Source organism: Aedes aegypti, chromosome 2 (assembly GCF_002204515.2).
Source record: "Aedes aegypti strain LVP_AGWG chromosome 2, AaegL5.0 Primary Assembly, whole genome shotgun sequence".
In the NCBI taxonomy this organism is placed as follows: domain Eukaryota; kingdom Metazoa; phylum Arthropoda; class Insecta; order Diptera; family Culicidae; genus Aedes; species Aedes aegypti.
The window spans coordinates 463,983,479-464,480,695 of record NC_035108.1 but is presented as its reverse complement, the minus strand read 5'-3'; the positions used below and the strand labels follow the sequence as shown (position 1 = coordinate 464,480,695).

Here is a 497,217-nt window from a genome sequence, read left to right as displayed (position 1 = left end):
ATTTACGTGGACAACCACCGAACGAGACCACTAAACAAAGCCACAGCCCTTTGGACCCGCGGCATCAGCAGTTCTTCCACAGCAACAGCATAAGCATTGCAGTAGGTAGTGAGGTTTGATCGTAATCAATAATTGAATAAAGGTTCAGTTCGTTTTAGGCAGTAGATCGAATAAGTTCTTTTTTTAAAACTTAGTCTGGGTGACACCCTTCTTCACTGGCGCAGTCGGCAGTTCTAGCGTGGAGTAGTTAAAGTGTAGTGAAAAGTGTTCTTATCCGAAATCATCGGCGGCTTACCGAAGAGCAAAGGAGGAAACACTTAAACTACAGATTCTAGTGCACCGGCGGTTCACCGAGACACCAAAATCATCTTTAACGAAGCTTCACACCTGCTAGAAGACATCGAACCATCCGAGGGAATATCGGACATCGAACCATCCGAGGGAATATCGGACAATCGAACCATCCGAGGGAATATCGGACAATTTAACCATCCGAGGGAACATCGGATAAAACCGTAAGTAGAATTAAGCTTTTTTATATAAGTGATTATCAGAGTGATTTAAGTGAATGATCAAAATAACAAAATATAAGAAAAAATATCTATTACAGTGACAGAAAAATAATTAATTTAGCTTTTTTTTATTTAAAACAAAAATCCTAGAAAACATAAATTCTCTTCACCTGTATTTTTTTTTTTACCATTTTCTGAAAGGATTTTTTTTATCAATTTTGACTTCAAGTGTGAAAAATGGCAAAGTTTGACGAGAACCGCGACTTGATCACTATCCAAGTCGAGGAGTTAGAAACCCAGATCAGAGAATTAATAGGCATAATGCAACAACGCGACTCTAGAATAGCAGAGTTGGAAGCGTTCGCTACGCACCAACAATCAATTGCAAAAGAAGCCGCTGTTGTTCAGCAACAAAATTCAGTAGAAGGCGCCTTGCGAGCCCTTCAGACCCCCCAAATTATCAGGATGTTGCCACCATTTGATGGTAACCCCATTAAGTTACACTCATTCATAAGATCTATTGATGATCTTATGCCTGAAATTTCAAAGGTCAAGAACACTCCAGCTTACACTGTATGGCTTCTTGCCATCAGATCCAAAATTATAGGAGACGCTGACAATGTTCTAGAATTTTATGGCACTAGCACAGACTGGGACGAAATTAAAAACAGTCTGATTACACACTACAGCGACAAAAGAGATGAAGTATCTCTCACAAAGGACCTGTTTAAAATTACACAAGCGGATAAGGAGATTGAAGATTTCTATAAGGAAATAACTTTTATGTTGTCCCTTATGGTAAATCAATTAAATTTAAACGAACACAACAGTGACGTAAGAGCCGCGAAAAATCTATTTTACCAGGAAATAGGCCTGAAAGTGTTTCTTGCAGGGCTCAATGAACCGGTAGGCACTGTCATCCGTGCTCAATGTCCCACATCGTTGAAAGACGCTTTAAGACGATGTATTGAAGAAAGAAACTTTTATTATCACAAACAAAAATCTTATACCCCACCTGTCCCTACTAGGAACAAATTTCAAAACAAATTTTCAAACCCATTTTCAAGATTTCAGCAAACTCCGGTAACACAAAATTCGTTTCCAAGTTACCCAATCCAAACTAATCCATTCCAACGCGTTGCACCAATCCAACGTCCACAACAACTACAGCACACCCCTCAACAGTTCTCTCCATTCCAACCTCAAGTACCATTTCAACGTACATTTTCTCCCAGTCAACCAAATCATTCTCAAAGACCACAACAACCTGGCCCATCCAATCCATTCAACCGAAATCCTAACCAATTTAGTAAACCTCCTTCCGGAACCTATCGTCCTCCAAAACCCACTCCAATGGAAATCGACCAGTCATTGAGAAGTTTAAAAGTAAATTATATGAATAGACCAAATTTTCATGAAGTAAATTGGACAGAACCAATCGATTACTACGGTCAATATAGTGAGCCATCTAACTGTTACCAATATGATGCAACTAATTAAATTTAAATTTTCAGATGGAATTGCCCGAAACACCAGAAACATGAACAGTAATAATTTTCTACCCTATATAAAAATGAAAACTAAATTTGGCGAACTAAAGTTTTTAGTTGACACTGGTGCCAACAAGAACTACGTGGATCCTGACAAAATTAGCACATGTTTTCTGAAAAACTGTACACCTACAGGAGTCAAAAATATCAATGGGAAACACAACATTAACAAATGTGTTGAAATCGAAATGTTTAACCAACCACTAATCTTTTACGCTTTGAAATTCCATCCATACTTCGACGGACTGATTGGATACGAATCACTCAGAAATCTAAAAGCAGAAATTTTAACCTCATCTAATACTCTCAAACTCCCTACTACATCAGTTAACATGCTTCGAAAATACCCCGATTCATTTAGTCGCAATCTAAATGCATATGAAGAAATTCCATTACCTCTAAAAACGAATGTACCGAATGGCGACTTTTTCGTCGAACATCCACTTCCTCTAACAGACGAAGTAATGATTCTACCAGGACTCTACACAGCAAAAGACAACAAAGCTACAGTTCTTTTGAAAAATTGCTGTGAAGTTCCAGTGAAAATCAGCCCTAATCGACTCATTTTCTCCGAATTGAATAATTTTGAAGTAGTGCAAAAAGTTGAAAATTATGAACCTGGATACGTATTTGATAACACATCAATAGATCCTAGATTGAAAAATCAGCTTCGAATCGACCATTTAAACATAGAAAATCTCCAAGTGTTTTCTATTTGGAAGGTGACAATCTAAGCTTTACGAACGTCATTAAACATAGAATAGAAACCAAAGACGATCTACCCGTTCATGCAAAAAGCTACAGGTACCCCTATTGTCATAAAGAGGAGGTACAAAAACAAGTTTCTAAGATGCTGTCTCAAGGCATCATACGTCCCAGCACGTCTCCTTGGTGCTCTCCAATTTGGATCGTACCAAAGAAATTAGATGCATCTGGACAACAGAAGTGGAGATTAGTAGTCGACTATAGAAAACTTAATGAAAAGACTATAGATGACAAATACCCACTACCCAACATAACCGAAATATTAGACAAACTAGGAAAATGCCAATATTTCACAACATTGGACCTAGCATCTGGCTTTCACCAGATCGAAGTTCACCCAGATGATATCCAGAAAACAGCCTTTTCCGTAGAACATGGATTATACGAATACTTAAGAATGCCATTTGGACTGAAAAATGCTCCAGCAACTTTTCAGCGTGTCATGGATCACGTACTCCGTGACCTAATTGGAAAATGTTGTCTTGTTTATATGGATGACATTATTATTTTTTCTGTTTCTCTTCAAGAACATATTGAAAATTTGACAAAAATATTTATGGCATTGGAAAAAGTAAACCTCAAAATACAGCTAGATAAAAGTGAATTCCTTAAAAAAGAAGTGGCATTTCTAGGCCATATTGTGACAGATAATGGCGTTAAACCAAATCCAAGCAAAATCGAAGCAATTCAAAATTGGCCTATCCCCAAAAACCAGAAAGAACTAAGAGGCTTTCTAGGAATTTTAGGATATTATCGCAGATTCGTTCGCGATTTCGCCAGAATAACAAAACCTCTCACTGCTCAACTGAGGAAAGGCGAACACGTAGAGCACACAGATATTTTTTTAAAAACATTCGTTGCATGCAAAAAACTTTTAACTCAAAGCGATATCCTTCAATATCCAGATTTCGAAAAACCATTCGTGCTAACCACAGATGCTAGTAATTTTGCTCTAGGTGCCGTTCTATCTCAAGGTGCTATTGGACAAGACAGACCCGTAGCATATGCGTCTAGAACATTGACGAAAACTGAAGAAAGATATTCAGCAATAGAAAAAGAATTATTAGCGATCGTATGGGCAACTCAATATTTTAGACCCTACCTTTTTGGTAGAAAATTTACATTATACACGGATCACCAACCTTTAACATACGCACTAAACCTCAAAACACCCAATACAAAACTAGTTAAATGGCGTCTACAGTTATTAGAATATGATTTTGAAATAAAACACCGACCCGGTAAGCAAAACGTTGTCGCTGATGCTCTATCGAGGATAACACATGATATCAACGTGAACGAAGATGATTCCGACTCAGACGACTGTTCAGTGCATTCTGCTGATACAGATGACTCTGAATTCATCAAATGTACAGAAAAACCAATAAATTTTTTTCACAATCAAATTATTTTAAAAATTGACCCTAACGAATCTGAGACATACGAAGAAATTTTCCCTCGTGTGTACCGAAGAACTATTACGAAAACAACATTTGGTGTACCACTTTTAATTCGAATTTTGAAAGAATACATGGATCCCAGACGATCAAACTGCATTATGTGTCCTGAAAACGTGATACAATCCTTACAAATTGTATACAAAAACTATTTTAGTAGATGCAAAACTTTCAAACTCTGCATATCACAAAAAATTCTCATTGATCTACCAAACTTAGAAGATCAAAACTCAATTATCGAGGATACCCACGAAACAGCTCACAGAGGTATTCGTGAAAATCTGGAGGAGATAAAAAGGAGATTCTTTTTTCCTAATATGAAAAGGAAAGTTAGGAAGTACATCATCCTATGTGATACTTGTAATAAAGCAAAATACGAGAGAAAACCTTACAAAATTAAATTTGGTGAAACCCCTATACCGAAACAACCCATTGAAATTATTCACATAGATATCTACATCGCTCAACCAAATTTGTTTTTATCTGTAGTAGACAAGTTCACAAGGTATGGAACATTAATCCCAATAAAATCAAGATCAATTGCGGATATACGAAAGGCGATAATAAAATACATAACACTGTACGGCACTCCAAGCTTGATTGTCTCGGATAACGAACCAGCAATTAAGTCCATCGAAATTCGAGGACTACTCTCAGATCTCAATATACAACAATATTTTACTCCTTCGAACCACAGTCAAACAAACGGAATAGTCGAAAGATTTCATTCGACAATAACCGAAATTTTTAACGCTAATAAACACAAATACGGTGAAGTGTCAAACAAAGAAAAATTTTTAATCGCATGTTCTTTATACAATAACAGCATCCATACAGCTACCAACATGAAACCACGTGAAATTTTATATGCAGCCAAAAATGGACAGGAGAGACCGATAGAAATGGAACGCCTTGTTGAACTTCGTGACAAGTTGTACGACGAAGTTCAAGTACAACTAACCAAGACACAAAACTCACAGAATCTGTACCACAACAGGAAGCGAGAGGATCCGCCAAAACTAAAACAAAACGAATTGGCATACAACCGCATCCAAGGAGTGAAGTCGAAAATTAAGGACCGCTACCAACAAGTGCGAGTACGATCTAACCGGAAACACACGTACAAAGATTTCCTAAGTCGAAAATTGCATAAAGAAAAACTGCGACGAATCCGAAAGTAACACCACAGAATCTCTAATGTGTTTTTTCATTTGTTTTCTCTTTTTAGATGACGTTTATTTGGAATATCCTGATAACAACCACATTCCTTACTCAGCTATCCCAACCACAATCCATCCACGTCATTAATCTCAAACAAAACCCCGGTCTTTTAACCATAGAAACTGCCAACAGTTTTATAAAAATAGGCAATCACAGATTGTTTCATATCCTAGAACTGGATAATTACGAACCTATTTTTAGAAAATTGCTTGCTAATATCCAAGGAATACGGACATTCTCAAATTTTACTGATATGTTTGAAATCTTAGAATCGAAATATGGAACCGTTCACAGTTTATTCAATAATCTTCGGCCAAAGCAAAGAAATAAAAGAGGATTATTTAATTTTCTCGGAACTGGAATAAAAAGAATTACAGGAAATATGGACCATAACGACTATGAACAAATTTCGAAAAATATTTTTGAACTGCAGATCAAGAACAAAAGACTTATTAACGAAAACAACGAACAGCTTAAAATTAATCTACAACTCCAAAATAGAATCAATTCCATTATCAACCGTTTAAATCAACAACAGAGTGAAATAACTAAAAACATTATATCAGCTAGATTTGAAAACGAAACCAACAAAAACTTTAAATTATTTAGAGAAATTTTGAAAATCAATTACAACTTAGACAACCTTAAATCACATTTAGAAGACATTTTTGAATCAATTCAGTTAGCAAGAACTAACATTATTCCCAAACAAATACTTTCAATTGAAGAGTTAGGATTTGTTTCAGATATATTAGAAGAACAAAACATTAGGACGAACAGTTTAGATCAAATTTATGAATATTTAGAATTGTCAGCATTTTATAACCATTCAAAACTAATATTTGTTGTGTCAATTCCAAAAATAGAAAAAGCTATGTACACACATTTTTTCCTAGAACCTCTTCCAGTAGTAGATAAAATTTTAAAACTTCCTGCTAATGCTGCTTTGCAAAGCGACAACAGAACATATTTCATCAAGAAGGATTGCCTGCGAATCGAAAGGACAAGGCTGTGCAATCTAAGCAGCCTAGAGGACATAACCGGCGACCTATGCTACTCAAACCTACTAAGAGGACTATCAGGAAACTGTACTTTCGTAAAATGCTATCAATCAACGGAGATCAAAGCGATCATGGACAATTACCTTGTCGCTAAAAACATCAATAACACAGAAATCGAATCGAATTGTGGTCTTTCAAAACGAAACTTATCTGGAACGTATTTGATAGAGTTCCACAATTGCTCTGTCATAATAAATGGCACCAAGTTCTCAAATGTCGAAGCAAACAAATCAGAACCGACATTTGTTATGCCATTAGATGGTTTACATATCAATGAACAGACCCTGGAAATCCAGAATAATATAGAAGAAATTCACATCCATAATAGACATCGGATTGAAGCATTAACTAAGGAACACAAAATTCAGACATACACATCTCTAAGTATGTCGACCGTATGTTTTCTTCTAAGTATCGTTGCAGGTCTTTCATGGATTTCGAGAAAACGCAGACAGATATCTCTTCATATTGGAGCATCCATGGAGTCTAAAAGCAAACCAGAAATTAAACCTGAGACCAGTACAATTCGGGACGAATCGTCTCCAAAAGGGGGAGTAGTTAAGATCGAACCCTTACCGATCCTCAACAATCATCCATACACCAATCGCTTTATTGGTGTATCATCATTTTCATCATTCCCGGCAACAACACCAACAACGACGACGTCCACCACACCGACGACGATAGCCCAGCTAGTAGAACGGAAACAGTAGTCTAGCATCAGCATTTCATCACCTGACAACATAGGTAGCATTTACGTGGACAACCACCGAACGAGACCACTAAACGAAGCCACAGCCCTTTGGACCCGCGGCATCAGCAGTTCTTCCACAGCAACAGCATAAGCATTGCAGTAGGTAGTGAGGTTTGATCGTAATCAATAATTGAATAAAGGTTCAGTTCGTTTTAGGCAGTAGATCGAATAAGTTCTTTTTTTAAAACTTAGTCTGGGTGACACCCTTCTTCACTAATATATTATAATTTATAAATTGGTTGACGGTTTTTTCCTTCTGAATAAAAAATCATTAATTTCAATTCGTCAAATGATATAATTCAATCAAAGTTGGGTTTATTTTACGAATGGCGTGAGATGAGAATTGTAGGTGTCGTAAAGCAAGAGGACAATTCTCGACTCGAGTGAAGTGACTCTGCATTTGATTTACACGGCGAGTCACTTCATTCGAGTTAAGAATTGTCATCTCGCTATACGAGATCGACAATTTTCACCTCACGCCACTCGTAGATCAAGATCAATTATCCTGATCTAGCAGCATTTTAACCGTTTCGGAGTACCCGGATATAACCATTTTTCATGTTTGATTCATGGCACGGCGCATTTGCAACTGAATGAAAAATCATTAATTTTGAGTTGTCGATTGATGATCTGAAAACGTTCACACCAAGCAATACCGGAACCGGGTTTGAAACACAATCATATCTCGTATATACATATATGGTCGATGTACCAATAGCCGCATAGCTAAGAACAAAAATTCGTATAAAATCGAAAAATAACGCTATTGTCATTATTTTTTCATCATCTGAATGCTTTTTATCTTGGTTTTGTGGGAAAAATATGAAAACTACGAAAACTCAAATGTTTGCATTTATTATCGCGTGTGTCACTATAGGAATACATGTGCCTATAGTAGCACTATTTCTAATTTCTGTTCCTATAGTAGCACTAGCATCACGGCTTTGGCAAAATACTAATCAAAACCATATTTTTACAAATCTTTTATATTTTTCCTTCAAAGTATGGTTCAAAAGCTTTCGTTTGATGTAAAAAAGTTTGTAATTTATTAATTATTTCGTATAAAAAAAATGTTTCTCTCAGTAGTGCTACTATAGGAACAATAGGTTTACTAATAGGCGCAAGGGAGCTCAAATTTTCAAGCTAAGTATCTGTTGAGATGGCAACCACTGCCCGGTTTGCCCCCACTGTGTGCTACGGCACTGCTATGGACAACTGTCATTTTTCCTTTCTCATTCTGTAAACAACATCAACGATAATAAAACGTGTTTTTCGTTTTCCTTAAAGTAAAAGTTTTCCATTTTCATTCGGTTTTCCTCTGTGTCCATCCGAAACCTCATTAGGTTATGGGCCCAGTACGTTTCGGTATCGCGGAAAAGTTAATTCGACGCGAGGATGGAGGAATCGCAGAGTGACCGTTTTCACGTTGCTTTGTTCGACGGAACAAATTACGCCGCCTGGAAATTTCGAGTGCAGGTGCTTTTGGAAGAGCATGAACTGTGGGATTGTGTCCAGTCGGAGCTTGGTGATTTTCCGGAGCTAGCGGAGCAGGAAGACGACACAGCGGCGCAGAGAGCGGAGAAGAAAAAGTTGCGCGAGCAGCGGCTGAAAAGAGAGCGGAAGTGCAAGTCGATTCTGATTTCGAGAATCCACGATTCGCAACTCGAGTACGTCCAGGAGAAGACCACGCCGAAGCAAGTTTGGGATGCGCTAAAGCGCGTTTTTGAAAGGAAGAGCATCGCCAGTCGAATGCATTTGAAGCGTCAAATGTTGAGCATGAGATTCGATGGCGGGCGACTGCAGGACCACTTCCTTCGCTTCGACAAACTGCTGCGGGAGTATCGTGGAACAGGTGCGGACATGGAGGAGTTGGACGCAGTATGTCATTTACTGCTGACTCTTGGTCCGTCGTACTCCACTGTGGTCACTGCTCTTGAAACGATGCCGGAAGAGAACCTCTCGATGGAATTCGTGAAATGTCGCTTGCTTGATGAGGAAACGAAGCAAAGAAGTGTTGATTCGGAGAAGTTTCCCTCCAACAGTGATACAGCTGCATTTTCCGGTGCAAAGCAGCAGAAGAAAATAAGGTGTTTCCGGTGCAAGAGAGAAGGGCACAAGTTGGCAGATTGTCCGGAGAAAAAGAAGTCGTCGAATCAGAAGGGCCAACGTAATTCCAAAGCGAATGTTGCTGATTCGTCCGACCGGGATGGTGTATGTTTCGTAAGTGTCAGTGGCTGTGCGGCGCAGCAAACGAATCGTACGAAATGGTTCATCGATTCCGGAGCGTCGGACCATCTGGTTCGAGACAGGGAGCTTTTTACGGACCTCCACCGACTGAAGAAGCCGGTCGAAATTGCTGTTGCGAAGGACGGTGAGTCGATCGTCGCAGAACATAGTGGCACAGTGAAAGTGTTATCGATCGTGGGCGGAAAAGGTATTGAGTGCACGGTGAAAAATGTCCTCTTTATACCGCAATTGCGATACAACTTGTTTTCGGTGCTACGAGTCGAAAAAGCTGGTATGCGTGTGGTTTTTGAACATGGAAAAGCGCTAATCTATCGGGGTTCCGAAATTGTGGCCAGTGGAACGCGACGCGAGTCGTTATATGAGTTGGACTTTCGACCGATCGGACAAAGTGTGAATGAAAAATCGCTGTTGTCGTGCGGTCGGGTGCAGAAAGACTTGGAACTATGGCATCGCCGGTTCGGCCATCTCTCGGAGAAGAATCTCGAAGTGCTTGTTCGAAACGATATGGTATCGGGACTCAAAGTGGACGTTGATAAGAAAGAGCGTGATGTGATCGTTTGTGAGTCGTGTATTGCCGGGAAGCAGACGCGAAAACCGTTCGCGCAGCGTGGCAAGCGGCGTTCATCGCGGGTGCTTGAGCTCGTACACACGGATGTGTGCGGCCCCGTGACGCCAGTCGGACTGTTCAATTCAAGGTTTTTCGTAACCATCATCGACGATTGGACGCACTTCACTATGGTGTTCTTGATGGAGTCGAAGAGTGAGGTGCTGCGCTGTTTCGAGCAGTATGAAGCGTTGGCAACGGCGAAGTTTGGCAAGCGTATTTCCCGATTAAGGTGTGACAACGGAGGTGAGTACACCAGTAAGCCTTTTAAGAAGTTTTGTGCGGATAAGGGAATTCAGTTGGAGCTAACGGTCCCTTACACCCCTGAACAAAATGGGGTCAGTGAGCGGATGAACCGCACACTTGTCGAAAAGGCCAGGGCAATGCTGATAGATTCGGGTGTTAGCAAGGAGTTTTGGGGTCAGGCCGTGCAAACAGCAGCCTACTTGCTGAACAGGAGTCCCACTAGTGCAGTAAAATCGAAGAAAACGCCGTTCGAGTTATGGGAATCCAAGAAACCAGACGTTTCGAATTTGAAAGTGTTTGGATGTTCTGTGTTCGTGCATGTGCCGTCGCAGCTTAGAAAGAAGCTGGACTCCAAATCTTGGCGTGGAATTTTTCTTGGTTATGCTCCCAATGGTTACAGAGTTTGGGATTCGGTGAACCATCGGATTGTCACTGCTCGAGATATTGATTTTGTGGAGACGGAGATCAAGGAAACGCCAAAGCCTGTAACTGTTGACCGATACATCAGAGTTCCGCCGATTCATGTTCCGGAGGACGATGAAGGTTCAGCTAGCGATGGTGATGATGCAGTGTCGTCTGTGGACGAATACAATAGCTTCGTGAACGATGAAGAAGAGGAATACGATGAAGCCGTCGGAGAAGAAGCGAGTGGTGGTGTGGATGAGGCAAGGCCGCCACGAAATCGTGCTCCGCCCGCATGGCATAGAACGGCGCTTTGAACGCTATGAGCTACGTTGAAAACATTCCTAGCACGATCGCGGAACTGAAGAAGCTTGGCGATTGGGATAAGTGGAGCGCAGCTATCGATGAAGAGATGGACTCAATGCGGCGGAATAACACGTGGACCTTAACAGAACTACCGCCAGGCAGGAAGGCTGTTACCTGTAAGTGGGTGTTCCGCATCAAACGAGGAGATGGCATCGTTCCGGATCGATATAAGGCGCGGCTGGTTGCTCGGGGCTTTAGTCAAAAGCAAGGCTTCGACTATACCGAGACCTACTCACCGGTGGTAAAGCTCGACACTTTGCGCATGGTATTGGCGTTAGCGAATCGGGATCGATTGCATGTTCATCAAATGGACGTGCGTACAGCGTTTTTGAACGGTGAGCTTCGTGAGGAGATTTATATGACGCAGCCGGATGGATTTCAGCAGGGGAATCTCGTCTGCCGTTTGAATCGCTCCATTTACGGTCTGAAACAAGCATCGCATTCGTGGAATCAAAGATTTCATCAGTTCGTGAAAAAGCTGGGCTTTCAACAGAGTGCCAATGACCATTGTCTGTACACCAAAGGAGAAGGATGTGGAAGAATAATCGTCGTAGTGTACGTGGACGATATATTAATCGTCGGAGCGTCGCTGGAAATGGTGAAGACAATCAAACGGAAATTCAGTGACGAATTCGAGATGACGGATGCAGGAGAAGTCAAGCAATTCCTCGGGATGACTATAGACAGGAACGTCGAAGCTGGAGTCATGAAGATCAGCCAGAGGGGATATCTCGAGAACTTGTTAAGGCGATTTGAAATGATGGAGTGCAAATCAATATCTACTCCGATGGAGAATCGTCTACGGTTGGAAAAGGGAGTTGAGGAGCGAAGAACCGATAAGCCTTATCGAGAACTCGTCGGCTGTTTAACGTATGCATCGCTTATTGCCCGACCGGATTTATCTGCAGCCGTGAACTTCTTTAGTCAGTTCCAGGCTTGCCCGAACGAGGAACACTGGGTTCACCTCAAACGGGTACTTCGATACGTGAAAGGCACACTGGACTACGGACTGACATACAAGGCGAATATGAAGGCAAAGCTTTTAGAAGTGTACTCAGATGCTGACTGGGCGAACGACCTTATCGATCGGCGATCTGTGACCGGATGTGTTTTCAAGCAGTTGAACTACACGAAAGCAGAATACAGTTTCGTTGTCGTCTACCGAGGCGGAAGTTGCAGCATTGGTGACAGCTGCGTGCCACACTCTTTGGACGAAACGATGCCTGCAGGATCTAGGATTACAACCTGATGGTCCGATAACGATTTTGGAAGACAATCAATCAACTATACGGATTGTAGAGGATGCTCGAGACCATGGGCGCCTGAAGCATGTGGATACGAAGTATCAGTTCATGAGAGAGCTGATTCAACGATCGGTGATTGCAGTCGAGTTCGTTTGTTCATCAGAGCAGCAAGCGGACATTATGACGAAGGCCCTGCCTACGGTTTCCTTCAGAAAGCTACGATCTGCGTTGGGAATTGAACCTTGCCATGGTTGAGCAGGGGTGTTGAGATGGCAACCACTGCCCGGTTTGCCCCCACTGTGTGCTACGGCACTGCTATGGACAACTGTCATTTTTCCTTTCTCATTCTGTAAACAACATCAACGATAATAAAACGTGTTTTTCGTTTTCCTTAAAGTAAAAGTTAGTTTTCCATTTTCATTCGGTTTTCCTCTGTGTCCATCCGAAACCTCATTAGTATCAATGGTACTTAGATAAATAGCTCCTGACCTTCATGTCAAAAAATGTTTTGAAAAGGTTCATAGCAAAACGGCCGTAAAAAGCCACTAGTGCGACTATAGGGAACTGTCCACTAAGGGAACACCGACCCTATACATAATTCAATATTTAACGTAATATCAAGGGTTTTCTTCAGTTTCTTTGTATGAAATAAAAATCAATTAGGTTTTCAATCTTGTTTTATTGAGTAACTAATCTCTCATAATTGTGGCTGGAATAAAGGCATTACTAAACATATGATATACGATTTTCAATCAAATAATATACCGTAGAACGAAATTCAAATGCTTCTTAACTAATTCACCATTTGCAAACCAATGTTGTACAATCAAAAACATCCCATTTACCCTACGGCTTCAGCCCTCCCAAGGGCGCCCTACGCGTCCTAGAGGTACATCCCGTTCACCAGAAAGTCGGCATCGTGCGCGTACGATCCCTTGCCCTGCCGTCGGATTCTCCTCCGGGCAACCTTCATCCGGCATCCGATCAGAATGGCCAACGCCGCCGTTAGTATGGCTCCTATTGGTTGGAAGAGAAGAAATCATTTGGATAGGGTCAGAGCAAAGACGAAATAAAGACGCTTGTAGTTGCCTGCAATTTTATGGCGCGTATAGTGATGGAGCAAAATCTAGAATGCTGAGAGTAGTGTACCTACTACGTCATTTCATGTTTTTTAGTGTTTTATGTTCTATTTCGTCAGAGGCCTACTGCGATCTGAAGCCGTTATGCTTACCCAAAGTCAACGAGAGTACCGCTCCGCCAGGCCGTTCCGCTTGGCCGTCATGATCGGCAAACTCGATCTCCAGATCACTGCGCAGCATCTTCAGGTGTTCGTGCACCGGTGGCATATGTCCCTCCGATCCGTGTACGGCCTTGTCCTTCTTGGCCGTTTTCGATTTGCGCTTCTTGTGCTCTTCGTCGTGTTGGTGTTGATGGTGGTGTTTCCGGGACTTCTTCTTCTGCTGAGGTGGTTCCGGTTTCTCCTCCTCCTGGTCTTCGGCGGAGGGCTTTTCCGGGTACTGCTGTTCATCATAAGATTCGTATTCTTCGGAAGATTTTCCGGATTTGTGATTTTCGGAGTTCTTTGTCGTTTCGGCGTTGGGAGCAGGAGGTTTGGAATCAGTGGCCACAGGAACTGAGGCTACTTGGGGTTGTGGTGGGTTTCGAGACATTTGAGAAGGAGGATTTGAAGGAATTGTCTGAATTGGTTGAAGTTGGTTGACGTCCGGTTGGTGTTGAGGAGGTGGTTGAACGTATTGTTCTTGGGGAAGTTGTTGGGTTTGTGGCCACATTGGACGTTGAGGCGGTGATATGCGTGGATCGTTCCACTGAGATCCAGGCTGAAAGCTATCGGGAATAGGCATGTAAGGGTTGTTTCGTGGTATGTTGGGAACATAGCTGGTTTCTGGGAATTGATACTGCGAAGCAGCGATGTTATTGGACGATAGCTGAAGTCCTCCCTTATGATTGAAGATTCGGCTGTCTGGTGTATCTGGAATAGAACATGAGCTCTTTCATGATTAATTCTCGCTGAAACCAGGCCGACATCAGCAAACATTATTCGAATTCAGAAGCGTTTTGGTTAACTTAAATTGGTGCATAAATGTTTGGTATTTCTTCACGGGATAGAGGAATTAAGGGCACAATGGACACATTATGCGAATGCTTATTTTAAGACCATAAAGTTTGAATAGTATTGTATAGTACTTTTCAGTTACCCGCTATTAGTTTTCAATTTGTTCATTCTATGAAGTAGATACCTTGTGCATTTAGGTGCGGCTTATTTTTGAAAGATCTTAAAACAAAACAAATCTTGTGCTCTTCTAAATTCAAATTACATACAAAAAGAAACCTCAAAGTTCGAGCAAAACATATTGAGATTTAGAGATGGTTTCACTGTACGACAATTATTGTGGTAAGAAAGGATTGCGATGTCGTGGACATTCGTGGTCATCTGCTGGTTGTACCCCGTGAAGAAGACCTGGCAACCCTAAACGTTCAGGGCAACTGGAGAAGTATCGCCTAAGACCGACGAAGATGGAGCTCTTCAATACGCTCGACAATTGCGTGACGCTACGCAGTAGCCAATAAGGTACAAGAGGATGGACCTGGTGTAGTGGTTAGAACACATGCCTCTCACGCCGAGGACCTGGGATCGAATCCCATCCCCGAGATAGTCACTTACCACTTTAAAAATTAGAGTGACGTCTTCCTTTGGAAGGGAAGTGATGCCGTTGGATGCAAGAGTTTTCTTTAGAGATTTGTACTTGCATATTTTCAGGGGCTCCTTCAGAGATCTCTCCAGAAATTCTTCTTCTGATTCTTTTACCAATTCTCCAAGGAAATCTTCCAGTGGTGTTTGAAGGGATGCTTAGAGGAATTATTCCAGAATTTGATTGCATTTTTCATGGATTGCATAAGTTTGGAGATTTACCGAAGATTACAACAGGAGTTATTCTAAGGAAATACATGGAAAAGGTTCACTCCAGAGTTTCCAAGGAATTTTATTCATGGATTTTTCCTGGAAGATCTACAAGAATTCCTACGCTAGTTACTCCAGTTATCCTTTCTAACATTTTCGTATGAATTTCTACAATAATTCATCCTCATTAATCCAGGAAATACTGTACTTCATTCAAGGTTTAATCCTGCAGTTCTTCTTCTTCTTCTTTCTGGCGTTACGTCCCAACTGGGACAAAGCCTGCTTCTCAGATTAGTGTTCTTATGAGCACTTCCACAGTTATTAACTGAGAGCTCTCTTTGCCGATTGACCATTTTTGCATATGTATATCGTGTGGCAGGTACGAAGATACTCTATGCCCTGGGAATCGAGAAAATTTCCCTTACGAAAAGATCCTCGACCAGCGGGATTCGAACCCACGACCCTCAGCATGGTCATACTGAATAGCTGCGCGTTTACCGCTACGGCTATCTGGGCCCCCTTAATCCTGCAGTTCTTCCAAACAATTTCTCGAGGAGTAATTTCTCAAGTAGAATCTTACTGGATATTTTGAAAATGAATTTAAGATTTCACACGTCCAATAATTGCTCCGATTTCTCATACAAAAATTTCTTCTGGGAATCCGTCCGATAGTTTTAAAGGAATTACTGTAAAATAGCCATTAGCGTAACTTGAACTCAAATCTAGAGGGGGCTTGACACTTTTGACGAAAAAATCCCTTAAGTAAGGTGTATACTTAGCATGAGAGTCAAAATTTTCTAGGGGGGGCTTGAACTTTTCTAGGGGGGTCTAAGCCCCCCCTAGCCACCCCGTATTTAAGCCAATGAAAATAGCAATTAGCAATTTGTTTAGAAAAACCTCGAAGTTTTGCTCAAGAGTCTAGATGTTCTTACACATAACCTCGTGAAAGTTAATTAAGGGTTACTCAAGAACTCAATCATGAAACCTAAGATGTTACTAAAGGATTTATTTCAATCCAAATTAAGAAGTTCCTTAAGGAAATTCATCACAAGTTATATAAAACATCTATTTATGCCATTTTTTCTGGAGATATTGAGCATGAGCATGGGCATGAGTATTGATGACCGTACAATTCGTAGTTGCTACTCCATGATTGACAGGAATAATCAAAATTGTACAGAAAACCAACAGATGTAGCTTGGGAGTAGTATACCACCTTCAATGTACAATTTCGTGGACTCCAAACTCAGTAATGTCAATAACGGCGCCGGCCACGTCCTTACGGTCATCGGGGAAGGGAAGGAATGGTAATGTGAACTCCATTGCTACTAGAGGCCGAGATCACCTCTGCATCTCCACGGTTTTCACAGGAAGGAGTTTTATGGGAGGGATCAAAAGCTACATGATCAGGATTCACCTTGGTAAGTGACGAGATTCATGTAGCCTCAAGTTAAAATAAAATATCTATCAGTGAGTCGACAATTCTAATGTCGAACTTATCAAAGGTTATTTTTTGGTAATTTCAACAAATAAATAAAATAATATATATGTGCAGCTCATCTTTTTATAAAACATTAATAAGCGCCAGGGTTCTGAATTTTCATATCAATGATGCGAAATCTACGATTTTTCGCACGTAAGGAGAATGCGTTTTTCGCTTCCTCGCGTGAACATCTTTTATCGCTCACACTAATTTTCCCTGGAGCTACGATGGTGGATAACCGAAAATCACTCCACTCTGTGGATAATTTGTTTTTCACTCCATCATATTTTCGCTCACCAACTGCTCCGGAGAATTATCACTATGTGGATAAACAAAAACTAGTGCCGGCGACGGGATTCGAACCTAGAACATTGCTAAAAACAACAGCGATGCGTGCACGCTAACCATGCTACCACACCAACTTGACGAAAGGAGCGGTTGATTTGGTGCATAAAAGCAACTGCTGCTCGTGGCGATGGATACAGGAAAAATTCTCCATGGATCGGAGAAAGAGAAAACAAACTTCTCACAGTTGCGGAAATGTACAATTATCTATTTTCGCTTTGTTTTGTGGACGGATAAAATCGCAAGGCAGCTGATCGCTGAAAATTGCTGTGAGGGATAAATCCATTATCGTGAGAGTGAGTGAGAATTCGGAAGCCTGATAAGCGCTTATGCCGACACTTACAGTGACGAACCATCCATAGTTTGTTCAACAAATTAATGAATCATTGCTACGATACAAATTAGTGTCAAAAGCATGAAACAAACTCAGCAGTTGGTAATCCATCCTCAACAGAAGGCACAATTCCGGCATCAACTCGCAAAAACTGGGAACCACAACATAAAATCGATGCTAATCGCTGCTGACAGCAAATCCGCCAAATTGTGTGGAACTCAAATCGTCTCAGAAACGTCGTTTTCAGGAATCTTCAACAAATCATATTGAACGATCTAAATTCTACGATTCTTGAAATCCTCGAAAATTTTCTCTCTTGAAACGAGAAAAAAACTGAAAAATAGCTTGCCTTGTGAAGGCCTACTACAGCTCCCTCTATGCCATTTTTCCTGGAGTTATCCCTTTTAAAATATCCGGAAAAATAATTTGAACATTTAGGAAATTTCTCGAAAGTTTACTGGAAAAAATTCTTAAAGAATTTTAAAGAAATCTTGAATGACTATTCTGTGAAAATATTAGAAAACGCATGGAGAAAACATTGGTTGAATTCTTGCAAATGTTGTAAACTGAAAGGTCATTGGAAGATATGTTGAGAACTGATATCAACTCAATTTGGCATCATTCAAATATTTCACTAAGTGTGAGCAGAGTGTGCTTCGGGAGTTCTGTAGGAATTGCTCAACAGCTTCTTCCATGAATGCCCATCCATCAAGAGCATCATCAGTCATCGCCAGCAGCACTACGCTAGTGCTGTGTATAACAAGCGTTGTTCAAGATGCGTATACTCAGTACATGATGCTACCGGTGTTGAATTGTTCCAACGGTTCTTAAGGAATTTCTTGATAGTTCTCTACGCAAACCAGTAATTTGTCAAGAAATACTTCCAAAAATGCTGATGAATATTTATCCAAGAACATCTAAAGCAGGCTGTAGAAATTCTGTAGGAATGACGTTAGAGTAAGGTGGGGCAAAAGTTCGACCTTAGTGGTATAATCAAAGTTTCCAGGAAAACAATAGCAGCTGAAACAAAACAAATACCATACAGTGAACCTTCAACATATTGGCTATAATGTTGCTGAACAAACTTGTGTCAAAATATTCACCCATTTTTAGTTATAACAGATTTAAAATTGATTGTCTTAAACGAACTTTTGCCCCACCGGTGGGGCAAGAGTTCGAATCTAGTGTGGGGCAAAAGTTCGCTGGCTAAAACACAAAATACTGATACTTTTATTACAGGCATACTTTATAACAGCTGTAAACTTAAGTTTTCCGAAAAATACACACTAAATTTTCATCAAAAAATTGCCCAAAACAGGGTTAATTGTATTATACTCAAAAATAGCAGTTTTGCGCAAAACCAAGTAGAAATGTTACATTTTGGTGACATTTTTCCACAATCAGACAAATTTAGCAAAATTTGAAGGTAATATGTGGATTTTAGGCAATTTGCAAATTTTTCTGTGAGTTTATACATGGGTCGAACTAGAGTGTCCATTTCCCGGCCATTTTGCTCGTCCCGGGATTCGGGACAAAAATCTATGCTTGTCCCGGGAAATCCCGGGATCCCGGGATTTATGAAATTTTCAATAAAATTAGCATTTCGGTTGAAATAGAAGTACAACTTTAATAATACTTATTTTTAATTAAATACTGATAATGTAACTTTTCAAAATAATATGTTAATTATAGCAAATCACATTTCAGTTAAGACTTTCTTATTCTGATGAAGTAACCTAACAAAAATCAAAACTTAGCTTGACTAATTGCGAGTTTGATATTATTATTTTTTTTTCAAAATCTCAATAATACTTATGAATGGAACTATGGTAAAAACTTAAGTCATAATTTTAAAGCAATTTGCTTCAAACATTTGAAAACCATGAAAACTTTAGAACAAAAGAAACGATTAAAGATCATTGAAGGTATTGTAGATCATGCTTAAAGCTAATTACTGAAAATTATTGACTGATGTTTTTTTGCCGTGAATCGTAAGTCAGTTTCATCTGCATTGTGGTCAAAATTGAGTTGATATCAAGTTTTCATTATATCTTTTAATGATGTTTCAGCTGCACTAACGAGAAATCACTTTTTGTTCAGTAAAATTAGAAAAAAAAACACCAATTTGAAATGTCCCATAATAAAAGGTAAACGCATGTCAGTCCCACTGCAGATTTTCGCATAATGTAACTCAAAATGAATCGTTATTTGGTCATCTTTATATTTTTCTGGGAAAAGTAAAGGAGTGAAAAGCAAAGTATGAAAGTTTCATGATCGAAACATGTTCTAATATCCGGGGTTTTTTTTTGAATATTTGTATGGAAAACGAGATTGAAAACTTCTCAGTCAATTTTCTCAATGCCTATTTTTTACGGATGGTACTGACTTGCGGTTTGCGGCAGTTTAGGTGTACTTTCAAATTTGTTATCTCAGCATAGGCTTATAGAAACGGCTTATGATGGAAAGACAAGTATTAAAACTTTGCAACTAGACAAGTAATTCTTTCTTGGTAGATTGATCTTTTCATGACAATAATTACTGGTTTATTCATTTTTTCATTATGCTTTTCTACTTTATCAAATAAGGTTGATTGTGAGGAAAAATGTCAATGTTTTTTTATTGAAATTTAGTGGTTTTCATCAAATTCTACGTACATTTAGGGAATCCCGGGATTCCCGGGATGTCAGAAATAAAATCCCGGGAAACGGGAAATCCAGAAATTTATCAAATCCCGGGATGGACACTCTAGGTCGAACTTTTGCCCCGCTGATTCGAACTTTTGCCCCACTATGGGCCAAAAATTGATTCCAAGCATTTATGCAAAAACTAATACACCTCAAAGCATCCTTATGATAGGCCTAGAAACGCCCGTACATAAAATATTGAAAAAGTTTTATCTTTAATTGGCTCTATGATACGAAAGTTTGACCAAAAATTACAATATTCACGTCGAAAAACAACAAATAGCCATAACTTTTCCAAATCTCAATCGATTTTTATGATATTTGGAGTGAATGTTTCTTACTTGAATAGCATTCGAACCACCATGACATTTTTAAGTTTTGTTTTGAATAGAGCTAGAAATCTTAAAAAGAAACTCTTACCCCACTCGAACTTTTGCCCCACTTTACTCTACTGCATGTTGAATCATGGGTAAAACCTGGGAGGGAGAAACCAATACAAAATTTCTGTACGTTATAGTGAGCCGAGATTCCGCTGTCACGAACTGTCACTGTAAGCCCAGATCTCAAACATTGGACTAACATGAAAAAAGCGCGTAACTGATTAAAACACATTTTCGTGTTTCTTCAAAAGTGATAAAAATCGAATGAAAATCAATTCATGCACATAACGCAAGTAATGTCACTTGAGCACCATTTCATCTGATTGAACATAAAGCATTGAAAAACGCATCGTTCTACAGTGCTGTTCTGAATAATAGCAGCGCATGTCGATTTTCATACAAAATGCTCAACTTTGACATGCTGTTGTTTTGTTCCCTTTCAAGCAATCGAGCTGAGATTTTCTCCACAGAACTACAAATATGATCAATGTTGTAACTACAAAATTTCAGTTTTTTCTGAGTCCCTGCCGAAAAGTGAGACACTAGGTGAAATTTTTCGAAAAAATAGCAGTTTATCATTTTAAAATTTTTCTTCTTCAAATATTTTAAACATTTTCGGTTTAGGTGTAGGTTTGATAAGTAGGAGGAGATTGTTCCAATGGTAAGTGATATACAATTTAAAACTATAATGTCAAGCCGAAATTCAAATGCTATTTTTTCGAAAAATTTCACCTAGTATCTCACTTTCCGGCAGGGGCTTAGAAAATTTTGAAATTTTGTGTTTACGAAATTGGGCATATTTGTAGTTCTGTGGAGAAAATTTCAACTCGATTGCTTGAAAGGGAACAAAACTGCAGCATGTCAAAGTTGAGCATTTTGTATGAAAATCGACATGCGCTGCTATTATTCAGAACAGCACTGTACTTTTTCCAATGAAAATGAATATTTAGTGCATAGAAAACTGTGGCCCTTTTTTCATGTTTGTCAGGAAAGATCGAAGGTGCACAACAAAAGGAAACTACCGATTTTCTCGAAGCCTGCCTTGATTGTTGTTGGCAAGCTGGAATTATCTTGCTGTTCAAAATAACGTTGCCTTATATTTCGTGTGTAGTATCGGTGCCTCCCTCCCAGGGTAAAACAATCCTTTGACTGTCCTCCTACGATTGATAGTCCTATGGTGTCTCAAAATTCAAATGAGCGGTTCGCTAATTATAAAAAAATGTTTTTTTTTTCTGATAAAATCCCAGAATGGCCGCCTTATAAGCTACTTGCTTAATCTATATAATGCCTTTGAGTTTCATAGGTATTTTACTGGAAATATGAGATATACCACGTTAAAAAATACCTCAAGTTTATCATAAAGTGGGCTCTTTTGCAAACTTGCAAGCTTGCGAGGGGTCCACCAAATTGAATAAACCACAACGCCTTTCTGCTAGTTTTAGCATATTCTAGATAACAGTAACTAAAAATCGCAATGTTCTAGCATCATACCAATATAGGCGCTCTGCTGATCAACTACTGGTCGCGGCCACGCTTTCGGAGCAGTCATCGGATCTTCCCGATTGTGTGGTATTTGATTGCGCAGCTTCTGCTGTTCTTGCAGCCCCCTCAACTGTTGCTGTTGCACATCCGGTTGGAAAACTTGTGATATTATGGATTTCACTGCAGGCATGTCATTGACTTGATTCGTGGAAATCTGTGAAGACTGTTGTTGAGGTTGCTGCTGAACTGGAGATGGTTGGAAAGGTTTGATTGGTGGAGGTCTACGGCATTCGGGCCCTTCATCACTGCCATCAGAGCACTGCGGAATTCCATCGCAAGCATTGTAGATCGCGATACATTCTCCCGAGTGGCAAGGGAACTCATAGTGACCACATTGGGTCGGTGTAGTAGGCTTTGGGGTCGTTGTCGTGGGCAACTGACCTAGTTGGACGCCCAGCGGTGGCAACGGAGCAAGCGTCGTTTGTTCACTACAATGGAAGATAAAAAATGATAGTTTTATCCATCACGGCGCAGTAGGCCATTTCGACTTAAATTTATGCGATTCTGACCTTCTCGGGGGAATCTTCGGTGCTTTGAGGTTGACCAGTTCCCGTTCATGCTGCGATAGCTGGGGCACGATAACGGCCATTTGTGGTGGCGACGGTGGCTGCACTAGGGAATGGATTTGAGAAACGAGGGGAGGGGGCGGTTGTTCCAGCGATGGAATTTTCAGAACCGCACTGGTGTAGTTGGCATGGTGTGTGAATTTGCAGTGAAAATCGTTCGATGGGCCGCACTGAAACAGGAAGCAGGTGCCCTGGTTCTGAAATGGTTGGAAGGAAGAAATAAATGCAGTTTTAATTCATATTACGGACACTGAAGGGTTTAATAAAGTTAGTTGGAAAAAGCATCAAAATTGTCTTACGTAATTGATGGATATCCCCTTAGAAACTATTTATAAACCACGTGGTCATTTGTTTTTATATTTTTATATAAAGTATATCATTATTTTAGACAAAAATCGTTACAATATTCTATTACTACGATAAGTGATACATAAGTTATTTTGTTTTAACCCATTATCATTCGTGACAATACACAGTGGTCTAGCATGCAGATTTAAGAAAAAAATCATTTGAAGCTTAAAAATGAAACTTTTAACAAAACAGTGTTTAACCAAGTTGCCTATTAGGCCCTTTAGTTCATGTGGCTTGATATAAGAAATGTTCAAATTTCCATAGAAATTAAGGTAGATATTCTTCAGCAAAGTTGTAAAATATGCTTTTTGAAACAACTTTACCAAAACAGATTTTCTGTAGCTCTGAAATTAATTTAGAGCTTTTTCCGTATGTTAACATTGGGTGGTCCATAAAACACTTTAGTTTCATGGCTTCAATGTTTTTAATTCTTATATCTCATCAAATTAGTCGATAAACCACTTTTAGAGATTTGAAGAAGATATATTTTGTTGAGGATACTCGGGATGTCGTTGTATTATCTTATCCATTTGAAGAAGCAAATCTCAGGTACCACTCCCAAGCAACCAATAGTTCGGATTGTACTTAAGCAGTGAACTCAGTAGTTCACTTTTGGTATAAATCTAGTTTCAGTGAAACTTTCTCGCTGATTAAGAGTTCACTGCGGACATTAAATGAACTTGATTCTCAGGAAAGTAACTCTTGAACTCATCAACAACTTGAAAGTTCAGAACAAGGTCGAATTGAACTTATTTGGTACTTGAAGGTAAAAATCAAACTTGAACGAACTTTATATGAACTGTAAAGTCCGGTTAATTACTTAAAAAGTAAGCTGATTAAGCCAAAACATGCCCTTTTATCCGAACTTTTGATTGCTTGGGCTCCGTATATCGATGTGAAAATTTATGACTATAATTCTATATATGTAGTACACAACCCATTAAATTTTCGGCTTTATCGGTTTACTAAAACTCAAGATTGACTTCTGTAAATTGGTGATGATAATTGTTAGAACAAGACAAAATGTAGGGAAATAACACGGTCTTTCTGTTTCCTTAAATTTTTCTAAAGCTCCAATTGCATCTTTCTTCTTAAATCTGTATATAGACTGTAGTGCAATGGTACCTCAAAATGAAATAACTATATTTCTGATCAATACCTTTTCCTCGAAAACGAACACGTCGCATTTCTCCGTTTCGCAGCATAGCCGCAAGCACTGTTCTCGCGAGCTCACATCGGCATCGTCCAGGAAGTTGGCCCCCATCGAGCGCGATTCCTCCGTGCGGATGATCGTGTTCAAGTGGACGTCGAAGCGCACTGTAAAACACCAAAGCAACATCAATTAGGTAGGAAATCATCAATCAGTCAAGTCGATGAAGACGAGCTGCGAATGGATGATTGTCATCGCCTTGAAAGGTGTGTGATGGATTAGGGCGATTCGAATTGCACAAAAAAATGTTTGAAAGTTCTATCTCCTTTACATTCTTTTCAATCTTTATGATGAAAATATAGTTCTGTAAAATTTTCAGCCATTTTGATGAAGATTTAAAGGTGGTCCAACGTCGTTGTAGGTTTATATGGAAATGTACACTCCCGTGCATAAGTTTGGGTTCACCCCCTAAAAAACATATAAAAGTGTTCAGTCAATATCTCTGTGATTGCGCGTCCAATTGAAACTCTCTAAGCCGCATTCGAAAGGCAAAAAGTTACTTCTACTTCGTATGTAGTTTTCCAAAATTATTTTTTGAATTTTGTATACTAAATTTCTACTTAAAGTTGTGACATTTTCCAAAAAAACACACTGAAAAAACATAGCCAATTTCCTCAGCATTGCACAATGGTCCGAGGCCGGCCAAAACCTCAAAAATCAAAGTTGTTTTATCCGAACAGTATTATTTTTCCCGACTTCCTCAACACTTATATTGCTTAAATCCAAAGTTTGAAGCAGATTCATTGGAGTTTGAATTTTATACAGCTCTTTGAGTGGACCGTGGACATGATTTTTCAAGAAAATTAATATTTGCTATCCATTTTTCACAAGCTATATATGAATTTAAATATAGCTCAAGCCGCAATGGTATCTTGGAGAAGTTGTTTGTATATACATAAAGCACACCTGAGTTGAATAAAAATTTTCATTATATTCATACAAAGTGAATTAAAGTTAAAATTGCTCAAAAAACATATATTTTTTTATAAAAATACCCTAAGACATTAGTAGCCCGCGAATGTCCGCGATGAGAATAAGCTCATTCGAAAGCTAAAAACAAAAGCTTTCAAGTAGGGTACAAATTATTTTGCGAAAACTTGCGATAGATCACTTTCAACGCGTTTGAAGGTGTACGGAGTGCAATTCTAATTAAATAATAATAATCCTGTGATACTCTAGTACGTGCATTGCAATCGCAGTAGCCATGAATTGCATCCCGAGAAAGAACGAAAAACTCGCTCCAATCTTCTTCTTTTTCTTCTTCCTCTTCTTTCAGGCGTTACGTCCCAACTGGGACAAAGCCTGCTTCTAAGCAGGCAGGTGTTCTTATGAGCACTTCCGCAGTTATTAACTGAGGATTTTCTTTGTTGATTGACCATTTTTGCATCTGTATATCGTTTGGCAGGTACGATGATATTTTATGGTCTGGCAAGTCGAGAAAATTTACTTTACCAGAAGACTGGTGGGGTTCGAATCCACGATTCTCAGGTTAGTCTAGCTGAATAGCTGCGCGTTTATCGCTAGGTCTCTCTGGGCCGCTATGTGTACAATATTTTGGTGTTATATCTTAACACTTCAGTCGTCGCGCTGTTGTATTTTGTACAACACTGTTGAAAAAACCTCGCTTTTCGTTCACAACGGCAGCGTGGTGATTCTGACGATAACAAACCGCGCGACGACTGAAAGGTTAATTAAATATTGTACACACCCTTATTTGATATTATTAGGATATTAAACTACCTTGAATTCAAATTTGAGCTGTCACTAAATAAAATAACACAATCTATCTCGGCTTATTAAGATGGTTGAACGAAACTATTTCCTTCGACATGCAGCCTCCAGATAAAATGAAACAAATTGAAAAAAAAACATTCCCTATGCTGTTAAAACAAGTATGATACCAGACTGAAGCTATAGACATGACAATCATGCTGAAACTGATTAAATGGATTATACTTGCATAAAGGCAGGGTTAGATCTGAGATATTTATGGACAAATGTGCACGAAATTTTCACATTTTATTTTCAGACATCACATGAATTTCTGTAAGTGTTTGGTTTGTCAGTTGATAGTGTTAAGGTGATTTTGTATTTTGTTTGTCCGTTGAAATATATGACAGGAAATATTCGTAGAAGTTGTGTAGGTTTTTTTTTCCCAGTAGCACTAGGCATACAGCTAGGGCAAGCATATGTCACCTGACCGTAACCATTCAGGCTACCACCCACCGAGCTACCAAAACCCACCACCAGATGTCTGGTAGCATAGCGTTCGGCGGCCATGAGGGGTGGCGAAATGGGGGCCATCATAGAAAACCCGAATGAAAAAGGGGAATGACCGACGACCTAGGTCAAGAACCTCTTGGGCAGAAAGTAGATGACTGGTCGTTCACTTGCCCGGATACAGCTGAAGCAGCTAGTCGCTAAATTAAAGTTAAATTCAGGAAGTTAAGTTGAAAGAATTGTGAGGAAGTAGTGAACGAAAACTGGACACCAGGTAACCGCCCAACCACAATTTCCATTACCGTGGTTTGAAACCATTTTTCATTCCACCAGGACCCCGCCGATTTTGGTATAGAAACCACCACATTTCTATTACCGCCCTACGACGTCCTAGAGCCCAATTCCGGGTACTTTCCGGCATCGTTATTAGTCGAAGACCGATCCGTCACCAAATCGGTAGCCAAGGACGCGTAGGAGGGTCCCAGAAAGCTGCAGCCGAAGTCCCCAAGCCAACCCGAGAAGAGCGTGGCCAGATGTGGCCGAAGCAGGAGAGCGCCGAAGGCCGATACTAGGACGTGAAGAAAGAGTTTGGTGGTAGCTGCAAGAAGAAGGGGCCCCTAACAGGTCAGATTAGTCAGTAAGAAAGTGGTAGGACAGTGTAGAAAAGAAGTGGATAGAGAGAAGGTTGTAGCCCAAATAAAACTGCGTTTGTGAAGGAATAAAAGCAGGAGTTTTGACCAGTGAAGTGCTGTGGGTTTTCCTAATTCTAGTGCGAAGATTCCCTGTCCGCGGTAAATTACGGTAAGCGTGCCGACCCTGAGGCAGTTGAGTCGGGGAGTCTCTAAGACGCTCCCGATTGGCTGACCGAAACTTACATTTCAATATATATTTTTGTGTTCCAATCACGAGTTCATTGTAGTGTTCAAATAAGGTGGACATTATGACCAGATGAACATAATTACTTATGATGGTTTTGTGCAGAGCTTCCATATCTTTGGATGAACAGTTTATATTTTTTTTTCAATAAATAACTGCGAACCAGCATGCCCAAGTTGATCATTTTGTATGGAAGATTGAAAAAAGTTGAAGATGTATTGTCCAAACCTGAATATTCTTATTATCAGTCCAATACAAGAAAAAATCAAAAATAAAAGTCCACAATAGTTCAATATGGCATAAAATATGTCAAATATATGATTTCAGCTATTTTAAAGAGAGTTTGAGGTTTTGGCCGACATTTGTTCTAGATCGAACCACTGTGCATTGGATCGACCAACAATTTAATACAAGGTGTCATTAGATTCGTAATCTTATATTCTTTGAAGGGCGCTCACGGAATTTTTGCGGAAAAATCTGAAAACTATTCAAAATCAATAAAACAGTCATTCAAGTCATCGTGCAAAAGTTTGGGTTCACCTGAGCCGCTCACAAATCATTTTTGTCAATATCTCTGCCATTTTTCATCCGATTTTAATAATTCATAGCATTTTCAAACGCAAATTATGGCACCTTTGCACGAGTTCACTAATTTGACGTTTGAGCGGTACCGAATTCACTTGTTTCCATGGTCACATAAATAACACGGCACCGCTAAAACGTCAAATAGTGAACCCGTTCATAGGTCCATGGACCGATTGTGAATAAAAGTGCAGGATTACGTTGGGTCTATTTAGTGTCTTCACTGCACTTATTCAACATGAGTTGACGAGTAAGTGCGGAGAAGAAACCAGATCGATCCGATATAATCACGCACTTCTGTTTGCGATTTCGCACTTATAGAGGGTCCAGCTAGCAATGCAATTAATATTACAAAAATTATTAAGAACTTAACAATACTTATTCGAGGCTTACATTTTGTACAGCTCATATCGCAGGTTGGATGAATAGGTAGGAAATAAACGTGATTGAAATTTCATTGTTCATTGAAGTCTTTACGATTACAATTAGAAATGCATGTAGTAAAACAACTCGGTATTTTTTCAAATATTCTAAAACAATCTGACAGATTTCATTAAGTGAATGGAAAATGCGAATGCGATAAGTATGCAGTTATAGGCAAAAGGGCTGTTCAAAATGTTTTGTTGTTTTGAAAATTTTGCATGCAAGTTTACTTGCTTGTTTGGATATTTATTTGCTTCATTTACCACAAATTTAAATGTGTATTTGTTAAACAATACTTATCAATAAAGTTCATCATATTTTCGATGCCAAAAACTTACTTCAATTCAATCGGAAATTAATCGTGTAATTTAAACCAAACTGTATTGTACATAAGTTTAAAGTTTGTTACAGATTTTACGATACTGCGGCAGTCAGTCGAGTCTAGTACACGACACTGAAGACGGCCTTACAGTTGAGGTCGAAATACGCGTACCTATCAGAAGAAGTCTAGCGTAATTAAATGTTATACAGGTATGTTCCGTTTTTATCAACACGATCGGCTGTGTTCAGTTGACAAAAACGTAACCGTGACAAAAACGGAATAATTTTCTTAGTCAGAATATTTAACAAATATAAAAAAAATGGCAGTTTCAACAGGAAAATACACATTTCCATCAGATACATGCGTAATATTGATGTTTATGGCTGGTACGCTGATCATAAGTACTGTGCAAAAGGATAGGGGCTGTCCATTAATTACGAATGGACATTTATGGCGGTTTTTAGAACCTCTACCACTATTATTGATAAATTGTATAACGCGTGAGAAATCTCAAACCCCTCACCCCCCATAAACCCTTACGTAATTAATGGACGACCCCTTAGGATAAGAAACGGTCAAGAAGTGATTCCGCAATCGAAATTTCTTGGGCTGCACGCTGCAGAGAAGTAGAGCTGATTTTCATAACGTCGGTAACGCCTGCCGTATAAATTAAATGGAGCTGTCACTTTTCCGTATGGAAAAATGTGCCGCTCAATTATTTCGCAAGTAAAAGTAATACTTCGCTCATACTGGATCAGCTGTCAAAATTACTTTGGTAAACAACATGAGAACAATTAAAAAATCATTGTTTAAATTCCATTGTAACAATCATAAATCCAGGATGTCCCACAACTTTGACGACCTCTAGCAAAGGCTTGTGACGTGCTAGTCAATTTCTAAGAACGCCGTCAGATTCAGTATTCTAAAATATATTGTAGATACTCAATTTTATCAGAGACATGCGAAAAGGTTATATTTGTTCCATAATGTAACATGTATTTTTGGACTAAAAACTTAACTAATGTTCTTGTTGTTTAGTTGTTGAGTAAAACTTATGTTGAATAGGTTCATTGAAACATAGAAGTGTACATATTCCACAACAAGCATTCATAAATTAAAGCATTTTGGTTGGAAAATCTTTTGGTAATAGCTTCATTAAACTAGCTTCATGAATAAGCCTATGGCAATTTGTAGGCGACTCTTCATAAATCTCTTGATTTCCAAGTGGAGGAGAGGTGCGTAAATACTCGAAGATCAAAATCACAACAAATTTGGAATGGGAATGTGCGTAAGGTATTAACGGTTTCCTAAATTTTCAATCGTTTCGGTCCTATTCACTCATCTTCAATGTGAACTTATTGTATGGAGATTCCGACATTTTAATAAGTTTGCTAAGTTTGGGTGATCCTCGTCCTCCCCCTTGAAACAAGACTTTCCAGCTGTCGCTAGGACGTGGCCAGGACGGTTGAAGGATGTGCCAATCTTGTCAAGCTTTAAAACTCTGTTTGGATAGCGGTCGAGAAGAAGGCAACCCTTATTGAATGGTATAGGACTTGACATCTACGATACATATGCTCAATACTTACACAATGTCGAAAATTCAACCCTGAAGCATACGAAAAACATTTGACTTCCTCAAAATAAGTTTTTAGTTTATATTCTTTACAATACAACTTTTCAATATTTTTGTGTTAATAAAAACGGAATAATTTTTCGGAACGTGACAAAAACGGAACATACCTGTAGTATTAAATTCAGTTTTTTATTTATTTATAACAAATAAGCTTTCAATACTTTTCATTCTAGGAACATTGTGAATATTAAAGTATTTCGAATTTAATATGATTGTGTATAATATTGAAATTTTATGTTTAACATCGAGACCATGTGCGATTTTGTTTTAAAATTGTAGCTTCTTGTATTTAAAATAGAGTAATGAGGGGCAAAGGTTCGCACCTAATTTGTCTCAGAAGATGCCTATTGAAATAAAAGCATTTCAGATCCGGTTTTGAAATTTCAAATTATACCTCAACATATTATCTTCAAAACGCAATACTAGATTTTCTTGAATTTCATTTTTATTTCAAGAAATATAACATCTAGTATTGCATGTTAAATTCGAAGTTTTTTTTATCTCTTAGTTTTTGTACTTTCATGTATTGAGCATTTCGCACCTTATTAGACTACTGTGCAAATAATTTTTGCACAGTGAACATTTTCACACCTCACATATACACTTGCATAACTTCGTGACAGTTGCTTCGATACCAACGTTTTTGTCTCTGTTTTGATTTTTCTTTGCGCGAACGAATTTCTGACTCACGAAACGCATATTATTCTAGTCAACATCTTAAATTTTCGAAATACAATCCGATCATTGCCAGAAATGCCGCTGGAAAAATGCTGCAGCTGCAGTGAACGGTTAAGACGGCTTAAAGTTCTTCCGCTAGAATGCCGAAATTCCGATCTACTCATCAACTACGAATTGAACCTGACAACAGGAAACGGAATAGATTCCTAGCACTCGGACCATGATCAGCCGTTCCTGACATGGACTACAGACAAGGCAGAAGCAAACTCTCCCTTTTCCCTAGCAGTATACGACCTAAGCTCCCATCGAGTTGGTTGTCCAATCTTCACTAAAGTTTCTCGTACCCGGCCAGTACCTCGAGGAGATAGAGATAGGAGTGGCTCGACTGGAGACTAACGATCACACATAGGGGTCTGTTTTATATTTCTGCAGGTACGTGAAGTACCAAGGGTCATGATCAACATTTGCAACCCTCAATATGACGCCTATGGCCACCAAAATGACCACAAACCAATGCGGAAGGGAAAAGTAAAAGTTCAAAAGCTATGCTCCCTATATTAAAATATTAATTCTTATTCACACTACAACGTGAACATCTATCTTACTGCTTTGAATAATTCTTAAACGTCATAGCTTTTATAACATACGCCTACTGGTTTTAGTGAGTGTGCAAGTTGTATCTAGCAAACAAACAATTGCATTGAAATCTAAAAAATCGTGCAATGGTCAATAGTCAGTAGTATTTTAATATTATTGTGTCAAATTAAAGTAGTTGAAGATGTTTTGATTATTTTGCTTTGAAAATCTAATGCTAATATTTCTGTCACGGCGTCTGCGAACTTTTGTCCCAAAGCCGAGGTAACAACTAAAACGTCTTCTACTAAAAGTACTTAATTTTCAAGTCAAATCAAATGCATCCTACCACCAATTATAATATAACACTCAAAGAGTTACTTTGATTTTTTAGATTTGTTTAAACAATACAATAAAAAAATCTTATTACATACTTTTTTAATATTAGATTAGAACGACTCAAAATACAGCCTTATTTACAGTTTCGTAGTACCTCGATGAAATTGTTTGTGTTTATATCTGTGATTAGCTGACTCAATAAGGTGTCAAACCCTCACAATGTTGTCAGTGTTTCTGTCTTGTGTGCTGAAATAGACCCAATGCGAACTTTTGCCCCGAATTACTCTAATCTCTGTTAATTTGAACATGATTGCTAATGTTCCATTTATAAGAGCAAACTGCAAAATCGCCAGAGGTACAAAATTAACCTCTGTGGTACAACAGTTTATAGCTTTCGAGAGTTCTATAATGCAATTCAATAAAAGAAAGGACCCATAGAAATAAAATGATTGATTAATTTATGATCTTTATCGTTTAGAATTAAATATTGATTGGTAAAACTAAAAGCTTTCAATTTTAGGCTAAATGTTTGATGATTTGAACTAAAAATATTTTTTTTGAAAGGCACTGCCTGTTTGAAATTTTTTCCTTTTAATACATTTGGATTAGTTTGTTACACTATAATGAAATGTGGAATTTGCAATATGCGATATGTGAGTGCAATATGCGATTCGCGCTTTCAATGTAATCCGTATAATAAAGGAAACTCCTTTTTATACTACATGTAAATCATTTAAAAAATTAAACTAAACCTCTACTCTAGCGATTTTCTGGGTACGTCTATGTTTTCTCCTATCGGTTATATTGAATAGCTCTCTTCAGCATCTTCCTTCCTTATGGTTTGATGAATGAGTTTTCATTTTGAGATGATAAGCTTTTACCAACATTACAGTACTAACATGTCTAGATTTTTTTTTTAGTTTTATCCATATAAACACACATCGTCTTTGGGATACCTTTAAATCACCACCGAAAAAGCTGAATATTTTACAGAACTTTATATTTATCGTAAGGATGATATGGAACACGCTATGTCTAAACCAGCAGATTATGCAAATCGAATGTACCTCGGATTTTTATCCACCACACGCAAAAAAATTGTACTGTAAAAACTACCATTTTAGGGGGTTAACTTAAGCGCTCGCACCGGCAATTCTCAGCAGACCAGAAATGCGCTTGATTTTACCATGTCTGTAGTTGGAATCAGATTGTTGTAAATTATTTCTGTCAAATGTACCAGTAATGTGGTGTGGTGTACCGTAAACATACTTAGTAAATTGGTCTGAGTTTCCATGGTAGTTTTAAGAATGGGCGTAGTCAGCTAAAATAGTTATTTTTACCACAGATTTTTTTCCCGTGTAGAGTTCAGTAATTGGGTTATCCAGCTTTTTACGCCGCTATAAAATTTTGATTCACCCCCGCTTGACATTTCTTGCCTTTAGATCTCAGTAATCCTTGAATGATAAAAAAAAATGTTTACGTTAAGGCTTAGTAGCCCGTCATTCGTTTTGGCCACAATGATGACTTTACAGCTTGCATTTCAAAGTGATAAAACTCAGTCTTGATAGAATATATTGACTTGAAAATGTATCACTGTACGTGCTAACATGCATAAAGTATGCTAATACTTTTTCAGCTGTGTCATTGGAAAACCAACTGATTTTTTTTTGATTCGAAATCGTGAGATGAATTAGCAACAATCATCAACGACACGTACAAATTTCAATGACGGCCTACTTTGCCTTAAGCTGTCATATTCTAGAGAATCTACTATGGGCTTCATATTTTGCATTTATTTAAATAAAAACTTATCTTAATAATTTACAATATTTTCAGATCAGGTGGCTACATCCAAAGAGGTTCATGTGCATTGCCGAGTTATCTGATGAATGCACCAGTCGGAGACCACAGGACTTAAATTAATTTGAATACACTCGACTTGTGCGTACTGCAGCTAGCTTCTCTCTCAGTGAACCTATCCAGATAGCTACTAAATATTATTGCAGTGCTTCATTCCCTAGTTCCACTCAGGATACCTAAGAGGACTTTTTACGCCGAGGACCCGGGATCAAATATTATCCTTGAGATAGTCACTTATGACCTTAAGAGTATATTGACGCTTTCCTTCAGAAGGAAAGTAAAGCTGTTGATCCTGAGATGCAGCCTAGGGTTGACAAATTCGTATAAAAAATAACCTAAGAGGACTACTGATACTGACATAGACTAAACTCAAATTGATTGTTGCCCAACTTTCTCTGATTCCACCACCCATCTCCGTCTTGTAAATTTTTTAAGTAATTAAACAAGTATTTTATAGAGCTCTGTGGTACAAGGTCATTGTCTTTTTTTTTTATGAACTCTTGAAGAGTTAGAAGTCGCACTAATGCGAAGAAAATGAATAATGACTATGGAAGGTCACGATAATCAAAAGCTTTGTGGGTTTGAAACGGTGGTATATTGATGATTTCACAACAATCTGGTACATGTTCCATTTGATTCACAAATCCATCCAAAGTACCGAAGCATATTTCGACATGTGACGCCTATAAACTTCTGGTAGAAAAATTATTAGCAATGATTTATAAGATTAGAAATGAGAATATAAGATTTGAGATTTGAAAAGATCCGAAACAAATATTGATGAATAAATATGACAACTCTATCAATAAACTAGAATAACAGCCTACTAAGATCCAGCCATAAAACCTGTACACAAGAAACTTCAAAGTCGAATCATCCCTGGTTGTTTTATGGCTAGCGTAAAAAGCTGGATATTTTCATAATCGGAAGATTTTAAAATATTCCATCGGTGAAATTTTGATTTTTTCCACTTTTTAGGTATTTTTTCATATACAGACTATGAAAATCATGTTCTCCTACACATTTCAGCCCATACAAAATGTATGGGAAAAATTTCACCGATAGGGAAACAATCCTAAGTACATTCGAGCTTTATAATCTGTGGGTTTAGACATAGCGTGTGGAAGATATGGAAAATAAATTATTCAAACTTTTTTGTAATTTGACCCGCCCTAGTGATGGATGTTGATTGTCATCATCTCCTTGCTACGCATCAAGCATTTCTGACTGTAGCATGTGCTCTTCAGGTAGCTATACCGACCTAGACATGTTTCCAAATCCATCCGCTTGACGATCGAGTGCTGTGGAGTGGAAAATCCTTCCGGCCAGCTCGCAGCGACTGCCGTTACTAGCAGTGCAATTAGGCAGATTATGTCAACCATGGTGTCGGGTTGAGGGGCAGAGTTTCACTTGCTATGTATCCGTATAGTAACACTTTTTACTATGAGCTATTAGGACGTGAGGACAATTTGTTCAGTTTTTTTTCGAGTGGACTACTATTCTTGAATTTACACTGAGTTTTGTTTCTATTGCACACTAGACACAATTGTATAAGTAATTACACTTTCTACTGAGGACAGAATCGTAAAAGTTAGGAAAATTTCTATAGCTGTAAAACACCTAATCTCACAAAAGCTTCAACATAACAGTTTGATCGATTTTCTTTTATAGTCTAAAAACAGCTGGTTCTTTCCACTGTAATTATTTCATACCAAAACTTTCTTTTACTAAAGCACAATACTTATCGCAAAAATTGAAAATGTACAATTTTCCACAACAAATGGCGCACTATCGTTAGTTGAAATAGGATTTTTCCCCTTTGGAAATAAGCGGAACACATCGATTCTATACTATACGGGCGACAATCCGAAATGGCTACTCTAGTATGAATACGCGTCAATTGACAGCGGGAGGAAAAATCGATAGAATGAACGCAAATGTTTTGCTACATACATAAGGGAAAACTGATAACATAAGGGGAAGGAAAAGTTGGGGCTGAGCCTAGTCTAGGTAGGCCGTGAGGAAGCTTTTTGACGAATGTTTTCCTATTTTTCGGTGAATAGGGTAAGATAATTCATTGAACGAGGGAACTTAAAAAATACGGAACTCGTTTGTAATTAGGCTCCCTCGTTTTACGAACTGAATAAAACTACAAATGAGATCGAGGATTCGTAAATTTGTCCAGTTCGTAAAGCGAGTTTTTACAATTTTAAGTCCATTTGTCGGACTTTCATCTTTAATATTTCAAACTATTTTTTGTTTTTCTGAATCATGAATCTGTGGGCCAATTTAGGTATTCCAATTATTTCTTGGAGCTTAGGCTTATGATTCTACATGCACAAATGGAGACCTATTAACAATTTCCAACTATATGAATATCTCAGAACACTGATCACTTAGACGATTTTTATCGTACAAAATCATTTGTTTCGTCGATATTTCCGTTTTAAGGACTCTATGAGTACAACTGGTGTTCTAGTTCATTCAACAACCTCCTGGAATATATACTTTCCATCCAGAAGAAACCGGGTAAGACCATCCGTCTAACCAATTCAATAGATATTTGAAAATCAATAATTAATTTATCTCTTTCGATGCAGCATTTCGTTTAAAGGTGAAGATGAATCGAGGCCAAAGTTCAAATTTTTAAGAGCACGGATCTGGAAAACCAAACATCCGTTTGAGCCAAAAACCTAATCGATTGGTCACCAGCAGCTAGTGACCAAACGATTAAGTTTTCAGCTTAAACGGATATTTGCTTATCCAGATCCGTGCTCTTGAAAATTAGAACTCTGGCTTCCATTCATCTTCACTTAAAAGACTTATGCATGATCTATATGTTTTGAGACTTTGAAAAGTGATTGAAAATCATGTTTTTTTTCTTAGCGATGGGATAAATCACCATTTTGATTTCTTGTTTAACGTAAAAGAATCCTTCATCGTAATCGTCGTCATCATCAAAACATAAGATGCAGGTTTTCTGTTCAAAACTGAAATTTATTCGATGAAAATATGTTAGTGTTAGTGTTTCGATTGAAGAATGGAATACAGTAAATATATTTTACGTATTTTTTTTCGTAAAACTGCTTTTGGAAATTCTAAAATGAATGATGGATTCTACCCCTTTAATTTAGCTAAAAATACATGAAATCACAGTGGTTCTAACGAATATGCTGTTATAAACATTGGTTCAATGGTTCAATGCTGAGACAGAAGAGACAGCTCACTAACAGTTGGCATGCTTTCTTGCCTTCCCTGGCTTCTTTCTTTAATTCTTGGGTTGTGTCAGTTGAACAATTGAGAATACCGTTTTGACTCATATTCCGAACACTTAAGGCTAACAGTGACCTTCAGGTGCATTGATAGGCATAATTTAGATGATATCTGTGAAAATTATAATTTCTTCACAAAGTCTAACCGTTAGCTGTTGGGTGTACCGATAAAAAGCTTTACTTAAATTTGTTTAGTATTGTTTTAATGTGAAAGTATGAAATAACATTTTGATTCAAATGCCGAACACTGTGTTCATTCTGTCTCATATTCCGAACACCTTGACTCATATTCCGAACAGCACGAATAAATCGTATTTAAATGAAGAATATCGGAACACAAATTATCTGAGCTAGTTTTACTGGTCTCGAATTAAAGACTCATAACTACTCCCGAAGTGTAAAACAGATTTAAAGACGTTAAAAATGAATTTCAATTGAGTGCCATTTCCTCGTTATTTGATGACATATTTCAGCGAAACATTTCAACCAAGTCGTCATACAAAAACCGAGTGTTCGGAATATGAGTCTGTTCGGAATTTGAGACAAAACGGTATAAAAAAAATCAACAGCAGTTTGGCAACACACAACTATTATAATATAATATTTAGGTACCGTTTTGTCTCAAATTCCGAACAGACTCATATTCCGAACACTCGGTTTTTGTATGGCGATTGGGATGAAATGTTTCGCTGAAATATGTCACCAAATGACATGGAAATGATTGTCAATTGCAATTCAATTTTAACCTCTCCAATATAATTTTATACCGCGAGAGTAGTGATGAGTCTCTAGTTTGAGACCAGTAGAATAAGCTGAGATATATTTATTTGCGAAATTATTCCTTTGAATGCGATTAATTCGTGCTGTTCAGAATTTGAATCAAGGTGTTCGGAATATGAGACAGAATGAAAACAGTGTTCGGCATTTGAATCAAAATGTTGTTCCATACTTTCACGTTATTTAATCAGCAATAAAATTAGGAGGGTATGGTTTATTACGGGTATTTTCTTTAATGCAAGTTTTAGGTATAAAATTTAATTATATTTGAATCAGTATTAGTTTAATTGGAGGAGTTTTAGTTAGTTTAATTTGTTTATGACAAATAGATTTAAAGGCTTTAATTGCTTATTCTTCGGTTGCTCATATAGGGATTGTATTAAGAGGATTAATAACAATAACTTATTGAGGATTAAATGGGTCATATACTTTAATAATTGCTCATGGGTTATGCTCTTCTGGGTTATTTTGTTTGGCTAATATTTCTTATGAACGAATAGGAAGACGAAGTTTATTAATTAATAAAGGGATATTAAATTTTATGCCTAGTTTATCTTTATGATGATTTTTATTATGTTCTGGGAATATAGCAGCTCCACCTACTTTAAATTTATTAGGAGAAATTTCTTTATTAAATAGAATTGTTAGTTGATCTTGATTAACTATAATTAGTTTAGCTTTTTTGTCTTTTTTTAGAGCAGCTTATACTTTATATTTATTTGCTTATAGACAACATGGAAAAATTTATTCAGGGGTTTATTTTTTTTCTTCAGGGACTACTCGAGAATTTTTAGTATTAATATTGCATTGATTGCCATTAAATTTATTAATTATAAAAAGAAATTTTTGTATATTATGAATTTAATTTTAATTTAAATAGTTTAAAATAAAATATTGATTTGTGGTGTCAATGATATGAGAATTTCATTTTAGATCGTGAATTATTTAGTTAATTATTGTAAAAATAGTTTTTATATTTTAATTTTTATTAGATTTACTTTATTTATTTTGAGATTAAAGTTTTTATTAATAGATTTAGTATATTTTATTGAATGAGAAATTGTTTCTTTACATTCAATATCTATTGTAATAACTTTTTTATTTGATTGAATAAGTTTAATATTTATATCTTTTGTTTTATTAATTTCTTCTTTAGTAATTTTTTATAGAGACCAATACATAGGAGAAGATTATAATGTAAATCGGTTTATTTTATTAGTATTAATATTTGTTATGTCAATAATAATATTAATTATTAGTCCTAATTTAATTAGAATTTTATTAGGATGAGATGGGTTAGGATTAGTTTCTTACTGTTTAGTAATTTATTTTCAAAATGTAAAATCTTATAATGCTGGTATATTAACAGCTTTATCTAATCGAATCGGAGATGTTGCCTTATTATTAGCTATTGCTTGAATATTAAATTATGGAAGTTGAAATTATATTTTTTATTTAGATATAATAAAAAATAATTTTGAAATAATAGTTATTGGGGGATTAGTGATATTGGCTGCAATGACTAAAAGTGCTCAAATTCCTTTTTCTTCTTGATTACCTGCAGCTATGGCAGCTCCGACTCCTGTTTCTGCTTTAGTACATTCTTCTACATTAGTAACTGCTGGGGTTTATTTATTAATTCGGTTTAATATTTTATTAGATAATTCTAAGTTAGGACAATTTTTATTATTAGTTTCTGGGTTAACAATATTTATAGCTGGATTAGGGGCTAATTTTGAGTTTGATTTAAAAAAAATTATTGCTTTATCTACTTTAAGTCAATTAGGTTTAATAATAAGTATTTTATCTATTGGTTATTATAAGTTAGCTTTTTTTCATTTATTAACACATGCACTCTTTAAGGCTTTATTATTTATATGTGCTGGGGTAATTATTCATAATACAAAAAATGCTCAAGATATTCGATTTATAGGAGGTTTAAGTATAAGAATACCTTTAACATGTAGTTGTTTTAATATTGCTAATTTAGCCTTATGTGGGATGCCTTTTTTGGCGGGGTTTTATTCGAAGGATTTAATTTTAGAAACAGTAATGTTGTCTTATATGAATTTTTTTTCTTATTATTATTTTAAAAATAATAATTAATTGATATAAAATTATTTATTAATAAATAAATATAAAAATATTTAAGGGGTATTTTTATATAAAATTTAGTTTAGTGAGGATTGAACTAATAAAATTTTATATTAATTAATTTTACATAATTAATAATTTTGTAAATTTTTAAGTTTTATTAATTTTATATTATTTTAAAAATAATAATTAAATCAATAAGCATAATCAGTAGTCTTTTAATTGAAGGCTTGTATGAATGGTTGAATGAGATATATACTGTCTTTTTTAAATTTTTATAGAATTTTATTTTTTAATTAAAAAGTTAAAATGTAATTAAAAGACGAGAAGACCCTATAGATCTTTATTTTTGTTAATTATAAATTAAAAAGAATAATTAAATTTATATTTTAATAAAAAATTTTACTGGGGTGGTATTAAAATTTAAAAAACTTTTATTTTCAATTTACATTAATTTATGAATATTTGATCCAGTTATATTGATTAAAAAATTAAGTTACCTTAGGGATAACAGCGTAATTTTTTTTTTGAGTTCTTATCGACAAAAAAGATTGCGACCTCGATGTTGGATTAAGAGTTATTTTTAGGTGTAGAAGTTTAAAGTTTAGGTCTGTTCGACCTTTGAATTCTTACATGATCTGAGTTCAAACCGGCGTAAGCCAGGTTGGTTTCTATCTTTAATTAATTATTATATTATAGTACGAAAGGACCTAATATAAAAAATATAAATTTTAAATTTATGAATTATATTAATATTTAATAAACTATTTTGGCAGATTAGTGCAATAAATTTAGAATTTATTTATATAATTTAATTAATTATAAATAGTATTGTTTTATATAGATTATTTATTATCATTGATTGGAAGTTTATTATTGGTAATTTGTGTAATAGTAGGGGTAGCTTTTTTAACTTTATTAGAGCGGAAAGTTTTAGGATATATTCAAATTCGTAAAGGACCTAATAAAGTAGGATTTATAGGGTTATTACAACCTTTTAGTGATGCTGTAAAGTTATTTACTAAGGAACAAACTTATCCTTTATTATCTAATTATATTTTTTATTATTTTTCTCCTATTTTTTCTTTATTTTTGTCTTTATTAATTTGAATAAGTATGCCTTATTTAATTAAATTGTATTCTTTTAATTTAGGGGTTTTATTTTTTTTATGTATTACTAGATTAGGAGTTTATACTGTAATAGTGGCGGGGTGATCTTCTAATTCTAATTATGCTTTATTAGGAGGATTACGGGCTGTTGCACAAACTATTTCTTATGAAGTTAGATTGGCTTTAATTTTATTGAGATTTATTTTTTTAATTGGAAATTATAATTTTTTGAATTTTTTTATATATCAGAAATATATATGATTTATTGTATTTTGTTTTCCTTTAGGTCTCGTTTGATTTGCATCTTGTTTAGCTGAAACTAATCGTACTCCTTTTGATTTTGCTGAAGGGGAGTCTGAGTTAGTTTCAGGATTTAATGTAGAATATAGAAGAGGGGGATTTGCTTTAATTTTTTTAGCTGAATATTCTAGTATTTTATTTATAAGTATGTTATTTAGAGTAATTTTTTTAGGTAGAGATATCTATAGAATTTTATTTTTTTTTAAATTAACTATTATTTCTTTTTTTTTATTTGGGTTCGAGGGACTTTACCTCGGTTTCGGTATGATAAATTAATGTATTTAGCTTGAAAGAGTTTTTTACCTATGTCTTTAAATTACTTATTTTTTTTTATTGGGGTAAAAATTTTTATTTTATCTATATTATTTTAATGAATAATTTTTAGTATAAAATTAAATTAATAGAAGGTTTGACTTCTTTCTTATGTTTTCAAGACATATGCTATAAAAGCTTATTAATTAATTTAATAATTTATCTCAATATTTTGATATTAAAGGATTAATAATAAAATAAGAAAAATATAATACTGTTAGAATTTGTCCTGTTAAAACATAAGGATCTTCAACAGGGCGAGCTCCAATTCAAGTTAAAAGGGAAGCCACAATTACTATATTTCAAAATAAAATTTGATTTAAAGGATAGAATTGTAATCCTCGGAATTTACTAGTATGAGTAAATGGGAGAATTATTAAAATTGCAATAGATAAAACTAATGCAATTACCCCTCCTAATTTATTTGGAATAGAACGTAAAATTGCATAAGCAAATAAAAAATATCATTCTGGTTGAATATGGACAGGAGTAACTAATGGGTTAGCTGGAATAAAATTTTCTGGGTCTATTAGTAAGTAATTGAATTTTCAAATAAATCCAATTAAAATTCATATAAAAATGATAAATCCAACAATATCCTTGTAAACAAAATAAGGGTGAAAAGGAATTTTATCTACATTTGAATTTAATCCTAATGGGTTATTTGAACCTGTTTGGTGTAAAAATAATAGATGAATTATAGTTAAAGCTAATACAATGAAAGGTAAAATAAAATGAAATGTAAAGAATCGAGTTAAAGTAGCATTATCAACAGCGAATCCTCCTCAAATTCATTGAACTAAATCTGTACCTAAATAAGGTACAGCAGATAAAAGATTAGTAATTACTGTAGCTCCTCAGAATGATATTTGTCCTCAAGGTAGAACATATCCTAAAAATCCTGTTGCTATTACTATAAATAAAATAATTACTCCAATTATTCATGTTGGGATGTATAAGTATGAATTATAATAAACTCCTCGTCCTACGTGAATGAATAAACAAGCGAAAAAAAAAGAAGCTCCATTAGCATGACAAATTCGTAGGAATCAACCATTATTAACATCACGATAAATGTGATTTACTCTATTAAAAGCTGTTTCAATATCAGCAGTATAGTGTATTGCTAAGAATAATCCTGTTAAAATTTGGATGATTAAACATAATCCTAATAAAGAACCAAAATTTCATCAAGCAGAAATATTGGAAGGAGCCGGGAGATCGACAAGAGCATTATTTGCTATTTTTAATAAAGGGTGGGTTTTTCGTAATGATTTAGACATAAATTAATTTATTGGGCGTAAGGGTCCATAATTTTTTTTTGTAATTTTTACTGTTACTAATAAAGTTAAAAATAAATAATTAATTAATAATAAAGTAATTAAATTAGTTGGAAAGTTATATATTTTATTTAATGAAATTAAGTCTTCTATTATTAAAGAATTTGTAGAAAATAAATTATTTATTTCATTATTATTAATAAATATTCTAATAATTGATTTATCAAAAAAAAAAGAAAATACAATAAATATTAAAATTATACTTAAAGATAAAAAAAATAGTTTTATAGATAATGAAAATATTTCATTAGATGAAAGAGAAGTAACATAAATGAATAAAACTAATATTCCTCATATAAAAATTAAAAATAAAACATAAGAAAATCAAAATGTTTTTACGAATATACCAGTTAATAGAGAAGTTAGAAATGTTTGAATTAAAAGTATTAATCCTATAGCTAAGGGATGTTTTATTTGTATAAAGATAAAACTAGTAATTAAAGAAATTAGTATAATTAATGTTATAATATCAAGAAATAGTTTATAATAAAATATTAACTTTGGGAGTTAATGAAAAGGAAGTATCTTTTTTCTTGAAGTTTTAAAAAAAATAATTTTTATTTTTAGTTTACAAGACTAATGTTTTTTTTAAACTATTAAAACTAATGATAAATTTATATATATATTATTTAATAATTATTATATTTATTTTTGGAAGTATTGTTTTTATTTCTAGTCGTAAGCATTTACTTTGTACTTTATTGAGATTAGAGTTTATAGTATTAATATTATTTATATTACTATTTTTGTATTTAAATTTTATAAATTATGAAAGTTACTTTAGTATATTTTTTTTAACTTTTTGTGTTTGTGAAGGGGTTCTAGGGCTATCTATTTTAGTTTCTATGATTCGAACTCATGGTAATGATTATTTTCAGAGTTTTTCTATTTTACAATGTTAAAATTTATTTTTATAATTATATTTATTTTTTTTTTATTTTTTAAAAAAAATATTTATTGAATGGTTCAAAATTTAATTTTTTTAGCCACTTGTTTATTTATAATTAAAATTAGTTCTAATTATTATTTTTGTGATATTTCTTATTATTTTGGTATAGATATAATTTCTTATGGATTAATTTTATTAAGTTTTTGAATTTGTGGTTTAATATTAATAGCTAGAGAAGGGGTAGTTCGTTATAATAATTATGTTAATTTATTTTTATTTATAATTGTCTTTTTACTTTTAATATTAATTTTTACTTTTAGTTCCATAAGTATATTTATATTTTATTTATTTTTTGAAAGAAGTTTAATTCCAACTTTATTTTTAATTTTAGGTTGAGGGTATCAACCTGAACGTTTACAGGCGGGGATTTATTTATTATTTTATACTTTACTGGCTTCGTTGCCGTTATTAATTGGTATTTTTTATATTAAAAATGATAATTATACAATAAATTTTGTTATATTAAGTTATAAAAATTTATATAATTTAGATTTTTTATATTTATGTATAATTTTTGCTTTTTTAGTAAAAATACCAATATTTTTAGTTCATTTATGACTACCAAAGGCTCATGTAGAAGCTCCTGTTTCAGGGTCTATAATTTTGGCAGGTGTTTTATTAAAATTAGGAGGGTATGGTTTATTACGGGTATTTTCTTTAATGCAAGTTTTAGGTATAAAATTTAATTATATTTGAATCAGTATTAGTTTAATTGGAGGAGTTTTAGTTAGTTTAATTTGTTTATGACAAATAGATTTAAAGGCTTTAATTGCTTATTCTTCGGTTGCTCATATAGGGATTGTATTAAGAGGATTAATAACAATAACTTATTGAGGATTAAATGGGTCATATACTTTAATAATTGCTCATGGGTTATGCTCTTCTGGGTTATTTTGTTTGGCTAATATTTCTTATGAACGAATAGGAAGACGAAGTTTATTAATTAATAAAGGGATATTAAATTTTATGCCTAGTTTATCTTTATGATGATTTTTATTATGTTCTGGGAATATAGCAGCTCCACCTACTTTAAATTTATTAGGAGAAATTTCTTTATTAAATAGAATTGTTAGTTGATCTTGATTAACTATAATTAGTTTAGCTTTTTTGTCTTTTTTTAGAGCAGCTTATACTTTATATTTATTTGCTTATAGACAACATGGAAAAATTTATTCAGGGGTTTATTTTTTTTCTTCAGGGACTACTCGAGAATTTTTAGTATTAATATTGCATTGATTGCCATTAAATTTATTAATTATAAAAAGAAATTTTTGTATATTATGAATTTAATTTTAATTTAAATAGTTTAAAATAAAATATTGATTTGTGGTGTCAATGATATGAGAATTTCATTTTAGATCGTGAATTATTTAGTTAATTATTGTAAAAATAGTTTTTATATTTTAATTTTTATTAGATTTACTTTATTTATTTTGAGATTAAAGTTTTTATTAATAGATTTAGTATATTTTATTGAATGAGAAATTGTTTCTTTACATTCAATATCTATTGTAATAACTTTTTTATTTGATTGAATAAGTTTAATATTTATATCTTTTGTTTTATTAATTTCTTCTTTAGTAATTTTTTATAGAGACCAATACATAGGAGAAGATTATAATGTAAATCGGTTTATTTTATTAGTATTAATATTTGTTATGTCAATAATAATATTAATTATTAGTCCTAATTTAATTAGAATTTTATTAGGATGAGATGGGTTAGGATTAGTTTCTTACTGTTTAGTAATTTATTTTCAAAATGTAAAATCTTATAATGCTGGTATATTAACAGCTTTATCTAATCGAATCGGAGATGTTGCCTTATTATTAGCTATTGCTTGAATATTAAATTATGGAAGTTGAAATTATATTTTTTATTTAGATATAATAAAAAATAATTTTGAAATAATAGTTATTGGGGGATTAGTGATATTGGCTGCAATGACTAAAAGTGCTCAAATTCCTTTTTCTTCTTGATTACCTGCAGCTATGGCAGCTCCGACTCCTGTTTCTGCTTTAGTACATTCTTCTACATTAGTAACTGCTGGGGTTTATTTATTAATTCGGTTTAATATTTTATTAGATAATTCTAAGTTAGGACAATTTTTATTATTAGTTTCTGGGTTAACAATATTTATAGCTGGATTAGGGGCTAATTTTGAGTTTGATTTAAAAAAAATTATTGCTTTATCTACTTTAAGTCAATTAGGTTTAATAATAAGTATTTTATCTATTGGTTATTATAAGTTAGCTTTTTTTCATTTATTAACACATGCACTCTTTAAGGCTTTATTATTTATATGTGCTGGGGTAATTATTCATAATACAAAAAATGCTCAAGATATTCGATTTATAGGAGGTTTAAGTATAAGAATACCTTTAACATGTAGTTGTTTTAATATTGCTAATTTAGCCTTATGTGGGATGCCTTTTTTGGCGGGGTTTTATTCGAAGGATTTAATTTTAGAAACAGTAATGTTGTCTTATATGAATTTTTTTTCTTTTTTTCTTTTTTTTTTTCTACAGGGCTAACTGTATGTTATTCTTTTCGATTAGTTTATTATTCAATAACAGGGGATTTTAATAGAACTACATTGAATATACTAAATGATAAGGGGTGAACTATATCTTTTAGAATTTTTTTTAATAGTTATAGCTATTATTGGAGGGAGAATGTTAAGTTGATTAATATTTTTTAATCCTGAAATAATTTGTTTACCTTATTATTTAAAAAATTTAACATTAATAGTTTGTTTATTAGGAGGATTTACTGGGTATTTAATTAGAAATGTTAATTTTTTTTTATTAATAAGTCTTTAGTTTATTATAATTTTAGTTTTTTTTCTGGAAGTATGTGATTTATACCTTTAATTTCAACTGTGGGTGTTGTAAAATGACCATTAATTTTAGGAATATATTCTTATAAAATGTTTGATCAAGGATGAAGTGAATATTTTGGAGGTCAGATATTATATAATCAATTAAAAATTTATTCATTATATGTTCAAGAATTTCAAAATAATAATTTAAAAATTTATTTATTAAGTTATATATTATGAGTAATTATTTTAGTAAGAATAATATTATTTTTAAATTAATTTTTAAATTTAAATAGCTTATATTTAGAGCATGACACTGAAGATGTTAGGGAAATTATTGTAATTTTTAAATATTTATAAAAAATAAATTTTTATTTTTACAGTGAAAATGTAATGTTTTTTTTAAACTATATAAATGGAGTTAAAAATGAAATATGTTGATCAAGAAAAAGCTGCTAACTTTTATCTTTAATGGTTTAATTCCATTTATATTTCTACTTAATTGGAATATATAAATTATTCAATGATATCATTAACAGTGATATACCTCTTTTTGGTTTCAATTAATTAAGATAAATTGAATATAAATTCAATACTTTTTAAATGCAAATTAAATGTTATAGTTAACTATTATCCCAAAATATGGGTGAATTTCACCTAAGATTAGGCCGAAACTAATTGCAATAAATCGCTTCATATTTTAATTATTTCATTCTAAAGCTCCTTGGTTTCATTCATGGTATAAGCCAATTAATAAAATGAAAATAAAAAATAAACTAGTCATTGATCAATTTATTAAATTTGATGTTTTAATAATTAAAATTATTGGTAGGATTAAAGCAATTTCTACATCAAAAATTAAAAAAATAATAGCAATTAAAAAAAATCGTAATGAAAAAGGTAAACGAGAGTAATTTATTGGGTCGAATCCACATTCAAATGGAGATGATTTTTCTCGATCTGTGATAGTTTTTTTTGATAAAATTGTTGCTAATATTATTACAATAATTGTAATAGTAAAAATAATAATTCTTATAATGAATAATATAATAATTATTTATACTAAAATTATTTAGTCCTTGTGATTGGAAGTCACATATACAATTATATACTTTATAAATTATGTAACGTTCTACTCTGCTCCTCAAGCAACGGCTTTAGCGCCACCTTCGACTTCCGAAGGACCGTTACTCTGTCTAAGCCCGGTATGAGACGACCCTTCTCAGGGCAGGTCGCAAATAGTTCAATACAGAGGCAAAAACTCCAAAATGGCACACACGAAAGGACAAATGAACGAAAATTTAACTACAAACCAACTGAAAACCGGAAACTAAATCAAAAAAGAAAAGAAAAAGTCAACCAGAACTGAGCGGCAGAAAAGGTCTTAACTTAAGGAACCAACAAATCTAAATAATTACTAAAAATAAACGTAAAAGAATAGTAGAGTCGTTTTCAATCCGAACTCGAAATAAATATTATGAAACAAAGTAAATTTAAACGAATTTATTTTAGAAAAATGAATTTAGAGAGTTATTTGCATAGGACCTATTGAAACGATATGCAAGCTCTCAATTTATTGTGAAAATTCATTAAAACCTAGTATCTAGTCTGGTGACGTCACGCATTTAGCTTTCTTATTCTATATATACAATTTTCGGATACTATTAATCAGTTCAAGAGCTAGTGTGGATCTGACCTTAGCTGCATCGGTGTGGTGCTCCAACGGCGATGGCTTGATCGTCCCTCGACGGCAGAAAAGCTTCGTCGGAATCTAATTGGAACGTGTGCTAGTAGTTTGACTCGCGCGTGGGCAATATCATCAGGGTAGATGCGTCCCTGGAGGTTGGTGGAGTGAGAGCAGGTTGCTGTTGCTCTACGCCTCACGCTTTGGCGAAACGAGTCCAATCGTCGATAATTCTACTCGATTACAGACCGACGACTCGAGCACACACTTGGGCACAAGCTCACGTCTGAGCTTATCGATTCGGAGGAAAGCTTGATTGTGGGACGAGATTTTCCACCCACAATGGCCCACTAGCCGGCACAATCTTTGGCTAGACACAGGAAGGGACTCCGTAGTCCGAACTCTACTGGAACACGTGGACGATTCCCGATCACGTGGATTCGAAGTGAATCAGGACAATCCAGGAACAATTTGCACCAGCCTGGACAAGCTGCCCACGTTGGATGGGCTTGACGCTGCCTATTCAACGTGATAAATTCTCACTAACATGAATCTCATAATAATTCTTCACTAAAGGCTTACCTGACTAATCACAATAAATTATTCACTTTATTCAATTTACCGGTCAAACTACTTAAACTCTGAAAATTCAAAATACTGAACCACTCGATTAAACAATTTATTCGAATAATTATGGAAAACTCGCGAACTTACTTCGAGTTCGAATTCAAAGCTCACAAATTAACGATAAGTTCACTTTCGAACAAAGACTTTCACTTTTGAAGAAAAGCTTACTACTTCGGAAAATGATCCGTTCACTTTAACTGACTCCACCAGAATAAAATGGAAAGCGCACAATAAACTTGTTCGAGCCTTAAAGCTACGACGTAATTTCCACCTAATCGTGTACAGTCTTTTTTGTACGATCTTTTTTATTGGTCAGCTCTGGAGGACTCAAAATAATCTAAAAATTTTCCACTGGTTCGCTTTCCCGATTGGTGATTTTAGCAAATTCAAAAGGCCAGGTACAAATTAATTAGTGGAAAATTCCGTAACTTATCGAATGTTCATAAGCGTCCATTTCATTCGCCTTTGGTTATGCACCGTGCGCAACACTTACTTAAGCTTTACTCTTTTGGGCACAAAAGCTACTCTTAAAGCTTGCTTATCTTTTGGTTATGAACAAAAAGGGAATATTCTTAGACTGGCACAAAACATATGAGTGTTACATATTCGCCTACACTAATAATAAAAAAAATTTTGAAATTAATTTCAAAATTTTTATTAATTTCACAGATTAAACATCTAACTCAAATTTAATTCAAACTACATCGAAGAACATACAAGAATTCTGAACTAGTAAACTAAACAAATACAAACAAATGATTGGTCCTGCTATGCCATATTGAACTCTCACATGCTTTACAAACAACCGTACTCATTCAACCAACTTATCTTAACCGAAATGACCTCAGAGACGTCTGAGAAAACTAATACCTAAAACCGAATTTACCTCAGAAATGTCTGAGCATCTTCAACTAACGAATTACTGACTAAAACCGAATTACCCTCAGAAATGTCTGAGCATATTTTCTTCCGAATAACCAACGTACTTCAGAACAATGGTCTGAAAATATACATGATTACTTAATAACTTATCATACGCAAAATCACTCATTAATTAATTAACCGCAATCATTCATTTCAAAATGTCATAGCAAAAACACGAATCACGAACGCATAAACATCTCGACAAACGCTTCACACATATCCCGAACTTTCAGTACCGGGTTCTAACACGAAAGCTTTTTGACGATCTGTCAAAAACGAAACACGAAATCGATCATCACAAAAAACGAACGCGAGCTGTGCTGATGGGATAGAGGTAAACTAATTCTACCTAATTTCTTCAAAATTAATGATTTTAACTGCGATTCGACGACGGAAACTACTGTGAAACGATTTTATGCTAACTATAAAGTGAACTGTGGATGAAATCTATGGTTAAAGATTGGAAATATTGAACAGATTTTGTGATTCCGGGCTATTGCAATTTGTAAACAAAGTGAAATTATTCGATTTGGGTCAAGGTCAACGAAGTGCATCATTGACCTATATAAGCTGCAAGCAATGCAACACAGCTCAACACGAATATAAACGGAACGAGATAAACAAAATTCTAATTGGATTTCTATTCTAGGTTTGTTTGACTTAGTCTACTGCCTAAAAGTGGTCTACGATGTGAGGAAACCTTTAGGATGACTTCTCGAACATCGGCAATATGTATTTTTCACCTCAAAGAGTGTTTCATTGCAAACTTTTGGTTTATGTGCCTATTAGGATGCACCGTCATAGCTTGTTGTTTTAAAGTTGCTTATCAGTTCGTCAACGATCGAGGGAACACTAGGACGTCTCAGATCGGACTGCATCGTTGCACCACAGATGTGTATTTTAGATTTGAAGTAGTATATGCATTACGCGGCCGTAATGCAGTCATAGCTTGTGTTTTTGGACAATATTTTTAGTCGACAATGTGAGGAAACAGAACTAGCTGACATCTCGAACATTGGACGTAGTTTAGGAACCTCATTGAGTATTTTCAGTAATAGTTTCGTTGTTTATGTACCTTCTCGCGAAGGACCGACATAGCTTTACGTATTACGCTCGTTTCAAGAATGAACCATGATAGCTCCCTGCTATTCGTTGGCCATCCAGACGTTCTAAAACGTAGGTGTTCGTACCAACGACTTCTTTCACGCGAACTTTCTCGAATTTGTTAGCAAACTTGCCTACAAAATTTCGTGACTTGTCTGAGAGATACATGGTCTTCTTGTACACCACGTCTCCTTTCTCGAACTGGTGTTTCCGATTAGCTCTCAAATTATATGGATGGCTGTACTTCTGATACGCCTTAAGCAAGTTTTCCTTAACTTTGCTGTAAAGAAGTTCCATGTCTTTGCTGACTTCTTGGGGACTTTTAGGTGATTCGCTTTCTCGCAGGGCTTCGTACTCACTACCAGAACTTATCATATTTCGCCCAAAATTAAGGAAGTAGGGGCTGAAACCCGTACTTTCGTGAACATTAGTCCGTATAGCTTTCGCGATTTGGTGTACATCCTTATCCCAATCGCGGTGGTCTTTTTCTCTGTTCAACGAGCATCTTATGGCTGTCACGAGGACTCTATTGACACGCTCAGCCGGATTAGGGCTGGGGTGGTAGACGGACAGAGGCCAATGGGTCACGGAGAATCTTTGCAACATTTTCTGGAACAGCTCAGATTTGAAAACTGTTGCATTATCTGTAATGCAAATTGATGGTGCGCCGAATACATTGAAGATCGTATTCTCAACGAAATTGCAAGTTGACGCAGCTGTCGCAGAACGCAAGCATTGTACCATGACGAATTTTGAGAAAAAGTCGCTAACCACAAGCAACCAAACGTAACCTCTCTTGGACCTTGGATACGGGCCTAAGAAGTCCATTGATATTAGTTCCCAAGGGCGAGAACAATGCTTGGGCTTTCCGCAAATTGGTTGAACGTTAATGTTAGGTGTTTTTGATTCACGGCATATCTCGCATTGGCTGCAAAACCGCTTAACGTCTGAAGCTAAGCGTGGCCAATAATGCCTTTCGCGAATTTTGGAAAGTGTCTTGACGAACCCTAGGTGGGCTTCGCTGTGAATTCTTCTGATGATGTCTCTCCTTTCAACAACTGGAACAACGTATTTCCAGCGGAAGGATGGATCTTCAGATACAGTAGAACCAATTATATATTTATAGACCTTTCCGTCTGATATACGAAAATCGGGATAACGTTCGGGTACGGTTTGAATCATCTTCATTAGTTGGGTGATGTACGGGTCCGAACTAGAAGTCACATCAATAGTGTTAACTGCACGAGAGAGTGCATCGGCAGGTACGTTGTCGCTCCCTTTCTTATACTGCAAGAGCATGTCGTATTTTGAGAGTTTTAACGCCCATCGAGCAATTCTTGGAGACTTACTCTCGATGGACATAGTCTTTAGGAACGTTAGACTCATCGCGTCAGTTTGGATGATGAATTGCGACCCTTCAATGAAATGTTTAAAGTTTTCAATGCTCAAGAGAACTGCAAGGCATTCACGCTCTGTGGCACTATAGCGTCGCTGAGTACTCGAAAGTTTTTTGGAGTAGTACGCAATAGGTTTGCGTACTCCGTCATGAACTTGAGCTAGCACTGCGCCTACAGCCAAGTCAGAGCTGTCAGTCTCAATTATGAATGGCAATGAAAAATCTGCATTTGCCAATATGGGAGCAGATACTAAGGCCGTTTTAAGTTTTTGGAGAGCAGCGTCTGCCTCTTCAGTCCACTGAAACTTTTTCATTCCCTTTCTCAGCAGATTCGTAATAGGGGTTGTAATCTCCGAATAGTTTGGCAAGAATTTCTGATAAAATCCGGCAAGTCCTAATAACCGGCGAATATCTTTAACCGTTTTCGGAGCTGGGTAATCGAGAACCGGTTGAATTTTGCTTACGTCCATGGACAGACCTTCTTCCGATAATACGTAGCCTAGATATTTGATCTTCTTTTGGCAGAACTTGCTTTTTTGGAGGTTTATCGTTAATCCTGCTCTACGTAGTCTCTCTGCCACGATCTGAATAAGCCTTATATGCTCGTCGATACTGTTGGACACGATAATAATATCGTCCAAATAAACGTATACATATGGCTCTAAATCATGACCTAATACACGCGTCATCAATCGGGCCATGGTTGCTGGGGCGTTTGTCAACCCGAATGGCATGACAGTATATCGGTATAAACCTTTGTTCGTACGGAACGCAGTCTTGTCCTTCGCTGAAGCCTCGAGCGGCACTTGGTAGTATGACTCCGACAAGTCAATCACCGAAAAGTATTTTGATTTGGGAATTCTCTGGAGAATTCCCATCATGTTCGGGAATGGAAAGTCATCTTTCTTGGTACATTGATTCAGCCTGCGGGAGTCCAGGCATATACGCCATTTACCGTTTGCCTTTTTTATGGGTAAAAGCGGATTGAGGAAATCAACTGGACCATGGCACTCCTCAATAACTCCTAACTTTTCCATTCGTTCCACTTCGGCATCGATGACACTTTCGACATTAGGTGACCAGCGATAATATGCAATACGTTTGGATTTGGCATCTGGTAACAGATCAATACGGTGCTGTATCAACTGCGTCCTACCCAAGCTGCCTTCATGAGTTTCTGGTAACTGCTTGATCGCTTCAAACAAGGCTTTTCTTTCCATGTCCGAAAGGAGATGTTCTGTACTTAGGTCATCTAAGGTTTCAAAGGTCTTCTGTGGTAATTCTACGGTTGGCATCTCCAAACTCTCATCGATGTTTTCCGTAGGATCTGACAAATTATTATCCGAACTAGGCACGATCTGGAAGCAAACTTCTTTACTGCGATCTCCAAAGTAGTCATCTGCAAATGGCATGGTGTTTGAACTACTTGTTTCATCTTGACCTCCTGCTACTGTTGCTGGAGATGGAGGAAGAAGTCGAAATCCAAATTTATTCAAGAAGTCCACGCCCAATATCAAGCATTTTGAAACTTCTGGAACAATAACTGTCTGAATCACATGAGTTTTGTCCTGATATGTGAAAGGTGCATTGACGAAGCCTAGACATCGGTATGCTGTACCGTCAGCTGTCGAGATTTTAACAGCTATCGGATGAATTTTCAAACCTAATTTGTTAACTAAGTCAACCGAACTAATTATCGTTAGGCTTGCGCCAGTATCTGCAAGGCCTTCGATTTCTTCTGAGAGTATCTTGACTTTCAAGTGTGGACAACGATGAAACTTTGTGTTGATTTGATGAACATTATTGAAGATGTTATAGAAGGGTTTGGGAACCTCTGGATCGCTGCGTTGAGGGCATGGATTCCCAGAATTGCCCACGCCTACTCGTTTTTTGGCAATTCTTCTTTCTGGCCAAACTCGTGTTTGTTTGGACACCTATAGGCCGTAGTATCGGCTAATCCACAGATGTGACAGAAGATAGTCTTTCTTCTATCGCATTCTCGCCACATGTGACCAACGCCTTGACAATTCCAACACATCGTTTGCTTAGTTTTATCCTTGTTATCTCCGGGGGTTTGCTTGGTCACTGGAAACCGTTTATTGAGTCTCGCCTTAAGAGCGTTCAATTCTTCCGTCTCCTCAAGTTCACGTTGTTCATCTTCGTAATTCTCGTCACAATCTAGTTGATTGATTGCTGGCCTCGAATGTGCTGCAGTTGAGTACAAATTCGACTCGAGAGCGTCAAATTTGAAGCATAATTGCGCCAGATGCTCAATCGAGTGAATTGGTTCTAACGCAAGTCGACGTTTGTACGATTGCTTCATATTTTCCACAATGACTTCAAACTTCTCAGCTTCAGTCATCTTTTTCATCATTCTTTGGGCTAGCATTTTCATCTCCGTAAGATAGGCGCTGAATAACTCCGTAGGTCTTTGTTTTCTTGCACGCATTTCTTCGCGAATTATGCGATCCCGGTTGGGATTGTCATACCGCATCTTAAGATAAGATTCTAAAATTTCCCACGACGTAAACTTTTCCTCATACGTTGTGTACCACACATACGCGCCATCTTTGAAAAGTAGGTGGGCGTGCATTCGTAACTCTGGTTTTGTAATATCATACGATCTACACAAAATGTCTATTTGTCGCAGGAAATCCGTGACAGGGACCGAATTGGTATCGCCAGTGAACTTCGGCCACTTCTCGATTATGCTGCACTGCTGATGCGGCAAACGTCTGGGGTAACCGCTAGCAGACGATCTGCCAGAATTCATCTGATTCATCGGAGCAAACGTGACGTTTCCTACACCTGAGTTAGCTGCAGATCGGAAATCACTTCTTGGTCGGTTAGTGGAATTCATCGTATTCCAGCCACTTGGATTTGGAACAGGGGTACTACGATGTTCCAAAGTAGGACCAGATAACTGCAACGGAGGCGAAGGATCAGGGAATCTGAATGTCTGATTTACGCTGGTATTCCGATTGTCACGTAGAGCTTGAGTCCTAGGATGTAAATTCATTTCGGCCAGGTTATTCGAAAGTGCATCAACGGCTGGGTCCAACCGAACCGTTGAGAACCTCTGACGAACCAACTGATCGAAGCATCTCTGGACGTACGTTGAAATCTCGGATACATGGACATACTCATTATTCTGCAAATTTATATTTTCAGGTACGGCATTCGATACCGGACTAGACCGGATAGGGTTCGGAACTGGCGTTGACAAACCAGACCTTGAACGATCGATGGTCGCCGACATTCCCCGCAATGGAATTGTAGGACGGAACACGTTTGGTTCAGTTACGGCTCCAGTCTCCACTCCGTGGACATTCGGCACATGGTCAAATGTAGGATCATCTCCATGTGCTATTGAGGAAGGATTACCACACTGCTCTGGGGAGGCATCCGGTGGATTAGCTTGACGCGGAACCACTCCGGTGGCCTGTGTTCGATCCTGGTTCCGAAAATTCAAAAGATTTTCAACGAGTGCTGGTATCACACCCGTCGTATCATCCGATCGTTCCTTGTTTCCTCCAACCGCTTCTTCTGCCTCATTCCAGGTCATCAACCAGGGAGACTCTGGATTACGCTGCGTAATCTCATGTTCAACAGCGGTATTTTCGGAAATGGATTGAGGTTCAATGATCACATTGAACGGTGCACCTACGGTATTTTCGTCTGACCGAGGTACCTGAACTGTGGATTCAGCAATTGGTACTGAACGCACGGTATCGTCGAAGTTAAGGCCATAGTAATGCATGGTTATCCTGGCAATCAGATCGAGCAAGTACTGCACATCTTCTTGCTGACGACGAGTACGGGGCTGGTAGCGTCGAATCCTTTGATGGTAGTGCACCAAGCGAGAAAGGCATGAAGGATCAGATCCACGAAACAGGATGTCCGCAATCTCCTTCAACTTCCTTGGTACTGTGCAGAGGTCATCAACCATCATGTGCTCCGTTACTCGCACTAATCGTTCCGATTGTGGATCACGAAGTAACGCACGGAGATCTCGTCTACGTTCTTCGAGCGATCCTCGCGTAGAATAGTCACGTAACAAAAGTTCATAATTAAGTTCACTTTCGTCCAAGTAACAAGCGTTTATTTTATACCACTCCATTGTCAAACAAACCAAAATTCAATTCTAAAGAAGAAAAACTTAATTTAAAGATTTTTTTACAAATTCAAACACAATTCACTTAAAATTTTACACTAAACCGGACATACTTATCACCGAAACTAATAACCGAAAACCAAAACTAAAAACCGACCGAACTTAATCACTAATTACCGAAATTATCAATCAAACTTTAACCTAGCCGCGCATATACTGAAAAAACAAAATGAAATTGACAGAATATGTTGAAAAAGTAACTGAAAATACTATGTAAGAGTTCAATTCAGCAATGAATTCAATTTAATATGTACAAAGCCAGTCAAAGAAAAATAATTAATTAAATTTGAAATTTGAAACTATTGCTTTCCGAAGGCCCCACGTTGGGCGCCAAAATGTAACGTTCTACTCTGCTCCTCAAGCAACGGCTTTAGCGCCACCTTCGACTTCCGAAGGACCGTTACTCTGTCTAAGCCCGGTATGAGACGACCCTTCTCAGGGCAGGTCGCAAATAGTTCAATACAGAGGCAAAAACTCCAAAATGGCACACACGAAAGGACAAATGAACGAAAATTTAACTACAAACCAACTGAAAACCGGAAACTAAATCAAAAAAGAAAAGAAAAAGTCAACCAGAACTGAGCGGCAGAAAAGGTCTTAACTTAAGGAACCAACAAATCTAAATAATTACTAAAAATAAACGTAAAAGAATAGTAGAGTCGTTTTCAATCCGAACTCGAAATAAATATTATGAAACAAAGTAAATTTAAACGAATTTATTTTAGAAAAATGAATTTAGAGAGTTATTTGCATAGGACCTATTGAAACGATATGCAAGCTCTCAATTTATTGTGAAAATTCATTAAAACCTAGTATCTAGTCTGGTGACGTCACGCATTTAGCTTTCTTATTCTATATATACAATTTTCGGATACTATTAATCAGTTCAAGAGCTAGTGTGGATCTGACCTTAGCTGCATCGGTGTGGTGCTCCAACGGCGATGGCTTGATCGTCCCTCGACGGCAGAAAAGCTTCGTCGGAATCTAATTGGAACGTGTGCTAGTAGTTTGACTCGCGCGTGGGCAATATCATCAGGGTAGATGCGTCCCTGGAGGTTGGTGGAGTGAGAGCAGGTTGCTGTTGCTCTACGCCTCACGCTTTGGCGAAACGAGTCCAATCGTCGATAATTCTACTCGATTACAGACCGACGACTCGAGCACACACTTGGGCACAAGCTCACGTCTGAGCTTATCGATTCGGAGGAAAGCTTGATTGTGGGACGAGATTTTCCACCCACAATGGCCCACTAGCCGGCACAATCTTTGGCTAGACACAGGAAGGGACTCCGTAGTCCGAACTCTACTGGAACACGTGGACGATTCCCGATCACGTGGATTCGAAGTGAATCAGGACAATCCAGGAACAATTTGCACCAGCCTGGACAAGCTGCCCACGTTGGATGGGCTTGACGCTGCCTATTCAACGTGATAAATTCTCACTAACATGAATCTCATAATAATTCTTCACTAAAGGCTTACCTGACTAATCACAATAAATTATTCACTTTATTCAATTTACCGGTCAAACTACTTAAACTCTGAAAATTCAAAATACTGAACCACTCGATTAAACAATTTATTCGAATAATTATGGAAAACTCGCGAACTTACTTCGAGTTCGAATTCAAAGCTCACAAATTAACGATAAGTTCACTTTCGAACAAAGACTTTCACTTTTGAAGAAAAGCTTACTACTTCGGAAAATGATCCGTTCACTTTAACTGACTCCACCAGAATAAAATGGAAAGCGCACAATAAACTTGTTCGAGCCTTAAAGCTACGACGTAATTTCCACCTAATCGTGTACAGTCTTTTTTGTACGATCTTTTTTATTGGTCAGCTCTGGAGGACTCAAAATAATCTAAAAATTTTCCACTGGTTCGCTTTCCCGATTGGTGATTTTAGCAAATTCAAAAGGCCAGGTACAAATTAATTAGTGGAAAATTCCGTAACTTATCGAATGTTCATAAGCGTCCATTTCATTCGCCTTTGGTTATGCACCGTGCGCAACACTTACTTAAGCTTTACTCTTTTGGGCACAAAAGCTACTCTTAAAGCTTGCTTATCTTTTGGTTATGAACAAAAAGGGAATATTCTTAGACTGGCACAAAACATATGAGTGTTACAATTAATTACCTCATCAATAAATTGAAATATATAAGAATAGTCAAACTACATCAACAAAATGTCAATATCAAGCAGCTGCTTCAAATCCAAAATGATGACTTCTAGAAAAATGACAATTTATATGTCGAAATAAACAAATTAATAGAAAAGAAGTTCCAATTAATACGTGTAGTCCGTGGAATCCTGTTGCTACAAAAAATGTAGACCCATAAACATTATCAGCAATTGTAAAAGGAGCTTCAATATATTCATAAGCTTGAAGAATTGAAAAATAAATTCCTAAAAGAACAGTAAAAAATAATCTTTGAATTGTTTGAGTGTGATTATTTTCTATTAAACTATGATGGGCTCAGGTTACTGTAACTCCGGAAGCTAATAAAATAGCTGTATTTAAAAGAGGAATTTGAAAAGGATTAAAAGGTTCAATTCCAATTGGGGGTCAAACTATTCCTAATTCGATTGTTGGGGATAAGCTACTATGAAAAAAAGCTCAAAAGAAGGAAATAAAGAAAAAAACTTCAGAAATAATAAATAAAATTATTCCTCATCGTAATCCTAATGTTACGGGAATAGTGTGAAGTCCTTGAAAAGTTCCTTCTCGAGAAATATCTCGTCATCATTGGTATATAGTTAATATAGTAATGATATTACCCAGTAAAAATAAAGTATTATCATATTGATGAAATCATTGAACAAGGCCTGTAACTGTTGTTATAGCTCCGATAGCTCCTGTTAAAGGTCAAGGGCTATAATCTACTAAGTGAAATGGGTGATTTGCATGTGTTGACATAAATTAATTTACTTCACTAGAATAAAGAGTTCTTAATACTGCAAAAACATAAGATTGAATAATAGCAACAGCAGATTCAAGAACTAAAAGAGCAATTTGAGTAATTAAAATTAATGAAAGAATGATATAAGATGTTGATATAGGGCCGGTATTTCCTAATAAAGTTATTAGTAAATGTCCTGCAATTATATTAGCAGTTAATCGTACTGCTAAAGTTCCTGGTCGGATTACATTACTAATAGTTTCAATGCATACTATAAAAGGTATTAAAACAGGGGGAGTTCCTTGAGGAACTAAATGAGCAAATATATGTTGTGTGTGACAAATTCATCCATAAAGCATAAATCTTAATCATAATGGAAAGGCTAAAGTTAAAGTTAAGGTTAAATGACTAGTACTCGTAAAAATATATGGGAATAATCCTAAAAAATTATTAAATATAATTAATCTAAATAAAGAAACAAATATTAATGTTCTTCCATTATGTCCATTAGGACCTAAAAGAGTTTTAAATTCCTTGTGAAGAGTTAATAAAATGTTATTTCAAATAATTTGGAATCGATTAGGTATTAATCAGTAAGTTGAAGGAATAATTAATAGACCTAAAAAAGTTCTAAGTCAATTTAAGGACAAATTTAAGATAGTTGTTGAAGGGTCAAATACGGAAAATAAGTTTGTTATCATTTTCAATTTAATTTGTGTTGTTTAATATTTAAGTTTTGGGATGTTTCAGTTGAATTATAAGAAAAACAAAAATAATTTTTAATATTAAAAATTACTAATGTGATAGAAAAAACAAAAAATAAAGTTAATCAACTAATAGGGGCTATTTGAGGAATTAAAAAATATTAGATTAAACTAATTTTTTTAGTTTGACATACTAAGGTTTTGGGTTAAACTAATTTTTTAGTTTAAATATATTTTTCATTAGAAGTAAGTGCTAATTTACTATAATATGATTTAAGAGATCATTACTTGCTTTCAGTCATCTAATGAATTTATTTGAGAAGAAATTCATTTGATAAAATAGTTTATAGGAATTCTTTCAACAACAATTGGTATAAAACTATGATTTGCCCCGCAGATTTCTGAGCATTGACCAAAGAATAATCCAGGTTGATTAATTAAAAAATTAGTTTGGTTTAATCGTCCTGGAGTAGCATCAATTTTAACTCCTAAAGAGGGGACTGTTCAGGAATGAAGGACATCTGTAGCTGTAACTAAAATACGAATTTGATTATTTATTAAATTAATTTAATTAAATCAACATTATTATTGATACACCCAACAGCTAACAGTTAGACTTTGCAAAGAAATTACAATTTACACAAATATCAGCCAATTTATGCCAATGAGATGCATTTGAAGTCACTGTTGGCCTTAAGTGTTCGGAATATGAGTCAAAACGGTATTCAATTTTAAAAAAATGTGAAATCATCGAAAAACACCTAGAAATTTTAATTACTTTTACTTGAATTTTGACGGTTTTGCACGCTCTGCCCTTCGAATGTGCGGGTTTTCCAGTGACAGTTGGTGACAGGTTTCCTTGACTTTTGGGAGCTCGCCATCTAAGCTAGCTGTCTCCTTTCTCTCAGGTTCAATGATGAGTGCATTCAGATTTCGTTTCTCAGTCAATTGATTCTTAGACTCTTTTTAATGTATTCGAATTCTTTGAGCAGAATCTCAATAGAGAAACTAAAAAGTAGATTGAGATACCTTGTACCTTTTAATTCCGCCCTAAATGCTTATCTTTGACAGATACACGTTTTTCGTCTACCACTTGCAATCTTCTTCAGTGTCAGTTAGTCGTATCCACTACAGACGTATCCACTAACTGATACGAGTAACTGACACTGAAGAAGACTGCTAGTGGTAGTCGAAATACGCGTATCTGTCAAAGATAAGCATTTGGGCGGAATCAAAAGGTACAATGTACTCCAATCTATTTTTTTAGTTTCTCTGATTCTAAGAGCTTAGATTAAAGATCATAACAAGACTTATAAAATTGTATACTCCATCAAAAGTTCCTCCCGAAATATATCCAATGTTTCCACCAGACATTTCTTCAGATACTGTGCCAGAGATTGTACCAGAAATTCTTCCAAGATAATCGTTATCGTAATACCTACAGTGATTTTTTCTGGAACTCCACTGGGATTTCGTCAGAGATTCCTCCGAAAATTCCAAGGAGAACTTTTGATCGTTATTAGGTTTTTAAACGAGTTCCGACAAAGCTCTAGAAATACCATCAACTCCTCCAGGAATTCTGTCAGATGTTCCTCTAGGGATTCCTCCTAATATTATTCCAGGGTTTTCTGCAGGAAAATCTGTAAGGATTCTTCTAGAGATTTTGCGAGTGATTCCTTCATAGGTTCCTCCTGTATAACCTTTACTGAGATTTTCCTCCAGGAATTTCTCCGGGAACTTTTAAAGCAATTATTCCGGAGATATTTTCAGGGATTCCTCCAGAGATTCTACAAGAATTACTTAAAGATTTTCGTTAAAGAATTCTCCCAAGGATGTCTTTAAGAAAATCGTTACATGAATTCCTCCAAAAATTTTCTCCCTCCAGGAATTCTCCAATATTTTTTTTCCATATTCGTTCAATAATTCCTGTACAAATTCCTGTAGAGATTTCCTCATAAATTCCTCCAAGGATATAATCAAAAATTACCCTAAGACTGCCTCCAGAGATCCTCCAAGAATTTTTCCAGAAATTGCTCAAAGAACTCCTTTACGGAAGAGGTTTTTGAAAAGTCCCTGGAAAAATTCCTTGAGGAATCGTTGAAGAAATTCTTTAAGCCATCTCAGGAGGTACCTTCAAAAAAAAAATTCACGGAGAACTTCTTAGATAAATCCCACAATGTTCCCATCTAGAAAAAAAATGTGGAGAAATCTCTGTAGTATTACATGAAAGAATCCTTAGAGTAATGCATAGAAGAATATCTGGGTGAATCCCATGAAGAATCCTTGCCTAATCCCTGGCAGATTTTTTGGAAATCCTTTGAAAAAAAACCCTGCAGGAGTCTCTGGATTAATACTGGAGGAATTCCTGAAAGAACTCTTGGAACAAATTTAAGAGAAACTCATGTTGAGATTTTTCTAGAGTTAATTCCTGAAGAAATTGCTAGGTAAATCTCTGGAGGAATCCCTGGAGAGATTCCTGTAGAAATCTCTGAAAGGTTATCTGAGTAAATTGCTGAATCAATTAATGAAAGATTACCAGGGTTAATTGATGAAGGAATCCCTGGAGGCATCTCAGGAGGAATCCCTGGAGAAATTCCTGGAGCAGGGTTGTTAAGTATCATGACCGGCTTGCGACACTGACGAAACGAGTCTTCTCGCCGTCGCTAGCCGAAGCTATATTTCATGTGCTCACTTCGTCAATTCGCAATGCCGGAGCTCTCACGAGAGCAATTTTAATTTTTTGGATAATTTTGGAAAGTAAATATGTTTGAAACGTTAAACGACTGGGACATCCTTCCATGTTTCCAGCACTATAAATAACCATTATTTTAGATAATGAACTAAACATAATCAAGTTTGCTATTCCGTCACAGACCGCAGCGACGGAAAAACGTAATAGAATTTAGACAAAATCTCTGTCATTGTATTGCCGTCCGATGATAGTGAGGGAAGCATCTATGTAAAAGTCGCGCGACACCTTCTATTTACAATGACGATTCCCAGCCATTTACCTGGAGCAATCTTTAGAGGATCATTGGAAAAATCACTGTGAAGGTTATGAGAGAGAAATCCCTAAAGAAATCACTGCAAATATATTTCTGGAGAAATTCCTGGATAATCTTTGAAGGAATCCATGGAGAAACTGCTATCTGGAGGAATCCATGAAAATATTTTCCCAGAAGAATCTATGTAGAGATTTTCCTTATGTAATTCCTGGAGAAATTCTTAGAGTATTTTCTGATAAAAGCTGATCTAAAAAATCACAATGATCTAAAGTTCTTCCCGGAGATATTTTCGGATGAATCACTGGTGACATCCTAAATGCAATTCTCGGAGAAATCGCTGTGAAGAGATTACTGTAAATTATCTTGGAGGAATTTAATGTCTGGAGAAATCTCTCGAACAGTTTCTGGAAAATTTTCTGAAGATATATCGGGAGGAATTGAAGTAATCATTGAACATTTTTCTGAAGGAACTTCTGGGGATTTCCCTTGGGCCTAGAGTGTCAATCCTGGGACATACCGGGACAAAATCCCGGGATTTCACGAATTTCGGATTTCCCGTTTCCCAGAATTTTATTTCTGACATTCCGGAAATCCCGGGATTCCCGAAATGTACGTAGAATTTGATGAAAACCACTAAATTTCAATGAAAAACAATTACATTTTTCCTCTCTACCAACCTTATTTGATAAAGTAGAAAAGCACAATGAAAAAGAGAATAATCGAGTAATTGTTTTAATGAGAAGACCAATTTACCAAGTAAAAAACACAAAATTTTTATTTGTCTAGTTACAAAGCCTATGTTGAGATAACAAATTTGAAAATACACCCAAACTGCCGCAAATCGCAGGTCAGTACCATCTGTAAAAAGTAGGTTTTGAGAAAATTGACTTAGAAGTTTTCAATCTCGTTTTCTATACAAATATTGGAAAAATCCCAGGAGTTTGGAACATGTTTCGATCTCAAAGAAACTTTCATAATTTGCTTTTCACTCCGTTACTTTTCCAAGAAAAATATAAAGATGACCAAATAACGATCCATTTTTGTGCTACACGATGCAAAAATCTGTAGTGGGACCGTCTATGGTCGTCTTTGGTGGGACTGACACGCGTTTACTTTTCATTATGGAACATTTTTTTTCTAATTTTACTGAACAAAAAGTGATTTCTCGTTAGTGCAGCAGAAAAATCATTCGAAGGTATAATGAAAACTGATAGAAATTCATTTGTTTTTAAATGCAGATGGGACTGACTTGCGATTCACGGCAGTAAACTTCAATCAATAATTTTCAGTAATTAACTTTTGGCATGATCTGCAATGCCTTCAACGATCTTTAATTGTTTCTTTTGTTCTAAAGTTTTTATGAGTTTTCAAATGATTGAAGCAAATTGCTTTGAAATTATGACTTAAGTTTTTTTTTATACTTTCATTCATAAGTGTTATATTGTATTGGTAAATTTGTACTTCCATTCCATTTCAACAGAAATACTAGTTTTCTTGAAAATTTGATAAATCTCGGGATCCCGGGATTTACCGGGACAAGCATAGATTTTTGTCCCGAATCCCGGGACGAGCAAAATGGCCGGTAAATGGACACTCTACATGGGCCATGTTTGAACTGGTCCCAAAGTTGCGTTTGCGGTCAAAAGTTCTTATTTGTCAGCGATAAATCGTCTTTTTATTCATAGGTACAAAACATGAATAATGGCTTGTCGAATGATGCCAATTCACTATATTATAAACTTTCCTAATTTGACCTAACGGAAATGGCTGCGGGTATTCGGATTATTTTAATGTTATGTTTGTGGGGCCGTAGATTTCCGTAGCGGTAAACCCGCAGCTTTTCAGCAAGACCAAACTCTTATTAACGTATTCGAATCCTCTGAGCAGAATCTCAATAGAGAGACTTAAAAGTAGATGGAGTACCTTGTACCTTTTAATTCCGCCCCTAAATGCTTATCTTTGATAGATACGCGTATTTCGACTATTACTTGCAGTCTTCTTCAGTGTCAGTTACTCGTATCCACTTACCTTAGTAGTATTTCACGAACTCATTCCGTCGAATGCACTAAAAATGTAAAAACTTGTTATGTTTTATTCTACGAAACTGCTCCGTTGCGAAATCAAACGAATGATTTCTTTATATGAAACGATATAAATTTTCAGTGCATACTTGAAAATCTCTCAAAAATAAAAAATGAAAACTAATAATCATACACTCGGGGAAAATGTTGAATCAAATAAAAATAATTGAACATTTTAAACTTTGATGTTTGAGTTTTTGCAATGGCCATTGCGCGTCCAGGATTCGAACCCAGACACATACAGCATAGTTTTGCAAAACAGCCTAAATTTATGAAATCCCAGATGCTTGTAAACCGTGCATCTATTATCCGTTATATATTCCGAAATCTGACAGCTACTTGACGACGTCATTGCTATCCACCTCGAACGAATTTGTTGAAAAAAAATATCTAGTGATCCAGATCGTAGGTATTCGTGATCAAACGTCAACATCCCACCGCAAAATCGCTAGTGTTTGGAGGTGATTTTAACCTCCAAATTTCCAAATAACCTCCAAAACATCACCTCCAACTTAGTTCTAATAACCTCCGTTATATGAAATATGGTGGCGCGTTGATCGTCGCAAGTTTATCGTTAAACAGTCAATATGCCACGATAGGAATGACATCACATGTTTACAACCAAATTTGATGTTTACCCAAGTCTTATTTTGTTTACGCCGTCTCCTAGATGTGACCATCCACCCAATGAATCACCGAGTTATTTAACAAAAGTTCTTTGTAAAGGCTGATTTGCTACTGACAAGAAAAGGAATCGCCTATCTCGATGCGTGGAAAATTTCTTCCAAGAAATGGTCCAGAAAATAACGTTTTACTGATCGCAGTACGCAGTACGGAGGCTCTCTGTAGAAAATTTCTTGACCCATTCAGTCAAGGAATTTCTTTACTTTTCTTGAGCGAAACAGCATACTAAGCTTAAACCTGGAAATATCAAATATCCATGGAATTTTGATTTCAATAGGGGTCCATGAGTCGACTGTTATGTAACTTCAACTCTTGAAGGTTTTACTGTATCACTAAGAGCTTTTTAACGAAACCACATGCGTTGAAATCCCCCACTTCACCTGTCTCCAGTTAACTGCTTCCGTTGGAAACGCATGCGCCCCTCCCTCGTTGAAATACAGCGTGATTTGGGTTCTAAACATTGCATATCCCGGTAGTCGCCTGCTGCGACGACAAATGGAAATTCTCATTCTGACAAGAGTAAGAGAGTTCGCGGTTCTTAACAAGAGAGGGAGCAAAAAACCGTCGCCACCTTAGATCCGGGTGAAGTGACGAAGAACTTTGCTCTTCGTCGCTTTCTGAGCATTCGACAACTCCCCCCAACTTATACCCGCAGATTACTGGCGGCAGATTACGGTAACTTTCCTTGTCTAGTGTGCCAGTGGATTTTCCCGGAGAAGTAACTCCGATTCCGTCGTGGTGTTGAACGGTTGTGTTGTCGTCGCGGTAGGAATTGCGATTCGGGCTAGTTGGAAGAGGGGCGAGAAAATAGCGTGGACAAGCGGAAATCTTTAGTGGGAATTTCCAAACCTGGTTGCAACCGATTGAGGATATAATCTGGGATTTGCACTGCAAAAAAGGTAAGTGAATGTCTTCGAGAAAAGAGTTTGAAAACACTGTGCAACAGCGTTTGCAGCGCGTAAGACAAGGGAAAGTTCGACATTTTGAGACAGAAGGGAGTGGTAATAAGATTATAAGCCTACTATGGTGTAACAGGGTACACAAAACTAACACGACTAGTAGGCGCATCGCCTACTTTGATAGTTTTACTAGAGCGACAGAACTCAACGCGTTGATGAACCATCACTCCATTGTCGGATTCTGTGCTACAAGAAGTTGTTAGAGGAAACCCATGGTGTTGTTTGATTGGGTTTCATCAGGAAGGAAAACTTTTTCCTTCTGATAACATGAATGGTTGGAAAAACCAACATAATAATTATATCTAGAACTTATTCTGCACACGAGTGATTCGCTCCAACGCATTTATCTCAAGAGGGGTGAGAAAATCGATGCTAATATCTATCTTGTTGAGAGGGATGCTGCATATGCCAGCTCATGGGAACAAAAGTGATCCAACCATGATAACCATTTGTTTCGCAGTTCGGTAGGTCACAGAGGTAATCTCCTTGTAGTTTGAGATGGGGGTGTGTGCAAGCTCTGTCATCGTCTCGTCTGGTCGAGTGGGGGTTTTGAAAGGGGGATTGAAGTTAACCGATGTGTTATTTCAAGGTAGTGAACTCTCTTACATCCATGTCTCCGTCTGAAATGGGTAGCAGGGAACGTGTTTGGAAATAATTATAGTTGATTAACGGAGTTGAGACTCAACAAGCTGGGATAGAGAGAGGGTTTTGATATTGCAGATTTGGACTTGGTGTAAAGTCATCAGTGAAATCTTACGTAACGGTCGTACTGCTTATTTGTAAAATTTCAGATTCTTACAAACTTAAAACATTTTTGGCTCTTGTTCGGGGGGAATTTTCACGTGGTTCGGACTTGCGATACTTGATGGTCGGGAAAAAACTAAAGTCGGACGCGTCTGCTCGGTACAAGATTTATTTTACTAATGATTCATCTGACAAGGTTTCTTGATATGAAAGGTAACGCAAATCCTCTTAATGTATTTCTCTACACTGAAACCAAATGGACTGTATTTTTATTTCTACGCAATCATACACCCCCCGTTGGGTCGATAGATTCAACATCTGGAAACAGACAGATTCTAGTCACTGCCCGTTTATACTCGTTGCTCGCTGTTCTGACGGTGACCACTCTCACCACCTTATCCTCGCCTGGATGTGTAGCAGTGATGCGGCCCAACTTCCACTGCTAGGGTGGAACGTTTTCTTCTCGCAGTAACACTAATGCTCCTACTTTGATGTCCAATACACCGTCTTTCCATTTTTCGCGTGTTTGCAGCGTGTGAAGATAGTCCGCGGACCACCTCTTCCAAAAATGATCTCTCATGTACTGCACATGCTGCCATCTTGACAACCTACCAATGTTCTCCTGGTCATACGAAGGCTCCGGAATCGCTTGACCACTACGCCCGATTAGGAAATGAGATGGAGTTAAAGCCTGGAAATCATTGGGGTCGTCTGATAAGGGGCACATTGGACGCGAATTCATGATTGCTTCCGCTTCGGACAGAAACGTCGTCATCTCTTCATACGTCAATCTAGTCTCTCCAACAACTCGCTTCAGCATGTGCTTCATTGCCCTGATCCGGCCTCCCAAATACCGCCGAAGTGGGGACTTCGTGGGGGAATGAAATGCCAAGTGATGCCCTTTGTGGTACAGAACTCGGCTAACTTGTCTTTGTGCAGTTGACTCTGGAAAAGCTCACGTAGTTCAGCTAGCTCATTAGCAGCCCCGGTAAACGTAGTAGCATTATCCGAGAAAAGGTCAGATGGGATGCCACGCCGACTGGTAAACCTTTGTAACGCTGCCAAAAACGTCTCTGACCGCAAATCTGTGCATAGCTCTAAATGTACTGCCTTTACAGCCATACACACGAACACAGCTGCGTACGCTTTTACGAATTTCGGTTTCTTTCCGCTCTCCCTGAGAATAAATGGTCCAGCAAAATCTACACCGGTCGAAGCGAAGACTGGCGCAGGTGTAACGCGGTAACTTGGCAGCTGACCCATGAATTGGTTCAACTGCTGGGGCTTGTGCTTGTAACATCTAAAACATCGGCTGGTGATTCGCTTGACAGTTGTCTTCACCTTGATCGGCCAGTATTGCTGCCGAATGATCGAAATCAATGCGTTCTGTTAAACGTGAAGGTTCTTCTCATGAAAATAGCGGACCAGTAGCTCGACTACCGGATGTCTTTCCGGAAGCAGCAACTGGTGTTTGCCCTCGTATGGAATATTTGAATACTTCAGTCGTCCACCAACTCGAAGGAGGCCTTTGTCGTCAACGAAAGGTGCCAGGCTTGAAAGGTCGTTCCGCTTTTTGTCTGTGGACTGCAAGTACTTAAATTCCTCCGTGAATGCTTCCTGTTGAACGATCTTGAAGATAGTTTGAGCAGCCCTGGACAATTCGCTAGCTGTGATGGGATTGCTGACAGGGTTTCTCTTCTTCGTACGGGTTATTTCAACAAATCTCCAAACATATGCCCAGGCACGTTGCAATCGGTTGAAGTTGCTGACTCGATTCCAGTTGGTACACGATTTTGTCACGGTTGTAGCAAGCACACATTTCGAACTTCGCAGCTCCGGTAGCTCATCATCTGCCAGTACAGGAACGGCTTCATCTTCTATTTCTCCATGCTGCCATTGCTCTGGCGCGGCTCTCCACCAAAGTTCTTCTTCGATCAACTGCTCTGGATACAATCCCCGAGACAGCACATCCGCAGGATTGTTCTCGGATTTAACGTAGTCCCATTTGTAGTTCTGAGTTAGTTCGACGATGGTAGCCACTCGATTGCACACAAACTCATTCAACAGCGCTGGTGACTTTTTTAGCCAACTCAAACAAATCATTGAATCGGAATATAGCGTTACACTGTCGAACTTCACCTTCAAGGATTCAATCGCCTTCTGCACCAACTGTGCCAACACTAGTGCGCCACACAATTCAAGTCTAGGTATAGTTGTCGGCTTTAGAGGTGCAACTCGAGATTTGCTACACACTAGTTGTATGTTGATAGTGCCATCGTTGAGTTCGCTTCGAACGTACAGAACCGCACCATATGCACGTTTTGAGGCATCGCAATATCCAAGTAACTCGATCTTCACAGCATTTCCGGGAATGACACACCTTTTCTTCCTTATTTGTCGTACTGCAACCAACTGTTCACGGAAAGCTAGCCACAGCTGCATCTGTTCATCTGGCAACTCATCGTTCCAATCTAGCTTCAAACGCCACAACTCTTGCATTATCAGCTTCGCAGTTGTCACCACCGGTCCCAGGAATCCCAACGGATCAAAAAGCTTGCTGATTTCCGAAAGCACAATCCTTTTCGTTGGTCTAGCTTCATTGTACGCCGGGAGTGGCACGTTGAACACGAAGTAGTCATAGCTTGGATTCCAAATCAGTCCTAATGTCTTGATGGTGTCATTGATCTCGGACATCTCGAAGTCTACCTGCTTTTCCTGCAACTCTGGTGGGATTAACTGTAGAACTTCTGCGCTGTTTGAGCAAAATTTATGCACGCCAAATCCGCCGCGGCTCAACATGTTGGTCAACTGCGAGTAGGTCTCCTTAACATCTGCAGCTGATTTGCCACCAGTGATGAAATCGTCTACGTAACTATCCTCCTTGACAACACGATCTGCCAATGGAAAGGCGTCAGCTTCGTCCGTAGCCAGTTGTGTCAGTGCCTTAGTTGCCAGGTAGGGAGCGCTTGAACAGCCGTATGTGACTGTTTTTAATTCGAAGGTAGTCATTTCGTTCGCGTCGTTTAACCACACAATTCGCTGGTACACTCTATCATCAGGGTGTATTTGTACCTGCCTGTACATCTTAGGTACATCCGCTGTCAAAACAACCTGGTGCGTACAGAATCGTAGCATGATAGTGACTAAATCACTCTGAACTGTGGGCCCTATTAGCTGAGTGTCGTTGAGGGATACTCTTGTAGAAGACGCCGCAGAAGCATCGAACACTACTCGCACTTTCGTAGTCGAGCTCGAGTCCTTATAGACCGCGTGATGCGGTATGAAGTATCCATGTTCCGGGTTGTCGCTTACCTCCTGCATATGGCCGAGGGTCTCATATTCCTTCATGAATTGCTTATAGGCCTCTTGTTTGCTTGGATTTTTGGCAAGACTGACCATCAGCCTTCCAAATCGACGTTTTGCGTTCTCGTATGAGTCGCCCAGTTGACTCTTCAGATCGTTGAACGGCAGTCTGACCACGTACCTACCATTGATGTTGCGCGTGTGTGTCTCTGCAAAGTGCTGCTCTACAGCACGCTCTGTTGCAGTCATCTTACTGGCGAAGTATCCCGTCTCCAATTCCCAGAACTTGGAGAGGGTGCGATTGACATCTTCGTGGGTGGTGTTCAGCTGACATATTTGTTTCTGGCTAGCCTGTTGCTGAGATTTTGCAGGACCACTTACGACCCACCCGAATACTGTTTCAGCCAGAATCGGGAAGTCGGCTCCAATCTTGAGACGCCCTTTCTTCAGAACATCGTAGTACATCTCAGCACCGATAATCACATCTACATCGTCCGGCACGTTGAATGCCGGGTCTGCCAGCTCTATGCCAGCAGGGAGTGGCCAGTTGTGAGTTTCTACCTTACCTGTTGGCAACTCGGTGATGTACGGCGTAACTATGAAGTCCAGAATTGCAGAAAATTCACCATCTCGAGATGACACCTTCGTTTGAACGACCTTGTCGGCTGTTGTCTCCATTCCATTTAGACCGCAGATAGAAATCGGCGGGTTGATCACCAAAAGCTGCATGTTCAACTTCTTGACCAATCTTTCCGTGATGATGTTGGACTCGGAGCAGCAATCCAGTAACGCTCTACAGGTTGTTGTTGTATTACCGGAACCAAACACTACGATCTTTGCTGTAGACAGAAAAATCTGCTTCGGAGCTGCTCGCGTTTGTGTGCGCTGCTCTGCTGCAGGCGATAACTCTTCCTTCTTCTCTGCTTCCACTTGATTCTTCGGCTGAGTAGCCTCAACTTTCTTCTTGGGATCTTCTGAGCGCTCGTTGTGGAGGAGGCTGTGATGATGCTTAGTGCAGGCCTTGCAATGCTGATCCGATGAACAGTCCACTGTGCGGTGCCCTGGACGCAGGCAGTTGAAGCACAGGCCCATACGCTTGACCTTATCGAAACGCTCTGCTACAGAAATCTGCGCACTTGTAGATGATGTGGGGGTTGGAGCAACAAGGACATGCTTCTTTATTCGTTTGAACAAACATCTTCGTTTGCTTGGCTTTCGTCGTTGAAGCTAGATGCCCAGATTTTGCCGTTGTCTGCGGTTGATTAATATGGGCGTAACTCGTCAACTTCTGGAGGACACGGCTACGCTCTTTGAGAAAGTCAATCAAATCGTCAAATGAAGGCAAATCACCGCGATTCAATGATGACTCCCACAGCTTCCTGCTCTCTCTGTCCAGTCGCTTACTGATAACGTTGATAAGAATCATTTCTGACAGGCCCTCTACCGGAAGATCTTGATTCTTTAGCGCATCAACATGTTTGGTACACGTTTCAACCAGCTTACGCATCTCGTCGCCGTTTTCCCTGGTCAACTTCGGCAGATCAAGCAACGCATCGATATGAGTATCGATAATCAATCGTTCATCTTCATAAGCATCCTCCAGTAAACGCCATGCTGACTCGTAGTCATTATTGTTTATCACCTCTTGATCAATCTTGCCTGCAGCGTTGCCGATTAGGGAATTTTTAAGGTGGTACAATTTGATCGCTGGCGACTCATTTGGATACCGACCCATTACGGTTTGAAACATACATTTGAAGGAGTGCCAGTTCTCCAATTTTCCGTCAAATGTCGGTAGCGGCACTTGGAGGTGAGGGACACTGTGTACCACCTGAGGTCGTGGAGAAAACTCTGACGCATTAGCGTTTAGCGTCAAAGATCGATTTGATTCACCCCGTTGCAGGTCTGCAATCCTTGTCTGCGCCGTTACGTACAGCTCGGCGTGAAGGGTTTCAAAATTGAGGTAATCATTTTTCCACTCACCTTTTTTATCCTTGGCGACGAGACTTACCGCTTCGTTGTACACTGAGTCGTACTCTTCATACGACTTCTGAATTGTTTGCAGTTGCAGATTCAAGAAGTGTACATTATTCGCAGCGTCTTGGTTCAATGCCTCTTTGATGCGAAGCATTTTCTCCATGATGAGCTCCAAACGATCGCACAAATTCTCCAATTTGCGCTCCATTTCCCGTTGCTCTTTTTTCACTCGATCTAGCTCTTTTTGATATGCAACACTGAGCTCTAGTGGCCTTTGCAAGGGATTCAAGCCCTGTGTACGAACACTTGAGCCCACCAAATTACACTGATTTTCTTCTTCCACAGTATTAGCAGCGTCCTCACGAGCGCTCGATCCCGTTAAAGCTGCCAATAGGTTTCTTCTTGTCACAACACTTCTTGTTACTCTTGGAGTTACGCGATAATCTTCATTTGAATTCTTTTTTGTTCACTCATTTATCATTCGTTTTTTTTTTCTTTTTTCGTGTACACTGGCTGTCGTTTGTTCTTTTTTAATCTTCGCACTATTACTTTAGAAATTCAAGTTTGCACATAACCACACTTTTCCTGAAGCTTCGCGCTTTCTTTGCTGTTGCTGGCAACACCCTATGTGTGCAGCAATTCAACACAACTACGCTTCTGTACGGCCACAACACGCAGACAGCTCCGGCGCAAGGCACATACACAACTACACTTTCACCAGAAGCTTTGCGCTTCGAACATTACTGTCAGCACGCCCTATGCGTGAAACCATCGTTCTTTACCATACCACTGGGGTACAGTGCCCACATACACAACTAAAAACTTTTCTTCTGAAGCCTTGCGCTTCGTTTTCTTTTGCTAGCATGCCACTTGTTCTTGTCCTAAGTATATTGACAGCTATAGAAGGTATGCTATTCACGACTGTGCATTAGTATTAGTAGACAGTTATGAACTTTTTCCGGATTTGTATGACATTTGTTATATTTTAATGCAAATTAGGTGAATTTAGGTACTTAGGATAACAAAATATCGATAGCTTAGCAGAATAATTTGTTACGTATCCGATTGGGAGGTCATTTAATGCATTTGTTAGATTTATATGGAGTATTTTTCATGTTTCTCATCACAACCCATTACCTCCCTCAGAAATAACTAGCCCTGCAAGTTGTTTTTTTTTTATGTACAATAATATCTTTTATATATGTACATAGAAAGGCCATATTGTACGGAAAGCCGAAATTGAATCTGATATAATTTGGGAAATTTGACCGAATGCCTAGGTCACATGAGGTGGCCCAAATACAAAGCAATGAGAGTGACATTTAGGTTGGTTTTGAGTTAAGTATACTGAAAAGTTTCAAGCTTTACATCAGTGTTTTTGGAAGACTTTCGATCGACCCTTTCGATTTTATAGATAGGTATAATAAAATAAAGAACACAAGGCGCATTCGCTTGCTGTTCATTGTTCGGTATAATTTAACTTTCGATAGTTGTTCAAAACATACATCAGGATTTTATTTATTTTCTTCCGCTAAGGTACTGCTATTTGATTCTCGGAAGTGCTTAGAACAGACGAAAAATTCATGGTATTTATTTTCAAGTTTTAGCTTAAAAATGTTAGCCATCGGTAAATTTGTAGACTCAATGACATTTCAATTTAAATAATGAAAGCTCGTCCCGTAGTAACATTTGACGAGCAATGTTTCAAAAGCGATTTCCATACTGACTTCAAATGTGTTTTGCAAATAGTTTCAGGGCACGGAAAATTATGAAACTTTGGATTCTGGCTCAATGTTCAACGTAGAATCATGATATGTAAAAAACTGGATACACGTAAACAAGCCAATTGAGTAAACTGAATTTATATTCCGATTTCAGTACAAATCTGACTGATTTTCATAACTATTTTATCTGTGTGAGTATTTTCGTGTAAGATACAAAAAAATGCAGCGTACCTTTAGTAGCTGTCAAAATACGTTGGTTCTTGTCAGCTTAGTGCTGCTGTTGTTGTACGTGGCCTCACCACTCTGGTGGGAAACCACACTCACACCAATGCTTCTTTCAGAAGCTTTTCACTAGCACACCCTATGTGTGCAACACTTTCATAACTTCACTTCGGCAAACGTGCCGAAACGTAAGTTTCAACCGGGGCGGAACGCCAAACCGGGAACCATACACTCAATGACCGCCTGGCGATCATCCGCAAATCATGCGGATCATTTCACTTTTTCACTGTTTATCGTGTTTCTAGAAGCATCGCGCTCCTTCGAACACGTTTCTGCTTGCACACCGCCGCATCGATTTTACAACAATGGCGGCGCAACTTTTTGCACTTGGTGCAAATTTACCACTTTCTTGCACTCGCGATCGCGATCACAAACGAAACCGATCGAACCATCCGGGAACCGCAAAAACTGTCCATATCCGGGTCACGATAGGACCAAAAATGTTCGGGGGAATTTTCATGTGGTTCGGACTTGCGATACTTGATGGTCGGGAAAAAACTAAAGTCGGACGCGTCTGCTCGGTACAAGATTTATTTTGCTAATGATTCATCTGACAAGGTTTCTTGATATGAAAGGTAACGCAAATCCTCTTAATGTATTTCTCTACACTGAAACCAAATGGACTGTATTTTTATTTCTACGCAATCAGCTCTCTCTGGGGGAAAAAGAACATTCCTAAGATATCAAATTCACATAACTCTATTACCTATTACTCTATTGTCTTTTTAACAGCAGCAAAGCAGTGTTGCCAAATATTTAAGTTTAAAACCATAATATGTATTTCATGATAAAAAATTACAAAATTTGCACTACTTTACTGCCCATACTCGCAATACAGTCCCATTAAGAAATTCAGCATGTCGAGAAAAACGCTCCTAAACATATTTTCAAATGTTCTCGTTTCGCCGCTTCTGAAAGTAGTAAATCGTGGTGGCTCAACACAATATCTTTGAAGAATTATAATACCTTTAACAAACCAGTGGGACTTTATCCGAGTATTTCACTTGCCAAACACAAATATACCCGCATACCAGTCCCATTACTTGGGATCCGCTTGCTTTGTTATCGCGCACCTTGACACATTTACGTTTAGGTTTACAATATTTCTCAAGGCATTTTTCTTTTTGTAAATGTTAGTACTGGCATCTTTTAAATTAAAATAGCCTTTTAAATGATCAAACTATATAATGGTCAAAGTGATAGTTTAGAAAATGTCCCAGGATTTGATTTTACAGTTCCTGCAGCACGAAAATGTTGAATTTGAACCATACTATAGGTAACATTGAAGCAAGTGTTGATTAGCCTGATGACGCCAAAGCTGTTGGCGATTCTCTATATGTGTATGATCCTGCTATGCCCAGAATCATCTGATTTCTTTGCATTAGATGTCGCAATTTGCGATTCGCAAATACTCAGGTTAACTTTGACAATGGAAACCCTATCGACCCTATCGGCGATGAGCACTGGTTTCAAAACCCTCAATCGTCATGCTGTTGAAATATGAGCCTGTCGGAGAATTCGTTGGCTATTGACCAGAGAACGATATTAGTGATAGCCGTAACATTGATTCAGGGTAAGTTATTTTGCTAATTTTTGTTTAGAGGCGTACAAGAAAAAACTTCAATATGTGGTTCTACGTTTACCACTTATTGCAACAGATGGGAAAACTTTCATGTCGAGCAAGAATAAACATTTTACGTGAATAAACATGGTTTTAAACATTATAATTTGTATTATTATCTTTTTTAATTAATTAAAAATCACGGTGACAGGCAATATAAATTGTAATAGGTTCCCATCAATTTTCCTGTAATTAACGAATGGGACTGTTATGCGGGTACTTTCAATATGAGACGCACATGGTTTGGTATTTTTTTCGCATTTTGTCCATACAAAGACACAAATTTGATCATGATTTAATAAAGTACACTGAAAATTAACATCATTCATGAAACTAACTCAAAAGTCGTGAAAATTCGTAAGGGACTCTTATGCGAGTATGGGCAGTTTAGTTATAATATGCAGGGAAACGTGTAGGAAAATATGTTTGGACTGAAATGCATTCTGAAAATAAAAAAACAAACCAAAGTGTTGTTCTTGCGTTTCTTAATACTCGCATAATCTGAAAATGAATGAATAAGCATCTAAACCATTACTACCGGCAGGTAGAGAGAGAATTCTTCACCATAGATTTGTTGAATAACGTGTAAATCTATTCAAATGCTCAGAGACAACGAGCTACACACATGGTTACCAATGGCTTTTAGGGCGAGATCATAAGTTATGCGAGAATTTAATGTTTGCAGAGGTTTATCCTTTCATTTATACATAAATTTCTTCAAAAACATCTCCGGGAATTCTTGCAAGGATTTTTCCAGAAAAAAGGGTTCTTTGCTCACACTGACATGGGCCACCTAGTCACGATTATTAGTCACTCTGTTTCACATGCAATTCAACTGAAAATTAATAATAGTGGGTGACCCATAATAGTGTGACCACTGTTCATAAGATTTTTTGTGGTGACTCCATTATCGTAGTGAGTGAAATATTAGGGAAATTAATGAAAATGTGACCTACACAGCTCAAAATAAATAAAAATGAGAAGCTGCCCATTTTAGATATCATAACCACTTACAAATCGCAATTACCAACTCCCAGAAGGTACAGATCTACGACTGCTAAGCTGCTCTGACCCGAGCCAGAGAATGCCCGCTGGGACCGGAGGAATTGTGCACATTTATTGCGGCCTAACCGGGTCGGGAACCCAAGTGGAACGAGTTTATTACCGCGAATACAATTCACGCAAATTGACCCAGTTCTCGTCGGTTAGACGCTTCGAGCACAACGAAGGGAATTGTTTTATTAATGTTGCTTTCTTCTTGGATGTGATTGAGTTATGGCGGCTTTCGGAAGAATTTCTCTACTGACCTTAAGGTAGGGGAATTCGGGGCATAATGGACACATCAAGCAAATGCTTGTTTTAAGACCACACCATGACATTTTTTTCAAACCACTCCCGGCTAGTTTTCAAGTTTTATGTCAGTACGACGTGCTACATTCATTCATGGTAATAAAAATCATATCATATGCCAGAAAAGTGAGATTAAAAATTAGGTTTAAAACAAGGCTGGTAAAAAGGTATCGGGGCAAAATGAACACTTGCATGAAATTTAATGATTCCTAAATATTTAATGTCTGTCAGACGTTCCGATGTGTAAAAGGACTCTCCCTCTATCATAAGAGCTGAGAAGAACCTTTTTGGATTCAATATTTTGCTCAAAAATTAGATTCTCCCACCGCCTTGCTTATATGGCAATTTAAAGCGGAGAAAAACTTAAAATCAAATTTCAAAGGACAGTTGAAGCACAACATAAACTTTTTTACCGTCAAACATTTCAAATGCAATACAGATTTCATGCAGTGTATGAACTTTTGATAAAGTATGCATATTCTCAGAGATTGAGGGGGTGTCTATTTCGCCCCGGGTGTTCATTATGCCCCTAATCCCCCTATATAGTTCGCGGCATGAATTTTCGCATGAAATTTTTGTATTTTGATTAACAACTTTTCTGCTTATCATACAAGCTATCAGATTGTCAATATGATAAATTACTTTGCCCAATTTTAATAACTGAATGTAAGCGCCGTTATCTGAGCGCAAAACTGTGCAGTCGTATTCGCCATGGACGTATCTACAATAAATGAAAATTTGCATAATAAATGGAAAACGTTCGGCAATTTGCCCAACTGAATCGTGTATGTCGCATTCTTCCTAGTCATAGAAAGCAGCAGCACAATAAAGGCATTCGTTCGTGTATGGACCATGACAGACGTCGCCGGATGCTATTGCACTCTTGGCATGCCTTTTGTGCAATACTCGATAATCACACATGCGATTTGATTGTCGCAACCATCCAGCGAAGTTAGCATCTAATTGGGCGGTTTATCCTGCAGGTCGATGATCGACGTCTGGAACAGGTCGTGCCAAGTGGGTCAGTTCAGACGTAGTAGACTAATTATGTGGGACATGACGATTTGATTATTGGCATATTCGTAGGAGAGGTGTAGAAGAAAGAAGAAATTCCTAGACGAGTCACTAGAGAAATTTTAAAAGAATGTGTTAAGGAATTATGGAAGGAAACATTAGAATGATGCTGGTGGAATTTAAAGAGGTATATCTGGAAAAAAAATATGTGCAAATGTCTTGAAATCTTTTGAATATAAAAATCAATTCGATTTCAAGGAGAGGAAATTGTTTGTGTATTCCATGTTATGTAACAAAACAAAACTTTTTTTGCATATTTAGATAAGTATGATTAAGTTTGCAGAAAACAGTTCGAAAAATTTTTCTTACGTGCCATTCATTCTGATCCCAGCATTGACTTCTGCATGGAATAGAATAGAAAGTTTTTCTCAGCATCCGGATAATGTTATTTGTTTTCGTTCGTCCTTTTTATCTTCCTCTCTTGACCAGCAGACAGCGCGGTCACCGCTGTCAGTCACTCGGAATAAGATTGCAAAAACAGCGATAGTTTTTCACGGTAAAAACAGTATTGCGTAACATGTGATCCATTTTTTTTTTCTTAAGAAGGTCCTTTACACCACCAAATCATTAGTTCGCTACTGATCTAATCTTCATGTTTGAACGCTAAATATCGCGAACTACCAACTCAATTATTACCTTGAAATTAATCACCTAAGCAGCATTTACTGCCATCCATAGCGAAAAACGTTCAATAGAATGAATTGGCACCTTGACCACTGCGCACAATGATCGGTTATTAAATGCTACTTCGCCGCGGTGGCATTAGAAATGGTTCATCAAAGCAACCATGGATGATGCTGTAGCTTGGCGCTGTAAATGCCTTCCTATGCAGTTCGGAGATCCAACCAGCTAAAAAATCACATTCAGTGGAAATTAACGGCAAAACATAGGTTTTGCGGTTATTCCAACCCCATTGATGGTCAAATCGATTTGCCCGAGTATAAAGACGTAACTTAGGAGAATTTTTTATTGGTTTTTTACATTTTGCAACAGCTTGTAAACTTATGACGATTCATTTGCTTGATTTACCAGAAAATTCAAACTTTATTAGTTAAATATTACTTATCATCAAAGTTCACAATACTTTCGATACTCCAAAGTAAATTGTTGATGCTTCAGTAAAGTATCGTATTGTGCATTATTGATTGGCGTAGCGAGAATTTTATTCTGGAGGGTGCCTACTAGACCTATTCATATTTTCAAAAATGTCTGGAAACTCCCCAGTCAACCTATACTTTGATTTTTTATTGCGAAATGAACTTCTAGCCAAAATTTCACTCAATTTAGAGTCAATTTAGTTGTGCTTCAAATCAATTATGTGTTTTTGGGCTATTTTCAAGCTTTAAAAAATCATAACTACCGAACGAAACATCAAAATTTATCGGAAATACATAGTAGTTTATCCAATTCTACGAACTTTTGCTGAACACTATTTTATGATTGGAGCAAGTTTTAACATCGTTTGGTTGAGGTTTGTATCTCGAGGTTCTTGAAAATCTCTTTTTTCGGGAAGTGTTTTCACTGCATGAAAAATTCGGATTTTTAATTTCCAGACATGATGACTATGCATATCTAAAAGTCAATCCCGTTCAAAGTTACCATTTATCTTACGAAAATAAATTGTAAAAAATAGGTTATTATAACGCACATTTGTAAATTCACTGTGGCTGAGCCAAGAGAACCACCGTGAGCTTCAAATAATACAAAAAATGAACACGTTAGCACTGCCTTTTCTCAGTCGATGATGATGATTGTTTTCAAATCGTTCTAAATGATCAGTGAAATGCGATCAAAACAATCATCACTCAGAAAGAAAAAGCAATGCTAACTTGTTCAATTCTTTCGTTTCCGGTACATGTGTCATGCATGATTTAACTATCATCAGGTTGCGATGCGGTGCTCGATCTTTGGGCATTTATTGTAATTTATTGCCTTAAGGCTAAGTAGCCCGTCATTCGTTTTGGCAACAATGATGACTTTTCAGCTTGCTTTTCAAAGTGATAAAACTCAGTCTTGATAGTTTATATTGGCTTGAAAAAGTATCACTGGTACGCGCTAACATGCATAAAGTATGTAACCAGTGGTGTGTCTGTCTGTCCGAGATTTTTGAGATTTTCGCGATGTAGAGTGTTCCGTGTAATAGTTGGTACGAAAAAACCAAGAAGGTGTTTGAGTATTCGTGTGCATCACCACCCATCGCCCACTGGACAGCATGCAGCCACATCGAAACAAGTTCCGCTACTCACCACCAGGCATCGCTGGACGAGCAGAATGGGCGGCCATTGGGGGTGGTGTAGAAGGAGCCATGATGGGGCGAATTTAGGAAACTGCGGGAAACTCTAGGTCGAGGGCTCTGAAAAGGATATCCACCATTGCTCTGGATCATTATCGAGCCAAATATTAAGCAAGATAGACGTGTGTCGGAAGTTCAGAAAATTTGTAAAGAGTAGAAAGAGTTGTGAAAAGAGTAGAAGATAGTGGATAGTGTGAATTATTGGAAGCATCCAGGTAACAGACCCTCGACAAGAGCCCCCATTCGTCCCCATAATTAAAACACACCCCCCATTTGTCCTCCAAATACCCGCAGGACCCTTGGTTTTACCCTTGGTTTTATCCTTAGAGTACCCTTAGTGACCTTGGAGTAACCTTGGTCGTTGCCTTGCCGTAGGCTGGAGTGCGCGTAGTAGACCCGAAGACCTTGATTGGTCCTACCGCCTCTAAGTGCGCTGCAGTGCTCGTCCGTTACACCCGAGACTGCCAAACGAGCGAGGAAGTGCCTTCTGTCGCAGCTGTGCACGCCATTTTGTTAGCAGCGACGCTACACCTTCAAGCCAAGGCCCAGTAAGGTGAAGACAGGAGGAAGGAAGTAAGGAGAGGAGCCGCGGTCGCAGCCCAACCGAGGAGAGGAGCAAACCGGCGGCGACGAAGCAAGGTGTGGTAGCGGAACGAAGAAGGGGCCCCGCCATCAGAAGAAGAGAAGAAGAGGAAGTGGAAGGTAGGAGATAGGCTGTAAGGAAGTGGGAGGAATAAAGGTACCTGTGTGCAAGAAAAACTAATAAAGTGGGTTTAAGTGACGCTCAATAGTATTCAAGTGTTTTCTTGGTCGCGGTTTATCACGCGCATATGCCGACCCTGAGGCAGTGTAGAAGGGGGTCTCATTGATGCCGGATAGGGGGCTGCCCCATTAGTTACACTTGGCGACCAACTGAAATTTTTGCGCAGATTCTCAGTGCCCGGGTACACTTGAATGCCAATTGCGTGTCTGCAGAAGTCTCTGGGAAAACACCCAGACTTCATTGACCAATCTTTACCAAAAGCACACAAAACAGGTAACCAACTGGTGATTGAACTTCAATATATCTTATTTCATTAAGAAGGGTCTTGGATGTATGTGAACGGTCTGATTAGCCGCCAACAGTTGAGTAAAACTAACTAAAAGAATACGAGTTGTTAAGTTGGAGAATTTTCGCGGTGAATTCCGGAAAGGCTCAGTGTAGTGTGATTTTCAGACTGAACAGTAAAACACCAAACAATCACGAAACGTTTATTAACCGTAAACGGACTAAAACTAGGATTTTTCAAATTGATTTGCTTCGTTAGGGAGCGTGAACAAATTTTAGGATTTTTTAATTACAATTTTCAGCTTTCAAGCAACGAAAGTGTTTACAAAATTAGGATTTTCAAATTGGTTTCTGAGGAGGTTCCTCTGGAAAAACATAACTAGGTTCTTTTTAAATTTTATTTTCGATTTTTTTTCTGGTTGAATGTCAGCGACAACGATGGAAATGTCCTTGTTGTTGGCAAAGTACCATGCGATGAATCCCAGTCATCTAACAATTGATGAGCTGGAGCATGAATTGAAGATCCGCGGTGCGCCGATGGATGCTTTACGTAGCGCGTCTGAGAGAACCCTGAGATGTTTGCTGAAAGAAGAGAAAGATAAATCAGACACGGTATTTCCATTTGTCAGCGAATCAGTAGTAGAAGAGCTGGAAGTATGCGACGATAAATTGAATGGTATCAAAAACCATTTGATGAAACGAGGTTCGAAAAGAGCACCAGAACAGTCGAATAAAACTAGACTGATTCACATTTTATTTCGAATGCAACGGCTGAAAGCCTACGCAAAAGAGGAAGAGGAATTGAACAGTTTAGCGGTAATAGCTGGAGAATGCGTCAAGCTTCTAGATGTGTATTTCTCAGCTACCTCCCACCTCCCTGAAGTGAGAGAGGCTGAGATAGCAATCATGAATGAAAGCTTGCACCGAATGCGAAATGAAGTGGAAAACGACAATGCTGTTCAGGAGCAGAATGGAAATGAAAACGAAAAGGGATCTGCAGAAGAGAATCGGACCGATACGAATGAGAAAAATGGAGAGGAGTACGAAGAAGGTGTCGTGGGTGGCAATAGGGTTACGGTAGAGAACGACAGTGATAGACTGGCAGCTGAGGTTGCAAAGCTGACAGCGGTTGTAGGAGTGCTTCTGCAGCGTATCACTATGCTGGAAGCTAACCAAGCCATTAGCCAACCAGTTGAATCACACGCTAAGACCACCAACAGCACTAGAATTGAGGAACACGTAAATGAAGGTAGGGAATCTGGTCAGGTTCAAGCGAAACCAGTAGATTTCCTAGATTGGTTGAAGGAAAGGAATGATTCGCTAGAAACACCGGGAATGTCAGAAGATTTGAAGAGAGTAGGGCGTAAGGTGGACGAAAAGAGTCAGAATATGATAGGAAAAATCAGATCAGAGAGCAGGTTTCCGATTCATAAATGGGCAGTACGATACGATGGAATGGACAATGGACGTAAGTTGAACGAGTTTCTGAAGGAGGTGGAATTTAACGCTAGGTCTGAAGGTTTTTCGGAAGATGAGTTGTTCCAGGGTGCTCACCATCTGTTCACACAGAAGGCGAGATCCTGGTATATGGAAGTCTGTTGTGAGATAGGATCGTGGAGAGAATTGATTAGAGAGTTGAAGAGAGAGTTTTTACCTGTCGACATCGACTATGTCTACGAACGGCAAGCTGGAAACCGTAAGCAAGGTGCCAGGGAGAAGTTCCAGGACTTTTACTTGGACATGGTCCGGATTTTCCGTAGCATGTCAACCCCGTGGGATGAAAAACGGAAATTTGATGTTCTCTTTCGTAACACCCGGGAAGACTGTCGCATAGCAATGCTGGCGGCAAACGTTGACTCGATTCCTAAAATGAGAGATTTTGGGAAACGTTTTGACTCTATTAATTGGCACATGTACCAGAGAAGAGAGGGGAAGTTTACACGGAAAGATACGATAGAGATAGATGAGGTTAGTCAGCAGTCGTCGTACAGGGAGAATCGCGACAGATATCAGAAAGGAGGCCAACAAAAAGGTACTCCGAACGCGTATCAATCTTTCAGATCAAATTATCAGCAGCCACAGAAACGTGAATGGAAACAGCAAAAATCAATGGAACAAAAGCAAAACCCCGATAAAAACTTTCAGAAACTTAGGCCGAACAATTCACCTCACAGAAACTCAGTTCCTAGCACTAGTGGAACGAATGCTCTGGAAAGGATAGTGAAAGCATACATTCCATTAAATAAAAACGTTTGCTATAACTGTCATGAAGGAGGGCATAATTTCCATGAGTGTAACCAGGAACGGAAAGTTTTCTGTGAGCGTTGTGGGTTCCCTGGTTTCCATACGAAGGACTGTCCGTATTGCGAATCAAAAAACGGCCAAAAGACTGTCTAGAGAAGCAAGGCAGTCTTTCTCATAACTCCACAAGACCTCACACAGAGCCAGTAGTTGCAGAGACTCTCGAGCAACTCGGCTATTCGCGAGTGAGTGGAGAACCGAATGACGATGTAGAAGTAGCTACTATGTTGGTCACTCTCAGCGATGATCCCAGACCGTTTGTGAGAGTAGAATTGTTAGGCATTTCTCTCTTAGGGCTGTTAGATAGTGGTGCAGCTAGAACTGTGTTAGGGACAGGGAGTAAACAGCTGATGATTGCGTTAAATTTGAAATTGAGACCCACCACGTTGAGTCTGAAAACAGCCGGAGGCGAAAGGTTAGATGTGTTAGGTACAACCGATATTCCCATTACATTCAACGGAGAGACCAAAATCATACCGGTAATGGTTGCTCCGAAATTGAATCGTCGTTGTATTTTGGGATACGACTTTTGGCAAGCTTTTGGGATCCGTCCAACATTTTCTCAGTCCGTTGATTTGATCGATGGGGCTGAAACAGAAACAGTAGATAGTGTCAATGAGCTGGATGAAAATCAAAAACAACAGCTGGAGGATGTGAAAAGATTGTTCTTAGTAGCTGCTCCAGGACAACTTGGAAAAACCAGTCTCATTGAGCACAAAATAGAATTGAAGGACGAATTCCAAAACGCGGATCCGGTTCGTAAGAATCCGTACCCTTGGAGTCCTGAAATTCAAAAGAAGATTCACCGAGCGCTTGATGCGATGATTAGGGACGGAGTCGTAGAACCATCCGAATCGGATTGGGCTTTACCAGTGGTTCCCGTAAAGAAACGAGACACTGAAGAGGTTCGACTTTGTCTCGACGCCAGAAAGCTCAATGAGCGCACAAAGAGAGACGCGTATCCTCTCCCCCATCAAAATAGGATCTTGAGCCAATTAGGTCAATTTAAATATCTGACTACGATCGATCTGTCACAAGCCTTTTTGCAAGTGCCCTTGAATCGTCAGTCAAGGAGGTTCACAGCATTTTCGGTACCAGGAAAGGGACTTTTTCAGTTCACTCGGCTACCTTTTGGGCTGGTGAATAGTCCAGCGACACTGAGTAAGCTGATGGACAGAGTTTTAGGTCACGGTGAACTTGAACCAGCTATTTTCGTTTACCTTGACGATATAGTGGTAGCGAGTCACACGTTCGAAGAGCACATACAGAAGCTGAGGGATTTAGCGAGACGATTGAAAGAGGCGAATTTATACATAAATTTAGAAAAGTCGAAATTTTGCTGCCATGAACTACCCTACCTCGGATATATCCTTTCTGAACAAGGATTGCGCCCTAACCCAGATCGAGTCCAAGCGATCCTGGGATTTGAGGCGCCAAAATCCGTAAGGTCACTGAGAAGATTCCTCGGTATGGTAAACTACTACCGACGGTTTATCAATAATTTCAGCGAACTCACCGTACCTCTAACGGATTTGTTGAAAAACAAACCAAAAAGAGTGCGGTGGAACGAGGCAGCAGAAAATGCATTTAGAGCCATCAAAGAGAGGCTCATCGTAGCCCCAGTGATGGCAAATCCCGATTTCAGCTTACCGTTTTCTGTGCAAACCGACGCGAGTGATAATGCTCTGGCTGGTGTACTCACCCAAGTGCAGAATGGGGTCGAGAGAGTTATTGCATATCACTCTGAGAAGTTGAAAGGTGCTGAGCTCAACTATCATGCAGCGGAGAAAGAGGGCTTGGCTGCCCTTCGCTGCATTGAGAAGTTTCGATGCTACATAGAAGGCACTCATTTCACGCTTGTGACTGATTCTTCGGCTCTTTCCTTCATAATGCGTGCCAAATGGAGATCGTCGTCACGGTTGAGTCGTTGGAGCATCACCCTCCAACACTATGACATGGACATCAGGCACCGAAAAGGGAAAGAGAACATTGTCCCTGACGCTCTGTCTCGATCTGTAGAAGCGTTGGATGTGGAAGAGTCCGACAGATGGTATCGAGATCTTTTCGATGCAGTCAATGAGGACCCCGAGAAATATATAGATTTTCGAATCCAAGATGGGAAACTCTTCAAGTTCGTTGCCTCTCAGTCCGATGTGCTGGACTATAGGTTCGAATGGAAGGAGTGTGTTCCTGAATCCGAACGCTCCAGGATCATTCGGGAAGAATATGACGGAATGATGCACATTGGATTTGAGAAGTGCATCGAAAAAGTTAAACGAAGGTTTTACTGGCCAAGAATGAGCGCTGATGTGAAGAAATACATAGCCAAATGTGAAAACTGCAAAATAAGCAAACATTCCACAGCCTCAACCGCTCCAGAAATGGGAAATCAACGAATTGCAACTCGTCCCTTCCAGATCGTGTGCATGGATTACATACAATCTCTGCCCCGAAGCAAGCAGGGCAATGCCCACTTGTTAGTTGTCTTAGACATCTTTTCTAAGTACTGCCTGCTTGCTCCGGTGAAGAAAATTGCATCTGGTAATCTTTGCACTATTCTGGAGGAACGGTGGTTTCGTCGACTGTCAGTCCCTCAGTACGTCATTACGGACAACGCCACGACTTTCATGTCCAAGGAATTCCAGGAGTTGTTGAAGAAATACGACATTCAACACTGGGCAAATGCGCGACATCGAAGTCAGGCCAATCCAGCGGAACGGTTGAATAGAACTATCAACTCGATGATTCGCACGTACGTCCGTAACGATCAAAGGCTATGGGACACTAAAATCTCGGAAATTGAGTTCGTGTTAAACAACACTGTTCACGGATCAACAAAACTGACCCCTCACCGAGTGATCTTTGGGAGTGAGATGGTAACTCGAGGATCACACCATCGTTTAGAGGAGGAGAGCGAGCTCTCTGAAGCAGATCGAGCAGAGAGAATGCAGATCATCAACAGGAAAAACATGGAGTTGGTGAGGCAAAACCTAAAAAAAGCGTATGATAATACAAAACGGCAATATGATCTACGTCACAAACGGTACTCACCCACGTTTACTGTCGGACAACGGGTATTCAAACGTAGCTTCACCCAATCAGTCGCAGGGAAGGATTTCAACGCAAAGTTGGGTCCACAGTATATTCCTTGTGTCATCGTCGCAAAGAAAGGAAGCAGTTCCTACGAGGTCTCGGACCTGAATGGTCGGTCGCTGGGAGTGTTCTCGGCAGCGGACCTGAAGGCCTAGAAAAACAACTAAAAATCCATGGTACTAATTAGATGTGGCTCTGATTCTTGAGTGATAGAAGGTCAGTGCTGAAGAAGATATCCAATCCGTTAATGGTTCATTAGGATGGATTTTCTGAATCACACTGCGTAATTCTGAATCGAGGATGGAATCAGTAGCGAAATCAAAGCGTGTCAGATACACTCAGCATGAATGCATTCAACCAAAAAATTATTGATTTTTTTTTTAATGTGTATGTAATTTCTATTACTTTTTTTAATTTGAAAATTAGTTTGCGAATTCCAATTTTGAAAATTTTGAATCAGCTCAATTATGCACCACTGCAATCATCTGACTTGAATACAATCTTGTTAACAAGTTTCTAAGACTGCATTACAATCAGTTGATAGACGCGGTGCATAATTGTAGTGTGTGAGCGTGCATATCAATGGTGAATGGCAAACAAAATATGATCTTCAATCACAAAACACATTAATTTCAGCACTTTTCTGAATCATCCATTATCAATAATCTTCAAAGTATCACATCAACAAGCAATAGCACTGTAACACTATACTTACCCTATTGTGTGAAAACATGCAATTATCATACGATGAATTTTTACCTAAATTCATTTAATAAAGGGGATCTTATGGAAGAAATACCAATCAAATGATCACTGGGCCCAATAAATAGACACAATGTCACAAAATTGATAATTTTCTTCCTAAGCACGCACTTTATCCTAGATTTTAGGAAAATTCACCGACCACAAGTCTGCCACGTTTCACCATAGTCACGATATAATAGGCATTTGACAGTTTGGTTGTTCACAGTATACCGCACGTACACACTGATAAGCCGATAACGTTATCAAAAATAACCACAGTTGATTAATATCGATATTGGTTAACTCCGACAAAACAGAATATTTGAAAAGGGAGAAAATGATATTTTCACCGTACTCATGAGTAACTTTGTACATTTTGTAAATATTGTTCATTCCGGAATTCTTTTACTAGTAATATTCTTTGTGTTTTTTTTAAATTGTTGCATGTTAATTGAAATTTGCATGTTTTAGAATAGAGTATGATATTTTTTTAATTTGTTCAATGTAGTTCGACTTGTATATATTTTATTTAGTTTTGCTGCAATATTGGTAAAAGTTCAAAATAGTTTAATATGTTCGCTGGAGACCGGAATCGTAAGATGTTGATGGTCAGTAGAAAGCAAAGACTTTGAAATAGCGTGGAGTTGAAATAAACAACGATGACACCTTATGACCCCGAACAATATTATTACTATTTTTAAAAGGCTACTTTTTCCATAGCTTGCAATCGTGATTCGTTATTTTTGAAGGAGTTTGAGATGTTTTTGATTCGGTTTGTGTTAAAAAAATAGTGTGTTAGTAAGTTTAGTTGTGTTGGTGAAAATTCTGGTTCAGAGGTACGCGTCACAAAGTTGTTGTTGGAGTGTATTAAAATAAAAAAAAAATCAGCTTCTCTGATTTTTTTTAACCCGAGCGGGGGGAGAGTGTAACCAGTGGTGTGTCTGTCTGTCCGAGATTTTTGAGATTTTCGCGATGTAGAGTGTTCCGTGTAATAGTTGGTACGAAAAAACCAAGAAGGTGTTTGAGTATTCGTGTGCATCACCACCCATCGCCCACTGGACAGCATGCAGCCACATCGAAACAAGTTCCGCTACTCACCACCAGGCATCGCTGGACGAGCAGAATGGGCGGCCATTGGGGGTGGTGTAGAAGGAGCCATGATGGGGCGAATTTAGGAAACTGCGGGAAACTCTAGGTCGAGGGCTCTGAAAAGGATATCCACCATTGCTCTGGATCATTATCGAGCCAAATATTAAGCAAGATAGACGTCTGTCGGAAGTTCAGAAAATTTGTAAAGAGTAGAAAGAGTTGTGAAAAGAGTAGAAGATAGTGGATAGTGTGAATTATTGGAAGCATCCAGGTAACAGACCCTCGACAAGAGCCCCCATTCGTCCCCATAATTAAAACACACCCCCCATTTGTCCTCCAAATACCCGCAGGACCCTTGGTTTTACCCTTGGTTTTATCCTTAGAGTACCCTTAGTGACCTTGGAGTAACCTTGGCCGTTGCCTTGCCGTAGGCTGGAGTGCGCGTAGTAGACCCGAAGACCTTGATTGGTCCTACCGCCTCTAAGTGCGCTGCAGTGCTCGTCCGTTACACCCGAGACTGCCAAACGAGCGAGGAAGTGCCTTCTGTCGCAGCTGTGCACGCCATTTTGTTAGCAGCGACGCTACACCTTCAAGCCAAGGCCCAGTAAGGTGAAGACAGGAGGAAGGAAGTAAGGAGAGGAGCCGCGGTCGCAGCCCAACCGAGGAGAGGAGCAAACCGGCGGCGACGAAGCAAGGTGTGGTAGCGGAACGAAGAAGGGGCCCCGCCATCAGAAGAAGAGAAGAAGAGGAAGTGGAAGGTAGGAGATAGGCTGTAAGGAAGTGGGAGGAATAAAGGTACCTGTGTGCAAGAAAAACTAATAAAGTGGGTTTAAGTGACGCTCAATAGTATTCAAGTGTTTTCTTGGTCGCGGTTTATCACGCGCATATGCCGACCCTGAGGCAGTGTAGAAGGGGGTCTCATTGATGCCGGATAGGGGGCTGCCCCATTAGTTACAAGTATGCTGATACTTTTTTAGCTGTGTCAGTGCAAAACCAACTGATTTTCTTTGATTCGAAATCGTTAGATGAATTAGCAACAATCATCAACGACGGGTACAAATATCAATGACGGCCTACTTCGCCTTAAGCAACATGGAATCTGTTGATGGTCAATGAATTCATAAATGTATTATGTTTGATTCCCGTTGAAAAAATAATGCCAATGGGTGTTTTATATACCATGTATATTGAGAAAACTGTAATTTCTGGATACTGCGGAGTACAAATTTGGATCAAACAATGTTAAAACTCAATATAATCTTATTAGCGTGTTCGACAAACTTTAACAGAAAATAATTAGCTTTCAAATAGTGGTAATAGCAAGTGGTTTTGATTTTCCATATGCTGGTTATGATTTTTTAAACCTTGAAATAAGTCCAAAAACACATTTTCAACTTGAAGCATACTGAAATCTTTATCAAATAGGCTGAAAATTTGACCAGACATTGTTCTTGGCATGAGAATTCCGAATACTGCTTGACCGGTAGATTTCCAGACATTTTTTAGAATATGAACAGGTCTAGTGCCTAGTGGGGGCCTAGAAAGTTATTGGTTTACCGAAGTGATGTCGGTTGCAATAATCACGATGCTCACAAATTTCGTAATTATTTTGTTATTTTGTTTCATACTTTTAAATATATTTTCAGTGATACTTGTAAATTTCAAGTTTCACTACAGAGAATATATATTTTCTGTCTAATTCAGTAAAAAAACACCTTCAAGAATTCTTCCAAAGAACTCACGAGGAATATCCCTTTGCAATTATTCCACCAGCGTTTCAGGTATCCGGGATTATTTCATGAATTATTTCCATACATTTCCAGCACATTCTCTAAGAACTCTTTTACCAGTTTTCACTGAGTTCCTCCTGGGATTCGCACGGAAAATAATTCCCAGGATAAGTAGATTTATAGTTGTTTTCTGAAGTTTCTTTAGGCTTTCTTATCTTACCAGAAAATTTCTCGAAGAATTGCTAAAAAATCTCTTGAAGAATTCCGCAACATAATGCTCTATTTTTTACACTTCGTACTTATTACACATAAATTCCTTTTTAAAATAACAGCCAGTTGTTCATTGATAATATGCTCAGGATTTTCTGGAGTAAGTTAAGATATTTCTCAGAAATAGTACTAGAAATTCCAGGAGTCTCAACAAAATTGTCTACAAGATCGCCAAGCAAAGATTCTTTTCACAAATTCTTCAGGGAGTGCAGAGAGTTTTTTCAAATTTGCCTTTGAAATTCTTCCTTAAGTTTCTTGTCAGATTCCGACAACAAATCTTTCAGAAAATCTCTCAGAAATTCTCAAGAATTGCTTGAAAAATTCACAGCAAAAACTATCCAGGACTTCCTGCGAAAAAAAAACTTTTTGATTCTTCTAGGTTACTCTAAGGATTCCTCCAAATATTCCACAAGATTTAAAAAATCAATTAAATAAGACGGGTAACTGTTCTTAGCAATTTCTCAGAAGATTTCTCTAGATACGTTTTTCATAGAAAACTACCTTGTGTCTTTTTAGATTTTTATAAATATCAAATTGATATTGTTCCCCGTATTTCTTCAAAATGCTTTTACTAAAATAATATTACAACATTTCTTAAATTACAGTCCTTTAAAGATTTTTTTTTCAAAATTTAAGCATTCCTTTAAAGTTTCTAGCAGCATTTCATAAACTCTTCCACAAAATAATTCAAAAATTTCCCGAGCAATTTGTTCAGGAATTTCTTTGCAGAATTAAATAATTCTTTGCCCTAGGATATTTTCCTAGGATTCTTCCGGAAATTTCACCAGAGACCATTTTTTCCAAACATTTTTTCCAACTTGCACAAATTTCATACAAACATTTATTGAGGGACTATTTTTTAATTGTTGTGGTAGAACTGTAGAAGTTAAGTTAAAAGAAGTTAAAGTTGTACAAAGTTGCTCAAGAAAGCGTCATGCGAAGGAAGAGAAACAACGAAATGTTAAAGCAGATAGAAGCAATGGATGGGCAACAGAACATCTAAAGATAAGCGATTATTTATAATCGTTTATCTAGAGGTGAATGATTTTCAAATGAATTTAAAAAAACGCATATTTCTCAAGAAGCTCCATCAGAATATTCTTAAGAAATTATTCTTACAATCTATCAGAATTCCTTCTTTGACATCTGGCTACCAGAAAGCCAGAATTCAATTGTAGAATTTTGAATCTGCGAATAATTAATAAAACTATTCCTTAAGCAATGTTTTTATGAAGATCCCTTGAAATGTCTTTAAGAATTTAGGAATTTAGCCTTCCTAGTTATTTTGCTTAATGATTCTCCACAGATTCCTTTGCCACTATGCTAATTTCGGAAGAGAACGTATACCTGGGGGTTTTCAACCAATTTACAGCCAAAAATACTTTTCGTATACAATTCCTGTATAGACGGGGTTGGTGGTCAAATGGCTACCGCTTCTGCTTCATAAGCAGAAGGTCATGGGTTCAATCCCAGGCCCGTCCCTTTTCTCGTACTTTGTAGTTGTATCTTTCACTTGCTTCTATTTACCACTCTAAATATATCACAGTTGATGTATCTATCATAGTTCATAGCATTTGCTAGAACCCGAGACGGACAGAAATAAACCGTTTCCCTACGCTTCCATTCGTTCAACATTATAACATGCCTTCCTTTACGCCTGATACATAGGCAGTCTGCTAACCAAACCAGCAAGCCTCTCTACCATAAAAATTACCCCACCCTTCCCGCATGAACTGGCGTTGACGCAGTGGTATATACGGTCAACCGTGGGAGCCATTTGAACGCATCATCAACTCCTTCCCCTTCCCCTCATTGGTCTGCATTCTGACGTGGCAGGCACCATTGTTGCCTAAAAATAGAAGATCACCAGCATTATACACTGAAGGTGGCTGTTAATCCCAAGCAGTCATCTGGTTGGTTCCTTGTGTAAGTGCAGCTGATCTGGCGATACTGGAGTAGCAGCCACGAGCGTCCAATCAAGCTCAAGCTCAAGCTTAATTTACAGCCAAAAATACTTTTCGTAGACAATTCCTGTATAATCCGGGGATATGAAATATAATTTACAGAAAAAAAGGAGATTTTTTTATGTATTTTGAAAATATTTCTGAAGGACTTTTGAGCTTCGCGAATGAATTCGACAGAATAAAAGAATTTTTGGAAGAATCGCGGAGCAAAATTTTTAAATTTTGAAACGTGAACTATTTTTTTTAATTAAATTCGAGAACATATCCCGAAATCAATTTGTGGATAAAAAATAGACATAGGAGGAATTGTTGTCCTCCAGGAGAAATTCACGTTGAAAGTATAAACAAATCTCACAATATTATTTGACTGATTTCCAAAAGGCATTCTTCGATATTCCTTGAGGAATTTGACTATTCTAAAATTCTTTAAGGAATATCGAAGGGTCGATTCGAATATTTAGCTTCAAATCAATTGGAAATAAGTCAATTTTTTTTTTCTATTTCCTAAAAATATAAGTGATTTTTTGAAGAGAAAAACGTTGTTTACACACCTAAAAAAAATTACGGATTACGGTGAAATTTCACCAATTTTTTCAACAGCTGAAGGTTCGGTGAAAAATTACCGATTAATCTGTAAAATGATTGAACAAAATCAAAAAGAAAAACAAGAAAATGGTCCGACTGGGAATCTATTTCCTGACCTATCGATCATGAAGCAGGCTTGCTACCACTAAGCCAGCTTTCACTGCTTGATAATGGTGTGCAACTGAACTGAAACAAAAGGAAGCTCATGTCATGCGGCTGTCACACGATTTCACAGAAGTTCGGTGAAAATAATGCTGTTACCGAACTGTTCGTTAGTATTTCACAGGGTTACAGTAAAATTGTTTGTTTCACGGATTTTTTTCGGTGAAATAGTAGATTTCACGGATTTTCTTCGGTAAAATAATAGATTTCACAAGAAAATCTTTATTTTTGTTGTTTACAGTTCGAATTCGGTGATTTATTTCACAGGATACTGCGATTTATTTTATGTGTAGAGTTTAAGCAAATAAGGTTATACATGAAAAATTATTTACAGAAGAATTGGAACGAAATAAAAAAAAACATTGTTGGAATTGAAAGCCTTATCCAAGTTGAAATTAATTGAAAAGATTTGTTATTAATTATTCCGTATTTTTCGCCAATAATTCCAGATCTTTTTTCTAAGAAGTTCCTTTAGTAATTTCGCCTTTGCTTTCAATTAATTTTGTCGGACATTATACGAGTTGTAGTTAATGTATGGATTTCTTCAGAGAATTTTCATAAGGGTAATCATAATTACCAGACACCTCGAGCAGGACATCCCCCAAAAACGCAAAAAATCATACTGCAGTGAATATGCTGCTTCATGCTAAAATATTTGAAACAGTATTGTATTTATTTTTTAGACATCTAATTTCAAGGATACTGACGCTTTTTAGTATCACTGTATGTTTTTGAAAAGGAGTTGTCGAAAATTTGCACCTATCGTATAAACAACAAGCTGGTTCTAGCGATAACCAATTAAGCGACAGACAGACGGCTAATATTTTGGTTGTTGCGCGATTCACCTAAGTCAGAACCGCCACACTGATGCTGTGTTTGATAAGCGAGGTTTTCCCAATATTGTTTATCAATTTATTCTGAAAATTTTCACGTTAGAATCATGTAAATTATTTTTTTTATTTTTATATATATTATCATCCAAAATTCCTGGGGGGGCCTGGATGGTTCTGGAGGGGACCTCCCCCCTGCACAATGGTCCGAGGGCGGTCAAAACCTCAAAAATCAAAGTTGTTTTATCCGAACAGTAATATTTTTCCCGACTTCCTCAACACTTTTGTTGTTCAAATCCAAAGTATGAAGCAATTTCATTGGAGTTTGAATGTTATACAGCTCCTTGAGTGGACCGTGGACATGATTTTTCAAGAAAATTAATGTTTACGATCCATTTTCCACAAGCTATTTATGAATTTAAAAAGAGCTCTAGCCGCAATGGTATCTTCAGAGAAGTTGTTTGTATAAACATAAAGCACACCTGAGTTGAATAAAAATTTTCATTATTTTCATACAAAGTGAATTAAAGTTAAAATTGTTCAAAAAACATATTATTTTTTATAAAAGTACCCTAAGACATTGGTAGCCTGCGAATGCCCGCGATGGGAATAAGTTCATTCGAAAGCTTAAAACAAGAGCTTTCAAGTAGGGTACAAATTATTTTGCGAAAACTTGCGATAGACCACTTTCAACGCGTTTGAAGGTGTACGGAGTGCAATTCTAATTAAATAATAATAATCCTGTAATACGCTAGTACTTGCATTGCAATCGCAGTAGCCATGAATTGCATCCCGTCCCGACGAGAAGAAACGAAAAACGCTCCAATCTTCTTCTTCTTCTTCTTCTTTTTATTTCTGGCGTTACGTCCAAACTGGGACAAAGCCTGTTTCTAAGCAGGCAGGTGTTCTTATGACCACTTCCGCAGTTATTGACTAAGGTCTTTCTTTGCCGATTGACCATTTTTGCATGTGTATATTGTCTGGCAGGTACGATGATACTTTATGCTCTGGTAAGTCGAGAAAATTTACTTTACTGAAAGACCCTCGACTGGTGGGATTTGAACTCACGATTCTCAGGCTAGTCTAGCTGAATAGCTGCGCGTTTACCGCTAGGACTCTCCGGGCCCCTATGTATGCAATACTTTGGTGTTTTACCTTAATTAAATATTGTCTATACCTTTATTTGATATTATTAGGATAATGAACTACCTTGAATTTAAATTTGAGCTGTCACTAAATAAAATAACACAAATTATCTCGACTTATTAAGAAGGTTGAACGAAACTATTTCCTTCGACATGCAGCCTCAAGATAAAATGAAACAATTTGGAAAAATCATTCCCTACGAGACTTTCTTTAGCTGTTAAAACAAGTATGATAACAGACTGAAGCTAAAGACATAACATGCTGAAACAGATTAAATGGATGATACTTGCATAAAGGCAGGGTTAGATCTGAGGTATTTATGGACAAATGTGCATGAAATTTTAATTTTTTTTTTCAGACATCACATGAATTTCAACATATATTTTTGAGTGGTTTTTCCCATCACGAGTTCATCGTAGTGGTTTTTTTACAAATTTGAAAAATTGCCGTATTTAATAAATAAGGTGGTCATTAAGATGAGATGAACATATGTACTTATGATGGTTTTTGTGTAGAGCTTCCATATCTTTGGATGAAAAGTTAATATATTTGTCAAAAATTGCGCTTTAGTCTAGTTGTTTTACTATTGGAGTTGTGCATGGAAAAGTTACTCAAAAATATATGTTGAAATTCAAGTAATGCCTGGCATGCTGTGAAAATTTCATTTCAATCCGTCAATAAATAACTGCGAACCATCCTGCCTAAGTTGACCATTTTGTATGGAAGATTGGAAAAGTTGAAAATGTATCGTCCAAACCTGAATATTCTAATTATCAGTCCAAAACAAGGTAAAATCGAAAATAAAAGTCCATAAGAGTTCAATATGGCATACAATATATCAAATAAATGATTTCAGCTATTTTAAAGAGAGTTTGAGGTTTTGTCCGACATTTGTTCTAGATCGAACCACTGTGCCCTGTTTCTACGCCAATGGCCTTATGGAAGAACCGAAGAATTTTGTAAGGAGACAGCAGGCATGCTGACAAAATTAATTTAATCGAAATTTTATCTTGCAATTGAAACCTAATTATCCTACACGAACGCACACTGGGGCAGAATCGAAAAAACGCGGAAACAACCTGTAATTCTTCGGAATGAAGAGATAGACGTTTGGTGTCTTCAGCGAAAATGGTCCTTTCAATGAGACCGATTTTTTGAGATAAAGTCATATATTTTTGTATTATTCACATAAATGGCTCATATGCCATTTCGGCCATATGACATTTTAGGTGTATGGTTTCTTCGGCAAAGATGTTCATTGTTTTATGCTGAAAATTTTTGCTGAAGACGTCAAATTTCCAAGGCCTACTGTTTTTAAAATATAGACATTTTTTCTGAAAATGGTGCTAAAAACCGTAATATTTGAGTTTTGTTTGTATTTTTTCACATAAAATGCCATATATCGCCTATGACTATGAAATGTATTGGCATAAAGCAGGTCTGGTACAAATTTGATTGTAAAAATAAAATTTTGTTTGATTTTTCGAAGAATATGTCCAAAAAACAGAGATATTGCGAATAGGCCATTCTTGCGATCGGGTAATTCCGGGCAGGTGTTTTCGTCGCCATCCACTTACGAAAGGCCAGAGCATTATTGTCTATTATTTTCTAGGATATGATATTCGATATATTTTTTCTAAGCGATCTGGAAGTATGCTAAGCTTATAAAAAGTTTCAAAATTATTATAGCAGTTTGCCAATGAAAACAAAAGCTCATAATAATAATTAACATCTTTGCGGTTTACTGGTGGTTACATTTACTTAAATATTTATTACATACATTGATTATGTATTTTTTATTCGCAAAAATGCCATAAGCGCCAGATTCATTATGTCAAACAATATCGTTCGATTAAATATATAGGTAGCTATATTTTTTTCTGAAAAATTTATCGTTATTTTATCCTGAAAATAGTTGCTAAAGATGTCAAATTTCCGAAGCCTACTATTTTTGACAAACAGACAAAATTTTAAGAAATTTCGTACAAAATATTTATTGTTGTGCTTGTTATTTTTCAGTTTTAATACCATATATCATCTAGGCCTATGTCATTTCTTGGCATGAAATAGAGCTGTTTGTTTGTTTGATTATTTTACGGAAGTTTCAATAAAAAAACAGGGTCATTATGTATAGGCTATTCTTGCGATCAGTCAAGTTCGGGCCGGTGTTTTTATCGCTATCCACTTATCCATTTTTGCCAAGGGCATAATGTTTAATATATTTTTTCAATGCTATCTGGAAGTTGACTAAGCTATAAACATGCTTGAAGTAGAAGTTTTCCAATTGAAAAAGCTCCAAATAATGATGAATATTCTTGCGGTTAACTATATCAAACCTTGCACAGCTTTTCTATGTTGGACAGTTAGTCATACAGCGTGCATGAAGTACTCGTAGCATATTGGATTTCAGCCAATGATTCCAAAACGAAAACTTATCGCAATGCACAGATGCATTAACTCTAATCAAATACGAAATAAAGACGATCATTTCGCTTTCATTTGCCTAAAATTGGATGGCAGGTTAGGTAATATACAAACATATAAAATACTGAGAGTGTAACAAACAAACGAGTGCAAGTGTAACACAAGTTTGCCAAACTTCGATACTGAGCGTAGTACGGAGAAACCGAATATATTACTCAAAATAATTTTATCAGTTTTTCAAAAATAGTGGGCTTTGGAAATTTTACATCTTTAGCAATTAATGTCATAAAATAACGATCAAATTTGCCGAAGAAATCATATACATACCTTAATTGTCATTCGATCGAAATTGTTTGATATGAGTCTGACGCTTAGGTCATTTTTGCGAATAGAGCAATGTAAAGGCAATGTATATAACACATATTTGAGTGAATTTAGCTACCAGTGAACCGCAAGAATGTTAATTATTATTTTAAAATTTTGTTTTCATTGGAAAACTGCATCATTGCACAGTGATTTTTGTTGCCGATTTTGTGATCGAAATAGAATAGCGTCTAACCGTTGGTTTTAGTGAAAAAGTTTGTTCAGAGAAGTTTCTTGATTTGTAAAAGCGCTTCTTTTGATACTAGCGGCCAGGTGATTAAATCACCTAAAAGTGAGATAAAAAAATATTTTTTTTACATGTTCGAGATAGACGGTCGGTGTCTTCAGCAAAGTTGTAGCACATGTTAATTCAAGACACTTTGTCTAAGACACCAAATTTCTATCTCTTATACATTACAAGATATGTAATTTTATCTTAAAATGACCCTTAAAAATCAAAATTTTAGTATAACTTTTTTCTACAATTTTTGACATTTTTTGTATCTTCTACAAAATTGTTCAACTACCAAATCTACATGTTTTTGCTGAACATTGCAACTTGCTATCTGTTATGGTAAAATAGTTATTTTCAAAGAATCGATTTTTATGGGGCTTTTTTGGACTAATTGCATTAGTTTGGACGCAAATTGACGCACATAGCGATTTGCGATTCTGAAAGGACTATTTTTTCACTTTCAAATGACACTAAGAACTTTTGGCCAGAAGCGGTCTATTGATTTTTATGTTTAAACTAGTTAAACCATAAAAATCCTTTTTTTTTTTGCGGTTTTACGACTTTTCTCTCGTTTTCATAACGTTGTTTCATATATAACATGTTGGATTTGATACGTTATGACCATTTATATAATTTTTGATGTACTACCTCACCCACAAATATCATTTAGCATGGAAATGCTTTTTTTATTTTTGTTTAAGTCGTAACGTTTGACCCAACTTTTGACTCTCCATAGAGCGTTACGTAATTTGTAAACGGTGCCATTTGTTTGTTACACAACTTTCATTTGTGGCGCTACCATGTAATGTCTTTGTTCTTTTCAAAATCTCGCGATACGCGACATAGCTAATAAAAATCCTCTTCGTGTTATACAAATTCTTCTATGATGTAAGAACAAAATTTAAAAAAAATTTATCGAGAATAATATGTGTGCTGACACTTCTATAGTGAATGTAAATTTCACTTATACTAATACAGACAAGGTATTTGCTGAACTGTAACAGTGAACGCCGATTGGACATGAATCAGAACTTTAAGGACATATAGGAAGGAATCCCTGTCATGGCAGGGAAAACGGCTTCCTCACACATACAAACACATTTGCCGGCGGTTCACATTTTTCTCAAAATATTTCACTTACCTAATATTATTCACTCGCTAACTGTACATCAGAACACTGTTATGTTTCCATTGTTGTAGTTAAAGTAACTCATAACTAGCCAAATTTCACAAATCGTGCTAATTTTCAACACAAGCCACGAACATTCTCTCGTTTGTTTATACTTACTCACCCGCTAACGAAAAATACTTTTTGCTCAATTTTATCATTTCCGCTACACGTAGAACTCCGTAGTTTACTTTCATTAATTATTTATTGAAAGACACCTTCTCATTGATTTCTGATGGATACACCATAAAACTTTACAGAACCGTGCTCAAAACAATCACCCGTTCTCAACTTTCCGCTTTTTTTTATTTTTCTAATATTTATCATGTCGGCTGCACGCTTGCAGTGCGCTTGCAGGTTACGCATGATATCAAGCAGTATTATTCAGTTGAAATTAAAAAGACTGGAACTGATGCTGGGATTACTGGCAACGGAGTCTTATTAATTGTAACTACACTATTTATTACCAACGAGTAAGAGAATATATTTTGTGTACCACTACTTTGAAACGGAAGTTTACGGATTCAAAGGAGTTTCACCTTAAATTCAGTGCATGTTATTGAATTCTGTTATAACTGTTAGAAACTCTGTGAATTCAGTGAGAACTGTTGAAAAATGTCAGGTTCAACAAATACAGGTAAAGATTTGATTATAAATTAGTTGTACCTTTCCTTAATATCATGATTTATCATTTTCATTTGTTTGTTTAATTTGTTTACCGGCAAAACAGACCGATGCTCCGAGTAGGAGCTATAAAATGCATTTTTTATGGTTTAACTAGTTTAAACATAAAAATCAATAGACCGCTTCTGGCCAAAAGTTCTTAGTGTCATTTGAAAGTGAAAAAATAGTCCGTTCAGAATCGCAAATCGATATGTGCGTCAATCTGCGTCCAAACTAATACAATTAGTCCAAAAAAGCCCCATAAAAATCGATTATTTGAAAATAACTATTTTACCATAAGGGATAGCAAGTTGCAATGTTCAGCAAAAACATGTAGATTTGGTAGTTGAACAATTTTGTAGAAGATACAAAAAATGTCAAAAATTGTAGAAAAAAGTTATACCAAAATTTTGATTTTTAAGGGTAATTTAGAGAAAAAATTACATATCTTGTAATGTATGAGAGATAGAAATTTGGTGTCTTAGACAAAGTGTCTTGAATTAACATGTGCTACAACTTTGCTGAAGACACCGACCGTCTATCTCGAACAGGTAAAAAAAATATTTTTTTATCTCACTTTTAGGTGATTTAATCACCTGGCCGCTAGTATCAAAAGAAGCGCTTTTACAAATCAAGAATCTTCTCTGAACAAACTTTTTCACTAAAACCAACGGTTTAGACGCTATTCTATTTCGATCACAAAATCGGCAAAAAAAATCACTGTGCATTGTGATGTAGAATAATTTTTAACCTTTTTATGAGCTTAGCATACTTCAGATCGCATAGAAAAAATATATTAAATAACATATCCTAGAAATCAAAAGACAATAATGCTCTGACCTTTTGTAAGTGGATGACGATGAAAATAACTGCCCGAACTTGCCCGATCGCAAGAATGGCCTATACGCAATATCCCTGTTTTTTGGAAATATTCTTTGAAAAATCAAACAAAATTTTATTTTTTACATCCAATTTTTACCAGACCTGCTTTATGCCAATAAATGACATAGTCATAGGCGACTTATGGCATTTTAATTGAAAAAATACATGCAAAACTCAAATATTACGTTTTTGAGCACCATTTTCTGAAAAATTGTCTATATTTTAAAAATTGGAAAATTGACGTCTTCAGCAATAATTTTCAGCATAAAACAATGAACAACTTTGTCGAAGAAACCATACACCTAAAATGTCATTTGGCCGAAATGGCATATGAGCCATTTATGCGAATAATACAAAAATATATGACTCTATGTCAAAAAATCGGTCTCATTGAAAGGACCATTTTCGCCGAAGACACCAAACCTCTATCTCTTCATTCCGAAGAACTACAGGTTGTTTCCGCGTTTTTTCGATTTTGCCCCAGTGTGGAACGTTTAAATCATATTCTGTATGCTTGGTGAATAAGAGCAATTTAAAATTTGTTAATTCATAGTCCTTTGAATCTTATTATGTACTTAAAAATTGCGGTTTTGCAATGCAATCATGGCTACCAAAACTAATGACGGGCTACTTAGCCACAAGTCGATATCAAATATAGAATATCGGGTTCCGTAGTGTTTACTGTAAGTTAAATAATTTCCAAAAATCGTGAAAATATCTATTTTGAGAAGATCTTAGGACCGGAAATCAAATCTTTTTGACTATGGTTGAAATAACTTGATAAGGCATGTTATCTTCGCCTGTTCGGCTAATAGTAACAACTTCCAATCTGCTCTTGTTCAGCACGAGCCGTTAAGGTTCCAATGATTAATTTTTTTTGGCTTGGTTTTAAATTTGGAGGTACCTACCAGTCCGAATAGCTAAGCTAAGCCGTGTGCCTAACTTTATTGGACGTTAATGAATTATGTGTGGCAGAAACTCGTGCGGCGGTCCTGGTGCCGCGTTATGACCATGCCACATGACAGACAGACGGGCGCGATGGCCAGCATACGGTTCTCCATTCCGAAGCCGCTGCGCTGCTTGAAGGTGAAATATTGGACCACACATGTACAGTACTGAACGGAATAAAGTACGAATTGGCCATTTTGATACAAAATGTTCAACAAGCTTTGATGTCGATTTCTAACGGGTTGAATCACCTGAAATTTTCACCACAACAGAAATTACAGAAATCCACAAATTTTTTAAATATCTCCCATTTTTAAAGAAATTATATTTTTTAGATATTTTAAAAATAATCATGTTTATAAGTCGACTTTCCACATCCCGATATCTCTCCTTATGCCGATGATTTTTCGGTCCCTTCATTCTGCATAAATTTTTACTCTCCATATCTCGATATCCTCCTCATCTCGATATCTCCCTATCTCGATGATATTTTCATTCCAGATTTTCTCTCCGTATGTCGATATGCGCATTATCAAAGGTAACTAGACTAGATTTTAGGCATTCAAAACAATTTGCGAAGACGTATGTTTGTTTTTAACGCTCAACGCTCCGTCATCGTAATCATCGTCATCATCGAAACTTCAAAAGCAGTTTTTCTTTTCAAAACTGAAAATTATTCGATGAAAATGTGTTCACTGTGTTTCAACTGGAGAATACAATACAGTGAACACATTTTCCTGAAAATTTTCTTGATTTTGAACGAAAAAACTGCTTTTGAAATTTCTCAAATCAGTGACGGATCCTGCCCCCTTAACTTCTTAGAAACGGAGTGATTTTCAATCTAGTATTCATTAAAAATTTGTTCTATGGCTTGATCTGGAGAGTCGATTGTAGAACAAAATTGAAACTTTCTCGTCTTATTCAGCCGATATCTAAGCCTAACTTGATCATTTTGTTTAAAACAAACGGCCTATGTGCACTTTTTCAGTCTAGTACTGTATGTACCAAAATATGAGTCTCGGATGGCAGCTGCTTCGTTGCCCAATTGCTTCATTTGTCCCTGCTGTATTCGGTGGATAATCTACAGATCTTTAGTTGATCTACGAATCGAAACACCGAACCACGGCACAAGCCGTTCTCTGTGGCACGGGGCGCGAAAACCTTGCTAGTCCGTGATGATGCACGCCTTTCACTCCGTCACGCAGCGCAATGGCAGGGTCATAACATTTACTTGAAGGCAGCAGCGGGTAGTGGCTGGCTGGCTGGCGGTACAAGTTGAGCAATACGACGTTTGGAGTGAGAAAACAGTCAATGGAATTAGTAAGGCATCAGTGCAAAAGCTACGCATGGATGAATGGAATAGAAACAAGAAGATAGTAAACCAATATTTTCTATCAGAGATGTATAAATCTTAATGTGTTCCAGTTAAATCTCTTACATCTTAATTTTGATTTTGAATCTAATAATGTGTTTTTGCGAAATCGATCAAACCACGTTTTGGACCGTGATTTGGTTTTATTTAGAATTCTAAAATAGCTTAATTTTCACATATTTTCATCGCTATCAAAAAGCGATGCAAATGTTTATTTTTCCTGCACTATGTGGGTAAAATGAATAGCGGTTGGTGGTAAAACGAACACCATGCAAAAAACGTGAGCAAAACAAACATTTCTAAAAAAATTTATTGCTCCACCGAAAATACATCCATTAATGATTGTAACCCATTCAAAATAAATTCTAAGGGTATCAGATTTGACATCATATCATAACGATATTCACCTCACTGAAAAACCTCAAGTCTTTCGAGCTAAAAGTTACGTCAGTTCTAATATTCAAGTGTGGTTTTCTAAAATCTTAGTTTTTGTTGATATTTTCACTTCAATTGCACTCCGTATCAACTCGAACACTCAGATTTAGGCTCTAAATCTTCCGTGCGTGATAAAACTTCATCGAAATTCGTTTTTTCTCGGTAAAAGGCACGGTGTTTATTTTACCACCCTGTTCATTTTTCCACCACTTCCCCTACTGGTATCCTAACTATCGATTGTGTTGTTAGACTGCCAGAAGATTTATTCTGAATGAATATATAATTTTTCATATAATCGACAATCGATTTTCTGTTTTGGGGTAACTTTGATAATGGAGTATAAATCGAACAAAATTGAATGAATTACGGAACATTTATAGGGCGTTGCATTAGAGTGATGCAAATTTTGAAATTACAGCTCCCCTATGTTTAAACAGTTTTAATTATGATAAATAGCATCCTCCCAAAGTTTGAAGTGATTAGAAAGAAATTTGACTGTGCACACGCCATTTGAAGTTTATATGGAGATTACTATGGAAAACGCCAATATTTTGTGTTCAGCCCTCTATCTCTTCGTCATAATATTTTATGGAAAAGCTACAACTTTGCCGAAGACCACTTTTTGATTGGACGTCATGATAAATTGTTATTCATCAACATAAAGTGGGTTTGCATTTTACATGCTTAACCAACTGCTCGGCAGGCAACAGTGGTGCTCCTGGCGGGAAGAATAGATCAAAGTAATCCAGGCTACTATGTTCTACAGCAAAAAAGCAGTGTTGCTCTAAAAGTAATTGAATGATCATCTCAGCGTGGTTTGAACTTTGAAATCAAGAATAACAAATTATCCAGACATTTAATCAAAATGTGGTCATCGGTAAAGTTGTAGCTGGGAAGTTTTCACATGATATGATTGTGTTCACTTTTCCATAGATTATTATGACGAGCAGTTAGGGAACTGAACACAAAAGGTTTTCCTTTTCCAAAGTTATTTTCATATAAATTTCAAATGGCGTGTGCACAACCAAGTTTCTTCCGAATCACTTCAAATTTTGGGAGGATCATTTTCATCATAATTGACTTCGTTTAAGCATAGGGGAGCAAAAACTTCAAAATTTGCATCAGTCTAGCGTTGCATACCTCTAGGCGTTTAACGGTATGTGAAAATTTCTGACTTAGATTACAAAAATGATCCCAGTTTGTAAAAATGGTTTTCGCTAAGAGATTTGAGAGTGAATTCATGTTTTACTACAACTAGGCTATCAAGGATAAGTTACGAACTCATTATGACTTCATCAAATAGTAATCGTAGAACAAATTGTTAGTTAGCGCTTCAAAAATGCTAAAATCTTATAAATTTTTCATAATTGCATATAAATCTTCAAATATACTTGATTTCAACGAAAATAGCTTTGATATAAAGTGTAATACTAATACTCTTTACTCTTGCTTTCGTTTTGCTCAACTGATTAACAGAAACTTTGATATTTCGTTCAGTATGTTATGGGTCTCGCACTATCAAAGTTACCCGCATTATCCAAGTTACTCCGTTTTACGGTACTGGTTTAGAAGCATTAATATAGTAGAAGCATTAACCTTAGAACGCTAATGTCGCTGCTGTTCGTGTTACCAACTTATAGTTCGCTACGAGCCACAGTGCGTTGAATGTATGGGGAAGCGGGACAAAAATCAAAACTGGAAGATCAAGCCATTTGAGCACCTTGGTATGGAAGGGAAAGTTGTTTCTGGTGATAAGAGCTACAATTTGCATAGCATAGCATAGCATAGCATAGCATAGCATAGCATAGCATAAACTGACTGTACATGTCAATGGTTGCTACTCCGTGATTGATCGGAACTGGTAAGAATTGCACTACGATCCAAATGAATAAGGGATGGGAGTTTCCGCTTACTCTCGAAGTGCAATTTTAGCAGATCTAATATTACTGATCAATAACGGCGCCGGCCAAGTCCTTACAGTCAGTTGGGATGGGGAAGGAATGTTAGGGTGTAATGATTGTTGCTTCTAGAGACCGAGAATACCTCTGCATCTCCACAATCACCACGGGAAGGGTGTTTATTAGTGAGGGAGGAAAAGATCTGGGAGTCACCTCTGGTCGGTGATGCGATCCATGGACAAGGGGGAAATATACGACTTATATTTAAAGCTAATTTTGTATTTTTGTCTCGAGAAGTTTTTGGTAGAAGCTTTAAAAAATACGTCAACATCTATAATGTCGAACAATTCAAAAGATGTTTTTATTAATGACGAAAACTGAAAATTACATGTATATATTTTAAATTATATGAAACAGGAATAATGCCGACACTTGTAGTGACGAACCATACATAGTTTGTTTGAAAATGACATATGAGTATTACTGTGCATTTTGTCTCGATATGGTAGAAGTTTAAAAAAATACGTCAACATCCACAATGTCGAACAATTCAAAAGATAATTTTTAATAATGTCAAAAAAAAAGAAAAATATATGTATATTGAAATTGTATAAGAAAATAGCATAATGCCGACACTTATAGTGACGAACCATACAAAGTTTGTTTTAATATTACATAAAAGTTACGCTTTTAAGAAAAAATGTGTTATCCTTAGCATGAAACGAACTCACCAGTTGGTAATCCATTCTCGACTGAACACAAAACTGACACTGACAGCAAAACTTCTTGGCGTTCCGAAAACAAACCGTCTTGCTTTGGCCTTCCCAAATACCTACCCAGCAAGACGCTCCAAAACAGGGAAAAAAAATGTCCGGCGACGAAAACGCGCGAAATCGTGAGCAAAATCTATCGGACGACGCAAAACCGAACCGTCCTGCTTGGACCTCACGAAGCACTACCCAGCAAGACGCTTCAAAACAAGGGAAAAAAATAATTCTCCGTCGACGAAAACGCGCGAAATCGTGAGCAAAATATATCGGACGACGCAAAACCGAACCGTCCTGCTTGGGCCTCACGAAGCACTCGGTGATAAGAGCTACAATTTGCATAAATGACATATTAGACTTTAGGTTTTAGTACACCGTGATATGAGTATTATTTATAGGTATTGCACTGAACAGCTCGAAGATTTATTTTTAAAACTCATTTAGTTCCTTACAAATAAGTTATCAAAATTCTCTTGTATTGTTTCGATTGTAAATAAATGAATAGCAACACTTGACAAGTGCCACTAATGAAAAATATCAAAATTACAGGTATTTCAGTACCAATTATTGCGGAAACTCTTTCTGAAATTCTTTACCACTAGAATTTCCCTTCTATTCCACCAAACACTTTAAAAACTTTTTTAAACCCAATGCATTAAAGAAGTCGTGAGATTCCGTCAGGAATATCTCCAAAGATTTCTTCATAAATTAATCCAGAGATTCCAGTATTTTCTAATGCGGTTCCGATAGAACAAACATTCCTTTCCTTCAGGAATTTCTCTACAGACACCAACAGGGATTCCTTCTACGATTTTTCCATAGATTCTTCCAGAGGCTCCTCCGAAGATTCCTCCAGAATAATTTCTACAGGTCTTCTTTCAAAGATTTTTGCAGGTGTTTTTCGTGAAAGTTGTCAAATTTTCCAACGAATATTTCAGAGATTTCTCTAGGGATGCATCCAGCATAGTCTGTAGGGATTCAAATCAAAATTTTTCTTCATGGATTCTTTTTGAGAATTTTATTAAACACGTTTTTCAGGATTTTATTCAGGGATTATTCAACAAAACTCTCTTCATTGGTTCCATCAAAAGTACTTCCAGATGTTTTTCAGGAATTCCTAAAGAGATTTCCTCGGGTATACTTTTAAAGACTCCAGTTATTTTTTCAGTGCTTCTTTCAGATATTAAACCAGAGATTCTCACAGAAGTTCCTCTGAGGATTTGTGTTGGAGATTCCTCCATGAAATCCAACAGGGATTTTCGCATATTTTTTCTAGAGGTTCCTCTAGAAAAGAATTGCCTCAAGAGTCCATCCAGGTATTTTTTTAAGGAAATTATCCAGATTTGTCTACAAAAAATCTTTAAAAAAGATCAAAAATCTGGGAAAAATCTCTAGATAAATTCTTGATGTTATTTCTGATGCAATAAATGGAGGAATTCATGGGGAAACCTCCGGAGGAATTTCTAGAGGAATTCTTGGAGGAATCCTCGGAAAAAATGGATATTCAGAACAATTCTCTCGAAAGATTTCTGGGTGAATCCCTAAAGGATTAGGTACCTCGAAAATCCTTGGAGTAATTCTTCTGTGACAATTCATGAAGAAAAATATTGAGAAATTCGTTAAGTAATTACTTGTATAATCGTTGGAGAAATCCCAGCATAAATTTTTGGAACAATGTTTGGAACAATCCCTGCAGGAATTCATGAAGAAATCTCCGGAATTATTCATGGATTAATTTCGAGAGTACTACCTAGGAAACCCCCTGCAAGTAGTCCTGGAGGAATTTCTAGAGAAATATCTTTAATAATTCCTGTAGGAATTGCTGGAGAAATTTGTGGTGGCAACTTTGCAAGAATCTCTACAGAGATTTTTCAAGAGGAATCTTTCGAGTAGTCTCTCTTTGTAGGTTTAGATGTCGTAGATCGAATTGAAACAACATGTTAACTGTTCAATGGTCAAACAACGAATGAATAACTTTATTGAGCTCTCCTCTATTTATACTCATACATGACATTGTCTGTGTTAACTTGATCAACAAGACTTGGTTGCTATGAACAAGTTTTTCGTCGCCTACTTAATTAATTCTACACTCCTCCTCGACGAAATTACTCTTGCTTGGTCCCGAAATTTTGAGAGCTTAATTCCATATAATGGTTTTGTCATCATGTCGGCTATCATGTCTTCGGTTGGCAAGTATTGAGGATTGATGATTCCGTCTTGTTTGAGTTGTCGGATGAAATGATATTTTGTCTCAATGTGCTTGGATCTTCGGTTGATGTTCGGTGCGCTTAATTGCTTGATATTGTGCATTCAGATTAACTTTAGACCGAAGTTCAAAAGAGAAATGAAATTTTACCAACAAAAGTTCGCCGAAGTTCGGCGTCGGCATTCTACCGAAGTGCTACGCCGACAAAGGCATTCCTCATGCGTCGGCGAAGCACTAAATTAGAATGCCGACGCCGAACTTCGCCGAAGTTTTGACTGCCGAACTTCTAATTGTCACTCGAATTGTCAATACAGCTTTGATTATCCTCATTGATTTTCACCGGCAATGTTGTTACGATCTTCAAATCATTGAACAAACGAAGTATCCAGGTGAGTTCTTTACAGCAATCTGCCATGGCTACGTATTCGGCTTCCGTACTACTGAGTGTCACATTATCTTGCTTTCTTGCATTCCATCCAATCATTCCTCCAGCATAACGAAATAGGAAACCAGATGTTGACTTGCGATACTTGGAATATAACCTCTTGGTAGGTTTAGATGTCGTAGATCAAATTGAAACAACTTGTTAACTGTTCAATGTTCAAACAACGAATGAATAACTTTATTGAGCTCTCCTCTATTTATACTCATACTTGATCAACAAGACATGGTTGCTATGAACAAGTTTTTCGTCGCCTACTCAACTAATTCTACAGTCTCCAGAAAAAAAACTAGAGATATCTGAAAAATCCTTGGAATAATATATGGGAGAATCTCTGTACCAGCTGCTGAAGAAATTCTTGGATGAATCTCATTAAAAATATTGTCGGAGCAATCTATAGCGGAATCACTGGATTCATTCCTGCAGTTCCTCCTCTCTAGAGAACCTTTGGAATAATTCTTGGTGAAATCCTGGAGGAACTCCTAATAGAATTCCTGGAGGAATTGTTCAACGTACTCCTGGAGCCACATCTGAGCTGGTCTGAATAAATCGGGCTGCAAATGAAAGTTCTTCTTGGAAGAATCTCTGCAAAATTCCCTACAAAAACCGCTGTATGTCTGTCGAGATTATCTTGGAGGAATTTCTGGTAGAATCTCTGGAGAAACCTTCGAAACAAATCCTGGAGAAATCTACATTAAGGTTCACCAATGATCGAGATTTAAACACTGTAAGTATAAGACCCGTAAAAATTGGGTTTCATCATCCACCATAACGTCGAAAACATCATTCTAAATTCTATTGATTAGTCGGAACCAACGAATTACTAATCAAGCAAATTTTCATCGTGATCAGTTGTTTCGTTCTTTAAATTCATACTCTTTAAAATTCTGGATATGGCTTGGTTTAATATAACTAAAAACGTATTTTAAAGCAAAAAGTTGAGATATTTCAAGTCATTGGTCGAATATTTTCAAAACTGTCATAAATATTCCAAACTGACGCGGAGCACTTGCCAAGGCTTCGCGGAGCACCAAGTGCTCCGCGGAGCACGATATGAAAACCGCTGCCCTAGATCATAGAAAATGGATGAAAATGCTTTTCCTAATATGTTTTTATGTGTTTTTCTCAATCAAATCGATAAAATCGAATAAAAACGTTTTTCGCTGTTTTCGTTGCAATTTTGTGCGATTTTCAATGTCATTTTTTAGGTCGAAAAATCACCAAATTACTGAAACTATTGCCAATAGTCAACTTGTGCACTGTCATAGTTTGTATTAGGGGAACTGGGGGTAATATGCCCATAGGGGGCGAGACGCGCCACCCTCGATTTGGACGAGCGATGTGTTTTAGAATGCTTTTTTTCAGCCTAGATCATAGAAAATGGATAAAAATGCTTCTCTTAATACATTTTTATGTGTTTTTCTCAAGAAAATCGCTAAAAACGTATAAAAACGTTTTTCGCTGTTTTCGTTGCAATTTTGTGCGATTTTCAAGTTCATTTTTTAGGTTGATTAATAATCAAATTTTTGAAACTATCGTCGAAAGCCAACTTGTGCACTGTTATAGTTTGTATTACATGCAAAAAATATGTTAAATTTGTCCTAAAAAAGCTTATCTAAGGACCTAAACTTTAATCAACTCTGGGGGCAAAACGCCCACCCCTATTTCATAACATCAAAACAGCCGTTTGAATTCAAATTCTACCTAACGTAATGCCATATTGAAGTTACTCACAATTTGGAACCTTACAAATGTACATTTTTCGCATCAGCATGTATACTATTATTGAGCAATAACATCTGAACAAACGCCCGGATGTATGCAACCTATAAACAAGCATGATTGTGTGAGTACGTTTACAGTACGGCTAACGCCGGACTGTAGCGGGGCATTTTACCCCGCAAAACAATACATATGCAGTTAGGCAAGCATTTTTTAAAAATTAATTTATAAGCCCCAGAAAAGCTAAAATGGATAGCTGTTTCTACTGTTTGAAAGAAAACATGTTTGTTTATCCGACCATAATTAAAAAAGAGCATAAAATAATGTTTTTCACATCAAAAATCGCTGTTTTCCTTAACGTGGGCATACTACCCCCAGTCCCCCTACGTGCAAAATATATGTTAAATTTGCCCTCAAAAAGCTTATTGAAGGACCTAAACTTTAATCAACTCTGGGGGCAAAACGCCCACCCCTATTTCATAACACCAAAACAGCCGTTTGAATTCAAATTCCACCAAACGTAATGCCACGATGAAGTTACACAAAAATTGGAACATTACAAATGTACATTTTTCGCATCAGCATGTATACTATTATCGAACAATAACATCTGAACAAACGTCCAGATGTATGCAACCTATAAACAAGCATGATTGTGTGCGTACGTTTACAGCATGGCTAACGCCGAACTGAAGCGGGGCGTTTTACCCCGCAAAACAATACATATGCAGTTAAGCAAGCATTTTTTGAAAAATGATTTATAAAACCCAGAAAAGCTAAAATAGATAGCTGTTTCTATTATTTGATAGAAATAATGTTTGTTTATCCGACCATCATTAAAAAAAGAGCATAATATAATGTTTTTACATATAAAATCGCTGTTTTCCTTAACATGGGCAAACTACCCCCAGTCCCCCTAGTTCGTGCACATATTATACAGTTCGCGCGAACAATCGTGTAATTTGCACAAATCTCGCATAACTACTGATCTCGCCCTAAAAGCCATTGGTAACCATGTGTGTAGCTCATTGTTTCTGAGCATTTGAATGGATTTTCATGTTATTTCACAACGCTATGGGGAAGAAAGGATCATTATCTACCTGCTCGTGATGTTGGTTTGGATGATTATTCTTTTATTTGTCAAAAATAACGAGCTACACACGTGGCTACCAATGGCTTTTAGGGCGTTATCTCAGAGTATGCGAGAAATGTTCGCGTACTGCGCGCACTGTGTAATCACAGCTTAAGACACATGTCTAGATGGTGCCCCGTTGAGTTTCACAACTTTTTTGTTTGAGGGCCAGTCTAGGAAATCCTAGCCATTTGTACTATGATTGCTCATAATTATGTAAGAAGTTATTTGCAAATATGTCACTTCTCACTCGTAGCTTCAAAAGTGACTTATACGCCTCCAACAGTCGATTTTAATTTCCAATTTTTCAGTTATTTTTAAACTTGAATAAAATCTTGGAAATCACATTTAAGATATATTATTTTAAGCATAAACTTGCTCTGGTGTAATGACTGGTTGGGCCGAAACCACAAAGCGTCGCAAAATTTTCGGATTTTTTTTATCACAAACAACTCATTTTCATACTTGTGCTGGTTAAGGAGTATACCTAAAATAGTCAAAAATCTCGAAGAGTTGCAGGGAGTTGCAGCTGTATCTTTCCGACTTTTTAGAGGACACTCTAAGAAACATGTATGTGCATGATTTGGGGTGGAACTCGGTGGAACTTTTTTTGAATCGATAATCAAAGTTACATGTTAGTATTTCATAAGTTTGATTGCATAGCCAACTCAACGTGCCGATTCCTCACATTCAAAGTAAAAACTGGTGTTCTTATCACATCAAACATACTTTACCAATCTTCAGTCATGTTCTCTTTTAGATTTGGATTTTTCGGCTACTCCGACAACTGTCGCTTTCGACGCCTGTTGTGGTAGTTTTAGTGCTTTGTATGGCTTATAAATACATGTTTCAATAACGGATGCTATCAATAAACTTTTGTACTTACTTTTGATGCTTATTATCGCCAGATAAAATAATTTGAAATTTGATTTTTGTCTATGGAGCAACGCACTGTGCGAGATGACGTGAGTACCAAGCCTAAAAGTGTCAAATTATTTTGAAAATCGAAACAAATCATCCTCTACGATTGCAGCATTGAACAAACAATCAAAAACCATCGTGCTAGAGAGAGAGAGATATCGAGTTATAGAACACAAACCCAGTACATATGCGATTCAACGGACCATCGAGGTAGCTATTAAAACCAACTTTTAATATGGTTCGCAAACTTGATATCGAGATACGAAATATCGAATAAGGGAGAGTTGACTTCATTTATATTACTGATATGCACCAAATTCAAGCAGGCATAGATTTTATTTAATTCCAGAAAAATCAATCCAACCAAATCTCACATTAGAAACGAACGCTCCAGAAAGTTCTTAAATAATTCCTTGCAATAATGGGACACGTAATAAAGAACTCAAACCTATCACTCAATAAGTCGCCACAGAAGAACCGATTTGTTGAACAACCTCAAATCTTCAAAGTGATTTTTCGGCAGAGGATCACTTAGTCACCATCACGACCAAAATCCGATCAAGCCCCCAATCGCTTTGCACCAGGGATTGCGCCGTTTTTTTTTCAGCGGTTCCTTTGTTATGCACCGATGACTCCCAAACAATCCGATCTAGTTGATCCGCTGAAATACAACGTGGTCGTCGTCGTCGTCGTCGCCATGGAAATGCTTATTGAGCTGCTTAGCTGCTGCCTCTTACATTTTCCTCAAAGCACACGCCGCTTGCTGTGCTGATGCGCGCGGTGACCTAATCCGTTATTTATGATGATAATGGCGCAAATCTGATGATGCCTGCCCGCGGCGGTTGATGAACTGTCTGCAAGGCGGGAAGATCTGGTTCGGGTAATTGGTATGGAACATCAACCAACACGACAGCTAGCGGTTTTGTTACTCGGAAAAGGGCGCACGCCTAGCACATAAAATAGCGACAACGACGACGACGGAGACCTATAGGTATCTACAGTCAACTCTCTTTGACTCGATATTGAAGAGTTAGGGAGGTGTCGAGTTATAGAACAAAAAAATCAGTGATTGTGGTTCAGCGAACCATCGATGTAGCCATTCATATATTTTATGTTGTTGTTGTTGTTGTTGTTTTTTATTTATCTTTACCGCCTAAGGCGGCATTCGATTTGAATAAGCTTAATACTAAAAATGATAAAATTTTGTACTTATCTTAGGTATTTTGTTTTTGTCCATCTGAGTTTTCCTTCTCGTCGTTTTCGATATCTATGTTTCTAATGTTTTCACTTCACATTTGTTCATTTGTCATCTTCATATATTTTATGGTTCTATAACTTGATATCGAAATAAGGTATATCGAATGACAGAGAGTTGACTGTAGCTCATTCTTGCTTGGTGGGCTTTGAAAGCCTGCCTCCCAGAAAGCGGTGGGAACGTAGTAGCCCAAGCACAATGGATCTGAACTTCGTCGCGTATCGTTTGAAGTGTGCAGCCTGCTTGGATGAAGTTCAAAGTTTGTAACCGTGAAATACGGTTTGATTGTTGTGCACTTCATCACTTGAGAGGAGGAGCGCGCTTGTTTTGATTTCAGTTTGTGGAAACTACTTTAGCCCTCTTCAGCCCACACCACCACCCCAACCAACCGAAAAGGAACATTGGAGCGCGTGTTGAACAAGCTGTCGAGTGAAGAGTACAAGACGGACGACCATGCAAATCCAGCGGTGCTTTTTGTTTCGGTGTGACCCTTTGTTTTCACGAGTGCTCGACTAAGTGGGACAGTTTTGGTGGGCTTAACTTAAAGAGCAAAACTTAATAAAAATAAAATAAATTAACATACACATCTACATATCTTTACCACAAGTGACACAGCCAGGCATTGGAATTTTCTGCCACTGCTAGTTCATGCTCGAGCATACAAAAACACATGCTTCCTATCGGTTTCCATGTTTCTGCTTTATAAGTGCGGTATGAGCTCTTCAAGTGGAATGGATATTGCGAAACTAGAAGCAGAAAAAATGATAAAACTAAAAGCAAAATCCACTACCACCGGCCACAGAGACACAATAATTGACGACGAAATCATATCTTATTCAATAGGTCGACAGGATGGGGATCCGAATTCTCCATAAACTATGTACCAAAACCAATTTTTCAAGTTTCTCACACTCTACGATTTGTGTCTGCATAAAGATTTGAATTTTTTATGAATCCCCTATTAATCCGTTAAAAAATCACTACGTGGTTTATGAATGACCACAAAAGAGCATGACCTAGGATGGCATAACAAACTAGATGCTCTGTGGCGCAACGTTGAACCTTATAGGAGCCGAAGAAGCAGTAGCGACATTAGCAATCCCTGCCTACTACGTTTGGAACCAACTTCCGTAAATCCAATCGAACCCGTGATTCAGTCAGCGCCTAATACATTCCTTAGTAGGCCATGCTTTTTTTGCTGACCTCGACAATGCAGTGGAATCCGTCCGTGGACAACGCAGGCTGTAGGGCTCTACACAGAGAGGGGAAGAAGCGTCACGGTTGGCAAACATTGCCAGAAGCGGACAACAAAACCAAACAAAGATAAGACATGAATAAATAAAGGAAGACGCTCGCCGAGCGGAGAAAGAACATGGATTCCTTCGGGGCTTAGTGCACTGTGACTTTCACGCTTAAACGAAGCTGCACCAAATTGAGTGCGATTCGCGGAAAATCGGGATCTTCTGGACCGACATATCAGGTGTGTAATTTTAATACATGTAGGAATATTATCTTGAGCATCCCTGCAAACTCTCCCAAGTCCCCAGCTTGGGCAGATAGTTTTTGATAGTGAGCGCAATTGATCGGACGTATTAAGACTTTAGTGGAATATAATTATTGAATTTATTCGTCGTGGTTTAAATAACGATATTCGATATCCGAAGTTGTCATCTAGACGCGTATCCCTTTATTTTTAGTTAAAAGTGCAAATAGATCGTTTAATTTGCTACATACATGCTGAAAAACCTGCTCCTGAGATGATTTCTACTTCTTTTTTTGTAAAGTCTATGACACATAAAGAAGCTCTGGATTTATGTGTGTCGTACATTAAACAGAAATCAGCACAAAATCTTTTTTCCAGGGTGTGTTGGTCCAAAAGAGCCTGATTTTGAGTAACTTTATTTCAGAGGGAATTGGCTTTGTTTGGTATACAGGATGGGGGATCGTTGGGTGGATCGGAGCAGAGCAATTTATCTGAAAGCCGATGGACGATGGACGGTTCAGTTTCGGTGGAACTTTTCTATAGGATGTAATGCACGGCGAGTGAGGTCATGACTCATGATTGATGATTCAGAGTCAACTTTCCTGTGGGTTCGAATGTTACGAGGGAAAGGGGGGTTTATTCCTTGAATTAAGAGAGCCTCGTACATCAGCCATATATTCTATAGCCATATATGACAGTTTATAATTATAGTGATATAACTGGGATTCTCATTGACTGAGACAGTTAGAAATTCTTAAAGTACGGGAACTGACTATAGCAGATTGACCGTATATGAAATAGGATAACCCGGTATAATATGCGAAATTGGATATATCTCTGTCAAAAGCACTATCTCTAATGAAAAAATAACACATCAATAAGACCATTATCTAAGTAGTTGTTTAAGAAATGCAAGCTTTATCGTGAAATCTACTTAATTAACTGAAAATAACATCTTTTTTTAAAAACATCTTAATCTCGCACTTCAAAAAGAGCCTGGAAAATATGCCCCAGCATCAGCTAGTATAATATGCCACACAACCAGTGGCGCGGGAAGTGGGTAGGACAGGTAGGACATGTACTACGCACGAAAACACCTGGGTAGGACAGTCAAAGGATTGTCCTACCCACTATTCTACAGCAGAAAGATTGAAAAATAAATTAAACAATTTATCATTTGTTCAATATGCATCCAAACACGATCAACGTCGTAAGACACGATAAGGGATTTGATGGAGTTTCTGCGTGATGAAACATTTGTCAAGCATCTTCAGTTTCTCCTGAAAACTTTTGCGATTAGGGTCACTTGTTTGTAAAGAAAAACAAACTACACAAATTGGCACAATAGGATCCTAAAGCACTGTCCCAATTTTAGTGCCAAACGCTTGAGTTGAGGCCAAAAACACATGTTTACTCAATTTTTAAATATTTTTCGTTTATTTCAGTCCAAAAAAACATGTTTTTAGATTTATTTAATATTTTGTCACACCCCTTGGCTTAAACCTAAAATTTGGGTGTATTTTGTTTTCCGTGTTCCTTCTGAAATGTCAGATAGGAACAACCCCAGTGATAAAACTAAAACCCCTGTGGTGTTTTTGCCGACTCAGCGAACGTCAAACACGATCGAAAGTGTCAAGGTTCATTTATAGACGCAATTTTTAAATTAAAGTTTAAATATGATATAGACGTTATTTGAGCGGGAAAATTGCTAAAGTCGTTGTAGTAACATACTCTTTCGTGTTATTGAATAAAAACAAGATTTCATAACACATTTTAGGACCCCATTTTTGGTGTTTATCCATTTGTTATCTACAAATAGATGAGGAAATAAGAACAACCTCTTTGGTTATAAAGGCAAGTAGTTTGGCCTATTTTTGTCAAATTTGTTTAATAAAGATATAAAAATAAAGGATATTCATTTATTTTTCATTCATTTACAAAAGTTGATCCAATGAGTAGTCCCAAAGGCAGGACTGATATTAAGTTTCTTTTAAGAGATTTGGTCTCTATTTTAATGCAAATCTCTAAGAAATCTCTATTTTCAATAGAAGGTCTCTAAACTATCTATTTTAACCAAAATGGTGTCTAAAGTCTCTTTTTCCTTATTCTGCTTGCAATGAATCCTGATGCGAAATTGTACAAGCTCCAAGTAACCTTCGGAGACTATAACGTGTTCAACAGGCTCTTCAAGAATTTCGTCTCAGATTCCTTGAAGAAAAGCTTTAGGAATTATCATACCCAGCCAACCAGAAATCGCATGAAAGTTCACGTTACAACGCAAAACACCGTGGATTAGCTCGTCAGATTGATGAGTTTCCTCGCATAAAACACTTCTTTTCTGAGTTCATCTGTACATTTTGTTTCGTCCCGTACACTCGTACAGAGTAAGTCGAATCAATCCGTAGCAGCTGTCAAATCAACATTTGTTATCATAAGTTAAGTCGCATTAGATCACAAGTTAGTTCGGTAGAATATTTATACACTCGCATTGTATGTTATTATTCATCACATAATATATGCACGCATATCGCCTCCACTTTTGTACGTAGAAGGTCTTTTCGCGACATCTTATAAGTGAAGTTTTGCATATACAAAGCCTCCAGGTGATTTCGTTATACGTACATTTTGGTTGTCTGGGTATTGATTCAGTATACTTTCAGGGTCTCCTACAGGCATCTCTCCAGAAATACTTCTAGCATTATCTCAACCGATTCTCCCAAAATTTTTTCCAATGATTTTCCAAAGAAAGCTTAGAAAAAATCCTTTAGGTGTTGATCCAGGAAGTCCATGAGAACTCCAAAACTACTACCTCCAGTAATTTCCTCAAGTATTACTTTGATTACCAAAACTATCCTAGAAATTCTTAAGGATTTTTTTCACTAATCCTTTATCCGAATCCTCCAGTTGCTACTCTAGGAGATCTTCCAAAGATTCGTACAGAATTTCTTTTTAGGAAATTCATAATGGTTTAGTGCAGAGTGTTTAAAAACAATAGCTCAAAAAAAAATTTTTTTTTTAAGAAACCCCGCAAGAGTTTCTTCGCCTGTTCATGTGGATTTCTTCAAGAATTCCTTCACGTTTTCTCTCAGAAATCAAAAATTCCTTGAGGGGTTCTTCAAACAATCAGTTTTACCAAGCATTTATTGAATAGTTTGTCAAAAAAAATCCATGCAATCTTCAAATTTAATTTAATTTCTTTTTCTAAATTTCCAATATAACAGCAATATTTGAATTGCTTAAGAAAGTTCTATAGAGCTGTTTTTCAAGAAATTTCTTAAGAAAATCCTAAGTAATACTACTCCAAGATTCGAGCGATTTTTAATCAGAGAGTTATTTCAGAGAACCTTGTTCATTATGGGTGACTTAAACAAGTTTGTAAGAGGTTTATCTAGGATTTCTTTAAAAATTCCTCACGTATTTATTTTTCAGACAGTTTTCTAGTTATTTCCAGGAGACATTCCTGGAGGAAAAAAAAACTTTCAAGATTTATGATTAGTTTCCTGTTTCTTTCAAGAAAAGCAATGAAATCTCTCAACTGAATGGGTCAAGTAATTTCCTACAGGGAGGTCCATTCGATATTACATTTCTTCTAAACTGCGTTCTGCGATAAAAAAATGAGATCTTCTTAAACATTTCTGGAAGCAATTTTTTCATGCATCTAGATAATCGGATACTTTCCTTTTCAACAGCAAACCAGCATATAGGTACTTGAGAAAATCTCAAAGAATTCATTTTTTGTAGAAATCTTTGGTGTAATCTCTGGAGCAATTGCCGAAAGTAAATTTGAAGAAATCTCAAGTTGAAATCTTGCATAAATCCTGAAAATCAAATTTTACAGGAAATCCTTTGGAATCTCTGGTGAAGTTATTAATTGAATTAAAGAAAACGTTTGGCCGGAAATATTGGAGGATGTGCCAAAAAAAATCGATGGATGAATCACTGTTTAAAATCGTAGGTGTATGAACTTCTTGAAAAATTCCTCAAAGATTATTACTGAAATAATCTTTGGAGATCTTCCATTTCTGTAGTTCTCCTTAGGAAAATTCATGTTGAATTCTTGAGGTATCCTGAATAAAATTATTAGAGAAATTTCCTATGAAAATTCGCAGAGAAATTCCATGGAAAACAATAAAAAAAATAAAAAAAAATCGATGAAATTCCTAAAGAAAATCATTATAAAACAAATTCAGTAATACTTGTCGTAATGTCAAGAGGAATTGTTGAAAAAAAATCTTGGATCTTAGAAAAATGCCTGCTCTGATTCTAAGAATCAACGTCTTAAATCTTAGCTCTTTCTAGGTTTTGTTTTCCTGGTTCCTTCAATTTCCTATTTTTAAGGCACTCAGTCGCTACCAGTTTTGTTAAGACGAAAAGCATTCTAAGTCTTGTGGTAACGACTCGCACGAAAATGAGGGGGTTAGAAGCAATCAGGGGGGGTCAGGGACAAATACCTTGTATAAAGAAAATCTATTTAAAAGTTTTTTCCGCAATTTTTCATTCTATACAAGTAGTATGGGAATCAGAAAAAAACAGTCTTCTAAGAATCATGATGTTTCTTTTTCTGCTGAGCGAAAAAACCACCTGAAAATATCGTTAGAACGTTCAGAATCAAAATGGCACTTACACGCTTTGCGTTTGAGCGTCATATGCCCAAGAACTGTCAGCTGCTTATGCACGCTAAAAACTGCTAACGAGCTTGCTCGGGAATAGATGGCATCAAGAGTAGGGCATATCGCCCGGTCCGTGGTTGGGCATATTTCCAAGAAATGGAATGTTGTTGAAAAATGAATATTTCAGTGATGTTCCACTTATTTTTGGACATTCTACCTTTTTTTCGACCATTAGTTCCAGCGTCGACGTTTCACCATTGGTTGCTTTGATATTGTCGCTATTTACTCAAGAAAATGCTTTAACAAATTGCGTAAAAAATTACATCGAAATTCGCCTTTTGATACTTTTTGCTTTATCTCTGTATTGCAGTGCGTTACAACTGTCAAATTTTCATAGTGAGACAGTCTCATGAATAGTAAGGATTCCCAGTCGTTTTGAATTTTATATAACATCTTGTTCTTAAATATCGAGGAGGGGCGTATCGCTCAGGAGGGGCGTATAACACCGAGTTATCCTAAAGACTTAGAAGTCGGTATTACGTATCTCGATATCGAGTTAGAAAACCATACTAAATGTTGATTTTCATGGCTACATCCAGAGTCCCTTGTATCGCATTTACTATGGTTTTGTGTTCTGCAACTCGATATCTCGATAGCTGGATGATTCCTTAATCATGTCTACCTATCTCATGTGATATTCCTTATGACTCTGGTACCCTTTACTTGTTCGCACCTACGGGACTTCTTAGCTATTAATACTGGCTGCCGTAAGCGCAGAAGAGGAGACTTCCCAGACTGTGTACTGATTAACATATTATTTTATTCTCTATTTGCAGGATATAAAATCCTTCAATACCGAGTTATAGAGAGTGGATCGTACAACATTCGGTCCATTGGTATTACACTCGACAATAAATTTCGAACTATAATAGATATTATCAATATTTTTGCATGCAAATTTGCGTTTTGCATAAATAAGTTCTAAAAGAAGTTTATAGACTACTTAAGACATGACAATTTCCATCGCCGGATGACATTTACTTAACGTTCAACGTTCCGTCATCGTAATCATCGTCATCATCGAAACTTCCAAAGCAGTTTTTCTGTTCAAAACTGATAATAATTCGATGAAAATGTGTTCACTGTGTTTTGGTAGAAGAATCGAATACAGTGAACACATTTTCTTGATATTGAACGAAAAAACTGCTTTTGAAAATTCTGAAACCAATGACGGATCCTGCCCCCTGCCAAGGAGTTTGATGTTGGGGAAGGGATTGTTTTAGGACTCAATATAAGCGAGTGATATGACCAGATTTAAATTATTCTGAGTAACGTTGCTAAGTTATTTAATGTCACTCCATACGCGTGTCTTTCAAGAATTGGACACAAGTATGTCCACCTTGTGTCCAAGCTAAACAGCTTTGATTGAGCGCCATTGCTCGCTCTCTGAAAAGAGAAAACAAATAGCCCTAGTTTAATTGAAAATAAGTACTTTAATCGGAACAAGCTCACCAAATCCGATCTAAGCAAATGCTTGCTTTTGTCACGCGATTGGTCTTCCCACAAAAATAGTGCGCTGATGCTGTGTATGAAAAACGATGTTTTCCTAGAGGTTTTCCACATGCGTTGTACGAATTACAACAGCGCGACCATTCAAGTGATATCGTTGAATAAAGTTACGGTTTCCACAATAATTTTCATTCACTAGGAAATAGTAAAGCTGGACAATTGATTCCGGATTAAAATAAGTATTTCAACACCAACGATTATTAACGAAACGGTACGCCTTCCAAATTCATAGGAAATCTGAGATATTTGAGCGGATTTTCATTGACCGTGATTATCAGAATCAATACACCACTAAATTTGGTTCAAATTTAGTTTATTTAGTTATTTGTAAATTCTGGGCGAAGTTTTGAATGAAAGAATCTACAAAAATTTATGTTTATGATTTTTCATAGGCTCAAGCGCTATACAACATTGCAGAGCTAATTTCATATTGTAACCGAATAAGATTTTGTGGAACAATATTCTGGATTAGACTGGCCCAGCTCAGTATGGGAGAAAAATAAAGCTGTATAATTCCACGGTACACCCCCAGAATTATTCCTTAGGGTTAGAGGAAGGCTTCCTGAAAATTTCAGCTGATTTGGTCGTTCCATGAGCAGGCGCATTTGAAACGAAATTAATATGGGATTTCCAGCTCAAACATATGAAAAACAGTACATCCACTACTGTTTGATACAGGATAATAGTTGATCGCGTTCATTTGAAACCAGAATGTCAAAAACTCTACTTGATATCATATCAAACAATATTGTAGAAGGTTGTATCATGATTAAAATAATTAAAGTTCGTGTTTTAACTATTTGAAGTAGATCTGCAATACAGCTCTGTATTTTTTCAACACAGCATGATGGTTACCACTAGGCGCATCATAGCCACCTATGACGCTGGGCGAGCTGTGTACTGTACGGGAGTTCTTATCTAAGCCTAACTTTCAACAACTGAAAAGGTAATGAAAATGAGCTTACATCCAAACACAACCTTCTGCAATTATGTTCATTAGGGTATCAACAAGTGTATTTGTCATTCTGGGCCCAATTGAACACGATCAATTAGTATACAGAACAAAACCGTGACAAAGGGTCAATTTTCAATGTATTTATTTTTTTATTTATTTATTTATTTATTTTATTTGAACATCAACAGGCTCCTAGCCCCAATGATGTATTAACTGTTGTCATTAACATTAAAACAATAGAAAAAAAAACACAATCTTACTGTCTACCTTAAAGAGTTAGAAAACCTATAGCGAAGAAAATCACGGGACACATTAAAATCAAAATCAGTTGCCACCCTATTGAATACTCTTTGCAAGCCTGTAATTGGGCGGCATCCACAAATTACGTAACGCTCTAGGGGGAGGGGGGGAGTAGGCTCAAGCGTTACGGTTCATACAAAAATTTGAAAATTTTCATACAAAAAGCGTTACGGAGGGGGGGGAGGGGGTCAAAAATTTCCAATTTTAGCGTTACGTAATAAATGGATGCTGCCTTGCACTGTTCATTCCGTAATTAGTCCTGGAAGTACGAAGACGCAGCAACGCGTTGTTCCGCAACCGTCTTTGAATTGACTCGATTCTCAAGACTCAATTTTGGTAGTAAGGACTCCATACGGTTGAACAGTACTCCAAAGTGGACCGAACTATTGCACAGTATAGCGTCTTTAAGCAGTAAATGTCCGTAAATGGTTTAGTGATACGAAACATTAAACCAAGTGATTTGGAAGCTTTGTCCACTATATATGATACATGTTGTTTAAATGTCAATTTAGAATCGAGAATCACACCTAGATCTTTGATTTGATCTACTCTACTCAAAAGCACGCCATTGAGGTCATAACTATAGGCCATAGGGTTCTTCGGCATTCGGCCCGCGACCTTATTTTGTGCGGCCCGCGGAAGGTTCGAAGATTCTTCCCGTTGGCCCGTTGAATATTCTACCAACCCGAAATTAGAACATACTAAACCTAATTAATTTTCAATTTAGTATCAACCCAATATTTTGGTATAGTAATTATTTATATTGTTTTGTTTATATACAATTATACATAATTTATTCAAATTCTAAATCTAAAATTATGAGTGTTAAACAATGTTTCTTTCGACATTCATTCATTTGTCCTTGAACATTTGATCCTTGACGGGACTACAAGAAAGGCAAGATTTTTTTCAAAATCTTGAACAGGATTTCACGGATAACATTGACAAGATTCTCACAGAATGTTTACCAGGATTCCATAACCAGAATTTTCAACGAATTTAATACATATGTTTGTAAAATCCTGGGCAAGATTGCAACATAACGTTATGTAACGTTATGTAAACGAATTTATAATAAAATTATGAGCAGGTTAATTTTGAAATAATGTTAGGCGTTTTCAAATATTTATAGATAGCATTTCAAAATGATTATTGAGTAAGATTCTGAAGAAAACCAAGGCACGAAAGTTGTAAAATCTTGGACATTTTGTTCAAAAATTTTGTAAAAGCTTGATCGGAATTTTAGCACACCTCTGCTTATGCTAATAATATTAGGTCGGATTCTGACAGAATTTTAAAAAGACACTACACGTTAATGCTTCCAGTGGGCTATTTGCCCTTTGAAGTAAGCACCACACTAGACAACGGACTAGCATGCAACGCCCAGTGGCACAGTCGGAAAACATTCCTCTCGAAAAGTTTTAAGGCCTGAGACGGGGAATCGAACCCACACTCCTTAGCACGATGCGGCTAAATGCCTCGGTGACACTAACCGCACGGCTACGAAGCCCACATATTGGAGTGAGATTCAAAAAAACAATACTAGATATTATTCTCACAGGATCCAAAATTTCTTGGGTAGATTCTTCAAAATATTCTGGACTAGATTATTATATAATTTTGAAAGGGACTCTCACAATGTCCAGCAGCAATGATCTTTTTATCGATTTCTTCAAATGAAATTCACTCCATTCACTGAATTTCGCCGGGTTTTATGAACTTCATTTACTAACTTTCGTCAGATCGCATAGGAATATTTGTGCGTTTTAAAATGTGGCCCGCGACACAAACTTATTCTTGCGATTTGGCCCGCGGTTTGAAAAAGTTTGGGCAGGCATGTTATAGAACATGTTTCAGGATTCACAGTCATGCGATTCACATTGCACCAATTGGCAAAGGCAGTCAGCTGTTGTTGCAGAAACTGAGCATCAGCGTCAGAGCGGATTTTACAATAAAGCTTAGAATCATCCGCAAAAGAAAGTCTTGGTCCTTCGAGCACATTGTTGACATCATTGAAATACAGAAGAAACATCAATGGCCCTAGATAACTACCCTGCGGGATTCCAGATGTCATTGCAAAATCAGCGGAGACTGAATCATCTATCATAACTTTTGAACGGCGATCATATAAATAGGATTGAAACCAACACAATAAACTGCCGTGTATGCCCAACATTGCCAGCTTTGCTAAGAGAATTTGGTGGTTGACCTTATCGAAAGCAGCAGAAAGATCCAGGTAAATCACATCAGTTTGTGCATGTTCGAGCATACTGTCAGTCACGTAGGAAGTTAAACATAACAAGTTTGACGCAGTTGAACCAAAGACAAATTAAAGACCTCCAAGTCCCTTGCAGTTGCCCAAAATTTTATGGCTCATAAGGTAATCTAGAATGCCGTGAAAAGTGTACTGCGGTCTGTCAAACTTAGGTACCTTTTGTACTACCGAGGGACCAAATGCAGTACTAGAAGTGGTACCCAATCTGAGCCCAAGTGGGACGGACCTGGTTGAACGTCCTGGAATAAAGCCATGCTGGTCTGGACTCAAGACATGCTTGCAATGGAAATAGAGCCGATCCGTAACGACAAGCTCAAAGTGTTTAGAGACTGCACATAACGCAGAAATTCCACGGTAGTTATCAATGTCCTTCCTATCACCTTTTTTGTGTGCTGGAAACATCTAAGCGCTCTTCCAGCAGGATGAAAATACTCCGGTCGAAAGTGACAGATTAAAAATCCTTTGCAAGGGTGCAAGCAAGCTATCTATGCAGTTTTTCAAAAATACCGACGGAATTCCATCAGGTCCTGAGCAAATTTATGCTTTCAGTTTACGTACTGCTGTTAAAATGGATTCATCATCGGTGGCCACATCCGGCATGAGAAGTCATGTGGTCTGTGTGTTGGCAGATGCTAACGATATCTGCCTATCTGTGAGCACCTCCTCAGAGAAAATGTTAGAAAACTTCGTTGCAAACAGGTCGCATATAACTTGTGGCTCGGAAGCAATCGTTTCGTTCCACTTTATCGAAGATGGTAGACCATTCACATGACGCTGCTGTTTGGCATAGTTCCAAAACGATTTTTGGTGAGATTTGAGTTTCCGTTGAACTCCGATTTGGTATCGATGAAAGCATCGCCTGCTTAGGCTCTTATAGATGTTGTTAACTCGCACGTAATTTTAAAGACACGGACACCGTCTTCAGCCATTCAGCTGCACAGACTGTAACTTAACACTAGACAACGGACAAGCATGCTCCAGTGGCACAGCCGCGAAACATTTTTGACGAAAAGTTTCAATGGCTGAAGCGGGAATCGAACCCACACCCCATGGCACGATGCGCTCACTGCCTGACGACACTAACCGCTCGGCCACGAAGCCCAAGTTCCTCAATGATGCGGTCTTCTTCTTGGAGTACGTTTTTAGCGCTGCTCTCTTTTGTCTCTTCAATCTACGGAGTTTCGGAGTCTGCCACTGATTACGACCTTCAGAGACTGTCTTTTTTGGGACATGTCGGTTTATCGCGTACCACAAAACATGTGAAAATGTTTGTGCTGCAGTATTAACATCATTTACATCGAGAAGCTCGTCCCAATCTAGCGTTGAAAAAATACGTTGAATACTGTCATAGTCGGCATTCCTAAAGTCGTTAAAGATAGTAGCTGAATCAACCTTACTTTCAACTTTGTTACTTATATCAAAGCTGATGTGTAATGCTGGATGATGGATGACGGGCTTCACAAATGGTGCTGGAGCTAATGCTATATTAGAAGCCACGTCTTGGGAACTAACAAAACATAGATCGAGGCTGCGGCCGTTCTCATTCACTACATGATTAATTTGCCGAAGTGTAGCGGTGCTGTAACGGTCGAGAATCTTGGTTGTACTCACGTTCAACGTTGAATGACAAGCATCTGGGTAAAGGAAACCATTGTCCGAAGATCGCCAGCGAATACCAGGCAAATTGAAGTCGCCAATTACCACAATTTCGTCAGAATTCGAGGCTCTGTCAACAATAGTTGAAACGGAATTAGTATGTGCTTCAATTAGGGTCGTCACGCGTTCAATCGGGAGGGATGTAAACAACGCACAGATAGAGGGTGTGATCCGATAGTTCAATTGCCAACCACAACTGCTCAACTGAAGACCAAGTATCATCTTGAATTAAGTGAGCTTTTATGCCTTGTCAAATAGCAAGGAGGACTCCACCACCTTTAGTTTTCCTGCTGTTATGTGGCCCACGATCGCAACGGTAAACTTCATACTGATGATCTAGGACTTGGCTCGAGAGAGTGTTTTGAGTCAACCAGGTTTCGGTAAACGCAATGATGTCGTAACAACAATCCGAGCTAGCCAGCAAATAGTCGTTCAAGCAAGAATTCAATCCATCGACAATCTGATAATAAATGTTAAGAATATCATCTTTAGTTGAACTCGTGGTTATGACATTGACATGCAAAGCTGACTGAACATTTGCATCCTCAGAGTCCGCGCGTAAACATGAAGTAGTCGTTGATAGCGAATTCACACTGGCGTTGTCACTCCTAGTCGGCTGTAGTGAAGCAGTTGTAGCAGCGATCGCACTAGAAATCAAAATACTTTCAGGCAGTGATGATATTCCGAGTTGGTTAAACTTGCCTGAGCAAGCATGCTGGAAGACCCCCTCGCCGGTTCCGAATACAGGAACGGAACGACTTGGACGGCCGAAACACATGAACTAACGAAGAACGGCTGAGCTCGACTCTGTCGGGTGGCTGGGGGGCTTCCATCATGCTTTGTGATGTGCGTTCCGTTTGTTGAAGATTTGTGAGTATTCGGATGATGATCGCTAGTGTCATGTCTGCGGGGCTCGCGGAAATTCGTTACGCAGACCGTCGTGCGTTCAGTTGAACTTATTGGTCTTATTGGCTTCGTGGTATGCGTGTCATTAACATTGCTTCTGCGAATTGAACAGGATTCAGCGTACGAAGAAACTCTATTATTTGCATACTTGCCTGAGCTAGCAAGCTGGAAGGATATCCCATACAAACTTCAAATTGAATGCGCCAGCTGGTGGCGCAACCAAATGAGTTGACATTTTGAGATACCTTTTTTCTTACCCTAAGGCACATATCTAGGGGGTGCTCCGTTGAGTTTTACAACTTTTTTGTTTTAGGGCCAGTCTATTCTGGATATTTTGGTGACTCACGATTCAAATTATTTTACATGCAACTCATTGGTACATGTTGTATATCGAAGCTCAAGCATACTTTCGGGCTTGAGTTTTCGGTTATGGGTAGCGATTCGTCACACTTTGTGAAGTTTTCAGCAATATGAAAGAAAATAATGCAAAGTGTAGAACATCTGTTATTATTTTGTTCAATTGAATTTAAAAACGTAGCTCTTACAAAGTCCCATTTTAAATTATTGTCTTTGTCAGCTTGGAAGTACATTTTTTTTTCGTTTGCCTTATTTGTTATAGCAACAAGTGAGTCTTCACAGGCACATAGAATTCAGTTTGTACATGATTCAAACCAAGTTATGGTAGGTACAACATCAGGTTACCAACAAAGTACGATATTTTATATATCTTTTTAAAATTATACCCTTCAACCCCAAACTCGATTACTACCTTGAATGCCATTAACTCGAAGACCATTACCTCGAGTTCCAGTTCCTAGCATGGCATTACCCCGAATTCCATTATCACGGGGCAATGTTATTCAAGGTCATTATGTATCGATCATTATATAGCTTCAGGCGTAATGGTCAGAGTAATGGCATTCGTGAAAATGAAATTCGGGGTTATGGGGTAGAATCTTCTTTTTAGAGATTTGATGTGTGTATTGATTTTAGATGGAGACAAGTAAAATTAAGCTCTGCAAGTGTTCTTACTTTTCTTAGGAGGAAAATAACCATCATCGTTTTACAAATTTTCAAACCCACTTTTTCTAATAGATTTTATGAGGATTCCTTCATTATTGAACGAAAAAACTGGTTTTTCATTTTTGTTGATTGCTGATGATTGAATGATGGATTCTTAAGCCTTAAGCGTATTTCAAGTATTGAGGGTTCCTCTTCATGAGTTGGTTTGAAAACGGGTTGATGGATTTATTCAATTTTTTCACTATTGTATTCATCCAGGGCTTTTACGGTTTTGTGTGATCGAAAAGTATTAGTAATAGTGTAGATTTGTAAAAAAAACCCAAATGTAGTAATGTGTGCTACTAATTATCTCAAAAGCATTAATAGTGGTCTAGAGTTCCATAGTTTGGCAAACTCAAACTCCAGTTCTGGGGCAGAACAAAGTTTGGCGGAACAGTCGAGGATACAGCTAGATAAAAGGCACCGACATGTTAGTGCTTCAAGTGGACGATTTTGTCCTTTGAAGGAAGCACCACACTAGACAACGGACTAGCATGCAACGACCAGTAGTGGCACAGTTCGAAAGCATTCCTCGCGAAAAGTTTTCCGGTCTGAAACGGGAATCGAACACGATGCGGTTAAATGCCTGACGACACTTATCGCACGGCCACGAAGTTGGGCAATAACAATATGTTATGAATAATAATAAAACAACAAATTTGGTTCCGTAACGGCTTATAGCGCTTGAGCCTATATTGTTATCAGTAATGTAGCACAGATAACTTTGTGTTTTAAAGGTTATTTCAAACATAAATTTCACCAGCATTGACTAGCAAAATAATTATACTGAGTCAAAACTTCATCAGTGCCTATATGGCACCCATTCTTTCTGTTTATGCTCTGCTTCCATTCTTTCATTATTTTGCGAAGCAAACTTCGAGTTCAGTTGACTATGTGAACCCAGGGGCAACCAAGCGAGTAGCAATTATGCTGATTAATATTTAATAATCATCGCCAACAGCCTGCTTAGTTTGCGAGGAATTGTTGAAATGGTTTTCCGCTGTAGATACCCGCACCAACAGTAGGCGGAGAGGGAAAATTCTAAATCGTAATGAAGATGGTAACTGCTGGCGGGTGTTGTAGATGGCATCGGCGACTTGACGGTTATTGCTCGCATTTTCACCTTTGGTTTTCTCAACAACAAACGTGCAGACGGTGAAATCATGCTGCTGCTGCAGGCTTTCATTGTTTGACTGGCGCTTGAACAACTGATAATTACTGCTGTCTGTTGATATTTTGTTCTTGTAAAAGAGAAGTAAAAAGTGTTGTCTTTTGTTTGTCTTCGTCGGTGTGGAAAAATGACGGCGGTGAACAGGTGAGAGCAACGTGCGAGAAGTTTTGTAAATGTAAAGAATGATGGGAACTACAAGGCACGATGCATATTTTATTTGTGGTGATGGTAAAGGTCTTGTAACACATGCGGTTGGCGTCATGAATTTCCAAGCAATGAAACTGGTTGGAATTCTGATTGATGCAAAAAAGTTGTCCAAGATTGAAAGTGTTCCTGCGCCTGCCTATGCTTCTTAAATTTTAGCTTCATCACATTTACTTAGCTTTAAAGTTGAAGTTCAAGTCTCATCATTGTCGATTCCTGCAAAACGGGGGAAATAGACTTAGCAGGCGATGATTTTCATGTTTGTATTACTTGTGTTCCCGAGCCTACTATGTTGGTTTCCCCTTTTCCAAGTTTTTATTTTGACTATCAATGTTAAACTTTTAATGAATCAAGTTGGAACATTCGGTAGAGAACGACATTGTGTTTTCGGTAAATATGGGAAAACTCATACGACGGATCCATCAATACTAAATGATAACTTTACAGAATAGATGGAACAGCAAAATTATGTAGCAAAAAAAAAACAGTTCAAGCAACAATATTGTTGAAAAAGATCTGCTTTCTACCGCAGACTATCTCACGTCGTTACATCTGAATTACAAATTAGCTTCTGATTTCTTCAGCGAAACCTAATCTCATTTATTAAAACGGTCAACTTAGTGCTATTGACCGTATTAATTTCAGTTCCCTTCGCTCGAACACAATAGATGCTTTTGCACTCTCCACCGTCGGACTCAATTTCTGCCCGAATTTATGACTATCAAGCAAGAGAGCCAAAGCCCCACACCATCAAGTAAGTTCTTGGTACTCTTGATGTCGGTACTTACTACGCGCTTCCCTCCGTTGCTTGTAAGACGTAATGCTCTGTGGCAAGTGAATGGAAAAGCGTGGCATCCATGCGGAAAAGTCTTCATTTTTTGCTTGGACTCTGACTGAACGCGGGACGCCTAGTAGCTAGCAGTCGGAAAGAACGTTGGAGTACAGTAAATAGCTACTTCTGTAACGGGCGAGTTGGCGAACACTCTTTGGGTTGATCGCAGTAGGCGTTAGCGTAAATGAACAGTCCACCTGTCCACCAGTGTTGTTCTGTCTGATGTTTTTCGAATATGAAGAAGACAAATTCGCAGCTGGTGAAATTAGATTCAACATGACTTGATTTATCACCATAGCAATCGGTTTAAAGTTGGATTACAAATCTTAAGCTTCCTCTCTTCGTAGAATCACACTCAGTAGATTTTCTCGTCAAACATGGTCACCTTTATTTCCCATTTCCCATAGGAAGTCAATATATTTTAGACGTCAATGAATAATCTTATGCATTTCAGAGTTCATCTATATAAATAAAAATGGAATGGTGTTTGTATGTCACGAAATGGGTAGAGAACGGTCCAACGGATTGTCACAACTCTTTCACTGTTGCATTAGCCAAGGGTTCCGACGTGTTCGTGCGTAGAAAAAGTTTAGGTAAGTCTTCGGAATAGTCTTAGAAACGGGAGGAAACTAATGTGCCATTTTGTTTGGCAATCTCCCAAACATTTTTGACATTTTTCAACAGCCTACTTGATGGCAAGACGAAGTTTGCCGGGACCACTAGTTTTCAAATAACAATAAGAGATAATTCTCTATTGTTCACATTGTACATAAAGATCCCACCAATTATTTGCAAGTTTTATCGTATAAAAGGAACACATCTTTGTTTGATTAAAACTAGTTGAGTTTTTCATGTTTCTGGCACGACTTTAACCTTCAATGTCAGTATAAAATATTTAAACTGCATGCAATCGAGAAAAACGCGTTTAAAGATTTAACACATTTAGGCCTCGTATTGACAAGGTGTGAGGTAAATTAAATTTAAATCTTCACAATAGTATGAAGAATAGCGTGTTTATTAGAGTCAAGAGTTTGTATTATGGGAATAAAGTAAATTTAGCTACGAAATTCAAAGTGGGACTGTTATGCCTAGAAATACGGGGTTTTTGTTGAATTTCTACGCATAACAGTCCCACTGATAGTAGTGACCAATTATGTGCTAAGCATACTGCTGTAGATGACCGTTCTTACGTATAGATTGTACCGAATGTAGAGGACGTATATCCTCAAGACTATGTTAAGGCACCTAATGAAGGCTCAAGTGACATGTGCCAAACGGAGCCACGTGTGGGGAAGTGAAAAAATACGATTTCATAGTTTGAGATGGAACGCAAAATTTTCTGTATGTGTGATAATGAGAAAATGTATGAGTTAGTGAAAGAAATAGTGGATGAGTAAGTTAGAGAGTTTATAAGATGTAATAAATTCCTAAATCGACTCTTCCAGCTGCAGGCTTGACAGAAACTCATCTGCGAATTCAAGGTTATTCTGCGGAGTAAATATTTAAATCAAAATTCACGACACAAATCTTCGCACGGTTTGACATTTCTTTGGACTTTGTTCGCAATATCATCGCAATACAACGCAAATTTAGTTTTAGAACCACCAACATATTTGAAAGACACGGACACTTTAATATGCTTCCAGTGGACTGTTATGTCCTTTGAAGGAAGCACCACACTAGACAACAGACTAGCATGCAACGCCCAGTGGCGGGTCTACCCCGTTTGGCATAATGCCATTTGGCATAATGCCGTTTGGCATACAGTCGTTTGGCATAAAGTCGTTTGGCATAATAGTCGTTTGGCATAACAGTCGTTTGGCATTATTTGAAAAAGGAAGATACTGCAGTGGTACAGTAATATGCCGTACCTTAGGATGCGTCATGAAATTCCATGTTCCTTTTTTTCAAATGACATGGACAAACTTAGGCGTTGGATATATTTTTGTTAAAAATGCGCCATAATATCCCGGACATAATGACCCCGGAAGCCATGTATGATGGAATTCCAAAAGAGCTTTATTGGATTTTGGTTTCCTTGAAACATGATGATTAGAAGTATCTCCTATCACTAACTGTCAACGGAATGTATGATCGTGAGCAGTTTATACACACCCCTTTGCATGATGGAAGGAATTTGATCAAATTCAATGTTTTTCACAATTATGCCAAACGGCTATTATGCCAAATGGCGATTATGCTAAACAACAGTTATGCCAAATGGCATTATGCCAAACAGCTATTATGCCAAACCACTGTATGCCAAACGGCATTATACCATACGGCATTATGCCAAACGGAGTAGACCCCCCAGTGGCACAGTCGAAATACGTTTCTAACGCAAAGTCTTCCGGACTGAAGCGGGAATCGAACCCACACTCCTTGACTCTATGCGGCTAAATGCTTGATAACAGTAACAGCATGGCCACGAAGCCCACATTTGCTCCGAAGAGCCAACTATGCGGAATAACCCAGTATGTGGCCAGGTCATCCTATTCTTCTTTTGACTTGACTTTGACTTCATCAAGTTTGATATGTCACAAGATAGGTCTAAAGATCGCCAATATAATGGCCACTTCCTCAGGGAAACAGAATATCCAAAACAACCTGGCATGTTATCAGGTCATCCAGGAACCTTTGAATTACCCTTCTTTAGCCTTGATTTGTGAATTTATGAAGTTTGATGTTGCCAGCTAGGTTTCAGAACCGACTGTTGAGAGGCCATTTTCCCCAGGGAACCGGGAATTCAGAACAATCCGACATGTGGTCAAGTCATTCAAATACATTTGAATCACCTGTAGACTTAATTTTCAAATTCATGAGGTTTCAGATTCGCCAATATAATGGCCACTTCCACCAGTGAACCGGTATTCGGAGTAACCAAGCATGTCATCCAAAAACGGTCGAACTATTTTTATTTAGACTTGGTTTGCTAAATCATGAAGTTGATTTGTCGCAACCCATCGACTCGAAATTAAAGTGGTTACTGAATCTTCAAGTGGGATTATTTCAGTATTCCTCGTGATGAATCCAAAATTACGGTAAATTTCTAATCAATGACGGTGGTTCAAAAAAATTGAAAAATGTTGTGATTGACCCTGAAAATTCAACTGAAATTTATTGAAAAACGGATGGGAAATAATATGTTGATATTGAAAATTTCAATAAAATTTGACGTCAGACTCGCATGAATGATAAATGCATCCCGATAATACAAACACATAAAACAGGTTGTGTTCCACATAGGATGTAAAGCCAACGTAAGAAGATGTTCAAAACGATTTTCCCAAACACCAGCTAATTCAAAACTGACAACTGGATAGTTTGTTCGAGATTAGCGCAGCGAATTGTATAGTGTGACAGTTATGCGTAGAAATACAGTAGTGGGGCAGTTATGCGTGGAAATTCAACACTGGGACAAATTGATTTGGCTTGCTTTTCATTGAGTTTCCGAACAAAGGTTATTTTTGGTAAGTGTTTTCTGAAACTATACGTAAAAATAAACTGTTTGATGACAAAAAGTCTAAATGGACAAAAAGTAACATGGGACAATTATGCGTATAACGGCAGAGAATCCGTGACGAAAAAAAAACAAAACCGTCTCTCTACGTTTCCATTCTTTCATCATTATAGCACGCCTTTCCTTACGCCTGATACATAGGCAGTCTGCTAACCAAACAGCAAGCCTCTCTCTGCCATTACAATTATACCGGCCCTACACCTTCCCGCATGAACTGGCGTGGGCGCAGTGGTATATGCAGTCTACTGTGGGCGCCAGTTGAATGTCTGCAATCTGAAGTTGTTTGGGAGTGAACTGCCCACCCAGCTACGTTACAGTAAAGCGATCGTCATGAGTGGGTGAATGAAAACCCCACTCTCCAATTTAGCAGAGAATGAATTGCAGATTCCAATAAAATCAATCTTCGTTGTCAGTGTAGAGTAATAAATAAAATGATGTAATAACTGAGTTTAGCGATATCTAGTCAGTCGCAGTTGAACAACAGGTCGTACTAGCCGTAGTTCTTAGTTAAGGTCAAAAAAGTAAATTAAGTGTTGTATATAAATTGTGTTAATTGTAATTAAAAGTAGTTCGGTATAAGAAAGAATAGATAAACAGACAGAATTATTTTCTATGTTTAGAAGCGCAGGGCCATTAGAATAGTCTTCGGGTTTGTTGGAACGAATGATATTCCCCAGACAACCAGAAATCGCATGAAAGTTCATGTTACAACTCGTTTATTCATACTAATTACATCAAACTCACAAAACACCGTTGATAAACTCGTCATATTGATGAGCTTGCTCGCATAAAACACTTCTTTTATGAGTTCATTTGTACATTTTGTTTCGTCCCGTACACTCGTACAAAGTAAGTCGACTCAATCCGTAGCAGCTGTCAAATCGACATTTGTTATCATAAGTTAAGTCGCATAAGATCACAGGTTAGTTCGGTAGAATATTTATACACTCGCATTGTATGTCATTATTCGTCACATAATATATGCACGCATATCGCCTCCACTTTTGTACGTAGAATGCCTTTTTGCGACATCTTATAAGTGAAATGTTGCACATACAAAGCCTCCAGGTTATTTCGTTATACGTACATTTTGGTTGTCTGGGTCGTTACACGTAAAAGTTGATGAGTGGTCGAATATCCATGTTGGAATTTGAACTGTTCACTAGAAAACATGTAATTTCCGTTGATTTAAACCATCAATTTTGAATTATGACTCGGAATGTTTTCCTGATCAAGCATAAGCGAAAATCTTGGTCATAATTTAGTGATTAATTTTGTCTAGGATTTTTTTTTTAATTGTGAGTTGTTTAAACGCAAAATCGTTGTTGAGCCCAATAACCCAAATTTGGCTAAATTTTAAAGGCCTCCATTTGGTACTTTGCCTTTAAGGCCATGAGAAAAATTTACTTAAATTTGGTTTGATTCAACGCAAAATTGAGTTCATCCAACCCAAGCTTGAGTACAATGCATTTACCCAAATTTGGTTTATTGGGCCAAACTACCCCCATTGGGTTGGTGCAACTCTCTCTATTTTTGACAACATTGGTGGAGAAGAGAGAATACCGAGAGATTTTGGGTTGAGAGAATAATCGATCTACTTAATTTTGGGTAAAGTCCACTCAAAAATAGGTAAAATGTTTTTTCCGTGTACTGAACTGTGAAAAGAGAAAGATCAACCTAAAAAACATAACACATTACTGCTTCCAGTGGCCTATTTTCCCTTTGAAGGTAGCATCACACTAGACAACGGACTAGCATGCCACATCTTACAGATTCCTTACGAAAAGTGTTTCGGTCTAAGGCGGGTATCGCACCCAGGAGTGTGGGTGCACGATGCTAGAGATGTGGGACCCAACCCGGCGGGTGTTTTAAAAAAAATAATCGTTTTACCTGAATTTATAGAAAACTTCTGAAGTTACAAAAACTGAAAAAAAAACTGCACACAATTCTGTAGTGCAGGTGCAGAATTCCCTCGAGGACCAGGTATATCTCTCTACTTTTTATTTAATCCATATTGTAATGCTAATGAGAACAAAACTGTAAGGGGCCGTCCACAAATGACGTAGCATTTTTTCACTGATTTTTCACACCCCCTCCCCCTTGGAGTATTTCGTCACAAATGCTGATACCCCCCCCTTGGAAAATACGTAGCATATCAAGCACCCCCTCCCCTTATTTTTTTTTTTAATTTGTTTTCCTCAGCGATTGGGCTAAAACGAAATATTAAAATCCAGAAATTCAAATTTTGATATTAATTACTGACTGAAACGTCAGGATAATCTGATGAATGATAGTTTGATATACCGTTGCGCTCAAAAATCATTTGGAAAACAGTTTAAACTAACTTATTTCCTGTTTAAGTTACATAATTTTGGTTCGCAGTTTAAATTTAATTTGATAAAATTTAGGTTAAATTTGATTTGTAGTACTTTTGCTATTGTTAAAACCTAAAACAAGTTCGGATTGATAAATCTTACAGCAATGAGTAAGGGTTCAAAATATTTTAAAATATATTTAACGGAAATTTTTATTAAATAAGAGGTTTTTTTTACTTTTCGTGGTTAAGAAACAGATTTCAGTGAATATGATCACCAAAGTAACATTTTTAGTTTTTTCATTTACTACAAGCTGTTGTTACCACCATATCGTTAAAGCTCATTTCAAAACTTTTTAGTCTTAATAACCTTAATAAACCTTTGATAAAACGCCGTTAAGACCGAAAAGGCCCACACTACAGGAGGTTGTTAAGACTATACCTTAAAACCATTTCTAAACTTCTTCGTTTTGTACCGTATGAATACATCTACCCTTGTAGTATGCTAGAAAACATTCATAAGAGCTATTGTATTGCCTTATTCAGCTCAACTAGCGGTATTAGATCTTTTACGATATCCTAATACACGGAATAAAACCAATATTGAGAGCTTATGATTGAACAATCATCAACCAATAAGTTTTTTATAAACCATAACCTTTTTTTATAATGAAACCATCATGATGTCTGCCGACTCATAATAATCAATTAAAATAATCATTTTTGGCGTGGCAGAAAATTTCCTTACGATCGCGTGAAATTCTTGCCAATGAATATTTGCTGGTGAAATAACATAAAATTTTTCGATTTACAGCAACACGCCACAATTACGACATCATAATTGGCTATCTAACATTTTACTCTATTCCACTTTCAAAATGATTTCATGCTCACCTCAATCATAAATTGAAATTTCCCACGCATATTGTAATTATCAATCCGAAACGGCGACAATAAAAATGGATTCCATCCAATTAAATCTTTCAGGTCTTGTCGGGGATGGTTTAAGATCAATTGGTGATTATTCCGAATAATTAATCATTCATAAGCGCTTTTGATCTTAATAACCCGTGCGCAAAATCCTTCACTGGCTAAAATATTCTTAAATCAGAATATTTGTTCTGCACTAAGACAAATAGGTTTTTTGGGAGCCTTGATTTAAACTAAATGCACTTAGGAAAGCTAGCGCTGTCAAAAACGTAAACAAATCGGAAGATTGAATTTTATGATGCAATTCATTCTATTAAATTCGTGCTGTTATGTACCTAACTGTTTTAATTGGAATAAATTTTTACAATAAAGCCCGTCGGACTTGATCGATTATACTGATGTAGAAAACTGTAAGTGATAAGTGCCTGTAAAATTAAGAGAGCTTTTTTCGTGTAGCTCAGCTGTTGTGTACAGCATAGTTGTCCCACTAGAACGGGAAGTTCAAGCAAGCATGGGAAAAATATGCTTTATACGCTAGTATGATAATTCTACGAGAGGAATATTTGCCATTTCTATGTTCTATGTGTTCAGATCAACTCATAACTCACTACATGATTATCATTATCAACATAATGATATGGATAACCACACGAAGACTGCATTCCAATAACATGCATTAGACAGTTGAGATTTAAGAAGGCTTTAACATGACTTAGTGCAGTGTTAGAAGTTTTACCTATGCCTTGATAAGACAAGCAAGATGAGGTTTCAAGTATAGGTTTTAATAGACACTACACAGTTCCTTCAAAATACAATTTATTATCAACAAATATGGCCAGCAAATAAGTTTTAACGGGAGCTCTTATAAATATCTACAAAGCATTTTAAAGTGGGTTTCACCGAAAAGAACGTTTAGCACTTTGCAATGCTTTATTAAATCTGTTAGGAATTAATACATCTCTAATAAAACCTCCATAAATAACATCTAAGATCATAAAGAACTGAAAATGTTACTTGGGCAACAAAATACCTCAATTCTTCGTAATTATTCGCTTAATTCAAAACCATTCAGCAAACAGTGGCTAGATATAAAAAAAATAAAAATTGTAATGTATGAAATTAGAGATTTTCATACAATTATCTTTATTAGTATTTCAACTAAACTTCATCATCTGAAATATTCTTACACAAATTGAAGACAAATAAGTTCAAGTACACCATCTCTATTGCGAGAATTTATAAAGAAATACTGAAATAAATTTGTAATGACCAACCTAAAAGAAAATAAAATGCACGTAAATCTTGAAAATAATCTATATAAATAAAAATGGAATGGTGTTTGTATGTCACGAAATGGCTTACGAACGGGTCAGCGGATTTGGATAATTCTTTCTCCATTTTGTTCGTCAAGGGTTCCGACGTGTTTGTGTGTATAAAAGTTGCAGGATATTCACCGGGAAAGTCGGAATAACGAGAGTGAACGGAATTGTCATTTTGTATGGGACGATTTGTACTGGTTTTCAACAGCCTACTTGATGGCAAGACGAAGTTTGCCGGGACCACTAGTGGTAAATAAGGATTCCGGTAGTACTGGTAAGATTATCCAGATTATTATTATCCAGGCTGTTCCATCAAAATCATTTATATATCAAAACGATTTGTTTAGTTGACTGAATGGAGATGTCCTGTAACATTGAACGCATTTAAATATCTTGTTTTACTATAATAACGTTAGTGAATATTAAATGAGCATATTATATTCTTTTGAGGAAATAAAGCTCCGAAAAAAAAATGTGAATTAAAGTAAAATAGTTGATTCTTTGTCTTGTTAATAAATTGAAAAACATTTTTTTTATTTACTTATTAATCGTTTAATTTTCTAATTTATAAATGAAACAGTTAAGACACAAATACAATATAAAACTCACATAACTATTTAAAGCTTCATAAAATCTGTTTGATTGTCATTAAAATTATAAATTTCTTAGTTTTTTTTGAATTTTATATTGATGTTTTGAAGCTGAATCATCATTTTTAACTTAAGTTTAAAAAATCAGACAAAGAAGTTTGATAAAAGACTTGTAACTTGTTTGTAAAATTTTTCTACTCTTTTCAACGAAATTATTCAAAATGCTACGTCCACAAGTTGGGACCCCTCCCTCCCCCTCGTCATACATCGTCACAAATTTGAGAAGCCTCCTCCCTAAAATGCTACGTCATTTATGGACGACCCCTAATGCGAATGTGTATTATCTTATTGAAGGACACCAGTATCCTTCAAGTGAAGGTGTCGGTGTAGGGTGCAGGAAATAGCGACACGCCGTCGTTGTTTCTAGGGACGAATCCGAAGCCTGGCGGCTTGTAGGCCTGCCCTCGTCGTCGAGACAGCATTCGACCCTCGCGCATCCCAGGGCCCAAGGGTATCCACGCCCTTAGGAGACGATCGGTCGCCAAATTCGCATCGTGCTCCGCGGTCTCGAAGGGAATATCAAGAGGAGTCCTCGTTCATCGGTGCAAAGCGTGAAACCATCAGCATTTGAACTGACAGCATCGGGTTCGCTAAAACGCAATCGAAGACGATATTTCAGAAAGGAGGACATTTTGCATTTCTGAGTTTGAAAAAGGAGGACATTTCAAATTTTATCCTACCAGAAAAAAATTCTATTGAATTGAAAGTAATTAAAGTTAAGTTTAATAAAGAACAGTTCTAACGGATAAAACAAAAATTCATAGATGCAAAATAAAATAAAACAAAACGGAATATAATTGAACTTAATATACTCTTTCTTCAAGTTAATATAATTTTCAACGGGGCAGATATGGAACGCATCTTTAAACTCTTAGCGGACCGCACAAAATGAAATCCGTACGTTGAACAGCCCTGCTTTAAGGGTAAACTCGCCTAGAGTAGAAAGCAGCTGTTAAAAGATAATAATAATAATAATAATTTTCTACTTTCTTCATCACAAAACTTAAAATAACATTAGGAAAAAAAAGGTGCTCTTAGGAGCCCAAAAAGTTTTAATTTGTGGTTTCTTGAACGAACGGAATATTCGTTTAATTAGGTCTTTTCAGACTTTCTGAAAAGGGGAAATTCGTATAAAGATTTTGTTATGCTTGAGTAACTAGACTCGTACTATTTCTGAGAAAATAATATTGGGAAGAAATGATTATTATTTGAACAATTTCTACCGTAAATTTTGTTGAGGTTAAATGAAGGGTGTTAGCTTGTTTAATGAATTTGTCGATATCTAGGTAAACATGCAGCATGCAAAAGGTCGCTGTTGACTGAAAATACTGAGCAAGATGACTAAACCGAGGCAACAAAAGTATCCATTTTTCTGCAATCAACTGTAATCTACAAAGGAAACTAAAAATACTGATTCATGCATGATTCCAACTTTTTTTATTAATATTGCGAACATGTGGAAAATTAACTAAACTATACATTTTGATTGAGATAAAATTTAGTTCATCCTCATCCAAGATATTTTAACGAAAAAGTGGATATGAAATTCTATATTACATTACTTGGGAAAAGGAGGACATTTTCAGCCCAAAAGAGGACGGGAGGACATATGATCAAAAAGGAGGACATGTCCTCCCAAAGGATACCATCTGGTAAGCCTACGTGAAACCGCCGCCACTGAGTGAATTTTAGTGTTGCGCGACATACCGTATGTATCCCCCCTGCTGTGACATCGTTGAAATCAACCGGAATGCTGCTTAAACAGGTCAGATCTAGCTGATTAAGTTAAATACCCATTCGCAAATGAAACCATATACACCAATAGTAGTTTTAAGATTATAGCGCTATACGTTTTAATATCTATGGATAAGAAGCTTTTAAATTCACTTAAAGCCTGCAATATATAACGTAAGGAATGAAAAAATTTGATCGTTGTCGGTACTTGAAGTTATAATTTTGTTCTTTCGGTTGATCCTTGTTTTTTGGGTGAAATTGAACGGCAATGTCGGAGAAGTGCCGTCTATCGATCAAAACGTGGTTGATTTGCGATTCTGTTTGCTGAAGTGATCTCCAGGTGTACTGATACGGAAGGCTGTGCTGGAAATAGGTGCTACGAATGGCCATGTTCTTGGAAACGACAAAATCTATCAGTCATTGGCTGGAGAGATGGTTGGGTCCCGGGTTTTCAAACCCGAAACCCGACCCGAACCCGAACCCGACGGGTTCGGGTCGAGTTCGGGTCGGGTTCGGGTTTAAAAATTTAAATTTTTTCGGGTTCGGGTTCGGGTCGGGTTTAAAGGCTACAAAATTATCGGGTACGGGTCGGGTTCGGGCTTGAAAAAAGTCGGGTTTAGCCGGGTTTGGGTCGGGTTTGGTGAGAATGGTGAACAGAGTAACAACCTGAAAGCTTCCCTATGCTCAGAAACGATGAATGTATCATCACAGACAAACAGACGTAACAGCTATAACAATTATCAATTCAAAACATAGTCACGTGAACGTTAACGCCCAATGCTAAAAATACTTCATTTTGCCAACCACGAACTAGGTGGCGGTAGTGAGCAAACGTCAATCTCGAACAAAAGTGATGCGAGCGCCACGAGGTGCTCGTCGGCCAACTACCAAATATTAGAATTGGGCGATATTCTGCTGTGCGATGAGAATAATTAGAGTGTTACGTCTGTTTGTCTATGGTATCATCTTTTCAAACTCGGGATCTATTCGAATTTTTCTTAGAAAACTTTCTCGGGTTTCGGGTCGGGTGCGGGTTTGAACAGCGAAAATTTGTCGGGTTCGGGTCGGGTCCGGATTGGGCCCGAGTTTAAAGAAATAAAATAAGTCGGGTACGGGTCGGGTTCGGGTTTGAAAAATGTGAAACCCGACCATCTCGCCGTTCTCGTTCGTCTGCCGGTAGGCGCTGTTAGTAGTGTTAGTTGTGAATAAGTTATCAAAAAGCAGTTAGTAACATTAGTAGAAAAAGTGTGGTTAAATGTCTAAAATTCTTTTGTGTTAATCTAGGGTAGAGTGACCTAGCTTGGTCCAACGCGTATAAAACACTACAGAAAAGTTGAAGTTAAAAGCAAGAAAAAGATAACGATATGCACATTTACAGATTATTTAGTCTAAAATGATCTAAATTTAATTCCTAAATCTATCTATATAAATAAAAATGGAGTGGTGTTTGTATGTCACGAAATGGCTTCCGAACGGGTCAATCGATTTGAATGGTTATTTTTCCGTTTTGTTCGTCAAGTGTTCCGACGTGTTTGTGTGTATAAAAATCCCAGAATATTCACCGGGAAAGTTGGAAAAACTAGCGTGAACGGAACTGTCATTTTGTATGGGACGATCCATAGCGTTTTTCAACCGCCTACTTGATGGAAAGACGAAGTTTGCCGGGCCCACTAGTACTAATTAAAAATGCGGTTCTGAATAAAATACGGTAATGCGTGAAGTGCGACTAATTAGTGTGGAAGGTCCACAAAGGGGCCTTTTTCTTTGTATTTAGCAGCCTTGTTCGGAGGAAGAACGCCATCTTTATTCCCTCAGAACAAAGGCAAGTCCTGGGTCCTTGGATGCCTGACCAGAGAAGCCATCTTGGGATACTGTGAAAGATATTGAAGTCGCGGAGCAAAACCACCGTCGAATAGGAAGCCGATTCCAACCAAAGCTTCACCCGAAGTTCCAAAAAGCCAGGTCCTCGATCGCCAACCACGAGTGACATAGGGATACCCGATCCCCTGCTCGTCCGGTGCCCTATCAATGGGAATACCGACCAAGGACGCCCCGATACGCCATTAGCCGTTGCAGAATCCACCCCGACCACCGCAATTGCGCGCAAGGTGCCGTTAGTCCGCAGAAAGTCCACCACGCATGAGTAAAAACCGCAAGTAGAACTATGTGACGTCACGTTATAGCTAGATCATAAGAAATGGTCATTATACACGAATATTTATGTAAAAACACTCAATACACAGTGTTAGTACACGTAAATTCAAAGTGTTTTAAAGGATTTTCTGAAAGTTAAATAATTCACAGCTATTTAAATTTGCTTCGTTTCCGGACTCGAAAGGAGTCTTCAAACCTCCCTCACTTTGCGTTAATTGAATTGGCTGTGCGGCCTTTGCGCATATTTCCCTTAAGACGTTGTTTGTGAATGTCACCCATCCTGAGCACACTTCTGAGGATGCTCTAAGAGCGAGTTCCTGCTGGAAGTAGACCTGTGAACCAGTGGCGTAGCTAGAGTTTTGGGGGCCCGGTGCGGAGGTAGATTTGGGGGCCCCTCGAAAAGAGGTTTGCAAGATATGTCTTTTATTAGCGAGTTCACATGTACCTTCAGTATTTGTAAAAAAAAAATCGTGATTGCTTCATTTTTTCACAACATACTAGCATTAATGTATCATTCCGTGGAATGAATATCCAAATACTATAAAAATTCTGTATCCTGAGATATGGATTATCGTTGGTCCCCAAGGATTTTTAATCTTAATTTAAAAGAATTTTTTGAGATCTTGTGAAAAAATGGTGCAAAAATTTTGAGAACCAAAGAGTTAGCATGATTTGAATATTTTCAGCGGTAAAAAAATAAAGCTCCCGGTTGAGGGGTTAAAGGTTCAAAAAACAATCTGCCGGTAAAAATTACAATTTCCAAGAAATCGTTTTTGTTTCAACTTCTTGTGGAACCCTAAAAAAATATATACACACTTCCAACAGCTGATATGTTGTAATTTTTTTACCGAGATCTCGACAAACGTATACCGAATGTCGATAGCGATTGCCGAAATCTCGATATAAAAAACTTGGATAGCGGAAATGTCGGTAAACTAATAATCGATATTCGGCATTGAAAAGTACCGAATTCTCAGCTGTTGGATTCTCGGCTATTCGCTTTGCTGAGGTCGACGAAATAATATAAGTGTATATAAAGCATCTATCTATTTTTATTTGAAAAGATTTTTAAAGATACTCTTGGATACATTAATGTATGTTGTACAGTATTTAGTAGTATGCTTACGGTTATTTATATTTGATTTTTTTGAAAACTCGTGAAAAACATTTGGTACAGTTCATCGGTAAATATCTGGTGCAATCACTAAACAAATTCGTTGTTGTGTTTTTTTGTGCAGATCTAGGAGGCAATCAAGATAATATCCTTATTTTTTTATGTTTTTATTTATGAGGAACTCCCAGCAAAATTCGTAGAGGTACCCTAAGAAAATAATTTAGAATATACCTTGAAGAAAAAAAAAACATGAACAGATTCTTCTGAAGTAAAATTTTGAAACTACTAGAACTCTATCAAAATTCTCTAAATTCTTGGATAAAAAAAAACTCCTTGTAATAGAAGTCTTGGAAGACATTTTGCAGGAATATCTGAAAGAATTCTTGATAAAAAAAAAGCTGGCAGGAGTTCCTGGGGAAATTTCTGCTTTTATCGCCTGAAGAACTTCTCGTACAGGGTATCCGCATATTATCCGTACTAAATTCGAAGACATGCCTCTATGCAACCAAAATAGAAACATTGAGCATTCCTACATGTTTTAATATTATATTCTCAAGCAACAAATTTGACCCATTTCTGATGTCAAGTATTTGTAAAATTCTACCCAATCGTGTTGGGCTGTTTTAACGAACGCCGTTTTTGGGGCTTTATGATGGAAGAGAAAAGCCCTTCAATCTCAATGGATTTAAACTGAAAAATTTTCTGTTTCCAGTCTATCCTACAGCCAAGATTCTGTAGAAAATTTCAATCATAAAAAGAATATTTGAACTCATCTTATAGAAATTATATCTAATATGGCTAGCACCCCTCAAAAAATGTCTCCAATAAATTCTAATTTGATTATCTCAGTAAAAGCAATAATTTTGAAATTACCCATCATTGTATTTTTCGCTATTTCATAGATGTATCACCCTCTGAAACCCAAATTTTTATTTTCGATCTAAATATCATTTTTAGTTATCTAAAATCGGTTTGGGCAATGATTTATTTGTTTTCGCAAATCAATGAATTTTGGTTTTTGATTTTAATTTTTTTTTATTTTTGAACATCCCTATCCGTTTTTATCTTTTCTTGAAAACTCTTCTAGTTACTGATTTTTGGCATGCATACACAAAAAACACTTTTTCAAACCCCCCTCTTCTTAAATACGTTCCAAACTGTAAAACGATTCATATTGTATATTGCAATATCAAATTATCACAGATTTCTGCATAAAAAATGAAAAACATCCAAAAAACAAATTCCGGATAATCGAGTCCAAAATTCCGGATAATCGAGTCCAAAATTCCGGATAATCGAATCCCGGATAATCGAGTCCCCGGATAATCGAGTCTCCGGATAATCGGGTCCGACCTGTACTTTTAAAAATAATAAATTTTAAATATTTTTCAGATTTTTTTTTATTTTCCTTATAATTAATGGAAAAACAGGTTGGAAATTATTTTAATACTACCAAGCTCTTCTTCTCTTATAGGTTAATAGTATAAAAATATAAAAGATAATATTTTTTTATATTTCACGTTAAATAAACCCCAGAAATTTGTAGGTAATATTAGAATACAATTTTTCAAACAATTTTCAAATATTCAAAAAAGTTTCAAAAGTCATAAAAAACTTTCCTCATATGCGTGTTATGAGTCAATGTTTAAGCCAAAAGTAAAATCATTTTGATTTCCGAGCTACGAAAAAATACACAAAATTCCAAAGTGTACCCCGTCTAAAGGCGGGGTTGGGTATTAGAGGGTTAAAATACATACATCGACATAGGTTTTTTATTGTTTTAAATGAGAGATAATCTTTCACATATTTTGTTTTGTAATTTACGGACACCCTATAGTAATGAAGAAGGGCTCCCAGGGAACAATGAAGGACAAATCCAAAAAGATTTCCAATCATCTGAGGAATTCTTGCAAACTTCTATTATGAATACCAAAAAAAAGTCCTCAGTTAAATCTTTATGGGCATATTTAAAAAAGGTATAATTCGTGGAAGATTCCTTGGAGTCATTGCATTGGTAAAGAAGTACTCGGGAAAATCAAGGGTACGCCAAGAAAACCCTTCAGTTGTTTTTTTAGGGGAAAATGCTTAGAAGTCCCCTCAATGAAATTCTTGGTTGAAACCTTGATAAATTCCTTGAACGATTCCTATATGCAATCTTCCAGGATCCTTGAAAAAAATCAGGGTAATCATTTTCGGAATCTCTGAGGCAATTTTTAAAACCCCTTAAATAATTGACGCACATATCGGAAAGCCAAAACGATTATTACTAGCTATTTTATAGTGGTTTTACGCCCGAAGCAATTCTTTCAGATATTAATTGAAAAATTCCAGGTTGCATTGCTCAGAATGTTCTTTACATGATAGCACTGGAAAAATATCCCTGAATTTGTTGCAATTGTTTATTCTGAAGAAACCTAGTTAAAATTTCTGTAAAAAATCCTGAAAGAATTTCTAAACAAATTCTTGGAAGAAATATTACTTTTTTCAACGAAACCTTGAGTGTTCTCAAAATAAGTTTTACAGAAAAATTGGTAAAATTCATTGAATAATTTCATATCAATAACCAGGAGAATTTTGAAAAGAAATATCTTGAAAAATTATTTAAAGCTACCCGAGAATAAATTCAGATTATTTTTGGTAAGTATTTTTGGATGATCAAAAAAAAAAAGGAATTTTGATTGCCTCAAGCTCAAAGCTCACCAATGCTCCAGATTTTTGAAGGCCAACAAACTAAGGTGCATTTAATTAAAAATCAAAATTCATGAAGTAAATATTTATAAATCCAAAGTCGTAATTAAACTCGACATTTAAAAAAAGGTATCCTAGCCTAGTTAAGTATCCACATGAGGATTAGCTAAACGCGGCCCTTTTCGAAGGCTCAGTTCTTTCATGCGCTCAATCGATTTAACAACAACAAATATTTGTGGAGGCCCCTAGAATGGGGGGCCCGAAGCGACGATCCCTCTGGGCCCCTCTGCTGGTTCTTAATCTAGCCATTAAGTATTTAAAATAAGGGATAATGAAGGGGCCCCTGTATATAGCTGATCCAAATCTCCTTCAAAACCTATGCTTATTATACTAATTTTTAGTTTGAGAACATACAAATTGTCAAGCTAGGTCGAACTTTCAATGCTATGAGAAATCCGCACTGCAATTTTGGGGCCCCTATGATCTCGGGGCCCGGTGTGGACCGCACCCACCGCACCCCCCTAGCTACGCTACTGCTGTGAACATAAGTGAGTGCCTTGTACCGATTTCCCTGATTCCGACCCTGGAGATCCCCTTTTCCACGGAGCATAGCCAAGGGGGTTATAGTTTAGCTTAGAGTCCTTCTCTGGCACTTGCCAGACGATATACACATGCAAAAAATGTCAATGGCAAAGAAAGCCCTCAGTTAATAACTGTGGAAGTGTTCATAAAAACACTAAGCTGAGAAGCAGGCTCTGACTCAGTACAGACGCAATGAAAGGAAGAAGAATCAATATGGCGCTGCACTGTTTTGTCTTGTATGGGATTTGGGAGTTTTCTGGGCTTGTTGTTTTTCAAATTTATTTAAAAAGTGAAAGAGTTAGGTAGATTTTTATGTAAAGCCTCATGATACAGTCAAATTTTAATGATGGCTTTCTTCGTTTCAAAATCACATGTAAATATTAATTTCATTTCAATCAATATCATCGTCAAAATATTTTGTCAGTTGAGGCAAAAAAATGGATTCAAAATGTTACAACCTATGATTCATTGAGTACAATAGTTATTTGACAATTACAATTGGATTCAAAACCGTTCCACCTTAACAAAAGTTCACCGAAGTTAAATCGTCTCAAACGACGTCGACTCATGAATGAATCTGACAAGAAATGAATGAAATAAGTTCAGTCAAACGAGCATAAATGAATCATAAGCTCCCCCTAGCATAGATTTGTGGTGAGATGGAGCAAAACAAAATCCAAAACTCTCCGCATTCTCTCCGGCTCACATCTCGATATGCAAGGGAAAGCTCTCTCTTGCACTGACTCACCGAGACGACAGCTTTTCCCATTTCAAGCTGCCCACCGCAGGCCACCCAACCCAACGGAGAACGCTCAGTCATGGTGGTCATGGTCCGTGAACATTCATTTCACACAGTTGCTCTCCGAGTCGAGTCCACCCAAGCTCATCTCATTTGGTAACCATAACAGCGTCGGGTCTCACTGCTTTTCCAAGACGACGACGGACGACGGAACGCCACACGGCACACTTGGATTGGGGTTCGCTCGGTCGGCTCAGTAACGTTTTGGTGCTCGCGAGAATCGTTTCATCTGCTGGCTACGAGTCGCGTTTTTGGCGTGTCGCACGATTTTTTTTGTTGGGTCTCCGAGCCCTCTCTCAGTTGTGTGTACCCCGAAATCCGGTGAACCAAAATTTGTAACAAAGGGCACGACGAATTGTTTTTTGCTCAAAATTGAGGTTGGTTCAGTGCAGTGAAAGATTATTACTGATTGTTCACAGTCAGTGAAGACAAGTGGTTGTGGATTTTTGTGGTGTGGAAAGATAGCGGTGTCTCATTCGACAGATTAGAAGTGAGGATTCCGAATTGTGGTGAAAATCCGGCAAGAATAAGGAAAAAAAGGTGAATGGGAATTTAATGTGCCACTTTTTTGCCATAGTTTTAAGTGGAGTGCAGTGACCCTATTTCTCCGTCGACTTCTTCATCTTTTTAAAACCGTAGCTCTTCCCACTGATACTGCTTCACAAATTCAAGTTTTGCAGTTCAGTCATTCAGTGGTGGTGTTGTTGCTGCTGTTGTTGGAATTGTTGATGCTGTTGATATTGCTGATATCGTGTGTGCAAAGTTGAAAGAATCTCTCTCACGCAGGAGAAAGAGCGGAGAAAGAGGACTAACGAGATGATCAAACGGATGGGTGGAAGTTGGTCACCGACAAGAGGCCATAAAAGGGGAGACAAGAGGCATTTTCTGATTCCGGTTCCTGAGGAGCACAGACCTTGCGTCTGGTTTTGGTCCGGTTTGGTCGGTTGGTGATTTAGACTGGGTTTGTTAGAGGTCACAGATGGAATGAGTGAAAAACAGTGAATGAGAATAGTCTACCCAGGTACCAATAAGCACACGGAGTCCTAGATTTCACACAAATCAGGCGTATAGTGCCAATGTAGAACTATTGAACGACTTCTAAGCCTTGCACTAGCATCGAAGTGCCTGGTGGTTGCTTGGATAAGAAAGGCATGAAGAAGTCAAGGAAGACACGCATTTGCACGGTTCGTGATGACGACAGCTGACGTCGCCTACTTACTGATGATGTTAGGGTTGCTGCAGAAAAGACCCAACTGATCAGATAAAAAGCACGAGAAGAAAGTGCTTCATGATACAGAGGGGATGAAGAAAGAACTCAGCGCAGTGAACGAGAAAGCACGAGGGACTATTGAAGAAAGACACAGTTGGAGAAACTGGTTGATACTGAATGTAGTGGTAGAAGGGAAGAAGTGTTGGGAATACCGCTTGAAAATGCCGCTAAGTTGGGCCGATTATAAGTCAAGCTCAAGTGGTACCTAAAGGCAGGGTGAAAAAAAATACACAATCTCAAACCGAACGAAAGTAATGCGGTAAGAAACGGATCGGACGGAAAAAAGTAACTATACTGCTAAGCAGACTGCCTCACGGCAAGCATCGCATCGCGATGAAGCGAGAAAAGGTTTTGCGCTCGATGGCGGAGAAATTGTTGCTGTTGGAAAAGCTCGCCAGTAAATGACTTTGTCTTGAATTACATATGTAGATTGAATGCTTCCTTTGATCTCCTTAAAGAATATTAGGATGCGACCTGGATAAATTTTTGAAGGCGCAATCGGAAAACTTCTAGAGAATATATTGCTGTTTGCATTTGAGATGCAAATCTTGACTAGATGTCCTCCAAATGCGGTAACACAAAACAATCGAAGGACACCTAGCAACGATTATAGAAATCACCGCCGCCCTAGCAAGAAAAATCTTTCTTTGACATCGCATTTCTTGTGAAAAATCTTACCGCATTTGGTGTTCCCGCATTTGATATTTGCATTTCAAACGCACACAGCAATATTACAAGGATTTTGGTAAAAATAAAATTTGAGCCACAATAATAAAAATATTCTTGGGATAAGGGCTACACTTTTTCTTCTTCTTGGCATTACACCCTCACTGGGACAAAACCTGCTTCCCAGCTTGGTGTTCTTATATGCATTTCCACAGTTATTAACTGAAATCATTCTTTACCAAAATTGCCATTTTCACTCCTGGACCAACCAAGAATCCCAGACACCTTCAGCATGGCTTTGCTTTGTAGCCGCAGACTCTAACCACTTGGCAACCGTTTCAAATAAAGTGTGGTAAATTGTGAATGCTTAGTAAGATATATTGAAACAAAAGTTTAGTGATGAAAAAATGTGTTTCTTTGAATATTATTATCAAACAATTGTGCTTTAATAGCCAGTGCAGACCATTATAAATGTATATTACTTTAAGAACCGTAAAGAAAGCAACCTGGCGAGATTCGAAGTTCAAAACAAACATCTAAACATTTTTCATCCTAAAAAAATAGTGGTATATATTATATTATTTATATTATTTGCGGAAAAATTCGTTAATACCCCTCGGGAATAATTTCGTTAAAGCCTGATTTGCTTCTGAACAGAAACAGCTAAAGAAATTTCTCGCCGGTTCCGTGCATATTTTTTTTTAAAGCGACTCCCGTTTGAACTGACATTTATTTTCAACTGCGTACTGCGATCAGAAAAAGCGCTTTTTTATCGATTCCTTGCAGAAATTTTTCATGCATCAAGATAGGCCAAGAATTTACTTTTCAGCAGCAAATTAGGTTTGATACTTAATGGTTAATACGGTCATCACTCCATAAGTCGATGTTCCGTTACTCGATATCGACTCATGGAACCATACTAAAAACACAAAATTATGGTCACTATGATGGTCCCTTCAAACAGCTTTCCAAAGAATATCTGTTCCATGACTCGATATTTCCATGAGTCGATGGTCCCTTCAATATCGACTCATAGAGGCTTGACTGTATGAAGAGCTTTCAGCCGTATTTCCGAAGTCATATTTCAGGGTACTCTTAACACAAATCTGGTCGTTTTGTATACCCAACACAAGTGATGCATAAGAAGTATGGTTTGGCTTGAACATGTTCTAAGCTTCCACCATAATCAATATTCATAGAAAATAAAGCTTTTGATTAATAATGGAAATTTGATTATTTACCACAATAATAGGGATTACCGCAATAATAAGCAAAATGTGTTAAAATGTGTTCAAAAATTGCTATATGAATTTCTTCAAATGATTATTCAGGCATTGATCGCAACCAGTTTTTTAGGCTGGATCAGATAGGACTACAGGAGTACCTTCAACAATTTCTCAGATATTCTGCCAGGAATTCCTACAGAGATTCTTCCAGAAAATTTCTCCAAAGATTATTCCAGGGATTCTTCTAGGAAAATCTGTTTAGGGATTCCACAACGAGTTTCTTTAAGAAGCTTAAAGAAACATCGGGAAAGTCTCCAGTGAATTCGGTTATATTTTAAATAAGATTTTTCCAGGAATTTCTCCAAGAATTCCTCCATGAACTTTTTTAGGGATTGGTCCTCCAGAGATTCACATGATACTCCTTCAGAAACTTCTCCAGGAATTCTTCTAGAGACTCATCTAGTAAAATTTTCTTGCAGAGATATCTCCAAAGATTTTTTCAGGGGTTACATTAGGACAACTTCTTATAGGAATACTCCAGATATTTCTTCAGGAATTTCTTCGAGGAAAACTTTCAGGATATTCCCCAGGTAGTCCTCTCAGAATTCCTTCAGGATTTATTCCGAAGATTTTTTCAATGATTATCCACGGGTTGCTCCGGGGATCTATCAGGAATTCCTGCAGGATTTTTTTCTGGGATTCTACAAGTAATTACTTTACGAATTCCTAGAGGGATTCCTCGAGAGTTTTCACGAGCAATTCTCCTAGAGATAGCTTTAGCAAAATCGCTACAGGAATTATCAAAGTATTTGTCTAGGTTCCCAAGAAGTTTATCTAGAGAATCGTTCTGAGCCTCAAAAATATCTCCGGGGATCTATTCAGGAATTTCTCTAGAAATTTCTCAAGAGATTCCACCATGAATTCCTCCAGAATTTTATCAAAAATTATCCCAAGTATTCTTCATTCAAGATTTTTTTCAAAAACTTCTTCCCGATAGGACTTTTGTGAAGAAATTCGTAAATGAATTCCTAGAGAAACACGTGGTGGGATTCCAGGAGCAATCCCTAGAAGAAAATCTAAATAAAAAAAAAAGAAATCCCTGTAGGATTTTATGGATATATGGAAAATTCTTGGAGTAATCCCTGGTTGAATCTATGGAAAAACCCCTAGAGAAATTCTTGTCGGAGTGTATTGAGGAATACCTGGGAAAATCTCTGGAAGAAATTCTGAAAAAATCCTAGAACAACTGTTCAAGAAATTATAAGAAGAGTTTTCTAATGTAATCTCTGAGGAAATTCCTGAAGAAATCCTGGAGAAATCTCAGAAAGAAAGGGTTGATTGCTGAAGGAATCATCCTTGGAGCCATTTTTGGAGAAATCCTTGGAGCATGCTCGGAATTTCTGGAAGATTCACTGTAGAAATGTTGATGGAGAAATCTCGGTACATAATTTTCTGGAATAATCCTTGCTTGCCAAATTTATGGATAAATACTTAGTTTGTATGTTTTTGTGAAAGTGTTTGTAAATTAAAAAATAGAACATTTGAAGGGATCTTAGAGAGTTTCTGAAAAAAATCCCTGCAGGAATTATTAGGCGACAATTTGAAAGAATAACAAAGCAATGCAAAATTGAATGAGCATCTGGAGTATCCATAGAACAGAACCCATTCAGTTCCTAGAAAAAATGATAGATATGAAATAAATAAAAATTTGGAGAAATTCGTAGAGAAATCTCTAAAGACATTCCTTGAATAAAATCTCAATGAATGTTTGGAAAAGTTTTTGAATGTATCTTTGTGAATATATTGTAAAAGTTCATTGATTTGTAAAGGAGTTTTCAGAAGAATCTATTAAGTTAGGTAAAGAACGTTTCGAAATAAAACCCATGAAGCATTCCAAAAGAAAGCCATAGATTGTGAGGAATCTTTATCAAAAAAATTTAATTGAAAAGATTTTCTTCAAATTCTAATTTAAAATTATTTTGTTATGTTTGGTGGAATATAATAAACTGTACAAAAAGTTGACTTTATTATTGTTTTCCACGTAATAATAAAAACTTCAATTCTTCCAGGAACTTCTTTCAGGATACTTTCAAAAATACCTTCCATCTTATATAAGCCCAAGATTTTAAAGGATTTTCCCCAAATTTCTTTCAAGAATTCCTCCAGCATTTTTTCAGGTATTCCTTCAGGAAACCGTTTAGAAATTCTCTCTTGGATTGTACCAGTAATTAAACCAAAATAAAAAAAAATAAAACTTGAAAAATCTCATACTTTAGGAATCTTACAATGGATCACACCAGGGTTGTTTTCTTCAATTGTTTTATTGTTGTTCATCCAAGTATTGTTTCAGGAGTTCTATCAGAATTACTGCCCGGGTTTCCTCAACAAATGGATACTAGAATAACTCTAGAAATTTAGTATGGGTCCTTTCCAGAATTTTTCCAGAGAATACCCCCTCCACCCCCGATTACGTTTGGAAATTATGTTCTTGCAGAGACAAATCCTTGGCTTCATAGCTTAAATTCGTTAAATATATCAGCAAACATTTCTTCTAGAACTAATCCAGGTGTAAGAACACCTGAGCAGTAATATTCTCTGAAATCATGTGTTAACATTAAAACAAAACAATTAAAATTTCCTAGAGCAATTAATTACAAATGCACTAAAGCAAATGCCTGGGATATAAATTACAACAATTCATAGAGATGGAATCTCTGGAAAATTCTTCTCATATGTGTCAATGAAAATATTTAGGGAATCTCGAGAAGTTATTAAAAAAATTTTAAGGAATGTAAATAAAAATTGTTTAAGGAATTGCTGGAAATACAGTCAACTCTCCCTTACTCGATATTGAAGGGACCATCGAGTTAGGGAGGTATCCAGTTACAGAACACAAAACCAGTGCAACTGGGGGATCATCGAGTTAGCCATGAAAACCAACTTGATATCGAGATACGGAATATCGGGTAAAGGAGAGTTAGCTGTATTTATGAAATGAAGAATTCCTATTGGCTTCCAGGGAACAATTGTAGTTTTTTCCGTGGATAAAATTGTTGAGAAAATCAGGAAGTTTTTTTTCGAACCAGAAGTTTTTTTTTAAGAATTTGCAAAAAACTGCGTCAGGAAAGTTTTTTTTAATCAACTTCGTAATATTTTAATGTTTAAGTATCCGTCATCGTAATGATCGAAACTTCAGAATGTTTAGAAACAGTTTTTCTGCTCTTAACTGAAATTTGTTCACTGCGTTTCTATTGAAAAGAATAAAATATAGTGAAAACTTTTCCATGTAAACGTCGTCAATTTCAAATAAAGAAAAAAAGAATTGGGATCTGCAATGCTCGATCATAATTTCAAATACATTCAATACAGAAAATATTTCAAGACATTTTGAATTGAATTTTGAAAATGAGTAATACGAAAACGAATTCTAAGAAAAGACACATTCTAAAAAATCCCTATAGATATTTTTGGTTAAAAGCCATGGTAGAAAACAAATCTGAAATAGTCTAGTCTGTTACAACGGCTAGGATAATTATGAGAAATGCTAACCCAGCAAACCAGAGATTATATAAGGATGTTCATTTCAAATTGTATAAATGTACAATTTTTGTTGGAATTGGATATGATGCCAAACTCAATTGATTGAAATCATTAATGAAGTCATCAATTTCATCTGACTTGAATTTGCATCTTATAGAATTCCAATATAGTCTGACCAAATATGTAACTTCAAACTGTCATTCCGTTACGATTTCTTATTCACTTGGTATGACTCTATTATAATCATTAATGTAAGATTACATATGAGTTCATCTGATGTAGATATGAAATCATACAGGGCACATTGCCGAACGCAACATAAACATTAAAAGAGGAATTCATGAACAAATTGACTTACCGTAAAATGGGGTGAAATTGATCACTTTAGAGTGATTTTGATAAGATATTTCTTGCGGGTTCCTGAGAATGTTATTGCGAATCCTGCGCAAAATCTGGCGCTTCTCAGTGGTTCTGGCGAAATATTGACGATTCTAAATAAGTTTCCCGAGGAATTTGAAAAAAACTATCATGCTTTGGAGAATTTCATTTGGAGGCTAGAGAATTTTCAACAACATCGCAGCAGAAGTTAAGAATGCCCCCAAAATTCCTAGCGAGCTCATCGACTGATGTCAATTCCTATATGAATCCTAAGCAAGATACTGAGATAGCGAGATCTAGCAAGTTCACATTGATTTCAAAAATATGGTTTATTAATAACATACAAGTTCAACTTCGGAAACACAGTTAAACTCATTTCAAATTGAAGTAATATGAAGCTTATTTGTGTATTGTACGAAATTTAAGGCCACAGTTATAAATCATGAGGGCTTCATGCGGCTTGAGAACTGCATTGTGAGCATTACTGTTCCATACCATCTTGTAATCATTTATCTTTGAATTCAACATAACATCCATATTACTATCCCAAGTAACAATTCCACAGCAATTTGGCATTCGTGTGGATTTATTAATGTTTTATGGGAGTTACGTGAATGCTATGATAGCTAGAGGCGACATTTAACGTTGCTAGAAGTTGATATTTTGTAAATCAGCTCTTAGTTGTTTTCAAAACCTTTTAGAAACAACGTATAAAGTAAAACCAGTTTTATTGTAGCATATAATACCTCATTTAAACTGCTAGTGGTGGCTGAATGACACTTATTTGTGACGGCTATGATAAAAGATTAATATAATACACCTTTTTGTCATATAAGCTGCTTTTAAACTGATTGACTTGCACTTGAATCTTGATAACTTACCTTATTTATACCTCTGAAATCAGCATTTGGGCCCTTCAGATGCATTGCGAATGCATTGCGATGCATTGCAGACACTTATTCCTGATGGAAAAACGACAAAGTAATGTCTGTTTTCATTGTTTTTGCGAATATTCTTCATAACAACATACCCAAACTGCAAGTTTTGTTGAATGCTGCTTAGTTACCATAAAAAGCGAAAAAAAGCTGAATCATCTTCAATCAGCATTTATTAAAGCAATTTACATCCACAAATGCCGAAGCATAACCGTGTGCCCTTATTTGTGTATTTATGATGACAAAACAGCATTTGTCGATGGTAATCTATCAATTATGGTTCCGCCATATTAATTTCACTCCGGTTGCCACAATTTCATTTTTTCAAATCATATTATCTCCATGAATTTGCTCATAAGATGCTATGGTGTGATGATTAAACTGACTGAATATAATTTAAAGCACAATTACTGCCCAATCAAACAAAGAAATGTTGAATTCTTCACCTGGTGATTTTTTTTTAGCAATTGCTAAATAACTAGATATATGCCACTTTCAGAGGGGGCACAGGCAAATTCACTCCTTTCTCATCACATTTCACAATAAATCTCACTTAAGATTTGAGCACTATATCAAAAAAAAAAATCACTTCAAATAAAAAGCACCACGAAATTAATTATCACAGACTTGATTACAATCTTATTTTGTTTTGTTTACGTGGGAATTAATCCGGCAAGATCGACGTTATGATAAAATCATTTTCAAGATGAAGCGACATTCATCTAGAACAGGCGACCTCAAAATAGCTACCATTAATGCTATTTTGCTTTATTTGGGTGACATAAATAAGCACTTCATAGCCTCTTTTAGAATGGGTCAACTAGTCACGTTCTAGCCTCCAAGAGGTTTTGGGGGATGCAATGAAGGCAAAAGTTCCTTGACCGTGGTTTTATTTGCGTTTATTTATAGCACCCTGGAAGTAATTCGTAAAACTAAAATTGTTACTTGGGATGGAAAGTCTTATTGAAGGTTTGTGCATTTTTGTGTTGATCAACTGATTTTAGCAGTTTCTGCGTGCCCTTTTGACTGCAGTCAATCATTCGATATGAGTTGCCTTACTGTGCAAGAAACATTAAGTTGAAGAGCCATGACCGCTAGGGATTCAAAGATAAATTGTTTTTTTTAGATTCATTAAATTGACAAAAAATCATTCAGTTTGGTACCGTTTCAAAGTCTGGCCATCATTTTGGTTCCATAAAGATGATGTAGCAACATCCTAATGATATTTTTTGGATTTAAATATGGATTCCAATTTTGGCACGGTTCCGTTTTTGGCAACTGAAATTTTCGACTTTGTTGCCAAAAACGGAATCCCACTGTATAGGTCAATTTTAAATCTGAATGTTGTAAATTACAGAATACACCACATTAAACGCCTAAAAGGATGCAATTTTCTTTGAAATAGGCAACTCATACACAAAAAAGTACACTTTTTACTCACAATGCAAATTTAAAACTAGATTCACAAAACAAATCTGGAATGTATGAAACAGTTTATTTAAATGGTGTCTTTATATAGCCTTGTCAATAGTCGATTGTTTGGAGAAGAACCCTTCAACAGTTCATCAAACATTTCCTAAAAAGTATGTTTTTCCATGGTATAATTATCTCGAATGTCAAACAGAATTTAGGATCATCAAGAGCAGCCATCAGGTAATACGACGCCACTTAAATTGTACTATTTGAAATCGAATCGTAGCTCTCTTGACAGTTTATACATGTGGGTACGTGAATGATCAACTTCTCCCCACTGATCAACTACACCCCGAATTACGGTACCGGTAAAAAGAACATCACTGTTCAACAGAAACACAATGCACAGTTGTCCAGGAATCAGTTTTACGCGGAAAGATGCATTTTGAGCTTTAGAATGAAACATTAGACAAAAACGGTCTTCTACAAAGTTGTTTGTATTAGTTAAGCCCTTTGTTTGGTGTTATTGAAAATGAGGGTGGACCACATTTTCATAGAAATTGTGTAACTAACTTTCTTATTTGTAGAAATTATATTCTACATGCTTCAGCAAAGTTATAGACCATTCAAGCAACTTTGCCAAAAAAAGTTTTTTTGTATTGACCATGATAAACTCTTTAAAATGTACGTATATTGCCTCCAGATTTGTGCGAATAGAGGGAATGTGTGCATTTTATACAATCTGGTTTTACCGAATAAGTGTTCACTTTCTTCACTTGCAGTCTCAGTTATGTAAACATATTTGTTGGCTGGGAGAGCATTGGAGGAAACTCTTGAATTTTGAGATCTCAAGATAATTCTGAAGGAATGCGATGTTGCAGTACAAAGAATATTTACTTGTGTAACTTTTTTTTCAGATTATAACATTTTCTGTACCTGAGAAATGCACATGATATTCCCAAAATTTACATAAATATCTCTTGATAGAAATGAAGTTCTTCGTAGTTTTTTAGACGATTGTCTTAAAAATATAAGGACGTATCCGCGAGGTAACTTCTAGCAGTAACTGGCAAAGAATGTAGAAACACCGGAAAATGTTCGAATCAATGAAACAAACTTCTTCCTCAAGAATCTTTTATAGACTTCTTTATAGATTTTTCATCAACTTCAACAAAAAATGAAAACTCATCAAACCCATACTGCCCATAAAAGCATAACTGTCCCATATGGATTTCCTCCAAAAAAATTTTTTTGGCGGGCTACGCATATTTGTATGTATATTTTCATATGTACACATAAAATTGATCAGTTTGTTCGAAAACATTGCGAAAAATTTCAAACTAGTCCTGTCCCATATTGAAAAATAAAGGCATAACAGTCTCTATATAAATCAGCCTACAAAAAGTATAATTATTCTTTAGTAAAAATTATCTGCGATACAAATTTATCGTGAGCACATTTTGATTGAAATTTAGCATCATTTATACATTCAATTCATTCCATTTTATAATGTAGAATATCCTATATATTTAACACTAGTGGTCCCGGCAAACTTCGTCCTGCCATCAAGTAGGCTGTTGAAAAACGCTTTTGATCGTCCCATATAAAATGACAGTTTCGTTGGCGTTCGTTTTTTCGACTTTCCCGGTGAATATCCTGGGATTTTTATACACACAAACACGTCGGAACCCTTGACGAACGAAACTGAGAAAGAATCATTCAAATCCGTTGACCCGTTCGTAAGCCATTTCGTGACATACAAACACGATTCCATTTTTATTTATATAGATAAGAACAGTAGTGTCTTACTGAATATTGTAACACGACCCAAAACCGCGCCCTTTACTGTACACAAAGCAGAACCGCTTCCGGCGGCAATGTCGATGTGGTCAGCTAGTCTTGGGTTGAATACGTTAAATCTTTACGAAAACTAATTTACCGTATTTCATTTGAAATATTGATGATTAATTCGTTTTCAATCAAATAATTGAAGTTGCATAAACAATGGAGCTGAAATAGCTGTTGCGAGAGAAGCACATCTCTTCATCCAGACCATGATGAAGGTGGTAAGAATGCATATAAGTCCGGACGAGGATCTACTCGGGTTGAACATTTTCTTGCTTTCACAGGACATAGTATATCTTCGTACCACTCGTTATAAAAATGGGAAAACAGTTGATTGGCAAAGAAAACTCTCAGATTGAAAAACTATCACAACAAGAAACTCACAGCACTAAAAAACCTGGACGCATTTAAATGAGCAGGACCGGATGGCATTGCACCCGTGTTCTTCAAGAATCGTTCAGAAGAGCTTACCGTTCCCCTAAAACGCCTTTTTGACATGTTTCTAAATAATGGAAAATTCCCAAAAGCTTTAAAATACTCATATTTGGTGCCTGTTTTTTAATCAGGCACAAAATCTGACACACGGAACTATCGCGGAATTGCCAAAATCTCTTGAAAACATGTAACAGCTCCAATTGAAGTATTTTTAGGCTATCATGTAGTGCAGATATGTAAAGTTGTAAGGGATCATAGATAATAGACTCAATACTCACTTTTGTAGAACATTGGAATTTCATAATTAAACAAACAAACAGTAAGCTTGGCTCCGTTAAGAGGTTCAGCAACAATTTGCATAACCCTTATACTATTAAAATATTGCATATTACATTTGTAAGACCTATTCTGAGATACTGCCACCTAGTATGGAACCCGAACCATATCATACACGAAGAACCCATAGAATAAGTACAGAAGCAATTCCTTTTATTTCCGGAGATTGAATTGTACTGAAGAATATGAAGAAGAATTAACAAATGAGTTAGGTTTTTTTTAAGCTATAAAAAAGTCTATGTATTCCAAATCATGCGTTGTTTTAGTAATTATTTAATCAAAATTCAATTGTGAACAGCAGTTTGTAGATTGAAACTTGCTCATCCTAGTCTTTCCTCATTATTCAGGATATTTTGGTTTATTGTAAAGATTTTGAGCATGGGTATCCGTATACCCATGGGCATCGGCTGCCAGATCACTGTATAGCAGGCTTCCAGTTCCCTGGGGGATGTGATCATGTTCCGAATTGGTCACTTATCTAGGAGCCCCTGGAATCTACTATAGAGTGATTACTACATTTGTGATTTTGAAAATGCTCCACATCTTCCAAGGCCTACTATACAGTAGTCATGACAGCCGGAAGTTTATGAAGTACTTTCTGAAGCATCATCTTTTAAAATCTTGATATTTGATACCCATTTTGATGTGATTCCGGACATGTTTTTATGCAATGATAGACTTTCATGAAAAATTTTTAAAATTGAACGAAAAAACTGGGTTTTTATTTTGGATGATTGCTGATGATTGAATGATGTATTCTTGAGCATTAAAGGTCACTAGGATATAGCTCCGGATAGTATATACAATACATGATAGGAAATAGAAACATGATTGATCATATTTTCCGGAACCAGTTCTACGTAAATGGTTATATTTCTGAAGATTTTCAACAAATTTAAATGCGTTTGCCGGCATAGTTCTAGTCTCTAGGAAAATTGTAAACACTCATACAACTTCACCCCGCACAAATTACAAGCGACAGAAAAATGCCATTTGAACATGACCTCGGAGAATCCGGAACATCTCCGGTGTCAGGTGGCCAATATGCAGGGCCAAGAAAGTTCCTGAAACAAGACCAAATTTGCCGCCGACTACTTCCAGATGCATTGAATTTCATCAATTCTTCATAAAGTTTTGAGCAATTGGAATTAGCCAAAATTTTGCTCATCGTTCTGAGCAGGCGGTGAGCCTGATATGGCTTTATTTCTGTTGCCTTGCAATAAAATAAAGGCAAAAGAGAACTTTCTTCATTTTTATGGTCTTATAATTATATTTCCGTGAGAAACTACTCAAAATACATCTGAGCGCTAAGTATTGAACACGATGATGTTCTGCTGGGCATTTATTTTGGCATTGTCGACGCTAAATTGGTGTTTTTTTGACGACAAGATATTTAACTTCATCTATAGATTTCTCGTTCGATAGCAATTCCATATGGGACAGTTATGCTTTTATGATAGGTAAGATGCAAATGCTCCCGAAACCATTACCCTTGCAAAATATTCAACTGGAACCAAGAAAAACTTCCATCCTCTGATTCCAAACAAACTAAAATTTCCAACAATTCGATGAATCTTGTGTATACTAAATTTGCGTTCAAACAATTTTAGCAGTTTTTATGGGTCATACTGTAAGTATTACAACTGTCATGAAATACAGAAAATTCAGAAAACAACAAGGGATTTTGATAAACAACGATAAATTTTTAACGTTTCAATATTCTGGTCATGTTCGTATGGTCGACGTAACCACCAGCATTATTAAAGTGCAATTATTTTGTATGGAAATGAATATTAGAAAACATTGAAAAACTGTTTTCGGTGTAGAAGTTCGGCAAAATTTTGTGGTTTTTTGAAAGAACTTTTGATGACTTACTCTGAAAACTCTGAATCTGAAAACCGCTGGCCCTAATCGATCCCGTAATTTATGAGTGACCCATAAGATTGAAGATTATTGTAATGCATAGTGCAATAGTAACTCGCCCTTTAAAACTTCTGAGTTATTTTCGAGATGGATTTCCCCAGATTTGGGTCAGCCATGACCAGCACACACGCGCCCGATAGTATCTCCGTACCCATACGCATAATGGCTTCCATGGGGCTTAATAGGCTGAACTCACACGAAAACCCGATCCCATAGTTTCCACGAATTACTAAGCGAGCGGGTACCTTTTGTGTGGGATACAGTTTGAGCGCACTTTTAAGCCATTAATTGGATGTAGCCCGTGTTTCGCTGGCTGTTTCACGAGAAGTACCACGGCCATACGGGGAAGCATTTAAATAATTTAATTTGCAGGCCGACGACTGCCACAAGCTTTTGACTTTTGCCATTTGTTGTTTCCAAGTGGAAGTTAATTCTGAAAACTAAATTCTCAAAAATAATGAAAATTATTTAGCACAATTCGCACTACGACTGAATTTGCTCATGTGTTTGGTATGATGTTCATTTTACCACCAACAACCGTCCAATTTACCCGCATAGTGCAGATAAAACCAAGATTTCAATCTTTTTTTACACCGTTACATAAAAATCGAAAAAGGCCTAATTTTTATTTTGTTCCATGTTCAACCAAGAATTACAATTCTTACATTTAAAATCAAAAAACAGTTATAAATCTTAAAAATCTCAATCAATTTCTGAAGTATTTGGAGTGAAAATCCTGAACAGCATTCGAATCACCATGACATTTAAAATATATTCTTTGAGCTACAAATCTTAAAAAGAAACTTTGGGCCCGCACTTTCGCTCTTATTTACCCTAAATGCTTCAAATAAGGAGATTTCTGCCGAAAATACAAAAAATCACCCTATAACAAATTATTTCCATTAGAATTGAAGAATTTGTATTCTCAAATATTCGGGCCGACGTTTATCATGGTTCAGATTTCTACGACTCGTTAGTAAATTTATTTAAAAAACGTTATATAGTGATGATTAAATGTTAAAAGAACCACTGACCATCTTGCACCACACTTGTTTCGTTGTTGCATTTCCACCACCGAGCGTTGCCAACTCGCGCAGCGCGCTCTCTCACACAGACGTTCCGTTTCAATAATTCGAAAACAGTTTCCGTCCGGCGTTGTGACCTTCCACGTACCTACATTTCCACCGATTCACCACCGTCGTCGGTTGAAAACTTCTTGGGAAAGACCGTCATCATCCATTGGAGGGTAGCGCGCAAAATTTCTACTTTGCATGACTTCCATCGGCTCCATTGCTCGCACAATCATGGACGAGGGGCACTATGGTACCGCCTATAGGACAAAAATCAAAAAATAAGTTTCCTTGGTTTTCACTCCTACTTGTTATGAAATGAGAAACCTAAATTTTATACATGTTTCTGTTGGACATTTATAGTAAGGTCGTGGAGAAACTCCATCGATTTTCCTGTTATGGAAATATTTAAAAGATCAAGTGATTTCTGCGTCCTGTAAAATATCTTCATATGGCAAAATCGAATGAAGTTTCAAATATGTTCATGCACAGAGCCTAGAAACAGATGCATATCTGTCATCTCTGGAACATATTGTGACACCATTGATGTAAGAAGTACGATATTTTTCATCAGATGTGGAATAAAATGATTTATGGCCACTTCATAGAACAAATGGACCCTCTGTGGGACGCGCCGTGGTCCGAACGGGACGGTTGGCTTCCGCTCCGACCATGGAATGGAACGAGAAGGCCAAGCTAGTACGGCGCTCTACGCATGTAGAAATCGATTTCGTCCAAGAGATTTTTCCAACTTGGGCCGCCGCCCAGCAAAGCAGCAGACAACATGCACAGAGGCACACACGATTACATACAATAACTAAGCCTCCGACCGAACGAGCTCGGCCATACAAAAAACAATGTCGGTAGATGAGAGGTATGCACGCACTAAGCAATAGGGAGGAAAGAAGGGGTGGTTTTTTGTTTTATTTTCCTTTGAGCTGCAACTGAAATGCTGTTGCAGCTGTGAAGGCCGTTCCTGAAGATTAACTCCGTGAAACGGTGCCAATGCCGCAGAATGTGCCTACACTACACCGATCACCGGACGAGGGGGTTTGAACACTCAGGGTGGGGTAATTTTGAAACCTGTTCAAATGTTGGAGCAGTGAGTCAGTGCTTATGCAACCAAATTTGTGCAGAAGATCAAATTTCATGAAGGGCATGCAAGGATGTTTTAATTAAGTATTTTGTACGGGTAATACTCATTGACGTATTCAGCTAGGATTTTGTTATCAAAATTCATCGGAAAATCCACCAGGAATGTCTTCAACATAACTTTTATAAATGTCGATTCGTTAATCATAAACATTATCGAATTTTGTATTCAAATATTCTTTGTGGAGTTTCTGAAATTTATCTAGGGCTACCATTAAATATTTCTCCAATAAATAGTACAGAGATTCCCGAAAGATTAATCAGTTAAATCCCTATAATTTTCTTCTAGGATTATAGAATTCAAGATTACAGACATTTCTCTAGCGACTGACGAGCTTCAAGAATTTACCAGCAGTTGCTTCAAGATTCTGACTATTTACTTTTGCAGGATCTTCTTCTTCTAGGCATTAACGTCCTCACTGGGACAGAGCCTGCTTCTCGGCTTAGTGGTCTTATTAACTGAGAGCTTTCTTTGCCAAAGTTGCCATTTTTGCATTCGTTTATCACCACAAGTTCTAGCAGCGATTTTTTCAACATTCCCTATAGATTTCGTTAGAAAAATTCTTTTTAGATTTCCCCTGTTTTTTATTTAACAAACCTTTCATTCGTTTTGGCAGTCATCATAGTTGATATTGGTACGGAAAAGTATCACTCTATGCACTCACAAATAGAAAGCATACTGTTTTAGCTACGTCACTGCAATACCAACTGATTTTCGGAATCATGAATCATAGGTATGCTGCTTCGCTCAAGAAAAGTAAAGAAATTCCTTGACTGAATGAGTCAAGTAATTTCCTACAGAGCGCCCCATTTGTAATGACATTTCTTCTCAACTGCGTACTGCGATCAGAAAAATGTGATTTTTTGGACCATTTTTGGGAAGAAAATTTTCCACGCATCGAGATAGGCGATTCCTTTTCTTGTCAGTACCAAACCAGCCTTGAGGCAGTGTCTATTTATTACGTAACGCTAAAATTGGAAATTTTTGACCAGCCTCCCTCTTCCCCTCAGTTACGCTTTTTGTAAGAAAAATTTAAATTTTCTGTATGAGCCGTTACGCTTGAGCCTACTCCCCCTCCCCCTAGAGCGTTACGTAATTTGTGGATGCCGCCTGAGAAGAAAACAAACATCAATCATATGTGGCAGTTGCTGCAATCATTAGAGCAGTCGGAAACTTTCAATATAATTTTCTAAAGGGACGTCTAATAACTAAAAAGTTTCAGTATTTTTCAAATATTAATGTCTAATGGTCGTATTTCTCCCGGGAGTCACGAATGATAACGTGCAGAAATCCGTGTGCCGAATGCACGAAATAGTTGAAAACAGCGTTCAAATTGCTTTGTATCTGATGAAATATCACTAAAATTTCTGAAACTTTCCTTACTTGGGGTAAGTGGATACAGAAAAATTAATAGTCAACTTCATTGTTATGTACAGCTAACGTGAATAATGTAATTCAAACTTTTTACTGTGGATGACAAATGATGGACTAATATACTTCAAATCGTCATTTATTTTGATTTTTTTATTGTTATGTATTGAGTATGAGGGACTTGAAAATTTGCACCAAATGATCCACTTGCCCCACCATGGTGGCGATGCCCCGACAGACCGTTATTATGAAAGAAAATTGTCCATCAATTCTGAATACAGGACTCGATTCCTGAGATTATTCTACACCTCTGGGCCAATTTTTAAAAAAATCCCTAGGAGGAATTTTGAGAAATCTTGATTTGAAGTTTTTGACTTAAAAATTCAATACAATTCATATTAAAATTACGTCAAAGCGCTGAAAAAAACCTACAAAAATGCACAAAAAGTTGGCCAAACTGTTCTAAACTCATATACAATTGTTACCATTGTTATGAAGCCTGTCCACGTTAAATTTCGGACACCCAAATAATGGCAGCAAAAAAAAAGTTACTCATAATTCAACAAAAACAATTGTTTATTTCAGAATAAAAGAGTTATATCTACAAAATAAACAGTTGACAAGGATGTTAATCCTTCTTTCTGTAAAATTCTCGAACTTTCTGTGGTACACCCGCCATCCGTGTCCGAAATTTATCGTGAACAGGCTTTAATTAGATTTTTTACAACTGACTTACCTTACTGGAGTGGTTTAAGTATGTTTTTTCCATAACTTACTGGTTTAAGTTTAACTTATTGTGGTTCTCCATGTTGAACCGATTGAAAGGTCAAACAAATGAATTAACAATTCACAATGTTGTTATATCTAGAAAAAGGACCTTAGTATAAATGTACCACAATAATAGTTAGAAGATAAACCATGTGGTTACGGTTATAGTAGATTAGAGCATGGATCAATCGCTCGTTTCAAATCTGGAATGATTTAATTGCTCTGGTACGCTCCGGCATTCACACTAAATGACCAGCCCACTGAAGTTTGCCGTATTTTATTTGCTCAATAGTCTTCGCTCCTGTTCTTAAATAAATGTGTTTAGAGAGCCAAACATCAGCGTTTTATTCAGTGCAAATTGACAATGATGTTTCATTTGGGCACACTTGCATTCATCGTTGCTATCTTTGCATTATTATTGAAAACTGATTTACTTTTCGAAAAACATATTCAATGTTGTACGATAAAGAATCGCGAGGTGTTTTGGCGAAGTTATTAATAAAAGAATGGATCTATGAACACATATGAGCCTTTATCAAGTAATACTGTAGACATTTCGTTGCCTTTTGTAAGTTGCGGGACCTTAAGCTGGTTACGTGATCCGTAAAAGGAGATATTCGCAGCAAGAACACGTGTTTTTACTATACGGGAAACATTTTTTTCACACTTCACAAGTGTTCTATGGCTCTTCAACTACATTCCCATCAAGCACTGCCTCAGCACCAACACAACTGAACCTGCTTCTTCTTCGTCTACATGCAATCATATACGTTTGGGCAGAGTAAATGGCATTACAAGCTTATCCCAGTTGTCCCTCTTTAAAATAGTGAAACCTTGCCCTATAACACTGCGATCAATTCAAATAAAGTCATCGTCTGCAAAATCAAGGAGTATATGCGACAAAACGCAATATTGAACAGTAAATTCGGAAACTCATCTCCTTTTCATTCCATGTAATTTTCCAAAAACAGAAGTAGGCACCACGTCTACAATTCTCACACTTGATTGTATGTATCAGTTTAATCACCTTTTCCAGTTCATGTACTATTTAAGTCTATGAACATGCCACAGCTATATTTTTGTTACTGACTTGAACAAGACCTATGGTAGATTGATGATGAATTCTATTATTAACGAAGTGAATGGTTGCAGGTATGGAGAATGGAAGTCCTAGTGATGTTCGAACACGTGTGACACATGACAATCATGTTTTCCGTCTAGTTAAAATCCTGTTGTGGCTGAGAACATTATAAGTTTTACGTAAAATGCTGAGGGCAATACTCGGTGGAAAACTTGAAGTAACATCAAGAGTAAAAGTAAAATAAATACGGCAGACTTTAGTGGGCTGGTCACGTTGTGTGAAAGTAAAAAAATAAGCTTTAAATATCGAACATAACATTAATATTAGGGTAAGTGTACCAGTTATGGACATAGTGGTTCAAATAGTGGCTAAATAGCCATACGTGATTACTCTAAAGTATTAAAATTTTGAAAATTTGTGTGTTGTAGTAGTTAGATTTAATACATGTCGTGATGTTAAAGCATTCAAAAAGATTGAAAATGTGAATGTTATCAAAATGACACATATGGCCAAATAGGGAACCACTATGACCATAACTGGTACACTTTCCCTGTATTGAAATTTATTTTTTAGAATTCGTTCTATTAAACTAAGCTTACTGGTTTAAGCCATGTAAAAACATATTGAAGCCACTCTGGTAATTAAGGTTAGTTGTAACTATTTTTGTAAATATAATTATAACAACGGTAACAGTTATACCACTTGAGAACAGTTTGGCCAACTTTTTGAGCGTTTTTGTAGGTTTTTTTAGTGCTATTGCAAAATTTACACATGGATTATATTGAATTTTCAAGTAAAAAACTTCAAATCAATATTTCTCGAGATTCCCCCTATGGATTTTTTTTAAAAATTGGACCGGAGGTGCAGAATGACTTTAGGAATCGATCCCTGTGCTCAGATTTGATGGACATTTTTTTTTAATAACGGTCTGTTGGGGCACCGTGGTAAGTGGATCATCAATGAAAAAATTCTATTCTCAAAGCAAATGTGGTGTTAATATGTATAGTATGAATGATATTACTTTTGTTCTTGTTATTAGTGCTATTTATGCAACATTTTGATGCTTTTAAAATTCAAAAGTATCTTTATTTAATCAAAATATTAAGAAAAATATTAAAACATTAGTTCACACTAATTCGAACAAAAAAAAATGTATTTAAAAAAACTTGGAAAAAATTCATCCATTTTATACTTATAACTTGTACAGAAGTATGGCAGGATTATTCCTAACAATGTTTTCGAAAAACATTAGTAGTTTAAAAAAAATACATTTACTTTTGTTTAACAAACTGAAATATTTTTATTTTATTCATGAATTTAAATGTACCGTTTTGATTCATATTACGGACAGCTTCAAATTCCGGACACTCTACTTTGTATGGGAAACATTTCACGAGAAATGTTTCAATTTTTGCTGTTCAAAAGTTCTCAATTTCAAGGCTCGTTTTAGTAAACTTTTTCCATAAATATCTTTGAAAATTTATAATGCCCAACTACCTTAGATGTCTCTTTGGTGGTTTAACGATTTCGATTGATGATTTGACTGTTCCATTAATGATTATCATGAGCTGTCCGGAATTCGATTCAAAGTGTCCGGAATATGAGGCGAAAGTGAGGAAGCGTCCGGAATAAGAATCATGAAAAGGCCACACATTTTGATTTGTTTAAAATTATTGAAGTTGCGGAAGCGTATTCTTCACCCCCCGTTTGCAAGTAAAGGGCTTCCGACGCTCGATAGCGCTAAGGAATCATACAGAATGATTTATTTTGTATGCTCTATGCTGGGTTATATTTCCCTGAGTCCTTAAGTGTCCGTAATATGAATCAAAACGGTATATTTTGCCGTTTTCGCAATTCAGCTTAGATAAACAACGAAAAGTTTTGTTTAAATTTGGCAATATTAATTATTTTATATTTTTTATACCAGAAAGATTTATAAAACTTTTAGGTGGAATAATTCAAATTGTCTACAGTCACTTTGACAAATTTAAGCTAGGAATGAAAAAAGTCAAGTGATAGTGTATGTGTAGTACCAGTTTTGCAATAGTATCAGTGTGGACGTAAGAATATAACCTAAACCGAACCAATGGTGCGAAAACATTCAACATTTCTAGGTATTTATGCTTAATATGGACAAATGATCCACTTATTCCACTGATACACTTCCCCCACTGTACCTTACCAACAATGCACAAATACACGAGTTCACTATTTGACGTTTGAACGGTGCCGAGTTATTTATGCGACCATGGTAACCAGTGAATTCGGCACCACTCAAACGTCAAATTAGTGAACTCGTGCATTGGTCCACTGCGGTAAAGTGTTCCTATAGTGGAGGGTCCCATAAGAAAACAACGGATATCGCAACTATAGGAACACACATTAAAAATATATCGCAAAAAAAAGGAACAGTGTACCAACAGTGGAGGTATTATTTTTCACTGACATGTCATTGGTTACTGCGATGAAATCATCTTTCTCATTAAGTCAATGGTCGTTACTTTCCGTTATAACATTAGCCTTCTAATACCCAACCCCGCCTTTGAACGGGGTACACTTTGGAATTTTGTGTATTTTTTCGTAACTCGGATATCAAAACGATTTTATTTTTGGCTTAAACCTTGACTCATAACACGCATATAGGAAAAGTTTTTTATGACTGTATTTTTGAAAAATGTTTGAAAATTTTGATTTCTATATAACCTACAAATGCCTGGCGTTCATTTAACGTGTAATATAAAAAATCGTACCTTTTTTTGTAGAAAACTACAATCAACCTGTCACAAAAGAAGAGCTTGTTTGTGTTGAAATAATGCCTAACCCGTTTTTTTCTGTTAATTATACAAAAAATAAAGAAAATCATGAAACATGTTAAAAATTCAATATTTTTATAAGTACTTTAAAAACTTGAATTTTTATTATTGCCAGAAGAGGCTTTATAAAAAACAAAACAAAATTCATAGATTTGCGAATACAAATAAATTATTGCCCAAAACGTGTTTAGAACGATTTCAGATAACGAAACATGATATTTAGATCGAAAATTTAAATTTGGTATTAGAGGGTTCATATGTACATTAATTGCGCTTCTTGGATTTAAGCGTTTAAATGAAGTTCAATCGTGCTTAGTATCTCCACACATCTACCTACAATTACTGTATCAAATGTAGCGCTTTACATCAAATAAGCATATATAACACATAATGAATTATAATAAATGGAGCTAATTATAATCAGTTTAACAAAAATGGGTTCACTTTCGAGTTCGTCTTTCATATCTATGTTTATTAGAGTGGTTCATTCATCGTTTTTGCTCCACACCGCTCATTCGATTCTAGATCAAATTCTGAGTGTCCTCCCAAAATTTGAGCTCATTTGGATGAAAACTGAGACTGCACAAGCTCTTTAAAGTTTGTATGGGAATTACTATGGGAAAAGCAAGCAGTTCATTCAATTGGTCATAGTGTTTGCTCATGTGGTCTTGAGAATTAGAGCTACGTTGGTACTACACTGTATCAAAAATTGTCCGTACAGCGTTCTCTAGTGTAAAAAAATGTTTAAAACCATATAGAATCTTATCATATTTGTTCAACCTTTGCTCCACTTGATGGTGAACTAGTCCTCGCAATATCAAAAAAATCATCTAGTGTTTGTACACAAATTGTTTGTCTAAATAAGTCATAAAATCGACGTCAAAAATTGTCCGTACAATTAGGATATTTTCAAAAGTTATCTATTCGCATCAACGGTGTGCATCACTTTGCAGCGAAGCTTTCTGAAGAGTTGGAACAACACTAGAAGTGAGGTATTATTTTCCTGACATTTTATGCTCAATTTAAGAAGAAAAATGGCTGCTCTGCACTCCAAAATTCCGGTTGCAGTCCGAAAACTGATTATTGACGAGAATCCTAAGGTGAGTGCTCCCAAACTTGCTGATAGCCTGTCACGATACGCAAACGTCAAGGTCAGCCCACAAACAGTACGTAATGTTATCCATGCAAAAGGATATCGAGGCTGCGTTGCACGGAAGAAGCCGTTCATCTCGGCCAAAAATATCAAGAAGCGACTGGAGTATGCCCAAAAATACGTGGTTGAACCAGAAGAGTTCTGGCAGAACGTAATATTCACAGACGAGAGTAAATTCAACATTTTTGGGTCAGACGGATTGGTACGAGTGTGGCGCAAACCAAATACCGAATTGAATCCGAAAAATCTACGACCGATTGTGAAACATGGTGGTGGCCACGTTATGGTTTGGGGTGCCTTCAGTGCAAATGGGACTGGAAACCTGGCTTTCATTCAGTCTACCATGGTTCGATTCGTGTATTTGGACATTTTGAAGAATAACTTGAAAGCAAGTGCCGTGAAATTGGGCCATGGATCCAATTTCCATTTCGTCCAAGGCAATGATCCGAAGCATTCTTCTAAGTTGGTTAAGGAGTGGCTGTTGTACAACGTTAAATCAACGCTCCCGCATCCTCCCCAATCTCCAGACCTCAATCCCATTGAAAATTTGTGGGATCACCTTGAGAGAAAAATTCGAGAACACCCGATCCGCAACAAAAACCAGCTAAAAGAGGATCTCATGGAAGAATGGCAGAAGATCACCCCTGCGACAACCCAAAAATTGGCTTGTTCGATGAAAAAGCGTTTGCAGAGCGTAATGGGCCCAGATAGCCGTAGCGGTAAACGCGCAGCTATTCACCATGACCATGCTGATAATCGTGGGTTCGAATCCCACTGGTCGAGGATCTTTTCGTAAAAGAAATTTTCTCGATTCGCAGGGCATAGAGTATCTTCGTACTTGCCACACGATATACACATGCAAAAATGGTCAATCGGCATAGAAAGCTCTCAGTTAATAACTGTGGAAGTGCTCATACGAACACTAATCTGAGAAGCAGGCTTTGTCCTAGCTGGGACATAACGCCAGAAAGAAGAAGAGCGTAATTGCAGCAAAAAGTGGACATACGAAGTATTGACTTGGCGGTTCGAGTCCGTTAACCAGTGTTTCATGCATTGTACGGACATTTTTTGACATTCATTTTGCTACTTGTTTTGGTTTTTTAATTTTATCAAAATGTTGAACCATTTATTTTGTTTATCTAACGCTGGCTTAACATAAGAATACATTGTACTTTTTCATGAAATAAATATGGTATTTGTTTGAGCTGATTTTATATGTTTGATTAAATACTTTTCATCCGAGCCATAGCTGTACGGACAATTTTTTGACACAGTGTATGAGATACATTCATCAGCTACAACTTTGTCAACTTTGTTGACACTCATACAACATGTCCAACAAGGTAAAGACTGCAAAGCAATAAAAAAAAATGCATTTTGGTCTTATTGACGCATAAAAAATGGGCAGAATAGGCGACGAATTCTTGAAAACATGTTATAGGAGGGGCCCAAACGCAAAGGGATGTAAGTACGTTTGGATTAAAGTAGACTGGAACAAATCTACTGTTTCCAAGCTTTCCAACGGTATTTTTGGTTACACAATTGGTCCCAAAATGCTGCCTTGAGGAATACCAGCTCTTACAGAAAGTCTTATTTTCTTTCAACAATCATTGTTAAGCACTGCACCCCACGTTCCCCCTACCGTGAAACTGATTTATTTTACGACCGCGTATCATCATCGTTAGTCCGCCTTAGGACCGTCAACGGCAGTATCATCAGAGCTCAAGCAGTGTAATTCTCTTACAATTCGCATTGTATCATCAAGAAAGTTTGCTGAAGGTTGACGGCATGTCCAAATACAGAAAACACACATAAGTCCTATTTGCCTGAGAAAGGTCACTGTCAGGTCATTGCTGTTTGGAGAAGCCCCCGAAAGCGAGACGGGTAACGACGACGGGGCAGTACAGAGTCAAACCGTGAACATCTTGGCCTGTCCTATGGGAAAGTATACCGAGAAAAGCAAAACACCATTAGCGAGAATCGTACATCTTCTGAATTGCCTTGCGGTGCCAAGTGGTGCTGCTGCTGCTGCTGAGGTGGTAATCAATACGATTCCCATTAACTTAGAAGTCAATGGCTAACTGGCCGTTTTGGGGATGGTGGATAGCGTTTGCAGTGTTTATTGAATATTGCTGATAGATAGAAGACCATATGAGAGGTTTGAGCAGTATTCTTCACCAGAAGTTAAGCTGCGGGAAAAGTGATGTTGATTTCGGATATAAATGAGTGTCTTTTGTCTTGTCCTATTATAACACTTATCTTATATTTAGGTGTTCTGTACTGTTACTAGTACTAAATTCGCGTTTCTTTCACTGACACATGAAAATTTGACAAAAGAGTCCCACCATTAGCATTTATGCGATTTTTGTTGAAATTCGTACGTTTTTGACTTATGTCAAATATACAAATTTCGACAAAAGTCGTTGAGTGTATTTTCGGTAAATTCTTCTTTAGCAGGCTTGGCAATGAAAAACTGGCTGTAGGTACTCCTAATAAAACATCCACATCCAAGATGACTAATTGGCTTTCAATGCAGATCGTTGATAGCTTATCACGTTTCCCGCAACGATATAAAGCGAACAGCGCTCGCCTCTAAGTGGGCTAATTGTGGAAAGATTGAATGACGATTTTGAAACTGGAAACCGAGAAGCGAGCGTTATCGATCGATAGCACGGGCGGCAAGTTTCCATCACTTGAAAGAATTCCTCACATTCTCCACACAAATCTAACACGGAGGTTGGTTCGTTCGAATCAAGATCTCCCCAGTTGAACACGAACAACAACCTACGGTGAGCGCTCCAGTCCCCTCTTCAAGGCCATTCGCCTTGGTAGTTTGCTGGAAGATAAGCCAAAGAACTGCCTCGAAGTGGCGCTGGATGCACTGTGCGGGTCTCTTTTTAGATACTTGTTCCTAGTTTTTAAGACACTCAGTCGCTACCAGCCCTGACCGTGGCGATGTTCCCGACTCCATGGGAGCAACATCAAAGAAGCCATAGATCCGGCAGCAAAAATATCGTGCATGCAAATAAATTTAGCACGCCAACAAGTCGTTGCCATCGGCCGCGAGTTTTCAACTGCTTCTTCGTTGATAGGCTTTATTTCACGGCATAACCGGATAACATTCTTGCACCGCCGTTTTTTTCCCTACTTTTTCCAACCGGGTTGGAAAAGAAAGGCTCTCGTGGCGGGTTCCTCCTCCCCGACTGAGCGTAGTTTCCCGCCTGCTTCGTTCCGTTGGTTGGTCTTTGTGAGGTTTATTTCCATAGTTTCGGTGGAGAAGCCTGCCGGTGGCATGCGCTTACTTGGATTCAACCGGGGTTTAATTCTTCCCTGTTGTTACTGCTGGATCCAGATAGGCAGGGCACTGTTAACAGCCTACTGCCACTTCGGTCATGCTTGAGTTGCTTTGAAAACGCTGTTCTACCCTTCTAGTAATGGAGTGCTGGAAGAACTTTATACTCACTGAGCTGTGGTAAATGTAATAGGCACAGAAAGGAGTAATAAACTTTCATAAATGTTAACCAGCAAAGTTTTGATGTGAAATGACAATTCCTAAAAGCTTAGATTTCCCATATGACATGACTTTTAGAGATTACTCTGAAACTACTCAAGCTTGTTCACGCTATGACGAGTTGCTTTTCAACGATCGGAACGAGTTCGTAAGAGGTGACGGAAACAACTATTTCGGCTCTACGGTGCGAAACGACATCAGATTAGAATAAGCTGATAAATGTCATTCACCGCTGCCATTTAAAAATTTCGCTCGCTACAAACGTTGTTTGCATTGATTTCACCCTATTCCGAATGTTAGTCTTGCTACAATGTTATTCAAATATATTGAATCCAAATCAAAATCCAATCGAATCCAAATCCAATTCAAATCCAATCGAAATCCATTTCAAATCCAATCCAAATCCAATTCAAATCCAATCCAAATCCAATCCAAATCCAATCCAAATCCAATCCAAATCCAATCCAAATCCAATCCAAATCCAATCCAAATCCAATCCAAATCCAATCCAAATCCAATCCAAATCCAATCCAAATCCAATCCAAATCCAATCCAAATCCAATCCAAATCCAATCCAAATCCAATCCAAATCCAATCCAAATCCAATCCAAATCCAATCCAAATCCAATCCAAATCCAATCCAAATCCAATCCAAATCCAATCCAAATCCAATCCAAATCCAATCCAAATCCAATCCAAATCCAATCCAAATCCAATCCAAATCCAATCCAAATCCAATCCAAACCAAATCCAATCCAAATCCAATCCAAATCCAATCCAAATCCAATCCAAATCCAATCCAAATCCAATCCAAATCCAATCCAAATCCAATCCAAATCCAATCCAAATCCAATCCAAATCCAATCCAAATCCAATCCAAATCCAATCCAAATCCAATCCAAATCCAATCCAAATCCAATCCAAATCCAATCCAAATCCAATCCAAATCCAATCCAAATCCAATCCAAATCCAATCCAAATCCAATCCAAATCCAATCCAAATCCAATCCAAATCCAATCCAAATCCAATCCAAATCCAATCCAAATCCAATCCAAATCCAATCCAAATCCAATCCAAATCCAATCCAAATCCAATCCAAATCCAATCCAAATCCAATCCAAATCCAATCCAAATCCAATCCAAATCCAATCCAAATCCAATCCAAATCCAATCCAAATCCAATCCAAATCCAATCCAAATCCAATCCAAATCCAATCCAAATCCAATCCAAATCCAATCCAAATCCAATCCAAATCCAATCCAAATCCAATCCAAATCCAATCCAAATCCAATCCAAATCCAATCCAAATCCAATCCAAATCCAATCCAAATCCAATCCAAATCCAATCCAAATCCAATCCAAATCCAATCCAAATCCAATCCAAATCCAATCCAAATCCAATCCAAATCCAATCCAAATCCAATCCAAATCCAATCCAAATCCAATCCAAATCCAATCCAAATCCAATCCAAATCCAATCCAAATCCAATCCAAATCCAATCCAAATCCAATCCAATCCAATCCAATCCAATCCAAATCCAATCCAAATCCAATCCAAATCCAATCCAAATCCAATCCAAATCCAATCCAAATCCAATCCAAATCCAATCCAAATCCAATCCAAATCCAATCCAAATCCAATCCAAATCCAATCCAAATCCAATCCAAATCCAATCCAAATCCAATCCAAATCCAATCCAAATCCAATCCAAATCCAATCCAAATCCAATCCAAATCCAATCCAAATCCAATCCAAATCCAATCCAAATCCAATCCAAATCCAATCCAAATCCAATCCAAATCCAATCCAAATCCAATCCAAATCCAATCCAAATCCAATCCAAATCCAATCCAAATCCAATCCAAATCCAATCCAAATCCAATCCAAATCCAATCCAAATCCAATCCAAATCCAATCCAAATCCAATCCAAATCCAATCCAAATCCAATCCAAATCCAATCCAAATCCAATCCAAATCCAATCCAAATCCAATCCAAATCCAATCCAAATCCAATCCAAATCCAATCCAAATCCAATCCAAATCCAATCCAAATCCAATCCAAATCCAATCCAAATCCAATCCAAATCCAATCAATCCAATCCAAATCCAATCCAAATCCAATCCAAATCCAATCCAAATCCAATCCAAATCCAATCCAAATCCAATCCAAATCCAATCCAAATCCAATCCAAATCCAATCCAAATCCAATCCAAATCCAATCCAAATCCAATCCAAATCCAATCCAAATCCAATCCAAATCCAATCCAAATCCAAATCCAATCGCAAATCCAATCCAAATCCAATCCAAATCCAATCAATCCATCAATCCAATTCAAATCCAATTCAAATCCAATCCAAATCCAATCCAATCAATCCAAATCCAATCCAAATCCATCCAAATCCAAATCCCAAATCCAATCAAATCCAATCCAAATCCAATCCAAATCCAATCCAAATCCAATCCAAATCCAATCCAAAATCCATCCAAATCCAATCCAAATCCAAATCCAAATCCAATCCAAATCCAATCCAAATCCAATCCAAATCCAATCCAAATCCAATCCAAATCCAATCCAACATCCAATCCAAATCCAATCCAATCCAATCCAATCAATCCAATCCAATCCAAATCCAATCCAAATCCAATCCAAATCCAATCCAAATCCAATCCAAATCCAATCCAAATCCAATCCAAATCCAATCCAAATCCAATCCAAATCCAATCCAAATCCAATCCAAATCCAATCCAAATCCAATCCAAATCCAATCCAAATCCAATCCTAATCCAAATCCAATCCAAATCCAATAAAAAAAAGATTTCCTCTAGTTTTTCTTGGTCTTAATTTGGTGTTTCCTTAACCTTTATTTGGTTTTCTTTCGATCTTCTTTTCGTCTTCCGCTGGTCTTCGTTTAATCTTCATCTGGTGTTTCTTTGGTTTTATTATGGCCTTCGTTTGGTCATCGTTATGTCTACTTCTGGCCGTCCTGTGATCCAACTAAATTAGCCTTAATTACACTAACTCCCCTTATGTTTCTTCAAAACTAATGGATCTCCTATTTAAATTTCCTTTCAGAACACTTAAACTTCGTGCTGACAGCCGTTGGAAAGTAGCGAAAAGTTTGCTCATCGGCGAATACGAATTGCACCTGTCCAAAGTGTATACTTATTTGTGTGAACGTGTGCAACCGGGGAAGGCGGAAAGTATCCCAAAAGTATCAGATTCAGCCGCCTAGGAAAATCGTCAGCTCCCCCGTAAGTGATTCCCTCCGAGGAGTGTGGTGTGTCGGATAAAGTAAAAAATAAATAGTTTCCCGTGTGAGTGGAATGGTAGAGGTGCTCACGTGAAAGTTGTACGACGAAGGCGACCACGACGACGTGAGCTAAATTTTTCAGCCTCAGTGAAAAGTGTGAACACAGAAAATTGGAAAAGTTTTTAATTAAAACCCACGATCTACGGTTTGGGGCCCATCCAGTTTCGGAAAAGGTTTTCTCTGTTTTGGAGGTATTGCTTAAAACGTAGTTTTTTGTGTTTTTTGGAGTTTCGGTGTTTTCGAGGAGTAAGTGAAATACAGGCATCGTCAGCTGGCAACGAAGTCCATTTTGTCAGTTTTACGACTTGATCAGGTAAGTTACTAGGCTATACACATTAATTCCGTAAGGTATCTTTATGTGTAAAAGTTTTCACGACAGCGTTTTGTCATTTTTATCAGTAAATCTCTGCCTCAGTGACGCTGCCATTACCGATTCGGACAATGAACCCATTGAGAGCCTTCCCGATTCGATCGCCAAAAACCAATTATAAAACATTTTCTATAGTCATTGCATTAAATCACAGCAAGCGCAGCGAATGATGCAACCCGCTAAAAATGTGATCAATGGCGCAACGAGGCATCCAAGTAAGCCATGTCTGTGCCCAACCGAGGCTGCTTACATTACTCATATACGGCCGTTCCAAATAAGGCATGTAAATGAGATAAATCTTTATTTTTTTTTTTCGTGTGTTGTGTGATTTCTTCACCGTCACGTCAGAAGATTTCGCCCAACCGTGAAAGTGGATACGAATAACCGCGAGTTCACACACTTCGCTAAAGGTTGTAAGCAGTTTCCAGCCAACTTAGGGGGTGACGGGCAACAATGGGGGACATATTAGTTTGACAATGGGGCCAGCTGTGCCGGTTGAAGGCTTTGGGAGAATGACACGTCATTTTTTTCGGTCATAGTGAGTCGCTATGGAGCGCAAAATGGAAGTGACGCACTTTGGACTGTTAGGCTTCGGTGCCGGAATTCTATATTGCCGATAGCTTCTACTCATGAACACTTCAATTCAGCTGTTTTTAGCAAAGAATAGGTGAGCTCATTTTCTCAATAAACAGAAGGAACAGTTTTAATTTCGCTTGAAGCTACAGTCAACTTTCCATAACTTGGTATTGAAAGGACCATCGAGTTAAGAAGATATCAAATTATGTTACACAAAACAAGTGCAAATGCAATCCAAGTGACCATCGAGTTAGACATAAAACCAATTTTTACTATATTTCTCTTCCTATATATCGAGATACCTATCGAGTAAGGGAGAGTTGACTGTCATTATATTTGCAAGAAAATAAAAGTCAAAGTTCTTTGACATTACTAAGCGATTCAGGAAGCCTAGTCATGAAAAATGAAGAGCTGTGCTAGTACATTCTACTGCCTACTGCGATGTTTGTCATTCCTTTGCAATTAATTAAAAGGTGTTTACTTACGAAAAACTCTATCACAGACTTAATCCGATTCCAAAATTTAATGAGATATACAAGTTGAATAAAACGTCTTCAAATCTGGCTACGTATTGGAACCGCTGTTTCTGCACTGACATGGAGATTTGTAGGTTGAGTTTGTTGGTGAATTGCAATAGGAGATCACCAGCTAGCTTTTAGATGTAAACAATAATGATCGAGGAGGAGCCATAGAACAATAATTTATCGATCGATTGAATTGGTCAGATGTTTCAGATCATCTTAGGGTTCCCTAAAGTGAAGATATCGTCATTTGTAGAGTAAGGTGGAAAAAAGTTCCTTTTTAGATTTCTAACTCAATTCCAATTAAATATTATGAATGTCATGGTGTATCATTGGTCATCTGGTTTTGAAGATATTCCGAAATTCCTTGGGGGACCGACCCGTAACTAAAACCCTCCGTTAATTTCTCAGGCTGCAGAATTTTAATCGTATTCGGATATTCACTCTTCGGAACAATACATTAATGAGAGTATGTTGTGAAAAATGAAGCAATTTGGTGCAGCCGTCTTTAAGTAATGGCCATTTAGGTTTCTTGAACCACGCTGGCCAAATAAAGATCTTAAAAACTTCAAAAAACAACATATCGTAATTTTCAGATATCTCCAAGAATACTGAACTGATTTGTATGATTTTTTCAGAGAAGCTCCTTATTACCTGGCATTGTATAGCCCACATTTTATTTTTTTGATAAATTGATCAAAAACAAAATGCCGCCAATGACATTTTGTATGGAAAATGTCGGTCCCCCAAGGAACATCGGAATATCTTTAAAACCAGATGACCAATAATTAATATCAACATGGATTTTTAAACTAGAAGAGTTTTTTGAGAACTTGTGAAAAAATGGTGCAAAAATATTGAAAAACAAAAAAGTTATAACGATTTGAATTTTGCGGTAAAAAATGAAGCTATCAGTAGGGCTCCTTTTGCTCGTGATGTTCTTACTGAAGTGTTTCAATAAATTATTTGGTATTGTGGTGAATAACATTAAATTGGCTATGTTTGTAGTCGCGAACTCCTACCACTCGGCTAAATAGGCCCCTTAATGTTGTATTATTTCAATAATAGATAGAACAGGCTACCAGATACAACTTTATTGTCCATCTCACGTCTTAACAACCGTTTAAAATAAACGTGGCGTTGACTGGATTAGCATTTGCAAATAGATAGTAATAAGCATATATATATATATAGTCAATCTGACGGCGGACGTGGTCAAATCGAAAATACTCCAAGATGTGACCCGTGATCAAGATGCAGGATGCGGTGATTCGAGCGGAGCGTTGCTGTTACGTAACAAGAAGGAAAACATCGTCAAAAAGGTCAAGTCCAGCGTGTGGTCAAAATGAACGCGGATGGCTCCATTGGACAGTACAAGGCGCGACTTGTGATCAAGGGTTGGTCGCAAGTGAAAGGCGTGGACTATCAGAACACTTACTTGCCTGTCGTTCGCAAGGCAATGGTGCATTACCTTCTTGCGTCGGCAGCAAAGTTGGATCTGGAGGTGTATCAGTGACCGCTTCCTGCAGCGTTTTGGACGATGAAGAAATCTTCATGAAACAGCCAGGAGAATTCCGGGACGATGAAGCACCGAGGAAGGTTTGCAGGGTTCAGAAGGCGTTGTACGGCCTGATGAAAGCCCACAGAGTATGGAACCGGAAGCTGGACACGAAGCTCAAAGAAATGGGTTCCAAGCGGCCCAAGTATGGCACGTGCGTCTACTATTGCGTGGTGGCAGGAAAGTTCGTCATCATCGTTAGCGGTTGGTAAATCAGCTTTGTGCGGAGTTCAAGATGAAGGATCTGGTACCGGTCAAGCAGGTGTTGGGTCTGCGAGTGACCAGATCGGACAGCGTTGTGGCAATCGACCAAAAACAGCACAAATACAAGCTGTTGGCGAAGTTCAATATGGTCGACTGCAATGCTGCTCCAACTCCTCACGGTATGAATCAACGGCTCACCAAGGAAATGTGCCCTGCAAATGAAGAAGAGAAGGAGAGCATAGAGAACACTCCGTTCAGAGAATTTGTTGGCAGATTACAGTTCGTTGCGCAGTGTACCAGGCCGAACATCAGTTATGCAGTAAGTCTGGTCAGCAGCGTTTGCAGCAACCCTGGACCGGCGCATTGGACAGCGGCCAAGAGGATACTTCGGTACTTGAGAGGTACGAAGCACGAAAATTTGACGTACACACGGACCGAAGAGACGAGTTTCCACGGCTACAGCGACGCTGATTATGGTGAAGATACCGATACACGATGATCTGTGAGCGGGTTCGCGTTCTTGGAGAGTGGTAGCGTTGTTAGCTGGAACTCGAAGAGGCAATCTACCGTTGCACTTTCAACGACCGAAGCGGAGTACATGGTTCTGTCTACGGCGACACAAGATGCCATGTGGTGGAGGGAATTTCTGCGCGAACTTCACGGGACAAACGTTGCTCTGTAATCCATTGCGATAACAAGAGTGCTATAAATTTGGCGGCACGTGAAGTTGGCTACTCGGCACGTAGCAAACATCGGGAGCAAATCGAAGGCAAAACCATCAAGTTGGTCTACCTACGTGGCATCCGACCTTCAAGCGACGGACATCTTAAAAATTGATATTGATAATACTTTCGAAACTTTAACTTATTCCATTGTTTAAGCTAGGTGCATTGCAATACCAAAATGTGAAGTAAAATTCGAATCCGTGATTATAGACGATGATCTTAAACCCTAGATCCGTCCTAAAAATGTGAGGAGAAGGCAATTTCCACGCACTCGCGATCCAGCTAAGAAAATTATGTGGAAGAATTTGCAGAAAGAAATCAAAAAACGTTTTTCACGATTAAGAAACAAAAAATTTGAAAATAAAATTTCTTAATTGGACCCTGGTTTTAAACCCTTTTGAAAATTATCAAAAATTTTGAAAAAAAAAAAAAAAGCCAGAAGCCAATACCGGCATTGAAGGAGGAAAACAAATTATTACTAACTAATTGCGAAAAATCTCAAAATAGCTCAAAAAGGTTATGCAGTTTGAAAGCGCGCACAATTTAAATTTTGGACTTACTAGTAAAATAGAAAATCAAGTTTCTCAGGACTTCGAAAATATTCTCAATCAGGAGAACGTTTTCGAAAATTCATGGGAGACTGATTTGGAAGAAGTGAGAACTATTATTAAAAAAATCAAAAATATGAAAGCTCCTGGCGATGATGGAATTTTCTACATCCCCATCGAGAAACTTCCAGAAAGTAGCTTATCATTCTTAGTTTATATATATATATATATATATATATATATATATATATATATATATATATATATATATATATATTCAACAAATGTCAAATTTGGAAAATTCTTTTTAAAAACCCCAAAAAATAAGTTTCGGCCAGCCTGCAACTCAAAATTTCCAGTTATGCGTGAAATCGTTACTCTTCATCTTGGACAATGTGGCAACAAAATCGCCCAGACATTCTGGGAAACTATCTGCGAGGAGCACTGCCTAAACGAGCGCGGCCAGTTTATAGGGAAACACTTTCTGCCACTTCAACGGATCAACGTGTACTTTGAGGAAGCTCCCTGCTGCAATTTAGTACCAAGGGCAATCTTCGCCGATCTGGAGCCGGGTGCGATGGTCGGTTTGAAATGCAGCCGCTTCGGGCAGCTCTTTTCCCCGGAAAGTATGGTCAACGGGATGCTAGGAGCTGGGAACAATTGGGCCCGAAGCTACCACACGGAAGGCGCCGAAATGTTGGACAGGATCATGAATGTGGCCCGAAAAATGGTGGAAGGTTGTGATTGTTCCCAGGGGTTCCAAATGGTGCATTCGATTGGCGGTGGAACCGGATCCGGATTGGGAACATTGATGATGGAGAATCTGAAGGATGAATATGGATGAGTATAATTTTTAATTTCTTTATTTCTATAATTTTACGGTAAGATACTTTAATATCACTATATATGATATATTACTATATATTGGGTATTGGGGAGGGGTAGCCTAAGGGAGTTAATTGAACTGTTGACTGGATGAAAGTGCGTGGGGTCGCCAGCCTTTTATCATGAGAAAACAGCCTTAGTGTTGTCTTCCAAAGGTCTTCAAAGATGTTAACTAGCCCTGCTACAACAAACCATCAGGTAGATCATACCATCCCGGTATGATTCTGCAGCCATAGGTAATCCTTGCGCTGATGGTGGCTAAATAATCATCATCATCATCATCATCATCATCATATATATATATATATATATATATATATATATATATATATATATATATATATATATATATATATATATATATATATATATATATATATATATATATATATATATATATATATATATATATATATATATATATATATATATATATATATATATATATATATATATATATATATATATATATATATATATATATATATATAGAATTCCAGACATATAATATATAAATTATGATTTCAATAGTACACTTTTTTTTCCATTTCCATTTCAATAAATAATGGTAATCAATTGAAAAAGTGTGGTGTTTCTTTATTCTGTAATACAGGTCGTCGGACTCGATTATCCGAAGACTCGATTATCCGCAATTTTAGACTCGATTATCCGGAATTTGTGTTTTGATGTTCTTGTTTTTCGATTTTTTTGCATTAATCTGAGATAATTTGGTATTGCAATATACAACATGAATGGTTTTGCAGTTTTGAACGTATTTAAGAAAAGGGGGGTTTGAAAAAGTGGTTTTTTGTGTATGATGGTCAAAGAATTTTTTGTCTTGTAGAGACCCCTACTGTTCCTAGGAATAATTTCTGGCTGCGCCACCGCATCATATAAATAAAACAACGAAAAAAGATAATATTTAAGTTCTTTTATCGAAGATTTCAATTTTTTTCTTAGTGATTCAATTATCCGGAGTGAAAAAAAATCGATACTCCGGATTTCGAGTCCGATCTGTATTTGAAATCTTAAAGATGTTGTAAACGGGATGGTAAAATCATTTAATACATTCCTGGAGTACTGATGGTTTTCTTGAAAAATTTCGAAAGGAATCTTTTGAAGTAATTTATGCTGAAATCACTGAGTTAATTATCCTCAGAAAAAAAAAATCGTTGAATTTTTGAAGGTATCTGAAACGTAATCCTTAGAAAGTTTCTGAAAATTACAAAATGAACTTCGTTGGAGTTCATTTTGTATTTTATTTCAAACAAACTTTGGACAAAATGATTTTTATGGCATTTCTTTCATCAAAAAATATTCGTCACTCAAAAACAAAAAGAGTTGGGAAATGTACAAATTTCCCTACAATACTCAATTAAAGCTGTATATGAATCATTGCTTTCCAGAGTTATTTTGCCAACTAATATTTCCACTTCAATGGAAATTCACTCTTGATCATTTTTAGTAAACAAATGTATTTTTGAACAAGAAAAAAAACATGAACAGTAGGCGCATTAATTGACATTTTGGCCATTAAACGAGTTTAACAACATATCAATATAAGTTCCATTACTTAAGTCATAGTTCTACAAAAGCTTGGGCATCGTTTATTTCAATAGTCGATTTCACATTAGCGCCTTAACTTTTGACGGCGTTCACCTTAGTTTTAAGGTGCATCGGACCCCAAAAACCCTAGCTACGCAGTGGGGCCGCACATATGGGAGAGTGTCTTCAAAATTTCCTCTTATGAGTTTTAAAAAAAATGGCTTCACGTCACAACAGAATAAGAGAGTTTGAAATAGTTAGTTATGCAACAAGTTGCAAAATGATGATTTTTTCAGCGACGAGGCTATCATTTGAACTATTCGGGGTAGTGACCCATTCGTGGTGGGTAGACAATGTTACATTTATTTAATCGTTAAACAAACTATGGATGGTTCGTCACTATAAGCGTTGGTTATACCCTTCTCTCTGTTTTACAAAAATATAGATAAATGTATCTATTCTTTTATTTATTTTTCGCAATTGCAAAATACGTCTAATACCTATAACCTTTGATTAGTTTGATATACAAATGTCGACGCACTGACACCGATTAAATTGAGGCTACAGGAATCGCATCACTTGAAGGTAAATCCTGATGATGTATTCTTTAAACCCTCCCACTAACGTAACTCCTCTCTTTGAAAACCATGGAGATGCAGAGGTGATCTCGATCTCTAGTAGCAATGGACGTAAAATTAACATTCTTTCTCTTCCTCGATAACCGTAAGAACATTGCACTATGGGCCAGGGACGCAATCTGGCGGGACAAAATTAATAACTCGGAGCATTTCCGGCATTAACGGATAGTTCGTAAATCGTCCGCATAGGTGGCGCCACAACCTAACTTTTTACTGTGGCGTTTTAGAGAGTTGCCATGTTCGGCAAAGTTGTTCATTTTGATAAAATAAACAGCTCTCTCGAAGACGTCAAAATCCCACAGCCTACTGTTTTCAAGTTATTGGCGAAATAAGACCAAATTAGTGAAAAAACGATTTTTGTCATCGAACTTGATAATTTTCTTCAGAACCATGTCATATAATATTTTTTGCTGGTAAAAATATGACAATCATACACTCTGGTGGAAAATTTTTAATATTACGACGCTTCAAAATTAAGAAATCATGAAAAAACTTGAAAAATAGAGCAATTTTTAAACCTTAATATCTCTAAAAGCGCAAAAAATCGCAAGGTCAAATTTTCAGGCAACAAAGAACAATACTATATGAAACGGATGTCAAAGTTTCAGCATGGTATATTTTAGTGTTTTTGAGATTTTTCCATACAATAATACAAATACAAAGCTGCATATGTTTATTCACTGTACAATTTTGATTATTTCGGTCAATTACGGAGTAGCAACTGCGAACTGTACGATTATCCATTTTTATACCAATTTAGAATCCATTTTTAACTTACCCACTTTAAGCCAATTAATTGGAATCGAGACTCAAACGATAGGTTGATAAATAATAACATTCAATTTTGTTAATCACAGAATATACCACAAAAGATAAATATTTGAAAACCGAGTTTAGTACTATGGACCGATGCACGAGTCCACTAATTTGACGCCTGAGCGATGCCGAATTCACTGGTTGCTATGGTCACATAAATAATACGGCACCGCTAAAACGTCAAACAGTGAACCCGTGCATTGGTCCATATCGTTTAATTCCACTAGAGCTGGTATCATTTGACTCGACTCGAAAATTCTAGTACACAACACTGAAGACGGCCTTACAGTTGAGGTCAAAATATGCGTCATGCCAAGGATAAAAACTCCAGTGGAATAACACGGTATACTACTAAATACGGTTTTTAAAATTCAACTGTTCATCGAAAAGCATCTAAAAAGTATTTTTTCATGGAATAACTTTTTTTATGTAGATTGATAAATAGGAAAACAAAACAATATAAAGTCACAGTTATTTTATTGATAAATTTTAATTTGTGGTTTGCATTATCGTTGCGATAACATGTAGGGGAAGGGGTACAATACGTCCGTGCGTGATGAAAATTCATCGAAATTTGTTTTTTCTCGGTAAAAGGCACGGTGTTCATTTTACCACCAGTTCCCCTACTTCCAATATAATAAACAATGTGTGTAGCCAAACAGTATGCATTGAAAAATCTTAAGAATGACATTGCAACCTTGTGAACAAACAATCACAAGCCTCAAATTTTCAGTAGGACGCATATTCGAATGCGTGTTTCAAACACCCCTGAAAAAAAGGAGAAGCGACATTCCTAAACTCAGCTGACAGCTCCCCCACCCCAGCCGGCGACAGTGCGTGGAAACCATACCAGCATACATGTAGGTAATGAATTATGCAATTTTGTCGTTGTCCATGACAACGACGACATCGCTGTCACGGTGTCATCTTTCTGTTCGGGACCGAATCTAACCAACCAACCAGCAACGGTTGCCGTCATACCCGAGCAACCAAGTACCAAACCATGCATACCGAGGATTGCGCTTCAATGTGACAAGACAAGTGATTATTGCCATGACTACCAAACACGTGCGAGCGGCGAAGGCAGAATTTGTTAGATACGTTGCTGCTAACGATTTTGAACATTTTGCAATGTTATGGATCACTGCTAAAAAATGCTTCTTGCATAATGGAGAAACGTGTGACACATAATATTTGAGAAGCACAAACTTAAAAAAGAAATAAGTGAAATACGTTTCACGCATAATCAAGCTATTTTGAACCAACTCATGTAGTCTCGATTTATATGATTAATGCTTCATAGAATAAATTTAATCTCGAAATTTGTTTCTTTTAATAGGTAATAGCCATCATATAATTTATTCTATCTATAAAATAGAATTTTACGATTATCATTTCATACCTACCTCAATCGCAAAATCCGAAAATAGCAAACAACGCCGGATTTGGCGAATAGCCCATAGCAGCGAAAACGGCGCAACGTTCCAATAAAATCATAATCTTGTCCGGCGATAAGCAAACGAAAAACGATCCGACGAAATTATAATCAAACTTCATTGACGGCCGCCTACTCTGCTCGTCGTTTGCCAAACGAGCGCGCGGTCGTTGGGTTCCGTTTCGCGGATATTTCGAGCCTCTCTCTGCCACTTTGTCCATCAGGTATTATTATTTTTTTCGATTTCGATAACGATGCTGTTGTCGTGGTGGTGTCATCGACGATGGCGTGGAGCTATTCTTCCGTGCCATTCTATCGCAAACTGCACTTGCATGGATTCCCGATGACGCGTTTGATGTTTCGTCGGCATTGGGATGCGGAGAAAATCAATTATATTTCTGGTTTGATTACTCAAACAATCGCACCCGATATCGTGGCTCTTGAAATATTTTGAATTATTTTTTGTAATTATACATCTGTATATTATTAAACTACTACATAAAAAAAAATGTTTGTTTGTTTGGAATTTTTGTATAATTTACAACTCAAGGTTTATTTATATTTTTTTCATAATAACAAAAATTGTAGACCACATGTGTGAAACAAGTGTAAAATTTAATCCCAATCGAAGGTGGAACAATGCATCTAATCAAAGTGTGCCACGAAACAACTCCAATTTTTTTCGGAGATTTGGATAAACTGTATGGCCTGCTAGGATTGGAACAATTTAAATCTCTTTGAAATTATCTTCTAAATCTCGATAACGGTTCAATGACACTGTGGTAAATGACGACTTTATCCGGATTTGGATCCATCCAATCGAGGAAATTTCCAGCTTTCGGTTATATTACTCACGTTCCGTCCTTGAAATTCATCCGCTCCTGCCAACCTCTCAATCGCATCGGTACGGCCCATTAAGGTCCATATATAGAGCTTGTTACCACACCAAAAGCCCCGGGAAAATCCTATTACTCGAGTCCCAGTCGCACCGGCAAAACATCGTTGCATTGTGAAGCGCCGGGTGGAATTCGAATGTGTGAGGATTTCTTCTCATATGCCTCCCACGCCACCGCCTCCATCACGATCCAAGCGGCAAGCTCATCTTAGTATATCTACCAAGGAAAATGTGAAACAATTTCGAAGAATTTTCAAACGGCGCCTCTGTTTGCCATAAAGTAGGGGGAGGCAGTCGGAGGCGTCGGATGTCAGGAAAATTCATCTTCATTCTTCGTTCGCTTGCTGATACAGAGCCTACTAGGATCTACAATCGAGATGTGGGCTAGGCATATAACAAGGGGAACGTCTTCCATTTCCGGCACTTTCACTTCACAGTAGGCGTTTTCTTCAAACTATTGGACTCAAATTGCCAATTGAATTTATCGTTATCTTCAAAATACAGCCTTTGGTAGAGTATCCAACAATCCCATTACAAAGTGAGATGGCGAAGTGATGCTCCACCCTATCCATATAGGATTTGTTTCAACTAGACGTTTCTGGTTACTACTTGCGTATAAACTTTTGGGGTATCGCTTTCTGGTGGGCGGGAAGCGACATTTAATGAAGATGTCAACAACGGTTTCTCAGTTTTCCATTTCCAAGTGTCTGGATTAGTCGGATACTGAGAAAAATGTGTGATTGAATTGTTTCTGTGGAAAAGGAGGATTTGGTCATAACAAAACCTCTACAGTCGTAGTTAGTAGAAAATAATTAAATACTTTAAATACTATCATTGCTTACATCACCTTACTATCATTACCAGGTAATGTAAGCACCTTACACCTTCCTCGTACCTCATTACCGTGCACCCCCGCTAATTTGAACAGTACCTCATGCAAACCATCGGGGTTCATTTTTAATTTGAACATCTAGTCACCCTAGAAACGTGTTTCTGGTTACCTTTTTCACTGTTTTGTTTTGATTCTGCGCTCCGTTCCACAGCGTTCGTTCTCACTAAACTCCGTTCCACGAGCTAAATGACGTTTGAACCATTTTTAATCTGAACGATGTGCGGGGTACAGATTAAAAAGTGTTCAGATTAAATGTGGTCAAACCAACGGGGGTACCCGGTATCCCTATTACCTTATTCTAGAATGAGCTGAATACTTTTTGGTTCAACAATGTCTTCGGAAAGCAATGGTTTTATGAGCGTTTGGAATAGGAAGAAAATACCAAAGTGTATATAATAGAGTGGTTCAAAAAATCGTTTTTGCTCCACACCGCTCATTCGATTCTAGATCAAATTCTGAGTGTCCTCCCAAAATTTGAGCTCATTTGGATGAAAACTGAGACTGCACAAGTCCTTTAAAGTTCATATGGGAATTACTATGGGAAAAGCAATCAATTCATTCAATCGGTCATAGTGTTTGCCCATGTGCTCTTGGGGATTAGAACTACGTTGATACTGTGAGATACAATAATCAGCTACAACTTTGCCGAAGACCGTTTTAACATTGGACGCCCCAGTAATTAGTTATTGATTTTTGAATGAGTTGTAAAACTTTGGCTATAATTATTGGGCTGCTCTGCAGGCATCACTGGATATATGCAGTAAAACATAGTAGCCATGATTTGTTCGTGCTATCTTTCGCGCCAGGTGCAGCAATGTTGCCTGTTCAGAAGTAAAATGAGCACTGCTGAAGAATTTGTGACTGGATATAAATCAATAACTAATTACTGAGGCGTCCGATTTGAAAACGGTCTTCGGCAAAGTTGTAGCTGATGAATGTATCTCACAGTATCAACGTAGCTCTAATCCCCAAGAGCACATGGGCAAACACTATGACCGTTTGAACGAATTGGCTGCTTTTCTCATAGTAATTCCCATATAAATTTCAAAGGGCTTGTGCAGTCTCAGTTTTAATCGAAATGAGCTCAAATTTTGGGTGGACACTCAGAATTTGATCTAGAATCGAATGAGCGGTGTGGAGCAAAAACGATTTTTTGAACCACTCTAGTATATAACTTTTACGTATTCGAACCTTCTGAGCAGAAACTCAAAAAAGAGAAACAAACAATAGATTTCAGAGGTGTACCTTTTAATACCACCCTAATTGCTTATCTTTTGACAGATACGCGTATTTCGTCTACCACTTCTAGACTGTCCTAAGATAAGCAATCAGGGCGGACATAAAAGGTTCAATACAGTGGGGATTCGCTCGTTGGGGGTCCGCAACATGAGAAGAGTCAAGATGTCAAACTGATTTTGACGTTTAAATATCTTTGCATTGAAGTCTCCATATATAGAACAAATACGTATGTACACACCAAGATGTTTCCGATAAAAACTAAGAAGCATTGATATTTCCAATAAAATAATCTTGGATGAGATTTATAAAGAACCTTTTGAGGAATTTTAGAAGCAATTATAAGGGTATACTGGAGGAATGCCAAGAAAAAATCAGTACATGGGAACTCTAAAAAAAACGAGTGGAATTCCTGAAAAAAATCGTGAGAGTTTTTACAGAAACCGAAAACATAAAAATGTTGTGATATTACTGGAGAATCTTTGGGAGTAATTGCATAAGGAACTACTCTATGAAGTTCTTAAGAACCTCTTGAAGGAATTCAAAAAGAAATTATTACAGGAATTATTCCAAAAGAAAGCGTAGAAATTTTGAAAGGACCTGGTTCGGAATTTTTTGAAATAATCAATTCAAGGGTATTCCAAATTGAGGTTCCGGGTCATTTAACCGAATGATGTTTGGCCGAAAGTCATTTGGCTGAAAAGGCAATTTGGCCTTATGCCGTTTGGCCGAAATCGAAAACAATAGTGAACTACAGTTAGCATGCATTTGTAATGAAGCTGAAAATTGAAAGAACAGTTTATTCTCAAAGAAGGATAAATCTGCATTGATATAAAGCTCTTAAGTATTAGTTCAAGAAACAGTCAACGCTGAAAGAAGAACATCCTTCCGGTTATGATCGATCACGTAGTTTGGCAGTGCCCGGATATAGACGCCTCCAGAGCGCAACTTTTGGATACCCTTGCGGCCCGAGGGGGACAACCTTATGTTCCAGTTAGAGATGTGTTGGGCACCCGCGATTTCATTTATATGGTCGCAATTTACGATTTCCTTCGCTTGTCTTGTATAAAAGTTTAATTCTCTTGTGTTCTCTTCTCCAGTTGTTTATTTTTTCTGTGTTGTCCCTTTTGTGCTGGATTAAGGATCCTGGCCATCCGGCAGACGAATACCGGCAAGAACTTGGTACCAACGCCAACAGCGAAACAAAGAGCGTGTTGAGAGGACCGCTCAGATCAACAAATAGGGTAAGTGCGCGTTTTGAGGACCGCTACCTTCGAAGAACAAGCAACGAGTTTTGAGGACCGCTTGTAAATAGATTAATAGCGAGTTTAAATGACCGCTAAAATCAGCAAATAGGGTGAGTGCGCGTTTTGAGGACCATCACTTTGGAAGGATAAAAAGCGAATTGTGAGGACCGTTTGTATACAGATTAATAGCGAGTTGAAAGGACCGCTAAAAGCAGCAAATAGGGTAAGTGCGCGTTTTGAGGACCGCTACCTTCAAAGAATAAGCAACGAGTTTTGAGGACCGCTTGCTAATAGATTAATAGCGAGTTGAGAGGACCAAATATTGTCAGCAAATATTGTCGAGAGTTACATATTTCTCAGGGGCACATAAATGTACTGACGAGTCTCCAACAGATACTCCCTGGGAGATTCGTCTGTATGCGTGTATGCGCGACGCATACAACAAGCTGTAAAAACGGTCACTCCCCTTACCGAAGTGCATTCATGTTACGTGCCATAATGTTAGCATTGAAACGTACCCTATATACGAATGTAGAGCCAATATAGCGCTTATTTAATGACTGTATGCATCAGGCTTAGAAGCTTTAATGATGCAGTAATAGGGTTTCTATGCAGTGGAAGTGTTGTTTTTAGGCGTTACTTCTAGGTAGCGCAAGACGTGGGATGCCAGGACGAAGACCTCGGCAAGCTTGTCTCAGCAACGGCTTACCGAGTGAGGCTGGGTTCTTCAACGACCTCTTTTACGGCTAGCTCGACCTGGAGCACTTCTACAGTCTCAAGATGATTGGCTGGAGTGGGTCTACTTGGCTAATCAGACCTCGTATATGTGAGGGTGTAATTCAGTAAGCTAATGTGGTTGTGGTGTTTTGTACCTAGCGTCATTATTTCGGACCTGTAGCAGGGTATAGAAACCAACAGTTTATTTCGCAGTACTAATTAACAATGATTTATTATTCACCAATCCTCCTGTCACACCTCTCGGGCATGGCCTACTCCTGGGAGGGAGGCACCGATCCTACACACGAAATATAAGACAACGTTATTTTGAACTGCAAGATAACTCCAGCTTGCCAACAACAATCAATGCAGGCTTCGAGAAAATCGGTAGTTTCCTTTTGTTGTGCACCTTCGACCTTTCCTGACAAACATGAAAAAAGGGCCACAGTTTTCTAAGCACTAAATATTCATTTTCATTGGAAAAAGTAGAACGATGCGTTTTTCAATGCTTTATGTTCAATCAGATTAAATGGTGCTCACGTGACATTACTTGCGTTATGTGCATGAATTGATTTTCATTCGATTTTTATCACTTTTGAAGAAATACGAAAATGTGTTTTAATCAGTTACGCGCTTTTTTCATGTTAGTCCAATGTTTGAGATCTGGGCTCACAGTGACAGTTCGTGACAGCGGAATCTCGGCTCACTATGACGTACAGAAATTTTGTATTGGTTTCTCCCTCCCAGGCCTACTCTATCTCATGACACAACACTATACTACATCTCTCCTTTTCTCTATAATTTGAAAACAATAGCAAAACGTAACAGATAAAAATGGGAACAAGCTAGCTTCAAAAGTCCTCAGTGATATTTTCTTCATAATGTACAAAAATCCGCAATGAAATGTGTTTGAAGATTTGTTGTTCGAATGACTGTTGATCTCCGCCAGAAACATCTTATCCTACCATCCTCATTTGTTTTCTTATATTTTCATCGTCTTTGATTTCTAAGGTGTATCTCAACACAGTTCATACCTAAATAAAAATATATTAAAATTTGTTTTTAAATAATATTTATGTTATCAATAGCATACTTAGCTGCATTCTGACATCTCTTTTTTTCTTATAATATCCAATAGTGAAACTTACTTTTTGTATTCACCATCAATATTACCAACCAAACGTTTCCTGCAATCTGTCTATGATTCTTTCTTGAGCGTTCGTCCATTATTCTTTCTTGAATGTTCCTTTCAATTTAAGTTAAACATTTCAGGCTCCAATCCACTTCAGGAACTAAAGAAAAATAATTTAAAGATATAAATATGATGTTGAAAGACATATTAGATGTGGCTGTAGTTCTACTACCATAGGATCACAAGGTTTTTTTTTTCCTAAAAATTGAAAATGTAAATGTAAGTCGAGTCTAGTACACGACACTGAAGACGGCCTTACAGTTGAGGTCGAAATACGCGTATCTGTTAAAGGATACAAACTCTAGTGGAATTAAATGGTATAGTACTAAATTCGGTTTTTTCATCTACTTGAAAATGTAAGAGTTTCCTTCATTTCGTGGTATACTGGACTTTCAAATGAACCAAGCCAAGGCACCTACAATTGGACTTTTCTATTGCATAATGAAACTTTTTGTTTTCATTGTACATCCCTTTACCATAGATGGACTGAAGACTTTCTTCCTACATCTCATAGAAGACTGGATTGACAAATGGACTGAGATGGATCTCCTACATCTGGTTTTTCATAGAACAGACTGAAACATTTCGTTTCCTTTGCATATCCGTCAGGATTTGAACCAATAATCTTTTGAGTGAGTGCCACGTTCTCTACCACACAATCGTATTTTTCTAGAAACAAACGGACCGGATGATTCGTTTTATTCCTTCTGTCATCTTTTGAACAGGTCCGAATTTCCTCGACATCCCTACGTTCTTTTTACAGAAATGGACCAGGATTATTTTATCCTCTTCATTTCTTATGGAGAAGTAGACCAGAATCATTATTAATGTTCTCTTTACTCTCTACTTTTTTTTTCTAAGAGCAGACCGGACAATTTGTGTTACTCCTTCATTTCAATTCAGAAATGGGCCGAATTTCCACAATCTCCCTTCGTTCTTGTTACAGAAACGGACCAGGTTTTCTATCCTCTTCGTTTCTTACGGAGAAGTAGACCAGTATTACTTGATGTATTCCCTTTACTCTCTACTCATCAACAACGCTTATCTATCCAAAACATATGGTGTAAGGTAAGGTGTATACTTTTCATTATATTCCTTCATTTCATTCTAGAAATGGACTGAATGTTCCTTTTTTTACTCTGTCTTCATTGTTCCTTTAATCAATTTGAGATTTTTCATTTAAATCCGACTTATCTGCCGTGAATCGCTGTATTTTCTATTCAGATTTAATTTGTAATTTTGTTTAACATATGTGTTTGCATAAATTCATTAGAATACAGTGTTTGTTCCGTTTGTACATCATTGAGTTTTTCTGCAACTATAGTTTAGTCTTTTGACAAACTTATAATTCAATTTGCTTTGAGCTATCAATACTCCTAATTGAAAACCTTTTTGTATTAAGGTGAAGATGAATCGAAGCCAAACCTCAAATTATCAAGAGCACAAATCTGAAGAACCGAAAACCCGTTTGAGCTGAAAACTTAATCGATTGGTCACTCGCTGGTGGCTCAAACGGATGCTTGGTTCTCCAGATCCGTGCTCTTGAAAATTTAAGGTTTGGCTTCGAGTTATCTTCACCTTAACATTATTAAATTCAGTTTAAACCTTACACATTTTCTCCACTTTCCAGAAAATTTATATTTTATAAGTCCAAAAACTACAAATACTTGAGGAAAACTAAACCTAAAAACTGAAATGTTAGATTTAAGACAAATGATCTGTCCGTTAGACTACAAACTTTTAAATCCATGACATTTACAAATTATTATTATCATTATATAAAAACCAGTCAATTTACTGTGTACTTTTATTTGTGATTCTGCATTCCCAATTAATTTTGATCTGTCTCTTCAACTTAATGACATTCTGTGCAGTATTTTTTTTTTGTCTGCTATTGCATAAACATTTATAATGTATGACACGCACGATAATTATTGGGCATTATTCCAAAAATATAGACTTTTCATACACAGCTTGTAATGAATATACAATTTAGCATCCATTCAATCAATTTAGGATGTGGACCACTGGTTAAAAAAATACTAATTATATATCGTCAATGAAAATCTTGCTGGATAATAGACCATTTTATCAAACCTCACGTCCAATTTTTTTTCAGAAGACGGTTATTTTAAATTACTTTTGAAGCATTAAGATTTTATTCACAGTAATTCAACCCTATAGGTAAAATCAAATCAAATGAATACTTTTTACCAAATAAAGAACATATTTCTCCATGAGGATAATAATGTTTACATTTATTCAAAATGAAAACAATATAAAGTTTATATAAATATACAATTGTTATTAAGTTCATCTGGAAGTTCGATCATTAAAGTAATCAGATCAGTATCTATAGATTTTTTTTCATGTGGTTGTAATAAAAGGGCAGTCGGACTAAAAAATAGCTCCTTGCCAAAGGTAGTAAAATCAAGAATTTGAAGCACAGGAACACTATAAACACACTATGCTCCATCACTCCTCTATACTTAAGAAATAAAATCATTACTATTCTGATAAGTTATCCTATTTTTTTTAACAAATTTGTGACAATTTGTGTCAATTGTAGAACTGAGCGTAGAACGCTCAATCATTGGAATGCAAATTTTGATATCGCCGTTGGGCTGTTAGTAGTACAAGCTAAATATTAGAGAAGTTATTTTCTGTACTATTTTGTTGTTGTACTGTTGGTATTCCAGAATGATTTAAACAGTCAATACCGTATGAAAAATTCATTATGACAAATATTGTTCCAGGAACAATTTTATAAATTACTTTTTTTTATAAAATTAGATCAAAGTAGCTCTGACTAATCCAGTACGTAGCCACTATAAACACTGTATTTTCTTTACACATGCTGTCAAATAAAAAGTATCTAGCAAGTTTTGATAACATACAAATAACAAGTTTTAACGACACACAAACCACACAATTAACTCATTTTCAGTTGGCTCCTCATACAACCTCACGATGTTTCTTTTTAGTTAAATTTGAATCGTGTTTCTGTGTTGCGTACTGTCACGATTTTCTCTTCATATTGTATTGACATTATCTTACCAGAATCCTTACGCATCTGTCCAACCACTCAAAACTGTAGATTCACTGGGTTCGATCTGTTGAACCATTCAAACTGGGATATAAATCTTAAGCTCGATCATAGCTTAATCCTTATTCTCCATAAAACCGTTCTCTTGATTGTTCTTTATATTAGGATACATCTTCTCGTAGTACTGTATACACTTTTACCATCGTTTTCTGCACTTTTCATCAACAATTATCGCATAAAAGTAAACCGAGGAACACTTTTTTTTTAATCTTCGTCGCCAATGTAGCAGAGTATGGACCAATGCACGAGTTCACTATCTGACGTTTGAGCGGTGTCGTGTTATTTACGTGACCATGGCAACGAGTGAATTCGGCACCGCTCAAACGTCAAATTAGTAAACTCGTGCATTGATCCATAGAAACCAACAGTTCATTTCGCAGTACTAATTAACAATGATTTATTAGTCACCAATCCTCCTGTCACATCTCTCGGGCATGGCCTACTCTATCTCATGACACAACACTATACTACAGGACCGGCCGGTCTCTGCTGGCAACCCGGAGGATACGCAATAGCTCTGGAGTCCATGTAATACGCGTAAACTCTTCAGGTAGGGTACCCTGTCGCTGTACTTGTTCTGGGGGATGGGTAGGATCCCAGGCACGTCTTAGTAAGCTTCTGGATTCAAACGCCTTTGTGGTTCGTCTCTGGCTTCTACGCCTAAAAGGTGCCCATACAACAACAGACTGTAATAAATACAGGAAACATTCGTCTCTGTGGACCAAACCTACTATTTGCGGGATCACGGGCTTTAGCACACCTGATTCGTATTTCTTCTTATATAAAAAACTTCTCCACTGTCCTTAAACTTTTTCATAAAGCGCTTACTGATCCCTCTATTGTTCGATAGCTCTTAATAGCTCTCTCTTTTTTCCCTAATTTTCTCGATATGTGTAAGGCATTATGTTTAATTTAAATTAAAATTTGAAAACGGACGACATGTAAATAATAATATTAAAAAAAACAAAAACTTATTGTTATAGGTTTCAATATTGATTAAAATACATATTTCGTCCTAAGCTAAAGTTTTGATACAACAATTAATTAGGGATACGGATTTAGGACTGTCCTAGAAAAACATTTATTGAAATACTGTTTCCTGTTGAACTCGACTTCGAACTGGTATGCTACTTCTATTTTTTCAGTGTTCATCAATAAATAACTAGTTTTACTACGAAGTGCAGCCATATTACAAGTTTTTGTTCCTACTGCCTTAATATACTTATCGCCAAACCGGTTGTCCGATGCACCGCTCTTCTTAACCTTATTCTCATGGATGCAATGTGGCCCTAGTTCACCACGTTCCAGCTGTTTAGCTCATCCATCACGGAGGAAATACATCCACAGCATTAACAACTGCTTTTACACATGTTTGACTGGAACAAGTAGAATTAAAAACCATGATGAGTAGGGTAACTTCTCCTGTTGTGGTTCGATATCAGTAATGCTGGTAATTACCCGTTTTATAACAAACATTTATGGGAGGTCGACGTAAGTTGTTATCAACTCTTTTTGCATAAAATTGTCATCGTTAAAGGCAGCAACCCTTCTTCACTGACCAGTTGCAGAGACCACATAAAGCTAACGGGAACGATGACGCAATGATTAACGAGTTATTGGTGTTCAGCTTATCTTACCCGGGACGGGTCCAAGCTCATCACGATTCTTTTTATGAATTGAGGCCCTCATCATGGTTCTTTTCTCGTCGTGTCCGAGCTATCTGCTGAGTGAGTGGCTATCAGCTGCTTGTGTCGTCGTCACCGTCGTCGTCGTAGAACAAGTGTGACTTCCTGAACCATTCACCATCGTTGCCGGTCCATCAGTTGTCCAGTCCACTAAAGAAAAAAAACACAGTGAATAATTAATTTCCACTCGACTTTTGTCTTATAGTGCCTTTCTACTTAAGTTTCCTAGCGTTTACGGTCTTTTCAAGGGGCATCCAAGCAGAAGGAGATAACAAATTGAAAACTTTTTTCTTTATTTAGATTAGAACATTTGAGTAATTGTGATCATACAATAGATTACCATGAGAATCTATTCCCATAATTTTTTGCTCAATGATTGTTTGATATACAGGAAGAGCATTAATTCAAGTCAGTTAATTATAACTTAGAATACTTCAAACAGTCGTTTCTACTCCTTATCAATTATATTCTGGGAATAACTCTGGGAAAATAAATAAATTGGCTTATAGTGTTAGCACATTTAGGCATGTAATTGGACGTCTCAGTAATCAGTTATAGATTTTTAATCAAACATTTCTAACAGGGCAAATGTTTCAAAAACTTTATGGAAGATTTAAAGTAAAAGAAGATATTTATTTAGAACCCTATTGCTGCATAAGGCATAAAAGATAACATCCATAAATCATGGCTTCTGCGTTCCATTGCAATTTTCTTTTTAAAAACTATCAAAATTTTCCTGTTTTACGGTACTTTTTCCGGTTCACACCAAGTGACGCAATAAACGAAAGCCAAACAAGGGGCTTGATGATAAAACTCTTTCTTAGAAATATTCATTTAACGAGATGAAAGGCTCCCTTCCCCGATCATTAATGTTTAATGGAAAATCTCGCCAATAAAGGTGACCGATGAATTTCAATCAACAGTGCCAGTGATGACCTCTGAAGGTGACGGAGAAGCCGTTTCATTACGGGTATAGGGTGATGTGCTAGTACCCATCGTATTAAGCATTGATCAGTGAGAACTGCAATTTTCCCAGTATTGCAGTGAATGATGCTGATACAAACCGATGCCAAATAATTCTTTCTCAAAACGGCTTTAGCATTGTACAATAACATTTTGATAAATCTTGATCTATTTTTGTAAATAGTGCAAATAAAATGCATCGTATTCTCAATCCGTCGTATCGTTTTCAACTCCGTCGCAATCAGTTTCCAGATTCGTATCACAACTTACGGCTCACTGTGTGTATTGAGTGGTTAAAACACAACATATCAACGCTTTAATAAAATGTTTTACTAGAATATATAGATCTACGGGCATCTCCCCATTCCTTCAGCATGATAGTACTAATACTAATTTCCTTTAAAATTAATTGTTCGTCATCAAAATTCAGCCCAAATATATGAACAGAATTCCTTTTGACCGTACAATTATGGCATTTGCTCACAGTACAGCGAAAACAACACAATCAAAGGAACCGTATTTTTACGTCGAGCGTCGCGCACACATTGATGCGCACAAGCTTTTTTTTTCTCAGTACGACGGATTGAACTTTGTTTACATTCTCAATTATACGCGGCGCTGAGGAAATTTCGTAAAATTTGGAGATTTATAGAACTTTTACGGCGTGTGATTGGAATGAAATCCTTCAGTGATGAAGTACGAAGGTATTCCATAGTGAAAATAAGTGCCCGGCGAAGTAAGTAACCCACGGGGGGCGGAAAGAAACTTGTGTTGGATAATTGAACTGAAGTTATTTACCGAAATACAGTAGTTTTATTGCATTTTTGGTGTACAAGTGTACAAACCATAAAAGTTTTCACAAAATTACACTTGGATAGTGGATCTATGTTGCAGGTAAGTTTCAATATCCGCCGTGGTGGAACATTTAAAGTTTGATACGACGAATTGTAGCGCTTACGACGAAGTAGAACAAAACTCTAATCTAAAGATGATTCTTTTTATTCTTTTGACGCAATCACAAAGACAGCCATCCATTACTAAATTCAATATTAAGCCTTACACCAACATTTGGCGTCACTTGGTCTAGTAAGCGCTGTTCAAACAGTCTGACGTTATCTCGACGTTTCCGCGACTGACTGATTTACTGAGCGCTGTCACAATCGCACAGATTGTCGTTCCTGAATCCATAATGGATGAATAATTTGCTTTGCTCTCGAGCCCTGCCAATTATATGGAACGCCATTAATCAAAATCGTAAGACGCCCAAGAGACCGTTAATGGCCGTTAGAATGCCATTATTCACACTCGGCACTGATAATGCTGCTTACGACGTGAAGTTTACTTGACGAGATAACAACCTAAAACAAGGCGTGGATTGCTTGTTGATTGTAAATATTATCCGAGTAGGCTTTCTAAGTTGGTCAGTAATAGCTTTGACGCGTTTGACGGTTCCCGAACCGACCACCATAGGTTTGTGTGCTTTCTTCAGTACAGCTTCTACACTCTTAAAAAAAATACACCAGCTTGTTGAGGAAGTAAAATTCTTTGTTCTCTAGAGTGTAGTTACTGCAAGTCAATGAGTAGATCCACTTTATAGAACAAAGGATTATGATTTCTCTGAGTGAAAATAACGAGCTCGTGGTGTAAACTTCTCTAGACGGGTGAATCATTCCAGAACTTGCGTCAGCTCCACCATAAGATCATTACTCAACCAATACCACATTTATGCATAGTGGGCCATAAAAAAAGGTAAGGCTAAAACTATTGACCGTAGCTAATAGACTAATGTTGAAAGTAATTCCAATCAACGCAGTAGGCCAAATGGTGGTTTAAGACAAAGCGGATTTAATGATTTTCTCACAGTCAGTAGGCCGGCATATGTGGTATGGAAACTATGGTGCTAGTGGTTCCCATAACGACAACAAATCACTGAACGGGTGATCGTCGTATTATTCATACTAAGCCGTCCTCCCTGCAAGCCTTCGCCGATTACAACTGATGAGGAAAACGCGTTACGTGGAGTATCAATCAACAAATCGAAGTTGCCTTGGACAGAACATTGGGATCCGTACAACCGTGTCAGCGTGAGATCGGATTACAAAGCATTTCGCTCAACATGTTTTCAGCGCATGTAGATCTTTTGAAGTATGCAACCATTAATTTAGATGTGGAAAATTGACACATTTGAAAATGCTTCCGACACGATATACTTCAGTGATTGACAATTGAAATTTGCACTCCAATCATCTACAGATCTTTCTGTATTATAGTAATGTCATTGCAAAAGGGAAAGTAATTCCTAAAACTTTCGTTTCTCCCTCGAATCTCGTTTTTGACAACCGTCGTTGCCTGTAATTAATAACCCGCTAATCGTCTGTTACCGGCTTTCATTTCGATCCGTTTTAGAGCTCCCCTATCTTTCCCTATTTTACGGACAGATTAAAGCCCATCATTACTAAATACGTCAAACTGTATCGGCCCCAGATTGGCGGCGTGAGAAATCCATTCCCCGGTTCCCACAATAAAAAAGAAGCGGGTCAATCCCCGGGCGACAACCGGTTTGATTGTCGGAGTGGACTCTCCTACATTCTATTTTGCCGCTGCGGAGCCACCAGACTAGTTGTCGGCAAATCCGAGGTTACAAATCGCTTGCTGTTTTCATCACGCAACATCTACTGCAGCAGTAGTAGGCTAGGCTAGTGCTGGATGATGGTCGTACAGAGCCATGGCCATCTGTGATTTGTGGCTTACGAATGCTGTTGTCCCTCCGCACGTTTATCCTTTCTATCATCCGTGGATGCATTACAGCGACCACGCAATCTGCTTGTCCCGAGTAATTATCATATGACTGAGTGGATTTTATGCACGAGATTGTCAGTGACAGACATTGTTATATGGTTGTTGTTTTTCGACGTTTTTTTATGGCTCTCTGGGTTGATACGGCTTGGACATCTCTTGAAATTCAAACAAAGGAAACTAAACATTTGTTTTTTCTCTTCTTTTTTTTAGGTACGTGAGTCAAAACATCACGGATTGAAGTATGAGACTGATGTGACGTAACATGACAAGGTATGGTCTATAGATCTGAAACATGTAAATGTTCTAGATCCAACTAGATACACTATTCAAAAATGGGAAGTATGCACTTCAACAGAAAAGTAATCGCCTATCTCGATGCGTGGGAATTTTCTTGCAAGAAATGCTCAAAAAAGGCATTTTTCTTTGATCGCAGTACGCAGTTAAATTCCTTTCCGCAGAAATATTTACTTTTCTTGAGCTGAACAGCATACCTAGCTTAAAGGGGAACTCCAGAACTCCTGTTTCTCCAAAATTTATCTAGTTATCAAAACATGTTTCAAGTAAAATTGGAAACTAAATATCTCCACTGTTTGTACATTATTGTGAAGTAAGTAGATATTCAGATATATAGGCAGATGTATTCAGAACATATAAACACATTTATGGGCCTTCAAAATGTCGATAGGTGTATGGAATTCTTAAATAGGCATGGTATACGATTACTAGTCATTGATTCTAAATTTAAATTGAACTATACTGGACAAAGTCTTCATTTGTTGCTTAAAAACTAAATAAAATAATAAATATAAATAATAAAATTTCATGTCAGGACAAATGTAATGAAATTAAATAGCTCTGTTTTCGCTAAATCATAATTTCATAAATCTAAAGTGCTTGAATATGCAGAATTGCTTTCTAAGCATTACATGATTTCAAACGATAAAACCTTACTTGAAACTTAGCTTCTCCTCCACTTCTAGGCCTCACCTCAGCATGGATGTTGAGCTTTCGAGATGAAAAGCCAAAAAAACAAAGATTATCCGACAATTCAGTCGATCTCGTTTCGTCTTGGAAAACCTTTACCTTCCACGAAATGGGACGCATGGCCTTCGAAAATCCACTTTGGATAACGAAACGGAAAACGACTCCATATTTACAGTTTTATCGACTAAACGAATTCCCTTGCTTCTGAGACGTATCATTTTTGTAAGAGCATGATCCAGTGCTAATATGTTATATGACACTCACTGAAATTAAGTTAGGGGAAGTGGTGGAAAAAATATTGGTAAAATGAACACCATACCTTTTACAGAGAAAAATAAATTTGATACCTTTAGATTTCTCTTTGAATAGGTTACAATCATTTATGGATATATATTATAGGAAAAGGCGTGTTGTCCAGAGCTAGAGATATTTTATTATGTCACAATAATGTGAACGGCAACTCTAACGACACTCTCATAATGCTCCAACATACACTGAACAAAAGCTCCTATCACGAATTAAATGATTTGTAATTCACATGGCTATAAATCATACATGATTTTCAAACAATATGATGCACCTACCGAATGCTGAACAAAAATCATCCAATTTCATGATTACTTTCAGTAAACATCCGTATGACAATGTGTTCATAAACACATTTCATAAACCTAGTTTCAAAATCATCATCAATACCACACACACCTCCTTCAATTTTCTTAGCTATTTCGTAATAAAAAAATATTATAAGGTTTCGCCTTAAACGCACTCAAGAATGTCAGTATCGCCCAATGTTATGAGCCTGTAATCGATATTATTTTCAGTGTCGCCTATTACTTGTGCGCCGTGTTTTCATTCTGCTTTCAATTAAGCCCGCCATGTACGCCTTGTTTATTTTTTGTTTGCAGTGTCGCCGTTTACTCTCGCCGTGTTTTGATTTCGATTTCAGATGCGCCCATCACTTTGATAAACAAAAACACAGGCGTAATCAATACAGTGTATGGTTTTGCATGAGGTGAAGTTTCGTCTCCTACAAATTTGCGTTTTTTGAATAGTAAAATTATCGTAAGGGGAAAAGTTCAAGTGCAGTGAATAGACAATTAAGCTACAATTTCATCGCTATAGTTTCTTAAATTGTGTACACACTCTTCGAAAATTTCGTGTAAATTTCAATCCACTTAGATGCACATAAAAGAAGCGAATCATTTGACATACATTTACATCCGATCTTAAAATTACATGATCACACCAAGCCAAAAAAAAATTCACGACATGACGTAAAAGTAAGATGCGATGATCTCATTTCACGTCATGCCGTGTATTCGTTTTTGTGTGAAGCGGTTCTCAGAACAGATGCAATAAAAATTGAAAAAGGTGATCGTAGCGATGGATTCGTTCACACAATAAAAAATGGAAATATTTACCTTGTAGCGATTATCGGCGGAAGTGCTTGAATGAGGAAATCACGGTTAAGTTCCATACACATATTCAATTCAAAAAACTTCTGTTCTGTTGAATCTGTTGACTTTCCAGGAAAAGGATCATTTTGTGTCATTCATTATGGGATGCTGTTTCACAATATTAATCAACAATATTTGCACTGGCTACACTTACTGCTGATCAAATAAAGGCTCAAGATCTATGGTGCATTGCATTCATGTTGATATCCCGGTAGTTCCGCATGCAATTGATCAAATTGGAAAAAAAAAATCCATACTGTCTCCCCCGTTCAGGTTCATATTTTGATGGTTGCTGTTGGTGACGGTACTGGGAGACAAACTATACACATATTCTAACTTACTTCATCACACAACACTTCCTGGTTTTCTTGCACAAACACTTGTTATAAAACCACTTTATACGATTCACAGTTAGTTTTACTTTCCGAAAGAACAAAATCAATAAAATTTTAGATAATTTGAAAACGTGAAGAGCGGCACCGCCAACACTTGACGTTTGACTCGGTCAATTGCCTGACGCTATCAACATAGTCAAATAACATGTAAATTTACGTCTTGTAACATTCATAACTAAGATCTGTGTCAATTTTTGTGGTTTGACTCATGTAAAACTAAAAACTGTACTTATTTTCTTGAAAGTGGCATGAAAATGAATGTTGGGTTCTGAGTGCATCGAATAAAACGTAAATATAAGTGATATTTATGTTTACGTCCTCAATTATTTGTGTGCAATTAGGATTAAGTCTCATGTAAAATTAGATATTTTTAAGAGTGCATTTTGCAAGTTTCGCCTAATTCGCGAATCTTTCAAGAAATGATCCTTGACTTGAAATCATCCTTGTCAATCTAAACAAAAACATGGCGGCAGCAGCGGAACTTGGCGTTTCTTCGCGGGTTACGCAGGTAATTGCTCATTTTGATGAAAGTATTCGGAAGTATATTTACTTGTAATTTGTTAATTATTTTCCAGGAACCGATAGTCCTGGACATTGGAGTGGATAATGCGGCCACTTCCAGATTACTTCAAACAGCTAGGCGTTAATTGATTTTTATATTGCCTATTATCATCAAAATGAATGATGACTTGTGGAAACCACCAATGGCTGATTAGACAGCGTTACAAAAATGACATTTTTGCGTGTCTCAAGGATCAAATTATGTTTCTCTAATAGATTTGAGGTTGTTGAATCTGATGCCATTCCCAGAAATGTTCCACCACATCACAATTTTGAGCTACAGGTCGCCAAAGTTGTATAAAATATTGATTTTATTGATGTTTACAAGAAATTTAAAGTACATTTCATCAATCTTTTTTGTAATCTAATCCACCAAGCATGCAAAATAGACTTTGAACTTTCATTTCAGATATAATTTGATTGAAATTACACGATAAAATTTCGATTAGGCCGTTTTTTCAACATGCTTGCAGTCTCCATACAAAATTCATCGTTTCTATATAGCAAAATACAATAATTGTATGAACAATTAAAAAATAACTTTTCCGCATCGAAAGTATTATAAACTTTGATGATAAGTATTGTTATACATATAAAGTATGAATTCTGTGGCAAATTAAGCAAATAAATTGCCTTACAAGCTGACAAACTTGCATGCAAGTTGGCTGAAATAGTCAATTTTTGCATTTTCAACAGCCAATATCTCTAAAACTAGACGTGCTATGATATTTCTGAAACGGCAATGGATTCAGCAACCCCTAATTAAGTTAATAGCGGTATTTTGGTGCTGGAGACAAAAACGTGTTCCGCAGTGTTACTTATTTTCAATTAGATTTCTTTTAAATCGCGAAAAAGAATGCAATGTGGTTTGTTTACATGTGTGTGTGAAAATCATTCAATTTTAAAGATATTTTACTTCAACATAAATCATTTTTCGACTGGATGATTTTCATACGATGCTATTTGTTAACAAATGATTTTGACAGCAATGAAAATCATCTTGTTTGTGTCTGAAAATAGGTATGGGGCTTGGATGAGACAAAAATCATTCAATTGAAGGCGGGAGATTTCGTTCAGTGTATCTTTTGACAGATCTTGCGTAACTTTTCAATAGGACCTATCTAACATTAAGGGTCGATTTCTTCACCTTCGCTTAAGCTGTAAACCACGTTTACCCATACGATTAAACCAGGTTAAAGGCCTAAGCGGTGAAGAAACAGCTTATAAGAGGATCTCTTTGTTTACATTCTCTTTAATCAATAAATGAGCCGCATGTGGTAGTCGAAATACGCGTATCTATCAAAAGATAATCAATTAGGGCGAAATTGGAAAGTACAATACTCGGGCCTTCCTTGACCGAGTGGTTAGAGTCCGCGGCAATAAAGCAAAGCCATGTCATGGGGGTCAAAACCCCCCAGAGCCGAAAAATTATAAGGCTTTCCAAGTATATTCTTGAAATGCAACACTACACATCATACAACTACAGAGCAGTAACTTAGTTTGATTCGTATTAACACTGAGAATATCAGTGGTTTTCACACTTATATACATCTAAGTTGTGTTTATTTTCATTCTTAAGCTCTTCAAGAAGTTTGATCAAAACTGAATTATCTGCGAATTATTACTACAATAAGCTGATACATAACAAAATTTTCAACCCTTCCTTAAAAACAAACTGAAGGTATTGTGTCTATAATTTGTCAATCCTTCAGATACATTGGAACTTTTTCATTGATGCGGTATCCGAAATATCAAAATTATTATAGTTGCCTCAGCATGTTGACAAATTTAGCGAACGAGAATTTCGACAATTTGTAGGTTTTGTAAGTGTGGGTAATGGATATTGTTTATATTTAAAAAAAGTGAAAAAAGGGTGTCATTTAAAAACTTTTGGAAAAATGTGACTCTGATTTGTCCATAAGAAATATGGATGCATTATCGTCCTACTACACTATTAAATCAATTAAACTAAATTAAATTAAATTACAAAGTCATCCAAAAACAGAGTTTTATTGTTGTTTTGAAAATTTTAAGGTGTTATCCCATTTATTGTCCAACCTTCACAATGAAAACAAAACTAAAGATCAGAAAAAACGATCAGAATTTATGTAGTCTTCATCTCATTTTTACAAAGTCAAAATATCCCCTAGTCTAGTCTATCTGAACACCGGTCATATATGTTTTTAAATAAAAAAAAATGGCCATATTTTCATCGCATGTAAAGTACTCCATCAGAAAATAGAACAGTTTGAATATTTTTTTTACACTTATGATAAGATTCGGATCAGAATCTTAACACAGTATAGCGATTATTTAATACCAAAATATAAATTTTATATAAGGGAGCGATTCTATAATTGTCCTCAAGGGGGTGAAAATCAAAAAAGTTTGGGAAACAGTGGCTTAGACCAATACAATGTTCTACAATATTTTAGAATAATCGACTTGGAGCAACTTTGCCGGTAATCCCAAATTTCCATCTCTTATGTTCACAAGATTTTTTTATTATTCTTCTTGGCATTACGTCCTGACTGAGACAGAGCTTGGCTTCTCAGCTAAAAGTTCACAAAATATGACTTTTTTGACAATAAAGTTAGCTTGGTCCTGCAAACTCAGTTTATTCTCAATAGGGGAAGTGGTGGTAAAATGAACAGGGGTGGTAAAATGAACACCGTGCTTTTTACCGAGAAAAATCAAATTTCAATTAATTTTTATCAAGCACGGATGATTTACAGCATAAATCGGTGTGTTCGGGTTGATACAGAGGTCAATTGAAGTGAAAATATCAACGAAAACTAAGAATTTAGAAAATCCCGTTTGAAAATTAGAACCGACTTAAATTTTCGTTCGGAGGTCTTGAGATTTTTCAGTGAGGTGAATTATGATATGATGTTAATTATGTCAATTATAATATTTTAAAATTTCTTTTTAAATGGGTTACAATCCTTAATAGATATATTTTCGGATTATGCAATGAAAATTTTCAAAAATATTTGTTTTCATTTTACCCATATAGTGCAGGTAAAATGAACATTTGCATAGTTTTTTGCTAGTGATAAAAATATGTGAAAATTTAACTAGTTTAGTCTGAATTCATGTTGCTGCTTTAGATAACATCCCTACCTTTGATGTTGTGCGATAGAACTATAGAAACTCCTCGTTTTTCTATTAGAAACAAGATGATATCCTTAAGGTGTTCATTTTACCACCCCTTCCCCTAATTAGTAAAGGCGAGAATTTCTCGCAAAAACTTTTTAAACATTCAATTGCACTACTTTTCGTCACTACTGTTCTATCTCTTATGGTTGCAGAGTTATCAGAGATGATCATCGAAAAAAAAATGTTGTTTTCAAATGTCGATATCTCTGAAAGGCGCCAACAGATCTTAAATCTTTTGACGACATTGAAAGGATAATCTTTTATTCTGTTCTGTTATTTGAAGAGATAAATTGAATTTTGAAAATAATATGTGTTAGAACGAAAAACGTCCATAACTTGAAAAAAACATTTGAGATGCTTTTTGACAGTTCCAGCAAAAAAGTGCACTTTTGAAAGTTCTCTAAAAGAAAATTTTCATAAATCATCGTTTTGAAATGTACATAACAAAATAAAACTAGCGATTTTCATCAAGTCTGCCTCGATTGTCTTTGGCAAGTTGGAGTTATCTTGTAGTTTGAAAAAAAAAAGTTTCATATTTCGTGTAAGCCTCCCTCCCAGGTGTAGTCGTTTGAATGAATTATTTTTCACAGTAAAATTAACTCTTTTTCTATGGCAATAAATGAAGTGATATGTTCATCGGATCGTATAGAAGTAAATGATTATATAATGCCAAATTATTTTCCTAATAATTGAATTGCCAAGAATTCGAACAAGAGAAAAGAAAATATTGAGAGAGAACAACTAACATTTTCTCCTGGAATAACATCCTAAGTAATATTCGCTATCGAATAACAATTTCTCCAGCCGGAATATGCATCAGAGTGATTTATTCTGCTCTAATCGTATAAAAATGTTTGTTGGATTTAAACTGGCAAATTTAGGTATTTGAATAGATCTGAGTTTTCGGTTTGTAATTCAAATAATTTTATTTTATGAGTTGTGTTTGATCCTTCGATCTTGACGCTTGCTCCTGCGGGGACGGGTGATGAGGGCAGGATCAAACATGTCGCGCGTCGCTCGCGTAATGAAAGGTAAAAGCGCCGCGGATCGTTAGTAGTGTTTGATCTATTGATCGCGTCGCTTGCTCCTGCGTGGGCGAGTAATGAACACTTGTTCGGCGTACACTGCGATTATCAAAACATATCGCGAATCCGATTAGGCGTGATGATATCATGAATCGCATCACCAACCATTGGTGAGTCCCAGATCTTTACCTGGGATAACCCAATATCCTTTCCATGACAACTGTGGAGATGCAGAGGTATACTCGGTCTCAAGTAACAACGGTTGCCTAACTAACATTCCTTCCCTTCCCCGATGACCGTAAGGACGTGGCCGGCGCCGTTATTGACTTTATAAATTTGAGCTCTCGATTTGTGCACATTGAAGAATGGTAAGCTAATACCAAGCCCCATTCATTAAATCTCTGTGCAACTTCGATTGTTCTGGTCAATCACGGAGTAGCAACTACGAATTGTACGGTCATCAATGCTCATGCTCATCTATGTATTTCAAATAACTTAATTTTATATTGTCATGAAATTCAATCCGCAAAATTATGTTATTATTGTTAGTAATTTCATTTTTTATTTCAAACAAAGTATAAGAGACCACAAACCTCTTTTAAGTAATTTGTTTTATCATATAAACTGTTGAAGTATAAGTTAATTGAAGATTCTTAGGATAAATTCGTAGGAATATAATTGAAAGTTTAATTATTTCAAAGAAGCTCTCAAAAATAATAATTCGTATATAAATAAAACTAGGTAGGGAAATTTACGACTTCGGTACCATTCAAATATTCTCAGCAACCAATACTGAAGTCAATTAATAGTATTTTTCAATCAATACATTCAGATGATGCTTTGTTCTATCAACTTCATCCTGATAAAACTATCAAGACAGAACGAAAAAATTTGCGATAGTTCTCATTAATTGAAACAAAAATGGTTCAAAATGCGATTGAATTCAAGTTGCCGATTTTAGAACAACAGATCAACTCGCAGTTCTTATGGTAAAGGCTGCCGACAATAGTCGCAGTAACAAAAGAATTTTGAAGCATTGTAAAAACGTTTCCAATAAGTTCTGGACAGCTCTGTTGGTGAGAATCTATAGAGGATTAGGAAATGCATAAAAGTGAATGGACAGTTTTAGAGCAATGACCGTTGCACGAATTTTTAGATTCTAATGAAATTGTTCATTTGCTAGATACAATTTGCACACTCACTAAAATCAGCAGGCGTATGCTTTGAAAACTATTTATGACGTTTCAAAATGGACCAATGCACGAGTTCACTGCTTGACTTTTGTGCGGTGCCGTATTATTTAGGTAGCCATGGTAACGAGTGAATTTGACACCGCTCAAACGTCAAATTAGTGAACTCGTGCATCGATCCATAGTTCAAAGCTGTTCAAAGCAGTCAAATAGATTGAATCAAGCTTGTCCATTGTTAAGTTTATTTGAAAGCAACCAGCATTGATGTAAAAATTATGCACCGTCCAGCTATACCCCACTAACAGACTTCTTTTCCCGTCAAATCTTTGAAACCGTGAACGGCAACCAATAGCCATCAGCCGTAAAGCTAATCGGGGAGGATTACCTTTGAAAAACTATAAAAATCTTTTTGGGTAATCTTCCATTTAGTATATTGAATAGTCATCACTAGATCTCAAACAGCTCTATTAGAGATGGAGTTGTTTTAATTCGTGTTAGAACTATATAAAGTACAAGATACAAATTAACAAGATAACATTAGCTACCAAGGGGGGCCGCGGTTATACAGGTATATTTATTTGAAGAAAAGAATAACGTATTTAACTATGAAACCAAAACCGTGATTTTTTCAGGCAAGGTAAATCAAAATACTTGATCTGATTAGACATGATTTTGTATATTTTTTGCAAAATTTAAATGGACTTTGAAATATACATACACTAGTTGACCAAGGGGCTCCTAAAAATTTTCGATTTACACATCTTCCAAATTGGATTTTACCTTCACGATTTAGATGTTATTTTTTACTGGTATGATGAATTTTGGGACCCCTAGAAATCTAGGTACGCCACTGGTCCGGCCTACTTTGTACTGTCCAAAAGGCTGCAGGCCGTGGAAAATCCCTACACAAAATGTCAAATTCAAGTTACCGTTTTTTTTTCAACTTTTTCGATGAGTTTTTCGCAAATATTATTCCACACTAACACGTCACAACCCTTGGGGAATGCAACTGCAAACGAATAACGTAAATCGATTGACTCGGTATCATGCTATTTCGTGACATACAAACATTTCATTTATATAGAAAGATAAATTAAGTAAAGAGCTGGTTTTTGGGGTTAAAGGACAACATGTCGAAAGACAAAACGTCGAATTCTAAAGCGTCAAATCTCAAAACGTCGAAAGCGGTGAAATTGTACCATTGATTGCTAGACTCATTCTTCACGAAATTTCGTTTCCATCATTTTTTTTTTTTTTTGACGTTTTGTCCTTTTGTCGTTTTGTCCCTTCGACGTTTTATCCTTTCAACGTTTTAACATTCGGCGTTTTGTGTTTAAGATAAAATAATTTTGCGCAGTTTTATTTGTCTTTGGGCCTTCTGGTTCTAAAACCATTAGAGGTAGTACTCGGAACACTGAGCAGATAAGCATTGTAGGGATAGTGAAAGGCAAGGAAGATATAATTCAAATTTAATAAGAATTTTCTCGATGTTGAAGGAATGATACTAATTCAGATCGTAGTAGGCAGTCGTTCCTGAGTAAGAAAAACAGAAGTCAGTTTGTTGGTGTGTTTTGGAGGAAATAAACTTGTTTCTGTAAAACAAGTGAAAATTAGTATTTTTGAAATAACAATCATTATCAAAACTATGTGAAGAATGGACTCGAGAAAAAGACAATTCACTACAAGCATGTCCCAGTGAGTATGTATTGAGAATAAGGCAATTGAAAAACTCATTTTTGCCCATAAATTTTGCATTAGACCGCAAGTTATTGTACAATCATCCCACAATCCATCTCATTGGTAGACGCGCCATTCCTGTTACTACAGACATGTATTATCATACCACGCGAAATGACAAGTCGTCGCTAATCACCATATCAAAAGCCAACTAGGATGGAAAGATTGGAGCACGCTCTCGAGACTGATTTTATTTTAATTAACGCTGCTGTCGCTCGCGTTGCACTTGCGAGTACAGCCGGCCAGAAATAGCGAATGCCGCATTTCCATCGCCGATGCCGTTTGTTTGCGTCATCCTCTCTATTAGTTACTGCCAGAGAGTGTAAGCACGACCATATGTATCGACATGTCGAGTAAATCGTTGCCAATATACAAACGCGAAATGAGGAAAACAAACAATTTGTATTATTAGAAATGGCTTTTGCTACACGACGAAGACATCGTTTTGCGATCGATTTGTTGAGCATGTTAATCTACTGACGCAGCTTCCACATGATGGATTAGAATCATTTCCATGACTTCTTTAGAAACTTGTCAGGATGTCTCCTGGACCATCCTGGACCATTCATTTACTTAAAATATTAACTCATTTAGGTACCCGAGCCCTCTGAGGAAAATCTCAACAGAGAGAATCAAAAAATTAGATTTGAGTATCGTACCTTTCAGTTCCGCCCAATCTGCTTATCTTTTGAAATATACGCGATCTTTGACTACCACTTGAAGTCTTTTTCAGTCTCAGTTAGTGGATACGAGTAACTAACACTGAAGAAGACTACAAATGATAAGTCATCAAAATACACGTATCTGTCAAAAGGTAAGCAATTAGGACGAACAATACTAAAACCTACTTGTTTGATTCTCTTTAAAATTCATTAGTTATTCTAAAATGCTTTAGAAATTATCATGGGAATTAAGGATATTTAATTGAAAAGCTCTGAAAATTGTCTTACGTAATCAATGCACAGCCCCTAATGTCTTTCTCCTCACAGCTAGATATCCAAAGCAACCAGCCTTCTTTGATTTATATGATGACAACAACGAGAGCATCCCATCCTACATCTCCGACAAATTTAGTGTCATTATCCGTGGTTATCTTTGACTCGGGAATTGCCATTGTTCCATATGTTCCCGTTTGGGTGAAATGGATGAGTTGGCAGCGACAGTAGGTTTACTGGTGCCCCGCAAATGCGCCTACTGAAGATGTTTCAGTTCTTATCGTCCAGGGAGCAATAAATTATCGGAAATGACTGCTGTAAAGTAATTAGGAGCGTGATTAGATTTGTTTAGTTATGTTGTAATTTCTGAAGATAACCCCCTTGAAAATTTAATAATCAGAACTGAGTTACTCGAAACCATCAGGTAGATCATTCCATCCCGGTATGATTCTGCAGCCATAGGTAATCCTTGCGCTGATGGTGGCTAAATAATCATCATCATCATCATCATCATCATCATCATCAAAACTGAGTTACTCGAAACACGAATTAAGGGATCTTTTATATTTTCGGCAGTTTTGTTCTCTTGGTCAGTGAGGGGTTGGCAATTTTTTTAAAACTCGTCAGTAAGATGCCACTTATGACGAAGAGAACAAAGCTGCCGAAAAAATCAACAAAAGCTAAGTCACCCTATCATCCAAGCAACCCACGAAATTCTTTTCGCATGCTTTATGATTTTCGCTGAATTTATCACAAAATAACTTTCACGATAAAACCCAGAGGGCAATTCCTTTCACCGACGACAAACGAAAGCAATTTCGTGAAAATTGATTAGGTTTAAATAGAAAAATCATCGCCAATTATCGCTGATTAAAACCGTCCGGTCGAATCAAAGCTGCTCCACATTGCTCTGATGATCGATCTGCGTGAGCACGAACGCGAATGTAAGATCAAAACCGACACCAACGTAAACGTAAACAACTCGGGAAAAAATGGAAATACCAACAACGGGGAGAAGAAAGCAACGCAGGAAAATTGGAAACAACAAAACATACGAAAAAAAGATGGATCGAAAAACTGTACTCTTCCCCTCCATGGCAATTGGAACTGATGATTTGTGATCGGTCCACACCACTGTTTGGGTTGTACCACCTCGCGATGTCTGATCGTCTATAGACGTAACGATCGTTCGAAAGATCTGGATAGTTCCGTAAACAATGTTTCCAGCAGATGATTCCGCCCTACGGATTCGAATACACTTTCTCTCTTGACTTACCCTTCGAAGACGATTTTGTTTTGATCCAAATACGATATTAAGACATAGTAGTCGGGCTCAGAATAGGTACCACTTCTACTACTACGTTTGGTCCCTTGCTATTGCAAGAGGTACCAAAGCTTGAAAGATCGCAGTACAGGGTGTCCGCAAATTATCCGAACAGCAAAATATTGGAAAGATGATCTCGCGTTGAAAACAATGAAAAATCAATGTCCATGTACCTTTTATAATACATCTATATGTTAACACAAAATACAACTTAAACAAAATTCGAAATGATTGCTTGTTACTGAGATTGGCAAAATTAAATTTTTCAGAGACGTTTTTCCTGAGGGCCGCTAGTCATACTGGAGATGTGTTATCCCTAAAACCTAAAAGAGATGAATCCAAATGTCCTATTATTATTTGAAGTAATCTACAGGTTAGTGGCTTCAAGTTAGACTGGAAATAGAAAATTGTACGGTTCAAATCCAGTGAGTTCTATGGACATTTCTCTTCCGTCATAAAGCTCAGAAAACAGCTCCCTTTAAGACACCTCAATACATTTGGGTTTGTTTTGCAATTATTTGAAATCTGAATTGTGTCAAACTTACTTCATAAGAATATAATAAGCCAATGTTTAAAACCATACAAGAATATTGAATTTATTATGCTTGATTGTATAGAACCATGTCTTCAAAGTTTGTACGGATAATTTGCGGACACCCTGTACACCTTTCACGGCATTCTAGATTTTGCTCTGTTACCTTATGAGGCACACAATTTTGGATAACTGCAAAGAACATGGAGGTTTATTTCGTCATTGTTTACATAGCATTCAAAGTGGTCTTTATTTCCTCTTTGTTTTATCGACAATTCGGTAATATTAAAGACGAAATTAATACTTTCAGGTCCCTTGCAGTTGCCTAAAATTTTATGGCACATGAGGTAAAAGATCAAAATGTGCAAAGTGTACTGCGATCTGTCCAACTTCCGTCTTTGGTAGAATCAAAGATGAAATAAAGACCTCCATGTTCCTCGCAGTGGCCCAAAATTGTATGGCACCTTTTGCAGTACCAAGGGATCAAATGCAGTACTAGAAGTGGTACCCATTCTGAACCTGACTACTATGTCTCTATTCGTCTCTGGTTCAATAGTGTTGAGCTTATGAACAAAGTGATCTGCGCCTGCTGCGATTTCCATTGGTCGATTTACCTTGTGATAGCATTCTGATCGTTGAACCTTTCTAGTGTTTAAAATATGAATCTAGAATGTTATGTTTATTTCATGATCAAGGCCTGCTATGATGTTATATACATAATAAACATAAACATACGTTTATGGATTGCGTCTTATGTGTGTATCTTCAGGGGTTTTAATGCATAAATAGACCATCTTCCTTCTTTTCCTCAAGACGCGGTTTTCTGATCAACATTACAGTAAAGTTAGTTTTGGACGATGCATTGTAAAGTCGTTAGATGTTTACTCCTCTGAGCAGTAAACAAATGTATTTCAAGAACATCGTAGATTTACATTCAAATCGAATCAATCTGCTCCGTTGTGTGTAAACAATTCCATGAAAATGTCGGTGATGTGGTCAACAAAAAACATCGAATGTATACCGCTGAAGGGGTACTGTTCGACGATTTGAGGCATCAACAAATACGACACGTGGACGTGGTGTGTTTGAATCACGAACGGGTATTCCTATCTGGCACTTGCATGTACCAATTAAAAGCACGCAAACGTTCCTTACCAGTGCTCCCCTCTGATTGGTCTGAATTTCCTATCGTCCCACACTAAAGTCACGATTTCCAGAAACTTCTGATGCTAGAGCTAAACCGGGAAAACGTGCATGACCAAGCTTTGGATGGGGAAATCAAGCTGAACATTCGAATAGGTCCAATCTTCAAACATGATTTCTTTTCATTCAGTATTCATGTTTTTTTTTCATAGATTCATTTATTAGACTGAGATACTTGTAACTTGTAAATCACAAGAGCCTTTTGATTATGAAACATACTTTGCACATAGGATACATTGTATGATACTACTTAGAATACCCTCCAAGCGAAATTTGGTTGAATTGCAAACAACACCGTTGGTTAGGAACAAAATCACCAAAAAACCAGAAGTGACCGTCCTCCAGGACAGTCTCATGTGATAGATATAATGTAAACGCGATTTCGCTGGAATCACGGTCAGCAGAAGGACCCATATCCGATTTCACACCGAAATGAACCGTGTAAATAAATAATACTGAATGGGCAGTGAACGGTGAAAACGCTAGACGTCATCCTATACGAATGGCGATGTCGTCGTGATTGGCGTTCGTGAGCAGGGCATCTCAGTAGGCACGGACTTAAGTGGGTGGTCCAACAGAAATAGCATGTTATCCAAGCAATCTATGACGAGCATCTGAATCAAACAAGAATTTTCGAATGTAAGACTTTACGATTGCATGAAAAATGATAATTAAACTTTAAGTTTAGGTGAACAATTATTAAGCATGGTGATGAAGCTAACCATAGCATGCATGTTTTACATAATCGATTTAGGGTGATTATAAAACGAAGCCAAACTTTGAATGTTCAAGTGCACAAGACTGGAGAATCTGACAACAATTCGCTTTGAAAATCAATCAAATTACTTGGTGGAGCGTTGTTTGGTTCACAAGTCTCGTGATCTTGAAAATTTGAGGTTTGGCTTTGTCCTATAATCACATAAAAAGTTTGTAGAGCAAAGACCCTTCCCCTGTTCATGTGAATTGCAAATCGAAAACAAAATACATACAGTATCATCGGAAGAATTTCTCGAAAGGTATCTCCACGACGTGCAGGTCTATACTGGAGTCTATATACGCATACATACAACAACAAGTAGGCTAGGAAAACGCATCTAAATCAAACAAATATGAGACAGTCTACTATTATTCCGATTATTTTACACTTATTGCCTAGTAACTGCCAATTCCTGTTTTTCAAGCGTTGCGTATTTGGTTTTATCCTTTTGCCAGAAATGGCATACCTTTTCCACGTTTGCTCATTTTACCGGAGCAAAACGTGACACCAGATATTGTCATTTTATTTACCTCTTCAATACGTCGATTGCTTACCAGAATGAACCTGGAATTTATGTAGGTAGGTATAGCAAGCATACCTAGCAAACAGATCAGATTGCGGAAGCGAATGATGAACTATGAAAAACCCATATTCCACTCCGTTAGCTGCTCGATCGGGTGTACCGTAATGTGGACCACATTAACCCCGGGACGAGACAGGCCAGGCCAGGACGGGACGACGCGATACGACACTCTCTAATGGGTAATTTTCTCCTCAACCAACCTAGACCCTCCCATTCTGCAGGTAGCACGGTTCGGTTACCAAGGGAAACCCATCGTGGTAGGCAGTGTGTTTGCTCGCATTCCCGGAACATGGCTTTTTTATTGTTATTATCATACATGTCTGGTGCATCTCATTTCCTTTCGTAATCATACAGCCTACTGCGGTTGACGGTAGGGTATCCGTCCTATTATGGAGGATTTAAGCACGGTGTTGAAATTTAAATCGTATTTCAGTATCCAAATCATGAATATTGTAGTATTTTGCAATGTGAAGTGTTAAAACTATCCTTTTTCTGGAGTGTAGTGAAGTAAAAAAGTAAATTTTGGAATCAAACATACATTTTATCAACATAAATCTGAAGCACTTCCTATGTCCTATTATTGCGGTATTTCGTCCTATTATTGCGGTAGTGCCGTCCTATTATTGCGGTATACCAAAAATCATAGATTTTATTACATTCAGTATACATTCAATGTCACACAATGTTCTAGCATTGAAATCATGCTCTCTCCATGTTAATGACACTGCACGGTACTGTCAGTTTGTGTGACTTTGAGCATATCTATAAAGAAAACTAATTCATTACTTTATGTCACGATTCGAAAACAAATCAACAGAATCAAATGATTTTCTGCCGGTTTCGTCTCCTCTTCCGTCGAATCTAGATAATGTTAATGTAAATAAACAATGTTCTTCCATCTGAGACCACTATTCGCTATATAAGAAATGAATTTTTTGACTGTTGGTGCTATTAAAAATAGTTTTCACTAGTTTTCACCAAACCAATGCAATTTTAAAAGATTTCATCCTTGCGATCATCTTGTACCTTAGTTTTTCAACGCTTTTTTTTTTGCAAAATCACGTAAACTGATTGAAAGTCGGAACATTTTAAATCAGTTTACGTAATTTTTCGGTAAAACATTGTGTTTAATTGCAATATATTTGTAAATAAGAGCAACTACAGGGTAAACATAAAGATAAATCTTTTGTTTGACTAAATAAATGTATGTATGACATAAAATTATGTCACAAAATAGTATCCCAATAATATAATTGATGTTTCCAGCAATTATGTTCAAAATGACTATTGAAATATTGAATTTTTGAATGTGATTTACAGATACCGCAAAAATAGGCAACAAGCTATTTTCATTGTCCTAGTATTGCGGTATATGTTTTTTCTCAAAAATATAGAACATTCATTTAAAATTCAATATCTATCATGTAACTACATCCATACTTAACTGATATACCAGCTGCATATAATTGAATTGGTTCTATACTTAACAATTCACGCTTATGAAAACCCGTCCGTAGATAGAGGGACAGGATAAAATATAGGCTTTTCTTGATGCATCATTTAAAACTGTTTTTCCAACGATTAAGATCGTTTAATTTTCAAAGCATTTACCTGGTACAGCTTGGAAATACTATAAGCTTTCATTATCATCAATAATATCCATAGAACATAGAGTTTTCGATTAATAATGAGGGTTTAATTCTAATACCGCAATAATAGGGAATACCGCAATAATGGGCAAATTACCCTAGTATGAATATTGTTGTTTCTCCACTTTTTTCCCAATACATCATCGTCAGCAATGGGATAGTTGTTGCATATGGAGCATATGCAGAACACAGTCATTATATGCAAAGTAATCTTGTTAGACGCCTATCTGGGTCACTTACCGGATGACCTGGCCCATTTGACCCGGCTGTTTGCAAGTTAATCACTGAACCTAATGCACCGTTATGCTTGTGTATACATATAAGATTTTCTAGTGCAGTATGTTTTATCAGCATAGCCGACGGGATGTGACAGATCTAGTTCCTATTAACAAAGCTTGCGGAGGAACTTTCTCGTCATTTGTCAGTTACCTGACAACTTATGATTTTCTGTTGCATTTCAATATTTATGCATACACTCTTAAAAATAATGAAAATTACTCTGGACGTAATTCTGGTTATGACTGAATGACACATGATGTAAGTGATGGAACGACACAAAAACGTGTCCTTGAAGATGTATTGAACAAAAAATGTAATTTTACATGTTAAAGGACACGAAAATGATGGAACTGTGATCGACGTTTCCCGAATCAGACACTAATGTATTTGAAATTGGACACAAACTCACGTCATTCGGCTCGCTTCTTTTATGTGCATCCCAAAAGACGTAAATCACATTATTTTTTGGTACTGTGTACTTACTAACCATAAATTTGTTTCTTATCTCTTTTCAGGTGAATATTTCTAATTACTTCAATCATTGAACGTACATTGAGAAGTTCGTTCTTGGTAAGTTAGATTTGTAGCATAATATTTTGTCTAATCCTTCAACAGTAATAGACTAAAATATACAAATATCAACTCAATTCTCGTGATATTCGTCATTACTGCATCGTTTTGCATGTCGTCACATTAATTTCGCGAAGTGCGGAGGAGGCGTTGATCGCAGCTGGCCATGTGTCACGGAATGCTTCTCGCATTAAGACACTGTGCAAAAATATCTTCATTAACTAAATGGCTCAACGCCTTCTCTTTCTCTTTTTGCGCTCGTCCATCCATCTGTCCTGAACGTTTCACGGATTATTATAAATAGCCATTTGTGGAATGAAGACATCAACTCAACCCACTCACTAAGTCCCTGAGGAGATATGCATCTTGTTCCACTCACTTGCTGAATTTTGCGGAAAAAGATCATCACCTCCAGTCCCAACAGTATCGGGTTGTATGTATTGCAAACGAAAAGGTTGCTTAAAGTTTGATTTTCTGCTCTAGAATTGTTCAAATTAGGTAGACTAGTTACTTGCTCGTGTTAAACTAGCATAATGTTAAAAGACACGTTAATAAAGATGAAAAAAAGTTACTTACACACAACATAATGTAGGTGTAAGTATATTGCGCTATTCCTCTGGGAAAACTTTACGACCAAACGATGCCATCCAAGCACGCTATCTCACCGAAACGAAAAACCGAAGTAGGCTTTTCGTTGTTGCCCCCCTGTATGCTCATCACTCACCGACCAAACCTTCGTCTTCGTCAGTGGGAGGTCCATAAACGTAGCCAGGTTGTTCATAATGCCCCCTGGCTACCTGGGAGCAGGCGAAGACCATTATTGTAATTTTAAATATTACGCACAAAAAAACTTCCGTTTTATTTGGATAAAACCTGAGACTGTCAAATTAAATTTGTATTTTCAAATCATGAAACACCCAGTAGCCCAGTAAATTCTTCACTTCGTTTGAAAATCATCACCAGTGTTCATATATCTTCTAAAGCCTGATTCGCTGCTGACATGTAATTTTTGGTCTATCTTGATGCAAGAAAGTCAAGAAAGCGCTTTTTCCGATTGCAAAAAATGTTTTCTTGGTCGATTCCTTGCCAGAATTTCCCATGCATTGAGATAGGCCAGATGTCAGCAGCAATCCAGGCTTAAGCGTGCAACATTGCTGTATCTAGCTCGGACCTTGGTAATTACGAAGGCTTCCGTTTGAATACGGTCATCGAAAAAACAGTTGCTGATAAACTTTTTTAACAGTATTAGCACAATACTAGTTCTCAACGGCACTTGTCGGAAAACTATGATCGATTGAATGAATTATTTGGTTGTCCTACAGTAATTTAAATACTAACTTTGAAGACAAGCTTGTACAGTCTCATTTTTTATCCAAATGAGCTTAAATTTCAAGAATAGAATTCCAGATTTTAATTTAGAACCGAATAAACATTGTGGAGCAAAAACGGTTGATTTTCTAAATTCGTATACGAAACGGAACACTATGGAGAACATTTACTCTCCTCTTCATCATAAAAATGCGACCAGAGTTGAATTTCTCGACTGGATAATGGAGCCGGTTAACATGTTGAAACATTTTCTATTGGCAGAAGTGTTGATTGAATTCATGGCCAGTAATTGTAAAGAAATTTCTTCCTGCCCATGTTCAGGAAAAAGCAAGACCTAAGATTTCTCACGATGAGTTTTTTGGAAGATCCTCCAAAGAGAACCAAAAAGAATTCAACCAGCACTTCCTGTTGCTGTGTGTTTTCATGAATTCTTCTAGTCATTCCTTCAGAATAAATACCTCTAGGACGCACTGGATATTCTTTTAGAAAATTCTCAATGTGGTTTTTGGCTAACCAATACGTTATGAGTCATCCATATCATCATTTAATTTCTAAAGTTTTCTTTATAAACTTCTTCGAAGAATTCTTCTGGAGTTGTACGTTGATTGTATAAGTAGACTCCATAAATTGTTGTTTAGGATACTTGATTTTTCGAGTTTTTTTCTATAATAGCTCATTGGTTTAGGATACTTGGTTTTCTACTCAACTAGGGTAAGACGGGGTAAGAGCGCCCACCGGGGTAAGACGGACCACCTTCAGTTTGGCATGAAAATGGCGGTTTTCTTGAAAGTATATCAAGTTTATCAACACAAGATTGTTGTCATTCCGAAGCATGTAGGGTGATATTTTCATAAAATTTTCAATAATAAATATCAAAAACAAAGTTTGTGCTTGTGACTATTAAATTTGATCTAAATTTAACTCACTTAAGGATTTCGGAAAGGTTTTTTTTTGTCAAAACATTACAAATTACCCGTCCATGCTTGAACAGCATTGTGAAATATACATTAGTGAAGTGAAAAATGAATTGTAAATATTTAGCGTTGAAATAAAGCCATATTTCTGAAAATTGCGCAATTGGGGTAAAATCGACCACTGTTTATGGGGTAAGACCGCCAACCCTAATTTATACCAAATTAAATGTCTAAACCATTTTTAAAGTTGTGACTACGTTGTACATTACTATTCCAGTAAAATTAAATCAATTTTGTTAAAAATTCAAGCCAAATCCGCATATGTTTTCCAAAACATGGGTGTCTTAAGGAAATGATAAGTATATATCTATGTTTTTAGAATTATTTAACCCTAAGAATGATTCAATGCCCACGTTAATCAATGTAGAATTCATAAAACATTATACTTTTTAGAATCACAGCGAACTGATATAATTTTTTCGCAAAATTGTGTGCGAAAATCGTGGAGGTCGCTTTTACCCCGTGGGTGGGCGGTTTTACTCCGTCGCTAAAAATAATCGAGATAAGACATCACTTTTTCAAGAAATAAATATTTTTTTACAAATACAACACCTGTGATATTTTTTGATCATACCTAAGGCTTCAAAAAACGACATGCTGCGCAGACAAATAATTTATTGATTCTTGATTTTGACATATGAACTAAATTGCTTAGGTGGGCGGTCTTCCCCTACTTCAATCTTGAGGATTCTTCACAAAGAAAAGTCCCTTGATACCACAGAGCACCTCCAAGAAATCTTTCAGAGGAGATCCTGAAGAAATTGGTACAACAAATTCTGCTTAAAACCTTAGAAAAACTCGAAATTTTTTGCATAAACCACTGATTTTTTCAGTTTATATGCTGGAGGCATAACTGAAAAATTTCGACACTAGGGGGGCCCTGGGTAAAATGCATCATTTAAGGCAGATGTGCCAAAATGAACACTACACAACATATATGTAGTGTTTTAATATATGAATCTAGTTGGTTTGTGTTCACCGTACATTGTGTTGAGCGAGTTTTCATCATAAGTAATTATTTACACTAGATTGTAGAAATTAACTTTTTTCAAACACTACTTTTACGTGAAAGATATATGTAGTGTCGAATGATTGATGCGGGGTCTTTTGGAGCAGAACGCATCACAATAATGAGGCAAGATGCACCATCGCGTTTCACACGTAATTTTATTTATCGATAAAACACGAGTTTTGGATGATTTTTGTTTACAATATGATACAATTGTGCATAGATACGTTATCGAAGGCTTCAAATGACCTAATTTTTATGATTGTAGTTTATTTTGCAATGGATCGTTCCGTCCTGACCAATGATTTGCATGTTCCCCAACCGGGCGCTAAACAGAAAATGTAAAATTAAATGTAAAAATGTAAAATAGAAATCATTGTGTTATTTTGTCAAATCATCTTATCAGCAACTTACACACTTAGATTTTTTCTCGTTGTTCGGTATTTTTTTTACCGGATGTTGATACTGGCAGCACTTCCTGTCACGCTCCAATGACAGCCTGAGCGAGCTGTCAAGGAATCCGTCAGAAAGACTGTATGGGTAAAACGAATAGGGCACTGTGACGACCTGTATCGTCATTCTTATTGTTTGTACCACCGAACTAAGGAACCAACGCGTAGTGAAGTGAAGATCGAATTAAAACTGAATTGTTTCTTATACTAAATTAAAATTTGTACTTACAGCTAGTTAAAACTTAAATCTAAACGTTGAATTATCATTCCCGATATAATCTATAAACGTACACGAACTGTAAGTTGACATTAAAACGTATTGAATGTACCTTAACCTAAAAATTGTATAAGTACATGCAGATCCCGTGTGTCAGCGTTTATAATACGGTTAGAAAGTGCGTTATACATATGCAAACCGATTTTTGTAAGTATATTACACTCAATTAATTATCCTAAAATTAACATCAAAATAAAATTACAGCTAAAGCTACACTTGAAACAAAACCCTCGGGTGTTGTTATTTGCTAAAAGAAATCGAACAGGGGTTCGCAACTCTATACCGACAAATCACTTCGGGAACACCGGACACATACTGTAAAAAATATTTAGCTGAAGTTTCGGTATTACAAACGAGATTTACCGAACACCCTTAAATATAAAAAAAAATCAAAACAATATTTGTCCACTTTTACCGGAATCGTCGTTTTATTAACCGAAAAAAAACTGTAAAGCGTTTAGATTCGCCGTAGGCTGTAATTTATTACCGTACTTCAGTTCAGAGTGCTACGATGCTTTACCGAACAAATTGTATTTTGATATTTTTGAGGCCGCCATATTTGTTTCAATGTGCTAGTCGATATTATACTTTCGTATCCAATATAATCTAACATTCTGTGATTGCGGCCATGATCACTGTTTTTAGAAAAAAAAAAAAACTACGACAGCAGGATGAGCATCCGTAAGTACGACCTGAGGGATTCTATTGAAAAGCCATTTTTTCGGAAGATCAAACAAAATATTTTCATTGTAGTATCCAACAAATACGTTTCCGGATAGCATCGTCACATTAACACCCATGACGGAATCGGTGGCGGCTTTGTGCAAAAGGAGTGAACGCTGCAAATGAGCCAGGATTGTGGGCTATTCCTGTAGCGCAAGATTTGAAGCGCGTATTCGAGTTGTTGGTGATACCGCTGGTGGTGTCCCATCTTCATAAACAGACAAGCAACTCATCTTAAAACTGTTCAAACGAATATATATCAAATGAACATCTGCCAAAATAAATCGGTGAACATTTGCTATGAAGATGATTTTTTTTGCTATGAATATGAAATTTTTTTTCTTCATTTTCCACGTTCTTTCTGATTGTGCCGTGTGCCTTTCAGTCGCAAGAGCGTGAGAGAGGTGAAAAAGAGCATCCACTCACTTGCGGCGGACTAATGCTGATGTTTTAATGATATAATTTTTTTCTCAGTTTTCAGTAAATGGAACAAATTACCACCTTTTGATATATGACGCTTTCAAGATCCAACGCTTGTCAGCACGGGCAGGCTTGACAGAAATTCCTCTGCGATGCAAAAATGAGGCAATGTTAACGTTTTTCTGAGGAGTAAAAATTACACTCAAAATTTTCAACAAAGATCCTTAAAAAAATCAAATGAGAGTGCAAAGAAAATGCGAGGTTTTTTTCTGATACTCTTTCTGTTTTATTGTTATGCTCATCTTTACTCACACTTTAAAAGAACTCTTGAGTGTCCCGCCCGAATAAAACATCCCTCGCGGAGTTGTGACGGCACTATTTTTTGAAGGAATTTTGCTCTTTTGTTTTGTGCTGCATCTTCCTGCTCATTTTTCATTTCCTCTCTCCTTAATATTCGCTCCCTCGCAAAGAGGCAAAGGCAACACGCTGCTCTAGAGTATGTTACCGAACTCTGATGATGTTGAGGAGTATTATCAAGCCTGAGCACGGTCAGTGCGTGGTTGAATTGGAATGTCGCTTGGTGTGGTCGCTCACGAATACGGCAATCATGAGTCTGCATGAGATTGCAATCTCTGTCAGTACTCAAACCGTGGAACTGAATGTGAATGCCGCAGTCGTTCAATTTCGCTTGAAATGGATCCTTAAAATAATTAATAGGACCGCTATGAAAATCATAGACAGCACCACCGTAGCCTTGTGTGTTTGATAACAGCAATTTTATCACAATGGTCAATCCCATATACTGTGGCATCGCTGTTTTAATGCGGTGAGTGCCTCTGAACAAAAAAAAGTAAATGCCCCTGTCCCGTTCTATAGAAGTAACATATTAATAAAACCGAATACAGGGACCATACAAAGATCTCAAGGTGTATTTAAAAAAAATAGAAATTTAGAAATTTCGTCATGAATTATTTAAAAAAAAAATATTTTTCCTAGATAAAGGCCAAACATAATGCAAGAGTATCGCAGCAAGCCGTGCGCGCGGTAAGTTGCGTTTTGAGTTTTCTGTCACGTTTACTTCGTTTCGCGTTTTTTTTTCGGATCGGCTGATGGTGCTATGCCACTTGTCGATGTTCTATGGAAAAATGTAATTTGAAGCAATAAAAGTGTTTTTCTTCGCAGAGATTCATTTTAAAGAAAGTTTGGGTTGTTCCGCGTTTTAGATTGTTACATGATTTCGCTGGTGGTCCGGCCGGCCCTACGCCACCCGTTTAAAATTTATCATTCGTTTGTGATAAATGTGATTCTACGTTCCGCATTGGGAGTTTTCCGCAATTTAGCTTGTGCTTTAAATAATTCCTGCCGAAACAAGGCATTGTCTTGTAAAATAAGATAAAATAAAAATAGTAGTTCAAAAGCCACACAATGCAAAAACAATGTGTTTTGGTAAAAGTGTAAAAATGTGCACCTGACGTATACTCGATTGTGACCATTTTCTCGCGGGAATGGGGATGGAAGTATATGGAAGCTTACATGCTCATGACAGCTACACCGGCCATCGATGAACTTGGTGAGATTGTTCTATTTTTTAAGTTGTTTGCACTTCAAAACGAATAGGAAAGAGTGGTCCAAAATGCCACTCTGATGCTTTGTACATACATTTTTTTTTTATTTTCAACACAATTCATGAAAGGGTTTCATTTATTCAGGATACATACATTATAGATTTCGGTCGGGAGGGAGGTCAGAGTTACTTTTCTTTTCGTTTCAGAGAGCGAGTAAGGGCGCTTAAGCCTAGGCTTCATAGCCAGGACATACGGAAGAAATACCTGTGTCCCATCCTTGGAAAAGAACCACAAACAACAATGGAGTGCGCATTAACTTTCTTAGCAACGCCACTCCCAACGATTTTAACCCGATCTCCCTGATTGGAACGGTTCTTACGGTTGTCCCCGTTTCTTCCATCACAATATTTAAAAAATATTCCGTCTATCATGTTATTCATTCGTGAATAATCTGATCGCCGGATTTTTTTAAATTACCTTCAAACCCCAAGTCTGCACAGTGGGCCTGGCCATTTTAATATTTGTATCAAATCATTGATATGCTACATATATTAATGCTGACAAGAAAATACTGGATTAAATTTCGGTGTTTCCAGGATGCTTTTCAATATTGGCTGTGCAAGCACTTAGAATAGAATAGAATAGAATAAAGGCCAAACATAATGCAACGACATTACGAAAAGATCGGCAACACCGATTTGAATGCCATGTCAATGTTTTGATCAATGTCGACTAAATCAGATTCAACATAAAGTTGACTAGTAGAGTGTGGATCAATATGGGCTTACCGTTTTGCTGTTGTACCATGCTGCCGTTCACATTGTGTTTGAGGCTTAAGTGACACCCAAAGATTTTCTAGTAATCATTATGTTTTATTTGGATATCTAATTCTTCGAGTTTTTTTTTCAAATAACTCATTGATTCTTCATTGAATTCATTTCAAAATGTCACCACATAGGTTCTTCAATTTTGAGGAATTCTCTAGGGACCCTCGGTAGGATTCAGAGAATCCTACAAAAAATCGCCCGTTCTTCCAAGATTTTTTTTTTTTTGAAGATTTCAAAGAATTTCTAAAGCAACTTTTGATGAAATCCGTAAAGAATATCTGAAGAAATATATATCTTCATGAATTTCTGAAGGATTTCTGGTTATGTATCATTAGTGGTATTTTTGGTTGCATTTATGTAACAATACTTAAAAATATCACCAAATGAATTCAAGCATTACGTACGAAACTCATTATCACGGTAACTTTTAAGTGGCAAAATCTCTCTATATTGTGTCATTTTTTAGGCTCTCGTAAAACATTTCAATTTTAAAGATATTCTTCCAATGACCATGGTACACACAAATTTTAAATTTTTTGTATGGACAAATGCCAACGAGGAGGGAGGTAGCATGTTTGGGCAAACTCATATAAAATCTTCGTAGTAATTTTTGGTGTGATTTCAAAGGATAATCGATATAAAATACGTAGAGAATTGTCTTAGGGAACTCCTTGTAAAGTTTTTACAAGAAATCCTATAAGGTTTTTAGAGCTTTTTCTGTTATGGATGCTGATGGAATTGCACTTCACGGAAATCCTAAGGGATCTGCTTGAAGATTATCTCAGTGGAATTTCTGGTCGAATCGTTAATTTTAACGACGAATTGCTCGCAGCAATTTCTTGAAAAAATAACCCAACAAATCGAAGAGTTTTTCATAGAAGATTGCCTGGAAGATTATTACTAGTTCTATTGAAGTGGATGTTCGCTCGCGAATAACATATTTGTAAGTCACCAAAGTAAAACATTAGGACGACATTTGGTAGGAATTCAATAATAATTTATCATTTTAATTCCGGATTAATCCTCAGTAGGTATTCGTGAAATAAACCCAGAAGGAATTCAGAGTATTATTCTTGGGAGAATTGAAGAGGTAAAACCAGTAGGAACTTCTTGATTAATCTCAGCGAGAATCGTCGAGATGTCATCACAATTCATTCTATGAGAATGTGTAAGATGAAATATCAGCAGGAAACATTAGTGGAATTATTAGAGGATTTATCTTGGGATAATCACGGATTTTTGAACATGACTCGCGATGGATTTCATGAAACAATGTTTGGCGAGATATGAAGTTTTGATGGTTTGGAAGTATTATTCAAAAAGGGTCCAATTAAGAAACCATTCAATAAGGAGTTAAAATTTCCAGAGAAAATATATGAGAAGTTTAAACACAAAATAAGTCCTCTTAGTTTGAGAGATGATTTCATGTTTTTCCATCGGCAAGACGTGGCTGCCCTTTCCTCCTTTACTACGCCCATGGGCCCACACACAAGACAAGGTCAACTTAAGCGCAGTAGGCGACGAAGAAGACGTCTCCACACGTGGGAAGCCCTAAATGTAATTTCCAAAAGAAATTAGATGGGAAATTTCGCGGAATGGGGTGACGATGACGCGAGTAAAAGATGCTGCTAGCTTTTGCGTTTCTTGGTTGGCCCCATTAAATGGGGTCGACCCATCATGCGTGGTTATTCGGATGACTGGCAATTGATCAGCTGATGTCTTTCTCCTGTTTCGATAATGCGCATCAGTCTTTTAAGAATCGTCTGTAAAGTTGATGTTGTAAACGTTCAAATCTGGAAATCATTGATCGTCAATTAGATTGAGCTCAAGTGCCAATAAACTCAGGAACATAGGTATAGGATTTGTGTACTTTAGGCACATCAAAGCAAGCCAAGTTCACGGACTGGTTCTCTCACCTGACTTATTGAAAATACCTATCATAGTAGACGAGAATGCACGCTACTCACGGAGAAGTGCCTACTGTGACTACTGTAATCTTAACACGATTCATGTATTACGATGCACAGCAACATATGGTGCCAGGCAACACTTTTAACGACAGCAACCGCAATTTCGCACATGCATTCAAATTTCCGTTCTGCATTTTGTCAACCCCATTAGGGAAGTCAGTGAATGTTTGCACATGTGCCGTCAAATTTAACAGTACGCAAAATTAAATATTACATGCATCCGCTAAATGCGCCGACTTGGAAATGGCGTGCCTGTGTCGCCGTGGAAGTATAAATCCAGAGAATGTATAATAGTCGCGTTTGTTTAAAAAGTGTATTTGAGACTAGTGAAGTAATTCTCGAGTCTGGTCTGACCTTCTGGATCGTATGTAGGCATACCACATCACAGCCATGCAGTTGCAATTAGTTTAAATTTTTAATTAGGCGCCTTGTGTGACGAAAGGTAAGAGTGCGGCGAAGGATGCCATGAATATTCACACACTTCGAACTGGCTTACTTTGTTTGTGGTATGGATTGAACCAGATGTTTTCATTTTGATTTTTATTGTGCATGTGCGAGCACGGAAAAGTATTCAAGCAATTAGTATTTAATTAAACTGATTTGGAGATAATCTGCCGTATGCATGCTCATCGTTAAAAAAACATATGGCCAATGATCAATATTGATACAGATTCTGATAAAAAAATAGTTTTAGTCAATATCAAGAATCTAAAAAGTTATCATTATTTCAATATTTTTTGTGGTAAAAAAAGAAGATGGTGGTAGAAATCAGACAACCGTATGGAAAACACAACCGATTCATTCAGTCCAGATGAGATGCACGTGTAACCGTGCGACATGGGTTCCAAATTTATCTTCTTCGCAAATAGAAATTTTGTTCACTCTAATGGCGTCAACTGACCGGCATTTGGTGACTTTTATTCTTTCCAACGATTCTCATTTCTGGTTGTTTACATCTTTTGCAATGCCAACCGAGGACATTATCTCCAAACACAACGACGATCTAAAGAAGATGGATCGAGCAAATATGCTCGATGTAACTGTCTTTCTTTCCGCGCTTGTTGTTTGCCGCCGCCGTAATTCGTTTTGGAAAAGTCAAATTGATTATCCGGTCCGATGAAGAAGGTACCGACACATTTCCATACGACCAGATCAAAGTAGGTCGTTGGGAAATCGAAACCGTTAGACGTCTTCTCGGGTTTGCCGACATAAATCATGGTGCCATGGTGTGCTATGATTGATATGTTTGGCTAATGTCGCTTTGAATGGTCTGAATTGGAGTGAAAAACAATTTTCCTAATGGAAAGATAAATGCCATGTTGAGTTTTATGTAAATTTATTGAACAATTGTTTGCTCTGTATGCCTTTTAAAGCTAATGAAAAAAAGTATTGTTTCTTAGTGGAAACAATCATTCGCTAATCATTTTCCCAAACGAAACGTGTAGACATTTGCCAGCTCTAAGCTCTTAATTTGTCGAGGCCTTGCATTCGTACGGCATCAAAACTGAAAAGCATTTGGTAAATACTGATTGAGAAAACGTGACCAAGTAATCAGGGATCCCAAACTCCATAAGTAGAACTTGAATGGCGTACTCAAAACCGAATCAAATCAGAGAAAAAGGTTGCCCTTCGTTACCTTAGTCACGACTTTGACACTCTCGTTCTACTAACTGAATTAACTGGCAGAGCGTGTTCGAGCAGTGTTGCCAGCAGCTTAGAGATAACTCTTGCATCGCTTAAATATAAACTTTTTTTTTTGCAAAATGTTTTGTAAGAAATGCTTCTTGAAGAACAAAATTCAGATTAGCGGATACAAAAGCCACCTGGTCTCCCTGTTCATAAAACTCGACCAGTTCCAAAAGGTGGCCAGTCGTGCACGTTTCTCTTCGTTTGATTACTGACGTTCCGGTGCCAGCAGCAGCAAAACTGCGATTGCTGCGACAGATGGATGAGCTTTTCGTGAAATGAAGCCGCTGTAAAATTATTGTCTTAATAAAAGCGAAAACGCCAAATGTCGACGACAAAGTAGGCTGTGCCTTGTTAGGTTGGGCGCCATCGACGAATTACGAAACGTTGTCTCCTACAAAATTGATAAAATCTTATTCCTACCGTGATTTTCAATATGGCCGCGGACCGCTAAAATTTCGAATTATCAACTTCCAAATCCGTTACACAACTTATCGGTATTACGTAATCGGAAGAAATACTCCCTCCAGCTAAAGAATCATCGGATAGTTTAACAACTGCAACGAAAACGTCGTCCGTACTGAAGTGAAATTAAATTAAATACGTTTGTTTGCTTTGGCTTTTCGTTCTTGGGGCAATGATAGCGATGCCCGAACAAAAAAGCACATCGCAGAAGCCCACGATTTGCCAATTGCATGCGCTAGGTACAACGCTTGGTTTGCTTGGATGGTTGGTGCAGGTCCAAGTCTTTTTATCTGAAAGAATGGCAATGCAAATACCTACAACGAACGGGCAGCAAAAGACACGAACCAAAATCTCATAAAAACGAACGTTCATAAATTTGCAAGACAAACAGCTGCTTCTCTTGGTGGGGACATTTTGTGTATTTTCTCTGGGTGAAATTTCTACAATAGTATTGTTGACTTATTTTCTGTGATCTTGGAAGGACAATTTTGGCAATTAAAATCGTTCTGTGCCATTTTTCTGATTAATCTCTGTACCTGTTTCCTCTAATCATGATCTGACTAGATTAATTATTTCTATGAGAACGCAGCTTGCGGCAGCTCAAATTTTGCTCAATCAAGTTTTGTATCCAAGATGCCATCATTGGGATACGGGACGGAAAGCAGCAACGTGCACATTCAGTTAATTTCTCGAGAGAATTCCTACGCGAAGAATTATCGTTATCCATCCAAGAAATCAGCTTACAAAAAAGTAAAACTTCAACAGCTGTCGGCAGCTCAGGATGATGTTACACGGCAGATGGCGCAAGTTGAGAATATTTATTTCGATAAACAAGATAATTCTCGCATAATTTATGATCTCGCCCTAAAAGCCATTGGTAACCATGTGTGTAGCTCGTTGTTTTTTGAGCATTTCAATAGATTTACACGTTTTTTAACAACTCTATCGTGAAGAAAGGATCATTCTCTACCTGCCAGTGGTGTTGGTTTGGATGCTTATTCATTAATTTGCTTAGAAACAACGAGCTACACACATGGTTACCAATGGCTTTTAGGGCGTTATCTCAGATTATGCGAGAATTTTGTTTCTTCCTTCGCCGGAACTTCGTGTCCGAGAACCTGGCTAAAGACACGGACACGAAAAAAATTTCATAAATTGTGTATGACGAAAAGGGTGAAGTTCTAAATTTCCTAAAAAATAGACACGTGGTTTATGGAATACGTGAGACACAAAAACTTATCAGAGTCTACTTGATTAAGATCTTGGACGATTTAAACAATTGTTTCAAGTTGTTTAAAGAGAGTGAAAAAAGTATATTTGAGTATTGTACCTTTTAATTCCGCCCTAATTGCTTATCTTTTGACAGATATGCGTATTTCGACTACCACTTGTAGTCTTCTTCAGTGTTACGTTAAAGAGTCAAGCTCTCTGCTCATACTGCTTTCATTTTGCTTTATTAAAAAACTCAGGTAATAATAACGAAAATTATTACATAGAACACTAAAGTAGTGCAATTACTCTCGGCCACAGAACGGATGACAAGCTGTTATGTCGTCTACTCCATTATTTTCGTCCCTTGTTACCAGACTCAAATTAGCAAAAACTAAATACGGCCAACGCGGCGCGATGAAAGCAATGAAAAAACCCGCCTCCCAAATTTTATTCCAGTCACAATCTGCTTGATGAGCAACGGCGTGCGCCAGCCGGAAACTTTGACCGTTTTTTCTTCTCTTCGTCCGAGAAAAATGCAAATTTGTCACCGCTTCGTTTTTTGCGCACTTCGTCATTCGTCTCATGAAATTTTAGTTCGTGCTCGGTTTTCGATCTGCAAGGCATCTGTTTTTTTTTGCGCTGAGCGTTTCTATAGATTTATGCTAATAATAAGATAAATTTGCTATATATAATTTACTTGAACCGAATCAGATGGAATAGAAGTAGGCGTCGGTATCGATGTCTCCCGTAATTCTAAACTCACAGCTACCTTCGATTCGAATTTTCAATGACCTTCGACAACCTGCGTTTGACAGGCTTGACATCGAACTTATCAAACGGTAGCGAAAATTTCCTTGAAAGTTCAATGTCGACTCGGCAGTCTCACAACGAAAATCAAACTACAAGGGACAAGCGGAAAATTTGGCCCCTTGTTGGAGCAAAATTCGCCGGAATGTTATAGGTCGGGATCGTAGAAGGCGACGAAGCGTTATATTAAAATGTTATTACCATCGTTTCCGGTGCGCTCGTTCTTGACACGACCTGGGCGGATGGAACTGGGACTTTATGGAAAAAGGTTTGTAAGTACGAAAGCGATGATTTCTTATAAATTTAAAGTGATGCTGGAAATGAATATGATTTGGGAATATGTATTACGACATGAACGAACACTCTTAAGCTAGTAGTGAATAGAATCAAATACACAAATTTCGTTTAATGTCATTCTTCATGTCAGCCAACGCTGCAAACGTGTCAACCATTCACAATAGGGTCAGTGTACCAATCAGGGATGCCAGTTTGGAATACATGTCTTCCATTGGAAGACATTTGAGTAGTGTGGAAGACATTTGGAAGACGGAAGACTTTTGGAAGACTTTTCAGAATTTGTGAAGACATTTGGAAGACAATTTTAAATTATTAGCATTTTTAAAATTCCTAGATATGAAAAAACAAACATATGAGTTGGAAATTACAAGAAGCTCTTCTGAAAGATTATTGCACGTCTAAATCAAACAGCGGATTCCATTGAAAATTCTCCAAAGATTCCTTCATATATTGATCTGAGAATTCTGACAAAGATTCTTCAAGAGTTTCTTCTAGGAACTCTTGTAGAGATTTATCAAGACATTTGAGTAATGTATTTAAGTATTATTTCATAGAATCATCCAAGTTATACAAGGATTCTTACAAGGACTTTTTGAAATCTGTTTCTCGTGTTTTTTAAGAATTCATAAAATAGCAAACAGATTCCTATATGATTTTTTCTTGAGATTGCTACAATTGTTGAAATCATCCCAGGCAACAAGATATCTGTCAAGATTTTCTGGTTTATTTTTTGGAACAGGCTAACTGGGCATTTGGGCCAAGATTTGAACTGTTCCTAAACTGGTTCTATAATTGTTTGTTTATCAGTTCGGATTTTTTCTCGCTGATACTGCCACCGTCTCTAGTTCCTACTCATTTAAGATAAGAAAAAAACAGGAACAATATTCCATCGCAGCTATTTTTAAACAATATTAATTCCTCTTCCAGCGATTCTTCGTCCAAGGATTCCACCACGAATTTCAACGAGAATATATTTAAATATTCCACAATGAAGTCCGCCTACAGATATCTCCAGGAGCTCTTTCAGGAATTCTTTTGAAGTTCCTCCTATTTGTCCAACAGAATTTCCAACAGGAACTCCTCTGGGGTTTTCTTTCAGGCATTCATCCGGGAGTTTGCTTCAGGAATACTTCCGGGGATTTGCTGCAGGAATTTCTCTGAAGATTTGCTCCAGGAATCTCTTCGGGTATGTATGTCCAGAAGTTCCTCTAGGGATTTCGTCTAAAAAATTAATTCAGATGTTCCTGCGAAAGAATTTATCAAAATATTTTTTCCAGGAATATCTCTGGGGCCCAGATAGCCGTAGCGGTAAACGCGCAGCTATTCAGTAAGACCAAGCTGAGGGTCGTGGGTTCGAATCCCACCGGTCGAGAATCTTTTCGTGTTGGAAATTTTCTCGACTTCCCAGGGCATAGAGTATCTTCGTACCTGCCACACGATATACAAATGCAAAAATGGTCAATTGGCATAGAAAGCTTTCAGTTAATAACTGTGGAAGTGCTCATAAGAACACTAAGCTGAGAAGAAGGATTTGTCCCAGTTAGGACGTAACGCCAGAAAGAAGAAGAAGATCTCTGAGGATTTACACCAGGAATTTCTCCAGAGATGTCATCCAGGAATTTCTCCGGACATTTCTCCCAGGATTTCCTCTGAGTATTTCATTCAGTTATCAATCAACAAACTCCTCCGAAGATTTTCTCCAGAAATTGTTTCGTCAATTTTTCCAGAGAATTTTTCAAAAGATTTTCTCCAAGAAGTTCTTTGGAGATTCACTCCAGGAATTCCTCCAAGGATTTCAAGGATCACTCCGGGGATATATCCCAACATTTATTCCGGGGGTTTGCTCCAGGAATTCCTCCAGGGATTTACTTCAGAAATTCCTCCAGAAAATTTTCCGGAGATTTCCATCAGATTTTTTTTCCGGGGTTTTGTTACAGGAATTTCCACCAGGAATTTCTCCGGAGATTTTTGCCTTTGGGAATTCTTTTGGAGCTCCAACGGGAATTCATTCAGGTTTCCTCCATAGCTCGTTCTGGATTTTTTATATCTCCATGAATTTTCCAGAGTTCCTCAAGTACAGTCAAGCGTCCCTGAAAACAGAAATGCTTTGGAAAGTTGTATTTGAGGACCATCATATAAATCATGAAATGATTGTTTTTGTATGGTTTCATGTGTCGATATCGAATAATGGAACGTCGACTCATGCGGGTTTCACTGTGATTCCTCCAGAAAAAAAAATGCTCCAGAGCTCCTCTATGAGTTCTTCTGAAGTTGTTCGAAAAAATCACAACATTCTTTCCGGGAGTTTGTCTAGAGTTCCTCAGGAAATTTCTAAAAAATTTCTCCGGGAATTTCTCTAGATTTCCTCCAGTAATTCATTCAGAGCTCATCCAAGTTTTTTTTAAGTCCTTCAAAAAATTATTTCGGATGTTCTCTGCCAATTCTTCTGGATTTCGTCCAACTATTCCTTGGAGCGTCCTCCGGATTTCCACAGGCAATTCTTCTAGATTTCTTCCAGAAACGCATTTGGAGTTCCTCCAGCGATTCCTCGAAAGTTCCTCCGTAATTCCTGGAAGCTTCCTCCTCAACAGTGAGAATTGCTTGGAATTTTCCCCTTAGTTTCTTCAGGTATTTTTCCGAAGTTCGTCAAGCAATTTCCCCGGAGTGGCTCTAGAAACGCCTCCGAAATTCCTCCAGAAACACATCCAGAGTTTATCCATGAACGCCTCCTGACTTCACCCAGGAATTGCTGCGTAGTTCCTCCAGGATTTCCTTCGGAGATTCTATAGGATTCCTTCCAGAGTTTCTGCAGGAATTCCTTTAGAGTTCCTTCGGGAATTCCTTCGGAGCTTCACCGGTAATTCCTCCGGATCTCTTTCAGCAATTCTTTTGGATTTTATCCAGCTTATCCTCCAAAGTTCCTCCAAAGCTCCAGGAGGAACTCCGGAGGAATTGCTGCAGGAAGTGCTTCTTGAGGAAATCCCCAGAGAAATTCTTGAAGAAAATCACCGGACGAATTTCTTTCTCATATTGAAAATCCCCTGAGAAATTCCTGGATAAAATTTCCGGAGAAGTTCCTAGGGATATCGCTGGAGGATTCCTTGAAATCCCCGAAGGAAACCCCGGAGGAATTTATGGAGAAAATAATCGGAGAAATTCCTGGTTTAAATCCATAGAGAAATTCCTGGATCTCCTGAAAAATTCTCTGGAAAAATCTACGAAAGAATTTCTAGAGAAAATCCTCATATGAATTCCTTAATGAATTTCTGGACGGAATCCCCAGAGAAAATCCTGGACCAAAACCCCGCAGAAATTGCCATCCGATATCCTCTTAGGAATTCCTTGTCCAAATTCTGGACGAAATCCACGTAGGAATTGCTATTGGAAATCACATGAGAAATTCCTGGAGAAAATCCCGGATGAAAGAATCTCCCGAGGAATTTCTAGACGGCTTAATCGGGAACTCCTTTGGAAGCTTCTTCGGAAATGTCTTTAGAGCTGGAGCTGGTTTCTCCATGAATTTAATCGGAGTTTCTCAAGGAATCCACCAGTAATTCCTCGGAAATCCTCAGGAGTTCCACTATGAATCCTTCTGGAATTATTCCGAGTATTCCCCAAGATTTCCTCGGGAAATCCTCCAGAGTTTCTCCAACAAATTCTCCAAAATTCGCCCAGGAATTTCTTACGAGTTTCTCCTAGAATTCCCTTGGCGTTCCAACTGGAATCCCTACGGATTCCATACTTTCGAAAATTCCTTCAGTAATTTCTCCAGAAATTCTTCCAGGGTTCGTTCAGGAATTCCTCTGGAGTGTCTCTGAATATTCTTCAGTCCCGGAGGAATCCGGGACCTACTCCAGAGTTCCTCCAGAAATGCTCCAAAGTTTCTCAGACAATTCCTCCACATTGATCTGGGAATTTCTCCAGAAATTCCTACAGAGTTTTTCCAGCAATTCTTCCAAAGTTCATGTGGAGCTCCATCGGAAATTTATTGGCAGTTCTTCCGGAAAAAAGTGAGCTTTTTTCAACAGTGTTGTACAAAATACAACAGCGTGAGTGACGATTGAAGTGTAAAAAAAACTAAAAGAATTTTCAGAGATATTTCATGTATTATCTGTGGAAAATTTCTTCAATGCTTTTCATCAGGAACCTTCGGAGAAATCTCTAGCTAATACAATCCATGGTGGAATCCATCGCAGGAAATTCAGGGAGGAATCTCTGAAAGTAATAGTGCAGATAGTTTCTTAAGAATGCTAAAAGGAACTCTAGGTTAACTTGTTTTAAAACTGTTTACGAAATTTTTAAGATCGCGAGAAGAATTCATAGAGTAGAACATGGACTACCTATTGCAAAAGCGATTAAGAAATTTGTTAAAGAGACTGAAGAAAACCATGAAAAATTATTATATTTTTACTAGAAATTGTGGAGATTGCTGGAGGAAAAAATGGGCGTGTTTATATAAAAATTTTGTATAAAAATTTCTGGGGGAATTCCTGGAGAATTTTTTTGTGAAATTCCGGGATGAATTGTTGCCCTGATTAAACATTTGAAGCAATTCTTGGACGAATAACACAAAGTTTCTCGATTATCGGCTTGGAATATCATATAAAATTTCTGAAGGTACTCGTAAACAAGGGCTTCTAGTATTCTGCTATAAATTTTATTAATTTAATTGTTCATTCAATTTATCCTTTTTGCAATGCTTAGAGGAATACATTCATATTATCTTGGAAGAATCCTTCGATATTCTTTTAGATACATTTCATGAAACATCACTAGACAATTCCGTGAATAAATGAATGTAGATTTATTTTTAGCGGTTTATGTAGCAATCTGTGAAGGTATTCTTAGACATGTTTCTGGTTGAACTCCTGATGAATTCTCAAGAATAATTATGCATAACCAAGGGGATTTCCGATTAAATTGAAATCTGATTGAAAATAAAACCATGCACAGGTCAGCTATTGTCTGACAAGCATGGTTTTAAAACAATATCCTAGAATACTGTGAAGGATTTCTTTGAAGAAAATCCTCAACAATAATGTCAAACATGATAAAGGGGAGCTCAATTTTATGACTTACCAGGCTTAACTAAAAATGGAGCAAATGTCTCAACTGAAAAAGCAGTGTTCTGTTGTTTATTTTTTTCAGAATTGGGGATTTTGAAGCAGAAAACAGATTTTTTTCAGTTTTGACATTTGCTCCATTTTCACTTGGGCCGAAAATTTATAAAGTTTATAATGTTACCATGATAATTGAAAAATTTAAAGTGGAAGACATTGGAAGACATTTTTCCATGCAATTGGAAGACATTCGAAAAAATCACCTGGCATCCCTGGTACCAATGTTGAAGGTCCCAGATAGCCATAGAGCTAAACGCGCAGCATTTCAGCAAGATCAAGCTGAGGGTCGTGGGTTCGATTCCCCATTCCAATCATACCGGGTTGGAAATTTTCTCGACTACCCAGGGCTTAAGAGTATCTTCGTATTTCTTCTTACTGATTTTCGCTTCATGGAAACTAGGTGGCGGTGGTGCGCAAATGTTAAACTCGAACAAAACTCGTGTAACATTTCTAAAGGGCCAATGAACAAAATCTAAACAAATCGGGATTTGATACCATTTGACAGCATCTCCCAACACCTACAAACTATTCAAACATTCTAAGCGTTATCTTAAAACTTTAACACGATTTTCAAAACGGCCAATAACCTTTTTTTTTCAAAGCCCCCTGCTCGAAATTACCAATGATCAGATCTCTCTCCTTCAAGAGGGCCTACAATCGGAAAAATACGTTAAACTGTCATTAACCTTAGCATGATGAGAAGCCATTGACTCTCTTTCTCATTTATTGAAAACCAAAAAGGCCTAGCCTTGGGCCAAGGCACGCTAATAAAATTCAAGTTGAACTATTAAAAAGGCCAATGCCTGCTTGAAAATCCAGAATGGGACAAACATTTAAACTAATCACTTGTTTCCACTTTTTAGCAGTTTTCAGTATAAAATCGATTATTAACATGTAGTAGTAGTAAATCAAAATTGCTTGATTTGAATACTGAGAAATATGAATTGGAAATGTGGTGAACAATATTCATATCGAATTTTCTCAGAATGAACGATCCGAGGGTTGGCCCTTTTTGAATTGGCACGCGATAAGTATGTGGCATGTTACCAAATATTAGAAATAAGCACTATTTTGCTGTACGATGGAACGAATCCGAGTGTTACGTCTGCTTGTCTGTGGAAGAAGCTAAGGATAATCATTTGAATGAAGTCGAATTTTGAATCCAGCGACAGATTTTATTACTTCATCTGATAGCTTTTTATTACGGCTTTGTACGAAAAATATGAAAACTACGAAAAATCTTATGTCTCTTTGGACATTTTAAACAATAGTTCCCATTTTATGAGTTGAATCGATAAAATGACTCGACTGGAAGAACTGTCACACGTGTTGTTCGACAATTGTCGAAAGGCTTAAAATGATTTGGCTTGTGGAAAAATTTTCCTACATTGAAAAACAGATTTTCGACCTTTTCTCCTTCCTTTTATGGTCTTTTGTCCTTTCGGCTTCTTGTCTTACGACATTTTGTCAAAGATTCAGATAGAAGTTGAAATAACGTAATTAAGAAACCATATTTCTCGAAAACTTATTCAAACAGACTCAAGTCAGTAAGGTAAACAAACTTTACTCGACAGAAACTCGAGTCTAGTACACGACACTGAAAGGCCGTATTCATAGTCGAAGTCGAAATACGCGTATCTGTCAAAGGATACAAACTCTAGTGGAATTAAATGGTATAGTACTAAATTCGGTGTTTCATCCGCTTAAACTTACTTTATCAATCCTACGTGTATCGCTGACGAAATTCTACACGTTCCGCTCTAAGCCAACTCGATTGTTAACTTTTAGAACGTCTCTTTTCAGGATTTACAAAACGGCGTAAGTAAGATTTTTAACTTTTACAACCTAACCGCTACTTTCACCGCTCCGTTGTATAGAGAGACAAAGGGACCTAACCACGAATCAAAACAAAACACTACTTAAGTCGATATTACACTGGTACAAAAACGTCGTAAGTAGCTGAATGAAGTGACTTATAATTTTGTCATACAATTTGTGTGCAAAACGATAGAAACTGCCTAGCAACGCGAACTGATTACATGCTAAATTTTAGCGGACGGCGAAAAAAAATTAAAAAGGGGATTCATTTTAAATCTGTCTTACAAGACAAACTGTGATTCTTCCTAATGAATTTTCAGAAAACCGTATGAAAGTTACTTACGTCGAATTGAAAAAAGGATAGTTTTGGCCAGCCTAAGTATATTTCTAAAACATACATGGAAAGCCCTATGTGCACTGCAATTATATCAAATGATTGCTTTCAATCTATATTCTGTATTCTGTATTCTCAGTTTAGAAAATATCTGAACTTAGCTGGAAAGTTTCTTCGCATTGAAAAACACGTTGGTCAGTATAGGACACCAAAACCAGTTTCAACCATATTTTTAACTTTGGTTCTTGAATTGGCCAATCATATTGATTTCTTATGAGAGTAGCCAAATTAGGAATACGCTGGCCAAATCAGGTGTATAGAAGCTAAAATTATAACGAAAATAAATGATTTCATCTACATTTAGAACATATTTGGATAATTGTAAGAATGTAACAAAGGAATATGGGCAGCAGAGAAACACAGAGACACGTCCGTTTCGTAGAGCGTTTATTAACTAGTGAAGGGTTACACGTTCAATTCAATTTACCCATATTTAACTGTCAGTAATCGTGTGTTACACACTGATAGAAGGATACATATTTTATTCTTGGCAATTACCCACTGTGATTAGGTTAATCTTAATACCCCTCCTTAAGCTCATCACTGTTGCAAGCCTAGCTTCAAACAATGTTTGTTGAACACCGCTGGTACAAGACCTATAGTCAACATGTCCGCTGGTTGATTACCGGTGGGTATGTACTTCACAGCTACCTTACTATTTTCGACACATTCCTTGATGAACTGGATTTTCACTTCTGTGTGCTTGAGCCGTTTCGATGGTGCGTCAGATCGCAATTGTAGACTGGTTGTCTTCGAAGATGTTGATGGGTTTCTCCTCCAGTAGACCGATTTCAGCAAACATCTTTCGAAACCAGAGTGCTTCGCAGACGCAGTCTGCCAGTGCCGAACATTCGGCTTCCGTCGATGATAACGCAACCGTCCTCTGCTTCCTTGTGCTCCATGCCGTTGTTGCTCCGTAGACTTGGAAAAGATGACCGGACACAGAATGTCTATCGTTTGTATCCGTCGCCCAGTTCGCGTCAGCGAAACCTACAATCTGCCCAACTGCTGATTCGCTCTTCCTGTTCACCAGGCCATAACTTGTTGTGCCACGCAGGTAGCGAAGCATCCGTTTTGCATGAGCCCAGTGATCTTCCGTTGGATTACATTGGAATTGGCTGAAATATGACACCGCAGCACTCAAGTCCGGACGCGAGGTGACTACCAGGTAGGTCAAACACCCGATTAACTCCCGGTATGGCTTGTCCAAGTTCACCGGCACCTCGACTTTTTTCAGCTGCAAGTTTGCCTCAATTGGAGTACTCGCCGGCTTGCATTTCTCCATTCCAAATCGTTTGAGTACTGCTTCCGTATAGCCTGGTTGACTCAGCTTGATCACACCATTCTTGACGTCCCGTTCGATTTTTAGTCCAAGGAACATCTCGGCTTCACCCAGGTCAACCATTTTGAACTCTTGCCGCAGCAACTGCTTGACGATCTGAACCTCACGCAAGGACTTCGATAGGATCAATATATCGTCGACGTACAACAGCAAATAGACAGGGCCGGACTTTCCGTGTCGCACATACAAACAAGCATCTTCCTCACACCGCTGAAAACCGATCTTCGCCGCAAACTGGTTGAACCGATCGTTCCAGGCCTTGGACGCTTGTTTTAGCCCATAGGTGGATTTGCGCAACTTACAAACTTTGCTCCCCTCCTCAAATCCTCTGGGCTGGCGCATGTATATGTCCTCCGTTAGTCGACCGTGCAAGAATGCCGACTTTACGTCCATTTGATGGACCACGAGATTGTGCTGATTTGCTAGAGCGAGCATCATCCGAACTGTTGACATCTTGGCAACCGGCGCGTATGTTTCAGAAAAATCAAAACCATACCGCTGGCTGAACCCCTTCGCCACCAGCCTTGCCTTGCGTTTCTGGATGCTTCCGTCCGAGTTCAACTTCAACCGGAATACCCACTTGTTATCAATGGCCTTGCGCCCAGGAGGAAGATCAACTAGTTGCCACGTATCGTTTTCAGCCAACGAGTTTAACTCCTCCTCGATCGCACATTTCCAGTCAGGCCAATCTTCCATCCTTTTCAGATCATCGATGCCAACTATGTCCTCAACGTAACTCTCAGCATTCAACGCGAAAGCAATATTACAGATGTAATCGTTTAGCTTGGATGGTGGGTTCCGCACACGTTCACTCCTACGTAAAGCGCCGGATCCGTCCGCCTGCTGATCAGCATCCTCCTCAGCGCCTGCTTCATCGTTCTCAGCATCAAAACCTTCCGCACCGCATTCTTCACCGCCCCTGGCTTCAGCAGCTCCAGGGCGAAGTTCCTCGTTCTCTTCCACAGCAGGATCCAACGAGACGGGTCCAGCAAGCTGACGGCGATCACTCAAATCCTCCTCATGCACTGCCTCGACCCCTCGAACCTGTTCTGCTAACGGTGACTCTTCGATGACCACGTCGCGAGCAAGGAATACTTTCCGACCATCCCACACTCGGTATCCGTTCACGCCATATCCAACTAAACGGCATACTTGACTGCGAGAATCTAACTTCCTCCTCTTCTCTTTCGGTATGAGGCAAAAGGCCTTGCTGCCAAAGATTCTCAACTTCGACATGTCAGGCTTCTGGCCGTACCATTTCTCGTACGGTGTTTGATTCTCTAAAATAGCTGCAGTGGGACTACGATTGATCAAATATACGGCCGTCAGGACGGCCTCGCACCACATAATCTTACTCATGCCGGAATCCTCAATCATTGATCTGGCCTTATCCATGATCGTCCGATTATGCCTTTCGCTTACACCGTTCTGTTCTGGTGTGTAGGGAACGGTGTATTCAACTTGGATGCCTTTGGTGCGACAAAACTTCTGGAAATCTGCGCCGATATACTCGCCGCCGTTGTCGCATCTCAGGCAGCTAATGCGGCTATCAAACTGTGCCTCAGCCATAGACACGTACGTTTGAAAAGCATCCAGTGTCTCATCTTTTGTGCGCAAGAAATAGACCGCACTGAAGTGCGTGAAATCGTCGATAAAAGTAATGAAAAATCGCTTACCGTTCCAGGCTGTTGGGGTCATGGCGCCACAAACATCACTGTGGACCAGTTCGAGGGGTCGAGAGCTTCGTGGTAACGGCATCTGCTTGAACGGCTTCCTTGTCTGCTTACCTTTCATGCAGGGGGCGCACACGGCGCCACCGGCTTCAACATTTTTCTTCAGCTCAAGGCCATTCACCATTTGTACACTTATCAGCTTCGACAGTCCACTCTTACCGATATGCCCATATCTCCTGTGCCACAGTTCAACTTCGTTCATGGGCGTAAAGGCCGGAGCACAATGGATACGTTGCGTTTTGCGTTTGAGTTTGCGTTTATCAATCCGTTTGATCCGGTTTGTACTAAAATGGAAAACGTACGCAAAACGGATAATCAACGCACAATCAATACGTTTGGTTGCAGTTAACCAGTTGAGATCAATTTCTTTTTTTTTTTTCATTTTTTAAAGATTTGCATCAAGTAGATGCTGAACCGAGTCGAATTAAATACCATCATCAAGGTTCCAGAAAAATCACAGTACAGTTTTGATTGATGCCTTGGAAGGTGTTAGGTGGGATTATTTGATAACTCCTCAATACTTCCAAGATCCCTGAAACAATGCGCAAAGAAACATAGACGAAATTCTGGAGGACGAAAGATTTCTAGAACCGATCCGTAAACAGGTTCTTGGCCAACAGGTTAGATACCATCTTTCGGGGTGATATTGACCCACTCGGGGTGACTTTGGGCCACTATTTGCCAAATTGAAGTTTCGACGTTCCATGAAGTAGCGATGCAGATGAATGGAAATTCAAAATGCGTGAATTTACGCAGCGTCGACGCCATGGTGATCTAGCAAATGTGAGCTCTTGTTTCTATATTTTTCACTAGCGTTTTCCCACAATCTTTAACTTATTTCTTTACCAAATCCACCAGCAGTTCTATCTGTGATTCCATCATAAGTTCAATAAGGAATTCCTCCATGGATTGTAACATGAATTCCTACAAGGTATTTTACCAGGAATTCCCCCAGGTAACGCTGCAAGAATTTCTTTAGGAATTCTACCAAAATTTCTTCTTGAATTTCATTGATAATTCCAAGTGTTCAATCATGATTTTTACTAGTGATTTAATTAGGAATTCCTGTAAGGATTCCTTTTAGAAATTTCTTCCGAAAGTTCACATGGAATTCTTCACGGGATTCCATCAGGAACTACATCAAAATTTCCTCCTTCATCAGGAGTACCTACTGAGATTCCATCAGTAGTTCTTCTAGGGGTCAGGAGATTTTGTGGGTATTTAAACACGAGTTCGTCCAGGAATTCCATCAGGAGTACTTCTCATCATTCTATCATGAATTCCACGAAGGATTTCATCTATTGGGGTTTCATTGGATGTTCCTCTAGGGATTAAACCGGAAGTTCCTCTAAGAATTCCATCGTAAATTTCGCTAGGGATTCCTTCAAGAGTTTTTCTGGGGATGTCATAAGCAGTCCTTCGAGGGATTCCAACAGGAGTTCCTTCAGGGATTCCATCTGGAATTCCTCCAGATATTCCATCAGAAGTTCCTTAAGGAGTTTCTCCAGGGATTCCATCAGGAGTACCTTCCAGGACATCTTAAGGAATTTCTCCAAGGATTCCAACAAAAGTTCGTATAGGGATTCTATCAAGAGTATCTCTAGGATCTCCATTAGAGTTCTTATTGGGATTTTATCAGGAGTTCCTCCAGAGATTCCGTCAAGAGTTTCATCGGCGATTCAACTTGGAATTCGTCCTGACATTCTTTCAGAAGTTCCTTCATAGATTATATCAGGAGTTCTTCGAAGAACTCAATCAGGATTACTTCTAGGGGTTGATACTAAAGCTCTTCAATGGGTTTCGTCAGGAGTTCCCAACAAACATTTTAGTCGAACGACAGTTGAACAACTCACTCTGAAGCAAATTTCCGCTGAATTAACTGTTGTTCAGCTACTAATGTTACTTGGGTTCCATCAGGAATCCCTCCAGGAGTTCTACTAGGGATTTCATCAGGAGTTCCTCCAGAGAATCCATCAGGAGTTTTTCAAGAATATCTTTAGGAATTTTTCCAAGGATTTTCACTTGGAGTTTCTCCAGGGATTCCATCAGGAGTACCTATAAAGATTCTATCAGCAATGCCCTTAGGGTTTCCATCAGAGTTCTTATGGGGATTTTATCAGGAGTTCTTCCAGGGGTTCCATCAAGAGTTCCTTCAGAGATTCCACCTAAAATTCCTCCAGAGATTCAATCAGGAGTTCCTCAGAAACTATATCAGGAGTTCGTCGAGGAATTTCATCAGGATGTCTTCTAGGGATATCATGAGTAGTTCCTATAGGAATTCTTTTAGGATTTCCATCGGGTATCTTATCAGGAATTCCTCCTGGGATTGCATCACGAGTTCCTTTAGAGATTCCATCAGAAGTTCCTTCGAAGATTCCACCTGGAATTCTTCCAGAGATTATATTAGGATCCTCCATCAAAAATTCCTTCTGGAACCTTATCAGTAATTCCTTCAGAAAGTTCAACAGAAGTTCCTACAGAGTATCCATCAGGAGTTCCTCCAGAGATTACATTGAACGTTAGTTCAGAGATTTCAGCAGGCACTCCTCCAGAGATTCATCAGGAGTTCTTTTGAAGATTTCATCAGGAGTTCCTCCAGGGATTTCATTAGGAATTCTCCTGGGATTCCATTAGGAATTCTTGAATGGATAACATCAGAAGTTCTTCTAGGGATTATATTAATAGATCCTCCAGGGATTCCAACAGGAGTTTTTTTCTGAGATTCCACCTGGAATTCCTACAGGAGTTCTTTCAGAAGTTTCTGTAGGAATTCCATCAGGAGTTCCTTTGCAGATTGCACCTGGAATTCCTCTACAGATTATATCAGGGGTTCTTCAAGAAATTCTTATAAAATCCTCCTTGGATTCCATTATGGACACTTTTTGGGATTCTATCAGAAATTCTGTCTATCAGGATTCTATCAGGATTTTTTCTAAACGTTCGTTCAAGAATTCCTCTAAGGTTATTCTGGGCCCATCAGGTCATTTACCACGGATTCCTCCCGGAATTTATTGAGGAATTCTATCAGAATTGTCTTCCGTTGGTTTCTCTAGGGCATTTCTCAAGAGATTACTCCAGGAATTCTTCAAAGGATTCCTCCTGAAAGGCCTCAAGGGATTTCTCCCAGAATTAATCAAGGGATGTCTCCTGAAATTCCCCAAGGAATTAATCTCGGGAGGCCTTAAGAAATTCCCCCCAGAATATTTCCAAGGATTCTCGAAGGTTATCTGGAATTCCTCCAGAGATTTTACCAGAAATTTCTTATAAGGATTTCATTTAGAGAATCCTCCCGGAATCCCTTATAGAATTAATCCCGGAAATCCTTAAGAGGTTCCTCCCAGATTTTTTTAAGGAATTTTCCGTGGAATATCTCCAGACATTCTTGCGGGTATTCAGGAGTTCCTCCAGCGATTTTACTGGGTAATATAAGGATTTAACTAGTGATTTGGGAATCCACCAGTATATCCTCCAGTAACAGTCATATCGGGGATTTGACACCGTTTTCTTTAAAGATTCCACTAGTAATTCCTTCAGAGATTTCACCAGTATTTCCTATAATTATTTCATTATTAGAATTTCCGCCAGAAAAATATACCAGTGTTTCACCAGTAGTTCTACCAGAAAATACTTGAAAGGTTTTAAAAGGATTTCTTTTCTTTATTCGGGGGGGTTATCCTCCAAGGAATTCATTAAAAAATGTCCAAAGAGTCCACAAGAATTTTTTTTCTGGAAAACCATAAATATTTCCACGAAAGAATCTATCAGGAACTCCACGAAGGATTGAACTATAAATTCTTCCTTTCTTTACCCTAGGTATTCCGGGAATCTTCTGCAAAGTTCCAACAGATAATTCCTCCAGGGATTCCACTTATATTTATTCAGATTATTAATCAATGGAGCAATATCTTGAAAAATCCTTGGAGGAATCACCAAAGAAATCACTGGAGAAATTCCCTGGAAAAATTCCCAGGGAATTCCCTGGAGAAATTCCCAGGGAATTCCCTGGAGAAACTCCTTAATATAACTTTGGAAGAACTTTAAAGCAATCCCTGAAGGAGCTCCTAAAGGGTTATCTAAGTCGATTCCTGGTGAATTCCTTGGACAAATCGTGAAAAAAATACTGAAAGAAATTGATGGATAAATTCCTTTGGGAATCCTCGGAAAATTTTTGGTAGATCCTTGAAGTAATTTCTGAAGGATTCCCAGGCGAATGCCTCGTAGGGTTTCTTCAGGGGTACAATGAGGAACTTATAAAATAATTCCTGGTGGAATTTCTGAAGCAACTCCTAGCGGAATTTAAGAGGAATCCTAGGAGGAATGCGTGATAGAATCCTTGGAACTAACTTCTAGAGGAATTCTTGAAGAAATTGTTATAGCAATCTCTTCAGAAACTCTTGGAGGCAGCCTTGAAGTAAACCCTGAAGAATTATTGAAGAAATCACTTGAGGTTTTTTTTAGATTGATCTTTAAAAGAATCATTGGAGGAAATACTGAATAGTTTGTAGAGCAACCTTTGAAGGAATCTCTGGAAGAATGCCACCTGAAGGCATGCCTAAAGTTTTTTCCCCGGAGGAATTTCTGGTGGAAACTTCCAGTGGAAACTTTTTAAGGAATTCCAAAAGAATCTTCTTTAGGAATTGCAACAGAAACTTTTGAAGGAATTTCAGAAGCATCTCCTCGAGGAATGCCAGCATCAACTATAAAGTAAATTGAAAAGCAACTTTGCGAGAAATTTCAGAAGAAACTCTCGGAGGAATTCCGAATGAAACTCTTAAAAGAATTCGATAAGCCACTCCTTGGGAAATTCCAGAAACCATTCTCTGAGGATTTCGAGAAGGAGCTCTTGAAGGAATTCCAATACAACAACAACTTCATGAGTAGTTCCAGCAGCATGGTAGAATTCGAAGAGCGTTAACGTGAGGAACTCCAATTTGAGAAATTTCAGAAGCAACTCCTGGAGGAATACCAGGAGGATTTTCTAAAAGGATCCTATAAGTAATACCATAGGGAATTGAAAAAATCCAGGGGATCTCCAGAAGAAACTTTTGAAGGAATTCCCGAAACGACTCTTTGAGAAATTCCTGAAGCAACTCCCACAGGTATCCCAAGACGAACTGCAGACAGAGTTTCAGAAGCAATTTTTGAAGGAAATTTAGGAACAGTTTTATTCAAGCAGGACGGCCAAATGCAACTTCCTGTGAAATTCCAGGAATATCCACTAAATTAATTCCAGAATCTACAACTTTAAGATTTCAGAAGCGGTTTATATAGTAAGTGTAGAAGGAACTTCCGGGAAAATTCCAGATAAACTCAATTAGAGATATTTAATTTTTTAAAAGAACTCTTCAAGGGTTTCAGATAGCCCTCTAGAAAGAATTTCAGAAGCAACTTCTGAAACAATTACAAAAGAGTTTGTTTAAAGATTCCAAGAGGCAATTTTTACAGAATTTTAAAAGCAGCTCTTGGAGGAATTTGAGGACGAATTTCTTGAACAATTGCAGAAAAAACTCTTGAAGAAATTTCTCGTGTATTTCCCAAGGACGCCTTAAAGGAATTCCAGGAGACACTATTAAAGGGACTCCAAGAACAACTTTGTAAAATATACTCAATGCAACTTTGTGGGAAGACCTTCTGAAGGACATCCAGGAGCAATTATCTAAGGATCTCTAGGAGAATCAATTTAAGGAATCAAAGAGGCAGCACTTGAAGGATTTTCTGGATCAAATTCGCAAAACATATACTTCAGAAGAAATTTCTGGAGGAACTAATTTTTGAAGGAAATGCAAGAGCACTACCGGTAAAAATTTCAGTAGCAACACTTGAAAAAACTCCAGAAGCAACTAGTTGCGATTTTTCAAAAGCCTTTTCTACAGGAATTCTAGATGTAACTCTCGGAGAAATTCCAGTTGGAACTCATGTAGGACTTCCAAAACAAATCTCGGAAAAACTCCAGAAGGAACTCTTGAAATCTTTTACAAGCAACTTTTTACAAATTTTCAGGAATTGAGGAGCAACTCTTTGTGAAATCCCAGAAGCAACTCCCGGAGGATTTCCAATGAGAACTCTTAAAAGAGTTCCAGAAGCATTTCCTTAAGGAAATCCAGTAGCATCTATTGATAAAATTCTAAGAACATCTCCATGAGAATTCATAGAAGCAATCCTTGGCGGAATTCCAGGGGAAAATTTGGGAGGAATCCCAGAAGCAACACTTTGAGTAGTTATAGACAATACCTTCTGGGGAATTCCAATATAAATTCTGGAAGGAAGTGACTGTCTTGAACGATACCCAAAAGCTACTATCGGAGGAAATCCATAATCAAAGAAATTCTTAGAGCAACTTTCGGCAAAAATCAAGTAGGAATCAACTCTATGAGAAATTACAGAAGCAACTCTAGGATAAATTCCAGGATGGTTTCTTAAAGTGATTCTAGAAGTAATTCCTTGAGGAGTTTCAACGCAACATTCGGGGGAGTCCAGGTTGAACCCTGGAAGGAATTTCAAAATCATCTCCCGAAGCAACTTCTGAAGGAATTTCGATAGCGTTTATGTGAGAATTCCCAGACGCAACTCCTTTAGAAATCCCAGAAACAATTCTATGATGAATTCCAGAAGTAACTCTTGGATAAACTCTACTAGGATCTTCTGAAGGATTTCAGAATCAACCCTTGAATTTATTTCCGAAGGAATTAATGAAGGAATTTCAGAAGCAACTCTTTCAGCAAGCAATTTCCGGAAAATACTAGGAGAGATTCTAGAAGCAAGAATTCCAGTAGCAGATTTTTGAAATAATCTAAAAGCGACTCGTGGAAAAATTCCAGAGGTTCTCATGAAAAACACCCAGGATTACCTCTTTGGAGAATTTCTGTAGCAACTCTTGTAAGAATTTCAGAGCATTTCTTGATGAAATTTTCGGATATAATTCTTTGAGGAATTCAAGAAGCATCAATCCAAGAAATTGCCTCTGAAATTTGGACTGCCAGAGAAATTCTAGGAATTACAGAAGAAAATTCTGGCGAAAATTGAAAGAAAAAATCAATGTTTAATTCCAGAAAAAAAACTCCTTAGAAGCATTTTAGAAGAAATACTTGAAGCATTTTCTGAAGCAGCCACAGAAGGAATTCTAGTAGAAACTTCTGAAAGATTTCCATTACAAATAGGAGAAATTCTAAAAGGAGACTCTGGAGGATCTTCTAAAATAAAATCAGAAGTCATTTTTTGATGAATTTTTAAAGCAACTTCTAGGAAAACTCTTTCACAAATTTTTGAAAAATATCCAAAAGAAATCACAGAAAGACCTCCTGGAGAAATTTACTAGCAATTTCAGAGTCAACTTCTCTAGATTAGGTCAGAAGTAACTTCAAGAGGAACTTCTAGAGAAATGAGAGAAGCACCTTCTTGGTGAAATCCAGGAGCAGCTTTCGAATAAAGAGGCATTTCAGAAGGAAACTCTAAAAAAAAATACAAAAGGAATTCTTAAAAGAAATCAAAAAGATTTTATTGAAAGGAATTAAAAAGAACTCCAGAAAAAAACTCCTAGGGGAACTCTAGAAGAAAATCTAGAAGCAATTTCTGGATTTATTGTAAAAGGAACTCCTAGAGGAATTCCAGAAACAAGCCCTTTTAGAGTTATAGAACACACTTCAGAAAAAATAACATTAGCAACCCCTGGAGGAAATCCAAAAGTTATGCCTATAGGAATTTCAGAAGAATCTACTGGAAAATTTCCAGAGAAAACTCAAACAGGGATTCCACACACAACTCTTGGAGGAACTTATAAAAATCCTGTAGCACCTCCTGTAAAAATCCCAGAAGAAACTCATGAAATAATTTTAGGAGGAAATCATAGAAAAATTCCTGAAGTATCTCCTGGAGGATTTACGGAACCAATAGTATCGTTAATTACGAAGTATGACCCTCGTTGCACTTCGCTACATGGTCGTTTCCTTTATCGACCAACGATGAATAGAACAGAAATAGATTAGAAGACCATAGCTATCCGCAACATCACCAACAGCAGCATCGACTCCATGCAGGAAATGTTCTTCAAACTTCACGGTTAAATTTCACTGTGATGTTCATCACCGCTTCTGTTGCAGCCGAGATTATGCATTGCCCACCAACGAAAATGCTTATCTCACCAGCTCCACAGATCCGGTTGTATTTTATTTAGTGAAAATTGAACTAATTACGTACAAAAATCACTAAACTTAACAACCGTACACTGTAGAAACCGATAAAAACAAACAAGCTTTCCGTAAACTCAAGCGCAAGATTTGAAAATTTTCTATTCTTCCGGATGACTATGCGGTTGAGTTTGCGTTTAGTACAGTTTAGTACCAAACCGCAAAGTCAATCCGGATGCATTGTGCGTTGGCGCATATGATCCCGTCCATTCAAAATAGCTGTCAAAAAAAACGGATCGTCAACCGGATCCATTGTGCTCCGGCCTTAACACTCAACAATACTTCCGATCAGTGTTGCGATGGATCTTCTTCGTGAACAATGATCGACGCATCTTCGCGATCCAACATTCGCCAAAATTCATTTTTCATTTTTGAGTCACGAAGAGCATCGCAAAAAGCGAACGGATGCAACGCCGAAGAAGCAAAACGAACACACCGATAAGTGGTTCGCGAAGCCTTTCCACTCGTAGGATTCATTTATCCACGCGCTGTTCATTCTGGTGATTCATTCCCGAGCAGAAGAAAATAACTACTGAATACCAAATTGAGGTATTCCATACCAGATAATTTCCAATACTTACAACCTGAATAAGGTATGAATGAGCCCTGCATAAGAGGTAAAATACCTCAAATAATACCTCAAGCATATTCTACGAACACCAAACTGATAACTAGATCAGGTATTATAATACCTCAATAATACTTGATGGATTTTTATATAAAAATGAAATTTTTCAATTGTAGTTCAATACCTCCAGCAGACCTCAATAGCCTTTTAATACCTCAATGAAGTATTTTTAATTGTTTTAAAGATTTTTTTCAATGCCATTATAATACCAAATTGAGGTATTGACAACTGAACAATACCTAATTTTGGTATGATACCAAAAAATGGTATGCATAAGTTATTGGGGAGTTATTTGTTCCTCCTCGGGTTGCAAGGTTGCTTCTTCTCGTAAAGTCAAGCAAACACTTCACGCTAAGCCAGCTCCACGCAGCGCATGTATTAAAAGTACACAGAATGAGGCAACCAATGCAGAACTGACTGACTGAGTGAAAATTCTGTGTAGGTCGCACTCATTCTGTGAGTTGCCGACGTGTTGGCCTTCGGTTATGCGGGGATCGATGGAAACGGAACTGTCAATGATCTCCCGCGCGGCAGCAAACAGTTGACCGTTGGTAAGATGGGGAGTTTTCTGATATGTTTTCTAGCGAAAAGCCGGAAGATGGTCGCAAATGCGAAAGTTTTTTCCCCATTTGCTTCCACTTCGGCTATTCAAAACTAAAAAACTTTAAAATTGGAACTGAATTCCGCATTCCAAGCGTTCCTCCTCTGTGCTCATTTCACTCATTCAGTATTGTTTACCACCGTTTGCACAAAACTGTGTACAGCCCCTTTGTACAGAATCTGTGCTGCACGAAAAGAGGCCAATTTTGTGCGCTCGGCACTCATTTTTGAGCGGAGCAAGTTTAGCGTGATTGTTGCGAGCCCGTTTGAAGATGATCGAAATGAATATTTTCATGCTCTTCGCGAAGAACAGGCACCGTGGATCATACCGTTCACATTACCGAGCGATGGAAAATCACCCGATGATACCGTCGGGAGAAACAGCGATCCGAAAATGAAACACGAACGAATGAAACGCCCGAACGAACAGGTTGTATTTCATACCGGGTACCAGTAGCACATCTTCAACAACACACTTCACTTGTCGCTTTTTAACCATGGCTACCATGTCCACCTTTCCAGTGTAACGGCTCAACAATGTTTCACCCGACGCCACCTGGATTTTCACCGGAACTTCCAGTTTCTTGACCTCACGTAACCAGTCAGCACAACAGACCATATGGTCGGAGGCCCCAGAATCCAAAATCCACTTCGATTGAGTGCATTCCGCGCTAGCACTTAACGAATCACTGACGAAAATCACTTCTGACTCGCCGCAATGAGCCTTTTCTTTCTTCTTTTGCTTGTTCTTCTTCGCTGAATCCAATTGCTTGTGAGACGGACACTCAGAGCGCTTGTGGCCGACTTTTCCGCACGCGTAACACTTGTACTTCGGAGGGTTGCCACTTTTCCCGGAGAACGCCGTCGAATCATCTCCTGTCGCCCCCACATCACAGTTCTCACGTTTCACGCTCTCACTTAGCAACCGCGATTTCACGAACTCGAGGGTACACTGTTCGGCAGGAAGGGTTTCAAGAACCGTCACGAGCTGCCCATACGACCGGGGCATCGTTTGCAACAAATAAAACACCACTAAACACTCTTGCAGTTCAATCCCCGCCGAATCAAGATCGCGCACCATACGTTCGAACTGCAACAAATGCGTTTGCAGGGATGTGGACTCGTCATACTTCATGGCCGAAAGCTTTTTCAACAAATAGAATTGTCCGGAGATTCCCTTGCGCGCAAACGTGTTTTGCAAAGTCGACCAGATTTGTGCCGGAGTTCGCTTCCCCTTGATATGCTCAAGTTGCGAATCCGCAATATTCCGGATGAGCACCGACTTGCATTTGACGTTTTGCTTCAGCCGATCCGCCATTTTCTTCTCCTTGTCGCGTTTCACTTCAGCCGAATCCGTTGGCTGCACTTGCAGCTCCGCCACCGCTTCCACCTCAGAACTGATGCAATCGAGCAAACCCAGTTCCTCGAGGTGCACTTCCATGCGAAAACTCCAATTCGCGTGATTAGAGCCATCGAACAGATAAATCTTCTTCTCTTCCTCCATAATACGCGATCGGAGGTCAAAGCACTCGAAAATCAACGCGAAAACTTCCCGACGAAAATTTTCACTGCCACGCGGTTTTTCGTTTTCGCACACTCCGAAACCGGACCGATTTTTGCTGAGCACATAACCTAACAAAGGAATATGGGCAGCAGAGAAACACAGAGACACGTCCGTTTCGTAGAGCGTTTATTAACTAGTGAAGGGTTACACGTTCAATTCAATTTACCCATATTTAACTGTCAGTAATCGTGTGTTACACACTGATAGAAGGATACATATTTTATTCTTGGCAATTACCCACTGTGATTAGGTTAATCTTAATAGAATGTAGCTTTATCATATCAATATGGTCTACTTAACACAACATGTGTCATGCTTCATTGTATTGTAAAACTGTATATAATCTATTCTGTCTACAACTGACGATATGGCCAAAACCAGTGCTTCTACCCTATATGAGCGAATGTGCCGTAGAACTTATACGCGCAATTTAAACGCAACGTCGAAGTTCAAGTAGGCTTGGATGGATTCGTTCTTCAAACACGCGAATGTTCCAAATTTGCGAAATTTTAATACTTTATATTCATACTTGCTTATACTGTATGCGATTAATACTTAAAAAAACTATTTTTACATTATTTACAGACAACCATCCATGAGTCAATGTTCTATTACTGGATACGGTGTCATAAAACCTCACTAAATTTTAAAAAAAAGTTGCTATGATGGTCCCATCAAACAGCTATCTAAAGAATATCGGTTCCATAACTCATGACTGTAATTCAATAAAAAATGTTTTTCCAAGTTGTGCTATCTATAGGAACAATAACGCTAATATTGCTAGTAATAATTTGAGTATGGTGTCTAATGCTTATTCAAATCTACATTGTTCGAAGTTATACTTTGCACTTTCGACCAGACTTGTGGAAAATACTCACAGAATTCTTATAAAATTAACTAAATCAATAGCTCCAGAAACACTCCAACCATTTTTTCAACAATACTATCGAGTATTTTTACTAGAGATTTATTTGAAAAATAGCTGTAAACTCACTCCGACGATTCTACCACATTACCCGAATGCCATGACCCCGAATTTCCCCGAATTTACAATTATTTTGACATGATGATATTGATGACATTTCCCCATCATATTGAAATTCGGGATAATGTCATTCGGGGTAATGGGATTCGGGTTAATGGGGTAGACTTCAACCAAAATATCAGGATATTTAATTCATCATTGATGGACCTTATCGGTTTGCAGAGCATGAATTTATAACAGTATGGCTGAAAGTATGAATAAAGAAGTTTGTACCGTGCACCCCTGCTAATTTGAACGGTACCTCCTAGGACAGGACGTGACAGCTCAACTAAGACTGCCCAGTTGTTTTTCAGTCGATAACATTGACGATACAAAAGCCAGTGCAACCAGTATTCTTTAGGGGCCCAGATAGCCGTAGCGGTAAACGCGCAGCTATTCAGCAAGACCAAGCTGAGGGTCGTGGGTTCGAATCCCACCGGTCGAGGATCTTTTCGGGTTGGAAATTTTCTCGACTTCCCAGAGCATAGAGTATCTTCGTACCTGCCACACGATATACGCATGCAAAAAAAATGGTCATTGGCATAGTAAGCTCTCAGTTAATAACTGTGGAAGTGCTCATAAGAACACTAAGCTGAGAAGCAGGCTCTGTCCCAGTGGGGACGTAACGCCAGAAAGAAGAAGAACCAGTATTCTTCTTAAGTAAATCTTGTGAAAAAAATCAAATATCAAGGCTCACAATTTAATTGTTTCTTGTACGCTTCATTAATTTACTGCGTTAGAGAATGCTTTATTTTTTTAAACTCACAATTATATTCAAAACCGACGATATTTTCAGATAAAATTAACACAATTTCCATTATAATGCTTTCAATTATGTTTTTTTATGTATTTTAATATTGTAGGAGCACATGCGGTAAACTTAACTTCGAATATAAATAGATTTGAAACAAAAGGATTTCATGAAAGAAATTCAAACTTTTGATGAACACTCTAATTTAAGATCTAGCAACACGGCTGGGCTAGCAACAAAGTGCCCTGTTGCAACCCAACTCAATGATGTGAATGTAGGCCTTTGCCAAAACGACCAATAAGAAATGGTCTTTTTTGACAGGCAATTGGTTTCATTTTTGTACTTTGACCTGTCACGTCTTGTCTTAGGGTACCTCATGCAAACCATCGGGGTTCATTTTTAATTTGAACATCTAGTCACCCTAGAAACGGTAAACTTTCACTGGTTTGTTTTGATTCTGCGTTCCGTTCCACAGCGTTCCATTTCACTTTCCTCCGTTCCATGAGCCATTTTTTATCTTGACGATGTGCAAATTAGCGGGGCACAGATAAAAAGTGTTCAGATTAAATGTAGTCAAACCAAAGGGGGTACCCGGTATACGCATAAATGCGCTGGGCTGTTAACACGAACGATTAGGCCTCAATTCGACAGTCGTGTCTAGCAGTACAGCAAAGACTTCTGATTGACGGTTTACCAAACAATGAGTGCGTGCGTGTTCCTATTGTTCGACATAGTAACCCGAATCGGCAGCACCAGCACTCAGACGCGCGTAGACATTTTTCTCGTCTGCTCGCAGAAGGCGTTGAACTAACATGGTGTGCTGCGTGCAAAACGTGTGCTATGATTGTTGTTTGTGTTTGCTTGCACTTGAATTAATTGATGTCGCGCCATGTCGTGCCGTCTGGCGTTGAATGATGCACTTTTTACCGCCGTTGTGCTGTTTTTCCAATTTATTAACGAAAGCACACTCAACGGTATTGGGTGCGATTATTGCACGGTTGTTGGTTCAGCTTGCAGGTTTCACTGGAACAAGAGGGCAAATATTCAGGCAATGCTCATTAGCGCCTGCCATCCAAACAAAAAGCTCCAACTCAGTAGACGTGCCCTAGTTGAATAGGGCGGGTAAAGCGCGCGCAAAAGCTCTAGTCGTAAATCGTCACATTCTATCCTCGTTTCGTGCATATTTTTTGCGCCATCAATGACGGGCGAAACGACATCAAATTTGAAACAAAAAAATACGGTGGGACAGATGAATGTGGAACTTTGCTGTAATGACGTATATTCACATTTTAATTTACTTGAATTTTTACCTTCTAGTAATATATAAATTTTTAAACATAATTTCGATTCATATAATCGTTAGTTCGAGTTAGAGAAAGCGTCTTCATTCGATTCAGTTGATGCCGTTAATGCCCGCTGGTTGAATGGCACAAGGACAATAATAAATCGAGGACGGCGTTGCATAAAAAAGTAGGCTATACTCAGAAGGGTGGAAACTGGAACAAATTTGCTAATGGAAACCGTCAACCGGGGGCTCCTTTGATTCAATAGATGGCGCACTTTTAAGGAAATATGTAGATATAGCTCACTCACCAATTGCAATAGTGGTTATCACGCCCAATGGTATGGGTGCCCTAGTGTAGATGTAGGGGAAGGTGGTCCAATTCGGACCCTGTTCTAATTCGGACTATCAAACATTTCTCAATACTGGCGCTATTGTAAAGATCGTGTGTACCGTTTTTCTACCCACCGTCACATTTGACGCCTTTCAATTAATTCGTTTGATTTTCATATTAGTTTGTTGTTTTCAAGTGCTCTAGTGTGCTATCGGTTAGCATTATTTCCAAGCTTCTGGAATTGACAATAATTCTCCAATCTTTCTGTGTTATTTCATAATCTAATCCCTACAAGCCTAAGCTTTCATCTGACCATATGGTTTTTAAATGTCTATGCACTGTTTGTGCTCAACTAGTTTGAACATCTCAAAATGTGCATTGGTCCAATCCGGACCTTTTGATATGGTTTAATAAGGACCTCTTGATTTTCAACAAACGAAGTTTATTTCAAAGGCTGCAATCCGTGAAAGTCTTCTCGACTTGCCAGAAAATGGATGGTGCCTTCGTTCCTGTTGCGGTAAAGTAAAAGTCTTCGAAAAATCTATTAAATACGGTAGTCCACTAAAAAACAAATCAATAAATTAGCTACTTGAAAAGAGTCTCTATTAATTGCCTATTTTGAAAACAGCGTTCCAAATTTGTATGACAATACTATTCAATTCTATTCTATTCTAAGTGCTTGCACAGCCAATATTGAAAAGCATCCTGGAAATACCGAAATTTCATCCAGTATTTTCTTGTCAGCATTAATATTTGTAGCATATCAATGATTTGATACAAATATTAAAATGGCCAGGCCCACTGTGCAGACTTGGGGTTTGAAGGTAATTTAAAGAAATCCGGCGATCAGATTATTCACGAATGAATAATATGATAGACGGAATATTTTTTAAATATTGTGATGGAAGAAACGGGGACAACCGTACCAACCGTTCCATTCAGGGAGATCGGGTAAAATCGTTGGGAGTGGCGTTGCTAAGAAAGTTAATGCGCACTCCATTGTTGTTTGTGGTTCTTTTCCAAGGATGGGACACAGGTATTTCTTCCGTATGTCCTGGCTATGAAGCCTAGGCTTAAGCGCCCTTACTCGCTCTTCCAAATTTGTATGACAATACGAAACAAAAAAAAAAGTTTTACGAGTGCTCAGAACAATACAATCAACTTTCCCTTACCCGATATAATGTTTTTTTCAGCATGAAAATAATCACTTTAATATAGCCTACTTTGACCCTAAAATGAAAGTATGTCGATACTTCTCCAACTAGATGCCCCAAGATTCGATGCTGTCTCCTTCAGTTTCCCGAACAAGTTAACCTATTCAATACAATATTTCCATGCCATGGCTCTCACTCTTGCTCTATCTTTATAAACGAGATTTTAAGCCCTGAGCTAGTTCATCTCTGTACCAACGGCTTTACTTCTCTTCCGAAGGAAGTCGTCACAATAACTTTTTACATCATACGTGACTACCCTTGGAAATGGGATTCAATCCCAGGTCCTCGGCGTAAAAGGCGTGTTTTCTAACCACTACATCAAGTCCGTCACTGATTTGATTCTATATTCGTTGAAGTTTTACTATATTTTAAGCAAAAATGGCTTTTTATAATGTTTTTTGTAAAAATAACAAAAAGCTCCCTAATTAAAAGATATATTTTCTTTATCTCGATATGTCCAATACACAATGTTCAGTTTAAAATCGAGTTAGGGAAAGTTCACTGTACTTAATTTTGAATTAGTTTCAGATTTCACCCATGTTTTTTTTAATGAATTCATATTTTACTTGAGCTGGTTCTGACTCGAACTAAGTTGGAATTTTTCACGCATTGAAGTGATTTTTTATGCTTGCGCTTATAGAAGAAGTTCAAGCTTTGATACCGTAATTTCGGGTGAAATTGATCATTTTTCACGTTTTTTCTGGCCTGATTTCTAAAATGTAATCAGTACCATACAACTGAATGCAGAAAAACAAGTACGACAGTGTGTTTCATGGACTCAGGTACCGAAATTTTGTAACAAATGTGATGTTGATGCTAAAAATAATCTCCAAAATAAAAAATCGTGTGATCTCATTTTGGGGTGAAATTGATCACTTGTGAATGAGATTATTGTAAGTTTTGAAATCAACTCTACATACTTAATTTAGGCCTCCTGAATCCGAATATGCTTGCCAAAATCCTAACAAGACAATATTTATGGAAATAATTTCAAGAATATCACGGAAAACGCCTAAATGTAGGCAATTTCCAAAGGATTTTCCTAAGATGCAGTAGAAATTCAATTATTTCAACAAAACGAGCAAATTTGTAAGAGTTTTGATGGTGAAATCTGTTTTGGGGATATTTTCAAAGCATCCTCACAAACTTTTAGGCTTACACCATGTCCGAATCCTTCTGTAGAACTAGAAGTTTATGGGTGTCTATCAATATCACACCAAACAAGATTTTGAAATTTTACATTATTCTCATGGAAATAAACATTCTTTGACACAAAAAACTTCACTACACACAATTCCACAATATTTAAGACAAACCACGTAAACGATTGCATTGATTTTGGTGCACTATTAGGAAGAAATAAAATCGCATGACACGGTGATCAATTTCACCCTACTGATCAATTTACCCCGAATTTACGGTACCAAACAAAACGGAGTTTTATTTTATAACTACCATAGCAAAAAAACGATAAAATTAGAATTAGAACATGGGGGGGTCCGAATTAGAACAGGGTTGGTCCAATTCGGACCTTTTGCAGAACTTCGTTCAAACATGTCTAGATATTTCCTGGTGGGTTGTATCAAAAAACTCTCTGAGAGAAAAGTCTGCGCGCTGAATCAGGCTTTCAAGAAAACATAAAATTTTTCCTGCCGTACATCATGCTGAAAAGATATGACCAAAAAACTGTTACTAGGTCTGAATTGGACCATGTTACCCTAGTTATGAACCTTAGAGGAAAACAATATGCACTCAGTCACGAAAAAGCATGAGCATGAGTATTGAGGACCGGAGTTGGTACTCCCTGATCGACCAGAATAATCGAAGTTGCATATCGATTCAATGAATGGGGCTTGGGATGTGCTTACCATTATCAATGTGAGCACACCGTAAGCTTAAAATTCAAAAGTCAATAACGGCGCCGGTCATGTCCTTACGGTCATCGGGGAAGGAGAGGAATGTTAGGGTATCCGTCCTATTATGGAGGACTTAAGCACGATGTTGGAATTAAAATCAGTGTTGCAGTGTTCAAAATCTAAATATTATAGTATTTTGCAATGTCAAGTGTTAAAACTATCCTTTATCTGGAGTATAGTGAAGTAAAAAAGCAATTTTTGGAATCATACATACATTTTTTTTACATAAATCTGAAGCTCTTTCTCTGTCCTATTATTGCGGTATTTTGTCCTATTATTGCGGTAGTGCCGTCCTATTATTGCGGTATACCAAAAATCATAGATTTTATTACAATCCATATACATTCAATACCACACAATGTTCGAGCATTGAAATTATGCTCCCTCCATGTTAATGACACTGCACGGAACTGTCAGTTTGTGTGACTTTGGACATATCTATGAGGAAAACTAATTCATTACTTTATGTCACGATTCGAAAATAAATCAACAGAATCGAATGATTTTCTGCCGGTTTCATCTCCTCTTTTGTCGTAGGTGGACAATGTTAAAGTGAATAGATAAGGTTCTTCCATCTGAGACCACTAGTCGCTATATAATAAATGAATTTGTTGACTTAAGTATAACCTACAATTTTGATGCTTTTAACAATATTTTCCACTAGCAACACAATTTTAAAGGATTGCTTCCTTGCGATCATCTTATATCTTAGTTTTTCAACATATTTTTGGCATATGTTCCGATTTTCAGTCAGTTTACGTGATTTTTGGTAAACATTGTGTTTATTTGCAAAATATTTGTAAATAAGAGGAATTACATGGTTAAAATAAACATAAACCTTTTATTTGACCAAATAAATGTATGAATAACTCTAAATTATGTCCCTAATTAGTATCTTAATAATATAATTAATGTTTCCAGCAATTACATTTAAAATGACTATTGAAATATCGAATTTTTGAATGAGATTTACAGATACCGCAATAATAGGCAAAAAGCTATTTTAATTGTCCTATTATTGCGGTTTATGTTTTTTCTCAAAAATATAGAACTTTTATTCAAAATTAAATATTTATCATGTAACTACATCCATACTGAACTGATATACCCGCTACATATAATTGTTTTGATTCTAAACTTAAAAATTTAAGCTTATGAAAACCCGCCCGTAGATAGAGAGACTGGTTAAAAATATAGGCTTTTCTTGATGCATCATTTAAAACTGTTCTTCCAACGATCAAAATCGTTTAATTTTTAAAGCATTCATTTGGTACAGCTTGGGAATATTATAAACTTTCATCATCATCAATAATATCCATAGAAAATAGAGTTTTCGATTAATAATGAGGGTTTAATTCTTATGCCGCAATAATAGGAAATACCGCAATAATAGGAAAATTACCCTAGTTAAAAAACCATTGTTACTACAGACCGAAGAATCTTCTGCATTCTGCATGTGTCTTCGCAAGATCCATCCACTGTTGATGAAACCTTCCAAAGATTTCTTGTGAGATCTTTGAAGAAGAAGAAGAAGAAAGTAGAAATCTTCGGAAGAAGTTTGACTTCAAGTTGGATACAAGAATTTATCAAAAAGTTTGTCATAATGCAATATCATATATGAATGAATACTGAAGACAATAAAAAAATATAAAAAAATAGGCATCAACCTCTACAGCAAACCATTTGATTCTCTTTGTTTCCCGTTGGCCGCTTCTGTGAGATCAAATGTCAACCGAAGCGCACATTCCGAGAGTCAACAGCAGAATTAAAGCCTCACTTCCCAGTACCATAAATTGTCCAAATTAGTCCTAATCACATTACCTCGTGATTAGTTAAGTGTCCGCGAGAGCTGGCGACCGCGCCCGCAGCATTGTTGGAGGGGATTTATTTTAAACTTCCTCGCATTTTCTCCGAACTCCTCGAAGACCGAACGCATCACGTTTGCTCAATTTAAAGCAGGGCTGCCCAACGTGCGGCTCGCAGTTCTATTTTGTGTGGCCCGCGAAGAGTTTGAAGATTCTTCTAATTTATCTGGCCCGCTGAATTGTCTATTAAGCGGTATAAGTAGACTCAAAGCTATTATTATATATTTATTCAATTTCATGCATATAATATCGTCGAGTCTAGTACACGACTCTGAAGACGACCGTTACAGGTCGAAATACGCATATCTGTCAATCTGTCTTGCGGAATCAAATGATATAGTACTAAATTCGGTTTTTCAATTATTTATAATTTCGTTTTTTTTTTTCATTGTTTAAATTAACTTTATTTATAGATTATTCAAATTTAAAATATTTTGAATTTTGAAAATACGTATAATTTCGAGAAAAATAATCTGTTGTCTTTCTACAATTTCCCCAAAAAAATGTTGAATGTTGGGATTGTTGCTGGTTTTGACAAATTCGGCCCGTTGCACATTTTTTTCTAGAATGTGGCCCGCGATTAAAAAATGTTGGGCATGCCTGATTTAAAGCCTCTTCATCGACGCCGCCCCATCATGTTTATTAATTTAATTTTCCACAAATAAAGATCGTTTCCCTTATCTTCTTTTCCTTTCAGATTACGGCTTTGATTGGAAGATACCCACACAGGAAAGAGGGGGGACTCACCACGGCCCTCCGCGAATAGCTGTAAAAACCGGACCCTCGATTGACGGCGGCAAATCGGACACGGACATAGGGGCGGCGGAATGCAGTGCGGCGTTGAAACCATGAATGACTGCGAACGATCGCCGGGTCGCACCGGCCTAAGGGTCAACTTCACCGAGAAGGGCGAAGTGAAGGAGCGTCGGGAGAAATTCCTGACCGCCAAGTACGGATCACACCAGATGAGCCTGATCCGGAAGCGGCTGGCCGTGGAAATGTGGCTGTACGACGAGCTGCAGAAGCTGTTCGATCCACCGGTGAGAATTGGGAGATGCCTTGCTACGCTCCTTAATATGGGATCCTCTTATGAAAATCTAGGCTCAAAAATATTGAACATACAGCCAACTCTCCCTTACTCGATATTCCTTATTTCTATATCGATTTTGAGAACCATAAAGTTAATTCTCATGGCTAACTCGATGGACCCGTGGATCACATTTGCACTGGTTTTGTCTTGTTTTGAGTCCGATGGACCAAATTGTTTTTCCAACTGACCACGATATTTGTCTGGGATTAAACTTTTTAATCTAAATTTTGAAAAATGCTCTTGGAATCCCTTTAGAAAATATTATATACATCCTTCAAAACTGTTAAAAAAATGCTTCAGCAGATTTGGAAACACTACACATAATTTTTACCCCTATGGAACTTCGAAAATCTAGTCATACACTTTAATTCGGAAATCTAGTTCGGTAAACGTATTCACCGAGAACCCAACAGCTAATATATCGGTAATTATGTGCCCAATCTCGTTAGAAATTTCTTAATAATCTCGGTAAACTTTTACCGAAGAAAAGTAGCGTTCCCTGGAATTTCGATTGAAATTAAAATTATGTAAGCTATGAAGCAGACTTTATCCCTATAGGGACGTAATGTCAAAAAGGAGAAGAATTTCTGAATAACGTCCTACATATTTCTCCTTAGAGAATATTCTGACAAATTCACAGAGGATGTTCTGACAAATGGAGAACAAACTGAATATCTGGAGAACTACCTCAAGAAATCTTTGAGGAAATCATGGCACTGTGATTTATTTCGTCGATTTCATGCGCTTTTTGAATAGCGCACAAACCGTTGATTTTAGCGATATAGTTTGTTAGGAGAAGTTTCTTGATATATTGAAGCGCATCTTCTGATGAAAAAAGTTTTGTGATCAATCCACCTAGCAGTGAGATAGAAAAACTATTTTTTCAATACATTTAGATAGACATATGGTGTTTCGACAAAGTTGTAGAATTGGCAATTTGAAACAACTATGTCGAAGACATGATTTTTCTATCTCTTATACTCTTTGAGATATATGCCGTTGTATGTGAATGGCCCCTTAAAATCATCATAACTTTTTTCCAAGAATTTTGACATTTTTTTGTAATTTATACAAAGTTTTTTGTCATGAAAAAACCCGTGTTTTTGCATCACGCTATCGTTTGAAGTAACAAAGTTATTTATGAAATACTCTTTTTTCAAGGGGTAGTTTAGGCCCCTTAACTGCCTTCGGCGTAAAATGGCGCAGACAACTCTTACAAATCATAAAACTACTATATCTTCCGTTTCGGCAGATGATGGAAACATTTGTCTATAAGCGTTTTTTGATGGGTTCTTACTATTGAACAAATAAGCCTTATTAAAACGATTACTACCGATAATTCCTTTACTTTAAGAGATAGAGAGGTGCGATGTACAGCAAAAACACGCGTTTGATATATCTAACAACTTTGTAGAAAACATAAAAAATGTTAAAAAACTAAATTGTTATTTGGGTTGCTGGTTGAATCTCTAAAGAGATTTCTTGAAATATTGCTTTAAGATAGATAGAAATATATCTTTATTTAACAAATTTGGAGCCTGACCTAGAGCCTGGAGCCGAGATCATAAAAATATCTCTTTATGAAAATTATAAAAAAATAAAGATTAAAGAAAATTTCTGAATAGTATTCTTGAGATGTTCTTGTAGAAATTCATAGAGTGGTCATTGAAGAAATTTCTTGTTTTTTTCAACAAATCCGAGCTGAAATTCCTGATATTTATATTTGTAATTCCCGTTACAGTAAATGTTCTAAAGATATTCTTAAAAGATTTTCTGAGTAATGTCTTGAATATACCCTGAAAAATTCTTAGAGGACTTCAAAATCCCAGGAGGAATTTTTGAACAAAACTAATGAAAAAAATCTTCGTAAAAATTCCTTAAAGAATTTCTGAAGCAATCCTAGAGGAATTTATGGATGTATTTTTGAAGGAATTGCGAAAAAATACTTCTCTCAATAATACTTCAAATATTCCTGTGGAGTTATAAGAAAAATATTTTTAGGAAATCTTGAGCAAGTCTCTGCAATGCCTCCTGGGAGACCCTTGGTATAATTTTAAATTGCAAGTGTACATGGTCATGTAGAACTTTTCCTGCTGTAAACCATTCAAGAATCCCTGCAAAAAGGTTTAGAAATTTATAGAATTTCAGCGACTTTCTGAATAATGGCTGAGAAATTTATAGAATACAGTCAGTGACATAAGTTAGTAATGGGGTGCTGTATCTCAGCTTCCGGTAGTCCGAATTGGCTGAAATTTGGATGACGACCTACAAATAACTTGAAATTTTGTCTGAAAGGGTATTACTACATTGCAGTAATTTTACGTAGAGTTTCAGAGGGTTGTTCAAAGACAAAAGTAAGTAATCGAGAGACTTTGTAATTTAATTCTAAAACGGTAAGTTGTGGGTTGTTGGTCTGTTCCACAAGGTTGTTCAATTTAACAGAAGTCATACAAATTTGCAGAACACACCAACTTTCCAAGACTTACCGTTTTCGAATTACATTAAAAAGTCTCTCGGTTACTTACTTTTGTCTTTGAACAACCCTCTGAATTTTTGGGAAACTTTTATGAGAAATTTTTGGAAAAAAAATCGTAAAAGTTCACTAGAATCTAGAAGAATCCTATAGTCTTAATACCTAGAACAATTCATATAGATTTTTAAATAGTGGATAAGGGAGAGTTTTTTTTAAATTCTATCAATACAAAATCTTCAGATTTATTTAGAAACTCCCAATACATTTGAGTCATTTTTTTATTTTTTTACCTCACCTTTTTCAAACATATCCTTCTTACATATTTTTTATTGAATTCTTATCAAAACCATCCCATTTTTTGGTCAGACTATTATATCTCTTTGTTCGCGCACGGGCGAGACCCATTATTCGGTGTGTGATACGAGGAATTAAATACACATAGTACGGAGTGACTTGCCATGGGTATACATACATATACATATAGGGGTAGAGACACATACATATTCGGTTTGCACAAACACTCTCAGTAATTTGCATGTCTATAATTATCTCTAGCTACTTTTCAAAATATATAAATTCCTCGCGAAATACTCACCTTTATACCACAGACTCTGTGTTTATACCTTTCTAACGACGGCTACTGAGGTTTCTATGTAAAGCTTTAGATCTTCCTTTGGAATTTACAGCTCCCTTTCAAAAAATTTCAGCTCCATCCTAGAATCACTTGCTTCGTTCGAAATTTCAACTTCTTTTTTGTGTAATACCACCTAATTTCATATAATTTCGAATTTCTTTACTTTTTTCGTAAATTCTTGAATATTTATCAAAATTAACTCTTAGAATAAGGGACCTGTTAAAAATCAATGCTGTTTTCCAAAATTTTCATTTCGTTCAGTGTATCTGAACCTTCAGCTCCAATTACTTCCAGAATTTATTGCTTCTATTTGAAAGTTTGCCGAGATTTTCTACTTTGTTAGATTTTGTTCTATGTTTACCTGAGTATTCATAAAAGAAGCACGAAGAAATTAAAAAAAATATATGTTTTCTTCTTCAATTTTTCTAGTTTAGATAAAAATTCAAGGCGGTTTAATTTATTTTTAATGCAACAATGAGTTACGACTATGTAATTTCCCCTTAGTTTTTCAAGTGTAATGAATGCTTATAAACGATTTTGATGATGGATCATTTAGATTCAGAGATTTTTTTTTAAATATTTCAAGCTACAGATTTTTCGCATGTTCGGTTATTCACTATTCGAAACAATACTTCGATGAGAATCTGCTGTGTTAAAATGTAGTGATTTGGTGCAACCGTTTTTGTGAAATGAGCATTTATGTTTGTGGTATCACTCTGCTCGTGATAGGATCTTGAAAACATAAAAAATGTACTTTAATTTTGAGATTTCTTGGAGACGACTCAACCGATTCGAATGTTTTTTTTGCAGGGAAGCTCCTTATTATCTGACATCGATTGTTCTTTTACTTCGTAAATAGTTCGTAAATTCTAATTCTATTTAATGCTTATTTTTCTTTTCCCGCACACATAGACGGAAGCGATAGATGTCGATATTGACGAAATTCTCGACATGGATACCGATGACATCAGAAGATCTCACCTGTTTGTAAGTATTTCCGGTTCCATCCCTAGAATACAATAAGCCGACTTATTGTTGTTATTATTGTTTTAAGTTATTTTTACTTAATTAAAGTTGAATCAGTTGGTAAATTAAGTTATTTCCAATTTGATGTATGGCATTATTATTCTTAGCGTTTTACCAAACACAAATCCAAGCATGCCAAGAAAATAACGTCAATGACCGGCGCTCCGTTTTGGTCATCGTCATCACAAACCAAGTCTACTTCGGTGCTATTATGAAGGCAGGCCGTTGTTTTTTTCCGCATGACCAAAACAATCGTCACGGCCACGGTCGATTGGACCAAGCAATTTTTACGTGGGTGGTCGGTCACCACTGTGAAGTTGTTCGGCGTCTCAAAATTCGATCCAGTTCGCCTGAACTTGACCAACGTGGTCTCCGTTGGTGAAGGCCAGCCAGGTCAAATTTACCACAGTAGGCGCGCGGTTTTAGCCTCAGATGTTTGCCGAGGTTGTACATATGCAAATAAAACCGATAGAGCGACCGTCAACAATGGAGCGGATCCGCCAATGGCCAAGAATACGCAACTGACTAAGCCGTTATAAATAAAGATAAATTTCACCGCGCTCGGATCCATCCATCGCGTCGGTCGGCGTATTTGGTTTCATCGAGGGCAATTAGAGAAAGAAGTTGGTATGATGCGAGGCGTCGGTGTGAATTATAAGTACTTACAGACTACAAAGATTCATAATGCAAATTGACGGCAATGACCACGATGCAATCCATGGCAAATATTCTGCAAAATAAAATAAACATTGACAAATAAAATTATCTAAAATGTAGACGCCTAATGGTCTGCCCTAAATATAATCAAAAAACTTAATGTAAACCGTAAAATAAGGTGAATTTGATCTTTTTTCAGTGATTCGAAAATGAATTGTGATCCTAAATGTAAATTTATAACTAGGATCAGACAACGTATGGGCTTGGCAATAATGGATTGTGTGGAGATCATCAAACATTCCCAATAAAAAGTCTGTTTTCTATTGTATGATTATCTCAAATGTGAAACCAAATGTAGGAACAAGCGAAGGCGATATAAAAACATAGTAGTCGGACACAGAATGAGTACTGCTTCTAGTACTACATTATGATCCTTGGTTCGGCTAGGCCGAAGTTATTTTTTTTAAAGCGATTTTCAAGAATAGAAGAACTAGCAGAGACTGGTTCCTTCTCAGTGTGAAAGGCCTGGTCAATGGTTTGTAGCAACTATTGATTTGAAAAAACCGTTTGGAGTTCGGATCATTCGAACGAGTGTCGAATTAGTTGTGAGCTATTTTCCTTTATTGTCAAATGCTATATATAGTGTCCTTAAATCTAGTAGGTACAAAAAATGAAAAGAGAGTATCTGCTATTGACCGAATGGAAAGTAAACGGAAAGAACGAAAGGAAGGCGGGCGACAGAAAGTCCCGACTGAATTTGGCTAACAATACAAAAATGGTTATTAATCGCTACCTCCTATCATCGTGTCATTTAAACTGCCTGCATCCTTTGTCTATATTTTGTCTTCGATACGCATTACCTAAGTATGATGTATCGGTGCCATTGGGCGTAAACGAACATAATTATTATTGGATTCTATTACATCCCTAGAATGATGCGAAGCAAAACAAAAACAAAACATTTTCATTTGTCTTATCTGTGGCAGGCAAATTCTAGACTGTATACAAAGCAGGATCTCTAATTGCTCTTATGGATTTTTCCTATCCGATCGTAAAATAAGTTTGGCGTCGCAACATTCCGGCCTCCGTAATTCGATAGAGTTACATGAATTAAATGCCAAACATATTCACACTGCTTCTTCTACTACTGGATCATTCCTGTATCTTACCATGGGTAATGGCAACAAATTAATACTTCTTCTTTGATTCACATCCTGATTAGATTGACTTTCTGTAATATTTGATGCATGAACCTTGTTATTAAAATACTTGCAGTAAACATATATGCCAATAATTAATCCTAATATTATGATAACTAGCAGCGGTATTACTGTATTTGAGTTTCTGTATATTACTTCGGGAGTTCCAACTACAGTTATTACATCGTTTAAATATGGATTTTCCGGTTCTGTCTCGGATGTAACATTTGCATTTGCATCATGCGGTTTTTCGATGTGGTAGTAAAGTTGCGCCCGTGGTTTAAAAAACGTGATCGGTTTGTGGGATTCTCCTGAAATGCTTCCGTAAATTGTGCTGTACGCACTTTCGATCCTACAGTCCGGTCCAATTGTTATGATTCCAGCTTCGTAAGGAACTGAACTAACAACTGAATTACAATGCACTACCACCTTTTCGTTGTCGCTTTTGTAGAAAAGCACCTTATTTGATTCTGATAGCTGAATCAAATGTGAATATGGACTGCTGCGTATTTGTGTCATACATTTGATATTGGTAATATCGTGCATAATTGAAGCGGATATACAATCATGCTTACGTTTGATTGTTGCTCGTGTAATCAATAAATGGGTTGCGTTCAATTTTACCATATCGTTTTCTTTGGGATAGAAGTATTCTTTATGGTGATTAATTGCGATACTGCGTTCATCGATAATTATTTGCGAAAAATTAACTGAGTTAGGAACAGCATAAACGTTGAAAAGTTCGTACAGATCTTTGTTAACAACAATGGTTTCAACAATAATGATAAGTGATCCATTAATCATAGCGAATTTTATATCATTTGATAGCTCGTGATCCAATGTAGTGTATCCGCTTGGTAGTGATGCGGATATATTTTGCTTCAATTGCTGTTGCACCTCACGTGGTAATGGATTCTGACGTAATTTCCTGTACTTGGAACCAATTTCGTCAATCATCTCACGAGCTAATATAGTTGTTTCCAATGTTTTAGTTTCGATCATTTCAAATCTAGCATCATTATGCAAACGGTTTATATCCTGGTGCAATCGGAATATCCTGTCATTGAACTGTTCACCCATGTGTGCCGTTTTTCCGTTGATTTTTGCCATCGTATCAGAAATGTCATGGAACAATCGATCATCGTGAATCCGCATAGCTGCAATGTCTTCTTCCACGTCGTCTCCACCGAAAATAAAATCCTTGATATATCCAAATATTCCTTTGCTTCTTTTTGGCCTAGAGAACTGCGTTATATCCATGATTGTTTCGTCACAGTGTCTTCCAATTGTTTGTATGGTTTGATTCAAGGTATAATCTTTCACCATACCTTCCATGGATTCCAGGGCTTTACTAATATTTCGGTGTATTTCGTTGAGAAGCGATATGTCTTCTTCAGGGTATAAATTCGTTGTTAATTTTGTTTTCCATATTCCTCGTTTCAAAACACATGTTCCATGATGGTCAAACACTAATCCATCACTTTCAATTGGCTTGACTATCAGCGCATCCGTAAGTGAAAGCAATGCTGCAGCTGTTACAAAAACTCCTGTAACGGTCCCAGGTGTTGTATACCTTATTTTTCGCTGATCGGTTTGACGATGCGAACCGTTAAGTGATCTTGCTCTTGATTTGATTTCATCTTCGTCGTGTTTTATTCTTTTTCCCCAATTTGGGAACGTAGTATCAACAAGTTTTCGTTTTGGTTGATTGTCTTCAATCTCATTATGGGTAATCAAATTCTTTGAAGCTGTCGTTAATGATGGCTCTTTATTGCTGACATCTAAAACAGCTATTTTACCGGCTCGTCTCGTTAGGATTCCCCTCTGAGTTTGTATATCTGCAGAACGAACTTGGCCATCCTTGCCGGGAAATACTTTCACAATACGACCTTTCAACCAAGATCCTGGAAGACCATCCTGATCGGCTAACACTACTATATCGTCCACTTTGATTGGTTTAACCTTTTGTTGCCATTTTGTGCGTTTCAATAACCGTGGAATATATTCAGCCTTCCATCGGTCCCAGAAATATTTTTGATAGAATTGTACTAATTTCCATTGCTCTTTTTCATCCTTTGTTGTTGTAGGCATCCATGGTGGAACATATTTTCCACCTTTTCCAGTTAGAATATGGAATGGTGTTATTGCTTCATCCTCAGCGCAGTTAATTGGTACATCTGTTAATGGACGAGAATTCAAAATGAATTCTGCTTGGATGAATGCAGCTTGAAGACTTTCTGGTTTTGGTAGTACGTTTTCCTTCCATTTGTCCATCATCTCTCTTATAGCTTGTTTTGCCAATTTCACCAAACTCTCCCAAGCACCACCAAAATGAGGTGCTCCTGGTGGATTAAAATGCCAAGATATTTCCATTTCAGCTGCGGTTCCACTTTCCATCTTTGCGTTGATCTCCTTTACCAAAGATTTTAGTACTGCATCGGCTCCAACGAAATTCGTTCCATTGTCACTGTACAATTTCGCAACCTTTCCTCGTCGGTTTTGCAAATTTCGTAGACATAGTAGAAAAGAATCGGTATCTAATTTAGGAGCCATCTCGATGTGTACTGCTCTTGATGCCATGCATGTGAATAATACACCCCATCGCTTATCGGTGATGTTCCGAGTTATGTTTACTTTATACGGTCCAAAATAATCCACACCGCAGTTCGTAAATGGTCTCACATATCCTTGAACTCTTGGCGGAGGTAATGGTGCCATAAGTGGTTCAATTGGTTTTGATCTGGTTAAAATACATTTTTGGCAACAATTTTTAACATTTTTCAATACTGATTTTAAGTTGATAATCCAGAATTTGTGATGAAGTGCTGTCATTACTGCCCCATCTTCCTGATGTAAGTACTCTTCATGATATGAACGTACCAATAACTTTGACAACCGATGATGTTGCGGCATGATAATTGGGATTCGGGTGGCCAATGGTAGTATATTTGCTCTTTCTAGTCTGCCTTTACAGCGCATAACCCCAAATTCATCCAGAAATGGTCGAAAACCAAGTATTGAACTTGTTTTTGGAAATGGTTTACCACTGATTAAGGCTTCCATCTCGTTAGGAAAAGCATCATTTTGAGCTTTTCTGTAAAGTGCATTTTCAATGCACTTCCACTCACTATATTTCATGCCTTTCACAAGGGCTTCTTTACACTGTAGCCAGGTCACAAATTTCTTTAGTGGAATTAAGCCTTTGACTAATCGCCTCCAGCTTGAGTAATCATTCTCCCTGATGAATGAATATGTTTCTGGTTCGTTATGAAAGGCAACTATTTCCGCAGTAGTTGGTTCGTGTGATGACTTTGCAGGCCAAATGTCCTCTGGTTGTCTTAAGAAATCTGGTCCATCCAACCAAATAGATTTTCCTTTGACTAGTTTCGTCCCTTCATCTGCAGGATTTAGACCAGATGGGACCCAACGCCATTGATCTTTCGTGGTCGAATCTAATATTTCTCCTATCCTGTGTCCTACGAATTGATGATATTTCCTTTTCTCTGTTTTGATCCAGGCGAGAACAGTTTGCGAATCTGACCACATTGTTATATCTGTTATTTTAACACGCAGTTTTTCTTTAACTTGGTTCATTAACCGTGTGCCTAATAACGCTCCTTGTAATTCCATTCTGGGAATCGATATAGGTTTGATTGGACTTACTCTCGATTTAGCTGCAAGAAGTCTAATACAGAAGCCGTAATGAGTTTTACTTCTGGAGTATATACATGCGGCGAATGCGTCTTCTGAAGCATCTACAAATACATGTAGTTCCAGCTCAGTAATCGCTTCCGTGGTGATACAGCGTGGTATCGACAAATTTTCCACTGATTTTATCAGGTCCATCCAATCTCTCCATGGCACCAGCAGTTGGTCTGGTATACAATCATCCCATTTCAGTGATGCCACGTGCAGTTCTTGATATAGAATTTTGCCTTGAATAGTAATGTTGCTAATTAATCCCAAAGGATCATATATTGACATTATGAATGCCAGTACTTCTCTCATGGTGGGGGCTCTGATGTTTTTCAACACTTCTTCTCCAAGCTTATTGATGTTCAATTTATACCCGATTGAGTCTTGGAGAGTGTTCCAGTAGATGCCTAGAACCTTTTCCACATTTGATTCCTTTTCATCGAGTGATTTAACATTTGCCACCATACGTCTGTTTTCAGGAATTAAATCCATTAATTCAGGACTATTGGAAGCAAAATTTCTTATATGAAATCCTGCATGATCATGTATTTCTGTGATTTGTCTAACAACTTTAATGCCAGTCACCGCGTTGTTGAAGCTGTCCAATAAATCGTCAACATAATGACCGTCTATAATGGAATCTACAGCATCCGGGTAGATTTCTCGGTATAATTCAGCATTGGTGTTTTTTACCGCTTGCGCTGAAGCTGGTGAACATGTAGACCCGAAAGTCATGACTTGCATCACGTACGTATCTGGATTTTTACTTGGGTCGCAATCCCTCCATAGTAGTCTTTGAGCCTGTTGATCCTCAGGTCTGATTTTGACTTGATGAAACATTTCCTTTATATCTCCAGTGACTGCTACCATGCCTTCTCTCCATCGTAATAGTACTCCAAACAAAGATGATGTTGCATCTGGTCCAGAAAGAAGCTCTGAATTAAAGGAAACTCCTTTAATCTTTGCGGCTGCGTCGAAAACTAGTCTGGGCTTCGGTGGAATTTTATTTGTATTTGTCACTATGAAATGTGGCAGATAAAAAACTCTGTCTGTTCCGGGGTTTTCAATTTCAGTTTCCGTAAGCTTCCGAATATAACCTTTGTCTTCATATTCTTTAAAGGTTTTCTTAGCCCAATGTAGGAGCTCAACGTTATTTTGCTTATTAAGAGTTTTCTCCAAAGATAGCAGACGATTGTATGCGTTTCCGTAACTGTCTGGAAAATTCGATTTGTCGTATTTCCACAATAATCCGACTTCATAGCGATCGCCTGATCTTTTCAACGTGTTCTTCAATATTTCTTTGGACCGCTCGGTCTCTACAGACTCTACGGTTTCATTGACTATCTTGACGCCGAAGTCTTCAACCGAGAAATGTTGCTTCATCATTTCACGCATCTCGTCGTCTTGATGTATCATCATGGCATATTCGTTATCTATTTGCGAGACAGCATTACCGAACATTATCCACCCGAGCTTCGTTCTAAGCGCTATTGGCTCATGTTCCCCGCCTATTACCGTTTGTAATGGGACCAATAAATGGCTGTGTTTTATTCCGATCAGAATTGTTGGCTTCGCTGCAGAATAGTTTTTGATTGGCAAATCCTTTAGGTAAGGATATTTTTTTTCCATTGAGCCAAAATCCAAACTTTGCATGGGTAGTTGTAAATTTTTCACCGTTCTTACACCCTTTAATGCAAATCGTTTTTGATTTATACCATTAATTTCAAGCTGAACGATTTTGGTATTTGTCGCCTTGGATATATCTTGAGTCCATAACAACTTCAATGTTTCCGGCCTTCCTTCGAGGCCTAAACCATTTGCGGTGTCTTCATCAAGAAGTGTAAGCGATGATCCTGCATCCAAGAACGCATAGGTTTTTATAATGTTATCTCCATTTCTTAACGTCACCGGAAGAATTTGAAAATATTTGATTGTTTTCGAATCTTGGTGGTGGTTAATGGATTGTACATTCTCTGACCCTGTTTCGACTATTGGAGTTGGCTTTGCACTTGATTCGATAGATGGAGTGTTCTTTGTATGGAGCAAACGATTATGTGTTGCTTTGCAGGTTCCGATTCCACAGCTTCTTGCTGATGGACAATTTTTGGATTGGTGATTTGGACGAAGGCATGACCAACACAAGGTTTTTTCCTTTACCACTTGTCGCCTCTCAGCTGCATTCATTGCATTGAAACTTTCGCAATTAAAGATGGTATGATTACTTTTACAATACCCGCAGGTAAGGGGCAACCTTTTTCCTTGTGTTGGATTTTCCGATCGTTTATTATACGTCGTCTTTTCAAATGGCTGTTTTCTCTCCTTATCTGGCTGCTGATGATGGACGTTGTTTCTTACTTTTTTGTCCTTTGTCTGCGATGTATTTACCTGCACAGCTCGATAGAGTTTTGCGATTCTCATTAGCCATTCAGAGAGATGCTTCAATGTTGGTGATTCTGCATTTCGTTGAAGAACTTCTATCCACTGTACTTGTAAATTGAATGGAAGTTTTTTGACGATTTCGTCTATGAGCCGGAAATCTTTTAGATATTCCGGTTTTTCCATGATTCCGATGTGTGCTACAAAAGCATCCAGAGCATCGGATATTTCAACGACAGAATTATTGGAGTTGCCTTGAGTTTTCATTAAGTTGTTGAGATACTCTTCATATATTTGGTTTGAACGACCAAAATTCTCCTCCAAACGTTCCATAATTTTTGGAACATTTTCGGGTTCAAACATAAAGTGGCTAACTGCTTTCAGTGCATTTCCTTCTAGGGCTTGTTGAAGGCGATTCAGATTTTCAACGTTACTGAATTCTCCTTCATCGGTCGTGGATTCAAATGCACTTTTAAATCTTGGCCATTCTTTGGCCGTACCGGAAAAACGAGGCAGACTCATCATGGCTTGTCTTTTCACAAGGATACTTAGATGATTTTGTTCTGGTTCGTTTTTAATGTTCAATCTAGCGATCAATTGCTCAAACTGTCCCATTGTAACGGGATTTTTCAGCATATTTAGTTCCTGCGTTAATTTTTGTTTCTCCACCTCTTGCTCCGTGCATTTTGGGCAAATCCAACGTTCCTTTTTGCTAGGAAGTTGTTCCAGATTAACGCAATGTTGGTGAAACCAACGATCGCAATCGTCGCATTGAACCATATTTCCGGCTTTATCATCTTCGGTACATAAACGGCAGTGTCCGTTTTTGTTGGTTATTAGTTTGATGTGAGACATTTCGCTTCCTTATTTCTTCAACTGAGAAATTTCCTTTGCACCTTGGGCTGATGATCGTGCTGATAACGCGCTGGTGTTCCTGATTTGCAACAAGCAACAGGCAACTTGATGACTTGATGATGCACGATTTTCCTCTCTGGAGCCACCAATTGGTTCGGCTAGGCCGAAGTTATTTTTTTTAAAGCGATTTTCAAGAATAGAAGAACTAGCAGAGACTGGTTCCTTCTCAGTGTGAAAGGCCTGGTCAATGGTTTGTAGCAACTATTGATTTGAAAAAAAACGTTTGGAGTTCGGATCATTCGAACGAGTGTCGAATTAGTTGTGAGCTATTTTCCTTTATTGTCAAATGCTATATATAGTGTCCTTAAATCTAGTAGGTACAAAAAATGAAAAGAGAGTATCTGCTATTGACCGAATGGAAAGTAAACGGAAAGAACGAAAGGAAGGCGGGCGACAGAAAGTCCCGACTGAATTTGGCTAACAATACAAAAATGGTTATTAATCGCTACCTCCTATCATCGTGTCATTTAAACTGCCTGCATCCTTTGTCTATATTTTGTCTTCGATACGCATTACCTAAGTATGATGTATCGGTGCCATTGGGCGTAAACGAACATAATTATTATTGGATTCTATTACATCCCTAGAATGATGCGAAGCAAAACAAAAACAAAACATTTTCATTTGTCTTATCTGTGGCAGGCAAATTCTAGACTGTATACAAAGCAGGATCTCTAATTGCTCTTATGGATTTTTCCTATCCGATCGTAAAATAAGTTTGGCGTCGCAACAATCCTAGTGCATACATTTTCCACGGTTTTTTTTTATTTTGCTCAAATATCTCAAGCGCTATGCAATTTTGAGCAACTGCAAGGAACATTGTGTATAAAAATAAGCATGAACATATATTTTTGAATTAATGTTAATTGATTCTTACATTTTCACATTGATTTAAACATAAATCAATCGTTTTTGAGTATAAATAAGTTTTGGACAAAATCGAATGCATTAGGACCATTAAGTGCAGTTCATAGAGCGTTGCATATCTCTAAGCGTTCAACTTTATATGGAATTTTCTTACTTTGATTACCAAAATGACCGCAGTATGTAAAAATGCTTTTCGCTAAGAGATTCAAGACTGAATTCTTATGCAACTATACCCGACCAGAACCACATAGGGGTCATGCACAAATTACGTCACGCTCGGAGGGGGGGGAGGGGGTCAAGCCAAGCGTGACAAGCCTTACAAAAAATTCGGAGGACTCATACAAAAAACGTGACAAAGGGGGGGGAGGGTCAAAAAAGTTGAAATTTAGCGTGACATAATTTGTGTACCTTCCCATAACAAGATTATAACACATTCCTGTCAGCAGCAGTTACAAATACAGTCGAAGCGCGTTATAACGACATCCCAAGGGGCCGTCGCAATAGAGAAAAGTCGTTATAGAGAATAGTTATAACATTGAAATGTTTTTCATGGGACCGAAAAATGTCGCTATAAAGAGCTTTTGTCGCTATACAAGTTGTCGTTATAACGAGCTTCGACTGTAACAGAAGTTGATTAAATTTTGCTATCAAGATGGCTTTGTACTCAACTTGTTATATTTTTAGTAACACATTTATAACAACATCTATATAAATAAAAATGGAATGGTGTTTGTATGTCACGAAATGGCTGGAGAACGGATTATCGGATTTCAAAAATTCTTCCGTAGTTATGTTCCTGAAGTGCTCCGACGTGTTTGTGTGTATAAAGTGCTCAGGATATTCACCATGATAGTCGAAACAGTGAGAGTGGACGGGATTGTCATTTTGTATGAGACGTGCCATGACGTTTTTTAACAGCCTACTTGATGGCAAGACGAAGTTTGCCGGGACCACTAGTTTGTTATATTTTTGACATCGCATTTATAAGTTTGTTGTAAATAACATCCGATGTCATAAACAGGTAACATAGTTTGTAATAATTTTGTTATTTTGTAACATTCTTGCAACACAGTCTGTAATAATTTTGATATAATTGTAACAGTGTTTGTTATATTTAAGTTTAATTTGGTGCAAATTTTGTTAGAATTTTTGTTATTTTAACTACTAACGGTACATGTTTTATAACAGCTGGTGAAAAAAAATCATATCAGGGGAACACATTCTGTTATAATCTTGTTTCTTCCGTCTGGTCGGGTAACCATTATCTCAAGGGTAAGTGTCGGTAAGTGGGGCCCAGATAGCCGTAGCGGTAAACGCGCAGCTATTCAGCATGACCATGCTGAGGGTCGTGGGTTCGAATCCCGCTGGTCGAGGATCTTTTCGTAAAGGAAATTTTCTCGATTCCCAGGGCATAGAGTATCTTCGTACCTGCCACACGATATACACATGCAAAATTGGTCAATCGGCAAAGAAAGCTCTCAGTTAATAACTGTGGAAGTGCTCATAAGAACACTAATCTGAGAAGCAGGCTTTGTCCCAGTTGGGACGTAACGCCAGAAAGAAGAAGAAGAAGTGTCGAATATTCTAAACTTCATCAAATATTGATCGTGGAACAGGTTGTTTGCAAGCATTTCTAAAATGTCAATATTTAAATAGGTGTCCGGCCGTTTGGCCGAACGCCATTACCCGAGCAAAGTCGAATAACAACCGCATAACATAGTGATAACAAGATTTTTAACATGATTTCATTTTGTTATTTTTTGTTATCAATATGAAGACTCTTGTTATCAACGAATTTTGAGCTGTCAGATCGAGGATGCCATCGACGGGTGAATGACGTCAAATGTTTGTTATCATAATTCGATCTTTATAACTAATTGATAACATAATGAGTTATCAATAAGGGAAATTGGCTGGATAACAAAACTTGTAATCAATGTGTTTCAAATGATAACACAATGAGATATTTATATGATATCTTCAGTATAAACATTTGTTATCATGTTTGTTATGTTGCCTGCTTATTCAACCAAAATGATAACAAGCTATGTTATCAAATGTTTGTTATCGGATAACACAACGTGTTATCATTTTGTTACCCAACTTTACTCGGGTAGGCCGAATGCTATCTGGCCGAAACGGTCATTTGGCCGAATGCCGTTTGGCCGAATCACGAACAAAAAATAATCCAATTGCTTCGACACTGATGTGTAGGATTCTGAAGAGTGGACCAATAACTGTGATAGGATGGGACGTCATGTTTGTTGAGAATGAAAAAAATCGACTTGTTAATTCAGGACGACGCTGTGAACTTCACATCGTTTCAAGACTCTAAGTTGATGATTGATTCGGTTCTGGGTTATTAACGGTGTGCTGAAGTTAAACAGGATTTTCAATTATTTCAACCGAAATTGTTCCTTCTTTTAAACATAGGTTATTTTTTCGATTTGTACTGGTTTCATTACTATTGGCAATAACTTCGCTTACATTTTGATTGGGAATTATACCTTCTTTAAACCATCGGCAGTTCTTTGTGGTTATACTGATCTAACGATTATTTGCAATACATTTGCTTATGTTTTCATAGATTTTTTTATATTTTTGACAAAAGGCTGTTCTTTCAAAAGAAACGTATTGCTTATTATTATCTATATAAATAAAAATGGAATGGTGTTTGTATGTCACGAAATGGCTTACGAACGGGTCAACGAATTTGAATGATTCCTTCTCCGTTTTGTTCGTCAAGGGTTCCGACGTGTTTGTGTGTATAAAAATGCCAGGATATTCACCGGGAAAGTTGAAAAAACGAGAGTGCACGGAACTGTCATTTTGTATGGGACGATTCATAGCGTTTTTCAACAGCCTACTTGATGGCAAGACGAAGTTTGCCGGGACCACTAGTTGGCAATAATTTAGGTATTTTGCCTTCTTTAAATCATCGGCAGTTCTTCGTAGTTGAACTAATATAATAATTATTTGCATTACCCTTGCTTATATTTTCATATGAGATTTTTCCTTCTTTTTACCAAGAGCTGTTCTTTCATAATTATTGGAATTAATGCGTTAAGAACGTATTATAAATGTTCATAGCGTCTTATTCAAAACAGCGTAAGGATCATTAGAAACGTTATTCTTTTCCAAAATTAAGATTGCAACGTTAACTGAACTCTGCACCGTTGCTTGCGTGAAGCCGTAAATCAAATGACTCGGTGTACACTCACGTCAAAGAAGCAAACTGTTTCTACGTTGTCAAAAGAATGAGCCAATATTTCGTGTTTGCAAAAGCTGCATGTTAATTTGATCGCTAGAACTATGAAATAATTTACTAAGTACGATTCTTGGGGAATCTAAGCAAACCGATCCTGCAAAAGGACGAGTAAGTCGTAAACCGTTTTAGTCACTGTCAAAAGTTGATTACACACTCATTATGACCTGAGAGAGAGCAGACAGCTGGCTTAGATTGCGAGCTCACAAAAGTCAAGGGAACCTGTCATCAACTGTCACTGGAAAACCGCACATTCGAAGGGCGGATCGTGAAAACCGACAAAATTTGGCCAAACAAAAACTGGCTGTGATTGAAAATTCAGGTTGTTTTCCTGTGCTCTCGCATCAGTGAATCAAATTGTCATTAAAACAGACAAAAAAAAAAACAAACAACAAAGCAAGCTCGCTCACAACCGTTTGTCCCAACTGTTGCGGATAAGAATACAATTAAAAGCAAAATTGTCATGATAATCACAGAGCGCAACATTGTTGCAACCTTTTCAACTCGCGAATAATCAGTTATTTTAAACACAAACTCAAATTTGTTTTATGGATGCTGTTCGATCATTTGTCAATGTTTACCAACACGGAGAAAGTTCTCGAAAATTGTAATGCGAAGCCCAGAAAATCACTGCACACGTGGTGATCGATCATTGTCATATTCTGGTCAAGTGATGGTAAACTGATGTTGCGGAACGAAATTGTTGCAACAAGAATAGGAGATGACAATGTCTTTGTTGCTGCGTGTTGGGTGACAATTGATTCACTGTCTCGCATATAAAATTGTTCAATATTTAAATATTGTCGATTGGACTCAAATTGATGTTGATTTTTTTTAATTTTATGATCATTTTGATAACAAATCGGATGTGAAAATGGTTTTGACCCAGTTTGTGACATGAGAAGAAGAAATCCAAGAAGGCAAGAAAACAAGCCAGTTGTCAGTGAGCTGTCTCCTCTCTCTCAGATTATGATGATTAATTCTTCTTCAAAAATATACTGTCCTTCGAAATTCAACTATGAAATTCATTTAAGGTGATTATAAAACGAAGCCAAACTTTGAATTTTCAAGTGCATAAGACTGAAGAATCTGACAACAGTTTGCATTGAAAACCAATCAAATTGCTTGCTTGCTGGTGGTGACCAACGGGAAAAAATTTTCAACGCGAAGCGCTGTTTGGTTCTCAAGTCTTGTGTTCTTGAAAATTTGAGATGTGGCTTCCTTCTATAATCACCTTAAATTACATGCTAACTGTTAAAGTTCCCTATAGTTTTAATTTTCGGCCAAATGGCATTCGGCCAAATGACCCTTTCGGCCAAATGGCGTTCGACCAAACGGCATTCGGCGAAATGGCGTTCGGCCAAATGACCCGGAACCAAATAGGTGTCCGGCCGTTTGGCCGAACCTTCAAATATAAGATCTCAAATGTTCTCGATTCCAGTAAAAATATGTACAACTGACATGAAGTGTCATACTAATACTCTTTACTATTGCATTTATTTTGCTTAGCTGAATAACAGAAACTACGTTATTTCATTAAGTGTAGGTCGCACACTATCAAAGTTACCTGTATTATGAAAGATATCCCGTTTTACGGTACACATTTCTGCACGTATCATATCTTAACGACATTTTGATTGAAACTGATATCGCTAAAAGAAAAGAAGACATTGAACAGAGTTATTACAATTTGGCTTGTTTACAACATTAAAAAAAAAAAACAAAACAATTATAAATAATAGTTTCTAACACAAATATTTTTCAATTCCTTCCAGAGCTTACTGTCGACGTGCAAACGACCACCACAGGATATATCGGTAAGTTTTATTTTCAAATCACAAATTCAAAAATCGAATAAAAATCTTCTTCTTCTTTCTGGCGTTACGTCCCCACTGGGACAAAGCCTGCTTCTCAGCTTAGTGTTCTTATGAGCACTTCCACAGTTATTAACTGAGAGCTTACTATGCCAATGACCATTTTTGCATGTGTATATCGTGTGGCAGGTACGAAGATACTCTATGCCCTGGGAAGTCGAGAAAATTTCCAACCTGAAAAGATCCTCGACCGGTGGGATTCGAACCCACGACCCTCAGCTTGGTCTTGCTGAATAGCTGCGCGTTTACCGCTACGGCTATCTGGGCCCCATCGAATAAAAATGTTTATGTCAATTACCGCACTTAATCGGTTTTTGGATACCATAAGGCAGACTCTAGAGCAGTCGTCACCAAAATGCGGCCTATTTGCATGATTTTGTGTGGCCTGCGAGACTTTTTTTGGATATATTTCTTATGTCCTCACAACCAAATACTTACGAATTTTACGTCTTGACAATACATTCTGCGTTCCATCGTGCTGGGCAGACGAAATGTGACCTTGTTTATTTTTCAATTCATGAGCAGCTCTGAATTTTGCCTGACAATCCTAAGATCTATCGAACCTTGCATTTCCTATACATCTTGAAAAAAAAACATTCAGCCAATTAGCTTAAAAGCTTTTTGATCCTTTTGAGAGATTTGGGAGCGCATTTTATGTTTTAAGGAAATCTTGGAAATGGGTCTTGAAAGGATGGATTGAAAATCTTGAAGAATATATGTTATTTCTTTGATTACATTTATGTTGTGGTAGCATTTCTCTTTTTATTCTTCCCAGTATTGCTCAATATCTGTCATATCAACTGATACCTGATGTACTAAAACTAGCAATATCACTTGCGAGCTATCCATATCACTTTGATTTGACTACCAACCGCAGTGATGCGACATCGCTGCAGAATGAGTGATCATGTGGTAATTATCGAAGCTTTTAATGTTTTTAAGTTACCAACACATAGTTTCAATCCATCTGCAGCACTGTCAAAAAATATCGTACGGAATAATTGCCATTTTATTTGCTTAATTTAAGGCTGAACTTAGCCCATCAGTCATATCCATAATCTATCGCTATCAATGCACTGTTGATGGCGTTGATGTAGAACTATCTGAATTGTATTGTCTGTTTCATTCACAACAAAACGCGCCGCCAACTTTCGAACAGACTGAAAAAAAATCATCGCCAGCAAACCAATCAAAGGAGGTGCTTTGCTTTTGTGTTGGCAAGACTGGGGAAACGTCAAATGCCAGAAAATAAATCAGGTGAGGTGATTTGCCATTGTGTTGGTAAGACTGGTGTAACGTCAAATTCACAGCGGTTGCTTGGCTGGCGACGATTTTGGCGACGGTTTCACCGGCGACGATTACAAATCGTCGCGTCCGATAGGGTGCAAAATATACAATATCGCAGTTGGCCTGTAAAATCAGCAAATTTCAAGCGTTGACAACGAGCAACTCTGGTGGTCCTGGATAGTGAATGGAATAATGACGACCAAAAATGTATATTCCACAAAGCGACAAGTCTGTTAGGCTTTTGAAAAGCTCCATATATTGCAATGCTATGTGGTTTACACCTGGGAGGGAGGCACCGATACTACACACGAAATATAAAACGTTTGTTTGAACTGCAAGATAACTCCAGCTTGCCAACAACAATCAAGGCAGGCTTGGGGAAAATCGCTAGTTTTCTTTTGTTGTGTACTTTCGATCTTTCCTGACAAACATGGAAAAAGGGCCACAGTTTTCTATGCACTAAATATCCATTTTCATTGGAAAAAGTAAAACGATGCGTTTTTCAATGCTTTATATTCAATCAGATTGAAAGGTGCTCACGTGACATTACTTGCATTGTGTGCATGAATAATAGAAATATTAGTAGTAGAACGCTAATAGCGCTGTTCTCGCAAAACTAAATTAGTTTATTATCACTTTTAACTGTATATTTTCATTGTTTGTTCGATGCCATGTTGTAGTGGATGATTTAAACATTTATTTGACACTTTGAGGACCGGTACTCAAGCTGTCAGCGCGTGGCAAACTAGATGTTGGTAACACGAACAGTAGCGACATTAGCATTCTTAGGTTAATGCTTCTACTGCATGAATTGATTTTAATTCGATTTGTGTCACTTTTGATGAAATGCGAAAAATGTGTTTCAATCAGTTACGTGCTTTTTCCATGTTAGTCCAATGTTTGAGATCTGGGCTCACAGTGACAGTTCGTGACAGCGGAATCCCGGCTCACTATGACGTACAGAAATTTTGTATTGGTTTCTCCCTCCCAGGTTTACACATCCATTTCAAACTTGTCCCACAGCTTGCACGCACACTTCTTCCATGTTTAAAGTTAATATATATTTTGTAGGTGGGGGAATAATCAAAATGCGTTGCGGGAAGATGGTGTGGAAAATTTAGAATTGATTCCTATTAAAAGCATTAATTCAACGTATTCAGTTTGAAAAAAAACACAAGCTCAAAGCCAAAATAAGATTGTAAGGAATAATTATGGCCACGTCAAGCAATGTCTTGTTCTGGATTAGAAGGTCCTCCAAAATGATTACATTATAAAGTTCCGTGGTTCTCATGGAAATATCTTCAAGTGAATGATCACATTTTGGCATATGAACATGCTCGTTGTCCTTGATTGTTCTTCATTAATCTGAAAGAGAAAACAGTTGAAATAAAATAGAAAACTTAAAAACATTTTTGATTTCCATATCCTAGTAACAATAATGAAAATTGTTGACGTTCCATGTCAATAAAACAAATTTCAAATGCCCAAAGCATACTTTGATCTAGCTATAAAAATAATAGTGCATGCAAGAAATGTCGAAAAGGGGTGATTCAAAAATTATGGCATGCTAGCGTAAAAAGCTGGATAAGGTGCCGGTGCCATTAGTGGACTACCTAAACTATAAAAATCATAACAAAATAACGAAAAGCCTTAAGGCCACACGGGACGTCATCATAATCACCCTATCCATTTCAAGAAGCAAATCTCAAGAACCACTCCATATATCGATGCAAAAAATGTATCACTATGATTCCATATATGTAGTGCACAACCCGATACATTTTCAGCCTCATCGGTTCACTAAAACTCGAGATTTGCTTCCACAAACTTTTGATGATAATTGTTAGAGTGAGACGAAAGATAGGGAAAATAACACGGTCTCCCGTGTCCCCTTAATAGAGATATTTTGGCGTCAACAGAATGATTGCAATCTCTACTATATTGGAAAAATATAGAAAGAGTGATAAAAACTATTTTTTGACAATAAAATCGCTTGAGCCACCATTGGTACTCGTGTTCCAGTAGTTACGCTAGTGCTCCAGTAGTAGACATTCTGGAATGATACAAGGAATTTTAAACAAAATGGTAAATGTTTACATAGTAGCAATCAGATAATGTGACATCACAGAAATGTTGACAATTGAAAACGAATTATAGCTCTTTTGACAATTTAGGGTTCTTCTTCTTCTTTCTGGCGTTACGTCCCCACTGGGACAGAGCCTGCTTCTCAGCTTAGTGTTCTTATGAGCACTTCCACAGTTTTTAACTGAGAGCTTACTATGCCAATGACCATTTTTGCATGCGTATATCGTGTGGCAGGTACGAAGATACTTTATGCCCTGGGAAGTCGAGAAAATTTCCAACCCGAAAAGATCCTCGACCGGTGGGATTCGAACCCACGACCCTCAGCATGGTCTTGCTGAATAGCTGCGCGTTTACCGCTACGGCTATCTGGGCCCCTTCAAACAATTTAGGGTAACGGTCGTATTTTGGACCCCCTAAGGAAGTGATTTTACATTTTTGTCCCAATTAATTAATTGCACAGCGTAACCAAGTCAAATATCATACCAAAATGTAGAGGAAAACTTCCTCTACGATATAAAAATGCCCATACGGGCATGTAGGATCCAAAAGGCGTCGAAAATAATTGAATTGTGATGCACTGTTTTTCATTATTTTGGACACACCAATACATTTTGGACCCTCAAAGTATATATTTTGGACCCCCGGCAATTTTTTATCGTTTGGCGACAAAGTCCACGCCACTGGTTGTATAATATGCTTGCCCATAGTCTAATCAATCGATTGACAATGGAAAAGCGAGGAAATTCTACGCTTTTAGTTCAGAAATTAGAAAAAAGTTTTTGTTTATATTTGAAAAATTTCTGACGTCTTCAATTTCTGTGTGTAACGTGTTGTAACGGTTGCATGGATGAACCGATTAAATTAAATTAATTTCAGATAAAATAAACACATTTTTCATGCACAAACGCTTGATGCAAGTGCGGAATGGTCCTATCTTTCCAAATGGCATGCGGTTTATATTGGTCTTTCGATTTAAACTGGAAAATTTGCAGGAAAATGGCCCAGGGGGTCCAAAATATATAGAGGTCCAAAATGTATTGGTTACCCTATATAGGGGAAATCAGGGTAAAACCGACACTGTGGGTAAGCTCGACACCCTTTAATTTTTCATGTTTTGAGCAGATTTTCATGCAGTTTCCACCACGCTCTATCTTAACTTGTGAAATGTTGTGTTTCGAATGACATTACAACTGACGCTACCAATAAACTGCCAAAATAAACAACAAAATCATATTGAATAACATAGAATCAACAGCAGTTGCAATATTTCGTTGTTATTCTTTAACTATTTTACATGTGAATTTTTAAAATGTCATTATTTGTTCTGCGTCTACATCATCATTTACTATTATTACGTTAATACAACATGAAGAAGAAATTAATTTTTGGTTTTTAGACAGCTGAAAACGCTATTGAAAAATAAATGTCCACTCGGGGTAAGATCGACACTTTAATTTGGTGTAAAACCGACACCTTTCTTTGCTTCATAATCTAACTTCAGATAATCTTTCTAATCGGAAGACTATCTCTGTAGTTTACGTGAGTCTTTATTTTCGAATTCCAGTGAAGTTCACGGATGGCGAACTTGTTAACATGTAAAATATGACACTATATGACTTGCCACAGGCTATCATTAAGTTAAAAAAATGTATTTCTATGTTATCACGTTTTAACTTATTTGATGAAGAATTCTCATTTAAAATTGAAGAATTAATAGAATTTTGTGCAAGCAAAGAAAAATATTTTCATATAAATCAATCTTATTGTTTATTTGCAAACCATGAGGTTCGACAGTTTTTATTATTTTAAAATAATTACACTTCATTGTTTTGTTAAAATAAAACAGTATTTATTTGCACAACCAAACATTCGCTACAACTGCATCTTCGTAAGCATTCCATGAACACGAATTAATAATGTCCATGTGTATTCATCCCAACTTTACAATCTTAGCATGGGACATTTGAAATTTTCACATATATTTAGTGGATATTTGGCCTCTCCTCAATAATTTACGTAATATGTGAATAATCCTTTGGAGGAAGGGGTCATAAATGTCGAAAGTCATGTTAAAAGCATTCTTTTGAATATGCATTGTGATGGCGATGTTCACAACGTATGAATTCTACTCAAAGTGGATGTGTCGGTTTTACCCCAACATTTAAATCAATATATAATCTTTATATATCATCCAGCGATCGCAAGGATTGATAGATTTAAAACCAATATGTGATTCTACAACAATTTTAGGTTCGTTTAACAAGCGAAAGTACACAAATTTTATCAATAAGCTTAGGGTGTCGGTTTTACCCCGAATTCCCCTACGTTGGTACGGGAATGATCAACTTTTTCCCACTGCAGTTCATGATTAACTACACACGAATTACGGTATATGAATTACAAATTTAGGATAAACCTCACACAAACATTTGTTTGATCAATCACAAATATTTGTAATAATCATCTTTTTTGTCTTTTCACAGAAATTCATCAGCGACCTGCTGGACCGGGCGAAGACCCTTTGAGCTGGACTGGTCATTTCAGTTTAAATTTAATTTTAATTAACAAAAAATCTTCACAAGTAAGGACACATTACACATATAAAAGTAAGAATAATAAAGATTAATATTAATGGAAAGTTTGCTAAGCAGCATGGCGCGCATTGATTATAAAAAAAAGAAAGGAAGCATAGCAAAGTGTGTACGCGTGCTTTACACTGAAAATAAAGACAAAACGCAAACGATTGTGGTAGAATTAAGCGACATCTCTCTTATTGAAAACAAAAATGGACTTGTAGTATCAATTACAGTGGAAGCCGAAGAACAGAATACAGACATAAATAATTGGACATTTCATCAGAGTCATCACAGTTGGGCAAAATTTATTACACATCTATAAAACTTAAGTGAATGTTTTAGGTTTAGCAGTAGTTAAGCATTTGATTGACTTCCAACAGGCGATTGAGGTGAAAATGGTTTGAAGAACCGCTTCTTTCTAAATCTCGCCACCGGATGGCAAAAAAAAAAAAAGAGAAAGCACACAAACGCGAAACAAAAACCAGACAAAGGACGAGAAAGATTTGATTTTCTCCAAAGAATAATTTTACTTGTAAGCACTTTTAAGATGTAGAAAAGTGAGCGCGGAAATTGTGAGCAGTAAATGTGGGTAGCGATACAAATTAAGTTGTAAGTAATTTAATCTACTTTGTTTTGTTAACTATGTACCTTTAAGTCGATTTGGAAATACCCCTGCGATACGCATTACAACGATGGTTGGCAAGATCCCTTATCCCTCCTCACGATTAGCAAGACTATGTGTGTTTATAGGATCCTTTCCGTCTGATCGAACCCCTCTGGATGCGTTGGTCCATAAAAGTACACTGCCAGGAAATTCGAAGTCGCTGCCATCCACGTGGGTGAGATCCAGGCATTTGCTCAAGAATGAAGAAACTCACGAACAATAACGAAGTAAACCATGCTCCTTGCAACCGCCTGCCTAGATTTACCAATTCTCATATATGAACCACCACAATTCAAGGCCTGCTACAATAGTGATCTAATAAATGCGCCAATTTATGTAAAATTATGTTGTAACTTTTAAAATGAAATATTTCGTGAAGTAATTAATACTTTTCAGCGATACTTTTAAATGTGCATTTTCTCGCGGGTTTTCTGATAAAATGATTGCTCACTAATATTAAGTGACATTTTTTTATTAATTCAGTAGATTTTTGAGAATTCACTTTATTTCTGTACCTTTTCAAATAACAGTCACTATAAGCCTTCCAAAATACATTTTACTCTATTTTTTGTGTTTTATATTTGAACTTATTTTCTGCATTTGTAACGTCACGAGAATTTTTTTCTATCTCTCATCCCCCACTTTTTGTTGTAGCTTTACTCCCACATTCAACCAAATGTTCATCAAAAAAACTAATTTCTTTACTCGTTTTTTTTTCGCTTCTGCGATCAAATACTGCGCTTCTATTTCACAGCCTACTGCGTAATGATATTTGCACATGAATTGTAATTTTACATCAAATCATTATCACCGTGTCATCATATCATCAAATTATATGCAAAACAAAACAAAAAAAATAAGAAAGGGTTATCTTAAACGCAAGCACACATGAACACATTTACCTTTCTCTTAGAACAACAATATCAGTTTAATATAGAAGCGATGTTGCGTAGTGTTTTCACTGTTCAAGCTATTCAAATTGCTGTAAAACTTCTAGAAAGAGTGCGATTTTGAATTGACAAAAAAAATCCTATATATCTTACTCAACTTAATCTCAATGAGAATTACACACACAAACACACACTTACATCCACAAACCTGTACATCCAATTAGTGCACACACCTCCACAACGATTCCCATCCTCATGGAAGTCCTCCCAAAAAAAAAACAAAACCCGAAATATTAATGAAAAGTAAATTTAACAAATCCAACAAAAACACGAGAGTGGATCAACAATTACAAAAAGAAAAAAAACGGACAGACAACAGAGAAGCGATAGCTTTAGCTTTTATCGAAAAGAAAAACAACAACAAAAAAAGAACATGTAACAATAGGAAACGAAGATACATATTAGGTGCCCTTTCGTGTAATGAAAGCCAAATAAAAATCTGAAAAACAACTATTGTTGGGTTTACTCATCCGAAATTCAGTCGTGAATTTTTTCAGTGTGATTTACTGTCAAGGGTCAAATTATGGTATATAACTGGTTGCTTGGGCCAAAAATAAATGGTGTATGGATGTCGATTCTAGTACACGACACTGACGACGGCCTTACAGTTGAGGTCGAAATACGCGTACCTGTCAAATGATACAAATTCTAGTGGAATTAAATGGTATAGTACTAAATTCGTTTTTTTCATCTAAGGTACCGCGGGGCAAGTGGGTAAATGGGGTAAGTGAAAACAATTGATATATTTTACTGAATATGTGAATTAACGTTTTAAACTCATGCGTAAACCTTTGAGGTCATTGAGAACATTACGATAGGTAAGAGATTTCTGAGATTTTTCAGCCATTATTGCATAATAGAGTGAAAAATTGTTAACCTGTCAACTGTTACTCCGTAACAAGTTGGGGGCGTACAATCTTATTTTAATATTTTCAGTGGAAAAAAGTTGCGGAAAATAATAGTCTGTAATACTTCTTAGTTGTCCTCTGTGACAGTTTCAAACTGCAATAAAAAAAAGTTTTAGAATTAATTCGACGTAGACCTAAAAATAACTAAATTTAAACACCGTCAACTTTCTTATCAGGTGGGGCAAGTGAAAAGTTTATCATTAGAGATTGAATTTGTGTTTTCTCTTTAAGTAGCCATAAGTAAACATGGTTCGCAATTATCATATAAAAATAACGTGCTGATAATTCAAGAAACACTATACTCAAGCGTTAAAAGCTATTAGAAATCATGGAAAGATGTTGCCAAACATTACAATATCAATATGTCTACTTCGGACAACCAATTAAAAGGAAGACGTTGTCTGAAAAGCTGCAATATTAGAGAGCACACGGAAATCTCGTGGAATGTCTATGTAAAGCTAGTTCAAAACATAAAAATGGGGTATAGGTCTATCCACATAAAAAAAGACCCTAAATATGTTATTGAAGGATTCCTTTTAATTTCTCCCGAAGAGTTATCCGACGTCATATCCGACTTTCTCAAAAACAAATAACGAGCGGTGGAAATTCTAAAGAGCACAAATGCCATTGCTGCCCTATAATGTAAGAACTAACATTGGAAATGTTGCAGTTATGATGTTGTCGAATCATTTCAACTAACATAAATGAACAGAACAAAATTGAAGTGAAAAGAATAACATTTTCTTTTTTTACACGTTACTTGTGTTATTGTTCATTGGGAAGCTTTAACAAGTGTTAAAGCTAATAGAAATCGTGAATATAACTGTTTGGTTTTGAATGTATTGTTCAAAACGGTAAACTTTTCACTTGCCCCACTTTTGGGGCAAGTGAAAAGTAAGGAGACATTTTTCAAAAACTTTTTCTGTAATTTTTCATAAAAATCAATTTCAGCATGCTGCTTATAAATGGTGGGAGTCAAGCTAAAAAATATACACAACTTAATTTGTTTCAATTTAAAGTCTCTAGAATTGGGTCCTAAATTCCTTTCCCAATTTTAGTGCCAAACGCTTAAGTTTAGGCCAAAAACACATTTTTACTCAATTTTCTAATGTTTTCCGTTGGTTTGAGCCCAAAAAATTTTTTATTAGATTTTGTCACATCCTTTGGCTTAAACTCAAATTTTGGGTGTATTTTGTTTTCCGTGTACCTTACGAAATGTCAGATAGGAACAATCCCAGTGGTCGAGCTAAAACCCCTGTGGTGCTTTTGTCGACTAAGCGAACGTCAAACATGATGAAAAGTGTCAAGGTTTATTTATGGACCAAATTTTTAAATTAAAGTTTAAACATGATATAGCCATTATTTGAGCGGGAAAAATTGCTAAAGTAATTACAGTAACATGCTTTATCGTGTTTTTAAATAAAAACAAGATTTAATTACAAATTTTAGGACCCAATTGGAAGAATCTCAACTATGCGAATTCCATTACCCACTTGCCCCACGGTACCTTACTTAAATGGTGTATCTTTGGAAATATTAAAATTAGATAATCCGATGCTCGTTCCTAGATGGTGGACTATACAATACAAGATGAAATCTTGAAGTAATAATAATTGATTATTGTACGGACATTGCATTAGTTATGGCGACGAATACAAATAATTTTAATTTGGGTGCACGACGTTAGGCATAAGTACGATAGGCATAAATACGATAGGCACAATGGACGATAGGCATAATTTTCAAAATGAAAATAGAAATCGTTTACTGGAAAAGTGTATTGACTTTTTTGATATTTTTTTTCCTATCTTCATTAACGAGATTTGTAGCCCTGGGCTAGTTCATCTCGGGACCAACGGCTTTACTTCCCTTCCGAAGGAAGTCGTCAACTATGACTTTCACGTCATAAGTGACTATCTCGGGGTTGGGATTTGATCCCAGGTCCTCAGCGTGAGTGGCGTGAGTTCTAACCATAGAGCAAAGCCTTGCTGAAGGTATCTTAGTTCGGTTCCTAGTCGATCCAGCATCTTTTCGTTTTCTTCACTTTCTTGGCCATGAAGTGTATTCGTGCACAAATGAAAATGTCAAGAATAAGAACGACGCTGTACATGATCTGTTGCTCATCTCTTGGGTTTGGTTTTACACATATAACTGGCAAATTTTTCATCAGAGATGTATCCCTTCTTTAAATTGAAGGCTGTTCTTTATAGTTTTTGATGTCAACAAAATTATTGGAGTTAGTGTGCTAATTGTCTTAATCAGAAAAATTTCCCTTCTTCTATAAATAAGCTGTTCTTTCGAGACATTAATTGTCATTATTTGCTTTTAATATTCCATCATACATTTTCCCTTCTTTGTATCATAGGCTTTATAAAGTACTTATACGGTTAATTAAATGGTTGGAGGAAAAGACTGTTTGAGAATTACCTTCTTCCAATATATGTTGTTATTTGTATTTTTATTTTTTCTAATAGTTTTTGGAATTGTAGATGTAAATATTTCCATCCGAAATTTTCGTTTCGACTTGCTGTTGATTGATTATGAGTAACACTGGGTAATCAAATAAGTTGTTGGAGCTCTATGGGAACATTGGGAATATCATTTTTCTCCCAAATGCACGTCATGTTTAATGCTGGATACTGTTGAATTTGAACTTGACTTTTGTAATTAAAATAAATATCTAAATTCTCCAACTCAACGAATATCGAGGAAATTGATTGAAAATCATCGAAAATTGTTTGCACCAAGTAGCAAAGGAACCGTTCTCACTACATTTTAATTGACGAGCAGACTCGAAGTAGCAATGTAACGCCAAGAAGATAGTTGTCATACTACCAGAAAATTATTGCTAAAGATAATGTCACCTATCATAACATAAATTCTTGACTTGCCTCTCGATTATTGTCTTCAAGGTACTCATTTGCACTATAAGTATTTATATTTATATGGAAGATTTCCCTTCTTTAGAATTAACTCAATTATGTAAGAGAAATATAACAAAAAAATGTCATATACTCATTAAAATAAACATCTTTAGAAACAAATAAACACTTTGATTGCCACATCGCAAATTTAAATCGATACTTACAAAAATGAATTGAGCTGGATGTTAGAATGATAACAACAAAAATGACAACCAATTTTCCTCCATATCTGTCATTCGGTTCAATGGTCACATTTCATAGCACCGAAAAAAGTCATTTAATACCAGTCAATCAATCCACCCTTTCGTAACGCTTTTTTTTATGAACATCGCACTTTTTATGAACTGTCACACCACAGATACCTACCCCCATCAGCATAATTGAATTTGTAAATGGGCCCGAAAAATTGTTCGATATAAGACGAGTTTCAAATGACACACCCGCAAAGTTATTTTATGCCCAAAACGTCCATTATGCCTAACGTATATTATGCCTAACATCCATTATGCCTAATGTCTTTATGCCTAACGTCCATTATGCCTAACATCCTTATGCCTAACGTCCTTATGCCTAACGTCTTTATGCCTAATGGGGTATACTCTTTTAATTTAACAACTACTATCCATAAAAGCATAACTGTCCCATGTGGAAAAAGCAGGCATTGAGAAAATAACGTTTTTTTTTTTTTTTATTTTATTTTTTTTTTTTTTATTTTTTTTTATTTTTTTTTTTTAATTTCTTTATTAGTATCATTCCAAACATTACATTCATTTCTTATATCTAGGTGTTCTGTGTTATTTGACAACACTATCATCCTAATTTGGTAAAACAAATTTAAGATTTAATTAACATTTTGTTAACAACATATTACATTTCATTTGCCGTAGCAGTTCAGTTTTTTTACAGGTGAGTTGATTTCACCTGCTTATAAGAGAAAAAAAACGTTTTTAATATTACTTAAACCTAACTTAACCTAAAACATATAACGCATTAATCGTGGCAATAGAAGATTGTTAACGATTTTTGCCTGAAATTATTAATGATTGTATTTGACATTTTGTTCCAATGTTCAACATTGGATATTCTATGTAACTCATTGGTACTATACCAGGGAGGAAGCTTCAGAATCATTTTCAAAATTTTATTTTGAATTCTCTGCAGAGCTTTCTTCCTGGTATTACAACAGCTAGTCCATATTGGTACAGCATTACAACATGGCTGGCCTGAAAATTTGTTTGAATATCAAACAGCTTGTTCTTAAGACAAAGTTTTGATTTTCTATTAATAAGGGATAGAGACATTTTACATATTTATAACATTTGGCTTGAATGCCCTCAATGTGATTTTTGAAAGTTTAAATTCTTATCTAGCATGAGCCCTAGATACTTAACTTCATCTGACCAATTTTATTGGAACCCATCTCATCGTGACAACATGTCTACTTGAAGGTTTCAAATAAAGAGCTTTTGGTTTATGTGGGAATATTATTAGTTGAGTTTTGGAAGCATTAGGAGAAATCTTCCATTTTTGCAAGTATGCAAGAAAAAAATATCCAAACTTTTTTTGCAATCGACTACAAGATGACACGCAGGCTTCGTCCTTTGGCGGAGAGGCCTGTGTCATCCGCAAATAAAGATTTTTGACATCCCTGAGGTAACTCAGGTAAGTCAGATGTTGAAAATATGTTATAATATTGGTCCCAAAATGCTGCCTTGAGGAACACCAGCTCTTACAGGAAGTCTTTCAGATCTGGAGTTTTGATAATTAACCTGAAGTGTACGATTTGACAGATAACTTTGAATTATTTCTAACAATGTATGTTGGAAAATTAAAGTTTTTTTAATTTTACAATCAAACCTTCATGCCAAACACTGTCGAATGCTTTTTCTATGTCTAGAAGAGGCAAGACCAGTAGAATAGCCTTCAGATTTGTTGGAACGGATCAAATTTGTTACACGTAAAAGTTGATGAGTGGTCGAATGTCCATGGCGGAATCCGAACTGTTCATTGGCAAAAATTGAATTTTCGTTGATGTGGGCCATCATTCTGTTCAAAATAACCTTTTCAAAAAAGTTTACTGATGGAGGAAAGCAAACTGATTGGACGATAGCTAGAAGCTTCTGCAGGATTTTTGTCTGGTTTTAAAATTGGAAACAACCTTAGCATTTTTCCATTTGTCAGGAAAATATGCTAATTGAAAACATTTGTTAAATATATCAACTAAAAATGATAAGCTACTTTCTGGAAGTTTCTTGATGAGGATGTAGAAAATTCCATCATCGCCAGGAGCTTTCATGTTTTTGAATTTTTTAATAATAGTTCTCACTTCTTCCAAATCAGTCTCCCAGGCATTTTCGAAAACGTTCTCTTGATTGAGAATATTTTCGAACTCCTGAGTAACTTCATTTTCAATTGGACTAGTAATCCTAAATTAAAATTGTGCGCACTTTTCAACTGCATAGCAAGTTTTTGAGCTTTTTCGCAATTAGTTAGTAATAATTTGTTTTCCTCTTTCAATGCCGGTATTGGCTTCTGAGGTTTCTTCAAGATTTTAGATAATTTCAAAAGGGCTTAGAGCCAGGGTCCAATTGGGAAATTTTATTTCAAAATTTTGTTTCTTAATTGAGCAAAACGTTTCTTGATTTCTTTCTGCAAAATCCTGCCATATAATTTTCATAACAGGATCGCGAGTGCGTTGAAATTGCCTTCTCCTCACGTTTTTAAGACGGATCAAGAGTTTAAGATCATCGTCTATAATCACGGATTCAAATTTTACTTCACATTTTGGAATTGCAATGCTCCGGGCTTCAACAATGGAATTTGTTAAAGTTTCAAGAGCATTGTCAATATCAAGTTTAGTTTCTAAAGAAATGTTAACATCAAGATTGGAGTCAACATACGTTTTATATATATTCCAGTCGGCTCGTAAATAATTGAAAGTGGAGCTGATAGGATTGAGAATCGCTTCTTGGGATATTTGAAATGTAACAGGGACATGATCAGAATCAAAAATCAGCATGAGTAATCAGTTGGCTACAAAGATGACTAGAGTCGGTTAAGACCAAATCAATCGTAGATGGATTTCTAGAAGAGGAAAAACATGTGGGGCTATCAGGGTATTGAATTGAGAAATATCCTGAAGAGCACTCATCAAATAAAATTCTGCCGTTGGAATTACTTTGAGAATTATTCCATGACCGATGTTTGGCATTAAAGTCACCAATGACAAAAATGTTGACTTATTGCGAGTCAATTTACGCAAGTCAGTTTGGAGCAAATTAACTTGCTGCCCAGAGCATTGAAAAGGCAAATAGGCAGCTATGAAAGTATATTTACCAAACTGTGTTTCAACAGAAACACTTAAAGTTTCAAAAAACTTTAGTTTCAAATGATGAAAACAGTTGATGTTTATACGCCTATGAATGATGATTGCAACTTCCCCCACATGCCCCATCAAGTCGATCATTACGATAAACAAAAAAGTTAGGATCTCTTTTGAGTTTAGATCCAGGTTTAAATACGTTTCGGTAATAACTGCTATATACACGTTATTAACCGTAAGAAAATTAAACAGCTCGTCCTCTTTACCATTCAGAGAACGAGCATTCCAATTTAAAATATTTAAATTATTATTTGGATCCATTAGAAAAACGTAATCCAATAACAATTTTATTTGTAAATTTTACACCTACTTGGACTGCTTCAGTCATAGTGGTGGCTTTGAACATTGCATCAATCATTAGATTCAATTGTTCAGTTAGAAAATTAAAATCAGAGGCAGACATGTCATGTGATTTCCCATTGGAATTTCCGGTAGACGAAGAAGCGGAGTTACCTGTGGCGGTAGGGTTTTTTCCATTTGATTTGAAACAAGTAGAATGGGTACCCATGGATCGAACAGGGGAGGAGTTCGAGTTTCCTGCTACGATATCGGCAAAGGATTTACCGTGGGTAGATACATTCGAAATAGAAAGATTCGAACGGCTACCCGACGGAATAAAATTAGTTTGTGAATGAGCATGATTATGATCTTCCTGATGGGTATGATTCATGATCAAGCGATCGTTAACTGAAAAATGAGCATTGTTCGATACTCTACCAGGCAAATTCCGGAAACGACCGTTATCGTAACGGATATTATCTTTCATCTGCCTGGCACGAGCCTCAATGACCTTTTTGCGTGAAGGACAATTCCAAAAATTGGACTTATGGTTAGCCCCGCAATTACAACATATGAATTTGGTGGTATCTTCCTTCACTGGACAGACGTCTTTGGCGTGAGAAGAACCTCCGCAAATCATGCATTTAGCATCCATGCGACAATTTTTTGTACCATGACCCCACTTTTGGCACCGACGGCACTGAGTGGGGTTCTGGTAATTTCCTCCAGGTTTCTGGAAATGTTCCCATGTCACACGGACATCAAACAAAAGTTTTGCTTTTCTAAAGCTTCAATATTATTTAGTTCTTTTTTGTTAAAGTGAACTAAATAAAATTCTTGAGAAAGCCCTTTCCGAACAATTCCAGATTGGGTTCTCTTTTTCATAATGATTACTTGGACTGGGGAAAATCCAAGTAAATCATTTATTCCATTTTTGATCTCTTCAGGTGATTTATAGTCACTTGAGAGACCTTTCAAGACAACTTTGAACAAACGTTCAGTTTTGTCGTCATAAGTGAAAAATTTGTGCTTCTTCTCTTCAAGATGTTTGAGAAGAAGCTCACGATCTTTAAGAGTTTCCGGCAAAACGCGACAGTCTCCTTTCTTTGCGATTTGGAAGGAAACCTTGATTCCCCTAATGGAGTTCAAGATCTCCTGCCTAAATCCCCCAAACTCGGAACAACTGACCACGATAGGCGGCACACTTTGCTTCCTCACTTGAATCAAAGAGCCTGGGCTAGAGGCTGCTTCGATTTGGTGTTCGGAAAATTTGTCTAGAGCATCGAACTGATTGCTCATTTCGATACAATTATTCATTTCACCCTTGGAAGAAAGTTCGCATTCCGGGGAAACGTCCTTTCTTCCATTCTTGCCACGTATAGTGACAGTTTTAAAACCCACTTTTTTGGAAGGAAGTAGTGAATTCAGAGATTCACCCTTCCTTTTGTTAGTTGTTGATACCATGTTTAATTAATAAACGAAAGAAGACGTGACCTTCGAAAGGTTTTTTCCCAAGACGGTGTCCAAGAAGGATTACCACCGCTAGCTTTCGCCAACGGGTCCAACGAAAAATCGAAGGCACGGGTCCAAACAAGGATCGTAAAGGGATCAATAGTAGAAAAAATAGTACTGAAAAGTACTGTTTTTGTAGCACTGAAAAGTACTGTTTTATTGCTTTAGGTAGTTTTTAAGAAAACTTCCAAGAGCAGAGAGAATTCGTGTACGCACAGCACGAAGGTACGATGCGCACTGAGAAAATAACGTTTAAAGTTTGTCTTCTCATACAAATATTCATAATTGAGCTTCCAATAAATTACTTATTTTTACCAAAGAAATTTGTGTGTATGTTTCCACAAACCGAAAGTCGCCATCTTTTACTTTGTCTTGGATAGAGAAATGGCGTCATACATCGTTTTCAAACATCTACTCATCCAGTCCGTTCCGAAAATACCCATTTTGCATTGGTTTCCACCAATGGCGAAGCTATGATTTTTTTTTTATGGAGGGAGCCTAACGAATTCTTGGTTTACCGAAGTAATGTCAGTCGCAATAATCAGGATTTTCACAAACTTCGTAGTATAGTATTGATTTTATCTGTTTGTGATTTTGTCTCATGTCGCTGCACATCATTGATATTAGTACCGTAAAACAAGGTTACTTTGTGATATGTCTGATTCGACCAGAATGGGAAAACGCCATTTCGATATGTAACCCGATGATATGAGATACCGAGATCCTCACTGAGTGGCCACACACATGTATAAAAAGCGAAGGAATAAACGATGATGAGTGAGTCTATAAAAGTCTATCTTTGAGTTCGTTACTTTAAAGTTAGAAAGCTTATCCTTATAGTGAAATACTACAGTTACCCTTTTAGTGAAATATTACAGTGTCGGCGAGGAACAATTCTAACCAGTAATTTAGTGACGGAAAATGATTACAAGGTTTAAGAGAGTGCGAACTTAACACGTGCTTATTAGGCACATGAGTATAACATTAGTGTACGAATAATTCGTTAGTCGTTATAGTAAAATCGTTGCAATTCAAGATATAGTTAATCAAGGTGATACAAAGGGCACATTTTTACTTCAAAAGAACCATATAAGTGATCTGTAATGTGAATAGCTGTTTGTTCTTGAACAAAGCCCTTTGTGAGAAGATTTCGCCAGTTTTTTTTTTCAGGAAAAAATTTGATTATTTCTGCACTTTGTTTCAAAGATTTGTGTTTTGGATTTTTAAAACAAGTACTGGTATCTTAGTTATTGGTTGCAGTTGAAAGATTGCATAACTATTAATTTTGAATGCACTTATATGATGTTTCATATGATTGAAAGTCTATTTTTGGTTTTGGGGTAACTTCGATAATGGGTATGTATCACATATCACATGATAATCCACAACCAAACCATTGTATGACATCATTGCTATTGGAACTGGATTGTAGATTGTTAATAGAGAGTGTGGATAAGATTCAATGAAATCACCTACGAAACTGTTTTAAGTTGAAACAAATATATCAAACACCGTTAGAGGTCTACAAGAGTTTGTATATTGTGCATCCGAGTATTCGCTGCAATGTCGCTCAACTATCGCGTCGCTGGACTGACGAGCGGGAGTTGAAGAACTGTAAAGGCCCAAACGCAATAATAGCGACAAATCCTTAATAAGGTCCGGGAATACAACTTGTAGACTCACCATCTGTTCATCGATTTCAAGGTGGTGTGCGATTCGGTAAAGAGAAATGAGTTATTGCAGATAATAATAGAACATGGTTTTCCGACGAAACTGATTAGACTGATTCGTGCAACGTTAGGTGGATCGAAATCAAGTGTGCGGGATGCGGATTATATTTCGAGCTCCTTCGTAACCTTTGATGGAATGAAGCAAGGAGATGCGATTTTGAACCTTTCGTTTAACATTGCTCTCGAAGGATCTATTAAGAAAGAAGCGATACCATCGTCACCCGGTCGCATATACTCCTGGGTTTTGGGACGATATCGATTTCCTTAGACGAGTGGTTAGAGCCGGCGGCTACTAAGCAAAGCCATGCTGAAGGTGTTTGATTGAAGGGGTCCGATTCCCGCTCGGTCCAGGATCTTTTCGTAATGGAAATTTTCTTGACTTCCATTGGCATAGAGTATCATCGTATCCTTAGCTCCATTCAAAGTAGTTTGGTTTATACGACATATTATTTCCCTATTTTGAAAATTCCGAAATCATGAGTTGAGGATAACTATTCATATTAATCTATCACCTTGAATACGGTTATACATTAAAATGGGTGGTGTATCACAATAGGTCAAACAAATGGTCGCAGTGATTATACACCCAACCAGGCTTGAGAACTGTGATCACAATTTGCCACAGTTCATCGATTCTGCCAGTCAACCAAAACACAAAGCAGAAGCAGCATCAATACCATCAGGTGTTGCGCTGCCAACGGTTCACACACTGCTTGACTGTTTTTGTCTCTCCACTATGACCGTTTTCGGGCAGCCATCTCGAGGTGAATGATTGGAAAAAATGTAAAATAATTCAATCGCTAATATTTCGCTTGTGTTTTCAACTAATTGATATCTATTAGCGTTAACAGAAAGAGCACAATCATTCCGTTGCGATACATATAAACAAGTTCAATTTCATGCTGCCTTTATCGAGCAAAAATGCAAAACCCCGAAAACCGGAAAAATCGTGTCACCACTGTGCTCGAGTCATTTCGCATTCGGATTTGAAAAAAACGTTGCGAAGAAGAAGATTACAGTTTTGAAGAGCCGTGACATTTTTTTGTTTTGAACGGTCATAGTTTGCTTCGGATTTTGATGGTCGTGTAGAAAAATGTGAATGTCGAGGTGGTAAATGTTTGCTACAGTACATTTCTCATCCCTGCACCCAACACAGAAAAAAAAAACTGAGAAACATGCTCTGTCCCAATGGGGACGTAATGCCAAGAAAAAGAAGAAATATATATAGTTGCCCGAAAAACTCTCTCTCTCCGGCAATTTCAACTAGTGGTCATTTTTTTCACTAGAATCGCACTGAAAAATCTCTTTCCGACAATTTTGCTTTCAATTACCCACGGAGAAATCTGTCTCCGCTTATGTATACCTTTTCAATGGTACATTTTACCATTTAACTCCTATAGATATAACTTACCGTTTACCGCACTGCGCCATGTAGTAACCGAACTTCGATTAACACTACGCGTTCGAAGCTTTGAATGAACAACCCCTGCTGGAAGAGACATTCTTGTTTTAATGGAAGGTTATATTCCCAGGTCTAATCCTTCTCCCGACAGCAAGCCAATAGTTCATTTTACGAAACGGCAACACTGATGATATTGCTGTTACTTTCACACGTTACGACACCGCCTCCTGTCAAAATTTCATTCATAAAATAAGCGATCAGCTGTTCAAAAACGTCTCGTATATAAAACTCGTATAAAAACGTCTCGTATATATAATACGTCTCGTATTATAAAATGGACTATAGGGCGCTTGCAGCAAACAAAAGTGTGCCCAACGGCCCCCTTTGATTTTGCTCGGTAATGGTTTGAAACGGAAAACACGCTACAAAACGTTTCCCAGCAAAATCAAATAGATCCACACTAAACTAAGGGCCCATTCAAAAATTTCATAACGCTGGAGGGGGTGGGTGGTTGTCTTAGCGATGTTACAGTTCGTACAAAAATAGAAAAATATCAATACGAAAAGCGTCACAATGGGGTGGGTGGGTGTCCAAAATGGCCAATTTTAGCGTTATGAAATATATGAACAAGCCCTAAGGCTGCAAGCGATAATCTCCTTTCTCTTTCTCGCACCTATCATTTGGATTCTCTTTCATTCATCTACCATTCACTCATGCCGTTCACGGCCATCAATAGGCTAGGAGAAGTGGATGAACAAGGATGAATCTGTCATTCAAATACTTGTCAAATTTCATACAAAATCTACTTTTTCTCAGCGATAAGTTCATCCCTCATTCATGCTAGGTGAACCACTTCCCCTAGCCTATGGATCAGTGCACGAGTTCACTAATTTGACGGTTGAGTGGTGCCGAATTCACTAGTTTCCATGGTCACATAAATAACACGGCACCGCTAAAACGTCAAATAGTGAACCCGTGCATAGGTCCATCGTATGCAGAACGATTTGTTAACACACACAACCACAGTCCTTCATCATCATCATTCATTTTAGGCGGCATCCGTTTATTACGTAACGCTTAAATTGGAAATTTTAAAATTTTTGTATGAGTCGTAACGCTGGAGCCTACCAACTCCCTAAGGCAAGACGTGACAGGTCACAGTACAAAAATGAAACCAATTGCCTGTCAAAAAAGACCACTTCTCATTGGTCGTTTTGGCAAAGGCCTACTTTTACATCGTTTAGTTGGATTTCAACAGGGCACTTTGTTGCTAGCCCGGCCGTGTTGCTAGATCATAAATTAAAGTTTCATAAAAAGTTTGAAATTTTTTCATGAAGTCTTTTTGTTTCGAATCCATTTATGTTCCATGTTAACTTTTCCGCATGAACTCCTACAATACTAAAATCAATTAAATATACTTAATTGAGAGCAATATAATGGAAATTGTGTCAATTTTCTCTACAAGTATTGCCGGTTTCTAATAAAAACCTGAATTTTTAAAAATAAAGCATCCTCTATTGCACTATGTGAATGAAGCGTGCAAGAAACAACCAAATTATGGGGAGTATACCCCATTAGGCATAAAGACGTTTGGCATAAGGACGTTAGGCATAAGTATGTTAGGCATAATGGACGTTAGGCATAAAGACATTAGGCATAATGGATGTTAGGCATAAAAGACGTTAGGCATAATGGACGTTTGGCATAAAATTACTTGCGTGTGTGCCATTCAAAACTCTTGTCATTTCGAAAATTGTTTGGGTCCATTTCCAAATTCCATTACGTTGATGGGGGTGGGTGGGTGTTCTTAAGATGTAACAGCTCATAAGTGAACATTCCATAATTAATTGGTTAGTTATAAATTACTATTTTCGGTGTTTTGAAATTTGACAACTATTCCATTAAGTATGCATTCATGTTTGCGATGTGCAAGTGTTATTAATTTCTAGAAATGTTCGTTTTGGTGAGTATATGCCATATTTTGTTATATTTCTCTTACATAATTGCGTTAATTCTAAAGAAGATTTCCATATAATTTTTGGTACTTGATTAACTTGAAGACAACAATCTAGAGTTAAGTCAAAAAATCATATTATGAACTTCAACAATAATATTCTGGTAGTGTGACACCAAGAAGAGCGCTACATTCCAACTCCGAGTCTGCTCATCAATTTAATGTAGTGAAAACAGTTCCTTTGCCTCTTTTGCCAACAATTTTCGATATTTTCAAACAATTTTGAACAACCACATATTTAAGCACCTTGAACATGTGTGAAATTCGTCGAGTTTGAAAAGTAAAATTTGATTTCAAAGTCAATTTATCAGTCAAGTTCAAATATAACATAGCATAGTATTCAGAACTTAGCATGACGTGCATTTTTTTATGGAAATATTTACATCTACAATTCCAAAAACAATTAGAACAGCAAGAATCCACAAAACAGCATATTATTGGAAGAAGGTGATTTTTAAACAGCCTTCTCTTCCAGATATTAAATTAAACGTATAATTATAAAGAAGAGTCTATGATTCAAAGAAGGGATAATTTATGATGGAAGTATTAAGAGTAATAATGACATTAATTACTGAATGAGTATGTCTCGAAAGAACAATTTAATTATAAAAGAAAAAAAAAATGCTGATTAAAACATTAGCAGCGCTAACTCCAGTAATTTTGGCGACAGTATAACTATGAAGAACAGCCTTCAATTTAAAGAAGGGACGGACCTGGTGTAGTGGTTAGAACACACGCCTCTCACGCCGAGGACCTGGGATCGAATCCCATTCCCGAGATAGTCACTAAAAATTTCAGTGACGACTTCCTTCGGAAGGGAAGTATAGCCGTTGGTCCCAAGATGAACTAGCCCAAGGGGTAAAAATCTCGTTAATAAAGATAGAAAAAAAAGAAGGGATAATCTCTGATGAAAAAATTGCCAATAATATGTGTACAACCAAACTCAAAAGATGAGCAGCAGTTACAGTGTCGTTCTTATTCTTGGCATTACGCCCCAACCCAAGTTCTTAGTTAAGTGTTCTAGGAGCACTTCCACAGTTAGGGGTCATGTACAAATTATGTAATGCTCCAAGGGGAAGAGGGGGTCAAGCCAAGAGTGACAAGCCTTACAAAATTTTCGAAGAATTCATACAAATAACGTGACAAACGGGGTGAGGGGATCGAAAAAGTCGAAATTTAAAGTGACATAATTTGTGTACCATCTCTTATTAAGCAAAAGTTTGCTTTGGCAAAGTAATAATTTTTCATTCTTATTTGTGCACGATACATGAGCACGATTATTCATGGCCAAGGACCATGGATCTATTTGGAATCGAACTAAAATACCTTCAGCATGGCTTGACTCTATGGTAACAGAAGTTACCACATGCTAATGATTTAATCAAGTGTTGTCCTAGAAATTGACCTCAAAGGATTCACAACTATGGGACGACTGCAAGACAATCGCATTTCAAAGGACACACTGTTATCATTGGAGCCCTCTACAATTACCAAAAAAGTCAGCTCACATTTTTTACCAATTTCAGTTTTCATTTTGGAAATTATGCCTATCGTCCATTATGCCTAATGACCATTATGCCAAACGTCCATTATGCCTATCGTATTTATGCCTATCGTACTTATGCCTAACGTCCTTATGCCTAACGTATTTATGCCTAACGTCGTGCACCCAATTATGGGCATTGATATTTGAATTTGTTCACAAAATTTTCTTAAAATGAATACTGGTAGCACTGGCTGTTGTATCGTCAACAATCAAAAAAATCCAAACGTCATTGTTACGTGAAAAATCACGTAGATCATTCCAAATTCATTTTACCTTCACTTCACCTGACTAAGATAAAGATCACTAAACCATTCATAACCACCAAATAGTGACTCGGTAATGTTTACTGAGGTTACCTATCGCACTTACGTGGAATTCACGTAGGTGCCTGAGTTCATTTTGACATCTGCATAGTGTACGTACATTCGGTGTTGAGCTCAAATCCTAAGATGGCGCCCGCTTGATTTTTGAAGAACTTCAGAAGCACTGCTGCTTTAAACACTGTGTAAGATTGATTTCAAGGTAAATATGCTTTGAATACCGAAGAATCCCTGCATTACTTCATATTTTATATCAGATTTATGACCTCTATCAATTATAGCACGCGAAGGCTACAACAAGACAGACCAAACTCACAAAATTGGGGAACCAGGATTCAAAATGCTCAGATTGACAATAAAAATATCACAATCTTTTAAGTTTGCTTGAATTTTCCAATTGGGAATTAGTTTTCTTTCAAAGCCTTTTAGAAATAAGATTGGTCTTTATTACAATTAAATTTAATGCAAAACCATCTAGGTCCTATTGAAACACTTCGTAAAGGCTACCGGAAAATCCACGTAGCTCTTACGTTTAGCGACGGTGGAATGGACGAACTTCCAAAGTTCATGCGTTCATTCTGGGCTACTTATGATTTACGTAAGAGCTACGTGAAAAGTGCGATGGAAAAAAATCACGTATGTTTTCACGTAACAATGACGTTTGGATTATTTTGAGTGAAGGATATCGGCCGAAAAACAACTGGGCAGTCTTAGTTGAGCTGTCACGTCCTGTCCTAGCCAACTCCCTCCCCTCTAAGCGTTACGTAATTAGTGGATGCCGCCTTATTCATATCGAAGAGCTTTTCTAACACTCCTATAAACTTTCGACTACTGTGCTCTCAATGAATTTCAACCACTTACACAGCTCATTCACTACACCCATAAGTTACGGATCTCCAACTACGCAGTTCGTGGAAATTTTCAAAACCGTCCAACATGGAAACCGCGTATTTTAATTACACCATAGATAAGGGGATATCTGTATAATGTTTACCGAACTCTTCAAATTGAGCACATTAGGCAAAATTGTTATGACTCGATTTCGTCCATGATGAAGCTCCAGAGTAGAAATTTCTGTGCGCGTACTGTACTGCTGTGAAGTCAATTTGCGAATGTATGCACAACTGCATACCGACAGGCGCTTTTTATAAGATGTACATAAGTGCATAGATTGAGGAGATTGTTTTCATCTTCTCCTTTGAACTCTAATAAAATTAATGTGCCTCTATTTTCTTAACCGTCCCAGGTAGGTAAGGGTTCATTCAAATATTACGTAACGCAAAATATGTCAATTTTAGACCCCCTCCCTCCCCTACGTAACAGCTTTTGTATGGACAATTTTAAATTTTTGTATGGACCGTAACACTATGTAAGACCCCCTCCCTCCCCCTGTTGCGTTACGTAATATTTGAACGATCCCTAATATGGAAATCCCATAGAATGGAACAATTCTCGCATAACTTATGATCTCGCCCTAAAAGCCATTGGTAACCATGTGTGTAGCTCGTTGTTTCTGAGCATTTGAATAGATTTACACGTTATTTAACAACTCTATGGCGAAGAAAGGATCATTCTCTACCTGCTGGTGGTGTTGGTTTGGATGCTTAATCATTCATTTGCTCAGAAACAATGAACTACACACGTGGTTACCAATGGCTTTTAGGGCGTTATCTCAGATTATGCGAGAATTATGCGAAAAGAGACAGTAGTCTTATATAGCAACGAATGAGATTCATAAATTCAATACACTTGGTTGTTCAAAAGCTTTTCGAGAAAATATCACTTTTCATGGAACAATATCGTAGACGAATATGTAGTCAGTATGTTAGCGTTGAGAACAGCCTATTACTTCAATTCTCGCATAATCTGAGATAACGCCCTAAAAGCCATTGGTAACCACGTGTGTAGTTCATTGTTTCTGAGCAAATGAATGATTAAGCATCCAAACCAACACCACCAGCAGGTAGAGAATGATCCTTTCTTCGCCATAGAGTTGTTAAATAACGTGTAAATCTATTCAAATGCTCAGAAACAACGAGCTACACACATGGTTACCAATGGCTTTTAGGGCGAGATCATAAGTTATGCGAGAATTGTGATATTTCGAAAACAAGATGGTGTGTGTATTGTTTTAAGAGGAACTTCAACCCGAAGGGCATTCATCCTTAACACTTCAGTCGTCGCGCTGTTGTATTTTGTACAACACCGCTGAAAAATCCTCGCTTTTTGTTCACAACAGCAGCGCGGTGGTTCTGACGGTGGCAATCCGTGCGACGACTGGAAGGTTAACTGAATATTGGCGTATACCTAAAAATCTGCATTAGTCTGCTCTACGCAAAACACCTATAACTTGTATGAATCTGCTTTTTTCTGTGGGTCGAAACGATTTGCTTTTACATCTCGTAACACGAGAGAACCCAAGCCACAAGTCGAGTCTAGTACACGACACTCACTGAAGACGGCCTTACAGTTGAGGCCGAAATATGCGTATCTGTCAAAGGATACACACTCTAGTGGAATTAAATGGTATAGTATTGAATTCGTTTTTTCATCTACTTAGATAATTGTAATTGGTTGACAAAATCTTTCATCGAAAATGAAGTGCATCAAAAAGTCAACACGTTTGCTATGGAGTTGCCTCATGAAAATTATTTATTTCGCCCATGCAATGAACTATCGCATACAATATTATAGTCTTTCGGACTTTTTTCCATTAGACTAACTAAATATTCTCGTTCACAAAATGCCGTTTTCTTTGAAGGAAAAAGGCTATTCTGACACACAAACGCAATGTTTAAAATAAATATCTGCGATACTTATTACACTATTTAATTTTATGCACATTGAATGATACCAAATGTAAAACTTTCGCTAGTAGATAAAATAACAATTTTCTTTTGTGGATTCTCGCGAGACAATGTTGATGATGTCCATTTTAGTTTTTCAGGGCACTATCTTCGCGACCGTGATAAACGGCATCCGATGGGCCGCTGGCAGCCATAAGCATGTCCGTTTCTATGTTCGCCAGAGCATTCTGGTACTCGGTGATCTCCAGCGCTTCCCATTCGGCCTTGAAGGCGGCCTTGGGATCCTGAGGCATGGCCACGGCTGCTCCCGACATCTGATCTTGCATGGTTTGCGTCTGGTCCGCAGCTAGAGTGGGGCAAACGGGAATTTGAACATAAGAAATAACCATACACATTTAAATCTCGTTTGTGATCTGAGTGTAACAGGGTCACTCTGAACTTACCATTATTCTCTCCCAGCACCAGCGTGTAGATACTCCTCAGGCCGAACACGTTCAAGAAGTACCACGAAGCGGACGACACCCATGCGGCATCCAGCGAGGCCAGCTCGATACCCCGCTGCAACATGGGCTTGAAGCGCAGCGTCAACGGGAACGGTACCTTCGTCGTCACGAATCCGGAGAACATCCAGTTGATCCACCCTCCGATGACGATCATGGGCAGCACGTTGATGAAGTTACCCTTGACCATGTCGGACAACATCGCCGTCGAGTTGGGACTGGGCGGTGCCCGTTTCTGCGTTTTGAAGTAACCTGTCTCCTCGTTGTTGAAGTAGTGCCGTCTCATGGCGAATGACTGCGGAGTTAGGTATTTGCCATTCTCGCGGAGGAGCCGTGCTCGAATCATGGCCTGACTGTTGGGTTGAAAAACACAAGTCAAAATATGTTATTTTACGTTACATTCATTTCTAATAAAATATAATAATGATATTGTGTATTTCTTTCACTACTGGACTGCGAAGTGCGGCCTCATAAGTGCGAAAGTGTGAATAAAAGTGCGGGATTGCATTGAATCCTGTTGATGTCTTCGGAGCACTTATTCTTTGATTTACGTAGAATAAGTCCCCCGAAGACACCTATGCGATTTGATGCAATTGCGCACGCACTTTTATTAGCGTTTCCGCATTTGTAAAAACTTCTGCGATAGTCCAGTGGTGAAAGAAATGCGCAATAATAATAATTACTTTTCAGTTTTATTGAGTTTGGGAGAATATCCAGAATATTGCTGCTCTATCAACGAATCGCGGAAATAGTGACTTTACTATTTTTTTCTGGAAAAGAGGCTTTCTGTAGCAAATTGTAACTTTTTAGTGACCTGGTCGAAAATAGTGACCGCCATTAAAAAGTGACTCGCTACCAGCCCTGTACTTGGCAGTGCAATTTTTGGAGAATTGAGAAGCACTGTTTCGTTTAGGTATTTCGAAACATCCGTCAGCAGGAAGAATTAAGCAATGATATTCTGGATATAGGTGATTACCGATAAACTTACCTGTCCTGAATCTGCGTGAGTTCGACCTTCTTCTGGGAGGAAATCAATATCGAGAAGTAGTGACGAATGATACCGACCAGAAAGGTGATCACCACTATGGGCAGAAACACCCAGCCGCGGATGTTGGGATCGATGAGCAGCTCTGCCATGTCGTTCCTACACAATTATTCACACAATTCAGCAGCAAATGATCGCAATTTTTGGTAGAAAACTAGAAATAATTATCGGAATCGAACGAGATTCACGTCGAGGTGGTCTGATGAAAAAATACTTTTTGACAGCTACTCATCAGCCGATTCGATTGGTCGGTCTAGTAAGGGCTCGCAGGTCATTGATTGGGGCTTCGCGAAGCGTGCATCGATGAACGAAATGTCAAAGTTCGGTTTTTTGATCGATTGTCAAGCCGAGCGTTTTGTATATACAAAGTACGCAGCCGGTTGTTAAACATCGTCAGAAAAATATTGCTTCTCGTAAGTTCTTCAGTTAAAATAGTTTTAAACTGTTAGTTTTGTATAATTTGCTGTCAGATAATAGTGTTTTAGCTATAAGTTTATGTAGTGATTGAAGGTTGAGTAAAAAATGATTATATTATTCATTTTGATGGTTTCATAAAAAGTTTGTCAATGTTCGGTGCCCCATCAGCAATTTTGTTTAATGGTCAATGGCAGTGATGCCAATGTTCTGTTTGTGCCGGTACTTAAGGTGAAAGTGCGCAATTTCTACTGGATGGATTGATTTCTACCTCTTTTTCGAAGACAAATTAGGAAATCTGTTGATAGTTTTTGGATGAAATGGCTGCTTAGTATTTTAAACATTCTCGGTTGGTCCAGGGAAGTTGTACTTCCCTGAACTTAAATTTTTACACAGCGAAACAAAAATAACACCTCAAAATAAGTAAAAAGTGCATTTTTCCTTTGACCTAGGGCTGCCCATCAACCATCCTTCTAAACTCGCTTCAAACCAGCATCCACAACCCCGCGTCAAATGATGGAAAAGGAGAACAAATCCACCAACGACAATGGGCGGAAACCATCCGGGCGAGATCTGCAGTCGCTCCCGACGCGACAATACCTGGACCAAACGGTGAATCCCATCCTGCTGCAAGGCCTGAAGGCACTGGCCAAGGATCGACCCCAGGATCCAGTGCAGTATTTGGCGAACTTTCTGATGAAAAACAAAAGTCGCGTCGACGAGACCAACGGCGGCACGGAGGAGGGTTGAAAACAGTAGGTGAGTGACAAAAGGGGAAAACTTGGAAAATATGTTTTTTTATGTGTCCACTGTTTGGGGCAAAATATTGTGAAAATAGAATGTACAATCTGAAATCATGTGTATCTCAAATTGAAGCAAATTTTAATTTATTTTGATGACATTGCATTCAGGGTTTCAATGTTTCTGTGAACCCTTTGGAAGCCTATACATCACAAAAACTCATATCGGGTGACTTGTATTTTCGGTAGTTTTTTGAGTGGTTTTATATAAGCTATTGTGCTCAAATTTTGTATCAACGCTCTTAGCATTTGAGTGTCTCTTACTGCCGAATGTCAGAAGATTTGGTCTTAAAAAACCTCCAATAACGAACAGAACAGAATGGCTAAAAATACGTAAGTTCCCCTATATTAAATTCCAAAGTTAACACAGTTAAATCTCGCATAAACTGTTATCTCGCCCTAAAAGCCATTGGTAACCGAGTGTGTAGCTTGTTGTTACCAAGCAAACAAATGGATTTACACGTTATTCAACAATGCTACAATAAAAAGAAGATCATTTCCTATCTCCCAGTGGCTATACTTTTCATCCTGGGCCATTCATTTGCTTAGAAACAAGGAGCTACACACTCGGTTACCAATGGCTTTTAGGGCGAGATCACAAGTTATGCGAGAAATGTTTCATCGACTCATGAAATACATTTTAGAACACTATAGCTCAAGCGTGGCTAGGCAGCGATGCAATCTTGCGTCTTGAGGTGAAAAAATGATGACAAACCCGCATCTTATCACCTTTATTCATAGAAGAGAGGATCGACGAAGATAAATCGTTCATGCGACTTACGCCCTTATTCTAGCACACGCTTGAACTGTTTGTTTAAATGTTAGAATATTACAACTGTGCCTTCCTAAGCCGAGTGGTTTGAGTCCACGGCTCCAAAGCAAAGCCATGCTGAAGGTGTCTGGGTTCGATTCCCGGTCGCTCCAGGATCATGTCGTAATGGAAATTTCCTAGGCAACATCCATCATCGTATCTGCCACACGATGTACGAATGGATCATTAAAATAGCCAAAACGGCCACTATGGAAAGCATAGCTAGCGCCACCGTAGCCTTGTGTGTTTGACAGAACAGCAATGCTGTCACAATGTTAAATCCCATATACAGTGGCGCCTTTGTTTTGATGCGGTGTGCACTGACAAAAACTACCTTCAATGATCCATTCAAAAATGGCAACTTTGGCAAGAATGCTCTCAATTCATAACTGTGCATAGGCTCTGTCCCAGTGAGGACGTAATGTCAAGAAGAAGAAGAAAAAAAACTGCCGTTTGGGGAGACACAATTTACTGAAATAACTCAGTTTTGTCAATAGAATCCAGAGTGAATGCGTGGAGTGGCGAAGAGTATGAAGTCGAAAAAACTCGAACCGTCAACCTGGATCCTATTGAACAAAACAAACACGGCGTTACCCGTTCTGTGGCGTAGTCGGTTAACGCGCCCAATCTAGCGTATAAGGAGTCGTGTAATCGAAGCCCACCAGAACGATTCCATTATTTTTTCACAATTTTACATCTCAATTTGTTCAAATCGACTACGAACTACAGATTTTTTTTTCCAAAATACAATGTGTTCGAGATGTGATAAATATTTCAGTCATTGCTAATAGATGTTCAAACATCAGTAAAAAACTGCGCCGCCCACAAATTACGTAATGCTTGAAGGGGGGAGGCTCTAGTGTTACGACACAAACATTTCATAAAAAAAGAGTTACGGAAGGGGTCAAAAATTCCCAATTTTACGTTAGGTTATTTAAAAATAAAATGTGCGAAATATTTGTTTATTTAATTTCATCTGACCTTTTGCCTTAAATAAATATGTGATGATGAAAAGCCTACTTGAGTTTATTAACATATAAACCTTACTCAAAAAGGCATAAAAACCCCTATATCTTTTCTTCACAAAACATTAACAAGCATTTTTATAAGGTACATCTAACAATAACAATTGAATACATATTAAAATCAATTAAACGAGATATTGCGGCGCTCATTTTAGATCAACATCCAGCGGCGGTGGTAACGCGTAGATAATATGCGCGCAATTCAAACGTAACGTCAAAATTCAAGTAGGCTTGGATTTTTCGGTCTTGAATGACGCGAATGTTCCAAATTGGCTAAATCTGAATCATTTGATGATTCACGACGGTCTATTGACATTTTAAAATAATCGTAGACTTTTCTTGCAGAGTACAATAAAAGAACCTTAAAACATAATGCCAATCGCCAAACAACTGTAGCAAGAAATCAAACATTATGAACCGTACCACGCTGTCAGTGTTGCATTTGAACTAGAGATGGGCGACTCAGTCACGAATCATTCAAAAGAGTCGACTCTCAAAATTGAGTGAATGAATCACGGTTCTTTTCAAGAGAGTCACGATTCACTAGCTTCTCAAAGATGAGCCAAGAAAACTACCAAGGATCATATTTTTGAGTTAGACTTATCATAGTCAAGTACCCTAGACATGCATAAATAGTTGCTGAAGCTTTATGAAAAATAATCTTATCCAAAAATGGTTACATAAGGTCTTTTTTATACGGTTCCCCGTGCCGTGCAAAAAAAATCCGCGCAATAAAAAAAACCGTGCTGATTCCGGAATCCGTGTAAAAATAAATCGTGTTAATTCTGGAATCCGTGGGAAAAGTACCGTGTTAATTCTGAAATCCGTGTAAATAAGAAAAAAAGCCGTGTTAATTTCGAAATCCGTGTAAATAAGTAAAAAAAAAACCGCGTTAGTTCCGAATTCCGTGCAAAAAAAGTACCGTGTAAATTCCGAAAGGCGTGTAAAAAAAAGCTTGCAAAAAAAGTGTAAAAAAAACTTTAGTGTATATTATTTCTTAGGCGAAATACTGATTTTTTTCTGGTGTTTTAAATGAGTCACTGAATCGATCAAAAGAGTCGATTCACTTTTGTGAGTGAGTCATTTACGATTCGCTCCCGAAATTGGACCATTTTGCCCATCTCTAATTTGAACGCGTTCAGTTTGCGTTCCAGTTCAAACTTTTGAACGAGGGATCAAGTAGGCTTGAACATTGAGCAGTTCGAAAATTTGAACCCGTGCGAGCTGAAAATTGAACGAGAAATGAAAACTGTCGTCATGGCAGACACATGACATATTCCAATGCGGAAGCCTGGCAAAGATGTTAAGAAACATTTTAGGTTACATGTATTTGTAATGATATGAATTCAATATGTTCTGATGTAGTGTTTTTCGGGTTTTTAACCTCAATGTGCATTTGGAAGTGAACGGGCCGTTCATGAGCAGGTGCAGAATTTCGCGCAAGAGTTCAATGTCTACTAGGTTCTCATGCAAAATTAGAACGCGTTCAGTTCACTTTTGGCTCGCGTTCAGTTCAAAATGCATCCCTGCACGCTGTAACCTATGTCGAAAGGCGAGTGCTGATCGGTTGAAGTCAAAATGCTCGTAGTACGTTCTCGTTGAATCTGGCGGACATAAACCGTATTGGATCGTTGCAAGCTATAGTTGGCGGATCGGTGTCCATAATGCGTGGTATGCACCTGAAACGTAAAGCGCTCAAGTAAAATTTATCTTTTTTACCAAAGTAATTTTGACAGCTGATCCAGTATGAGCGAAGTATCACTTGCGGAATAATTGAGCGGCACATTTTTCCGTACGGAAAAGTGACAGCTCCATTTGATTTGCATGGCATGCGTCACCGACGTTATGAAATCAGCTCTACTTCTCAGCAGCGTACAGCTCAAGTAATTTCGATAGCGGAATCTTTCTTCGATCATTTATTGTCCTATCCTTTTGCACAGAACTTATGATCAGCGTACCAGCTATTCAGAAAGGCCCGGAGATTCCGGGTTGGAGCATATATCTCGAATTCGTCCAATAACGCGGGATCATCTATTTCTCCTAACGAGGATATAGCTGCAAATACTGCATGGTTGATAGCTCTTCTCCTCTGTAGCGTATAGAGGCCCAAAAGCTGACATCGGGCTTCAAAAGATAACAAATTGATAGCCCGCATAGAAAAATACAATTCGACTTACATTTGAAACAGTAAATCACCTGTATCCATAAAGGTTAATGTATCACGAATAATTGTATTTCTGTTAAACAGTATGAAGTCAAAAGCTTCAGAATATTAAAAATGGTTTGAGTAATCCATTACAAACAGTGACTGTACAACATAATGTGCTAAAACCGTGAAACAATACGGAAATGCAAATTCTTTAGAAATGGTGGAAACATGACTTGACTTTTCGTCAAATTGTTTTTGAATATATTTTTGCAGCTCACTTACACATATATCTATTCTACAATATACTACCAAAGTCCAACAGTTTGGCAAACAGTTCCTAGCATTAGTGTAAGTGACGTGTGCTTCATCGTTTGAACGGCCCACTCTCAAAAAATGTTATACTTAATTTAACATTACCATCACAAATCCATCAAAATTATTTCTCATTTTCATATATCTCAACACAAATAGTATTATAAAATGTAAAATGTTACAATTTTTTAATTTTTACTTCTTCTTGGATGTGTGAAAGTTTTATAAAAATAAAAATATATTCGTCAAAACAACTTATACAATCACTGTGTTATTTTGAGAGTGCGATTCGTTTTGTTTATCTTCGCAAAGTAAAAATCAGTAAATACGGAAGAAGTTCGGAAGACGCTACGTTTGCTAAAAATATTTATCACTGCTTCCTGCTGTTCTGCCTGGAATGTCAATAATTCGCAATAGCTGAAGTGAGAGCCCATTCCCACATAGTCCGTTCCACAGTTTTTCAATAGGACAGCTTGCAAATCTTCCCAGAATCCCAGAAATTTGGGGCTGTTTGGGCACGTCAGGAGTTAATAATCAATGTTAACTTCCTTTTCCCGATCAGCCTAGATAGCCGCGTAGTGTCGGTAGCGGTTGTTTTAACTGGCTAAGAATTAACACTACGGACTGCCTGTTCCGGTGGTAAAAGTCCACCTCACAGGTAACCCCTAATTCATACGGCTTTAAGCTTACCGTGCCTAAGAATGAATGGTTAGGGGGGTCTAAATAAAACCTAGCCGCAAACGGAGCCTGTGGAGTTCCAGGGCGCCCTCTACAGTATTATGCCCTTCCTGTGCTACCCGGAGCAATGGTGTAGGTGACCTTGTGTTTCTCCGAGATAATCGGCTGCCCTTCTTCAGTCTCAAGGCTGAGACTAAATAAGGGAGGGATTATTAATACATTTAATGTAATTTAGTTTAAATTTTCTCCTCAATGGTTTCGCATTATGCGTTTTACACAGTGTATTCTGTGCTTTTCGCCGCCTTTGGCGACTTTTAAGAGATACCGATTTGGTTTTTGTTCGCTGCTGATCTTTTTCGTTCTGAGATTGCGAAAAGCTTAATCTTGCCTAGTTTGGGTAGTGGCTACGGCTAGGATAGCTTAGTTAGATCAATCTCCAGCATAAAATGTCAGCAATGATCAATCTTTGTAGACTCATGCAAATGGTACAGCTCAAGTGGCGCTAGTTCAAAAACCTTACTTTTGTAAACTTTTATCTAGGAAACCTAGTGGACCCAGTTTTTGCTTCTTTCAGAAACATGAAATGGCAAATTTGCGTGCCATGCCTCGTGCATGCGTGCTCGTAAATAGCGCTGACGTCGCCATACTCATTTCTGAGTTAACAACCAGAGATGTATATGCTGTCACAATTGATATTTCTGTATGTGACCTCAATAGGAAATACGTCTTTCGTTTTGTGGTGTATTTACCACATGATGAACCATCCCCAATGGATGATTTCAAACGAGTTTTCGTTCACTGCCTATGAAAAGGCCTTCTGCTGTTTGTGGGCAATGATACCAATTTGAGAAGCTCCAGTTCAAATGCTCCAGAGAATGCTTAAGTAGTTCAAATCTTGGATTACTTATTGTAGGAAATCCTCCTACCTTCATGGTATCTGCCAGAGAAGAAGTGTTAGACATAATGCTCTGCTCGAATAGAATCAGTCACGAGTTGACGAATTGGCATGTATCAGATGATGAATCATTATCTGATCATCGCTACATCTCTATATGAACATTAGAATGTAAATTCGCAGACTTTGCATTTGTTATACTCCACAAACTGGGAATTGGTTGTGACCAAATTCCATGGATTTTCTCCGTCCATTGGAAATTCTAGTGATTTGGATGTTTCCACTTCCGGTGAATTGGGACACAATTGCCCTTGCTTCGAGTGATCTCTCAATTGCTTGTTACTTTGCTTGTAGGAAATGTTCCTCACAACTCCCTTCGCGGGACGAGTGGACGTCTGTATATTACTAAGCCATCCAAAAGGGTGGCTAAGTATTAAACAAATCTGTCAAAGCAGAATTGCAGTCGCTTGGTTACAACCTTGACTGGCCACTGCTGACTTAACTACCACATGGCAAATATTCAGTGTGTTGATACATTTGTGTGTGGTAGTTGTGATTCCGATAATGGAACTTTTTATCACCTGATCTGTAAATGTCAATTTTTCGCGTGATTGCGATTCCAATTACTTGGTAAACACTTATTAAGTGAAACTGATTTCAGAAAACTGAATCTTCAGGACCTTCTGGTATTCTTAACCCGCAGTGGTAATGAGCTATAGGCTCTCTTTACGCTCATGCGTTTTGCAGTGCCCTTTTTAGGGCGCTGTTCGAACCCATTGCGGTATGGAGCTACATGCTCTTAATTCGCTTATGCGATTTTCCCTCTTCAAGGGACCCCACTCCTTTTTCCTCCCATCTTTCCCTTCTTTTTCCTTTCCCATCGGGTAGATGATGAAATAGGCTCAAATATGGCGATGGCACAAATCTCCCAAATGGCGGGGAACGTGCCTCTGGAGCCGCCCTTCTGATACCTGATACCTGATAAGTTCGGAAGACGCTACGTTTGCTAAAAATATTTATCACTGCTTCCTGCTGTTCTGCCTGGAATGTCAATAATTCGCAATAGCTGAAGTGAGAGCCCATTCCCACATAGTCCGTTCCACAGTTTTTCAATAGGACAGCTTGCAAATCTTCCCAGAATCCAACGTTGAAAATGATCCGTGTTCCATCGGTGAGTATTTTTTTCCATTTGGATGCAAGTAAGAAGCCAGAACTAATCGGTCAACGATTTTCTCTTTACAGGGGAAATTGGACCCAAAACCTAGCCGGATCTTTTTCACCGCTGTTACCAATTACCACCACGCATTGATTGTCGATTTTCCCGCAGCATCAAAAGCAATTTTTCAATAGGACAGCTTGCAAACCTTCCCAGAATCCAATGTTGAAAATGATCCGTGTTCCATCGGTGAGTACTTTTTTTTCATTTGGATGCAAGTAAGAAGCCAGAACTAATCGGTCAACGATTTTCTCTTTACAGGAGGAGATTGGACACAAAACCTAGCCGGATCTTTTTCACCGCTGTTACCAAATTACCACCACGCATTGATAGCCGATTTTCCCGCAGCATCGAACAGGCATAGTTCCGCTTTCTATAAGGGATGGTACACAAATTATGTCACGCTAAATTTCAACTTTTTCGACCCCCCCCCCTTTGTCACACTTTTTGTATGAGTCCACCGAAAATTTTGCCCCCCCCCCCCTTGGAGCGTGACGTAATTTGTGCATGACCCCTAAGCTGTATCTGAATATGCTGTCGATTGTGGATCCATGTTTGGGTCATATGACTTTGAAAGACATCAGCCTCATTGCCCGTGATGGAATCTGTAGCAAATGCTTTCAACAGAGTGCTGTAATTTTGTCCAAAATCATCATGGGACGTGCTTATTTGTGATAATAGCTATTTAATTTACTTTTTAGGCAACACAGAATAGTAATAATAAAATTATGCATATAAAACATTCTTTAATCTTTTATTGTTTCACAACAACATGACAGTACATTTTACGGGTAAAATACCACAACAAACAGTAAGGCAATAATTTCGGATACAATATTTGTTTTATTTAAATTTGTATAGTTCAACCATTCCCTTCCAGTTTGATTCACAGTACATTAGGCAAAAAATGGATGGTATGTCGACAATTCAGGAAATTGTATGATCAAAATTTTGTTCGACAAAATCGGCCTTTTTTTATGGTTACATAACTTAACCGCATATTCCCCATATTGTGATTTGTCCAAATACCATTTACCAGACTGTCAAAACAATTTCGGGTAGGGTAAGTTTATTGTTGCTTTTGATGTTCTACAAAATTATTCCGATATTGTTGCAAATGGTTGTGGGTTATTAAGGAAACTGTTGAAGCAGGTCCGTCACACTCGGGCTCAAATTGGGTACCACTTCTAGTACTGCATTTCGTCCCTCGGTAGTGCAAAAGGTACCCAAGTTTGACAGATCGCAGTACACTTTTCACAGCATTCTAGATTACCCTATGAGCTATAAAATTTTGGGCAACTGCAAGGGACATGGAGGTCTTTAATTTGTCTTTGGTTGAAGTATGGTTCTTGATTATGCGGGAAGTAATGGATCGGGCCCGGGACATCCTGTCTACTGCAAATCGCTACTGTTGATATAGGGCATGTCCATAGGCTGAACAAACGATTAACAGTGATTATCTTGATACACTGGTACTTAGGAGGTTTTAAAAAATTACGCGAGACATCGCCAAAAATATCAAATTTTGAAAACTGGGAGCACTTTTTTTCCTCGACCAACAAGAGCGCAGCCAGCCAAGAAAGTTTGTAAATATAAACAAAACAATCAACATCCAAACTAGAAATTTTATTTCCTCATAAGTTTTAAGTTTTATTATGTAGTAACAGTTTAAAATAGAGCTTTTGATTAACAAAAATGTCCATAAACGATGCAGCAAACATAGAAGTAAGTATTACAATCAAATCTGACCAAGAGTCATCAAAAACTTTTAACCATAATGAGCAACAATCGATCTCGACAGAAAGAAGACATCGCTAAAAGACCGGTTGGGCCGAGGAACAGCCTATCGGAATCGCCTCTATCTTTGCAAGAATGTGTTCCAGATCTTACACAACGGTTCAAAAACTCCGGTAAAGATGAACAGTACGATCCTACAAATTATGGTGATGCGGAAGGGGAGAAAAAGAAAGTTACATGTCCCAGTCGGAAAAGAGATAATCCACGGATCAAATCGGAGAAACCTACCAAAAAAAAGGTAAGTAAATGAAGTTTCATACGGTGCCCCGTTGTTAAGTTTTTATGAAAAAAAAATGTCCTTCAAAACTAAGTACAGGGCTCGATGCTAGAAATCATTCTACATCTCAGGACCAATCCCCCAACCATAAACTGGCGAAATGATCAGAAATTCCAAAGTATGCCCGATCTCTTTCTTACTAAGTCAGTCAAAAATACCCAGGAAATTTCTCAGACTATTGTAATTGTAATTGTAATTTTATTGTTAACATCACGTAAACTTATTGGTAACAACCATTATTCAAGTCAAGGAAGTGGAGATACAAATAAGAAAAAATAACAGCGGACAGCTAATCAATTTGTAATTTGAACTTTATTATAAACGATAACCTGTTAGTTGAACTTTACATCGGGTCAGGGAAACGTACAGCTATTACATATAGAAACATTGGAAGGTAATAAAAATTTCAAGTTACAATTAATCAATGAATCACATCTTAATTTCTAACAAGTAACTTGGTCACTGTCGACTATTAAAGTCAGGAAACATTGAGGATGACGAGATGATGGTGTCCTTCGACGTAGCGGATCTTCCAGTAAAGGATTCCTTAAATCTTCTCAAGAACCCAAAAGGACGGAGCATGAAGCCATCATCGACAGAAAGGAAAGACAGCATACTCGGAGTACTTTGACGACACTCGCCCCCTATCGCCGAACCTATGAAGAGAGTCTCCATCCCGTACGACAGACACATCACCAATCAGCTTCGCCCAAAGCTAAGCAATGTTAGAATCGATTTGGCGTTTTCCACCATAGACAATCAACTCAAGACTTCGTTAGGCTCTACCAAGGATCCGGTTAACACAATGAACGTGTGATCATGATCTGATCATGAAGTGATCTATCTTCTGGCCAACATACGGATACCAAGGTCAACTCCACAAACCATTCGTGTGAGAAATTTGCAAGCAATTGACTCCCTACGTCTACAAGTCGATTACCAAGCCAAGGATCTGCAGCATTTCTATGCCGCCGAAAACCCATCGATGAAGGCAGAACTTCTGACCAACGAACTCAAGTATCTTCTTCAGCAGCATGCTCCGGAACGCACTCTTGTTATACGCGACAAGCAAACACCATGGATAACGGAAGAAATCATAGGAGCGGTGGAACTAAGGGACTTGGCTTACACCCTGTTTTCACGCAACCCTAACAGAGTGCGTGGTGACAACCAGTGGCTGGATTATACCAGGAAGAGGGACAGGGCTAACTCCCTTATTTTTGCAGCTAAAAAGCGCTATGCCGAATTACATTTTGATCACAACCTACCTGCGAAAAAGCTGTGGTGTAACCTGCGGAGAGAAGGGATCCACAGCAACACAAAGAAGGGCTCATCTATAGACGCCATTAACGCTGATGAACTCAATTTCTTCTTCAGCGAAGGTCATAGACAGTTGCAAAGTATGGATCAATCTGGTTCATCCACCGAGCCAATCCACCGTACAGCGATAGATCATGGCGGACCGAATTTCAATTTCCAACATACAAACGTTGATGAGGTCTGTCGCAAGATTTTTGAAATTCATACCAACGCCACTGGATCTGATGACATTCCGATATCTTTCATCAAGCTTCTTTGTCCCTTCATATTACCAGCACTTTCCCATCTGTATAACGCAATTATCGATTCGAAGATCTTCCCCTCTAGCTGGAAAAATGCCATCATTACTCCAATTCCTAAGATTCCGAATCCCATCCAAGCCAAAGACTATCGTCCAATCAGTGTTTTGCCAGCAATATCTAAGGTGCTTGAAAAGATTCTATTGGCCCAAATCACCGACCATCTCGACAACCCGAATGCAACACTGCTTGCGAAACACCAATCTGGATATCGCAAAGGATACAGCACTACTACCGCCCTAACTAAAATCGTTCATGATATTTACGACGGTTTCGGCAGGGACCTCTGCACAGTCATGGTCCTAGTAGATTTTTCGCTGGCTTTCAACTGCGTCAACCACCGAATCTTGGAAGCGAAATTGCGCAACGAGTTTCGTTTTTCTCAAACTGCGTGCGACCTTATCTCATCATTCCTTGCACAACGAAAACAGTCGGTACGCCTTTCTAATTCTGTGTCCGGCGAGCGTGGTGTCCTTGACGGTACTCCACAAGGTTCTTGCTTAAGCGCGTTGTTATTCAGCTTATACATCAACAGCCTGCCATTATCTCTGAAGTGCAACTACCATCTGTACGCCGATGATCTCCAGGTGTACATTACCGGGCCTGTAGCGGAAATCGACATGCTCATCCAAACCCTAAACGAGGACCTCGAAGTGATAAAACACTGGGCCAAGGCTAATAAACTGTCACCTAATTCAAAGAAAACTCAGGCAATAGTTTTCAATAGAACTGGAACTGTTAATCCCCAAATACCGATTTCATTCTGCGGCGAGGTAGTACCTTTGTCTACCAAGGTAACGAATCTTGGACTGCAGCTTGACAATAACCTGTCATGGACTAATCAGGTGAACGATGTAGAGTGATTCCAAGCAACAGCACCAAAATTTGGTAAATTTTTTAATTCATTTTTTTCCATTGAGCTGAAACTTTGCACAGTTTTCCAGTTCCATCTAAATCGTCATTTTCCGATATCAAATCTTCAAGTTGAGTCACGACTAACTTTTCAAAAGGGTGTATGTGAAAATGGTTCAAAAATATTCGAAAAGCTGCACAGCAAAAACGGTTCGTTCGATTGTTAGACAACTAAAGAAACAAAGTTGAACAACTAAAAAAAGATTCCAAAAAAAATACACACAGTAAAAAAAAATTTTTGTTTGCATTAAAAAACATAATTTTTGACACAAAAACTCAAATATCTCAAAACCCTATCGGAATACCAACGTAATTTTTTGAGGGAAAACGGTCCATTATATTAGCTATCTACCATAAAAATTTGGTGATGGTAAACCAATAAACAAAAAAGTTATGACATTTCAAACATGTCACAATTTTCACATTTAGTAGAAAAAAAAAATTTTTTCGGTGTAAATTATTACGGGAACCGCAGTTTGTTGCTGATTTTATTGTTAAGGGCCTTGCGTGAATTAAACAAGTCGTTTTCATGTATTCATTAGTATTATGTATATTATATGTATAAATATTATGTATATGTATAAATATTATATGTATATGTATATATGTATAAATTAAAATGAATTAACAGATTACACGAAAATAATTTTTTTTTACCAGGATATTTTTTTTAGAGTATGATCGATGAGTTTCTAAATGTTATATATAAAATTTAAAAGTTTTGGATTTGGGTATGCGTTATGAGATCATGAAAACATTTTATTAATACTTATTTATTTATTTATTGTTATTCAATTTTTTTACAATATCGAACACTTTTGCATCATTATCAGTACAGTTCGAGTATAGTTTTGCTTTAATTTTATTTTCTGACAATGGAATGAAACAGTGAAATTTTTGGGTTCCTTGGATCGTTTTCGCGTTATTATATTGCTCGCTGAGCTCTGATGCCGTTAATTCGTACTCTTCAGTAGTAGTAAAAACAAAATGATAATTTTGTTAAATCTTTTTCTTTTCTGAGACGGTTTCTGTACTGCGATGCTGCTCCATCAGACATGAAATATATCTTTCTGATTTCTTTATCCTTATCAACGCGTAAAAAGTTAATTATTTTGGCAATGAACAAATTTACAGATACTGAGTCGTGTCTTAAATCTTCGGAAATTACAATAAAACTAAAATGTTCAATTTGCGTACTTCCATTGAAATAAATAACGAATGAATGAATTGTAGCTTGTTGTACGTTCCAGTGATGGGACTGCACTTCATCTTGCAATACAAAGCTATAGTTTTCAGAAAAATCACAAATGACTAAAAATTCACCATCTTGTAATGTATTTTTCGTATTTTTTAAAAAGCGGGATTGCTCTGTTTTAATAAAGTCGTGAGGAATTAAACTTTCTAATTTCAAGCAAAAAAATGACACAAACTCATCTACAGGTTTTACAATAGTTTCTAGGTCACACCTATCCGTGGTCACCCATTGCTCAAATGATAACTGATCAATATAATTTTCTTCAAACTCAGCGAATAAAGTATTTTCCAATGATGAAGAATCTGGACAATCCGAACAAGATCGTAGATAGCAATTTGATGTTGTATTTTCACACAAAAGACTACCAGTTAACATTTTAATATCCTTTGATAAATTGATTCTTTTCAAACTATGTAAGATTAGGTTAATATTTTCGTGTGTTGTGCACACACAAACATTATGTGTTCCTGAATTGGATAGAAGCTTGCATTGCCTTGGACGAAGGCTTGCAAATGAGGAAAAACCTACCTTAATATTTTCGTTAATATCCTTGAAGCGTGTACACGCTTCTTTCAAAGTAGTCATCATTAATCGTTTTTGGATTGCTTGACGCTTTCCATCTTTTTTTACAGATACATAATCTTTTTGGCCAGGCATAGCTCTACTTACTTCATCGTCTTCAAAATATTGAATTATTTTTTCTTTTGTCTCATCTGTTAATGAAGTACTCGACCTAGCATTTTTGGTTGCAAGACAGTTATTTTTGAATTGTTTTACCTCTTTTGCTGTATTTCTATTGGTTTTGAACTCATCAATGGCGTCTTGAATAGACCACGAGCTTGGCAGCATCGACAAAATCAATAATTTTTATTTCCTTGTCGTGGCTAGATTCGAGAACCTTTCCTTCATATTCATAATTACCTCATCGTAGTCTGAATTTTCCACATCCTCAGGTCCTAATTTGAAGAGGTTTCTTCGTACAGCTTCGTTGATTTCACGGTATTTTTTCTCGGGATAATTGACGTAACCCATCTTCGTCCATTTAATCGGAGTCACTTTTATTCCAGCTATCCTTCGTTGAAGCGTTCGATGTTGACCTTCTGGATGCACTCATCTTCTGATTGATTTGTTGAAACAGATGTCGCTGATGGTACCGTGGCAAGACTATCTGCACTTGGTACTTCTGGTAACTCCTCAGTTGTTGTCGGTGCATCTAGTAATTCCTCAGTTGTTGTTGTTTTCGAACTTCCTGCAACCTGATCCACCGATGATGTACAGATTGCCCGTTTGTCAACGTTTAAACGGCAGGACGTACAAATGCGTAAATTTGTATTCAATGTAGACATTGGAGCATAACCAGCCGCTTTCAGTTTATCTATGGTGCTTTCGGTGAGATTTCGTAGCTCTTTCGAACACTTTTTTTTCTGCAAACGGCCTGCAACAGTTGAGAAAGCGACTACTCATGTTGCTCGTTAGATTTTAATAAACAAAATCACTTTTAAGTTTTTACTGACTAGTTTGGTGTCGTTTGCTTGACTGAAGAAAAATTTTACAATTAAATCTTCTATAACCATAGTGGTAGTATATTTTTAGCTTTTTCGTGAGTATGTTCATGGTATGTACCTATCATGTTTTTGATGTTGTTGAAGTTACTCGCTTTCTCCCAAATATGATTAACAAAGTCTATTCTCTACCAAGGCGGGTCTATACCCAGGTGTAATCAGATTTTAACTTTGTGGAGAAAACCAGCGCCGAGAAAACCGACCTGCTTTACGTATACTAGATCACCTGGGTATAGACCCACCTTGTTCTCTACGAGGTAAACTTTTTGCAGGTAAACTAGTCGTATACCTGTATAGAAAACTTTTTTTGTAGCTTTTGTCTTCAATATTAGATTTCTTATAGGTTTCTTTTATCAAAAGGTTTCAACACTATTGAGAGAATTTTTCTTCAGTTACGTACAATAAAAAATATGACACTATCAAGACTTTAGATCACAACACTGGATCGATTCTAACTTTCTAATAGATGCTATAATAGTTATGAATAATTAAATAAAATATCATGAAAACAACTTGTTAACCTCATGTGGTACCCTTAACAAAAAATTCAGCAACAAACTGCGGTCCTAAAAAAAAAACAATGAAAAAAAAAAAATTTTCACTAAGTGTCAAATTTGTGAAATATTTGAAATGTCATAACTTTTTTGTTTATTGGCTTACCATCACCATCATTTTTATGGTAGATAGCTAATATAATGGACCGTTTTCCCTCAACAAATTACGTTGGTATTCCGATAGGGTTTTGAGATATTTGAGTTTTTGTGACAAAAATGATGTTTTTTAATGCAAAAAAAAAATGTTTTTACTGTGTGTATTTTTTTGGAATCTTTATTTCGTTGTCTAACTATGTTTCTTTAGTTGTCTAACAATCGAACGAACCGTTTTTGCTGTGCAGCTTTTTGAATATTTTTGAACCATTTTCACATACACCCTTTTGAAAAGTTAGTCGTGACTCAACTTGAAGATTTGATATCGGAAAATGACGATTTAGATGGAACTGAAAAACTGTGCAAAGTTTCAGATATTTTTGAAATGGACGATCAGAATCGACTTGCATGCTTCCGTGGAATCCCTCTGTAGTCACGAGAACCTACAATACACTACGCACATTCCGTCGTTTCGCTCCAGTTCTATCACTTCCAACGAGGAGAAAGCTGGTCCAAGCCGTCGTGGTACCCATATTCACTTATGGTGAAGTTGTGTATTTCCCTGGGTTAGCTGCCAGCCTTAAGGAGCAACTACACCGGTGCTACAAATCAGCTGTGCGTTTCGTTTTCAATCTACGGCGGCGTGATTCTACTGTAGCTGTTCGCCACTCAATTTTGGGACACGATTTACTTCCGAACTATCATCTACGAATCAGTACTTTCATGAGGCAAGCCTACTATGGGAACCAACCAGAATATATCCTGCAACATCTACAACGTGGACAGCAAGAACGAACTCGTTGTTTCGTCATACCAAGGCACACATCGGCGAGTGGCAAAAGCCTGCTGGTGTTCGGAGCCACCTACTGGAACGAATTGCCGGTCGAAACAAAACAAAAACCAACACTATCGTCTTTTAAGAGCGCGATGAAAAATTTAATTTAACTTTAAACCTTCTTTGTTCCTTTTTTGCAATTATGTTATATTTTTGTTTCCTTTAGTCATTTTGTTTTGCATTATTAAGTAATTTTGTTAGTTTCGACTTCAATATGTTTCCTTAAAATTTCCTTGACTTGATAAAAAGTGTAAACTAACAAGTTACCGTAAGAATAAATAAACAAATTACAAATTAAAATTAAATTAAATGAACGTGACTTTTCAAATTGGTACCAACAAATCGTTCCTGTGATTTACTTAACAGCTCTTAAATTTTAAGTTTCTACCCCCTTCAAACAGCTTTCCAAAGAATAGCTGTTCCATGACTCGATATTTCCATGAGTCGATGGTCCCTTTAATATCGACTCATTGAGGTTTGACTGTAATGTGAATAAAATTGAGGTCGAAATACGCTTATCTGTCAAATGATACACACTCTAATGGAATTAAATGGTATAGTACTAAATTCGTTTTTCATTTGATTACAGGTATTTATCCTATGTTTTTTTGTTTAAATTGGCCCAGATGTGCAGAATGACTTCTGGATCCGAACCCGGTAACTTACACTGAACGAAAGATCCCGACTTATTTTGAATGATTCATAATTCACTTGGTTGCAAATATCCACATTCGTTATTTTGAATGATTTGATGGAATATGATGCAACCACCATCTATTCAATGAAAATCATTCAGTTCTTTGATGACTTTCAGTTTACATCCATATGACAATAAGTAGGTAGATGAATTATTGTAGCTGAAATGAATAACATCCAGCTTATGGAGGATTTTATTTTCTTCCATGTCCCAAATCGAAAATCATTCAATCATTGTTCAAAACATCCTACGGTAAGCTAATGATGCAATATAGCAAATCATCCTTGTCAAACGTAGTAAAAACGTGGCGGCAACAGCGTGGTTGGTTCGGTACCTCTTCGTCAATATTACAGGTAATTGCATGTTTCTATAAAATTATCCAGAATTATCTTTGCTTATTTGCTTCTAGCTTGTCTAAGGATCGACTCTACCCAGATGTTTCTATTATCATCATCGATTTTATGGAGTTTCGGCGTGGTATCTGTTCCTGCAGGAGATTCCGAACTAAACCTAATAGATTATAATTAAGGTGTTTGATTGGATCTGCATATATGAATAAAACTAAACAATTGTTCATGGAACCACCCTGATTAGCGATTGTTTATTTTGGATTTGTATTATTTAATATTAACTATCATATAGAAGGGGTTGTTTACATTCGCGTAAGATAATCATTCAATGTAGCGTATCTTTTAAGTGGATTAAAACCCTTCCATGATTGTATGATTTTCATCCGATGCTATTTGTAAACAGATGATTTCAACAAAGATGAAAATCATCCTAAATGTGTCTGAAAATAGGGCTTGGATGAAGCAAAAATCATTCAATTTATGGCGGGAGATTTTGTTCAGTGTAGTTTTGCTGGGCATAGCGTGGGGTTTATGTATGCATTTTTGAGTAGTAATCACAAAAATATCTTTCAGAAAAGAGGTCGACCTAGGGATGAATCAAAGCACAATGTTCCCTGTGATATTTGCGGTAAGGTCTTCAAATACTTCTACCAATTGAAAACACACCAAAAACTGCACTTCGGAATTAAAGACTTCGAATGCGAGCACTGCCAGTTACGGTTCGTGCAAAAGGGTGCTCTGGTGGTGCATCTGAGGAAGCACACCGGCGAGAAGCCCTTCCAGTGTCCTTACTGTCCGGAGGCTTTCAAGGATAAGATATCGCTGGACAGTCATACCTTCAAGCACACCCTGCAGGGATCGAAATGTCCCGAGTGTCCATCGGTTTTCGCAACACCTTACGCGGTCAAGCAGCATGCTAGGCAGGTACACTCCCAGGAGAGGCCACACGTGTGCCAGATTTGCGGCAAAGGCTATAAGAACCGAAGAGATATGGCACGACATATCGAGGGCCACGATAGGCGTATCTGTTCTGTTTGCGGGAAGGTTTTCGACACGGTATACGCCTTGAAGACCCACATGCACGTTTACGATAAAGGTCCGAGGTGTTCCCTTTGCAATAGATTGTTCAAATCCGAAGAAGAGCTGCAAGCTCACGCCAAATTGCGAGGAAGGGCCTATCAGTGCGAGTTGTGCTGTTATAGCTTCAATAAGGCTGAGTTTCTGAGCAATCATCACCGGAGGAACCACTGGAAAGTGATGGGGTTGGAGCAGTTGGTGTGGAATTTCCCTCCGAGACCAAAGAAACCCAAACCGATGAAGAAAGTTAGGGCTCCGTTACCAATTGTCGTCCCGGTGGATAGTGGTCTTCCGTTAGTAGCTCCAATTCAAGAGAATACTCAATTGGATATGCAAGAAATAAATGCAATACAAGAAGTTCTAGTTGAGAAATCAGAATCATCGATTATAAACGAAACCAAAGAGGAAATTCTCGAAACCTTATCAGATGTCGACGACGGCCCATTCCACGATGTCCTAGAGTCCGATCATGGCGATGCAATTGATCACACTGAATCCGACCCCGACGTCAAGATCGAAATCGAATCCAAACCTCTCCCGGAGGAAGTGTTTGTGAAAGAGGAGCTGGATGAAGAACTGGCAGCGACACACCATCATCACAGTGACCAGATAGAGTTCGAGCTCAACGAATTGGATGTGAAGGTAGAAGACTCATCTCACGATGAGGATGATGATGTTCCGTTGGCGGTTCTGCGGTTAAAATTAAGTCGTGAGAAAAATGAAGCAGTCTCTCAAAACTCAGAGAAGGTAAATGAATTGGATATACTGTCATAATAGATTGTAATGTTCTGGTTTTAGACAATTACACGCCTTGATTCCACATCAGAAGACGACAAACCACTGAGAAACAACACGGTTAGTACTTTCAAAAGCTCAGATACTGTATTGGATAACACATTTGCAACTTTTTCGATTTTCCATTTCAACTTTGGAGGCTTAAATCTGAGTTATTTATGGACCGATTTCAATTAAATTTCACCTCCTTTTTCAGAGACGAACCAGCTGAAAGTCGCCATAATAAAGTAAAAGAAGACGAGGAATTACATTTTACAGCACCTTAGGCATAGGGGAAATGGGGATAAATTGGACATCTTAAGATCAGCTATAGCTGAGTAAATTACTGCCAAGATGTAATATTTTAAATACTTACGCTTTGTTGTTTAACATACTAGCTATATTGACCTATCTAATTTTTTATCTTTAAATTATCAATTATAATTATTATTTTGATGATTGAAAATAAGTCTGAACGCCAAACAACAATCAGCCACCTCCCCTTCAGACGGGCCGTGTCAAGCCCCCCCCACGGCGGAGCTCTAGCTAAAATCCGAATCAGCAACCCCCTACCCCTCTCGAATCAGCAACCCCCTACCCATGGGAAATCTCCTACACCATCCGTACCAGGCGATCCAATCACGATAAGGGATATGCCACCCTATATCGCACCAAGATCGGCACAGTCTTCTCCACCTCTGTGGAAATCATCCACTTTACACCTCAACGCATCTTCGGGCCCTTTATCCAAGGATCCGGTATCGTCCACTGATGAAGGACCTAGATCGACTATCGAATCAAACCGAATAAGCAACACCAGAAAACTCCCCCCCGACTGCCTCACCAACAGCGAAAAATACGATATCTTTATCGCTTCTTCGCTGGGCCCCGGCGCCTTATTGGCTCCAAGTTGTTCTACACACAGAGAATTTTCGATTGTCGACCTTTTTGGGCACCCTATGCACTCCAAACTAGATGATAAGTCCCGACAACCTGCTTTCTCCCATGAAATTGTCTGCGACCTTGACCTTAATTCTGACTCTAACCTGGAGGCCACGAATAGTTGGGGCGACAACCGACCAGAAGCCGTATGGAGAATGGAACGGTTGAACCGACCTCAACGCTCGGCGGGAGAAATAGGATCCGAAATAGATAACAACGCAGATGAAAGTTGCATCACTGCAGTTTCCCCTTCTTCAAACTTCTCTGAGACCTACTCCAGTACGCATTCGCACCCCAATGTCAATCGAAACGCTCCGCTGATTCTCTAGTGGAACATCAACGGCTTTCTCAACAATTTATCGAACCTGGAAATGTTGGTAAATCAACACAAGCCCTTGGTCATCGCTTTGCAAGAGACCCATAAAGCCTCTGTTGATATTATGAACAGCAGATTGGGAAAACAGTACTCCTGGCACGCAGTTCGAGGGCCCAATTTCTACCACTCGCTTGCGTTAGGAACTAGCAACGAAATCCCATACGAGGTTTTACAACTGGACACCGATCTACCCATTGCAGCTATTAGAATCTCGTGGCCTTTCCCAATGGCAATCGTTAGCTTTTACCTTCCCAACGGTAAATTAGATAACCTAAAAACCGACTGATCGATACCTTCGATAAAATACCTGAACCAAAGATTATCCTTGGAAACGGCAACGGTCACCACACCACCTGGGGCAGTCGCGTTAACAACGCCAGAGGTTCCACGATTTTTGATACTGCAACCGAAACAGGATTATGCGTCCTGAATGATGGGTCTAAAACCTTCATCCGTGGTCGCGTAGAAACATCCATTGACATCTCGCTAGCGTCCCACAACATCATCGATCGGCTGCTTTGGTCTGTGGACAGCGATCTGTCGGGAGCGATCACTTCCCAATATGGATCCAATTTAACTCGTCACCGCCAAAAACCTCCCGTCGACCTTGCTGGCTCTATGACCAAGCCAACTGGGAAATCTTTCAAAATAGAGTGGAGGAAATTCTGGAGTCTTCCCCTCCGTCTTCCATCGAACAATTCTCGAACAGCATCATCGAGGCTGCTACGGCAACCATTCCGAGGATTAGTCCCAACCCCGGGCGAAGGGCTCTTTGTTGGTGGTCTGAGATCACAAAGAAAGCGGTCAAAGTAAGACGCAAAGCACTCCGCGCAGCCAGACGACTACCGGCCGACCACCCAGAGAAAACTGCTGCGATGGAAAAATATCGAGACGCGAACAACAGATGCAAGTTTATCATCCGGGAAGCCAAAGAGAAATCGTGGACCACTTTCCTTGGCGAAATTAACGACAACCAGTCCTCCGCGGAATTATGAAGTAGGGTGACGCCATCCAGGGTAAGCGCCAAAACAAAGGTCTAGCACTCAAATCCGGTAACCAGACGACCTGGGATCCTATCGTTATCGCTGACGCCCTGGCCGACTACTTTGGTGACCTTTCGTCCTTTCATCGATACCCGATCGACTTTCAAAAAAAACATCAACCCACCAACTCCGCTTTGGCTATGACACAAGTGCCAGGTTTCCCCGTTCAGAACTTCAACAAAGAATTCTCCATGGACGAGCTCCTCTTTGCCCTGAGTAAGGCAAAAGGAAAATCTGCCGGCCCAGACCAGATTGGATATCCTATGTTGAAAAAATTACCCCCGATAGTAAAAAGAAAGGCACTAGACCTAATCAACAGCGAATGGTTAGCTGATACCCTACCCGACAGCTGGAAATGCAGCCTGGTAGTGCCTATTCCGAAGGCTTGTGGTACAAAATACGATCCCAGCGATTTCCGCCCAATAGCCTTAACAAGCTGCTTGGCAAAAATGATGGAGCGCATGGCAAACCGGAGACTGGTTGAGTACCTCGAGAAAAACGATCTTCTGGACAACCGTCAACACGCTTTCCGGGCAGGTTTCGGCACCGGAACCTATTTCGCGGCTCTTGGGGATATCCTCAATGGGGCATTAGAAAGGAATGAACACGTTGAAATGGCCTCCTTGGACTTGGCGAAGGCCTACAACCGAGCCTGGACTCCGGGGATTTTAAAGTGCCTAATGGACTGGGGTGTTACTGGGAATCTTGCCAGCTTTGTTAAAAACTTCCTAACCAACCGTCGTTTCCGGGTCAGCATCGGGAATCATCAATCCAAAGAAATCCCCGAAGAAACCGGTGTTCCACAGGGATCGGTTATCGCCGTTACGCTCTTTCTAGTTGGAATGAATGGTGTCTTCCACTCGTTGCCGAAAGGCGTATACGTACTGGTCTACGCTGACGACATCTTGCTACTAGTCACAGGGAAACACCCGAAGATGGTCAGGCGAAAATTGCAGGCAGCCGTAAATGCAGTCGCCAAATGGGCAAAACAAGTGGGCTTTGAAATTTCAGCAATCAAATGCGCAAGACTACACATCTGCAAATCGAAACACCAACCACCAAAAAAGCCGATCACGGTCAAAGGTACTGCCATGCCAAACAAGAAAACCGTTGAGATCGTTGGCGTCACCCTCGACCGGCACCTCTCTTTCAAAGCCCACTTTAATAATGTCCGATCGGCATGCAAGAACCGAATCAACTTAATGAAGCTTATATCCGGGAAAAGAATAAGAAGCGATCGAACGTCCAGAATCCGAATTGCCGACGCAATCGTTAACAGCCGATTGTTTTACGGGATCGAAATTACGGGTCTACGCTTCGACGAACTGGTCAGCAACCTAGGGGGAACCTACAACAACGCGATCCGGATAATCTCGGGACATCTGCCTTCCACGCCAGCCGACTCGGCCTGTGCCGAAGCCGGAGTTTTACCTTTCCGATACAAATTGGCTAACAGCATTGGTAGTTGGGCCATCAGTTTCTTGGAAAGAACCAAGAACGACGGATCGGAGGCCTGCATTGAAATACAGGCCAACCTGATCCTAAGGTCCGTGGCCGGCATAGAGCTCCCTCCGGTATCTGAGCGACACCGTAATGGAGCCAGGAGCTGGTCCGCCAGGAAAGTAATGGTGGATAATTATCTGAAGCAAAAACTTAAGAAAGGTGGCAACCCAAGGCTCGCACAAGCTCTTTTCCTGGACCGAATCAGAACCAAGTACAGAATATATAATTTTCGGTACACGGACGGGTCGAAGGCCCTAGGAAAAGTGGGAATAGGCTGGTGCGGCATCGGCTTTTGGGAAAGCAGGAGCCTTCCTAGCGAGTGCTCGGTTTTCTCGGCAGAAGCAGCTGCCATATTTCAGGCAATCTTGCAACCATCGGACCTCATCGGGCCGGTACTTATCGCCACCGATTCAGCTAGTACCATCGCAGCAATATTATCGGACACCAACAAGCACCCTTGGATCCAGGAGATACAAGAAGTGCTTGACGACAACGAAAACATCACGCTTATGTGGGTACCCGGTCACAGCGGAATAGCTGGCAACGAAGAAGCGGATAGGTGTGCCAACACCGGTAGAGACAGCGCGCGTCTGACTGACACCGTCCCGAGCGACGACCTCAAATCGTGGCTACGGGAAAAATCAACAACGCATGGAGGAGAAAGTGGCACAGCGAAAGGAGTCTCTTCACCAGGAAAATTAAGGGGGATGTTAGAAAGTGGGAAGATCGCCCAGACAGAAGAGAACAAATTATCCTCTCCCGACTTCGAAAGGGGCATACGCGAGTCTCCCACTCGATGAGTGGCGGACCCAATTTCCAAAGAATCTGCGAGACTTGCCAGGTGCATAACTCTGTTGAACATTTTTTGTACACCTGTCCCACTCTGGGACTCCTGAGAAAGCAGTACGATATGGGAAGCATTCGCACGATCTTACAGGACGATAGAAGCAGCGAGGCTACGCTTTTCTGTTTCCTTAAAGATGCCAAACTTTTTGACGAAATTTTAAAACAGAATCTGTTCATCTAACCGACGGAACTTCAGAGTTTTCGGATAACCTAAGCGTAACTGGGCTCCCCAAGCACTTAAACTTGGGTGGTAAGTCCCACGTCTACGCCAGTGAAAACGTTGACCTACCATCGAGGAGGCAACAAAACCCGTAACTGGGCACCCTGAGCACCCAAAACTCAGGTGGTAAGTCCCACGTCTGCGGCCGCATCAACATACTGAACAACACACAACAAGAAAGAAATCTGGATCCTAAAAAGAAAAAAAAATCAATAAGTTAGGCACAATTATGCTACTTTGTAGCCAACTCACCCAGGCTGTCAGTCGATCTCCCCTCCGTCACGATACGATACGATTTACTGGAGGAGAGAAACAGCCACCTACATAAGGCATATCGTTTGCCTGAATCAGGGATGCTGCCAGGATCAACCTTTTTCCGAATCCTCACCGCTGCTACCGGTCGCTCATCGGTCCAATAGCTGGTGGGTGGTCTTTTCCCGCACCCGTCGTTGACTCTTTCGCTGGGCACATCTTCATAGGAGGAACGAAATGCTGGCGACCAACGCCCACTGTTCAATGAGCTGGTGGGTGGTCACCTCCCACACCTTCTAGCACCCGTCGTAGCCATCTTCGCGGCACAACACAGAGACGAGAAGTGGGAAAATATTTTCCCCATGGACGATGCCACCTCGACGAAATCGGGATCCACGAGTCAGTCAGTCCCAGTACCAGTCCTCGGCGGTTTTGGACAGATCCGGAGTTTACTCGAAATCGGTGGAAACAAGAGAAAAAGAGGAAACGTGTAAAAAATACGTTGTAGTGATTTCTTTTTTTATTCAATTCCAATTTTAATTTGTAGTATTGTTCCTTTCATTTCACCTGTTTGTGGAGGTTGAACTAAGATAAAAAAGATTTTTTCGGCCGAAATCACAGATGAGATTCGGAAAAAATGTGGCAACACTGTCAGGACCTATCGTGGCGCTGACCAGGGTTGAAAAAGTCATCCTCATTCTACTGACAATCTACGGAATTGAGACAACATCAATTTCATTCACCCATGCTTTACAACACATTGCAAATGAACTAATTTCATCTTCATGATTCTAGCACTGCTTCATTTTCATATTTTTCATTTCTATTTCTTGCCCACACTCATTCGTAATCGGCCTCACTGAAAATGAACCAGCAATTTGTCATATTCATTCAGTTGCAAGCACAGGTAACAAAAACAAAAGTTCAGTCCAAAGAATTTCATTCAAATGACAACAACAACAGTGTTTTGATTCGGTTCGGTTGTTTGATAATTTATTTTGGCTTCCTCGAATTGATTCAATTAAAAATTTGTGCTTATCGGCTCCGCCATCGTTTTCGAAGCAGTTACAATATTAAAGGTAGGTGATAGTTTGTTACTTGGTGGATTTGCTATTATTCTGATGAATATGATTATATTCCAGTGCTTCCCTGCCCGAAACGACGCTGCTCGGATGCAAAGAGGACTCCTCAGCCAGTGAGCAGCTTCAGCAAACTCCTTATGATCAGTACCAAGACGGGTACCCATCCCACGGCTTTCTAAACGGAGTCCCAACTATGGCCAACCAACTGCACCAACAGCTCTAACTAGCTCCAGCCCACATCGTCAGCCGCCGCAGTCCCGTTCCGACAGTGGAAACGAACAGGAATTTTTCACCTCGACGTGTAGCACCGAATCTTTCGCTTCGTCCCCCGGGAGTGACATCCAGCGACACCTGCAGTCAATTTTCTACCTACTCCGGCCGGAGAAAACACCCAAAATGACCGTCAAACTTAAATCGTTACGCACTGGTCGCACACGGTATCTGATGGTCGTATCCCGGCTGGACCAAACGAATCCTCCATCAGAATCAAGTGTCTTCGTTAGCTTCGGTGCCACTGGCGACGAATGTGAAGTGAAGGTAGCATGAAAGTGTGTAGTAACGGTTCCAGCGGATTTATCAATAAGGCCACCACGACGAGTGGCGTTGGTATGTGCCAAAGATTGGGGAAAAGTTCGGTAGGTGAGAGTGTTCGTCATGAAACGAGTAATGAACGGATCAGATGGTCAGCATACACTGCATATTAGCATTTGAAAAGTGTCATCTGCCATCACTTAACGCTAGTTCAGAAATTCAATCTTCACCTGCCACCTTAAAATATATTTAAAAGCGTGGGGTTTGTAGTCTGCACAAAGCAAGACTTCCCACTTGCTGCAATAAAAAAAAGTTTAACTCGTTTTTTTGTAAAGTTTACTGTACTTATAACATTTTTATAAACTGTGATGTGAATATACAAATAAATACATGTAGTCATCCATTTATACCATGTATATTATTCGAAATACTTTACCAACCCATCTACCGCACCATTAGCATGGTTTACTGTTACTGATAGTGACAAACAGAGTAGTAATCTGAGATCAGTGTTTCTATCTAGGTGATTGTGGGGATTATCAGGCACTCAGAGTGGATAGTGTTCCTGGCTGACTATACGTCTCGTATTTAACGGTACCGTTTTTCAGATCCCGGCGGACTATTCCCCGTTTTAACATAAATTTTTAGTTGTCCCGTATTTTCAAACATGATGAATTTAAGGTACAGTGGGGTAAGTGGATACAGTGAAATCAATAGTGAACTTCATATTTATGTTCAGATAACATAAATAATGTAATTGTTACTTTATACTGTGGATAAAAAATGAGGGACTAATACATTTCTGATCGTTATTTGTTTCGATTTTTCTGCTTTTTATATATTGAGTATGAAGGACTTGAAAATTTGCGACAAATGACCCACTTGACCCACTTGGACACAGGGTTTTCTTTTTGATTAGTTTCAGAAAAGTCTACTGTCAAAACCCAAGCTAATGGAAATCATGGAATTGCTCAAACAGTATTTTCCCTAATTTGAATTTCATAAAAATGTTCAATGTTTGTGCATTATTCGTCTTGTTTTATCTTATATATTACCATATAATTGACTTAACCAAAAAACATAACCATTAGGGTGTCTCATAATTACAATTTGTCAGATAATTTGAGGGTGCAATGACAGTTTAGAATGTTACAATAAAACTTTTGTACGAGGGAGGAACTCTAAGAAATGACTTTTAGAGGTTGCCATGTTGAGATTTTTATAAAAAGTTCGATTTTTGTAAGATATGTCAGTGAAATATTTCCAGTTCAGCAAAATTTCGTAAAACCCACGGTTTTTTATTATTTTTCCAGCTCCCTTGAGGTCTATCTGGGTAAAATCATTCACCATATATTGCACGAAATTTTTGCACACTGATTTTATGAATGATCGAAAACAATGATTTTTCTAGCACATTTTTTGATATCATCAAAAGTTGGTATCAAACTTGTTGCTAGAATCATTTTCTAGAAAGATGGAAAATTTTGTAAGGCAAATTTTTGCCGAACACATCATACCCCTAATTTTATGCGTTTTGGAGTTATTCGAGATTTACTGCGAGCAGAAATACGACTTTTATTGTATTGACAAACTTATTATATTTTTTTGTGTAATAAATAATGGTGATGTTACAGGCATATACAGTATTGGACAGAATATTTGTAACTTTTTCGTTTTCTCATGCAAAATGATGAACTTTAGAGGGTTAGATCTGAGTTGTTTATGACCTACTATGAATGATAGTTTCACAGTTCTTCAGGTGTAACTTGAATATCAACATAAAATTTAATTAACTTAACCTAAACAAATGGAAGGAATAACTTTATGATATTTTTTAAGCAAAGTTTTAGATTTTAACGAGCTTGCTAAAAACAGTTTTTGTTAAGGGTTTTTAGATTTTTTAAATACAGTCAAACCTCCATGAGTCGATATCTGAAGGGATCTTCGACTCATGGAAATATCGAGTCATGGAAACGAATGCCTTGGAAAACTGTTTGAGGAGACCATCATAGTAACCATGAAATTTTGTTTTTAGTATGGTTCCATGAGTCGATATCGAGTCATGGAACATCGACTCATGGAGGTTTCACTGTATACTGTTTTGATTATTGTGTCGAAAATTTCAATTTAGTCAAATTGTTATTTCTTTTAAACTTGTAATTGAAGAAAACTTGTAATATATGTTAAAATTAAAGTTTCTGAGTTCCAGCTCACCAAAGTCGAAAATCGAAAAATTTGCAAATCTATTGTCCAATACTGTACTTTTCTATATACAATACAGACATGTCTCTTACAACACAATGCCATCTATCAAAATTTACCAGTCCTCATCATACCACGGACCATCAGATTCAAATACGAAGCATAATCGTAAGGGACCTGAATGTGCATATTGCGTTTATGAAAGAGAAATCTCGAAAAAGAGTTAGAATATACTTAAGGCTTTCTGAAAAGCAAAATTTAATTATCGATTTATCGTATTTCGCAAACAAAATTTGACACATTTCATTTTGAACCTACTCGGTTTTCGCTTTTAAAACGTTTTATTTTCGGATTCACAAAACTACGTAAGTAAGATTTTCAATTTTCGAAACCTAAATACTATTTGAATGTATTAATGCGACTTGATTGCATACAAGTTTTACGCGATGTACACGACGAAAAAAAGGTTTGAAAAAATAATCGAGGAATAATGTTGTATGCTGGGGTGTGTTTGAATATATTTTATATATGTTCGAGGGTTTATGAAGGGTTTGTGAAAAAAACATTCAATCATCAAACAGTGATCTAATTTCTTTCGACTTCTTTCCAGTTGTAGGCCGTCGCAATAGCCTGCGGGAATAGAGCTTTGTTCAACTTTACTAATAGTATGTTGGTTAATGTATCCTCGGCGAGTTTGGTGCGAAGGTTGCTCAACACTAGACCAAGAACACTAAAGGCCCTTTCTACTGAGACCTGGTTTGATGGTGTGGACAACACAACCATGGCCACAGCATACAACTCGGGATGTGTTGTCTTACGTCGCAACCAGTGGTCCCAAACGTTGTAGTTAGAATTCTGGCGTGGTTCCAAGTCCAGTGACTGTAGTTGTTGTAGAAACTTCGTCTCGCTGGGTTCTCCATCAGTATTGACAGAGCCACCGTACATCTCAGTGAGATACTCATCAAAATCATCATTTCGTTCGGACTCTGACAGAGATTCGTTCCTTGTGCTTGAAGTGGATGCTGGCGATTGTAGTTGGCGAATCCGCTGCCATGTTTCGTTGATGTACCCCTGGAGATTGGATTCAAAAATGAATTAATTCAATGACTTATCTTTAAGGCCCAAGTAGAAATGGAGCAAATGGCAAATGAAATGAAAAAGCATTTTGCCCTTGAAATCAACAAATCGAAAAAATAAAACGCACAGCCTTATTTTTGCAAATAAAACTGCTGTTTTCATTTTCTTTTCAATTTGTTGATTTTAAGGGCGGAGACTACTATTTCACTTTTAAAAATTTGCTCCATTTTTATTTGAGTTAGTCAATCAATGGTGAGTCAATAGGAACAGTTTGTTAACAAACATGAAAAGTAAGATTGTTTGAAAAATAGATTACCATAATTTCCATTTTCTCCTCAGGTGAGAAAAACTTTGATCCACGATAGTTGAATCGTGGATCAAGGAAAAGAGCCATTTTGAAGGCCCTTGATCCTCGAAGGGTTGTTAGCCTTGTATTGAGCGAAGTAAGCAAGCCAGGAACGAATTGATTACCGGTGACCTTTCGCACTTCGCTTATGGCCCTTAGCCAAAGCATGTAAAAGTCAGGCAAAGACAGTGTTGATAGACTCACACTCAAAATCTCAATCAATACGCTCACCCGTGAGAGCAAACTCATTTGAGATCTGCTTCGCAAATCTCACGCATGAGATTTTGATGCAAAATCAACTCAATCAACTCAAACCGTAAAAAATGATTCAGTCGCAAAACCCGGCAAAAACTCGTGAAACCCGAATGTTGTTGTTTACGTTAGAAGGGATTACTATAATTTTACCAGACTAACAAGAAATTATTGCCGTGTGTGAGTGAACTGTGGAAATACGAGACAATGAGTCAAAAAGGTGAGCCAACTCACCCATGATTTTTTGACTGCTGAGTTGCATGATTGACAACTCACGCATGAAAAATCTCAAGCGTGAGTTGTGAGAAATTGAGTTTTTCACAACACTGGGCAAAGAAACATGCTCCGCTTGCATCCTCTTGGTACAGATGTACAAAGGCTTGAATGCTTCATAGTAGTCGTCTATGAATTTCCAATGGTTGGTAAGATCTGTGAATATTGAAAATGTTTCACGTTTAGAGTGTCATGCATGTATGGTTATTTGAGACTTTCATGTGTTTTTCATGGTGTGCTTTTCTGAAAAGATTAAGAGATACGTACCAAGCTCTGGAAACTGAGCAGCCAGTTGTTCGAAGAAAGTCCTCTGAGTTTTAAATGCCTCCACCATTTCAAAGATTCCACCCCATCTGGTTTGGCACCAAATTTGAGGATGTGTGGCATTGTGGTGGTCAAAATTTGTCTGGTACTTCATGTTTTTTGATTTTCTCGCCAGTTCAGTTAGACCTTTTACGCTTTCGTGGGACTTGTTCACAACATCCAGTATCGACAGTTGCAGAGTGTGCACCGCACATCTCACGAGATTGATGCGCTCCTGGAATTCAACGCACAGTTCAGCGGAAATATCGCGTTCCGGTTCATGGTCATCTGTTGTCTTCTCAAAATCCTCATTTCCATCATCTAGTTTCTCCAACAACGCTTGCTCCAATTCTTGGCGTAACTTTTTAACAGCTGCCACCATGTTGGCCCCGTTGTCTACTGTTACCGAGAAAATATTTTCAATTGGCACGTTGTATTCAGCTAATGTGTCCAATATTTTAGTTTTAAGAAATGCCGCGGTCTGACTCTGTTTGACTTCGACCATCCCTAAAAAATGTATGTATTTTGTTAGTAGTGCATATGTGATCTATTTAGAATGCGTCAATAGTTTACGTTAAGCTTTCTGGCTGATTTTTCAGAAGTTTGGCAGCTGATGACTCATACGTAATTTTTTATGTTACATAAAGTTACATAATGTGTAACAGAGGGTGGGGGGGAGTGTATCTTCATTGATTTTAAAATAATGGGTAAGACGGATTAAGATGGGCACCCCTCAACGCCTAAGGTATTTCACAATTGTACTTAAGTCCCGAAGTTGTTATCAATAGTTATGTTCCCATAAAATAAACACAGTTTCAGCAAAAAAATGGATCTATGGTGAAGCTCTAAAAAAAAAGTTGAAAGTTTGTCATCGCTATCTGACATTTCCACAAGGGGTAAATTTTGCATTTTGTTCAGACCTTTAGGAGCAGTAAGTATTGTAAAAAATAATATCGGTTGGAAAAGTTCAACTACCAAGGGGAGAAAATTTACGCTTACTACAAAGTGTCCATAATGAACTATACTTTGACTATGCATGGCTCCGTCGTTTTTCAAGCGATTTTCAATTTATTTTCCAGCATTGGAATCAGATATTATTCATGATCGTTATCCTTTGAAAAGTTATTTATATACATAGTATACCCAAAGTTATTTAACAAAATGTACTTCCTCGTTTTACTTGTTTAGGATTTATGGCATAAATTAAACAATTTATTATTTTTAAGGTGATAAATTATAATTTTCAAATTTGTTTTACTTAAGAAACAACAAAAAATTGAAAGTGGTAAAACTTGACCCTGTGATATGTAGTTCTTTGTACATGAATTTGATTGTAGAAGCTCAGCGAACATGCTTAAGCAAAAATAGTTTACGCTGAAAATATCTTTCAATTAGAAAACTACGGAAAACTTCATTTTTTTTAAACTGTTGATAAAGCATAATTCAAAGTGATAACTGGTGATTCTTTCGACCGAATCATATTTGCTGAAGTAAGTGTATTGAATATGTTTTTGCAGAAATATATTTTTTGTTTACTCTTCAAATTTATTTCAATTTCAAAACTACAAAAACCCTATTTTTAAATTAAATATCAATAAATCAAAATTTGAAGCGATGACATCTAGTTTTTTCGCCATAAGTTTTTATTATAGCAGTGAACTAAACATGTTTGGGTAGAAGTAGAAATTTTTGATTGCATTCAAAATTTATTTTTATGGAATAACTACATAAAAGGGCTTCTTGCCAGCAAATCATAAATTAAAACATACATGTCTTATGCAATCAAACTCAGGTCGAAAAACAACATATCATCACTTTGAGCTTTGATTTACAATAAAAAAATGGTGAAATAATAGGATGTTTTCTAGCTCTTTTTTTTTTTTTGGTAAAATCAATTTTGAGTTCTATTTAAAATTTTTATTTTTCTTCAAACATGTTCACTGAAAATCTAAAAGCAAATTTTTGTCAAAAAATATATTATAGCTTTGCATTTTGTTTATGGGCCAACAATCTAAAACCTTGTGTTTCTCTGACGGTTAACTACACTATATTTATGAATTATTAACGGTTTTACATAACAAGATTTTTAGTAGTTTTTTAGGTAAAAGGTATTTTGAGTGTTTCCCAAATTTTCTATTTCTACTCAAACATATTGACTAGACTTCTATAATGATATTCATGTCGAAAGAAAAAAATATAATAATATCATTGCTTCAAGTTTGAATTTACTAGCGAATAGTTTAAAACAATGAGTTTTTTTTTTTTAATTTAAGGTGAAGATGCAACGAAGCCAAAGTTCAAATTTTTAAGAGCACGGATCTGGAGAACCAAACATCCGTTTGAGCTGAAAATATAATCGATTGGTCACCATCAGCTAGTGACCAATCGATTAAGTTTTCAGCTTGAACGGATGTTCGGTTCTCCAGATCCGTGCTCTTGAAAATTTGAACTTTTCGAAGCCAAAGTTCAAATTTTCAAGAGCACGGATCTGGATTCATCTTCACCTTAAGCAAAATAAATTTTGAGTGGTATTAAAATTTTATTTTTCTTGTAGCTAAATGAAATTTTAAGTATAATCAAATTTATATAATTACGGTCCTTGTACAATCAGATTTAGTACTTGTTATCGCTTTGGAATTCAATTTATGTGCAAACAGGTATTAATATGTATAAGTTTTTCAGTTTTTTTAGTAAAATATTTTTTTAACGTTTCCAAAAATAACTATTACTCACCGTATATGCTCACTAAATTTATATAAGTTCATGCCAAACGAATGATATTACATAGGCCAGGGGAAGTGGTTCACCTAGTATGAAATAATAGCAGAGCAAAGGTAGGTTTTGAAGGAAAATTTAATGAGCTTGATTACATCTGTTCAGGTTATATTCATAAAATTGAGCCGTTGAATAATAGTGTCTCATCTTTTACTTGCATTCCTAATAAAATAAAAATGTTCATATCTCCAAGTTAAGAATGGATTCAAGTTTCTTTTTTGCTGAAAATATTCAGCAAAATAAGGACTGTTCATTTTATAAAGTGGACACCTTGTGCATGCTGTATTTTTTAAATTATCATTGAAATTTCAATCGGTTTTCTGTACATAGTTCGACTAGTATTTTACAATGTTGTGATAATAAAAATTCTCCAAAATAATTAAGTTTCACACGAATATGGAACAACGATTAGAACGGTCGATTTTTGGAGGGTATCAAAATCAATGATTGTTAGAAATAGGCTGGAAAATTCGACAATTCATGTTTTTTATTTTGAAAAAAAGCTTGTTCTTCAAAAGCATTATCAATCAGGAGCCTGATGAAAAAAATCAAGTTATTATTGGAGCAACAATTTTACAGGTATAATAAAATCATTTTTCCCCTATATTTTTTAGAGAAAAATATTTTAAATTTGAAGAGAACTGATATGAGTAGAATTTTTTGGTTTTAAGTATGTTCTGACGGAAGTGCTAATATAGTATTATTATGAAAAATGACTTACGCCTTCATATAGTTACTTATTTAGTCCCTACGTCAGATTTAAAGCACAATAGACACACAATTGCTTTATTCTTAGAAGACGTTTCAAAGTACATTGACAATCATCAAAATTGGCAACACTGCTGTAATAAAATCGATTTTATTTCCCACATATTATTTCCATAATATGTTATTCTGAGATTACCAATGGAAATATTCGGAGAAAACCGTTTACAATTTGCTGTAGATCGATAAATATGCGTACATGATTTTAAAAGTATGATGGTTGGTTTGACTTTATTAACGAGATTAAAAAAAAGTATGAGACTTTTTAGTAAAACTATCATAAAAAGTAAAATTTATACTTAAGACTGTGGTTTAAACTCACGATTTAGCGCTCGTTTATACAAATATAGTTTCTTTAGTAATCCATACTAGTTTTGAATACGCTTTTTACTTTTCTTTTTTGCTGGGAGTGAAAGGATGGTGTTTTAGCAAATTTGGCCATAAATGGGTAAATCACTAAAGATACCTAATGTCAGAGAATGGTGGAATATAATTGAAATTTTAAAAGATATACCTTTAATAGAACAGTAAAGGATACAACTATACAGTTTGTTCATAAAAATGAGGATTTTTGTTTGGGAAAAATAATGTTAAACTTTGACGAACAGCTTTTCTTAGGAGTTTTTGGAAAAACTATTTAGCTCTTCAACCAAACGCATTTTCTAAGATCTTATATTTTCATAGCAATGTAGAATAATAGTTGAAGGATACACAGAAAACCGATTACGATTTTATCAATAAATAAAAAAAGAATAGCACAAATAAAGTGTCCACTTTATAAAATGAACAGTCCGTATGATTCAGAATATACAACGCGTAGTAATGAGCAACCACAGACAAACAGGCATAACAGCTACAGTGAAACCTCCATGAGTCGATGTTCCATGACTCGATATCGACTCATGGAACCATACGAAAAACAAAATTTCATGGTTACTATGATGGTCCCCTCGAACAGATTTACAAGGAGTTTGTTTCCACGACTCGACATTTCCATGAGTCGGTGGTCCCTTCAGATATCGACTCATGGAGGTTTGACTGTAGAACAATAGACCAATGCACGAGTTCACTAATTTGACGTTTGAGCGGTGCCGAATTCACTCGTTGCTATGGTCACGTAAATAACACGACACCGCTCAAACGTCAAATAGTGAACTCGTGCATCGGTCCATTATCAATTCAAAACATAGTCACGTGAACATTTATGCCCAATGCTAAAAATACTTCATTTGGCCAACCACGGTGGTGGCGGTAATATTAGAATTTGGCTGTGTGATAAAAATTATTAGAGTGTTACTTCTGTTTGTCTGTGGAGCAAACATTGATAGCTAACAAATTTAAGGTATTGCCTTTCTTGCCCGTAGCATATTCAAGCCAGCAGGAAAACATATTTTTCGTTTAATCATTTTATTCAATAAATTATTTATTTTTTGAACCCTTTATTTTTATGGATGATAAAAAACATGTTCTTTAAACAGTTCCTTGTTATTAAAGTGCTCATCTTGCCCCGCCTTGTCCTAATTTAATGCAAAGTTTGTGCGCTGTCCGGTATGTTTTTTTATTATGCATTTTTTCCACTACATAATAGTCTGTGCAGATAGTCATGAAGTGCATAATTGCATTGAATCATTATTGCATAATTGCAATGCATAATTGATTCACAAAGAATGTCAACTCCGCTGAAGACACCGGTACAGTTCAATAGCGCACTTTTATTCCCGTTTCGCACTTGGAAAAACTGCTGCGATAATCTAGTGGCGGATAAAATGTGCAATCACAGACTAAAAGACGTAACACTTAGAATAAATCACGATCAAAATCATAGTCGCGAGAACTTGTACGCCCAATGCTAAAATTACTGTACTTGGGCAATGGGCAAACAGGTTGCGGTAGTGTGTAAATTTCAAACACGAACAAAAGCGATGAGAGCGCTGCGGTTGGTAGATTGATTACATACCACAGACACAGTACAGTGACATCTGTTTATCTGTGATGCAATATTTGCGTTTTTTTTCCTAATAATATTACACTTACCGAGAGTACGTATTACTACTTTTTCCCCATGGGCGTACTGTACATTCACGCCAAGAATGTGCCGATTGTGACAGGATGCAGAGTCCACCTTCAGGCAAATAAGTTTTTCCTTCATCTCATCCTTCAAAATCTCTTTCACTCGCTGGGACATAATCCGCAGATGTTCTTTGACGGTTTCCCTGTTCAACGTGCACCCAACAGCTTGGCAAATAGGTTCCAGCAGCAAGCGGAAGCCGTCCCACTCGAAACACGACAACGGCAATCCATGATCGGTGACCAACCTGACAACCGCTTCGATCAGTAGCTGCAAATCAATAGCGATGGGGCGTTTTGCAACAACCCGAGGTTTCTTAGGAGGTGGTACATAATCCTTCAGCAATCCATTGGCGTTCGCGAGTTCGCTGTGCTTCAAGCGGAAATGTCGTATGAAGTTTCCCGGGTCATACTTCGACTTCACATAATTGCATCCTCCGTTCGGTTCTATGTTGCAGCTGTTGGAGTATGCAATGATTGTGCCTCGTATGCAAAGCGGCAGCACTGGATGTATGTAGCTGTATGAGTGAGGCTGCGACGCATGCGCCAGTAAGGCAGGCGGCGAGCGCGCCAAATAGCGAGGAAGAAAGGGAGAATGGAAAGTTTGCCATTCATCCATAAAGTGATGTTCAATCCGTTCAGACGTGTTTATTAAAGCTTTCTCGTTGCGTACAGTAGTCAAGTTGTAGTTGTTTCTTTCCTACCGAAATCCTGGTTCCGCGTTCCGCTTCGGTGACCCTGTTCTGCGTTGTGGTGTGTCCACCTCTGCCCAACAGGTTATTGGCCCAGCAGTGCCGAAGGGAAGGTTCCGGTTTGCGTAGGGAAAAGGTTGCGCGAGAGTGAAAGTGATCACGCCGTGTGTGAGTGTGTGTGCGTTGTTTTCTCCGCGGTGGTGATTTTGCGTGGACAAAATGGCGGATGTGAACAAGTTTGCGTTTGCTAGACTGAACAATCAGAATTGGCAAATATGGAAGTTCCGGATGGAGATGCTCCTGACCAGGGAGGAGCTGTGGTATGTGGTCGGTGATGCGAGGCCGGCTGTAGTGACCGATCAGTGGACGAAAGACGATCGGAAAGCTCGTGCCACTATCGGACTGTGTATAGACGACAATCAGTTCGGTTTGGTGAAAGAAGCGGACAGTGCGAAAGCTTTCTGGGATGGTTTGAAAGCATATCACGAGAAGAACACGGTAACGTCACGTGTATCTTTGCTGAAGAAACTGTGCTCGTTAAATCTCGCGGAAGAAGGTGACCTTGAGAGTCATCTAGTGGTGTTGGACGATTTGTTCGACCGTTTGACGAATGCAGGCCAACAGCTAGAGGAGTCGCTGCGGATTGCGATGATCTTGCGTAGCTTGCCTGATTCGTATGGTGGTTTGGTGACGGCGTTGGAGAGTCGTGCCGATGCGGACATTACGATGCAGCTTGTGAAGTCGAAGCTGATCGATGAGTTCGACCGTCGGAGAGAGCGTTCCGGCGAAATGAGTGAAAGGCAATATGAGACGAAAGCGATGAAAAGTGTGATAATGCGAAACGAAGTGCAAAGCGTGGGTGGACTCGGCAATAGAGCGCCAGTAAGGAGATGCTTCTTTTGCGACAAGCCCGGTCATTTGCGTCGCAACTGTCGATCATTTTTGCTAGCGAAGCAGGAGCTAGAACGAGAGTGCGAAGATAAGAAGAAGCCGGACGACAGAGTGCGTGTGCGGCAAAACGCGAGACAAGCGAAGGACGAAAATTGTGGTGCCAGTGTGTGTTTTATGGCTGGAGTGGATCAGCAAAAGTGCTGGTACATTGACAGTGGAGCAAGTCGGCACATGACGAGCGATAGAAACTTTTTCAAATCGCTGAAAGAAAGAAAAGGCCCGAGTGTAGTGTTAGCGAATGGTAAAGTGGTTACCGCTGCTGGTTGTGGCGAAGGTTTTGTGAACGGTGTGGACGGGAACGGAAGCAAAGTGGAGATTAAGCTCACCGATGTGTTGTACGTTCCGTCGTTGAAGAGTGGACTCGTGTCAGTGGACAGACTGACGGCAAAATATTTTTCGGTTAAATTAAAGAAGGATGGTTGCGATATTTGTGATGCATCCGGGAAGAAAGTTGTGATTGGTGAAAAGTCAGGGTCGTTGTATCGGCTGAAGTTGGCGAAAGTTGAGAAGAAAGTGGAGGGCCAGCGGCCGATAATTGGCGAGAAGAAGACAACGAAGGGAAGAAGTTCACCAGTCGGTGTGGTGAGCTGGTATTCGGAGAAGAAGCCGAGTAGAGCCGAAGAACGTGAAGAAGAAGAAGAATACTTCGATGCGGGCACTTCAAGCGAGGAAGTGGAGCCGTTGCAAGTGGCGGAGTCCCACAGTGGAAACTCGGATACGGATGCTGATGACTGGAGGAAAGTTAGACGATCCAGGAGGAGCAATCGTGGAATTCGACCCGACCGGTTGGTTGATTACGTTGTTTGAAGCAGGAGGAGATCAACCCGGCAAAGAAAGGCAGAGAGGATGCGGACGAGTACGAGGACAACATTGAGGAGGAGTGTTGGAGTATGCAATGATTGTGCCTCGTATGCAAAGCGGCAGCACTGGATGTATGTAGCTGTATGAGTGAGGCTGCGACGCATGCGCCAGTAAGGCAGGCGGCGAGCGCGCCAAATAGCGAGGAAGAAAGGGAGAATGGAAAGTTTGCCATTCATCCATAAAGTGATGTTCAATCCGTTCAGACGTGTTTATTAAAGCTTTCTCGTTGCGTACAGTAGTCAAGTTGTAGTTGTTTCTTTCCTACCGAAATCCTGGTTCCGCGTTCCGCTTCGGTGACCCTGTTCTGCGTTGTGGTGTGTCCACCTCTGCCCAACAGCAGCGGGCTTTATCGTCGTCTCGTATAATGAAGGACGCAGCAATCTCCATCATGGACCGTTTTCTTTTCAAATTGCTTGAAGTAGAAGCCATTTTTCGCACAACACTTTAAAAATTCCACAAAACAAGACCGGCGTTCCGCGTGAAAATTTCACTAGATTAAAATGAATTATGACTTTAGCGGCTCGATGCACTCAATGACATCGCGCATGAACTGAGACGTTTGCGGATGAATGTAACAAAAAGGAACATCCAAATGAAAATGATGAATGAACTCAGTCCATTCATCATCATCGAAAATGACAACCCTGATAGCCAAAACAAAGCAAGCGAGAAGATGAACTTGGTATCTCGTCGTCGTGAGAACGAAGATGGAGAGAGGAAATCTCGCGTAACTTTTCAAAACGTCCTAAGTAACAAATGTAAACAAATCGAGATTATCATTGCAAATCATTTGCGTTGCACCACTTAGCAGCACACTAGAACACTCGTTCTGATATATTAACAATAAATCAATCTATTAAAAGCTTAACAAAATGACCAATGTTCAAAACTGCATCGCTTTTAATCAATTGTTACATTGGACCTTTGATCAGAGAACCAACCACATGTCCTATGTAACATTTATGAATAAACACGATTCTAATGTTACATTGGACATTCCTGAATAAAGCTTTGAAATGGAGTTTAAAAGGTAGAATGATTTGTAGAAGCGTGTCTGAGACACTACTTAGATGTATAGAATGCCATAATAACTGCTTCTCAATCATTTCAGTCGATATTTTCAGAGTCGCACTGCCTCGCAAAATTGAAAACGCTCAAGTGACAAAAAGAGAATGAGTTACACAAAACGGTATTTTGGTCTTTTTGCCAAACCATGTTTTACCGTTTCGATGGATTGGATCAGCTGCAACTTCTCTTTTCATATTATTAGCACATTGCATGCATATAGGGGAATGATATTAAGCACAAGATTGAGCATCATGATGTTATTGTATCAATCTAATTCAGATGCATGATCGATCAAGCGTATAAATATGCTTCCCGGCAGCAGCACAAGCAACGTACATGCGCGACTTGCTCACACATATTTTCAGAGCGATCAATCACTGAAGAGAGGAGAAGCTGTATGTTGTTAGACGTGGGCTCCTTTCTCAAGTTCCTACAACAAGATGGACGGCGTCGTCATCGTCATCATTCCCTACCGCAATTTCTTGTTTCAACCGTCGGCTGGTGCTGATTGCAACACAGCCGTCACCACCACCACGTCATGCAGTGGGAAACTCACACATGATCATGTGGGCGAAACCGTCATAAAAACGGGGGAAAAATTGAGGGAGAATCAGTGAGAGAGCAAAATGTCCTACATACAGCTCAACGTTTCCCTTCCTTCTGTTGTTACATAGGACACATAGACGGAGGGGAAGAAATGACGTCGTGGGATTGAATGAATCAAAACAAAGCATAGCTGGTGTCTCCAATTAGCACACCGCAACAAAATGTCGATATTTTCAGAGTCGCTCTGCCTCGCAATATTGAATACGCTCAAATATTAATAATAATATTAATATTAATAACAAAAAGAGAACGAGGTACACAAAACTATTTTGGCATGGCAGCAACACGAGCAACGTGCATGCGCGACTTGCGCACATATAGGTATTTGCAGAGCAATCATTCACCGAAGAGCGGAGAAGGTGTATGTATTTGTTTGGCATTGGTTTCCTACAACACAATCGACGGCGCCGTCATCGTCATCATTTCCCACCGCTATTTCTTGTTTGCGCCGACGGCTGGTGCCGAATGCAACACAGTCGTCACCACCCATCGTGCAGTGGGTAACTCACACACGAACAAGTGTGGGCGAAACCAGCATTGAAACGGGGAGAAGATTGAGAGAGAAACAGCGAGAAAGCAAAAAGTCCCATGTACAGCTCAACGTTTTCCCTCCTTCTGTTGTTACATAGGACACACAGACGGAGAGGAAAAAGTGACGTCGTGGCATTGAATGAATCAAAACAAAGCACAGCTGGTGCCTGCGATTATCACACCGCAACAAAATGAGCAGTTCAACTTGAATGTTGAAGCAGTTCAACGCACGTGGATACAAAATGAAATAAAACATGCTTGCTGTGTGCTCAAATCAAAATGTCCGATGTTACTATAACTGAAACAAAATGACCGAAGTGAATGTCCAATGTAACAATTGTTGAAACAGAACGACCTATGTGATTTATCCTATGTACATATTTTTGGTCAAAACGTCCTATCTGATGTTTTTATAGATTTCAGTGTAATTTCCAAATAAATTGACAAAATTTAATTTCTTACGTTGAACTCTATTACACTGCTTCCCTCTACAAGCAACACAGTGGGAAAAAAATGTTTCATTTTGATACAGTTTCAAAATATATTTTCACAACCTTCAAGCTCGATTTACTCGAAATGTGTGAATTGTTAGATAGGCCGTTTTGAAAAGTTACGCGAGAAATCATTGCAACTTTGAAAGCCCACACTGATATTATTTTGTTTTCACATTCAATTTGTTTCTTCAAATATTTGCAACCCTGGCGCTGACATCGACTCTGACCACTATTTGGTGATCGTTAAACTGCGGCCAAAACTCTCCGTCGTTAACAACGTACGGTACCGACGGCCGCCCGGTATGATCTAGAGCGGCTTAAACAACCGGATGTCGCAACTGCGTACGCGCTGCACCTCGAGGCTGCATTACCGGAAGGGGGTGAGCTGAATGAAGCCTCTCGTGAGGACTGCTGGAAAACAGTGAAAGAAGCCATCAACAATATAGCTGAGAGAAACGTAGGATATGTGGGACGGATTGGTTCGACGAGGAATGTAGGCAGAATCTGAAGGTGAAGAATGCACCGCGGGCGGTCATGCTGCAGCAAGGGACCCGGCAGAACGTGGAACGTTATAGACTGAAACGGAAACAGCAGACCCGCCTCTTTCGGGAGAAAAAACGCCGCCCGGATGAGACGATGTGCGAGGAGATGGAGCAGCTGTACCGGTCTTAACAAACACGTAAGTTCTATTAGAAGCTCAACGGCTTCGTGCCGCGAGCCGAGATGTGTATAAATAAGGATGAGAGCATCGTGGCGGACGAGCGTGAGATGATCGGAAGGTGAAAGCAGCACTTAGACGAACACTTGAATGGCGCTGAGAGCACAAGCAATGAAGGTTGGGACAATGGAGGAAATGCCTTCGTCAGTACTGCGGACGATCTAAACCAACCAGCCCCAACTTTGAGGTAGCTCATCATCTCATCAGCTCAAGAACAATAAAGCTGCTGGTAAGGATGGTATCGGAGCTGATTTCATAAATATGGGCCCTCTCCTGGCCATTTGTCTGCATCGGTTGATAGGCACAATCTAGGAAACAGAACAGCTACCGGAGGTGTGGTAGGAATGGGTAATATGACCCATCTTCATGAAAGGCGACAAGTTAGATTGTGAGAACTTTCGTGCCTGTTGTTATATATTGCGCTTGTAGGTGTTATGCGGAGAGCCGGGCTTAACAGTCGGGGTAAGATTTTTACGAGATCCATGACTATGTATCAAATTTTCAGGGTATTATTTAGATTGTATAAACGATGAATGTTCGATATATGGAACAGACCGTCAATAATATGGCGCTGTTTATAGCAGCTGTCAAGCTGTAAAAAATACTCAATTTTAATTCAAGTTATGTCCAATGTGATTTTAACAATTTTATTCAAATCTGTCTATAAATAATTGGTTGTGAGCTCTAGCTTGCCAAATTTGGCCCTTATGGACGAAAAATCGGTAAAGTTGTAAATGTATTATCCAATACTGAATGCATTTTGTAATCTATTTTCAAAAAAATCTTCTAGGACAAAGGACCGAACACCAACCTGAGATGCGGTGTTTGCGGAAAGCTTTACAAATCTCGAACTGGCTTCAAATCCCACCAGCAAATCCACGCCGGCATCAAAAACTTCCACTGTAAAGTGTGCGATTCGTCTTTCATGACCAAGGGTGGCCTCGTAGCTCATCTCAGGACGCATACCGGGGAGAAAGCCTACAAGTGTTCCCACTGCCCGGCACGCTTCCGATCGCGATACATGTTGACATATCACACGTTCGAGCACACCAAACAAGGCGTTCAGTGTTATTATTGTCCCAAAGTGCTCCCTACGAAGCCCGTTTTCAATCGTCACCTGAAGACTGCTCACATCAAGAGGGAACCCTTTCGGTGTCATCTGTGTGTTAGAAGCTTCAGAAACAACGTAAGCCTGAAAGCGCACATCAAGAAGCACGGAGATCAAACCTGTAACGCTTGTGGAGAGATCTGCAAGGGTCGGGAAGCACTGAAGAAACATAGGAAAACCGTCCATCGAGTTGTGAAAAAATCTGCGGTAAGTGGCTTGATAGGGAGCGGGCAATTTGGTATAAAGCTATTCGGCATAAAAGTAAGGGTGATTTGATATAATCACCGCAAATTGTAAAACGGTTCTTCTGATTGGTTCGCATATCTTCAAACTAAATGTACTGATACGCAGCACTGAACCATTCTCTTCAAAATTGAATTTATGGAAAGCTTTTCTATATATCTGAAATATTATGCCGAATGACATTTGCTTCAAATTTGGTTTGATATCATGCTAAATATTCTTTATGCCAAATGACCTATACCGAGCTGAATAAGTCTGTTTATCAGATTGATCACTATACCTTCCACATCTCTTTCAGACTTTGATCTGCGAGCTGTGTGGTCAAAAGTATGCTACTATAACTTCCCTATCTATACACCGCGCCAAGCACAAGGAGCACCAACGGTTCAAATGCGACCAATGCCCAAAGGCGTTCTTCTTCAATGGGATGCTGGAAGATCACAAGCGCGTAGAGCATCACGGGGAGCGTCTGATGTGTTCTGTCTGTGGCAAGCTGTTCAAACATTTGACGGATCTACGGCGTCACCAGTTGCAGCACAGCAAGGACAAACCTTTCAAGTGTGACCAATGTCCGGCAGCGTATCGACACCCTAGTGGATTGTATTGTCACAAAGCCATGCACAAGAAGGTTGTGTATCCGTGCGATATTTGCGGCAAGGAGTACCGCTCCTCGAATGGATTGCTAGTGCACAAACGTAATCACGCTGAAGGAAGTCGCTTCCAGTGTGAGATATGCAATCGCAAGTTTAGTCAGAAGGCACCTATGCTGAAACACATGACTATCCACACCGTGGATCGACAGGTCAAGTGTGTCGTTTGTGAGCAGATTTTCTACAGGAAGGTTGATCTGGTCATTCACCAAGCAAAGCAACATCCCAACCATCCGTTGATCGGTAAAACTATCAAGATTCACACATGTAACATTTGCGGGGCGGATTTTACCAAAAGGCATCTCCTGCAGCAGCATGCCGACATCCATGGAAGCGAGTACAAATTCAAGTGCGACATGTGCGAGAATCAAAAGTTCAAACAGATGGCCGGGCTGAGGTATCATTGGAAACATTTCCATCGGAAACAACCCGCGAAAAGAAAGATGGCCAAAAAGACGATCGACAAAGCGGACGTGACGAGTGATAACGATCTGATTACACCACTTTATGAACAGGTTGATGATCACTTCGAGTCTGAGATTCGGTCAGCAGAGTGTGGGTCGTCAGTTTTCAATTGAAAATTTAACTATTTTTATTATATTTTTATTTTATTTTGTATGTTTATTAGAGAGATTTTCAGCCAGAGGCTAGTTCATCTCTGAAATCTAACTAAATATAAGAAACCTCTGGATGACACTGAGAGGAACGTTAATTGCGAAACATAAAAGAGTAGCAGTAATGTAATTTCGCAAACAGAGAGCTCGGTTTCATTGGTCCGAATATCACACTATTTCAGGGGCTGAGAACGGGACTATCTTCCTTCTATGATCAAAGTGGAATCTGACAGCGTATGGTAAGTAGAACCGCTGATAGCAATACAACTATCTCTCAGATATCCACATTTGAAGTAACAAAATACAGGGAGAATATCTCATACCTGTAACATCGCTAGCGCATGTCGGGTCACCAGTCCCGACAACGAATAAGGGACAACGATTAGAAAGTCGGATCTTGAAACGTGAGAACTGCGAATGTCGGCATGGACGTGGCAGCTATCCAGGAAATACGTTCGCCCAAAAACGGGGAATGTGCGAATGAAGGGCAAGTTCTTCAATCTGATCAGCATATATGCGCCAATGAACGATAAGCCCGATGACATGTAGGATGAGTTCTATGAGAGCCTACATAAGGCCTACGGAGAGTGCCCAGAACAAGATAGTAATCGGCATCGTAAATGCGCAGATCGGGAAAGAAGACTTCTTCCAACCCGTAATTGGAACGGAACTTCTCCATTCCATTTTAACCTTTGCTCCTACTAGAGGGATGGCAATCAGCAGTATCTACTTCGCACGTAAGAATATTCGCAAACCCACCTGGCGACACCCAAATGGATCACGTGCTGGTTGATGGGCGACATTTATCAGATGTCATCCAGCGTCACGAGTTCCAGAAATGATGCCGCTGCAAATAGGGCCTTTTTCGGACTACGTATCCAGCGGATCAACACCGCTAGCGCATGACGGCTCACCATAGTGTAACGACCATAGGGTTAATTTATGTTTAGTTCAATGTCTTTCGTATGCTTCAAAACATTTGTCCATATAGTTAAGTTAAATATATTGAACCAGTCTAAGATAAACACATCTTCCCTCTGCATGAACATTCATTCGAGTTCACGAGTAGCATCCTCCAAATCACATGTTAAATGAGTTCCGTCCGAAGCCAATTCGCACATGTTATGTGCCGCCCAAAAAGCAACAGCGATAGCGCTCTAGCCAAATTTGCGCGCGTGCTTCTGAGCATTGACCCCCAAGAAATGCATTCAAGGGATATTGAACTTTCCCGAATGTTTCGCCTCTCTTTAGGTCGGAGATAGAGACGAGTCGTTTTGACGAAAGCCTTTCGGTGAAGAACAACCCCCTCCCCCTGACCTTGAATGTTTCGCGAGCATAGGAACGAGGAAATCTCAGATATTTCTCTCGGGAAATATTTCAGATTAGAAGATAATATGCATCTCGCGACATATCTGAGGATTATCTGATTTTGACCGATCACTTCGTTCTGGCTAGTGGAAGAGGCAGGAGTAATCTATTTGAGTTGTTACGCCGTGACGTGTATTTGAAGGTGATTGTTAACATGCTTTGTCTTTAGGTGATATTAATAAGTCTTTCCCTCTAGTTAGTTGCTATCAATTGGCAGTTAGTGCAGAGAAGGAGATTTGTGTGCGAGTCAATTTGTGCAGGTAATAAGGTGTAAAATATGTGTGCTAAATGTGTGTGCTAATCCGTTTGTCGAACGACACCACGTGTTCCCAATTAGGTTGTGGCCGTCCTGTGTGCCATACACGTCACACCATTCCGTCCAGATCACTTCTGACCCCACCGTCAGCTACGAGGTTTATCCCGGAGGTACGGAAACCGGAAGGGAGCTTGCGCACGTTATTCGCGCCCCAGGCGAAGGTAGCAGGCACCCATCATTCATCAGGAATTGCGCCAACGTGAAGAGGAGTTCACCGCCGGCGTCGCGTCGGCCGTCCCCGTCGCATAAATCCACAACCGGAGAGAGAGAATCGGAGAGCGTCACCACCAGCACCCATCGACGCTAGTTTCGCCCAGCGGCGCGTTCACTGTCGAATGAACGGCCGTCTGCGGTACCCGTAAGACCCTCCAAGAGTTTGCAAACCGTGAGTACGAAAATCATGCATTATTAGAAGTAAGTCCATGCGCATGGCCCAATTTGACCCGCTGCCGTAGCCTATGAGTCGGTAGTGTGGCTGTACGATTAATTCACGTGGCTACCCTTAGCACCCGCGCTTGCGCTGGTAGTCACTACGAGCACGCACACACGCACACCCCACAAATGAACATCTGCACGTAAGCACTCAACCCACATGACGACGAAGGTAGAAATAGATAGAAGGGAAAGCAAAGAGTAGGCCTAGGCTAGAGTAGTATGAAGAGCGAAGAGAGAGAATAAATTGAGAAGATGAATATTAATGTTATGTTGTGTATGGACCGATGCACGACTTCACTATCTGACGTTTGAGCGGTGCCGTGTTATTTACGTGACCATGGCAACAAGTGAATTCGGCACCGCTCAAACGTCAAATTCGTGAACTCATGCACAGGTCCATATGTTGATGAGTAAAGAGGGGAGAATAAATGCAGGCGAAATTTATAGAAAGTTTATGTTGTTGAGAGTCGAATAGTGAAGAGTCCCTAATAAATGTCTACGTAAAGATTTTGCATGTTAATTCGGTCGTAGTTTTTTGTGGGGCGGTTCCCCGAAACAACCTTTGATGCTCCCTATTTTTCCTCTGGTTAAATCGATGATTTGTCAGGTCGGCCAGTGAGGAGAACCCAGCGAGTTAGTTTTGCGTTGTCGTTTCGTTCGTATGTTTCACGAAACCCCACATCCTTTCCTTCCCTTTAATTGTTTTTCCCAAAGTTGGACGTCAGCCGACTCGTAGCTATCTTTGATCGGGAGTAATTAGACCCATTCCCTGGGGCTCTCTACGGCCGGGCAAGCCCTAAACTGGTAGGTGGTCTCCGAAAGGAGTGGCGCGTAAGCCACCTTACTTTAAACCCCGAAACGCGCAGGCTGGCGTGTTACAATAGTAGCATGTCCGAAAGAACCTGAAACTATTGAGAACCAGAGCTACAGGTCCAAAGACCCGATAAAGGTCTCCTCTAGCACGATTAGAGTTTTCAAATTTCCCGGCATTTGATTTCCCGGGAAACGGGAAATAAAATTAAAATCCCAGGAAATTCCGAAAAACGTGAAAATAAAGCAAATTTGGTGGAATTTTATTTTCAAATTACCATCAGTGCACCAGTATCCGCTCATGCTCCAGTAGCCCGCTCACACTGAAAAAAGTTGAGTTTGCACAAAGTTAATTTGAAAACTATAGCCGCTATACGGTTCAAATCGACAGATTGAATCATACTGTGGACATTTTTTTGTGTATTTACTCAAATTACATTACTTTTAAGCTCGTGAGCGGGTTACTGGAACATGAGCGGATACTGGTACGCTGACGGTATTCGTATTTCGTGTAGGGTCGGTGTGGGAGGGAGGCACCAATACTACACACGAAATATGACACATTTTTTTTTTCAAACTGCAAGAAAACTCCAGCTTGCCAACGACAATCAAGGCAGACTTGATGAAAATCGCTAGTTTTCTTTTGTTGTGTACCTTCGAACTTTTCGGACAAACATGAAAAAAGGGCCAAAGTTTTCTATGCATTTTATTTTCGTTTTTATGAGAAAAAGTAAAATTATGCGTATTTGAATACTTTATATTCAATCAGAATAAAAGGTGCTATCGTGACATTACTTTTGAATAGGCATGAATAGCTTATCAATCGATTTTTTGTCACATTTGATGAAATGCAAAAATATGTTTTGATCAATTACGCGCTTTTTCCATGTTTGTCCGTTGTTTAAGATCTGGGCTCACAGTGACAGTTCGTGACAGCAGAATCTCGGCTCACTATGACGTACAGAAATTTCGTATCGGTTTCTCCCTCCCAGGGGTCGGTGTTCCCTTAGTAGACAGTCCCCTATAGTCGCACTTGTAGCTTTTTACGACCGTTTTGCTACAAATCGTTGCAATACATTTTTAACATGAAGCTCAGGAACCACTTACCTAAGTACCATTGATACACAACTCGATTTTGATAAAAAAAATAGATCGAAATACGGTTTTGCTTAAAATTTAAGCTCCCTTGCATCTATAGGAAACCTATTGTTCCTATAGTAGCACTACTAAGAAAAACTATTTTTCATAAAGCAAAATAATTAATTAAATTATAACTTTTTTACATCAATCAAAAGCTTTTGATCCACCTTTTAAAGCAAAAATGTAAGTTTTGTAAAAACACGATTTTGATTTGTATTTTGCTTTGTATCATAGGCTATAAGTAGCACAAGCGACAATAAACACAAAACAATTTGTTTTCATATTTTTTTGTTTTTTTTTACAAAACCGTGATAAAAAGTTTTCAGACGTTAAAACAATGTCACTGGCTTTGTTTTTGGATTTTATTCGAATATTTGTTCTTAGTCATGCGGCTTCATCGACCCTATATGTATTTTATACCAGTAAATTTGTTGATTACATCCATGAAAACTTTATAAGCCCACTGAATTCATAGAAAAGATCCCTTGGAAATTCCTTTATTTTATATAGCAAAATTCGTCAACAACGATATCTATTTTGTGAACAACTATTTCATTTCAAAAAACAAAAAAATCAGCATCGAAATATAACTAGTGATGTAGTGAGTTCATTGGTTAGAATTATATGATAAGTAAATGGTGCGATGGTTTTTGTTTGAAAATAAGATGGGGTTGGTGGTCTAATGACTATCGCTTCTGCTTTGCAAGCAGAAGGTCGTGGGTTCAATCCCAGGCCCGTCCCTTTCACATCTTTGAAACACTCTTCCTAATAGCTGTCTTTCTCTATCTCTCTGCGTCATTATGGCCCAAATATCATTAGTTCTATCTATCGCTAGAATTGAATATATCGACTTAACCGCTTAGCACAGTGGTATCCATACGGTCGAATACCTCATCCATCACTAACAAAACACTCATACATCCAAGGTAGCTGTGGAAAATGCAAGGGATTCTCCGGTTTTCTAGTAACAACGGCTAACTAATTAACTTCCTTCCTCTCCCCGGTGGACATAAGGACGTGGCCGGCGCCGTAATCAATCGAAAAATATCAAGGGTAGTGTGATTGTACATTGAAGATGGAAAAAAAAGCTTAAACCCAAGCTTCATCTGAGTGGTTCTCTGTGCAAAAACACTATCCTGATTAATCACGGAGTAGCAACTACGAAGTGTATGTTCCATCAGTTGATCGTTTTTTTTTTTTGATCGATGGTTTTTGTTTGAAAATAGATAGTAATTTCTTTTTTTATAATGTTACCCGGGAAATATGAAAATCCCGGGAAATACGGGAATCCCGGGAAACAGAAAACCATTTCCCGGGAAACGGGAATCCCGGGAAATCTCAATTCCCGGGAAATGAAAACTTTAAGCACGATGTAGGTAGGCCTATCGAAGAGTCTTCGCCAACCAATAAAGGCAAAAATAGAGTAAACGGATTGATTTTACAGCAACAGACCCGACAACGAATAAAGGACAACGATTGGAAAGTTGGATCTTGGAACGTGAGAACTTTGAATGAACCTGCGCCTGTTGGGCTCCTGGCTCGTGAACTGCGGAATGTCGGCGTGAACGTGGCGGCTATCCAGGAAATACGCTGGCCGAGAACCGGAGAACGTGAATTCCGAGCGGTGGACCCCATTGCCAACACTTCATTCAAGTACCACATCTACTACAGCGGTGGCGACAGAACAGAACGTAGAGTTGGCTTCACAGTAATTGGGAAGCAGATGAAGCGAATTATTCGGTGGAAACCGGTAAGCGATCGATGAACATTGATGATGACGATCAAGCTGTGGACTCACCGACCATAGGAGAGGTTAAAGAGGCTATCAGTGAGCTGAAGAACTGTAAGGCTGCTGGGAAGGACGAGATCCCGGTCGAGCTTCTCAAGCACCCACCGACCATAGGAGAGGTTAAAAAAAATGATACAACGACGTTTCCCGCGAAGTAAAAAGACGTGTTGCGGCTGCAAATACGTTATCAGATTAGGTCCCGAAGCTTGCAAATTCCGAACTGCAAGCTCTCTTTGTTTTCGAGCGTAAAGTGCTGCGGACAATACTCGGTGGGAAACTCGAAGATGGTGTGTGGCGCAGACGCATGAATCACGAGTTGCAACAAGTGTACAAAGGTGCGAATATTATCAAGCGTGTAAAATACGGCAGACTTCAGTGGGCTGGTCACTTAGTGCGAATGTCGGAAAAAAGAATTGCGAAAATAATATTCAGCAGGGAACCAGGTAGAGGTCGGCGGCTTCGGGGAAGACCACGAATACGCTGGCTGTACGCAGTAAAAAAGGACCTGGCGACCCTAAACGTTCGGGACAACTGGAGGAGTTTCGCCCAAGATCGACGAAGATGGAGCTCTACAATACGCCCGGCAATGGCGTGACGCTACGATGTAGCCACCAAGGTATCAAGGTAGGTATCCAGCGGGTCCTAAGCTTCAAGCTTAGAAAACGAAAGCAAAATTCGCCATGTTAAAACATTGATTTTTCAACTAAATTTCGAAACTACCTGAATTTAGGAAGGAAAACAGCATTACTAATCGATCGACCGAGAAGTTATAATGATCCAAGAATGAAGAAATATTTCGAGCGATATAGGCATATATATTTTTTTTATTCTCAATTTCATTATATTCTAATTTGTAGCTCATTTCGCCATTGGGCATCAGTAGAGCAAGGATCAATTCGACTGTTGTACTAGAGCACAACGCCTAAATTCATACTATTCTATTAAATACTTATCTATTTTTGGATCTGATGCTTCGCTGTCTCGTTGCGCTTTCTACTTTTCGCAGGTAGATCGGAAAGCACGCAGGGATGCTTTTCAATCCAAGAGAGGTCCATTTGTTCATAGCCGTTTTGTCGATTGCCGTGTTAATCCGGGAACAGTTGAGCCACGTTGAGCGTTTGCTCAGAGGAGGGTCAAGATGTCAGTCCGCTTTCAGACGGCCGTGGTGTTGGACGGATGGGCTCGTGTTGTTCTTGAACGAAATGACGAAAATTTTTGATGAGGGGGCTGGGAATCAAACCCATGGCCATTCGCTTATGAAGCGAGCGTGTAGCCAACTACGCCACATTGCCCCGCAAATATAGGCATATAGTGATTGCTCTTCTTACTCGTCGGTGTACAAGAACAATTCCAAATAGAACCTGAGACTGTTTGAAGAATCCTTCGTCGACGAAAACCAGAGTGATTTACGTAAGAATCGACCATCAATAATTTGTATTTTTTATCCTAGTGCATAATCCTAGATAACTTCTATGACTATGACTTGCAAATCCTGCAGTCAGGTGTAAGCAAACATGTGCGAGAGAAACCTTCAGCAGAAAGGGAAACCCATTTGACCGAAGTACAGGCAGGGTGTCTACTACCTGGAAAAACCTGGAAAACCTGGAATTATCAGGGAATTTTGATCACAATCAGGGAAATTACTTTGAGGCAGTAATTCATGATAGAATATGTTAACGACCAGAAAACTCTCTTCATTCGAAAAAAAATTCGCCGCTCTCATGAGCACTATATGAGCTATTCAATGAAGTTAAAGGGTATGAATTTTTATCAGCTCACCAAAACATGATTGATGTTTTTAATGTCTCTTTATTTATTTAGTGAAAGATTAACATATCAAGGGCTGGTAGCAGGTTTATTTTAGATACCATTTTTATGCAAGTCTCTAAAAAGCCTTTATTTTTGATAAAAGGGGTCTGAAGTCTCTATTTTAACCAAAATAGTCTCTAAAGTCTCTTTTTTCCATTATCTTGCTTGCAGATAATTAAGGGGACACGGGAGACCGTGTTATTTTCCCTATCTTTCGTCTCACTCTAACAAAAATCATCAAAACTTTGTGGAAGCAAATCTCGAGTTTTAGTGAACCGATGAAGCTGAAAATTTATCGGGTTGTGCACCACATATATAGAATTATAGTGATACATTTTCGCATCGATATATGGAGTGGTTCTTGGGATTTGCTTCTTGAAATGGATAGGGTGATTATGATGACGTCCCGTGCGGCCTTAAGATACAAAATTTCTTCTCGAGAACAGTTTCAAGAATTATCCTTGTGGTTGCTCCAGAGATTTCATCATTCCTCTACCAATTTCTTCAGCAATTTTTCGTAGGATGCTTACAGGAATTTCTCCAGAAATTGCTTCAGGATTGAGCATTTCAACGTTACTACCTCTAGTAATTTTCTCAGGGTATTCCATGTGAACGAAGTCCATCCTAGGATTTCTTCCAGATACTTTTTCACTAACTTTTCAACCGAATTCTACAGTCGTTAATCTAAGATATATCCAAAGTTTCCCACAGAATTTCTTCCAAGAAAACCCGACAAGAATTTCAACGCCATTTCATCTACGGTTATTCCAAAGAATTGCTCCAAAGTTCCTCGAGGGGTTATTCGAATGAATCTATTAAGAACATTACAAATAATTCCTTATATTCGACCTGTATATTCATTATTAAGTTTCTTTAGATTTTTTTCTAGAAATTTCTCCAGCGTTTTTTCCAAGGAATTTTGGAGTTCATCCAAACGTTTTGAATGAATTCTCAAAAAATCCCCATGGAATATTGAAAAGTTCATTTAAGGTTCCACAGCAGTTAACACTCCAACATTTTTTCATGAGATCCTACGATTGTAGTAACAATAATTCCTTCATATTTTTTTTAGGAATTTCGTCCTGTTTTTTCAGGAGTTCCTTCACAATATCCTGCGAGATTTGATTTTTTCTTTTATATTTTTCAATTATCTTAGCAATAATCTTGGAAATATTCTAATAGTTCTTCAAGAGTGACTTTCTAAAAACCTTTTCCATCAAATGTGACCTAAAAATTACATAAGTAACTGTAACAGAAGGTACCCTAAAATTTGCTTTAGGAATACGTCACGAATTTTTCTCATCAATTTCTCAGCATACTGGAAAATTTCATTCAAATTTCCACGAAGAAAACTCCTGGAAGAATGTTCGAGAAAAAAGTTGCGAAAACTTCCTTGAGAAATCTTTTAGAATTAATGGAGGAATTTCCGAAGAAATCTTAGGAGCAATCTCTGGAGTAATTCCTGAAGGTATCCTCAGAGAAATTTGCTGTTAAAATCTTTAAACAAAAATCTAAAGAACAATGTTGTAGAAATTCTTGAGAATTTGGAATCATCTGGAGAAGTTTCTAGCTGAATATTATAACATGTTTTAAAAGAAAAAAAAATATCTGAAATAATGGAATTAAATATAGGAATTTCTGATGAAAGCCCTGAGGTATTGTATGTGATATTTTTTTGGAAAAATCTTGATTCTATTTTGAGATACCCAAAACAAAATATTTGGAGGAATTCCTTAGGAAATTCTTGGAGAGTGAAAATCTCAAAAAAAAAAGATATCAATCAATCCCCATCGTAATGTCGTCATAATATATGTTTGTCATTTACTGGCATATGCCAGATTTGTTGGAATGTCGTCGTAATGTCACGAGAAATTTGAAAAAAAAAAGTTTAAAATATTCTCAGAGAAATATGTGGTTCGATCAAACTATTCTATCCTGGTTCCTGTTAGGTCTCGTTTTGCTTTTTGATTACTGTTTCGTCTCTTTTTGATTTCTTTTTAGTGTCTTTTTTTTCTGGAAAGAGGTTTCTAAATTTCCTGTTTTCAAGAAACTCAGTCACCACCAGCCCTGCTTCATGCACAATTTTTGAAATTATTGGAAAATATTCGGTTTTAGAACAAACGATTTTCGAAAAGAATTCTGGAATTTGTACAACTTTAACCTTCCAGTCGTCGCGCGGTTTGCCACTGCCAGAACCACCGTGCTGCTGTTGTGAACGAAAAGCGAGGTTTTTTCAGCGGTGTTGTACAAAATACAACAGCGCGACGACTGAAGTGTTAAATTGAAAATTTCGTAACAATCATGAATAATTTAGAACTTTTCCGAAGGAAATGCGAAAATTCAACATTTATTTTAATTACCACAGTGATATGTTATACGGTCGAACGTGATTACCCAGGGGCTTGATAATTCGTGTTTCTATTTCCGAAAAAAATGGATCGGGATCCAAAAGTTTTACGGATTATTTGTATTAATTTAGATGGCGATATGTATATCTACTTAAATATGTAGCAAATGACCGTGTTAATGTTAAGATATTTTAAAGAAATTGGCTTTTATGCAGATCAGAACTGTATGATTGCTTGCTAATACATCGATAAACTTAGTATTTACTTTAAAATATTACCACAAATCCAAATAAAGTTTTACTTTTGCGCCCATGAAGTTGTCTTAGTTATCTAAACGACCGATGGAAATGATATGTACCATTCATCTGTACTAAAAATACTTTCAAGAAGTAGCATACTGATGTACTTGAAAGTTTCGTTCAGTTCACGGAGCTCTAACAAACGAAATATAATTCATCATCATTGGAAAGTCCAATTCATTTGAATAAAATTTAATCTTTGGTATTGTTAGCATGTTCATATTGTAATATTGGATATTGGAATCGCATCAGCATGCTTTGTCATTTGTTTGTTTTAGGGCCCTTTTCTTCACCTTCGCTTAAGCCGTAAACCACGTTAAACCCATATAATAAAACTAGATTAAAGACCTAAGTGGGGGTGAAAAAATCATAGACATATAAAATTAGAGTATTTCTGGAACCTGGATTTTTTTTTGTAAAACCTGGAAAAACCTGGAAATATCAGGGAATTTCATTTCGGTAAACGAGTAGACACCCTGTACAGGGACAATAACATGGAGAAGAAAAATGCCTGGCCGTGATGAATAAAGCGAATTTGTTGTTGTGCATACGATTAAAATTTTAAATGAATAGAGGTGAAAGCGATAGTTTGTCGGAGAAGAATGAAGACAGTGGGCAAAGTAGTGCAACGTACAAAAAGGGAAGTAACAAAATGAAAGAATGGAAAATGAACGTAAAATATGACAAGCTTCAAAATGAAAGTAAACGAAGAAATGAGTGTATAACAAACATTGGAAAAACGACGGGGTTGACCCATTTCGCATAAGGACGTTTCGCATACGGACGTTTGGCATAATGGACGTTTTGCATAAAGCAGTTTTATACAAGAACAGGAAGCATTTTAAAGAAGGCATATAATTCTCGTTATGTCAAATGTCCATTATGCCAAACGTCCGTATGCGGAACGTCTTTATGTTAAATGTCCCCCATCCCCAAAAACGACGAAGGTATATTTAACGAGAAAAAAGAACAAAACAGCAAAGCAGAGGTACCTTACTCAGGCGATAAAAAAGTAAGTAGAAGTCACATTTCCCAGCAATAGATCATTTTGCGAACAGATGATAAGGTTGATATTGATTTCGTTTTCATATGTTAATGTTAGAAACCTTTCTATATTGCTGGTCGCAATGCAAGTTCAACACATTCTAGAATGGTACTAGACCATGGTTCGATAAATCTCAGATGTAAATGCTAACTGATATTATACTGAAAACTATTTAAAAAGTACATCCCTGCCCTTGGGTTATGGGATTGACGGTGATTAATCAAGTTGGCATTACATATTGTTGATATTGTGAAATTACTGTAATGTTTATTGATCGCGAAAATTAATCGTAATTATAACTTATAAAATGTAAGTTAATCTAGTAGTTTAAGTTATATAATGACATGTGTTGCAATGCTTAAATATATTTTACACTTGATTTATCACACCTTCAGCATGAGTTTAGTTACTGTCGCATGATCTAACACCAGATAACTACGCGTAATGCTGGAGGGACCGGCAGGGCCTACTACCAGTCTCTACTAACACTCAAATCACTAACAAGACTGGGAAACCAACGATCACCTTCATCAGTAGCACTATTTCTAATAGTAGTATTAGTTCAATATACACAAGTCGTTTTCAATATTAGGTTTACTAACAACGTAGTAATACTTACCTTGGTATAAGACCAATACTGTGGGTTGCCCTAATTCAGCGCATCGCCTAAATCCGATGCCCATACCGCTATTTGTTTTTTGTATATTCATAATTGCAATTAAAAACATCATAAACAATAATTTCCAATGTTTGAGAAATATTCCAAAATGTGCTGATTTACGGCATTTTACAATATTGCGTTATCTAGTAAGGTTGTAGCGGAATTAGAGAAGTATTACTGATATATGTATAATAATTAGAAAACTAATGGCGCTGTTGTTACTGAAATGTTTCATTCTTTACTGCCTTTTATAAAATAATATAATATTTTTGAACAGAATGCTGTAATTTATAACTTATTTAATTCTCTAAACATTTTTGCACTACCTTGCATCCACACCAACACTGGCGACATTAGCGTTCTTTGGGTAGTATTTCTGTGATGTAGTAGTAGTTTTATTCTAACGATCATAACATAATTATCGTGAGCATAGTAGTGGAAATAACATAGAAGTAGCTTTTGTATTTGTAGTTAAGGTACCATACTAGTTGAATCCTGTCCTTTGGTTCAGAATGGGGTACGGGCGCGTTCTGCCAACTCGGCAGAACAGAGGCAGATTTCTTGTGTGAACAAGTTACAACATGGACGTTCTAAAGTGCCAGAATGAAGTGTTGGGCTTGTGGGGAGCACTTGAAGATGGAGTGGAAGGTCATTACTTCGCGTTCGTGCTATACTTCTCCATATCTATAAAATTATAGTTTAACTATTTAAATTATCAGTTGCAAATACAATAATCTTTTTGAGCTAACTAACATGTCGTCGCGTTAATTTTATCATAATGATCTTTTATCTACATTCGTCGGCCGTTGTGAGAATATCATCAAGAACTTCTCACATGCAATAAAGCTGGATTGTCCTACATTGAAACATTAAGATTTTTGCTCTTTCGGATAAATTTTATGTGGTTCATAATCAGTTTCTGGGATTGTTATCGTGGGAATCCAAAGAGCCAATTTTGTATGACTTTAGTGTAGGCCAATACTGCAATAAAGCATGTTACAATCACTAACATTTCTTCTCTCCCTATCCTTGTTTTCATATTTAACCCGCCACTACCACGAGCAACAATGCAATGTAAACAGCGTAATGGCCGAGGAAACGCGGATACGGGAACGATCGTCGGAACCAACGTACCAACGAAAGATTGCAGCAACCTCCTGCTAAATGAGAGAAGTATCCAATATAACAGTCTAATTTGGTTCAGACTTAAAAACTATTTATACCCTGACAGAACTGCCTATCTCAAAAATAAGTAGAAGGGCGGGACGATGGTGCAAGCCTACCCACTCTGTCATCGGTGGGCGTCGGGCGTGCTAACTGGTATAGCATGGCCTATGGGGCTCTGCCTGCACAAATCATGTTTTCTTTCTCTTTCACTTTTTTTTTGTGAATTGCTAACAACAATGCCATTAAAGTAAATCCAATACAAGAATGCAGTGCAGAACCTCATAACGCCTTTTTCGGTAAACGTATTTCCCAGCGTGGGGTTTATAGGGATGTTTGTGTAAACAACGCAGATTGGCCATGGCTAGGGGGTGCGTTGATATTAGCAGATATTAGCAGATTAGCAGAAAACTATTTAAAAAGTACATAGCTAAAGAACAGCCGATGATAAAAGAAGAAAAATCACTGATGAAAACGTAATAATAATGATGCCGACAATCACTTTGCAAGTGCAACTTACGAAAGAATATCTGATATTAAAAGAAGGATACATCTCTTGTTGGAAATTGTAATATCGACAAGATGTACTTACAAACAAGTAATGCAGGGACTTATTTTCAAGGTTTATCGCCTGAAGTCACTGTCAACTTTGAATTTCGCAGACAATTGTATCAGTCGATTTTTTTTGACAACTATCACTCAAAGTTTAACTCAAATAGTACAACTCGAAAGAACTGCCTGCAACTCAAAGAAGAAAAAAATATTGATTAAAATTTGCACACTTGCATTATACAAACTCAAAAGAACCGATCACTCCTACTCCTAAGATGGGCTGCACGGAATTTTCGGACAGTAATTTGGATTCAATGGTTCATGTACAATAACTGAAGTATGTTTATTACTGAAATTGTTACCATCTTAATGTACTTCCAAGACACACAAAATCTAGGAATTCATGAGTTTCTGTCTAAATATGGTATCCTTAGTTGATCAAAAGACGTTTCAACATTTTTCCCACTTTTTTGATCCAACTAACAGTTATGCCATAGTCATAGAAACGTGTTCCGTCGTGTATTTCTTCCTTGCAAAAAATTGCGATTCATTGTTCAACTTTTGAAGTGTTTAAGCTTCTTTGGATGCCGGTTCATCAGAGCTAATTGATTTGGAATTCGGCACATCCGCTAGTGTAACGCTATAAATGCTATTATCAGAGGAAATCGAGACAATGCTAAACAATCCCATTCCAGGGAAGCTGGCTTTTATTCCGATCAAGTAGAATCACCTTCTGCACAAGCAAATTTTTAGCCTTTAAACGCAAATCATTTAGGTATTTCAACGTTTCAATTTCGATACTCAAACTTGTAGGTTTTCATGCCTAATTATAGTCATAGTGTAGCAATTGCTCGCGAACTGTTTTGATGCAGATAGGTAATTTTCAAATCCAACGTTGCAGGGACTTGGCTTGTAGTATGAAAAAAATGATAGACATTTGCAGTTTGTAGACATCATGCCAGATACTGAATTCATGTCTACGAAAAACTTTGTTGACATTCTTAGGCTAGGAGAAGTAAATGAACTTTTCATTATAATAGGGTGCAGAGCTACTTGGGCACTTCCATGATTCATTTTGGCATGGGGAGTTTTATCGGACGAATTGTCTGAAACTTTGCAATAAGAAGCGCTTTAGTAAGACGCATATTGTGGCCAAATATGAGCTTTGTAGCTCAAACTCCACTGCCGAAGTGAATCAAAAGTGCCAAGAATAGGATCGGGCTCCCTACTTGTCAATTTTCATGCAAAATCTACTTTTTCTCGACGATAAGTTCATTCAAGGTGAACCAATTCCCCTAGCCTATTTGGACACCTTCATGAAAACGAGTAACGCTTATTTGACGATTACTCTTCTTCAGTGTTTTTCATGATTTATCTTCATTTTTCAAGTTGCTCATCGCGTATTTGAACTCGTTGACCCACACGCGGTGGAATATATCATAAACTCCAAATCATTTTCAAAAGGCGCCGATCTCGATTCGCCTTGATCCACCTTCTCAGCCTTTTTCTCCGTCTTCTTACCCAGGTTTCTTTTCGGGGGCTCTATCCCATGGAAATGGTGCCAATGATACCTCAGACCGGCCATTTGTTTGAACTTTTTATCCTCACACATATCGCACTTGAATTTGTACTCGCTTCCATGGATGTCGGTATGTTGCCTCAGGAGGTTCTCCTTGGTGAAGTTCATCCCGCAAATGCCACAAGTGTGAAGCTTGACCGTTCGACCGATCAACGGATGGTTGGGATGTTCCTTAGCTTGATGGATGGCCAGTTCGACCTTTTTATAGAAAATCTGCTCACAAACAACGCACTTTTGCTGTCGATCCGCACTGTGGATTGTCATGTGCTTAAGTAACGTAGCCCTTTGAATGAACTCGCGAGGACAAAACTCGCAATGGAAGCGTCTTTCGTCGCTATGAATTTTCTGGTGCACTTTCAGCGCTTCAGCAGTCCGGTATTCCTTACTGCAAAGGCTGCACGGAAACATCGTTTCACCGTGCTTGGCTCGGACATGATATCGCAAAGCACCAGGATGTCGGAAAGCTGACGGGCATTTTTCACACTTGAAGCCCTTATCTTCCTTGTGCTGATAGCTGTGGCGTTTGAGATATGCCAAATGCTTGAATTGCTTGCCACAGTTGGGACAAATATGTCGCTCCCCATGGTGTTCTACACGTTTGTGAGTCTCCAGCATTCCTTTGAAGACGAACGCCTTCGGACATTCGTCGCATTTGAACCGCAGATACTCTTTGTGCTGAGCACGATGGGCAGCTAGGGAGGATGCCGAGGCGCTGGTTTTGCCGCACAGTTCGCAGATCAGGGGCTGAAAGAGATTAAATTAATGCTTCAAATGATTCTATGACGTTCCCCAGAATGAACCGCTGCCCAGAATTTTATTCCCCAGAATGCATGAAAATCGATCGAAATGCTTACCCCAGGTTTTTCTTTAACTGGTGGATGAGCAGTCTTTCTATGCTCTATCAGTGCTGCCAATCCGTTGCAAACTTCTCCACATCTCTTGCAGGTTTTATCTTCGTGCCTGTGCAGATGTATTCTCAAGCTTCTACTGAATTTGAAACGTTTTTCACACAACTGGCACTTGTAGTTCTTCTCCATGGCGTGAATGTTCTCCTTGTGCTGTTTGAGGATCGTCTTAGTTGCAAACACCCTTGGACACAGATCACATTTGATTCCCTGTTTGGTGTGCTTGAGCAAGTGCTTGTTCAACAAGCAGTTGAATCGGAAACTCTTCGAACAGTGTTGGCATTTGTAGGGTTTATCACCGGTGTGCGTTCGTACGTGTTCTCTGAGTACTCTTTTACCTGAGAATTGCTTATGACAAAATTTGCATTCCAAATTCGTGACTTCATCGTGAACTTTTTTGATGCTTCTGGACGCTAAATGATCCTTCGATTTAAATTTATGTGAGTCATTGGTTGGTTTTATTATTTGGTCGTCTTCGTTATTTGGATGTAACTTCTTCTCAAGGCGAGTTTTCAACTTTAGGGCCTGAAATAGCAAACAAATGCCGAAGCAGAGCGTTAATGATTAGTACCAATGGTTAATTGAGTGATTTATGATTGAATTAAATTTTACCATGGTTAAACATTATGATTAATGATTATAATTTTGGAAACTCTTCTTAGCATTACGTCGTTACTGGGGCAACGCTTCTCAGCTGCTCTAAGAGTTATTATCCGAGAGCTTTCTTCGCCAAAATTGCCATTTTCTCATACGTATATCGTGTGGCAGATACAGATACTCTGTGTCCAGGGAAGTCAACGAAATTTCCATAGCGAAAAGATCCTGAACGGACTGGGAATCGAACCCATACACCTTTAGCGTGGCCTTGAGTTGTACCCGCGGACATTTCCACGAGGTTAAGGAAGGCAGATGGTCTCTAAAGTCTTTTTTATAACCTGAATTCTGTCGACAGTCATCCATGATGCACGATTCTAGAGAAACTTTCAGAGACTCTTACGCGACGATTTCTTAGGTTTTTCAGAAATTTCTGCTTTCATTTCTCAAGAAAAAACTTCAGAAATTGTTCTAGTGATTTCTACTGGAATAGTTTCAGGAAATCTTATACACATTTCTCTAACAGTTCTCTTAGGCATTCGTTTAGAAATTCTCCCAGAGATTTTTCCTTTTATGCTTAGAGTAATTTATCCAGAATTTGCTCCAAGGAAACCGTGGTAGCGTAGTAATTTTCTCAACGATTACCTATCCTGAAAGTTTTCCCAGGGACTATCTCAGTATTTCCTCCAGAAATGTGCCCACTAATTCTTTAACACAATCTTTTAACACAAATCTCACGTAAAGCGATTTTTCCGGGAATCTTTGAGAGTTTCTACACCGATTTTTCCAGTAAAATTTCCAACCATTTTCATAGGGGTATTTTCGAGGTTTTCTTCAAAAATTTCTACAGGGATTGTTACAGGAAATCTATAAGGAATTCTTTCATAAATTCCTCCATAAATTTTCCTCATAAAGTTCCTCAAATTTCTCAATGCATTTGATTTACACGGCGAGTCACTTCACTCGAGTCGACAATTGTCACCTCGCTATACGAGAGCGACAATTCTCACCGGTTCTCAGCGGTAACTTTCGGTATCGAATCATTCAACACTCTATTTAAAGTACTCGAAGCTCGAAAGAAAGCTGAAGAATCTAATCAAAGCGAAGAAGCGTAGTTATTGGCGGCGTTTCGTTGATGGCCTCTCGCGAGAAACTTCAATGTCGACGCTTTGAGAGTGGCTCGCAACATGCGAAACCGCTCATCTTCAAATGAGAGTGACGAATACTCCAACCGATGGATATTCAACTTCGCAAAAAAGGTCTGTCCTGACTCAGTTCCAGCTCATCCGCCTTTTTGGGAAACTCCAAGAGACGATTCTTTGGACAGACCATTCACTATGCTGGAATTTTCTATGGCTCTTCTTTCATCAAACAACTCCTCTCCGGGACGCGATATGATTAAGTTCAATCTTCTTAAAAATCTCCCCGATATCGATATCTCAACTCATTCATGGAGCACAACATTATTCCACCTGAATGGAGACAGGTCAAAGTAATAGCTATTCAAAAGCCTGGGAAACCAGCGTCTGATCATAATTCGTACCGCCCGATCGCTATGTTATCATGTTTAAGGAAATTGTTAGAAAAAATGATCCTATCCCAACTCGATCACTGGGTCGAATCAAACAACATGCTTTCCAGTACACAATTTGGCTTTCGTAAGGGCAAAGGAACAAACGATTGTCTAGCGTTGCTTTCATCAGATATTCAACTAGCCTTTGCGGACAAGGAGCAATTGGCTTCGGTTTTCTTGGATATTAAAGGCGCTTTTGATTCAGTTTCCATAGAAATATTGTCAGAAAATTTGCACAATAGTGGACTATCTGGATTTCTAATAATAATTTCTTGTACAATCTGTTGTCAGAAAAACACATGAGCTTCACTCTCGGTCAACTGACAACTTCCAGAATTAGCTATATGGGCCTTCCCCAAGGCTCATGTGTGAGTCTCTTGCTTTATAATTTTTATGTTAAAGATATTGACAACTGTTTGGAAGAACCATGCACGCTTAGACAACTTGCAGATGATGCTGTGGTTCCTATGAAGGGCCCACGAGCGGAAATCTTGCAAAGACCATTGCAAAATTCCCTTGATAATCTATCTACTTGGGCTAGAAATTTAGGGATCGAGTTTTCTCCGCAAAAAACTCAACTGGTCGTATTTTCAAGGAAGCGGAATCCTGCCCAACTAAAGCTTAAGCTTCTGGGAACAGACATCGACCAGTCTTTGACTTCAAAATACCTTGTGGTCTGGTTTGATTCAAAGGAACTTGGCGAACTCCTATTAGGTATTTAACGGAAAAATGCCAACAAAGGATCAATTTCCTACGAACAATTACCGGAACATGCTGGGGTGCTCACCCGGAAGACCTCATAAAACTCTATAAAACAACCATTCTCTCTGTTCTAGAGTATGGCTCTTTCTGTTTTCTCTCAGCAGCAAACTGCCACTTGATTAAATTGCAACGAATTCAATATCGTTGTTTGCGTATCGCCTTAGGGTGTATGCACTCGACACATAATGCGAGCCTAGAGGTTCTGGCAGAGGTTTTACCGCTACAGAACCGATTCTGGGAGCTCTCGCTAAGAATACTTATTAAGTGTGGAGTGAGTAATACACTCGTCATCGAAAACTTCGAAGAATTGCTCAAACTGAACACTCAGTCAAAATTCATGAGAGTTTATCTCTACTACATGTCATCTGACATTAGCCTTCCATGTTATAACCCTCCACGTGTACGCTTCACCAATGACAGTTCCTCTGTTGAATATGCTCTGTCCATGAAACAAGCTATTCATGGAATTCCAGATCTACTTCGATGCATAACTATTCCACGTATTTTCAATGCAAAGTTCCAGAATGTTGATTCCTACAGGAGATATTTCACTGACGGGTCACGTATAAATGGATCCACTGGCTTCGGTGTCTTCAATGAAAAATCTTCCGCCTTCCAAAAAATTTAGGAACCTTGCGCGGTTTATGTTGCTGAGCTGGCAGTAATCAACTTCGCTTTGGGGATGATCTCAAACATGCCCGCAGACCACTTCTTCATCTTCTCGGATAGTCTTAGTTCAATCGAGGCACTCCGATCGATGAAACCTGTAAAGCATACATCTTACTTTCTTACAAAAATAAGAGAGCAGATGTGTGCACTGGTCGAAAGATCTTATAAGATTACCTTTGTATGGGTCCCCTCACATTGCTTAATTTATGGCAATGAGAAGGCAGACTCTCTCGCAAAGGTGGGCGCTGAGGAAGGTGAGATTTATGATAGACGAATTTCACACGATGATTTTTTTCATTTAGTACGTCAAAGTTCTCTTCACGGTTGGCAAAGCAATTGGCTAAATGGCCAACTGGGACGGTGGTTACATTCCATAATTCCTAGAGTTTCCTTGCGAGCCTGGTGGAAAGGTTTGGACGTAAGTCGAGATTTCATTCGCGTGATGTCAAGACTTATGTCCAACCATTACTCGCTAGATGCACATCTACACAGGATTAACCTCGCGCTGAGCAATATTTGTAATAGGTGTGGTTCCGGTTATGATGACATCGATCACGTAGTTTGGCAGTGCCCGAATATGGACGCCTCCAGAGCGCAACTTTTGTATACCCTTGCGGCCCGAGGCAGACAACCCTATGTTCCAGTTAGAGATGTGTTGGGCACCCGCGATCTTATTTATATGGTCGCAATTTACGATTTTCTTCGCTCGTCTTGTATAAAAGTTGAATTCTCTTGTGTTCGCTTCCCCAGTTTTTTTTTTGTGTTTTGTCCCCTTTGTGTTGGATTGAGGATCATGGCCATCCGGCAGTCGAATACCGGCAAGAAATCGCTACCAATGCCATGAAACGAAAATCAAGATGCCACGTTATACCTCCCGGATGAGCTGCTAAGAACCCTGATCCCAATCCCTACCATGTCCTTCCTTCAAAAATTGCGACCACTAACCTCGAGCTGCCACGAGTACCCTGGCTCCATCCCATAGTAATGTTGAAAAAGCCAATTAATTGTATGTAATAAAAATACAAAAAATGAATTTCGGCTCCGTAAAGCGTTAAACGCATTTGAGCCTCAAATAAATGAACTAGATAAAAAAAAATATTTTTGTTAAAAATTCGCTTTAATATCCCGGACATAATGACCCCGGAAGTCATGTATGATGCAATTCCAAAAGAGCTTTATTGGATATTGGTTTCTATGAAAAATGAAGATTAGAAGTATGTCCTATCAATAATTGACAACGGAATGTACAATCGTGAGCAGTTTATACACACTCCTTTGTTTAATCGAAGTAAATTGATCAAATTCAATGTTTTTCGCAATTATGCCAAACGGCTATTATGCCAAATGGCAATTATACCAAACGGCCATTATGCCAAATGGCATTATGCCAAACAGCTATTATGCCAAACGACTGTATGCCAAACGGCATTATGCCATACAGCATTATGCCAAACGGGGTAGACCCGACAAATTACACTAGAAATTGGAAAAATTGCAGGAGTAATCCTTATAAGAATCCCAGGTCGAGAATATTGAAAATTTCCTGAAAAAGTGTTTTATATATTTCCTCGAATATTACCTGGGAGTAAATGTGGATGAATTCTTGTAGGAATTCATATGAGAATGTCTTTTTGGGAAAATCCCTAAAAGAATTTCTTCTGAAGCTCTTAAATGAACCCTTGTGGATATGCTTAGAAGGACTCCTGAAAAATCTTTGGAAGATCTCCCCAAGCAACCGAAATTACTTAAGCAGTGAACTCAAAAGTTCAATTCTAGAGATTTTGAGTTCTAATGAAACAATATGGCTGAATAAAATACATAACGAAAGCTAACAGAACGTGATTCTCAAAAAAGTAGCTCATGCACTTATCAACAACTAGGAAGCTCGGAAAAAGTCGAGTCGATATTTTTTTAAACTTTATGATCAATAGCATTCTATTTAACTATCTTAAATGAACTTTATGTTAACTGAAGTTCGATTAATTACTTAAAAAGTGAGCTGCCTAAGCCAAAACAACCTTCTATCTGAAATTTTGGTTGCTTGGGTCTGCTGTACATCTCTTTAACAACTGGGAAAACCGATGGAACAATTTGTCAAAAATAGCTGAAGAAAATCCTAAGATAGTCTCTAGCCAATTACTGGAGGTAGAAATGTTGGAGTGCTCAAGGTTTTCCTGGAGTAAATTCTGAAGAAACTTTTCTAAGCATCGTTGGAAACACCACTGGAAGATTTGTTGCGGAATCACTAGAGGAATTTCTAGAGAGATCATTGGAAAAGTATACCAGAATGCCAGACGAAACCACTTGCAGAATTCCTGAAGCATTTCCTCGATAACTTCCTGAAAAAAACCTGTGCAATAGTCACGTAACAGACTTTAAATAAGGGTTTGTTCATAAATTTCATAACGCTAAAAATGGCCATTTTTGACACCCACCCATCCCCTCGTAACACTTTTTCTATGATTATTTTATAAATTTTGTATGAGCCGTAACATCACGAGGACACCCACCCACCCCCTTCTAAAAGCACTTCCACAGTTAATAACTGAGAGCATTTGAATTGCCATTTTCGCATTCGTATATCGTGTGGCAGGTACGATGATACTCTATGCCCAGGGAAATCAAGGAAATTTCCATAACGAGAAGATCCTGGACCGACCGGGATTCGAACCCAGACACCTTCATAATGGCTTTGCTTTGAAGCCGCGGACTCTAACCACTCGGCTAAGGAAGGCCCCATGAAGTATGGAGACTTAGTATCTTAAAATAGACCTACTAGGGTAACCAATATATTTTGGACCCCCTGGACCATTTTCCTGCAAATTTCCCAGTTTAAATTGAAAGATCAACTCAATTCGCATGTCATTTGGAAAGATAGGACTATTCCGTACTTGCATCAACCGTTTGTACAAAGAAAATGTGTTTATTTTATCTGAAATTAATTAAATTTAATCGGTTCATCCATGCAACCGTTACAACACGTTACACACAGAAATTGAAGCCGTCAGAAATTTTCCAGATGTAAACAAAAACTTTTTTCAAATTTCTGAACTAAAAGCGTAGAATTTCTTCGGTTTTCCATTGTCAATCGATTGATTAGACTATGGGCAAGCATATTATACAACCAGTGTCGTAGACGTTGTCACCAAACGATAAAAAATGCCGGGGGTCCAAAATGTATTAGTGTGTCCTAAATAATGAAAAACAGTGCTTCGCAATTCAATTATTTTCGACGTTTTTTGCATCTTCAATGATCGTATGGGCATTTTATCTCGTAGAGGAAGTTTATCTCTACATTTTGCCACGTTTTTTGACTTGGTTACGCTGTGCAATTAATTAATTGGGACAAAAAACTGAAATCACTTCCTTAAGGGGTCCAAAATACGACCGTTACCCTATCAGCCCTGCATTATAACCACAATTATATCCTTTCTTCCAAAACAGTCTGTTCTTGATGAAAAATTGTTATGCTAAATTACAATTACAATAAAATAAAATATTGCAATAATTATGATAAGTGATTAATGATTGGCATTTTTTACCAATCATAACCATTGGGGCTGTCCATTAATTACATAAGGGGTTATGGGGGGAGGGGGGGTTTGAGATTTCTTACGCGCCATACAATTTATTTTGGATTTTCATACAGAAAATCTTATCATGGGGGAGGGGGGTTGAAAAATCCCGAAAATTGTCTTACGTAATTAATGGACCGCCCCATTAATCATAAACGCTCTGTGCCGAACAATCCTACAAAATCCTACTTACCGCCAGGGGAACATCGTCATCCTCACTGTCAGACGAACTTTCTTTCTTAACGTCCAACTCACTGAGCTCATTCTCCAGTTGACTGCCGCCCAGGTTCAACGTCTCGCCATCTCCTTCTTCCAATTTGACAAACACTTCCACCGGCAGCGGAAGAGAAGGTTCATCCTCAACTTTAACGTCGATTTTTACGTCGTCCTCAGACTCTGTCGGTTTCTCGATAACATTTTCCTCTAAATTTCCAGGGTATTTCAGCTCGGAATCGGAATCGTCGTCAAGCGGAGCTACATCTCCGGGGAAGTCACAATCGTCGTCTGATTGTTGATCTTGGTGTTTGAGGCTTTCTGTTTTCGGGAGTTCTGCTTTCGCCGGAATAGATTCTTTTTTCACATTTGCCGATGATTCTGGTTTCACAGTGGGTTTCTTCGTAACAGCTTGTTCTAACGGCACAGAATTTGATACAACGAAATCAACTAGATTCTCATCCACCAGTCCAACCGAGAATCTGGGAGCCTTAGCTTTTTTCGGTGGTTTGGGTTTCTTCGGTCGAGGAGGGAAGTTCCACACCAACTGCTCCAGTCCCATCACTTTCCAGTGGTTTCTCCGGTGATGATTGCTCAGGAATTCCGCCTTATTGAAGCTGTAACAGCACAACTCGCACTGATGAGCCCTTCCTCGCAATTTGGCGTGAGCTTGCAGCTCTTCTTCCGACTTAAACGACCGATTGCAAAAGGAGCACCTATTGCCAGCGTGGATGTGCATGTGGGTCTTCAGGGCATACATCGTGTCGAACACCTTCCCGCAAACCGAACAGATACGATTATCGTGGCCCTCGATGTGCTTCATCAGATCTCTCTTTTTCTTATAGCTTCTTCCGCAAATCTGGCACACGTTTGGTCGTTCTTCCGAATGCACCTGCTTCATGTGTTGCTTGACGCTACTGGGTGTTGCATGGATCGATGGACAAAGAGGGCACTTAACCCCCTTTCCGGTATGTTTGAACACGTGATTGTCCAGCGAGACCTTTTGGGCGAATGCTTCCGGACAGTAACTGCACTTGAACGGTTTTTCTCCGGTGTGCGTCCTGAGGTGCACTTTGAGAGTACCCTTCTGTGCGAAACGCACATGGCAGTACTCGCACTCGAAATCCTTGATACCGAAGTGAATTTTCTGATGCAATTCTAGGTCCCGTAAAGTGTTGGAGTCCTTTCCACAAATGTCGCACGACAAGTTGCAGTTTGCTTCGTTCTTTGGGCGACCCTTTTTCTGAAAAGCAAACTAAAGTTAATTATCTACCTTCATTTCTAACCATTGCACGAAGGAGTAACTAGACTAAATTCCATAAGACATAAGACCTGTACATTCTGTATCAGGACAAGGAAGAACAATTTTGGTAGAAAATCTTCTATTTAATCAACAAAAAATTAAAAAAATTACGAAGCCATAAAAATACTAAAAAGATTGAAAAAAAAGAAAGAATCTTTTCAGGAGTTTCCAACTATTGCTTTGCTTTGTAATGTAAGTTATTGACGTTGGAACGTAATGATGATTTATAATTCAAAATGTGTTCTAAACAATATACCTAATCAGATAGATGCTATGATTTTTTAGCTCACAAATGTATAGAAGCCATTTAAACGTCTAAACATTTTGACCATAAAGTTGGTCCTGTTCAGGCTTGAGAACTGTGATCACAATTTGCCACAGTTCATCGATTCTGCCAGTCAACCAAAGCACAAAGCATCAGCAGCATCAATACCATCAAGTGTTGCGCTGCCAACGGTTCACACACTGCTTGACTGTTTTTGCCTCTCCACTATGACCGTTTTCGGGCAGCCATCTCGAGGTGAATGATTGAAAAAAATGTTAAATAATTCAATCGCTAATATTTCGCTTTTGTTTTCAACTAATTGAAATCTATTAGCTCTAACAGCAAGAGCACAATCATTCCGTTGCGATACATATAAACAAGTTCAATTTCATGCTGCCTTTATCGAGCAAAAATGCAAAACCCCGAAAACCGGAAAAATCGCGTCACCACTGTGCTCGAGTCATTTCGCATTCGGGTTTGAAAAAACGTTGCGAAGAAGAAGATTACAGTTTTGAAGAGCCGTGACATTTTTTTGTTTTGAACGGTCATGGATTGCTTTGGATTTTGATGGTCGTGTAGAAAAATGTGAATGTCGTGGTGGTAAATGTTTGCTACAGTACATTTCCCATCCCTGGTCCTGTTACTCCTCTGTGCATTGCTTCATACCTTTTGCTCTTGCGGGGGAGGTTTGTCCGGTTTTTTCGGAGGGCGGCCTCTTTTACGACCGGAAGAAGCGTTCTTCGTTGTCGTGCCATCACCGATATTCGTTTGTTCAGCCGAACCGCACTTTGCATCGGAGTTTTCGTTCGCTTCGATCGGAACTGGATCACGGCCTAAATTTTCGGAATTTTCACGCTCATTTTGAAGCTGCCTGTCGCACTCACCAGGGATCGTCCTTTTAGATGATCCTTCATTTTCATGATTGAAACTATCCGATTCCACGTTTGGTAAAGCAATCGAGGACATTATTATGCCTCAATTTAATTATTAAAAACAAATATTAAATTTTTTAGAGGAAAATTGAAATCCCAATCGAAAATAATCAAAACATGACTCTCCTCCTTGTCTGGCTGCGTACACATACACAACAAAAATCAGTGCTGCCGGATGTCGGTGATGAAAATTTTCCGAGAATCCGAAATGCCTTTCACCGAAAATGGATTTCCTTGAAATTTAGAAACTGATGACCTGATGGGAGCAGAATTAATTTTGAGTTATACTGCTTCGCGACTAAAAATGGGTGAACCAACGTGCGGAGTTCAATTTTCGACCAACTTCGCCGCGTCGCGAGTCCTTTCGCCATAGTGCGCATCTATGCTCTCTGCCGTGTGCATTATGCGCACTATTGAAAATCGATTTGCGACGCGGCGAAGTTGGTCAAAAATCAAACTTCGCACGTTGCAGGCGGAGGAATCTCGGGGGACCAGGATTAATATTGCCGCACCGCCACCAAACCGGATCGCGCCAGTGAGACTCGCGACGCGCCTCAACTCGCGCGATTTTGAAATCAGTTTTTTAGTGTGGCGCTGCATTCTTACGATTTTTATGAACACAGCGCACTATTCACATATTAGCTGCGACGCACGGGGCCCGAGAAAACAATAATTATAAATAAATGTTGGTCTTGATTTCTACCGGATACATAATAGCATCACACACGTTCATCACCGGAATACGTAATGCGGATACCATAAATTTTCTGCCGATGATTTATGTATAAACAAGGAGGTGGTCACTGTACGCTGTGTGCCTTGCGCAGCTATGGCACATTTCAGCGCACTGACTGGTACAGCGTTCTAAAATGAATTGCTATAAAAACCAAGGACCTAAATGCAATCCAAAAAGTGGACAGGAGCTAGAATCTAAACACAGACAAGCAGACGTAACACTTAGAACAAATCGCGATCAAAATCATAGTTGAGAGAACATGTACGCCCAATGCTCGGTGTGTTTGGCCGAGGGCCAACAGATAGCGGTAGTGTGTAAACGTCAAACACGAACAAAAATGATGCGAGCGCTGCACAGTGGTACCGCCCATAGGTCATAAATCAAAAAATAAAATGTCTTGGTTGTCATTCCTCTACCTTTACATGGATCAATTATGATCTCAAGAATGTAAAAACAGAAACATTATAGAAGTTCCTGTATGATAAGCATAGTAAGGCTATGAATGATTGAGTGTATTTTTCATATGTGAAAAATACGTTAAAAATTAAGCGATTTCAGCACATTCTTTGTTGTCTTTGCAAATCAGAATCAAATGATTTTTCAATCAGTTAAGCTTACAGAAGATTAGTACAGATGTATATCTATCACTTCCGATACGTTTTAGAGTGTAATTTAACATCTAGGAGTCAGTATTGATGTGAGTAATGAGGATAGAAATTTACTCACTTCGTAACTACATCACTTTATTTGAAGTACGTTTTTAAATATGTTCTTAATCACATTTAATCAAACTTCTGCCACCAAATGATCATGTTTGAGTAGGAAAATAAACCTGTGAAGGTTCTAGCAGCAAATATTTGCAAATAAGTTAGCAGCGTGCCATCAAAGTTTTGAGTTTATACCAATAAAGGCAATGGTAAAAATATTCATAGAATTGATTACAAACTAGTATATTTGTAGCTAACTGGAATGAATATACAAAATAATGAAATTTTCACTACTCATACTTCAATTTGATATGAATGCACATGCAACATTGTATATTGATTTAACAAGTAGTTTTAGTGAGGGCGCTGAGACAATAAAATCCTATTAAATTAGTATTGGTACTACAGCCATTCTAATATGTATGACATGACTTCCCAAAAAGGTGCGAGGTATGACATGAAAATATTCTTGTATTTATTTTGAGCATCAAAACAAGATATTCAACGACATCCCAGCATCTATATAGACAGTGCTAAAAAAATAAAATTGTAGAAATAAAAAATATTAAGAAGCAACAAAATATTACCAAATAATTCGTTAGTAATTCTCAGTTGTAAATATTTTGAACTCAAGGTTCATTACATTAAATGGCATGTTTGTTATTTGGTTTTGGTAGAGATTTGATGTGAAATTTGCATTATCAATTAATAAGTATTTCAAGTATTTGGTATGTACATCTTCGGCACTTAGACAAGTGTTCATTAGCTTTTAACATCCACATACCAAAAAGTAGGCTTCTGAGCATGTCAAGCAGCTCTGTGAGACGAATCTTCTCAAGCTCGACATTAATAATCCTAATATATTGCTTTCAATCTATAGATTTAATGGTACTTATTAATAAAATATAACATACTATTGTTAATCTTGGACACGGAAAGAGAGATACAGTTAACTCCCCCTTACTCGATATTCCGTATCTCGATATCGAGTTAGAAAACCATAGTAAAAGTTGATTTTCATGGCTAACTCGATGGTCCCTTGAATCGCAGTTGCATTGGTTTTGTGTTCTGTAACTCGATACCTCTCTAACTCGATAGTCCTTTCAATATCGAGTAAGGGAGAGATGACTGTAATTGCAAGTTAATTTTTTGCACACATAATAATTCATATAACAGAGCATTCGCAATTTGATCACCGCATCCTAATTAGAATTTTTGAAGTGATATCAATTACGGCATCAATCTCGATGGGATTTTAACAGTCAAAAATAATTAATTTGGCAATTTCTGATGGTATTTATCATCGGATATTGAGTAAAATTATTTATGACCGCTTCGTAGAGCAAATGGAACCACTGTGCGCTGCGGGCGGTGGATTGACCACCTACAAGTCGAGTCTAGTACATGACACTGAAGACGGCCTTACAGTTGAGGTCGAAATACGCGTATCTGTCAAAGGATACAAACTCTAGTGGAATTAAATGGTATAGTACTAAATTCGGTTTTTTCATCTACTTACAATATACAGTCGAATTTCGTTCGTTGCACTATGTTTAATTGCCCGCATAAACCAGAACGGTATTGGCACTATTTCCCGAACTATCCACAACCACTAACGACAATATCTATCCTGTTTCGTATAACATCCAAATTAACAATAAACCAACACTACCGCAAACTGTTTTGGCAGTCTGGGAAATAGTAAATGGATAATTTACAATGTGGGGAATAGGCGGTTAAGTTTTGTAACCATAAAAAAACGTCGATTTTTGCGAACAAAATTTTTCGTTGACTATTCGCCAATTGGTAGACATACTATCCATTTTTTGACCAATTAACTGTAGGAAAGACAGTTTCAAAATAGTGAAACTATATGGCTGGAATTAAATAAAGAATGTTTGGTTTATTGTGCGATATGGTGTTTTTACCCTGTGCTGTACTGTGCTTGTATGCTTGTACAATAAGAAAATATTGAAAAACACGTATTTATTGTTTTATTGTGTATAAATAATATTGAAAATGTAATGGGAGACAATGTATTACAATCAATAAATTACACATTTTATGTTGTAACGGAAATTTAAAAATTAGAATAACTAGTGTGATTTTTTCTTCTAATTATGCCAATAATGCACTCATCACACTCCTGCTTCGGTGGGCCTTCTGCCGGTGATTTTCGTTCTCGAGACAGAGCTAAGCCTCAAAGATAAGCCCCATCCATTTATGCTCGGTCTGCGAACAGTGTGTCGGACAGTTAATAATCCACTTTGTTGGAAACTGGAACGTGAAGGAATCGTTAGAAATTTGTAACAAACGTTCCGAAACTTACATTTGGATGCATGAAGGATTGCCGGTGTTTGATGGCGCTTTGTATACGCCTGTTTTCCGGGTGAACTGTCACGACGCCGGCCGATTCTTCCGGGTCTCTCCTGTCTCGAACCTCCTGGTATCTACTGTTTTCATCCACATCAGCGGCGACGGGATCGATTGAATCTGTAGCAGCCAATGTAACAGCCGTTTTGTTCAGGTTGTTGGCAATCTCCACACCGCAATTCTGTCGGAACAAATTACTGATTTTATTATACTTTAATGGCCAATCTGATCAAAATATAACTTACCATCGAGGCTCTGCTATTCTACCACTATCAAATTTACATAAAACTGGTTATAATTAAGATTAACAATGTTTTTTTCGACGATTTCATTTGGAAATGAGGTGGAACATTTTATTTTTCTTTTTTTTTTTTCAACAATGTTTTGATCGACCAGACGGGCTAGCACAGCATACACGCTAAAAAACTACCAGAGATATCGTCACTATTTTGTGCAGTGATAGAAAATTATTTCGACCGTAAGATATGAACATCTTCTCTCTAGTTTCTCTTTAATTTTTATTCCATTTGTATTGTTTCCATTACTTTCGAAAAGTTGTGTGAAAAATTTATCTCTTTCTTTGTTTTTACGTTCCAGTGCCTGCGACTGAGTTAAATTTTTTATGCGTACAATGCAGTCAACAGTTTTCCAAACTGTTAAATAAAAGTGATATACAGTAAAATACAAACTGTTACACAAATTGTTGATTTATGTTGTAACAGTTTCTCACTAGTTAGCACTCCAATATTGTTCAAAAATATCTGTACAATGTAATATAATGTAACTATTTGGCATGGACTATTCTAATGGCTTCATATTGTGGTAGACTTCATGTTTGATATTGTTCAACATATAAGCAACCGTTTGTGATACATTAACACTATCAGTTACAGGAAACTAACCGTTTGGACTGAAGGCCAAATTGTATTTTTCTATGCGGGTGCACTTCGTTTTAATTGGGCTCCCGTTAGGTGGGCTATCCCAGATAAAAAATACAATACAAAAACAATATAACGTATTGAAACAGTACCATTCAATATATTGGAAATACAATACAGTATATTGGAAAATGACAATACAATTACAGTACAATATATTGTTTTGAACAGTTCACTGTATGGTGTATGAGATTTTTGCAATATAATGTATGGGTGGTTAAGTATCGTAACAATACAAATATAGATATTTTCTCATACAAACATTTTGAAAATACAATACGATGTATTGTTTATGTATTGTCTTGATAAGCAATTCGAGTATTGTTGTACAATACAAAAACAATTCAACAAACTGTATCATGGTTGCATTCGTCGTTACAGCTAATGTCACGTGTCCTCTAAAAAACTACTTATTTTTACTTGTTCTAATTATGAATCGTGGTTTACGGCCAACCAGCCGAGTGGAAGTTTAACAACTACCGAAAAGCTAAACATTACATATAATTTGCAATTGGATTAGATGGACAAATTGATGTGAAGATTTGCGAAAAAGTTACACGTCTTCTCAGTGAGAATCGAACTCACGACTCCCCGATCTCTAGTTGGGGCGCGTTAACCACTACGCCATGAGAGGACTCATGAACGCAGAAGTTAACCTGAATTCGATTTCAGCTCAATAATCACGTGGTCCTCTTTCGCAAAGTGCACCTCTTTCGGAAGAATTAGATGTCCCTCCAAACACAACGCTTTCTATATATATCCAATGCCTAGCCCGAGAGCGCATTGTTTTTTAGATATAGGAATAGCACACTACACTAGCCAGCAACTGCGCTGGCTGAGGTTTCTATTGTGTGGGCTTCCAATGGGTCGCGATCAAAATCATAGTCGCGAGAACATGTACGCCCAATGCTAAAATCGCAGTGTTTGGCCGATGCGCCAACAGGTGGCAGTAGTGTGTAAACGTCAAATACAAACAAAAACGATGCGAGCGCTGCGGGCGGTGGATTGGCCACCTCATATATTTGAATCGACCGTTAAAAATGTGGTCGATGGACATCGATGAGAGTGTGACGTCTGTTTGTCTGTGGGTTTATTCACAAATTTCATAACGCCAAAAATGGCCATTTTCGACACTTACCCACCCCCTCGTAACGCTTTTTGTATGAACATTTTACAAATTTTGTATGAGCCGTAACAGCACGAGGACACCCACCCACCCCCTTCAGCGTTATGAAATTTGTGAATGGGCCCTAATGTACTATTCTGGTGTTTTGTGTCGAAGACAAGCCGATTACTTGAAAAATGGTTTACAATTGCATGTAAATGTGGAAATTTCTAATAGTGCAGCGGGTGAGAGCCACCAACCACCGATGGTCTACCGATGAAAGAGAGGATGTGCCACGGTGTTGCCGTCTGACGATTACGGTTGTATTTTTGTAACTTAAACTCGTAAATTAAGTCATTCTACTAACAGTGCATTGTACAATGAAGTAAATTCAGATACTTTGCCGCGTATACCACACAGATGTGGGTGTAAAAGAAACATTCTATACGTACTTTGTCACGCCATGCATCTGATATCCAAACAACCAAAACAAACTCGCCAGCTGTCACTTAACATTTCAAAATGGCGGAATGGGAAATCTGACACATTAGACTACCTCCTTGTCCCACACAGCCCAATGCTACTCAAATTGTCATAACAAATGAACGCAGCCATTTGGACGCAAAAACAAAACAAAACTCGAAGTTCGCAGTTTTTGCAAAAGGATTTTCATGTTTTTAGAAAGAATAATTCATAATTATTATTAAAATTTAGTGTAATTGAGTGGAAAGTATGTCTAACTCTGTTCCAGTGGATCCAGTAGTGACCACTGGAGGTGACGCAAACGAGAGTACTGAGGACATCGCAGCAGTGGAGAGCTTACCCATTAATGATGAATTCCATAACAAAGAGGAAGCTCGGCAGGATGCATTCCAGAGAGGTAAAAAACCGGGTCGCCCTCGCAAGCCTCGTCCGGAGGTTTTATCCTTGGAGGAGTATGATGACGATGATTATGATCCTGGTGCAAAGGAGAAAGTTGAGGGTCGTAAAAAAGGTCGACCTCGATCCAAGCCAGAAGACGAAAGTCCACAGCAGGAAAAGAAGGTTTGTTTATAGATGAATAATGATTAGGGTGTCCCAAAATTTCACTTTGTCAGAAAACTTGGGGGCTCAACGTTCAGTTTTTTGTCAGAGCGAAATTTTTGAATACCTTAATACTGATCAGTTACATTTTCATTTTTTTTTTCTAGAAACGAGGACGTCCCAAAGACGAAACAAGATCCAATGTGACCTGCGATCTCTGCGGAAAATTCTTCAAGTATCGAGTCCTGCTGAAACGGCATGAGCAAACGCATTACGGTATTAAGGAATTTGAGTGTGAAATTTGTCACAAACGGTTTCTGCAAAAGGGCGGACTCACGGTCCACCTAAGGCAACACACTGGAGAACGCCCGTACAAGTGTCCGTACTGTCCGGCAAGCTTCCGAGGGCAATCCTCGCTGGACTGTCACGTTTTTCGGCATACCCAGCAGGGAACCAAGTGCCCTCAGTGTCCATCGGTGTTTGCCACGCCGGCGATTGTTAAGCAACATATCAGGGAAGTTCACATCACGGAGAAGCCCCATACGTGTCAGATCTGTGGAGAAAGCTATAAGCATCGGAAGAGCTTAACCACTCATTTGGAGGACCATGACAAACGGATCTGCACGGTTTGCGGGAAGGTGTTCAACACGATGTTCGCCTTAATGACCCATAGACACATTCACGAACAGAACCAAAAATGTACCTTCTGCAGCAGGTCGTTCAAATCGGACGAAGAACTTCAAGCGCATAGCAAATTGCGAGGGAGAGTGTTTCAGTGCGAAATGTGCTGCTACAGTTTCAATAAGGCTGAGTTTTTGAACAATCATCACAGGAGGGATCACTGGAAGGAGCTTGGGTTGGAGCGGCTAGCCCGGAAGGTTGTTCCACGACCAAAGAAACCCAAACCGGAAGGACCGAAGCTGAGGAAGTCCAGGATTGCACTGCCCATTGTTACGATTGGAAGCGATCGTGTGGACAAGCTGGAAACTAATTCGCTTACAGACCCGTCAAAAGAAGCAATTCACCAAGTTGAAGCGACAGTGAAATGTACGACAACTGAATCAATAGAAGGACTTCCCACTTTAGACACTAACGACGAAACACTGCCGACTAAACGAGAATTGATATCACCAACAAAGCGAGAACTGAAGAAGGAAGGTGAGGAAGACCAGTCGGATTACGATTACAACGACGATGTACACGACTACGGGTCGGATGAAGAAGATGTGAAAATCTTCAGCGAAAAGGCGGAATGTCTGCCAAAGGTGGAAATCAAAGAAGAGGTTGATTCCCAACCTGTTGAGGCAACTGTGCCGCCTTCGTTGGAGCCGGGCGACTTCGTCAAGATTGAAATTACGGAAACTGATAAGCAGGATGGGAATCTAGAAGAGGAAGATCCCATTGATGCGGGCAAGACCGAGGAGAAAGAAGAGCAAAAAGAGGAATCGTCGGAAAGTGAAGATGGTGATGTACCTTTGGGAGATTCAAACGATGAGGAAAAGACTGAAGAGAAAGAGGAGGAAAAGGAGAAACAATCGGAAAGTGAAGATGATGACGTTCCTCTGGCGGTGAGTAGACTTTGTTGATCAATTGTGAAGTTAATTATATCTTAGAGCTGTTTAGTGGTACACCCGTAAGTAAACGAAAACAGAATTCAGTACTATACCATTAACAGCAATAGAGCTTGTATCCTTTGACAGATACGCGTATTTCGATCTCAACTGTAAGGCCGTCTTCAGTATCATGCACTACATTTTAATTAAAGGAATCCATTACACATTTTATACTTAACCTAAGTATAAAGCTATGCCTAAGTATTCTCATGCTCTCGTTGATACCTAGCAAACTTAAAATTTAAAATAAGGTACCGTGGGGCAAGTGGGTAATGGATTTCGCATAGTTGGGATTCTTCAAATTCTAGAGACCTTAAACTAAAACAAATGAGGTCGTGTATATTTTTTAGCTTGACTCCCACCAAATATAAGCAGTATACTAAAATTGATTTTTATGTAAAATTAGAGAAAAAAGTACAAAGTTTTTGAAAAACATCTCCTTAGTTTTCACTTGCCCGACCTGTGGGGCAAGTGAAAAGTTTGTCGTTTTGAACAATAAATTCAAAAATTAACAGTTACATTCATGATTCCTATTACCTTTAAGGCGTCCCAATGAACAATAACATAAGTAACATGTAAACAAAGAAAAATTTATTCTTGTTACTTGCATTTTCTTCTGTTCAGTTATGTTTGTTGAAATGATTGGACAACATTGTAACTGCAACATTTCCAATGTTAGTTCTTACATCATGGGACAGCAATCGCATTTCTGCTCTGTAGAATTTCCACCGCTCGTTATTTGTTTTTAAGAAAATCGGACATGACGTCGGATAACTCTTCAAGAAAAAACAAACGGAATCCTTCAATGAAGTATTTAGAAACTTTTTTATGTGGATACACCTATACCCCATTTTTAATGTTTTGAACTAGCTCTACATGGACATTCCACGAGATTTTCAATCAACGTCTTCTTTTTAATCGGCTGTCCGAAGTGAACATATAATTATCGTAATATTTGGCAACCTTTTTTTTTAGAGAAGTTCCATGATTTGGCCATGATAACAGCATTTAACACTTTGAGTATAGTGCTTCTTGAATTATCAGCACGTTCTGTTGCTCTATGAACCTAGCTACCTACAGAGAGAACACAAATTCATTATCTTAAGAGATACTTTTCACTTGCCCCACGTGATTAGAAAATTGACGGTTCTTCAATTTAGTTCTTTTTGGGTCTATGTCGAATTACTTCTAAAACTTTTTTATTGCGGATTAAAGCTGTCAGAGGGGACAACTTAGAAGTGGTACCTACAGGGTGTCCGCAAATTATCCGAACAGAAAAATATTGGAAAGATGATCTCGCATTGAAAACAATAAAAAATCAATGTCCATGTACCTTTTATATTATATCTATATGTTAACACAAAATAGAACTTTAAAATTTTTTGAAATAATTGCTTGTTACTGAGATAGGCAAATTTAAATTTTTCGGAGACATTTTTCCTGAGGGCCGCTAGTCATACTGGAGATGTTGTATCCCTTAAACCTAAAAAGAGACGAATCCAAATGTCCTATTATTTGAAGTAATCTACAGGTTAGTGACTTCAAATTGGACTGGAAATAAAAAATTGTACGGTTCAAATCCAGTGAGTTCTATGGACATTTCTCTTCCGTCATAAAGCTCGGAAAACAGCTCCCTTTAAGACACCTCAATACATTTGGGTTGGTTTTGCAATTATTTGAAATCGGAAATGTGTAAAACTTACTTCTTAAGAATATAATAAGCCAATGTTTAAAACCATGCAAGAATATTGAATTTATTATGCTTGGTTGTATAGAGCCATGTCTTCAAAGTTTGTACGGATAATTTGCGGACACCCTGTATAGAAAATTATTTCTCGCAACTTTTTTCCACTGAAAATATTAAAATAAGATTGCACGCCGCCAACATGTTACGGAGTGCTAGTTGACAGGTTAACAATATTTCGCTCTATTATGCAATAATGGCTGAAATATCTCAGAAATCTCTTACCTATCGTAATGTTCTCAATGGCCTCAAAGGTTTACGCATGAGTTTAAAACGTCAATTCACATATTCAGTAAAATATACCAATTATTTTCACTTACCCCATTTACCCACTTGCCCCCCGGGAGGGTCAATTTTCAATACATTTGAAACGAACATCCTATACAAACTTTGAATTGAATGCGCCAGACCTTTTTTCTTACCCTGAGGCATATATCTAGGGGGTGCTTCGTTGAGTTTTACAACTTTCTTGTTTAAGGGCCAGTCTAATTCCCAATATACAAAACGGGTGACAAGTTAGAATGTGAGAACTATCGAACGATCACTATTCTTAACGCAGCCTATAAAGTGCTTTCCCAGATCATCTTCCGCCGTCTATCGCCACTAGTAGGCAGATTTGTGTGAAGTTATCCAGCTGGTTTCGTGGACGGGCGATCGAATATCAAGTTCCTATATCAAGACCTATGATACTAGTAATCCTTTATTATTATCTAGTATTCTTTTTGAATATTTCGTGCATTCTCTATTATTAGAATTTCTTATACATTGTGGAAATAATTTGATGTCTATCTTCTATTGTCGAACACTACGTTTTAAAATATGCATTCTAATTATTCTCGTTGTCTTCGAAATTCGTTTTATTAACCAAACCATCCATTATTGTTCTATTTGATAGTAAAAACTTATCATACTTCTTAGAACAGACTTTATTTGCAAACCAAACCTTTAGAAATGGCCGAATAGATCTTAGCTAAAGTATTCACCAAGGTTTTTTTACGTTGGTAGACGTACCGCGTTAGGCGGCATCCATTCATTACGTAACGCTGGAATTGAAAAATGTTGACCCTCTTCCCCCCTCCGTAACGCTTTTTGTATGAACTTTTTTTTTGTATGAGCCGTAACGCGTGAGTCTACTCCCCCTCCCCCTAGAGCGTTACGTAATTTGTTTATTTAAAAAAAAAACACGTAAAAAAGTCCTCGTGTTTCTCGAATGTCAAGTGAATCATGAAAGTGTTCAAGTAATTTTGATTGAAATATTAGAAGCTTAGTGCTAATAATTACATTAAGAGTATAATTCAGAAGAACAGCCTTTTAAACCTATCGTCTTTTTTATAAATGTCCCTTCGGTCAAACGTACCTCAAGTTAAACAAACTAATGGATTTTTTTTTTCAAAGCCCGAGTTTATGTCAACCATTTGTTCTCTCCTAGTCGGCGTTCGAAGGACGCATCTATGGTACATTGGTTTTAAGCAGTATTTCAATCATATTCGATCTTCTATCATCATTTTAAATTGAAATGTTGATTAATGCCCAAGTAGGGAGCCGGGTCCTATTCTAGGCACTTTTGACTTCGGCAGTGGGTTTTTTTTTTAAAGCTACTGAGCTCATAATATGTCATAATATGCGTCGTATTGAAGTGGTTCTAATTGCAAAGTTTCAAATAATTCGGCCGAGAAAAAACACCCTGCTAAAGCGAATCATGAAAGTGCCCAAGTAGCTCTGCACCCTATTACACTTTCCGTAATCTTGATCTAGTTACACAAAATATTGACCTCATAGTCCATTTCACGAAATGATAACACTGATTATATTCCTGTTACTTTCACACGTTACCGTACCGCATCCTGTCAAAATTTCATTCATAAAATAGGCGATCAGCTGTTCAAAAACGTCTCGTAAAATTAACTATTAGGTAGAAGCGTTGAAGTAGAATCTAATAAAGCTAAATGAAAAGTATTCTTTCGTGAATATTTCATTTTACGGAACTTCATCTATACGCTTATAATTTTTCTAGACTTAATCTTAAATTCTTATCGACTTGAAGTCATGGAAAAGTTTTGGGATCTACACAGTTTACAATGAATTCAATCACCTATAACGATGTCATATTTTGGGAAATGTGAAATGACAAAAAATTTGATTTCGCTAATGTTACAAATTCTTATTAATATTTACAAAATAAAATACTTGAGTAATCTTTTGAAAAGATTAAAAATCTGCTAAAGAACGATTATTTACGTAAATGTTTATTTCTTCTGTTTGACATTTTGGAAGTACAATAAAAATTTTCAAATATGGTACTCAACTAGACCTAGAAATAAAACTGACTACGGTTTAATTTTCAACTTTTTTCGATACCACTTTTTGCTACCAGCCCTGTACATCTCCTGTTCGTCTGCGAGGCTGGTGGAATCTGTGTAGTAGTAGCTGTTGGCTCAGAGAATGAGTGACCGATAGGGACGATTTCGATAACGTGGTGGATTGATACCGAACAGAGATCAAGACATAAACTCTTGATCCGTCTTAAAAACGTGAGGAGAAGGCAATTTCAACGCACTCGCGATACAGCTATGAAAATTATATGGCAGGATTTGCAGAAAGAAATCAAAAAACGTTTTGTACAATTAAGAAACAAAAAAATTTGAAAATGAAATTTTTCAATTGGACCCTGGCTCTAAGCCCTTTTGGAAATTATCTAAAATCTTGAAAAACCTCAGAAGCCAATACCGGCTCATGCTAGATAAGAATTTAACTTTCAAAAATCACACTGAGGGCATTCAAGCCAAATGTAATAAATATGTAAAATGTCTCTATCCCCTTATTAATAGAAAATCAAAACTTTGTCTTAAGAACAAGCTTTTGATATTCAAACAAATTTTCAGGCCAGCCATGTTGTATGCTGTACCAATATGGTATCAGGTATCAGAAGGCCGGCTCCAAAGGCACGTTCCCCACCAGTTGGGAGATTTGTGCCATCGCCATATTTGAGCCTATTTCATCATCTACCCGATGGGAGAGGAAAGGGAAGGGAAAGATGGGAGGAAATAGGAGTGGGGTCCCTTGAAGAGGGAAGATTGCATAAGCGAAATGAGAGCATGTAGCTCCATACCACAATGGGTTCGAACAGCGCCCTAAAAAGGGCACTGCAAAACGCATGAGCGTAAAGAGAGCCTATAGCTCATTACCACAGCGGGTTAAGAATAACAGAATGTCCTGAAGATTCAGGCTTCTGAATTCAGTTTCACTTAATAAGTGTTTGCCGAGTAATTGGAATCGCATTTGCGCAAAAACTGGACAGTTACATATCAGGTGATACGAAGTTCCATAATCGGAGTCACAACTATCACACACAAATGAGTCAGCACGCTGAACGCTCTGACCAAGAGACTGCAATTCTGCTTTGACAGATTTGTTAAATACTTTGCCACCCTTGGAGATGGCTCAGTAATGTACAATTTTGTTTGACGACATGACTCCAAACCATTCCAATATTGCTTGTGCTGAGTTGCCGCCCAAGAGTTTATCTGAAGCTTCACCCAGCACTTCGAAATTGGAATAGCCGGCTCAGGGCCAATGAAGTCATGCGATGCCCCATCGCGAGCTAGCTCATCAGCCAATTCATTTCCAGCGATGGAAGAATGGCCTGGTACCCATACAAGGTTTACAGAGTTGACTGAATTCAGTTCCTCAATTTGAGTTCGACATGCGATAACAAGCTTCGACCTTGAGTTGGCCAAAGCGAGAGCTTTTATAGCAGCCTGACTATCTGAACAGAAGTATATGACTTTACCCATTACGCGCTGTTGAAGTGCTGATTGCACTCCACACATAAGAGCAAATATTTCCGCCTGAAAAACGGTGCAGTTTCTACCAAGTGAGTAAAACTGATTCAGCCTTAGCTCACGAGAATATACTCCTGCACCAGCTCTACCTTCAAGAAGGGAGCCATCAGTGTAACATACTATATTGTTTGATATACTTCTTTCCAAATAGCCAGACGTCCACTCTTCCCGTGAAGGGAATTGTGTGGTAAATGTCCTGTAAGGAAAGTTACAAGCAATTGTGAGATCACTTGGAGCAAGGACAATTTTGTCCCAATTCACCAAAAGTGGAAACAACGAAGTGTGTGTAGATCTACGATTCACTGGATTTTTCTCCAGTAGATCCAGTACCCATAAACGGTAAGAGCAAGAAAGTGCTTCTTGTTTAAGATATATGTGTAGTGGCGCAACGTCGAAAATGGCCTCAAGCGCTGCTGTGGGAGTTGTAGAGAACGCACCAGACATCGCCATCAAGCACATCCTTTGGAGATGGCCCAATTATGATTGGATTATTCTCACTTCGCCCTTTTGCCACCACACAAGACATCCATATGCCAATATTGGTCGAACAACTGTTGTGTAAATCCATTTGATATATTTGGGTTTGAAGCCCCAAGTTTTACCAAAGGTTCGCTGGCATTGACCGAAGGCCATGCAAGCTTTTTTGACTCTGAAATCAATGTGAGCTGTCCATAAAAGTTTGGAATCTAGAATGACTCCGACATACTTTACTTGATCAGTCACATCAATCTCAAGGCCAAAAAGACGTAAAGGTCGAATTCCATCGCGGTTTCGTCTTTCCGTAAAAAGAACAATAGATGTTTTATTCGAGTTAACCGAAAGGCCATATTGGCGACACCAACTCTCGACTACCTGAAGAGCACTTTGCATCAGGTCGAATAGGGTGCTTATGCACATACCAACTATCAGAGCTAGATAGTCGTCGGCAAATCCATAAGTTGGAAAACCGCAATTATTGAGTTGCCTCAATAGCGTATCTGCTACGAGATTCCACAAAAGTGGTGACAAGACTCCCCTTTGGGGGCATCCGCAAACACTCAATTTTCGAATCGCTGCTTGACGCAATGTCGAGAAGAGATGTCGGTTTTTGAGCATTTGATGAATCCAATTGGTAATCATTGTAGGTAGCCCATGGTTTCGTGCGGCTTCCAATATGGCATCGAAAGACACGTTATCAAAGGCACCCTCTATATCCAAGAAAACACCCAAGCAGGATTGCTTCTGAGCGAATGCTTTCTCGATATCGTATACAACTTTGTGTAAAAGAGTCACTGTGGACTTTCCAGATTGGTAAGCATGTTGATTCACATGAAGAGGCATGTTTGCCAAATAAACATTACGGATGTGATGATCGATAATGCGTTCCAGACATTTCAGAAGAAAAGAGGTCAGACTGATTGGTCTAAAACTCTTCGCTTCCTCATACGACGCACGTCCTCCTTTTGGGATAAACTTTACAGTAATATCACGCCAGGATTTGGGAATGTACCCGGTAGCAAAACTGCTTACAAGTTTTATATCTTTACTAATTGGGCCGTACCGACGTGGACTGAAGAAGCGAAACGAATAAAATATAGGAGCTTAGATGAAGATAACCGTGATCTAGGGATAAGTAACGACTGTTCAGGTTGAGGTTTCAGATCAGACTAACTGTCTCATATATTTCAGATTCGTTCGAGCCCTTCGGCTAACTGATTAGTTCGTCTTACGAAGCAGAACGTCAAATAACGTTTCGATTGCGCTAGGGGTGCGCAAGTAGGATGCAACAATTCTTCCCCTTTTATAATGTTTGTACTATAATTCGAAAGTGAAAATAAACTCACATTAAGTAACTATACAAAAAACAATCTTGAATTCAGAACAAATTCTACTTAAGCAAATCCGAAAAACGCAATTAGTTATAATGATAATCTGCACTACGATTCACTTTTCTCGGGCGTTTAGACCTCCGAAGCTCCACCTGATTCGAGTCAGACTCCTGAAGTCTTCTTTTTCTGCTTCCCTTCGGAGCCTGTATCTCTTCCTCGCCATTGAGCGGCCCATCGCCGGGGGTTATCATCTGGTCGTCTTGTATTATGTCACTTGGTTGCTCTCTCATGATCATGATGTTGGGCCTTTGCCAGGTTGTTGACTTTTTACAGACTCTGATCTGCGTCCTGTGGGCCATTGCGTCCACGTTTCCAATGCATATCTGGAAAACATTGTGAGAGTACTTTTTAATGAAGGTGGCTTTAATCCATCTCGCCTGATTGTGTGAATTGTGATTTCTATACCACACTTCATCCCCAGCTTTCAGATTATCCACAGCATTTACTGTAGTTTTCGGAATACCTCCGCTTTGATGCTCAACATGGACTTCATCATCTGGACGTGGTACAATCATTTGTTTTTTATAATTGTTTCTAGGATTTATCAAATCTAAAATAGTCTTTGGTTTGTATGAAAATATTCTTTCCGATGGGAAATGTCCCTCTTTGGTCAAATTGTTATTTCTAAAATTAAATAGGAACAGATTTATCTGATCCTCTAAATCAAGTCCAGACATTTCCGAATCCATTAGAAACTTCTTGAGGACTTCCTTCACAGTTCTAACCAACCTCTCGGCCTGACCATTGCTTGAAGGGTTATAAGGTGGGCTTTTCATTACCCTTATCCCTTGCCGCTCTAGAAAGTCCACGAAATTCCAGGAGTTAAAAGGAGGACCATTGTCCGAAACCAAAACGTCTGGTAAACCGAATCGAGCAAAATAAGCCACTAATTTTTTTAAAACTTTTTTACAATCTGTGCCATTTTTCATCCATTCAACTTCGATCCATTTGGAAAAACTGTCGACCAACAACAGAAAAGTACGATGTTCGAAAAAGAAAAAGTCAATGTGAATCCTACTGAAAGGCCTAGCAGTGGGTGTCCATTTAGACGAATCTGTGGATTTTTGAACCACTGCCATACTACAGCATGCATCACAATTAGCCACAAATTTTTCAATATCTGTATTGATACCAAACCAATAAACCATGTTCCGTGCTAACTGCTTCATTTTAATTATCCCTGAATGATTTGCATGCAACAATTTCAAAATTTGCTCTTGATGCACCTTCGGTATTATTACCCTATCTCTGAACAGAAGACAATCGTCTACCAACTCTAAATCCAAATAATTTGAAAATACGTCATGAAACTGTCTATCTACTCTTTCAGGCCAACCATTTAACATAAATGTTATAACCTTTTGCAAAAACTCATCAGCTTTAGTTGCATTTGCGATCAATTTATAATCTATAGGTATCTCTTTACTGAAGTTTATGCTTTTGATGGCGTCTGTTTCTAAAAAGTCAGGAACATCCTGCTGTAAGGGAAATCTTGAACAAAAATCTGCATTTGCTAGTTTATGCGCAGGCCTGTAAATTATATCAAAGTCATATATTGCCAAATCTAAAACAAAACGCTGCAATCTTGTAACATAAATAGAATTTCTACCCTCTTTTCCAAAGATACCCACCAAAGGCTTGTGATCAGTATAAACAGTGAAATGTTGGCCATAGAGGTACTTGTGAAATTTTTTTATTGTACATACTAAAGCTAATGCCTCCAGATGTAAAATAGGATATTTCCTTTGGGCTGCATTCAATGAAAATGATGTAAAACTGATCGGTTTTTCTTGCTCATCTACTATGTGAGCTATTAAGCCTCCGAGACCGTAACTTGAAGCGTCTGAAATCACTACCACTGGTTTCCTTGGATCGTAGAATTCTAAAAAGTTGGTTTTAATAAGCAAGTTTTTACTCTCCACAAATGCCTTTTGACAATTTTCATCCCAAACATACCGCACATCATTCTTTAGCAAATTGTACAATGGGTACAATTTAGACGACAAGTTTGGTATAAATTTGTGGTAGTAGTTTAACAAACCTAGAAATGATTTTAACTCTGACTCATTTTTCGGAGCATTTGCTTTTTCTATGGTTGATATTTTACCTGGACACGGACTAAGTCCTTTGTCACTAATGATATGTCCTAAATGCGTTAGCTCTGTAACAAAAAATTTGCATTTTTCAAAATTAACTTTTATGTTAGCTTTTGACAGTCGCTCCAAAACCAATAAAAGCTTTTGCTTGCAATCTTCAGCGGTTTTTCCGGCTATTAACACATCGTCTAAATAGCATGAAACGTTTTCAATGTCTTCCAAAACTTTATCCATAACTTGTTGAAAAATGGAAGCACTTGAAGACGCACCTTGTGGTAATCTGTTGTACTTGTATAAGCCTTTCATTGTATTAATAATAACAAATTTCTTGGACCTTTCCGTCAGCTCTAACTGAGTATACGCGCCTTCAAGATCAAGTGCACAAAAAACCTTGCAATCAGCTAAATTTGCAAAAATATCCTGCGATGTTGGTAAAGGGTAAGTATTAGGTACGATCATTTTGTTTAATGACACTTTACAATCAATTACTAAACGAATTTCATTATTTTTCTTCATAACTATAATAATTGGCGATGCCCATTCGCTTGTATCAATCGGGGTGATGACTTTTTCTCTTTCCAACTTGTCTAAATAAACAGAAACTTTGTCCTTTAATCTGTAAGGAACGTCATAAGCTTTTTTAAAAATGGGGGTATCATCCTTCATTACGATTTCTGCTTTAAATCCATTGATAGGCGATGAAAAGTTTTTTGTAAAAACGTTTTTAAATCTTTTCTTTAGTTCATCAACGGTAATTTCACCCGGCATTTCATTTACACTGTTAATTGTTACAGCTGTTTTAAAAAATTGTCTCCAGTTGGGATAAAACGTATCTAGCCAAGTTCGGCCAAAAAGTGGATAAAAATCATTTTCGCAATCAAGTACCAAAAACTGCATAAGCGCTTCTTTACCATTGAATTTAACTGAAACCATTGCTTCTCCCTCAATTTTCAATTTAGATCCATTCACAACCATCAGCGGTTCGCTATAATTACGCAAAGGATTATCAAATTTCGACATAAATCGTCTTTTACTTATAACAGACACCGACGCACCACAATCAACCTCCATTTCAAGGTATTTGCCTTCAATCTCCACTTGCACCAAGCAAGGATTACTAATTTTGTTTATAGAAGACACAAACATACACTGTAGATTACCTGAATCACTGTCCTCGACCTCATCATCATCCCTGGTATGCATTCTCTCTAGTAATTCGACGATGTGGCGGTCTGCTGATGGTCCTGGCCTATATGATTCAACGAGATTTACCGCATCACGATTCAAATTTTTCAACTTAAAGCACTTCTTTTTAATATGGCCTTTTACTCCGCAAAAATTGCATATCATTTGGGAGTAGTCCGGTCGCTGCCATTGCCGCTGTCCACCATATCGTCCTGTTTGAATCCGGAAGTTCCCTGTGTCCATTTCTCGTCTACCTTTATTTGTTTGTTGCCATCTCTCTGACGGCCTGAACCCTAATCTACTTTTTACTGGTCCTCTACCACTGCTTCCTTCGCCGTTGTTGTCCAAATTTTGGTATTTCTTTGAATAATCGTAAATTTGAGACAATCTTCTTGCAGCTACACCTTGATAACTTCTATCGCTCACTGCCGCTATCATACCTGGATGCCCTATGCTTGATTGATCAGTAGTGTCCGCATTAGCCCGAGCTACTTCCCATGTAGCTATTATTTTTTCTGCGTTCGTCAAAGTTAATTTGTCTTCACTCAGAAGACGTTGTCTAAGATTTTTGTCCCTAATGCCAGCAATTAAGCGATCCAAGATAGCGACCTGCTTAAAATTTTCAAATCCACAAAACTCTGCTTGTAGTTTTAAATTTAAAACAAAGTCCTCCGTACTTTCGTCGGGGTTTTGTACTCGTGTACTAAATTTGTACCTTTGAACTAAGTCTGGGTCCGTTTTATCCAGACGATTTTTAAGCTTGGATACAATGTCATCTAAGGCTTCCTCTTCGAAATTTCCAGCAGGGAACAAAAGCTTAATCTCGGTAAATATCACCGGGCCACTCATAGTGATAAAGTAAGCCATCTTATCGTCTTCCTTAATCTTGTTCACCCGGAAGAAATATTTCAAACGGGTAAACCAGTCATTGAATGAGGTTCCCCTGCGGTATGGTTCCAAAGAAAACGCCATACTGGAGCTCATTATCTAAATAATAGAAACAAAATTTATCCAAAAGATTCAATAGGCACAATGGATCAATTCAAATTGAACAAAAACAATCAAACCAATTCAAATTTTAGTACAATAGCGTAAATTGATAAATCAAGGCAGATAAAAGCAGAAACAATGATCGTAAAAAATAGAAAAAAAAATGAAAAATATGAAAAACAAAAACTTATTAGGCTATTGTATAAACTACAACAAAATGGTCTTTTCACTTTTTAAACAATCGAATAAATGGAAGAAAGATAAAGGACTTACCCTACTCTGCTGATAACCAGTCGGAATCTTCGCTACGCAAATTACGGTCCAGAATTTCACTAAATTCAGCTACTCTTTAAGCCGCCAATGGTCCAGTTCCCTTGAACTTGCGTTGAGGAATTTTCCTTGGATGGGTTTCGTTCTTAAGATTGTCGAACTGTGCGGCGACTAAACCTTTATACAAATGAAAAGAATATTTTTATTTGCAATAACTCCAAACGATGAAATGAAATGTTCGCTTTTATGCCACAAAAGCTTTGTTAGAGCAAAAGAAAAAAAAAATGGTCCACCCTATTGTATTCGGTCACTTGCAAAGATGAAAAGGCCTTTTCAATTACTTGCCAGTAAAGCGCACACCACAATGGCGAAATCACTTACAGGAACCTCTTTCTTTATGTAGTTCAGATTTCAACACACTTTACTTGCCGTACTTACGGTTTTCTACGCTGGCCAACTTACGCCGCTGGCTGGTAATGGCCTTCACCAAATGGTGTATGAAAATTACCTCTATCCTTAAAGTTTTCCAGCAAATCCCAACTATTTTCCGCTGCAAACGTGGAGGATGGCCGTCCCAATTCCAATATCGGAATAAATCACCACACGCACGCGAAAACTAATTTCTTTTTACTCGTCGACACTTTTATATCTTTACTAATTGGGCCGTACCGACGTGGACTGAAGAAGCGAAACGAATAAAATATAGGAGCTTAGATGAAGATAACCGTGATCTAGGGATAAGTAACGACTGTTCAGGTTGAGGTTTCAGATCAGACTAACTGTCTCATATATTTCAGATTCGTTCGAGCCCTTCGGCTAACTGATTAGTTCGTCTTACGAAGCAGAACGTCAAATAACGTTTCGATTGCGCTAGGGGTGCGCAAGTAGGATGCAACAACAAGTAGCTTTTTCAAAACATGTTTGATAAACTCAAATCCCTTTTGGAGCAGAACAGGATAAATCCCATCCGCTCCTGGAGATTTGAAAGGAGCAAAACTATTAAGTGCCCATTGAATCGATTCAGTAGTTACGATACTGCGAGCCGAGGCCAGAGACTCGTAACTACATGAAAAGACATTTGGTTCATCCGTAGATGCTATGTCCACACATCCGGGGAAGTGTGTATTGAATAAACATTCTAAAACTTCTTCATCGGAAGAAGTAAAGTCACCATTAGGTAAGCGAATTTCGTTCACTTGGAAATCCTTAGATTTTGCAAGGATTTTGTTCAGCCGACTGACTTCACTCAAACTGGAAACATTTGTACAAAGGTTTTTCCAGCCGGATCGTTCAGCAGATCGAAGAGCCTTCTTGTAAGCCTTGCGAGCCGACTTGAACGACTCTGATCCAGCTGAACGGCGTCTGTTCCAACTCCTTCTACATTGTTTCCTGAGTCTAGTCAGATCGGAATTCCACCATGGGGTCCCTCTTGTAGTCTTTACAGACCGCAGAGGACATGCTTCTTCAATAGCTTCCATAATGTAGGATGTTGTAGTATCAACGGCATCGTCCAGATCACTTGGATTTTCAATGGACGGAGAATATCCATGAAATTTGGTCGCAACCAATTCAATATAGAGTTCCCAGTTTGTTGACCGGGGATTCCTAAAACGCAAAGTCTGCGCAGTTACATTTGAATGTTCAAAGAAGATGTAGCGATGATCAGATAATGATTCCTCATCGGATACATGCCAATTCGTCAACTCGTGACTGATTCTATTCGAGCAGAGCGTTATGTCTAACACTTCTTCTCTATTAGAAACCATGAAGGTTGGGCGATTGCCTATGTTAAGTAATCCAAGGTCAGTACAACTTAAGTATTCCATCAGACTGGAGCCTCTCAAATTGATATCCGAGCTGCCCCAGATGATGTGATGAGCATTGGCATCACTGCCCACAATCAGCGGAAGGCCTTTTGTTTCGCAGTGTACGACAACTCGTTTGAAGTCATCCGTTGGGGATGGTTCATCATGTGGTAAATATACCGAACAATAGACGTGTTTCCTGTTGAGGACACCAACAGAAACATCGATTGTGACAGCACATACATCTCTGGTAGTTAACTCAGAAATGAGTGTAGCAACGATTGCTTTATTAACGAGCACGCATGCACGGGGCATGGAGCGCGAGTTTGCCATTTCAAGTTTGCTGAAAGTAGCAAAAACTGGGTCCACAAGGTTACCTAGATAGAAGTTCCCTCTACGAAAGTAGGGTTCTTGAACTAGCGCCACTTGGGCTGCACCATTTTGCATGAGTCTGCAAAGATTGATCGTTGCTGTTCTTTTATGCTGAAGATTGATCTGAGCTAACCTAACCGTAGCCACTACCCAAACTAGGCAGGATTAAGCTTTTTGCAATCTCAGCACGAAAAAAAAACAGCAACGAAAAAACCAGATCGGTATCTAATTAAAGTCGCCAAAGGCGAAAGAGCACAGAATACACTGTGTAAAACGCATAATGCGAATACATATAGGTGATAATTTAAATTAAATGTCAACATATTCATAATCCCACCCTTATTAAGCCTCAGGATAGAGACTGAAGAAGGGCAGCCGATTATCTCGGAGAAACACAAGGTCACCTGCACCATTGCTCCGGATAGCACAGGAAGGACTCAATACTGTGGAGGGCGCCCTGGTATCCCACAGGCTCCGTTTGCGGTTAGGTTTTATTTAGACCCCCCTAACCATTCATTCCTAGGCACGGTACGCATCACACCATAAAATAGGGGTCACCTGTGAGGTGGACTTTTACCACCGGAACAGGCAGTCCGTAGTGTTAATTCCTAGCCAGTTGAAACAACCGCTACCGACACTACGCGGCTATCTAGACTGCTCGGGAAAAGGAGGTTAATATTGATGATTAACTCCTGACGTGCCCAAGCAGCCGGCAAAAATCAAAACTTTGTCTTAAGAACAAGCTTTTGATATTCAAACAAATTTTCAGGCCAGCCATGTTGTATGCTGTACCAATATGGACTAGCTGTTGTAATACCAGCAAGAAAGCTCTGCAGAGAATTCAAAATAAAATTTTGAAAATGATTCGGAGGCTTCCTCCCTGGTATAGTACCAATGAGTTACATAGAATATCCAATGTTGAAACATTGGAACAAATGTCAAATAAAATAATTAATAATTTCAGGTAAAAATCGTTACAATCTTCTATTGCCACGATTAATGCGTTATATGTTTAGGTTAAGTTCGGTTAAGTACAGTACTGGACAGAATAAAGTACGCACTGGCCGTTTTTTCATACAAAATGGTCAAGTTTGGAGGCCTAAATCTTGGTTTCTAGATGTCCGATTGACCTGAAATTTTCACCGCAGCTGAAAAGTAACTTCAAATTTGCTAGTCTATAAATTCAGAGTTTTTCATTAACAAACTTTTGAGTTATCGCAAATCTGAAATTTTGATGAAAATGACAAAATTTTGAAATACAAATAATTTTTAAATGGAAATTTTTAGAGCAATATGCTCTTCTGCAAAAATATGCAATTTGATAAGACACACAATTTTGCAGAACATCATTTTTCGATAAAATTGATTGTGTTCAAAATATTTCCAAAATAAAATTATGCCATTTTTCGAAAATTGATAAATATTTAATAATTCATAAGATTGTGTTTCAAATACTGTGATATTTCAGGTGGGTAAAATCTATGTTATATCTGAGCTGTGGTGAAAATTTTAGATCAATCGGACCACTACAAGCCGAGATTGAGACCTCCAAACTTGACCATTTTGTATGGAAAAACGGCAAATGCGTACTTTATTCTGTCCAGTACTGTATATTCAAAGCGTTTTTTTTTTCTCTTATAAGCAGGTGAAATCAACTCACCTGTAAAAATCTGAACTGCTACGGCAAATGAAATGTAATATGTTGTTAACAAAATGTCAATAAAAATGTGGATTTCTTCAAGTCGAGTTCAGAATACGACACTGAAAACGACTTGACAGTTGAGTTCGAAATACGCGTATCTGCCAAAGGATACAAACTCTGGTGGAATTAAATGGTTTGCATAATTAAACTTAATCGTTTCGATGTTCTAGGTTCTGAGTTCGAAGTCTCGTTCCAAAGCATCTGATTTAGAAACTTTTCCCAGTAAAAGGAAAGAAAAAGAACCCGATGATGACTCATCGGACAACGGCAAACTGTATTCCATCGGTGATCCCTCCGATAGCGATCCTTCGAGTTCGGCCCAATCTAGCGAAGAAGACGACGTCGAAATTGAGAAGCCCAATCCAAAGCGCAAACGAAGACGGAAACAACAAGGTAAACGGACAGTCAAAGGTTCCCGTCAGAAGCGCAGCCTGAAGTGCTTGATTTGTGGAGAAGCCTTCGAGGGCAGGGCCTCTCTCAAGGAGCACAGGAAATCCGCTCATCCGGATGTGAAGGCCAATTCAGGGGTAAGCCAGTTTCTACCGGCTTGGATTCATTTATTGAATATCTCTTTGCTTTCAGCCACTAATCTGCGAGTTGTGTGGCAAGAAATATGCCACCATAACGTCCCTGGTCGTCCACCGGAGTCAGCACAAGGAATACCAGCGGTTCAAGTGTGACGAGTGTCCAAAGGCCTTCACCTTTCAGTGCTATCTGGAGAATCACATACGAATAGAGCACCGCAACGAAAGACTCATCTGTCCACTGTGCGGCAAACTGTTTAAGTACGGTCCAGATTTGAAGCGCCACTCGCTTCAGCACGAAGAGGACAAGCCGTTCAAGTGCGAGGAATGTCCGGCGGCGTTCCGACATCCCAGCGCGCTGCACAGCCACAAAGCTATCCACGAGAAGCTGGTGTTCACGTGTACAATTTGCAATAAGACTTTCCGATACGCCAACAGTTTGCGGGTGCATAAGCGATTGCACAGTGGAGTTAAGCGATTCCGATGCGAGATTTGTGATAGGGAGTTTAGCCAGAAGGCACCGTTGATGAAGCACATGTCCATTCACTCGGTGGATCGACAGGTCAAGTGCGTTGTCTGTGATAAAGTGTACTATAAGAAGGTCGAGCTGATCATTCATCAGGCGAAGGAACATCCGAATCACCCGCTAATTGGGAAGACGATCAAGATTCATGCCTGTAAAATCTGCGGAATGGAGTTCACGAAGGAGGGCCATCTGAGGATACATTCCGACATCCATGGGAACGAGTACCGGTTCAAGTGCGACATGTGCGAAGATCAAAAGTTCAAACAGAAGGCTGGGCTGAGGCATCATTGGAAGCATTTCCATCACATGGAACCACCGAAGAGAAATCTGGGTAAAAAGCCGGAAGTAAAGAAGGTCGAAAAGGTGGTGGTCCGTACTGTGACGGGTGCCGAGTTGGAGCCGCCGCCAATTTTGGAGATTAACACCGATTTCGACTTCATGATGCAGCGAATAGAGTGCGAGGCGACTGGGTCGAACTGAAAGGGAGATGAACTAGTCTACCTCATAAGCAATATGTCAGTCAGTGATCGAGGTAAGATCTCTACGTAACGTCCATTGAACATACCTTTGGTTTGTTAACGAAAAACGAAAAGCTAGTAATTTCCCTGAAATAATTTGTGCATTTTTCGAGACTGTTTCAGCTGAACGGTCGATTGCTTCCATGATGAACTGAATTATGCTGAGGAGGTTACTACAGCATAACATCTCGTCATTGCCAGGCGTATTGTAGAGCCCCATCATCGTCGGTCTTGGGCGATATTTCACCAGTTGATCTGAACGTTTAGAATATCCAGATTCAGGTCTTCTTTTACTATTGACAGATAACGTGTTCGTGACCTTCCACAAAGTCCCCGACGTCTACCTTGTTCCCTGCTGAATATTATTTTCTTTCTTCCAACATTTGCGCAAAGTGACCAGCCCACAACAGTCGGCCGTATTTTATACGCTCGATAATATTCGCTAAACTTAACATATTAGATATTAGTCGGGGACTACACTGCCCATAAACGCATAATTGTCCCATGTGAATAGGAATCCAAGCAAACATGGGACTGACATGTGTTTATGGGCAGTACATAGTCGTAGAACTGAGTGCTGAGAGGCCTCTACAGCTGATTTGGCTCCCAGACTATTTTATTTTTTATTTTTGCTATGCAGGTACAAACGTGCAGGATGAAATAACTTTTTATGAACATTTCTTTGTGATCTTTTATGATACTCAATGCAGTCTGTGTAAACGCTGCTCTCTGTACTTAAAAACTTTAATTATTTATATTCAAACTGTTAGATTTATTGTTTTATAGAAAAAAGAATCTGATACATGGATCAAGTGATATAAAGTTATCGATTGAATTTTATAACTGAAAAAGAATAAAGTTTTTTTGTATAATTTGAATGAATCCATTACATGATCTAAAAGTACCGAACACTCCATAGTTGTCGTTGTTAACGGAAATGATACAGTATTATTGTAATTACTAGTTGATATGTCAATGCCGGGGTACCCAAAACCCTATTGTTGTTATGACTGCTTCTCTTCCTTTTGTTCTTCGTCTCTTTTTTCATCTTATCATTCTGAGACTGTTTCTTTCCCCATGTCATTTTCTTGTAAGCCTTGATATCTTTTATACAAGCATACTCTACCTGTTATGTTGGGACAGAAGTTCGACCTTAGAGAAATAATCGAAATTTCCAGGAAAAAAACAATGATTCAATGGTGAGGACACATAAGTTTTCTTTGTTATGACCGGATATTCGTTAGGGACCTCAAAGTCGACTTAAAAATAAATCATCGCATCAAAAGCGTAGTTGGACAATGTCTTGAAAAAAAAAAACAGCAATGCATCTGTAATCGAACTAACGTCCTCTCAATCGTCATTTCTACGCGCTTCTTCTTTTTCTGGTCGGATGAATCAATGCGACCATTATTTTTATCTATTATGGCATTACCCGTATCTTTAAGTCTTAGTTTATAGTGCGATTTCTGTATAGAAGAGTGCATGGTGACGTCAAGAAAAAATCTCCTTCTCTGATCCTCTTTCATCAAGCTCAATTGACTATCCTGCTCTTTGGCATTCACTGCTGGAATTGTTTAGATTTTCTATATGGTTGACATTCCAAATCAGCTAGCGCACTATATGCCGCATCACGCGGTGTTACGACCTTCCAGCACCAGCACTAAATGTTGTGTTGTGTTCGGCGCCAGCGCCAAGTCTTCACCATCCGAGCTGTCCCTGAACTAAGTGCTGCAGGTAGGACCTGTAGTACAGAACGCTCTACATTTCATCGTCCTGTGCTTCCGGAAGTTCAAGATAGCATTCTACGGAAACGTATCAAAAATGTACCGCCAAGTACTGCATGCGAAACAAGACCATCGTTTCCTGCGAAGTGCGAATCTTTTGGAGACCTCACCCTTCGCAACCTCACTCTCTCCAGCGCAGACTCGGTGAAGAGGCCATCGAGGCCCTAGGACAACTGAAGCAAGTTCTGGAGCAAGTAGGATTCCCCATCCACAAGTGGTACTTGAATTCCGAAGAATTTCTCGAGCAGAAGAAGCCATTGCTAGCGTAACATTTGAAAAGGGCCTATCTGCAAAACGTAAACATTGAGAAATTCTCAATTGAAGATTCCGTACCATATTTATAATTCCTATTTTAAACCAATTTGCATTTTTACTAGTTTCATACCTGTGTTCGACACCCATTAAAGTCTGTTGCGTGGCCCATTATGTTTCTAATCTCAAATAACACAACAACTCGTAAAAATTGTTGAATTCAAACATCATCGGCAGATAGGCCCTTTTATGAATCTTCAAACCAGTTAGGCCCTTTCAATTAGGCCCTTTGATTGAATATGGTTTCAGTTATGCCCTTTTATAATTTGCTAATTTTATTGATTTTTGAATCGGTTTGCATAAATCTTGAACAAAATTTAGCGATTATGTGAAAAAACACTATATAATAGCTAAATATTGGAAATTTTCGGTTGAAGATTCAGTACCATATTCATTATTCCTATTTCAAACCCATTCGCTTTTTACTAGTTTCATACTTGGGGAAGATCCAAAAATGACCTCCATCGTTTTTCGGGATTTCTAGAACCCTTCTACCCCCTCTGTCACGCTTTTTCTAATACCCAATCCATGCACTGTCATGTTTTCGTACATCCCCCCATTGGAGGAGGCCCCAATTGATGGACGTCATTTTCGGATAACCCCTTGTGTTCGACACTTATAATGGTCTATTACGTGGCTCACAACGATTTGAATTTGAAATAGCACAACAAGTTGTAAAAATAGTTCAATTCAAACATCATCCGCAGATAGGCCCTTTTACGAATTTTCAAACCAGTTAGGCCCTTTTTGAATTTGCTAATTTTATTGATTATTGAAGTGATTTGCATAATTCTTCGACAACATTTAATGATTATGTGAGAAAACAACACAATATCATACAAGCTAAATATTGGAAACTATTCTATACAAAATCAGCAACATATTGATTATTGATATTTCAAACCCATTCACTTTTTTTTACTAGTTTCATACTTGTGTTATACACTCATTATGGTTTATTACGTGGCCCAGAACGTTAGTAATCTTAAATAGCATAACGACTCGTGAAAATGGTTGCATTCAAATATCATCAGCAGTTAGGCCCTTCAATGAATCATCAAACCAGTTAGGCCCTTTCAATTAGGCCCTTCGATTGGACATGGTTTCAGTTAGGCCCCTCCAGTTAGGCCCTTTTATTAAACATAGTTCCAGTTAGGCCCTTTTGGAATTTGTTGATTTTATTGCTTATTGAAGTGATTTTCATAGTTTTTAAATAAAATAAAGCGAGAGAAAAACAATGTGATAGCTAAATGTTGGATATTCTCGGTTGAAGGTTCAGTACCTTATTGATTATATCTATTTCAAACCCATTCACTTTTTTACTTGTTTTATACTTGAGGGCCTTCCTTAGCCGAGTTTAAGTCCGCGGCTACAAAGCAAAGCCATTCTGAAGGTATCAGAGTTCCATTCCCGGTCGGTCCAGGTTTTTTCGTAATGGACATTTCCTTTACTTTCCTGAATATAGAGTACCTTCGTACTTGTCACACGATATACGAATGCGAAAATGGCAACTTGTCAAAGAAAGCTCTCAGTTTATAACTGTGGAAGTACTCATTGAACACAAAGCTTAGAAGCAGGCTCTGTCCCAGTGAGGACGTAATGCCAAGAAGAAGTATAAGAAGAATTCTTGCAGAGCTGTTACAAAAACAAACGAATTTGTTTTTGTGAAAATCGCGACTTTTGGAACTCGATCCACAACTAGAGGCAACAAATAAAAATTAACAAATAAAAATTATTCAAAACTTTTAATGTAATTGATTTTTTTCCAGGATAAAAAATCAGTTTTTTAACTAACTTCGTATTAAGATTATGATAAAACTAGTAAGAAAGAGAATGGGCTTGAAATAGGAATCAATATAGTACTGAATCTTCAATAAAGAATTTTTATTAATCAATATTGATTTTCTCACATACCTAATCGATTGATTTTGATCTAAAACTTTGAAAATCACTTCAATAATCAATAAAATTAACAAATTCCAAAAGGGCCTAACTGGAACTAAGTTTAATAAAAGGGCCTAACTGGAGGGGCCTAACTGAAACCATGTTCAATCAAAGGGCCTAACTGAAAGGGCCTAACTGGTTTGCAGACTCGTAAAAGGGCCTATCTGCCGATGATGTTTGAATTCAACCATTTTCACGAGTTGTTTTGTTATTTAGGATTTAAAACGTTATGAGCCACCTAGTAGACTATTATGAGTGTCGAACACAAGTATAAAACTAGTAAATAGGAGAAAGGGTTTGAAATATAAATAATCAATATAGTACTGAATCTTCAATAAAGAATTTCCAATATTCAATGTTGATTTTCTCACATAATCGATTGATTATGTTCTAAAACTTTGAAAATCTATTCAATAATCAATAAATTTAACAAATTCCAAAAGGGCCTAACTGGAACTATGTTAAATAAAAGGGCCTAACTGGAGGGGCCTAACTGAAACCATGTTCAATTAAAGGGCCTAATTGAAAGGGCCTAACTGGTTTGAAGACTCGTAAAAGGGCCTATCTGCCGATGATGTTTGAATTCAACATTTTTTACTAGTTTTTATGTTATGTTAGATTCAAAACGTTACGTGGCCCAGTAATAGACTATGAGTGCCGAACAAAAGTTTAAAACTATTAGATAGCAATGAGTTTAAAATAGTAACAATCAATATGTTACAGAATCTTCAATCGAGCATTTCTCAATTTTTACGTTATGCTGATAGACCCTTTTCAAATATTTCACCAGGTTCCATTATGTGAGAAAAGCACTATACAATGGCTAAATATTGAAAAATATGGAGGACAATTAAAAATGCACGGAAGGGCCAATCTGATTTTGATAGAAATTTTCAGTTAGGCCCTTTTATGACCAGTTAGGCCCTCTTAGTTTTATCATTTTCAGATAGGCCCTTTTAAATTTGAATAAAATTACCCTTAATAATGCATTTTGCATGCCCGTAAGAGTATGTAGGAGTAATTTACGTAAAAAATGATACGAATAATGAATAATCAAGTTTGTTTACATTTTGCAGTTAGGCCCTTTTCAAATGTTACGCTAGATTGCATTGGACGAACAACGAGTGAATGAAGCCATCAAGGTGCTCGGTTTGCTCTGGGACCCGAGTGCTGATACCTTGTTCATCGCCAACCATCTGAAGCTCTCAAAATGGCCGACTTGCAATGCATGACGAAGAGAATGCTGTATTTGGAGGTCGCCAAATTCTTCGATCCGCTGGGTTTGGTGTCGCCGGTCATCATAGTATAGGCCTTTTCATGTGACAGGTCCATCTATGCATTTGTTTACATCGGTGGAGGACCGCTGCAAACACGAGGCTGTCATTTCCATAGAAGAACTGTCAAAGAGCTTCCCGATCAGCTGATTTGAAACGTCTTGTGAATAGGCCTATTGGCGAAGCTTCTGACTCACACTGTAAACTTGACATTACCCTATAAGGTGTAAAAAATACCCACTTTTTTCTGATATATGAAGCTGTCAAAAATAGGGGCATTTCAAAATTTTGCATAATGGGTAAATTTTGCCCATTCGTAAGTTCCAATGGTTTACTCTTTAATGGGTGAAGAAAATCTTATGTCATTATCTTTCTGTGCGACCGAAGTTGTATCCTGATCGCAGGTTATTGAGCAGTATCTTGCAGGTTAGTGATAAATCGAGATTTATCACCCATCTCGTTCTTAATTAAAGAAATATTGATATTCTTACAGAATGAGTCGGCTAAACAAAATGTTCGGTGTGATATGGCATCATGATTAGTCATTGCGGCCTGAAGCGAGACGCCACACAGAAACAGCGACCATGTCCGGGAGCTAATTATATGAAAGATAGCATGCTCACAAGATATAGAACATTAATTTAATAAAATTTCTATAAACTGCTAAACAAAACGCCCAATTATTTGTCTGCACATTATTCATTACTATTAATTAATATCATATAATATTCAAGTCAAAAAAAGAGTAAAATTTACTCTCATTCCAAACAAAATTCATTTGGAATAGAGGGTAAAAATCACTCGTTGACTTGACGTACAAGCGGTTTACTCTTTAATGAGTAAAGGCCCTTTACTCTTTTTATGAGTTAAACTAGTTTCTCTCAAAGAGGGTACTTTTTTACCCTTTAAAGGGTACTTTTGTCTTACAGTGCAGTGACTGTGGCAGCCAGGGATGCCAGGTGATTTTTTCCAATGTCTTCCAATTGCACGGAAAAATGTCTTCCAATGTCTTCCACTTAAAACTTTTCAATTATCATGGTAACTTAAGGACAACATAAACGGTGGTCAATTTTTTGGTCAAAATTTACTCCAAATATGTCAAAATTATTTGGACCAGTAAAAATAAAACAAACCACCCGCGGATGCACCGGTGTTGTATATTTTCTGATCAATTTCAAACGTGATCAAAAAACAAACATGTTGGTGATGCTTGGAAAAAGCAAAATTCAAGCTGAATCCCTGGAGGAATTTCAGGAATTTCCGTAGAAATTAACGTAACCACCGGAGGAATGCGCATTAAATATATCGCGAAATTTACAAAGGTGTTCCTGGCAAAGTTCATTCATCCTGAAATTTCAGGCGGACTTAGGAATTATTGACGTTTTGTATATTGGAACTCCTGGTGGAACTTATCGTTTCCGGATGAACTATGACCTAGGAGACGAACTTAGGAATTCTTGATGGAACTCCCGATAACATTTTTTGATGAACTCCTGGGAACTGAAGCCTCAAAAATTTTTGGAGTATCTCCTAGAGAAATTTGTGGAAGAACTCCCGGGGAGATTCTGGAAAATTCCTAAAAGTATTCCTGTAGAAACACCTAGCGGAATACCAGCACGAACTTCGGTAGAATTCTTGGTGGAGCTGCCAGTGGGATTATTTGAGCAACTCACAGAGAAATTCCTGATTGAAGTATGGTGGAATTCCTGGCGGAACTCCTTTTTAATTTTGGAAGGAAATGCTTAGGAATTTCCAGTGGAGCTCCTAAGGAATTTCAAAGGAGTAGCTGGATGAACTCCAAAGAAATTCCCGGAAGGATTTCGAGGCATTCGCAGCGGAGCTCCAAAAAAAAAAATCCAGGCGGAGTTCTGAACGAAATCCCAGGATGTATTGCTATTGGAATTTGCCTGAGGAATTCATGGATAAAATACCCGGAGGGTTCTTGGGTGATATCTTCGAATGAATCTTAGAAATTCCCGGAGGAAATCAGCGGAGGAATTTCTGGAGGGAATGCCGAAGGAATTTCTTGATAAAAGCCCATGAAGATATCCTGGAGAAAGTTATCGGAGGAGTTCTTGAGGATATCTCTGGAGAAATCTTTGAAATCTCCGGTAGAATCCCCGGAGAAATTCCTGATGCAAATCCCCAGAAAAATAACTGGAGGAAATTTCGGGATAAATCTTCTGCAAAAATCTCAGAAGGAATTTTTAGAAATAATCTCCGTAGAAATTTATTAATGAACTGCTGAACAAAATCTCCGAAGGAATCTTTATTGGAAATCCCCCGAAGAATTCCTGGAGAACATCCCCGGAGCAGATCTTGGTGGAAATCCCCGGAGGAAATCTTGGTAGGAATTTCTGGAAAAAATCTCCGGAGAAATTCCTGGTGCAAATCTCCGGAGAAATTCCTGGATGAAATGCCCGCATAAATTCTAGAGGAACTCTGGAGGATTTCCTGGAAATGTAGAGAATTTTCTGAAGTAACTTCTCAGGATAGTTCGTAGTGAAACTCCGGAGGATTTTCAATGAACTACTAGAGGAACTCGGAATAATTCCTGTAGAACTCCAAAAAAATATCTAGGAGAAAATCCGAAGAAATTCCAATGGAGCTCCAAAAGAATTCCCTGATGAAATTTGAAGCAACTCCCGGAGGAACTTCAGAGAAATTCAATGAAGAATTCCGAAAAAAAATCCATGAGGAACTCTGAAGAAATTTAGGGAGGGTCTCCTAAGGAGGAGGAACTGAGGAATAATTTCAAGAGAAACTCCGAAGAAATTCTTAAAGGAACTATGGAGGAAATCCCGGAGGAACTCTGGAGTATACCCTAAAGAATCTCCAAAGGAAATCCTGATGGATCTCCAAGAAATGTAAGGAGGAAATCCGATAAATTTCTGAAGGAACACTGAAAGAATTCTATGAGAATCCATGGAAAAACCCGTAGGAGTTCTCGGTAAAGCTCCAAAGGAATTCCCGTAGTATATTGAATTATCGGACAAACTTTGAAGAAATTACAGATGGACCTCCGAAGGAATTTCCGGCAAGTATTCTGAAAAAAAATCTTGAGGACTCTGAAGGAATTCCTAGAGAAACTGCGAAGTAAATTCTGAAGGAACTACGAATAAATTCTGAAGACATCTCCGGTGGTGCAAATCTCCAGAGTAATTCCTGGAGGAAATTTCCGGACAAATTCTCTGAAAAAAAACCTTGAGGGAATTTCTGGAGAAAATACCCTGATGAATTGCTAATGGAATTCATGACGAAAATCGCCGGAGGAATTCTCAAAGAAATCCCCGGAAGAATCCTTGAAATTCCCAGAGGAACCACTGGAGGAAATCCTGGAGATAATTCTTGGAGGAATTCCTGGACGTGATCTCAACAGGAAAATCTGGAAGAAATATCCGGAGGAATTCTTGGAGGAAATCGCCGGAAGAATTACTGGACGAAATCCCCGGAAAAAAAATCTGCGGAGGAATTTCTTTTTTCAGAGGAGTTTTTGGGAGAAGTCCCCCGTGGCATTCCTGGAGGAAATCTCCTTATTAATTCCTGGAGAAAATTATCGGATTAATGCCTGGAGGAAATTTCCTAGAAATGCCTGGTGAAAATACTTAGAGAATCCGTAGATAAATTTGTGTAGAAAATCCCCGAAGGAATTTCTTCTTAAAATTTTCAGAAGAAAATCCTGGACGAAACCCTCGGAAGAATTTCTATACAAAATTCCCAGAGGAATTCTTGAACGAAATCTACGGAGGAATTACTATTTGAATTCTCCTGAGGAGTTCCTGGAGAAAATCGCCAGAGGAGTTTGTTAGGGATCCCCGGAGGAATCCCTGTAGGAAATCCCCGAAGAAATTCCTGAAAGAAATCTTACGACACATTGTCAGAAAAAAAATCTTAAAAGAGATTCTGGAGGAAAACAAGGGAATTTCCTAATTAAATCCTGGAGTAAATCTATGAAAGAATTCCTGAAAGGAATTCTCGGAGGAATTCCTGTAGGAAATCCCTAGGAGGTTAATTTCTGGAGGAGATCTCTGGAGGAATTCTTGGAAGAAATCTCCGGAGAAACGCTCTGAAAAAAATATTCTTGACGAAATCCTCAGAGGAAGTCCTAAACAAAATCCCAGGATGTATAAATTGCAGGAGGAAATCTTTGAAAAAAATTCTAAATTGAATCCCCGGAGGAAGTTTTGAAGAAAATCTACAAAGGTTTTCTGGGGGTTGTCTTAAACGCGATGCATAGCATTGAAGTGCTTCTTATGGGAAATTTTCAGACAATTCGGCCGAGAAAAACCCCCATGCCAAAGTGAATCATGGAAGTGCCCAAATAGCTCTGTCCCTACTTGGATAATTTGTGCATGAAATTCATTCAAAAAAAATCAAGCTAGCTCTTTTTATATGTGAAATTACATGAATGACTTAACTATATTTCATTTTAAATCTTCCAATAAATCTTCTACGGATTTTTAAAAGAGTTTGATGGGAATCAGAGCAGGACTTTCATTGAAATTTTTGTTTTTTTTTTCTATCTGCTGGGGTTTTGTTTTTCAGAAATACCACGATCCAATAGTTCTACAAAAATCGTTAGAGATTCTCAAAGATTTTTACCAGACATTTTTCTAAGGACTACTCTCTTCCGAGAATATCTGAGGTAACTAATAAAAGAGCACTTCATGGAAAGTTTCGAGACAAATACACAAAAAATTACCAGTATTTGAGCATCTTTTTCCACTGCAAAAAAAAATAAATAAATTGAAAAACAACCTAAAAATTTCCTAAAACGGTTCTAGTAGAAGTCTCTTGAAAAATATATGAAGACCTGGTTTTTTATCTAGTGAAATTTCCATCACAGAAACTCCAGATAAATGGTTAATATATAATAACCCATAAGAAATCTGTGCCGATTTTCGGACTTTCATACTAAGGGTCGAAAATTGGTGCTCTTCCCCTAATTGTTTAAAATCTGGGTAGAATTTCATAGAAAACTCCATAATTTGCTGGAAAAACTTGTTGGAAATTGGAAGAATTCCAGACAAACAAATCTGAAGAAACTTCTATGAGAATTCATGGAGGTATCGCCAGTGGTATCTCTGGACGGATTTGTGAACGAATACTTGCCTTTATTTCACTGGAAATTCTCGGTGCAGTGTAAGTCAAATTTTAATACCGTATACCTTTTTATTATGAAAAGTCTTTGGAAGTAGTCCTAAACATTCCTTATAGGAATTATGGATAGTATTCCAGGACGGAATGCCCAAAGAATTGTATTGAGAATCTCTAGTGAAATGTTCAAAGTAATGACTAGTGGAAGTCTAGAATGAATAATTGAAGATTATATTTCAACTTTTAGAAAAACTCATGTTTTTGAAAAAAAAAAATGTTTTGTTTAGATTTTGAAATAGTTATTTTTTTGAGAAATCTTTGGAATATGAATTATTATTTTGGTGAACTACAAGAAATCTCCAAGAACTGTTCCACAGTCAAATTAGTCTGTTAAAATGCACGTTGAAGAGAATGTTCAAAAAATTAAGACACTTCTAATTAGCACACTTGTTTATTTTTGCATTGCCCAAGATGTGTGTATTTTAATCAGCGATAAACTTCATGGAAGGGCCCAGATAGCCGTAGCGGTAAACGCGCAGCTATTCAGCAAGACCAAGCTGAGGGTCGTGGGTTCGAATCCCACCGGTGGAGGATCTTTTCGGGTTGGAAATTTTCTCGACTTCCCAGGGCATAGAGTATCTTCGTACCTGACACACGATATATGCATGCAAAATGGTCATTGGCATGGTAAGCTCTCAGTTAATAAATGTGGAAGTGCTCATAAAAACACTGAGCTGAGAAGCAGGCTCTGTCCCAGTGGGGACGTAACGCCAGAAAAGAAGAAGAAACTTCATGGAACAAAATTTCAATTTCAAAGCACTTTTTATTGCACCTTTACTTCTGGTTGTTCAGGATTTCTCTAGGACTTCCCATGTGCATATCAGCCACTGTAGGATTCGTTCCCAAGCATCTCGTTCCCAAATTCTCTGTATTCCATTGGGCTATTTATCCGAGTATTTTGGTAAGGATTTCTAGCAAGATGATACTTCCATGATATTTTACAAAAAAATGATGTACAAATTCTTAAAAAAAAGAAACTCTTAAAAATTTCTCCAGACAGTTTTAAGAACTTGCAAAAAGCTTTCTGCGGGGTTTTCACTAGGAATGTTTCAATTAGTTTCAGCCCAAAGTATCTAGAATACTCCACAGATTCCTTTGAAACATACCTAAGAGTATTCTTAAACAAATCTGAAATAATGTCATTGAAATTTATTAAGGATATTTTTTGCAGATATTGTTTGAAATATTATCAAACAATTGTTGAAGGAATTCTGAAGAAGTTTCCGGAGAAACCAGTGGAAAAAATCTTGACAGATATCCCGAAAGTCTCTGGGATACTTTCAGAAGCAAAGATTGTAGCAATCTAAGGAAATATCATATAAAAATCTGTATATGTTTTTATGAATTCGTAAAATAAATACACGAGAATCACTGAAACAGATTTTAGAAGAAAAAAAAAATACATTGTAGGAATCCCTGAATACCTCTGATGAATCTCTGGAATAATATTTAAATGCATTACTAGAATGTTTTGCCAAGTCTCTGTACGAGTTTATAGAAGAAACTCTGGAAGAATCCTTGACAGAATTCTCAGATCAATATCCAAATAAATCAATGGAATTCGGAGAAGGATAGCTGAAGATAGAGTAAGGCATGCAAAAATCTTATAGAGGCGTTTCTGTATTTTCCAACTCACATGTTTTTTTTGTAGTCTATGAATTGTAAAAATGCCAATAATTTAAAATTGTCTTCCAAATGTCTTCACAAATTCTGAAAAGTCTTCCAAAAATCTTCCGTCTTCCTAATGTCTTCCACACTACTCAAATGTCTTCCAACCTGGCATCCCTGGTGGCAGCTCAAGATCAGCTGGGACGAGCCGGTCGGCGAAGCAACGGCGCAAGAGTGACAAGAATTGCTAACATCGTTGTCAAATTTGCACCAAATCAATATCCCGAGATGTGTAACCTTTGATGAAGTGATTGCGTATGAGCTGCACGGTTTCTCCGATGCCTCAACCGTGGCGTACGGGGCTTGTGTCTACCTGCAAAGCTTGCTTGCTGATGGTTCGGCGAAATTTTGACTTTCTCCAAAATGCGGAATACGACATCGTCTTTTCCCAATTCGCTCCAGACGATCAGTTACCAGAACTCAAAGGAGTGATAGCCAGTCCGGCTGTATGTATCGAACCGTTTCCATTTTTCTCCAGGTGCAGTAGCTTTCAAACCATTCAACGTATGATTGGGTATGTGCTGCGATTCGTCAACAATAGTCGAAACCCTCGCAATCAGCGCGTAGAAAACCGGCATTTGACCGTCGCCGAACTTCATAGTTCAACTGAAGCCATCATCCACGTAATCCATCACATTCATTTGGCAGACGAGATTAAACGAGTGAATGCCAACCTTTGTCCAACTTACTTTGACGCCCTAGGGTTCATTCACATATTTCATAACGCCGAAAATGGCTATTTTTGACAACCACTAACCCCTTCGTAACGCTTATTGTATGAACATTCCACAAATTTTGTATGAGCCGTAACATAAAGATGACACCCACCCACCCCCTTCAGCGTTATGAAATTTGTGTATAAGCCCCTACTGAGAGTGGGCTGTTGATTGGATCGCTCGTTGCTACTCTGAGAATCGTCATCCCATCATCTTGCCGAATAAGGATCCGGTTGTACGCCTGTTGGTGCAACAGATGCACATCGAACTGCTTCACACATATTAGAGTTTAAAGGTATTTGCTCGCCTTACTAGTGATTTCAGTATTTTTTTTTTTGCAAAAACTGAAGTGTTAAAGTTCAATTTGTAGTTTTCAACGTACTCTAATAATCCCTCCCCTAAATTTAATATAAAAAGTGCTTCACGTCTGGCATACTGGCCTGATGAACGCCCAGCGCCAACATTACTGACTCCTGAATGCTCGTTCCACCCTTCGTTCGATCACCCGTACATGTTTGAGATGCTCCCGAGTCAACCCAAGCAACACCAGCCCCAGCCAGCTAATGGGTATCGGCTTATCGGCTGCCAGAGTTGTACGTTCGCCTCCATTCGCCGTCACCGGTGTGGATTACGCCGGCCTGTTCATCATGAAGCAAGGAGAGCGCCGTCCAGCGTTGATCAAGGCATACGTCTCCATCTATACGTGTGCATGACTACCAAGGTCATCCACCGGGAAGCAGTGTCGGACTTGAGCACCGATGCTTTTTTGGTATCCCTGAAGCTTTTCATTGGACGACGAGGTACGGTTCTGCAGCTCCACTCGGATAACGATCGTCATTGTTGGCGCCATAAACCAGTTATTGAAAGCAGCTTTCGTGGTAGCAGTTTCAATGCTGTGATTTATTTATTGCACTTTGTATTACAAATTCTTGAATTACATATTACCCTAGCCCGACAAACAATATGAGACTAGGGTTCAGATTGATAGATCTTCCCATACCGCACCACTAACAGGTGATCTACCCGCTTTACGGGTACTCTAGGCTATGAACCAATGAGCATCTGTACGTGCCATAAATTCTTTTGTTCTCATGACTTTTACTGTGCGCCGTGTGTTGGTGCTGTCTCGCTCTCTCTCACGGGCAACTTGAAAACAGAGCGCACAGTAAAAGTCAAACGTTTTATGGCATGCATAGGCTCATGTGGGGTATTTCATTTCGCTTGAAGACGTTGGGCATGGGATGGTATACTCAAAATAATCCAAACGTCATTGTTACGTGAAAACATACGTGGTTTTTTTCCATCGCACTTTTTACGTAGCACTTACGTGGATCCTACACGGGAAAAAAATCTGTGGTAAAAATAACTATTTTAGCTGACTACGCCCATTCTTAAAACTACCATGGAAATTCAGTCCAATTTACTATGTTTACGGTACACCCCACCGCATTACTGGTACATTTGACAGAACTAATTTACAACAATCTGATTCCAACTACAGACATGATAAAATCAAGCGCATTTCTGGTCTGCTGAAAATTGCCGGTGCGAGCGCTTAAGTTAACCCCCTAAAATGGTAGGTTTTACCGCACAATTTTTTTGCGTGTAGGTACCACTGAATGAACGCTTGAACAAATAGACCTCATCAGTTCCATCGAAGTTTCAGGTAGCTGCTACATGAATTTTCACGTAGCTTCTACGAAGTGCTTTAGTGGATCCTAGATGATATGTTTATTAATTTTTATCGGTATTGTTAAATGAAACCCAATTCTGCTTTGCATTGGCTTCGCCAATTAAATAAAAAAAATAAACCAAACAAAAAGAATTCGAGTATTTATTGTATTCAATCGTTATTGCGAATCTAATGTATTAATATTGTATTCAATTGATGGTGTGAGTCCAATATCCACTGACCGACACGGTGGTATCCATGGTTCAACTGCATTAGAACAGACACAAATTTGTTAGGATTTGCTGTTCTATGTTTCGTAAGCTAAGAAAGATATAAAAAAAGCTATGAGATATATATATTCTCCGGTATCTAACACATATTTACTTTGAAATCAATAAAAAAGTTCTTTTAAAGTCCAGCAACTCCTGGAAAAACAAGCGGCCACCATTTTAAAATTTGAACTGTGAATGATCGCGATGTCAAAACAGAGAATGAACGCGATGTCAAAATGAATTTAATTGCCTACGTGATTTTCACGTAAGTGCGACAGGTAGGTTCGGTAACAATCACCGGAACTCCATTTGGTGATTACATATGCTCGAGTAATAATTACCTTGGTCAGGTGAAGATGAGGCAAAATTAATTTGGAATGATCTACGTGATTTTTCACGTAGCACTGACGTTTGGATTATTTTGAGTGTACATAAATTATATCATGCGATTCTCTTGCATTATTTACTTTATGCATAATTAATTCAATAACAACCAATGAAATGTGTCACCCTTACACGGGAAAAAATTCTGTGATAAAAATAACTATTTTAGCTGACTACGCTCATTCTTAAAACTACCATGGAAATTCAGACCAATTTACTATGTTTACGGTACACCACACCGCATTACTGGTACATTTGACAGAAATAATTTACAACAATCTGATTCCAACTACAGACATGGTAAAATCAAGCGCATTTCTGATCTGCTGAAAATTGCCGGTGCGAGCGCTTAAGTTAACCCCCTAAAATGGTAGTTTATACCGCACAATTTTTTTGCGTGTACTATAGGATGAGAGTGCATCAATTTTCATATATTTTTGTGCAGTGGAGAATATGTAAATGAACATACTTTCAAGTCAAAAGTTATCCATCAATCAGGAAATCTATATTCTAGACCCATTATCACCCCCAGCGACGGTACGTCATGTCGCCAAACTGTTGTGCGAATCGTAAAACCATTACACATATCGTTCAAACATTTTTTTTTATCGAGAAAGCACGCAGCCAATTGAAGCAATTGTCATCAACTTTGTTTTAATTCCATCTGTTTCAAATTTTGCATTATTCACGAATCAATCGTGCATCAAACTGTGGTACAGAATTTTGTAAAATTATTCGATTTATTCACATTTCAGTGCGTAAGCAACGTTAGGCGCGATTCAAGCGCTCTAATAGGCCTGCGGGTAGCAATGCCTCGAGGACGACCCCGCAAGACGAAGCAGTCACCGGATGGTGCCGTTCATGGTGAAATTCGGGGCGAACCGAAACCATTGACTCTGGACGAAGTGGAGACAAATGGACAAATTCCTCTCGGAAAAAGTAAACCGCGGGGGAGGCCACGGCAACCACGTCCTCAGGTCTTACCACCGGATATAAAGTCGGAAGTGGAGAACATGCAACATGATGAGACTGAAGAATATGCGGAGGAAGGTCCTAAGGTTTGTCGCAATTTTCTAAGGGGTCATCCATAAATGAAGTAGCATTTTAGGGTGGTGGGTTTACGAACTTGTGACGAGAGGAGGGAGGGGTTCGTAACTAGTGGACGTAGTATACTGAATTGTATCGATAAAAGCTTTAATTTAATTTCCGCTTTTTGTTGATGAAACTAAATCACAAAAAAATCCTTGTACTGAGATAACAATCGTCAAAAATATTTTAAATTTTCCTAATAAATTACATAGGAGAACTTACGTATTTACGGGTTTTTGTCGGCCAAATCATTTGGCTGCAAAATCGTTACCCGTTCTGTGGCGTAATTTGTTTAACGCGGCCAGTCTAGCGTATTGGGAGTCGTGGGATGGAGGCCTACCAGAACGATTCCATTATTTTTCACAATTTTACATCTTAAGGTGAATATGAATCGAAGCCAAACTTCAAATTTTCAAGAGCACGAATCTGGAGAACCAAAAATTCGTTCAAGCTGAAAACTTAATCGATTGGTCACTAGCTGGTGGTGACCTGAGACGAGACTCGCGAAGACGGTCTTCTTTTTCTGTGATTGCTGAGTTTTTTTTCTTATTCCACTTTGTGTTTATACCAATTATGCGCATGCTGTTCAAATCCTCACATGAACCTCTCAGCAAAAATGATTGAGTTTGCATCATATCGAATCATAAATAGACATTCGAGTGAAATTTCATGCCAGCAAACGTAGCAGACATTAGAAATAATTAATCTTCTGCTTAGATTTATCAGCAACTTAGGAAAAAAAAACTGCTCCGCCGACTGAGGTTTCTAATAACAGTTTATTTTGAACACAATACTTTTTATTTTTTCAGCCATAAAAACGGTGGGCTGCATTTGACGTTTCGTGAGAGGGGAATCTGGGCTGCATATGACGTTGATATTTTTCCTCTTCGCGAGTCTCTCTCAGGTGGTGACCAATCGATTAGGTTTTCAACTCAAATGGATGTTTGGTTCTCCAGATCCGTGCTCTTAAAAATTTTAACTTTGGCTTCGATTCATCTTCACCTTAATTTGTTCAAATGTTTTTTTTTGTCTACACTCAAAAAAATCCAAACGTCAGTGCTACGTGAAAAATCACGTAGATCATTCCAAATTCATTTTACCTCCACTTCACCTGACTAAGATAAAGATCACTAAACCATTCATAACCACCAAATAGTGACTCGGTAATGTTTACTGAGGTTACCTATAGCGCTCACGTGGAATTCACGTAGGTGTCTGAGTTCATTTTGACATTTGCATAGTGTACGTACATTCGGTGTTGAGCTCAAATCCTAATGTCGAATTCGTTTTTGTTCAGTTCCAACCTAGGTTCGCACTAGTTCCAACCTAACTGCTGTCAAAACGTTTTTTTATTCTTTATTTTCTTTTTCTTTTATTCGTTTTTTTTTTATTATTTTATTTTTATTTTTCATGACTGGGTTCACCAATACAACTTCATACGAATTGTCAAAATTGTAACAACAAGAACTGTTCTTCAGTACAAACCAACAAAAAAACATCCAAAATGCAAAATTGTGTGCTTGCGGTTACGCTTGCTGCTTCCGAGGTAAAATTATTTGAATCAGAATCTGAATCAATTTCAACTCGAAACTCCTGCCAGTGAGGTGCAGATTTGGTTTTATCAGTTATTTCGAAAAAAAAATATAATTAAGCGAAAGCGTGTGGGCAATTTTATGAACGACGTGGTGGAGAACTACATGGTATGGATAAAAAGGTAGTATGTACCGTAATCCGGGGTCAAATTAATCACTGGAATGATCAGTAGGTAAATTCCGGCGAACAATTTCTTCGAAGAGCAGTAATTTTCTTCCATTACTCGCCAGCAAGAAATTTTTTTTCGAAGAAAACACGCGCCGGAATTCGTCTACAGATTAGTTGTTTAATGTTTCGTTAACATCACAGACATGTCATATTTTCTACTTTATAAACATCTAATGATGATTTTGAACTACAGTCGACTCTCCACAACTCGATATATGCTATAAATAGATGGATTTATCGGTAACTTCGAATTTCTTTACATAGTGCTCTACTTAGGTCGATATTCCCGTAACTCGATATCTCCACTAGTCGCTGTCACGTTAGAGGTAAATGTCTCCATAACTCGATATTTATTTTAAAATACTAGTTCTTGTTTGGAGGTTGAAGGTTTGGAGGAATAAATCCTTGTAAGTTGTAATAAAAGTTCAAAACATTAACAAATAAAATTATTGATTGTCAGTAAAGTAACGTGATTTTACAAAAAAAAAGTTTTCAAATAATAGTTTTTAAAATACTTTTACCAAATAATATTGCCTTCTTAAGGATGTGATCATTAATGTATTGGAAATACAGAAATTTGTTCCTTTGATTTTGGGATTGTGTCCCTATAGTCTACAACTCAATAATTCTTTAAGTCGATGGTCTCTTGGATATCGAGTTATGGAGATTCCAAAGGATGGCATAACAAAAGTTGTGAAACGTGCCTTGCGATGTGATCAATATGCCCCCGGATTACGGTATATGCATTTGTATACAATTTGAGTACAGAATTATTTTATTCTAGTTTCGACGAAATTTCCGCCTGTAAAAAGCAACAGCTGAAATTATTGTCATGAGATTTGCGCAGTTTTGGAAACGGATACGAAATAGTAGTTTACGGAACAAGTTGCAGAATGATGATTTTTACAGCACGCGCCGTAAATTTATCCTTCGAGGCTTGCCGAGTGCTGTAAAAATCGAGTTCTGCAACGAGTTACGTACAACATTTTTTGCAATTTCGTAGAAGATCACTTGACGGTATCAAAAATTGTATCGGAATGCATAAACCATAATTTTACAATTTCTGAATTTCTTTTGTAATGATTCTTTACGCAACTTAAAAGCGTTGCGTAATGAATCTTTACAGCACTGGTTTCAGTTGCGTAATAACTATTCCCGCACTGCATAATAATATAATACTTATAATATTTATTGTATTTTTGTGTTAGCTTGGTAAAAACGGCAAACACAGGTTGAACAAGAATATTATAGCGAAGCAACGTTTGACAAGACAGCTCCGCGTGATGGCACACACACCAACACACGGTTTGACAGATTAACCTGAAAACGTTTTTTTTATGCTGGAGTCAGGTTAACACTAACCCAGGTTTAAAAACGAAAACGACATAAGATGGCGCCCGCTTGATTTTTGAAGAACTTCAGAAGCTGCTGCTGCTTTAAACATTGTGTAAGATTGATTTCAAGGTAAATATGCTTTGAATACCGAAGAATCCCTGCTTTACTTCATATTTTATACGTGATTTATAACCTCTATCAATTATAGCACGCGAAGGCTACAACAAGGCAGACCAAACTCACAAAATTGGGGACAGGATTCAAAATGCTCAGATTGACAATAAAAATATCACAATATTTTAAGTTTGTTTACATTGGGAATTAGTTTTCCTCCAAAGCCTATTAGAAATAAGATTGGTCTTTATTACAGTTAAATTTAATGCAAAACCATCTAAGTCCTATTGAAACGCTTCGTAAAGGCTACCGGAAAATCCACGTAGCTCTTACGTTTAGCGACGGTGGAATGGACGAAGTTCAAAAGTTCATGCGTTCATTCTGGGCTACCTATGATTAACGTAAGAGCTACGTGGAAAGTGCGATGGAAAAAAATCACGTATGTTTTCACGTAACAATGACGTTTGGATTATTTTGAGTGTACAAACATGAGGCTTTATCGAGCTTCCGATATTTTTGACATTTTTTTTACTGCCTATTTAACCTTCCAGTTGTCGCGCGGTATGCCACCGTCAGAACCACCACGCTGCTGTTGTGAACGAATAGCGAGGTTTTTTCAACAGTGTTGTACGAAATACAACAGCGCGACGACTGAAGTGTTAAAGGCACAAACGCTCTATTATAAATGTTCACAATTTTAGCAGATAGAATCAATCAATTCAGGGTGCAACTATGCATTTAAAAAAACGTATTTTTAGCCAAGAGAATTATGATTAAGGTTTCAAGAGGATTGCAGGACATCAACTTATCTATCCCAAAAATTTTCAAAATCGTTTGATGATTAAAGAATGGAGCTTTGTCTTATATCATATTTTTTTGAAGAACACTTCAGTATGCAATGGTAATGCAATTTAATTAACATACTTTTTCAAATATTTCTATTGCATAATAGGTATTTTGGAGGGAGGGGGTTTGTGACCGAATGCTACGAGGGAGAGGAGGTGTAAAAAATCAGTGGAAATGCTACTTAATTTATATATGATCTCTAACGAATAACGAAAGCTATTCATTAATTTGTGATCCTCTTATTCTCAGGACGAAAACCACCCTGGCCGGAAATCCAACGTATCATGTGAATTCTGCGGGAAAGTTTTCAAATTCCGCGCCACCTTGAAGCAACATGAACAGATTCACTATGGGATCAAAGCATTTGAATGCGAGATTTGCAATCGTCGGTTTCTGCATAAAGGAACCTTGAAAGTGCACCTTCGGATGCATACCGGAGAGATGCCGTACCAGTGCCCTCACTGTCCGAAACAGTTTCGCGGTCAAACAGCCTTGGATTGTCACATCTTCAGGCATACCAAGCAGGGTACTAAGTGCCCTCAGTGCTCGTCGATCTTCGCTACGCCGTCCATTGTGAAGCAGCACATCCGGGAGGTGCACACAACGGAACGGGTCAACACGTGTCAGATCTGCGGAATTACCTACAAGCATCTCAAGAGCTTGCGGTTACATCTGCGGAATCACCAGAAGCGGGTTTGCCCGGATTGTGGGAAAATCTTCCACAGTGTGTACGCCATGATGACCCATCGGAAAATCCACGCACAGGATCATTTCCAGTTCAATTGTGGCTATTGCGATCGAAAGTTTGAGAAGGAAGATGAGCTGGTGGCGCACGGTAAACTGCGAGGACGAACCTACCAGTGCGAGATGTGCTGCCACAGTTTCAATAAGGCAGACTACCTGGACAATCACAACCGGAGGAACCACTGGAAGGAATTGGGATTGGAACAGCTGAAGATTGCCCCGCCGAAGAATGGTTGGAACCGGAAGGGAGTCCCAAAGCCGAAAAGAAAGGGCTTTGAGGAAGATGGGGGTGAAGTGACGCTAGAGATGGAGCCATTAGAGGTAGCTTACAACGTGAATGTTCCACCTATTTCGGAAACGTACATCGATTACGTTGAGGCCCCTCAACCGGAAACTTCCTATACTGAGTACAGCGTTCCACAGGATCCGCAGCTAGATGTTGAGTCGCTCTGTCAAATTGCGAAAAACGAATGTGATAGCGATTTTAAAACGAACTCGCTTGAGGTGGAACATATTCTGCCGGATGAGACTCCACACGGCGTTGTACAGCAGGAATATCGACTGGAATCTGACCATGACTACGTTGGGGATGACTTTCATTACGAGGACGATAGCGTGAAAGACGATGTACCGGACGAAGATGACGAGGAATTGAAAACGGAAATAAAGAATGAACCGGAAGTGATACAGGACAGTCCGATGGTATGTCCAGTGCCAACCGAAGTGCCTACAGAGCCAGATAAGGATTCAATAGTGGATGCTGTGCCCAAATTGGAAGACCCCGAGCAGAAAGAAGAAATAGAGAAGGTCGCCGAAGTCGCAGACGTTGGTTCGGACACAGATGACGATGATAAGCCGTTGTCGGTAAGTATTGGCTTTGACTTGTTGGGAATGTTGTTTTTTGTTCCGTAGGTCCTGCCTATTGTTATTGAAGATTATTATTGTCCATCAAACTCGCTGAGCTCCACGCTTCTTTGTGCAAACTAGAACATCATCTTTGTAAGTTCTGTCTGACCAAAACGGGTTAAACGAATGTTCATGTCATGCGCGGGGCAAACAAATTGGCTGGACCTGGGAATCTTAACTCGACTTTTTGCATAACGCTTTTCAGCGCAATATTAATCGATATGTACAGAGAGAAATCTGCAAAAAGTTTTACACAATTTCGCACACCAACCACCGTCTCTCCTATCAGATTTGTGAGCTACCCTGGAATTTAGCTCGAAAAGTGGGGGCTAATTGGTCTGTAGTACTGACGTAGACATATTCTTCATTGTCTTGATCTTCATTTTCTGCGCTCTAAGTCATATTCAAGTGTTCATTGAAGTGCTGCTTCCACTTTTCTATCCTCCACGTTCGTCCGCCAAGATGCTGCCAGTGCATTCGATTCCCAGCCCTTTCACAAAAAAATCGTTCTGTCAGCAAAAAATGACACACAGAGGACTGTCCTTTTAGAACATATCCTTGGTCTGTATCGAATTGTGACTGAGATACACTGACCGTCCTCGAATTTGACTATGACAATTGACTATGGTGTTAGAGTATAATTCTGGACGACGAGCTGCCCAAAAATGCATGTCAGTCCCATGTTCTCTCAAAAGTAGACATAGACATAGTAGTCGGGTTCAGAATGGGTACTAAAGGGCGAACACAAAATTATTGTGACACCGAAAATGTCATGCCAATTTTCTCATAATGTTTAGAATCAAACCAAAATTTTAGGGTAGTTTTATACATATATTTACTTCAAAAATCAAAAAAAAAAGTTAATCGATGGAGCCTTGAGTGTACAATTGAAGGCATTTTCGCTTGATGCCCTTCATCAAAGTCCTTACAGTGTCATCCGGTACCAGTTTCTCAGTTTTTTTTTTGCTATTTTCTTAACATGTCCTTCTCGTCTTTGACTGTCTTCTTGCTCTTCCGAAGTTCCCGCTTCATTATTGCCCTGTTCTACTCAACCGGGCGCAGCTCCGGACAGTTTGGCGGATTCATGTCCTTTGGAACAAAATGGACGGAATTGGCCTCATACCACTCCATGACACTTTTAGAATAGTGGCATGATGCCAAATCTGTCCAAAATAGCGGAGCTTCGTCGTGCTGCTGCAAGAATGGCAAAAGGCGCTTCACTCAGATTTGTAGATCTCGCCATTTACTGTACCCTTTGTCACGAAAGGCTCACTCCTCAGTCCCCAAGAGCAGCTGGCCTGCCAAATGAGATATTTGGAGGCGAACTTCGACATTTTATTCTTCTTAAATTTGTCGTCCACATCGAACTTGCTCTTGCCGGTGAAAAATTTCAACCCCGGAATTTGCTTAAAATCGGCTTTCATATACGTTTCGTCGTCCATCACACAGTAGCCATATTTTGTCAGCATCTTCTCGTAGAGCTTCCGTGCCCGAGTTTTGGGAAGTTCTCTTCTTTGCATTCTGGCCGGAGCTCTGCGACATGCCGATCTTTTTAGCCAAATCACGGCTTGAGACGTTGGGATTTGCTTTAATCATCCGCTTCACCTTTCCCTCCGTCTTTTTGTTCTCCGGTCCCGGTTTTCTTCCAGCTCCTTTGCCGTGGTCCAACGTCAACCGCTCCTGGAACCGCTTCTACACTCTGGAGACGGTTGAATGGTGAATGTTCAACATTTTTCCCAACTGCCGGTGCGACAGGTCAGGAAATTCCAGGTGTTTGGAAAAAAATTGTTCTCTCGGTTCACCTCCATTTTCGTTGAATCGAAAAACACGACTTCGAGTTTGACAGCATGTAAACAATACACATCAATGAGTTATGCCCTGTTGAATGTGTCGCAATAATTTCGTGTTCGCCCTTTACTTCTAGTACTGCATTTGATTCCTTGGTACTGCAAAAGGTACCCAAGTTTGACAGATCGCAGTGAGCAATTCTCGCCACTATCGGCACACTTCGTTAGAATTCCAATTTTATGTCACTGATCGCTAGTGTATGTTAAAACTAAAGGGTGGTCGATTTGGTTTTCCCAAATTTGTGGACCCATCTTTTGATACATTTTTTGATAAATCACAGGTATTTCTTCACGTAATATGTCTCACATTTCCCTTGAAACGCATAGCAAGCTTAATGGCTCGTATAGAGGAAGGCTTTCATTTGAAGCTAATCAATTTTTAGCGATCATTTTGAATTTCGTCAGAATACCCGTTTTTTACGCACCGCTGGCTTTGAGTTTTGAGATCACCCCCAGAAAGCTGAGAAAAAAAAACTGAGTAAGATAGGCTACACAAACTAGGTGAGCAATGGTATTTACCCTATGAAATGAACAATTTTCAAAATCATGTTCTACGATTTTGACGTCGCCATCAATGCAAACATCATTTTAGGCGGCATCCACAAATTATGTAACGCTCTAGTGGAAGGGGGGGAGTAGGCTCGAGCGTTACGACTCATACAAAAATTTGAAAATTTTCATACAACAAGCGTTACGGAGGGGGTGGGGGATGGAGTTGGTCGAAAATTTCGAATTTTAGCGTTACGTAATAAATGGACGCCGCCTTATGTACAACAGAGAAACAAGTTTTCAATCGTTGATTTTTTCTTCGAGTCGAGTGCAGAATAGGAGTATAATATTAATATTAAGTGAAAAAATCTATCGGTCATCTTGAATTTTGACGCCACCTTGGTTTTACGTAGTATAATGAGTTTTTCTCCTTGGTAGTACTCCACATGTGCAATTTTGAGGCTACTGCTAAAAATTACTTACTCAGTTTTTTTTCTCAGCTTTCTGATGATGAGCTAAAAATTCGAAACCAGCGGTGCGCTAATGGTGAAAAAACGGTTTTTCTGATGAAATTCAAGATGGCGGCCAAATTCAAAATGGCCGCCAAAATTTGTTTATCTTTGAATGAAAGCTAAATCCACAGACAAACAGACGTCACACTCTCATCGCTGTCCATCGACCAACTTTTTAACGATCGATTCGAGTATCTGGTAGATGGTCAATCGACCACCTGCAGCGCTCCCGTCGTTTTTGTTCGTGTTTGACGTTTACACACTACCGCCATCTGTTGGTCCATCGGCCAACTACAGTGTTTTTAGCATTGGGCGTACATGTTTTGGCGACTATGATTTTGATCGCAATTTATTCTAAGTGTCACGTCTGTTTCTCTGTGCTAAATCCTTCCTCTACAGGGTGTCCGCAAATTATCCGTACAAACTTTGAAGACATGGCTCTATGCAATCAAGCATAATAAATTCAATATTCTTGCATAGTTTTAAACATTGGCTTATTAGATTCTTAAGAAGTAAGTTTGACACATTTCCGATTTCAAATTATTGCAAAACCAACCCAAATGTATTAAGATGTCTTAAAGGGAGCTGCTTAATGACGGAAGATAATTGCCCATAGAACTTACTGGATTTGAACCGTACAATTTTGTATTTCCAGTCCAACTTGAAGCCACTAACCTGTAGATTACAGCCTGGTTTCAGCCAGAATTGCTCAGTACACTTTTCACGACATTCTAGATTTTGGTCTACTATTTCATGTGCCATGAAATTTTGGGCAACTGCAAGGTACTTGCTCGAAATTCAATTCAACATGATTAATGCAGGGTGGCCACCGAACCGGGAAAATGGCGAGAATTTGAATCCACCGGGAAAAAGCGGGAATTTGCTACACCATATTTCTTAAAAATGTTTCACTCTTTTCTTAGCAATGTTTTGAATTTTTTTTTTTTGTGCTCGCCCTGATAGTGGCAATTATTTGTTGAACTTTTTTCTAACTTTCTTTTACTTGACGTTTTGAATCAAAGTTTAATTACTTATTGCAGATTGGTTTAGCACTCTTCTGTAGTTGCTGAATACCACAACTAATCTTGACAACAAGCCTTTATTTATAAAAGTTTTAATATGTCACTAGTTACCTAATCGACAATGTTTTGAATAAGGACTCATTCACGAGTAGAAAATCAATAAGGTACCGCGGGGTAAGTGGGTAAATGGGGTAAGTGAAAACAATTGATATATTTTACTGAATATGTGAATTAACGTTTTAAACTCATACGTAAACCTTTGAGGCCATAGAGAACATTACGATAGGTAACAGATTTCTGAGATTTTTCAGCCATTTTTGCATAATAGAGCAAAAAATTATTAACCTGTCAACGGTTACTCCGTAACAAGTTGACGGCGCACAATCTTATTCTAATATTTTCAGTGGAAAAAAGTTGCGGAAAATAATTTCCTGTACCACTTCTTAGTTGTCCTCTGTGACAGTTTCAAACTGCAATAAAAAAGTTTTAGAATTAATTCGACGTAGACCTAAAAATAACTAAATTTAAACACCGTCAATTTTCTTACCAGGTGGGGCAAGTGAAAAGTTTATCATTAGAGATTGAATTTGAGTTTCCTCTTTAAGTAGCCATAAGTAAACATGGTTCGCAATTATCATAGAAAAACATAACGTGCTGATAATTCAAGAAACACTAATACTCAAGCGTTAATAGCTATTAGAAATCATGGAACTTCTCTAAAAGATGTTTTTTTTCTTTTGTTGGGATTTGAACCACTGCGACCATTAAGTTGATCTATTGTGGTATACCCCTGTTTATTTTTCGCATATTTTCAGGACGACAAGTTACTATTGAGAGTAACTGCAGTTGACTGATAGTGCGACGTACCCCAATCTGGTATGATTCTTAAAATGAATTCAACTACCTTATTGGGATTTCCTTGCCAAATTTCAAAAGGACTCAGTATGCCCTTGTTGAAATACTGTCTTCTTTGCGCAAATAGTGCTGAGCATTCACAAAGCAAGTGTTGAGAGGTCTCTATCTCACAGTCACAAAACCGACAGATATCAGTTGGACTTCGACCCATCTTCTTTAAATGATATCTAGCTGGACAATGTCCTGTAAATAGTCCAATAACTATACAGAATGATTTTTTATTTAAGTTTAGAAGTTTTTCTGTAATTTGTTTATTTGGAGTTATAAACAGTTTAGACTGTCTTGATGTATTTGTACCAATCCAGTTCGACTGTATCATATTACGCTCCCATTTTTTTATTTCCATTTGTATTACACATTTTGAAACTCCACAAAAGGGTTCTGGTCCTAAAAACTGAGTATTCGATCCTCGTCTAGCCAGAAAATCAGCTTTCTCATTTTTTTCGATTCCACAATGGCCTGGTACCCAGTACAGGGACACCTGGTTATTCATAGCCAGTTGCTTCAATACTTGTATGCATTCCTAAACCAGTTTTGATTGGCATGTATAGGATTTTAATGCGTTCAGAGCCGCCTGGCTGTCTGAAAATACGCAAATCCTTGCATGTCTATACTTTCTTCTAAGACATATAGAAGCACACTCTAAGATGGCGTATATTTCTGCAAGGAAAACAGTTGTCCATCGTCCCATTGGTATTGAAACATTAACTCCTGGACCTGTTATTCCAGCCCCTGTGTTATCACTCATTTTAGAACCATCGGTGCAGAACATAATCGATCCTGGTGAAATACTAGGCCCACCCGATTCCCACATTTGGCGGTCTGTTTCAACCACCTTATATGGTATATCTAGGTTTAGGGTTCTTTCCATCCAGTCTTCGTTCATGACTACTAATGGATTAATTTGAAAATCTTTCAGTATACTTAGATGTCCGGAAAGATTTCCTTCAAGAAAGATATTCGTTCTTCGCAGTCTTAGTGCATTCTTTTCAGCTTCCATTTGCACGTGTTGATGAAGTGGAAGCTTATACAGAACTGCCTCTACACGGAGAAAATGAAGTACTCAAAAGTGAGTTCATTCCACTCAATTCCGGGGGTTCGTGCGTTAACCTAATTTTGAGTTGATGGGGTAGAAGTTGTTTTCATTTGCAGCCATGCGAAAAAATACCTACTGGCTAAGTTCTTTCCACTCAACCGGCAGATCAAATAACTCAACTTCCAGTACTATGCCACTTACTCAAATTTGAGGTAACGCACAAAGGTTCGGTTTTTGGGTTGTTTGGCTCTTCGCTCTCTGACAACAATAGAAGGAGCGAATGAAATAGGGAGAGAAAAATAACTCAAAAGTAAGTTAAAAAATACTCAAATATGGGTTTTCCGTTTTCTCCGTGTAAGGCCTTTGATGGCGTACTACGCATTGCTCCTGTCATAGCCATGCAGGCCAAACGTTGCAATTTTTCTAGCTTTTTTTGGGCTGTGCTTTGCTTTGTTTTAGGCCACCATACTAGTGCGGCATAAACTACCCTGGGCCTTACAATAACCGTATAAATTTCAATGAATCATTTTAGGTTTGAGACCCCATTTTTTACCAAAAGTATTCTGACTCACCCTCAGGGCAATAGTGGCTTTGCTTATTACCTGCTCTAAGTGCAAGTTCCAATTAAGTTTATCATCTAGAATAACTCCTAGATATTTTACACTGGATGCATATTGGACAATACATCCCTCAATTGTTATATTTTTAAAAGTTACTTTCCGTCTGCGAGTGAACGGTACCAAAACGGTTTTCGATGGGTTTATATTCAACCCTTCGTTTTGGCACCACCGCGAAATGCAGTTTAGTGCAGACTGCATTAAATCTGTGATGGTATGTTCAAACTTTCCACGAACTATTATGGCCACATCATCAGCAAAACCGATAACTTCGAAGCCTTGTTCTGTCAATTTATTAAGAATATCATCAACAACAAGCGACCATAATAAAGGCGACAATACGCCTCCTTGAGGACATCCCTTAGTGGTCTTTATTGTTATAGATGATACTCCCAATTCAGCAGATACTTCTCTATTTTTCAGCATTTCCATAATCCAAGCTATAATGCCAGGATCGAAATGCCTATTTTCCATTGACTTTTTTATTGAACTGAATGTCGCATTATCAAAAGCACCTTCTACATCAAGAAATGCTACAAGAGCAATTTCTTTTCTATCGAGAGTACTTTCTATTTTTGTAACCAAATTATGTAGAGCAGTGACTGTAGATTTGTTAGTTTGATATGCATACTGATACCTGTTAAGAGGAATCTTTTGTAGGTATTCTGTTTTGATATATTCATCTATTATCTTTTCCATGATAATAAATCTTCGAGCTGTTTAGTAGAATACCTATAAGTAGATGAAAAAACCGAATTTAGTACTATACCATTTAATTCCACTAGAGTTTGTATCCTTTGACAGATACGCGTATTTCGACCTCAACTGTAAGGCCGTTTTCAGTGTCGTGTACTAGACTCGACTCTTTTCCATGATTTTAAGCATAGTAGATGTTAGACTTATTGGCCTAAAAGATTTTGGATTTGTTTTGTCTCTTTTTCCTACTTTAGGAATGAAGACAACTCGTACTTGGTTCCATATTTTTGGTACATGGCCTAACATTAAACTTGCTTTGAAAATATTTGTTATAGAATCCAGCAGTATTTCCCCACCATTCTGAAGCAGTGCAGGAAATATACCGTCCATTCCCGGAGATTTAAATGGTTCGAAAGAGTTCATCGCCCATTCAACTTTAGATTTTGTGAAAATGGTATCAGGTATAAGCGAATTATATCTTATAGTCCCGGTCGGCCCATAATTATCGTTAACGTTTATACTTTCTTCATTATCACTTACCACTAAGTTTGATCCTGGGAAATGAGTCTCCATCAACATTTCAAGGGTTTCTTGTGAGTTAACAGTAAAATCGCCATTTGTTTTCTTTAAATTTCCCAGACCATTTGAATGGTCTTTGGAAAGCACTTTTTGCAGTTTAGCTATATCTGGAGTTTTCTCTATGTTTTCACAGTAGGATCTCCAGGTTCGTCGTTTTGATTTTCTAATTTCTTTGTTGTACATTGTAAGGGCCTTTTTATATTGGTCCTATTGCCCAGAAATTTTCGCTTTATTGAAAAGTTTTCGCGATTTTTTCCTTAAATTATTTAATGTTTTATTCCACCAAGGAACCTCTCGATTTGAGATTTCTTCCTTGACAGGACAATTAACGTTGTATGCTTGTATTATTTGTTCAGTAATATTTTTTGCAACTCTATCCAATTGCATTGTTGATTGAATTGTAGTATTTAGCAATAAACATTCAGATTGCATTGTTGAAGCATATCTCTCCCAGTTAGTGTTCCTGGGATTTTTATACGCTATTTGAACTATTTCCCCAGCATTGTATTGAAACACTATGTGCTTGTGATCAGATAAAGATTGTTCATCTGAAACATGCCAGTTTTTTATACGCGTCGAAAATATAGGACTGCACATGGTTATGTCCAATACTTCTTCCCTAGCTTTGGTTATAAATGTAGGTTGATTTCCTTTGTTACATAAATCGATGTTGTTCGAAGATATGTATTCAAAAAGGTCTTCCCCTCTTTTATTGATGTTGGTGCTTCCCCAGATTGTATGATGGGAATTTGCATCGCAACCAATGATAAAGTGTTTATTATTAGTTTTACAATAATTAATGAAAGCTGTCAATTCGGGTGGAGGTACCGCCTCCCCATCTCCAGGGAAATAAGCTGAAACTACATAAGCTTCAGTTTTGCCCCTAGTTGTGGGTATTTCCATGCGAATCACGACTATATCTTTTGCAATAAACTGTGTTATAGGTACGAATTTTATTCCCCCTTTTATTAAGATTGCTGTCCGAGGATTTGAGTTTCCTTCATCATAAACTAGTTTTCCTATTTGCCCAGCGATTCCAAGAACTCGGTTCTTGTTAACCCAAGGTTCTTGAATAAACGCGACACTAAAATTTTCTTTCAAAAATCTTCGACAAAGTATTCCTCTTGCACCTTTGGCATGGTGAAGATTTATTTGAATAAATTTAATATCAGTATTCATTTTTATAAATGTTCATTAGAGGACTAGTAATTCACTCTTCATGTTTCGATTGTTATTTATATTTTCTGCTGTGCTGGTCTTTTTCAGGCCCAGAAGGCATTTGTTCCTTCGAAGGTTCGGATGAATTCCGGTCTTTTATATGTCCAGAACGACTTCGGGCCTTTGGAAGCCCAGATGTGTTCCGGTCCATTGGAAGCCCAGATGTGTTACGGTCCCTCTGAGGCCCAGAACAGTTCCGGTCCTTCGAAGGCCCAGCAGCATTCTGGTCTTTTAGTCGCCCAGAATAATTTTGATCTTTTTGATAGCCAGATTGGTCTTTCGGAAGCCCAAAAGTATTCCGGTCCTTTGAACGCTCTGAAGATTTTTGGTCCATCAGTATTGTGGAGCACTGCTGGTCTTTCGCGAGCCCAGGGCATTGTACATCCACTTGGAGCCCAAAATGGTTCGAGTTCTTAGACGGCCCAGAATAAATTCGGTCATCGAATTTCCCTTGGCTGTTTTCGTTTTTGGGAAGCCCTGTACTCTGAGTGCTTTGGTGGTGATTTTTCGAGGACTTTGCTTCCGGCACTTTACCGTCTGTCCCGCTTGTCACCGGGACACTAAGGCTTTGTTCGGTCCCAGGAACCACGCTACTTACCGGTTCCAGCTCCTTCGGCTCGTCTCTCGAGATTACCATCCCATCTACCCCAGGTTTGTACATCCCTTTTTTCCGTAGCTTTGTTTGCCCGAACTTGTAGTTGATGAGGAAGTTGCATGTCTTAAAATGTTGCATGGACGCCTCATCAACTGTGAAAAACCATTCAACGTGATTCTCATAGAGAATGTTACGTTGAATGATTTTCCACCTGTCGGTACTCAACCCGTCATTCTGGCTCTCTATGAAAACTCTGATAGTGTCATTTTCATCATTAACACTTTGAGGGAAAAAGCCTACCATTACGTCCAGTCTTGGGATATCGTCCGCATTGACTACCGTAAGTTCCGCGCCTTTCCAAGGGATAAGCGTAGGAACCACTGAATTTAGCCAATCCGACGTTTCCCTATGCTGGCAGTTTATCACCAAATGTCTTGTTCGTTGCCAACAGTTCGTAAACTTTGGTTTGAAAGACTCCCTTCTTTGCAGCGTAACCTTCAGCAAAATGGCCTCTTGTAGACTGTACAGTTGTTCGTCTGTCAGCTGGATTTGAGGATAGTTCTTCGGCAGAATACCTACCCTTACCCATTTGGCCACCTCACTGTAGGTCGATTGTTGATTTTCGAGAGCAGTTGGTTGATCTTGTCTGATATTTTCCATCCGGCTGTTGACAGAAATGTGAATCGACTGTCCTTTCTGCTTTTTAGGGATGGGTTTGCTGTCGCTGTTACTACTGTTGTTGATGTTCCTAGGTCTTTTCGGAGTCGACTCTTTTGGTGGCACTAGAACCATCGACAGTGCCTCCTCCCGACCATGTCCACTCAACAACAGTTTCTTGAAACGCTTCTTTTTCGCTCCACTTAATTTTGCCCTTAAGATCTGCCTTTCTTGATTTTGATTCTGATCATTTACCTGCATTTGATTTCGTATCTCCTGGATGGTGACATTAACCCCATCATCCTCGTCGTCGGAGTTTAGTATGGAAGACGAGACAGATCCCTCACCTCCAACATCATCCATCGAGACACTCTGTAGTAGATCATCTTCCTTTCTGTCATCTACATCCATGTTTTCAGCGGCTGAATTCATCATGGATTCTTCATTGGACTCCATGGTGCTGCCTAACACTGATTTTATTTTCAAATTTTTGGTTTTCAATTCTTTTCAAAATATTTTTAAAATTTTCCCTTTCTGACACACCGCACTTTATGCTGAGTGATTTTAAGATTCTCTTCTCTCGTATCGGAGTGATAGTCACTCGATAGAACCCACCAGATCTCTCCGTTTGTGAGACAGATTATCGCTAGCACTCAACTGACGTTGTCAGCCACCACTTCGGTTTATCTTTGCCCCCCTCTGCTCCACCACTGATAATCCCTTTGATGTTGCTAAACATTTCAATATTAATATGTCTACTTCGGGCAGCCAATTAAAAGGAAGACGTTGACTGAAAAGTTGCAATATTAGAGAACACACGGAAATCTCGTGGAATGTCTATGTAAGCTAGTTCAAAACATAAAAATGGGGTATAGGACTATCCACATAAAAAAAGATTCTAACTACGTTATTGAAGGATTCCGTTTGATTTCTCCCGAAGAGTTATCCGACGTCATATTCGACTTTCTCAAAAACAAATAACGAGCGGTGGAAATTATCGAGCAGAAATGCATTTGCTGTCCTATAATGTAAGAACTAACATTGGAAATGTTGCAGTTATAATGTGGTCGAATCATTTCAACTAACATAACTGAACAGAAGAAAATTCAAGTGAAAAGAATAACATTTTCTTTGTTTACATTTTACTTATGTTATTGTTCATTGGGAAGCCTTAACAAATGTTAAAACTAATAGAAATCGTGAATATAACTGTTTGTTTTTGAAATTATTGTTCAAAACGGTAAAGAAGTAAGGAGACATTTTTCAAAAACTTTTTCTGTATTTTTTTATTTAATTTTTCACAAAAATCAATTTCAGCATGCTGCTTATATTTGGTAGGAGTCAAGCTAAAAAATATACACGACCTCATTTGTTTCAATTTAAAGTCTATAGAATTTGAAGAATCTCAACTATGCGAATTCCATTACCCACTTGCCCCACGGTACCTTACATCAATACTTAGGCACCTGAGCCAAATTATCAGAAATTCAACATCAATATGCACTTAGATGATTATAAACCAAAGCTAAACTTCGAAATTTCAAGAGCATGAGTCGAGAACCGAACAGAGCTCTGAGGAGAAATTTTGATCGTTTCATCATCACCAGAATGCAACCAATCCATCAAATTTTCAACGCGAACGGTGTTCAGGTTGTCTAGATCCTAAAACTTGAACTTTAAAATTCTAAGCTTGGATTAAAAGGCATATTGTTGGTAAATATGGTTCAAATAGCATTCACATTGAACTCCTGTCGTATCAAGAGTAGGGTCTGCTTTATTAGAACAATTAACCATCTCTTTCCCATGATAGATAGCTCAAGAGCGCCATTGATTTTCGACGAACGCAAGACAAATTGATTCAGACGAATACTGCACTATGCCACTGTTTTCAGAATAAGATTCTATATAGATTAGAACAATCTAATAGTCAACTTATTGCTCCAATAGTGAAAACTATTGATAAGCAATCAAATTACTATGAAAAACAATTAAGAAACTAAACCGAAAAAAAAGTTATAGTGCTTTTCATAAAAAAATATTTTTGATATAGAAGAAGTAAAAAAAGAAACCGGGAAAATTACGTAAAATGTACCGGGAAATCCGGGAAAAAAGCGGGAATTTCGAAATAGAAATTTGGTGGCCACCCTGTTAATGCTAACACGGCGAAATACTCATTCAACTGCAACTGACCAACTAAATTGATAGTATACTCGTTAGCCAGCATAACTAGTGTACTATCAAATTGAGTTGATCAAAACGCTTCTCTTCTAGTCTATATTCAATCAAACAGCGACAAAAAATTTCACTCTAAGGATATGTGTTGATGGCGGTTTTGTTTCAGTGGGAATTACTAAATTGAAGTAATTTTTTTTTTCTCAACAGACGTGGCTCCCGGAGCGACAACGGAGTACGCCTCAAAAATCTCTTTCATCCAACGTAGATGAACAAACTACCGTATTCATCAAAAAAGAGTCCAACCAAGAAGAAGCTCCAGAAGATGTGGTGGGCCAGCCCAAGAAATCCCCAATGGTAACTGTGATTGAACATCAGAAACCTTTGAAACGAAAACGGATATCCAAGATAGCTGATGACCTTACCAGAGTACGGCAGCAGATCTGCCTTTTTTGCGGAGAATCCTTCAAGGGTCGGTTGGCTCTCAAAAAACACAAAAAGACTGTTCATCCGGATCTGACACCGCACAAGGGGGTACTACTCCTAGCAACCGCTATAAACAATTCTGTTTCTCATGACTCCCCCTTCCACCTTTCAGCCTTTCATTTGCGAGATATGCGGTAAGACCTGCGCTAACGTAACATCCCTAGTGTGCCATCGGAACCGACACGACGAATACCAACGCTTCAAATGTGACGAATGCCCGAAAGCGTTTGCCTTCCGCTGTTACCTGGAAACGCACAAGCGAGCCGAGCACTTGCACGAACGTCTAATCTGTCCGCTCTGCGGGAAGCAATTCAAGTACAGCCAGGACCTCAAGGTGCACACCCGCCAGCACGAGGACGACAAACCATTCAAGTGCGACCAGTGTCCTTCTACTTTTCGATATCCCAGTGCCCTTCGGTCGCACAAGGCAAGACACGAGCAAACCGTGTTCACGTGCGATATTTGCAGCAAGACCTTCAAGTACGACAACAGTTTGCGGGTGCACAAGCGACTTCACAGCGGGGTGAAGCAATATCGGTGTAAAATTTGCGATCGAGAATTCAACACCAAAGCTCCGCTAGTGAGGCACTTGGCCACTCACTCAGTCGAGCGGGAAGTGAAATGTGTCGTCTGCGATAAGATCTTCTACAAGAAGGTCGACCTGGTAATCCACCAATCGAAGGAACACCCGAACGATCCGATTATTGGTAAAACGGTCAAGATTCACAAATGCGAAGTTTGTGGACAAGAGTTTGCTAAGAAGAGCAACATGAAGGCCCATTCCTACATCCATGGGGATGTGTACAAGTTCAAGTGTAAGCTCTGCGACGATCAGCAGTTTAAGCAGCATGCTGGTTTGAGGCATCACTTGATACATTTTCACAAGATGGATCTGTCCAAGAAGAAATCGGAAGGGGAAAGCGAGAAGAAGGAGGCAGAGGGACAGCAGGACCAGCAAAGTTCCACGACGGTAGATGCAACACTGACGCCAGCGATCACCATTGTGCACGAAGGGGTAGAGTTTATGGTCCAGCATGTTCAATGTGAGTAGCGACTGAGTTTTATTGTTCGATTGTTTATTTTTAATACAGCTGAAGCTGATCGACTATCTGGTGGGGACTATTTGTCCGAAAATCCATGTTTGATTGAATGGAAAAAAAGAACCCGCGGTTTGTTTCGATATCTTCTCTATTGGTTGATGAATCTTTAATTCATTACCGAAAGAAATTGAACGTTTGTTTGGTCGACTTAAACATACAAACTTTCAAGCTTCCTCGTAGACCTGATAGATACCGTTCACAGCAGCTTCTAAGGATCCATATGGTAAGTCGAAGAAGGAATGGAATTCTCATGGAGATCCCGTTGCATGTAGACCTGCAATGCCCTTCTACACCTACTTTTCCCATGTTCTATGCAAACCTTATGGACCGCGAAACAAATATTCTACGGATCGGCAGTACATATGGTTGCTGAATACTCTTGATAGGCTTTTGAAGAAGATCATCTTCAGCAAGCCTCCGGCCTTTTGTGATTCGGCCTTCTGTGATAATGAGCTGTCTAACAATCATTCCCCACTTCCGCTGCGAGACTGCTCATCTTCGCACACAAATGGTTGGAAAAATGCCTCAGAAGTGATTGGATCGTGCGGGCCGGCTTCGATTTTGACAAAGTTGTGAAGAGTAGCACGCTAGCAGCTTTCACGTCTTTGGCTGGCCTCAGCAAAGCACATCCACGCGACCCGAAGCACGTTGACACCACCGAAAGACGGTAACAGCTACCGTCAGCGAAAAAAAAGATCGCCAATCGGAACCCCCCTGCAGCAACTTCATGCGTTCATGCGTTCATTCAGTGGTACCAATGATTAACGTAAGTGCTACGTGAAAAGTGCGATGGAATGTATGTATTCACGTAACAATGACGTTTGGATTATTTTGAGTACACTCAAAATAATCCAAACGTCGATGCTACGTGAAAAATCACGTAAGCTCTCATTTATATCACTGTTGTCAATTTTACCTGACCAACGTAAGACTCACCAATTGCTACGTGAGCCATACTCAAAACCTGTTTAAAAGTCACCGAATTGTTGCATGAAGTCCACGTGAATTCCACGTAGCTGATTTCCACTTACGTTTCATGTAAGGGCGACGTTGTTTATTAGTGGAACTGAGTGGCTCATTGCCACTCAAACTTTGTAAACAAAAGCGCAGTTGTTAATTACACCTATCGTTTGTCTGGTGAGTTGCACGCTTACTGTCAATGATGATGTCACGCTACACGATAAGTGTTCATCTGCAACAACCAGACAGCTCACCAATCCACCGCGAGGTGGATCGTGCTGAGTTGTTGAGTTGAAGGAGAGCGAAAGAAGGAAGGCACAAAAGTCTGTTTGACAGCTCTGCAGAAAGCGCGTGCGCACGGACAGAGCGCGTGCGCACGGAAAGAGCGCGTGCGCACGGAAAGAGCGCCAGTTCGGCTCGATTTGCAATGATCGGTTATTATTATTATTTTTTCGCTATTGGATATTCTATGGTTTGGTTGATCGATGTTAAAGTTTGTTTTAAAAGCAGCTCCACTTATTTTGAAACATATTGCCGTGTACAATAGTAGACAACACAACTGATTTAATTAAAATAATTTGAAATTATAATTAGTACATATACAAAAGGGGAAGAACGTTTAGGCTGGTTGTGCATTACGATAAAATCTCTTAACATAAGCAATGCTTGTTGTTGGTTCTTGTGGAAGGATCAACATGTTCGACTTAACGAATCTTATTTTAAATATCGAATAACACCACATGCAATTGAACAAAAAGCATGTGATTACAATAGACTTTTGATATTTTCAATTCTGAACCACCGCAAAAAAAATATTGGGAATCAAAATTCTCCTGAGAGGGATGATGTGGGGGAGGCTCATTCTAATTAATATTGTCGTTCAATTATGGGGATAAATTAAAATTGTTATTGTTCTATACATACTTATTTATTATAATTACCTGTAAATATTGATACAGCACAATTCAAGTATTTAAATATCAAATAGCAAACATAGATATGGTCGGTGTTCAGACAGACTGAACCAAGTGTTTTTTTTTTCAATCGAGTAAGAAAAATGTACCCCAAACATGTGAAACATCAAAATATTATAGATATTTACTGTAATAATGGAACTTATCTATTTGATGATACATTTGTATCAAAATAACATGGAAGATTTAAAATTGATGGAGTTCTTTACGTATCCTTAGAGCTCCAAAATTCATCTAGTCTGGTCTGTCTAAACACCGACCATATGATTCTCAAAAACTCATGAGAATGGTATTTTACTCTTTGAACTGTTACTTAATTTGGATGTGTTTAAAAGATTTATAAATTTAATTTATTATTGATGTTACGAGCTATGTCTGTAGTAAAACTTAATGCTACACAAGAAATATATATTTGAATCAAAGTATTTTTATATATAAATCATATGAAAAAAAAAAATGTTCCAGAAAGTACTCTAGAATTCTTTGGGAGCGTCTCCCGGGATTCTTCCTTAAATCATTCATGAATCCTTCAAATCCTCTCTGGGATTGTTCTGCTGAAAATCTTGAGATTATTTCTGAATTTTCTTCCAGATATCGCTTTGGGATTCATCCAAAAAAAAACGTTACCATTCCGGTATTACTTCTGAGATTCTTTCGGATATCCCATTGCGATTATTCTGGACATCTTTTTGGATTTTTTTGCAGAACTCTGTATGTGATTTTGCGTTTATCTCCTTAAGGATTACTTTTGAAATCCAGGAAATCAAATTCTTTGAAATTCTTGAAAATTGTTTTCGAAATACTATGGAAGATTTTACCATAAATCCTGATGCAATCCATTTGGATATTTAAAGAGGATTTTATCAAAAAATGTACGACTCTACTAGAAATTCTTCGAGAATTCCTCCGAAAATAACTCTAGATTTTTATCCGGAAATACTTCTGGTATTCTTATGAGAATGCCTCTGGTATTCTTCCAAAAATGACTTGAGATGCTTTCGGAAATCTTTCTGAAATTCTTCAAGAAATTCCACTGAGATTTTTACGCCAATATCTTTGAAATACTCCTGGGACTCTTACAAAAATCCTGTTGGAGTTTTTTTTCGGATATCTTTCTATTCTAAATTTTTCAATAAATTTTGCTGGGATTGTGCTGTAAAACCTGCTAAGATTCATCTAAAAATACGACTGTCATTCTTCCGGATATCATTCAAGAATTCCACCGGAAGTTTTCGTGAGATACAACCGTAAATCGTTCTGGTATTTTTCAGAAATTCCATTGAGATTCTTAAAAATATCCTTCTGAAAAATTTTCTGAGAATTGTTTTGGGATTATAGAAGGATTTCCAGAAGAATTCCAAGGCGATTCACAGAAACATCACTTCTGTATGAAGGAGTATCGTTAATATCTGAAATAATCCCATGAGAATTCTAAATCCAAATTACAGTGATATTCAAAAGAATCCCAGAAGTTATTTCGCCAGAATCCCTGAAAGATTTAAAGGATATTCACAGACATCCAGAAGATTTCATGAATATTTTCCAGAATAATTCCGATGTCCAGATGAACTGCAGAAAGATTCATGGAATAATTTCAAACGGGATTTTCGGAATCATTTGAAAGTAACTTTTAGAAGATCCTCAGAAAAAAAAATCAGTAATCAAAGTAATCGAAAAAATCTCATTATTTCAAGCAATGCTCGTTGGTTCATGTCGAAGGATCAACATGTTCGGCTTAACGAATCTTATTTTAAATATTGAATGACACCACATACAATTAAACTAGTATGTGATTACAATTCTGAATCACCGCAAAAAAAATATTTAGAATCATAATCCTTCTGAGAGGGATGATGTGGTGGATGCACATTCTAATTAAAATTGTCGTTCAATTATGGCGATAAATTAAAATTGTTATTGTTCCATAAATACCTGTTTATTATAATTACTTGTAAATATTGATACAGCATATAAAAAGACATTGGTCCAGAAATTACTCTAGAATTCTATGGAATTTCCCTCCTGGGATTCTTCCTTAAATCACTTATGAATCCTTTAAAACCTCTCTGGGATTGTTCTGGAAATCTAAAGATTATTTCTGATTTTTCTCTAAGTTCTTCTGGAAATCACAGAATACTTACAGATATCGCTTTTGAACTCATCTAAAAAAATCGTTAGCATTCCGGTACTATATCTTTCGGATATCCTTTGTGATTCGAATAATGGAAATCAAATTCGAATCGAAATTCTCGAAGATTCTTTCGGAAATTCAATGGAAGATTCTAACAAAAATCCTGATGCAATTCTTCTGGATATTTTTAGAGGATTTTGCCAAAAAATGTACTACGACACTACTACAAATTCGTCGAGAATTCCTCCGAAAATAACTCTGGCCTTTTTCCGGAAATACTTCTGGGATTATTATGAGAATACCTCTGGTATTCTTCCGGAAATCACCTGAGATGCTTTCGGAATCCCTTTAGAATACTTTCGAGGATGCTTCCGAAAATCTTTCTGAAATTATTCTAGAAATGCCACTGAGATTTTTACGTCCATATTCTTGAAATTTGTCTGGGACTCTTCCAAAAATCCTGTAGGAAATCTTCCAGATATCTTTCTAGCATTCTTTCGGGAAGCCTTCTGGGATACTTTCGAAAATCTTTCTGAGGATCCTTCAAGTCCTTCTGTTAAGGATTCTTCCAGAAATTCTTCTACCTCTAGACTCTGGGAGTTTCCTGAATTTTTCAAGAAAACTGTTATTATTTCGACTATCTCTCTAGGATTCTTTCGGAAATTCTTCTACAATACCCCCAGATTTCTTTCTGTTATCCTGCTGGAGGACTTCAAAACATCTTTCAAAGATTCTTCCAGAAATTTTACTGGAATTTTTCAAGAAATTCTGCTGGGATTCTTCCGTAAAACCTGCCGAAATTCATCCGGAAATACGACTGGAATTCTGCTTGAATGATAAGCATTCAAGAATTCCACCGGAAGTTTTTGTGGGATTGAACCGTAAATTGTCCTGGTATTTTGTTTAAATACATTGAGATTCTTAGGGAAAAATATACAGGATTCTTAAAAATATCCTTCTGAAAATTCTTCTGGAAATTGCTTTGGAATTAAAGGAGGATTTCCGGAAGAATCCCAGGTCGATTTACAGAAGAACCACAGAGAAATCACTAAAATATTATCAGGGAGGTTTCTAAAGGAATTATTTTAAGGATTCTCGTAAATTCCTGAAACAATCTCAGGAGAATTTCGAATGGATTTTGAATGTTTTTTACAGTGATATCCAAAAGAATCCCAAAAGTTATTTCGCAAGAACCCCTGAAGATTCAATGAAAAGTCACAGACATCCAGACGATTTCATGAATATTTTCCAGAATAATTACGATGTCCAGAAGAGCTCCAGAAAGATTTACGGAATAATTTCAAATTGAATTTCCAGAACCATTTAAAAGTCACTTTCAAAAGATGCTCAGAAAAAGAAATCAGTAATCAAAGAATCTCATAGGTATTTTTTTAAAGTCCTAGTGACTGTCCGGTAGTTTTCTTGGAGGATTTCCATTTGAAGTCAAGAGGGATTTTCAGAAAATTCTGCCAAGGATTTAAGAAAATTTTCAAGGAAAATCAATGATAAATCACGAAAAAAAAATCAAAAACACTTCCTTATGAATTTCCAGAAGAATCACAGAGTTTTTTTTTCTCAAAATATCTTAGAAAAAAATTCTAAAGAATCACGAAGGAATTTTCGGAATAATTCTGGATATACAAAATTATCTCAGGCAGAAACAATAAAATCAATAGCAATAAATCTGTAAGAATATAAGAAGGATTTCTGTAAGAATATAAGGAGGATTTACAAACAATTACAGAGGAATTTTCGGATGATTTCCATAAATAAAGATTTAAAAAAATCCCCGTCATCTGGAAGATTCTTAGCAGGATTTTCGGAAGTATTCCACAGGGATTTCTGGGAGAATTCCATTGGGATTTACAAAAGAATTTCAGAGGAATTTCCGAAAGAATCCCAAGAATTTGCATGGAAGAAAGTGAAGTGAAATAATAGATTTTTTTTATTATAGTCTCAGGCGTCTTTCCGAGAGTATTCTAGAATAATAGGTATAATCTAAGACATTTTTCGGAAAGAATCTCAAAGGGATTTTGAAGAACTTTCAAAGAGTTTCACGGAAGAAATACTGAAGAATTACGAGGAAAATATCAGAATTTAAATAATAATTTCGTTTATATTTCCAGAAGAAATCCCGAGAAATTTTGTGAGAATCCCCGAACCCAGATTTTTAAAATAGATTCCATTACACTGGAAAGCAATCATTAAATCATTTTCGGCAGAATTCCAGAATTTTACGGCAGAATTCCAGAATTTTACAGCAGAATCCTGAAAGGATTTCCATAAGGCGGCATCCACAAATTACGTAACGCTCTAGGGGGAGGGGGGGAGTAGGCTCAAGCGTTACGGCTCATAAAAAAATTTAAAATTTTTCATACAAAAAGCGTTACGGAGGGGGGGGGGAAGGTGGTCAAAATTTTCCAATTTTAGCGTTACGTAATAAATGGACGCCGCCTAATAACCAAAGATGGGTTTCTGGGATAGTCCAATAGGAAGTCCCAAGGAGGTTATTGGAAAAATCAGAGCGATCAAAGAAATAACTACATATAATACTTTCAGAAGGGTTTCTGAAAGAATCTCAGTGAATTTTCAAGATGTCCTCTAGCAACACAACTAATATATACTAATATTTACAACTCAATACTTAATTATTAATTGCGTTAAGGTGATTATAGAACAAAGCCACACCTCAAATTTTCAAAAGCACAAGACTTGAGAACCAAACAGCTCTCACCGTTGAAAATTTATCCCATTAGTCACCACCAGCAAGCAAGCAGATTGATTGGTTTTCAACGCAAACTGTTGTCAGATTCTCCAGTCTTGTGCCCTTGTTTGACTTCGTTTTATAATCACCTTAAGCTGAGTGTACGCCATCCAGTTTGGTGGCGGATTGACGGTATCAAAGTGGATTAAAAACAATTATAGGAGAACGTGTGGAAAATACATATGAACTGCGCAGAATACATCAGACCGATTTAGCATTGCTGCGCACTTCTAAAAGCATTTTATTTTTATTAAAATGTTTGATAATAGTAGAACGACAATGATCATCAGTTGATTTTCCGCTACTGTTTTTTTTTTTTTAAGGCTAAGTAGCCCGTCATTCGTTTTGGCACCAATGATGACTTTTCAGCTTGCATTTCAAAGTGATAAAACTCAGTCTTAATAGTTTATATTGACTTGAAAAAGTATCACTGTACGCGCTAACATGCATAAAGTATGCTGATACTTTTTCAGCTGTGTCAGTGCAAAACCAACTGATTTTCTTTGATTCTAAATCGTGAGATGAATTTGCAACAATCATCAACGACGCGTACAAATTTCAATGACGGCCTACTTCGCCTTAAATCACAATTGTTAATTCTTTCCGTGCACGCGCTCGGGAAATGAATCTGGCCATGGTGCAACAACCGCGCTACATTCGATGAATCTTATGCGACAAAAATTGTCGGCGCTATCCGTCAAATTCGCTCACCAAAGCTATTTTGGTGACTTTAACATCACAGCTAAAAGTTTTCCTCTGACAGTTGGTACAGGTGTTAACATCGAGTAGAAATTGTACACTCAAAACAATCCACACGTCGTTGTTACGTGAAAACATACGTGTTTTTTTTTTCATTCGCACTTTTCACGTAGCACTTACGTGGATCATAGGTAACACCGAATGACCGCATGAACTAATGAACCTCGTCAGTTCCACCGAAGTTTCACGTAACATGAATTTTCACGTAGCATTTACGAAGTGTTTTCATTCATTCATTTATTTATCAATAAGTAACTTAAGACAACCGTCTTTTCGAGTGTTACAGTGTAAATTCTATAGAAGAAGTGCCGCTATTTCGTGTTTCATTGTACTTTAACTTGCCTTTAATTTATCTTCAACTACCTAAAGTGCTCTATACATTTCTTTCTAAAAACTGACCCCGAATTTATTAGCGTTAAATCGTTTGGTAAATAATTCCAAATAGAAACACCTCTAACGAAAAAGCTATTTCCGTATTTGGCAGTATAATGCCTTGCTATAGCAAATTTTTTTTATCTTGCGCTTCGTAAACTATTTAGTTTGGCATATAAATAATCAGGCTTTTTTGTGCTAGTTAGCTTAAACACTAGTTGACAGCATCGTAGTTTACAAAAATTTTCAAAAGAACAGCCTAACAGTAGATGTTGTAAGTGCGAAACATGAGAAAAACGCGATAGTTTGAAAACATACCTCACACAAGCGTTCAGTGCAACCCTCAAACGGTTTAAAGTATCTGCCGAAATTTGCATTAATAAGAAATCACAATTCATAAAATAAGGCAAAACGAGAGTTTTGAATAGTTTAAGTTTCGTAGCTACGGGCAGTAGTGAAGCTGATAGTTGTAACGTTCGAAGTTTCCCATAGATTTTTCCACATTGTTGTAACACAAAACTGTCCCAGTCTAAATTGGATTGAATTTTAAACCCTAAGCTGGTTGCCGATTGAACATAATCTACTACATTATTATTAATCAATATCGTTGGTTTATTTGTGTCATTCCTGTTGGAAATGAACATGGCGTGAGTTTTATTGACATTCAGCGTTAAATTATTTTTCCTTGCCCAATCAAACACGTTTTTTAAATCAGCATTAATTTTAATGGCAATATTATCAACATCTATATGACCACATTCAATATACAACTGTACATCATCTGCGAATATTTGAATTTTACAATATTTAACAACATTTGGCAGGTCATTTATATAAAGTGAAAAAAGAATTGGACCTAATATTGACCCTTGTGGAACCCCAGAAGATATGGGTAGGTAATCAGAATATTCGCCGTTGTAAAAAACAGTTTGAACACGTCCTCGGAGATATGATTGAATCAGTGAAACAGAATGGTTGGAAAACCCAAAATTTATCTGCAGTTTTTTGCATAAAATACTATGTGATATCCTATCGAAGGCTTTCGAAAAATCAAGCAACAATAAAACAGTTGCGTTACCTTTATCAAGAACCAAACCAATATCATCTACTACTTTCAAAATGATAGTCTTCGTGCTATGATTAGTTCTATATCCAGACTGAAAAGGTGTTAGGAGATTATTTTCGTTGACGTAAAAACAAATTTGTTTTTTCAAAATTTTCTCGAACACTTTGGATAGACTAGGCAAAATACTTATAGGACGCAAATTTTCAAGCGAGTTTTCTCTAGGTTTTTTCTGGACTGGAATTATTTTTGCCATTTTCCATGACTGTGGAAATGTACCAGAACTAATTATACAATTAAAAATATGGCAGATTGGAGTGATAATGTGAGGCAGAATAATTTTCAAAAATTTCAAAGGAATTTCATCTACACCGACAGCATTTGATTTAATCTCGAAAAACGCATTTATCACTTCGAATTCTTCAACTGCTCGAAAATTGAATGAGTTCCAAAGTGGATCTATATGAGAGGTGTGCTAGCAGTGGAATCTGTGAAATTTTTAGAGAAGGATTCATTGATTTCATTAGAAGTTGCAGTGATATTTGGACACCCTGCAGATTCATTAACCCCTGTAGACTTGAGTCGTTTCCATAGGTCCTTCGGTGACAAATGTGGATTAAAATATTCGGAATAATAGCTTTCTTTGGCATTGCGAATGATTACGTTAGCTCTGTTCCTAAACCTCTTGTATAAATTGTAATGTTCAGTATTTTTAGTTGATTTCCACTGTTTAAAAGCCAAATCACGGTTAACTATAGCTCTAGCTATCGTATCGGTGAACCAAGGATTAAACTTACGTTTATAACGAACTGTTTTTAAGGGTACCAAATAATCATGTAAACTAATAATTTTGTTATTGAAATACTCAATCAACAAATCAGGATCATTAACACGATAAAAATTATCCCAATCAATCGTGTGGAACACCTCATTTAAATTATACGCGTTTATTTCATTATAGTTACGATATTGGAAAGTATCCGTAGACTGGCATTTTGAAAAATTAAGCGACGCAAATAAAATATCATGATTAGAAAACGTGGGTGCATCAATCTGATTGAAACGAAGAACATTTGATTGGTCATTCGTCAGAATGAGATCCAACTGTGATTGTCCATTTCCATGGAAAAAAGTTGGTTCACTACCTACACTGCAAAAACCATGTGCCTCAAGAACACTTACAAACTTTCTTGTTTTTGTCGATGTATTATTCAAGAGATTCGTATTAAAATCTCCCATTAAATATGTGTGGCTATATGCAACCCCATAGTCCCCAAGTAAAGAATCCAACAGAGCGGAGCAGTCGACATCAGGTGGATTGTAAAATGCACAGACTAGTAATTTGCGACCATGAATTGTTATTTCCAGGATTATATATTCAGTATTGATAGCTCCTGACCCGTTTTCAGAAACGCGAAGGATGTTAAACTTCATATCTTTTTTTATGAATATTGCTATTCCGCCACCCAATCTACCAATTCGGTCATGTCTAATTATTTGATAACCTTCTACAGACAAGACACTATCACATATTGTATCACTTAGCCATGTTTCGCTAATGCTAATAACATCCACATCAGACACAGATAAAATATCTCTTAACTCATCTAGTTTTGTCAGCTTCCTAGCACAAATGCTCTGACTGTTAATGCAGGATAAGGAAATTTTTCCAGGTATTAGAGCTGACTTCATAACCACTCCCGGTAAACACCAATTCGCAGAGGTGTTATGGTTGGAATTGCTAGCCATTATCTACATTTTCGAAGGCAGCTTGTCGAAAGAAACATAAGAGCACTATCCCATCCCTAACATACATAATGGGCCGTATGAATAAAATGTAGTAAAGTTGAGTTTACTACATTCTCGGTAGTAAACGCTATATGTGGAACACGAGTGGAACATGGTTGTGTCATTTTCCTTTCTACACCTTTCGAACATACTACAAACAACGCATTGCTATGAATAAAGGTAGCATTTACTACAAAGCTACTGGTAGTTAGCTTCAGAGGTTGCTACACATGCTTTGAGTTTGCGGAATTGAATGGAATAATTTACTTTTGAGTAAAAATCATGGGAAAACGATATGAGTTTTGATATATCGGAAGGTATTTTGAGTTTTGCAAAGGAATTCTGAGGTTACGAAAACTTTCACTCCGCCAATTTTGAGATTCCGAAAAGATTACCGGCAGTAGCAATTTATAATATCCGTGTGAATTCTGGCATTACGATAATTATGTTATTTTCTAGGAATTTTAGGAATTTTACGTGTAAATTCTGACATCTCAGATTTCCTTTTGAATTCCGGAATTCTTGTAGGAACTTTGAGATTCCGATAGGGATGTCGGATTTTTTATGATAATTCTGAAAATTTAAATACCATTCAAGGAATATTGCGGAAATATTAGGAATCTGGTAAAAACTCTAGAATTGGGGTGGGAATGGGATTCCGAATATTAATCTCTTGGAATTCTGTGGGTATCTTTGAGACGGTATTTCTGTAAGAATCTATGAGATTGCGGTGGGATTCCTGCGAATTATTGTATGAATATTTGAAATTCCAAAAATCAATCTTTGTAATTATTGTAAACACCTTTAAGATTCCGTTGATCTCCAGTTCCGTTGGAATTTCAAAGTAAAGCTTTAATATAAACGTTTTGAATGTCGGTAAATATTTTATAGATTTCAATGGATTTTTTGTGGAATCGTTAAGCATTTTAATAATTTCAAAGGGAATCCTGGTATTTTAGGGGAGATCCTCATTGAATTCTAACGACTACCAATGGAATCACGACAATTCTCATAAAAATCTCTACATTCTAAGTTCTAGACATTCCAAGGATACTATCAGAAACCCCACCAAAATAACGAGAATATCACAGAAACACTTAGAACATCGGAATTCAACATGCTGTTAAGAAAACACACGGGGAGCATCAAAATTCTACCGCAATTTCACCAGAATCTCAGTACTGGTGCTAGAAAATATGTGGTTCCAAATTTGATAACTGTAATCTCAAGATCTCTTCATAAATGTTAAGCTAGTATTTAAAAATCATCGGCGTTGGCGAAGGACGAAAACCACCCAGAAAATTCTTTGATGTACCATCATCATAAAATCATAGACATAGAGAGAATACCAGACTAATCGCAAAATTACACTACAAATCTTGTCAAATAACAGCACCTTCATGATTTGTGTAAATTGTCGCGTAATCGATTAGATTCCATGCATTTTCTTCATATGCATGATTGTATTAATTTTAAGCGTCACTCTGAATAGATTATTCTTTACGTGCAGAATCACTCTGCACACTGAATGGAAATTTCTTAACGTGCAGTTTCAGTTTAGACGATGCCCACCAGTCCGTTCACAGATGCGTGTATAAAATGAATACGCAAAGCGGTTCTATTTTAGCTATTCTTTCATTTCTGCACCGATCGTTGATATCAAGGTTGGTAGAGTACGACCCTGTTTCCGCACCGGTAGTTGCTATTCTTGCTTCTTGTTTATCATTATTGACAGCTACAGTGTTTGCACGACATAACGTGAAGTGTTTGTTCCGCATTGTTTGAACGTTTAGACAAAAAGTATCGCTAATGAATTCCTTTGGTTATTTCCACCAGGAATTCCACCGCAATTTTCTTCAGAAATTCATCCGGTGATTTTTTCAAAAAAAATCTCTAGGGATGTCCCATGAACTCCAGGTTTCCCCTCCGGGGTCGAGGATTTCCTCTATGGAGTTCCACCAAAAAATCCTCCGGAGATTTGTTTTTCAAGAACTCTTCCGGGAATTTTTTTGCAACTCCACTGGGAATTCCTTCGGATTTTCTCCATAATTCGTCCTGATTTTATTTCCGAAATATCTCCAGAATTTTCCAGAGTTCCTCAAGTACAGGCAAACCTCCATGAATCGATTACTGAAGTTCCCATCGACTCATAGAACAGAAATGCTTTGGAAAGTTGATTGAGAGGACCATCATAGTAAACATGAAATGGAATTCTTCTGAAGTTGCTTCGAATAATTCACTACATTCCCTCCGGGAGTTTGTCCAGAGTTCCTCAGAAAATTTCTCAAAAGTTTCTCCGGGAATTTCTCTAGACTTTTTATGGGAATTCCTCCAGCGATTCATTTGGATTTCTAGAAAGTTCCTCCGGAGTTTCTTTCCAACTCTGGGAATTTGAATTTTCTCCATGGTTTCTTCAGGAATTTCTTCGGAGTTCGTCAAGCAATTACTCCGGTGTTTCTCTAGAAACGCTTCCGGACTTCCTCCAATAGCACATCCGGAGTTTCTCAAGGAACGCCTCCAGGATTTCCTTTGGAGATTTTCTAGGGTTTTGTCCAAAATTCCTAAAGGAATTCCTTTAGAGTTCCTTCGGAGCTTCACCCGTGATTCTTCCTGAGGTGCTCCAGAAATTCCTCTGGAGTTCTTTCAGCATTTTTTTTTGGATTTTATCCAGCATATGCTTCGAGGTTTCTTCAAAGCTTCAGGAAGAACTCCGGAAAAATTTCTGAAGGAACGCCGGAAGAATTGTTAGAGGACCTACAGAGGAATTCATGGGGGAAACCCGGAAAATTCCTTGAGGAATACCCGAAAGAACTACGCAACAATTCCAAAGGAGCTAAGAGGGAAATCCAAAGTACTTCCCGGTGGAACTTTGGAGGAACTTCGGAGGATATACTGGATTTCATCCAGAAGAATTGCTGAAAGAACTCCTAAAGAATTTCTGGAACAACTCAGGAGGAATGAACGGTGAAGCACCGAGGGAATACCCAGAGAACTTTAAAGAAATTCCTGTAGGAAGTCTGGAGAAAATCTTACAGAATCTCCAAAAGAAAATCCTAGAAAAACTATGGGGGTTTTCCGGATGTGTTTCTGGAGGAACTCTGGAGGCGTTTCTAGAGAAACTCCGGGGTAATTGCTTGACGAACTCTAGAGATATTCCTGGAGAAACTAAGAAGGAAATTCGAAGGAATTCCTGGTGGAGCTCCAAAAGAATTCCCGGAGGAATTCTTGGAGAATATCTCCAAAAGAAATTCCCGGATTATTTCTTGGAGGGAATTCTCGGAAAAGCTCTTGGAAGAAATCCCCGGGGACATTCCTGAAGGAAATCCTCTAAGAAATTCGTGGAAAAAATCTTCGGAAAAAATCCTGTTGCAAATTTTCCAAGAACTGGAGAAAATTTCCAGAAAAATTCTCTGAAAAAAATCCCCGAAATAATTTATGAAGAAAATCCCCGGAGAAATTTCCTTATGATTTTTTTCGGTGAAATACCCAGAGGAAATTCTGGACGAAATCCCCTGAGGGATTGCTATTGGAAATCCCCTTGGTAATTCCTAGAGCAAATCGCCAGGGAAGTTTCTGGAGGAAATGCTCAGGGGAATTCCTGGACCAATCTCCGGAGTTGCTTCTGGAGGAAATTCCCGAAGCAATTCCTGGAGGAAAGCACAAAAGAATTTCTGGACGAAACCCCCGTAGGAATTGTTATTAGAAGTCCCTTGGGCAATTCCTGGAGAAAATTCTTAATAGAGGTCTTGACGAATATCCCCGAAGGAATTTCTATTTGATATTCTCGGAAAAAATCCTGGAGTAAATCACCAGAGGAATTCCATAAAACAATCTCCGGAGGAATTTTTTAAGAAAATCCTCTGGGAAATTTATGGTGCAAATCCCCGAAGGAATTGCTATTGGAGATCTCCTGAAGAATTTTTGAAGAAAATCCCCGGAGGAGTTCCTGGAGCATAAAGGACGAAATCTCTGGAGGAATTTCTGGACGAAATTCCCAGAAGAATTCCTGTAGGATATCCCAGGAGAAGTTTCGAGAAAAAAAAATTTTCTAAAAAAAAAATCCCAGAAACAATTTTTGAAAAAAATCCTCAGAGGAATTTCTCAATGAACTTCTGGACGAAATCCCCAGAGAAAATCCTGGACGAAATCTCCGGAGGAATTGCTATTGGAAATTCCCTGAGGAATTCCTGGAGTAAATCCCGTGAGGAATTACTATTGTAAATCCCCTGAGAAATTCCTGGCGAAAATTCTCAGAGGAGTTCTTCCCCGGAGGAATTCCTGAAGAAAATCCCTGGAGGAATTCCTGAAGAAAATCCCCGGAGAAATTCCTGGTTGAAATCCCAAGAGAAATTCCTAAAGGAAATCTCCGGAAAAATTCTCTGAAAAAAATCCGCGACAGATTTTTTGAAGAAAATCCTGGACGAAATCCCCGGAGGAATTGCTATAGAAATCCCCTGTTGAATTCCTGGAAAAAATCTCCAAGAAGGTCTAGGAATACCCCAAGGAATACCCCCAGAGGGAAACCTTGAAATTCTCGGAGAAATTCTTGGAGAAAACTCCCGGAGGAGGTTCTGGGGAAATCGCCAAAGGAATCCTCAAAACCCCTGGAGAAATTCTAGAAAAAAATCCTGGAGAGAATTCTCGAATGAATTCCTGGTTTAAATCCCAAGAGAAATTCTCGGAGGAAATCTCCGGAAAAATTCTCTGGAAAAATTCCCGAAAGTATTTCTGAAGAAAATCATCCTAGAGAAAATCCTGTACCAAATCACCTTGGAAAAATATCTGGAGAAAATCCCCGGCGGAATTCCTGGACGAAACCCCCAGAAAAAATCGTGTATCAAATCATCGAAGAAATTTCTTGAAAACATCCCAAGAGGAATTTCTGGACGAAATACACGGATAAATTTCTGAAGAAAATATATGCGCGACGGGATACCTGGAGCGAGTCCCCGGAGAAATTCTTGCAGCAAATCCCCGGATGAATGCCTGAAAGACTGCACGTCACTTTGTTTTGCAGAATAGCAACGGTTGGATCGGTTGGATAGCGTTGCCAAATATACAAACGCACTGTTAACCGACAGGGTGGGTTGCTGTTTCCCATACGTGTTTAGCAACGACCGGTGCAATGTCGCGTTATGATGGTCGTTAGCAATTTGTGCGCTGCGGTGGGCATCGTCTTACTGCTCATGTTCGAAAGTAGTAAGTACTACATGTAGTCTTAGGTTTAAATCAAAAATAAAATAATTTTGATTTTCGAGTAACGTAAAAATACACAAAATTCCAAATGGTACCCCAGCTAAAGGCGGGGTTGGGTTTTAGAGAGATCAGACTCAAGCATCTCTAATTGATATCTGAGCTGCTCCAGATAATGTGATGAGTATTATTATCCCTGCCCACAATCAGCAGAAGGACTTATGTTAGGCAGTGTACGACAACTCGTTTGAAATCATCCGTAGAGGATGGTTCATCTTATGGTGTACATGCAACGAACAATTGAGGTCACTAACAGAAACATCAATTGTGACATCACATACATCTCTGATTGTTAGCTTAAAGATGAGTATGGCAACAATTGCTTTACTAACGAGCACGCATGCGCGACTCATGGCTTGCACGAGCTCGCCATTTCATGTTTACTGAAAATAGCAAAAACTGGGTCCACAAGGTTACCAAGATAGAAGTTCCCCTACGAAAGTAAGGTTCTGGAATAAATGCCACATGGGCTATAGCATTTTGCATGGGTCTGCAAAATTGATCGTTGCTGTTTTTTATTTTTATTTTTCCGCGCTATCCTAACTGTAGCCAGTACCCAAACTAGGTAGGATTGAGCTTTTTACAATCTCAGCACGAGAAAGATCAGCAGAGAAAAAAACAGATAGCTATCTTTTAAAAGTCGTCAAAGGCGAGAAGCACAGAATACAATGTGTAAAACGCATAATGCGAAACCATTAAAATAAAAAAATAACCTAATTTACAACATCTTTGAAATCTTGCCCTTATTTAGCCTCAGGATTGAGACTGAAAAAGAACAGTAGATTACATCGGAGAAACACAAGGTCCCCTGCACTATTGCTCGGGGTAACGCCTTCAGGGCTGGTAGTAAGTCACTTTTTAGTGACTTGGTCACTTTTTTCGACCTGGTCACTAAAAAGTCACTATTTTCGACAAAAAGTCACTAAAGTCACTATTTTCAGGAAAATGGTCACTAAAGTCACTTTTTTCGTGATCAGATGATAATGAAATCTTAGACAGGGATAGCTCTTCAAACATAATCACAAAGAAATGAATATTCATCATTATCAGGGCAACTAAAGAGTGATTTTGAAATCGAAGTGTTAAGATTCTTGACTCAAGTAAAATAGAGACTCCCGACTAACTTTCTGGAAGAATTCAGGTGAATATTCCCTAGACATTTCCAACGGAAAATGTAAAAATTTCCTGGGAAAAGTTTTGGAGAAGATATTGGCAAAACTTAGAAAGCGACTTCGGGAAGAAATTTTTGTCCGAAATATTTGGATAAATTTTGACACAACGCAGGACTAATATCTAACAGACGTGTTGAATAAATTACCAGTGAACTTTCTGCAGTAATCTACGGCTATAGAAGGAATCCTAAACCTGCCTCCTGAAAGAACATCATCAAAACTCCACTATATGCCTATATACTATAATATACTATAATAAGCCAAAGACGATTACAAATAACAACAAAAATTCAAAAAGTTTGTCATAAACTCGTCCAGGATTTCAATACCAAGTACTAGTTTTGCTAGGAACCATTGCAGATATTACATTAGATATTCCAACATATAAACTATACATGTTTTCATTGATTACCTTTTGGCAGTTTTATACATGACTAGGGTCAACTCTTTCTATACAAAAAACCCGTTACTCTAATGAATGCTTGAACATTATGAGACGATAATAATTAATTAAAGATGATATCAGTGACTATTCCCTAACATCATATCCACCTGTTTATGGAGCAACTCATATGAGCAAAACATATGCGATTTCTATCGTTTATTGTTTGCTTTATGATCTAAGTATTTAAAATTAGTCATTTTAGGGGTTGTAGATCAGATAAAACGTGTAGTTACGAGTCGCCACTGAGTGATATGATTGTTTTCAAAACCTAATTTAGTTATTGAAACGATCAATTGATATATAAACGTTTTAAGTATGCATGGAATTATTTTCTAAATCTTTATGCAAGACATTCATCGAATTTGGTTTGTCTCGAGTTCGCCAATAATCAGTTGTGTTCTAGAGTTACCGTTGTTTATTTGGAATAAATGGTTTAACTTTACAGATATTCTGTCGAAAATTTAGCTTGAATGTTAATATTTCGTTCGTTTTTGAACTTGTAATTCTGTAAGGATTTTTTTTTCAGAATACTTTGAAATAAATTCACGATTTTCACCACAGTTTTGTCTTCAACCAACATTTTTCCACCGATTTATTCCACAGATTTGTTGAGAAATGCTTCTAGTAATTCTTCAAAATCTTCAATGAATTTTACCTGTTAGTTCATCATGAACAGGAATTATTCTAAACATTCTATCATGAGTACCATAGTTCATGTATTTGATTTTTTTTCGACTGAAATCAGAAATATAAAATAGTAACCTAATGTTAATGATCGTCTCGTAAAAAATGGTATGTGAAATCTTCAATGAGCCATCTTTTTGTCTCATTCCGGATAGCTTATTGCTTAAGATTTGAAATTACTGCAGTTCTTTACATTCTAAATTCACCCAATATGTAGATTGGCTACACATATAACGTATTTTCATTTCTAGTCATTTTAATGACTAATACTTGTAATTTTGAAGTCACTTCTAGGTCACTTTTTGGTCACTATTTGGTCACTATTTTGATCATTTTGGTCACTAAAGTCACTACAATTTTGCAGTCCAACTGCTACCAGCCCTGATGAAGGGCACAATACTTTGGAGGTCACCCTGGTACTCCACAGTCTCCGCCTGCGGTTAGGTTTTATTTTGATTTTGATCCCACTAACCAGTAATTCTTAGGCACGGTAAGCTTGAAGCCACATGAATTAGGGGTCACCTGCGAGGTGACTTTTACCACCGAAACAGGCAGTCCGTAGTATTAATTCTCAGCAAATTGAAACAATTGCTACCGACACTACGCAGCTATGTACACTGAGCGAAATCTCCCTCCTTGAATTGAATGATTTGTAATTCACATGACTTCAAATCTTCATCTCCCTTGTTTTGAATGAATATACAACAATATGATGTATCCAACGCGTATCGAACAAAAATCATCCAATTCAACGATGACTTCTTGTACATTTCCATATGACAATAAGCAGATGATTAAATTATGATAACTAATATGAATAACGTCAATCTTAAGGCGAAGTAGGCCGTCATTGAAATTTGTATGCGTCTTTGATGATTATTGCTAATTCACCTCACGATTTTGAATCAAAGAAAATCAGTTGGTTTTGCACTGACACAGCTGAAAAAGTATCAGCATACTTCATGCATGTTAGCACGTACAGTGATACTTTTTAAGGTCAATATAAATTATCAACACTAAGTTTTATCACTTTGAAATGCAAGTTGAAAAGTCATCATTGTTGCCAAAATGAATGACGGGCTACTTAGCCTTAAGAATGATTTTAATTCCTTCCATGTCCCAAATCAATAATCATACATTCACTGTCCAAAACGTCATACAGGAGACTGACGGTAAACCGTAAACAGGAATCGTCCTTTCATTCCTTAGCTTAAGTATGGCGGCAGCAGCGTGGTCAGCTACAAATTTTCTCGGATTCTACAGGTAAATTGCCGTTTTTGGAATAATCCAAAATTATCCTTATTAGCAGCATTCGTTTACTACTTAGGACTTGATTCGACGGATCCAAACCCGAGTCGAAACCATCAATCGCGTGTACCAAAGGATTTCAGTTCCATTCCCCAGTACTCAGAAAGAACGTTGTTGGCAGGTGTCTTTTTCCTGCAGTGAACGACGATGATTGTTTTTTCTTGATAATAAAGGGCAAAGTAAAGGATATTAAACCATTGTGTGGTACTTACTTATCTTCGATTGGAAATCTTTTAAATTTTCAACTGGTATGCAATCGGGGTTGTTTACATTAACGAATGATAATCATTCATTTTAAGACATCCGTTGGAAGGATAAAAATCATTGCAACATTGGATGATTTTCGTTTGGTATGATTTGTAAACAGATGATTTTGAAGAGGATGAATATCATCTTGATTGCGTCTGAAAATAGGTATGGGGCTCGGATGAGGCAAATATCATTCAATTCATGGCGGGTGATTTCGTTCAGTGTAAGCTGCTAGGGAAAAGGAAGTAAATATATATGTGACTAACTCCTGACCCCAGATCCAACAAAAGTAATCTAATGAATATTGTTAAACTACGAATTTTGTTCGAAAAAATCTATAGTAGGTATAATTTTATAACATCCTTGTTCAACTTATGTGTAAAATGGGTTTATTTTCTACAATGTTGTTCTTGTTAATATGAACTAATATATTAACACTTTCTACAATATTTTGATAATTTAGGATTTTTCATTATTTCAAACTACAGTGATCCCTCCATGAGTCGATGTTCCATGACTCGATATCGACTCATGGAACCATACTAAAAACAAAATTTCATGGTTACTATGATGGTCCCTAGAATCAGCTTTCCAAAGGATTGCTGTTCCATGACTCGATATTTCCATGAGTCGATGGTCCCTTCAATATCGACTCATGGAGGTTTCACTGTAATTAACATATTATCATATGTAATACAGCTCTAATAACAAAAATACGAATGTTATCATTTTTGTTATATCACATATGACATTGTGATACATTTATAAGCGGTTTCTTCACCATCGCTTAAGCTAGGTATGCTGTTCCGCTCAAGAAAAATAAAAATTTCTGCCCAAGAAATGGTCAAGAAATTTCCTACAGTGAGCTCCATTTGAATTGACATTTCTTTTCAACTGTGTACTGCGATCAAAGAAAAATGCTTTTCTTGAGCATTTCTTGCAAGAAATTTCCCACGCATCTATATAGGCCATTACTTTTCTGTTGAAGTGCATACTTGGCTTTAGGCCTTGAACCTTTAATCATAGGGGTAAACGTGGTCTACGGCTTAAGCGAAGGTGAAGAAATTGGCCCTTATCTCACTATAATGAGGCAAGTGAACCATTTGGCGCTTTTTATGTCTCGCGCACTCAATATGAGTATATTAAACACATAACGATACGACGTATTTTTATCGTTCATAAATTATTGCAATAATCATAACAAAATATTAATAATTCGCAAATTCTGTATTGCTTATAGGCGAATTCCGGCGCGTATTTTCTCCAAAAAAAAAAAAATTTCTTGCTGGATCTTCATTTTCAAATTTTAATCAAAAGAACTGCTCGATTGCTCGAAACGTTCGACAACGTTGGCTGCGTGCTTTTGTGAAACGCGGCTCTGGAAGCGTCGCGACGACTGGGTGGTAGGCGGAGCTTAGCTGCTGTCAGACAGTTTCGAAACGAAAGCCAAACAAGTTGCATCGCATATCGTGTTCGTAAACAAACACTAAAAGCGTGCGTTTTTATTTATGTCCTCTGGAAACGAAACGTGAAAACGTGAAAATTCAGGATGCCGAAAATCTTCACTCCCACAAACCAGATCCGACTCACAAACGTGGCCGTGGTTCGGATCAAGAAGGGTGGCAAACGGTTCGAAATCGCGTGCTACAAAAACAAAGTAGTCTCGTGGCGAACCGGAGCGGAAAAAGACCTGGACGAAGTTCTGCAGACCGGATCTGTGTTTACCAACGTGTCCAAAGGTGAAGTGGCCAAGAAGGAAGATCTGATGAAAGCCTTCGGAAAGGACGATGTCACCGAAATTTGCAAGGAGATTCTGGCCAAAGGTGAGCTGCAGATTTCCGAGAAGGAACGACACGACCAGCTGGAATCGATGTTCAAGGAAATTGCCACAAATGTGGCCGATCGTTGTGTGAATCCGGAAACGAAGCGACCCTATCCGGTGTCGATCATCGAAAAGTCCATGAAGGATATCCACTACTCGATCAAACCGAACCGGAATGCCAAGCAGCAAGCGCTGGAAGTGATCAAACTGTTGCAGGAGACCATCCCTCTGGAGAGGGCTAAGATGCGTCTGAAGGTCACGCTGCCCGGGAAGGATGCCAAGCGCTTGAAGGAGAAGGTCACCAAGCTGTGCTCCCCGGTGGAAGCCGAGGACTGGGAAGGGGATAAGCTGGTGCTCACGTGTCTGATCAATCCGGGGCACTTTCGGGAGATGGATGAAATCGTCCGGACGGATACCAAGGGAGCCGGAGTGCTAGAAGTGCTGAACTTGAAGGAGATCAAAGAAGGGGAAGAGGTTCTGGAGTAGATGTTATGTTTGAGATGCCTGTAGATTTTAATCTGAATAAAATTTCAAGAAAACGTTCAAAATGAATTTACGCGTCATTTTATTGTTTTGCTGGAGTAATGCATTTTCACCTGATAGTTTCTGACCTTGACGCTGCTCTGCTAGTAAAACGAGTAGTAAACAAACAGCTGATCTCATTGAATTCTGTTTTGATTCATTCATTCGCTTGCGAAACGAAAGGATGCAGCCATGTTATTTATGAATGAAAAGATGCACTTTTGAATGACAGAATTTTTTTGTTTTGTAAACAAATTGATTCAACAAAGTGTTCTTAAAATCACACGATTTTTCTTTTGATATTAAATTATATGCAAGTGAATTAAAATGATTAATAATTAGAAATAGTTCAAATTGTTAGTACTTTGAAAGCCTTATGAAAATGGCAAAATCAAATGAAGAAGTGGTAAAACGCTCTAGCGAAGAGAACAAACCGAACAGTCGTAAGCCACAAACCAGGAGCTCAAAAACGTTGGATACCGAACTTCCTCTGGAAGCTAATGATAAAGAGGTAAGCCTTATCATCAACGTCAGGATTTTAATTGTATCATAATACGTAAACGTAAATAATTATTGTAACATATGACCCTCCACGTAGAAAAGAAAGCTTATTTGTTCGATCAAACATCCCCAACGCATGAATTCTGATAATCCAATATTGGTAACCTTTAGAAAGCGTGGACGTTACGCGTGGCGTTACGTCCCTACTGGGACAGAGCCTGCTTCTCAGTTGAGTGTTCTTATGATACGGAACTTATGGTTCACAACGGCAGGGGATTTTTTTTAAAGCTACTGAGTTCATATTTGGTAACTTCAATATGCATCATATTGAAGTGCTTCTTATGGCAAAGTTTCAGATGATTCACGTTCCTCGATCGGCGTAATTTGAACCCCCAACCTCTCATCAGAATCCTTTCAGGATTCTCATCAAACTTCTCACTAGAATCTTCTCAGCATTATCATCGGAATCCTCTCAGGATTCTCATCAGAATCTGCTTAGGATTCCCACCACAATCTTCCTTGGATCCTCAACAGAGTCCTCACAGGATTTTGATCAGAATCATCTCAAAATTCTCATTAAAATCCTCTAGGAATTCTCATGAGGATCCTCTCAGAATTTTAATCGAAAGCGTCTCAGGATTCTCATCAGAATCTCAGGATTTTCATCGGAATCATCTCAAGATTTTCATCAGAATTCTCTCAGAAGAGAACATCAGAGTCGATTTAGGCTTCTCATCATAATCCGTTCAGGTTTCTTATCAGGATTCTAATATCAGAATACTTATCGAAATAATCTTAGAATTCTCTTCAGAATCTTCTCAGTATTCTCATTAGAATTCACTCAGGTTTCTCATCAGAATCCATTTAGGATTCTCATCGAAAACCGTTTAGGATTTTAATATCAGAATACTCATCAAAATAATCTCAGAATCCTCTCAGAGTTCACATCAAAATCTTCTATCTCAAGATTCGCATCAGAATCTTCTCAGGATTCTCTTCAGAATCCTCTCAGGATTCTCATCAGAATCCTCTCAGGATTCTTCATAGAGGATTTTGTTCAGAACTCATCAGAATCCTTCTTAGATTCTCATCAGAATTCTCTCAGGATTCTTATCAAAATCCTCTCAGGATTTTCATTAGAATCGTCTCATGAATTTCACCAGAATCCTCCTACCGTGATGCTACCATATTTCGGGCACGCTCCTAATTTCGCTCACTGCCATTTTATCCATATTTGTTGATACATATTAGACTATCTAATTGCATGTTATGTAACCATGGCTGAAGTAGATATGTTCAAAATACTAGCCAACAAAAATGTCTTTCGCAAAACATGTTTAAAATGTCAGTGAGCGAAATTAGGAGCGCGCGCGAAATATGGGTACTTTACGGTAGGATTCTCTTCAGAATTCTTCTAAGAATCATCAGAATCCTCAGGTTTTGTTTCGGAACTCCGTTTCCGGTTCCAAAAGACCAATTACTATCATTAAAAATAAAATTCAAGATTCTCATCAGTATTCTCTCTGTAAATATTCTCATTGGAGTCCTGGGGCCCAGATAGCTGTAGCGGTAAACGCGCAGCTATTCAGCAAGACCAAGCTGAGGGTCGTGGGTTCGAATCCCACCGGTCGAGGGTCTTTTCGGGTTGAAAATTTTCTCGACTTCCCAGGGCATAGAGTATCTTCGTACCTGCCACACGATATACGCATGCAAAAATGGTCATTGGCATAGTAAGCTCTCAGTTAATAACTGTGGAAGTGCTCATAAGAACACTAAGCTGAGAAGCAGGCTCTGTCCCAGTGGGGACGTAACGCCAGAAAGAAGAAGAAGAATGGAGTCCTCTCAAGATTCTCATTAGAGTTCTTTTAGGATCCTCATTAGAATATTTTCAGGATCCTCATCAGAATTCTAGCAGATTCTCATTAGAATCCTCCTAGGATTTTCATCAGAATCCTCTCAGGGTTCTTATCAAAATCCGTGTCCGGGATTTCATTAGAATCCTCCTAGGATTCTCTTCAGAATTCTCCTAGCATTCTCATCAGAATCCTCCTAGGATTTTCAACAGAATCCTCTCAAGATTTTCATCCGAATTCTCTCAGAATTTTTATAAGATTCCTCTTAGGATTCTCTTCAGAATCTTCTCAGGATTCTCATCAGAGTTCTCACAGGATTTTGATCAGAACCATCTCAAAATTCTCATCAAAATCCTCTCGGAATTCTAAAAAAAATCTTCTCAGAATTTTAATCACAATCTTCTCAGGATTCTCATAGGAATCCTCTTATCACAATCCTCTCAGGATTCTCAACAGAATCTCAGAATTTTCATCAGAATCCTTGCCGGATTTTCTTCAGAATCCTCCTAGGATTCTCTTCAAAATCCTCTCAGCATTCCCATCAGAATTGTCTCAGCAATTTCATCAGAATCCTCCTAGGGTTCTGTTCAGAATCTTCCTAGGATTCTCATCAGAACTCAGGGTTCCCATCAGAATCCTCCCAGGGTTCTCAACAGAATCTTCTTTAAAGGATTCTTTTCAGAATCTTTTTGGGATTTTCATCAGATTCCTCTCAGGATTATCATCAGAATCGTCTCACGAATTTCATCAGAATCCTCCTAGGATTCTCTCTCTCATCATAATCCTCCTAGGATTGTCGTCAGAATCCTCAGGTTATGTTTCGGTACTCCGTTTCCGGTTCCAAAAGGCTAATTATTAAGTAAATGAAAACCCGAATTTAGTACTATATCATTTAATTCCACTAGAGTTTGTATCCTTTTCTTCAGTGTCGTGTACTAGACTCGACTCAGGACTAAACTAAAATTCAGGATTATCATAAGTATTCTCTCTGTATTCTTATTAGAGTCCTCTCTGTATTCTCATTAGAGTTCTCTTAGGATCCTTATTAGAATTTTCGCTGGATACTTCTACCAGGAAGCACATCACAATTTTTTCAAGATTAGAATACTATCAGGTTGCCTATCAGAGTTCTTTCAGTATTCTCATCAGCATCCAGAATTTAATCAGAAAAAATCAGAGTCCTAATCAGAATCCTTCTAGGATTCTCATTCAAATCCTCTCAAAATCCTAACCAGAATCAGAAACCTCTCTCAGGAGTCTCATCAAAATGATCTCAAGATTTTCCTCAGAATTCTTGTCAGAGGTCTCGTCAGAATCCTCTTAGGATTCTCATCAGAATGCTCTAGAAATTTTCATTGACGGCATCAATAACTCAGGATATTTCTCAATTCAATACCCTGATAGCCCTACATGTTTTTTCTCTTCTAGAAATCCATCTACGATTGATTTAATCTTAATCGACTCTAGTCATCTTTGTAGCCAACTGGTCACTCATGCTGATTTTGATTATGATCATGTCCCTGTTACATTTCAAATATCCCATGAAGCGATTCTCAATCCTATCAGCTCCACTTTCAATTATTTTCGAGCCGGCTGGAACATATAAGCAACATACATTGACTCTAACCTTGATGTCAACATTTCTTCACAAACAAAACTTGATAATGACAATGCTCTTGAAACTTTAACAAATTCCATTGTTGAAGCCAGGAGCATTGCAATTCCAAAATGTGATGTAAAATTTGAATCCGTGATTATAGACGATGATCTTAAACTCTTGATCCGTCTTAAAAACGCGAGGAGAAGGCAATTTCAACGCACTCGCGGTCCTGCTATGAAAATTATATGGCAGGTTTGCAGAAAGAAATCAAGAAACATTGCACAATTAAGAAACAAAAATTTTGAAAATAAGATTTCTCAATTGGACCCTGGACCCTATTGGAAATTCTTGAGTTTCGAGAAAACATTGAGTGGTTTCGAAGAACAAGGAACAAGTTTTTATTGAAAAACGTCTTGAATGGTTGATTGGAAATTATCTAAAATTTTGAAAAATTTCAGAAGCCAATACCGGCATTGAAAGAGGAAATTATTACTAATTGCGGAAAAGCTCAAAAACTTGCTATGCAGTTTGAAGGCGCGCACAATTTTAATTTAGGACTTACTAGTTCAATTGAAAATCAAGTTACTCAGGACTTCGAAAACATTCTCAATCAAGAGAACGTTTTCGAAAATGCCTGGGAGACTGATTGGGAAGAAGTGAGAACTATTATTAAAAAAAATCAAAAATAAGAAATCTCCTGGCGAGGATGGAATTTTTTACATCCTCATCAAGAAACTTCCAGAAAGTAGCTTATCATTCTTAGTTGATATATTTAACAAATGTTTTCAATTAGCATATTTTCCTGACAATTGGGAATTGCTAAGTTTGTACCAATTTTAAAACCAGGCAAAAATCCTGCAGAAGCTTCTAGCTATCGTCCAATCAGTTTGCTTTCCTCCATCAGTAAACTTTTTGAAAAGGTCATTTTGAACAGAATGATGGTCTACATGGACATTCGACCACTCATCACCTTTTACGTGTAACAAATATGACCCGTTCCAACAAATCTGAGGGCTATTCTACTGGTCTTGCTCTTCTAGACATAGAAAAAGCATTCGACAGTGTTTTGGCATGAAGGTTTGATCGTAAAATTAAAAAACTTTTATTTTCCAACATACATTGTTAAAATAATCCAAAGTTATCTATCAAATCGTACACTTCAGGTTAATTATCGGAACTCCAGGTCTGGAAGACTTCCTGTAAGAGCTGGTGTTCCCCAAGGCAGCATTTTGAGACCAATATTATATAATATTTTCACATCTGATTTACCTGAGTTACCTCATGGATGTCAAAAATCCTTGCTTGCGGATAACACAGGCCTCTCCGCCAAAGGACGAAGCCTGCGTGTTATCTGTAGTAGATTGCAAAAAAGTTTGGATATTTTTTATTTTTATAAGATTCCTCTTGGGATTCTCTTTAGAATCTTCTCAGGATTCTCATCAGAGTTCTCACAGGATTTTGATCAGAATCATCTCAAAATTCTCATCCAAAATCCTCTCGGAATTATCAAAAAAATCTTCTCAGAATTTTAATCACAATCTTCTCAGGATTCTCATAAGAATCCTCTTAGTGTTCTCATCAGAAACCTCTCAGGATTCTCATCAGAATCTCAGGATTTACATCAAAATCCTCGGCGGATTTTCTACAGAATCCTCCTAGGGTTCTGTTCAGAATCTTCCTAGGATTCTCATCAGAACTCAGGGTTCCCATCAGAATCCTCTCAGGGTTCTCAACAGAATCTTCTTTAAAAGATTCTTTTCAAAATCTTTTTGGAATTTTCATCAGATTCCTCTAAGGATTATCATCAGAATCGTCTCACGAATTTTATCAGAATCCTCCCAGGATTCTCTTTAGAATTCTCATCATAATCCTCCTGGGATTGTCATCAGAATCCTCAGGTTGTGTTTCGGAACTCCGTTTCCGGTTCCAAAAGGCTAATTATTAAGTAAATGAAAACCCGAATTTAGTACTATATCATTTAGTTCCACTAGTTTGTATCCTTTTCTTCAGCGTCGTGTACTAGACTCGACTCAGTACTAATTACTATCAAAACTAAACTAATATTCTGGATTATCCTAAGTATTCTCTCTGTATTCTTATTAGAGTCCTCTCTGTATTCTCATTAGAGTTCTCTTAGGATCCTTATTAGAATTTTTGCAGGACACTTCTACCAGGAAACACATCACAATTTTTTCAGGATTAGAATACTATCAGGTTTCCTATCAGAGTTCTTCCAGTATTCTCATCAGCATCCAGAATTCAATCAGAAAAAAATCAGAGTCCTAATCAGAATCCTTCTAGGATTCTCATTCAAATCCTCTCAAAATCCTAACCAGAATCAGAATCCTCTCTCAGGAGTCTCATCAAAATGATCTCAAGATTTTCCTCAGAATTCTTGTCAGAGTTCTCGTCAGAATCCTCTTAGGATTCTCATCAGAATGCTCTAGAAATTTTCATCGACGGCAGAATTGTATTGATGAGTGCTCTTCAGGCTATTTCTCAATCAGGGTGTCTACTACCTGGAAAAACCTGGAAAACCTGGAATTATCAGGGAATTTTGTTAAACCTGGAAAAAACCTGGAATTCTCAGGGAATTTCACTACCAATCAGGGAAATTTCTTTGTGGCAGTAATTCATGGTAGAATGCCCAGACAACCAAAATGTACGCATAACGAAATCACCTGGAGGCATTGTATGTGCGAAAAGGCCTTCTACGTTCAAAAGTGGAGGCGATATGCGTGCATAGGGAAAGTGTACCAGTTATGGCCATAGTGGTTCCCTATTTGGCCATATGTGATATTTTGATAACTTTCACATTTTAAATCTTTTTGAATGTTTTAACATCAAGTTCTATCTTAAATCTAACTATTATAACACACAAAAATTTTCAAAATTTGAAGGCATAAAAGTAATCACGTATGGCGAAATAGGGAACCATTATGTCCATAACTGGTACACCTACCCTATATTATGTGATGATAAATATTCTACCGAAATAACCTGTGATCTTATACGACTTAACTTATGATAACAAATGTTGATTTGACAGCTGCTACGGATTGATTCGACTTATTTTGTACGAGTGTACGGGACGAAACAAAATGTACAAATGAACTCAGGAAAAAGTGTTTTATGCGATGAAACTCATCAATTTGACGAGTTTATCCACGGTATTTTGCGGGTTTGATGTAATTAGTATGAATAAACGTAAGTTTTTTTTTCATAAAAATGGTCTCCAAAGTCACTTTTTTCCATATCTTGCTTGCAGTGAATTCTGATGCTAAATGATGTAGGCATAAGAGAAACCTTCGGTGAGATTTTTCAACTAATTCTGTAAAATTTTAATCTCAGATTTCTCGAAGAAAACCTTCAGGAATAATCCTAGTTGTTTCTCCGGAGATTTCCTCTGGGATTCTTTTCAGGATATCTCCAGAAATTCTTCTAGAGATTCTTCTGCCAATTCTCTTAGATATTCTTCCAGAGATTTTTATAGAAGATCTTGAGCAATTTATCCAGAATTTGCTCCGGGAAACACTATATGAGGACTTTCTCTACATATTTTTCCTTTAATCCTTCAACCGAATTTTCTAGTTGTTACTCTAGGAGATCTTCTAAGAATGTTTACTGTATTTTTTCCAAAAAAAAACGTAAAGGTCAATTCCACAGTTTTTGAAAGAAATTGTTCAGAGGTTTCCCCTCAAACTCGTCACAGAATTCTTCTAGACTTCTCCAGAATTTCATCGAATGATTACAACTGCAGTCGAGTCTAGGACACGACACTAAAGATGGCCTTTCAGTTGAGGTCGAAATACGCGTTTTTGTCAAAGGATACAAACTCTAGTGGAATTAAATGGTATAGTACTAAATTCGGTTTTTCAGTAACTTACAACTGCAGTTCTTCAAAACATTTCTCATAAAATCCCATGGAACTTACAAAAGTGATAAAAGTTTAAGTTTCCATACTAACTAACACTGTAGCATTTTACCAGAAAATTATATTTTTTGCTTTTTTTCAATTATCCCAACAATTTAACAAGAAAATCTTCTAAAAATTCTTCAAGGGTCTATGAGTTCTTCTAGTAACCGGGTGACTTAAAAACTTACACAAGTTTCATCAGAGTTTGCTTTGAAATTTGCTCTAGAAATGCCTCACAAATTGAACATTTTCTCAAATTTCTGAAAAATTGCATTCACATTTTCAGGCAGAAAAGCCTAAAAATCCTGGAAGTATACTTGGACAAATCTTTAAAGGCTTCCTTGAGAAATCTTTAAAGGATTACTGTAGGAATTCCTAAAGAAATCTGAGTAATTCCCGGAGTCATCCTTAGAAAAGTTTGAAGTTAAAATCTTAAAGAAATTATGAAGGACAATTTTTAAGAAATCCCTAGATGCATCTTTGGAGAAACTTCTGGTTGAATTTTTGAAGAAGCTTAGAGGAATGTCGTAGGAAAATCGATGGAAGAATCACTGGATAAAATCTTGGAGGACTTAGGTCCAGTGTTGCCACATTTCTATCTGTATTGGAGGCTTAAAAATCTTTCTTATCTGTACCAGAAATAATCAAAATCTGTACCATACCCAACATAAAATATTTAAAGACACCCTTAAAATCTTAATGAATTTGGGAATTTAAAATAGTTTATATTGGAATAGTTTCACTCATTGCATAATTATTTTCAAATTCTATGGAAATAGTATCTTTCAATCTCTTTTATTAACTATTTTGTAGAAATTTGTTTCGAAATCCACGCATCTTGCTATGAAAATCGCTGTTTCATCCAGGGTTGACCAGGCCCTACGTTGTGTTTCTTTTTGGTCCCGGAGGGGCAGACGAGTAACGAACAAACGAGCTTCTTCTATGACGATGATAATTTATTGCCCACCACCGAGAGGCAGTGCTCCTGCTCGGTGGGGGATACTACTCGTAACGATCACAACTTACAACTAAATATCACAGCTTTGAGAGTCGCTTATATATGCGAGAGGTAGCGAAGCAAACATTTACAGATATCATTGTTACATCGCTGTAATGCGCCAACAGGCTAGCATCACGCAGCCCAAAGCAACAGCATGAAAGCAATTGGGCTGCTTGCTGCTTCTGGGGCAGAAAAGGTGAAATTGAATATAAACTGCTGCGCTGCTGCTCTATCTTACTGCGCCTTGCAGTGAATGGGAAGTCGGTGCGGTGAGACCGAACAATCGCCAATTCCAAAAATCTGAACTATTCTGTACTTTTTCGTGAAAATCTGTAATCTGTACCGTACAGAATCTGTACCAAAAACTATCAGAAAATCTGTAACTTTTCAGATAAATCAGTAAAGATAAAGATCAGTAAAGATAAATCAGTAAAGACATTGCTGACGATCTCTGAGTTAATTTCTGTGATTATAAATGGCAAAAACCAGGTCGCGTTTTTGAGATATTTAAAACAAAATTCTTTTACGAATTCCTTAGAAAAATTCTCGAAGGAATTCCATGGAAAATAATCACTACATGAACTCCTGGAGACATTTAAGACGTGAGCTAGTCTAGTGGTGCAAATTTCACAAATAAAGAAATCCATCCATCTATCCTGAATTAATGTCTGGTGAAATTCCTTTAGAAAATAATTGAAATATTTATCGAAAAACATGTTTTACATGTTATTTTAATCAAGAAATATTGTCACAAACATTTGTTAGTATTGTTTATTTCGTCCATTTAGCTGTCTGAAGTATCCAAACTGCCCATGGATACCTTTTGAGATTTCTTCACTGAACGTGGACCAAAAATGAATAGTGCATTATCTGTTTTTGCACAAGTACGCTGTAATCAATAAACTTGAAGGGTTAAGCATACTGAATCACTTGAAGGTTCCGTTTAGTTTACAATGATGATCAGAGCTCTCACAAACGATATGAAAATGAGTCTTTGTATCAAATACAATTCAGTTGACAAAAACTTAAACTTTGAAATTGTTCCACCTTTAAATAGCTTCGACATGCATTAAAAAAATTAGAAGCTTGAAACGAATTGAAGCAAATTATTTTGTCAATAACTTTTTGTATGTCTGAAATTGGAGTATTTCTTAAACCTGGAATTATTTTGTAGAAGCTGAAAAAAAACCTGGAAATATCAGGGAATTTCATTTAGGGGAACTTACGTATTCTCGGCAGTCTAAGTCGATGCCGAGCTTCTTTTGTAATTTTCATCTCTGACATCTCTGGTGATATTGTTTGTTCAGTCTCGGACATCTCGTTGGAGGGAAGCGGGCAGAACGAAAAATCATCTGAATGTTGTCATTGACGTGTTTTGATAGAAAAACACTGTGTATTTGGCGTTTGAAATTTGGTTGCCGATAATAGTCGTATGGTGCCGAAGCCGTAAGTCTCCCTATGTAAACGAGTAGACACCCTGTCAATTCAATACCCTGATAGCCCTACATGTTTTTCCTCTTCTAGAAATCCATCTACGATTGATTTAATATTAATCGACTCTAGTCATCTTTGTAGCCAACTGGTCACTCATGCTGATTTTGATTATGATCATGTCCCTGTTACATTTCAAATATCCCATGAAGCGATTCTCAATCCTATCAGCTCCACTTTCAATTATTTTCGAGCAACATACATTGACTCTAATCTTGATGTTAACATTTCTTCACAAACAAAACTTGATAATGACAATGCTGTTGAAACTTTAACAAATTCCATTGTTGAAGCCAGGAGCATTGCAATTCCAAAATGTGATGTAAAATTTGAATCCGTGATTATAGACGATGATCTTAAACTCTTGATCCGTCTTAAAAACGCGAGGAGAAGGCAATTTCAACGCACTTGCGGCCCTGCTATGAAAATTATATGGCAGGTTTGCAGAAAGAAATCAAGAAACATTGCACAATTAAGAAACAAAAATTTTGAAAATAAGATTTCTCAATTGGACCCTGGTTCTAAGCCCTATTGGAAATTCTTGAGTTTAGAGAAAATACTGAGTGGTTTCGAAGAACAAGGAACAAGTTTTTATTCAAAAACGTCTTGATTGGTTGATTGGAAATAATCTCCATCTGAATCATTATCTAAAATTTTGAAAAATTTCAGAAGCCAATACCGGCATTGAAAGAGGAAATTATTACTAATTGCGGAAAAGCTCAAAAACTTGCTATGCAGTTTGAAGGCGCGCACAATTTTAATTTAGGACTTACTAGTCCAATTGAAAATCAAGTTACTCAGGACTTCGAAAACATTCTCAATCAAGAGAACGTTTTCGAAAATGCCTGGGAGACTGATTGGGAGGAAGTGAGAACTATTATTAAAAAAAATCAAAAATATGAAATCTCCTGGCGAGGATGGAATTTTTTACATCCTCACCAAGAAACTTCCAAAAAGTAGCTTATCATTCTTAGTTGATATATTTAACAAATGTTTTCAATTAGCATATTTTCCTGACAATTGGGAATTGCTAAGTTTGTACCAATTTTAAAACCAGGCAAAAATCCTGCAGAAGCTTCTAGCTATCGTCCAATCAGTTTGCTTTCCTCCATCAGTAAACTTTTTGAAAAGGTCATTTTGAACAGAATGATGGTCTACATGGACATTCGACCACTCATCACCTTTTACGTGTAACAAATATGACCCGTTCCAACAAATCTGAGGGCTATTCTACTGGTCTTGCTCTTCTAGACATAGAAAAAGCATTCGACAGTGTTTTGGCATGAAGGTTTGATCGTAAAATTAAAAAACTTTTATTTTCCAACATACATTGTTAAAATAATCCAAAGTTATCTATCAAATCGTACACTTCAGGTTAATTATCGGAACTCCAGGTCTGGAAGACTTCCTGTAAGAGCTGGTGTTCCCCAAGGCAGCATTTTGAGACCAATATTATATAATATTTTCACATCTGATTTACCTGAGTTACCTCATGGATGTCAAAAATCCTTGCTTGCGGATAACACAGGCCTCTCCGCCAAAGGACGAAGCCTGCGTGTTATCTGTAGTAGATTGCAAAAAAGTTTGGATATTTTTTCTTCATACTTGCAAGAATGTAAGATTTCTCCTAATGCTTCCAAAACTCAACTAATATTCCCACATAAACCAAAAGATCTTTATTTGAAACCTTCAAGTAGACATGTTGTCACGATAAGAGGGGTTCCAATAAATTGGTCAGATGAAGTTAAGTATCTAGAGCTCATGCCAGATACGAATTTAACTTTCAAAAATCACATTGAGGGCATTTAAGCCAAATGTAACAAATATGTAAAAGGTCTCTATCCCCTTATTAATAGAAAATCAAAACTTTGTCTTAAGAACAAGTCTTTGATATTCAAACAAATTTTCAGGCCAGTTATGTTGTATGCTGTACCAATATGGACTAGCTGTTGCAATACCAGGAAGAAAGCTCTGCAGAGAATTCAAAATAAAATTTTGAAAATGATTCTGAAGCTTCCTCCCTGGTATAGTACCAATGAGTTACATAGAATATCCAATGTTGAAACATTGGAACAAATGTCAAACAAAATAATTAATAATTTCAGGCAAAAATCGTTACAATCTTCTAATGCCACAATTAATGCGTTATAAATTTAGGTTATGTTACGTTAAGTAAATTGAAAACGTGTTTTTTTATCTCTTATAAGCAGGTGAAATCAACTCACCTGTAAAAAATCTGAACTGCTACGGCAAATAAAATGTAATATGTTGTTAACAAAATGCTAATAAAATCTAAAATGTGTTTTACCAAATTAGGGTGATAGTGTTGTCTAATAACACAAAACACATAGATATAAGAAATTGATGTAATATTTGGAATGATACTGATAAAGATCATCATCAATCATCAATCCTCTCAAGAGTTTCATCTGAATGTTCTCAGAATTCTTATCAGAATCCTCTCAGCATTCTTATCACAATTCTTTCAGGATTCTCATCAGAATCACATCAGAATTCCTCTGAAAATTTTCTTCAGAATCTTCTCAGAATTCTCATCAGAACGATTACAAATTCCTCATGAGGATTCTCTGAAGATTCTCATCAGAATCATCTAATGATTCTAATCAAAATCCTCTCTCGATTCTCAACAGAACCCTTCCAAGTTTCTCATCAAAACCGTCTTACAATTCTCATCAGAATCTTCTAAGGATTCAAGGCAGTCGTAATCAGAAAAACATGCTCCTATATAGCTTTCAGAAAACTAAATACATCATATCCCAAGTAACCAAATAGCATTTTAATTCTGTATGCCAATATAGTGCTATTATACAGCTGAAACGCCCCATATTCGCCGTATAATAGCACTATAAGATCAAAAAGGCGAATTTTTGGGCTAGTAGTTACTTGGGATGTTGTAGGTGCCAGTACTTGTTTAAAAAAATATAATATCTACAAAATTACCATTTTCCAATGACATTTTGAGGAAATATAAAACTGATCTGATTTACTCCGGATGACGGTACGTAATTAACTTCATTTCATTTTAGGTGAAAGGTTCCGTTTGCCCTCACTGCCAAAAGCAATTCGGAACGAAAGTTCAACTTAGGAATCACGTTAGGACGATCCATGGTCTACTGGAAAGTGTCGACGGCAAGCAAAGTCAATCAGATTCCGCTTCCCTTCCTCAAGATGACAAGCCTCAACATAAATCATCGCTTGAATGCAAGATCTGTGCGACTGCGTTCAAATCGGAAGCGGCACTACGGCAACACTTGAACAAGCATGCAAACGCCAATGGCCCAAAGTCATACCCCTGCACGATGTGCGACGTCAAGTTCACGAGTCGCGAAGGCCGAAGGGTACACATGATTCTGAAGCATAACGCAGGCAAGACGTACAAGTGCGAACAGTGCCCTATGGTCTTTGCCCGCATGGGTAATCTTCGGCTGCACATGACCACTCACGGTGTCCGACCGCACGTTTGCAGCATTTGCGGCCAATCGTTTGCGCGGATCGACAGTTTGAAAACCCACGAAGAAGCGTGCGCCGAGGGAAAGCGAGGTCTGTTTTGCACGGAGTGTGGTCAACGCTTTCGGAAGCAAGAGCTTCTAGAGAAACATCTGCAACAGGGTCACCCGGATAAGGAGTTCCAGTGCAATCATTGCGGCCAGGGGTTCGAAACCAAGCGGGCACTGAGCCACCATGTGCGGGTACACGAGGGAACCTTCCGATGTGAACACTGCCCGAGAAAGTTCGTGACGGAGAAGGCACTGAGGAACCACGAGAAGAGTCGGCATTGGGATATTCTGGGGATTGAGCGAGTAATTGGGAGGCAAGGTCGGCGCAAGGATGCTCAGCCCAGGCAACCGAAAGAGCGAGTTCGGAGAAACAAGTATTGTCCGTTTCTGGGGCTGGAGCATTTGGCAGAGTTGCAGGTGAAAAAATCAGAAAGCGAGGATGATGAAACTAATGATGCTGCATTTGAAGATGGCGCTGGCTCGGATAGCGAAGGTTCTTCTGGTGGAAGATCGCAAACGGGTGATGCTAATCAAAATTTGTCGGACAATACTGACGAAACTATACCTATGGTTGCAGAGGTAAGTTTCCTTGGAATAAAACTTTTTTCTTCCGTAGTTCAAGATATATTTTTACACTTTTAGGAGTTCCAGAGTATGGAAGACGTACCAATGGTAATCGCGCACAACAACTTAGAGTCTGAAGTGAAAACTGAAGAGGTGAGAAAAAATACGCACTCTGCAATAAGTTATATGAGAGTTATGATGTCATGTCATTAGGCCGAAGAACGTTTGGCCGAATGGGTTGTTGCTTGAAGAGAACCGTTAGTTCAATGATTCGTTAGGATATTTTTGGCATTTGGGTTTATTATCTTGAAGATTTTGAAGATCAAAAGATTTGTTTAAATAGAGATGGTATTTAATGACTCTAGCACACCACAAATGATCCTTCCGTGCACAAGAATATAAAATAAGCGTTCGTTTGAATTAGCTGCCTATGGCTAATGGAGGGGGTTGAACATCGCAAACGCTTCAAAGCTATCCCCGGGCATTCTTTCTTTTGTATAGGCTATAGGCCAGGGGAAGTGGTTCACCTAGAGTGAATTTCTGTCAGAGAAAAAGTAGATTTTGTATGAGATTTGACAGAAAAATGAATGACAAGTTCATCCACTTCTCCTGGCCTATAGCTGGAGTTTGGCTGAAATGGTTGCTTGTTGAAATTATACCTACAATCACAGTCGTAGGAGCTTTTTATTTCTTTTGCACGTTCACTATTCTTCGGAGCTTAACGTTTATAGTGATTGCCGGAGTAAAGGGGTCTTCTATCCTTGCCTTCTCAATATCGGCAACAATTCATTTCTTTTCATTGGGTCGTACGCAACTAATCAATGAGAACTTACTGATATTGTCTCTGCAAGATACTTTATTCAGAATCATCCGCAAGTTTAACATTATTTTTCTTTCTGACGTTACGTCCCAACTGGGACAGAGTATGCTTCACAGCTTGGTGTTTGTCGTAATTCATCATGACTCGAGTTCGAAAGGTTCAGAACGAGGAACCCGATGAGTGAGCCAGCCAGTAACGAAGCCAGCTCGGTACGAAGACTGATGCCCAGTGATGGTTATGAGACCACACGCTCGTTTGTAGTTATGAGACCACACGATCACTTGTTTGTAGACTGCCAGTTTATTAACCCTCGAGAGGCGAGATCTACGGCAAATGAGCAGATACAGGCTTCTTGTTAGGGCGGAACATTTAATCAAGGTTTTGTCGACATGCGAGCGGAACAGTAGCTTGTCGTCGAACAGCAATCCAAGGTAGAGTACCTCTGACGACCACTCAACCCTTGTGCCATCCATGATCATAGTGCAGTTTGGTGGGGGTTTCAGTCTATAAGACTGCCGATGAAGGAACATTACAACCTGGGTTTTGGAAGCATTGATCTTGATCTTCCAGGTGAAAGCATATTCAACAAAGGCGTCAAGGAATCGTTGAAGCTTGTTGGTTGTTTTGGTAAGCATAATCTCTTTGACGGCTATTGCGGTGTCATCTGCGAACAGAAAGAACACAGTCGTTGCCAAGGGGAGGAATGTCACATGTATAAATGCTGTAGAGCAGCGAGCCAAGCAAACTGCCTTGCGCTACTTCTGCTGGTATTGGAAACGCGTTAGACAAATAGCCATTCAACGATACCCTGCTGAACGACCTTTGCTGAAGGTAGCTTCGGATAATTTTGATCAGGTGAGGTGGAAAGTTGAAGTAACAGAGCTTATATATAAGCCCGTCATGCCATACGTTGTCAAACGCCTTCGCTACTTCTAGCAAGGTCATGGCTGTGGACTCAGGTACAGCTCTATTACTTCTGATGGCATTGGTTGGTGGTGAGTTGGTAAGTTGTGGAATGCCCCTTCCTGAACCCAAACTGTTCCGACAGGAGACTGTTCCGTTCATCGACAAACTTGACGAGTCGGTTGAGGATGAGCTTTTCATAGAGTTTGCCCAGCACTGAGAGCAGGCTGATAGGCCTATAGCTCGATGGTAGAGTTGGGTCCTTCCCGGATTTGCGGATCGGTATGATCTTGGCAATCTTCCAGGAGTTTGGGAAGTAATGCAATTCCAAGCATCTGTTGAAGATGGCGCTCAAAAGTTCGTAAACTTTGGCGTTTAAATGTTTGAGGATGAGGTTGAAGATCCCATCAAACCCGGGAGCCTTCATGTTTTTTTGGTTTGCTTCAGCGCTGTGCAGATTTGTTCAGAGGTGATCATGTCTTCTGGTCGGACAGCACAAGGGGAGGTATCTATATCTTGGTCCGGCAACCAGAAACTATCGCTGGATTTGAGCTGGGTTTCGGTGATGAGCCCCACGTCGATGCTGTGCTTGCCGATAAAATCAGCAAGCTCGATGGTTTTTGCTCTTACAGAGCACGCGCTACTTGTGGCGATGGCCAGCGGCTTAGTCCTCATGTTTGCTGATAATGAAGACTACAGCACGCAGCTGCTCTGATCGGGTCCTGCAGGATCGCTTGATGATGAGCACCTCGGAGACCAGCTCCTCGTCGGATAGTAGGGATTCATCTGTAGCCTCACCGAACGATTGATTTGCGGCGGCTGAGGGGGATGCTGACGCGGCCAGGTGGGAGGTACCTACGGGAAATTACCGCCAGCTGGAAGCTGGCCTTGAATGCCACCGCATCAACTGCGGCCCCATTCGTGGGACAGTCAGCAGAGTCGTGGCAGATACTGCAGCGAGGTCGAAGGTGGCAATTTCTGGTACAGTGCCTTAAGTTGAGGCACCGCTGGCACTGTGCAACATCGCGTAGGCTTCCGCGATAGGGCTCCTAGCTGACGATGATGTTTCCGATGGTACGCACTGCCTGGAGAGCGTTCAGCGAAACCGAGCCCTTACGAAAATGCCCCAGATAGAGGCAATTCGGGTACCTTTTCGTAAGCTCGTCTCGCCGAGCCATTCTGTAAACCAGTGGTCCTCAGCCTAACCATCTCATCGGGCCATCTCAACGCTTTCAGATAAGTCGCGGGCCGCATGATTTATGAGGATTAATTTTAACAGCTTTCAATGGGATTATAAAAAATCACTATTTCTATGAAAATGGATAAAACATTTCTGGGAACATTTGATTGAATCAGAGGGGTTAGATAGATATAAGTGACAGAGAAACAATGCCAAGTTTTTATCGAAAAAACTCACCTTGAAATACTTTTTAAAAGCTACATACACTTAACTCAAAATCAATCAACATGTCACTTGCCGTATTGGACAATGCATTTGCAACTTTTTTTTATTATTAATACAAAATGATCTACTTTACAGGTTTTTATCTAAATCGTTTATGGATCGATTCATATCAAATTTGAACATATCTTGAATTTTAACATATATTTGTAACTACCGAAAAGCTAAACATTACATATAATTTGCAATTGGATTAGATGGACAAATTGATGTGAAGATCTAAGATCTAATCCAATTGCAAATTATATGTAATGTTTAGCTTTTCGGTAGTTGTTAAACTTCCACTCGGCTGGTTGGCCGTAAACCACGATTCATAATTAAAACAAGTATATATTTGTATTTTTTTTCCTTTAACAAGTTAAAAACAATAACGGTAAATTTATCGACAAATTTCAAAATTTACGCAAACCAAAAAATTGACGAAATAGATTGATAGTATCTTCAGCAAAGTTGTACATTTAGATGAATTTAACAATTATACTGAAGATACTTGTGTAGGTCTCTCATATTTTGAGATAAACCGTTTGATTTTTTTTCGTGAAATTACTTCAATCGAATCAATATTGTTGTTGATCTCTTCGTATTTTATTTTTAAATATTTATTCAACCTTTTAGTCGTCGCGCGGTTTGCCACCATCATAACCACCGCGTTGCTGATGTTAACGGAAAGCGAGGTTTTTTCAACAAAGTTGTACAAAATACAACAGCGCGACGACTGAAGTGTTAAAAATATATGTTGACGCTTAAGTGATGTGCGACATGCTGAGTAAATTTTATTCATATCGGGTTATAAATAACTGAGATTTATCCCACAAAAGTAGATCATTTTGTATGGATGATCAAAATAATTGCAAATATATTGTCCAATACTGTATCAGGTATCAGGTATCAGAAGGCCGGCTCCAAAGGCACGTTCCCCACCAGTTGGGAGATTTGTGCCATCGCCATATTTGAGCCTATTTCATCATCTACCCGATGGGAGAGGAAAGGGAAGGAAAAGATGGGAGGAAATAGGAGTGGGGTCCCTTGAAGAGGGAAAATCGCATAAGCGAAATGAGAGCATGTAGCTCCATACCACAATGGGTTCGAACAGCGCCCTAAAAAGGGCACTGCAAAACGCATGAGCGTAGAGAGCCTATAGCTCATTACCACAGCGGGTTAAGAATAACAGAATGTCCTGAAGATTCAGGCTTCTGAATTCAGTTTCACTCAATAAGACTTGGTAAACAGTAATTGGAATCGCATTTGCGAAAAAATTGGACAGTTACATATCAGGTGATACGAAGTTCCATAATCGGAGTCACAACTATCACACACAAATGAGTCAGCACGCTGAATATTTGCCATGTGATAGTTGAGTCGGTAGTGGCCTGTCAACGCTCTGACCAAGAGACTGCAATTCTGCTTTGACAGATTTGTTAAATACTTTGCCACCCTTGGAGATGGCTCAGTAATGTACATTTTTGTTTGACGACATGACTCCAAACTATTCCAATATTGCTTGTGCTGAGTTGCCGCCCAAGAGTTTATCTGAAGCTTCACCCAGCACTTCGAAATTGGAATAGCCGGCTCAGGGCCAATGAAGTCATGCGATGCTCCATCGCGAGCTAGCTCATCAGCCAATTCATTTCCAGCGATGGAAGAATGGCCAGGTACCCATACAAGGTTTACAGAGTTGACTGAATTCAGTTCCTCAATTTGAGTTCGACATGCGATAACAAGCTTCGACCTTAAGTTGGCCGAAGCGAGAGCTTTTATAGCAGCTTGACTATCTGAACAGAAGTATATGACTTTACCCATTACGCGCTGTTGAAGTGCTGATTGCACTCCACACATAAGAGCAAATATTTCCGCCTGAAAAACGGTGCAGTTTCTACCAAGTGAGTAAAACTGATTCAGCCTTAGCTCACGAGAATATACTCCTGCACCAGCTCTACCTTCAAGAAGGGAGCCATCAGTGTAACATACTATATTGTTTGATATACTTCTTTCCAAATAGCCAGACGTCCACTCTTCCCGTGAAGGGAATTGTGTGGTAAATGTCCTGTAAGGAAAGTTACAAGCAATTGTGAGATCACTTGGAGCAAGGACAATTTTGTCCCAATTCACCAAAAGTGGAAACAACGAAGTGTGTGTAGATCTACGATTCACTGGATTTTTCTCCAGTAGATCCAGTACCCATAAACGGTAAGAGCAAGAAAGTGCTTCTTGTTTAAGATATATGTGTAGTGGCGCAACGTCGAAAATGGCCTCAAGCGCTGCTGTGGGAGTTGTAGAGAACGCACCAGACATCGCTATCAAGCACATCCTCTGGAGATGGCCCAATTTTGATTGGATTGTTCTCACTTCGCCCTTTTGCCACCACACAAGACATCCATATGCCAATATTGGTCGAACAACTGTTGTGTAAATCCATTTGATATATTTGGGTTTGAGGCCCCAAGTTTTACCAAAGGTTCGCCGGCATTGTCCGAAGGCCATGCAAGCTTTTTTGACTCTGAAATCAATGTGAGCTGTCCATAAAAGTTTGGAATCTAGAATGACTCCGACATACTTTACTTGATCAGTCACATTAATCTCAGTGCCAAAAAGACGTAAAGGTCGAATTCCATCGCGGTTTCGTCTTTCCGTAAAAAGAACAATTGATGTTTTATTCGGGTTAACCGAAAGGCCATATTGGCGACACCAACTCTCGACTACCTGAAGAGCACTTTGCATCAAGTCGAATAGGGTGCTTATGCACATACCAACTATCAGAGCTAGATAGTCGTCGGCAAATCCATAAGTTGGAAAACCGCAATTATTGAGTTGCTACGAGATTCCACAAAAGTGGTGACAAGACTCCCCCTTGGGGGCAGCTGCAAACACTCAATTTTCGAATCGCTGCTTGACGCAATGTCGAGAAGAGATGTCGGTTTTTGAGCATTTGATGAATCCAATTGGTAATCATTGTAGGTAGCCCATGGTTTCGTGCGGCTTCCAATATGGCATCGAAAGACACGTTATCAAAGGCACCCTCAATATCCAAGAAAACACCCAAGCAGGATTGCTTCTGAGCGAATGCTTTAAATAACTGAGATTTATCCCACAAAAGTAGACCATTTTGTATGGATGATCAAAAAAATTGCAAATATATTGTCCAATACTGTACATCTCTTTGCGTTTGGGCTCCTCAACCATTCAAAAGCAATCCATATTCAAATATTTCAAATAACATAATTTTCAAAGATTTACAATACCAATATTTTCAATAATTTTCAAAGATTTACAGAAAAAATCGAATTTTTGAAGCCAAATTAAAAAAAAAATCTTTGTAAAAAAAATCAGCGTTCTGCGGAAACCTCTGCAAGGCCAAGATCCTGGATCAATTTTGTAAAGTTAAATATGTTCAGCACAGATATTGAAGATTTGAAGACTTTTTGCAGGCCCTTAGTGTTCCCTTTAAGATTCTAAAAAAATCAGGTTTTCCAGAAACTTTGAGCTTTGACAAAGTCAATTTTATATTACTCTTCATACCATGAAGATGGATGAACTCAGAAACATTTTACATGATTTCAACGACTGACTTTCCAAGAACAAAGTTGCAAGAGCAAAGGATTAAACACCAGCACGAATAAAAATTATAACATGCGTGCCGCTTCACATTAACATTCAAAATCCATTCGCGGGCCGCTCAAAACCTTCTCGGAGGCCGCATGCGGCCCGCGGGCCGCAGTTTGGTGACCACTGCTGTAAACGGCAGTTGCGTCCAGCTTGTATCGATACCGAAGCTCCGCTTGAATCCTCTTCGGGTCGGTTTTATCCATGCCCCTGATAACGGCCTTGCAGGGTTTGTCGCCAAGGATTTCGTGGGTGAAGAATTCCACCTTTCCTTCAGGTTGGAACACACCCTGTCGTATTCCAGTTTCGTGTGCACCATCACCTTGATGCCGATCCTGGTTAACTTGAATTCCGCATAGACGCGCAGAGCGGAAATCTTTCTGGCTAGCTGTTCCAGTGGCAGGTTTTTCATTACCAGCGGAGGCAGCTTAACCTTCACGGTGTCGCCGGCTGCTTGACGTTGGGTGGATGGGCGGGGGGTCGATTCCTCACGCTGGATTCCGACTTCGGGCACCTCGCCGAAGTCCCCCAGATCGCTGTTGTTAATAGCAGTGGCACGGGAGCGTTCAAGAGCAGCAACTCTCACAGACTGCAACAGTATCGAGTCATTGGAGTAATTTATGTTTTGCATGAAATTGTTAATAACTTTCATATTTTCTGGTAATGCAGCCTTTAACAAGCTAATTATAATCTATTGGATCATTGAACATCCATTTGGTTGCAAACATACCACAAAACATTGAAAATATTTGCCTCTGATTCTTGATCAGAATGAGAGTGGGTCAGCGTATGTTACAAGTGTTGACACACAGTGATCGGCGCCAGACAGTGGGTGGTGTGTGTCTGTCTGTCTGTTTTCCACGAACGATAAATGTCATGCGTGTTGTATGAATGCAGGCGGATAATTGGAATGAAATTATGGCTCGTGTATCAATGATCGTTAAATTTTCCAAAGCCTGCTCGAGAGGTAGAAAGCAACTGATGATGAGGATGATGATCATGATCGCTCCCTCCGTAGCGTGCTGCTTTTATACACCGAAATGATGCAATGAACCGATGAATAATGCGACCCGTTAGGCACGCCCCACATGGATACAGAACGATTCTGTTGCTGAATGTGAGAGTTTGAGAACGAAATATTAGAAAAAGTCGTCTGGAAAGTGACCCGTAAATAAGCAACTTTGTCGCTTTTATCGACGGAGGCCGAGTACATCTCTTTGATCTAAGATGTATGTTACGCTGTTTGATTTAAGAATATATTTGAAGAATTAGGAGATATTTTCCATCATCCAATACCGTTGTTCGAATACAACGCATTGCTGAAAAGCCAAGGGATCATAAGCGAATGAAACATATCGTCATACGGTATAATTTTATCCGGGAGAAGACCCAGGAAGGCGTTTCCAAGATTATCTACGAACCAACGTCCGAACAAGTTGCGCACATCTTCATCAAAGTAATGATACACAAATTACCGTTTTGTCTCAAATTCCGAACACTCGGTTTTTGTATGGCGATTTGGTTGAAATGTTTCGCTGAAATATGTCATCAAATTACCAGGAAATGGCAGTCAATTTCAATTCAATTCTAACGTCTTCCAATCCATTTATTTGCGAAATTGTTCATTTGGGTATGATTTATTCGTGCTGTTCGGAATTTGAATCAAGGTGTTCGGAATATGAGACAGAATGAATACAGTGTTCGGCATTTGAATCAAAATGCTGTCCTATACTTTTAAGTAGAAACAATACTAAACATGCCTAAATAAACAATTTTATCAGCAAACTCAACAGCTAACAGTTTGACTTTGTGAATAAATTAACATATTCACAAATATCAGCTAATTTATGTCTATAAGATGCATTTGAAGCCAATGTTGGCCTTAAGTGTTCGGAATATGTCAAAACGGTATGTCACACTATACTCCAACTTTTTGGACCTATAAACAACCCCCCCCCCTTTGTTACGCTTTTCGTATGAGTCCTCCGAAAATTTTATAAGGCTTGTCATGCTTGGCTTGACTCCCTCCCCCTCCTTGAAGCGTCACATAATTTGTGCATGATCCCAAAGGATTGGTACGAGGTCCGCTCGTAAGGTTGCGGAATAAACTGGGGTTGTTAGGTTAAGCGGAGGTGTTGATTGTGCAACCGTGTGAATTAGATTGTATAAGGCTAAGAAATTCAAACAAAATTCTTTCCCTTTTGCCGTCGTTCTCACCCAATAAAGATGTGTTTCAATAAAGATCGGCTCTTACAAAAAATAACCTGGTATTCGCTGACGAAGTTTCAAGTTGTCTTAGTCTGCTGAACTGAATCCACGACAGCATTTTGTACACCAAATTCAGGAGCATAATCCGACGATCTCTGTGTCCTCTTCGTCTTCTGTAAAATCCCTTATTGTAAAAGTAGTGAATGGAGCAATCATTAAAGCTAACCAGAAGCTAAACTCTTCCATGTGGCGGATCTCATCTTCCCAGTAGCCTTACAGTTTTTAGCTCGTTTACAGCCTATTTAAGGTGACATATCACGAAATCCAAACATGGCAGGCACAATGGCCGGCTTGTGCCCCTACTCACGATTTCGAAGGCACAAATTTGCTGAAATAATGAACGTACAAAGTCAATCTTCCTCTTTTAAGCTTTCTGCTAGTGCACAAAGCTAAAATAGAAATTTCACTGTTTTTTTTATGCATCTTTCGCGAGATTTGTGCCTTCAAAATTTTGGAACATTATTGAATTTTGATTCCAAGCTGTTTCACCTTAATTGCATCTACGTTCGGTGGGTCCACAGCTTGATCTTCATCATTTCTATATGCTTACTCTGCTTCTTTATACATTATCATTTTCACCATTCAACAAATTTCCAATATATATATTTTTACAATTTATTGTTTCATTATTTGCAGACTGATCCTAACTGCAGTTCTGATTCGGAGCATAAGGTAGAAAAAGACGAGAATCTTCATTTGGCAGATGCCGATGAGCCCACAGTTCCAAACCCAGATGACTTCACTAGCGATGCTGAATCAAGTGACGTCCGAAAAGATTATTCGGATCGTGATATGAACCAAACTAGTTCTTCCGAATCAGACCGCGTCAAAAGTCCCGAACTTCGAACCAAACGAAAGTCCCGTCGAAAACCAGACTCAACCGAACCCAAAACTGCCTCTCCCAAGGAACCCTTGCCGAAGAAGTACAAGTGTGACGATTGCGGCAAGAGTTTTGCCCATCAACCCTGGTGGGCAGCTCATCGGGCCAAGGCACATGGCATACAGGAAACCGTCAAACCAAATAAACAGAATCGGATACACTGTTGCGACGAGTGCCCAAAAAGTTTCTGCGATTGGCGCAATCTCGTCTATCACTTGAGGCACATTCATCAGAAGAAGATTGATGCGGTGCAGATCGTTAGCTGCCAGTTGTGCAAGAGGAAACTACTCAGCGAGAACGAATTGAAACTGCACACGTGTTCCACCCGGAGAGGGTTCCAAAGTCGACCACCGGAGTTCAAGTGCGATCAGTGCGGCAAGGCCTACGTTAGTAGACAAGCTTTGGAGAGCCATCGGTCCGTCCACGAGGAGACTCACACGATAAGTTGCGACTTGTGCGAGAAACCTTTTGCCAACGAGAAAGATTTGAGCTACCATAAGAAGCGGGTGCACGTCGATGCCAGCTTTGTGTGCGAAGTTTGTGGCAAGGCGTTTAAGGTTCAGAATCAGTTGAAAACTCATACGAACATTCACATGAAATCTAAGTCTTATCAATGTGAGTATTGCGGTCGGGCATTTGCCCAACGTAATGGAATGACCGCCCATCTGAGGATAGCTCATGCCGAACAGCTTGGGGAACAGGCACTGGCCGAACGAGAAATATCCTGTCCCATCTGTTTCAAAAAACTAAAAGGAAAAGTCTGCTATCGACTTCACATGAAAACGCACACCAACGATCGGATGTACGCTTGCTCTTTCTGCGAGAAGCGATTTGTCACCAACCAGGACAAACTTCGACATGAGCAAACCCACACTAAAAAGTACAAATTCAAGTGCCGTTTCTGCGACAAAGGTTCGACCAGACGCAAACTGATCCTGCTCCACGAAGCCAAGGAGCATAACGAGGTCAGTGGGGAAGCGATTGGTCCGCAGCACAAGTGTTCGATTTGCGGAAGGTGTTTCAGTTCACCTTCGGCGGTGGCGATTCATGAGTCGTTGCACAGCGATGCGTTGCCGGTCGGGTGTGAGCTGTGCGATCGTCGGTTCAAGAATGTGAAATATATGAAGTATCACCTGAAGGCTCATCATAAACTGGAAGCGGCTGAACAGAAGGAAAACGGGGCGATGGTTTCGGTTGACGATGAGAATGAAGCAGGACAACAGGTATCCAAGACAGAGAAAGGGGATGGTAATGGGCTAGTTCAAGGTGTGGATCAATCAATAAGTTGAGAACAGAAGTAGCGTCGCCATTTACATTACAAGCTACATTTATCATATTATGTTTTTAAGGTTGATTATCATGAAACTCGTATACATAATAAACTGGACCGCATAAACTATGCAGCGACCGTTTTTGGATACAAAATGGTCAAGATTTTAAATGCACTCCGGTTTTTATTCCTCCGATTGGCCTTAAATTTCACCACAGCTTTTTATCACCATGTCTTGAAATCTGGTTGACTGAGAATATACATTTTCTTATAAACAAAGTTTTGATTTATTGCAACTTCTATTGAGACTTAATTTTAAATAAAAACAGCTAGAGCAATATGCCCTTCTGCAAAGTTGTTCAATTTTATGAGACAAACAAGTTTGTAGAACAACATTTTTCGACGGAATAGATTATTTTCAAAATATTGGCAAATTAAATATAAGCTATTGCTCGCCAAGTTCGGTTCGGCGGTATTTTTCAATACGGCCGGTGGTAACAAAATCGGATGATGTTCATTTAACCTTCGGGCTGTCGCGATGTTGTACTTTAGACAACAGTTGTGATTTATGTGCTATAATCTTGCAACAAAGATATCTAAGGGCGCCAAACTAAAATGCATTCCTCAAAAATCTTCTCAAGAACAATACTTAACAGTTTTTTTTTACAGTATGGCCCATTATAATGCGGTATAAATGTCAAATGTACATACTGCTCATAACTGCAAAACAGTCACATTCGACATTTTTGACAAATTGGAGTTAATATCATGGAGAGTCATCAAATGACAAATACTTTCGATCAACTTAATCATCAATCAATCAGTCAATCAATCAATCAATCAATCAGTAAGTTGATCTAAAGTATTTGTTATTTGATGACTATCCATGGTATCAACTCTAATTTGTCAAAAATGTCGAATGTGACTGTTTTGCAGTTATGGGCAGCATAGAAGTCGCATAATACGGTTCGAGTAGACCACAACTTAAAATCGGTTCATCTCAAAATAG

General features: G+C 38.0%; 10 protein-coding genes and 4 long non-coding RNA genes across 21 annotated transcripts; 9 read left to right on the top strand and 5 right to left on the bottom strand.

Moving 5' to 3' along the window:
- Window positions 1-13,088: 13,088 nt before the first annotated feature.
- On the bottom strand, window positions 13,089-35,646 carry LOC5579520 (bromodomain-containing protein 4). Its single transcript, XM_021848237.1, has 6 exons — window positions 35,012-35,646; window positions 24,194-24,351; window positions 22,627-22,880; window positions 22,067-22,545; window positions 13,661-14,419; window positions 13,089-13,446 (listed from the first exon to the last, which is right to left on the bottom strand). Exons 1-6 carry the CDS (start codon window positions 35,130-35,132, stop codon window positions 13,313-13,315), a joined length of 1,905 nt encoding a protein of 634 aa, XP_021703929.1. The 5' UTR covers window positions 35,133-35,646; the 3' UTR covers window positions 13,089-13,312.
- Window positions 35,647-66,560: 30,914 nt separating this feature from the next.
- Window positions 66,561-294,922, top strand: LOC5568195 (protein phosphatase 1 regulatory subunit 14B). Of its 3 annotated transcripts, XM_021848236.1 has the most exons (7): window positions 150,072-150,497; window positions 179,924-180,474; window positions 204,925-204,984; window positions 267,536-267,878; window positions 271,948-272,022; window positions 286,812-286,853; window positions 292,766-294,922. In XM_021848236.1, the coding sequence occupies exons 4-7, from the start codon at window positions 267,666-267,668 to the stop codon at window positions 292,805-292,807; spliced, it is 372 nt and encodes a 123-aa protein (XP_021703928.1). In that variant the 5' UTR covers window positions 150,072-150,497; window positions 179,924-180,474; window positions 204,925-204,984; window positions 267,536-267,665; the 3' UTR covers window positions 292,808-294,922. The 3 variants fall into 3 exon arrangements, with proteins under 3 accessions (XP_021703927.1, XP_021703928.1, XP_021703926.1); XM_021848235.1 differs by lacking the exons at window positions 150,072-150,497; window positions 204,925-204,984 and adding an exon at window positions 66,561-66,907; XM_021848234.1 differs by lacking the exon at window positions 204,925-204,984 and having other exon boundaries at window positions 150,073-150,497.
- Window positions 184,963-185,552, top strand: LOC110677218 (tubulin beta-2 chain-like). The gene has a single exon (XM_021848233.1). It carries the CDS (start codon window positions 185,025-185,027, stop codon window positions 185,505-185,507), a length of 483 nt encoding a protein of 160 aa, XP_021703925.1. The 5' UTR covers window positions 184,963-185,024; the 3' UTR covers window positions 185,508-185,552.
- LOC110677219 lies at window positions 200,423-216,613 on the bottom strand. Of its 2 annotated transcripts, XR_002501032.1 has the most exons (3): window positions 216,176-216,613; window positions 200,726-201,102; window positions 200,423-200,643 (listed from the first exon to the last, which is right to left on the bottom strand). It is a non-coding gene; the product is annotated as an uncharacterized LOC110677219 (long non-coding RNA). The 2 variants fall into 2 exon arrangements; XR_002501031.1 differs by having other exon boundaries at window positions 200,423-201,102.
- Window positions 294,923-313,111: 18,189 nt separating the features above from the next.
- Window positions 313,112-315,080, bottom strand: LOC5568194 (ER membrane protein complex subunit 3). Its single transcript, XM_001652083.2, has 3 exons — window positions 314,785-315,080; window positions 313,740-314,149; window positions 313,112-313,642 (listed from the first exon to the last, which is right to left on the bottom strand). The coding sequence occupies exons 1-3, from the start codon at window positions 314,931-314,933 to the stop codon at window positions 313,425-313,427; spliced, it is 777 nt and encodes a 258-aa protein (XP_001652133.2). The 5' UTR covers window positions 314,934-315,080; the 3' UTR covers window positions 313,112-313,424.
- Window positions 315,081-315,206: 126 nt separating this feature from the next.
- LOC5568193 lies at window positions 315,207-316,125 on the top strand. Its single transcript, XR_002501030.1, has 2 exons — window positions 315,207-315,254; window positions 315,708-316,125. It is a non-coding gene; the product is annotated as an uncharacterized LOC5568193 (long non-coding RNA).
- Window positions 316,126-322,831: 6,706 nt separating this feature from the next.
- On the top strand, window positions 322,832-323,850 carry LOC110676113. Its single transcript, XR_002500080.1, has 3 exons — window positions 322,832-323,096; window positions 323,168-323,330; window positions 323,403-323,850. It is a non-coding gene; the product is annotated as an uncharacterized LOC110676113 (long non-coding RNA).
- An 857-nt stretch (window positions 323,851-324,707) lies between these two features.
- Window positions 324,708-360,475, top strand: LOC5568191 (zinc finger protein 135). Of its 2 annotated transcripts, none has more exons than XM_021848231.1 (6): window positions 324,708-324,866; window positions 324,943-325,176; window positions 333,671-334,916; window positions 334,968-335,024; window positions 358,510-359,034; window positions 359,369-360,475. In XM_021848231.1, the coding sequence occupies exons 2-6, from the start codon at window positions 325,058-325,060 to the stop codon at window positions 360,296-360,298; spliced, it is 2,877 nt and encodes a 958-aa protein (XP_021703923.1). In that variant the 5' UTR covers window positions 324,708-324,866; window positions 324,943-325,057; the 3' UTR covers window positions 360,299-360,475. The 2 variants fall into 2 exon arrangements, with proteins under 2 accessions (XP_021703923.1, XP_021703922.1); XM_021848230.1 differs by having other exon boundaries at window positions 324,709-324,866; window positions 333,666-334,916.
- On the top strand, window positions 340,668-343,085 carry LOC110677217. The gene is made up of 2 exons (XR_002501029.1): window positions 340,668-341,204; window positions 341,268-343,085. It is a non-coding gene; the product is annotated as an uncharacterized LOC110677217 (long non-coding RNA).
- LOC110677216 lies at window positions 343,814-345,626 on the bottom strand. The gene is made up of 2 exons (XM_021848232.1): window positions 345,334-345,626; window positions 343,814-345,011 (listed from the first exon to the last, which is right to left on the bottom strand). Exons 1-2 carry the CDS (start codon window positions 345,610-345,612, stop codon window positions 344,526-344,528), a joined length of 765 nt encoding a protein of 254 aa, XP_021703924.1. The 5' UTR covers window positions 345,613-345,626; the 3' UTR covers window positions 343,814-344,525.
- Window positions 360,476-374,388: 13,913 nt separating the features above from the next.
- LOC5568192 (zinc finger protein 37 homolog) lies at window positions 374,389-386,590 on the bottom strand. The gene is made up of 4 exons (XM_021848229.1): window positions 386,175-386,590; window positions 383,921-385,183; window positions 376,504-377,079; window positions 374,389-376,393 (listed from the first exon to the last, which is right to left on the bottom strand). Exons 1-4 carry the CDS (start codon window positions 386,472-386,474, stop codon window positions 375,464-375,466), a joined length of 3,069 nt encoding a protein of 1,022 aa, XP_021703921.1. The 5' UTR covers window positions 386,475-386,590; the 3' UTR covers window positions 374,389-375,463.
- A 6,321-nt stretch (window positions 386,591-392,911) lies between these two features.
- Window positions 392,912-412,345, top strand: LOC110677215 (zinc finger protein 160-like). Its single transcript, XM_021848224.1, has 4 exons — window positions 392,912-393,343; window positions 393,490-394,890; window positions 410,980-411,336; window positions 411,392-412,345. The coding sequence occupies exons 1-4, from the start codon at window positions 393,032-393,034 to the stop codon at window positions 412,337-412,339; spliced, it is 3,018 nt and encodes a 1,005-aa protein (XP_021703916.1). The 5' UTR covers window positions 392,912-393,031; the 3' UTR covers window positions 412,340-412,345.
- On the top strand, window positions 412,305-496,379 carry LOC5568189 (zinc finger protein 611). 4 transcript variants are annotated; one of them, XM_021848225.1, is made up of 6 exons: window positions 412,305-412,391; window positions 428,316-428,618; window positions 432,955-434,313; window positions 446,921-447,244; window positions 447,309-448,239; window positions 483,971-484,151. In XM_021848225.1, the coding sequence occupies exons 2-6, from the start codon at window positions 428,370-428,372 to the stop codon at window positions 484,027-484,029; spliced, it is 2,922 nt and encodes a 973-aa protein (XP_021703917.1). In that variant the 5' UTR covers window positions 412,305-412,391; window positions 428,316-428,369; the 3' UTR covers window positions 484,030-484,151. The 4 variants fall into 4 exon arrangements, with proteins under 4 accessions (XP_021703917.1, XP_021703919.1, XP_021703920.1 ...); XM_021848227.1 differs by lacking the exons at window positions 412,305-412,391; window positions 428,316-428,618 and adding an exon at window positions 430,054-430,195; XM_021848228.1 differs by lacking the exons at window positions 412,305-412,391; window positions 428,316-428,618; window positions 432,955-434,313; window positions 446,921-447,244 and adding exons at window positions 485,084-485,158; window positions 494,695-496,379 and having other exon boundaries at window positions 448,151-448,239; window positions 483,971-485,020.
- LOC5568190 (ribosome maturation protein SBDS) lies at window positions 469,642-470,592 on the top strand. Its single transcript, XM_001652079.2, has one exon. The coding sequence runs from the start codon at window positions 469,768-469,770 to the stop codon at window positions 470,524-470,526; it is 759 nt and encodes a 252-aa protein (XP_001652129.1). The 5' UTR covers window positions 469,642-469,767; the 3' UTR covers window positions 470,527-470,592.
- Window positions 496,380-497,217: the final 838 nt, after the last annotated feature.

Bases quoted from the DNA above. Each gene is read 5' to 3' on its own strand.
- LOC5568195 (XM_021848235.1), top strand. From the start codon at position 267,666: ATGCAGTGCGGCGTTGAAACCATGAATGACTGCGAACGATCGCCGGGT. The intron at 267,879-271,947 runs GTGAGAATTGGG...CCGCACACATAG, and splicing joins AGAAGCTGTTCGATCCACCG to ACGGAAGCGATAGATGTCGA. The intron at 286,854-292,765 runs GTAAGTTTTATT...GTCTTTTCACAG, and splicing joins GACCACCACAGGATATATCG to AAATTCATCAGCGACCTGCT.
- LOC110677215 (XM_021848224.1), top strand. From the start codon at position 393,032: ATGTCTAACTCTGTTCCAGTGGATCCAGTAGTGACCACTGGAGGTGAC. The intron at 393,344-393,489 runs GTTTGTTTATAG...TTTTTTTTCTAG, and splicing joins GTCCACAGCAGGAAAAGAAG to AAACGAGGACGTCCCAAAGA. The intron at 411,337-411,391 runs GTAAGCCAGTTT...CTTTGCTTTCAG, and splicing joins ATGTGAAGGCCAATTCAGGG to CCACTAATCTGCGAGTTGTG.
- LOC110677216 (XM_021848232.1), bottom strand. From the start codon at position 345,612: ATGAGTTTGCTCTCACGGGTGAGCGTATTGATTGAGATTTTGAGTGTG. The intron at 345,012-345,333 runs GTAATCTATTTT...TCCAATCTCCAG, and splicing joins AGGAGAAAATGGAAATTATG to GGGTACATCAACGAAACATG.
- LOC110677218 (XM_021848233.1), top strand. From the start codon at position 185,025: ATGCGTGAAATCGTTACTCTTCATCTTGGACAATGTGGCAACAAAATC.
- LOC5568194 (XM_001652083.2), bottom strand. From the start codon at position 314,933: ATGGCAGAGCTGCTCATCGATCCCAACATCCGCGGCTGGGTGTTTCTG. The intron at 314,150-314,784 runs GTAAGTTTATCG...TCAACCCAACAG, and splicing joins CTCACGCAGATTCAGGACAG to TCAGGCCATGATTCGAGCAC. The intron at 313,643-313,739 runs GTAAGTTCAGAG...GCCCCACTCTAG, and splicing joins GGTGCTGGGAGAGAATAATG to CTGCGGACCAGACGCAAACC.
- LOC5568192 (XM_021848229.1), bottom strand. From the start codon at position 386,474: ATGTCCTCGATTGCTTTACCAAACGTGGAATCGGATAGTTTCAATCAT. The intron at 385,184-386,174 runs GTATGAAGCAAT...TTTGCTTTTCAG, and splicing joins CTCCCCCGCAAGAGCAAAAG to AAAAAGGGTCGCCCAAAGAA. The intron at 376,394-376,503 runs GTAAGCATTTCG...AATCTCTTTCAG, and splicing joins CAGTTAAAGAAAAACCTGGG to CCCCTGATCTGCGAACTGTG.
- LOC5579520 (XM_021848237.1), bottom strand. From the start codon at position 35,132: ATGGTTGACATAATCTGCCTAATTGCACTGCTAGTAACGGCAGTCGCT. The intron at 24,352-35,011 runs GTCGGTATAGCT...GGTGTTTTACAG, and splicing joins GGATTTGGAAACATGTCTAG to TGCGCTTCGACGTCCACTTG. The intron at 22,546-22,626 runs GTCAGAATCGCA...CTTCCATTGTAG, and splicing joins CCGAAGATTCCCCCGAGAAG to TGAACAAACGACGCTTGCTC.
- LOC5568190 (XM_001652079.2), top strand. From the start codon at position 469,768: ATGCCGAAAATCTTCACTCCCACAAACCAGATCCGACTCACAAACGTG.
- LOC5568189 (XM_021848225.1), top strand. From the start codon at position 428,370: ATGCCTCGAGGACGACCCCGCAAGACGAAGCAGTCACCGGATGGTGCC. The intron at 428,619-432,954 runs GTTTGTCGCAAT...TCTTATTCTCAG, and splicing joins ATGCGGAGGAAGGTCCTAAG to GACGAAAACCACCCTGGCCG. The intron at 434,314-446,920 runs GTAAGTATTGGC...TTTTCTCAACAG, and splicing joins ACGATGATAAGCCGTTGTCG to ACGTGGCTCCCGGAGCGACA.
- LOC5568191 (XM_021848230.1), top strand. From the start codon at position 324,837: ATGTCCATAAACGATGCAGCAAACATAGAA. The intron at 325,177-333,665 runs GTAAGTAAATGA...AATATCTTTCAG, and splicing joins AGAAACCTACCAAAAAAAAG to AAAAGAGGTCGACCTAGGGA. The intron at 335,025-358,509 runs GTTAGTACTTTC...AAAATCTTCTAG, and splicing joins AACCACTGAGAAACAACACG to GACAAAGGACCGAACACCAA.